This window comes from Pleurodeles waltl, chromosome 4_2 (genome assembly GCF_031143425.1).
Source record: "Pleurodeles waltl isolate 20211129_DDA chromosome 4_2, aPleWal1.hap1.20221129, whole genome shotgun sequence".
Lineage (NCBI taxonomy): Eukaryota > Metazoa > Chordata > Amphibia > Caudata > Salamandridae > Pleurodeles > Pleurodeles waltl.
Window position 1 is genome coordinate 1,035,515,630 of NC_090443.1, and position 576,716 is coordinate 1,036,092,345.

A 576,716-nucleotide genomic window follows, 5' to 3' on the forward strand; every position below is an offset into this window, starting at 1 on the left:
TGCAGCTCTGAAATATGGCCAAACTGGTGGCAAGTGGCATCGTGGCAGCTGCACGCTTGACTTTTCTCAGTTATTTTGCGCCTTGGTTTTTTCCACACGCTTCTTGCGACCCTGTTGACTATTTTGAATGAAACGCTTGATTGTTCGATGATCACGCTTCAGAAGCTTTGCAATTTTAAGAGTGCTGCATCCCTCTGCAAGATATCTCACTATTTTTGACTTTTCTGAGCCTGTCAAGTCCTTCTTTTGACCCATTTTGCCAAAGGAAAGGAAGTTGCCTAATAATTATGCACACCTGATATAGGGTCTTGATGTCATTAGACCACACCCCTTCTCATTATAGAGATGCACATCACCTAATATGCTTAATTGGTAGTAGGCTTTCGAGCCTATACAGCTTGGAGTAAGACAACATGCATAAAGAGGATGATGTGGTCAAAATACTCATTTGCCTAATAATTCTGCACTCCCTGTATACCTATAGGCAGTGTGAGGTTGGCATGGCACCCTGAGGGGAGTGCCATGTCGACTTAGTCATTTTATCCCCACCAGCACACACAAGCTGGCAAGCAGTGTGCATGTGCTGAGTGAGGGGTCTCCAGGGTGGCATAAGACATGCTGCAGCCCTTAGAGACCTTCCCTGGCATCAGGGCCCTTGGTACCAGGGGTACCAGTTACAAGGGACTTACCTGGATGCCAGGGTGTGCCAATTGTGGAAACAAAGGTACAGGTTAGGGAAAGAACACTGGTGCTGGGGCCTGGTTAGCAGGCCTCAGCACACTTTCAAATCATAACTTGGCATCGGCAAAGGCAAAAAGTCAGGGGGTAACCATGCCAAGGAGGCATTTCCTTACACAACCCCCTCCCCCAAACGAAAGAGGATGAGACTAACCTTTCCCAAGAGAGTCTTCATTTTCTAAGTGGAAGAACCTGGAAAGGCCATCTGCATTGGCATGGGCAGTCCCAGGTCTGTGTTCCACTATAAAGTCCATTCCCTGTAGGGAGATGGACCACCTCAACAGTTTTGGATTTTCACCTTTCATTTGCATTAGCTATCTGAGAGGTCTGTGGTCAGTCTGAACTACAAAGTGAGTACCAAAGAGGTATGGTCTCAGCTTTTTCAGGGACCAAACCACAGCAAAGGCCTCCCTCTCAATGCCACTCCAACGCTGCTCCCTGGGGAGTAACCTCCTGCTAATGAAAGCAACAGGCTGGTCAAGGCCATCCTCATTTGTTTGGGACAAAACTGCCCCTATTCCACGTTCAGAGGCATCAGTCTGCACAATGAACTGCTTGGAGTAATCTGGAGCTTTGAGAACTGGTGCTGTGCACATTGCTTGTTTCAGGGTGTCAAAGGCCTGTTGGCATTCTACAGTCCAGTTTACCTTCGTGGGCATTTTCTTGGAGGTAAGTTCTGTGAGGGGTGTCACTATAGATCCATATCCCTTCACAAACCTCCTGTAGTACCCAGTCAAGCCAAGGAATGCCCTGACTTGAGTCTGGGTTTTTTGAGCTGCCCAGTCCAGAATAGTCTGGATCTTAGGCTGGAGTGGCTGAACTTGGCCTCGAGCTACAAGGTGTCCCAAGTAAACCACAGTTCCCTGCCCTATCTGACATTTGGATACCTTGATAGAGAGGCCTGCTGCTTGCAGGGCCTTCAAAACCTTCTTTAGGTGGACCAGGTGATCCTGCCAGCAGGAGCTAAAGACAGCAATATCGTCAAGATAAGCTGCACTAAAGGACTCCAAGCCAGCAAGGACTTGATTCACCAACCTTTGGAAGGTGGCAGGGGCATTCTTTAAACCAAAGGGCATAACAGTGAACTGATAATGCCTATCAGGTGTGGAGAATGCTGTCTTTTCTTTTGCTCCTGGTGCCATTTTGATTTGCCAGTACCCTGCTGTCAAGTCAAAGGTACTTAAGTATCTGGCAGCACCTAGTTTGTCTATCAGTTCTTCTACCCTTGGAATGGGATGGGCATCTGTCTTGGTGACAGAATTAAGTCCTCTGTAGTCCACACGAAACCTCATCTCTCTCTTTTCATCTTTTGTGTGAGGTTTGGGGACTAAGACCACTGGGCTAGCCCAGGGGCTGTCAGAGTGCTCAATGACTCCCAATTCCAGCATCTTGTGGACTTCCACCTTGATGCTTTCCTTAACTTGGTCAGACTGTCTGAAAATATTGTTTTTGATAGGCATGCTGTCTCCTGTGTCCACATCATGGGTACACAGGTGTGTCTGACCAGGGGTTAGGGAAAAGAGCTCAGCAAACTGTTGCAGGACCTTCCTACAGTCAGATTGCTGTTGGCCAGAGAGGGTGTCTGAATAGATCACTCCATCAACTGAGCCATCTTTTGGGTCTGTGGAGAAGAGATCAGGGAGAGGTTCACTCTCAGCTTCCTGGTCCTCATCTGTTACAATCAACAGATTCACATCTGCCCTGTCATGGAAGAGTTTGAGGCGGTTCACGTGGATCACCCTTTTGGGGGTCCTGCTAGTGCCTAAGGCCTACCAGGTAGGTGACCTGACTCTTCCTCTCTAGCACTGGGTAAGGGACACTCCATCTGTCCTGAAGTGCCCTGGGAGCCACAGGCTCCAGAACCCAGACTTTCTGCCCTGGCTGAAACTCAACCATAGCAGCCTTTTGGTCATACCACATCTTCTGGAGTTGTTGGCTGGCCTCAAGGTTTTTACTTGCCTTTTCCATATACTCTGCCACCCTTGAATGTAGGCCTAGTACATAGTCCACTATGTCTTGTTTAGGCTCATGAAGAGGTCTCTCCCAGCCTTCTTTTACAATAGCTAGTGGTCCCCTTACAGGATGGCCAAACAGAAGTTCAAAAGGGGAAAACCCTACTCCCTTCTGAGGCACCTCTGTGTAGGCGAAAAGCAGACATGGCAAGAGGACATCCCATCTCCTTTTGAGTTTTTCAGGGAGCCCCATGATCATGCCTTTCAATGTCTTGTTAAATCTTTCTACAAGACCATTGGTTTGTGGATGGTATGGTGTGGTGAATTTGTAAGTCACCCCACACTCATTCCACATATGCTTCAGGTATGCTGACATGAAGTTGGTACCTCTGTCAGACACCACCTCCTTAGGAAATCCCACTCTGGTAAAAATATCAATGAGTGCTTTGGCTACTTCAGGGGCAGTAGTCGACCTAAGGGGAATTGCTTCAGGGTATCTAGTAGCATGATCCACTACTTCTAGAATGTATTGGTTCCCTGAGGCTGTGGGAGGTTCAAGTGGACCCACTATGTCCACACCCACTCTTTCAAAGGGGACCCCCACCACTGGAAGTGGAATGAGGGGGGCCTTTGGGCGCCCACCTGTCTTACCATTGGCTTGACAGGTGGCACAGGAGACACAAAACTCCTTGACCTTCTGGGACATGTTGGGCCAATAGAAGTGGTTGACTAATCTCTCCCACGTCTTGGTCTGTCCCAAATGCCCAGCAAGAGGAATATCATGAGCTAAGGTCAGAATGAACTCCCTGAACTCCTGAGGCACTACCACTCTCCTAGTGGCACCAGGTTTGGGATCTCTTGCCTCAGTGTAAAGAAGTCCATCTTCCCAATAGACTCTATGTGTTCCTGTTATTTTTCCTTTGGACTCTTCAGCAGCTTGGTGCCTAAGGCCTTCAAGAGAGGGACATGTTTCTTGCCCCTTACACAACTGTTCCCTTGAGGGTCCCCCTGGGCCTAGGACCTCAACCTGATAAGGTTCTAACTCCATGGGCTCAGTTCCCTCAGAGGGCAGAACATCTTCCTGAGAAGAGAGGTTCTCTTTCTCTTGTTGTGTGGAAGCTGGTTCCCCAGTCTTCTTTCCTTTTCTATTGGAGGGTTGGGCCCTTTTTCCAGGCTCCAACACCACTTTTTCACCCTGAGACTTGCACTGTGCCCTTGTCTTGACACACGCCAGTTCAGGGATACCCAGCATGGCTGCATGGGTTTTGAGTTCTACCTCAGCCCATGCTGAGGACTCCAGGTCATTTCCAAGCAAACAGTCTACAGGGATATTTGAGGAGACCACCACCTGTTTCAGGCCATTGACCCCTCCCCACTCTAAAGTTACCATAGCCATGGGATGTACTTTAGTCTGATTGTCATTGTTGGTGACTGGATAAGCTTGTCCAGCCAGGTACTGACCAGGGGAAACCAGTTTCTCTGTCACCATGGTGACACTGGCACCTGTATCCCTCAGGCCTTCCACACTTGTCCCATTAATTAAGAGCTGCTGCCTGTATTTTTGCATATTAGGGGGCCAGGCAGCCAATGTGGCTATATCCACCCCACCCTCAGAGACTAATGTAGCTTCAGTGTGAACCCTGATTTGCTCTGGGCACACTGTTGATCCCACTTGGAGACTGGCCATTCCAGTGTTAGCTGGAGTAGAGTTAGAAGTGGAACCTTTCTTGGGACAGGCCTTGTCTCCAGTTTGGTGTCCTTGCTGATTACAGCTACGACAGCAGGCCTTTTTGGGATCAAAGTTTTTACCCTTGTACCCAAAATTGGATTATGAAAAGGTTCTGGGCCCTCCTTCCTGAGCAGGTTTTTGGGGCCCTATAGAAGACTCTTTACTTTTTCCCTTGGGTGTCTCAACACTCTTCCTCTGGGGAGTCTTTGTGACCCCTTTCTTTTGGTCGACACCTGTGGAAGTCTTGGTCACCCTAGTCTTGACCCAATGGTCCGCCTTCTTTCCCAATTCTTGGGGAGAAATTGGTCCTAGGTCTACCAGATGCTGATGCAGTTTATCATTTGAACAATTACTTAACAGGTGTTCTTTCACAAATAAATTGTACAGCCCATCATAATCATTTACACCACTGCCATGAATCCAACCATCCAGTGTTTTTACTGAGTAGTCTACAAAATCAACCCAGGTCTGGCTCGAGGATTTTTGAGCCCCCCTCAACCTAATCCTGTACTCCTCAGTGGAGAATCCAAAGCCCTCAATCAGGGTAGCCTTCATGAGGTCATAGGATTCTGCATCTTTTCCAGAGAGTGTGAGGATTCTATCCCTACACTTTCCAGTGAACATTTCCCAAAGGAGAGCACCCCAGTGAGATGTGTTTACTTTTCTGGTTGCACAAGCCCTCTCAAAAGCTGTGAACCATTTGGTGATGTCATCACCATCTTCATATTTAGTTACAATCCCTTTAGGGATGTTCAACATGTCAGGAGAATCTCTGACCCTATTTATGTTGCTGCCACCATTGATGGGCCAAAACCCATCTCTTGGCTTTCCCTTTCTATGGCTAGGAGTTGTCTCTCCAAAGCCAATCTTTTGGCCATCCTGGCTAGCAGGAGGTCTTCTTCATTGAGGCTGCCCTCAATGCTTCCAGAGTTGCTGGACTCTCCTGTGAGAGAAGCAGCATCTCTGACTATCACTTGTGGAGACAGGGTTGGAGAAACCCTGCTCTCCCTAACCAGGACTGGAGGTGTGAATTCCTCCACATCACTAGTTTCCCCCTCTGGGAAGGTATCATCAGAGGGGTTGTTTTTAGCAAACTCTGCCAAAAGCTCCTGGAGCTGTACTTTGGTAGGGTTTGAACAAGTTTTAGGGGGTCATTCTGACCCCGGCGGTCTTAGACCGCCGGGGCCAGGGTCGGCGGGAGCACCGCCGACAGGCCGGCGGTGCCCCGCAGGGCATTCTGACCGCGGCGGTAAAGCCGCGGTCAGACCGGCAACACCGCCGCCCTTCTGAATCCTCCAAGGCGGCGCAGCTAGCTGCGCCGCCAAGGGGATTCCGACCCCCCCCACCGCCATCCAGTTCCCGGCGGTCCGCCCGCCGGGAACCGGATGGCGGTAGGGGGGGTCGCGGGGCCCCTGGGGGCCCCTGCAGTGCCCATGCCACTGGCATGGGCACTGCAGGGGCCCCCGTAAGAGGGCCCCTACAAGTATTTCACTGTCTGCTTGGCAGACAGTGAAATACGCGACGGGTGCAACAGCACCCGTCGCACCTTCCCACTCCGCCGGCTCGATTACGAGCCGGCATCCTCGTGGGAAGGGAGTTTTTCCCTGGGCTGGCGGGCGGTCTTTTGGCGACCGCCCGCCAGCCCAGGGAAAAACTTAGAATACCCTCCACGGTCTTTCGACCGCGGAGCGGTATTTCGGAGGGGGAAGTCTGGCGGGCGGCCTCCGCCGCCCGCCAGACTTAGAATGACCCCCTTAATCTTTTTGATTTTGCAGAGGGACCTTAACTCTGACATCCTAATATGCAGGTAAGGGGTGAGGTTGAGTTCCATCACTATCTCTTCTGCATTAGACATTATGGGGGTCATTATAACCCTGGCGGACGGTGTTAAAGCGGCGGTAAGACCGCAAACAGGCCGGCGTAAAAAAATGGGAATTATGACCGTGGCGGAAACCGCCAACAAAGACAGCCACTTTAACACTCCGACCGCCACGGCGGTACAGACAAACAGCGCGGCGGTCACCGCAAACAGACATGCGGAAGACAAAGTACCGCCCACAGTATCAGAACCTACCAATCCGCCACCTTCTCCGGGGCGGATTCACCATGGATAAAAACACGGCGGAAACAGCCATTTCAATGGGAAAACGCTCACCTCTACACACTCCACGAGGAAGGAGGACACCATGGAACCGGAACTCCAAATACTCCCTGCGATAGCCTTCCTGCTCCTGTACGACCATCATCAACGCCGGCGCCGAAGACAACGGTGAGTACTGCACCTACGACATAGGGGAGGGGGGAGGCAAAAGTCAGGGACACACACACGCAACACCCCCACCCCCACCCCGACCCTCACCCACTACAACACACACACCAATGCATATCCAAACATAACAGTAACAACCCCCAAACCCCTCGGAAGAATGCAAAGACAAAAGGAAATGAATTCAACCATTGTAATATATCAAAATACAGTAACCAAATATATACAGATATAATTTCACATTCAACAAAATATACATCACGATTAGTAGTGCAGGTAATGCACCATTCAATGTCCGTGGACCACTGGGGCCAAAATGCATGGGCGAGGCCCACACACGATACCTGAGCAAAACGGAGAGAACACTGCTGGGGCATCAGATAGAAATACAACAGGCACCTCAGGGGGAAGGGAAGGGGGGGCACCTCAGCCGGATGAGTACAGCACGCCAGATCCACGAGGGGGCTCCATGCCCATTGATGTATCTTGGGGACTGCAAAGCCACAGTCTCTCAAGTCTCTACAGTGGGTGGGTTGCCCACTGTTCAATCCTGGGGAGTGCAAAGCCACAGTCTCTCAAGTCTCTACAGTGGGTGGGTTGCCCACTGTTCAATCCTGGGGAGTGCAAAGCCACAGTCTCTCAAGTCTCTACAGTGGGTGGGTTTCCCACTGTTCAATCCTGGGGAGTGGAAAGCCACAGTCTCTCAAGTCTCTACAGTGGGTGGGTTACCCACTGTACCATCCTGGGGAGTGCAAAGGCACAGTCTCTCAAGTCTCTACAGTGGGTGGGTTGCCCACTGTTCAATCCTGGGGAGTGCAAAGCCACAGTCTCTCAAGTCTCTACAGTGGGTGGGTTGCCCACTGTACCATCCTGGGGCGTGCAAAGCCACAGTCTCTCAAGTCGATAACAGTCTCCACTGGTTCTGGAGGGGGACTGGTGCCCAGAGAGCTTCATCCTGTTAAGGACAGATGGAGTGGATGCTGTTCTCCACTGGTTCTGGAGGGGGACTGGTGCCCAGAGTGCATCACTCTCCCCGTGACGGTCCCAGTTCCGTCCCTGCCCCTGCCGCACATGGGCTAGCGGTGCTTGAGTTGGCGGTGCTTGCCCTGTTCAGCGGTGCTTGCCATGGCGGTCTGTGCCCTGTTCAGCAGTGCTTGCCATGGCGGTCTTTGCCCTGTTCAGCAGTGCTTGCTCTGTTCAGCGGTGCTTGCCATGGCGGTCTTTGCCCTGTTCAGCGGTGCTTGCCCTGTTCAGCGGTGCTTGACTTTGCTGTCTATGACCTGTTCAGCGGTGTTTGCCATGGTGGTCCTTCATTGCCCAGCGGGGCTGTGGCTGCCAGGGCCCTCCTGGGCACTGACTCTGGCGGTGGCCTCCTGGCCAGTGACGATGGGGCTGCCCTCCTGGGGACTGACTCTGGCGGTGGCCTCCTGGCCAGTGACGATGGGGTTGCCCTCCTGGGCACTGACTTTGGGGGTGGCCTCCAGGCAAGTGACGATGGGGCTGGCAGTGGCCTCCTAGGCAGCGGGGATGATGGCGGTCTTCTCCGCTGTGCTGCTCTTCCCAGACTTTGGCGATTTCTTCTGCCCCTTCCCCACCTTGGGAGGAGTCACAGCTGAGTGGACACTCCCCCCGGGACCCTTGTGAGCGGCTTTGCCGGCTGGAGTCTTCCCCCTCTCCCGCCGGGCACTGTCCAACTTCTGGTGCTTCACGGGGGGGACTGGCTGTGCTGTGGCTCCGTGTCACACTGGCTTTCCTGGTGCCCGGTGCACTCCACATACCTCTAACAGGCACCACTGGTACCGGCGATATTTTGGCTGAGGTGCTAGTACGGGACCTATGAATTGGAGGGGGGGGTGGTGGGAAAGAGGTCAAGGTTGCTCACGAAAAGTTTCTTACGAACACTGGGACGGGTAGCTGGAGGGGGTCTGGGAGTGGAAGAAGAGGAGGTGGTTGTAGGAGGTGTAACTTTTGTTGATTTGGGTGCAGGTGCATGCGTTGGAGGCTATAGTGAGGTGGATGGCTGTTGGGTGGGTGTGTGCCCGCGTTTGTGTACTTTGGGAGGTGGCGTCACAGACACACTGGGAGAGGACACAGGGGACGTGTAAATGGTAGTGGGGGTGGTGAGTGCAGGTGAGCGGGGTGTGGTAGTGGGTGTGGGACCTAGTGGCTGTAGTGGTAGTGCATGCAGGTGAGAGTGTAGACGACACTGGGAGGGAGGAGGGAGACGACGAGGAGGGGGACACAGTGGAGGCAGTGGATGTTGCTGTGTCTGTATGTGTGTGATGCTTGTGTGAGTGCCTGTGGGATGTGTGGTGCTTATGTTTGCCTGAGCTTCCCTTGTGTGTTGAGGTGTGTGCAGGCTGGTCTGATGGTGTGCTTGGGATAGGATGGGGTACAGGGGATTGGGTCTGGGTGGAGGAATTTGGAGGGGGGAGGCTAGAGACCGGGACAATGGCTGCCATCAGTGCTGAGGTCAGAGATTGCAGGGTTCGATGAAGGGCAGCCTGACCAGAATGAATGCCCTCCAGGAATGCATTTGTTTGTTGCAATTCCCTTTCTACACCCTGGATGGCATTCAAAATGGTAGACTGCCCAACAGTGAGTGACTTGAGGAGGTCAATGGCCTCCTCACTGAGGGCACCAGAGGTGACAGGGGCAGGGGCTGAGGTGCCTGGGGCGAAGGTGATGCCCGCCCTCCTGGGTGAGCGGGCACGGGGCGAAGGCTGAGGGGCTGCTGGGAGGGCGGTGCTGGTAGGGGGGGGGGGGGTGGCGGCTGTACCTGTAGAAGTGGGGGGCACAGATTTTGCCTCCACCACAAGGGAGCTCCCATCAGAGGACGAGTCCGTGTCGCTGGTTGCTGATCCTGTGACCGCCGTGAAGCTCCCCTCGCCCTCTGTCCCACTGGTGTATTCAGTGTCCGTGGTGTGGCCCTCCATGGCCATGTGGGATGCAGCTCCCTCATGCTCCGGTGCCACTGTACCTCTGCCTGATGATGCTGTTGCACACAAGAACAGGGAGAGCACAAAAAGGGGGGGGGGCAGAATAAAGACAGGTTGAGTGCATGGCTTACCGCTACCGTTGGTGGACAATACAGACACAGCAGCCCCCTGCACTACGCCGCGCTGTTGGGCTCTACTGATGCAGCTCCTGAGATATGGCCTACATGGCTATGGTGGACATCAGCACACATAGATGACACAGGGGCATGTATACCTGCACTTGGCACTCTACAGAGGTGGGGGGGAGTGCCACATGGCCTGCATTACGGAGGGGCCTAGCCTACGGAACTCGCCCTGGCCTAGGGAAACCCACAGCCCTCCTCCCCCACCCAGACACCTTCACTGCGCGCAAAGTCCGCTGAATGAGAGTGTACTCACCCCCTTGTGTCTGCTGTGATGCCCTCAAGCGCACATCCAACTCAGGGTATGCCACCGCCAGGATCATGAACATCAGGGGGGTCATGGTGCGACGGGCACCCCTCCCACATTGGGAGGCCATCCCCAGCTGAGCCTCTGCCGTCTTCTTGCTCCAGCGGCGAATGTCCTCCCATCTTTTACGGCAGTGGGTGCTCCGTCTCTGGTGGACCCCCAGGGTCTGGACGTCCTTGGCGATGGCACGCCAAATATCCTTCTTCTGGTGGGCGCTGACCTACATGACATGTACAGGGGAAGAAGAGAAGTCATTACCAACTGCACCGTCAAAGTGAGTGGCCCACATCCCTACCCTTGCCATGTGGCACATGCATTCACAGTCCTTCATGCTCGCAGAACTCTGCCCCCTTCCTTCTTACAACCAGCCCTCTCCACCCAGGCATAGCCCATACAACTTGCTCCCTGTGTACTCACCTGTTGGTCTGGAGGACCGTAGAGTAGCGTGTACTGGGAGAGGACCCCGTCCACGAGCTTCTCCAACTCCTGTGCAGTGAAGGCAGAGGCCCTTTCCCCAGACGCACGAGCCATTGTCTCTTCCAGACCGAGGTCACACCAGCACTTGCAGTGTAAGTCCTCTCCTGTCGAAGATCAGGTATTGAGTGATTCAACAGATAGAAAATGGCGGTCACGTCCGCGGCGGTGTGTATCATCACCGCCGGTGCACTTCGTCATTGGCTCCTGGGACCCATAGGGTCCAATGTTAACCAATGCAGCATTGCGCAGCGGTCTTCGACCGCCTACCGCGACGGTGTACAACCCAGCGCAGTTACCTCACATCCCATTGTCCCAGTTTAGAGGTCAGGCAGCCGCCATTTCAGGGGCCCACATGGCTTCATTTTCAAACTGCGTCACACATACCTAGGCCTGGACTCAACACACATACAGACAACTTTTTGGATTATGTTTCGTGTTCTGTGTAGACTGTGGGTACATACGTCTGAGTTGCTTGACTCTGTGGTCGCTGTTGTCCTTCCTAGGCACCGTCAGCTGGGACATGTGAGGAGATGGCGGAATCCTCCGGTGTACCGACCGCTGGTGGACCTGTTGACAATGGAGGAGCGACATTTAATCTTCACCTACAGGTTTGACCGTGCCACAATCCAGGAACTGTGTAACCAGTTGGAGCCTGACCTGATGTCAGCTATCCGCCATCCCACAGGGATCCCCCCTCAAGTGCAGGTGCTATCAGTGGTCCATTTCCGTGCAAGTGGGTCTTTTCAAACAACAGTGGCCATGGCATCAGGGATGTCCCAGCCTATGTTTTCCAACGTGTTGTCCAGAGTGTTGTCTGCCTGCTGAAACACATGAGGAGCTACATCGTTTTCCGTCAGGTGGAGGATTTGGCTACTGTTAAAGGTGACTTCTATGCGTCCTTGGACATATCCCCAACATCATAGGTGCCATTGATTGGACCCATGTGGCTTTAGTCCCCCCCCCACAGGAGTGAACAGGTGTACAGGAACCGGAAGAGTTATCATTCGATGAATGTACAGATGGTATGTTTGGCAGACCAGTACATCTCCCAGGTAAATGCTATGTTCCCTGGCTCAGTGCATGACGCCTACATCCTGCGGAATAGCAACATCCCTTATGTGATGGGTCAACTCCAGAGGCACCATGTGTGGCTATTAGGGGACTCTGGTTACCCCAACCTGTCATGCCTACTGACCCCAGTGAGGAATACCAGGACCAGGGCAGAGGAACGCTACAACGAGGCCCATGGGCGGACTAGGAGGGTGATCGAACGCACCTTTGGCCTCCTGAAGGCCAGGTTTAGGTGCCTCCATATGACAGGTGGTTCCCTATTCTACTCACCAAGGAAGGTGTGCCAGATCATCATCGCCTGCTGTATGCTTCACAATCAGGCTTTGCGACGCCAGGTGCCTTTTCTGCAGGAGGAAGGAGCTGTGGAGCCTGTGGACAGTGATGAGGAGGAAGCAGAGGAAGAAGACATTGACAACAGGGACTCAGTCATCCAGCAATATTTCCAGTGACACACAGGTGAGAACACATTCTTGCCTACTACAAGTACTTTCACACTTCTACCTCTATCCTGTCTGTCAATTTCAAGCAGTATATGGTAATTGAGTTGTACATTTCCATTACGGTTTCACAGGTGTGGTTACCAACGTGTGTCATCTGCTTACGTTCTTCATGGACTTGTGATGTGTGACATAGGTATGTTGACATTACATTTGAGAACGGATTTTGTCACTGTCATTGCTAATACACATTTTCAAAATCACAGACTGACTCCAGATTGTTTTGTGCTTCAAGGGTGTTTATTGAAGTGCTAAATATTGGAGAGGGGTGGTAAAATGGTGAGGGGTGATGGTGGAGGAATGTCCATGGCAGAGTCCAGTCTATTAGTCTCACAGGTGCACTGTCCATATGGGCATAGGAAGTGGAGCTGGGGCAGTTCCAATATGGACAGGGTTACAAAGTGGGACAGTGGGATGACAATCAGGGTGGTCTCATTTCTTGGCGGGTGTCTTGCCATCGTGCTCTGTCCTGTTCCTGGATCTCAGGGACCGCTTGCGGGGTGGTTCTCCGTCTGCAGGGGGCGGGGTGCTGGTGTGGTGGTCCTGTGGCGGTGCCTCCTGTCCACTAGCGCCGGCAGAGGTGGTGGGCAGTTCATCGTCCATGCTAGTGTCAGGGGCCCCTTGGAGTGCCACAGTGTCCCTCCTGGTGTTCAGTATCTCCTTCAGCACCCCTACGATGGTGCCCAGGGCGGAGCTGATAGTTCTGAGTTCCTCCCTGAACCCCAAATACTGTTCCTGCTGCATGCGCTGGGTCTCCTGAAACTTGGCCAGGACCGTAGCCATCGTCTCCTGGGAGTGGTGGTATGCTCCCATGATGGAGGAGAGGGCCTCGTGGAGAGTGGGTTCCCTTGGCCTGTCCGCCCCCTGTCGCACAGCGGCCTCCGTCCCTTGGACCGTGTGCCCACTACCACTGCCCCCAGGTCCCTGTTGTTGTTGGGGTGGTGGGTTATCCTGAGTTCCCTGTAGTGGTGGACACACAGCTGATTGACGTGTCCTGGGGACGGAGGTATGGGCCCGCTGGGTGGGTGCTGTGCTGGTGTTACCAGAGGATGGAAGGTCTGTGGTGGGCTGTGCCTGTGCGAGGGGAACCGACTGTACCGAGGTCCACGATGGTCCGGGCTGGTCATCTGGATCCAGTTGGCCAGAGCTGCTGTCATCACTGTGGGCCTCTTCTGTGGGTGGGGTAGAGATGTCTGGACCTCCTGTCTGGTGACGTTGGGTAGTGGTCCTGCAGGGGTGTAAAAGCATGATTATTGCATGTGTGTGTATCATGGTGTGCAATGGGTGGGTGAGCATGTACCCCGGTGCTAGCATTCCTGTGTAGGGGCTTGTGTGATGATGGTTGGGGGGTGTTATGGATATGTGCAGTGGGCATGCTTTAGTGAGGGGTGTCCATGCTTTGTTGTGTCGTGCAGGGCTTGGTATTGGGATGGGTGGTTTGTGTTATTAGTACATTAGTGAGGAGTTGGAGTGATAGGGGAGGGGGTGAGGGTGGGGGTCTGTGATAGCATGCAGGTAGGGTGGGGGATATGATAGTTAAGATTTGACTTACCAGAGTCCATTCCTCCACCAACTCCTCCGAGGCCCTCAGGATGCATAATGGTCAAGACCTGCTCCTCCCATGTTGTTAGTTGTGGGGGAGGAGGTTGGGGTCCGCCGCCAGTCCGCTGTACCGCGATGTTGTGTCTTGAGACCACGGAACGCACCTTCCCCCGTAGGTCGTTCCACCTCTTCCTGATGTCCTCCCAATTTCTTGGGTGTTGTCCCACTGCGTTGAACCTGTCCACTATTCTTCGCCATAGCTCCATCTTCCTAGCTATGGAGGTGTGCTGCACCTGTGATCCAAATAGCTGTGGCTCTACCCGGACGATTTCCTCCACCATGACCCTGAGCTCCTCCTCAGAGAACCTGGGGTGTCTTTGCCGTGCCATGGGGTGGTGTAGGTGATGTGTGGGGTGGTGTATGTGGTGATGAGTGTGGTGATGTGTAGTGGTGTGTGGTGTTTTGTGCGTGGATGTTGTGTGGGTGATGGTGTTGTGTGCCTCTGTGTAGTGGGGTTGTCTATGCTGTGCAGTCTCTCTGGCCTTCGTCAAAATTTTTGATCGTAGGGGTTTGTGGGTGATGTGGGTGTGTGTTTTATATAGTGTTGGGTGTGTGGGAGTGGTTTTTTGTATGTGTATCAGGTGTGTGTATTTCGAATTGTCCAATGTGGCGGTGTTTTGGAGATGTGTGTGTATTTTGAGCGCGGCGGTGTGTACCGCCAATGGAATACCGCGGTTGAAAGACCGCGTGTGGATTTGTGGGTCGTGATAGCATGGGTGTGTTTCTGTTGGCGTGACGGTGGAGGATTTGTTTTCGCCAGTTTATCACTGACCTTTGGTGTGGCGGACTTGTGTGGGTGTCTGAATTTCGGCGGATTCCAAGATGTGGGTCATAATAGCTGTGGCGGATATCCGCGGCGGTGTATTGGCGGTCTTCTGCACGGCGGTAAGCGGCTTTCACCACCAATGTTGTAATGACCCCCCATGTTTCTAAAAGTTGGAATACTTTTTAAGAATCTAAAACTATCTCTAGAACTTAATTCAAACTTTTACAAAAACTTTTAAACTCTAAAAGAAATGCTAACAGGGACTAACACAAGGCCCTGGCAGGACTTTTAAAAATTTAGAAAAATAGGTAAAATTTCAAAAATCTGTTTCTAATGACAATTTTTGGAATTTAGTCGTGTGATCAGGTATTGGCTGAGTAGTCCAGCAAATGCAAAGTCTTGTACCCCACCGCTGATCCACCAATGTAGGAAGTTGGCTCTGTATGTACTATTTCAAAGTAAGAAATAGCATGCACAGAGTCCAAGGGTTCCCCTTAGAGGTAAGATAGTGGCAAAAAGAGATAATTCTAATGTCCTATTTTGTGGTAGTGTGGTCGTCAGTAGGCTTATCAGAGGGTAGTGTTAAGCATTTGTTGTACACACACAGGCAATAAATGGGGAACACACACTCAAAGACAATTGGAGGCCAATAGGTTTTTATATAGAAAAATATATTTTCTTAGTTTATTTTAAGAACCACAGGTTCAAGATTTACAAACAATACTTTAAATGAAAGGTATTTCACTTAGGAACTTTGAATTAGCAAAATAGCATATACAGTTTTCACACAAATGGCAATAAGCTATTTTAAAACTGGACACTGCAATTTTCAACAGTTCCTGGGGGAGGTAAGTGTTTGTTAGTTTTGCAGGTAAGTAAACCGCCTACAGGGTTCAAAGTTGGGTCCAAGGTAGCCCATGGTTGGGGGTTCAGGGCAACCCCAAAGTTACCACACCAGCAGCTCAGGGCCGGTCAGGTGCAGAGGTCAAAGTGGTGCCCAAAACGCATAGGCTCCAATGAAGAAGGGGGTGCCCCGGTTCCAGTCTGCCATCAGGTAAGTACCTGCGACTTTGGAGGGCAGACCAGGGGGGTTTTGTAGGGCACCAGGGGGGACACAAGTCAGCACAAAAAGTACACCCTCAGCGGCACAGGGGCGGCCGGGTGCAGAGTGCAAACAGGCGTCGGGTTCGCAATAGGTTTCAATGGGAGACCCAGGGGTCTCTTCAGCGAAGCAGGCAGGCAAGGGGGGGGGTCCTCGGGGTAGCCACCACCTGGGCAAGGGAGAGGGCCACCTGGGGGTCACTTCTGCACTGGAGGTCGGATCCTTCAGGTCCTGGGGGCTGCGTTGCAGTGTCTTTACCAGGCGTCAGGTTCTTGGAAGCAGGCAGTTGTGGTCAGCGGGAGCCTCTAGATTCCCTCTGCAGGCGTCGCTGTGGGGGCTCAGGGGGGTCAACTCTGGCTACTCACGGGCTCGCAGTCGCCGGGGAGTCCTCCCTGTAGTGTTGTTTCTCCGCAGGTCGAGCCGGGGGCGTCGGGTGCAGAGTGGAAAGTCTCACGCTTCCGGCGGGAAATGTGTGTTCTTTCAAAGTTGCTTCTTTGTTGCAAAGATGTTTCTTCTTTGGAGCAGAGCCGCTGTCCTCTGGAGTTCTTGGTCCTTTTAGATGCAGGGTAGTCCTCTGAGGCTTCAGAGATTGCTGGACCCTTTGGAACGTGTCGCTGTAGCAGTTCTCTTGAAGTGGGGAGACAGGCCGGTAGAGCTGGGGCCAAAGCAGTTGGTGTCTCTGTCTTCTCTGCAGGTTTTTCAGCTCAGCAGTCCTTCTTCGTCTTAGGTTGCAGGAATCTAGTTACCTAGGTTCTGGGAGCCCCTAAATACTCGATTTAGGGGTGTGTTTAGGTCTGGGGGGTTAGTAGCCAATGGCTACTAGCCCTGAGGGTGGCTACACCCTCTTTGTGCCTCCTCCCTGAGGGGAGTGGGGCATATCCCTATTCCTATTGGGGGAATCCTCCATCTGCAAGATGGAGGATTTCTAAAAGTCAGAGTCACCTCAGCTCAGGACACCTTAGGGGCTGTCCTGACTGGCCAGTGACTCCTCCTTGTTTTTCTCATTATCTCCTCTGGCCTTGCCGCCAAAAGTGGGGCCGTGGCCGGAGGGGGCGGGCAATTCCACTAGCTGGAGTGCCCTGGGGTGCTGTAACAAAGGGGGTGAGCCTTTGAGGCTCACTGCCATGTGTTACAGTTCCTGCAGGGGGAGGTGAGAAGCACCTCCACCCAGTACAGGCTTTGTTACTAGCCACAGAGTGACAAAGGCACTCTCCCCATGTGGCCAGCAACATGTCTGGTGTGTGGCAGGCTGCTAAAACTAGTCAGCCCACACTGGAAGTCGGGTATGGTTTCAGGGGGCATCTCTAAGATGCCCTTTGGGGTGTATTTTACAATAAAATGTACACTGGCATCAGTGTGCATTTATTGTGCTGAGAAGTTTGATACCAAACTTCCCAGTTTTCAGTGTAGCCATTATGGTGCTGTGGAGTTCGTGTATGACGGACTCCCAGACCATATACTCTTATGGCTACCCTGCACTTACAATGTCTAAGGTTTTGCTTAGACACTGTAGGGGCATAGTGCTCATGCACCTATGCCCTCACCTATGGTATAGTGCACCCTGCCTTAGGGCTGTAAGGCCTGCTAGAGGGGTGACTTATCTATACCTATAGGCAGTGTGAGGTTGGCATGGCACCCTGAGGGGAGTGCCGTGTCGACTTAGTCATTTTATCCCCACCAGCACACACAAGCTGGCAAGCAGTGTGTCTGTGCTGAGTGAGGGGTCTCCAGGGTGGCATAAGACATGCTGCAACATTAGAGACCTTCCCTGGCATCCGGGCCCTTGGTACCAGGGGTACCAGTTACAAGGGACTTACATGGATGCCAGGGTGTGCCAATTGTGGAAACAAAGGTACAGGTTAGGGAAAGAACACTGGTGCTGGGGCCTGGTTAGCAGGCCTCAGCACACTTTCAAATCATAACTTGGCATCAGCAAAGGCAAAAAGTCAGGGGGTAACCATGCCAAGGAGGCATTTCCTTACACCATCTTTCCGGGAATGTCGCTGTTTCGAAGGAGATGTTGATGACCTTCCGTAGTTGGGGGGCGATGGTGGAGTCGGCTTTGTTATATACGTGGTGGGGCGCAGGGGTCTGACGGAGATCCTGAGTGGATGGAGTTCATGATCTTGCGTGTCTCTGTGTCGTTGATGTTGGTCCAGGAGGTCAGGCGGTTTGCACAGGTCGAGCTTTCGGGGTGGGGTCTGGCGTGGTAGTGGCGTTGAAGCTGTCGTGGTTGTCGGTGATCTTCCGGTGGAAAAAGGTGGACAGCGCGTTGCAGAGTTCTTGGGATGGTGGGATGGCGTTGACGTTGGCGCTAGGGTTGGAGAGTTATTTCACGATGCTGAAGAGCTCTTTGCTGTCGTGTGCGTTGTTGTCCAGGCGGTCTTTGAAGTGGGATCGTTTGGCTTGTCTGATGAGTTGGTGATGCCTGCGGGTGTTGACCCTGTCCACGATTCTGCGCCATAGCTCCATCTTCCTAGCTATGGAGGTGTGCTGCACCAGTGATCCGAATAGCTGTGGCTCTACCCGGATGATTTCCTCCACCATGACCCTGAGCTCCTCCTCAGAAAACCTGGTGTGTCTTTGCGGTGCCATGGGGTGGTGTGGGTGATGTGTGAGGTGGTGTGTGTTGTGATGTGTGAGGGGATGTGTTTGTGTGTGTTGTGTGATGTGCGTGGATGTTGTGTGAGTGATGGTGTTGAGTGCCTGTGGATGCTAGTTTGTTGATGGTGGTGTCTCTCTCTGGCGTTCTGTCGCAATTCTGGTAGTAGGGGTTTGTGGGTGATGTGGGTGTGTGTTTTATATTGTATTGGGTGTGTGGGAGTGGTGTGTGTATGTGTATCAGGTGTGTGTATTTGGAATTGTCCAATGTGGTTGTGTTTTGTAAGTGTGTGTGTATTTTGAGCGTGGCGGTGTGTACCGCCAATAGAATACCACGGTTGAAAGACTGCCACGTGGATTCGTGGGTCGTGATAGTGTGGGCGTATTCCTGTTGGCGTGACGGTGGAGGTTTTGTTATCACCAGTTTATCACTGACCTTTGGTGTGGCGGACTTGTGTGGGTGTCTAGATTTTGGCGGATTCCTAACTGTAGGTCGTAATAGCTGTAGCGGTATTCCGCCGCCGCAGCGGTGTGTTGGCGGTCTTCTGCGCGGCAGTAAGCGGGATGTACTGCCAATGTTGTAATGAGGGCCTGAATCTCTTCAGGAAATTCCTTGTGCACCAAAAATCAATGCACAGCCTGCTGGAAATGACGCAGAGCCTGACTTGCGTCCGAGAAATTACCGCACTGCTGAACTGGAATGATGCAGTCTGACTTCCCGAGTGGAAATTCGACGCAGCGCATGCCTTGCAACAGAAAATTTGATGCACAGCCATACCGGATCGACACACAGCGCGACTGGAACGATGCAGCTGATTCCTTGAGTGGAAAATCGACATAGCACCTGCTGTGCGACAGAAAATGTGGCGCATAGCCCTACTGGATTGATGCAACACCTGTGACTTCTTCCAGCGCACCCAGGATTTTCCCACATCGTCCATAAGCGTCAAAAATACCCCCGCATCGCAGTGAGGAACCAAGACTGCGCGCCGAAAAATGACACAAGCCCCTTGCAGCATGGAAAGAAGCGACGCATCGTCTGTGCCGTGTCGGAAAATCCGATGCACACCATATTTTTCCACGCATCTGCTCCTCTGCGGTCTCCATGCATGTTATTTTTGATGCAAACCAGGTACTTTGTGTAATCAAGAGACAACTGTTGTTTTTTAAGATTTAAGACTCTTTAAACTTGCAAAATTGATATTTCAACTTGTGCTTATTGAATCTTTATTGCTTTGACATTATCTTAACCAGATAAATATCATATATTTTTTTCTAAACCTGTGTGGTGCATTTTTGTGGTGTTTTCATGGTGTTACTGTATGATGTATTGCACAAATACTTTACACATTGCTTTCTAAGTTAAGCTTGACTGCTCAGAGCCAAGCTACCAGAGGGTGGGTACAGGATAATTTGGATTGTCTGTGGCTTACCCTGACTAGGATTGTGGTCCCTACTTGGACAAGGGTGTATACTGCTGCTAACTAGAGACCCCATTTCTAACAGGAGGTATATGTTCATTTGAGCAGTGGACATGTGAGTCTGTTAGCTGGATTGAATAGAATAATGGACGGGTAGAGGAGGGAAGAATCCAGAAGTGTTAATTGAGAAATAATAGTGATAAGATGAGGTTTGGGATGAGTAAAGGAGAGATGGAGAAGGGAGGAATCTGTAGAAAGGGATTAGGTAGATCATAGTAGTAAAAAAGGGTTTGGGATGATTCAAAGGAGAGACAACTGAGGGAGAATTTAGTAGGGTTGTTTGGGAGATCATAGCAGTAAACTCAGATTTGGGGTGAGCCAGGAGGAATAGAGGAGGGAAGAGCCTAGGAAGGGCTATTTTTGAAGATCATAGTAACAGAATGGGTTTGGGATGAGCCAGAGAGTGGAAATAGAGGACAGATTGATAGAGGTATACGGTGATGGTCAGACCAAGTAAAGCTTTTGAGTGACTATATTTTGTTTCTCTTGTACAGTAGGAGTAAAGTAATTAATATGTAGATACATGATTGCATACTAAGGGAATATATGTGTAAGGTATATTATGTTTTGAGATTTATAGTTGTATCGTATAAGCACAGCCTTTCAAGAGTTGCAGTATTTGAAGTTAATTTATTTGTGTACTTTTATAACATTATTTTATCTTTCCTCAATATTTCAATAGTGAAATGCTTGTAGATAAATAGGTAAGATAATATTTACTTATTGTGATAGATCAAATTAAAACAGAGACTCATAAGCATCTAATTATACAACCTATATAAAAACTATGCAATGACCTATTAACATGAATAATATACACACACATACATATAAACACAGTTACAATACTATATATATATATATATATATATATATATATATATATATATATATATATATACATACACATACATATTGTCAGAGTCACCAGATCCTCGGGGTCTGTGCACGTTCCCAACACTTCCACCACAAGACAGCTCCAATACTCTGATTAGAATTATCACAGAGTCTAAGAGAGTCCAAGTGGGGAACAGTGGATTAGGAAGGGAACAGCTGGGAAGGAGACCTGTAGGAAGCAAAAGGTTAAAACACACAATATCAAGATTATGGGGGTCATTACAACATTGGCGGTATAAGGCGCTTACCGCCGTGCAGAAGACCGCCAATACACCGCCTCGGCCGCGGTAGACCGCCACAGCTATTATGACACACATCACAGAATCCGCCGAAATTCAGACACACACACAACACCGCCACACCAAGGCCCATATTTATACTTTTTGACGCTAAACTGCGCTAACGCAGTTTAGCGTCAAAACTTTTTGCGCCGTCTAACGCCATTCTGAAGCGCCATGCGGGCGCCGTATTTATGGAATGGCGTTAGCCGGCGCAAGCAGACCGGCGCTGCCTGGTTTGCGTGGAAAAAAACCACGTACACCAGACAGCGCCGGCGTAGGGGGAAAATGGCGTATGGGCGTCTTAAAATGGGGCAAGTCAGGTTACGTCGAAAAAATCGTCGTAACTCGACTTGCGCCATTTTTTTTCGACGCCCATCCCCCATCAACATGACTCCTATCATTGTAAAGATAGGAGTCATGCCCCCTTGCCCAATGGCCATGCCCAGGGGACTTATGTCCCCTGGGCATGGTCATTGGGCATAGTGGCATGTAGGGGGGCACAAATAAGGCCCCCCTATGCCACAAAAAAAAATTGAAAAATAACAAAAATTATACTTACCTGAACTTACCTGTACTTCACTGGGATGGGTCCCTCCATCCTTGGGTGTCCTCCTGGGGTGGGCAGGGGTCGCAGGGGGGGTCCCTGGGGGCAGGGGAGGGCACTGTGGGCTCATTTTGAGCCCACTTGTCCCTTAACGCCATCCCTGACCCAGGCGTTAAAAAGCGGCGCAAATGCGCCGTTTTTGGCCACGCCCACTCCCGGGCGTCATTTTTGCCCGGGAGTATAAATACCACGTAAAGGCCTGGGAGTCATTTTTTTAGACGGGAACGCCTCCCTTGCATCTCATTAACGCAAGGAAGGGGTTCACGCTAAAAAATGACGCTCACTCCGGGCACTTTGGCGCCCGAAGCGTCTGACGCCATAGTATAAATATGGCGTTAGTTGGCGTTAGTTTAGCGTCGAATTTGCGTCGAAAAAAACGACGCAAATTCGGCGCAACCAGAGTATAAATACGGCCCCAAAGGTCAGCGATAAACTGGCGGAAACAAATCCTCCACCTCCACCTCCACGCCAACAGAAACACGCCCACGCTATTACGACCCACGAATCCACGCGGCGGTCTTTCAACCGCGGTATTCCATTGGCGGTACACACCGCGCGCTCAAAATACACACACATATACAAAACACCGCCACATTGGACAATTCAAAATACACACACCTGATACACATACACACACCACTCCCACACACCCAACACAATATAAAATACACACCCACCTCACACACAAACCCCTACAACCAGAAATTCTGAGAGAAGGCCAGAGAGACAGCACAGCTATTGACAACCCCATCACACAGAGGCACACAACACCATCACCCACACAACATCCACGCACAAAACACCACATACCACTACACTCACCACACTCATCAACACATACACCACCCCACACATCACACATAACACCCCATGTCACGCCAAAGACACCCCCGCTTCTCCGAGGAGGAGCTCAGGGTCATGGTGGAGGAAATCGTACGGGTAGAGCCACAGCTATTTGGCTCACAGGTACAGCACACGTCAATAGCCAGGAAGATGGAGCTATGGCGCAGAATAGTGGACAGGGTCAACACCGTGGGACAGCACCCAAGAAATAGGGAGGACATCAGGAAGAGGTGGAACGACCTACGGGGGAAGGTGCGTTCAACGGTCTCCAGGCACAACATCGCGGTGCAGCGGACTGGCGGTGGACCCCCACCTCCTCCCCCACAACTAACAACATGGGAGGAGCAAGTCCTGACCATCTTGCATCCTGAGGGCCTCGGAGGAGTCGGTGGAGGATGGGACACTGGTAAGTCAAATCTTAACTATCACATCCCCGACCCTACCTGCATGCTCTAACACACCCCCACCCTCACACCCTCCCCTATCACCCCAAATCCTCACTAATCTACCCATGACACCAAGCACCCATCCCAACACCAAGCCCTGCATGACACAACTAAGCATGGGCACCCCTCACTAAAGCATGCCCACTGCACATACCCAGAACACCCCCCAACCATCACCACACAAGCCCCAACACAGGAATGCCTGCACTGGGGATCACACACACCCAACCATTGCACACCATTACACACACACATGTAATAATCATGTTCTTATACCCCTGCAGGAACCCGAAGGAACGTCACCACACCAGAGGGTCCAGACAACACCACTCCACCCCCAGAAGAGGCCCACAGTGACGACAGCAGCTCTGCCCCACTGGATCCTGATGACCAGTCCGGACCATCGTGGGCCTCAGGACAGTCGGTTCCCCTTGCCCAGCCACAGCCCAACACCGAGCTGCCACCCTCTGGTAACACCAGCACAGCACCCACCCAGCGGGCCCAAACCTCCCTACCCAGGACAGGTCAATCAGCGGTGTGTCCACCACTACATGGCACCCAGGCTAACCCACCACCCCAACAACAACAGGGACCTGGGGGCAGTGGTAGTGGGCACACGGTCCAGGGGACGGAGGCACAGGAACACCGGGGAACTGGGAGGGCTGCTGTGCGACAGAGGAAGGACAGGCCAAGGGGACCAACTCTCCATGAGGCCCTATCCTCCATCATGGGAGCATACCACCACTCCCAGGAGACGATGGCGACGGTCCTGGACAAGTTGCAGGAGACCCTGCGTCTGCAGGACGAACTGTATTTGGGGTTCAGGGAGGAGCTCAGGACCATCAGCTCCGCCCTGGGCACCATTGTAGGGGTGCTGACGGACATTCAAAAGACCTTGAGGGACACCGTGGCACTCCAAGGGGCCCCTGACACTAGCCAGGACGACGAACTGCCCACCACCTCTGCCGGCGCTAGTGGACAGGACGCCCCGCCACAGGACCACCACACCAGCACCCCATCCCCTGCAGACGGACAACCACCACGCAAGCGGTCCCTGAGATCCAGGAACAGGACAGAGCAAGATGGCAAGACCCCCGCCGGGAAATAAGACCACCCTGATTGACCCCCCACTGTCCCACTTTGTCACCCTGTCCAGATTGGAACTGCTCCAGCTCCACTTCCAATGCCCAGATGGGCAGTGCACCTGTGAGACGAATAGTCTGGACTCTGCCATGGACATTCCTCCACCATCACCCATCCCCATTTTACAACCTTCCTTGATTTTTTTAGCACTTAAATAAACACCCTTGAAAGCCAAAAAAAATCTTGAGTCAGTCTATGATTTGGAACTTTGTATTATCAATTACAGTGTCATAATGGGTTACCCATTGTAAGGCTAACATACCAATGTCACACATCACAAGCCCTTGAAGGATGCAAGCAGTTGACACGTATGTTACCACACTTGTGAAACTGAAATGGAAGGGTACAACTCAATTAACAAATAGTGAGTGAAATGTAGGTACAGGATAGAGGTAGACGTGTGAAAGTTAATGTAATGTTAAACCAGAAAATGATCTCACCTGTGTGTCACTGGAAATATTGCTGTATGACTGACTCCCTGTTGTCGTTTTCTTCATCCTCAGCTTCACCCTCATCACTGTCCACTGGCTCCACAGGCTCCACAGCTGCCACAACACCGTTATCTGGATCATCCTCCTGCAGAAAAGGCACCTGGCGCCGCAATGCCAAATTATGGAGCATGGAGCAGGCGATGATGATGTCGCACACCTTCTTCGGTGAGTAGAATAGGGATCCACCTGTCATATGGAGGCACCTGAACCTGGCCTTAAGAAGGCCGAAGGTGCGTTTGATTACCCTCCTAGTCCGCCCATGGGCATCATTGTACCGTTCCTCTGCCCTGGTCCTGGGATTCCTCACTGGGGTCAATAGCCAGGAAAGGTTGGGGTAACCAGAGTCCCCCAATAGCCATACACGGTGCCTCTGGAGTTGACCCATCATATCAGGGATGCTGCTATTCCGCAGGATGTAGGCGTCATGCACAGAGCCAGGGAACATTGCATCTACCTGCGAGATGTACTGGTCTGCCAAACAGACCATCTGGACATTCATGGAATGATAACTCTTCCGGTTTCTGTACACCTGTTCACTCCTGCGGGGGGACCAGAGCTACATGGGTCCCATCAATGGCACCTATGACGTTGGGGATATGTCCAAGGGCATAGAAGTCACCTTTCACTGTAGGCAAATCCTCCACCTCAGGGAAAATGATGTATCTCCTTACGTGTTTCAGCAGGGCAGACAACACTCTGGACAGCACGTTGGAAAACATAGGCTGGGACATCCCCGATGCCATGGCCACTGTTGTCTGAAATGACCCACTTGCAAGGAAATGGAGCACTGACAGCACCTGCACGTCAGGGGGGATTCCAGTCGGATGGCGTATTGGTGACATCAGGTCTGGCTCAAACTGGGTACATAGTTCCTGGATTGTGGCACGGTCAAACCGGTAGGTGACGATGATATGTCTTTCTTCCATTGTCAACAGGTCCACCAGCGGTCGGTACACCGGAGGATTCCGCCATCTTCTCATATGTCCCAGCTGACGGTGCCTAAGAAGGACAACAGCGATGAACCAGTCACTATTCCTCCAGGTATGTACCCACAGTTACACACAAGACTACACCAGACAAAAAAGCCTTCCTGTATGTGTGTTGAGTATAGGCCTAGCTATGCGTGACGCAGTAGTAAATGAAGCCATGTGGGCCCCTGAAATGGCGGCTGCCTGACCTCTAAACTGGGACAATGGGATTGTGGGGTAACTGAGCTGGCGTTGCACACCGTTGCGGTAGGCGGTCGTAGACCGCGGCGCAATGCTGCATTGGTTAACATTGGACCCTATGGGTCCCAGGAGCCAATGAACATGTGCGCCGGCGGTGATGATGCGCACCGCCGCGGACGTCACCGCCGCGGACATCACCGCCATTTTCTATCTGTTCACTCACTAGATACCTGACCTTCGACAGGAGAGGACCTACACTGCTAGTGCTGCTGTGACCTCGGTCTCGAAGCGACGATGGCTGCTGCGTCTGGGGAAAGGGCCCCTGCCTTCACTGCACAGGAGTTGGAGAAACTTGTGGATGGGGTCCTCCCCCAGTACACGCTACTCTACGGTCCTCCAGGCCAACAGGTTAGTACACAGGGAGCACGCTGTATGGGCTAGGCCTGGGTGGAGAGGGCTGGGTGGAAGAGGGAAGGGGGCAGAGTACATAGAACAGTTATGCATGGGAATGAATGGGCCACATGGCCAGAGTAGGGAGGGGGCCCCTCACATTGACGGTGCAGTTGGTAATGACTGTCCCTCTTTCCTTGTGCATGTCATGTAGGTCAGCGCCCACCAGAAGAGGGACATTTGGTGTGCCATCGCCAAGGAGGTCCGGACCCTGGGGGCCCACCAGAGATGGGGCACCCACTGCCGTAAGAGATGGGAGGACATTCGCCGCTGCAGCAAGAAGACGGCGGAGGCTCAGCTGGGGATGGCCTCCCAACGTGGGAGGGGTGCCCGTCGCACCATGACCCCCCTGATGTTCCGGATCCTGGCGGTGGCCTACCCGGAGTTGAATGGGCGCTTGAGGACATCACAGCAGACACAAGGGGGTGAGTACAACCTCATTCAGTGGACTTTGCGTGCAGTGGAGGGCTCTGGGTGGGGGAGGAGGACTGTGGGTGTCCCTAGGCCAGGGCGAGTTAGGTAGGCAAGGCCCCTCTGTAATGTAGGCCATGTGGCACTCAACCCCACCTTAGCAGAGTGCCAAGTTGAGGTATAGTTGCCCCTGTGGCATCCATGTGCGCAGATTCCCACCATTGCCATGTAGGCCATGTCCCAGAAATTGCATGTGCAGAGGTCAGGAGCACGGCGTAATGCAGGGGGCTGCTGCGTCTGTCTTGTCCGCCAACGGTAGCGGCATGCCATGCACTAAAACTCTCTTTGTTCTGTCTCCCCCCCCTTTTCCTGCTCTCCCTGTCCTTTTGTACATCAGCATCATCAGGCGGAGGTACAGTGGCACCGGAGCACAAGGGAGCTGCATCCCACATGGCCATGGAGGGCCACACCACAGACTCTGAATGCACCAGTGGGACGGAGGGCGAGGGGAGCTTCACGTCGGCCAACGGATCACCAACCAGCGAAACGGACTCGTCCGCCGATGGGAGCTCCCCTGAGGTGGGAGCACCACCTGTGCGCCCCACTTCTACAGGTACAGCCGCCACCCCCCCTACCAGCACCGCCCTCCCAGCAGCCCCTCAGTGTTCGCCCCGTGCCCGCTCACCCAGGAGGGTGGGCATCACCTTCGCCCCAGGCACCTCAGGCCCTGCCCCAGTCACCCCTGCTGCCCTCAGTGAGGAGGCCATTGACCTCCTCAGGTTACTCACTGTTGGGCAGTCTACCATTGTGAATGCCATCCAGGGTGTAGAAAGGGAGTTGCAACACGGTAATGCATTCCTGGAGGGCATTCATTCTGGTCAGGCTGTCCTTCAGCGAACCCTGCAATCTCTGGCCTCAGCACTGATGGCAGCCATTGTCCCTGTGTCTAGCCTCCCCCCTCCAGCTTCCTCCACCCAGACCCAATCTCCTGTACCCCAGCCCATCCCAAGCACACCTACAGACCAGCATGCACACAAGTCAACCCACACAAGTAACTCAAGCAAACATAGGCACCACACACACCACAGGCACTCACGCAAGCCTCACCCACATACAGACACAGCAACATCCACTGTCTCCACTGTGTCCCCCTCCTCCTCTTCTCCCTCCTCCCTCCCAGTCTCGTCTACACACACACCTGCATGCACCACATCTACAGGCACTAGGACTCGCACCAGGACACCCAGCACCACAAGCCGCTCACCTGCACTCACCACCTCCACTGCCATTTACACGTCCCCTGTGTCCTCTCCCAATGTGTCTGTGACGCCCCCTCCCAAAGTACACAAATGCCGGCAATCACTCACCCAACATCCATCCACCTCACGACAGCCTCCAGTACCTGCACCTGCACCCAAAACACCTAAAGTGACACCTCCTACAACCACCTCCTCTTCCTCCACTCCCAGACCCCCTCCAGCTACCCATCCCAGTGTTCGTCAGAAACTGTCCCTCTGTCAAATTGACCTTTTTGCCCCCACCCCCCCTCCAATTCATCAGTCCTGTCGTAGCGCCTCAGCCAAAAAGCCTCCAGTACCAGTGGTGCGTGTTCCAGGTTTTTGGAGTGCACCGGCCACCAGGGCAGGCAGTAGGACCCGGAGCCAAGGCACTGGCAGCCCACCCCCTGTAAAGGCTCTGAAAATGGAGAGTGGACGACGGGACCGTCTTAAGACTCCTGGTGGGACAACAAGTGACATGGGATCGAAGGCGATTGGTGAGTCAGCTGTAACTCCAACAAAGGTGGGGAAGGTCCAGAGGAAGTCTGCCCAGCCTGTTGTGAGTGTCACGGCGGAGAAGTGTGCCATCATATCCGGCGGTCCAGACACAACCGCCAGCTCCGTCGTCACTGGTCCAGAGACCACCCCCAGAGTCACAGCCCAGGAGGGCCCAAGTATCGTCACTGGTCCAGAGACCACTGCCGGAGTCACAGCCCAGGAGGGCACAAGTATCGTCACTGGTCCAGAGACCACCGCCAGAGTCACAGCCCAGGAGGGCCCAAGTATCGTCACTGGTCAGGAGACCACCGCCGGAGTCATTGCCCAGGAGGGCACAAGTATCGTCACTGGTCAGGAGACCACCGCCGGAGTCACAGCCCATGAGGGGCCAGGATGCCACAGCCCCGCTGGGCAATTATGGAACGTCATGCCACACACCAATGCCCAGTATAGAGATCGTCATGCCACACACCAATGTCCGTATCAGAACCGCCATGTCAAAGCACCGCTGAACAGTCCTGAAACGCCATGTCAAAGCACCGCTAAACAGGGCAAAGACCGCCATGTCAAAGCACCGCTGAACAGTCCTGAAACGCCATGTCAAAGCACCGCTGAACAGGGCAAAGACCGCCATGGTAAAGCACCGCTGAACAGTCCTGAAACGCCATGGCAAAGCACCGCTGAACAGGGCAAAGACCGCCATGTCAAAGCAACGCTGAACAGGGCAAAGACCGCCATGGCAAAGCACCGCTGAACAGGGCATGCACCGTGTAGGAATGAATGGACCGCCACATCAGGCATCCTTATCCCATGTGCAGCTGGGACAGTGACAGGACAGGTACTTTCACGTGGAGACTCATCCAGTCTGGGCACCAGTCCCCCTCCACAACCAGTGGAGACCTGCATCTATTTGAGAGACTGTTGCTTTGCACTCCCCAGGATGGCACAGTGGGCAAACCACCCACTGTAGGGCAAACCACCCACTGTAGTGACTTGAGAGACTGTGACTTTTCACTCCCCAGGATGGCACAGTGGGCAAACCACCCACTGTAGAGACTTGAGAGACTGTGGCTTTGCACTCCCCAGGATGGCACAGTGGGAAAACCACCCACTGTAGAGACTTGAGAGACTGTGGCTTTGCACTCCCCAGGATGGCACAGTGGGAAAACCACCCACTGTAGTGACTTGAGAGTCTGTGGCTTTGCACTCCCCAGGATGGCACAGTGGGCAAACCACCCACTGTAGTGACTTGAGAGACTGTGGCTTTGCACTCCCCAGGATGGCACAGTGGGAAAACCACCTACTGTAGTGACTTGAGAGACTGTGGCTTTGCACTCCCCAGGATACATCAATGGGCATGGAGCCCCGTCATGGATCTGGCTTCGCATTCATCTGGCTGAGGTGCCCCCCCTTCCCTTCCCCCTGAGGTGCCTGTAGTGTTTCTATCTGATGCCCCGGCAGTGTTCTCTCCGATTTTGGTCAGGTATCTATTGTGGGCCTCGCCCATGCTTTTTTGGACTGTTGGTGCACGGACATTGTTGTGTACATATCTGCACTACTTCTCGGATTGTATGTGTAAATAAGAGTGATTTTGAGATATGTATATCTGTATATTTTTGTATGACATGTATATTGGCACATTACAATGTTTGCCCGAATTTCGCATTGTCTTTGCATTCTTCCGGGGGGATTGTGGGTTGTTACTGTGATTTTTGTGACTGCATTGGTGTGTATGTTGTGATATGCGAGGGTGGGGGTGGGGGTGTTTGGTGGGTGTCCCCCTAACATTTGCCTCCCCCTCCCCGTGTCATAGGTGCAGTACTCACCGGTATCTTCTGCGCCTACGTAGCTGTTGGTCGTAAAGGAGCAGAAAAACAAGGGCAGGTAGGATTTGTAATTCGGGCTCCATGGAGTCCTCCTTCCTCGTGGGATGTGTTCAGGTGAGCGTTTTCCCATAGCAAAAGCTGTTTCCGCCGTGTTTTTATCCACGGTGCATCCGCCCCGGAAAAGGTGGCGGATTGGCGGGTTGTAATAGTGTGGGCGGTACATTGTCTTCCGCCTGTCTGTTGGCGGTAACCGCCGCGCTGCTTGTCTGTACCGCCCTGGCGGGCGGTGTGTTAAGTGGCTGTCTTTGGCGGTTTCCGCCAGGGTCATGATTCCCTTTTTTTGTCCGCCGGCCTGTTTGCGGTATTACCGCACCTTTATCACCGTCCGCCAGGGTTGTAATGACCCCCTATATCTTATTAATCAGTACTAGATGATAACTCTAAGCATTATCGTTCTAAGAATCATAAACAATCTATGAATGTACTTAAACAACTAGGCTTCAAGATTACTGGATACCTAAAAGGAAATCAAGGAATGGTTAAATGCAATGTTCAGATTCAAAACATTATCTTTGCATGAGGATCAAGGAAAATAAAACATCTGCATAATTTCTAAAACGTCATATCTAGAACTCTAGCATTTTGTTCTTTCAAGTATTGTCAGAAAACATGAATTGTGCGCATTGTATACTTTCACCAAGGTTGTAAATACCATAGGATGATTGTGTACCATGAATAACATAATGTAGACTCGAGAAATAAATCACGCGTCTTGCTGACTAGAAAGCTACCTCATAAATGCCATGAAGAGGGAGCACATTATGAACACTGTGATACTAAAACACAAGCAAAGAATCGTGCTTCTTGCTGATTTGAAGATCACCATGAAAATGCCAGAAAACAGTTAGCGCACCATGAATACCATGAATTACACACAAGGAAAGAATCGCGCTTCTTGACGATTCGAATGCCACCATGAGAATGCCAGAAAATGGTAGCGTACAATGAACAACATGAATTACACACAAGAAATGAATCGCGCTTCTTGCCGATTCGAATGCCACCGTAAAAATGCCAGAAAATGGTAGCGCACAATGAACATTAATTACACACGAGAAATGAATCGCGCTTCTCGCCGATTCGAATGCCACCATGAAAATACCAGGAAATGGTAGCGCACAATAAATATCAAGGGTTAAAGCATGAAGAAAGAATTGCGCATCTTGCCAATTCGAGTGTCACCATATGAATGCCTGGAAATGGTAATGCACAATGAATATCAAGGGTTAAAGCACGAGGAAAAGAATTGTGCGTCTTGCCGATTCAACTGTCACCATATGAATGCCTGGAAATGGTAACGCACAATGAATATCAAGGGTTAAAGCACAAGGAAAAGAATTGCGCATCTTGCCAATTCAACTGTCACCATATGAATGCCTGGAAATGGTAACGCACAATGAATATCAAGAATTAAACGCGAGTAAAGAATCACGCGTCTAGCCGATTCGAATACCTACATGAAAATGCCCAATAAACATCAAGTGAACTTTCACACACACAAGAGTCAAAAGATCATATGATCGTAATTAGGCCCAAGAACTCGAAATCCTTTGAGAAAGGGGTGGGGCCCAGCCCAACCTCCATCTTACCGCCCTGATCAAGAATCACCAAGCAAAGTGAAAGGGCGAGGCCTGGAAGATCCAAGTAGGCCTCCGGAACAGGAGCTCAGGAACTTGCTGCTGCTCTGCACCGGGAGCTCTGAATAGTGAGCACGTGGAGCTGGGCTGGCTCCCTTTTATAGAGTCTTAGCCCAGCCCACCAACCACACCTAGGCATGCTGCAGGGAAGCTTCTAGAAGGCCCTGAAAAGGGTACCACACCCTGACACAGTCTGAATGCCTGCAGCAGTACATTACATGTAAACAGTATTTATGTGCATGCTGAACATAAGTCTTCAGAATGAAACTCTGCAATGCAAAAAGTTAAACAACATTATATCGACACAATGCATAAATTATGTTAGCTTGAAAACATTAGGTTTTTGCATTCTGGTCGCCTGTAGAGCACGCACTGCCCTGATGCTGACAGTACTCCCCTCTCCCAGACGCGCTCTAGTGCCTGGTTTGTCTGGATTGAGACGATGAAACCGTCTCACAAGTACTGGAGCATGGAGATCAGATGCGGAGACCCATGGGTTACTTTCAGGGCCATAACCTTTCCATGAGATTAAGTACCATAGGTTACGCCCTCTCAATTTAGAATCCAATACTTTCTTGACTTCATATTCTACTTCCCCTTGTACTAGAACTGGAGCTGGATGAGGGCGGACCTTTTGGACTGCCTTTTTCAAAAGGGAAGTGTGGAACACTGGATGAATCCGTAATGACGTTGGCAACTGCAGTTTATAGGTCACAGGATTTAAGCCACACTTTGTCACCTGGTTGATACTGCGGTCCCTCACAATGTTTCTTGTCATAATGCTTTTTGTATTTTTGTTTGGCCTTTTCTAAATTTTGTTGAATCATTTTCTGGGTTTGATGCAGATGTTGAATGGTTTCTGACACAGCTGGAGTAAGGGAACTTTCTTGAGGGATAGTGATGGGCAAGGTGTCAGGATGATAACCAAACAAGCCAAAAAAAGGTGTGACACCAGTAGAAGTGTGGAAAAAGTTATTGTTGGCTAGTTCAGCTAACCAGAGCATTGATGTCCAAGAATGAAGCGCTTTTTCAGCGTAAGCACGCAGGTACTACTTCAAAGTCTGATTTAATCTCTCCGTTTGACCATCTGTTTGAGGATGGTGGCTAGTAGATAGTGTAGATGTCACTTGGAGTGTTTTGCACCATGTCTTCCAGAAATTGGAGGAAAATTGCGAGCCTCGATCGGAGAGGATCATTTTTGGCAGTCCATGATAACGAACCACCCTGTTCAATAAAATTGTTGCCAGTTCACTGGAAGAGGGCAATTTCTTACAGGCAATAAAATGTCCATATTTCGTGAGACTATCTACTACCACCACGATTACTGAATGTTGTTGAACCACAGGTAGACCTGTAATAAAGTCTAAAGAAATGTGCTCCCAAGGACAACTTGGAGTTGGGAGTGGGTGCAACAACCCTTTAGGTTTTGAATGACTTGTTTTCGTGCGAGCACAGACTTCACAGTTGTTTACCATCGTTTTTACATCTTTTGTTAAGTTAGGCCACCAAAAATAGCGTTGGATTAATTCAAGAGTTTTAGGAGTACCTGGATGACCTGCCATAGGTATAACATGCAATCAATGAAACACTATCTTGCGAAGTTTGGTGGTGGGCACAAACAAACGAGCATCATGAAAAAGGTAGTCCTTGCTTGATTGACCTTTTGGGATTTGCTTGGGCCCATGTTTGCCATTTCTCCACAGTGAAAGAATTGCGGATGTCTTCAAAGAAATCTTCAGTCTTTATGATACATAGGGCTTTGTCTGAAGCAACGATAGCTCTGGAGGTTTGAACTGTAGGCAACGTGGTGGACTCTTGGCGTGACAAGGCGTCCGCTTTACGATTGTCTTTACCAGGTCGGAAAGTCACCACAAAATCAAATTTGGCAAAAAACAGCATCCAGCGTAATTGCCAAGGAGTCAAAAGTCTGGCAGAACTCATGAACTGAAGATTGCGATGATCAGTGTATACCGTGACTGTGTATTTGGCACCCAACAAATTATGGGGGTCATTCTGACCTCAGCGGTAAAAGGCTCTTACCGCCGGTCAGAAGACCGCCATTCTACCGCCGCGGCCGCGGTAAACCGCCACGGTCATTCTGACCCACAACTGCCAAGCCGCCAAAAACCCGACATCCACGGAAGGCCGCCTCATCAGCGGTCAGCGATAAACTGGAGTTGACCAAACCTCCACCGTCACGCCAACACAAACACGCCCATGCCATTACGACCCACGAATCCACGCAGCGGTCTTACAACCGCGGTATTCCATTGGCGGTACACACCGCCGCGGTCAAAATACACACCTAGCTCCAAAACACAGCCACATTGGACAATTTGAAATACACACACCTGATACACATACAAACACCACTCCCACACATCCAATCAACTATAAAACACACACCCACATCACCCACAAACCCCCACTACTAGAAATTCTGAGAGAAGGCGAGAGAGAGACAGAGAGAGAGCACAGCTATCGAAAACCCCAACACACACAGGAACACAACATCATCACCCACACTACATCCACGCACAAAACACCACACACCACCACACACACACCACACTCATCACCACAAACACCACCCCACACCACCCCATGGCACCCCAAAGACACCCCAGGTTCTCGGACCAAGAACTCAGGGTCATGGTGGAGGAAATAATTAGGGTAGAGCCCCAGCTATTCGGCACACAGGTGCAGCACACCACAATAGCCAGGAAGGCGGAGCTATGGCAAAAGATCGTCGACAGGGTCAACGCTGTGGGACAGCATCCCAGAAACCGGGAAGACATCCGAAAGCGCTGGAACGACCTACGGGGGAAGGTGCGATCGATGGTGTCAAGACACAACATCGCTGTGCAGAAGACTGGCGGCGGACCCCCACCCACTCCCCCCGAATTCACAGCATGGGAGCAAGAGGTCTTGAACATCCTGCATCCTGCGGGCCTCGCTGGAGTAGGCGGAGGAATGGACTCTGGTAAGTCTAATCTCAACTACCTTACCCCCCCAACCACCAGCATGCCAACCCACACCCCCACCCTCACCCCCAACCCCCCAGCACACATCCTCCCTGTCAATGTCTCACCAGCACAACCCACCCAACCCAACACCAATCCCTGAATGCCAACACAAACCATGGACACCCATCACCTAAGCATGACCACTGCACATACCCATCCCCCCCCACAAACCACCCTCACAACTCCTCCCACAAGGGAATGCCAGCACTGGGGGACAAGGGCACCCACAAATCGCACGCCATGGCACGCACAGAAGCAATAACCATACTCTTTTACCCCTGCAGGGCCCGAACGCCAACACACCGGCCAGGAGGGTCCAGATTTGTCCATCCCGCCCCCAGAACAGGCCCCAGTGATGACAGCAGCTCTGTCGACCTAGAACCTGATGACCAGCCCGGACCATCGGGGACCTCTGGACAGTCGGTTCCCCACACACAGACACAGGCCACAGCAGACCCAACCCCCTCTGGGAATACCAGCACAGCTCCCACCCAGCGTGCCCATGCCTCTGTCTCCAGGCCGCCTCAATCAGCGGTGTGTCCGCCACTACAGGGCACCCAGGATGACCCACCACCCCAACAACAACAGGGACCTGGGGGCAGTGGTAGTGGGCACACCGTCCAGGGGACAGAGGCGCGGGGAAACAGGGGAACTGGGAGGGCTGCAGTGCGAGAGGGGGTGGACCGGCCCAGGGAACCCACTCTCCAAGAGGCCCTCACCACCATCATGGGAGCTTACCACCACTCCCAGGAGATGATGGCGACAGTACTGGCCAGGTTCCAGGAGATCCAGGCACAGCAGGAGGAACGGTACATGGGGTTCAGAGATGAACTCAGGAACATAGGCACCGCAATGGGGACCATCGTCCTGGCCCTCAACCAGATAGTCACCACATTGCGGGACCATGTGGCACCCCAAAGGGCCCCTGTCACTAGCCCGGACCACGAACAGCCTACCACCTCTGCCGGCGCTAGTGGACAGGAGGCCCCCACACAACGACAGGCCACCAGAACCCCACCTCCTGCTGAAGATCAACCACCCCGCAAGCGGAACCTGAGATCTCACAAGAAGACAGAGTAGGATGCCAAGACCCCCGCCAGCAAACAATACCCCCTGATGTCATCCCACTGTCCCACATTGTCACCCTGTCCAACCTTGAACTGCCCCTGCTCCATCCTTCCACAGGCATATGGACAATGCACCTGTGCGACTGAGAACTGGACTCTGCCATGGACATTACTCCACCCCCACCCATCACCGTTTTACTATCATGGACCCATATGCAGCACTTAAAATAAATCACCAATTGCACTTCAAAAATCAGGAGTCTGCTTGTATTCTTTACAAATGTATTACACATAACGGTGCAATAATGTTCAGTCACAATGTGATTACAACATACCAATGTCTATAAGCATTAGTCCATGGGCAAACAAAGCAGCAGTCACGCTGTGGGTCATACAGCTCTGAAAAGGGAAGGGAAAGTCAAAAATCAATTAAAAGGAACTGGGGGGAAACACAGAAAGTAGAGATGCAGGAGTGCAGAAGTAAATGTAAAAAGGCGTAGGTGATTCTTACCTCTGTGCTACTGAAAATACTGTTGTATAACTGTGTCCCTGTTGTCCGTGTCGTCCCCGTCGTCTTCCTCCTCTTCACTCTCCACAGGCTCCACAGCTGCTACAACACCACCATCTGGACCATCCTCCTGCAGGAAAGGCACCTGGCGTCGCAATGCAAGATTGTGAAGCATACAGCAGGCCACGATGATATGACACACCTTCTTTGGTGAGTACATTAGGGATCCACCTGTCATATGCAGGCACCTAAACCTGGCCTTCAGGACCCCGAAGGTCCGTTCTATAATCCTCCTAGTTCGCCCATGTGCCTCATTGTAGCGTTCCTCTGCCCTGGTCCGGGGATTCCTCACTGGGGTTAATAGCCAAGGCAGGTTGGGGTAACCAGAGTCACCTATTAGCCACACACGGTGTCTCTGTAGCTGTTCCATCACATAAGGGATGCTGCTATTTCGCATGACATACGCGTCATGCACTGATCCAGGGAACTTGGCATTTACATGGGAGATGTACTGGTCAGCCAAACAGACCACCTGGACATTCATCGAATGGTAACTTTTTCGATTTCTGTACACCTGCTCATCGTCTTTTGGGGGTACTAAAGCCACATGGGTCCCATCAATGGCACCAATGATGTTGGGGATATGTCCAAGGGCATAGAAATCACCCTTCACAGTGGCCAAATCACCCTCCTCAGGGAAAACAATGTATCTCCGCATGTATTTCATCAGGGCAGACAACACTCTGGACAAAACCTTAGAAAACATAGGCTGAGACATCCCTGATGACATGGCCACTGTTGTCTGAAAAGACCCACTTGCCAAAAAATGGAGTACTGACAGAACCTGCACCGGAGGGGGAATCCCTGTGGGTTGGCGGATGGGGGACATCAGGTCAGGCTACAGCTGGGCACACAGTTCATGTATAGTGGCTCGGTCAAGTCGGTATCGAAGTATAATATGTCGTTCTTCCATTGTCGACAGGTCCATCAGCGGTCGGTACACGGGAGGATTCATCCTTCTCCTCGCAAGTACCAGCGGACGGTGCCTAGGAAGGACAACATGGAGCACAGAGTCAAGCAACCCACAGGTACGTTCACCCAGCTTGCACAGTACACGAATCGCTATGCATTGAAAGGCTTGTATGAGTGGCAATGCAAGGCCTAGGCCTGTGTGACGCAGTAGAAATTAAGCCATGTGGGCCCTTGTAATGGCGGCTGCCTGACCTGAGAGGTGTGACAGTGGGATATGAGGTCAACGCGCTGGCGTGGCACACCGTGGCGGTAGGCGGTCGAAGACCGCAGTGCGAAGGCGCATTGGTTAACATTGAACCCTATGGGTCTCAGGAGCCAATGACGATGTGCGCCGGCGGTCGCGGTACGCACTGCGGCGGTACGCACCGCCGCGGGCGTGACCGCCATTTTCTATCTGCTTAATCACTCGAGACCTGATCATCCACAGGAGAGGACCTATACTCCAAGTGCTGCTGTGACCTTGGTCTGGAAGAGACAATGGCTGCTGCGACTGGGGAAAGGGCCCCTGCCTTCACTTCAGAAGAGTTGGAGAAACTTGTGGATGGGGTCCTGCCCCAGTATGCGCTACTCTACGGTCCTCCAGACCAACAGGTAAGTACACTGGGTGCACGTTGAATGGGCTATGCCTGGGTTGTGTATGGTGCATGTAAGATGGTGGGGTGGGGAGCGAATGAGGAGTGCAAGGCACGACAGATGAGAGCATGTGCCACATGGCAGGGTTGGGGAGGGGGGGGCAATCACATCTAACATGCAGAAAATTGAAGAAAGTTCCTTTCCCACCCTGTACATGTCAAATAGGTCAGCGCCCATCAGAAAGTCGACATTTGGCGTGCCATCGCCAAGGAAGTCCGGGCCCTGGAGGTCCACAACAGACGGGGCACCCACTGCTGAAAGAGGTGGGAGGACATCCGCCGCGGGACCAGGAAGCCCGCCGAGTCACTGCTGGGGATGGCCTCCCAACGTAGGAGGGGTGCCAGTCGTACCTTGACCCCCCTGATGTCCCGGATCCTGGCGGTGGCCTACCCCGATTTGGATGGGCGCGTGAGGACATCACAGCAGACACAAGGGGGTGAGTACCAGCACATTCTGCTATTTTTACACGCAGTGGAGGCGTCTGGGTGGTGGAGGAGGTCTGTGGGTGACATTAGGCCAGGGCGCTTTCTGTAGTGTAGTCCCCTCCTTTAGGCATGGCCCTGTGCCCCCGCCCCCCACCTCTGTAGGGTGCCAAGTACAGCAATCGATGGTCCAGCATCACCCATGTGCGCATTTGTTGTCCATTGACCTGTTGGCCTAGTCACAAGTACTGAGTAGTGTACCCCGATTGCGCGGCGTAGTGCATGAGGCTCCTGTGTCTGTCCTCTCCGCCAACGGTGTTGATAATGCATGCACTCAACCTGTTTTTATTTCTCCCCCCACCCTTTTTCTTTATCTTCCTGTGCATGTGTGCATTAGCATCATCAGGCGGAGGAGAATTGGCATCGGAGCACGAGGGAGCTGCAACTCACAAGGCCCCGGTGGGCCATGGTACAGACACCGAGGTCACCAGTGATACGGAGGGCGAGGGGAGCACCACAACGGGGACCCGTGGTGACACCAGCGACACCGACACGTCCTCGGAAGGGAGCTCCCTAGCGGTGGCGGCAACATCCGTGCCCCCCGCCTCAACAGGTACAGCCGCCACCCAGCGCACCAGCTCCGCCCTCCCAGCAGCCCCTCAGCCTTCGCTCCGTGCCCGCTCGCCCAAGAAGGCGGGCATCTCCTTCGCCCCAGGCACCTCAGGCCCTGCCCCTGTTACCCCTGCTGCCCTCAGTGAGGAGGTCATTGACCTCCTACAGACCATCATTGTTGGGCAGTCTACCCTTTTGAATGCCATCCAGGGGGTAGAGAGGGAGGTGCATCGGAGCAATGCATACCTGGAGGGCATTCATTCGGGTCAGGCTGCCCATCAACGATCGTTCAATGCTGTGGCCTCAGCACTGACGGCAGCCATTGTCCCTGTTTCCAGCCTCCCTCTTCTAACTGCCTCCACCCTGTCTCTGTCTCCTGTTCCTCAGCCTATCCCATCCACACCATCAGACCAGCCTGCACACACCTCAACACCCAAGGGCAGCTCATCCAGACATAAGCACCACAGATCACACAAGCATTCACCCAAGCAACACCCAGATGCAGACATGCCAACAGTCACTACCACCTCTGTGTCCCCCTCCTCCTCGTCTCCCTCCTCCCTCCCTGTGACGTCTCCACTCACACCTGCATGCACACCACCATCAGCCAGTACTTCCATCACCAGCACACCCTCCAGTACAGTCCGCACACGTGCAGTCACCACCCCCACTGCCATTTACACGTCCCCTGTGTCCTCTCCCACTGTGTCTGTCACCCCCTCTTCCAAGACACACAAACGCAGGCAGCCACCCACCCAACAGCCAACCACCTCACCACAGCCTACGTCACAAGCACCTGCACCCAAAGACAGCACACCTGACTCTCCTACAACCACATCCTCTTCCTCCACTCCCATACCCACTACACCTACCCTTTACATTGGTCCTAAAAAACTTTACCTCTCCAAACATAACCTCTTTGCCCCACCTGACCCACCCCCTCCATCTGCTAAGAGTCCCAAGAGCACCTCAGCCACCACCAGCCCTGCTTCAAGTGCCACCATTGTGCACGGGTTTTGGAGTCCACCCTTTCCCAGCACTGATACATCGGCCAGCAGCAAGGGGACAGCCAGCCCCCCCCCTGGAAAGAGGACCCGTAAAATCAAGGGCCGCCGCGAGAGGACTGACACGGCTGCCCCCAAGGAGCAAAGTCCTGGGCCGTCACCTGCCACAACATCCAGGGGAGGCAAGGGCCAGAGAGCCTCATCGAAGGAGGGCAAGGGCAGCAGGGCGGAGAAGTCAGCCAGCAGGGGCGCGGACCAGGAGGGCCCCACAAGCCCCATCCCGGGTGTGAGTGAGGACACCCACGGGCCCAGGACTCCGTCACAGAAGGGTCCAGCAACTGCACGGTCGGAGGGCGACTAAGCAGGGAGTCCTGGCCAGGTCTGGCTCCCTTGAATGACTGGACAGGCACCGCTGAAGAGGGCCCGCCGTGCTGAAAGACACCGCTGAAGAGGGCCCCGCCGTGCTGAAAGACACCGCTGAAGAGGGCCCCGCCGTGCTGAAAGACACCGCTGAAGAGGGCCCCGCCGTGCTGAAAGACACCGCTGAAGAGGGCCCCGCCGTGCAGAAAGACACCGCTGAAGAGGGCCCCGCTGTGCTGAAAGACACCGCTGAAGAGGGCCCCGCCGTGCTGAAAGACACCGCTGAAGAGGGCCCCGCCGTGCAGAAAGACACCGCTGAAGAGGGCCCCGCCGTGCAGAAAGATACCGCTGAAGAGGGCCCCGCCATGCTGAAAGACACCGCTGAAGAGGGCCCCGCCGTGCAGAAAGACACCGCTGAAGAGGGCCCCGCCGTGCTGAAAGACACCGCTGAAGAGGGCCCCGCCGTGCAGAAAGGCACCGCTGAAGAGGGCCCCGCCGTCTCAAGCACCGCTCCGCTGGTGCCTTCCTGTCAAGCACCGCTCCGCTGGGCCCCACCTTCTCAAGCACCGCTCCGCTGGGCCCTTCCTGTCAAGCACCGCTCCGCTGGGCCCCGCCTTCTCAAGCACCGCTCCGCTGGGCCCTTCCTGTCAAGCACCGCTCCGCTGGGCCCTTCCTGTCAAGCACCGCTCCGCTGGGCCCTTCCTGTCAAGCACCGCTCCGCTGGGCCCCGCCGTCTCAAGCACCGCTCCGCTGGGGCCTTCCTGTCAAGCACCGTTCCGCTGGGCCCCACCTTCTCAAGCACCGCTCGGCTGGGCCCTTCCTGTCAAGCACCGCTCGGCTGGGCCCTTCCTGTCAAGCACCGCTCGGCTGGGCCCTTCCTGTCAAGCACCGCTCCGCTGGGCCCTTCCTGTCAAGCACTGCTCCGCTGGGCCCCGCCGTCTCAAGCACCGCTCCGCTGGGGCCTTCCTGTTAAGCACCGCTCCGCTGGGCCCCGCCTTCTCAAGCACCGCTCCGCTGGGCCCTTCCTGTCAAGCACCGCTCCGCTGGGCCCCGCCTTCTCAAGCACCGCTCCGCTGGGCCCTTCCTGTCAAGCACCGCTCCGCTGGGCCCTTCCTGTCAAGCACCTCTCCGCTGGGCCCTTCCTGTCAAGCACCGCTCCGCTGGGCCCCGCCTTCTCAAGCACGCTCCGCTGGGGCCTTCCTGTCAAGCACCGCTCCGCTGGGCCCCGCCTTCTCAAGCACCGCTCCGCTGGGCCCTTCCTGTCAAGCACCGCTCCGCTGGGCCCCGCCGTCTCAAGCACCGCTCCGCTGGGCCCTTCTTGTCAAGCACCACTCCGCTGGGCCCGCTGTCTCAAGCACCGCTCCGCTGGGCCCTTCCTGTCAAGCACCGCTGGCCCATTGACAGTGCCGGTTCTGTGTCGAGCTAGTGTTCACGCTGCACTCGGGGCACCCTGCCTCCTCCATTACCTGTGGAGTCTGTAATCCACCTGATGGCCTGTGTCTCTGCACTCCCCAGGATGGCACAGTGGGCATGGTGGACCCTTCGTGGATCTGGTGTCGTGGACTCATGTGGCTGAGGTGCCCCCCCTTCCCTTCCCCCTGAGGTGCCTGTAGTTTTGTCATCTGATGCCCCAGCAGTGTTCTCTCCAACAGACTCAGGTCTCCTGTGTGGCCTTTGCCCATGTGTCGATACACTTTGGCCCATGGACAGTGGAAATGTAAGTGACTGTGCAGGACTTATTGCCTATGTTTATAGATTTCGCAAAATGTTCATTCTTTATTTTTTATATTTCATATTGCTAATTTACCATGACTTCAATGTACCTATTTTATACATAAATTATAAATCTCAGTTTTATTATGTCTTTGCATTTTTCCGGGAGGTTTGGGGGGTGTCACTGTGACTTGTTGCTCTGCATTGGTGTGTAGATAGTTGGGGGGGGTGTGTCGCATATGTGTGTGCCCGTAACCTTTCCTCCTCCCCCCTCCCCTGTGTCGTAGGTGCAGTACTCACCGTTGTCGTCTGCGCCGGCGTTCGTACTCGTGGTAGATGAGCAGGTAGACAATAGCTGGTAGGATGTTTAATTCGGGTTCCATGCTGTCCTCCTTCCTCGTGGAGTGTGTATAGGTGAGTGTTTTCCCGTTCGTAGTCTGTTTCCGCCGTGTTTTTATCGGCGGGGCTCCCGCCCCGGAAAAGGTGGCGGATTGGTGAGTTGTGATAGTGTGGGCGGTACAATGTCTGCCGCCTGCCTGTTGGCGGTGACCGCCGCGCTGTTTGTTTGTGCCGCCGTGGTGGTCGGAGTGTGAAAGCGGCGGCCTGTGTTGGCGGTTCCCGCCAGGGTCAGAATTCCCTTTTTTTGACCGCCAGCCTGTTGGCGGGTTGGCCGCCGCTTTAACACTGACCGCCAGGGTCAGAATGACCCACTATGTCTCCACTCTTTAAAGGTGTCACGAATCGCCAGAAGCTCTTTTTCAGCAATGACATAGTTCTGTTCGGCTTCGTTCAACTTCCGAGACATGTAGGCTACAGGATGAAGTTGAGCAGTGTCTTTGTTTCGTTGTGACAAGACGGCTCCTATTGCCACATCTGAAGCATCTGCTTCCACTATGAAGGGTCGGTCCGCATCAGGATGAGTTAAGACTGGGGCAGTGGAGAAGGCTTCCTTTAAAGTTGAAAAGGCTTGGCCAGCTTCTGGGGACCATACACATTTTTCTTTCTTTCTTAGAAGCTTAGGGGGTTATTACAACTTTGGAGGAGGTGTTAATCCATCACAAAAGTGACGGTAAAGTGACGGATATACCACCAGCCATATTACGAGTTCCATAGGATATAATGGACTCATAATACGGCTGGTGGTATATCCGTCACTTTACCGTCACTTTTGGGACAGATTAACACCTCCTCCAAAGGTGTAATAACCCCCTTAGTGATAGGAGCCACTGTCTGGGAGAAATGATTTATGAATCTCCGATAAAAATTTGCAAACCCCAGGAAACACTGTACATCACGAACATTCTTTGGGGTGGGCCACTCAGATACGGCTTTTACTTTCTTTTCTGCCATCACCATGCCTTGAGGGGTAAGAATTACCCCCAAAGATTCAACTGTGGTGACATGAAACTCACACTTGGTTAGCTTGCAATATAAATGGTGCTTCCGAAAGGCGGCAAGAATTTTCTTGACATGTTGTATATGTTCGTTCTCATTGTCTGAGTAGATCAAAATGTCATCAATGTAGACTATGGCAAATATGTTGAGATACTCTCTAAGAACATCGTTAAAAAAAAATTGAAATGCCGCTGGAGCATTACACAGACCAAAAGGCATGACGGTGTATTCAAAGAGGCCATATCTTGTCTTGAACGCTGTTTTCCATTCATCGCCCTCTCTCATTCTGACCAAATGATAAGCACCTCGAAGATCAAGCTTCGTGTAGATTTTGGCTTTCTCTACTTGTTCCAGCAAGACCGGAATTAGGGACAAAGGATATTTATTATTGATAGTGACTTTGTTCAAACCCCTATAGTCAATACAAGTTCAAAGCTCTCCATTCGCCTTTGGAACAAAAAACAAAGGAGAAGCTGCAGGAGACTTAGAAGGGCGAATTAAACCATTCTCCAAGAATTGATCTAGGTACTTCCGCAAATGTTGATTTTCATGTTCTGACAGAGCGTACACACAACAGTTGGGGAGTATGGCACCTGGAACTAGATCAATTTGACAGTCATAAGATCTATGAGGAGGTAAGTTCTCTGCTTCTTTCTCATCGAACACATCTTTGTAAGATGAATACTGTTTGGGCAATTTTATTTCTTTCTCAGCAGCAGTGGCTATGTAGGAGTTACAAACGTTTGATACTTGAAACTTTTGGAAACATTGTTCTTTACATAGCGCAGATGAGAACACAATCTTTCATTCTGCCCAATTAATCTCTGGATTGTGGTGAGTTAACCATGGTAAGCCAAGGATAATTCCATACTGGGGCGCATGGATCACATCAAGGATGAGTTTTTCTTTATGTCTCTTTCTTTGATTCTTCTCTTCACAAATCACCCACAAAGGAACAGTCTGAAGGCTTACTGGACCTCCAGTCAAGAGTTTTCCATCTACTGCCTGGATGAGCTCTGGGGTCTTTTTTTCAATACAGGGGATCCCCCATGCACGAACGAATTGGGCGTCAACAAAGCTCCTGGTAGCCCCAGAATCGACTAGAGCCTTCTTGAAATGGGTCTTTCTCTTTACCTGAACTTTTATACCCAGTTTAAGATGTCTGGATTATGAAGGGTCCACAGTGACACCCAAGAGCAACCCTTCTCTGCATCTTGGGTGTCTTAGTTTTCCAACTCGACTTGAGCATAGGCTGCAACCTTCTGAACTGGACCTCTTTTGCTCTTTGGTTTGATTGGACATTCTTTGGCAAAATGGCCCTTACGCCCACAATAGAGACAATGTCCATTCTTTCTGCCTAGGTCTTTTTCGTCTTTTTGCGTGTTCCTTTTCGTTCAGTTAAACGATGATCTAGCCTCAAGACAAGGTTTATCAATTCTCGACAGTCTGTAAGCTGCGGGTCTATTTGAGCTAGGATATCTTTTAGCTCCTCTTTGAGACCCTTGTAGAACAAGGCTGCTTGTTTTTCTTCAGTTCAGGAGGTCTTGGCGACCAACCGATTAAAGTTGGCTAAATATGACACTAAGGGCCTCATTCCGACCCTGGCGGTACAAGACCGCCAGGGCCGGGGGCAACGGAAGCACCGCCAACAGGCTGGCGGTGCTTCATTGCCCATTCTGAATGCCGCGGTCAGAAAAGGGAATCCGGCGGTTTCCCGCCGGATTTCCCCTGCTTGGGCAGAACCTCCATGGCGGCGCTGCATGGAGATTCCGACCCCCTTCCCGCCATCTTGTTCCTGGCGGTTTTTACCGCCAGGAACAGGATGGCGGGAACGGGTGTCATGGGGCCCATGGGGGCCCCTGCACTGCCCATGCCACTGGCATGGGCAGTGCAGGGGCCCCCTAACAGGGCCCCAGGGAGATTTTCACTGTCTGCATTGCAGACAGTGAAAATCGCGACGGGTGCAACTGCACCCGTCGCACCCCTGCAACACCGCCGGCTCCATTCGGAGCCGGCCTCTGTGTTGCAGGGCCTTTCCCGCTGGGCCGGCGGGCGCTCCCTTGGCGGGCGCCCGCCGGCCCAGCGGGAAAGTCAGAATGGCCTCCGCGGTCAGAAGCGGCCATTTGGCGGTTCCCGCCAGGCGGGCGGCGTCCACCGCCCGCCAGGGTCAGAATGACCCTCTAAGTCCTGATTCCAGTGCCGCAAGTCTAGTAATTCACGATCTGCCGACAATGTTACAGTTCTACGATCAAAAACTCATTCAAACTCGTGAACAAAATTCCTCCAGTTGTACAACAAGGGACTGTCTTTACTCACAAAAGGAATAGCCCAGGTAGCTGCATCTCCAGTCAGATATGATAACAAGAAAGCTACTTTGGACTGGGCATCAGGAAAAGTCTGTGGTCTGCAGGTAAAGTGTAGTTCCACTTGAACCAGGAAAGATTGTGCTTTCAAGGGGCCGCCGGAGAAACGTTCGGGGGGAGCTAAAGGAATGGCTGAAGGGACATTGAGGGAAATGTTTGTCAGATTACCTCCAGAAGTTTGAGAAGAAGGACCTAGCCAAGACACACCTGTGGGGTGTTGTTCCTTCTTCTCTACCTTATCCTGTAACTGACTCACTCTCTCAGCTAGACTAGATGCCAAATCTTTTGATGATACCACCTCGGCTTGGAGCTGAGTGATAGCCTTGTCTAGCTCGTCCAGTGTGGCCATGCTGAGAACATACACAAACCAGGAGGATAAGAATTTGTGGGCTCACTATTCTGTCAGAGTCACCAGATCCTCGGGGTCTGTGCACGTTCCCTACACTTCCACCACAAGACAGCTCCAATACTCTGATTAGAATTATCACAGAGTCTAAGAGAGTCCAAGTGGGGAAAAGGGGATTAGGAAGGGAACAGCTGGGAAGGAGACCTGTAGGAAGCAAAAGGTTAAAACACACAATATCAAGATTATATTTTATTAATCAGTACTAGATTATAACTCTAAGCATTATCGTTCTAAGAATCATAAACAATCTATGAATGTACTTAAACAACTAGGCTTCAAGATTACTGGATACCTAAGAGGAAATCAAGGAATGGTTAAATGCAATGTTCAGATTCAAAACATTATCTTTGCATGATGATCAAGGAAAATAAAACATCTGCATAATTTCTAAAACGTCATATCTAGAACTCTAGCATTTTGTTCTTTCAAGTATTGTCAGAAAACATGAATTGTGCGCATTGTATACTTTCACCAAGGTTGTAAATACCATAGGATGATTGTGTACCATGAATAACATAATGTAGACTCGAGAAATAAATCACGCGTCTTGCTGACTAGAAAGCTATCTCATAAATGCCATGAAGAGGGAGCACATTATGAACACTGTGATATTAAAACACAAGCAAAGAATTGTGCTTTTTGCCGATTCGAAGATCACCATGAAAATGCCAGAAAACAGTTAGCGCAACATGAATAACATGAATTACACACAAGGAAAGAATCGCGCTTCTTGCCGATTCGAATGCCACCATGAGAATGCCAGAAAATGGTAGCGTACAATGAACAACATGAATTACACACGAGAAAAGAATCGTGCTTCTTGCCGGTTCGAATGCCACCGTAAAAATGCCAGAAAATGGTAGCGCACAATGAACAACAAGAATTACACACGAGAAATGAATCGCACTTCTTGCCGATTCGAATGCCACCATGAAAATGCCAGAAAATGGTAGCGCACAATAAACAACATGAATTACACACGAGAAATGAATCACGCTTCTCGCCGATTCGAATGCCACCATGAAAATGCCAGAAAATGGAAACACAATGAATAACATGAATTACACACGAGAAATGAATCGCGCTTCTCACCAATTCGAATGCCACCATGAAAATGCCAGAAAATGGTAGCGCACAATGAACAATATGAATTACACACGAGAAATGAATCGCGCTTCTCGCCGATTCGAATGCCACCATGAAAATGCCAGGAAATAGTAGCGCACAATGAATATCAAGGGTTAAAGCATGAGGAAAGAATTGCGCATCTTGCCGATTCAAGTGTTACCATATGAATGCCTGGAAATGGTAAAGCACAATGAATATCAAGGGTTAAAGCACGAGGAAAAGAATTGCGCGTCTTGCCTATTCAACTGTCACCATATGAATGCCTGGAAATGGTAACGCACAATGAATATCAAGGGTTAAAGCACGAGGAAAATAATTGAGCATCTTGCCGATTCAACTGTCACCATATGAATGCCTGGAAATGGTAACGCACAATGAATACCATGAATTAAACGCGAGTAAAGAATCGCGCGTCTAGCCGATTCGAATACCAACATGAAAATGCCCAATAAACATCAAGCGAACTTTCACACACACAAGAGTCAAAATATCGTATGATTGTAATTAGGCCCAAGAACTCGAAATCCTTTGAGAACGGGGTCGGGGGCCCAGCCCGACCTCCGTCTTACCGCCCTGATCAAGAATCACCAAGCAAAGTGAAAGGGCGAGGCCTGGAAGATCCAAGTAGGCCTCCGGAACAAGAGCTCAGGAACTTGCTGCTGCCCTGCACCAGGAGCTCTGAATAGTGAGCACGTGGAGCTGGGCTGGCTCCCTCTTAATGAGTCTTAGCCCAGCCCACCAACCACACCTAGGCATGCTGCAGGGAATCTTCTAGAAGGCCCTGGAAAGGGGACCACACCCTGACACAGTCTGAATGCCTGCAGCAGTACATTACATGTAAACAGTATTTATGTGCATGCTGAACATAAGTCTTCAGGATGAAACTCTGCAATGCAAAAAGTTAAACAACATTATATCGACACAATGCATAAATTATGTTAGCTAGAAAACATTAGGTTTTTGCATTCTGGTCGCCCGTAGAGCGTGCACTGCCCTGATGTTGACACATATATACATTTAACTGTAAGTAAAATATACATTTGTTAAACAGGCCTAAAGAGTATGTATATATTTTAAGATAAAATTGTTATTATAAATATTTTTACAAAGAAATACACATGTCTAGATATATATACATATGATCAAATTCTGAATGTGTACATACACAGGGATATGCAGTCCATTGCTGTTTGAGTATGGTGGTTATGTAGGAAAGAGCCACCTCCTGAGTAGTCTTCTGAAGATAAGATAGTTATGCGTGGATCTTATATTTGGGGGTAATGAATTCCATAATTCCAAGGATGTACCACCTATTGTATTTTTCTTGTATGGTGGTGTTCTAAGGCGGCGTGCCAATCTTGAGTGGAGGTTTCTTTGTTGAATGTATTTGGTGATTTTATTCTTGATGAAAAGCGGTCCTGTTCCATGTATTGTTTTGTGGGTGATACAAAGCAGTTTGAAGATAGATCTTCTGGCAGCCTGTAACCAATCTAGGGCCCTCAAGGGAGATGTGGGCTTGTGGCTTTACATGTAGGAGTAGTCTGGCAGGCGAGTTCTGAATGTGTTGTAGTTTTTTCATAGTAGATAGAGATGATCCATGGTAGAGACCATAGGCGTAATCCAGTTTAGATAGGACAAGAGAGATAGTAACCTGCACCTTATGTGGAAATCCGAGGTGGGGGAAAATGCATTGCAGAGTTTTCATGATGATGAAGCTTGTTCATGCTAATTTGTCCACTTGCGCATTCATTATTAACTTGGAATTGATGGTAACTCCAAGGTTTCTAACTTCCTTAGATACTTTAGGAGATGGTCCCACATCATCAGGCTAGGCGCAGAGTGGGTCATAATTTTTCCACATGTGAGTATTTCCATTTTGGAAGCATTCAGTTTGAGATGGCTCCACATCATCCACTGATCAATGACTCTGAGGCAACTGAAGATTTGTGAATTTCCAATGTCTTGGGGCATTCCAGTTTAATGAGTATTTGTGTGTCATCTGCATGGTTGTAGCATGAGAGTTGAAATTAATTGATCATTGCCATTAATGACATCATGTAGGTGTTGAAAAGCATAGGTGAGATGATTGATCCTTGGGGGAGCCCTGCTTTTGTGAAGTAGGGTTTTGATAAGAAAAGGGGAAAATGGATGCTATTTGTTCTGTTTTGAAGGTAGGATGTGATCCAGACAAAAGCAGTCCCCTCTATGCTGGCTTTGTAGAGTCTTTGTATTAGGGTGTCATGGTCAACTGTGTCAAAGGCAGCTGAGAGGTACAAGAGAAGTAGTGCAGCAACTCCATTGCAGTCAACTGTGTTTTAGGATCATTCCAGGTGGTAATGAGGGCTGATTCAGTGCCTCTTCCTTGACCGAATCCAGTTTGGTAGTCTGAAAGTATGGAGTTATCTTCAATTAATTGTGACATCTGGGTGAATGCTGCTCTTTCTATCAGTTTGCCCAGGAAAGGTCAATTTGTAATTGGCCTGTAGTTGCTGGGGTCATGTGTGTCCAGGTTTGTTTTCTTTTATAATGGGCGAATATATGCCTTTTTAAGGTCTCCAGGAAAGATTCCCGTAGTTAAAGAATGATTGATGATTTTTCTTACTGGTATGGCAGCAGAGGTAGATAAAAGAATGTTCTTGAAGATATGTGGTGGACAAGGGTCAGAAGGGCAGGAGGAAGGCCTGCTTGCTTTGACTAAATCCATAAATTTACTTTGTGATATTTGTCTGAAAGAGTACACAGGCCGGGTTGGCTTACTCTTGGAGGGGATTTTAGGAAACGGGTTGGTGCTGGTGGTTTTCCTTTGTTTTAAATAGGAGTCCATTGTATCTGCCTTGGTTGTGTAATGATTTGCCAGTTGTCTGTGAATTCTTGAGTAAAGGGATGAGTTTCTTCCATGTATTTAGGTTTTCAAAATTCTCAGAGAATTTATTTTAATTCTTTATTTGCAGATATAGCATCTTGAATTCTGAGTTATACCTTTTTTAGCTTTTTGATTGATGATTTATATATTTTGTTAAGTTTGTGTAGGTGAAGTTTGTCTTGAATGTTGTTTGTTTGGAGCCAGGTTTGTTGCAGCATTCGGATTTGTTGTTTTATTTTTTTTAGTTCTGTATTTCTCCAAGGTGCTTGTTTTCTTTTGTCCTGTTTTGTTTTTCTGAGTGGTATTAGGATATTGAATACTTCCGGCAGCCACTCAGAAAGTTTTGGAATGGAATTTATTGTGTGTAGATCTGTGTTGGCTGTTAGTTAATTCTCTAAGTATTCAAAATTGAGTTTGTCGATAGGTGGATATATGTAAGGGGGTTTTAGGTGTGTTGATTTTTGTGTTTTATGTTGGAAAGTTACCAAATGGTGGTCTGACTATGTGACTGGTGTGATGCTTTGAATGGTAACTAGTTCTGGGTTTGCAAAAATGACATCTAGGATGTGCCCAGCGATGTGTGTGGGATTGTGTACGATCTGATGTAGGTTCAATGTGACTAGGCCAGTGATGATAGCTTTTAGATGGGCATATTGGCTTTGTCAAACCAAATGTTTAGGTCCCAAAGAATACATATGCTGGGGTATAGTGTTATAAAGTTTGAAACTGTGTCTAGAAATGTGTCTGGGAATGTTGGAATTGTTAGGTGGTGGTCTGTAAAGGAGGAGGAATTTACAGGAGGACACTGGTGTAGGGTGGCATCTGGTGATGAGGGCCTCACAACCTTGTATGGAGATGTTGTCTCTTTTGCTGAAATGCATTGCTTGTTTAAATATAATAGCTAGTCCATCTCCTCTTGTGGCAATACGGTTTTGTGTGATGGTTTGATAGCCTGGAGGAACAGCTTCATGCACCCCTGTGGCCATGTCATCTCAAAACCGTGATTCATTTATGAAGAGTAAGTCAGGTTGTGTGTCAGTGAGTAGGTCATAGATGTGCGGGCTTGTATTTAGAGAGTGATGGAGCATTAATGAGTAGGCAGTAATGCATAGAAGTCTCCCGTCGCTGGTTGATGTATAGTGTGAGCAGATGGACCAAGCAACCTCTCTCCTCAGGAGTATACGAATTACAGAGTGCCATATGGTGAAACATGGCTGTCCTAACAACATATATTTTTGTTATGTTAAAATGTATAATTGGAATTGAGATCATGAAATCTTCTAACAAATATGTACACAGTTTATTGTTGAAATCAATACAGAAAAACATAATGTTCATTTGCAGCAAACTCATGTTAGGCAGTTCACTGGGGACTCATCATCGGGGAGATGATCAATTCAGGATGATCATAGATAGGTGCTGACAATAGTAGGATAGTCATCGGGGATTGATAAGTAAAGAGGTTGATTTGTTTTTGTCTCTGGCTCCTCTGCCCTCTCTCGTCCAGCCCTGCTTCCAAATTCATTCCAGCAGCGTGATTGGTCTGACAGGGCCACATAACCAACACCCACCACCTACATTACATCTCCTCCCAGATCTCCCAGCCCAAGCATCCATTTTAAAGGTGGAAATGTTGAAGATCTTTGTTTATTGTATTACCTGCTTGGGCCAGGTAGGGACACCACCTTTATCAGAAACAAATACTTCCAATATGTTAGGCTATGTCACTATTCTAATGTCAATTGTTCAATTGTGCTCCTTTATATTTGCTTCACTTCCTGCACTATAACTTTTGTTTTGCCCAATAGTTAACTTCCTCAACCCTTGAACTTATTCTTCACACATCTAGCAATCTCAGTGGCCGTCTCGGTGTGCCATATTTAGTACCCCTGCCTCTCACACTACATTATTCTAACCTCTTCGCTCCCTTTCATTGTCTACATTTCTTCCACAGGATTACTCACTGAAACAGCCTCCCCAATTCCATTTCCGGGTAGCACCCACTCCGGTAGTTTGTGCCACTATGCTTCTAGTTGGACCACACAAGCCCAGTACTGTGGTGTCTGGTTTTCCTTTGGATGCACCATCTCCGTCCCTGGGTGGGTTCCATGGACACATTACTGTGGAGCAGTGCTTTAAATGAAAATATAGAAGTGCAGGTACTCACTATTTAGAGTGTCTGTTTCCTCCTGATAAGAGCTGGTATTCTCCCAATCTATTAAATGTATAACAGCAAAGCTGAGAAGTGCAGATACTCTCTCTTTCAAATTAAAGAAGTGCAGGTACTGTGCACCCGGAAGTCCTGCCCATTTAAAGCACTGCTGTGGAGGCTAATCATCTAATGCTGTGCTTAGGGATACCTGAGATAAACAAGGGTTAGGGTGGGTCTTGCTCTTTGGAAGCTGGTGAGCTGGGAAGGGGGGGCAGGGGCAGCACGTGTCGAATGAGTACTCGTAAGTATAGATAATTAGAGGCACTCGGAGGAGTCGCTCTTTGGGGGAAATTATTTGGGTTGATGACAAAGGACCCAAATTATTGGGGGATGATCACTGAAGTTACAGCCGGAGGAGGAACACTAAACTGTGGACTGACTTATCGTGGGGTACCACCACCCTCCTTCCTTCTCACCTTCTATTCCCGACGAGATCCAGCCGCACATACCGGGTTCTAGCTGCACAGCTACAAACTTACCACTTGAAAGTCTGTCTTAAGTGTCAGAAGCCTCAAAGGGCACCGTGCATGGTTTCAAAAGTGGAACACCTAAGAAAAGACCAAATTTAGGTCTCACTGGGGTAAAACAAATGGAGAAGGGCATTTAGCCCTTAAGAAAACGTGCCACAGGTGACTGAAATAAAAAGAGCTGATCCGGTAACCACAAAAAAGGTTGATATAGCATATAGCCTTTAACGGTGCCCAAAGCAAGGCCTTGCGGGCCTAAGAAAAACAGACACTCATCTTAGGTAAATGCCTTATCTGGTTGAGACTATTATATAGCTGGACATTCCCTACCCCTGAATTTTATATATATTACACACACACACAGACTTATTTACATAATATCAGACTTATTTACATAATCTCAATATTTGTCAGAAAATACTTTTGTAGTTTACATAATATCTATTTATACTCAATATTTAATATCACAATATTTTGCTACAGTATTCGTGGATCACAATATATTTGTCATCAATGTAATAGAAGCCCTGGGAACTCGCATCGTATCACAATATGTTTATGGCTTTCTGCACTTCCTCCATACCTGGAAACACTGAGGCTGTGACCCTAGGCACACGCTTTGTTCTGCATATCTGATAACACTTAGGGTATGAGCATTCCTCATGCTTTGTTGTGCTTTCTCTGTACCTGGGTACTCCCAGGGAATGATAATATGTTTAAGCTTGTCTATGCTTCCTCCATACCTGGAAAGGCTCAGGATAAGGCCATCAGCCTCAGGACTTGTTTCTCTTCGGGGGCTGTATTGTTAAGAGCTCTGCTGACTCAGCTGACCGGGCACCTGATTTTTTTGCATCTTAGGTGTCTAAAGTTAATACATATAACTCAAAATTTTTACAAATTAAATCATAAAATGCAGATAGCACAAGTCAGAAACAGTGAGCAGAGCAGGACAGTGATCCAGTGTTCCCATTCCTTGGGGTATTTATGGACATCTGCTCAGCCTGGAGTAACTTTTGCTTCATCTTGGCCAACTCCAGTGAGGCTGCCCCAAAACACAGGCCATCCACTTCCGGCTGGAAACTCTAGTGTACAGGCTCCAAATAGCCAAAGAGAAACCCAGAGCCTTCTAGCATGTAACTCTCAACAAGGAAAGGAAGGGTCTAAATCCTTTAGAGAGAAACATTTTTGCCTCCGGAAACTTTATTCTCGAGGCATGTAACACCTCTTGCCTTATGGCAACAAGATACTCCCACAGTTGGTGAGAAATATCTGCCTTGAAGTGTCTCATCTCTCATAACATTTGAGAGACACTTAGAAGGGTGGCAGAGGCACAGACCATGCATGCAGAACTTCATACCAGTGACACAGAACTTTGATCCATGGGCTCTTTTGTCGTATACTGTACGCCCCCATGTTTGTGGTTTATAAGGTGTTCTGGTGACACGTAAGCCGGGTTGATGATATGCTGCTTGAGGGCCATAGACTGATGAAATAGCTGATAACAGTTCACTGTAGAGGTTCTAGCAGGACAATGGTGTGGCTTCTTCAGGCAGAAAGTTCTGCTTTCAGTGTCAGCAGCTCATTGAACCATGTATGGGAGCTCTTCACAGTATTTTGTTTTTCATTTTCTGAGTTCAGGGGTCTACAGACGTGGTATCTTTGCAACTTGCATGAATTAGAATTGTCACTAGTGTTTACCGGGAGATGAACTGTGTGGGGATTGGTAATTTATTCTCCAGTAGGCTTTTCACCAGCTGCACCTGAATCTGATGCTAATTCAGAAACACAATAGGCCTCCAACCCACTTCTTCATGATAAACCCAGAATAGGACTATGACCAGAGGCCATCAGATCTACAAACCATCTTCAAGGTGATATTCTCACATCTCCATTTAAGAGACAATCTATTGTTGGAACTAAAGAATAAGGTTCTTCATCCTTGGCTACATACATTGTATGTGCATGCCTGAAACTTGGAAGATTATCGAATCAACTATAGTCTTGGGAGCTTTGAAGATTGTGCTGGTGGCAAGACAACCATCCATAAGAGCTGTTCCCTCCAACCAACAGATGGGGAGCATTTACCGAATGGCCCCTGGAAACTCAATGGAACTGCTGGCGGCTGGAATCAAAACCATTTCATGGTTCATTGAAGCCCATTGTGATTTGAACATAGTTACAGTAAAAGGTAATTCGGCGGTGATCTTATCTTGTCTATGTTTTCCTGAGAGGGGTTAACTGTATAATGTACCCACCATGACAAGGTTCACGAAAAAGTTTCAGAATAATTTTTCTCAGACACCTTTTGTGGTTCAGCAGCAGGACTTTAATTAAGTGTTGGTGTTTCTGAGGGGTTTGATGTCTGACCCAATCAATATTTGCTCCATGCAACATCTTTCCTTTAAGACCAGATTCCTCATAGTGATTAAGTTAGGGGCGACAGGTGCAATTTCTTCACCTTATACTTTGATCACATTGTACAGTGCAAAACCAAGTACAACGCTCTCATTCCTCTCTATGGTGGTGAAGGAATTCCACATTCCTCAGAATATCTGCCTTTGGCTTTCTATTCCCTCCCAAACATTCCTATAAGATGGAGGTAAGATTCCAGGAGGGATCTGAGCTTCCACATTGAGAGATATGCACCTTCTATAAACCATGTGTTAGTTGATTTATATTAGGAAAACTGGGATTTCCAGATTTGTAATACATTTTGCAACCTGTTTTGTGTACTTCATCTGGTTTAACCCTATGTGATTTGTTTACCTTTGACAATAAAACTAGGCTCCCTGGCCCTGAAGTATTCCCAGTGTGCACTTCCATGTCTACCTTAGGGCAGAACAATGCTCTAGATTTATGTAAATTGCTTCCAGGCCGACCCCACCAAGGTGCAGTACTCCTTGGCCCATTACATTGCGTGATGAGCTGTTTCATTTCTTGTTTGTTTTTTACTTTGCTAATACATGTGTAGGTGCTATACTTTCCTCAGGCCGCTGTAATAACTCTGCACCATTCTTGATCAGATGAGTCACATATTTAGATTATAGTTTTTGGAAATTATGAACTGGTGCTTATTCTAACATATTTACCATTAGTAAACTACTACCTGACTGTCTTTTTTTTTGCTGGGTGCTGCTAAGATACGAACTGACAAACCTTGTCATCTTGTCAGACTTTTACAGCATGCAACACAGCGTACTGTTGTGTTAGTCATGTAACAGATTATAAAAGATTATCTGACCGCCAGACAGAAAGGTACAGAACTAAAGTAATTTAGGGCATTCTTTACAGTTTGGTAGATGGGATACTCTGTCACAAATGTGTTGGATGTCTGGTCCACTGTACTGCAAGTGCGTTTTAGACTATGGCACTTATAGTACGGCAGAGAGGATATCTGTCACGTCTGAACAGAATTTTTGGTCTGCCAAACTCTAGGAAGGCCCTTAGTCCTTTCTTTGTCCCAGTGGACTGCTCCTGACATGCTTTTCCCTCATGCTTGTCCCTCTGTGAACCCCTTTTGCCCTCTCCTCCATATCCGCGGCCTCACGGCCGACTTTAGCACTGGTGACACCATGTGCAACAGTCTTTTTTGGTGCCCCCGCCCCATGACCACCTCCTCGGATTTCCTCACTATCACCCAGCACATGTGCCCCTCATCTCTGCATAGCCCCCTTTCACACACTGTCATTTGTTTTAAAGCGCTTGTAAAAGCTGGGTTTACAAATCCACTCAGCTATCCACATAAAATATAGCTCGTTTCTTTCAGTGAAGCACTAACACCCATCCTCAGAGCCTCCATCGACTCAGCCAAATTCCTGGACACCTGGAAACATGCCACCATCATGCTTCTTCTCTAGAAACCATCTGCTGACCCAGCCATGATTTCCAACTGCAGACCCATCTCCCTCCTACCATACTCTGCAAAGGTCTTAGAGAAACTAATCACCCAAAGCCTCCTCAACCACCAGCTCCACAATGCCATGCAATCTGGATTCAGTCCCAACCCCAGTACAGAAACAACACTCATTGCTGCCACAGATGACATCTGCATGATCCTTGACAGAGGAGACACAGCAGCCCTCATTCTCCTGGACCTCTCTGCCACATTTGACATGGTCTCACTCCCCATCCTCATTCAGGTTCCTACACAAGATTGGCATCCAAGGACCTGCTCTCTGCTGGATCTGCTCCTTCTTAACAGATAGACCACAAGCAGTTAGCCTGGCACCTTACTCCTTGGAAGCCTACACACTCATCTGTGGAGTGCCCCAAGATTTACCCCCAGCCCCACCTTCTTCAACACACACATGAGCCCTCTGGCCAATGTCATCCGCGCACAAGACATCAACATTCTCTCCTACACAGACAACAAGCAACTCATACTCTCCCTCGCAGACAAGACCCCCAACACAAGAAACACATTCTCCACCTGCATGACCAAAGTCGTGAACTGGATGAAAGAAAACTATCTCAAGCTCATCACTGACAAAACAGAAGTAGTGATCTTCGGCAAAAACATCTCATCGTGGGACTCCAACTGGTGGCTGTCAGAACTCACCCCTGCACCCAGATCCCGTGCCCGGAACCTCGGAATAATCATCAACAGCAAACTGGACATGACTGCACAAGTCAACACTGTCAATGTACCCTGCTTTCACATCCTGAAGATGCTGAGGAAATTATTCAAATGGCTCATAAGCAACACAAGAAAAACTGTAACTCACACCCTAGGGGCAAGCAAGTTGAACTATGGGAACACCCTCTACATCAGGCTCGCCAAGCAACTCACTAGAAGACTACAGACCATCCAGAACCTGGCAGCCAGACTCATCCTAAACCTCCCACACAGAACTCACATTACACCAGACCTCCGGGACCCACACTGGCTCCTAACACACAAACACACTCTATTCAAGCTCCTCACACATACATTCAAGGCACTCCACAACTCAAGCCCCACCTATCTTAAGAGATTCATCTCCTTCCAGCAACCATCCAGACACCTCCACTCTGGAGAACTCGCACTTGCCAACATCCTACGTATACACAGAACCAGTTTAGGAGGATGAGTGTTCTCTTACATCGTTCCTTAAGCCTGGAACAACCACCCCCTCCACATCAGAGCATCCTCCTCTCTTCTTGAACTCCACAAGAAGCGGAAGACCTGACTTTTCACCAGCACACCCCCGCACACCCTAGGTAGGTCTAGGCACACACACCTACTCACTGCCAGGATATCCTCATGGGTGATAGTGCAGTTTACATGTACACATAACATAACAATCTCCTGTTCAATACCAACATACCACAATAATCAGTTCTGCAATCAGTGCATCACAAATATAACATAACCAATGCTGTGTAGAAAGTCCTTGTCTACACCAGATATCTGGGCTGATCTTTCAATGCTTTTACCACAAATCATTTTGTAACTGTTGTGATGGGTGTCAATAATCTCCCAGGACTCCCTACTCCTCATGATCCTCTCAGACCTGAGACTGAACTAAACAGAAACCATGGTATTCAGGATTGCTCCTTATAAATGACATCACAGCAAATTCTACTAGTACTATTGTATCAGTAATCAGTGGTCAAAGTGCATTAAAAAAAGGGTATGGGAACTGTGATCCTAAGTGCAATGGGTGTAAGGACAGTGAGCATGAGGGCGGGGCCAAAGGAATGGGTAAAAAGTAAAAAATATGCAGAAACGAATTTGTTGATCTTTCATGTTCAGCTAACTGCATATACACTAACATACACTTTAAATGGAAATAAATTCAAGTTAAAATAATCAGAAATGCACTATTTTATGTTATGAAACCTCTATTGGTTAATGCGATCACTGTCGATTTCTGTGAGTGTAACTAGAGACCCACAGAATTGAATCCTAGTTGGTACAGCGGGTATGAGTGACTTGTGTATTTTCAGTGCCTCGAGGTTTCAGCCTGTGACAGAAATCAGTGTGAACATGAAAGCCCTTATCTTAAACTTGCAGTACTCACAGTGTAAGATATGCTGCCATAAAATGAGCAAAAAGATGTATACCTTAGTACACACAGACTGTAACTCGTGCAGTCATTGTTTCAGACCTGCCGACTCATACAATGCCACAGTGTGTCACAATATCAGCACCCGGTGAACAGCCAATATCACATGCTGGCAGGGAGGCAAACTGGAACCCCCTGGAGCTTTCCATCTCCTCTTTGGAGGCTGTAAGCAGCTGATGTCCATTACAAGGTGTCAACGCACCACAGAATATCGGCAGTAACCTTTTTGGGGGGTTTGGAGGGATAAAGAGGTTGATTAGGGCAGGGAACAGAAGTGCCTCTCAGAGAATTCTAGGCATCAAACCCAACCCTCTTCAATGCCATGCCCCCTTCTCACACAGTAAATGTAATTTTGGAGTTCTCAGGTCTGTTTTTAAAGGTGTCCAGTTACAGCATATACTCCACAGCTCAGCTGGCAACAATCTTACATTACCTATCAAAAAGTAAAAAAAACTAATAATTCTGTCATCACTAAGCTTCAAGTGACTTCATCAATTAAAGTCAATACCTGCTTTCAAGCAGCCTTTACATTTGCATATTAACCAATTGCACATGTTTATGTTTCTTTCCAGGACCAGGCATCTTGACAGGAAGACTTGTTTTTTGTCTGTCCCTCCCTTGGCTTCACAGCACCGGAGACCTCCTCCTTTCGATTTCAGCTGGTTCATCTCAACTGTGGCGATTAACCGTCCCCAGGCGGTTGTCTTTTTAGAAGACGTAGGGGAACTGATTTTGTTAAATATAAAGAAACATGGGGCATGTTGGGCCTCATATACCTCGCCCACTTCAACCTCTGGTAGGACGACAACTAAGCTTCTGGGACCAGGGATTGGCTCTCGTGCAGTGAGACTGATCACATTTTGACTCATTTCATGTGCACATCCACCTAAAAAAGTGACTCTGCTCAGTGCTTGGTGTGGTGGGCAGCCTTGCATTCATTTCTTGTGTTTTTATTTACCATTTCTTATTTTTTACTTTTAAACTTTTAATTTCTATAACAGATGTTTGTAATAAATAAGAAAGTAAATATTGCAAGCTTGCTAAGAGGCCTATTCACATTGAGAAGCTTAACAACCAAGTAGATGGAACCAGATCCACTCAGCAATCACTCTGTTCTTGGTGTTTACTAGACCTGCAGTACTTCTCTGCACTCCATGAACACTGCATCTTGTATATCTGTACATGTGTCAGGCTGATTTTCTGTTCTAATACAACACATATGACCTTAATGGGACTAGTGTATACAGAACCAAAGCAATCGTCTGCACTCTCTGCAAACCACGGCTGAGTTGATATGTATCAGTATTACTACAAGTGGGGGATTTCTGGTTTGCAATGACACTGTATCCCTTATCTACCACTTCTAGTTTAGTCCTCTGTGATCTGTGTATCTATAATATTGAAACTAGACTCCAGAACCTGTGTAATGCCCAGTGTGCATTGTATCCTCACTTCCAAGTCTGACTTTGGGCAGGACAATGCCTTTGACTTACGTAAATTGCTTCCAGAGGTGACCTCACCAGGGTGGAGAACTCCTCGCCACTTTACATTGTGCAGTGATTTGTTTATTTTTTTGTTGCTTCTTATATGTGAAAATGTGTAGTTGCTAAACTTTCTACAGGCCCTAGTAAGAAATCTAAACCATCCTTTATCAGATAAGTCAGGTCGGACTTAACGTCGAAGATGCCTACCCTCTCATAGAAAAATGTTGGCTGACACCTGCATGTTAAATGACACCTGGGCTCTGTTTTGTCCGCCTAGTTAGGTAGGCAACAATCCCAGTGAAAGAGGAGCTGTCTCCAGAATAGGTTTAGAGTGACCACAGAGGAGTGGTTGCTCATTTCCATGGCCACACATCTAGGGTGGGCACAGGAGCTATGCACGGCAGAAGAAAGGTTCTGCCATCTTGGTTTTAGGTAGAGAGGGGCACTGTGCTATTAACTGCAGTAAGACACACAGGACATGCTGTAAAAGTGGGTAGAGTTACCCCTTTGAATCTTTTCTATATTGATTAAGGATGGGCCAAGAGTCACCCCCACCCAAAGGACTGTGCTAGGCATAAATGTGGCACTCCTGGGCACCCTCTTACGAACAAACACTACTGGACCTGTAAAAGACAGAAGAAGGACTGCACTTGCTGTTGAGTCCCTTGAGATGACCTGAGAGGCTGGTCTTGCTCCCACTTGTGCCCAGGACAAAAAAGTGGATGCCAAATGTCAGTTGGCTGACCTCCTGTTAACCTTTATGAACACAACAAGCTCCTAGAAGCCCTTTTCCTGAAGAACCCAGCTAACCTGTTCCAAATGGTTCTGCTCTGCACCTTGCTAATGGTTTCAGCTGGAGTAAGTCTTGACCCCTTTCTACTGTTCCTGAGGTCCTGGGGACCCTTGGCAGTGTCACAGTGTACTTCCCTTAACATCCTCAAAACTCTGGGGCCTAGAAACATTTTGGCTCCAAAGACCTCCAGAGGACTGGGACAGACCTGTCAAGTCAGTCCAGCCAAGGTGTGCTGGGCAAAGACTCATGTTGCTCCAGTTTGGAGTTTTTCCATAGCAACAAATCTGTTTGAGAATGACATTGTGGAGAGAGTATCTGCCCTTGTGTAGCCCTGTTCAGCTACAGCATGCAGCTTTGCCTGCTAGACGAATCTGAGCTCAGAGAAAGTCAGAAACAAGAAATCTTCACCAGGCAAAGGTGTCCAAAAGCAAAGCGGCCAGGGATAGATCTTCTCTGGATGCAAAGTTTAAATTTCTTCCACTCAGATTTCTGTTCAAAAGTCAATGCGTGGGGCCTCCCCAATGGCTATCTGACCTCATGATTCCCCTAAGCCACAGCCTAGTGAGGATTTCTGACTTCCACGTCAGAGACTGAGGGCCCCATTATGAGTCTGGCAGATGGAAAACTCACTCTGCCAAACTCCTGATAGGTTGGCCACTGCCTAGACAGTGACCTCCCGCAGGAGCTATTATGGGCTTCCTGCTAGGTCGGCAGGCGGAAACCTAAGTTTCCCCCTGCTGGCCTAGTGGGAAACAGGCTACAGCACTGTCTCCGGCTTGTAATTGAGCCAGCAGCAATGTATTTGCCTGCAGGGTGCAGCAGCACCCTCACAATATTCACTGTCTGCAAAGCAGATAATGAACACTGCGAGGGTGCTGACCAGGGTACACTGCCCCCCCGGGGCCTCTTGCACCTGTTCTCAGCCAGCCTTTTCATGGCAGTGCTACCGCCATGAAACCGCTAATCGTAATCCTCAGGGCAGCGCTGTTTGCAGCACTGCTCTGGCAGATTAGGACTGTCATCATCTTCCAGACCGCTGGGATCCTGGTGGAGCTGCTAGTTCCCTGGCGGTCCGACTGCCGGGGTTGTAATGTGGCGGTCTGTAGACCGCCACACTCGTAATAAGGCCCTAAGTCTGAAGATAAAACATCCAGCGGGTTGAACCTGGTATCTGTATCCAACCTGCGCTCCATCATGGTTGGCCCTACATCGAGCCTAGGTACCGATCAAGAGCATCATATCTCCAGTTCCCATTATTGTATTCTTGATATTTTGGTGTCAGTTTGTTCATTAAATTATTATGTTTATAAACTGGAGTGGGCTTTTTATTGTGTAGTGTTTTCTTATTTTATGTACTTTTATTTAATGAGTTTACGAGGTGCTTACAGAAAAGTAAAGCACTGCACAGTTAACATGCGAATATACCAAAATTTCACCGAGTGGTAACTCTAGTTTTCAAATGTACAGGGCTGGCAGAGCCAACAAGAGTCCAAAGTACAGTGATTCACCCCATCCTGTCAATAGGCTCTGTGGTAAAACAAAGTAAATGTATAACTATATCTATAATAAGAGGAGGGGGTCCAGAACAAGGAAGGGGAGAAGGTGTAGTTGGACAGTAGGAAGAAAAGAGAGGGGAGGATGGGAAAGGAAACATAGGGAGACCGTTGTTGGGCGAGGATGGGGCAGGAAAGGCTGTCCGCCACCAGGTGTCTAGAGGCTTATGATCCAGGAAAGTCTATACGTGTAGTCCATCTAGGCCTCAGTGTGGGGTCTCTTATTCCACCATAGGGGTCCCTGAGTGGCCTCATCCTTAGCACTGGAGGCAGACGTCTCCAAGAGAGCCTGAAATGCCAAGTATGGATTTTGGGTTAGGTGTCTTTAAGGAACCGTATTAAGGCTTCCAGACCTTTCTCCAGTTGATCATTCAGCTTGGCAATAATGCGTTCAGAAGATGCCATTTTATACAAGCCCTGAATTCGGGAGTCATAGGATGGACAGATCTTAGTTGCAAAATACAAAACTTTGCCGTGGCCAGTGCCGTGGCTAACCATCTGGATTGTTAGTTGGTGAAATCTGTGAATTGGGCAGAATCATGGAGGAGAATCAGTTGGGCCGTGGTGGGGCCTCTAGAAGGAAACATTTTTGCAATCATCTTGATCACGGAAGCCCAATATCAGGCCAGAGAGGTGCATTCCCACAGCAAGCGGACAATATCTCCTTCCAGGGATCTGCATCGCCAACAGGTCACTGATGGGAGTAATAAGGTACATTGTAGTCAGAGAGAGGTGCCATTGATGAAGTATATTACAGTAAATGAACTTTAGTCTGGCTTCCCTGAGATAACTATCATGTCAAGTTAGTAGATTCACCCAATCCTCCTCTGTATATTGTAGCCCCAACCTGGCGGACCACCAGTTTTTCAGAGTGTAGTATTGGTGGTCCATCACAGTTTGATAGAGACCTGACAATAACTATTTTTACGTACCCTGTTGCTTCAGGTATAACAAGAGAAGGCGCCAGTGTTACTGGGAAGGGGGGGGCAACATTTTTCTGCAGGCAGCGTGGGAGACATTGGCAGTCCCAAAAAGAGTGTTAGAGCAGGTTGTACTGGGCCTGTGCCTCAGAAAAGGATTTGTAAGTCTGATCTATGACTATGTCAGATATAGAACACAAGCCTTTACTGCTTAGAATATTCCAGAAGGGTTATTTGCAATCTATCAGCACTGTGGCGTTGCACCATAATGGTGCCTGGGACTGAAGTGTAGGGTGGACTTTCAGTAGCGTGTGGGCCCTCTTCCATGTATGGATCATGCTAGCCAGAACTGGATGGGAAGAGAGAAGTGTTAAGAATATGCATTTCACTTCAAAGATTCTTCATAAACCTTTATTGGATTTGTAGCATGTTTATCCAAACTCCTCAGGCAGCGAACCAGTTGTAACTCACCACATTCAAATCTCCATCAGAAGCTTGACACTACTTGGAATGCTGTGACCTCAAAGTGAGTGTCACCGCATTCCAGCCAAGTGATCTAGTACAAACCACAACACATCTCCCTTCCTTATAATATCATATCAGAATACAACAGTTAAAACTTAATATTAAATGAAAAAGCTTCTAATGAAACAAATTACATAATGGAAATCATATGTGTACAAAAAGAATATGAAACTTATTATATACATACATATGTATATAATATATTTATGTATAACAGTAGAAGGTTCCTTTCTTTAATACAATTCTTCCATTTTCTGACTTAATAAAGTTTGTAACTTTCTCCATTACGTAGTCCTTGTGCCAAGGAGGTTTACCTCTCTCTTCTTAACAAAAACTCTTGATTATCATTCAAATTCTCCACCCCAGGTCTCTATTTTAGCATATTTTCTGAACTAACCTCATTTAGTTTTGTTAATCTAGATATACTGCAGACATCCCCTGAGTCCTTTTAAGAGAAGGTATCACAAAAGGACCCATGAATTTTGAACGCCCATTTCTTATTATATTAGGTCTTTTCACTAAAACTCTGTCACTGACATGAAATTTTGATTCATGTGCGGAGGAAACAGGCAAACGAGGGAGAAACTGTCGCCAACCTCCTAGATGCATTGGAACCCACGCGACCCATATTAAGCGTCTTCTGAAGTGATATTGTGGACACCAAGGTGAGAGGGGAGCCGTCAAGAGAGAGTGGAATTGCTGTGTATGTTTTTGCTGACCCGAGGTGTGGGCGGAACTTTGGTGCGTTTTGAGATCGGTTGAAGGCAGTGAACCGAGCTGAGGTGTGAGCGGAACCTTGGCTCGTATGCGACTGGTTGAAGGCACTGAGTCGGGAAAGAGGTGTGCTCTTGTTGCTGTCTGCGAACAAAATGATGATGTTGTGAGCATGTGATGTTCCATCCAATGTGATTGACATTGTGAGCATGTGATGTTCTGTCCAGCAAGATTGGATAAAGCTGGGGAATGTGAGTACTGGAGAGCAGGCAGTTTTGATGCAACAACGTTTCTTCTTACATATAAGGGAAAACTTGATTGTAAATGTCTACACCCGTTTTTGATGAATTCTTCTCACGCGGGTCACTCGGCAACATGCGGTGATCCGCACTCCATTAATATTTAATTATTTATTGACACATGGATCATTTGGCAACAAGCAGTGATCCGCACACCTTTGAGATTAATTGGTGATCCACACATTATTAATATTTAATTATTTATTGACAAGCGGTTCACTCGGCAACAAACAGTGATCTGCACACCATTGATATTAATTATTCGTGGCAATAAATGAGGCAGAATTTCATAAAAAAAAAAAAATATACATATATGTTAATTTCTGGTCTTTGTTTCAGTGATCAGCACACTGTAGTCCTTTTGAACAACTGAGAAGTAGGTTGTTAGCCCAAAGTACTGCTATTGATACTAACAATTCAATTATTCAGACGTTATGGCAGGCACTAATATGTCTGTACCTCCTCATTTCCTTTCAGATAAGGGTGATCCTATTTTTCCATGGAAAAGATGGAAGCAGATATTTGAGTCATAATTACTTGCAATTGGGGAGAAATTGTTTTGGCAGTTTGCCAACAATCTGTATTACATAATTTAGGAATAGAAGGGAGAAATGTGTATGAGAGTTTGGATGAAATCATCATTGATCATAGGGACGGTGAACCAGACAATGGTTTTGACACTTAGAATCGCCAGGGCTGCCGCAATGGGCATCCATTTCGGAGTGCCCAGGAAGGTGTGGAGGGCGTACCTCAGGGGCATGAGTTGTGAGGCCAGCCAGTAATCTATAAGGATTGGAAGTCCCATACCACCTATGGCATATGAGACATGCATATTCAGCGCCACCCCAACAGCACAAACCATTCTTCACACATCAACACCTGCTATGACAAAAAAACACATTACCAGATAAGCAGACACAACACCCTGTCCCTAAACTGTGTTCACAGACAAACCTCAGAACCAGGGGAAAGGCTCCTCCTGGCTTCAAAAAGGCCATATAAATGGCAGAAAGTCTGCTAAATGAATGCTAACAACACAAAGGCCCTCATTACAACTCTGGCGGTCCAAGACCGCCAGGGCTGTTGTGACGGAAGCACCGCCAACAGGCTGGCGGTGCTTCCTGGTGTATTACGACTGCTGCGGTTGCACCGCCGGGGCCGGCGGTTTTCTGCCACAATGGCCCCGGCGGTTGTAATCCGCCAGGGCAGCGCTGCTTGCAGCGCTGCCCAGAGGATTACAAGTCCCCCTCCCGCCAGCCTTTTCCTGGTGGTTTGAACCGCCAGGAAAAGGCTGGCGGAAAGGGGAGTCGCGGGCCCCCTGACAAGGCCCTATGGAGCTTTTCACTGTCTGCACAGCAGACAGTGAAAAGCGCGATGGGTGCAACTGCACCCGACGCACAGCCGCAACACCGCCGGCTCCATTTGGAGCCGGCTCCTGTGTTGCGGCCGAGATCCCCGCTGGGCCGGCGGGCGGAAACTCAGTTTCCGCCCGCCGGCCCAGCGGGGATGTCGAAATGGCCACCGCGGGAGTGCGGCTGCATTGGCGGCCACACGGCGGTTACAACTTGGCGGGCGGCAGTAATGAGGGCCAAAGTGTCAAAACCACTACCACTAATGCCTAGTCTAGTTGTGACGTGCACACAGGTAACACCCAGTGGCACAGAGTTTAGGGTTAACATTGCTGGGGTACGGTGGGTGGGGGCTGATTAAGTGCGAGCCTTTGAGGGCTGGAAGACATCTTATGAAAGAACAGCCTCACCTGGCACTGCTGCCCGGGCAGGTCGATGCACTCTCTTGCTGTCCTGGGCACCTGCCAATCAGGAAGCCCTTTTGCAGAATCCATGGATGTGGCATAGAACGCATGGCATCTCGAGCACCTCTCGAAGACTGGCACAGGGTCAGGTAAGGTGGGGGCCTTACAGCTCGAGGCAGGGCCAGTTTTAACATGCATTCATCTTCACAGCTTTTTGTTTGGGATTTACTCCGCAGGAGCACTAGCAGAGGGAGCTGTGTGGGACCTGCACTCCTTTCTTCGTGTTTGATGACACAGTGCCCTTGGGACAGGATGGCAGCGCAGGGCGTGCCAGGGATCAGGTCACACACCCTGGAGCACCAGATGATTACGCGATTGTTGCTGCCCAATTACCAGGCTGCACTTGAGTAGATAGCAGAAGTCTGATTTCCGAGCCCCTGCTGTATGCGTCAGAGTGTGCCCAGGATCACACCGGGCTCTGTGTCACAAGTCAGTCTTGGGCAGTGCTGCAGGTCAGGACTGAGGAGTGTTAGCAAAGCCTGCTGGACTGGTCAGTCACCCTGTCCCGTCCTAAGTCCTAGCAGTAGAAGCGCAGGGGGCGCTGCGGGGGAGGACTGAGGACCGGTTAATGCCCCCCCTGGCTGGCTGCATCAAAGGCTTAAGGGTCGGCCCTCTGCTGCAGGTGTTCACATTTCTCCTTATTAGCAGCTCTCAATATAAACCTGTTGTAAAGGTGTATAGTGTATCTCACCTGCTCTGGGGCAGTGCCTCACTCCCATTTACGACAAACACTGTCCTCTCAAGGGAAAAGTGAAAAAGTGACGAGTGCTATTCATTTTGAATTACTTTTGCCACTGGTAGTTGCTCAGGTCGCAGTCCAGTCCATTGTGTGCTGCCTACTATGCCTGTCCAGACCAGACCTATGCAAATCTGACTTGGTCTTTCCCCTGTAGGAGCAGTCCGGCATGCACTTCTCTAGACACGAACACTATAACCCCAAATGGTTCTCGTGTTTTGGGGACTCAGCGATAGGATGCAGCATGAATCTAATGCAGTAAGCAAAGGACATACGTCAAAGCGCATCCACACTGGCAAACCTCTAATGACCTGTCACTCTGGTAGGAGGGGGTGCGGTATTTCACCCCCCCCAACACAAAAAGCTTCTAAGACTGATCCCATTGTCCTGGGGATTTCAGGCCCCATGATGGACATCAGCTGAGCTAACAACCTATTCTATAAAGATTTCTATAGGAAATCAGCCCTTTCTACGTTGTCACTCCAGACTTTTTTCCTTTTCCTGGACACAAAACTTTGCTGGCTGTAGATCCTGGTGCTGTTTACCCCTGCTAACTAGTGATAATGTGATTCTGCTCCCCTTTTCAACATGGCCAATTTTGTATGCTCCTAGTTGGCATATTTACCTTACCTAAAAGTCCTTAGTATATGGTGCCAAAGTGTACCCAGGGACCTGTAAGTTAAAAGTCGCTGGGACAAAGACTCAGCACCTGGAGCACCTATTGTGACATCCAGTACAGTATCAATGTAAACATGACTGCAAGCCTCCCACCAGTAATCTGGCAGTGCAGTTTAAATTGCAAATTCGACCTGTCATGATAATCCATTTTGTCAGGCCTAAAGAACAAGTTACTTACCTTCGGTAACGCCATATTTGGTAGAGACTCTATGTACCCACACAATCCTTACCTTAGAACAATCCCCAGGTGTCAGAGTGAATCCTGAAGTTTTTGAGCAGGAGCCTTGCACGCCGGTAGGTAGCATTGTTTGGCTTTGCCTCAGTGGCATCCAAGCTGGACGTCAAATGTGCGGTACCCAAATAGATGCTACCCCGGCAAGCTGACAAAAGTTACTTTTGTGACTTTCCACACTAGGAGTGCAAAGCCACAACAAGAACCGACCACTGTTGTGAAAAAACTAAGGCCCTGAGAAAGGTGTCTCTTATACTACAATTGGCTTGAGGAGCGGGGAGGATGGGAGGGTTGGTAAGGAATCTGCAGCTAGGCAGAGTCTCTACCAGATAAAGCATTACCGAAGTAACTTGTTGATCTGATAGATAATTCTAGTCACAGATACCCAAGCAATGCTTCTTCGGAGGTGGATCTACGAAGCCAATTTCAAATCAAAAAGTCCTACAGGACCAAATGGGCGAAGTGCCTGTAACAACAGACCTGATTGTCCAGACAGTAGTGTTTGGTAACCATGTGCAAAGATGCCTACATTGCTGCCTGACAGATATCTAGGTCAGGTAGTCCACTGGCTAACGCAGAGGTTGCAGTCTTAGCTCTGATGGAATGATCATGCAAACCCTCACAGGGTTGCTTCTTGCCCAGTATGTAGCAGATCTTGATGCACAGCACTGCTCATCTTGAGATGGTCTGGTTGTGCACAGCCTTCCATTTCCCTACGTACCCCACAAAGAATTGATTGTCCACTTGGAACTGCTGCATGCAAACAAGGTAGAACGACAACACTCTTTTTGGGTCCAGATGGTGGAGTCTCTCATCCTCTTTGGAGGGATGAGGGGGAGCAAAGAAAGTAGGCAGGATGATGTTCTGGACTACATTGAAGGGAGTCACAACCTTCAGAAGGAAGGAGGCACGTGTCCAGAAGACCAGCTTGTCCGCGTAGAAGATGGTGTAAGGAGGGTGTGCTGCGAGTGCCTGCAATTCACTGACCATCCTAGCTAATGTTGTGGCCACTAGAAAGGCAGTTTTGATGGTTAATAGAGTAAGAGGGCAATTGTGTAGAGGCTGAAAGGGTGCACACATCAAAAAGGTGAGAACAAGATTTGGATCCCACTGGGGCATGATGAATAACCTGGGGTGAAACGAGTTGCAAGCCTTTCAGAAACCTAGCCACAACATTTGACTTACATTAAAAAGGGTGGTCGGGCAACCGCAAAAATGCCAAAATGGCTGGTAGATAATGCTTAACTGCGCCCAGAGCAGAGCCCTACTGAGCCAACGATACAGCAAACAGAAGCACTTTAGAAAGAGGGTTAATGGTGTGGGAATCGCACCATGTCACAAACTTAACTCAATGGCAGATGTATACAGACTTGGTGGAGGGATGCCTGGCTGCCAGAATAACATCACAGACTTTGGGAGGAAGGTTGAATGCTGTCAACTGCCATCACTCAATCTCCATGCATGAAGCTGAAGGGTGCACAGATTTGGGTGCAGAACCCTCTACTGTTGCTAGGACGGAAGATCCTCTTGAAGAGGCAGCCTGATTGTGGGAGCAATGGTAATGCTCAACAGCTCTGTATACCAGACTCACCCTGCTCAATCCGGAGCCATACAAATAAATTGAGCTAGTTATTCCTGATATTCTTGAGAACACTGGACAGGAGTGGCATTGGTGAAAAAGCGTACAGGAGGTTGGAGCTCCGCACAAGAGGAAAAGCATCTCCAAGTGGGAGTCACCTTGGAAACTCCAGCGTGCAAAACTGCTAAATTCTCAGCGGTGGAGAACATATCTAACCAAGCCTCTCCCCAATACTGAAAGAGTTCTTGCAACTCCTCCGGTTGGAGATGCCATTCATGATCCGCTAGGCATCTTCGACTGAGTTTCGACTGAGTTTGTTTGCCCTGGCATTTAGAGAGCACCTAGGTGTTAATCCACCAGGGAAGTACCCTGGCTTGCCAACTATGTCCAGAGACACAGAGGGGGTCATTACAACATTGGCAGTAAAAGCCACTTACCGCCGTGCAGAAGACCGCCAATACATCGCCGCAGCCGCAGAATTCCGCCACAGCTATTATGACCCACATCTCTGAACCCGCCGCAATTCAGACACCCACACAAGTCCGCCACACCAAAGGTCAGTGATAAACTGGCAGAAACAAAACCTCCACCTCCACGCCAACAGAAACACGCCCATGCTATTATGCCCCACGAATCCACGGGGCGGTCTATCAACCGCGGTATTCCATTGGCGGTACACACCGCTGCGCTCAAAATACACACACATCTCCAAAACACCGCCACATTGGACAATTCCAAATACACACACCTGATACACATACAAACACCACTCCCACACACCCCACACTATATAAAATACAAACCCACATCACCCACAAACCCCTACGACTAAAATGTATTCACGAAGGCCAGAGAGACAGCACAGAATAGACAATCCCACCACACAGAGGCACACAACACCATCACCCACACAACATCCACGCACAAAACACCACACACCACTACACATCACCACACACATCAACACTCACACCGCCCCACACATCACACACACCACCCCATGTCACGCCAAAGACACCCCCGCTTTTCCGAGGAGGAGCTGAGGGTCATGGTGGAGGAAATCCTACGGGTAGAGCCACAGCTATATGGATCACAGGTGCAGCACACATCCATAGCAAGGAAGATGGAGCACAGGGGAATTGGGAGGGCTGCTGTGCGACAGGGGGCGGACAGGCCAAGGGAACCCACTCTCCACAAGGCTCTCTCCTCCATCATGGGAGCATACCACCACTCCCAGGAGACGATGGCGACGGTCCTGGTCAAGTTTCAGGAGACCCAGCGCCTGCAGGAGGAACAGTATTTGGGGTTCAGGGAGGAGCTCAGGACCATCAGCTCTGCCTTGGGCACCATCGTAGGGGTGCTGAAGGACATACATCAGACCTTGAGGGACACCGTGGCACTACAAGGGGCCCCTGACACTAGCATGGACGATGAACTGCCCACCACCTCCGCCGGCGCTAGTGGGCAGGACGCCCCGCCACAGGACCACCACACCAGCACCCCACCCCCTGCAGACGGACAACCACCACGCAAGCGGTCCCTGAGATCCAGGAACAGGACAGAGCAAGATGGCAAGACCCCCGCCAGGAAATGAGACCACCCTGATTGTCCTCCCACTGTCCCACTTTGTTACCCTGTCCATACTTAAACTGCCCCAGCTCCACTTCCTTTGCCCATATGGCCAGTGCACCTGTGAGACTAATAGACTGGACTCTGCCATGGACATTCCTCCACCATCACCCATCACCATTTTACAACCCCCCTCCAATTTAGAGCACTTCAATAAACACCCTTAAACCACAAAACAATGCTGAGTCAGTCTATGATTTGGTAAATTGTATTATCAATGACAGTGTCAAAATGCATTTCTAGTTGTAAAGGCAACATACCTATGTCACACATCACAAGTCCTTGAAGGATGCATGCAGATGACACACGTTGGTAAGCACACCCGTGAAACCGTAATGTAAAGGAACAACTCAGTTACCAAATAATCCTATGAAATTACACACAGGATAGAGGAAGACGTGTGATAGTGAATGTAAAGGTAAAAATGAAAATGTTCTCACCTGTGTATCACTGGAAATATTGCTGTATGACTGACTCCCTGTTGTCGTTGTCTTCTTTCTCAGCTTCCTCCTCATCACTGTCCACAGGCTCCACAGGCTCCACAGCTGCCACAACACCGTCATCTGGACCATCTTCCTGCAGAAAAGGCACCTGGGTCGCAAAGCAAGACTGTGAAGCATCGAGCAGGCGATGATGATCTGGCACACCTTCTTCGGTGAGTAGAATAGGGAACCACCTGTCATATGGAGGCACCTGAACCTGGCCTTCAGGAGGCCGAAGGTGCTTTCGATAACCCTCCTAGTCCGCCCATGGGCCTCATTGTAGCGTTCCTCTGCCCTTTTCCTGGGATTCCTCACTGGGGTCAATAGCCAGGACATGTTGGGGTAACCAGAGTCCCCTAATAGCCACACACGGTGCCTCTGGAGTTCAGCCATCATATCAGGGATGCTGCTATTCCGCAGGATGTAGGCGTCATGCACTGAGCCAGGGAACATAGCATTTACCTGGGAGATGTACTGGTCTGCCAAACATACCATCTGTACATTCATGGAATGATAACTCTTCCGGTTCATGTACACCTGTTCACTCCTGTGGGGGGGGACCAGAGCTACATGGGTCCCATCAATAGCACCTATGATGTTGGGGATATGTCCAAGGGCATAGAAGTCACCTTTCACTGTAGCCAAATCTTCCACCTCAGGGAAAATGATGTATCTCCTTACGTGTTTCAGCAGGGCAGACAACACTCTGGACAACGCGTTGGAGAACATAGGCTGGGACATCCTTAATGCCATGGCTACTGTTGTCTGAAAAGAGCCACTTGCAAGGAAATGGAGCACTGACAGCACCTGCACGTAAAGGGGGATTCCAGTGGGATGGCGGATTGGTGAAATCAGGTCTGGATCCAACTGGGTACATAGTTCCTGGATAGTGGCACGGTCAAACCTGTAGGTGACGATTAAATATCGCTCCTCCATTGTCAACAGGTCCACCAGCAGTCGGTACACCGGAGGATTCCGCCATCTTCTCAATTGTCCCAAATGACGCTGCCTAGGAAGGACAACAGCGACCACAGAGTCAACTATTTACCAGGTATGTACCCACAGTTACACAGAACACGAAACCAAACACAAAACCCTTCCTGTATGTGTGTAGGCCTAGCTATGTGTGACGCAGAAGTAAATGAAGCCATGTGGGCCCCTGAAATGGCGGCTGCCTGACCTCTAAACTGGGACAATGGGATTGTGGGGTAACTGCATTGCCGTTGCACACCGTCGCGGTAGGCGGTCGTAGACCGTGGCGCAATGCTGCATTGGTTAACATTGGACCCTATGGGTCCCAGGAGCCAATGAACAAGTGCGCCGCCGGTGATGATACGCACCGCCGCGGACGTCACCGCCGCGGATGTCACCGCCATTTTCTATCTGTTCAATCACTAGATACCTGATCTTTGACAGGAGAGGACCTACACTGCACGTGCTGCTGTGACCTCGGTCTGGAAGCGACGATGGCTGCTGCGTCTGGGGAAAGGGCCCCTGCCTTCACTGCTCAGGAGTTGGAGAAACTAGTAGATGGGGTCCTCCCCAGTACACGCTACTCTACGGTCCTCCAGACCAACAGGTTAGTACACAGGTAGCACGTTGTATGGGCTAGGCCTGGGTGGAGAGGGCTGGTTGTAAGAGGGAAGGGGGCAGAGTTCAGGGAAAATTAATGCATGTGAATGAATGTGCCACATGGCTAGGGTAGGGAGGGGGGACACTCACATCGACGGTGCAGTTGGTAATGACTTCTCTTCTTCCCTTGTGCATGTCATGTAGGTCAGCGCCCACCAGAAGAAGGACATTTGGCGTGCCATCGCCAAGGACGTCCAGACCCTGGGGGTCCACCAGAGACGGGGCACCCACTGCCGGAAAAGATGGGAGGACATTCGCCGCTGGAGTAAGAAGACGGCGGAGGCTCAGCTGGTGATGGCCTCCCAACGTGGGAGGGGTGCCCGTCGCACCATGACCCCCCTGATGTTCCGGATCCTGGCGGTGGCCTACTCTGAGTTGGATGGGCACTTTAGGGCATCACAGCAGACACAAGGGGGTGAGTACACTCTCATTCTGCGGACTTAGCGCGCAGTGGAGGGGTCTGGGTGGGGGAGGAGGCCTGTGGGTGTACCTAGGCCAGGCAGAAATACGTAGGCTAGGCCCCTCCGTAATGCAGGCCATGTGGCACTCTACCCCACCGCAGTAGAGTGCCAAGTACAGGTATACATGCCCCTGTGGCATCCATGTGTGCAGAAGTCCACCATAGCCATGTAGGCCAGATCCCAGAAATTGCATCTGTTGAGGCCAGGAGCACGGCGTAGTGCAGGGGGCTGCTGTGTCTGTATTGTCCGCCAACGGTAGCGGTATGCCATGCACTCAACCTGTCTTTCTTCTGTCTCCCCCCCCCCCCTTTTGTGGTCTCCCTGTTCTTTTGTGCATCAGCATCATCAGGCGGAGGTACAGTGGCACCGGAGCACGAGGGAGCTGCATCCCACATGGCCATGGAGGGCCACACCACGGACTCAGAATGCACCAGTGGGACGGAGAGCGAGGGGAGCTTCACTTCGGCCACCGGATCACCAACCAGCGACACGGACTCATCCGCCGATGGGAGCTCCCTTGTGGTGGCGGCACCATCTGTGCGCCCCACTTCTACAGGTACAGCCGCCACCTCCCCTACCAGCACCGCCCTCCCAGCAGCCCCTTAGCGTTCGCCCCAGGCCCACTCACCCAGGAGGGTGGGCATCACCTTCGCCCCAGGCACCTCAGGCCCTGCCCCAGTCACCTCTGCTGCCCTCAGTGAGGAGGCCATTGACCTCCTCAGGTCCCTGACTGTTGGGCAGTCTACCATTGTGAATGCCATCCAGGGTGTAGAAAGGGAGTTGCAACACGGTAATGCATTCCTGGAGGGCATTCATTCTGGTCAGGCTGTCCTTCAGCGAACCCTGCAATCTCTGGCCTCAGCACTGATGGCAGCCATTGTCCCTGTGTCTAGCCTCCCCTCTCCAACTTCCTCCACCCAGACCCAATCCCCTGTACCCCAGCCCATCCCATGCACACCATCAGACCAGCATGCACACACCTCAGCACACAAAAGTAGCTCAGGCAAACATAGGCACCACACATCCCACAGGCACTCACACAAGCATCACACACATACAGACACAGCAACATCCACTGCCTCCACTGTGTCCCCCTCCTCATCGTCTCCCTCCTCCCTCCCAGTGTCGTCTACACTCTCACCTGCATGCACTACATCTACAGGGACTAGGACTCGCACCAGAACACCCAGCACCACACCCCGCTCACCTGCACTCACCACCCCCACTCCCATTTACACGTCCCCTGTGTCCTCTCCCAGTGTGTCTGTGACGCCCCCTCCAAAAGTACACAAACGTGGGCACCCACACACCCAACATCCATCCACCTCACGACAGCCTCCAGTACCTGCACCTGCACCCAAAACACCTAAAGTGACACCTCCTACAACCACCTCCTCTTCCTCCACTCCCAGACCCCCTCCAGCTACCCATCCCAGTGTTCGTCAGAAACTGTCCCTCTGTAAAGTTGACCTTTTTGCCCCCACCCCCCCTCCACTTCATCAGTCCCATCGTAGCGCCTCAGCCAAAAAGCCTCCTGTACCAGTGGTGCGTGTTCAAGGTGTGTGGAGTGCACCGGCCACCAGGGCAGGCAGTGTGACACGGAGCCAAGGCACTGCCAGTCCACCCCCTGTAAAGGCTCCGAAATTGGAAAGTGGCCAACGGGACCGTGTGAAGACTCCTAGAGGCAAAACAACTCACAGGGGTCCCAGGGGGATAGCAGAGTCAGCTGTGACTCCTCCAAAGGTGGGGAAGGGCCAGAAGAAGTCTGCACAGCCTGGTGTAAGCATCACGGCGGAGAAGGGCGGCATCCTTCCCGGCGGCCGGGATGCCACCGCCACCGCCGGAGTCTTTGCCCAGGAGGGCCCAAGTATCGTCACTGGTCAGGAGACCACCGCCACCACCGGAGTCAGTGCCCAGGAGGGCACAAGTATCGTCACTGGTCAGGAGACCACCACCACCGCCGGAGTCAGTTCCCAGGAGGGCACAAGTATCGTCACTGGTCAGGAGACCACCGCCACCGCCGGAGTCAGTGCCCAGGAGGGCCCAAGTATCGTCACTGGTCAGGAGACCACCGCCAGAGTCAGTGCCCAGGTGGGCCCAAGTATCATCACTGGTCAGGAGACCACCGCCAGAGTCAGTGCCCAGGAGGGCCCAAGTATCGTCACTGGTCAGGAGACCACCGCCACCGCCGGAGTCAGTGCCCAGGAGGGCCCCGGCAGCCACAGCCCCGCTGGGCAATGAGGGACCGTCATGCCACACAGCAATGTCCAGTCCAGAGTACGTCATGCCACACACCAATGCCCAGTCCAGAGACCGCCATGGCAAGCACTGCTGAACAGTCCAGAGACCGCCATGGCAAAGCACCGCTGAACAGTCCAGAGACCGCCATGGCTAAGCACCGCTGAACAGGGCATGCACCGCTGAAGAAGGAAAAGACCCCCACTTCAAGCATCGTTATCCCATGTGCAGCTGGGACAGTGACGGACAGGAACTGTCACGGGGAGACTAATCCAGTCTGGGCACCAGTCCCCCTCCAGAACCAGTGGAGACTATTATCCACTTGAGAGACTGTGGCTTTGCACTCCCCAGGATGGTACAGTGGGCAAACCACCCACTGTAGAGACTTGAGAGACTGTGGCTTTGCACTCCCCAGGATGGTACAGTGGGCAACCCACCCACTGTAGAGACTTGTGAGACTGTGGCTTTGCACTCCCCAGGATACATCAATGGGCATGGAGCCCCGTCGTGGATCTGCCTTTGCACTCATCCGGCTGAGGTGCCCCCCCTTCCCTTCCCCCTGAGGTGCCTGTTGTATTTCTCTCTGATGCCCCGGCAGTGTTCTCTCCGTTTGTGGACAGGTATCTTGTGTGGGCCTCGCCCATGCTTTTTTGGACTAGTGGTGCATGGACATTGATATGTGCATATCTGCACTACTTTTCGTAATGTATATACTTTTGAATGATTTTATCATATTTCTGTATATATTTGAGACAAGTATATTGAAACATTACAATGTCTGAACTGATTTCGTTTTGTGTTTGCATTCTTCCGGGGGGGTTGTGGGTTGTTACTGTGATGTTTGTGAATGCATTGGTGTGTGTGTTGTAGTGGGTGAGGGTGGGGTGGGGGTGTTTCGTGTGTGTCCCCCTGACTTTTGCCTCCCCCCTCCCCTATGTCGTAGGTGCAGTACTCACCGTTGTCTTTGCCGGTGCCGGCGTTGCTCTTCGTAGATGAGTAGGAATACAAGGGCCGATAGGATTTGTAATTCCGGATCCATGGAGTCCTCCTTCCTCGTGGGATGTGTTCAGGTGAGCGTTTTCCCATTGCAGGAACTGTTTCCGCCGTATTTTTATCCACGGTGAATCCGCCCCGGAAAAGGTGGCGGATTGGTGGGTTGTGGGCGGTACATTGTCTTCCGCCTGTCTGTTGGCGGTGACCGCCGCGCTGCTTGTCTGTACCGCCGTGGCGGGCGGGTTGTTAAAGTGGCTGTCTTTATTGGCGGTTTCCACCAGGGTCACGATTCCCTTTTTTGGTCCGCTGGCCAGTTTGCGGTATTACCGCACCTTTAACACCGTCCGCCAGGGTTGTAATGACCCCCAGAGTGTAGGAAGCTGGCTCTGTATGTACTATTTCAAAGTAAGAAATAGCATGCACAGAGTCCAGTGTAATTTTCAACATTTCCTGGGGGAGGTAAGTGTTTGTTGGCGGTCTTACTGCCGATTCTCCGCCTTCCGCCAGGGTCGTAATGACCCCCTATGTTTCTAAAAATGGAATACTTTTTGAGAATCTAAAACTATCTCTAGAACTTAATTCAAACTTTTACAAACTTTTAAACTCTAAAAAGAGCGTCGGGTGCAGAGTCTCACGCTTCCGGCGGGAAACGTGTTGTCTTTAAAAGTTGCTTCTTTGTTGCAAAGATGTTTCTTCTTTGGAGCAGAGCCGCTGTCCTCTGGAGTTCTTGGTCCTTTTAGATGCAGGGTAGTCCTCTGAGGCTTCAGAGGTCGCTGGACCCTGTGGAACGCGTCGCTGTTGCAGTTTTTCTTGAAGTGGGGAGACAGGCCGGTAGGGCTGGGGCCAAAGCAGTTGGTGTCTCCGTCTTCTCTGCAGGGCTTTCAGGTCAGCAGTCCTTCTTCGTCTTCAGGTTGCAGGAATCTATCTTGCTAGGTTCTGGGAGCCCCTAAATACTCATTTTAGGGGTGTGTTTAGGTCTGGGGGGTTAGTAGCCAATGGCTACTAGCCCTGAGGGTTGCTACACCCTCTTTGTGCCTCCTCCCTGAGGGGAGGGGGGCACATCCCTAATCCTATTGGGGGAATCCTCCATCTGCAAGATGGAGGATTTCTAAAAGTCAGAGTCACCTCAGCTCAGGACACCTTAGGGGCTGTCCTGACTGGCCAGTGACTCCTCCTTGTTTTTCTCATTATCTCCTCCGGCCTTGCCGCCAAAAGTGGGGCCGTGGCCGGAGGGGGCGGGCATCTCCACTAGCAGGAGTGCCCTGGGGTGCTGTAACAAAGGGGGTGAGCATTTGAGGCTCACCGCCAGATGTGACAGTTCATGCAGGGAGAGGTGAGTAGCACCTCCACCCAATACAGGCTTTGTTACTAGCCACAGAGTGACAAAGGCACTCTCCCCATGTGGCCAGCAACATGTCTGGTGTGTAGCAGGCTGGTAAAACTAGTCAGTCCACACTGGAAGGCGGGTATGTTTTCAGGGGGCATCTCTAAGATGCCCTCTGGGGTGTATTTCACAATAAAATGTACACTGGCATCAGTGTGCATTTATTGTGCTGAGAAGTTTGATACCAAACTTCCCAGTTTTCAGTGTAGCCATTATGGTGCTGTGGAGTTCGTGTATGACAGACTCCCAGACCATATGCTCTTATGGCTACCCTGCACTTACAATGTCTAAGGTTGTGCTTAGACACTGTAGGGGCATAGTGCTCATACACCTATGCCCTCACCTATGGTATAGTGCACCCTGCCTTAGGGCTGTAAGGCCTGCTAGAGGGGTGACTTACCTATGCCATAGGCAGTGTGAGGTTAGCATGGCACCCTGAGGGGAGTGCCATGTCGACTTAGTCATTTTCTCCCCACCAGAACACACAAGCTGGCAAGCAGTGTGTCTCTGCTGAGTGAGGGGTCCCCAGGGTGGCATAAGACATGGTGCAGCCCTTAGAGACCTTCCCTGGTATCAGGGCCCTTGGTACCAGGGGTACCAGTTACAAGGGACTTACCTGGATGCCAGAGTGTGCCAATTGTGGAAACAAAGGTACAGGTTTAGGGAAAGAACACTGGTGCTGGGGCCTGGTTAGCAGGCCTCAGCACACTTTCAAATCATAACTTGGCATCAGCAAAGGCAAAAAGTCAGGGGGTAACCATGCCAAGGAGGCATTTCCTTACACAACCCCCCCCCCCCCCAAATGAAAGAGGATGAGACTAACCTTTCCCAAGAGAGTCTTCATTTTCAAGTGGAAGAACCTGGAAAGGCCATCTGCATTGGCATGGGCAGTCCCAGGTCTGTGTTTCACTAGAAAGTCCATTCCCTGTAGGGAGATGGACCACCTCAACAGTTTTGGATTTTCACCTTTCATTTGCATTAGCCATCTGAGAGGTCTGTGGTCAGTTTGAACTACAAAGTGAGTACCAAAGAGGTATGGTCTCAGCTTCTTCAGGGACCAAACCACAGCAAAGGCCTCCCTCTCAATGGCACTCCAACGCTGCTCCCTGGGGAGTAACCTCCTGCTAATGAAAGCAACAGGCTGGTCAAGGCCATCATCATTTGTTTGGGACAAAACTGCCCCTATCCCATGTTCAGAGGTATCAGTCTGCACAATGAACTGCTTGGAGTAATCTGGAGCTTTTAGAACTGGTGCTGTGCACATAGCTTGTTTCAGGGTGTCAAAGGCCTGTTGGCATTCTACAGTCCAGTTTACCTTCTTGGGCATTTTCTTGGAGGTAAGTTCTGTGAGGGGGGTCACTATTGATCCATATCCCTTCACAAACCTCCTGTAGTACCCAGTCAAGCCAAGGAATGCCCTGACTTGAGTCTGGGTTTTTGGAGCTGCCCAGTTCAGAATAGTCTGGATCTTGGGCTGGAGTGGCTGAACTTGGCCTCCACCTACAAGGTGTCCCAAGTAAACCACAGTTCCCTGCCCTATCTTACATTTGGATGCCTTGATAGAGAGGCCTGCTGCTTGCAGGGCCTTCAAAACCTTCTTCAGGTGGACCAGGTGATCCTGCCAGCTGGAGCTAAAGACAGCAATATCGTCAAGATAAGCTGCACTAAAGGACTCCAAGCCAGCAAGGATTTGATTCACCAACCTTTGGAAGGTGGCCGGGGCATTCTTTAAACCAAAGGGCATAACAGTAAACTGATAGTGCCCATCAGGTGTGGAGAATGCTGTCTTTTCTTTTGCTCCTGGTGCCATTTTGATTTGCCAGTACCCTGCTGTCAAGTCAAAGGTATTTAAGTATCTGGCAGCACCTACTTTGTCAATCAATTCATCTGCCCTTTGAATGGGATGGGCATCTGTCTTGGTGACAGAATTAAGTCCTCTGTAGTCCACACAAAACCTCATCTCTCTCTTTCAATCTTTGGTGTGAGGTTTGGGGACTAAGACCACTGGTCTAAGCCAGGGGCTATCAGAGTGCTCAATGACTCCCAATTCCAGCATCTTGTGGACTTCCACTTTGATGCTTTCCTTAACTTGGTCAGACTGTCCGAAAATTTTGTTTTTGACAGGCATGCTGTCTCCTGTGTCCACATCATGGGTACACAGGTGTGTCTGACCAGGGGTTAGGGAAAAGAGCTTAGCAAACTGTTGTAAGACCTTCCTACAGTCAGATTGCTGTTGGCCAGAGAGGGTGTCTGAATATATCACTCCATCAACTGAGCCATCTTTAGGGTCTGTGGAGAGGAGATCAGGGAGAGGTTCACTCTCAGATTCCTGGTCCTCATCTGTTACCATCAACAGATTGACATCTGCCCTGTCATGAAAGAGTTTGAGGCGGTTCACATGGATCACCCTTTTGGGGGTCCTGCTAGTGCCTAGGTCTAGCAGGTAGGTGACCTGACTCTTTCTTTCTAGCACTGGGTAAGGGTCACTCCATCTGTCCTTAAGTGCCCTGGGGGCCACAGGCCCCAGAACCCAGACTTTATGCCCTGGCTGAAACTCAACCATAGCAGCCTTTTGGTCACACCACATCTTCTGGAGTTGTTGGCTGGCCTCAAGGTTTTTGCTTGCCTTTTCCATGTACTCTGCCATCCTGGAACGTAGGCCTAGTACATAGTCCACTATGGGCCTCATTACAACCTTGGCAGTAATGACCGTCTACCGCCACGGCGACGGCCGCCAACATACCGCGCAGTGGCTACCATCCGCCAACGTGTCTTATGACCGCAGGCGGTACACCGCCAGAAATCCAGCGGAACACTGCCGACGGTCATGGCAGCTGTAAGGCGGCGCTGCTGACAGCAGCACCGCCACACCAGCAAAACACAGCTGACCGTATCATGAGCAGAGATACGGTCTGGCGGTGGTCTGCTGGCGGACGCTGCTGCTGCCAGCACCGCCGCGGACCCTCTCCAGACGGAGGACCCCCTACAAGCAGGTAATTCAGGTTCTCCGACCGGAGAGGGGGTTTGGGGGTGTTGTGTGTAAGGGGGGAGGGTGTGTATATGTTTTGGGATGCGTGCATGCGGGTGTGAGTCGCGGTGGATGCATGCATGAATGAGTGATTGTGAGTGTTGGGTGTTGTTGATGCATGTGTGTGTAAAGGTATGTTGGTGTGTGTTGTGGCGTGTGGGAATGTATGTGTGCATGCGTGGGTGGTGTTGGGTATGCGTGTGTGTATGGGTGCACGTGTCGGTGTGTATATGTGCGGGGGGCAGGAAAGGGTGGGGGAGGACTCTGGGGAGGGGGCGGGGTGCAGGGGAGACCCCTATCAGTGCCAGGGAACGGATTCCCTGGCACTGGTAGTGCCTACCGTCATTGTTTTCGTGGCGGTACAGAATCCGCGGAAAGCGGTAGACCGGGTCGTAATCCCGAGGGTGGGAATGTGATGGCCGCCAGACTGGAGACTGAAGTCTCCAGCCCAGCGGCCCTTACCACCCTGGCGGTCGGTGTGTTAAAGCGGCGGTTTTGGTTGGCGGTAACTGCCATGCTCCAAATCCCAATTTTTTTACCGCCGGCCTGTTGGCGGTCTTACCGTCGCTTTAACACCGACCGCTAGGGTTGTAATGAGGGCCTATATCTTGTTTAGGCTTATGAAGAGGTCTCTCCCAGCCTTCTTTTACAAGAGCTAGTAGTCCCCTTACAGGATGGGCAAACAGAAGTTCAGAGGGGGAAAACCCTACTCCCTTCTGAGGCACCTCTCTGTAGGCGAAAAGCAGACATAGCAAGAGGACATTCCATCTCTTTTTGAGCTTTTCAGGGAGCCCCATGATCATGCCTTTCAATGTCTTGTTAAACCTTTCTACAAGACCATTGGTTAGTGGATGGTATGGTATGGTGAATTTGTAAGTCACCCCACACTCATTCCACATATGCTTCAGGTATGCTGACATGAAGTTGGTACCCCTGTCAGACACCACCTCCTTAGTAAATCCCACTCTGGTAAAGATACCAATGAGTGCTTTGGCTACTGCAGGGGAGGTAGTGGACCTAAGGGGAATTGCTTCAGGGTATCTAGTAGCATGATCCACTACTACTAGTATGTATTGGTTCCCTGAGGCTGTGGGAGGTTCAAGTGGACCCACTATGTCCACACCCACTCTTTCAAAGGGGACCCCCACCACTGGAAGTGGAATGAGGGGGGCCTTTGGGTGTCCACCTGTCTTACCACTGGCTTGACAGGTGGCACAGGAAACACAAAACTCCTTTACCTTCTGGGACATGTTGGGCCATAGAAATGGTTAACTAACCTTTCCCAAGTCTTGGTTTGTCCCAAATGCCCAGCAAGTGGAATATCATGAGCTAAGTTCAGAATAAACTTCCTAAACTCCTGAGGCACTACCACTCTCCTAGTGGCACCAGGTTTGGGATCTCTTGCCTCAGTGTAGAGAAGTCCATCTTCCCAATAGACTCTATGTGTTCCAGTGATTTTTCCTTTTGTTTCCTCAGCAGCTTGCTGCCTAAGGCCTTCAAGAGAGGGACATGTTTCTTGCCCCTAACACAACTGTTCCCTTGTGGGTCCCCCTGGGCCTAGGAGCTCAACCTGATAAGGTTCTAACTCCATGGGCTCAGTTCCCTCAGAGGGCAGAACTTCTTCTTGGGAAGAGAGGGTCTCTTTCTCTTGTTGTGTTGAAGCTGGTTCCCCAGTCTTCTTTCCTTTTCTCTTGAAGGGTTGGGCCCTTTTTCCAGGCTCCAACACCACTTTTTCACCCTGAGCCTTGCACTGTGCCCTTGTCTTGACACACACCAGTTCAGGGATACCCAGCATGGCTGAATGGGTTTTGAGTTCTACCTCAGCCCATGCTCCAGGTCATTTCCAAGCGAACAGTCTACAGGGATATTTGAGGAGACCACCAACTGTTTCAGGCTCTTGACCCCTCCCCACTCTAAAGTTACCATAGCCATGGGATGTACTTTAGTCTGATTGTCAGCGTTGGTGACTGGATAAGTTTGTCCAGGCAGGTATTGACCAGGGGAAACCAGTTTCTCTCTCACCATGGTGACACTGGCACCTGTATCCCTCAGGCCTTCTACACTTGTCCCATTAATTAAGAGTTGCTGCCTGTATTTTTGCATATTAGGGGGCCAGGCAGCCAGTGTGGCTAAGTCCACCCCACCCTCAGAGACTAATGTAGCTTCAGTGTGAACCCTGATTTGCTCTGGGCACACTGTTGATCCCACCTGGAGACTGGCTATTCCAGTGTTAGCTGGAGTAGAGTTTGACGTGGAACCTTTCTTGGGACAGGCCTTGTCTCCAGTGTGGTGTCCCTGCTGATCACAGCTACGACACCAGGCCTTTTTGGGATCAAAGTTTTAACCTTGTACCCAAAATTGGATTGTGAAGAGGCTTTGGACCCTCCCTCCTGAGCAGGTTTTTGGGGCCCTGTAGAAGACTCTTTACTTTTTCCCTTGGATGTCTCAACACTCTTCCCCTGGGGAGTCTTTGTGACCCCTTTCTTTTGGTCACCCCCTGTGGAAGTCTTGGTCACCCTAGTCTTGACCCAATGGTCTGCCTTCTTTCCCAATTCTTGGGGAGAAATTGGTCCTAGGTCTACCAGATGATGATGCAGTTTATCATTGAAACAATTACTTAACAGGTGTTCTTTCACAAATAAATTGTACAGCCCATCATAATCATTTACACCACTGCCATGAATCCAACCATCTAGTGTTTTAACTGAGTAGTCAACAAAATCAACCAAGGTCTGGCTCGAGGATTTTTGAGCCCCCCTGAACCTAATCCTGTACTCCTCAGTTGAGAATCCAAAGCCCTCAATCAGGGTAGCCTTCATGAGGTCATAGGATTCTGCATCTTTTCCAGAGAGTGTGAGGAGTCTATCCCTACACTTTCCAGTGAACATTTCCCAAAGGAGAGCACCCCAGTGAGATCTGTTTACTTTTCTGGTTGCACAAGCCCTCTCAAAAGCTGTGAACCATTTGGTGATATCATCACCATTTTCATATTTAGTTACAATCCCTTTAGGGATTTTCAACGTCAGGAGAATCTCTGACCCTATTTATGTTGCTGCCACCATTGATGGGACCTAGGCCCATCTCTTGTCTTTTCCTTTCTATGGCAAGGATCTGTCTTTCCAAATCCAATCTTTTGGCCAACCTGGCTAGCAGGAGGTCATCTTCATTGAGGCTGGCCTCAATGCTTGCAGTGCTGTTGGACTCTCCTGTGAGAGAAGCAACATCTCTGACTATCACTTGTTGAGACAGGGTTTGAGGAACCCTGGGCTCCCTATCTAGGATTGGAGGTTGGAAATCCTCCACATCACTAGCTTCCCTCTCTGGGAAGGTATCATCAGAGGGGTTATTTTTAGCAAACTCTGCCAAGAACACCTGGAGCTGTACTTTGGTAGGGTTTGAACCAGTCTTTATCTTTTTCATTTTGCAGAGAGACCTTAACTCTGACATCCTAAGATGCAGGTAAGGGGTGAGGTTGAGTTCCATCACTATCTCTTCTGCTGCAGACATTATGGGGGTCATTACAACCTCGGCGGTCTTTTTACAAGACCGCCGGGGGATCGCCGTGCGGAAGACCGCCAGTAGCGTATTATGACTGTTGGCTGCTCTCTGTCCTTTTTCGGACAGAGAGCCGCCAACAGCCATACTGGCGGGCGGCGGGGAAGTGGAGGTTGCTCCACCTCCACCGCCACGCCAACAGAACACCGCCCACCGAATCACATCCTGTGATTCGCCGTGGCGGTGTTCTGTTGGCGGTGTGGTGTCGGCGGAGCAGCCCCCATGGCTCCCATCCCCTCCCGGAGGATCGACGGAACAGGTAAGTCGATCGTCCGTTAGGGGAGGGGGGTGGGGGGGTGTTGTGTGGGTGCATGGGGGTGTGCGTCTGTGTATGTAGAGGGGGTGTGTGAGTGCGTGTATGCTTGCGGGGTGTTGCGTGTTTTGGGAATGAGTGCGTGTATGTCTGTATGTATGTCTGTATGGATGTGTGCGTGTATGTTTGTATATGGCTGTGCGTGTCTGACTGTGTGTGTGGATGTAGGCATGTATGTCAGTGTGTGTGCGTGTGTGTGTGTGTGTGTGTTCTGTGATGTTGGGGGTCGGGGTGGGGAGGGGGGCCCTTCCACCTTTGGGGGGGTGGGAGGGGTGGTGGGGGGTGTAGGGGAGGGAGTCGGGGTGGGGGTGGGGGTTGGGGGAGACCCCTATCAGTGCCAGGGAAGGAATTCCCTGGCACTGATAGTGCTTACCACCATGGATTTCATGGCGGTTCCAACCGCAGGAAATCCACGGCGGTAAGCCGGGTCAAAATACCGCCGGCGGTATAGTGACGGCCGCCGGGCTGGAGACCCAGGTCTCCAGCCCGGCGGTCGTCTCCGCCATGGCGGGCGGAACGGAGAAGCGGCGGATGACCATGGCGGTAACCGCCATGGTCATAATGCAAAAAAAAAGACCGCCAGCCTGTTGGCGGTCTTACCGCCGCTTATCCGCCTTCCGCCAGGGTCGTAATGACCCCCTATGTTATCTAAAAGTTGGAATACTTTTTAAGAATCTAAAACTATCTCTAGAATTTAATTCAAACTTTTACAAAACTTTTAAACTCTAAAAGAAATGCTAACAGGGACTAACACAAGGCCCTAGCAGGACTTTTAATAATTTAGAAAAATTGCTCAAATTTCAAAAATCAGTTTCTAATGACAGTTTTTGGAATTTAGTCGTGTGATCAGGTATTGGCTGAGTAGTACAGCAAATGCAAAGTCTTGTACCCCACGGCTGATCCACCAATGTAGGAAGTTGGCTCTGTATGTACTATTTCAAAGTAAGAAATAGCATGCACAGAGTCCAAGGGTTCCCCTTAGAGGTAAGATAGTGGCAAAAAGAGATAATTCTAATGCTCTATTTTGTGGTAGTGTGGTCGAGCAGTAGGCTTATCAGAGGGTAGTGTTAAGCATTTGTTGTAGACACACAGGCAATAAATGAGGAACACGCACTCAAAGACAATTCCAGGCCAATAGGTTTTTGTATAGAAAAATATATTTTCTTAGTTTATTTTAAGAACCACAGGTTCAAGATTTACAAGTAATACTTTAAATGAAAGGTATTTCACTTAGGTAACTTAGGAACTTTGAATCAGCAAAATAGCATGTACAGTTTTCACAAAAATGGCAATAAGCTATTTTAAAACTAGGCAGTGCAATTTTCAACAGTTCCTGGGGGAGGTAAGTGTTTGTTAGTTTTGCAGGTAAGCAAACCACCTACAGGGTTCACAGTTGGGTCCAAGGTAGCCCACCGTTGGGGGTTCAGGGCAACCCCAAAGTTACCACACCAGCAGCTCAGGGCCGGTCAGGTGCAGAGGTCAAAGTGGTGCCCAAAACACATAGGCTTCAATGGAGAAGGGGGTGCCCCGGTTCCAGTATGCCAGCAGGTAAGTACCCGCGTCTTCGGAGGGCAGACCAGGGGGGTTTTGTAGGGCACTGGGGGGGACACAAGTTAGCACAAAAAGTACATCCTCAGCGGCACGGGGGCGGCCGGGTGCAGAGTGCAAACAGGCGTCGGGTTTGCAATGGAGTTCAATGGGAGGCCCAGGGGTCTCTTCAGCGAAGCAGGCAGGCAAGGGGTGGGTTCCTCGGGGTAGTCACCACCTGGGCAAGGGAGAGGGCCACCTGGGGGTCGCTTCTGCACTGGAGGTCGGATCCTTCAGGTCCTGGGGGCTGCGGGTGCAGTGTCTTTACCAGGCGTTGGGTTCTTAGAAGCAGGCAGTCGCGGTGTAGTGCCATTTGTTAAATTTTGTTTTGACCAATGACTTTGTGTTTCACCACTGCGCATATTAGTTGCTCAATGTTCACCAGTAGCACATGGTATGTTTTGTTCGTTCACCACTGCGCATATTAGTTGCTCAATGTTCACCAGTAGCACATGGTATGTTTTGTTCAGTTTAGCCGCCTATGGGCTTTGACATTGCATTAGTCATTACATTCTGTATTCTGCCTATTGGCTTTGACATGGCATTAGCCATTACTTTCTGTATTCAGTTGAGCCGCCTATGGGCTTTGACATTGCATTAGCCATTACATTCTGTATTCTGCCTATTGGCTTTGACATGCTGTATCCAGTCTAGCCGCCTATTGGCTTTCATCTCAGTTGCCTATGGGCTTTGACATGATATAAGACATTGCATTTTGTATTCAGCTTAGATGCTTATTGGCTTTGACATGACACTAGACATTGCATTTGATATTTAGGTTAGCTGCCCATTGCCTTTAACGTGGAGTTAGACATTGCAGTTGAGAATCCAAGCTGTATTTTTCCAAGCTGTGTTTTTGCACCAGAGAACCAAGATGTTTTTCTCACAGTAGACTAGACATGATAAGAGAGGGAACATGGGTGTTGTTTTTCTTCGCTTGAGCTTGGGAACAGGAGTAGTCTTGGAGACCTGGCCAGTCTCCAAAAGGCTTGCTCAGTTTCCCAGGTCTGAGAGGAGGGGGCACACCGTTGTAACAAATGTAACAGGCTGCAGAGAGTCAGATTCGAATCTGCCGGACCTCGTGCTGGAGCTTGGCGCCAGCTGCCAGCAATCCCGTGTGGGTAGATGAATCTCTTTCTCGCAGCTGACAGGGGTCATCAGATTGCAGACCTTAGAAAGATGAAGCTGTAAATAGTTTCCCACACGGTGAAGTATTTGTTTTGCTTTGCATTCAATATCTTATAAATATAACCTGCTGTGTATATTGCAAACTGATATATTTTGTTTGATTAACGCGGACTTGAAAGCTACTAATTCGTCATTCATAAATATTGTGGTTGGGGAAGAATTAACAACAATAAAAGTCTTCTTTGACCTCAGAAGTGCATTTCTGTTGTGTTATGTTAGTGCTTAGAAACTAGATAAGAGGAAAGCACTACAATTGGTACCAGGAGTGGGGTCGGTCATTAAGAGGTGATTAAGAGGGTGTTGACGAGTTGGTAGATTTCTAAGTGCACACTTTAAAAGTGTAATTGTTTTTTTGTTGTTTGGAGAATTACAGGAATTGTTTTTTTGTTTGGAGAATCACAGTAGCACGGCAGACCATGTCTGAGAATGCATGTGTTGTTAAACTGCCCGATGGTGCTAAGAAAAACTGTGAATTGTTTTCTGTTTGGGGAATTACAGAAGCACGACAGACCATGTCTGAAAATGCATGTGTAGCTAAAATGCCTAATAGTGTTTTGAGAAATAATTTCTGTTGTACATATGTAGAAAAAGTGTCTTTTGGAAGTAATGATGACAGAAAGGTCTGGATACCTTTATCTGCTTACAGAGAAATGCAGGAGAAATGTAGGAAGTTGGAACATGAAAATAGGAATCTACGTGAGCAAATTAGCCAGGATACAATAATTCAAAATAATTCTGAAAGTTATAAAAATGCTGTTGTAGAAGAATCTTTCTTGTCCCATTCCAGTAATGAGGGGGTTAAGACAGCTCCGAGCTGCACTGAGTTTTCGTGTGAGCCAGGGTTTTTGGCAGACAAAATGCATTCCTTAACTGATAACACGGACAAGAGAGACCAGAATGTGATTTACAAGTTACCGTTGCAGAATGAAGTAAAAAGAAAGGTTTTAAAGGAAGAGACCCCGACTTTCATTAGCTTGTTTGATTTTTGGAAACAGAATAGCCCTCATTTGAGTGAAATCCTAACACTTTTGTATATGGTCACTGTGAAAAATTATATGCAGCTGCACGCTTGTGATTTGGCAAATGAAATAATGCAGACTTTAGGTTTTTGCGCAGTGCAAGAAGGAAATACTTATGTACATTTAAATCAAGAACAAGGGAAGAAAATAGTGCCCCTAGCTAGAATCATACAATGGATCTGGTACTTGCAAGACAGGGCTAGAGTACCACAGGTAAAAGAATTACCGGTGAAATTGTGTGCACCATTTGAATTCGTGTCCACTGAAGATAAAAAAGCATGTTTGTTTTACTAATGATTCATTGACTGAAATGTTGTTTTCTGGCACAGTAGAAGGAACAGAGTTGTATAATGTGTGTCAGATTTTAAAGCAAGAGCTACGTGAGATGTGTCATTTTTATGCTGATTTTTGGTTCATTGCTAATGTTTTAGCACCTAACTGGCTCAATTACCTTGCAGATGTTAATGAGAAAAATTCAGAAAGAGAAGTGTACACCCAGAATTCTGCCTTAGTGGGGATGGCTAAGTGGGTGCCCCAGAAATGTGAACAGCTGAGAGAAAAAGCCACTTACAGGTGGGCAGAGATGAGAGAGATGCACATTCCCCTAGATTTGATCAAAACTGTGCAGCACGCACAAAAGCAATCTGTCATGCAAGCAGTCACAGAGCAGTTGGGGAGAGGAAAGTTACCAGAACAGAAATGGCAAATTGATCATGTTTTAGGGAAAGTGATTGCTGCAGATTACCAAGGAAAAATCGAAATTATGCTGATACCTAGAAAAGAATCTGATTCATTCATACAAATTGGAGACAGAATGGCCCAACTTGACAAAAATGCAGTGAATGGAGGTTTGGTAAAGAATGAGTCTGCCCCAGCCCTTCTGACAGTGCAAGAAAAGGGAAGCTGTGGCGCAGCAGATAAAAACCTCAGTGCTGATGTGTGGGTTGAAGCCCCAAGTGATCCTCCAGAACCTGCAGAAAATATAACAAAGGGCCTCAAAAACGTCCTGCTGATTATAAAACAGGGAAAGAAAGAGGAAGGGTGCAGTTTAAATGAAAAATGTTATTTGCAAGAAAAGTCATACTTGTTTCTTTTGCAGATCCTACCACGTTTCGCCACTGTCCCTGAGTGTGCTGTGTGGTCCCCCTTCCAGTGTGTGCGTGTGGGGTCGGGGAAGGGACCGAATCCCCAACCTGAACCTGGCTGAGTAAAGTGCCAGCACCATGGATCCATTTTGCGCAAACTGCGCCTTCAGTTCAAGTTCAACTTGTTTGATTGCATTCTTCCACTGGAACTAAGCTGTGTTTTTTTTTTTTTCCCTCTCGTATGGAACTCTGACTTTTGCTTATCTTCCAGCAAACCTTTCAGGTGGACCGTGCCCCTTTACATGAGTAGAACTCATGCCACATCAAATTGCTAACACTGTTGAATTAGAGACTCATTCAGAGTATAAAAATTGCCCAGTCTTTTCTATGTAGATGTATCTGATGTGAAAGGTTATGAGATCAATGTGTTAATTCACTTCTATTGCTTTACAGGGATTGCTTTGATCATTCAAATCTGACTTGCTGATAATGTTTTTTTTGTTTGTGCTGATGTTTTTTTGTTTTTGTTTGAAACAAGAGATATGTGAAACAATAATTCATTGGTCAAAGGGCGGAATGTACTGCCATTTGTTAAATTTTGTTTTGACCAATGACTTTGTGTTTCACCACTGCGCATATTAGTTGCTCAATGTTCACCAGTAGCACATGGTATGTTTTGTTCAGTTTAGCCGCCTATGGGCTTTGACATTGCATTAGTCATTACATTCTGTATTCTGCCTATTGGCTTTGACATGGCATTAGCCATTACTTTCTGTATTCAGTTGAGCCGCCTATGGGCTTTGACATTGCATTAGCCATTACATTCTGTATTCTGCCTATTGGCTTTGACATGCTGTATCCAGTCTAGCCGCCTATTGGCTTTGACATTGCATTCCTATTGGCTTTGACATGATGTATTCAATTTAGCTGCCTATTGACTTTGACATGCTATTAGATATTCTGCCTATGGGCTTTGACATGATAATATATATTGCATTTTGTATTCAGCTTAACTGCCTATTGGCTTTGACATGATCAGCTCCGCTGCCTATTGGCTTTGACATGATATTATACATTGCATTTTATATTCAGCTCAGCTGCGGCTGCCTATTGGCTTTGACATGATATTATACATTGCATTTTGTATTCAGCTCAGCTGCCTATGGGCTTTGACATGATATAAGACACTGCATTTTGTATTCAGCTTAGATGCTTATTGGCTTTGACATGACACTAGACATTGCATTTGATATTTAGGTTAGCTGCCCATTGCCTTTAACGTGGAGTTAGACATTGCAGTTGAGAATCCAAGCTGTATTTTTCCAAGCTGTGTTTTTGCACCAGAGAACCAAGATGTTTTTCTCACAGTAGACTAGACATGATAAGAGAGGGTACATGGGTGTTGTTTTTCTTCGCTTGAGCTTGGGAACAGGAGTAGTCTTGGATACCTGGCCAGTCTCCAAAAGGCTTGCTCAGTTTCCCAGGTCTGAGAGGAGGGGGCACACCGTTGTAACAAATGTAACAGGCTGCAGAGAGTCAGATTCGAATCTGCCGGACCTCGTGCTGGAGCTTGGCGCCAGCTGCCAGCAATCCCGTGTGGGTAGATGAATCTCTTTCTCGCGGCTGACAGGGGTCATCAGATTGCAGACCTTAGAAAGATGAAGCTGTAAATAGTTTCCCACACGGTGAAGTATTTGTTTTGCTTTGCATTCAATATCTAATAAATATAACCTGCTGTGTATATTGCAAACTGATATATTTTGTTTGATTAACGCGGACTTGAAAGCTACTAATTCGTCATTCATAAATATTGTGGTTGGGGAAGAATTAACAACAATAAAAGTCTTCTTTGACCTCAGAAGTGCATTTCTGTTGTGTTATGTTAGTGCTTAGAAACTAGATAAGAGGAAAGCACTACACGCGGTCAGGGGGAGCCTCTGGATTCCCTCTGCAGGTGTCGCTGGGGGGGCTCAGGGGGGTCAACTCTGGCTACTCACAGGGTCGCAGTCGCCGGGGAGTCCTCCCTGTAGTGTTGTTTCTCCACAGGTCGAGCCGGGGGCGTCGGGTGCAGAGTGCAAAGTTTCATGCTTCCGGCGGGAAACGTGTTGTCTTTAAAAGTTGCTTCTTTGTTGCAAAGATGTTTCTTCTTTGGAGCAGAGCCGCTGTCCTCGGGAGTTCTTGGTCCTTTTAGATGCAGGGTAGTCCTCTGAGGCTTCAGAGGTCGCTGGACCCTGTGGAACGCGTCTCTATTGCAGTTTTTCTTGAAGTGGGGAGACAGGCCGGTAGGGCTGGGGCCAAAGCAGTTGGTGTCTCTGTCTTCTCTGCAGGGCTTTCAGGTCAGCAGTCCTTCTTCGTCTTCAGGTTGCAGGAATCTATCTTGCTAGGTTCTGGGAGCCCCTAAATACTCAATTTAGGGGTGTGTTTAGGTCTGGGGGTTAGTAGCCAATGGCTACACCCTCTTTGTGCCTCCTCCCTGAGGGGAGGGGGCACATCCCTAAACCTATTGGGGGAATCCTCCATCTGCAAGATGGAGGATTTCTAAAAGTCAGTGTCACCTCAGCTCAGGACACCTTAGGGGCTGTCCTGACTGGCCAGTGACTCCTCCTTGTTTTTCTCATTATCTCCTCCGGCCTTGCCGCCAAAGTGGGGCCGTGGCCGGAGGGGGCGGGCATCTCCACTAGCTGGAGTGCCCTGGGGTGCTGTAACAAAGGGGGTGAGCCTTTGAGGCTCACCGCCAGGTGTTACAGTTCCTGCAGGGGGAGGTGAGAAGCACCTCCACCCAGTACAGGCTTTGTTACTAGCCACAGAGTGACAAAGGCACTCTCCCCATGTGGCCAGCAACATGTCTGGTGTGTGGCAGGCTGGTAAAACTAGTCAGTCCACACTGGAAGTCGGGTATGTTTTCAGGGGGCATCTCTAAGATGCCCTCTGGGGTGTATTTCACAATAAAATGTACACTGGCATCAGTGTGCATTTATTGTGCTGAGAAGTTTGATACCAAACTTCCCAGTTTTCAGTGTAGCCATTATGGTGCTGTGGAGTTCGTGTATGACAGACTCCCAGACCATATACTCTTATGGCTACCCTACACTTACAATGTCTAAGGTTTTGCTTAGACACTGTAGGGGCATAGTGCTCATGCACCTATGCCCTCACCTATGGTATAGTGCACCCTGCCTTAGGGCTGTAAGGCCTGCTAGAGGGGTGACTTACCTATGCCATTGGCAGTGTGAGGTTGGCATGGCACCCTGAGGAGAGTGCCATGTCGACTTAGTCATTTTCTCCCCACCAGCACACACAAGCTGGCAAGCAGTGTGTCTGTGCTGAGTGAGGGGTCCCCAGGGGGGCATAAAACAAGCTGCAGCCCTTAGAGACCTTCCCTGGCATCAGGGCCCTTGGTATCAGGGGTACCAGTTACAAGGGACTTACCTGGATGCCAGGGTGTGCCAATTGTGGAAACAAAGGTACAGGTTTAGAGAAAGAACACTGGTGCTGGGGCCTGGTTAGCAGGCCTCAGCACACTTTCAAATCATAACTTGGCATCAGCAAAGTCAAAAAGTCAGGGGGTAACCATGCCAAGGAGGCATTTCTTTACACAGAGCCTCTTGACAAAGAGGCTGTTTGTTTGTTGCAGTACCATATAGCAGTGGGGTTGTCTGTGAAAACCTGCACCAGCATTTTCTTGATTGAAGGAAGAAAGGCTTTGAATGTCAAGAAAATCGCGCAAAGCTCCAAAAGGTTGATGTGGTGCTCAGACTTCACCTGAGACCAGATTTCTCTGATCTACACATGTCCCAGATGCCTGTCCCGTCCCAGAAGTGACGCATCTGTCACCTTTGTCAGCTCCAGTTGTGGAAGGGAGAGAGGTCTGCCACTGACCAAATCACAGTTTGTTAGTAACTCGACTGCAGATCTTTCACAGTTCCCTCTGAGATCTGGACCAAGTTAGAAAGATTTCCCTGATGCTGCACCCACTGGGACTTCAGGTCCCACTGCAGAACCCGCATATGGGGGCATAAGTTACAAGCAGGATGCAGGAGGTCATGAGGCCCAATAATCTCAGGGTCCTTCTCACTGAAATGCCAGATAGAGGCTGAAACATCGGTATCAAAGCCTGAATATGCTGGACTTGCTGCTTGGGTGAACAGGCCTGAAACTGCACTGTGTTCAGAGGTGGTCCTCTGTCAGCTGGTTGCAAGTGGGTGGCATGGGTGGATTGGTAGTCACAAAGGAAAGGGAGTAGCCCCTTTGGACAATTTGCAAAACCCAACAATCGGATGTTAATGACCACCAGTGATACAAGTAATGGCATATCCTTCCCCCCACTGGATGCCCATGATGATCGGCGGGCCAACTAAAGGAGTTTGGAGGCTGTGGCTGCCGAGGCACGGGTGAGTAGATTGGCCTGAACCCTGGCTACCTGTCCCACGTGGTTTGTGTAACCCACATCCTCGGCCATGAAAAAGCTGGGAAGTGTGTTGCCTGCAGTGGCTGGGAGGATATTATTGTAGTTGGAGGCCCCTTGCATGGCCACAAAAGGGGCCATAGCAAGCCTAAGGACCTGGTTGTGGCTCTGCTGTTGTGGAAGTGCTCCAGCGCTGAGTCCACCTTCTCTCTGAAAAGACAAGCAACATCAAGGGACTTACCTGATGATTTAGAATGCGTCGACGATCACTGGGTGCGGCTCTGCAAATATTCCTGGGACCTTCCGGGTGACATAGATCTTGAGCGTCACAGAGTCGACCTACATCCAGTGGTGAGGAACTTGAGAAATCACTCTCTCAGTGCCTTCGGATGCATGGCATGGTAGTCCTCACAGTTCTTGGAGTGGTGGTCCATCTCCAAGCACCACAAGCACATCAAGTGTCGGTCTGTTGCAGACATCTGCCTGTGACAGGCACCACATGGTTTGAAACCAACTGTTTGCTTAGGGGACATCCTGTCACACTGGCTGATGGTAGCTCTGACTGAATCAATGCCGAAAGAGAAGAACTGACATCAGCCAGGGTGGCACCTCTATAGGTACTGTGCACGTCACTTCTGCCGCGGATGGCGCTGACACGGAGCTCAACGACGCTACCTAGTGGAATGATGGGTGATTGCTCAAACACCTCCGAATCCAGTCTGATGCCTGGGTATTATCCTAAAGTAAGTATTCTGTGGCTAGAAGTCTATATCAGATCCTTCCTTAAAATATGTATAAGTCACCACTAAGTAGGCCTTATTGCCTATAAGGCAACGGGCATGGTATTTAAAAGTAGGACATGTAAAAATGTAATGTTGCATATGTCCTCACAGTAAAAAGGCCCCAAAAACGATTTTCATTGAAGCAAGAGTGGTTGTTCCATACCAAAACATTGGGATGCAATATCAAATACTAATACTGTATCTCCAGAATGGGACTAGCTTGAAGCATATTAAGAAAATAATTATAGAGCTATTAGAATAAACAAATTCAATACAATAGTGAAGTAGGGTTGTTTCTAAATATTAAAGAAATGTAACTTTTAGAAAATTATCTTTTCCCTGCCTGTAGTCCTGGAGGTGAATCTGCATTTTCCTCTCCCACTTCTGTCAGCCAGTCATTAGCATTTGAATAGTGGTGAATTACTGTGAAATGCCTACCAGGATATGTTGACCTGAATACGCAGACATGACCCATCTGAAACTAACAGAATATGCAGGGTGGGGGCTATCGACATTCTTTTTGACATTAAAGTGTCAAGTCCTGCTTGACAGGTCTGTGGAAGGTTTCTCCTATAATACTCAGGGGTGCACTTCAAAGAGGCTTCCCCTTTTGCAGGCAAATGTTAGCTGAGACCTAGGCAGGTCCCTTCATTTGTCTCCCCTGCCAAGCAGGCTCCAGTTACAGTGGACTCTTTTTCACATTACAGTGTAAAAGTCTGGTCGACAGGTCTGCTTGATATACATATAACACTTGGTGAGCACTTCAATGGAAAACAGGATGACAAAACAGTTCTTGTGAAGCCACTGTCTGGTGGCTAAAACCCTACTTTTTGTTCTACCAGACTTTTGTCTCTAGGTTTACTGGTGGTCCTGTGGCTGCTTGAAACTGTATTTTTGTGTTAGATAGCGGAGAAAGCTAGGATTAACATAGTACAACCCCCCCACGCTCACGTCCAGACCCCGGAGCCCACGTTTAGTGTAGCAGAATACCTTTGCCACTTTGAAAATGCCCAAAGCGGTTAGAAATAGCCCAGGGAACAATTCCCCCATTGGTTAGGGCATTCGCAGGGGCCATTCCCACCCACTAACTTGCACCAGGCATAAATGTGACATCTCCAGGCACCCACTTTATCACACTCTTGGATCACTGGTCAGTAACTTTAGTGGTTTACCCTGACAAGGCTTGTGTCAGTTACTTGAAGTTGGTACTTATGGCCCTCAACTACTACTACCATTTTCTTACAGTTTCCAGCTCATCTTCTGTTCCATTGTGTGATATCAGCTCTTCACTAATATTGTGTGGCAAGGGTGAGTTAGAAGGTCTGGCGAATGGATAGAATGCTTGAATTAATTTCAGCCATGTATGATTATCTGGGCCACATTGTAGGCCATCGTTTTTTGCTCACCATGCCACCTCCGACACAAGGCAGCCGAATGTAAACAAGGGTTTATCAGGACAGTACAGTTCGAAGTGCCAGACGAGGTCCCTTGTGAAACAAATACAAGACATTTGATGAAAGGTGTGCATTCATGTGCATTTTAACCTCTCAAAAGCATCTGTCCCCAGTGCCAGCCTGTCTGCCTAAGCAATAGAAAACCCCTCTTCTAGCTGTCATTTGCCCTTCAAAGGCAGCTTCTCCTTTGAAGCTAGCCTTTTGGACTAACCCTTGTGTGGCTTCCTGCAGAAGGGAGGTAACACCTCTCTCCCATGCAGGGCCCTAGTGTGTTCTTTACTTAGAGTTGTAGGCACATCTAATCAGGAGGACAGAAAGCTGTCTGCAAGAAAAGGAAATTAAAAGGTAAGGAATCTACAGCTAGACGTCTTTTTCAGATATTGCTCATTCACCTTCTGAACTCCAACATGATTATTTCTGGGGGTGCTGCAGCACCCCTACTTCCAGCATCTATAAACAGACATGCACCTCTGCCTCTAGTACCCAATTGTACTAATGTCTGGCTCCCTACTGCTGAATTGTGTTGTCATAAGTATACATGCATCATGTGTGCATGACAGAGGCGTGCCTCATGGATTGCGGTCTTGTTGGACTGCGAGGGGTGCCCATAGTGCTGCCCTCATAGTGGAGCACAAGCATGGTGGTGGTAGCATAACGTGTAGTGATCAGTAGAAGTGGACGTGTCCCTTTTAATCTGTGTCACTGGATTGAGGCCTACAGGCTTACTCTCTTTGAAAGTTCTACTGCTGTGTGCTTCAGTCACCCTTGGACTACATCAGATCTGTGTGGAGTGCTGTGCAGTGCAGAAGTGGAGTATCTGTACTGGGTTTATGTGTGCCTTGGAAGGGTACAATACAGGGGATAGTGGGGGTACCGAGCAGTGAGTGCATGGTGAATGAATGTGCTGGATGAACAAGTTACTTACCTTCGGTAACGCCTTTTCTGGTGGATACACTAGCTACCTGTGGATTCCTCACCTAAAGAATTTTCCCCCATGCGCCAGCATCCAACGGAAATTTTTCTTCTAGCTCTGAACATCGACGATGACGTCACAATTGCCCGACTCCCACGCGACGCTGTATGACGTCATCCAGGCAATAAGAGGCCCTCGTCGACGCACAGAGGTCAGTTATCACCATTTTTTACGTGCCTTTGAGGCTAACAGGTGAACATTGACACTACATATTTGACATGAACACAACAATCAAAACTTATATACCATCATTTAATTCAACCAATAAGAACATAACGAGTAGAAATAAACATCCTACTGTATACAGATCTTCAATATGAATAATATCTATACATCTACATATAAATATATATGAAAAACAAAAGAAATGATTGCCACGCACTCCGCTCAGCCACAGAATAAATTTAAGTGGTTTATTCGGTGCAAAAAGAAAAAGAACAACGCGTTTCGACTATGCAGTCTTCTTCTTAGTTCAATAGTCCTTTCTCTAACAGATCTATTTATACTACATATTTCACATACCAATCCAATGCATTCTGGTTATAATAGTTCAATTGTACAATGTAAAATTTTAACCTAATTTATACTAAATTTCATCAATTCAAAAATTTGTTTGCCAGAAAATAATATAAATGATACACAAATTATATCTATTATATATTAAAATAAAAAGCTCATTTTCATAAGTTAGAGAAAGAGCAAAATAAAGTATTATTCTACAATAAACAATAAACAGCCATTACATGATTAAATGAACCTCAAAATTCATTTCCCTAATTAATTTACTTCCAATTCATTGCTCAAATGTGAATCATGTGAAAAAAAGTTAATTTGATTAAAGTGATCATATAATTTAATATTTAATCAAAATTCTGGTAATATTTTCAGTGAAATAGATTCCAATTCATTTTAGATTTATTTTAAATCAGAGATGGACATAAAGCTCCTCGTCATAATTGAGCCCTGACGGGATCTTAGTCCTCATTGAGATAATATACTTAGATTCTAGTTGTCTCAATTTTTTTACTCTATCTCCACCTCTTTCATTTTCAGGAATGTGGTCTATCCCATAATAACGTAACATTCTCCAACTATTTGTTTCATGTTGTTGGAAGTGTTTGGCTATGGCATATGTTTGATCTTTATGTAAGACTGCTCTGACATGCTCTAAAATTCTCTTCTTAAGCATGCAGATTGTACTGCCTACGTATCTCAGGCCACAATGACATTCAATTACATAAACTGTAAATTTTGTGTTACAAGTTATTCAATGTTTAATGTTCATTACCGTATCATCCCACAATTTTACAGTTTTAATTGATTTTCCAATTTTGCAAGCTTTGCAACTATTACATTTAATGAAGCCACATTGTTGTTCAATTAGCCAATTCTGTTGATTTTTTATTGTAAAGTGGCTTCTTACAATGTAATCTTTCAACGATGGAGCTTTTCGATACGTGATCATTGGACCTGATCCTATTATTGGACCAAGATCTAGGTCTTTCCGTATGATATGCCAATGTTTGCATAGAATATTTTTGATAAGGCCACTTTCTTTGGTGTATTCAATTATAATCCTCACATTGTTTTCCTCTATTTTGTCCTGTATAGCCTGAGTTTTCTTGGGCACTAATGTCTCATCTCGAGAGATTGTTTGTATTTTTTCTAAATTTCTTTGTAAAAGTCGAGAATTGTAGCCTCTTTGTTTAAATCTATGTAAAGTTTCTTTATATTTCAACTGTACCTCTTTCTCATTAGAACAATTTCTACGCATTCTGATCAATTCTCCATAGGGAATGCTTTTTAAAAGTGATTTAGGATGAAAACTTTGACCATGTAAAATGCTGTTTGTTGACGTCTTTTTACGAAAGACTGTGGTTTCTAATTTATTGTTTTCTACATAAATATTAATGTCTAGAAAATTAATTGATGACTTACTCATTTCACAAGTAAACTGCAAACCCACATTATTCTGATTCAATTTGTCAAAGTATAGTTGAAAATCATCCTGTGTTCCTTGCCAAATTATAAATAAATCGTCAATGAAGCGTACCCAAAGTGCAATTTTATCCATATATACATCATTATCCTTACTCCAAGCTATTTCCCTTTCCCACCAACCCATTGTTAAGTTGGCATAATTGGGAGAAAGGGAAATGCCCATAGCTGTACCACACATCTGCTGGTAAATCTCATGATTAAAGATGAAAATGTTATTATTGAGGCATAGTTCTATCATTGAAAGCAACATCTTTGAATGTTCAAGTTCCGCAATACTTCGCTGTCTTAGAAAATATTCACATGCTCTTAAACCAATATCATGATTAATAGACGTGTATAAAGATACGTCTATTGTTACTAATAAGTAGTCATCAGACCAATTTAATTCCGATAAGATACGTAATAGATCTCCTGAATCCTTAATGTATGAACTTAAAGTCATTACAATTGGTGCCAAATAAAAATCAACATAATCAGAAATTCTTTCATACAATGATTCACATGCTGAAACTATTGGTCTACCAGGTGGTAATGTTAGTGATTTATGAATTTTAGGTAAAAAGTATATAGTTGGAATGGTTGGATTCTCCTTTTTCAAAAATTTAAACTCATCTGAATTCAAAAGTGATTGTTGATGCCAGTCATTATAATATTAGCATTTTTCGTTAGTGATTTTAAAGCTAATCGTTCACTTGTTGAAAGATTTTCCCGATGACCATGGTGTCTAATATTTTGTAACTTTTCCGGTACTATCACCTGGAAATAAGATCGATATATTTATGGAACTAGTATTGGAAGATTTGGAAAAGTTACAAAATATTAGACACCATGGTCATCGGGAAAATCTTTCAACAAGTGAACGATTAGCTTTAAAATCACTAACGAACAATGCTAATATTATAATGACTGGCATCAACAATCACTTTTGAATTCAGATGAGTTTAAATTTTTGAAAAAGGAGAATCCAACCATTCCAACTATATACTTTTTACCTAAAATTCATAAATCACTAACATTACCACCTGGTAGACCAATAGTTTCAGCATGTGAATCATTGTATGAAAGAATTTCTGATTATGTTGATTTTTATTTGGCACCAATTGTAATGACTTTAAGTTCATACATTAAGGATTCAGGAGATCGATTACGTATCTTATCGGAATTAAATTGGTCTGATGACTACTTATTAGTAACAATAGACGTTGTATCTTTATACACGTCTATTAATCATGATATTGGTTTAAGAGCATGTGAATATTTTCTAAGACAGCGAAGTATTGCGGAACTTGAACATTCAAAGATGTTGCTTTCAATGATAGAACTATGCCTCAATAATAACATTTTAATCTTTAATCATGAGATTTACCAGCAGATGTGTGGTACAGTTATGGGCATTTCCCTTTCTCCCAATTATGCCAACTTAACAATGGGTTGGTGGGAAAGGGAAATAGCTTGGAGTAAGGATAATGATGTATATATGGATAAAATTGCACTTTGGGTACGCTTCATTGACGATTTATTTATAATTTGGCAAGGAACACAGGATGATTTTCAACTATACTTTGACAAATTGAATCAGAATAATGTGGGTTTGCAGTTTACTTGTGAAATGAGTAAGTCATCAATTAATTTTCTAGACATTAATATTTATGTAGAAAACAATAAATTAGAAACCACAGTCTTTCGTAAAAAGACGTCAACAAACAGCATTTTACATGGTCAAAGTTTTCATCCTAAATCACTTTTAAAAAGCATTCCCTATGGAGAATTGATCAGAATGCGTAGAAATTGTTCTAATGAGAAAGAGGTACAGTTGAAATATAAAGAAACTTTACATAGATTTAAACAAAGAGGCTACAATTCTCGACTTTTACAAAGAAATTTAGAAAAAATACAAACAATCTCTCGAGATGAGACATTAGTGCCCAAGAAAACTCAGGCTATACAGGACAAAATAGAGGAAAACAATGTGAGGATGATAATTGAATACACCAAAGAAAGTGGCCTTATCAAAAATATTCTATGCAAACATTGGCATATCATACGGAAAGACCTAGATCTTGGTCCAATAATAGGATCAGGTCCAATGATCACGTATCGAAAAGCTCCATCGTTGAAAGATTACATTGTAAGAAGCCACTTTACAATAAAAAATCAACAGAATTGGCTAATTGAACAACAATGTGGCTTCATTAAATGTAATAGTTGCAAAGCTTGCAAAATTGGAAAATCAATTAAAACTGTAAAATTGTGGGATGATACGGTAATGAACATTAAACATCGAATAACTTGTAACACAAAATTTACAGTTTATGTAACTGAATGTCATTGTGGCCTGAGATACGTAGGCAGTACAATCTGCATGCTTAAGAAGAGAATTTTAGAGCATGTCAGAGCAGTCTTACATAAAGATCAAACATATGCCATAGCCAAACACTTCCAACAACATGAAACAAATAGTTGGAGAATGTTACGTTATTATGGGATAGACCACATTCCTGAAAATGAAAGAGGTGGAGATAGAGTAAAAAAATTGAGACAACTAGAATCTAAGTATATTATCTCAATGAGGACTAAGATCCCGTCAGGGCTCAATTATGACGAGGAGCTTTATGTCCATCTCTGATTTAAAATGAATCTAAAATGAATTGGAATCTATTTCACTGAAAATATTACCAGAATTTTGATTAAATATTAAATTATATGATCACTTTAATCAAATTAACTTTTTTTCACATGATTCACATTTGAGCAATGAATTGGAAGTAAATTAATTAGGGAAATGAATTTTGAGGTTCATTTAATCATGTAATGGCTGTTTATTGTTTATTGTAGAATAATACTTTATTTTGCTCTTTCTCTAACTTATGAAAATGAGCTTTTTATTTTAATATATAATAGATATAATTTGTGTATCATTTATATTATTTTCTGGCGAACAAATTTTTGAATTGATGAAATTTAGTATAAATTAGGTAAAATTTTACATTGTACAATTGAACTATTATAACCAGAATGCATTGGATTGGTATGTGAAATATGTAGTATAAATAGATCTGTTAGAGAAAGGACTATTGAACTAAGAAGAAGACTGCATAGTCGAAACGCGTTGTTCTTTTTCTTTTTGCACCGAATAAACCACTTAAATTTATTCTGTGGCTGAGCGGAGTGCGTGGCAATCATTTCTTTTGTTTTTCATATATTTCGAGAGTTCAGCCAACTCTCCTGCCTTGCACCAGCTGCCAGTGCGCGTCGAAATTCTTGGCTCGCTTTGTTCGGAAATATAAATATATATGTGTATATATATATACACATATATATAGAAACGATTATATACACATATATATAAATCATTGCATCAGTATGTACCTATAAATAACATACAGATGCTCACCCAAGGAAATCTTGGTAAGACCAGCCAGGGAACAGGGAGGCGGTGGGACCGTGAGGAATCCACAGGTAGCTAGTGTATCCACCAGAAAAGGCGTTACCGAAGGTAAGTAACTTGTTCTTTTGATGGATACAACTACCTGTGGATTCCTCATCTAATGAATAGAGTCCCAAAGCAGTACCGCACTCGGTGGTGGGTGCCTGAATGGTTAAACCAAGAAATCCTGCAGCACTGACCGTGCAAAATGGCCATCCCTCCGGACTTCAGAATCCAAACAATAATGTTTAGCAAATGTGTGGAGGGATGCCCAAGTTGCGGCCTTGCAGATGTCAACCACAGGAACACCTCTAGCTAAGGCCGAGGAGGCCGCCTTAGCCCTGGTGGAATGGGCTCTTAACCCCACAGGAGGTTCCTTCTTTGCTACAGAATAACACAACTTGATGCAAACAATGACCCACCTGGAAAGCGTTCTCTTGTAGACAGCTTTGCCTTTCCTATTCCCCACGTAACCGACGAAGAAGCTCAATGCTCTTCTTGGATCTAGTCGGTGTAGCCTCTCTTCCTCCTTTGATGGATGAGGTGGAGGATAGAAGGAGGAAAGTGTGATGGACTGTCCTAAATGAAAGGGTGTAACAACCTTCGGTAAGAAAGCCGCCTTGGTCCTTAACACCACCTTGTCCCTGTAAAAGGAAGTATATGGGGGTTCCACACTAAGAGCCTGGAGCTCACTCACCCTCCTAGCAGATGTAATGGCAACTAGAAAAACAGTTTTTAAAACTAAAAACCTTAAGGGACATGAATGCATCGGTTCAAACGGTGAACCCATCAGAAAAGCCAACACTAAGTTCAAATCCCACTGCGGCATAACTAATGGAGTGGGCGGAAACTTGTTAGTGAGACCCTTAATGAACCTCAAAACTATTGGGGACTTAAACAAGGAGGGTTGGTCTGGAAGGCACAGAAAGGTCGACAGAGCGGACAAATAACCCATAACAGTCGCAACTGCACAACCCCTCTGTGCTAAGGATAACACAAATGACAAAATGTCAGATAAGTGGGCAAGTAAGGGATCAATTTGACTCTCTCCACACCAAGTCACAAATTTAGCCCACCTGCTTGCATAGATAGATTTGGTGGAGCGTCGCCTGGCCGACAATATAACATCCACCACTTCAGGTGGGAGAGATAACGTACTCAGATATCCCTGTTCAATCTCCATGCATGTAGGTGCAGGCTCTGGAGGTGTGGGTGTAGAACCTGGCCCTGCGACTGCGAGAGGAGGTCTGCCCTGTTAAGGAGACGGAGCAGAGGGCACAGAGAGAGTTGAAGAAGGCCTGAATACCACACCATTCTTGGCCAATCCGGAGCTATTAAGATGATTTGGGCCCGGTCTTGGAGAATCTTCCTCAGGACCCGAGGAATTAAGGGTATGGGGGGAAACGTGTTAAGCAACTGACTTTTCCAGGACATCTGAAACGCGTCCCCCAAAGCTCCTTGCACCGGATACTGGAGGCTGCAAAACGACGGGCAGTGCGCGTTCTCCCGAGTGGCAAACAGATCCACCTGAGGAAACCCCCACATCCGAAAGATGCAAAGGACCAGGTCTGGATGAAGACGCCACTTGTGATCGGTCGAGATGTGCCGACTGAGACTGTCCGCACGTACATTGAAAACTCCGGCCAAATGGTTTGCTACCAAGCAAATCCGATGGTCCTGTGCCCAGGATCAGAGTCGCAGAGCTTCTTTGCAGAGAAGATACGACCCCACTCCTCCCTGTTTGTTTATATACCACATCGCAGTAGTGTTGTCCGTCAGGACTTGAACCGACCAACCGTGAAGGGAAGGGAGGAAGGCCTTGAGAGCCAGACGTATCGCCCTGCAATTCCAACAGATTGATTTGAAACCTCTGTTCCACTGGAGACCAATGACCTTTGATCTCCAGGTCCCCCAGATGAGCTCCCCACCCTAGAGTGGAGGCATCCATTATCACTGTGGCCACTGGAGGTGGCAGCAAGAACGGCTTTCCTTGAGAAAGGTTGCCGATCGCAGCCCACCATCGAAGATCCGCTGCAGCGTCTCTGGAGATCCTTATCGATTCCTTGAGACCCCCTTTGTGTTGAAACCACTGCCTGCGGAGGCACCACTGAAGAGCCCTCATGTGCCAGCGTGCATGAGTGACCAACAGAATGCAAGAAGCGAACAGACCGAGCAGACGAAGGACGTTGAGGACTCGAACGACCGCTCCATTCTGGAACATTGGAATCAGCGCCTGAATGTCCTGAATCCGCTGAGGCGGAGGAAAGGCCTGATTCAATGTTGTGTCCAGTACTGCCCCTATGAACAGGAGGCGTTGAGAGGGCTCCAGGTGAGATTAGGGCACGTTCACCAAAATGCCCAGCTCGAACAACAACTGGGTTGTCGACTGCAGTTGACGCCGCAGGAGCTCCGGAGACTTGGCTTTGATTAACCAATCGTCCAGATAAGGGAAAACTGCTATCCCCCTCCTTCTGAGCTCTGCTGCAACCACCGCCATCACCTTCGTGAAGACTTGAGGTGCCGAAGTAAGACCAAACGGAAGGACCTCAAACTGATAGTGTTGCGACCCCATCACAAACCGGAGATACTTTCTGTGCAACTTGAGGATCGGGATATGAAAGTAAGCATCCTGCAAGTCGACAGACACCATCCAATCCCCTTCGTTCAACGCCAAAAGAACCTGTGCTAGGGTCAGCATTTTGAACTTTTCCTGCTTGAGGAACCAATTCAAAATCCTCAGGTCCAGGATTGGCCTAAACCGAACATCCTTTTTGGGGATCAGGAAATATCTTGAATAATATCCCTGACCCCTCTCCTGCTCTGGAACCAACTCTACTGCACCTTTCGACAAAAGGACTAGAACTTCTTGTTGTAATAAAAGAAGATGATCTTCGGAACAGAAGGATGGGCGGGGAGGGATGGGAGGGGGAAACTCCCGAAAGGGAAGAGTAGAACCTTTCCCCACAATATCGGTGACCCAGGAGTCCAATGTTATTGACTCCCACATGTGGAGAAACTGAGACAATCTCCCCCCTACAGGAGATGCATGCAAAGGGAGTGATGGAGGACTAAGGCTGCTTTCCCTGCTGAACCCCTCCGGAGGAAGAGGAAGAGGCAGAGTGCTGCTGGGTGGCCCCTCTGGTACGAACCCTACCCCTTCCCCTATATGATCTATAGGGGTGAGCAGTAGTAGGTTGCTGTCCTGCTGCCTGGAATCTCCCCCGAAAGGAAGAGCCACGCCCAAACCCCCTGAACCTCCTAAATGATCTCAAGGAAGCTTGCAAGCCCAAGGATCTTGCCGTGGCCCTACTCTCTTTGAACCGCTCCAAGGCAGAGTCAGCTCTTGTCCCAAACAGTTTATCCCCATCAAAGGGCAGATCAAGTAGGGTTGACTGCACATTGGGAAAGAATCCTGAAGACCATAGCCAGGCATGCCGTCTTGTTGCTATGGATGTGCCCATAGCTCTGGCCACGGAGTCCGATGTGTCACGCCCAGATTGGATAACCTGGGTCACAGCTGCCTGAGCGTCCACCAAAAGGTTCAGAACCTCCTGAGGAAATCCAGAGTTTGTCTTGGCCTCGTCCATCAGGGCATAGATGTACCTGCCCAAGATACAGGTAGCATTAGTTGACTTAAGGTCCATGCTGCATGAAGAGAACGCCTTTTTCGCAGATTGGTCCATTCTCTTGGATTCCCTGTCCGAAGGAACCCCTGGAAAAGATCCTGGAGCAGTGCGGGTGGAGCATGAGGCCTGTACCACCAAACTCTCTGGAGTCGGATGTCTGGACAAGAAAGCTGGATCTCCAGGAGCCACCCGATACCTCCTTGCAACAGACCTATTTACTGCTGTTGAAGTCACAGGCTTCTTCCACACCTCCATTATCAGATCTATGAGTGCCTCATTAAATGGAAGAAGCGGCTCCGCCACTGCTGAAGAAGGGTGCAACACCTCTGTAAGAATGTTAGTCTTTATATCAGCAGCTGGAAAGGAAGGTCAAGAAAATCCGCTGCCTTCCTCACCACCGAATGGAAAGAAGCAGCCTCTTCGGTGTACTCCCCCGGAGATGCCAAGTCCCACTCCGGTGAAGTGTCCAAACCACTGGCAGTGTCCAAGCCCTGCAGGGCTTCCAGGGGCTCTACAATCTCACCCTCTTCCAAGAGCTGCTTCTCATACTCCTGCTCCTCAAGCAGCCTCAGAGCAAATCTCCTGGAGCGGAGCCTGGCCTTTATCCTTGGCGTCGATAAGGCGTCTGCCGACGCCGAAGACCTCGAACGGCGTCGACCCTCAGATTCATCCAATGCCGGATCCATCTGCGCTGTAGGCTTCTTCAACGTCGATGGAAGTTGTGGCGAACTCATCGGCGCCGGGGCAGCTGATGTCATTGGCGTCACAGGCCTTCTAGGAGACGCCATTGGTACCGGCGCTGAACCAGCACTTCCCGTAGGAAGGAAAGGCATGAAGGGCATCGGCCTGTACGGAGCCGGAACACCCAAGTTATACGCCAAAGGACTTGAAGGACCAGACTGACCACCTCCCGGAGCCATGGTGGCGAAGATGTTAAACATCGCATTAAGAAATGCGTCAGGGTCTGTGCCTAGCGCTGGGAACGCTGGATATCCCTGTGCAGCCGGCACCTGAGGCGACGTCGGTGTTGGTTCGGGCATCTCTGTCTGCGCCGGTGAGACCGCCGGATCCTGATGAGGCTCAACCTCAAAGACAGACAGAGACGTCGGAGAAGTAGGAGTCGTCCAAGGCGGAGGTGTTACAGTTGGACTAACCTCCCATGTCGTTCGGCGTTGAGCTGATGGCGACCTCAAGCGGGATCGGTCCTTACTCGATCGACGTCGTGAATCATGCCGGCGCCGGGAGTCTCGATGACGCCTGTGCGATTTCAAAGACTTAGAAGACGACCCACGATGGTGATGTCTCTCCTTTTTCTTCGATTTAGCCAAGAACAACTTGGCCTCCCGCTTCTTGAGAGCCTTCGGATTCATGCACTGGCATGAACCGCACACTTCGACCTCATGGTCAGAGCTCAGACACCACAAACAATTTTCGTGTGGGTCTGTCACCGGCATTTGGCCGCCACACTCCCTACAAGGTTAAAAACCCGATTTTCGTGGCTGAGACATTGTAACACACGAAGTGAAACAGTAGCTCCCTGGTAGCCTCGAAGAAAAAACTGTTACTCGCAAGCACGGAAATAAGGGAACTGACGTCTGCACGTCGACGAGGGCCTCTTATTGCCTGGATGACGTCATACGGTGTCACGTGGGAGTCGGGCAATTGTGACATCATTGTCGACGTGCAGAGCTAGAAGAAAAATTTCTGTCGGATGCTGGCGCATGGGGGAAACAAAATTTAGGTGAGGAATCCACAGATAGTTGTATCCATCAGAAGTACATGTTCCTGTGATTGGTACAGTACCCTAAGAATGTAGTGCTGTGCAGTGCATGTAGGACGAATGCATGTGGTGAGTGTATGTGTATCTCAGAGTGGTACAATACATGAAGGGTGCAGTGCGAGCATGATAAATGCACGTGCTGGGTTAATGTATGCACGTGTGCTTCTGACCTATACAATACATGAAGAATACAGTGCATGCATATTAAATGTGTAGGCAGGATGTATGTGTGCCTATGAGTGGTACCATACATAAAGGATAGAGTGCTGGGCAGTACGTGCATGTTAAATGCAAGTGCTGTATGTATGTGTGCCTATGAGTAGTACAGTATATGGAGGGTGCAGTATTCTGCAGTTCGGATATGCAGTATACGTGCACTGGGTGTATGTGTGTCAGTGAATACTACAATACATGGAGGGCCCTGGGTTCCATTTTTGGAGACCGAGGCCTGCATTGTGAAACATGGAAAGGAGGTAGAGAGATCCCTCAAGACAGATTTGTGTATTGATGCATTCCTGTAAGTTTAGTGGGACACACTCTGGGGAGAGGACAGCAAGGCTTCCGCTGTACACTTCAAAAGGCGCTCTTTGATTCAGTGAGAGATCACAAGGAAGGTGACTCAGCACACCTCAGGAAGGAGATGAGTCTGATAAGAATATCATAAAGGAGGTCTGGGGCTCTTAGCTAACATTTTAAAGCACATAGCATGTGGCTGACATCCAGGTGTCACTCCCACTGTCTTTGTTGTAAGACTATCAGCTTTGGAGACACTATTGTTGTGACAGACTGCTTTTCAAGAGGAAGAGGGAACAGAGGAGTGGACACTTCAAAAGAAGCAGAACGCCAGCATAAAACTTCAAAACTCACATTTGGTGTCTGGAAACGGCTGCTGCATTGATCAGGTCATTGTCCATGTGCAGGAGCGAGTTGAGGACAGTGGAATAGACTGCTGTTAGAAATGGGGTCTTTGGTTGGCAGTCAGGTTACCCCCTTGATTAAAAAGCAAAAAGAGTCTTAAATCCTTGAGAAAACAGGTAAAACACTGTTAGCGTTGAAAAGTACCTGTGTAGCGTCAAAATAGCACGCACGGGCGAGTGTGCGTCGAAAAAGGTAAGCGGTGCGTTGATTTCTCACCCGCAAGCGAACTCGTGCGTCGTTTCTCCTTCTCCGGTTGGGCCGGCGTGTGTTGTTTTTCCTCCCCGCAGGGGAGCGATGCGTCGATCCGGCCAGCACTCAGGCCCGGGCAGGCGTTGCTTCGTTTTTTTCGCATCCAGCAAGGTTTGCACCGAAAATTCGGCAGCACTGTCTCAGCAAAACCGCGCAATGTGGGTTGCGACGTTAACAGCCTCCGTCAGTGTGAGCGTTGTTCTTCCAGCTCTGTGCGTTGATTTTCAAGCCGCGGTGCCAGTGGAGTGTTGATTTCTGTAGCGAAGCCAGCGGTGCGTCGTTTTCCAGCCATGTCTTGGAAGGTGCGTCGAATTTTTCCCTGCATGGTGGTCTGTGCGTGGATTTTCATTCTTGTTCTGCCAACTTCTCCTTTCAGGGTCCCAGGAACTGGATGGGCACCACTTGGCAGGGCAGGAGTCTCTCTAGAGGCTCCAGGTGCTAGCAGAGAGAAGTCTTTGCTGTCCCTGAGACTTCAAACAACAGGAGGCAATCTCTAAATCAAGCCCTTGGAGATCTTCACAAGAAGGAAGGCAACACAAAGTCCAGTCTTTGTCCTCTAGCACAGGCAGAAGCAGCAACTGCTGTCAGGAGTTAACCGCGGCGCCTGCATTGACGATCGGGATATTGTAGTACTTCTGGACTACATATCCCATGACGCCCATCGCCGGAAGAGGTCGCGTAAAACCACGCACATCCAGGAAGCGTTGTGCGTTATTCGTTTCCCAGATCAAAGTCGGATGGTCAACGAGGGCTCTTGTTGACGGCGTTCCCGAGGGTGGATTCTCGTTCTGCTTCCAGTGGAGTACTTGTTTTTCTCCTGTTTCCCTCAAGTCTTGGATATTCCCGATATCGTCGGGAGTCTCGAGTTCTTCCATTTGGATCTTCGAAACATGAAGGAGAGGTGGTAAGCGGTGAGGCGATCTGGTGCCGGATTCCCTCGCCTTTTTCCCACTATCCTGTTCGACCAGGACACAGTTAGTATCCTAGGCACGGCGTTCCTTTATTTGAACTGTTCGTTACTCATGAACTGTTGTCTTCATAGCCGGAGAACATTTTTATTCTGCTGTGACGCAGTGTTAATGTTTACTTTTGCGGGGATTGAACTGCCGGGACATTTTTGCTTTTCAGTACATGGTGTAGAAAGAATGGGTCATTTCTACCATTTGCGTGACTATGACATGAGGCTCAGTGTTTTAACTGAGTTATAGAAAGGAGCCCGAGTTGGGTTTTACCGTCATTCTTTTTCTTCTCTCTCTTCGTTTTGTTTCCTCACTATTTTATGTCTATCTTGTACAAGAGTGGGTGTTGAACAACCCATAAGAGATTATCGGTGTTCATCGTTGGCCTGTGGCGTCCATCTATGATTCAGATGGAGCATAGACAGGCGTTGGACTAGTCCTGCCCTCAGGAGATATTGGCAGGTACGGTCGTTGGTGCTTTAGCGAGACATTGCGAGAATAGACAGGCTAATGTGATATTAACGCTGTGTATTCTTCTCCTTACAGATATCCCTTCCCTGCTGTTCCTTCTCCTTCCTTCCCTCACCTGATTACTCCAATGCACCGTGGTTTTTATCGGTGACTTGGTGGTGTCAGGAGGTGGACTCCCATTTGCATCGCACCGAGTCTGAGGAGCATCTACAACGTGACAGAATAACGCATCCACGAATAACGCTCCTCCCGCTCAGTGTGATGCAAAGATGGCATCTATGGATGATGTATTACAGGCGTTAGTAGTAGTACAACAAGAGTTGGCTAATTCTAGGGCTGAGGCAGCGGCTTTAAAAGAAAGGGTAGAAAAGCTTACTAGGAATCCCTTCGACGCCTCAGCATCCACACCACAGGTAACCGTGAATGTCTCCCCTCCTATCCCTTTAGCCAGCCCAGAACGGTTTTCGGGGGACCCCAAGAAAATTCAGGCCTTTTTGACTCAGTTGTCTCTACATTTCTCTTGTAAACCCGTGTCTTTTCCCTCTAACCTTTCCAGGGTAGCTTTCGCTATTTCTTATGTCTCTGGAGACGCAGCTAATTGGGCCGTGCCATTAGTCAGGAACTAACCCCTTGTTATCGGATTGGAATGCCTTTCGGACTGCCTTCGAGAGGGTGTTTGATCATAGAACAACCACTTTTAGTGCTGATAGGGAATTACTGGAGCTGAGACAGAGGAGGTCTGATCTGGTCACTTATCTTACGACCTTCAATAGACTGGTGGCGGAATCAGGGTGGCCAGAGGAGAAGAGAATGTCTCTCTATTATCAAGGCTTACGAGACGACATGAAGGATATACTCGCTCAAATAGATCCGCAGCCTTTCACTTGTACAGACCTTGTGAATCTTACCCTGAGACTGAACCACAGATTAGCAGAAAGAGGGGTAGAGCAGGTGATAGGCGACTTGGCATTCCAGAAAGGGAGGTGCGATCTGCTTCTACTCCCAATGAGATAGGTGGGGAGCCTATGGACGTGGGAGCCGTTAGGGCACCCTTGTCGAAGTCTGAGAAGGAGAGTAGGAGGGTACAGGGGTTGTGCATGTATTGCGGCAGGAAGGGTCATTATGTAAGAGAGTGTCCCCTCAAACCTAAAAAGAGATTCTCCTACTCCCCCACTCAAAAGGTGGCGGTTATGTCAGGAAAGACATCTGAGAAAGAGGTTTTGCCCTTTACAGAACCCCAACCGGTGCTACGGTTAACTTCCTTAACCCTTTTTCCACAGGAAGAAAAAGCGTCCCACCTTTTGTCATCAGTAGAGTTGGTGACCAAAGAACGAAAGCATCCCGTATGGGCGATGATAGACTCCGGAGCCACGGGAAATTTCATAGATGCAGGGGTGGTTAGGAGATTGGGACTTCCTAGCATTCAGAGAAAGGACCCCGAAATAGTATTGGCGGTTGATGGTACACCGCTGAAATCTGGGCCCCTCACAGAACATACGGAGGACATTGGTTTGATCTTCAATGGGGTATCTCCGGAACATAAAGAAAGAATCAGGCTGAATATAATAGAGGCTCCTCAGTACGAAATTATTTTGGGAATGCCTTGGTTAAGAAAACACAATCCTTGTATCGATTGGCAAACCAAGACGGTTAGTTTTCAGTCCTCGAAGTGTGAGAATAGCTGCTTCTTGTACGACGATCCCCCCACGTTAGCGTTGGCTCAAGGGTTACAGTTGGCCACAGTGGTGGAGAAAACAGTGATATTGCCCTCCGTTTATGTCGAGTTCAAGGATGTGTTCGACGAGGGTCAGGCTGAGACATTGCCACCCCATCGTATGTATGATTGCAAGATAGATCTGATCCCTGGAGCTCTCCTTCCTTCTTGTAGGGTTTATGCTCTATCAGACCCAGAAACCAAGCATTTGAGAAAATACTTGGATCACTTCCTGGAGATCGGGTTCATTAGACCGTCTTGTTCTCCGGCAGCCTCTCCACTCTTTTTCATAGCTAAAGCTAATAAAGAGTTGAGAACCTGCATCGATTATCGAATGCTGAACAAGAATACGGTGAGGAATAGATACCCTCTTCCTCTCATCCCTGTGTTATTGGACCAGGTGAAAGAGGCGGTAATCTATACAAGGTTGGACCTGAAGGGAGCTTACCATCTGGTCAGAATCCGCGAAGGGGGCGAGTGGAAAACGGCGTTCAAAACCCGTTATGGCCTGTTTGAGTACTTGGTAATGCCGTTCGGGTTGTGTAACGCCCCGGCGGCATTCCAGTATTTTCTGAACGATGTTCTCAAGGAATACATAGACCATTTCGTGATCGTTTACATAGATGACATTCTGGTGTATTCCACATCCCTGGAGCGCCACTTTGACCATGTTTCCTTAGTACTCCAAGCATTGCGACAGCATAGCCTTTTTTGCAAACTGAGCAAATGCGAGTTCCATGTCCGGAAGGTTGAGTTCTTGGGGGTGGATTTAAGCCCCAAGGGGTTTTGCATGTCGACAAGAAAAATACAGGCTGTTCAGGAGTGGCCAGTACCCACTAGTATGAGAGACGTGCAATGCTTCCTTGGGTTTTCTAATTATTACAGAAGATTCATCTCTCATTTTTCCCACATGGTGTCACCTATAACAAGGTTGCTAAGAAAGGGTGTGTCTTTTGTTTGGTCAGAGGAGGCAGAGGAGGCTTTTTGCTTTTTAAAACAGGCCTTCTGCTCCGCACCTATACTTCAACATCCACAGCCAGATGCACCTTTCATCGTTGAGGCAGATGCCTCTGATATAGCGATTGGTGCCATGTTATCACAACGAAACAAAACCACCGGACAGCTTCATCCTGTTGCGTTCTTATCCAGGAAGCTATCTGCTGCGGAACTTAAATATACGGTGGCAGAAAAGGAACTGCTAGCCATCAAAAAGGCATTTCAGGAATGGCGACACTACCTTTGGGGAGCTCAACACCCGGTCACGGTGTATACTGATCATCGCAATCTGCAGTATATGAAGGAGGCAAGACAACTTACCCAGCGGCAAATGAGGTGGATGCTGTTTTTTTCAGAATATGAGTTTGTGGTGACCTTCCGTCCTGGGGTTGACAATCGCAAGGCAGATTCACTGTCCCGACAAGAGGACGTGAGAACCATAGTTTCAAGACCCGAGGAAGCAATCATCAAACCCGAAAGAGTGCTTTGCGCCCTTCATATCTCCCATTTCCTAGAAAAGGTTTCTAAGCATAAGTCTGCTGCTCAGTGGAAGAAATGGGCAGAACTAAGTCAGGACCGTACCCTTAAGCATGGAATACCGTTGCAATGTAATCGTTTGTATTTGCCAACACAAGAACTCCGAGTGCAAGCCTTCAATTGGTGTCATGATGCGGTAACGGCTGGTCATCCTGGTTACACCAAAACTGCGCAAATTGTTCAACGACATTTCAGGTGGGAAGGTTGGGCTAAAGACGTTGCGGCCTGGGTGGCTCGGTGTGAAATATGTGCACGAGCCAAGGGAGAAAACGCGAAGAGCCAGGGCAGACTGATGCCTTTGCCCACTCCGGATAAGCCATGGCAAACCATTAGCGTGGATTTTGTGGTTGGATTACCAATGGACCAGGGGTACAACGCTATCATGGTGGTAATCGACAGTCTTACCAAGATGGGTCATTTTCTCCCTTGTAAAAATCTGCCTACAGCAAGTCAAACCGCCCACCTACTTTTGTCTCAAGTGGTGCGGTTACACGGTCTACCGAGAACCATTATCTCGGACAGAGGCCCCCAGTTTTTCGCTAGGTTTTGGCGCATGTGGTGTAAGGTTCTGCGTATTGAATCCGCCCTGTCCACCAGCTTCCACCCACAAACCGATGGCCAGACGGAGCGCCTTAACCAAACCCTGAAAAAATATCTGAGGTGCTATGCAAAGGACGCTCAAGAATCCTGGGTTTCGTTGCTATGGCTTGCCGAACTATCATACAACAATGCTTGGCATAGCTCGATACGGGAGTCTCCTTTTCGTGCTAACACGGGTTTCCATGCGGAGATGTTGCCCATAACCATACCTAGGGATGTCACGGATCAACCTACGGTTCATGCTGTGATTAAGAATCTCCAATCCGTGCAAAAGAAGATACGACTCAATCTGGAGAAAGCCAAAGAACAGTATAAGAAATGGGGTGATGAACATCAGCGTGAGGGACCGGCATATCAGCCAGGCGATAGAGTGTGGCTTTCCACCAAGTATATACGCTTCAAGATGCGTAGCGTCTTTCATCCTCGTTACATTGGTCCCTATGTGGTGTTACGCAAGATAAACCCTGTGGCTTATCGTCTCAACTTACCTGCTTCCTTACGGATCCATCCGGTGTTTCATTGCAGCCTTTTGAAACCGGCCCTTTCAGCGACCCGGCAGGCGGTGCCTCCGGTGGTCAGAGATGGGCAGCTGGAATACGAGGTGCGCAGAGTGTTGGATTCCAAACGACGGGGGGTAAGCTGTGGTACTTGGTTTCGTGGAAGGGGTACAATGGCGAGGATGATTCATGGGAGCCGGAACGCAATGTCCATGCCCCTAGGGCTGTGCGGCTGTTTCATGCCCGTCATCCCTCTAAGCCTGGTCCGAGGAGGCGCTTTGGAGGTGGGCGTACTGTCAGGAGTTAACCGCGGCGCCTGCATTGACGATCGGGATATTGTAGTACTTCTGGACTACATATCCCATGACGCCTATCGTCGGAAGAGGTCGCGTAAAACCACGCACATCCAGGAAGCGTTGTGCGTTATTCGTTTCCCAGATCAGTCGGATGGTCAACGAGGGCTCTTGTTGCCGGCGTTCCCGAGGGTGGATTCTCGTTCTGCTTCCAGTGGAGTACTTGTTTTTCTCCTGTTTCCCTCAAGTCTTGGATATTCCCGATATCGTCTGGAGTCTCGAGTTCTTCCATTTGGATCTTCGAAACATGAAGGAGAGGTGGTAAGCGGTGAGGCGATCTGGTGCCGGATTCCCTCGCCTTTTTCCCACTATCCTGTTCGACCAGGACACAGTTAGTATCCGAGGCACGGCGTTCCTTTATTTGAACTGTTCGTTACTCATGAACTGTTGTCTTCATAGCCGGAGAACATTTTTATTCTGCTGTGACGCAGTGTTAATGTTTACTTTTGCGGGGATTGAACTGCCGGGACATTTTTGCTTTTCAGTACATGGTGTAGAAAGAATGGGTCATTTCTACCATTTGCGTGACTATGACATGAGGCTCAGTGTTTTAACTGAGTTATAGAAAGGAGCCCGAGTTGGGTTTTACCGTCATTCTTTTTCTTCTCTCTCTTCGTTTTGTTTCCTCACTATTTTATGTCTATCTTGTACAAGAGTGGGTGTTGAACAACCCATAAGAGATTATCGGTGTTCATCGTTGGCCTGTGGCGTCCATCTATGATTCAGATGGAGCATAGACAGGCGTTGGACTAGTCCTGCCCTCAGGAGATATTGGCAGGTACGGTCGTTGGTGCTTTAGCGAGACATTGCGAGAATAGACAGGCTAATGTGATATTAACGCTGTGTATTCTTCTCCTTACAGATATCCCTTCCCTGCTGTTCCTTCCCCTTCCTTCCCTCACCTGATTACTCCAATGCACCGTGGTTTTTATCGGTGACTTGGTGGTGTCAGGAGGTGGACTCCCATTTGCATCGCACCGAGTCTGAGGAGCATCTACAACGTGACAACTGCAGGATAGCTCCACAAAGCACAGTCACAGGCAGGGCAGCTCTTCTTCCTCAGCTCTTCAGCTCTTCTCCAGGCAGAGGTTCCTCTTGGTTTCCAGAAGTGTTCTAAAGTCTGTGGTTTTGGATGCCCTTCTTATGCTCATTTTGCCCTTTGAAGTAGGCCTACTTCAAAGCAAAGTCTCTCGTTTGTGAAATCCTGCCTTGCCCAGGCCAGGCCCCAGACACACACCAGGGGGTTGGATACTGCATTGTGTGAGGGCAGGCACAGCCCTTTCAGGTGTGAGTGACCACTCCACCCCTCCCTCCTAGCACAGATGGCTCATCAGGAAATGCAGAATACACCGCAGCTCCCTTTCTGTCACTGTCTAGTGAGAGGTCCAACCAGCCCAACTGTCAAACTGACCCAGACAGGGAATCCACAAACAGGCAGAGTCACAGAAACGGTTTAAGCAAGAAAATGCTCACTTTCTAAAAGTGGCATTTTCAAACACACAATCTTAAAATCAACTTTACTAAAAGATGTATTTTTAAATTGTGAGCTCAGAGACCCCAAACTCTAGAAGTCCATCCGCTCCCAAAGGGAATCTACACTTTAATCAGATTTAAAGGTAGCCCCCATGTTAACCTATGAGAGGGACAGGCCTTGCAACAGTGAAAAATGAATTTAGCAACATTTCACTGTCAGGACATTTAAAACACATTACTATATGTCCTACCTTAACCATACACTGCACCCTGCCCTTGGGGCTGCACTGTACTAGGGACTTACTAGTGAAACAAATATGCCAATCATGGATAAACCAGGAGGAAACAAAGAGACTTTGGTCGCATCAGGAGTGCAACTGCAAATGAAAGACTCTTCACCTGCTGAGTGCTGCTGCCAGGGTGGTATGCAGCCTACTCACCTGAACTTAGCTGCAGCCACTGTGGGTGTCCGTGGACAGGGTGCACTCAGGACACCAAACCCTTCACACTTGCTGGCATGGTGAGACTGGTTTCGAGACTGTCTGCCCCAGGGGACCTTGCTGCTAAAATTAGCACAATTTCATTTGAACACTACTGACTTTAAGTTAGAGTCATAGTGAACTCTTGAGACTCGTACTTCTAGTGGGGCATACGATGGATGTGGGACATACCTAAGGGTGCTGCAAAGGTTGGTTAGAATACTAAATACCTCACTGGAAGAAGAATGCATGCCAGAGGCCTGGAAACATGCTATGGTGCTCCCGCCCCTGAAAACCCCCAACCTAGACCCTCTATATGGGCTAATTGTAGACCTATTTGCATACTGTCCATCCTTGCGAAGGTTCTGTAAAAAAATTGTAATGGCTCAGCTGACAGCCTTTTTTAGAAAATCATAATAAGGGTCTACATCCATCACAGTCAGGATTTAGGGTAGGACAAAGTACAGAATCCACTCTTTTGGAGGTCACTGAACATCTTAGACAGATCCTTGATGAGGGTGGTACGACAGCACTAATTGTACTAGATTTTAGTGCCGCCTTTGATACAGTGTCCCATTCTATTCCCCGGGAAAGACTTCCAATGATGGGACTGCAAGGTAAGGCACTAGCATGGCTCTCCTCTTTCATGGAGAACCCATCCTTCCAAGTTTTCTCCAGTAGCATAAGATCCAAGTTGCATGCACTGAAACAAGGTGTTTCCCAAGGTTCAGCTTTGAGTCCCCCGCTTTTTAATATATATTCCGCCTGCTGGCAGGGCTAGTGGAGAGTTGTGGCTTGACCCTGTTCTCATATGCAGACGACACACAAAGTATTTTTTCTCTGTCAGCCAGGCAGGGTAACAATGAGCAGAGAACCACCATGAGCATCCTTAATTTAGGTTTGAGTAGGATTTCTGCATGGATGGACCAGAACTCCCTTAAGTTGAATGGAGAGAAGATGGAGGTTAAGGGTTTGGGGAGAAATACCCAGCTTTTGGGGCCCGGAGCACTGGCCTGATGTGTTAGGTCACCTTCCAGACCTTTCTGGGCGAGTGAAGAACCTTGGATTCTGGTTGGATGCTAAGCTCACGATCAGGTAAACAAGGTGGCTTCCACCCTTCTTATTGCCTTGAGATGGGTCCAAAAGATTTCTGGCAAGTTACCATTGTCTGCTTAGAAAACGGAGATACAAGCTCTGATACTATCTAGAGTTAATTATTGAAACATTCTATATTTGAGGGCTGAGAAGGCTGTGATTCGGCGCCTTCAAGGGATACAGAATGTGGCAGCCAGGCTACTTTTTCAGTTACGGAAACATGTTGGTATCTCATCTGTTTTGGGAACTTCACTGGCTGCCCATAGAAAGGAATATAGAGTTTAAAGCTCTGTGTTATATGAACAGGGCTAGATAAGGTTCTGCAACGCTAATTTTATAAGACCTGGTGACTCCGTACCAGCCCACTTGTTTGCTTCGCTCTGCTTCGAAGTCCTTGTGTAAAGTGCCAAGAATCCATCAACCACGGAAGGGGCGGCCGTTCATTTGCCTATCAAGGCCCTAAGCTGTGAAATGATTTGCAGAGACCGTGCGGAATAGTCAGTCTTTGATGGCCGTTTGCAAGGACCTAAAGACCTAGCTTTTCTAAGGGATTTAGTGCAGGGGTCCTTCACTTTATAAGATTCATTGCAGGGAAACCCATTAATGTAGCTGGGCTTTAGAAGCCTCACAATAACAATAATAATATTACCAATAGTGAATAGGGAATAACCACGATCTCACACACAGGAAGAGTGAGCGGGACAGGGAACTGCCAAAGAAACACTAGAGCCCTGACCTCAGGGGAGGACTGTGTAATTGTTTGCAGATGCCGTATTTTCCCTCTGCATGGATAGCTCTAGAAAATGAAATACTTCTCTTTTCTTATAGAAGTGAGTATTTGGCTGGACAATGATTTGTTGCTGCTGCTGCGTGCATTTTGAGTTGTGAGCCTGTGTTCACTATCCTGAATGCGCTCCCACCCCAAAGGAGCTTTGGGCTGCTCGGACCATGCTATCCCAAGTGCAGAAGGGGTACTTGACCCAGTTGGTAAGAGTCTATAGTAGGTTGGGCCCCGGGACATCAAGAGTAAAAGGCCTCAACACCCACGGTTGGGCCCAGCAGCCCCTAGTTGCCCTGTGGCCCTCTGAAACGGGTCCGACATCCAGCATAACAGATAGATCTATGAAAAAAATAAAGTATAATGTAAACGTGGCACGCTGGCACTTCACTTATGCCTTAAAGATTTTACATAAGAAGCATTGCAATAAATTATGAGTCTATCCATACATAGTGGGCAGCAATGTCACTCTTGTATGCAAGGATACATCCTCAGCCTTGGAAGAGAAGTTGAGGGGTAAACAGGCGCCCCTCTGTGGACTTACTACTCGGGGTGGGTGCACCTTTTACTACTGCAGCGTGCGCACCTCTTCTAGGAGTGTTGAGCAGTTAGAGGGGAACCTTGCCTCTGAAAGTCCTAGGTAATTGTGGCTTTTGAGGCGGTGATGCACTTCCAGGACATGTTCTGCTGATGAGCGGATCTTGTTTGCACCAACACTGAAGGGATGTCCTTGCTCTCTGTACCATTTTGGTTGAGTGCATTGGTGGGCTGGTAGAGAGGTAGACAAGGGGAACATTTAGGTTCCCTGGCCTGTGATCTCTATTTGGAAGTTCACTGGTTGATCATTATTCCTTTCTATCTCATTATTGTGATTGTGATGTTGGAGCATGTCTTGCTTGCTGCAGTTCCACCAATATTTATTTTCCTCCTAGCATATTCACTGTCTTTGTGCCATCTTAATGTCATGTTGCTGATACGTCACCCTATATCTGCTGTACCTATATGTTCAGTAAATATAGTCCATCTGGGGGTTTTCAACCCACATCTCTCCAATGTGCCACATGTTGCACAGAGTCCATTCGAAGGTCTATGGAGTTGGAAGGGGTGGTCCAGGAAGGGGGAATAGCTGTGCACTTCTCAGGTAGACTGCAGTCCCACCATTTAAAGTACAATCTTAACTACAACTGGGGAAGTCATATGTGTATCTGCTTTACTCTCTGTGTTTCATTCCAGCATTTGCATATATCATGTTTCCTCCTCCTCCTCATCTCTTATCAGGCAGGGTGTTCCCAGGGGTAAGTCATTCAGCCTCTGTCCAGGGAGTTATTGCAGATGATGTTGTTTCCTCAGCTGCCCCCATGCACCTCCACATGCACTCCCACCTATATGCACACTCTTTGAGGCATCAACGATGAGTTCATTCACTGCTTTGAAGTCACAGGGTCTCAGATCCTCCAACAGTCTACAGAGGGTCTCAGGGGACCAGAGGCAGGTTCATCAGATCATTGGTGGGACCAGCTTCAGGTCACAATAGGAGCTCTACTGATGTTGAGCGCAGAAGCGTCATCCTGCCTCTGTGAGCGCTCACAAAAATAAAATGTACACTAGATGTGATCACAAAGAGAAATGCCCAAAATTACAATTAAATGTGGCTGCACTTATTGTACCTCCACGTGTACCTTTCACTCATACCAACTACTTGAGAGCTCTCTCAGTGCTTTAAAACAAGGGGAGGCAACCTTTATTGGTACATTTAAAAAAGGGTATTTTCCAACAAGTCATGAGATTAAAGTGATCCTGCTTTGGTTCTAATGCTTTCATAAGAGGGAGAAATGACTTGTGTAACATGAATGTCTGAATACCCCAGCAGCCTTATTCACTCCGTTTAACACTTTCAGACAGCAGGTACCAGCCATACATTCATCTGGAGAGGAGATGGTTTGCTGACCGCTCTTGGGCTCACAGTCCAGGGAGCACCACCGGTGGGCAGGTCAGGCCAGGGTAACCCACGTGAAATGCCCTGGTCTGAGTTACTGCTGTGACCCCACGTTTGTTCAACTTGGTGCCTCTGTGAGGATCTACTGCTACTGTAAAACCACTAAAATATGCAACAGCACCAGATTTAGGGGTTCACCACAACATGACGCACACAGTGGAGCAAAGACTGAGGGTAACATGAAATGAGACAAGCGAGGAGGGGAAGGTGACCAAAATCTGTAGAGGTAAGCTAATGGTGATGGGGACGGAGGAGACTTGGCAAAGCGAGAAGGACTGGAACACAAAACAAAGGGAAATGGAAGAAGTTGGGCATGTAGGACAATAGTAGACCCTATGGGGCAGATTTGCTAATATTTCACAGAGTGGAGACCAACGCTCCTGCACTGAGGAACAGAAAGAGATAGTGCAAAGCTGTGTGCGCGATATCTAGCCGAAGTTTTATTCTTCAAGTACAAAATAGTATCCTCAGACTCACTTCTAAACTTTACACACTTTGTATGTGTGCTCTACAGTGTAGCACAAACATAGTCGGAAACGTTTCGAGAAAAAAAAAACTTTTCTCCTACTTCGCACCTGTCTACAGGAGGTGTACTTTTTGGTGCAAAGTGTAGTCTACAAATGTTAGTAGGTAGGCCTTTGTATAAAAAACAAAGAGTTGGCTGCATCAGAATACCCATGTAATACCCACTTGACGCAAAGCAATGCAGAACGCTATTTCTGTTACGTTTAGACAGTTTAACAGTGCAAAGTGAATACTTTACTAGGAGGTTGAGACAGTTTGCTTCACTTTTTGTGACTTTGCACTGGCACAAAGCATTGATATAACTGCTACAATGTTTGAAAGGCCAGAGATATGAAGCTCATGCAAGCCCAAGAGTAGGAGACAGTTTTTACAAAGGAAGACAGACATAAACTGAGGTACAATAAGCAGCAGGTCCAAGTGCTTGGCACATAGAATTCTATGTTGAATAAGCCAGATTTGTGTTGATATGTGGAGCAGATTTCTAGGCTCCCAAACCATTGTGCCACAGTGGATCATTGTGGACAGGGTATGTCTAGATCCTCAAGGTGCTAGGCGAATGACCATCAAGAAAAAAGCAAATACTCGGATGAATGAAAACAATTTTATTTCATGTGCATAGCTGCTTCGGGCATTGATTCCACCAGCTGTTGCGCGACAGGATAGTAAGAAGTAAAAACATTCACAATAGAAAACGTTCCACCACTCGCGGTGCCAGTCGGCAGCATGAAGCAAAACAATAGAAAAACAGGTTTAAAAGCCATGTGCTGAGGAAGAGCATACTGCCCCTTTGGCATATTTGCTCACAGCCCGATGGTTATGAAATGTTACAAAAGGCGGGAAACACTTTCACATCTGATGTTTTTTAGGTGTAGTCAGAGTTCCTCGGTGGGGGTGAAGGTGTGCAGGAGGCACTACTGAGGCTCCAGTTGTGACTCATGAGTCTCAGGGGTTAGAACAATCAAAGGTCAATTGCCTCAGGGTGTATGCCAGCCTAAACCCAATGCTCAAGGTTTTTCTTTCATAGCGCCCAGTACTAGCGCTCCATTTGTTTCTAGGCACAGCTGATGTGGTAACAGAGGCGAAAGGCAGAAGAGACAGTTTAGAAGTGAGGGATTGCGAGATGTTGAATTAGCAGCGGTGTGAAGGTGAGTGATAAGGACACAAGGAACATTCAGGTTGAGAGACACAAGATAGAAGTTAAGAAGTGTTTGATTCCAGGGTTACAGTACAGAAATATACACTGCTAGGAAAGGAACGTGAAATAAGACGTGGGCGAGTTATGAGGCACCTAGTAACTGGATTGGCACATTTAACACGTAGGAAGAGTGGCTGCAGGAGCAAGGAGGGCCAGCAAAGATTGAGAAGCCAACAGGCGGAATATGGAAGGGTCGGAGCCGAAGAAAGCTGGTTTGACTGGGGACACGTCAGTCACTGACTCTGCCTCAGCCCTACTGACCTTTGAAAGGGGGGGTCTCTGATAAACTCTAGATTTGGGCCTTGGCCAGTGCAGCTTTGGATTGCATTCTATAGAGTGGTTTTTGGAGACACCAGAGGCAGTGAGAATCTGCCCCTTCCTGTTTTCAGGCCCGCCCACTGAGTTCTGGGTCTTCCTGCGGGATCAGAGGATGGTGCAGAATCCATTGCGCTTGACACCAATGGCGGCTTTCAGGAGGCGCAGGTTTCGCTCAGTGTACGGTGGGTATCGGATGCTGTTGAGGCCCTCCATACCCAGGCCTCGCAGGAGCACGGCACGATGGTGCGAGAAGGTGTCGAAGGAGAACTTGCCATGCTGCATCCCCATGCCGCTGGTTCCTGGAGCAAAAGAGAAACAAGTATGTGGGAGCAGGCTGGAGTATGCGGCTCGACTGTCTAACCCTTGGGGGAGAAAAAGGCGAAGAGCTCAGGGAGTTGGGGCAGGGCCACTGACGTCAGAGACGTGTGTACCGGACTCTGAGGGGTCAGCTAAGGCTCCCGTCTAAGAGGGCAGCTTTGATGGGCGCCATGTTCCAAGCAGCAAGCATCTTGTACCTAGAAGTGCACTGCCGACCTCGAAGAGGCTGGGCTGATTTCATAAAACAGCCTGACAACATCCACCAATCAAATTTTAAACATCAAAGAAGTGGCCTGCCCTTTGCTCTGCAACCGCTCCCCTCTTCTGCTGAAAGGGGTGCTCGAAGGACGTAATCCTTCAAGATGCCCAGCTACGCCATGTTTTCTTTTACGCCTTTTCTCTTTGCTTTCATTGTGTTGTGAGGTTGTATTAAATGTCTGTGTGAGTGCTGCTGTGCCTGAGCTGGTGATGTTTAATCTGGCTTACTAACAGGAGTCCCTGAGTAGGCCTGGATTCTTGATGTGGCTGCAGCTCTTATTTCTCTGACATTATCATCAACATATTAATCCAGAATGGACTTGATTTTGATGTATGTACAGGAATCCTGCAGTGTCTCTGCCACTCTCCTGCCAGAGATTAGGCGATTCTGCTCACAACACCTCCAGGTTGGAACAGGCTGCTCAGAAGGAGAAGGAAAAAGTTACAGGAGAGTTGTGCGCAGGCGTGCATGCATGCGCGTCAGCACATAGTGCTCTGAAAGCGCTTGCATGCACCATCAGGCTCGAGCAACCACAATTATCCAGCGTACCAATTCCCCCAAAGGGCAGCGAAGGCAGCGTCATCTGCATCATTCCATCGTTGCTCCAGAATACTCCACTGCTTGTCTGCTGCAAGACATCATCCACCACCTGCCACCCAGGTAAGGCAAAAAGGGTTAAATATATCATGTTACAAATAAACATTCACACAGAGGTCATATGGGACACTGAAAAGAAACAGATCGACCCACTGGGATTTCAGCAGACTTTATAAAAGTCTCACATGGCTTCCCCATTTACCTAGGTCTTACGGTTGTATGTTGGTTTAAGAGGATGCATGCATGAATATAGCGTGAAGGAGACAATTATGTGTCCTGAGGGAAGGCTTTAGCTAATTGACCTAATCGCCTGCAACCTCCTCATCATCTTAGGCAGTAAGTGATGTATGAAGCAACAGGTAAACACAGTCTCTTCCACCTGCTTTCACACCGTACACATGCTCTGCAAGATCTTTAGGTGGCTCCCAGTTGACACCAGAAAGTTGGACTACATGGACACTCTCTACATAGCGATCACTGCACGCCTCCGGAAGAGACTACAAACAATGCAAAACTCAGCAGCAAGACTCATTCTTGACCTCCCAGATGGACCCACATCACACTCCACCTTAAGAAGCTACACTGGGTCCCGATCCAGAAGAGATGCCAGTTCAAGATAGTGACCCATGCATACAAAGCCCTGCACAACATAGGACCAACTTACATCCTCAAGTGTATGACCTTCCATCAACCAACCAGACACCTACGATCCACCTCCCTCTTCCTCGCCGATGCCCCCTGGATCTGCCGAGCCAACAGCGGAGGGTGCTCTTTCTCTCATCTTGCGGCCAAAACTTGGAAAAACCTCCCCCTGGACCTCAGGACCACCTCATCGCTCCAGCAAGTGAGAAATAGACTGAAGACCTGGTTTTTCGAATAAACTGATCACAACGCAGCAGCTAGAAACTCCTTGAGATCCTCACGGGTGATTTGCAGCGCTTTACAAATGACTGACTGATTTATTGACCTGTAGCTGAAACAGGCTAACAATTTTCACATTGTCTTTTTAGGAATTTTGGATGATAGGTGGAAACCATTTGACCTAAATGTCATACTTGAAGAGGCATTCTCCGTTAATTAAATATATAACGTATGACCACTAGTTTGTAAAATGAGTAGATCGCCGTTGCTGAAGCATTTTAAAGCACGTACACAGTATTTGTCAGCAGGTTTTATGTGTCGGGATAATGAAGTATGATAGGGAGAGATGCCCTTCTGCTCTTCCGTTTTTTAAATTACCTTTCTGCAGTGGTCCATGTGTACTCCGAAATGTTACAGACCTGTGTGGGAAGTGGTGCAAACTTTCTGGAATGGTTCTGCCATCTACTTCATTTACCAGCTATATGGAGAGTTCATAAGGTTTGGTGTCTCATGCATATATCTAGTCTATACACGAATATGCTAATACAGTGTTTCCCAAACTGTGGGTTAGGACCCACTGGTGCTGACCCAAAGGTGGGTCACGAAAATTCTGGGCTATATGTAAGTAATATTTAAAATGATTAGATCTGTTTGTGCACCGGTGTAAAGGTGCTGAACCAAGCCCCTAAGTCCAGTTTTCAGAACAACCCTTGCAAGTATTCCCAGGTGAGGCTGCAGGTGACCCTTTCCAGTATTTGTCCATGTTGTCTTTTTATTTTGCAAAGCCATTTCAGCAGAGCACAGCCATACTACTTGTGTATGACCTTCAAACATAAATTGAGAAATATGGATGTGGCCTAATGGCGGAGGAGCATGGCTTGAGGAGCCAATATGTCGGATACAAAATAGAGGAGTTCCGCCACACTGCCAACTTATCCTGCTCAAAGAGACCACATCATGAGGCATAGAGCACCATCATCGGCGCAAATGGAACACGGATGAGCTGTGTTATCGGGCGATGACAGCCGGCAAGACCTAAACTGCTGCAGAGTTGGGAATGCAAAATGGCAAGCTGAACCACGGGCCGGCTGGAAGTGCACCTGGTCCCGCCTCGTGCCCGGACTGCTGGGTGAAGCCGGATAGCCATTGTCAGTGGCAGCGAACGGCGAGTGGGGTTCCACTTGCGAGACTGCGGGGGCGCGGCTGACTGGTGGAGGACCGCTGAGATCAGGCCAGCACAGCCTTCATGAAACAGGGTGTCAGTGCCGCTGCGGGGATGCGCGAAGGCTGGGAGCTGGTCACCTGAACATGGGCCCCTGTTGGATGGCATGGCGTGGGGGACTTCCTGGCAAGGATGGCGATGGGGGAGACCAACGCCCCCTGCAGTGACAGGGGGTCGAGCCCTCTTCTCTGCAGGGCAGACCGGATTGAGACCCTCGGCAACGTGGACGCTGCCGCTGGACACGGGCCGTGTGCGGAGGACTGCACGACGCAGCTGCGGCCGCGCCCTGGGAGCCGCGTTGTCATTGTGGGGCGGGCATTTTGTGTACTGGGCCTTTGTGTCCCTACACCCAGCCTGTGTGCCCCAGTTACAGGCCTACCATGATCCGTTGCCCTGCTGGAGGCGCGGCGCGTCAGTGCAGAGGGTGAGCGCAGAGACACAGCGCAGCCCCTGGCAACACTAACACTAGACACAGCACGCTGGGTGGCACTATTTAATAAGCGCTGCGCGTCCTGCGGTGTGCTCTACCTGGCGCCCTCAGTGAAACAGTACGTGACCTGGAAGTGCGGTAAATGTGCTTGTGCGTGGTGGAAATGGGGGAACTGCACTGCAGTGTACAGGGCGAGTGCCGGGGATCGTGCTGCTGGGATTTAGTGCGGACCCCACTGTTTGAAATGGTGCGCTGCTGTGCCCAGCCTGTGATACGCATAAGTGACACTGGTGTGCCCCATTGACTTCCCTACAGGCGGTGGCACCTATGTGGCAAGGAGGCGGGAAAACATCAGTCGTGACAGATCAGCTGCATTCCATACCCTGTCGCATGCTACACGATCTGTCGTACGCCATAGCACATACTTGCTCACAGTGTTGAAGCCTATCCTGCAGATGTAATGCTGTACAGAATTGCCCAGGTGTTGGCTGACAGACTATCGAGTCATTAGTCGCTGCTCCATAACCCTAAGAAACCATAGGACACCGGCCAATAGCTGCCAGCGCACCATGGGGTAACCGACCACCTCCCAATCCCGAGCATTTACGATACAATCAATGACTGCTATAACTAATGTGGCATGCCCCAGTATATTAGAGGACAAAATAGATGCTGTATTGTTGGCAATAGATAACACCGGACCTCAATAGAGTCCAAAATAGACACAGTTACCTCGGACTTAAACCTTTGTCATGCGGATGACAAGAAGCTAGCAGACAGGGTAACGCTAATGGAGCAAGCTATTGCTACATTGCCACCTAGAGTGACCAGCCTGGAATCCTCTCTGCAAGAACTGAAGGGAAGAATGCCCATGCTAGAGCGGTGAGCAGAGGACGCGGAGGGCAAGTCCAGCAGAAATAATGTTCGGCTGGTGGGACTCCCGGAGGGTACTGAGGGACAGGACCCAGTGAAGTATCTTGAGGACTGGTTGCGCGCCATTCTCCGCCCAGGCACGCTCTCCCAATTCTACTCCATTAAACAGGGAAATCAGGTCCCTACCCGGCAGGTGCCAGCCTACGGCCGATGGTGATTCACTTTCTCCACTACCATGACAGAGACATAGGTGGTCATTCTGACCCTGGCGGTCTTTGACCGCCAGGGCGGAGGACCGCGGGAGCACCGCCGACAGGCCGGCGGTGCTCCAATGGGGATTCCGACCGCGGCGGTAAAGCCGCGGTCGGACCGGCACCACTGGCGGGGTCCCGCCAGTGTACCGCCGCCCCATTGAATCCTCCGCGGCGGCGCAGCTTGTTGCACCGCCGCGGGGATTCCGACCCCCCCTACCGCCATCCAGATCCCGGCGGTCGGACCGCCGGGATCCAGATGGCGGTAGGGGGGGGTCGCGGGGCCCCTGGGGGCCCCTGCAGTGCCCATGCCACTGGCATGGGCATTGCAGGGGCCCCCGTAAGAGGGCCCCTACATGTATTTCACTGTCTGCTGCGCAGACAGTGAAATACGCGACGGGTGCAACTGCACCCGTCGCACAGCTTCCACTCCGCCGGCTCGATTCCGAGCCGGCTTCATCGTGGAAGCCTCTTTCCCGCTGGGCTGGCGGGCGGTCTGAAGGCGACCGCCCGCCAGCCCAGCGGGAAAGTCAGAATTACCGCCGCGGTCTTTCGACCGCGGAACGGTAACCTGACGGCGGGACTTTGGCGGGCGGCCTCCGCCGCCCGCCAAGGTCAGAATGAGGGCCATAGTGCTAAAGGATTAGTAGGGGATAACTGAGAAGTGGCCCTGCGCTCTCACCCACAGGAGTCAGTTTATCCCCCTGACTAAATATTCCACTATGCCACAGAATTGTGGGGAGAAAAAACTCAATACTAGAAACATTTACACAAAAACAAAATAAATACACCACAAATATTAAAACATTGAAAAATAATTATTATATTATTCAATTAATGCAAATTCATCATATCAAAAATACAAGACAAATCACTATGTCTATCTTCTATCTGATCATGAGAATTGTTTCCCATATAACATTTTGAGCAGTGAAATGAACCAATAATATTAATTACATGTACATCATAATTGCACCTAGAATGTTCATAGCATGTACATCATATATTGATTATAGTTGCCAAAATGTATCCATCCACAAGATGTAGCTGGAGTTGCCATCCACTGCAGTTGCCAACAAGTGTTTTGCGGAATATCCGCTTCTTCAGGGCAAAATCCATTCAAAACAGACCAACATAACCGTCTTAACTCGTTGAAGATGTCACATATGGCATTGAATATGTACAATTTCTTTGTGATGCAGTATTCGAGTAGATGAACAAGAGTATGGGCCCTTTATAAGTTATCAATTATGTCCAACTGCTAGTGCACTGTCAGCACTAGCAGTTGGACATATGCTACGCGCAGCACCTACATTCACTAAATATTTTCCACATGGCTCACATTAACGTATTGACATGGAATATTCGCAGCATGCACACCCCAGTGCGCAGATACGCTGTATACTCCTATCTGAAATGCAGCAATGCTCATATTGCCCTGTTACAGGAATCCCACCCGACAAGGTCAGAGGCAAGAAGATGGCGGGGCCAGGTATACTCTACAAACTACTCCTCACATGCACGGGGTGTTAATATGGGTCCAGCCCGGGGTCCCATTTGAGCTGGTGGAGCAAGCTGTAGACGCTGATGGCCGGTATGTGTTTCTTATAGGAAGATTAAGTGGTCGCCACATTCTTACTGGTAACATATATGCCCCCAGTGTGGACCAGACTCCCTTTCTACACACACTCAATAGATCATTGGCACTGTGGAGCATATTCCTAGGTTAATTGGAGGGGATTTTAATTGTGTACTAGACACACACCTAGACAGATCTTTTCCGCGTCTGACGCACACTACTGCCACATCGAAAGCTCACTCTTTGGCGACCTGGCTACGCCACTGGCGACTGACAGACATCTGGTGCCACTATAACGTTACCACCAGAGTATACTCATTTTATTCAGCCCCTCAGGATTTGCATGTCAGCCTTAATAGACTACTTCGCATGGCCAGTCTGATCCCAGTAATAGTGCAGACGGACTACTTGGGGCGTACTCATTTCGACCACAACCCCCAGTACCTCCAGCTTGACTGGGGGGTGACTGCCCAACCTCCTGTTCCCACGTGGCGGCTGCAGCCGCGATGCTTGAGGCCTCAGTTTTACAGGATTGACCGAACAACAGATTAATAACTATTTTGAGCTTAACGTAGGTACAGCCTCGTCCTGTTTAGTGGAATGGGATGCATTTAAAGTTGCGTTGCGGGGTCACTGCCTGGGGCTCAGCTGGGGCATGTGCAAACAGCTGGATAAAGAGGTGTCCACTGTGGAGCAGCAGCTATTACACCTTGAATCAGAAATAGCACGGAATCCCAATACTATTTCACAGTTACAGGCCAAGCGTAAAACTCACTCAGAACTTATTGAACGGTTGAGATGCTTAAATTATGCGGCACACTCAGCTAACATACATGCAAAGTCAGATAGAGCGGGTCTCTACTTGTCTGGTTAATACGCCGAAAGAATTCCACAAACCTAATTATGTCCATCCGCGCACAGTTGGGCGATCTGGTATTTGCACAGGATGCAATTCACGAGGCATTCCACACACATTGTGTGTCATCATACAGTTCTATTTTGCCCCCTTCATCAGGTGATATCAACCTGTTTCTTGCTGAGTTGCCTCTACCTCAAATTACAGCCGATCAATGTTCAGAGCTACAGGGCCCTATAACGCTCCCTGAGATACAAGATGCCATCCGCTCACTTGCTAATGGCAAAACACCTGGCCCTGATGGACTACCAGCTCAATTCTATAAGGCATACTCTACTCAACTTGCACCCAAATTGCTCGCTTTATATGAGGAAGCCCTAAACCTAGCACGTTTAACCCCTACGTTTCAGGAGGCCACATTGGTTTCCCTGCTAAAGCCGCATAAAGACCCAAGTAATCTACACTCCTATAGACCGTTAGCGCTCTTATACACAGACTATAAGATATTGGCTAAAGTTGTTGCAATGCGACTGGCCCCCTGGTGCCTGTATTAGTACATGAGGATCAGAATGGATTTGTACCCAGTCGCACAACATCCCTTAACATACGCTGATTTTAACATATATTGCGATATGCCCCCCGTCACTGGCCACAAGCGGGTTGCCTCGTGATAGACCTAGAGAAGGCGTTTGACTCATTGGAATGGGCTTTTCTTTTTAAAGTCCTGCCAAAATATGGTTTCGGCCCTCGTTTTCTCCAGCTAGTGAGGTTATTATACACACTCCCAACCGCCTGGACCAAATTTGGACACCTTATGTCACTGCCGATCCAGATTGGGAGAGGTATGCAACAGGGGTTTCCTTTATCCCCTTTACTCTTCACGCTGGCAATGGAGCCGCTGGCAGTCGCACTCCGGAAGGCAGGTCATGCTTGGGGTATACCTAAGGGGAATGGGGTTCATGCTGTGTCTTTATATGCAGATGACCTTCTGGTGTACATTAGGGACTTAGTGGACTTTCCCAGGAATATAATACCCCTGTTTGATACGCATGTGAAGGTCTCCAGCCTATGAGTCAACTGGGCTAAATCCTGTATTTTCCCGTTGTCACCCGCCATGTCTGATCTAGGCCCCATCTCTGTCACCCCTGGACTGGTGCTGCAGCCGAGTACATTAAGATATCTTGGCATTCAGGTATATTATATGAACTCTGATCTGTTTGATGAGAATCTGGCACGTACAGTGTCGGCTCTGCGCAGCCCGATGGCATTCTGGAAGACGTTGCCACTGACGGTAATGGGCAGGGTGGCCCTTGTTAAAATGATAATCCTGTCCCAGTTGTTATATTACTTTGTGAATTTGATATAGCCCCGCCTCCATGGAGCGGGACGTGCATAACTTCATTTAGAATATCTCCCACTGTAGAGTGGCTCTTTCTAAACTCTATCACCCAATGAACCTGGGAGTGTTGTCACTACCAAACCTGGAGCACTATTATCTGGCTGCGCAGCTGCAATGGGTGGCGCACTGGTTTTCATCCCGACACCTATCAGATACTACCACCGACCTACCGACTCCATTTATTCCACCCTTGTACCAAATCTCCCGCACTGCAGCCTATATTACTGAGCCTAGCGTACCGCTGCTATCGTAGATGCTGTTACCTTACTAGGGACACCATTCCTTATGCACTATCCACTAATAGGAACGCCACATGGCGCATCTATCACATCAACCGCAGAATTGATTTCCTGGCATGAAGTGGGGATACACACCATAGGGGAACTCTACACCGATGGCATGCTCCACACTCACGATACACTGATGGAGACCACTGATCTGCCTCCAGGGGCCTTTCTATTATATAACTCCCTCAAGCACACATTGCAGTGTGCATGGAGGGACCTGACAAGAGAACGCCAAATACATCTCACCTACATCTGTTTGGGGAGGGGAGACACCTGGTGCGCTGGATGGTGGACTATTTACGGCTCCTCACGTCCGGCCCGCTCACAACTCTCCACAGGTGATGAGAGGAGGACAAGGGGGGCCTTGACTGATAACTAATGGGCGACTGTATTGGAATCTCCCATGCATGTCCCACGCAATATGCGATTCCACCTCACACAATATTATGTCACACAGAGGGTCTATTTCACTCCTGAAAAGGTCAACAGATACTTCACTCGTATTGACCCTGCCTGCCCATGTTGTCGAAGGGTGGGAGCGGACCTACTACACATGATGTGGTCATGCCCAACTCTGAATCGCTACTGGACCGCAATTCTAAATCGCTTAGGGCACTGTGTGGGCCAGCCTATACCGCAGACATGGGAAGCATGCATTTTGGGACTGTTCCCTAGGAGTAAAAAACTGAAAGCCACATCCCGTTTTCTGGATCTGGGCTTATTACTGGCTAAACACCTCATAACTCGTAAATGGCGATCCCCTGATCCGCCGGCATGTGAGTTGTGGGTACAGTCTCTAACTGTCTGGGCAAGAGTGGAGGGCACAGCTCTTTGTTGCGAAGATACACTGGGTCTTCGCAAATAGCCACTTGCATTTCAATGGAAGTGTTAGACTTGGCATCCTTGTGTGGTCTCCCCTAACTTTTTGCCTCTGTTTCCCAGGTTGTTGATGTGTGCTGGACTCTGTTGTTTCAGTTTTTGTTACTCAGGGCACTTTACCACTGCTATCAAAGGCTAAAGTGCAAGTGCTCCTATATAAAATGTGTATGTAATTGGCTTTCCATGATTGGTATATTTGATTTACTGGTAAGTCCCTAGTACAGTGCACTAGAGGTGCCGACGGCCTGTAAATCAAATGCTACTAGTGGGCCTGCAGCACTGGTTGTGCCACCCACATTAGTAGCTCTGTAAACATGGCTCAGACCTGCCACTGCAGTGTGTGTGTGCAATTTTAAACTGCCAATTCGACTTGGCAGGTGTACCCACTTACCAGGCCTAAACCTTCCCTTTTTATACATGTAAGGCACCCCTAAGGTAGGCCCTAGGTAGCCCCAGGGGCAGGGTGCAGTGTATGTAAAAGGTGGGACATGTACTTATGTGTTTTACATGTCCTGACAGTGAAATGCTGCCAAATTCGGTTGTGCAATGCTTATCTCTCTCATAGGTTAACCTGAGAGCTGCCTTAAAATATGATTAAAGCATAGATTCCCTTTGGGAGCAGATAGACATGTGGAGTTTGAGGTCTCTGAGCTCACAATTTAAAAAATATCCTTTAGTAAAGTTCGTTTTTAGATTGTGTGTTTGAAAATGCCACTTTTAGAAAGTAGGCATTTGCTTGCTTAAACCATTCTGTGACTCTGGGGGTTATTACGACTTTGGAGGAGGTGTTAATCCGTCCCAAATATGACGGATATACCACCAGCCGTATTACGAGTTCCATAGGATATAATGGACTCGTAATACGGCTGGTGGTATATCCGTCACTTTTGGGACGGATTAACACCTCCTCCAAAGTTGTAATAACCCCCTCTGTGTGTTTTGTGGATTCCCTGTCTGGGTCAGTTTGACAGTTGGGCTGCTTGCACCTCTCCCTAGACAGTGACACAAAGGGGGCTGGGGTGTAGCCCGCATATCCTGATGAGCCATCTGTGCTAGATGGGAGGGGAGAAGTGGGCATTCACACCTAGCTGGGCTGTGCCTGCCCTCACACAATGCAGTATCCAACCTCCTGGTGTGTGGCTGGGGCCTGGCCTGGACAAGAAAGGATCTCACAGACACTTGAGCCTTTACTTTGAAGTAGGCCTACTTCAAAGGCAGAAAGGGGTATACGAAGAGCACCCCAAACCCGAGAACTCAGATTACTTCAAGAATTCAAAAGGAACCTCTGCCTGGAGAAGACCTGAAGAGCTGAGGAGAAGTGCTTCCCTGCCTGTGACTGTGCTTTGTGGAGCTATCCTGCAGTTGCTGCTTCTGCCTGTGCAAGGGGACAGAGACTGGATTTTGTTGCATTCCTGCTTGAGAAGTGACTCCAAGGTCTTGGAGTAGAGCTTGCCTCCTGTTTAGAAGCCTCAGGGAAAGGAAAGGCTTCACCAACCAGACCTCAGTCTACTTGCTGTGGACTCTAGCTTGTCAGAGGGTACCATTCCAGTTCCTGGACCCCTGAAATTGAATTCCTGGAGCAAAAACTGTCTACTGGCGTCAGACGACACCATGTGACTTCGTAAAGGACGTTGCTGCCTGGAACCGGAACGCCGCTTGCCCCGAGGCCATGGATTTCACTGAGTGCACATCCGATGACCCTGTGAGCTGACGGCGCTACCCTGGAACTGCGACACCGCCTGCCCCGAGGCCATGGACCTCGTAGAAGTCCGACGACCCTGTAGGCCTCCCGTCACTACAACCGCCGATCCTGCCCAACTTCGCTGACAACGTCCGTGACGATCTGATGTCATTGCAGCGCCTTCGGCCCTGTGATGTCATTGCGGCCTCGTGAGGTCGCCCCGAAGCATCATAACTCTGCCAGACTTTGCATCTGCTGGAACCGAGGGACCGACTTTGCATCCGACGGCGCCTCACCTCCAGCGCCCTGTAGAGAGGACCCGACGCCACTGGTCGACACCGCAGTCCTTCTGCCCCACGGCACCGTAACCAACGCCACATTGGACCAAGCAAAGCCGCTCTCCTCAACTCCGTGCACCGGCGTGTTTCCTGCTTGTTTTGAAGGTACTGTACCTGGGGGTTGATCGAATCCGTGAACAGCGTTGCATTGTAGGAAACGACTCTGTTACGATGCCGTAGTTTACCAACTTGCACTGTTTTCACCTCAGATTACTGTTTTCTTGCTTATATGTACTAAACTTGTATTTTTAACTGTATATTGGGGATTTTTATCGTATTTGGTCTTGTTTATTTACATAAAATATTTAATATTTTTCTAAACCTGTGTTGTTTCCTTTTGTAGTGGTTCACTGGGTTACTGTGTGCGTCTGTACAAATACTTAACACATTGTCTCTGAGTTAAGCCTACCGGCTCGTACCAAGCTGCCAAGGGGGTAGGTAAGTGGGGGTTAGCTGAGGGTGATTCTCTTTTACCCTGACTAGAGTGAGGGTCCTTGCTTGGATAGGGGGTAACCTGACTGCCAACCAATTACCCCATTTCTAACATGGAGTTAATACTAACAGACCGTTGCACCCCATTAGTAACTACACCACTAAGTCCTTACACCCTGATGCAGGGGGTTGCTGCCTGCGAGACAGTGTTTTCCACATACCGAGCCGCAACTCTGCCTGTATGGGGACACTGGACGGGCAGTGCCCCCGACTGCGTACTAACACACCAGAGATAGACCATGCTGAGCGTGCGTGTTGGTGATGCCTGATGTGCAAATATGGTAACACAATATTTGTCACACTGCATTTATAATATGATGTCATGGATATGCGTTGCCTGCAATCCTTCCCCTCATGTTCAAAGTTGTAAGTTGCAGTAAATTGCACACGTGTGGCTTACACGTGTTCTTGTTATGCTACATGATAACTGTATGTATTGTTACATAAATACAATTAAAAAATAAAATAAAAAAATAGATGTGGCCTAATGGCCAGAGCTGCCGACTTCGGATCTGGAGAACCAAGTTCATGATCAGGCAATGAGGTTTCAAGAAATTGCTGTTATTACATTCCAAAATTGCCTCTGGCTGGTGCCCATTAAATCTAGGTTGGCCGCAAAGGTCTGTGATTGGGTCGTGGTTCTAAAAAGTTTGGGAAGCTCTGTGCTAATGGCACCCAGCAACTTATACTGCTCCATATGCTTTTTTGGGGTTGAATAACCACTTGGGTGTTAATCTCAGAGTGCCTCATTTCAGGATTCTATTTTGTTCCATTTTATTTCAGTAATCTTGATGTTTGGTTCAGGATTGCCAAGGTACATTTCAGAATTACTAATTTTCTAACCATAGGGCAAGACCCCATAAAACCTACATTCTCTTAGCATACCCCTTTTACCCTTAACACTGACATGTACTTTTTAAAAGTTTAATTCTTTTTATCAATCAAAAGATTAAAGTGCAAAAAGAACTAACAAACAGCATTTATACAGAAATATAGGCACACTGGCTGTCACATTTTACAGACCATGGGCCTTATTTAGAGTTAGGCGGACAGGATACTTAGTCAAACCATGAAGAATTTCTGTCCTCTGCTTCATAAGTGTCATACACTATAATGTACTTGTAATACAATAGATGGCATCCACCTTGTTCGTAATGGGGTGCCCCATACCCCTAATACCGAAGAAAGCGCTTTAAATGTTTAAAGTACCAGGAGGGATTGGCCTTTAATTAGAATAAAAAGCAAGGGCATTTCCTATTCTCAACCAGTGTATCTGGTGGACATGACCAAGCCAATAGGTGATGCCAGGCTTACCTGACTACATGGACTACTCTGTGGATGGTCTACTTTTTAGTTAATTTTTATGTGACTTTGCTCTACTTGGAAGTTTGTATAGCACCACACTTCTGGGTAGATGGCCACACTTTATAAATTCCTGAAATAATTCTATGAAAGTTCTGCATGTCTCTGTTTTGAAATATACGGCAAAGGGATGTAGAGATCATACCTGGTCGGCTGAGCAAGCAAAACATAAAGGGGAAGCAAAAGGCTAGGCGAAGATGCTAGGCCCAAGATGAACAGTATTTTATGTGTTCAAGAGCCAGGGTGTCTCCCAACAGATTAGGGGACTAAACATTTTATTTACAATTATGTGGGTATTCCTAGTGGGACTTTGCATACCCCCAGTTTCTACCTGTTCCTTTATTATGGGGTGAAGTCTCAATAAATGCAACAGAGGCCTACAGGGGATTGTCTTTTTTGTTGCTGAACATAATAGGAGATTTTTTAATTGTTCTCATTTGTCCTAAAATTGAGGTTGACAAGACTACTTTGTGCCTGAGTACTTTTAAAGCTCATGAACTATGCAACCACTCTTATGAGCTCTATGGAGGGAGTAACGCATCTGTGATTTTTACACACCTTTGAGGGGTTTCAGCCTTTAACTGACAAAGTCACTTTCACAAGGACACTGTCCTTGAATCATCATCTATCTTTGAGCTTTTACTTGGAATATTTGAAGCTAAAAGGTGTGTGATTCCCATTGAGACTTTGCATTCCCCCTGGTGCCTGTTAAAGGGGTGAAATCCTTTTGATACGGGCTGTAAGGAAATGTAGAGGTGTTCATGAGGAATGAGACTTCTCTACTGAACATGGAGATCCTTTAAGAAAACTTGGTAATTTGGATTGTTTAAATGTTTTTACTTCTTCCGTATATATTCCATGAAGAATTCCCCTGCGAAAAGCGTGGAGACACCTGCACGGTTTTGTCTGTTCAATGGGAGGGTAGGAAGTAAAGGTTTGGTACCCTAAAGAGAAAAACAAAACACTGAAAGGCTACAGGGAAGGCAATCTATAAGAAAACAAAAAAACATTGTGATGCCAATTCACTGTAGCAAGAAAGCCATTGCAAGCATGCTGCATGTCAAGCCACTTTAAAGAATAGTTTACAACTCGCTAAACATTATACTAGGCCGCTGCAAGGATGTACACATACGCTAGACTTCTGTATTCAATAAAGCAGCTCCTTTATTAATATTAAAGTTAGATGAAGTCCTGTCTAGATGCACCCACAGCAGCCAGATAGCTTCCTGCTCAGCCCCCTCCTCCATCTTATCTTCACATTCACAAGTACATAGGATGATGCCCCTAACATTCGACATAGAATTAACATTCTAGGCTGGGCAGGCTGAGAAGGGCATACAAAAAACAGATCCAGACACAGATCCCTCCTTTGTAAGACATGAAGCGAAACATGTCACCCTCCATCACAATTACTACAAACCTGAGACATGTGTCTGATCATTTAGGGGGTGATTCTAACCCTGGCGGTCGGTGATAAAGCGGCGGCCAACCCGCCAACAGGCCGGCGGTCCAAAAAATGGAATTCTGACCCTGGCGGGAACCGCCAACACAGCCCGCCACATTAACACTCCGACCGCCACGGCGGGACCGACAAACAGCGCGGCGGTCACCGCCAACAGCGAGGCGGCAGACAATGTACCGCCCACACTATCATGACCGGCCAATCCGCCACCTTTTCCGGGACGGGAGCACCACCGATAAAAACACGGCGGAAACAGACTACGAACGGGAAAACGCGCACCTCTACGCACTCCACGAGGAAGGAGGACAGCATGGAACCCAAATTAAACATCCTACCTGCTCTCGTCTACCTGCTCATCTACCACGAGTATGAACGCCGGCGCAGACGACAACGGTGAGTACTGCACCTACAACACAGGGGAGGGGGGAGGACGAAAGGTCACGGGCACACACATACGCGATACACCCACCCCCCCAAACCATGTACACACCAATGCAGAGCAACAAGTCACAGTGAAACCACCCAAACCCCCGTAAAGAAAACAAGGACATAATTAAATAGTGACTCGAAATTTATGGGAAATAAAAACCACTGATAAGTCACGGTCAAATAGCAATAACAAATCAAAAATCCAAAATCAATATCCAGTGCATACGAAAAACCGAGGCAATAAGTCCTGCACATCTAACGAGATTCAAAGTATCCGTGGGCCAAAGTGTAGCAACACAAGGGCAAAGCCCACACAGGAGACCTGAGTCCTTTGGAGAGAACACAGCAGGGGCATCTGATGAAAAAACCACAGGCACCTCAGGGGGAAAGGAAGGGGGGGGGGGCACCACAGCCACATGATTCCACGACGCCAGATCCACGAAGGGGCCACCATGCCCACTCGGCCACCCTGGGGAGTGCAAAGCCACAGTCTCTCAAGTCTCTACAGTGGGTGGCTTGGCCACTCGGCCATCCTGGGGAGTGCAAAGCCACAGTCTCTCAAGTCTCTACAGTGGGTGGGTTGCCCACTCGGCCATCCTGGGGAGTGCAAAGCCACAGTCTCTCAAGTCTCTACAGTGGGTGGCTTGGCCACTCGGCCATCCTGGGGAGTGCAAAGCCACAGTCTCTCAAGTCTCTACAGTGGGTGGGTTGCCCACTCGGCCATCCTGGGGAGTGCAAAGCCACAGTCCATCAGGTGGATAACAGTCTCCACCGGTCAAGGAGGAGGCATGGTGGGCACAGTGAACCGTGAACAGTAGCTCGAGACAGATCCAGCACTCTCATTGTGCCAGTGGTGCTTGAGATGGCGGTGCCCAGCGGAGCGGTGCTTGGGATGAAGGGCCCAGCGGAGCGGAGCTTGAGACGGCGGGGCCCAGCGGAGCAGTGCTTGAGATGAAGGGCCCAGCGGAGCGGTGCTTGAGATGGCGGTGCCCAGCGGAGCGGTGCTTGAGATGGCGGTGCCCAGCGGAGCGGTGCTTGAGATGGCGGGGCCCAGCGGAGCGGTGCTTGGGATGAAGGGCCCAGCGGAGCGGTGCTTGAGACGGCGGGGCCCAGCGGAGCGGTGCTGGGGATGAAGGGCCCAGCGGAGCGGAGCTTGAGACGGCGGGGCCCAGCGGAGCGGTGCTTGAGATGAAGGGCTCAGCGGAGCGGTGCTTGAGATGGCGGTGCCCAGCGGAGCGGTGCTTGGGATGAAGGGCCCAGCAGAGCGGTGCTTGAGATGGCGGGGCCCAGCGGAGCGGTGCTTGGGATGAAGGGCCCAGCGGAGCGGTGCTTGAGATGGCGGGCCCAGCGGAGCGGTGCTTGAGACGGCGGGGCCCAGCGGAGCGGTGCTTGAGACGGCGGGGCCCAGCGGAGCGGTGCTTGAGACGGCGGGGCCCAGCGGAGCGGTGCTTGAGATGAAGGGCCCAGCGAAGCGGTGCTTGAGACCGCGGGGCCCAGCGGAGCGGTGCTTGAGATGAAGGGCCCAGCGGAGCGGTGCTTGAGACGGCGGGGCCCAGCGGAGCGGTGCTTGGGATGAAGGGCCCAGCGGAGCGGTGCTTGAGACGGCGGGGCCCAGCGGAGCGGTGCTTGAGATGAAGGGCCCAGCGGAGCGGTGCTTGAGATGGCGGTGCCCAGCGGAGCGGTGCTTGGGATGAAGGGCCCAGCGGAGCGGTGCTTGAGACGGCGGGGCCCTGTTCAGCGGTGCTCTTCTGCACGGCGGGGCCCTCTTCAGCGGTGCTCTTCTGCACGGCGGGGCCCTCTTCAGCGGTGCTCTTCTGCACGGCGGGGCCCTCTTCAGCGGTGCTCTTCTGCACGGCGGGGCCCTGTTCAGCGGTGCTCTTCTGCACGGCGGGGCCCTCTTCAGCGGTGCTCTTCTGCACGGCGGGGCCCTCTTCAGCGGTGCTCTTCTGCACGGCGGGGCCCTCTTCAGCGGTGCTCTTCTGCACGGCGGGGCCCTGTTCAGCGGTGCTCTTCTGCACGGCGGGGCCCTCTTCAGCGGTGCTCTTCTGCACGGCGGGGCCCTCTTCAGCGGTGCTCTTCTGCACGGCAGGGCCCTGTTCAGCGGTGCTCTTCTGCACGCGGGGCCCTCTTCAGCGGTGCTCTTCTGCACGGCGGGGCCCTCTTCAGCGGTGCTCTTCTGCACGGCGGGCCCTGTTCAGCGGTGCTCTTCTGCACGGCGGGGCCCTCTTCAGCGGTTCTCTTCTGCACGGCGGGGCCCTCTTCAGCGGTGCTCTTCTGCACGGCGGGGCCCTCTTCAGCGGTGCTCTTCTGCACGGCGGGGCCCTGTTCAGCGGTGCTCTTCTGCACGGCGGGGCCCTCTTCAGCAGTGCTCCTCGCCACGGCGGGGCCCTGTTCAGCGGTGCTCGTCCAGTAGGTCAAGGGAGCCAGACCTGGCCTGGACTCCCTGCTCAGTCGCCCTCCGACCGTGCTGTTGCTGGACCCTATGGTGACGGAGTCCTGGGCCCTTTGGTGTCCTTCCTAACACCCGGGATGGGGCATGTGGGCCCCTCCAGCTCCGCGCTCCTGCTGGCTGACTTCTCCGCCCTGCTGCCCTTTCGCTCCTTAGATGGGGCTCTCGGGCCCTTGCCTCCCCTAGATGTTGTGGCTGGTGAAGTGGGCGAACTTTGCTCCTTGGGGGCAGCCGTGTCAGTCCGCTCACGGCGGCCCTTTAGCTTCCTGGTCTTCTTGCCTGGTGGGGGGCTGGCTGTCCCCTTGCTGCTGATTGAAGTGTCACTGCTGGCAAAGGGTGGGCTCCAGAACCCATGCACCACAGTGACACTCGAAGCTGGGCTGGTGGTGGCTGAGGTGCTCTTGGGACTCTTTGCAGATGGAGGGGGTGGGTCAGTGGAGGGAAAGAGGTCAAGATTAGCAAGGAAAACTTTCTTAGGACCAAGGTAAAAGGTAGGAGAAGTGGAGATGGAAGTGGAGGAAGAGGATGTGGTTGTAGGAGAGTCAGGTGTGCTGTCTTTGGGTGCAGGTGCATGTGCTGGAGGCTGTCGTGAGGTGGATGGCTGTTGGGTGGGTGTCTGCCTGCGTTTGTGTGTCTTGGAAGAGGGGGTGACAGACACAGTGGGAGAGGACACAGGGGACGTGTAAATGGTAGTGGGGGTGGTGACTGCACGTGTGCGGACTGGACTGGAGGGTGTGCTGGTGATGGAAGCACTGGCTGATGGTGGTGTGCATGCAGGTGTGAGTGTAGACGTCACAGGGAGGGAGGAGGGAGACGAGGAGGAGGGGGACACAGAGGTGGTAGTGACTGTTGGAATGTCTGCATCTGGGTGTTGCTTGCGTGAATGCTTGTGGGTTCTGTGGTGCTTGTGTCTGGATGAGCTGCCCTTGGGTGCTGAGGTGTGTGCAGGCTGGTCTGATGGTGTGGATGGGATAGGCTGAGGAACAGGAGACAGAGACAGGCTGGAGGCAGTCAGAAGAGGGAGGCTGGAGACAGGGACAATGGCTGCCGTCAGTGCTGAGGCCAGAGCATTGAACGATCGTTGATGGGCAGCCTGACCCGAATGAATGCCCTCCAGGTAGGCATTGCTCCGATGCACCTCCCTTTCTACCCCCTGGATGGCATTCAAAAGGGTAGTCTGCCCAACAATGATGGTCCGCAGGAGGTCAATGACCTCCTCACTGAGGGCAGCAGGGGTAACAGGGGCAGGGGCTGAGGTGCCTGGGGCGAAGGAGACGCCCGCCTTCCTGGGCGAGCGGGCACGGAGCGTAGGCTGAGGGGCTGCTGGGAGGGCGGGGCTGGTGCGCTGGGTGGCGGCTGTACCTGTAGAGGTGGGGGGCCCGGATGTTGCCGCCACCGCTAGGAAGCTCCCATCCGAGGACGTGTCGCTGTCGCTGGTGTCACCACCGGTCCCCGTTGTGGTGCTCCCCTCGCCCTCCGGATCACTGGTGCCCTCGGTGTCTGTTCCTGGTCCCACCGGGGCCTTGTGACTTGCAGCTCCCTCGTGCTCCGATGCCAATTCTCCTCCGCCTGATGATGCTAATGCACAGATGCACAAGAAGACGAAGAAGAAGGGTGGGGGGAGAAAAACGAAGACCAGGTTGAGTGCATGCAATGTCAACACCGTTGGCGGAGAGGACAGACATAGGAGCCTCATGCACTAAGCCGCGCATTCGGGGTACACTACTCAGTACTTCTGACTAGGACAACAGGTCTAGAGACGACAAAGGCGCACATGTGTGATGCTGGACCATCGATAGCTGTACTTGTCACCCTACAGAGGTGGGGGCCGGGAGCACAGGGCCTTGCCTAAAGGAGAGGACTACACTACAGAAAGCGCCCTGGCCTAATGTCACCCCCAACCCTCCTCCCCCACCCAGATGCCTCCACTGCGCAGAGAGATAGCAGAATGTGCTGATACTCACCCCCTTGTGTCTGCTGTGATGTCCTCAAGCGCCCATCCAAATCAGGGTAGGCCACCGCCAGGATCCGGGACATCAGGGGGGTCAGGGTACGACTGGCACCCCTCCTAGGTTGGGAAGCCATCCCCAGCAGTGACTCGGCGGTCTTCCTGGTCCCGCGGCGGATGTCCTCCCACCTCTTGCGGCAGTGGGTGCCCCGTCTGACGTGGACCCCCAGGGCCCGGACTTCCTTGGCGATGGCACGCCATATGTCCACTTTCTGATGGGCGCTGACCTATTTGACATGTACAGGGTGGGAAGGAGAAATCATCATATTTCTGCATGTTAGATGCGATTGGCCCCCCTCCCCAACCTTGCCATATGGCACATGCTCTCATCTGTCGTGCGTTGCACTCCTCATTCGCCCCCCACCCCACCAACTTAGTATCCACCCCACTCCACACAGGCATAGCCCATTCAATGTGCACCCAGTGTACTTACCTGTTGGTCTGGAGGACCGTAGAGTAACGCATACTGGGGGAGGACCCCGTCCACGAGCTTCTCCAACTCTTCGGAACTGAAGGCGGGGGGACTTTCCCCAGTCGCAGCAGCCATTGTCACTTCCAGGCCGAGGTCACAGCAGCACTTGCAGTATAGGTCCTCTCCTGTGGAAGATCAGGTTTCGAGTGATTAAGCAGATAGAAAATGGCGGTCACGCCCGCGGCGGTGCGTACCGCGGCGGTGCGTACCGCGACCGCCGGCGCACCTCTTTATTGGCTCCTGAAACCCATAGGCTTCAATGTTAGCCAATGCGGCTTCGTATAGCGGTCTTCGACCGCCTACCGCCACGGTGTGCCACGCCAGCGCATTGACCTCACATCCCATTGTCCCACTTCACAGGTCAGGCAGCCGCCATTTCAAGGGCCCACATGGCATTATTTGTACTGCGTCACACAGGCCTAGGCCTTGCATTGCCACACATACACGCCTTTCAATACATAGATAATCGTGTGCTATGCATGCAGTGGTGAACGTACCTGTGACTTGCTTGACTCTGTGCTCCATGTTGTCCTTCCTAGGCACCGTCCGCTGGGACTTGCGAGGAGAAGGATGAATCCTCGCGTGTACCGACCGCTGGTGGACCTGTCGACAATGGAAGAACGCCACATCATACTACGATACCGACTTGACCGAGCCATTATACATGAACTGTGTGCCCAGCTGGAGCCAGCCCTGATGTCCCCCATCCGCCAACCCACAGGAATTCCCCCTCTAGTGCAGGTTCTGTCAGTCCTCCATTTTCTGGCAAGTGGCTCATTCCAGACAACAGTGGCCATGTCATCTGGAATGTCTCAGCCTATGTTTTCAAAAATCTTGTCTAGAGTGTTGTCTGCCCTGACGAAACACATGCGGCGCTACATTGTATTCCCTGAGGAGGTTGATTTGGCCACTGTGAAGGGTGATTTTTATGCCCTTGGACATATCCCCAACATAATTGGTGCCATTGATGGGACCCATGTGGCTTTAGTACCCCCAAAAGACGATGAGCAGGTGTACAGAAACAGGAAAAGTTACCATTCGATGAACGTTCAGGTGGTCTGTTTGGCTGACCAGTACATCTCCCATGTGAATGCCATGTTCCCTGGGCCAGTGCATGACGCGTATGTGATGCGAAATAGCAGCATCCCTTATGTGATGGAACAGCTACAGAGACAACGTGTGTGGCTAATTGGTGACTCTGGTTACCCCAACCTGCCTTGGCTATTGACCCCAGTGAGGAATCCCCGGACCAGGGCAGAGGAACGGTACAATGAGGCCCATGGGCGAACTAGGAGGATCATTGAAAGAACCTTTGGCCTCCTGAAGGCCAGGTTTAGGTGCCTACATATGACAGGGGGATCCCTGATGTACTCACCAAAGAAGGTGTGCCAGATCATCGTGTCCTGCTGTATGCTTCACAATCTGGCATTGCGACGTCAGGTGCCCTTCCTGCAGGAGGATGGTCCAGATGGTGGGGTTGAAGCAGCTGTGGAGCCTGCGGAGAGTGAAGAGGAGGAAGACGAAGAGGACGACCCAGACAACAGGGACAGAGTTATCCAACAGTATTTTCAGTAGCACACAGGTAGGAATCACCCACGCCATTTAACATTTACTGAATGCCCCCTGCATCTTTACTTTGTGTATTTCCCCCCAGTTCTTTTAAACTGAAGTTTACTTTTCCCTTCCCTTTTCAGTGCTGTATGACCCACTGCGTGACTTCTGCTTGGTTAGCCCATGGACTAATGCTTATTGACATCGGTATGTTGTCCACACATAAATAACAGAACATTATTGATAAGTAATGTGTTATACATTTGTAATTAATACAGGCTGACTCCAGAATGATTTATGTGCAATGAGTGATTTATTTTTAGTGCTATATATTGGTACATGATATTAAAACGGTGATGGGTGAGGGTGGAGTTATGTCCATGGCAGAGTCCAGTTCTCGGTCGCACAGGTGCATTGTTCAGATGGCTGTGGAAGGATGGAGCAGGGGCAGTTCAAGGTTGGACAGGGTGACACTGTGGGACAGTGGAATGACATCCGGGGGGATATTAGGCTGGCGGGGGACTTGGCATCCTGCTCTGTCTTCCTTTGAGATCTCAGGTTCCTCTTGCGGGGTGGTTGTTCTTCAGCAGGAGGTGGGGTTCTGGTGGCCCGTCGTTCTGTGAGGGCCTCCTGACCACTAGCGCCGGCGGAGGTGGTAGGCTGTTCCTGGCTAGTGACAGGGGCCCTTTGCGGTGCCACATGGTCCCGCAATGTGGTTTCTATCCGGTTGAGGGCCTGGACTATGGTCCCCATAGCGGTAGCGATGTCCCGGAGTTCATTGCTGAACCCCATGTACCGTTCCTCCTGCTGTGCCTGGATCTCGGTGAACCTGGCCAGTACCGTCGCCATCGTCTCCTGGGAGTGATGGTATGCTCCCATGATGGTGGTGAGGGCCTCTTGGAGAGTCGGTTCCCTGGCCCTGTCCTCCCCCCCCTGTCGCACAGCAGCCCTCCCAGTTGCCCTGTTTCCCCGGGCCTCTGTCCCCTGGATGGTGTGCCCACTACCACTGCCCCCAGGTCCCTGTTGTTGTTGGGGTGTTGGGTCAGCCTGGGTGCCCTGTAGTAGCGGACACACCGCTGATTGACGCGTCCGCGAGACAGAGGCATGGGCCCGCTGGGTGGGAGCTGTGCTGGTGTTCCCAGAGGGGTTTGGGTCTGCTGTGGCCTGTGTCTGTGTGTGGGGAACCGACTGTCCAGAGGTCCCCGATGGTCCGGGCTGGTCGTCAGGTTCTAGGTCGACAGAGCTGCTGTCCTCGCTGGGGGCCTGTTCTGAGGGTGGGATGGACATCTCTGGACCCTCTGTGGTGGTGTGTTGGCGTTCGGGCCCTGCAGGGGTAAAGGAGTATGGTTATTGTTTCTGTGTGTGCCATGGCTTGCATTTTGAGTGCCCTTGTCCCCCAGTGCTGGCATTCCCTTGTGGGAGGTGTTGTGAGGGTTTGGGGGGGGTGTATGGGTATGTGCAATGGTCATGCTTTGGTGGTGGCTGTCTATGGTTTGTGTTGGCATTCAGGGGTTGGTGTTGTTTAGGGTGGGTTGTGCTGGTGAGACATTGGCAGGGAGGTTATGTGCTGGGGGTGATATTGGGGGTGAGGGAGGGGGGGGGTGGCATGCTGGTGGTTGGGGGGGGTGAAGTAGTTGAGATTCGACTTACCAGAGTCCATTCCTCCGTGTACTCCAGCGAGGCCATCAGGATGCAGGATGTTTACCACCTCTTGCTCCCATGCTGTGAATTGGGGTGGGGTGGGTGGGGGTCCGCCGCCAGTCTTCTGCACAGCGATGTTGTGCCTGGAGATCATCGAGCGCACCTTCCCCCGTAGGTCGTTCCATCGCTTTCTGATATCTTCCCGATTTCTGGGATGCTGTCCCACAGCGTTTACCCTGTCTACGATCCTTTGCCATAGCTCAGCCTTCCTTGCTATGGTGGTGTGCTGCACCTGTGTGCCGAAGAGCTGGGGCTCAACCCTCATGATTTCCTCCACCATGACCCGGAGTTCTTGGTCCGAAAACCTTGGGTGTCCTTGGGGTGCCATGGGGTGGTGTGGATGAGGTGTGGGGTGGTGTTTGTGGTGATGTGCGTGGTGATATGTGGTGATGTGTGCGTAGATGTGGTGTGGGTGATGAAGTTGGGTTCCTGTGTGTGTTGGGGTTTTCTATTGCTGTGCTCGCTATCTCTATCACTCTCGCTCTCGCCTTTGCTCCGATTTCCAACTAGTGGGGGTTTGTGGGTGATGTGGGTGTGTGTTTTATAGTTGATTGGATGTGTGGGAGTGTTGTTTGTATGTGTCTCAGGTGTGCGTATTTCAAAATGTCCAATGTGGCAGTGTTTTGGAGCTGGGTGTGTATTTTGACCGCGGCGGTGTGTACCGCCAATGGAATACCGCAGTTGAAAGACCGCCGCGTGGATTCGTGGGTCTGAATGGCATGGGCGTGTTTGTGTTGGCGTGACGGTGGAGGTTTGGACATCTCCAGTTTTCCGCGGCCCGCTGATGTGGCGGCCTTCCTTGGATGTCGGATTTTTGGTGGTTTCACAGTTGGTGGTCAGAATGACCGTGGCGGTTTACCGCAGCCGCGGCGGTAGAATGGCGGACTTCTGACCGGCGGTAAGGGCCTTTTACCGCCGAGGTCAGAATGACCCCCTTAGGGTTTAATAAGAGTGGTAAACACTCTAGCCAGGACCCAAACAACCTCCCTTAATATTAACACAACACGTGACAGACAGAATTAGCCCCCAACCAATGTAAGATGGAACTTAATGCAGCAGCACTAATCCCTGTTACAGCTTTCTGTGCAACGCATCAGGGCAGTCACCCTGTGCAACAACTTCAACCTACAACGCAGGCCAGACGCCAACACCGTGCCTCTGAAGTCCTGCCACAGTGCACGTCCAGCGTGCCATGTCACCGACGTCTGTGGCACCCAACTCCAACTCCGCTACAGCATCTGTGGCCCCGTGGTGTGATTGCGACACCTCTAAGTCGAACCCTCATGTCTTGACCTGCTGGATTCATCGACCCTGCCTTGTCGTAAGGAACCCATGCCTCACCACCAACGCTGCATCACCTCCTCTGAAACCGTAAGGAACAGACCCCTCCCCTTCCCTGCCTAGCTGTAAGGAACCAACACCTCACCTCCTCGGTGGCAGTAAGGAACTGATGCTGCACCAGCTCCAGCGATGCCTCACTTCCCCGACACCGTGCAACCTCTTTCTTTCCTCATTGTTTTCCAAGGTACTGTAACTGGGGTCTATACAACTCCGTAGCCGGCCCGTGCTCCCTTGCGGGTGGCACCAGACTGTTGGAAGCAACTCCATCAACCTGTTGTGACAGCCCCAGTTACAGCTATTGTTTTCTAAGCCTTATACTACTTTTCATCTTAGAAAATTCTTATCTTTACTTGTTCATGTTGGATTTTTGTCGTTTTGGTCTTGCTTTACTCCGATAAATATTGGCTATTTTTCTAAACTGGTGTGGAATACTTTTGTGGTGTTTTTTACTCTGTTACTGTGTGTGTGTGTGTGTGTGTGTGTGTGTGTACAAAAACTTTACACATTACCTCTGAGATACGGCTAACTGCTTGAGCCGAGCTCCCAAGGGGGGTGAGCAGGAGTTATCTTAGCTGTGTGACTCCCTTACCCTGACTAGAGTGAGAGTCCCTACTTGGACAGGGTGCAAATCACTGCCGACTAGAGACCCCATTCCTAACAATACAGACCTATTGTGGTTTAGATTTTTGGACCGGTAGAGTTTAGTTAGGGACGCTGAGGAGGTGAGCACTTTGAGACTGGTGCGTGACCCTTGTGGCAGCACAGTTGATGGAGGTAGTAAGGCTCCTCCACAATTACAGGATTCACATTGTAGGAAAGTGCCTCTTTTGACATGGTTACCCGTCCCACACACTTTTTGCCTGGTTTCTGGTGTGAGTTTGACTGTTAGTGCACTGGGTCCCTGCTAACCAGGTCCCCAGGGCAACATCTTTTTCCCCCAAACTGCAAAGTCGTGTTGCACAATCGGCACAACCTTTGGATGCCACTGAAAGTCCCTAGTAAATGGTAACCCTGGTACCTAGGGCATGGGGTACTAAAGGAAGGCCCCTGAGGGCTGCAGCACAAATTGTGCCACCCTCAGGGACCCTCTCACTAAGTGCACACAGTGCTGCCTTCGCAGGCTGCACGTCTTGGTGCAGAACTAAACTGAAAACACAACATGGCACACAGCCTGTGTGCCATGTCCCCTAAACACTGCTTGCAATATATGTATGTCACCCCTCTAGCAACCTTACAGCCTAAGGCAGGGTACATTATATTACATGTGAGGGTATATGTGCATGAGCAGAAATGCCTCTGCTATGTCTTTGTCGATTGTCAGATATAGTAAGTTTCCAGAGAAGCCATTTTTAATGCATGTGCTGGACACTGGTCATTACGAGTTCCCCAGCTATATGATGGCTTCTCCAAATCTTGGGATAAAACATCTCAGAATATTAAACCCTCACTGACCCCAGTGATGGATTTATTAAAAACTGCACACAGAGGGCACCTTAGAGGTGCGCCCCTTGAAAACCTACCAACTCCTAGCATGGACACTGACTGCTCAAAACCAGTGCAGCCACCTTAGATAGAGCTCTGGCCCCCTGGGGTGAGAGCCAACGCTCTTGAGAGCTCAGAACAAAGGCCTGCTCTGGGCGGAGGTGTTAACACCTCGTCCAGGCAGGATCGATATTCAAGCTCAGGGAGCTTCAAAGGCCTTGCTGCCTTTGTAATGTGACCCTGTCCTCGTCCAAATGGTAGAGAAGGCCGATCCCCAGTTCCTGACCCCACTTTTAGCGGCAGGACTGGCAGGAAAATTAGGCAGATTAGGAGTGCCTACTTCATGCCAGTCCCACCCCTAAGGTGGACGAGCTGAAGTGGACACTACCTTTCAAATTCCTCCAGCTTGTGTGGAAGGAATTAGGCCAATAGGGTTAGGTCTATGCCCACTTCCCAAAGGAAGTGGTCATAAGAAGGGAATAGTCACCCTAAAGGTGGTCTGCCCGTTGGCTACCACCTGGCACACCCTCTAAAACCCCTAAAATCCGCTAAACCCTACACCTCAGATTCCTGACGACCTAAGAAGAGCCGGACACTACAGCCTCGTCCCAGCAGAGAAGACTGAAGACACCAACTGACTTGGCCCCAGCCCTCCAGGCCTGTCTGCAGCCCTTGACGATTCTGCCCCTAAAGAGTACCTGTCCTGCAGCCCAGTGACCTCCAAAACCTTGGGAGGACTGCCTGCCTTTGAGAAAGATCAAGATCTCCCAAGAACAGTGGACCTGTTCAAAGAAACCAAAGACAAAGAATTCTGCTCTGAAGAATCACATCTGGACCCACTTCTGCACCCGACACCCACTGCCCGAGACCGAGTGACCCACCTATCCTGTGAAGGTTCCCCAGCGATTCTAGGCCTGAGTCCACTGTGGGTTGCCCTCTGCCAGACTCTGCCTCGAAGCCTGCAGTCTCAATCTGAAAACTCCCCCTAACGCAACCACCTGGTAAGCTGTTTTCGTAAGTCAAAGGGCATCCCTGCATCCGGAGCCCTGGTCCTTGGGGAGCTGGACCGACTGTGACCCAGAGTTCCCCAACATCAGAACTTACCTGAGCAGCTGTGGGTTTTCTTCGTTCAGCCTCCTGAGCCTGCAGCCTCTTTCCAAAACCGATCTCCCCCTTTGGTTAACATAGGGAGCCCGACCCTGTGTTGGCACTCTGCACCCGGCCGCCCCGTGCTGCTGAGGGTGTAACTTTGATGCTACCTTGTGACCCCCTTTGTGCTTGCCTTAAACCCAGGAAATCAACCCCAGATACTGCTTTACTCACCTGTGAGCAGCGTATTTTCGTGCACCCCAGTCTCCATTGATTAACATTGGGAACCCGAGCCCAAATCTGACCTCTGCACCCGGCAGCCTCTGTGCTGCTGTGGGTGCACTGTTGGTACTGATTTGAACTTTGCCTGGTGCTGACCTAAAACCTAATTTGTAAGTCAAGTACTTACCTGCAAACCTGCATTCTTGTGTTCCTCCCATAGGTTAACATTGAAGCCTCTGAAAATTTCTCTCTGTAGATTTTTTAAACTGAAAAGTATTTTTTATTTAAAAACTGCTTACTTCATAACGAAGTTCTTTGGTTCAAAGCATTAAAAAAAGCAAATTTTATTTTTCCAATTTGGTCTCAGATTTCTTCTTTGAGTGTGTGTCTCAATTATTGCCACTTTGAGTGCAACAAATGCTTAACACAACTCCTTGATAAGCCTAACTGCTCGCCCACACTACCACAAATAGAGCATTAGACCGATCTATTTCTGCCTCTGCAAATCTTTGGGGATAAACTGGACTCTCTGCCTGATGTACTTCATTTTAGTGCACCATATAGAGAGCCAGCTTCCTACACACATAGAATACAGTTACATAGTCCTAAAACTTTTACAGGTGCTGGCTGAGCACCTGACCCAGAGGAGTGGGGGGTATACGCATAGGTAGCCTATATGGGAAAACATCACATCTATTCAGTTCAGGGTATTTGCCAGGGGGAGGAGAAGGTGTTATGTATTTTCGTGAATTGTTTATTGGCTTTCTTTGAGCAGTAAAATTAATGCGATGACACAGAGGTGACACAGACGTATTTTGAACTGAGGTGCAGAGCTACTGCAACAAAGGGAACTGTGTGGGCAGATGTTCTGGCCCCCCAAGGGGCTGGTAGCAGGTTATCACGCATGTATATGGCAGGAGTAGCCAACATATTCTCCTGGAATATTAGGGGCTTACGTTATTACACAGAGATACGGGATACACACATACCTCATGCGTTACAAGATAGGCATTGCCTTCCTCCAGGAGACCCGCTTTACAGAGGCAAACTAAAGAAGAAGTGGGAGAGAGCAGTTCTACTCTTCCACATACTTCTCCTGCGCATGGCGGGGTGGTGATGTGGATGGTGCCAGGTACTCCTTTACTGTTCCGGATGGCACATGTTGATGTGGAGGGCAGGTATCTCCTAATCCACAGGTCACTAGATGGGCGTGAATGATGTCTGTTGAATGTCTATGCCCACAACCATGATGACAGGCAGTTCTATCTGTCCATGCGCGATGTACTAATGCCTCACCTGGGGAGGCCCTAGATATGGGCTGGGGAATTTATGCAGATACTTCTGAAGCTCTGCCCAAAGGCAGAGATGACAGAAACACTGGTTGAGGTGATGGGACGGGTGGACAAGTGGAAAGTGCCCTTTTCTTAGGGAATCCACGCTTCAAACCACCCATCCACCAAATGTATAGTGGATTGGACAGGATTCTGCTCACAAGTCTGCTGGCTGCAGGGGTGGCTCATCTAGGCTGATCATGATCATGCTCCAGTTTTGCTAGTGTATATCTGGACACAGCATAGCCCCCCTATTCCCATTTGGCGGCCCGACATGAAGAACACTGGGGGATATGGTATTTGGGTTACCGGACATGAATCAGGGTTACCTGAAGGAGAACTGAGGTTCGATTGATTGAGGAGCTACCAAACAATATGCAATGAAAGTGCTACCCCTGTCTGATACAACCTCTTTTGGGAAACCCAACCTGGAAAAGATTCCCAGTAGGGCTTTGGCCACTACAGGAGCTGTAGTGGTCCTAAGAGGTATGGCTTCTGGATACCTGGTTGGATGGTCCACCACCACCATTATGAACCTGTTTCCAGAAGCTGTGGGAGGGAAAAGGGGGGCCAACAATGTCAACCCTTACCCTTTCAAAGGGTACCCAAACACTGGCAGTTAGATTAAGGGGGCCTTTGGGGTGCCACCTGTCTTGTCACTGGCTTGACAAGTGACACAGGAGTGACAAAACCCCTTTGTATCTTCTGACATGTGAGGCCAGTGAAAGTGAAGGACCAGTCTGTCCCATGTTTTATTTTTCCCCAGGTGTCCAGTCATCAGTGGAGGGAGGCATAGGGGATCATTTCTTACCCTTCCTAGCTCTGCTTTTGGGAAGCTCTTGGTCCATATTTTCAGGATCCAAGTTTCCCTGTTCCCTTTGCTTCTTGGCCTGAGCCCTTGTAAAAGCAAAGATATGCCCAGGAGTACCCAGCATGGCTGCATGGGTCTCCAACTCTACTTTAGCCCAAGCTGAAGTCTCCAAGTCATTCCATAGTAGACACTCTACAGGTAGGTCTGTGGGCACTACAACTTTTTTAGTTCCAGTAACTGCCATGGGGTGGCTCACAGTATTGTTGTGGGTGTCAGTCACTTGGTAGTGATGACCAAGTAGGTGTTGCTGAGGGGCCGCCAGTTTTTCAGTCACCATGGTGACACTGGCACCTGTGTCCCTGTAGGCCTCAAACTGAACACCATTTTTTAGGAGTTGTTGCTTTTACTTATCCATATTAAGGGGACAAGCAACAAGAGTGGCAAGGTCAATGCCACCATCAGAGACTGACACATCCTCAGTGGTTTCCCTAACTAAACCAACCCCCACTACATTTCCCAACTACACCCTTGGACTGGATATTTGTAGTATTTGTTTTCCCACCACCACTGCTATTGCAAGGGACACTAGTTGTAGGAGTGGGGGTAGTGGTGGTGGGAGGTTTAGTGCTTTTCTTAGGGCAAGAGCTGTCTCCTGCCCTATGGCCTTTGTCTCTACAAATATAACACCAAGGCTTTTTATTCTGATTGTGATGAGAAGAGGATTTAGACCCACCCTCAGAAGAGTTTTGTGGGCCTGATGAAGACTCTTTACTTTTATCTTTGTCCCCACCTTTGTCATTAGACTTACCACCCTTCTTCTTGTCCTTGTCATCCCCTGTATGAGCTTTTCTGCTCACTCTTGTTCTGACCCATTTGTCTGCCTTCTTTCCCAATTCTTGGGGAAAGGTCCGATCTGAGCCTACAAAGTACTGGTGCAAGAAGTCAGACACACAATTATTAAAAATATGCTCTCTCAGTAACAGATTATACAAGCCCTCATATTTAGACACTTTGCTGCCATGTTACCAGCCTTCCAAACCTTTAACAGAACAGTCCACGAAGTCAACCCAATCCTGTGAGGCCTCTTTTCTGATCTCCCTGAACTTGAGTCTGTATTGTTGAGTGATGAGGCCAAAACCCTCTAGGAGTGCTGTTTTTAGAATATTGTAATTGTGTGCATCTTCTCTGACAGTGAGAAGTATATCCCTCCCCTTGCCAGAGAAGGAAAACCAGAGAATAGCAGCCCACTGGCTTTGAGGGACCCTCTGGACTTTACAGACCCTCTCAAGTGCAGCAAACCACTTATAGATGTCATCCCTTACCTAGTATGAGGGAATAATTTTGTGTACATTTCTGAAATCTATGGAGCTCTCACTGACTCTGTAAACCCTGAAACTGTTGTTGCTGCCACCATGGGGTGCTAACACCAACCCCTGTCTCGCCCTCTCCACGGCCTCCCTCTCTAGGGCTAGCTGTTGCTGCTGCAGCCTCAGCCTGGCCTCCTCCACTCTCAGTTCTCTGAGCTCTCTATCTATAGAGTCATCCCCTGGAGTTGTGCAGTGTGACCCCTCAGACACTGAAGTGACATGAGAGTGGGCAGAAGTGGATCGCTCCCTAGTCTTAGTGACCCTAGCTACTTGTTCTCTGGGTGTAAAAGGAGACCTGCATGTGTGACCTCCCCCCCCCACTACCAGCTACACTAGTTGGTCTGCTAGGGACTACAATATCCTTTGAGGAACCCTCCCCTTGGGCCCAGAATAGTATCCTCTAACTCACTTGGATTAGAGTCTCCTTCTTCCTGGCTACCAGTATATTCTTGGTTATCCTGAAGGAGAAGGTTCAAGAGCAGACACTTGTTAGGGTTCTTTCACATGTCTAGCTTCCTCTCTAAACACAGCCCCTTCAATTATTTGAAGGTCAGGCCCTCATAAGGAGAGTCCACGACCTCAGAGCTAGGTCCAGCTGAAGACATGGTATGTGTTAGGGTGGTGTAGGGTGTACCTAACCTACCTAACCTCTAGTCTCTCAGAAATAGGTTTAGAGCAAGGGCTATGCCTATACCCTAGCTTGCCTAAACTTTAGAGACTAGGGGCCAGATGTAGCAAACACTTTGTGACTCGTAAACGGCGAAAATCGTCGTTTGCGAGTCGCAAATGCGTGTTTGCTATGTAGAAATGCATTTTGCGAGTCGGAACCGACTTGCAAAATGCATTTCCGAGTCGCAAATAGGAAGGGGTGTTCCCTTCCTATTTGCGGGTCGCAGTGGTATGCAATTCCATTTGCGACCGCGTACGCGGTCGCAAATGGAGTCGCAGTTACCATCCACTTGAAGTGGATGGTAACCCACTCGCAAACGGGAAGGGGTCCCCATGGGACCCCTTCCGTTTGTGACTGGACCCAAAATTATTTTTTCAGAGCAGGCAGTGGTCCAAGGGACCACTACCTACCCTGAAAAAATCCGAAACAAAAGGTTTCGTTTTTTTTTTCTAAGTGCAGCTCGTTTTCCTTTAAGGAAAACGGGCTACACTTGGAAAAAAAAAACTGCTTTATTGAAAAGCAGTCACGGACATGGAGGTCTGCTGTTCCCAGCAGGCCTCCATCCCCGTGAGTGCCCTGAGTCGTTATGGGGTCGCAAATTGCGACCCACCTCATTAATATTAATGAGGTGGGTCTTTGCGACCCCATAGCGACTCGCAGAAGGTGTCTGAGACACCTTTCTGCATAGCAAATTGCGACTTGCAATTTGCGAGTCGCATGGACTCGCAAATTGCAAGTCGCAATTTGCTTCTTTCCTACATCTGGCCCTAGATTCCTGCACTAGGTATTACGTAAGTCTCTAGGTAAGGAGTAGTCTTTCCTCTGGAAAGCACCAGGTGACAGAGTGATAAGGCAATTGTAAGTACTTATCCCACCGCAGCCACCAATGTAGGAGGCTGGCCTGGTGTGTGGTGGGTACCTATGGTACATACATCTTATACCAGGTCCAGTTATCCCTTACTGGTGTAGTGTAGTCAGTGTTTAGAAGCCAGGCTCTCTAGAGGTAGCTGTGGATGAGCAGCCAAGGTTTATCTAGGAGACATGCAAAGCTCATGCAATACCACTGTAGTCACACAGTACTCACACAAATGAAAGAAAATACTCAGTTTCACAAAAATAAAGCTACTTTATTTTGGTGACACAAATGCCAAAAATACCATAGAGACTATACTCCCTTAGGAGGTAAGTAATACACAAATTATATACACTAGTATGCAGAAATAGGCATAAAACCAGTTAGAAAACAGTGCAATTAGTGAAAAATGGGCCTAGGGTGAGCACAAACCATTTACTAAGAAAGTGGAATGCGAAAGTCGATCCCCCATCTAGGCAAGTGTAGGGTGTAGCGAGGAGTACTAGAAAAGCCCAAAGGTAAGTACCACACCTCACCCCAGCGACTAGGAAAACAGGAGTAAATCACAGTAAGTTTCCCAGATCACACACAGAAACAAAAAGAAGAATTATGCAAAACCCAGAAGAGACTGCAAGACGCCAACAGTGGATTCCTGGACAAGACAACCTGTGGAAGAAGGGGACCAAGTCCAAGAAGCACAGAAGAGTCCAGGAAGAACAGGAGCCCGTGCTAACCCGGCCGAAGCTGCAAAAGGAGAACCACAGGTGGAGAAGAAATGTCAGTACTGCACCCAAGAAGACAAAGTCGGATTCCTGAGGGTGCAGGTGATGTCCCACGCTTGATGGAGGATTACAGTCGGGTTTGCGTCTCGGAGTCTGCCAATAAGCCTTGGTAAACGCAAAGCTCACCATAAGCGGAAAATGGAGCTGCCGGGGACCAGGAAGGACCAGGTGGACTCTACCCAGGAGGGAGAGTCAGAGGGGGCCCTCAGTGACACAGAGCCCACAGAACACCAGGCAGTGCACACAGGAGTCCTGCAGGATGGGGACAAGAACGTTGCAGAAGAGGCCCATGTAAGCACTACAACAAAGGCTCTCACGGCGCTGGAGAACCACTCAGGAAGCTGTGCATCGCACGAAAAAGTGCTGGGGGCCGAAGCTATAAGATGCATGATAGACTTGGAGGAAGGATGCAAACAAGCCTTGGCAGCTGCAAAAGACACTGTGCACATGGTTACTGTCTTTTATGGGGAGGCAAGGTCTTACCTCCACCAAAGTGGGATAGCTGGAAGAGAGGACAGTCAGCACCACTTCAGCCTACCACCCGTGATGCAGGATCCAGGCAGCTCAGCAGGAGAGGGGATCCATGCAACCAGTCGTCATCGCAGTTGGTGCCTGCGGAAGCAGGGGAGTGACTCCTTCACCCCAAGGGAGATTCCTTCTTCCTTCTGAGGCAGGCTGAAGACAGGCTGTCTTCAGAGGATGCACAACCGGGAAACTGTTGCAGTTGCTGGCAGGAGCCGGAGGTACAATGTTGCAGGAGGCGTCTTGCTTCTTTGTTGCAGCTTGTAGGTTCCTGGAGGGTCCAGATGCAATTTCGTCAGTGAGAAGTCGAAGTGGAGGATGCAAGTATTCCTGCTGGAGTCTTGTAATCTGAATCTGAGGAACCACTCAAAGGAGGGACCCTAAATAGCCCCGAAAGGGGAACTGGTCCCTGCCAACCTGGAATCCAAGATGGCAATACCCAGAGACCCTCTGGAGGTGCTCTGAGCACCACCCCTGGGGTGGGGATGTACAGGGGAGAGGTCACTTCCCTTTCCTTTGTCCAGTTTCATGCCAGAGCAGGGACTGGGGGCCCCTGAACTGGTATAGACTGGTTTGTGGAAGGAGGGCACCAAATGTGCCCTTTAAAGCATTTCCAGTGGCTTGGGGAGGCTACCACTCCCCAGTCTGTAACACCTATTTCCAAAGGGAGAGGGTGTAACACATCCCTCCCAAAGGAAATCCTTTGTTCTGCCTTCCTGGGCTTGAGCTTCTCAAGCAACTGGAGGACAGAAACCTGTCTGTGAAAATGGGAATAACCATGCCAAGAAAGGGTACTTTCCTACAATAAGTAAGTAGTTCTGATCTTACAACTCTCCAGATAGGGTCTTCAAATGCTGAATTTTCAATCATACAAATTGATGATGGAAACACAGGCTGTGTTTCTGGTGTAAACTTGCCAGCTTCTACTCCTTCTCCCTGCACTGATGTTATGTACTATCAACCACCTTTGGAGGCTTCTACCAGTGCTCCTTTCTCTGCTGAGGTTCCTGTTTTTACTCAGACTGCCTCTGGTCATTTTACAGATGTTCATGATTTTTCTTTAAACTCTTTGCATGAGCGGTCTGTGCACTTTTCCGTTGGCTGAAACAAAAATACCTGATTTATCCTTGGACCTACTGTTGGATTTTTCTTTCAGTACTTTTCCTCATGCTTTGGAATGGATTTACTACACACCATTCTTCATCACATAAGGTCTGAAGAGACTTGTCCCTTGTCAACTGTTTTCCCTGTCCATGATGGTATTGTACGGGATAAAGTTCCGTAGGAAAGTAATCTCTTTTTGGCATGGTTACCCCTACTTTTTGTCTGTTGTCAGTATGTTTGACTGTGTGCACTGGGATTCTGCTAACCAGGACCCCAGTGACTGTGCTCTCTTCCTCTAAACTTGGTTGCTTGGACCACAAACAACCCACATTTGGCATACTGGTACCCCCTTATAAGTCCCTAGTATACGGTACCCAGGTACCCAGGGCATTGGGTCACGAGGGGTTCCACATGGGCTGCAGCATGTATTGTGCCACCCAGGGGAGCCCATGTAAAATGCTTCTGCATGCCTGCTATTGCAGCCTGCGTGAAAAGGTGCAAGCACCCTTTCACTTCAGGTCACTGCAACCGGTCACTGTAAGTCACCCCTATGGTAGGCCCTCCAGCCCAGAGGGCAGGGTGCAGGTATCTGTGTGTGAGGGCCCCCCTGCATGAGCAGAGTTGTACCCATGAACTCCAGCTCCATTTTCCTGGACTTTGTGAGTGCCAGGACGTCATTATACGCATGTACTGGACATAGGTCACTACCTGTGTCCAGCTACATAATGAAAACTCCAAACCTGCGCATGTTTTGTATCAAACATGTCTGAATCATACCCCAATACTGTTGTCAGGCTCCTTAGAGGACCCACAGCATTGCTCCTGCCAGCTTTCTGGGGTTTTCCGGGCAGCCCACGCTGCTGCCACCCTCAGACCGGTTTCTGCCCTCCTGCTGCCTGACCAGCTCAAGCCCAGGAAGGCAGAACAAAGGATTTCCTTTGAAGAGGCAGGTAACACCCTCTCCCTTTGGAAATAGGCATTACATGGCTTGGAAGGAGTAGCCTCCCCAAGCCACTGGTATGTTTTGAAAGGCACATTTGGTGTCCTTCTTGCATAAACCAGTCTGCACCGGTTCAGGGATCTCCAGTCCCTATTCTGGCGCGAAACTGGACAATGGAAAGGGGAGTAACAACTCCCCTGTCTATCACCACCCCAGGGGTGGAGCCCAGAGCTCCTCCAGATGGCTACTTGATTCTTCCATCTTGAATTCAAGGTGGGCAGCAGCCTCTGGGAGCATCTGAGTGGCTAGGTCAGGCAGGTGACATTGCAGCCCCCCCCCTGATGGGTGGTCACCTGGCTGGGTGACCAATCCCCTTCCTGGGCTATTTAGGATCTCCCTCTTGGGTACGTCCTCAGATTTGACATGCAAGATTCCAGCAGGACTCCTCTGCAATGTTTACTTCGACTTCTGGCCACTGAAACCACACCTGGACTTCACAGGTATCTACAATCTGCAGCTCCAGAGGCGACTTTGTCCTGCAACATTGTTTCTCCGGCTCCTTCCAGCAACTGGAGCATTTCCCCAGCTGTGCATCCTCTGAGGGCAGCAAGTCTTCGGTCAGCACCAAGAAGAAAGAAGGATATCCCTTAGAGTGAAGGAGTCACTCCCCTGCATCCGCAGGCACCAGCTGCAACTATGACCAATCATGTGGATCCTCTATCCTGCAACTCTGCCTGGATCCTGCAACACAGATGGTGGTCCTGAGTGGTCCCCTTGGTCCCCTCTACTAGCTGTCCGACTTTGGAGGTGCTGAGTCTTTGCCTCTCATTGCAGGACGGGACCCGCGTGCACCACAACTCTTGCAGCTACCAAGGCTTGTTGGCTCTTCTTCTGAGGGATCTTCAGGCTCTGTGTAGCTCCTGCCTCCAGCACTCTTCCCTGCAATGCTTGGTATCCTGCCTGCTGCTCCAGTGACGTGGGATTCCTTTCCAGGTGTGCTGAGTGGGCCTCACTGTGACTCCTGTGCCTGCTGCCTGTGAGTTGCCTGTGGGGGCTACAACCATGCCTTCCTGCTGTACTGACTGTTGAGGGATGCCTGGGACTGCCCTCCTTGAGTTGAGTCCCCTCGGACCTTCCCGGTCTCCTGCAGCTATGCAAATCTTCTGCAACTTTTGCCTTTGCCAAGGCTTGTTGGTGTTTCTTCCAGACCACTGACAGATCTTCTTCTGGCATGGGACATCAACTGCATCACTCCTGAAACTCCTCTTCTGCTCCTGTGCTGCACAGCCGATTCTTGTTCTCCACCGTCGACCTGGTTCTGTATCTCCAGAAGGGTGGGTAGTGGCTCCTGCCCCAAGCGGACACTCGAAATGGAACTGGACCTGGTCCCTTTCATTTGCAGGTCCTCTTATGTCTGGATCCATTTTCTGTTGCTGGCAGTCTTGCTTGACTCTTGCACATTCCTTTCACAAAGTTTCTCTGTGGGTTAGGGAAAAACAGGTACTTACCTCTTCTCTCCTGGTCGCTGGGGGGCACTCTGGTACTTACCCTTTGAGGTTCCTAGTTCCTCCAGCTCCCCTCTACAGATTCCACTTACCTGGGTGGGGGTCCATCATTCGCATTCCATCTTTTTAGTATATGGTTTGGCCTCACTTTATTTTTGAAACACTGTATGGTTCTTTCCTGTGTGTAAGTGCTGTGTGACTATAAGTGGTATTGCATGAGCTTTGCATGTCTCCTAGAGAAGCCTTGGCTGCTCAGCTACAGCTACCACTAGACAGCCTGGCTTCTAGAAACTGACAACACCTCACTAATAGGGGATACCTGGAATAAGGTGATAATGCCCTTGGTACTCACCACACACCAGGCCTGTTTCCTACAATTTCCCTATGACACCTTTGGTCTCACAGAGACATTGCAAACTCCTTGTGTGGTTAAAGCTGATATGGCTGACATTATAATCTGAAGCTCCATTTCAGATGAATGGGATGTTGTGACTGTAACTAATATGCTATCTGAATTAGAATCCTATACAGTCTTTGAAAATTAGGATTTGTATTTGAATTCTGCAAATTATGAGTAAATGTTTTATTACTGTCATTATGCCCATCACATTTTACAGAGAACCAATTCTGCTGTTTTTAATGATATGCAATGGGAACACTGCCTGACCCCTCATGTGGGTAGCCCACACACATATTTGAAAATGTTTCCATGTTTTTCTGGTCATGACCCTACAGACCCTATTTCATATTTTTATAAGCTCACGCCTTCCCCACCATAAAAAAACAAGCACACAAAGTTGATTTAATCTGACTTGCTTATTTCACACCTTTCCCTATGGTTATGGTTATGAGTATTTGAAAGATACTATTGAACTCAAATCCATTTGGTGTAGACACAATTGGCAGGCCCAAGGTACTGATACTTTGTTTGGAACATGTATAATTCCTCACCAGATGACCTTTTTAAACAAAACAGTACAAAAGACTACACCTCTTGGATTTGGCGGTGTCAAACTTTAGAATACACCAAGCATTCCCTATATTGCTTGGTTTTATACCTAGCAACAATTGGTTAATTTCACAGAAGACCGGCTTAATGAAAGATGCTTATGGAACGTACAATTCTTCAATTTTCGGTCAGTTGGATGGTTGTTATGGACAATTGATACCAGTGGCCAGAATGCTTGCTTTTGAACTCTTCTACATAGTTTAAAGAAAACAGCCCAGACCCACAGTATATTCAGTCATTACATTCAGGGGTGTCACTGCGTGCAGGGTGGGTAAACTGTGATAACAATGGTTAGAACACTCAACATTGTAAACAGTTAAGCACATCCCTCCTTTCAGATAACATTGATCTGAAAGATCTTTTATTGGGTCCCAGGTCTCCACGTTCTAAATGTTTTATAAATCCCAATATCAATGAATGCTGGACAATTTCTAATGAAGAAGCAGCCACACTGATAAGGACAATTTGTAAATCACTGCCCCTTCCTCTGTGTCCCAAAAAACACCTGTTTCTCTAAGCCCCATGTTTTTTGTTACTTATCAGCAGCTGCTCTAATACCAGGTCTGAAATACTACCCAAGCTAACTCCCCTTTAAAAAGAAGCCTTATACAATCAAAAGGCCTTTCACAGCAAGCTCAAAATTAGTCCAGCTCTCAAAAAATGAGCAGAAGGGGGAACATGAATATAAAAAAACAATGTATTTTCACGAGTGAAGAAAACATTAAAATACTGTGCATTAAAATATACTAATTATTTTACATACCCTCAAATTGCAACACTAAAGTGCCGTAATCTGAGGCTCCTAAAGCGGGTTTGATTTCTACATTTATTATATCTGGACAACCAAATGCACAGCTCTGGCGGACTGCATCGATGCCAGCTCCAACTCAAGCAAACAAATCTTTGTCATTTTGAAAGATTTCACTCCACCACTGGCCGACTCCAACTCGATCACTCCCTCAAAGGACCTCTGCAACAATCTCTCTCACTCCTTCAACAAACAAATCACTGCCGTTTACAGCAACTTCATCCCACAACTGGACCTGAAAGTCCTTGCCAAATGCATCCTGATCTTATCCAAAGAACCAATGCCAACCACATGGCCTATCATCACCGCAGAAGAAACCGCTGCCTTCATGAAGTCCATCCACTGAGGGGCCCCATTGAACCACTGCCATGCCTACTCCAGAGGACTTCAACCCATCAGCACCATTCTCCTATCCATTCTGAATGCCTCCACCTCTTCACAATCTTCCCCAGATGCTTGGATACATGCCACGGTCCTCCCATTGCTGAGGAAACCCTCTGCGGAACCTTCAACACTCGCCAACTAGACAGCAATCTCCCTGCTACCATTCCTGTGTAAGGACTTAATGAAAATCATCAACAGACACCTCTTAGAATACCTTAATGACCACCAACTCCTCAAAACCACTCAGTCTGGTCTGAGACCCAACCATAGTACAGATACTCCCCTCATCGCTGCCACGGATGACATGCGCATGAATCTGGACACTGGAGGCATGGCGGCCCTCATCCTCCTCAACCTCTCATCAGCATTTGACACAGTCTCCCACCCCATCCTCATTCAGCACCTACACAACATAAGAATCCAAGGATACTCCGTTAGATGGATCTGGCCCTTTCTTGACTGGTAGGACCAAGTAATGTCATCCTGGCACTGTACATAAGGGATGCCCGCAATCTCAGATGCGGAGTTGCACAAGGATCTTCAGTGAGCCCGACCCTCTTCAACGTGTACATGATCCTTCTAGCCAGCATCATCAGCTCTCAGTATATAAACACCCTCTCCCATGCTGATGGCACACAACTCATTCTCTCCCTCACGGACAAGATGCCCAGTACCCAGATCAAGTTCAATGCCTGCATGTGAAATCGCTCACTGGATGAAGAGCAACAGTCTAAAGCAGAACACTATTAAGCCCGGAAATGTGATCTTCAGGATGGGCACATCACCATGGGACTCCACCTGGTAGCCAACAGAGCTGGGGCTGACACCCACCCCCACCACCCACACTGCGAACCTCAGGATCATCATCAACAGCAAACTCGTCATGACTGGCCAATTCAATGTTGTCACAGCCTCATGCTTCCATACCTTGAAGATGCTGGGGAAGATCTTTAAATAGCTCCCAATTAGCACCAAGAAAACTGTTAAGCACGCCCTGGCCAGAAGCAAGCTGGACTATGCTGGTGTCAACAAAAAACCTCACCAAGGTCTGCAGACCATTCAGAACTCTGTCCCCAGAATCACTCTCAACCTCCCACGCTGCACTCACATCACACCACACCACACCTGAAGGAGCTACTCTGGATCCCCATTCACAAACAAGCACAATTCAAACTCCTCACCCGCACTTTCAAAGCACTTCAAAACACTCGCCCAGCATACCTCAGCAATTGCATCTGGATTCACACACCTCAGTCTAGACTCCTACTTGCACAAATCCCACACATATGGGAAACAGATCCAGAGGTCAAGCCTTCTCCTACATGGCTCCTAAAGCATGGAATAACATGTCACGACGCATAAGAGCCTCCTCCTCACTCCTTGAATTCAACAAGAAGCTGAAGACTTGGCTTTTCGAGTAGTCCCAGTAGGCCTTAGGTGTGCCTAAACCCACCCCTGCTCTGTGGCAGGATACCCCCCCGGGTGATAGCACGCTCTACAAAATTGCTGTAAAACCATAAATGTATTTATAATGAATTGATTTTACAGTTTTTTATCTGTTGATGACTTAGCTTAATTCATACATTTACATTTGAACACAATTTTACACATTTATCTATGAACTTACTTTCAAAATATTAGTACAATTGCCTGCACCCGAATAAAAGATGACCACGGCCCTGCCCTTGCCTATAGCTCCTTTTTTATTCATGTCCAGCTAAAGAAAGGCCTCCTTGACACTGTTTGTCCAATCACTGGTCACATATTACATCATCTCTGCTATTTTGCCCTGCAACCAGATAATTAGTGAGCATGGAATATTAATAGAAGAGATTATGTACTATTTGGCTGGCTGCTAGATAATAGCCATAAACATGTTTCCTCCCACAGCTACCACCTCTATGCCGTGGAGGCAAGCACACAGGAGTTGGGGAAGTAAGCAGAAGGAAACGTTACTCAGCTGTAATGCTAGTTCTCTTCCGGGTAAATCCTCATCAAAGTCATAAGCACTGAATAGTTGCACCGACATGTGCAGATGGGTAAGTTACTTACCTGTAAATCTTAGTTCTCTTCCAGGGGATCCTCATCAAAGTCATAAACACTGAATATTCCCATCCACGTAAGGGGACCCCGGAGCATATACAAACACACATGTTTATGTATGAAATACCTATGAAAAATAACATTTTAGTAGATATTTTCAATACAAATATAATATATACATGTGTAAACAGCAATGAAGTCTATGCTGAGAAACAGGCTAAAAATGCTTTATTTTTTGAGTTTTTCTTTTTTTTTTAAACATAAATTAAAACCTTAAATTAAAGTTAAAACTTTCTGTAGTCAAAGTAGAAGGCATAGAAAGTGTAAGCAATCCATTTTAAAAGAGAAAAACTACATTGAAAATAAAGGAGCATTATTAGCCAAGGTTAATACAGCAGGTTAATACAGCAGAACCAAACAATTGGCACCGTGCCTTTAAGACCCTGAGCACCTCCAGTATCCCACCATGCCTCAGGGGTGAGAGTGAGGTGACAGTTGGTTCACAGTTAGGTCAGTAATTTGTTTCGGTGATAATGAGCAATAGACTAGACACATGAGTATTGTTGCACTTCTAAAAATCGTGTCCAGGGAGGAGGGTGGGTTGTTTTTTACTTTGATGAGGATACCCCTGGAAGAGAACTAGGATTTACAGGTAAGTAACTTATCCTTCTCTTCCAGGGGATCCTCATCAATAGTCATCAACACTGAATAGATTAGCAAGCCCATCCCCAACCTCTGCTGACGGAATGATAGAAGTGCAGGAAAAGCCAATATGCTATGCAAATACACTTCTTAGAGAAGCTTGACCCACTTGAGTTTCTGCTTTGGCATCTGATTCTATACAGTAGTGCCTGGTAAAAGTATGTACAGATCTCCATGTGGCAGCTTTGCAAATCTTGGAGATGGGTACATTCTTAAGAAGGGCTGCAGTCGCCACCTTCCCTCTCTTTGAGTGAGCCTTAGGCCTAGCCGATAAGTGTTTGTTAGCCAATTGATAAGTAGTCAAAATACATTAAACTATCCATCTAGAAATAGTTTGTTTTGAAGCAGCTTCCCCGGTTCTCATATGTCCATAGTTAACAAACAGACAATCAGATTGTCTAATTGACCTAGTCTTATCAAGGTAAAATTTGAGCACCCTCTTAAGGTCCAGGGAGTGCAAAGCTTTCTCCGCCAGAGTAACTGGATTAGGGAAAACGTTGGAAGAGATACCGTCTGATTAATGTGGAAGTCCGACACCACCTTAGGCAAGAACGATGGATGTGTTCTCAGAACCACTCTGTTATCATGGAAAACCGTGAAGGGTTCCCTCGAACATAGAGCCTGAATTTCGCTGACCCTTCTAGTTGAAGTAATGGCTACCAGAAAAGCTGTCTTCCACGTAAGGTGTTGCTAAGAAGCTTTGTGGATGGGTTAGAAGGGGAAGCCATGAGTCTAGATAAGACCACCTTCAATTCCCAAGGGGGTGAGTGTTTCCGAATTGGTGGAAAAACATTCTTCAAGCCGTCTAAGAAATCCTTAACTACTAGCATAGCAAAGAAGGATTTCTGAGAGGGCGATTTACGATAAGCTGTAATGGCAAATAAATGTACCTTAATAGAGGAGAACTGCAGTCCTGACCTCGCCAGATGTAACAGGTAAGGCAAGATAACCTTCTCCTGGGCCAAAATACGATTGTGATCATGCTGCCGGCACCACATGTAGAACCTCTTCCACTTGAACGCGTAGGAGCGTCGCGTAGACAGTCTTTTAGACTCCTTTAAAATGTTCATACATTCATGCGAGATCCCTAGACGTCCATATTGCAGGAATTCAGGAGTCATGCTGTCAAGCTCAGCGAGGGAAGGTTGGGATGTAGAATTTTTCCCCCTGGTCTGTAGAGGAGATCCAGTCTGCACGGCAGCCTCCTGTGCGGTTGATCTGACAACTGGAGGAGATCTGTGTACCAGTATTGTCGAGGCCATTGTGGGGCTATGAGTATCATCCTCACTTTGGGTCTGTAAAACCTGTTTATTACAGCCGGTATCAGGGGAATCCGTGGAAAAGCGTAGAGAAATATCCCTCACCATCTATCAACAGGGCATTCCCTTGCATCCCCAGACGGTATAACCTGGTCACGAAGTCTGGGCATTTTTTGTTGACATCGGCTGCAAATAGATCTAATTGAGGCTGACCCCACCGCTGGAAGATGTCTGCTACGACCTCGTCATGAAGAACCAAATCATGGGAGTCTACAAGACTTCGGGTTAGGAAATCTGCTTCTGAGTTTTGCTGTCCCGGGAGGTGGACCGCTGTGAGGGACATTCCCCTCATTATCAGCCAGTGCCAGATGGTTTGAGATTCCTGAGACAGGGAACGAGATCTCCTGCCCCCTTGCTTGTTTAGATAATACATCGAAGTTGTATTGTCCGTCTGGACCAGAAGTGACTTTCCTTTGATCGATAGGGCAAACGATTTGAGAGCAAGGTGAACCGCTCTCATTTCCAGTAGGTTGATGTGGTAACTCTGTTCTTTGCTGGACCATAAGCCGTGAGCTTGGAGGGGGCCCAGATGAGCTCCCCAGCCCTGTGGTGATGCATCCATTACTAGAGTGTCGGAAGGAGTGGACTGGTAAAAAGGAGCCCCTACCAACAGGTGATGTCTGCGCATCCACCATTGTAATGATCTATTCTGTCCTCCCGTTGGGCTGTGTGTTGATTCCACTGATCCTTTTGGAGCCTCTTGAAGAGGCCTCATGTGCAGTCTGGCATTCGGGACAATGAAAATGCAGGAGGCCATGGAGCCCAACAGAGATGCTACCTGACGGACCGTAGGTCTGAGAGTGTGGAGAAGAGTGAGACACTTCTTCGTTCCCCCGAAGGATACACTCTTTCTAGTTTGGTGTCTAGTATTGCCCCCAGATAATGGAGGGTCTGAGTGGGTATGAGAGTGGACTTCTGGAAATTGACCTGCAAACCCAGAGAGCTGAAAGTGTTCAGAACCAGGTTGAGATGGTTTACAGCCTGTTCAGCGGTGGTAGCTTTGAGCAGGCAGTCGTCTAAATATGGATAAATAAAGATTTTCTATCAACTAAAGTGCGGCACTATCGTTGCCACACATTTGAAGAATGTCAGAGGGGCTGATTTTAGGCAAAAGGGCAGCAATTTGAACTGGTAGTGTTGAGATGCGACTACAAACCGAAGAAATTTCCTATGTTTGGGTATGATTGGAATGCGAAAGTACGCAGCCTGTGGATCTATGAAGCATATCCAGTCTCCTCGATGTAGCTGAGGGAAAATCTGATGAAAAGCCAGCATTCTGATTTTTTTTTTTTCGGATGTATTTGTTCAGATGTCTCAGATTCAGAATGGGTCTGAAGGCCCATTCTTGGCCTTTCTTCTTCACCAGAAAATCGCGGGAATACACTCCTTTTCCTCGCTGAGCGAACGGAACCTTTTCTATTGCTCTTTTCTGCAACAGGATGCGGACTTCTTTTCACAGTGTCGAGTAATGAGCAGGCGCTGACCTCGTTGGTGGTAGAGAAGGTGGAGGAGATTTGAACCGAAGAGAGTAACCATTCTCCACAATGTTTAGCACCCATTTGTCTTTTGTAATGGCGTGTCACTCGTGAGCGTAATTGGTAATAATTCCCCCCACTGGAGTGGTGGACAGGGTTAGGGGAAGCGAGTCCTCATTGTTTTCCCGCTGCCTTGTGAGTAGACTCATGTGGTCTACTTGGAGCGCGGTCTCTCGCAGTTATGCGTTGCTGAAAGAAAGGCCTCCCCTGCTTCTGTTGAGGCCTCTGGGACCAGTAAGGGGGTTGAACCCTCTGCTGAAAGGGGCACTTGTCATAAGGCCTGTACCTCCTATATTCTCTTCGCCTATCCAGGCCCACCGCCTTCATAGTATCTACCTCCGATTTCATCCTCGCCATCTCATCGTCAGTGTGAGATCCAAATAATGAGGTTCCATTGAATGGAAGGTTCAAGATTCGGTGCTGTGCCTCCTGCCTCAATCCTGTAAGGCGCAGCCATGAGGATCTCCTTGCACAAATGCCATGTGCATAGCCATGAGCCGCCAAATCCGCGCAGTCTGCAGCAGCACTAATCTCTTGGTTGGAAACCAAACTCCCCTCTTGCAGGATCTCCTGAAAATCTTGCCTATCTTCTCTAGGCAATTTGTCAACAAATCTGTTCAGGGAGTCCCACCTTGGAAACAGATTTATAGGCGATACATGTGATGAAGCTCTAGATGCCCCTGAAGAGTCACTCTGAACCATGACTACTGGGTCTTGGTGGAGAAGTCCAGTCTCAGGAATTGTAGGTGACCTTTGATGGGGGCTGGTATGCAGAGAAACCCTTTGCGAGATAGATGTTACAGGAGAAGGTTGTCTCGACGTCGATCGCTGTTGTGTTGCTGTCAACAGGGATCCATGGGTTTCTGCCGTCGAGCGAGGCCTTCCCGTTTCCTCAGGCCTCAACGTCGACGCCGCATGCTTCGACGATGAGCGGTGATCCGCAGCAGGAATGTGTCTTGACGTTGAATGCCTTGACGTTGAGCGGTGTGCAGATAGAGACGAGTGCCTCGACGTAGTACGATGCAGAGACCTCGACCTAGTTCTTGAGGTCGGCTTCGACGGCGGATGCCCCGACGTCATCAGATGATGTGTAGTCTTTGACGGCGTATGAGTACTGATGTACCTGCTCGACGTCGATCGGTGTGCAACCGTCGATGGAGAACTACCCCGATGAGGAGGTAAAGGCTTTGACATCTTCTTTCGACGTCGCTTGCGTTGCCGTCGACTGCAGTGTGCTCTTTGACATCCGGTGATGCGACGATGGCAGGGATGACGTCGACGGTGAGCAGACAGGAACCTTCCTACCTGCCGACGTCAATCTGGCTCGCTGTTGTGTAGATTCCTTGGAAACTTTCTCCCTTTCATGAAGACCATGTAGCCGAATCCTCTCTCTGTCCTTGAGAGTCCTTTTAGACAGATTCTTGCAATGTCTGCAGGTGTCAGGAGAGTGACTCTGAGGCAAACAGACTATGCACACAGAGTGTGGGTCTGACTGGGCCTTCTTCTTCCCACAAGAGGTATATTTCACAAACAATGAAGGCATTTCTGTGAGAAAAAACTTGTCTCTCAATCAGGAGAAATATAGAATTGTCGAGTAAAACAGAGAAAAACACAGTATAGGTAATTGTTCTGGTCAAATAACCAGAAAAATGAGAGCTCAATGCTCCAGGATCCTCACAGAAGAAGCCGGAAAAAAGAACTGACCTAACTGTGAACCAACTGTCACCTCACTCTTACCCGTGAGGCATGGTGGGATACTGGAGGTGCTCAGGGTCTTAAAGGCACGGTGCCAATTTTTTGGTTCTGCTGTATTAACCTGCATGCAGCGTATTTGCTAATAATGCTCCTTTATTTTCAATGTAGTTTTTCTCTTTTAAAATGGACTGCTTATACTTTATATGCCTTCTACTTTGACTACAGAAAGTTTTAACTTTAATTGAAGGTTTTAATTTATGTTTAAAAAAAAACTCAAAAAAATAAACCATTTTTAGCCTGTTTCTCAACATAGACTGCATAGCTGTTTACACATGTATATATTATATTTGTATTGAAAGTGTCTACTAAAATGTTATTTTTCATAGCTATTTCATACATATAATTGTGTGTTTGTATATGCTCCAAGGTCCCCGCACGTGGGCGGGAATTTTCAGTGTTTATGACTATTGATGAGGATCCCCTGGAAGAGAACCTGGTGCACTTGAAAAATTATACATGCATGTGTAACAAACCGTGTACCACAGTACCTTACATATATGTTTGGGGCCTAAAAAAAAGCTAAAAATGGCCAGATTTCATTGAAGTTTCATTAAAAAAAGAAGCCAATTACTTAGCAATGTGTCACTCTAAAGAATTGACAATAGCATATCTTTCACAAACATTTTTAAAAGGAAAGGGGAATATGAGACATTGTCAGCCAATAGGCTACAGTTTCAATCATAGTAGAGAAAACTGAAGCTGTGCCTTTAAGAGCCTCAGAGCACACCCTGTATCCCACCATGCCTCACAGTTGACAGTTAAATCAGGTAATTTTTATGAAAATTAAGAATCCTGTGTGAAGCAATTGTTGAGAGCTGTATAGCTGCTGCCCAGGGAGTGGCAGGGGAGGAGGGGGAGGGGGTGCGGATATGACTTTGATGAGGATTCCCCTGGAAGAGAACTAGGATTACAGGTGAGTAACTTTTCCTTCTCTTCCAGGGGATCCTCATCAATAGTCATAAGCACTGAATGGAATAGCAAGCCCAACCCACAAATAGGAGGACATGAAATAAAAAAAGCAGCTCCAACAATCACCTGAAAAGATTCTGCAAAGAGACCTACCCTACTTGCGAATAGAGACAGTGGTGTCTAGTAAAAGTCTGAACAGATCTCCAAGAAGCAGCCTTGCATATTTTTTGAATGAGAATTTCTCAGAAGGGCTATGGTATGAGCCTTTCTCAATGTGGAATGTGCTTTAGGTCAACCAGGTAGGGGGTTCTTTGCTATCTGGCATGAAATAATTATGCAGGATACAATCCATCTAGGAATAGATTGTTTAAAAAGAACGTAAGCCTGTTTGTACTGGGGCATAATTTATGAAAAGGAGGTCTAACTGTCTTCTACCTTTGATTTTGTCTAAATTTCAGGCTGGCACTGATTAGTAAAGAATGCAGAGGAAACAGTTTGGTTAATGTGGAAATCCTAAACCACCTTAGGAAGAAAACTGGGGTGCGTTCTCATTACCACTCTGTTACTATGGAATACTGTATATGGTTAAGAAGCGCATAGATCCTGAATCTCACTAACTCTACCTACAGAAGTAATAACAACTTGAAAAGCTGCTTTCCTTGCTTGTAAGATGTTGTGATGAAGCTTTGTAACTAAGTTCAAAGTGAGGTCCTCTTTATTTAGAGAGAACAATGTTAAGCTTCCAAGTAGGAGAAGTGGATTCAACTGGTGGAAATACCGTTTTAATATCTTCTAGAAAATCTTTAATCACATGCATTTTAAAGGAAAAGGTTTGTGATGAAGACTTCCTTTTGGCAGTTATAGCAGCAAGGTGTACTGTAATAGAAGACAATTGTAAACCAGACCTTGCCAGATCAAGAAGATATGGTATCAATACACTTCTTGACAGGAGGACAGATTGTGGTTGCTCTGAATGCATCAAATGCAAAACTTCTTCCCCTTAAAGTGCATATGATTACCTCGTGGACGGTCGTTTAGCGTCTCACAGAATGTTCATGCATTCCTGTGGAAGACCTAAATGGCCATATTGCAGGAATTCAGGAGTTATAATGCTAAATTCAGTGTTGGATGGTTGGTGTGGTGGATCTGGCCCCCAGACTTGTACAGGAGATCCTGTCTGCACAGCAATTTCTTGTGTGATTGTAATAATAGGTGAAGAAGGTCCGTGAAGCACCACTGATCAGGCCATTCTGATGCAATCATTATTATCTTGGATATGGATCTATCAAAAGAGTATTACTCCTCAACCCTGGTTGGTAAATTTTGGAGGCATAATTTTAACATTTTTTTAGCGTTGGCAAATAAGTCTATTTAAGGATATCCCCATTCTTGAAAAAAATGTTCTACAACTTTGTCTATTGTGATTCAATCATGCTTCTCTTGGGAAGTCTGACTGACTGAGTTTGTCCGCTTCTATGTTTTTCACACCTGAGAGATGTAAAGCTATGATTGTCAAGTTCCTTGCAACAAGTCATTTCCATGTGGCTTGTGACTCTAGGGACCAAAGTCTCAAACATGTCCCTCCTTGCTTGTTCAGTTAGCACATTATTGTGGTGTTGTTGTCTGAACAAGCAGAGAAGTAGTTTTGATAGCCGGAAGAAGGGATTTTAGAGCCAGATGAACAGCTCTCAACTCAAGTAGGTTGATGTGGTATATTTTCTCTTTCTGTAAACATATACAGTCCCTTTCATCAGATTCTTCAATTTGGTCCACCATGGAAGTGATTGGATGGCTGGTTGAATCAGAGTCAATTTCTCCTCCCAACTGTTCCAGAACTGGTTCCATTGGTCCTCTAGACATTGCTGCAGAGGCCACATGTGAAGTCTAGCATGAGAAGCTAGAAAAAATGCAAGAGGCCATTGTTCCCACTATGAGTGAAACATGTTGGGCTGTTCAATGATTAGTGTCTAATAGAATGTGACATTTTAGTTGGCTTGATAAGTCTCTTTTCTTTTCGAAGGATACACCTTTTCAGACTGTGCATCTATAATAGCTCCCCGATAATGTACGTTTTGAACTGGGAAAGTAGCAAATTTTCTGAGGCCTCATTTTGTCAGAGTGTTGAGGCATGCTTGAAAGTGATGGAGTGTTTCTTCAGAGGATGTTCTTTTTATTAGCCAGTCATTCAGATTAGGATAGATGAATATTTTTTGTTTCCTCGGATGCGCTGCAATGACAATCATACATTTTGCAAATGTTTGAGCAGGTGATTTTAGTGGGACTTTGTATTGAACATGTCTTGAATGTACTGTGAACCTTTGATGTTTTTTTATCATCAGAATGTGGAAGTAGGCATCTTGAAAATCTATTGCACACATCAAGACTCCTTGATGTAGTTGAGGCTAGATCTGCAAACATTCAGATTTTTTCTTTTCTTACGTATTTTTCAATAACCTGAGGTTGAGAATGGTTCTGAACTCCTCCTTTGTTCCCTCCTTTCGAACCAGAAACTTCCAGTCCTTTTTGATGCAAAGGAACTTCTTCCACAGCAATTTTCTGTAGTAAAATGTTTACCTCTTTTTTTTAATCTTGTTGACACGTTGATGATTTGCTTGGAGGAAGACATGTGGTAGGGGCCTTGAAACAGAGAAACATATCCATTCTAAACAATATTCAAGACCCATCTGTCTGCAGTTATCAGCTGCCACTCTGAAAATGGTGTTACAATACTTCCTCCCTGTAGGAGGCTGGCCTGGTTTGTAGTGGGTACCAAAGGTACTTACACCTTATACCAGGTCCAGTTATCCCTTATTAGTGAAATGTAGTCAGTGTCTAGAAGCCAGGCTGTCTAGGGGTAGCTGTAGCTGAGCAGCCAAGGCTTATCTAGGAGACATGCAAAGCTCATGCAATACCACTGTAGTCACACAGTACTTACACACATGAAAGAAAATACTCTGTAGTACATAAAAAAAGGTACTTTATTTTGGTGACACAAATTCCAAATATACCTTAGAGACTATAATCCCTTAGGAGGTAAGTAATATACACAGTATATTCACTAGAATGCAGCAACAGCTGTTAGAAAACAGTGCAAATAGTGAAAATCACAATAGATAGCAATGGGCCTAGGGGGAACACAAACCATATACTAAAATAGTGGAATGCGAAAGTTGGTTTCCACCTAGGCAAGTGCAGTGTGGCAAATGAGCTAAGCTTATGCTTACCTAGACTGTTTGCACTGTCCTTCATCTTGCGCCAACATCACATTATATCATGTTATGGCTATTGCTGTTGTTCTTGTTCTGAATAAAGAATTGCAAGTCTCACACTAATAAAAAGAGAGTGTTCTCGGAAACTTTCTCATTGTACCTAACCAAGCACATTTTAACTGTCCCAGGCCACTGCTACGCAATGTATCAGTTCAAATGCTCGAATAATCCAAAGTATTACTACCATGACAGAATCTTCGAATATGTTCTGCAGTAAAATGTTTTTTCTTGCTTGTTCCCTGTTGGTGCATTTTCTGAGAACCATGTACCTGTGTAGAATGTATGAAAGTCTTTGTCTGAAGTCCTCTAAAAACATGTAAATTTCTGTATCTCAGAGGCCCTTATTTCCCACCGTGGAAGGCAAATCTATGCCAGATGTCACTTAGAACCATACTGAGTTCTCTGTCCTTGTGATCTGCATGCTTTGCTGCTAAACTTGCTTTTGGCATGTTTGATGTACTTGCCTGTTAAATCTTTATATAAAACACCTAAACTACAACACTTGTCTGTCATTCTTTCAAGAATGTTTCAGCGTTTAGTATTGAGCTTGATCTATTAGAAATTGTGATGGAACAAGACCTCCCCATAAGTTTCCACCTGGTGGACGGCAGACCTAGAACCAACACTCATCCCCACAGACAACGCAAGAAATCTAGGGATAATTCTAGACGACAAGCTCAACATGACGGCTCAAGTCAACAGTGTGTACTTCCTGCTTAGACATTCTACACATGTTGCAAAAGTTCTTCATGGTTGCCTCAAAGCACCAGACAGACCATTATGCATGCACTCAACATCAGCAGGCTGGACTACCACAACATGTTCTATGTCAAAATCTCCAAACAACTTCTACACAGTCTCCAGACTATCCAGAACATTGCTGTAACACTCATACTTAATCTCCCAGGCCACACCTACATCGCTCCTCAGGAACCTTTACTGGCTTCCCATTTAAAAGCGCAGCCAATTCAAACTTCTCGAGCACACATAGAAAGCCCTACACAACACAGGACCAGAATACCTGAACACCACGTACTATCTCACCACCCCATCAGACACCTAAGCTCTGCCTCACTCTCGCTTGTACACATTCCCCACATCGGCAAAAGAAAAACTGGAGGTTGCTCATTCTCCTATATTGCATTCAAGACATGGAACAACCTCTTCCAACACATCAGAGCCTCCTCCCCACTTCTTGAGTTCTGCAAGAAGTTGAAGACCTAGGGGGTCATTCTGACCTCAGCGGTAAAAGGCCCTTACCGCCGGTCAGAAGACCGCCATAACACCGCTGCGGCCGCGGTCAACCGCCACGGTCATTCTGACCCACAACGGCCAAACCTCCAAAATTCCGTCCTCCACTGCAGGCCGCCACATCAGCGGGCAGCGATAAACTGGAGATGACCAAACCTCCACCGTCACGCCAACAGAAATACGCCCATGCCATTACGACCCACGAATCCACACGGCGGTCATTCAAACGCGGTATTCCATTGGCGGTACACACCGCCGCGGTCAGAATACACACACATCACCAAAACACAGCCACATTGGACAATTTGAAATACACACACCTGATACACATACACACACCACTCCCACACAATCAACCAACTATAAAACACACACCCACATCACCCACATCACCCACAAACCCCTGCGACCATAATTACTGAGAGAAGGAGAGAGAGACACAGCAGACAATCCAAAGCAAGACACACTGAGGCACACTACACCATCACACACACCACATAGTAGCACAAAGCACCACTCACCAACATACTTATCATCACATACACCACCCCACACCTCACCCACACCACCCCATGGCACCCCAAAGGCACCCACGCTTTTCGGACCAAGAACTCCGGGTCATGGTGGAGGAAATCCTAAGAGTGGAACCCCAGCTCTTCGGCTCGCAGGTGCAGCACACCAGTATAGCTAGGAAGGCGGAGCTATGGCAGCGGATCGTGGAGAGGGTCAACGCGGTGGGACAGCATCCCAGGAATAGGGAGGACATCCGCAAAAGATGGAACGACCTACGGGGGAAGGTCCGATCAATGGTCTCCAGGCACAACATCGCGGTCCAGAAGACTGGCGGCGGACCCCCACCCACCCCTCCTGAATTCACATCGTGGGAGCAAGACGTCTTGAACATCCTGCATCCTCAGGGCCTCGCAGGAGTAACCGGAGGAATGGACTCTGGTAAGTCCAATCTCAACTACTATATCCCCCCCACCCCACCAGCATGCCAACCACACCCCCACCCTCACCCCCAACCCCCCAGCACACATCCTCCCTGACAATGTCTCACCAGCACAACCCACCCATCCCAACACCAACTCCTGCATGCCAACACAAATCAAGGGCACCCATCACCTAAGCATGACCACTGCACTAACCCCCCCATCCCCCCTAACTACCCTCACAACACCTCCCTCAAGGGAATGCCTGCACTGGGGGACAAGGGCACCCATAACACGCACGCTATTGCACACACAGAAACAATAACCAAACTCTCTTACCCCATGCAGGACCCGAACGACAACACACCAGCCAGGAGGGTCCAGAAGTGTCCATCCCACCACCGGAACAGGCCCACACTGAGGATAGCAGCTCTGTCGACAGTGAACCTGATGACCAGCCCGGACCATCGGGGACCTCTGGGCAGTCGGTTCCCCTCAGGCAGCCACAGGCCACACCAGACCCGACCCCCTCTGCCAACACCAGCACAGCTCCCACCCAGCGGGCCCATGCCTCTGTCTCTAGGACAGCTCAATCAGCGGTGTGTCCGCCACTACAGGGCACCCAGGCTAACCCAACACCCCAACAACAACAGGGACCTGGGGGCAGTGGTAGCGGGCACACCGGCCAGGGGACAGAGGCCGGGGGAAACCGGGCAGCTCGGAGGGCTGCTGTGCGACAGGGGGGGGAGGAGAGGCCCAGGGAACCCACTCTCCAAGAGGCCCTCACCACCATCATGGGGGCATACCACCACTCCCAAGAAACGATGGCGACGGTACTGGCCAGGTTCACTGAGATCCAGGCACAGCAGGAAGAACGCTACATGGGGTTCAGGGAGGAGCTGAGAATCATCGGGACCGCAATGGGGACCATCGTCCTGGCCCTCCACAGGATAGAGGACGCGTTGCGGGACCATGGTGCACCACACAGGGCCCCTGTCACTAGGCCGGACCAGGAACAGCCTACCACCTCCGCCGGCGCTAGTGGACAGGAGGTCCCAACACCTCGACAGCCCCCCAGAACCCCACCTCCTGCTGAAGAACAACCACCCCGTAAGAGGAGCCTGAGACCAAAAAAAAAGACAGAGTAGGATGTCAAGACCCCCGCCAGCAGGACATACCCCCTCAAGTCTTCCCACTGTCCCACATTGCCACCCTGTCCAACCATGAACTGCCTATGCTCCATCCTTCCACAGGCAAAAGAACAATGCACCTGTGAGACTGAGAACTGGACTCTGCCATGGATATTCCTCCACCCCCACCCATCACCCTTAGAATCACATGTACCGATATCTAGCACTGTAAATAAATCACATTTTGCACACAAATCTGTTTTGAGTCATTCTGTATTATTAACAAATGTATTACATATTACTGTTCAATTTCTGTTCTGTCAATTAGTCATGACAACATACCAATGTCAATACGCTGTATTTCATGGGCGAACCAAGCAGAAGTCAGGAACTGAGTCAGACAGCACTGAGAAGGGAAGGGAAAGGCAAAAATTAATGAAAAACATCTGTGGGGAACTACAGAAAGTACAGATGCAGGAGGCTAGAAGCAATTGTGAAATGGCGTGGGTGAATCTTACCTGGGTGTTACTGGAAATACTGTTGTATCACTCTGTCCCTATTGTCTGTGTCGTCCTCAGAGTCTTCCTCCTCTTCACTCTCCACAGGCTCCACGGCTTCTACAACACCACCATCTGGACCATCCTCCTGCAGGAAAGGCACCTGGCGTCGCAAAGCCAGGTTGTGGAGCATACAGCACGCCACGATGATATGGCACACCTTCTTTGGTGAGTACATTAGGGATCCACCTGTCATATGCAGGCACCTAAACCTGGCCTTCAGGAGCCCAAAGGTTCGCTCAATCACCCTCCTAGTACGCCCATGGGCCTCATTGTACCGTTCCTCTGCCCTTGTCCGGGGATTCCTCACTGGGGTCAGTAGCCACGGAAGGTTGGGGTAACCAGAGTCACCTATTAGCCACACACGTTGTCTCTGTAGCTGTTCCATCACATAGGGAATGCTGCTATTTCGCATAACATACGCGTCATGCACTGACCCTGGGAACTTGGCATTTACATGGGAGATGTACTGGTCAGCCAAACAGACCACCTGGATATTCATTGAATGGTAATTCTTCCTGTTCCTGTACACCTGTTCATCGTCATTTGGGGGGACTAAAGCCACATGGGTCCCATCAATTGCACCAATGATGTTGGGGATGTGTCCAAGGGCATAGAAATCAGCTTTCACTGTAGGCAAATCACCCTCCTCTGGGAAAATGATGTAGCTCCGCATGAGTTTCATCAGGGCAGACAACACTCTGGATAAGATCTTGGAAAACATAGGCTGAGACATCCCAGATGACATGGCCACTGTTGTCTGGAATGAGCCAGTTGCAAAGAAATGGAGGACTGACAGAACCTGCACCAGAGGGGGTTGGCGGATGGGGGACATCAGGGCTGGCTCCAGCTGGGCACACAGTTCATGGATGGAGGCACGGTCAAGTCGGTATCGTAGTATTATATGGCGTTCTTCCATTGTCGACAGGTCCACCAGCGGCCGGTACACGCGAGGATTCCTCCTTCTCATCGCTAGTCCCAGCGGACGGTGCCTAGGAAGGAGAATATGGAGTACAGAGTCAATCCACTCACAGGTACGTACAACACAGCTTGCACAGTACAGGTAAATTTATGGTTTGATATGTTTGTATGTGTGCCATTGCAAGGCCTAGGCCTGTGTGACGCATTAGAAATTAAGCCATGTGGGCCCTTGAAATGGCCGATGCCTGACCTGTGAAGTGGGACAATGGGATGTGAGGTCACTGCGCTGGCGGGGCACACCGTGGCGGTAGGCGGTCGAAGACCGCTGTGCGAAGACGCATTGGTTAACATTGAAGCCTATGGGTTTCAGGAGCCAATGACGATGTGCGCCGGCGGTCCCGGGACGCACCGCCGCGGTACGCACCGCCGCGGGTGTGACCGCCATTTTCTATCAGCTCAATCATTCGAGACCTGATCATCCACAGGAGAGGACCTATACTGCAAGTGCTGCTGTGAACTCGGTCTGGAAGTGACAATGGCTGCTGCTACTGGTGAAAGGGCCCCCGCCTTCAATTCAGAAGAGTTGGAGAAGCTCGTGGACGGGGTCCTCCCCCAGTATGCGCAACTCTACGGTCCTCCAGACCAACAGGTGAGTACACTCAGTGCACATTGAATGGGTTATGCCTGTGTGGAGGGGGGGGGATGTAAGTTGGTGGGGTGTGGAGGGAATGGGGAGTGCAACGCACGACAGATGAGAGAATGGGAACCATGACAAGGTTGGGGAGGGGGGGGCATGTACTCCAAACATGCAGATATGTGACGGTTTCTCTTTCCCACCCTGTACATGTCAAACAGGTGAGCGCCCACCAGAAAATCGATATTTGGCGTGCCATCGCCGAGGAAGTCCGGAACTTGGGGGTCCACAACAGACAGGGCACCCACTGCCGCAAGAGGTGGGAGGACATCCGCCGCGGAACGAGGAAGACCGCAGAAACACTGCTGGGGATGGCCTCCCGACCTAGGAGGGGTGCCAGTCGCACCATGACCCCCCTGATGTCCCGGATCCTGGCGGTGGCCTACCCTAATTTGGATGGGCGCTTGAGGACAGCACAGCAGACACAAGGGGGTGAGTATCCGCACATTCTCCTATCTGTATGCGCATTGGAGGCGTCTGGGTGGGGGAGGAGGGCTGTGGGTGACATTAGGCCCGGGCGCTCTCTGTAGTGTAGTCCGCTCCCTTAGGCATGGCCCTGTGCCCCCGCCCCCCACCTCTGTAGGGTGCCAAGTGCAGCTACCCATGCTCCCGCATCACCCATGTGCGCGTGTGTTGTCCCTAGACCTGTTTGCCTAGTCAGAAGTACTGAGTAGTGTACCCCAAGTTCGGGACTTAGTGCACGAGGCACCTGTGTCTGTCCTCTCCGCAAAGGGTATTGCTAAGGCATGCACTCAACTTTGTTTAATTTCTCCCCCCACCCTAAATCTTTGTCTTCTTGTGTTTTAGCATCATCAGGCGGAGGAGATTTGGCGTCGGAGCAGGAGGGAGCTGCAGGTCACCAGGCCCCGGTGGGCACTGACACAGACACCGAGGGCACCAGTGATCAGGAGGGCGAGGGGAGCACCACAACGGGGGTGCCCGTTCTGTGCCATCTGTGCCCCCCGCAACAACAGGTACAGCCGCCACCCAGCGCACCAGCACCGCCCTCCCAGCAGCCCCTCAGTCTTCGCTCCGTGGCCGCTCGGCCAGGAAGGCGCGCGTCTCCTTCGCCCCAGGCACCTCAGCCCCTGCCTCTGTTACCCCTGCTGCCCTCAGTGCGGAGCTCATTGACCTGGTGAGGACGCTCATTGTTGGGCAGACTACCCTTCTGAATGCCATCCAGGGGGTGGAAAGGGAGGTGCATCGGAGCAATGCCTACCTGGAGGGCATTCATTCGGGTCAGGCTGCCCATCAACGAGCGTTCACTGCTCTGGCCTCAGCACTGACGGCAGCCATTGTCCCTGTCTCCAGTCTCCCTCTTCTATCTGCCTCCACCCTTTCTCTGTCTCCTGTACCTCAACCTATCCCATCCGCACCATCAGACCAGCCTGCACACACCTCAACACCCAAGGCCAGCTCATCCAAACATAAGCACCACAGAAAACACAAGCATTCACCCAAGCAACACACAGATGCAGACATATCAACAGTCACTACCACCTCTGTGTCCCCGTCCTCCTCGTCTCCCTCCTCCCTCCCTGTGACGTCTACACTCACACCTGCATGCACCCCAACATCAGCCAGTTCTTCCACCACCAGCAAACCCTCCACTACAGTCCGCACACCTGCAGTCACCACCCCCACTGGCATTTACACGTCCCCTGTGTCCTCTCCCACTGTGTCTGTCACCCCCTCTTCCAAGACACATAAACGCAGGCAGACACCCAAACAACAGCCAACCACCTCACCACAGCCTACGTCCCAGTCACCTGCACCCAAGGACAGCACACCTGGCTCTCATACAACCACATCCTCTTCCTCCACTTCTCTCACCACTACTCCTACCCCTTACCTTGGTCCCAAGAAAAATTACCTCTCCACTTTTGACCTCTTTCCCTCCCCCGACCCACCCCCTCCAACTGGGAAAAGTCCCAAGGGCACCTCAGCCACCACCAGCCCAACTACTACAGTGCAAGTGGTGCATGGCATGTGGAGTCCACCCTTTGGCGGCAGTAACACTTCGGTGAGCAGCAAGGGGACAGCCAGCCCCCCCCCAGGCAAGAGGACCCGGAAATTGAAGGGCCGCCGTGAGCGGACAGAGACGGCTGCCCCCAAGGAGGTGACTCCGGCCACTTCACCGGCCACAGCAGCCAGGGGAGGCAAGGGCCCGAAAGCCCCATCTAAGGAGCGGAAGGACAGCAGGGCGGAGAGGACAACCACCAGGAGCGCGGAGCAGGAGGGCCCCACAAGCCCCATCCCGGCTGCAAGGGACGACACCAAAGGGCCCAGGACTCACTCCCCGAAGGGGCCTGACACAGCACGGTCGGAGGGCGACTGAGCAGGGTGTCCAGGCCAGGTATGACTCCCTTGACATACTGCAAGAGCACCGCTGAACAGGGCCCCGCCGTGAAGACAGGTACCGCTGAACAGGGCCCCGCCGTGAAGACAGGTACCGCTGAACAGGGCCCCGCCGTGCTGAAGAGCACCGCTGAAGAGGGCCCCGCCGTGCAGAAGAGCACCGTTGAAGAGGGCCCCGCCGTGCAGAAGAGCACCGCTGAAGAGGGCCCCGCCGTGCAGAAGAGCACCGCTGAAGAGGGCCCCGCCGTGCAGAAGAGCACCGCTGAACAGGGCCCCGCCGTGAAGACAGGTACCGCTGAACAGGGCCCCGCCGTGCAGAAGAGCACCGCTGAAGAGGGCCCCGCCGTGAAGACAGGTACCGCTGAACAGGGCCCCGCCGTGAAGACAGGTACCGCTGAACAGGGCCCCGCCGTGCAGAAGAGCACCGCTGAAGAGGGCCCCGCCGTGCAGAAGAGCACCGCTGAAGAGGGCCCCGCCGTGAAGACAGGTACCGCTGAAGAGGGCCCCGCCGTGCAGAAGAGCACCGCTGAAGAGGGCCCGCCGTGAAGACAGGTACCGCTGAAGAGGGCCCCGCCGTGCAGAAGAGCACCGCTGAACAGGGCCCCGCCGTGCAGAAGAGCACCGCTGAAGAGGACCCCGCCGTGCAGAAGAGCACCGCTGAAGAGGGCCCCGCCATGCAGAAGAGCACCGCTGAAGAGGGCCCCGCCGTGAAGACAGGTACCGCTGAAGAGGGCCCCGCCGTGCAGAAGAGCACCGCTGAAGAGGGCCCCGCCGTGAAGACAGGTACCGCTGAACAGGGCCCCGCCGTCTCAAGCACCGCTCCGCTGGGCCCTTCCTGTCAAGCACCGCTCCGCTGGGCCCCGCCGTCTCAAGCACCGCTCCGCTGGGCCCTTCCTGTCAAGCACCGCTCCGCTGGGCCCCGCCGTCTCAAGCACTGCTCCGCTGGGCCCTTCCTGTCAAGCACCGCTCCGCTGGGCCCCGCCGTCTCAAACACCGCTCCGCTGGGCCCTTCCTGTCAAGCACCGCTCCTCTGGGCCCCGCCGTCTCAAGCACCGCTCCGCTGGGCCCTTCCTGGCAAGCACCGCTCCGCTGGGCCCCGCCGTCTCAAGCACCGCTCCGCTGGGCCCTTCCTGTCAAGCACCGCTCCGCTGGGCCCCGCCGTCTCAAGCACCGCTCCGCTGGGCCCTTCCTGTCAAGCACCGCTCCGCTGGGCCCCGCCGTCTCAAGCACCGCTCCGCTGGGCCCTTCCTGTCAAGCACCGCTCCGCTGGGCCCCGCCGTCTCAAGCACCGCTCCGCTGGGCCCTTCCTGTCAAGCACCGCTCCGCTGGGTCCCGCCGTCTCAGGCACTGTTTATGGTTCACTGTGCCCACCATGCCTCCTCCTTGACCAGTGGACTCTGTAATCCACCTGAGAGACTGTGGCTTTGCACTCCCCAGGATGGTACAGTGGGCAACCCACCCACTGTAGAGACATTGAGAGACTGTGGCTTTGCACTCCCCAGGATGGTCCAGTGGGCAACCCACCCACTGCAGAGACTTGAGAGACTGTGGCTTTGCACTCCCCAGGATGGTATAGTGGGCAACCCACCCACTGTAGAGACTTGAGAGACTGTGGCTTTGCACTCCCCAGGATGGTCCAGTGGGCAACCCACCCACTGCAGAGACTTGAGAGACTGTGGCTTTGCACTCCCCAGGATGGTACAGTGGGCAACCCACCCACTGCAGAGACTTGAGAGACTGTGGCTTTGCACTCCCCAGGATGGTACAGTGGGCATGGTGGCTCCTCGTGGATCTGGCGTCGTGGACTCATGTGGCTGTGGTGGGCCCCCCTTCCCTTCCCCCTGAGGTGCCTGTAGTTTTGACATCGGATGCCCCTGCAGTGTTCTCTCCAAAGGACTCAGGTCTCGTGTGTGGGCTTTGCCCTTGTTTCGCAGAACCTTGGCCCACGTACATGTTAGATTCGTAGGATGTGCAGGACTTGTTACTTCAGTGATACACTGATGTGTATATCTTTTTGGTTTTTGTAAATATTTTTCACGGTTGCTCAATTATTTCCAGGTGCTTTTTTTGTAAATGAAAATTTATTCCAAATTTGGTTGTGTCATTGTATTTTTAAAGGGTCTTTGTGTGGTGTCACTGTGACTTCCTGCTCTGCATTGGTGTGTACATATTGGGGGGGTGGGGGGGTCGCATATGTGTATGCCCGTAACCTTTCTTCCTCCCCCCTCCCGTGTGTCGTAGGTGCAGTACTCACCGTTGACGTCTGCGCCGGAGTTCGTACTCGTGGTAGATGAGCAGGTAGACGAGAGCAGGTATGATGTTCAATTCGGGTTCCATGCTGTCCGGATTCCGCGTGGAGTGTCTCGAGGTGAGCGTTTTCCATTGGAAATGTCTGTTTCCGCCGTGTTTTTATCGGCGGTGCTCCCGCCCCGGAAAAGGTGGCGGATTGGTGGGTCGTGATAGGGTGGGCGGTACATTGTCTGCCGCCTGGCTGTTGGCGGTGACCGCTGCGCTGTTTGTTTGTTCCGCCGTGGCGGTCGGAGTGTTAATGCGGCGGCCTGTGTTGGCGGTTCCCGCCAGGGTCAGAATTGCATTTTTTTGACCGCCGGCCTGTTGGCGGGTTGGCCGCCGCTTTATCACCGACCGCCAGGGTCAGAATGACCCCCCTAGTTATTTGCAGGAGCACTTTGGGGACTACACAATTACAGGGCCTAGATACTGTCTTGGGAGATTAGTGTGCTATACACATCAGTATAACACAACATAAAATAACTTAACAAATGGTTACTGCTTGCCTTTGAAAGTTGGTAACCAAAAAGAGGAAGTCACAATGGATTTGTGTACTACTAGGCAAGTCACCATGGGTGAGAGGGTTTTATTGGACCCTTTAAGTTTTTACAATGTATGCATTGTAATTTACAATGGGAGTTGTGAATTATAAAGCACTGGTGAGTACTTGCGTTGCAAATAGGTACTTTGCATTCACAAAATCTTTATGAAAGCAAAATACCTCCTTTGATTCCCTCTGCAATTGGATTAGGCACCTCACCTCAAGCCTAGAAAGCAGCAGAAAACACACATCACTACAGTTTGCACTGGTGAGTAACAAAGCAGCAAAAGAGTAAGGGAGTACAAAATAAGCATAAATCACCAAGCCATGAAAAAACAATAACACATTGAAAGGTATGTCATAACAAAGAGGTGCAGGAAGGGATGATTTTTGTGGTATTCCTAATGTATGATACATTTACTGTGCTCCAGTAGCCTATGCATGGCAGCTCATGTTTTCCTCTATATTAAACACTCTCTGCATGTTAGCAGATGTTTCATGTGCAATATACCTTGCTGTCAGGCGAGAAGACAAATGTTGCCAGTGGTCTCTCGTGCTGGTTGATGAAGGCGATGGCCTCATCTGGGCCCTCAATGGTCAGGAACGGCAGGATGGGGCCAAAGATCTCCTCCTGCATCACTGGATCGGTCTCCTTTACATCCACCAGTATGGTAGGGGCTGAACAAGGAAGGAAGGAAGAAATACATACCTGGTTAGGATGGAGGAAGAAAGACATGGGGTCTATAGAATGTAACATTATTACAACTGCTAGACTCTTCAATGGTGGGTAGTAGGGGGCTGAGGATATACAAAATCTCATTGCAGTCTCTCCTAACTTTCCTCCCTACATCAAAGAAAAAATATTTATGGATATGCTGCTCCACTGTCTGACTGCAGGATTGCTGGGTTGCAGGTGAACTGTTGTCTATACCTGAGTACAGATTCAACCAAGCGAACAATGGGGCTCACGCCACAAGTCCCTTCTGCGTGTAAGAATTGTGATCCAGCCTGTCCCTGTCACTCAGGTCTCCAAGTCAGACCTCTCTTTGACAGGATCCTTGACATGAAAGTCCAGCGATCATTTTCAGCCAAGGCTTGGTTTCAATTCATCATCATAGAGTACTCAGAGGATTCAACTGTTTATATGAGCTTGTGACCTGGGTTCATTACTACACACTCTCATATCAACAGATTTTGACTACAAATAAACCACATAGGAAGAGACTGTCCAAATCTGTGGCATAGATGTTTCTACAGAAAACACAGGTTACTTATTTCCCCAAAGAGTTTTTAATTCATGTGCAATGTATGATAATGTTCAAATATAAACAGACTTTTTAATGTTTGGAAATTTCCTGCAGATTCTTTTTTATGTCTCCCTAAATTCCCACAATAAAAGCAATACACAGCAAAGAAGTCCTTTATTAAAACTATGTTAAATAACATTGTGATCATAAATGATAGGAAACAAATCCAAATCAAAAATAAATATTAGTGATCAGTAAGATGCAAGAAGCGCTCGGTTCTCAAGCAATAGTAATACAAGTGTATAAATGACATAGGGGGTCATTCTGACCCCTGCCGGCGGCGGATGCCGCCAGCCTGGCGGGAACCACCAGAAGACCGTACCGCGGTCAAAAGACCGCAGCGGTCATTCTGAGTTTCCCGCTGGGCCGGCGGGCGACCGCCAGAAGGCCGCCCGCCCGCCCAGTGGGAAACCCCCTTCCACGAGGATGCCGGCTCCGAATGGAGCCGGCGGAGTGGAAAGGGTGCGACGGGTGCAGTTGCACCCGTCGCAATTTTCAGTGTCTGCTATGCAGACACTGAAAATCTTTGTGGGGCCCTGTTAGGGGGCCCCTGCAGTGCCCATGCCATTGGCATGGGCTCTGCAGGGGCCCCCAGGGGCCCCACGACACCCGTTCCCGCCAGCAAGGTTCTGGCGGTCAAAACCGCCAGAACCAGGATGGCGGGAAGGGGGTCGGAATCCCCATGGCGGCGCTGCCTGCAGCGCCGCCATGGAGGATTCCTCAGGCCAGGGGAAAACCGGCGGGAAACCGCTGGTTTCCCTTTTCTGACCGCGGCTTTACAGCCGCGGTCAGAATTGGCCTGGATGCACCGCCAGCCTGTTGGCGGTGCATCCGCAGTCCCCGGCCCTGGCGGTCTATGACCGCCAGGGTCGGAATGCCCCCCATAATCTTCTGTATCACCCAGCGTATTCACAATTAACAGAGTTTAAGTGGGTCCTTACTGATTGTCAGCGTCATTTTCATCCCGTACTAATGTAAAATCATCTTCAGGACTTTAGTAGGTATTGGCCCAAGACACTGAGTAGTGACATGGGGCCATATGTACGAACACTTTTTCCCATAGACACAGAATGGGTAAAAACCTTTGCTACATCTGGCCCATGGTAAGATACAATTGAGTGCAGTTGCATTAAATAATTCACCAGTCAGGGGATTGAGATTGGACCACCAAGTACGTGATTGGCAGCAGAGGAAACAAATTCTTAGGCCGCATGCCCACGCTTTCCATCAAAAAAACGAAAACAAGCATTTGCAATGCAATAGGTCTTGCACTTGCGAGGGATAGAGCTATTGGCATTGTAAATGACAATTGCCCTCATTATGACCCTGGCAGTGAGTGATAAAGTTTTATGACCATGGCGGTGAGAACTCCCATAGACAGCCAATGTACCACACCAACCGCTAGGGCGGAAACACCACTCACCATGGCGGTAGCCGGCAACAGCCAGGGGGAAGACAAAGTACTGACTGCCACATTATGACACAGCACACCGCCACCTTTTCCGGGGTCGTACCAACGCCATCAAAAGCCTGGCGGAAACACATCACAGAAGAGAAAGGACTTACCATCGGAGACACAGGGAAGAACAATGCCATCTTGGAACCCGAACTGCAAGTCTTCCCGATGATCTTCTATGTTATGCTCCACCTGGAACGCCAACAGCTACGAAGACGACGACGCAGAGTACAGCCGCCTAGCACACAAGGGAGGGAGGGAAACGAGAGTGACACACACATGCACAACACACACCATTCAGATATACACACCATAAACACAACCAGCTGCACACGAACAACTATTTGTCCCCGATACACAGCAGAATAATGCAAGGACTGGCCGAAAGTGATTGTAATCAAATCAACATCTAAAAAACGTAATCAATTTGTCAATGAAACAGATTTGTACACATGTACACAAAGGGACACTGCCCAGTCCAATGTTCAAAGGGCCCACATGGCCACAGGGCACAGTCTAAGGCCCAACTCGAATCCTGACTTCATCCGGATAGTACTCTGCAGGGGCATCAGTTTGCAAATGGGTAGGCACCTCATGGGGAGGGAGGGAGGGAGGAGGGCTCTTCAGCCGGATGCGGGAACAAGCCCACTGGTTCTGGAGGGGGCTCCATGCACATTGCTCTGTCCTGGGGAGTGCAAGGCCACAGTCTCTCAGGTGGGTGACTTGCCCACTGGTTCTGGATCGGGCTCCATGCCCATTGCTCTGTCCTGGGGAGTGCAAGGCCATAGTCTCTCAGGTGGGTGTCTTACCCACTGGTTCTGGATAGCGGTCAATGCCCATTGGTCTGTCCTGGGGAGTGCAAGGCCACAGTCTCTCAGGTGGGTGACTTCCCCACTGGTTCTGGAGGGGGCCCCTTGTACAGCAGCCCATGGAGGGTGGCCTACATAGCGTCCGCTGGCGGTGACGGCTGCAGTGTGTTGGGGAGCCTCTGCAGTTGTTGATGGTTGCACTTCATCAACTGGCGGTGTGGGCCCCATGACAGCTGGTGGTGGTGGAGGTGTCACACTGACAGCCTCCGCTGGAGTAGAGGGCTTCGTCTCCTCCATTACATGGGTGGATGGCTCCTTCCCCTACTTGCCTGGAGGTGCAGGCTCCTTCCCCTTCTTAGATGGAGGTGCAGGCTTCTTCCCCTTCTTCGATGGAGGTGTGGTATCCTTACCACAACGAGTAGGTGGTGCCACCACTGTCCCCATGGACTGTTTGGCTGAGGTGCTGGGCTGGGTCTTTGGTACCCTGCTCATACAGGCAAGTCAGGAGGGGGAGGGAAGAGGTCAAGTTGGGCAAGGAAAAGCTTTTTAGAGATGGTGGAGCGGGAGGAGAGAGGAGTTATGGGAGTGGAGGTAGAGAGAGTGGTTGTAGGAGGTGTATGTCTGTTGGATTTGGGTGCAGGTGCATGGGCTGTATGCTGTTGTGAGGTGGATGGCTGTTGGGTGTGTGAGTGCTTGCGTTTGTGTCCTTTGGGGGTAGACAGACAGGGTAGGGAAGGACAGGGAGGACGCGTGCATGGCTGTTGTGGAGGTGTCTGCTAGTGAGGTGTGTGTGCTTCTTGGTGTGGTGATGCTGTTGGTGGATGTTGATGTAGTGCATTCAGGTGAGAGTGTAGATGTGACTGGGAGGGAGGTGGAGGAAGAGGAGGAGGAGGGGGAGATGGTGGAGGCAGTGGATGTTGTCGTGTCTGCACCTGTATGGTGTTTGCGTGAGTGCTTGTGTGATGAAGTGTGGTGCTTGTGTTTGCCAGTGCCACTCTTGTGTGTTGCCTTGTGTGCATGCTCGTCTATATGTGTGCCTGGGATGGGTTGGGGTTGAAGAGAATGGGACTGGGAAGGGTAGTTGGAGGGGGGACAGTAAAAACAGGGACAATGGCTGCCATCAGAGAGGAGGCCAGAGCCTGAATCGATCTGTTGGGCTGCCAATCCACTGTGAATGCCCTCCAGGAATGCATCTGGGAGGCCAGCCCCTGGATGGCATTCACAATGGTTGACTGGCCTACAGAGATGGATCTCAGGAGGTCAATAGCCTTCTCTCTCAGGGCAGCAGGGCTGACTGGGGCAGGGCCTGAGATGCCTGGGGCGAAGGAGATGCCCACCCTCCTGGGTAAACGGGCACAGGCAACTCGCTGAGGGGCTGTTAGGATGGTGGTGCTGGTACGGCGGGTGGCGGCTGTACCTGCAGCTGAGGTGGTCACAGAGGTGTCCGCCACCACCAGGGAGCTCCTATTGGAGGAGGTATCTGAGTCTGTATTGTCCCCTCCAGTCTCCGTCGTGGTGCTCCCCTCGCCCTCCGTCCCACTGGTTCCCTCGGCATCGGTAGACTCTGCCTCCTGGGTCCTGTGGGATGCAGCTCCCTCTGTCACCGGTGCCCCTGCTCCTCCGCTAGATGATGCTAATGCACACAAGGACAGGATGACAAAACAAGAAAGACAGAGAGATAAAGGATACACTGAGTCAATGACTGCACCAACACCACTATTGGCATACACATTACCGTCACAAAAAGGGAACAGTCTTAAGCACTATGCATTGAACTGCCAGTCATATGGCTAGTTACTAAGGCAAGATGAGGGCCACACACCGCCAACTGCAGCACTCCTGTTACCCACGATGCCCTGCCTGAAATGGACTGCTAACAAGCAGTGGCGACCGGCAGCTTTAGGAGGGAGGAGGGTGGGTGGGACACACACACTCATTCTTTCACACACACACACGCACCCACTCACGCACATCCATTAACAACACTCATAACACTCAAACATGCACATGTGCACCAAACATTCAATTTAAAACATAACACACATACACACACACACACTAACCTTCAGCCTCCAGGTCCCAGGAGGGTTGGGACTGCTGCCTTCCCTCATTTCTGACCTTAGGTCAGCCAATGAGGGAAGGCAGCAGTCCCAGCCTCGTCACAGAGTGGGATGGGGTCAGTGAGACTGCTGACCCCACGCCACTCTGTGACGAAGTGTCACTGATTGACAATCGCCCTGGGCACTTCAGGGCTTAAACTGAAGCGCCCAGGGAGAGTGTCAATTGGTGACACTTTCCTCGTCACCCAGGCAAGGGCCTTGAGGCACCTTTGCTGAGCCGAGGAGGTCACGCCCATAGGAGCTGTGACTTCCTCAGCCCAGCAAAGTTCAGCTCAGGCAGCCAGGAGTGTGTGCAAATGTCTGCTCCTGGCTGCCTGAGCTGAACATGGAGAGTGTCTGTTAGGCTGACCTTTGTTCAGCCTGACAGAGACTCTTCATGAGGGGCAAAAGGTGGGCAGGGCGTGGCCCCTCTGCCCTAAAGGACGGGCCGCTACTGCTAACAAGATAGTTTACCTGTATTTGCCATACACCCATTACCCTTGAGATGACCCACGCTGCAATGTCTGGCCTGGCCTTAGGGGCACCCAGTAACACACATCCACCACCCACATACCACCCGACCAGCCAAAATATGTAATGATACGCACTGTACTCACCCCCTTGTGGCTGCTGTGATTCCCTCAAGTGCCCATCCAGCTCAGGGTAGGCCACAGCCAGTATGCGGGCCATCAGGGGGGTCAGGGTCTGACGGGCACCCCTTCCTCATTAGGAGGCCATCCCCAGCTTGGCCTCCGCGGTCTTCCGTGCCCAGCGTCTCAGGTCCTCCCACCGTTTCCGCCAGTGAGTGCTCTGCCTGCCAAGACCCCTAGGGTCATCACGTCTTTAGCGATGGCACGCCACATTCCCTTCTTTTGATGGGCACTGACCTGCAGAGGCGATACAGATGGGAGGACACCATTAAACAAACAGTCCAGCCTGTCACACAAATGGCCCACCATACCCGTTTCCAACACCATTGGCACACACATAGTCCAGCGCACACCATGTACACTGCCACAGGACATTCCCCCCATCCCCCTTACACGATGCTTGCACACACATCTCCATGCATCCTTCCCACATGCATCATGCCCAAAGTGGACTCACCTGTTGGTCTGGAGGCTCATACAGCTGTCTGTACTAGGGTAGGACCCCATCCACCAGTCGCTCCAACTCCTCCAAAGTGAAGGCTGGGGCCCTTTCCCTGGTCACACTGGCCATGGTAGGTTCCAGGCACAGGTCACAGCAGCAAACGCAGTGTGGGTGTTCTCCTGTTGAAGGTCAGGAAACAAGTGAGGAATCAGATAGAAAATGGTGGTCACGTCTGCGGCGGTGTACACCGTCACCGCAGGCATAGATCCCCATTGGCCACTGTACTCTATAGAGCCCCATATTATCCAATGAGGAATTGCACAGCGGTCAGGGCCGCCTTCCGCCACGACACCCACCGTTGGCGGAATTACCTCACTTCCACCTGTCCCTACATACAGGACAGGCGGTTACCATTTCAAGGGGGGGGGGAGCAGTCATGTCGACAATTACTGCGTCACAGGTTAGATTGGCACATACTTTGCCATTAACACTGTCCCAATACATAAGTGCACCAAGTGGACTGCAGTTGTGGTTTTGGTGTTTCAATTGTGACAGCCTACTCACTCTTGTGTCCCTTAGATACCTACCGCTGCTGATGAATAGGAGGTGGAGACATACCCCCGTGTACAGAACCCTGGTGGACTTAGCTACACTGGAGGACATGCACATTATCCTCACCTACAGACTGGACAGGGCCACAATCACAGAGCTGTGTGTCCAATTGGAGCCTGACCTGATCTCATCTATCCTTTATCCAACTGGGATCCCCCCTATTGTGCAAGTGCTATCAGTGCTCCATTTCCTGGCAACAGGTTCTTTCCAAGTGACAGTGGGCTTGGCAGCAGGAAAGTCACAGCCAATGTTCTCAATCGTGCTGGCAAGAGTGTTGTCTGCCCTGGTAAAACACAAGTGCAGATACATTGCTTTCCCCCAGGTAGAAGATTTGGCCACTGTGAAGGCCGGATTCTACGCTATGGAACATTTCCCCATTATTATTGGGGTGATTGACGGGACACATATAGCGTTTGTCCCCCCCGCAGAATGAACAGGTGTTAAGGATCATAAGAGTTTCCACTCACTGAATGTGCAGATGGTGTGCCTGGTGGACCAGTACATCTCCCACGTCAACGCTAAGTATCCTGGATCTGTGCATGATGCCTTTTTTCTGAGGAATAGCAGCATCCCCAATGTTATGGCCCAACTACAGAGGCAGCACAGGGTATGGCTGATAGATGAGCCTTGGTCCCCATCCACTGTATGTTAGAGTATGCCTCTGGTGTTAACCCCATAGGATTGTGTGTGGCTAAATGTTGTACCTCAATACTTGCAGGTGACTCTGGCTACTCAAACCTATTGTGGCTGCTAATCCCTGTGAGGAATGTCAGAACAGGCGCAGAGGAACGTTATATTGAGGCACCTGGGCGAACCAGACGGACTTTGGGCTCCTGAACGCCAGGTTCTGGTGCCTCCATCTGACAGGTGGATCCCTGTGCTACTCACCCGGGAAGGTCTGCCAGATAGCAGTGGCATGCTGCATGTTGCACAACCTTGCCCTCGGACGCCATGTACCCATTCTGCAGAAGGAGGAGACAGGAGATGCCCCTGAGGCAGCAGTAGACCCTGGTGACAGTGAGGATAAAGAGGCTGAGGATGAGGACAACAGAACATCAGTTATCCGTCAGTAATCCAACGACACACAGGTGAGACAGTGCAACTGACCATTCCTATGACTACTGGTGTATTCTGTGTGGCTGTAGCATGATGGCATTAACTTCCTTTTACCTCTACTTACTGTCACCTATGGTTTGTCATTTTACAAATGTTGGTGATATAACAACTGTGTACTGATGTGCTGACTACAGCCAGCTACAGGTCATTATCTCTATGCTCTTACAGTGTACAGTTCATTTCCAATGGATGTGACTGTTTCAATAAATACACATTTTCAACACATACAATACTAGTACTCGAGTTGTGTTCAAGGGTGTTTATTGTAGAGCTAAGAAATAGAGGGTAAAGTGCAATGGAATGGGGTGATGATGGAGGAAACTCCAGGGTATTGTTCCAGTCTGTTGGTAGCACAGGTGCAGTGTCCATGGGGCCATTGGAAGGGAAGCAACAGCAGTTCAAAGTGGACAAGGTGACTGAGTGGGACACAAGGGGGACAATCAGGAGAGACTCATTTCCTGGCAGGAGTCTTTGCAAGTGTCTCTGGCTTTGTAGTGAATCCTGGTTTGTTTTAACGGGATAACAGGAGTTAGCTTAGCCATAGGCTTGTAAACTCGTGCCCCCGTCACCCAGTGACTTTTAACCTACTTAGCTTGCTCTGTCTTAGTCCATTTAATTATTTATTTCCTTTAAAATGGCAGCCTTGTTTATAGTTAGGCCACTTGTTGTGGGTTCTATTATCAGTGTCACTGCGCCAAGGCGTCAAGATCAAGCACGAAAGACAAACATACAGTAGGCATTCACACTTAGGGATTTTCCCTCTCTATACTTTCGAGGGATTGTTGATATTAATTGCCGTCCCAAGCATGCCTGTTATCTATTGTTATGAATAACACTTATGTCAGGGGACCTTGTAGATCTGTATAAATACAACACACTTTTAGACAGATAATCAGAGGGATTCCGACTAGAGGGCATCGCCACCATCGCTGATACCGATGCCGCAGTCATCTCGACACTGACCCAGTCTTCGTGTCCCTGCGGAGTCTGAGATAGAGACCTCATTCCAAGGTAACGAGGGTTGGGGGCTCCTCTCATGGACACGGCTTTGGCAGATTAGGTTTAACGAACCCAGCTCTCCTTTTTTAGGTAGGAGGTTAGACCTACTCTCCTTAGGGTGTTAGGGCTTATTCCATTTTTTACCTATACATATATTTCTTTCATATATTGCATAATGGTGGGGGTCTTTATAACAATGACTCTCCTCTTCACAATACTGTTGCTTGGTATATTCATTATCCTAATCATTGCAGTTCATGCAACTTATCACAAATTGCAGTTATGTTAAATAAAAACTATTATAACTTCACTGCATCTGTGTTATTGCCTTTGTTTGTATGAGACATAATAATCTGTGAAAAAAGGGTAATTTCCGTTTAACCACGACAACCCTGAGAGATCTTATTCTGAGTCCATGCGTAAGCGACTGCTACAAATCACCTTTTTACTATTGTGTTTCTGGTGAAGTACTGCTAGTAAGCCGGTAAGGTTTGGACAACAGTTACAACTAGTTGTAGGAAGAAACTTAGTCACCTACAAACGAAAGTACTGTCATCCTGAGACCAGCAGTATTGCTCAGCGCAAGAGTCCAAACTACGACAGCTTCTGTCTGGGTCGCAGGGATCATTTGTGGGGTGGTTCACCTTCTGCAGGGGTAGGGGTGCTGGTGGCCTGTGGGTCCTGTGGCGGGGCCTCCTGCCCACTAGCTGTAGCAGAAGTTGAGGGCTGGGCAATGGATTGGCTAGTGGTAGTGTTGTAATTTAGCAGTGATTAGATTAATCATTAGCAGAAGACATCTTGTATTTAGTAACTATTGTGAACATTTTGCGGAATCCATTTTGTATTCATGGCTGCCATTTTCTCTGCTACATGCTGCCATGTGCTCACCATGTGCTCTGTCCTACCTTTCTGTTAACTGCTCTTGAAATCCGCCTAGTGACAAGTTATATTTAGCATCTCTTACTTTCGCACATGCTCAGTAAGTTCTGCAGCTGTTAGTCCTTGGAAACTGTTAGCTCCTCCTACCTGTCGACTGTGCATTTTCCACATGACCTTACATGTATACAAGTCTTGTTTCCATAATTGTACCATCTCCTTTTAGCCCCTGTGTGGGTATAAAAGGACCATGCTCTCTCAGTTCAGTGTGCTACTTCAGACATTACCCAAGGGTGCTGTCTGAACTGTAGTACCACCTCATGAGGTTAATAAACTTTTGTCTTTTATTCCAGTTTCTGTGCCAACTTCTTCCTACATGGTCTGAGGACTTTGTGCAGAGAAAGGTGAACCCCTTGCACTAGTAGGCCTTTCTGAGGCTTACTTCAACAAATTGGCGCCCGAACAGGGACTCATCGGCGACTCGGATGCCCAACGGATTGGTCGCGACGAAGGATTGGGATCTCGCTGCGGACGATCAATGCCTGAGGAGACCCGAGTCTTGGCAACCACAGCGTTTTTCCCTTCCTTCTGACTTGACCATCCAGGTGGCGGCGGTCCTTGACTGAGATCCTTTTTGTTCATTCGTCATGCAGTGACCATTTGGTCGATTTTAGAACTTGGCAGTTGGAACCTGGACACCCTGTGATTGGTAAGAGCCGTTTTACGGCACTTGCTGTGGGTTTTGATGCCTGTGTTTGGTAATGTAGTTTAGCACTACTTACTGTGGCTCTCGTGATTTGGGTGACTAGTCAATTTGTATTCTTTGGATTTGATATATAAATTGCAATTTACATAGGCAGGTAATGAGGAGAATTTTCTCCAATTTAATTTTGATTTGAATGGCACCTTAAGTGCTACTTTGATTATAATATTGCATATTCTGCACTATTTTTGGCATGCCTGTTTTTAGCGCACTTCGTAGGATGTGTTGCTTTTGTAATGGTACCAATTTGAGACTGGAAGAATCGCAACCGGCACCCCCAGAGGGGACGCCAAATAGAGATATGTATGTTAAACATGGTCTTTCTTCTATAATGTACAGCACATTATGGAATAAATACACCTGCGCGGATCCTGAGTTACGTTGGCCTATGCATGGGTCATTTGATTTGCAAAAGATTGAGTATGTGGAACAATGTATGTGTAAGCGGAAGTCTAGGCAAGATATGTTTGACTGTGTACGAATGTGGGAGAAGGAAGCGCGTGGACGAGTGAAGCGTGAGCAAGCCTTGCTTGAGAAAGAGCAGCGGAAAAATGTATATGTGAAAGCATTGGAAATGAGAAAGAAAGAAATAAATGACTTAAAGGAGCTAGAAGAGAAAGAACGTAAGCTACAGGTAACTGGCCAATACACTGTTAGGCAACCTCTCTCTCCTATCCTTAATAAACCACATGATGATTTATTGTTACTAGATCGCCCTCCACCTCCGTATGTCGTCCCTTCTACCCCTCATGAGTTACCTAAAGTCTCTAGTTCGGAGCAACAGAAGATGCGGGACAGTCGCTCTATGCTGCCTGCTGACCGTGCGTCTGAGCTTAGATCTATTGCTCGTAAAACAATTCGTAGCGTTGTTTCTGCTTCTGAACTTTTAGACAACATGAAAGGGTGGACGGAAAAGGAGCAGCTATATTTTACTGAGGCTTTTGGCTCAGAAGTTATTGAACTATATCGGAAATATTCTGATGAGTTAGAGCCCGATGATGTAGCAGCTGATCATAAGCAAATGCGTGATGGTCTTTTTGTTTTCTCCCAGGTGGCTGATGCAATCAGGCTTTTAATGAAATTACGTATTGTGGCAGTCCGTTTGCAAGAAGAGAAAAGGGCTGCGGACGCAGTTGCACGAGCATCTCAGACCGAAGGGGCGCAAGCTTCCATCTTTGAAACAGATAAGATTATGATAGTTCACGCAAAACCAATGCGGGAGGCCGCGCCTTTGTATGTTCCTCCTAAAGGATTGGGTACAAGTGATGATAAAACTTCTGTTGATAGTAAGGGTTATTTTATTTATAATTGGGTGTATACTCCTTGGAGTAGGGCAGATGTAATGGCACTTAAAACAGCATTACCTGACCCGCGGAAAAATCCAGCCGCCTTTTATGAGGAAGTTGAGGGAGCAATTAGTCCTTGTACTATGACTTTGGACACCTTGATTCTTTTGTTTTACCTGAAGGTGTGGCTCTCATACAATATGTTGATGATATTTTGTTGGCAGCTGATACCCCGGAGCAATGTGAAAAGTGCACTTTGTCCTTACTTTCTTTTCTTGCTTCACACCATCATGAAGTGTCACAAAAGAAATTGCAATATTGTAGACCAAAGGTAACCTATTTAGGTCACCTTTTGTCTAAGGAGGGCCGTGCACTTACACAGTAGGGACCCGCTGGTGTGCTGTTTCCTCCATCATGATGTTGGCCATGTCTGCCAGCGCCCCTGCTATGGAGATCAGGGTGGTGCTAATGGCCTGCAAGTCCTCCCTGATCCCCGGATACTGTCCCTCCTGTAGCCACCTGTTCTCCTGCACATTGTCTAGGATCAGGCCCATCATGACCTGGGAATGTTGGTAGGCTCCCAGGATCTCGGAGAGTGCCTCCTGGAGAGTCTCTTCCCTTGTCCTGTCCTCCCCCTGGCGCACAGCAGTCCTCCCAGTGTCCCTGGTAGCCTGTGCCTCTGTCCCCTGAACGGTGTGCCCACTGCCACTGACCCCAGGTCCCTGATTGTCTTGTGGACAAGGTGTGGCCTGGGGTCCCTGTACAGATGGGCACACTGCTGATTGATGTGTCCTGTGGACAGAGGTCTGGGTACGCTGGGTGGGTGCTGTGGTGTTGGATACTGAAGGGGGAGGCTCTGTGGTGGTCTGTGAGTGGGCTTGCGTGACCGGCTGCCCCGGGGTCCCTGAAGGGCCAGGTATATCATTCAGATCCTGAAGTCGAGAGTTACTGTCATCACTGGGGCATCTTCTGTTGGGGGACTGGATAGTCGTGGCACCTCCTCTCCACTGACATTGGCTGGGGATGTAAGTCATGTATTATGCTTCATGTGTATGACAAATTGTACATCCCTGGGTTCCCCTTATCGTTGGTATTGCCCTGCCACCTTTGATTGTGTATGGTGATGTATTGTGCGATTGTTAGTTTCCCTATGCTGTGCATGCTTTGGTGATGGGTGTCCATGCAGGGCTGGGAAGGCTGCCATGCATTGGTATGACATGCAGGGCTTGACATTGCTGCTAATCATATGTGTAGGTGCAGTATGTAGGATGTAGTGGAGTGATGGGAGTGAGGGTGAGGGGATGCGATGGCATGGCATGCAGGTATGGGGGAGATAAGTGGTAAATGTTGACTTACCAATGTCCAGTCCTCCGGCTACTTCAGTGAGTCCCTCAGGATAAAGTAATGCCAAGACTTGCTCCTCCCATGCTGTGAGCTGTGGTGGAGGAGGTGGGGGTTCACTGCCAGTCCTCTGTATGGCGAGCTGGTGTCTTGCTGCTATGGAAAGTACCTCCCCCCGTAGGTCGTTACACCTCTTCCTGATGTCATCCCTTGTTCTTGGATGCTATCCCACGACGTTCACCCTGTCCACAATTCTCCTCCAAAGCTCCATCTTCCTTGCAATGGATATCTGCTGTACCTGTTCTCCAAACAGTTGTAGCTCTACCCTGACAATTTCTTTCACCATGACCCTTAACTCCTCATCAGTAAAACGGGGGAGCCTTTGTGGGGACAGGGGTGTTGTGTGGTGTGTGTTGGTGAGAGTGTGTTGAGTAAAGTGGTGTGGTGTGTGATGTAGGGTGCGTGACGGATGTATGGGTGTATGTGGTGTGTGTGTCTAATTGTCGCAGTGGTCTTGGTGTCAGTCTGGTGGCAAGAATTTGTATTCGTAAAGGGTTGTAGGTAATGTGGGTGTGTGTTTTATAGTGCTGTGGGTGTGGTGTGTGTATGAGTGTCAGGTGTGTGTTTTTAGTATTGGCCAATGTGGTGTTGTTTTGTATGTGGGTGTCCATTCTGAGCGCGGTGGTATGTACCACAAATGGTTTACCGCCATTGAATGTCCGCTGTGGTGATTCGTGGGTCATAATGTGGTGGCCGTTGTTCTGTTGGCGTAACGGTATGGGTGTTGGTACAGACAGTTTACCACTGACCTTTGGCTGGTGGATTTGTGTATGTGGCTGTATTCTGTTGGATTGGTGTGTGTGTGTGTCATAATGTGGCGAACGGATATTCGATTTGCCACCGCGGCGGTATGTTGGCAGCCGTCAGTGTGGCAGTAAGCAGCATTTACCGCCAATGTCATAATGAGGGCCAGTGTCTTTTACCTACATGTTTTGGTTTGGAGTGTAGTGGATGTATGTGGTGTGGATTGGAATTATGTGTCATGGTGAATAGATAGGGGTGAGACCTGCACAGAATAGATAGAAAGGAACATAGAGAGGGATGGGTAATTTGTTTAGGTGAAAAACAACTCTTGCAAAATAGGTAAAATGCATAATCAGGATTAATGGCATTAAGCTTGCATAAAGAAAATCCTGGTTTTAGAACAGAGTCATGGAGCAGTTGCCACTGAATGGCTTCTATATTTCCAGAATTTTGTTGTAAGAGGTGCTCTCTCTTTGAGACTTATACCTATTTTTGTGCCAAGGGTTAAACTTTTCACCACCTTCAATGACAGCAGACCAGTTTAATGGTGTGCATGTTGCAAACATCTGGAACACAGCCACAGTTTAGCTGTTGTACAGTGCACAACGCCAGCTACATTTCGGATTGCTTTGAGGAATATTCAACATCGATGCCCTTTTACTAACTGGCTTATTTTCCTTACTAGGTGTCCTCAAAAATGAGGTAGGGGCTTCAGCACCAATAAATAGTCCAATTGAGGGCAGGTGAATGTATAAGGAGCCAGGCTGCTAACAATGAAGACACAAGTCCTCCACATTAGTGTAAACCTTCCCAAAACCTCCAGCAGAAAACGGTGCATCAAACCTGCTTAGGTGCATGAGAAGAGGGTAGTACGAGCGCCATTATCATTCAGTCTTTGGCCTCTGCTTTGGCCCAATAATATAGGTGCCACGGCATGCCAAAGAAATGTGAAGAGATTTGTCCAATGAGCTGTATTCATGACAAGAGACACTAAAGAAATCAGAAGATCACAATAAATTGTGATCAAGTCAAACTTGGATCAAACACTTATCTGGAGGAGACCTGCACCCTGAACACTTCCCAATCTGGATTCCGCAGCAACCACAGTACTGAAACCGCCCTCATCGCTGCCACCGATGACATCAGAACCATACTGGACAACGGCGAAACCTCGGCCCTCATCCTCCTGGACCTCTCGTCGCGTTCGACACCGTCTGCCATCACACCCTATGCTTACGCCTCAGCAATGCAGGAATCCGCAACAGAGCCCTGGACTGGGTTACCTCCTATCTTACCGGGAGCACCTAGACAGTCCGTCTCCCCCCATTCCGCTCGGAGGCCACCAAAATCATCTGCGGTGTACCCCAGGGTTCGTCCCTCAGCACGACCCTCTTCAACGTCTACATGGCCCTGCTCGCTAACATCGCCCGATCCCACAACCTCAACATCATCTCATATGCCGACGACATCCAGCTGACCCTCTCCTTCACCAAGGACTCCGCCAAGACCTACCTCCACGAAGTAAAGAAGGCCATCGCCTAATGGATGAAGAGCAGCTGCCTCAAACTCAATTCCGACAAGACAGAAGTCCTCATCTTCGGCTCCACTCCCTCCGCATGGGATGACTCCTGGTGGCCTGCCACTCTTGGAGCTGCTCCAACTCCCACCGACTATGCACGAACCTTGGATTCATCTTGGACTCCTCATTATCCATGACCCAGAAAGTCAAGGCCATCTCCTCCTCCCTCTGCATGCTCCGAAAGATCTACAAATGGATACTCACCGAAACCAGAAGAACAGTCACCCAAGCCCTCGTAAGCAGCAAACTGGACTACAGCAATGCCCTCTACGCAGGAACCACAGTCAAACTCCAGAAGAGGCTGCAACGCATTTAGAACGCCTTCGTACGCCTCATCCTGGACATCACCCGCCACTTCCACATCACATACCACCTGAGAAACCTGCACTGGCTCCCAGTCAACAAGAGAATTACCTTCAAACTCCTCACCCACGCTCACAAAACACTGCACAACACTGGACCAGAATACCTCAACAGATGGCTCTCCTTCTACACCCGACCCGGCATCTCCGCTCCGCCGACCTCGCCCTTGCAACCACCCCACACGTCCACAGAACTACAACCGGCAGTAGGTCATTCTCGCACCTCGCTGCCAAAACGTGGAACACTCTTCCCACCCACCTGCGCCAGACCAAAGACCACCTTACCTTCAGGAAACTTCTCAAGACCTGGTTGTTCAAGCAGTAGCAGGCCCTGTCCTCTCCTCCCCCCCTCCTCAGCAACTTGAGACCCTTACGGGTGAGTAGTGCGCTTTACAAATTCCTAATTGATTGATTGATTGATTATCTGAAAGTCACAAACTGTTTGAAATGTTTAACCCCTTATATCAGAGTTCACAACAAGAATCTTTCTTTTCGAAGACTGGCCATTTACACAGCTCGGATTCAGACTCCCAGTGCCCCGCCAACAGATAAATGTGGAAGGCAGTGGGGGGGGGGGGGAGGGCAAAGATAGAGAAGAACACACATCTCGATCCAGTTCAACCTAAGGAAAACATATCTGCCTTTCGAAGCTCACAAACTGCTTGGATTAAAGGGGGCCGAGCACAGAAAAAACAAATACTAGTTCTCAGGGTTGGGGCGTTCACATCTCACCCACAGGACCCTCAGCTGCATTGGTGAAAGAATGGCAAGCAAGCTGCACCATCCACCTCCTCGAACCCTGGGACCCTAAATCAAGTGTACTTGAACCCTTCAAACCCAAGTTCACAGCATCCCCTAGTCAGCAGGGCCGCAGGCAGAGTGCAGCCAGTGCAGAGGCTCTCCTCTCGTGATCATGCATTGAACAGCATGAGCAGAGTGTGCTGCAGAGAAAGCATACGAGCACTCCTCATGACTATGATTTCGATCCTCTGTGACCCACAAACCGCGACAGAGGCATGGACACAGAGAAGCCCGACTGCAGATACTGCACACATGCACTCTGCACACCATTGTGGTTTTAATGCACCACTCTAGCAGAGATGTAGCTCCCTCTCCGCCCCCTCCTATCAACGTCCCCATCTGTATCCTCAACCCTACCCCAGAATACCGCCCCAGCAGTGACCAGCAAGAGTGGCTACCTTGCAGACGGCATGAGAGGTCCCTTAACCCCCCGCCCAGTCTGTTCCCCTGCTGCCGACCGTGCAGCAGGTCCCTCGCCACCAGGCTGCTCCTCCTCTATGTCTTGTTCTCCTGGTCTCTGTCCAGGCTGAGGAGAGCATCACTCACAGCTAAGGCGAGCAGCGACATAGTCCTCCTCTTAGCCCTGTAGGAGAGAAGGGGAAGAGGGGTGATGGGGACTGTAGCTTTTAGGTCAAGCATAGCAGCATGCAAGCGCTACTTTTCTGCAAGTTGGTATGCAGCTGTGCTTTTAATAACACCCACATCACGCCAATCACTACCACTCGTTTGTGGACTTGCCATTCAAAAATCATTTGTTATCATTGTTAAATGGCTTGCGTTTGTCCCTCCTTGGGGAGGTTTTGTTACCGCCTTGGCCATCACCCCTGTTACATGGCTAATTGCACTTTTGCCTATAAGTTTGACTGCAAGCGAGTTTCTTTTTCCTTTTGTGTGTCTCTTCACGCTGATGCTGATGGTGGCTGTGGCGCTGTGAATCGGCTCGCTTATGTGAAACTGTTTTACTTTTAATTTTCAATTTATGTGGCAAGAAAAGTCCGGTTAGGAATTTACAATGCTAATAGCTCTAACTAGAATAAATGCAAAACCCATTGCAGTGCAAATGCTTATTTTTTTTTTAATTATTTTTTTTTACAGACGCCATACCACGTGCAGTTACTGGAGACGTGACCCGGAACTCCCCCAGCGGTGACGTAAAATGTTGCCAGAGGGAACCGAAACTAGACACAGAAGAAGTACGAGGAGTCATGCCTTCCTCTGTTATTTAGCATCAATGGACCATAAAATAAAACAAGTAAAGTGGCGGAAGGGGTGATGGACAGGACGGGAGCAGAAGGCACAAGGGGGATTGGGAGGGGCATGCAGCGACATATAAGGAGGTTGGAAGAAGGAATGCTATTTCAAAATGCAAGCAGCCTCAGGAATGTAAGCTGAAAACAGGCAAACAGTAAAACAAGTACGAAAACGGGAAAAAAATAGTCCCCCAAAGAACAGATAATGAACCAAAGCGTAATCATACATAACTTGGTCCCTGGTCCCCAAGAGAAAAAGGAGGGACCAAGAAGCAGGACTGACCACTAGCAATCAAGGAATTTTGAAGGACACTAAAACAAACAAATTAAATGGCTTGAAGCCCAGAACAGAAGTATACTAAAGTATACAGGAGGTCGCACGTTTAAGGTCAACCTAATCAGAGTGCCGGCTGTAGCAAAAACGTGCAGTAACAAGCAGTGTACAGCCACCACTTGCTGCCTGTCCCATTGAAGTACTGAAACTTGAGGGGGTCCCCCTGCAAAGTACATGGGAGTGAAGGACACCTCCCTGGCCCTCCACTTCCCATTTTGTTAAGGAAGGCCCCTGGAGCTCAGCACCCCCCCCCAATGCTCCACAGGGGATGGGAGGTTTATGTTACTCCACTGGCCCTTCCTTGTTTCACACAAAGACCATGGTTTCTACATTCTGGACCAAAAGACGTTCCTGTAACAAATGCGGGTGGTGCCACTTTGTGCTATTTCTTCTCAGACTTTTATGATGTTTCAGGATTGTGGGTCAATTATGACAAATCTATCCCTGACATGCCCTGCCACAGCGTACAATCCTATTAAGGGACCGAACCCTTATGTGAGCGCCAGACATCTTTTAATACTTAGGTATTAACATGTACAACAAATAAACTGACCTACTCGAGGGCAGCTTAGGCAAAACTATCAGAGAACTGTGATCGCAAGTCGCTTTTTGGAAAGCTTTACACCTGGCTGCCCAGTGACGAATTGCTATAGCCAAAATGATTATCTTGCCCCCTCCTTTTATATAATTTCGTAAATCTGTTTCATCCATACCCCTATTGTATTTTCGACAGCTTGATTCCCTCTTTGTGGAATTGATATGGGCAAATAGTACGCCTAGAAGAAGCCTGACTTAGGGCCCAATTTATATCTGGGCAGCATGTACACTCCGTCCCAACAGCAATGGAGTATACATATCGCTAAGATAGTGGTCCACCCATCAAATTAAAAAGCATGTGGATCTTAGGTTTAATCATAGCAGAGTACTACTCTGTCTCTGCCATGATTAAACCCCCCTGATGGTACTGCAGAGTAAGGGGTACCAAAGGCAGACACCTAATTCTGCCCATATATTTTACATGGGTGGAATTAGAGGTCAGTTTTCACTGGCCATCACCACCAGGAAAACCTTGGTGAAAACTGCAAAATGGTCCCATTGCTATGCGAGAGGACTCTCATGGTGAGAGGAGCATTTCTGCTTCAGGATCTTCTTTTTGAAAAAAAAAAAAAAACTTTTTTGAGCGGGCCTCCATCATGTTTACGGAGACCTGCACCAAATTGTAAAGGCATTGAGAGGAACCACTCTGATGGTGGTTCATGCCAATGCTTTAGAAATTACCACCAGCTTTGCGGGCTTTTTGAAATTTGGGGGGGTGGAGAAGTCTCAGTCTGGCAGACATCAAGCCCTCTGTCATGCCAACAGAGATTACTTCATCTGCCAAAATATAAATTGGGCCCTCAATTGCAATTGCAAAGGGTGGAATTGCTGCCCCAAACTGGATATTACTTTGCAGCACACTGCCAATAGCCGGCTTACTCGCTGGTGTGACTCCATTTAGGGGGGATAGGCCTTGAAGCACCTCGACTCCGGGAGGATAAGCGATACAAAATCTTGCCCCGAGTACCAAACCAAAGAAGGACCTCCAGCTTCTGGTCCGCACAGCAGTGGTACCTCTATGACATTGTATCCGGCATACACGTCATACTCACCTGTCATACCATTACAAGGAGAGGAACACATGGACCTTGTGAGCTTCTACTATGGGTGAAACTGATATCCGCACAGTAGGAGACTCATGCGAACAGGGCACCCCTTTAGACTTCCCAACTTTAGTCGCCACCCGTTGCTTGCAGAACGGACAATTTTTCTCTTACGAAAGAATGATACATGCCCTTAACATATCGTTAGGCATGTCATCATACAAACGCTGTATACTACAGGCCACAGGCAATGGCTGATTACATGGTTTTATAAAGCAATACTTGAGCACTCCCGGGAGGTCCCTTCTTCCACTTAGAAAACAAATGGAGACATGCTCCAGAAAGTATCCCCTAATGCATTATTCAAATTTATTCCATTTAACATTCAGCATATAAACTACTTCACCCCCAACAAACACTGTCAGCTTTTTGCCAACACTACATCTAACTGTCCCAAATGCCACCATGTGCCGGCCAACTTTTGGCATATGCTCTAGAACTGCACATATCAGCCCTTCCAAGAAACAGCGCAGACAGTCCTTTTCACAGTAACAGTTAAACCGAAATTCGAACACATGGAGAGGCGCACGCTGGAGTGCACCAAGATGGCTACCCTCTGCACAAGGTATCTTCTGTTGTTTCTCGGAGGTGATAAGGCCTCTTTTTGGTGGTAGATGGACTGTGGCAGTCGCAGAGCGGTTGAAGAGTGGCTGGGGACGTTTTCAGACCTCTAAATGGTCTTTTTTCACATACCAGTGTGGGACACCGCTCCTCACAATGAGCTGCCACAGTCACCCTTTTCATATCTTCTCTCCTCGGGGCTCCTCATAAGAGAGGTTCTCTAGGGCAGTGGTTCCCAACCTGAGGCCTGCAGATTCCGGGGAGCCCGCAAAGCCTCCTCAGGGGGTCCGCCACTGCTTAGGATATTAAATAATATTAACAGATTAATAAAGTGCATATAAATAAAGTGGCTAACTATAAAATTTAACATTTTAAAATGTACTGTAAATGCCAAGGAATTTGGAATTGGAGGCGAAAAATGAAATTAGTGTCCTCCGATTGATTAATGAGAGCAGTGCAGGTGCATCAAACAAAATCTAGTATGGACGATTTGTGGCTTCAATTGAATTTAGAAAAGTTCCAACCTTCCTATTAAAATATATATTTTTTTACTTATATTTGTTTGCAAGTTAAATATTGAGTTATCATTTGTGCATGTGTTTGATGAATGCTTGCGTCTGTATTTTCTGTGTATTGTTTTGTGTTTCAAAGCATCGACAATGTTTAGGTCTCCGGTTCCCAGTAATGACTCAGTGGGGGTTCCCCTGATTCTAATAACGATTCGGTTGGGCCCCCCGGTTCCAGTAATGATAATGTGGGGGTCCACAGAAGTCAAAAGGTTGGGAATCGCTGATCTAGGGGATACTAACATTGATTTGAAAGTGATTGCCTGTTATACTCCAACAAAATTTCTTTAACACAATATGCCATGAGTAATACATGAATTTTATTTATATAAATATATATATTTATAATTTATATACATTTTTTTACATAAATGGAACACCTTAATTCTATTACGCTGCCAATATGAAAATGAGGAGGCTGTCGAGGTCCAGATAAAATTATTGACTTTATGGGTTGGAAGTGGCAGAGGATCATCAAAATACATCTAACCACCCATAGAGCACTTGAGCTAAGGTACCTACTGTGAATGCTCCCTACTGGTAACAAATTACTTTACAGAACGGCTGTGAAAGTACTTCTTACTAAGTAATTTTTCTTTGTTGGGGATTTTTAATCCATCACAACAAGCTATTTTTCCTGTTTTGAACTCTCATTATATGGACATGGATCCTCAGCAGACATCAACATCGAAGCATTTTGCACCTCCTACGCTACACCTTGGAATGAACCAACTGGTAATTACAACAAGAGGGAGCTAAAAGACCCAGCATCTTGAGCTAAATCCACTCTGCCTCTTACTCTGCAGGATGTGATGGACAAAATTTAAAATTTGACACCTTTTGTTTTTGAACCAAATGCCCACTTTAGAGACCTCAGGAGTAATGGTCCATCTTGGTAGCTAGGGTTTCGTACATTTAACAACGCCCGAGGTGTGATGCTCGAATGGACTTGATGTCGAAGAGTATTTCAACTTGAGAAACATACCATAGACCTGACAAATCACAGATGTAACAATCTTAGAATTTGTAGCATTCCTGAAGGATCAGAGGGTTCCAACACAATTGCCTTCCTCCAGCTTAATGTTCCTAAAACTGCTAGGCTACAGAATGGCACCACTTTCAACAAACAGAGAGCACACTGGGTTGGTTCCCTTTCTCACTCCAAAGTCGTCTTCTTTTCCCAGGAGGGCGGATCCCTGGAAGGTCTCTTACTTATTTTTATTGCTCTTTCTTATGGGCCAGGTCTTCGGGCTTGTTGCTGTTTCTGCTGTAACCAACAATGGGAGTCTGTGACTCTCTCGCCCGTTTTCCTTTCTTGAGTTCTCCCCCTCCTTTTCACCCTTCACTGTTTTTTTGCCATCTGTCTTTTCTTCTTCCGGTTTTCTTTTTATTTTTCTTTCATATCCTATTTCTGTGGATTTGATATGTTTCTTTATGTTCACTTCATAGATGACGTTTACTTCAATCCCGGAAAAGTATATTTGATCCCGCCTAACTGTACATCATGAATGCTAAGGTCCTTCGCAATCCCTTCAAAAAGCAAAATGTCCTGACATACTTATCTAGGCTACAACATGATTGCTCTACTCCTGCAAGAAACTCATCTTTAAGAAAAAGATATGAATTCCTTAAAGAAAATTGGATAGAACATGTTTTCTGCTGCCCTGCCACTAATCACAAAAATGGTGTCATAATTTTAATTCAGAAATCATTAGTATTTAAGATTGATACTGAAGTCAGGGATGAGGAGGTAGATGGATTCTCCTCACTCTAAAAATGTATAATGTATCCCTTTCTGTATGTTATGTACATGGTCCTATTGGTGTTGATTTTGAATTCTGGGACGAGTTTACGAACATGTGCACAAGATAATCTTATTGTAGGATAATATTGTAATCAGCTAATCAACCCTTTCATAGATTGATGCTCTCATTTAAAGCATGTACCCAACAAAATATAAAAATCCTTTAAAAAAGCAATTAATTCTTATGGTTTAGTTGATTCATGGAGGTCTCTCCATTCTGACAGACTGGAATTGACTTTATATTCTCCGGTGCATCATTCCAATTCCAGAATAGACTACATTTTCATGACCCATCAAATGTTGCCAACTTATTAGAAGCTGATATTTGCTCCGATCTCTGGCCATACCCCGGTCACTGTAGACATAGAACTATCACCACATCATGCATGTACCAACAGATCAAGATTTAATAATTCTTTATTACAAGATGATATATTTGTTGGCTTATTTGAACAATGCTCTACTGAATTCTTTGATTAGAATTTAACCTCTGATGTACAAATCAATTCTGCATGGGATGCTTATAAGGCCTTGGCTGGGGGCTTTATTATTATGTAGCTTCTAAGAATCAACTCACACTAAAAAGTTTTATATACTGCTGAAACACATTAAAGATTTAGAGCATGCATGTTTCACCTCCAATTACACAGATACAATGGCCTGTTTAACTATAGCAAAGCTTCAGTTTATTAAAAACTATATTGAAAACACAAGTGACAATCTTTAAAAAAAATATCAAATATTAGTGGGAATGTAATAACACTGGCAAACTCTTAGCTAACTATTTAAAAGTTAAAAAATAAAAATACAAAATCAATGCCAATAAAGATAAACATGTAACCATCACCATACTGACTCTGAGATTTAAAAATGTTTCCTTGATTTATACACTAGTCTATATAGCTTGGAGCTTTCCATGCAGAAGAAGGACAGGACATCACCATCCCAGAGCTCACAGATGTTCTATCTAAATTACCCAAAGTTAAGGTCCCTGGCCCAGATGGATTCTCTGTAAAATTCTGCTCTACATTTCCAGAGGCTATACCTTGTTTGATTCCTAAAAAGTAAAAAAGGCAAAGATTCAACTTAAAATGGGAGCTTTAGGTCCATCAAACTAATTAACTCTAACTGTAAGAGCTTCACAAAACTTTTGCCCCTGCATATCAACCTCATTGTACCCGACCTTATCGGCATGGAACAATCCGATTTTGTTAAAGGTTGTAACATTACTAACAATTCTAGAAACTTCTTGAATATTATTCAGTTGGCCTCCAAATGTTCCTCTCCAGCTGCTGCCATTATCCTAGTCACAGAGAAAGCATTTGACCGTGTTAATTGGAATTTTATGTTCAGGGCGATGAGATGGCATGGATTTGGGGATGAAATTTTAAGATATATTGGTGTGCTATGTTCCCCACAATCTACTTCCATCTATGTTAATGGTCAACAGTCTCCTTACTTTCAATTACATAGAGGTACCTGCTAAGGATGCCCCCCCTTATTAATCATCTTGTCTTTGGGACCGTTTTAGAACAATTACAATGCTCAAGTAAATACCTAGGTTTCAAGCATAATAATACTGAAGGAACAGTTTCCTACCTGTAACTCCAGTTCTCTCGTAGGGGAGTCTCCATTGAAGTCATAAGCACTGAATAGCCCCACCCATGTGTGGGGACCCCGAAGCATTTCTGCACAATATATCTTCTTTAGTGTAATTTTTGCCCTTTTTCAAGAAGGCCTGCAGAGTCACTTAAGAGAGAAAAATATTATGCAGTCTATAGTATTCTGGGTCGTGAATGATGGGCGAAAGGCCTTGAGCACTGCACAGAGCTCGAGGAGATTGAAGTGATAGGGCATCGCTCTCTGAGACCATGTGCCCTGAATCTGGAGGTGGCCATTATGGGCTCCCCATCCCAGTAGTGATGCATCTGTCACTATGGTTTGAAAAGGGACCTGTTGGTGGAATAGCATCCCTTGCAAGACACCACTTCAGGGACTGTTTTACATGAAGGGATAGCTTGATCTTGTCCTCCCAGTAGCCTGTTAGTTGGTCCCACTGGCCCTCGAGACATTCTTGCAGAGGCTGTATGTGGATCATGCATTTGGAGTGAGAAAAATCCAGAAGGCCAACGAACTGAGAAAGGAGGACATTGCCCTCACTGTTGGACAAGATATCTTCATAAGAGAGAAACACTTCTGAAGGACCCATATGCGTCTCTCCTCCGGAGGACACACCTTTGCCTGCAAGGTGTCGATGGAGGCTCACAAGTAATGTAAAGTCTGAGCCAGAGTGGGTGTGAACTTGTTGTGGTTTACATGAAACCCCAATCGGTGAAGGAGGTCGCAGGTCCAGTTGTAATGACGTTGGGCTTCTTGGGAAGTTGACGCCTTTACGAGCCAATCGTCTAATTATGGGTAGACTAAGATTAGTTGCTTCCTGAGATGAGCCGCCACAACTGCCATGCACTTTGACAATGTTCTGGGTGCTGACTTTAGGCCAAATGAAAGCACTGTGTACTAGTAAAGGCCCTGTCTCACAACGAACATCAAGAACCTTTGATAGTTTCTGGTGATTGGAATATGAAAGTATGCATCTTGAAGGTTGATGGAGCAAAGCCAATCTCCCTGGTGTAATTGGGGATAGACTGGATGTAATGCCAGCATCCAGAACTTTTCTCGTTGAATCCACTTCTTGGTTACTTTGAGATCGAGTATGGGTCTGCCTCACTAGGAAGTACCTGGATTAAATGCCTATCCACCGTTGTTTACGAGGAATGGCTTCCACCACCTTCTTTTGTAATAGGATGTTGACTTCCAAGCATAGCAATGGAAGATGGAAATTAGATGGTTTCAGAAGTATGGAGGGTAGTGGGCTGGTAAACCTGAAGAATACCCATTTTTCACAATATTCAAAACCCAGGGGTCTTGCGTGATGTTTTGCCACTCTGTCAGATAATGAGAAATACTTCCCCCTACCAGAGTGGGTAACGGAAAAGGGGGAAGAAAGGACTCAGGGCTTGGATAATGTTGCCTGTTTACCCCCTTGGGCAGGCGGTTGGGTAGAGCGTCCTCTTGTCTGCTTACGTGGTTGTTGGTATGATATTTGGTGTTGTTGTTGAGATCAACCTGAGTACCATTGAGGGACTTGAACCCTCTGAGTGTATATGTGGCATTCCTATGGACAGAAAGATTTTCTCCGCTCTTTTGGTCTCTCTAGATTGACCGCTTTAAGGATTTTCATCTCAGTTTTCATTCATGCCTTCTCATCATCAGTGTGACTTCCAAAGAGAGAGGAACCTGAAAATGGTAGATTCTGGATTTGTTGCTTAGACTCCGGTTTGAGTGATGTTAAACAGAGCCATGCATGCCTTCTTAAGGCCTCTCCATGACAGCATTTACATGTGGCTAGAAGTGAAGAATCCGCTGCTGCACTTATGGCCTGATTGGAGACTACTGCACCCTTGTTAACTATCTCCATGAAATCTTCTTTTTTGTCCCTGGGAAGATGTTCAGTGAAATGCTGGATGGAGTTCCAGAGGGCTCTGTCATTTCTCCCTAGCAGAGCTGTAGCACTGGCTGACCTTCATGGATGTTGTGGCAGTGTTGCAGACTTTGCGGCCTGCCAACTCCAGCTTCTTGCTCTCCTTATCAGGAGGAACAGATGAAGATGGAGAAGTAGAGTGGTGCATTTTAGCTGCTAAGAGTACCAGAGTCTGGAGGAGGATCGGTGCAGAGGTATAGAGGATCTTGATCCATAGGCCGGTATTTCTTTTGAAGCCATGACAGAGTAGCCTTAACCGATGCCGGTGTCTAAAACAGCTCCATGGTTGGTTCTAGGAAGCCAGGGACTAGTGGCAGAAGTACTGTCCGTTGGTGTAATGTCTTAAATATTACAGATGAGGAGGGTGTTGGTACCGACAAATTAATATTAAGGTTTGCCGCCCCTAGCACCAGAACTTCTTGGAAGGTTGTAATGTCGTCTACTGAGGAGATACGAAGCGGTGGTGAGTTAGATAATGTTGGAGAATATCCTCTTTTGAGGTGAAGGAAGTATCTCTAGATCTAAGATGAGATCTTGTGTAAGACCTAGACTGGGATCTGGAGCGGCAAGACCTATGACGCCGGTGATAATGGTGAGAAGATGTAGATGGGAGTCTGGCACTATGATGGCATCGTGATGGCGAGAGTGGGGGTGTGTTCAGGAGCGCAACCTAGTTCTTGGAATTGGAGTCTCTGTGGGTGGCATTGGTGCTGTTGAAAGGAGTGCCTGCGGTGGAGGTTCTGGTGGAGGATTTGATGTCAGCTGTGGTGGTGCAGGAGGTAATGTCAGTGGCTGTGGCGGTGACAGAGCTGGTGGAGGCAGAAGAGGAGGCGTAGGAGGCGGAGAAGGCGATGAAGGTGGCACTACAATGAGAGAAGGTGAATACATTCTCGAATATTGAGAATCTGGAGATTAATAGATTTTTTTCTTCTTCTTCCTTGTCTCCTGGTGTCTCCCCGACAGTCAAAAACTCCTTGGCATCGGCATTCTACTATGATGCCTCAACATTGATCTGCTCCTTGACCTTGACCTCCGCTGACACCTCTACGTTAATGCACTCCTTCCTGATGATGAGACACTCCTCGACCACAGCCTGCATGTCAATGGTGTATGGGTCTTCGACATCGACTGATGTTGACTCGGCGTCGACCAACGTTGCTTTCTCAACATCGATCCTGCTCCTGATGGCGACCAGATAGAAGCTGTACTTGCCTCGATGTTGACCCTCTCGATGTCGACCGGACGGATGTCATTTTTGCACAGAAAACCTCTTTTTGGACCTCTCACATCTGTCAGAGGCTGATGGAAAAGCCCTGGTGGAAGACTGACTGTCCCCTTGCTCTGAGGTCCCACATCCAGCCTGCTCTTGCTGCCGCATTTCTACTCAGTCCCATGGAGGCGAATCTTCTCTCTTTCATGTAAGGTGCGTCCTGAAAAATTCCTGCAGGGATGACATGAGTCAGAAACATGAGATGTTGGAAGGCAGACTTCATGAGGGTCTGTTTTGGCCTTCTTTCTCCCACAGGTTGGGCACAGGTCAAATAAAAAAGGCATTTTATTTGACAAAATACTTCACTTTTCTGTCAGGAAAAAAACTGAAAAAGGCAGGAAGAGATGAAAACCATTCTACTGGAAACTTTTAATGAGAAAAAAACTTTAAAAGCATCTCAGGTCCTCCCACCAATTGCAACAGTTTGTGCTCCGCCTGCCGTAGACCCCCAAGGTCCTCACCTCCTTGGCGATGGCACGCCATATACCCTTCTTTTGATGAGCGCTGACCTGGAGAGGCAATACAGACAGGAGAACACCATTAGCCAAACAGTCCAGCCTGTAGCACGTATGACCCACCATACCCGTTTCCATCACAATTGGCACACACATAGCCCAGCACTCAACGTGTACCCAGCCAAAAGGACATTCTTCCCCCTTACACGATGCCTTCACACACACCTCCATACATTCATGCCACATGCATCGTGCCCACAGTGTACTCACCTGTTGGTCTGGAGGCCCATGCAGCAGTCCGTACTGGGGTAGGACCCCATCCACTAGTTGCTCCAATTCCTCTGAAGTGAAGGCTGGGGCCTTTTCCCCGGTCACACGGGCCATGGTAGGTTCAAGACACAGGTCACAACAGCACATGCAGTGTAGGTTCCTTCCTGTGGAAGTTCAGGAAACGAGTGAGGAATCAGATAGAAAATGGCGGTCACGTCCGTGGCTGTGCATACCGTCACCGCCAGCGTAGATCACCATTGGCCACTGTACCCCATAGGGCCCAATATTAACCAATGAGGAATTGCACAGCGGTTCCCGACTGCCTCCCACCACGGCACACAACATCAGCGGCATTACCTCACTTCCACCTGTCCCTCCACACAGGACAGGTGGATGCCATTTTGGGGGAGAGGGGGGGCCCGGCCTATCGAATAATGCTGCGTCACAGGATAAATAGTCACATACTTGACAATTCACACTGTCCCATAACATGTTTACAGATTGCAGACTACTGTTGTGGCTCCATTGTTCAGTTTGTGACAGCCTCCTCATTCTTTTGTCCCTTAGATTCCTACTGCTGCGGATGAATAGGAAACGGAGACATACCCCAGTGTACAGACCCCTGGTGGACTTGGATACACTGGAGGACAGGCACATAATACTCACCTATAGACGGTACAGGGCCACAATCACAGAGCTGTGTGCCCAATTGGAGCCTGACTTGATATCTGCTATCCGTCATCCCACTGGGATCCCCCCTCTTATGCAAGTGCTATCAGTATTTCATTTCCTGGCAACTGGTTCTTTCCAAGTGACAGTGGGCTTGGCAGCAGGAATGTCACAGCCAATGTTCTCAATAGTGCTGACAAGAGTGTTGTCTGCCCTGATAAAACACATGTGCAGCTACATTGCATTCCCCCAGGTTGATGATTTGGCCACTGTGAAGGCCGAATTTTATGCAATTGGACATATCCCCAATATAATTGGGGCGACTGAGGGAAAACATACAGGTGTTCAAGAATCGTAAGAGTTTCCACTCTATGAATGTGCAGATGGTATGCTTGGCGGACCAGTATATCTCCCACGTCAATGCTAAGTATCCTGGGTCGGTGCATGATGCCTTTGTCCTAAGGAATAGCAGCATCCCAAATGTGATGGCCCAACTATAGAGGCACAGGATGTGGCTAATTGGTGAGCCCTGTATACCCAGTATACGTTGGTGTATGGCTATGGTGTTGGCCATATGGATAGTGTGTGGCTAAATGTTGTCCGTCAATATTTGCAGGTGACTCTGGTTACCCAAACCTATCATGGCTGCTGACCCCTGTGAGGAATGCCAGGACAAGGGCTGAAGAACGTTATAATGAGGCACATGGGTGAACCAGAAGGATAATTGAAAGGACTTTTGGCTTCCGGTGCCTCCATCTAACAGGTGGATCCCTGTGCTACTCACCCAAGAGGGTCTGCCAGATAGTGGTGGCATGCTGTATGTTGCACAACCTGGCCCTCAGACGCCATGTCGCTTTTCTGCAGGAGGAGGAGACTGGAGATGCCCCTGTGGCAGCAGTGGTCCCTGTGGACAGTGAGGATGAGGAGGCAGAGGATGAGAATGTGGACAACAGAACATCTGTAATCCGTCAGTACTTCCAATGAGACACAGGTGAGACAGTGCAAATTAACATTTCAATGACTTTGGTTGTATTCTGTGTGGCATTGGCATGCTGCTATTTCCCACTTCTATGCCCACTTACTGTTCCCTCTGGCTATTCATTTTGCAGATGTTGGTGATCTGACAAATACTCCTGGTGTGATCACAACAGCCAGCTACAGGTCATTTATTCTATGCTCATTCTATGTACAGTTCATTTGCAATGGTAGTACCTGTTTCAATAAATACATATTTGAAATACATGACATACTCAAAATCGATTTTTATCAAAGGATGTTTATTATAGTGCTAATATATAGAGGGGAAAGTGCAATGGGATGGGGTGATGATGGAGGAAAGTCCAGGGTATTGTTCAAGTCTGTTTGTAGCACAGGTGCATTGTCCATGGGGACAGAGGAAGAGCAATGGCAGTTCAAAGTGGACCGGGTGACTGGGTGGGAGACAAGGGGGACAATCAGGAGAGTCTCATTTCCTGGCGGGGGCTTGGCAAGTGTCTCTGGCTTCTGTCTGGATCACAGGGAACGTTTGCGGGGTGGTTCACTCTCTACAGGGGGAGGGGTGCTGGTGGCCTGTGAGTCCTGTGGCGGGACCTCCTGGCCACTAGCGGCAGTGGAAGTGGAAGGCTGTTCAGATGACTGGCTAGTGGCAGGGGCCCGCGGTGTGACACTTCCTCCCTCCTAATGTTGGCCATGTCTGCCAGCACCCCTGCTATGGAGATCAGGGTGTTGTTGATGGCCTGCAAGTCTGCCCTGATCCCCTGGTACTGTCCCTCCTGCAGCCGCCTGTTCTCCTGCACGTTGTCTAGGATCTGGCCCATCGTGTCCTGGGAATGTTGATAGGGTCCCAGGATCTCGGAGAGTGCCTCCTGGAGAGTCGGTTCCCTGGTCCTGTCCTCCCCCTGTCCCTTATAGCCTGTGCCTCTGTCCCCTGAACGGTGTTCCCACTGACCCCAGGTCCCTGATTGTCTTGTGTGCAAGGTGTGGCCTGGGGTTCCTGTACAGGTGGGCACACTGCTGATTGACTTGTCCTGGGGAGAGAGGTTTGGGGACAATGGGTGGATGCAGTGATGCTGGTTCCTGATGGGGGAGGCTCTGTGGTGATCTGTGACTGGGCTTGGGTAACCGGCTGTCCAGTAGTCACTGATGGGCCAGGTAGATTGTCCAGATCCTGAAGACCAGAGTTACGGTCATCACTGTGGGCCTCTTCAGTTGGGGGAATGGATAGTGCTGGCACCTCCTCTCCGGTGGTATTGGCTGGGGTACCTGTGGGATGTAAATTATGTGTTATGGTTAATGTGTATGAAATATTGTACATCCCTGGCTTCCCCTCTATGGTTGGTGTTGCCCTGCCAGGTTTTACTTGTGTATGTTGGTGTATGGTGGGATTGTTAGTTCTCTATGCTGTGCATGCTTTAGTGATGAGTGTCCATGCAGGGCTGTGAGGGGTGTCCAAGCATTCGTACAGCATGCAGGGCTTGGCATTGGGATTGAAGAGATGTGATGGTGGAGTGTGTGGGATGTAGTGGAGGGTGAGGGCATGTGATGGCATGCAGGTAGGGGGGGATAACAATAGAGAGTTGACTTACCAGAGTCCAGTCCTCCTCCGACTCCGGCCAGGCCCTCAGGATGCAGTATTGCCAAGACTTACTCCTCCCATGCTGTGAGCTGTGGGGGAGGAGGTGTGGGTCCACCGCCACTCCTCTAGATAGCGAGCTGGTGTCTTGCTGCTATGGAACTTACTTTCCCCCGTAGGTCGTTCCACCTCTCTGATGTCGTCCCTTGTTCTGGGATGGTGTCCCACGGCGTTGACCCTGTCCACGATTCTCCACCATAGCTCCATCTTCCTGGCTATTGGTATCTGCTGCACCTGTGCTCCAAATAGCTGTGGCTCTACCCTGACAATATCCTCCAACCCTTACCCTTAACCCCTCATCAGTGAAATGGGGGTGCCTTTGTGGTGCCATGGGTGTTATGTGATGTCTGTTGGTGAGGGTGTGTTGGGTAATGTGTTTGGGTGTGTGAAGTGGGGTGTGTGATGGATGTATGGGTGTATGTGGTGTGTGTATGTAGTTGTGTCAGTGGTCTTGGTGGCAGTCTCGTGCCAATGATTTGTATTCGTAAGGGGTTGTGGGTAATGTGGGTGTGTGTTTTATAGTGGTGTGGGTGTGTGGCTGTGGTGTGTGTATGGGTGTCAGGTGCGTGTTGTTTGAATTGTCCAATGTGGTGTTGTTTTGTCTGTGGGTGTCCATCGTGAGCGCACGGTATGTACCGCCAATGGTTTACTGCCGTTGACTGTCCGCCGTGGAGAATCGTGGGTCATAATGTGGTGGGCATTTTTCTGTTGGCATAACGGTGTGGGTTTTGATACCGCCACTTTATCACTGACCTGTGGTCTGGCGGATTTGTGTCTGTGGCTGGATTCTGTCAGATTGGTGTGTGTGTGTCATAACATGGTGAACGGATATCCGCCGCCGCGGTGGTAAGTTGGCGGCCGTCAGAGTGGCGGTAAGCAGGGTTTACCGCCAGGGTCATAATGAGGGCCAAAGTGTTACAAATACAAAGTTTTACCATTTTATTGTTGATAACAGTTCTATTTGTTACACTTATCATTATCACTTTAAGGTTACAATTGTACTTTAAGAGTTAATGTTCATATATTTGTTTGTGCATTTCTCACCAACTTGTATTGTGGTTTTCCTTGTATTATTTCTTTTTGTAATAAAGCATTTTCAAACTAAAAAACAAAAACTCAGAACAGATGGAGGTCTGCCTCTTAGGTATTTACCCTACATCCAAGAAATTTAAAGTTATAACTAAATTTACTGACTCCGCCCTTATATTAATGAAAAGAGCCATCACCATGAGATGGAAATCTCAAATGCACCTCACAATCGTCACATTGAAACAGAAGGTTGAATACTGGGTGGAGGCCGAGGGACACGCCCTTAGATGTAAAGAGAAAAGGGGATTGAGATACAGCCTGATAACAGAGAGGTGGGATGAACTTCTCCATTGATTTAAAGAGCATGGGATTGATGACAAGCATCTACCTTGATTTAACCACCCATCCTTCCGGGGCACCACCGAAAAGGAGACAACTATAGCGCTCTCCCCTTTCTAGCTGCAAAAACAAATCCAGCTAAGCTTTGGTTCTCTCAGACCCCTCATACCCAGCCTAGTTCAGGCGTCTCTGTCCCCCAAAGATGATTGGGAGACATTGTGGAGATCCCACAGCCCGCATAGCTAAATTTTTTCATTATTTTGTAATTTTTTTCCTTTTTTTAGTATGCAAGTGTATACCCCCGCTCACCTGAGATATTGCTCACCACAGTATACAAACCTAGGACACTCCTGGGAGGCAGAGAGTGGAATAGGAGGGCTATATATGCCTTGTTACATTTCTGGAAGCAATTACTAGCTTTTTACCAGTAAAAGCTTTGTCAGTATAGTCGCAATGCTTAATTTTTCCTCTCATCGGGAAAATATATAGGACACACCGAACCCAGCTGATCACTTCTACTTTTGAAAAGCTTAACTATGACAGGTATTTTGTCATCAATAACATTTTTTGCATACTTGAAACTAATACAGGGAGTGCAGAATTATTAGGCAAATGAGTATTTTGACCACATCATCCTCTTTATGCATGTTGTCTTACTCCAAGCTGTATAGGCTTGAAAGCCTACTACCAATTAAGCATATTAGGTGATGTGCATCTCTGTAATGAGAAGGGGTGTGGTCTAATGACATCAACACACTATATCAGGTGTGCATAATTATTAGGCAACTTCCTTTCCTTTGGCAAAATGGGTCAAAAGAAGGACTTGACAGGCTCAGAAAAGTCAAAAATAGTGAGATATCCTGCAGAGGGATGCAGCACTCTTAAAATTGCAAAGCTTCTGAAGCGTGATCATCGAACAATCAAGCGTTTCATTCAAAATAGTCAACAGAGTCGCAAGAAGCGTGTGGAAAAACCAAGGCGCAAAATAACTGCCCATGAACTGAGAAAAGTCAAGCGTGCAGCTGCCACGATGCCACTTGCCACCAGTTTGGCCATATTTCAGAGCTGCAACATCACTGGAGTGCCCAAAAGCACAAGGTGTGCAATACTCAGAGACATGGCCAAGGTAAGAAAGGCTGAAAGACGACCACCACTGAACAAGACACACAAGCTGAAACGTCAAGACTGGGCCAAGAAATATCTCAAGACTGATTTTTCTAAGGTTTTATGGACTGATGAAATGAGAGGGAGTCTTGATGGGCCAGATGGATGGGCCCGTGGCTGGATTGGTAAAGGACAGAGAGCTCCAGTCCGACTCAGACGCCAGCAAGGTGGAGGTGGAGTACTGGTTTGGGCTGGTATCATCAAAGATGAGCTTGTGGGGCCTTTTCGGGTTGAGGATGGAGTCAAGCTCAACTCCCAGTTCTACTGCCAGTTCCTGGAAGACACCTTCTTCAAGCAGTGGTACAGGAAGAAGTCTGCATCCTTCAAGAAAAACATGATTTTCATGCAGGACAATGCTCCATCACACGCGTCCAAGTACTCCACAGCGTGGCTGGCAAGAAAGGGTATAAAGGAAGGAAATCTAATGACATGGCCTCCTTGTTCACCTGATCTGAACCCCATTGAGAACCTGTGGTCCATCATCAAATGTGAGATTTACAAGGAGGGAAAACAGTACACCTCTCTGAACAGTGTCTGGGAGGCTGTGGTTGCTGCTGCACGCAATGTTGATGGTGAACACATCAAAACACTGACAGAATCCATGGATGGCAGGCTTTTGAGTGTCCTTGCAAAGAAAGGTGGCTATATTGGTCACTGATTTGTTTTTGTTTTGTTTTTGAATGTCAGAAATGTATATTTGTGAATGTTGAGATGTTATATTGGTTTCACTGGTAATGAAAAATAATTGAAATGGGTATATATTTTTTTTTGTTAAGTTGCCTAATAATTATGCACAGTGATAGTCACCTGCACACACAGATATCCCCCTAACATAGCTAAAACTAAAAACAAACTAAAAACTACTTCCAAAAATATTCAGTTTTAATATTAATGAGTTTTTTGGGTTCATTGAGAACATGGTTGTTGTTCAATAATAAAATTAATCCTCAAAAATACAACTTGCCTAATAATTCTGCACTCCCTGTAAAGCATATTTTAAAACAATTAAAAAAACAAATGGCTTTGGCACCCTCACTTTCTGCTTTGCCGTATTAGCATTATAGCCTCTGTCTAGATGTAACTCTGTTAGATGATATTAGTAACTTTAACTAGAGTTCCAGATTCTGATATGGGGATTAGGGTTGGGTTTAGCCCAAGAGATATGGCATTTTGCACTGGGAGAGCAAAGGCCTGCTTTGAGTTGATGTGACACCTTTTTCCTGTGCTGCTATCAAGCTCAGAATTGATTATGAGGAACCCAGTGTTAAAGTGAGTCAGTTTTCATTAAGATCTAATCCTCTAGGTCTATATTATAAATTCATAGTATCTTATTGCATGGAAGCCACTTGGCCCAAGAAGTCACCCAGTGGGTCCTGTCCTAAGTGCAGTGCTGAGTGCAGTGACCACGTTTACGCTGATAGGTCTACAAACATGGAGAGAGCATGAGGAGTGATGATCATTTTTTATCCCTCCACACAAATTAAAATGTGCACAAGGGAAATGCTTTGAAGTGATATGTTGTTCTTGGTGAACTCAGCTGCCCTATGTTTTAAGGTTCTCTCGCTGTTCCTGCCCGAGATTCAGAAGGTCTATTCATTTCATAAATCTGTCATTGTTTTATGTGTTACAGGATTTATACTGTCATAATCCGATGCCAGTACGTCAGAAGGATACTAATTATTATTCATTTAGAGGACGGTGTTTGGTGTTGTTGCATGTTAGTCTGTCTTATGATTGGCTGAGCCTATGTAACATTTCTGCTCACCTGATGCTAACAGTGTGATTTTTATTGTGTATTTTCCTATAAAAGAGGGCTCACTTTAAAGGAGAGTCAGACTTGCTTTGCAATGATGTAATTTGCCAGAGAGGTTTTGTCTCATTCTTGAATTTGGCTGTGAAAGGCCTAAAGCCTACTCATGCTACATCAATGCTATATGTCGTTAGTAAAATCTGACTACATTTTTACCTTCCATGATTATTTAATTGTTTAACAGTACATGATTTCAAATGCACTGCTGACTCAAAAAGGCTTATTCTTTGAATATGCTATTTGATTACTTGACAGTTATGATGTGTTAGTGGTACATTACCTCATCATTGGCCAGATGGATCAAAATCACATTTTGCATTCCCTAAATAGTAAATTTTAAGAAATCGCTATTTAGGGAATGCAAAATGCTACGTAACAAAATAGCGTTTCCATTTGTTCCGATGGGCCTGAAGGCCCATAGGTGTCAATGGTTTTGCATTTCCTAATTTGCAATTTGCTGTTAGGAAATTAGAAAATGTGAAATCAAGGGTGCTGAGGGCCTGAGGACCCCTTTGAGGCACCCCCAAAAAACACTGTGCACATGTAAAGCGTGCTACATGGCATTTTAAATGCATTTGTAAAATTGGACATAGTTACCATCAGATTGGAGTTGATGGTAATTGCATTTCCTAAATGCTCAGTTTGTATTTAAGAAATGCTTGTTACATGTCGTTAGGGAATCGCAAATAGGAATTCCCTATTTGCAATTTTCTTTTTGGAGTTGCAATTTTAGGGAATCGCAAAAAATGGTGATTCCCTAAAATGGGGCTGCTATGCATGTCATACATTGTGAAAGGATATTTAGCAAACAGTGAAATTTACCAATTTACACTGTATGTGAATGCAATTCTTTTGATACATCTGGCCCCAACTCTTGAGGATAACACTTGCCCCTTATCCTGCGTAAATGGTTTATCTGTTATTTTATCATATTATCAAAGATAGCATTGTCAGTTTTGGTGGACAATGCGGGCAACACAAAGAAAATAGAGTAGAGAAAGATGGAGAGAAAATTAACAGAGGTGAGGATTTTCCTGGGAATGGTTGGCTACTGTTTCAGTGGATTCCAATCATTTTTTTTGATTGCCAAATCTTTACTGAGGCTTACTCACAGTGATGGGAGTCATCTGGTGCCTGGGACAAAGAATGCATGAGTGCCTCCTGGATGTCACAGACAAATTGTAGTGCACCCACACTAGCGATGCCAAATTATGACAAAGATTTTTACTTGTTCTCTCATGAGAAAGACGGTTGTACATTATCAGGGCTTACACAGAAAGAAGGTGAAATAAAAATGTCTGTGGCCCATGTCTCTGCCACATTAGATCCAGTAGCCACAGCACTTCCAAGTTGTCTGAAATTGGTAGCAGAGGTTTGTCTTGCAGTTCAGCAAAGCGAAGGGATTGTGATCGGTAATACACTTATTGCAAGTAGGTCCTGATCCGATGGTCCGATTATTCAACAAGTATTGGTGTAAAAGCCAACACTGTGTTACTTGACTGGCAGTGTTGTGTTACCTGTAAACAGGTAATTTGCAGGAAGGAAACACTGGTGATGGTAAGTAACATAAGAAAGTCAAAGGGACCATTCACCCGGTTACAGGTATCCTTTGTTGAAATGCTGCTTTATTACAATCTAAGGTGATTGTATTCTTATCCTCTAGGCGGGTTGAGGCCTACTGAACAAAGTGATGCAACAGTATGACAGTGGCCAAACTATTATTGAAGGACTTGGCCCTTAGATTCAGCATGTCAACTGCTTTAAAATCAGATAAAGGTAATTATTTTAGGAGTGAAATAGGTGAAGTAAGCTACAGTACGCAGCCTTGCAGATTGAGCAGAAGTTCCATTGCAGTTAAAGAACAGAAGAATCAGGAGCAGTGGATCAAATCAAGGGCACAGAGAAATAAAATCTGACTAAAGTATGTCCCGCAACATCAGTGAATTGGCCAGAAACATCCCCCATTGTTATTATAAGCCTCAGAAACACTCCAAATATGAAGGCAGGGCTGTCTTCTTACAAAGGGGGTCATTCTGACCCCGGCGGTCTCAGACCGCCGGGGCCAGGGTCGGCGGGAGCACCGCCGACAGACCGGCGGTGCCCCGCAGGGCATTCTGACCGCGGCGGTTCGGCCGCGGTCAGACTAGGAAAACCGGCGGTCTCCCGCCGGTTTTCCACTGCCCTACAGAATCCTCCGCTCCGCCGCCATGGGGATTCTGACACCCCCTACCGCCATCCTGATCCTGGCGGGTCTCCCGCCAGGAACAGGATGGCGGTAGGGGGTGCCGCGGGGCCCCTGGGGGCCCCTGCAGTGCCCATGCCAATGGCATGGGCACTGCAGGGGCCCCCGTAAGAGGGCCCCACTATGTATTTCAGTGTCTGCTATGCACACTGAAATACGCGACGGGTGCCACTGCACCCGTCGCACATACCCACTCCGCCGGCTCCATTCGGAGCCGGCTTCCTCGTGGGGAGGGGTTTCACGCTGGGCTGGCGGGCGGCCTTCTGGCGGTCGCCCGCCAGCCCAGCGGGAAAGCCTGAATGGCCTCCGCGGTCTTTTGACCGCGGAGCGGCCATATGGCGGTTCCCGCGAGGCGGGCGGCGGTCAGAATGAGGCCCAAAGTCTTGATGGGAAGAACAATGAGAATCCCCTATATCCCATCAGCAAGAACTGTGTCAGGGATGACACTGCTCCAACAGCCCGACTGAAGTGGTACGCACAGTTTCTCAACAGGTGAATTTGGCAACTTTACCATCCAAGGAAGAAATGTATCATGCTCTCCAGTCTGTCGGCTGGGAGTTGGTGAAGAAACATGTTCACAAATGTTTTCTCGAGCCAAGGTGAAAAGGTCGACAATAGGTGATCCTTGTGATGAACACTGATATGAAATGTGAAGGTTTGCCACAATGAATCCACACATCTCACATGAAGACAGTGAAGACTGCAAATGAAGACGTGGCATCCAGGTGAAGATAATAAGGCTTTCTTGAACTCTAATTATTGGACTAAGGCGTTTGAATTTTTTTAAATCACTACAGCTTGATTTTGATTTCTGTAAAGCAAAGATTAGTATTTAAATTTGTATTTTCCTTTTAGAACTTTTATAAAAGGAGCAGGGCAATTAGCAAGCAAAGGTGCTGCTCAATTTTACAAATAATATTTGTAATAATAATAGTATTTATTTTAGTTGGCTTGCTGATAATGTCACTGGTTGGGGATGACTCGCTGCCTAAAAATAAAAGTGTTGAATTAACCAACACATATAATAGTGTAGTAGACAAAAATAGCACATAAGGATACTTTTTAAGATAATTGTAAAGAGAATATACCATAATTTGATGTTAGAGTATGCAACTTTCTTTGACCTATTCATTATCATGTATTGGTTTTTGCGATCAAAACTTTTTAACACCTTATCTCATTCATTTCAACATTTCCTTGGGAGAACTTCCTACAACCAAAGACCTGGAAGGAACAATTTATTTCCTGTAACTCCAGTTCTGGTAGGGGATCTATGAGAAGTCATAACCCTAGAGTGGTCCAGCCCATGAGCGGGGACCCTGGAGCACTTTTTCTAAATATATCTTCTTAAGTGGAGATTTTCGCCTTCCTTCAGGAAGGCCTTTAAAGACACTTAAGAAAGAGACAAATAATGCAGCCTATGTACATAGGCTACCTAGCTAAAGTCTTGAATCTCCATCACAAACTCTTTTTTATGATAGAGATGAAGGCAAGTAGGACAGAGTAGCCTCATAGGCTCCCATTATATGACTAAATAGAGGCTGTGCCTTTAAGAACACACTATCCCATCATGCACAGCTGGTGGTAGTTGCTTCAGTTCTTTTTTCTGGCTCCTGCTGACAGGACCCTGGAACACTGAGCTCAGCCAATTTTAGTTTATTTTCTCAAGAAAAATCACCTCTGAATTTTACTGACACCCTATTCACTCGACATCTTTGGTCTCTCCCCACCTTTTTCTGTCAGTTTCTGAAAGGAATTTGTGTTTTTAGCTTCAAAAACGCCATCTCTTTTTGATAAGTGCCCAGACTGTGGGAGGAAAAAGACCAAGACAGATCCTCACAGAGTATATATTGTCTGTCTTCCAGATACACATTTTCCTGACACTTGCCATATTTGCAAGAACTTTTCAAGATGCACTCTTCGCAAAAGAGAGAAGAATCACCTTCAAGGTGCAGAGGAGCGGGAAAGCAGAAGGCGCAATCTGCAGGTGGGACCTCAGAGTGAGGAGAGGGTCAGTCCTGTACCAGGGCTCTGTCATCTGCCTCTGGAGGACGTTCCAGACAGAAAACGGCTGAAAAAAGGCATCAGTCCCGGTCAACGTTGAGAACGTTGACGTCAAGAAGAGGCAAAACGCCGACCTGTTCGCCATCTACCCATGGGTCGACGTTGAGGAAGCACTGCAGATCGATGTCAAAACAACAGGGACAAACAGTGACAACACCATCATCATGCAGACCTAGATCAACGTTGAGGAACCCACTGACAACGAGTCCACCTCGTTCAGTGCTTATGACTATACATGGTAATCCCACATGAGAGAACCTGCTTTTAATCATTTGAGATTTATAATGCAACCTAATTTAAAATTTGTGATGACTAATAATAAGCTTGTGTGTAAAGGGAATGAAGTACAGTGTGAATTTATTAGGCAATATAATGATAGAAAAGTGGGAATAGAAGCAATAGCGAGGAAGCAAGAGTGAGTAATTTGAAGCAAGCAGAAGAAGAGAAATTCAGGTATTGAAAGTGCATCCTAGGCTGAGAATGGAGCAAAAAAAAAGGAGTACTGTGGCCGGTATGTGAGCAATGTCAACATGATGAGGTAATAGAACTGGTTGGAAAAAGCGAATGTAATTAGAGTTATCTAGTTGATACATTTTTGATGGAAGAGAACCAATATTTAGAGGAGTTTATTATGTCTTTGGTAGAATCGCCTAATTTAACATCGTACGTAATTGGGTGGGAAGCTGATATCTTACATTAGTCTTTTCCCGTGTGCATCATGTGAATGAACTGAGTGATGGGGATGACACTGGTCTTAGAAAAACCAAAACTGGTTCTGGACACACTGCCTATTGGTGTGGCATTGAATAATGAGAAAAAGCTGTCTACTTTTGTAGATAGACTCTCTACTAACACTGCTACAGAATTAACTCACATTGATGAAGAATTACTGGCTACATGTTCTATGTTGATGCAAAAGCGCCTTGTATTAAATATCTTTGCAAAAGAGGGCAGAGTCTGTTGTATGTTGAAGATTTAGCTGTGCTGTACTAACATTCCAGACAACAGTAGCTTACTCACATATTAGTTATATCACTACCATTTTACGTGAGGCAAAGGGCCTTAAAGGGCATTGGATATAGGAGTTTGCTGGGACATGGTTAAGTCAGACTGGAAAGGGCTCTGCAAAGGTTGCCGGATGGTTTGATCATATAGGTTGAAGTGTTTTCCAGAAAATAGTAACTCCACTAATTATTATTTGTATATGTCGTATCATCCTTATTCTTTTGCTTAAAATTCTCAAAGCAATTTTTTGCAAAGATCTTACTTAAGAAAGTGAAAAGAAGGTGCCAGCAATGCCTGAGGATGAGAAAGAGACAATATCGAGCTGGAGAACCTTAAAATGTGAGCCTATGATGATAACAAAAGTTTGGAAGACTCGAGGCGCAAGAGACTGAAAACAATGGAAACTCTGGAATTAGCTGTGTAGATAAAATACTGTATGATGTGATGATTTCATCATCACATTATGGATTTCTGGGAGATATTTTCTAAATAATAAATATTTGCTTATGATTCTGCACATTTTATAAATAAGTTTTCTTACCTTATCCACACTAGGCCTGAACTAGGCCTTGACTCCATCTTGAATTTTACATGTGACTCTGGCCCTAATTATGTCATCGGCGGTACTTACCGCCTACGGCCGCGGTGATAGCCACCAACATACCACCACCACAGTTACCATCCGTCTGCCATATTATGAGCACCTCCTGACTTCCGCCACAATAAGGGTGAAAATCCGGCAGTGCTCATGGTGGTGGACTACACCAGTTGAACGCCGCCAGCTGTAGTATGTCCAGTAATACGGCCTGGTGGTGTTCTCCTGGCGGGGCGCTGCTGGCGGTAGCAGTGCCCCGTCCCATTCCCTGCCGGAAGACCTCCTCGACCAAGGTAAGTTGGGCTTCCGACAGGGGAGGGGATGTTGTGTGTGTGTGTTTGAGTGTGTGAGTGCATGTGTGAATGCGTCTGTGTGTTTTGTGTTGTTTGCACTGGTGTATGTGTGTGAGTGAATGCGTGTAAGAATGGTGAAGTGAGTGCATGTCTGCATGTCAGTGTGATTGTGTGTTAGAATGTGTGTGAGTATGTCTGGAAGTATGCATGAATGAATGTGTGTATGTCTAACTGAATGGGTGTATGACTGGTGCATGTGGGTGTCTGTGTGCATGTATGCAGGGAGGGGGTGTGTGATGTGAGGGGTGCTGTGACTGTAGTGGCGGTGGGGAGGTGATGTGTGCATGTGTGGCTGTGGGGTGTGTGGTATGTGCGTGTATGGGGGGTGAGTGAGTGGATCGGAGGGGGTGGGAGGCGAGTCTGGATGGTGGGGGGGATCAGGTGAGTGTTGGGGAATGGGGGAGCCACCTACCAGTGACAGAGAAGGAATTCCACGAAACCCATGGTGGTAGGCCGGATCACAATGCCATGGGCGGTACCATGTCGGCCACCGGGCTGGAGATAGATATCTCCGGCCCGGTGGCTCCTACCGCCATGGTGGTATGAGTGGAGAAGTGGCGGGTTGGCTGCAGCCAACCCGCCAATCTCATAATGTACCCTGAGAAGGTACTCGCGCTTTGCATCGCGTTATGCGCCTCTATACTGTGATATTATTTTAAAAGCTACCTTTATAACTATTTGTGTTCTTTTTTAGTTGTTTATTGCCCTGATTTTATAGGACTTATTGTAACCCCCTTACCTGCACTCTAATCGGTTCTCCCACCGCTGTTTGGCGGGTCCGGTCTCTGGGGTATTGATTTTGGGTGCCATCTTGGAGTGGTGGTGACTTTGGGCGCCATCTTGGAGTGGTGGTCACTTTGGGCGCCATCTTGGAGTGGTGATCACTCTGGGTGGGGTTGCTGACGAGCGGTCTAGCGCTCCGGCTGAGTGGAGGGACGCCTATTTAAGGCGACCTGCCCTGGGGGCTGCCCTGAGAAGGTACTCGCGCTTTGCATCGCGTTATGCGCCTCTATACTGCGATATTATTTTAAAAGCTACCTTTATAACTATTTGTGTTCTTTTTTAGTTGTTCATTGCCCTGATTTTATAGGAGTTATTGTAACCCCCTTACCTGCACTCTAATCGGTTCTCCCACCGCTGTTTGGCGGGTCCGGTCTCTGGGGTATTGATTTTGGGCGCCATCTTGGAGTGGTGGTCACTTTGGGCGCCATCTTGGAGTGGTGGTCACTTTGGGCGCCATCTTGGAGTGGTGATCACTCTGGGTGGGGTTGCTGACGAGCGGTCTAGCGCTCCGGCTGAGTGGAGGGACGCCTATTTAAAGCTCCCCCCAACGCGCAGCGGATACGCGCAGCGGGCATGCCTTCGCTGTGCCAGAGTCGTGCCAGAGTCGTGCCAGAGTCGTGCCCGTCTGCGCCCGTCCGCGCTAAGGAAGCGCGGCTCGTGGCAGAACTCTGGACCTGGTAATCATGACTGTTCGTTTGAGAACCTATAGTAGGTCCGATTTACTGGCCCTTCGGGGTCAATGTACACGTTGCGAGTGTTCGCCTGTAGGCCCGTTGTGTGGCCCATATCACTGTAGGTGCGGTGTATGGTCATTGGAACCCCCCTCCCTTATACGCTCCTTAGGGCCTGCTGTAAAGAGGATAGGACAACGGGACTTGAGTATCTGGAGCTTAAACGTCAGATCTGTGGTAAAGCACTATCAGGAGATTTACGACCTTCTTGCTGATGGTTCGCCGGATGTGCTTTTTCTGACGGAAACGTGGCTCCAGGACTCTGACTCCTCGATAACTAACTTAGCTTTTCCCCCAGAATATGCTATTTTTAATTTAAATCGTACGACTAGAGGTGGAGGTATTGCGATGGTCACCAAACGGTGTTATCCCTGTCAGTGGAAAGCCGCTGAACTTTTGGGGTGTGAGGGTGCCCTATTTAAAATAGCGTTTAGTCATCAGTTTACCTTCTCTGGGTTATTAATTTACCGGCCTCCGGGCTGTGATTCTGTTTTTAGGGCTACTCTTCCTGAGTATATTAGCATAGAGGCACTAGGATGCGCAAATTTTAATGTTGTGGGAGATCTTAATCTCCATTTGGACTGTCCTTCCTTACCTACTATTAGGAGCTTTTTGGCGGATCTTGAGGCTTTACAGCTCTCGCAGATGATTACCTTCCCCACACATAAAGGTGGTCATATTCTTGACCCGTTCTTCACAAATTTAGAAGGTCTCAGAGTTCTTGGTTCCTCTCAGTTGGTCTGGACAGACCACATGCTGGTGAAAATGGCATGCTCTCTGTCTGACTCTCCTTTTGTATCTCAGGATAGATTTGTTCTTAAACGACACTGGAACAAATTAAGTCTGGAGGATTTTTATCATCAGCTCGAGAAGGCTCCTTTAGGTCCGCTCACTGAGGTCGATTGTGGATACGACTCCTTCTGTGAGTGGATTTCTGGTGCCCTCGATTCTCTGATTCCTATGTGTTGGTCTAAGTGTCACCGGAAGGAGCCGAGCCCTTGGTATGACACTTCCTTGGCATCTCTTAAGAGGGTCTGTAGACAGGCCGAAAGATTATGGAGGAAGTCATATGACTCTGATCTGAAAATATGTTATCTTGCTAAAATCAAGATTTATCACAGGGCAGTGTGTCAAACTCGTGCCTCCTTTTATGCTCAACAGTTTCAGAATTCTACCAATCCATCGAAACTTATTTTTAAAGTATTAAAGGACCTGATGGCGAAGAGAGTAATTGCAGGGGAAATATGCTCGGATTCACATTGTGAGGGTTTGGCCTCTTTCTTTCATGAAAAAGTGCAAGCCATCTATCGCACTTTCCCAACGGGTTCCCTGATGCTAGAGCAGGTTGGTCGCACCTTAGGTGAGGGGGAATGTCTTTCCATCTTACCCCCCTTATCTCTGGAGATGTTTGACTATCTCAGCGCCAAAATTAAGTCTGGCTCTCCGGCTGACCTGTTGAAACCCGCCCAACTTAAGACTCTGGCACCGGTTTGCCGCTCCCCGGTACTGTCCTTGATCAACCTGTCTCTTTCTTCTGGAGTGGTTCCCGTTAGATGGAAGCAGGCAGTAGTTACGCCAATTCTGAAGAAGGCGACCCTTGACCCCCTTAAACCTGAAAGCTACCGCCCTATCTCCCTTCTTCCTTGGGCCACGAAAATAGCAGAGGCCCATGTGAATGCCACTCTTACAGACCACCTTGGTAGGTTTAACATTCTTGATCCTACCCAGAACGGGTTCCGCGCGGGTCATAGTACGGAGACGGCCCTCCTCTCGATGGTCGAGCATCTGCGCTCCGTGATGGATTCCGGTCGGACGGCGGCACTGTTGTTATTAGATCTTAGTGCCGCCTTCGACACGGTCTCGCACGGAATTCTGATTCGGCGTCTTGAGGAGGTGGGCGTTTCTGGCTCCGCCTTGCACTGGTTTCGTTCCTTCCTTATGGATAGGTCATTCCAGGTGGCGATCCCGCCCGGTAAGTCGTCACTCTACCCGTTAGACCAGGGAGTCCCACAGGGGTCTTCACTGAGTCCCACCCTTTTCAATCTGTATGTGAGACCGTTGGCTGCGGTCGTCAAGCGGTGGGGCCTAACCATGGTATCCTACGCAGATGATACGCAGCTGGCGGTCACACTGAGTGGGGACTCAGACCTGGAGGCTCCCAGGTTTTGTGATGGTCTGCGGGAAGTGGCTAACTGGATGAAATCCAACTGTCTCCAGTTAAACACCAAAAAGACGGAGATTATGGTGGTTGGTAAACAGGTGGTTTTGTGGGATGATAAATGGTGGCCTTCAGAGTTGGGTGTGACTCCCCTCCCAGCGGCAGAGATAAAAAACTTGGGGGTATGGTTTGATTCTTCTCTGAGTTTCATCTGTCATACCAAGAAGGTGGCGGCTTCTTGCTATGGCATCATCAGAGGACTTCGACCTATCCTCAAATTCTTTGATGCACCTACAAGACAGCTGGTGGTTCAAGCATCAGTGCTGTCTAGGTTGGACTATGCCAACTCCCTACTGGCGGGGATAAACCAGTCAGAATTTCGGCGGCTCCAGCGGGTTCAAAACGCTGCGGCCCGACTGGTGACTGGTCTCCCCAGGCGATGTTCGGTGTCCAATACTCTGCGCTCTCTCCACTGGCTCCCTGTGCAGCAGAGGATTAGATTTAAGGTTCTCTGTTTTGCATTTAAAATCTTAAATGGTACTTCCCCGCAAATCATGGAGAAATTGCTGATTCCTTATGTTCCCTCTCGCACTCTTAGATCGTTAGGCCAGAACTTAGCAGTGGTTCCGCGCTTTAAGCTGAGCAGAATTGGGGGCCGCTCTTTTCGAGTCCTGGCAGCGAGTTGGTGGAATTCTCTTCCTCCACAAATCCGGGCCATTGATGAGCTCCTTCAGTTTAGGCGGGCTATTAAGACCTTTTTATTTGTCTAAGCTTATCTGTTGTGTTTTGTCTTCTTTTGCCCGCTTTTAGTGCTGTGTTGTGTTTACCTTCTCAAAGCGCCGGGACGCCCCTTTGCTGGGGCAGCTGTGCGCGGTACAAATAAAAATAACATAACATAACATAACATAACATAATGTGGCGGTATACACCGCCAGCCTGTTGGCGGTGATACCGCCACATTAACCCTTGCAGTCAAAAGACCGCCAGGGTTAAAATGAGGGCCTGTGTGTTTTCATTTTTTTCTTTCCACATGTATCAAAATGTGCACAAGTGAAAAGCTTTTTAGTGCTATTTTGTTGTTGTCCTCTCAAATGTTACTGTTTAATCTTCTTCAGTTCTTCCTGCCTAAGACTCATATGTCGGTAAGACTCATATGTCGGTCATTGTTTTGTGTGAATTGAGATCTGTATTGCCACACACAATTACATTAGGTCAGAAGGGAACTTATTTTTATTTATTTAGGGGATAATGTTTAGTATTGTTGCATTTTACTCTGAATTATAATTGGTTGCGCCTATGTAATATTTTGTTCACCTTATGTTGACGGCAAGATTTCTACAGAGTATTTTCCTATAAAAGAGGGCTCACCTTGGAGGAGAGTCAGATTTGCTTTATTATTCTGTGATTTGCCTTGCCGGTCTGTGAGAGTTTTTCTTTCCTTCTTGAATTTTGCTGTGTAAGGCCTTGAGCCTACTCATGCTGCATTAATGCTACATGCATGAATATTACTGACCGACTAACCATATTTTTGCCTTCTGTAATGATGCATTGTTTAATAAACCTACATCATTTCAAATTTGCTGCTGACTCAGGATGGCTTATGCTTTGAATATGCTATTTGAGTTATTGATTGATACAATCTGTTAGGGGTACATCACCTCAAGTGCTCTTCGGGGCAACACTGCTCCAATCCTGCCTAGGCGCTTTATCTATCATCTTAATATATTATTAAAAATAGCTTCATCAATAGGTACACTCTTCAAAGCCCTTTGCAATTTGGCGATTTTATTTAATGATTAGTAAAGGACATAGGTTGCAATCAGAACCGAAAATATGTAATTTTGTGAATGTGAATGCAGGAATGGATGTCTGCTGCCAATTGCAGGTCTCCATTCCTGCATTCTCAGCCTTTTCAGTGGGGCTGCAAACAGACTCCTACCTCATTGATAATAGTGGGGCAAGATTCTGCGAAACCTAGCAAATAATTATCTTTGCACTGTGATGGATTAGTACATGATTCATGGATTACTAACAGAATATCGAAAACAAAAATATTGTGTGGACAGAAGATCTTAAAAAACTTTCAGGGCCAAAATATCAACACGGTAGGGGCAAATAGATAGGTATAGATTTACTATTCTTAACTCCATATCTACATATCTTAAAAATATACATATATATAGTCAAGGTACCTATATGTGGTGTTATATGTAGTAAAAATTTGCTTAGGTATAGAAACTTACTTTCACAATATTTGTGTCCTCGTTATTCCGGATACAATATTTTGTCCCACAATATTTTTGTTTCTGATATTCCGCCTATATACCTGATACATGGGGCCTTAGGTTAGACATAGACCTTCATCTTGGTTAAGGGCAGATGAGGAGTGGGATGGTTTGCTTGATCAGCTCATGGATAGAGCATCTTCTAGGTAATGGGTCTGGTGGGCAGTGATAGGACCTGTTCCTTTAACTCAGTAATGGAAGAACTGTTTTTTGTGCTCAAGACCCTTATGGACAGTAAGTAGAATTGCACCTTCAACTCACAAATGGAGCCCTTTCCCTACCGAAGCCTAAAGGGTTCTGCGTCACCTTAACCCCAGCAATAAAATGTATTATTTAGGGTCCAGATGGTCATCGAGTAAAGCTGCTCTTTTAAGTCAGTATTAAGGCTACAGCCTCAGATGTTTGAACATTATTGAGTGGGAGCCACATCACACTCTGTGCTCCAGTAGAGTTCTTTGCTTAGGAGTATATGTATCATCTATGCAGATGGTATTGAACAGTGTCTGATAATGGATGGACAAAGGAGCTGGTACTTACTCAGCTTACACCATAACTATAAGAATATGACTCCATAATGCAGAAATGCACAGAAATGCTACTTTTAGATCTGTGGTAACAACAAACAAGAAAGATGCTGGAGGTTTCAAAAGGTCTCAAAGCTCATTCTGGCGAAAACAGATCAATAAACAAAGACATTTAACAGCTTCTAACGAAGAGTGAATAATAATTCAAAACCACGCACCAATGTATCTCTCTTTCTCATCATAATCTCCACCGATGGCTACAGTGCCAGATCCCAGCAATGCCTTTAACCTCTGGAAGTGTCGGTCGTTGATAATACGTGCGAAGTCGGGGGACTGCTTCGGGTCCTTTCCATAAAACTCCTCCAGAGTCTCCTTCATGGCCAGCACCAGCTGCTCCTCCATCTCCTTTGTGCACAGCACATAGTCTGGAGACACACAAGTCTGACCAGCATTGAAAAAGTGGGACCAGAGGACTCTTTTGGCTGTGGTCACGGGGTCGCATGCATTATCAATGAAGCAGGGGTTCTTCCCACCCAGTTCCAGTGTGATGGGTGTCATATGCTTCGCTGCAGCTGCCATTATGATTTTCCCAACATTGGGGCTCCCTGAAGTGAGGAAAAAAGAGTTAATCCTTCAGAGGCAATGCTGTGTGCAGACTACTACAATATTTAATGTAGAACAGAGATGTCATTTCAGACTTGTCATAAGTTAAGCGGGCTGGGAGTGATGGTTGTGATGGTGCATGGGATGTTGTTTCACACTTGTAAGGTCTCAGGTGCTGTACATGTTTGGCAGTAGGTATATCAAGACGCAGTGGGCATTTTCACTGCCATTTAGTTTCACTTCCATTTTACAATCCAGCATTTAATGTGTGAATGTGTTTATTAGCAGAGGTGTCCTTAACAACATGTTATTGGCCTACATTTCTTTTTACTGCCATGGCATGCATATGTGGCACTGAAAATAAATGTGGCCCAGTCCCACATGTTAGTCAGAGCATCTGTACTAATAAACACCTACTTGTAACTACAGTGCAAGGTCACCACCACAGTGGAGTGAATCTGAAATCACTGTTAACTGACTCACTGATTGCAGGTTAGAATGACGTTACACAGTGAAAAATCTCACTTAATGGGCACCTGACCTTTTCATTCTGATTTTATCTCTTCCACATATTTATCACCTTCCATCCTGGTTTTGGCTAAATGCATTTAAAAAAAACGAAATACACGTGACAAAAATGCCATGGTATAAATCACATATGGAGATGTGCATTACCATTGTTATTATTAGGCCAGAGTTTACATAGATAGAGTGTCTTTTTTTTACTAATAACTTTGACGCCATTTGCTGAATGCTTCCAAAAACGTTCATCCACTTCAGCTACCTCCTGGAACGTTTTGCACTGATCTGTCAAGCAGGGGACTAGAAAAAAGGTAAAAAGGTGGTCTTGAAAATTTTTATTTCCATATTAACTCACATAGGAAATTTTAAGTAGGGATACAGAAAGCTGAATGGAATTATTCAAAATTTGGCAAAAAGTTACAACTTTACTAAGAAAGCGTGCTTTTTGTTATTTGGTGTAAATCCGTTCAGCCGTTTTTAAGGATTTCTCATTTAAAGAGGTACTCTGGGTGGTCTGGGCGATTGATCCTGGGGGTCTCCCATGGAACCGTCTTTTTAAAAACTGGGGCCTTCTGTTTGGCCCTTGGAGTATTTACTTTTTGGGCCATTTAGGTTCTGTGGTGCCTAGGTTGGTACTGTGGTACCAAAAGATTTGAGTGGTTGGCCCCATCTGAAACAAAATGCTGCAGCTGCCATCACAGGACTCGATCCACAAGTCCTGAAGGACAACTTACTTACCTTTGGTAACGCCTTATCTGGTAGAGACAATATTTAGTTGCAGATTCTTTACCTTAGAATTTCCCCAAGCATCAGTCTGGATGCAGAGATTTTTCTCCAGCAGTACCCCTGCGTACTGTTAGGTGGCGTCGATTGGGTCCACTTCAGTTGGTGTCATCTGCGCAGGAAATGACATTGCAGGTTCTATATAGGTGCAACCTTGGTGCTCTTTTCTTGACTTTCCACGCCAGAAGCACAGAACTATGAAGAACACTGACCATTGGTGTGTCAAAACTAAGGCCCTGAAAGGGGGGAGTCCCTGTCCCTATAAATCAGTTCACAGAGCGGGGAGGATGGGTGGGTCAATAAAGAATCTGCAACTATGTATTGTATCAGTAAAGAATCTGCAACTATGTATTGTCTCTACCAGATAAGGCATTACCGAAAGTAAGTAACTTGTTCATCTTATAGTGACTGCCCACATTGCCGCCTGACAGATGTCAAGGACTGGAACTCCACATGCTAAGCAGTGGTTGCACGCAAACCTGCAGGGAGTTGCTTCTTAAGTCAGTGCGTAGCACATTTTAATGGAGAGTACAACCCATCTGGAAATGCTTCTCTTATGCACTGCCTGACATTTCTATGCACCCACATAACCAACAAAGAGTTGATCATCTGGAACTTTTTGGTACGATCAAGATAGAACACCTTTTTGGGTTCAGGCGGTGGAGTCTCTCCTGTTCCTTAGAAGGATGTGGGGTTGCATAAAAAGTAGGCAAGATGATGGATTGGCCTACATGTAGGGGCCTAACCACTTTTGCCAGAAAAGAGGCCTGCAGCTCACTCACCCTGCACTCAGATGTAATTGCCACAAGAAAGGCTGTTTTCAAAGTGAGAAGCCTGAGAGGACAATTGTGCAGAGGCTTAAAAGGAGCACACATAAGGAATGTCAAAACTGGAACTCAAATCCCCATGGGGCATAATGAATGGAGATGGAGGTACCATATGATTAAGGTCTTTAGGGAACCCATTTAGAAAAGGAGACTTAAACAAGGGAGGTTGATCAGGCAACCGCAAAAAAACTGAAATGGCAGACAGATAACCATTGAGAGTGCCCATAGCAGAGCCCTGCTGGGCCAGAGGAGGGATAAACAAAAGGAACTCAGAAAGAAGGGCAGAAGGTCTGCCAAGATTAAGTTAGACTTCAGGCGGAAGGTCAAAAGCTGTAAACTGCTACCACTCAATCTCCACACAAGAAGATGGAGACTGGACAGGTTCGGGTTGAAAACCCTTCCCTGCTGCTCTGACAGAAGATCCTCCTAAAGGGGCAGTCTGATCAGAGGATCGATGTTCATACTCAGTAGCTCGACTCTTTGTACCCAGTCCAGAGCCACAAGGATTACTTGGGCCTGGTCGTTCTTGAACTTCTTAAGAACTCTGAGTAAAAGTGGTATGGGCAGAAAGGCGTACAGGAGGCCTAAGTTCCACTCGAGATGAAAAGCATTGCAGAGCGAGTGCCACCTTGGAAACTCCAGCGTGCGATACTGCTGACATTACACATTCTCTGTGGAGGCAAACAGATCTAACCAAGGCTCTCCTCACTGCTAAAAGAGACCTTGCACCATCTCTGGATGGAGAAGCAATTCGTGATCGACTAAGCATTGTCTGCTGAGTTCGTCCACTGTGGCTTTCAGAGAACACACCAGATGTTGAACTACCAAGAAAATGCCCTCAAAGTCCAGCCATGTCCAGAGTCGCAGAGTCTCCTGACAAAGGGTGCACAACCCCACCCCACTCTGCTTGTTGCAGTACCAAATGGCGGGGTGTTGTCCATGAACACCTGCACTACCTTTCCCTTGAGAGACCAAAGAAATGCTTTTAATGCTAGTCTGATCGCAAAACGCTCCAACAGGTTGATATGGGGTCTGGACTCCACCAGAGCCGAGATGCCTCTGATCTCTGCCTCTCCCAGATGGCCGCCCCAGCCCAGGAGTGTTGCATCTGTCACTACTGTCAGATCTGGTTAGGGAAGGAAGAGAGTTCTGGCACTGACCCAATCGTATATCATTAACCACCACTGCAAAGCTTGCGCAGTTCCCTCCAGAATCTGGACCATGTAGGAGAGATTCCCATGATGCTGTGCCCACTGGAACTTCAGGTCCCACTGCAGAGCACGTATATGCCATCTGGCATGTGTCACTAGAAGGATGCAGGAGGCCATGAGGTCCAGCAGCCTCTGAGCCATTCTCACAAAATCTAGGATAGAGGCTGAAACATCAGTATCATAGCCTTAATATCCTGGACTCACTGCTCTGGCGGATAAGCTTGAAATTGCACTGTGACCAGAACAGCTCAGATGAAAGCGAGCATCTGAGAGGGAGTCAGGTGTGACTTTGGCACATTTATAGTGTACCCAAGTGAATGCAGGCGATCTGCCATAGTCTGGAGGTGGGAGATGACAGCCTGGGGTGAGCCAGCCTTAGAAAGCCAGGAGTTGAGGTAGGGGAAGTTTGAGATAGGGGAAGACTGAAACCCCTGACCTACGCAGATGAGCTGCGACCAACACCATCACCTGGTGAACACCCGAGGGGTGCTGGGAAGACCAAATGGGAGCACGGTGAACTGAAAGTGCTCGTGGCCTACCGTGAACTTTAAGTAACATCTGTGGGTAGGCAGGACGGGAATATGGAAATAAGTGTCCTGCAAGTCCAATACTACCATCCAGTCTCCTAGGTCCCGGGCTAAAAGAACATGCGCCAGAGTGAGCATTTTGAACTTCTCGGTACTGAGGAGGGGATTGAGGGACCAAAGAGCTAGGATAGGGTGGAGGCCCTTGTCCTTTTTGGGAACCAAAGAGTAGCAGGAATAGCAACCACGACCTCTATGGCTCCATTGACCAAAAGAGCTGTAACTTCCTCTAGGAGAAGTGTCAAGTGATCCTCAGCAATCCGATCATAGATTGGTGGCATGGATGGAGGGGTAATCTCGAAGGGGTGGGAGACGCCCCTTCGGACTATCTACAAAACCCTCCTGTCTGATATAATGAATTGCCAGAGGAGCAGATGATAACAGATCCTACCTCTGACATTTCCCTGGTCAGACTAGGAAGCACTGGAGGCAGCTGCGGTGGAGGGTAGGAAACTGGGTTTTTGTTGCAGTACCCCCCACACACTTTTTGCCTGGTTTTTGGATGCAACTTTGACTGGAATGCACTGGGTTCCTGCTAACCAGATACGCAGTGCCAGTGTTCTTTCCCGTGAAACTGAACAGTTGTTTTTACAGTTGGCAGAACCTTTAGCTACCACTATAAGTCCCTAGTAAATGGTACCCCTGGTACCTAGGGCATGGGGTACTAAAAGAAGGCCCTTGAGAACTGCAGCACAGATTGTGCCACCCTCAAGGATCCTGTCACCAAGTGCACACCTCACTTCCATTGCAGAACTAAAATGAAAGCACAACACGACACACATGTCCCCTAACACTGAATGTAATATATGTAAGTCACCCCGCTGGCAGGCCTTATAGCCCGAAGGCAGGGGTGCATTATATTATACGCGTGGTCACAGCTGCATGAGTAGCTATGCCCCTGTTATGTCTTTGCCAATTCTCAGACATAGCAAGTGCTCAGGGAAGTCATTTTAAGTACATCTGCTGGATACTGGTCCTTACGGGTTCCCCAGCTACATGACAGCTTCTCTGAACCCTATGTTATTTGGTATCAACCAACTCAGGATAATATATCCTCACTGGTGCCAGTGTTGGATTTATTAGAAAACATACCCAGAGGGCACCTTAGAGGTGCCCCCTGCAAGTACTGATCTGCTGACTGATCTTAGCCAGCCTGGTGCCACCAGACACGATTCTGGACACCTGGGGTGAGAGTCCACGCTCTCTAGGGCCACAAGACAAAGTTTTTCCAGGGTGGAGGTGTCACACCTCCTACCCCCAGGCAGGTACACTGCTCAAGAGGGAAGCTTCAAAAGCCAAGCAACGTTTGAAATGCTGATACTGGCAGAAGGCAACCCCTGGTCCAGACCCCACTTTGGCAGGAGGACTGGCGGGAAAACTAGAAAGAATAGTCAGAGTGGCTACCCTCAGCCAGCACCACCCCTCAGGTGTTGGAGGTGAGGTGACCACCCCCCCATTTCATTTTCCTCCATCTTGGGTGGAAGGAAAAACAGCCAATTAGGCTCAGGGTTGTGTCCCCTTCCCAAAGGAAATGGTCCCATAGTGGGTGTAGCCACCCTAAGGTAGGAAGCTCATTGGCTACTGCCAGGTACTCCCCCTAAAACCCCCTATATACAGTATTTAGGTGGCTACACCTGACCAGAACAGCAGATTCCTGACAACCTAAGAAGAGCCAGACACTAAAGTGTCATACCAGCAGGGAAGACTGCAGACACCAACTGACTTGGCCCCAGCCCTACAGGCCTGTCTGCATCACTCAAAGAACCTGCAGCAAAAGACGACCTGTCCTGAAGCTCAGTGACCTGCAACACCTTGGAAGACCTGCCTGCCTTCGATAAAGATCAAGATCTCCTGAGAACTGCAGACCTATTCAAGAAGAAAACATCTTCAAAAGAAGAGCTCTGCCCTGAGGAACCAGGAAACTGCAGCCGTATCCATCTCTTCACACGATGCCCATGGCCCAAGCCCAAGTGGCCCACTAGTCTTGTGAAGGTTCCTCAGCACTTTTGAGCCCGACTCCACCATGGGCTGACTCCTGCTGGACTCTGTCTCAAGGCCTGCAGCCTTAATCCGAAGACTCCCCCGACCGTTACCACCAGGTAAGCTGTTTTCAGACGTCAAAGGACACCCCTGCATCAGTAGCCCCTGAACCTTGGGGAGCTGAACCGACAGTGTCCCCGAGTCCCCCAACATCAGAGCTTACCTGGGCAGCTGTGGGTTTTCTTCGTTCAGCCTCCTGACTCGAGCCTGCAGCCTCTTATCAAAACAAATTTACCCCATTGGTTAACACTGGGAGCCTGACCCTGTGTTGGCACTCTGCACCCAGCCGCCCCAGTGCCGCTGAGGGTGTAAGCTTGGTTCTACCTTGTGGCTCCCTCTGTGCTTGTCTTAACCCCAGAACATCGGCCCCTGGCACCGCTTTACTCACATGGTAAGCAGCGCATCTTCAGTCACTCCCAGTCTCCACTGGTTAACATTGGGAGCCCGACTCTGAATCTGACTTTTGCACCCGGCCGCCCATTTGCTGCTGTGGGTGCCCTCTTGGTACTAATTTGAACCTTGCCTAGTGTTGACCTGAACCCCAAAAACTGGATTTGTAAGTCGAATACTTACCTGCCAAAACTGCATTCTTGTTTTCCTCCCATGGGTTCACATCGCTGAACTGAAAAATTGCACTGTCAATTTCTGAAACTGAAAAGTATTTTTATTTAAAAACGTACTTAACTTGTAACAAAGTTCTTCGTCTTAAAAATTATATATAAATCAGTGTTATTTTTGTAAAATTGGACTTGAGGTATTCTTTCAGTGTGTGTCCCATTGATTGAGACTGTGAGTACAACAAATGCTTAGCACGACTCCTGGATAAGCCTAACTGCTCGCCCACACTACCACAAACGCAGAGCACTGGGTTATCTATTTTTACCTCAGGATACCAAGGTGGGGTTGCCTGGACTCTCAACACAGTGCTCAATGTTTTCATTCTAAATATAGAGAGCCAGCCTCTTACAGGGGGGCGGTGAACTGGCCAGATTGGTCTCTCCCTGACCCACGAGGGCGGTGGATCCCACATAGACAAAAAGGGCGAAAAACAGACTGAGGGGCTGAGGGGTTGCTGCAAGGCCCAAGGACCTGGCCGTAGCATTAGAATCCCTGAAGCGATTGAGTGCCGAGTTTGCTTTTTCTCTGAAAAGACAGTTGAAGTAGGAAGCTGGACTGAAGTGTGGTGGACACCTACGGTGTTATCACCTTATACCAGGTCCAGGTATCCCCTATTAGCGAAGTGTAGGTAGTATCTAGGAAGCCAGGACTCTCTAGAGGTAGCTGTGGATGAGTTGCCAAGACTTATCTAGGAGGCATGCAAAGCTTATGCAATACCACTACAGTCACACAGCAACTTATCACACATGAAAGAACCACACAGTATTACAAAAATAAAGGTTCCTTATCATAGTAACACAACACTAGAATACTTATGGGCAGTTCCCCCCAAATGGAGGTAAGTGCACACTAATTATTTAAACAATAGCAATCAGAAATTAGCATAGAAGCACAAGCATTGGCAATAGGCAGTGAAAATATTAAGGGCCCTAGGGGTGGGCCAAACCAAATACTAAGAAAGTGGACTGCGAAATACAGTCCCCCAACCAAGAATGTGGAGTTGTTAGAGGGGAGCTGGAAGAACTAGGGGCCCCAAGAGGTGAGTGCCTGAGTGACCCCCAGCGACCAGGAGAGCCGGAGTAAAGTACCTGGTTTCCCCAAGGACTAACAGGAGAACTTAGAAAAGGAATTGTGCAAGACACAGACCAGACTGGAAGAAGCCAAAAGTGGATTCTGGCAGAAGAGGACTTGCAAGGTAAAGGGACAGAGTCTAGTTCATGATGGAGTGTCCGGTCGTGACAGGAGCCACTACCCACCCTTCCGTGGATTCAGAACCAGGTTGAGGGGGGAAGAAGAAGACCAGCTGTGCAGCGCAGGAGCTGAAGAGAAGTCCTTGGAGTGGTGCAGATGATGTTTAATGTCGGTTGTCAGGTCGCAGATGGTCAGTGGTGCAGGAAAACCACCAATAAGCCTTGGCAAATGCAAGAAGAAGCAAAAGAAGAGTTGAAAGTCTGAAGAGGACCAGCAATGCCCAGGGGACTCGACCCTTGAGGGGGAGTGACCCTCAGCAGTCGGGAGAGCCAACAGAAGCAGTCACAGCCCCCATAGGCAACCCACTGGCAGCAGACACAGTAAGTCGCAGAGTGGCCCAGCCAGCACATCTAAAGAGGAGTCCACCTCGCTAGAGCATCAGAGAGGAGACTATGCTTGGCAGGAAGAAGTGCTGGGCGCCAGGGCTACTCGGAGCCTGAAGATCCCTTGGAGAGGAACAAACAAGCCGTGGTAGCTGCAGGAGTCGTGGTGCACAGGGTTACTGCAAGGAGAGGTAAGGGCATACCGACTCCACAGTTGGACAGTGGGCAGAAAGGACCAAGAGGACCACTCCAGATCACCACCTGTGATGCAGGATCCCTCAGTTCCAGAGCAGAGCAGATCCACACAGCCGAACGCACTGTAGTTGGTGCCTGCAGATGCAGGGGAGTGACTTCTTCACTCCAAGAGAGATTCCTTCTTGCTTTTTGGTGCAGGATTAAGTCTCACCAACCTCAGAGGATGCACAGCTAGGGAAATGTTGCAGTTTCTGAAAGGAGCCGGAGAAACAATGTGGCAAAGCGAAGTCTTTGCCGGAGTTGCTGCTTTGTCGATTCCCAAGGAGTGCAGTTGCAATTCAAGTGACCAGAAGAGGAAGTAAACGATGCAGAGGAGTCCTGGTGGACTTTTGCACATCAAAAATGGGGACCCACCCTCAAGGGTGTCCCTAAAAGGGGGTTTGGTCACCTAGTAAGGTGACCACCTATCAGGAGGGGTCTGTGAAGTCACCTGCCTGACCTGCCCACTCAGATGCTCCCATGGGCCTCTGCACATCTTGGTTTCAAGATGGCAGAATCAAGTGGCCACCTGGTGGAGCTCTGGGCATCATCCTGGGGTGGTGATGGACAGGGGAGTGGTCACTCCCCTTTCCTTTATCCAGTTTTGCACCAGAGCAGGGATGGGGGGTTCCTGGACTGGTGCAAACCGGTTCATGAAAGAAGGGCACCAATTGTGCCCTTCAAAGCAAACTGGTGGCTTGGGGAGGCTACCCTTTCCAAGCCTTGTAACACCTATTTCCAAGGGAAAGGGTGTTGCCTCCCTCTCCCACAGAAAAATCCTTTGTTCTGCCTTCCCCTGTCTGAGCTGGTCAAGCAGCAGGTGGGAGAAGCCTGTATGAGGGGTGCCTGGAAAACCCCAGAAGGCTGGAAGAAGCAATACTTGGGGTCCTCTAAGGAGCTTCCAGAGTGCATGGAATCATACAACCAACACTGGCAACAGTATTGGGGTATGATTCTGACATGTTTGATGCCAAACATGCCCAGGTTCGGAGTTACTATTGTGTAGCTGGACACAGGTGACCTATGTTCTGTACATGGGTAAAATGGCTTCCCTGCACTTGTGAAGTCCATGGATTGGCGTTTGTAGAGGCACCTCTGCTCATGCAGGGGTGTCCTCACACACAGGGACCTGCACCCCGCCGTCTGGGCTAGGACGGCCTACCATAGGGGTGACTTGCAGTGACCCAGTGCAGTGACATGTGGTGAAAGGGTGCATGCACCTTTTCACACAGGCTGCAATGGCAGGCCGGCAGACACATTTTGCATGGGCTCCCATTGGTGGCACAACGGAAGCTGCAGCCCATGGGGAACACCTGGTGCCTCAATGCCATGGGTACCGAAGTACCATATATAAGGGACTTATAAGGGGGCACCAGTATGCCAATTGTGGGGTGTGCAAAGTCCTAGGCAACCAAATTTACAGGGAGAGATCACAATTACTGGGGTCCTGGTTAGCAGGATCTTAGTGAAAACAGTCTAAGCATACTGATAGCAGGCAAAAAGTGGGGGTAACCATGCCAAAAAGAGGGTACTTTTCTACACTTGCCCTCAAAAGGCATATCAATAAGGTTGGCTTGGACATACCCTGAGAAGCTAGATGTCGTCAACCAGGCGTGGCACCTCAGGGCCACTGTTGATACGACCACTCTACCCAGTCAGTCGGTCATGTCCAGTCCACATAGGATCTTGAACTTTGCTGCGTCTCTCCCATCAGCAACTGCTTGGGAAAGTACAGCTCAGGCCTACTCTGGGACCTGTGGCACCACTTTCGCAACCATATCCCACAGCTTATAGGACTAATGACCCAAAAGGCATGCCATGTTCATAGACTGCAATGCCAGGCCAGTGGAAGAAAACATCTTCCCAAGAGTGTCCAGCCTCTTGTATTTCGTATCTGGGAGGGCAGAAGGGAACGCACCATAGCAGGTAGAGGCTTGGACGGCCAAACTCTCAAGGGTATGGGGTTGCGTAAGGAAACTTGGGTCACCCGGAACAGGGCAATGGGGGCGGGCAATTGTCCTGTTCACAGGTGCCCCTGTGCTGGGTTTGGACCAGGTACCCAGTAGGACATCCGTAAGGGCTTCATTGGAGGAGAGCAGGGGTTTTGAGGATGAAGCTCCATGTTGAAGCACCTCGGTCAGGAGGTTAGTCCTGACTGCCACTGATGACGACTCATAGTCCAGGACTTTGGCCACTCTTCTCACCACCATAGAGTATGACGCTCCCTCCTCTGTAGCCACGGTAGGGGGAGAAAGCATGCCAGTATTAGGGGAGGTATCCAGACCACTGGCTTCACCCAAGTCCATAAGCCAGTCCATAGACTCTTGGAGCTGGTATTCCAAAGGGTCCAGTGATCCCTCCCATTCTTTGACATAACCTAGCCCCTAGGAATAAGGGCCAGGATTCGACATGGGGGCAAGGCCCCTGTCAGAGTCGGTGTTGCAGAACGCCCATCCGGCTCCATGTCGGTGTCGGCAATGAGGATGGGGACCACGATGCCCGGGAGCACGGGCGACGCCAGGAGTGTTTGCGTCAGAACCAGCATTGGTCGAGGTTGAAGGTCAAGGTGATACGACCAACAACACTCTGGATTCAAGCATGGATCCCTTGGTTCCCCCTTAGAGCTGAGGTTAAAGCCACCGGCCCAGAACCCGAAGGGGCCTCGTTCAACTCTGCAGGGCCCGAAGGTGCGCCAGCGGTGTCAGACTTGTCCAAAATATGGCACATGGCCTCATGGATCTCTAAGTTAGGCAGGGGGTCACTCCAGCTCCCAGAAACTCATTGAGGCGCAGAGTCAGTCCAGATGCAGCCTCAGCAGATGGAGGCCTAGAGAGATGACGGTCCCGCTCCCTTGTCTCATCGGCTGACGGATGAGGTGAAGTCATAGAATGTTTCCCCTTCTTTGACTTCTTTTTATGCCTCAACTTACCCGATCGTCCCGAGGACTTGGAGTGGGACAACGACCAGGGGGTACTCCACGAATGATTCGAGATCTTCTTCTCGACAGAGACTGTGACTTGCACGGAGTCGAGCATCGTGTCACCATCAGCTTCAGGGATCGCTCCTTCAAAGCCTTAGGATGCACGGCCCGAGTCTCAGAGCACGACTGTGGGTCATGGTCACGTTCCAGGCACCAAAGGCACATGAGGTGTGGATCCGTCACAGTCATCGCCCGATGACAGGAACCGCAGGGCTTGATACTGGTCTTCCTCAAAGACATCCTGGATGCACTAGAAGATAAACAACTCAAAAAAAGTCGAAAAAGACCAGTCAAAAAATTACTGTGGGGTAGCTTTTTCTTCGGATCAGCGCTGGCTGGCACGGAAAGAAAAGAACTGATGTCAGCGCAACAGGAGGTGCCTATATAGGGCCCACAACATCATATCCAGTGCGGACAACGCTGACGATGGATGCAGAGATGATCAACGCCACCTAACGGCATGCAGGGGTATTGCTTGAGAAAACTGTCCAGATCCAGACTGACGCCCGGGGAAATTTTAAGGTAAGGAATCTGCAACTAGATGTCTCTATCAGATTATTATTTTGAAAACACTTAGAAGAAGGCAGTGTGGGCACAGCCTTTGACAAGGGGACCACTTAATATGCTAAAAAAAAGAAGAAAAAAAAATTGTGACAGTGGTTATTGCAGTACCCAGTGCGGAACTGTGTGTGACACCACAGTACCAGAACTGGTACCGCAGAACAGTAAATCATTTGAAAAATATGTATATCCAGCCCCATAGAAGAGGCAACAGAGGGCAGGCAGGAGGATCAGTGACAGCATAGGGGCAGTGGCAGCACAACACACCAGGAAGGGAGGGGGCAGGGGCATGCATAGGGAGAAAAGGGGGGGCAAGGGTAGGGGGCAGGGACTTCAATAAAGGGCAGTGACAGCACAGAGGCAATGCAGTACAACATACTGGGCGGGTGGGGGCAAGAGCACACACACAGAGAATGGATGAAAGGTGGGTGGATGCAGCAAAAAAAGGGCAGTGGAACTACAGGGATGGTGGCAGCACAACAGCACATGGAGGGAAGGGCAAAGAAATGCACATAAGCAACAAGAACCTAAACAGATTAAAATGTCACATGTGGGAATGAGGCAGGTTGACTAAACAGCCTACAAAATAGATAAACTAGCCCTGAGAGGAGGTGACCAAAAAGAAAATAACCAGTGAGTAAAACATAAAAAGGTTTTTGGATGGAGGACCTGAAATACCCTGCATCTTCTTGTCTCTGTAACCCATAGACATCCAGGATGGAATTGAAATTTTAAACTGATTGCAGGCTTTTGAGCTATCCTGAAAAAATGCATCCAGTCACTGGGAAGGCATGTGCTGTCCTAATGGGTAGACTACCTCCTGATGTAGTTTTAGCTTTCGAAATATTCCTACCGAATTTGTGTATGAAAGAGGGAGCAATGCAAGACTTCCAAGACGCCTGAGCAATACTTGAACGTGTTTCAGTGACACTAGTGAACTTTAGGGTGCCTGAGAGATTTAAGTTGTAGTCTTCTGAAGAATGGAACTGGCGGAACAAAAGGTGCACTGGTGTAAGAGAGATGAGCCTTGATGTGAAGGCCAGTAATACTGTAATGGGGTGATAAAATGTTAGTTCACACTGCTAATTTAATTGACCTGTAATTAATGTCTTATTATGTAAAAGGTCATCTTACATAGGTTATACTCTGCAGATGCTGTGATTGATGAAATTAATTTTATTAGGTCTACAGTATGCATCCTAACAAAGAATGTAATGAAAAAATTGTTTATGACAAATGTATCCTGGCAGAAAAATTGTATGGTAAGTTTAACATGTAGTCAATTTCTTTCCTTGAATTTTAGGTCTAGCTTGACAGTGCATCTCTCTGTAAGACGTTCTGTTACTGATGCTTTAGGATATTCATAAGCAGAGGTGGGTAGGACTCTGTGCACTTTACCACAGCTAAGTAGTGCTAAAGTGGATGTCCTCACTCCCCTCAAGCATGGTTGAATTGGTTTATACCCAATTTGCATAATTATTTTACTTATATGTCCATGGTAGAGTGAATGATATACCATATACAGAGAGCCTGTAACTTAAATGCTACCGGTGGACCTACAGCACTCATTGTGCCACCCACCTAAGTAGCACTTTAAAACATGTCCTAGGCCTTCCACTGCAACCTGAAGGAAGTTTTAAACTGCCAAGTCAACTTGGCAATAAACCCCCCTTGCCAAGCCTTGTACTCCTCTTTTGTTACATATATACATCACCTCTAAGGTAGGCCCTAGGTAGCTCAAACAGCAAGATGCATTGTAATCAAAAGGTTAGACATGTACTTTTAAGTTTTACATGTCCTGCTAGCGATAAACTCCTACATTCATTTTCACTACTGCAAGGCCTAATCCTCCCATAGATTAACACTACACTATTTAATGGTAAAGCCTGTTTTTTCATTACAATTTTGAACATGCAACTTTTATATTGTTGGCATTCTTCTGCCTTTAGCCCTTTCGTGCCTGCAGCCTGTCTTGGTTCACATGACGGGGTGCAATTGACAGAGTTGTGAATTCCCAGACAGTCACACAATAGAGAGATTTGATGTGCCTGGGTGGACCGTCTGCTGGCAGGACTGTGTGGGAGGGGTGGAGCTGAACACAGTCCCTTGGGGAGTGTTCTCCCTTTGTACAAGGACCTACCATCTCCACATTGTCACTGCAGCCAGCTTAAAGCCATGGCATGGGAGTAAGGAAATTCCATGCACTTCAAAGCCACTGTCTGAAGCGCTGTTTGTAACTAAAAACATTTTAAAAGTCATAACTCCGGTGCTACTGATTGACACCAAAATAAAAAAATCCAAATAGTTTATTAAAATATACTCTATTGTTCTAAACTGGTGTGAGGTTTTTCTTACGCTGTGTTTTCACTTTATTACAGATTGTTTGCTGCATAAATAATTTACGCATTGCCCCTAAGTCTGAGTGATTTTGTGTGCCAAGCTAGCAAGGGCTAAGCACAGGTTAATTTAGTGACTTTTTGTGTTTCACCCTGTAAGGGATTGTGGTTGTTGCTTGACTGGGGATTACAGCCCAGTCAACCAACAACCCAGTTTCTCACAGCTGTTTGGTGTATCAATCCACCTGCTATGGAGTGCTTGCATTGCAGTGCATGAGGGACTATTTTACTTCTCAAGGGTGCACTGAATTATCACACATTAAATTATTTTTCTCAGTGATGCTCTGTACACAGAAAGCAATTGTTTTTTGTTGTGTTAGTGCAGGAGGCAGTTATGACCAGGCCTCAAAATGTAAGCCAGATGTATTGGTTTGCCAGTGCTTCCTTTAAAAAGGAGGAAGGGTGGCTGAGCCCTTGCACCTTCCCATTCTACCTGCACCAGAACCTTACGAGTGTGCATTTTTAATTTGTTTATTGCCCCAGCAATGGATTTGTTGCCATATGTTTGCTCTAACATGTGTGAGTGCTTGTCTCATGTGACACCCACACTAGGAAGTGTCTCAAAAGTCCCTTTTTGTTTTAAATTTTCAAAATGCAGATGGACATATGGGACAAAACCCAGCATCAAAGCAAGACTTGACAGCACTTGCCATGCTGGGTGAAATCATGCTAAAGCTATGTCTGTTGCAAACACTCACCTTCAACTTTTCAGCAGACAAGGCTAAATTATGTAATTGCTTTGTGTAATTGTTTTGGGTTGTTTGTCAATGCGGTTTTTGACATAATTTCCTGATTTAAATTACACAACAACAACAATGATACCCTTCTCTAGATAGAAGTTCAATGATTAAATAAATAATGTGTTGTATAGTAACAGCATACCACGTTGGCCAATAATGAGGAACCATCTGGACACAACATACATTCCAGGGAAGCAGGTGATGCTAAAAGAGATCTGAACTCACCTGTGAAGAAAATGTAATCAAACTTGTTCTCCAACAACTGAGTGGTTTCCTGGGGACCTCCACACACCACCGCAAAACATTCCTATGGAGAAGTCATAGGAGGGTAGTATGAGTACTCACTGCTCTATGCACTGACATCAAACCTGTCAAAGGACCTGGGTCCTATCTGAAAGATGGTCTTCAGCTAAGCTGTAATAAAGATCTTTACACAGTCTCTCACCCACCCACCCAGCAAAAGTAGAGACCATGTCATATGTTCCACAAGCATTCCCACAACCAACTTTTTGCCAGACCCTCCAGTTCCACATGCAGTCAACAAGCAAAATGCCATCAACCATTTATTAACTGAGAAGGTAGAATTGGGGCTAGCATAAACATGAGCGCTCAGATATACACTCTGCATCCTACCCTCCTCAAAGTACCTGCAAGTGGGCAGCCTTCAACCTTCTCTTGCATGACATCATCAAGATTGCCACTTCCAAAGACTAAATTTAACCCTCAGCTATCATGAAATCCTCCACCGAGATGCCCTCACACATCATCTCAACATCATTAATGACTTCCTCAGTCACAGAATTTAATCGCCCCTGCTGAAAAAGCACACATGGTGCCTAGAAGGCCTGATCAACTACCACCCTATAGCCCACCAGATAAATGCAATTTGGCTTCATGTCTCACTGCAGTACAGAGGCTGCTTGTCTTTAAGTAGTCAACAACTCCCTCCTAATCACTACCAAGAATGACTCCTACCTCTTCATCCTACTTAACATCTTTGCAGTCTTCGATACATTTAACCTCAAAGCCCTAATCCACAAGCTGCAAACATACACAGGCATCTCTGACATTGTCAGGTAATGGTGCACCTCTGACATTTGCTACCATCACAAATTCATCCATGTGTCAAGTTCAATATCCCAGTCGTTTCTGGGGCTGTACCCCAGGAGAGCATACTTTCCTCTCTACTTGAAACCAGTTGGCACGCCAGTCACAGACAGCGGCATCAAAATCCATCAATTCACTTGTACGAACGTTCCCTCTTTTTGGCATGGTTACCCACACTTTTTGCCTGCTGTCAGTGTGTTTTGACTGTGTTCACTGGGATCCTGCTAACCAGGACCCAAGTGACTGTGCTCGCTCCCCCTAAATTTGGTTGTTCCTGACTAGTACACCCCACAATTGGCATACTGGTGCCCCCATATAAGTCCCTAGTATATGGTACCTAGGTACCAAGGGCATTGGGGCACCACAGGTTCCCCATGGGCAGCAGCATGTATTGTGCCACCCATGGGAGCCCATGCAAAATATGTCAGCAGGTCTGCCATTGCAGCCTGCGTGAAAAGGTGCCAGCACCCTTTCATTACAGGTCACTGTTAGTCACCCCTATGGCAGACCTTCCTAGCCCAGAGGAAGGGTGCAAGTAGCTGTGTGTGAGGGTACCCCTGCATGAGAAGAGTCAAGAACTTCAGCTCCATTTGTCTGGACTTCGTGAGTGCAGGGAAGCCATTTTACCCGTGTACTGGACACATATAGGTAACTCCGAACCTGAGCATGTTTGGTATCAAACATGTCAGAATCATTCCCCAATACTGTTGCCAGTATTGGATGTATGATTCCCTGCACTCTGGGGGCTCCTTAGAGGCACCCTAGCTTTGCTCCTACAAGTTTGCAGGGTTTTCCCGGGCAGCCAGCACTGCTGCCATCCTACAGACAAGTTTCTGCCCTCCTGCTGCTGCTTGACCAGCTCAAGCCCAGGAAGTCAGAACAAAGGATTTCCTTTGGGAGTGGGAGGCAACACCCTCTCCCTTTGGAAATAGGTGTTAAATGGCTTGGGAGGGGTAGCCTCCCCAAGCCACTGGTATGGTTTGAAGGGCACATTTGGTGCCCTCCTTGCATAAACCGGTTTGCACCAGTCCAGGTACCCCCGGTCCCTGCTCTGGCACAAAACTGGACAATGGAAAGGGGAGTAACCACTTCCCTGTCCATTACCACCCCAGAGGTGGTGCCCAGAGATCCTCCAGGTGGCCATTTGTTTCTGCCATTTTGAATCTAAGGTGGGCAGGGGCCTCTGGGAGCTTCTGAGTGGCCAGGAAAGGCAGGTGACATCACAGCGCCCCCCTGATAGGTGGTCACCCTGTTAGGTGACCAATCCCCCTTTCTGGGCTATTTAGGGTCTCCCTCTTGGGTGGGTCAGATTTGATGTGCAAGAATCCAGCAGGATTCCTTTGCAATGTTTACTTCACCTTCTGGCCACTGGAACTGCAACTGGACCCTCCAGGAACCGACAATCTGCAGCCACAATGACAACTCTGCTTGCAACATTGTTTCCATGGCTCCTTCCAGCTTCTGCAACATTTCCCTGACTGTGCATCCTTTGAGGGTGACAAGTCTTCAGTCTGCATGAGAAGCAAGAAGGAATCTCCCTTGGAGTGAAGGAGTCACTCCCTTGCATGCACAGGCACCAACTGCAATGCCGACCGGGTGCATGGATCTCCTTTCCTCCACAGCTGCTTGGATCCTGCATCACAGGTGGTGGTCTCAAGTGGTACCCACGGTCCCCTCTGCCAGCTGTCTAACTTTGGACACGTTAAGTCCTTGCCTGTCCACATAGGACAGTACCCATGTGCACCATGCCTCTTGCAGCTACCAAGGCTTGTTGGCATCTACTACAAGGAATCTTCAAGCTTCATGTGGCCCCAGCCTCAGCACTCTTCCCTGTGACGCACAGCCCTCTGTGTGCTTCTCCAGTGATGTGGGACTCCTTTCTAGGTGTGCTGTGTGGGCCTCACCACGACTCCTTTGCTTTCTGCCTGTGGGTCGCCTGTGGGGGCTGCCTCCTCTTCCTGTGACTCTCTTCAGTGCAGAGGGTCCCCAGGACTCCGCTCTGTGGGTTGAGTCCCCCTGGAACTTTCTGGTCCCCTGGAGTTCCGCCTTTTTTCTTCCATGACATTTTACTTTGCCAAGGCTTGTTGATGGTTTTTCCACACAACTGACCAACTGCAATCCTTGTTCCTGCGGGGGACATCGACTGCATCACTTCAGGAACTCTTCAGCTGCTCCAGTGCTGCACTGCTGACTGTCTTTGTTCACAGTCAACCTGGTCCTGCATCCACTGATGGGTGGGTAGTGGCTCCTGCCACCACCGGACACTCCAACATGAACTGGACTTGGTCCCCTTCCTTTACAAGTCTTCCTCTACCAGGAGCTGTCTTCTTCCCTAGCAAGGGAGCAACACTAGGATGCTGACCCCTCTGTGTCACCCTGCATGCGACGTGGCCAGCTGCATTTATAGCCAGAAAAGGTCCTTCTGCCCCTAAAATTCCCAAGATGCAGGAGCTTGAAGGTCCTGTGGAGGATATGGAGAAAGCAAACAAAAACGGATGTTTTGTTCAGGGAACTCAATTTTCTGAGGTCCCACAACACTTGCGCACCATTTTGAACTTCTGATTTTGTAGGTGGCAAAGCGGACCTTTTGGCACAATATTTAAAGCCAGAGTGTTAGACCTGGCATCCTTGGCGTGGTCTCCCCTGTCTTTTTTTGCCTTTGCTTCCCATGCTTTGCTACTAGTGGGCGTGCAGCACTGGTTGAGCCACCTATGTGAGTAGCCCTGTAAACATGGCTCAGACCTGCCACTGCAGTGTCTGTGTTTGCAGTTTTAAGCTGCCAATTCGACCTGGCAAGTGCACTCACTTGCCAGGCCCAAACCTTCCCTTTTTATACATGTAAGGCACCCCTAAGGTAGGCCCTAGATAGCCCCCTGGGCAGGGTGAGGTGTATGTTAAAGGTGGGACAGGTACTGATCTGTTTTACATGTCCTTACAGTGAAATACTGCCAAATTCGTTTTTCACTGTTGCAAGGCCTATCTCTCCCATAGGTTATCATGGGGGATGCAGATTCCGTTTGGGAGCAGATGGAAATATGGAGTTTGGTGTCTCTGAACTCACAATTTAAAAATACATATTTTGGTAAAGTTGGTTTTCAAATTCTCAGTTTGAAAATGCCACTTTTTGAAAGTAGGCATTTTCTTGCTTAAAACATTCTGTAACTTTGCCTGCTTGATTATTCCCTGTCTGGGTCAGACTGACAGTTGGGCTGTTTGTGAATCCCCTCTAGACAGTGACAGAGTCTGGAGCCAGGCCTGGGCAAGGCAGGATCTTGTGAACAACAGAGACTTTCCTTTGAAGTTTGCCAACTTCAAAGGCAGAAAGGGGTATAAGTAGTGGACCCAAAACCCCAGATTTTTAGATTACTTCTGGATTCAAGAGGGACCTCTGTCAAGGAGAAAAACTGAAGAGCTGGAGGAGGAGTACTGCCCCTTTGCCTGTGACTGTGCTTTGCTGGCTTGGCCTGCAGTTGCTGCTTCTGCTTGAAAGAGGACAAAGACTGGATTTTGTGGTATACTCCTGCTTGGGAAGAATCTCCAAAGGCTTGGATTGAGCTTGCCTCCTGTTTTGAAGTCTCAGGGCCATCAAAGACTTTCTCTGCCAGCACCTGGACTCTCTGCTGAGACTCCTGCCCAGCCAAGTGGTGCTCCATCCAGTCCCTGGGCCATTGAGAGGTGAAGTTGGCAGAATAAGGACTTAAATTCAAGCACAGAACACCTTGTGGGGAACATTTCGATGCACCACCTGCAGCGCGGCTGAAAAACAGTGCGCCACCCACTTTGTGGCTAAAACCAACGCTCCGCTCAGGTGCATCGCGGCTGGAAGATCGACATATTGTGGCTAGAGAAACGATGCAATACCCGCTTGCGACTGATGAAAACGATGCAAACCCCACGCAGCGTGGTTTTCAAACACTGTGCTGGCGGATTTCTCATGCATCATCGCTGGGCGTCAAAAATCAAGTCAAGCCTGCGCGGATCCGAGGTGCCAGTACGGAAATCAACGCATCACTCTCTTGAGAGAGAGAAAAATGACGCATCGCCTGTCGCGTGGTCTCTCATTATTCTAATGAGACTACTGGATTTTGAGCGGCAGAATTGCCTGCGGTGTGAGAGACTGAGTCTGACCCAGTTCAGGTGATACCTGTCGCCCCAATCAGGGTTTTGCTCCGGCTAACTAGCAGTGCCTCATGACATAATTGATTTCTCAGGGAAACCATGGTCACTCAGGTCTCATCCTTTTCTCTCGATTACATTGGTCTCATATACACAATGTCAAACAGAGGCAGTCTATGTTTCAATAAGATTTTAATGAAGCGTCTGTATCTTAGATAGCAAAGCATGTGCTGCAATAATCAGGACGATTCGACATGACAGGATTAAAATTGTGACAAGGAGAGTAAAGCATAGAAATAATGGTACCATATTGTCACTAGAGTCAACAGACTAATTCCTACCTAGGCTATAATAGAGCACACCGTGTTAAGCTCTAATTCTGCCCTTCAGGTTCCTCTGGGAAGACATCATCCCCCATACCTGAGTAAAGGCCTGAAGTCTGCATAAGCAGCTGTAGCAAAGCACTTGGCATTCAGCATACAGTTGTGGTTTTCTGGCTGGAATCTCCCTCTAACGTGTAAGGGACAGGGAAGTGTTTTTATAATAAAACAACTGATGTTCTGAGAAAATGTCCCTAAGTAGGGATGTGTGTTTTTCTACGAATGTCAGAGACAAAACTTGTACCACGTTCATTGGCAACCTATCTTACTACAGCTTGAAAGAAGCACAGAGTGAGCAAGAATGTCTTGTTTGAGAACGCAGTGCTGACCTAGGCAAAAACAGCTAAATAAAACAAGACCGCAAAAGTGGCTATTGTAAGAATAATAAAATGAAGCTGAATAAAATATATCTAGGTTAAAGTGCACCGCGGCAGGCCTAGAATGCTAAAATAACGTGCATGGAGCTATTACTAAAATGGCTACACAACACGCCTACCCTACCAAAGAAGAAACAATGCACGGCCTCACTTGCGAGTAAGGAATCAATGCATCGCTGACTTTTTCGATGCACGCTCGCCCCTGCAGCTTATTTTTGACTCAAATCAGGTACTTTGTCTAACAACAACATTTACATTGTTTTCTATGGAGTAAGACTCTTATTCTTTTGAAAATTCATATCTTAACTTGTGTATGCTGGATTTTTGTTGTTTTGGTCTTGTTTGATTTAGATAAATATTGCCTATTTTTTCTAAACTGGTGTCCGTTTTGTAGTGTTTTCACTGTATTACTGTGGGTGTTAGTACAAATACTTTACACATTGTCTGAGATAAGCATGACTGTTTGTGCCAAGCTACCAAGGGGGTGAGCAGGCGTTATCTTAAGAGTGTATCTCCATTGCCCTGTCTAGAGTGAGGGTCCCTGCTCGGACAGAGTGCAAACTGACTGCCAACCAGAGACCCCATTTACATGCAGCAATTAAGAGAGTGTTACACATGAGCGGAGAGAGTCTTGTTTTCCCCGATTCCCTGCCAAAAGGTATTGTACTGAGAAATTTTCAGAGGAATTTGTTGCTTCTGTCACGGTGGATAACCTTATGGCAGGTTTACCCAGGGTAACGTAATTTCGGAAGATGCCTCGCCACAAGATTCAGTGGATAAAAACGTGGATGTGGCAATCAAAAGGTCATAAGCAGCATCCAATTTTGAGGTGAGGGCCAACGCATATTAATTTCACACAGTACAGTCATTACTCAAGGATTTTCAGTTTCTGGCAGATCACACGGCAGAGGGTTCAGCCTCTTGGCCCTTCTGGCTTTGATGAAGCAGAAGGTTTGTTTCTTATCGGATGTGTCTATTGACAACTTATGTTTTTCTATGGCATTGTCGCCAGGAGCAGCAGTCCCAGTCTGTTGTCATCTGTGGATGCGGATATGGAGGGTGGATGCGTCTCAAAACGCAGTGTTAATGAAACTTGTTTGGGAAGCAATTGGAGGACATGTTAAAAAAACCACAGAAAATACAAAGTTGATTGCTCCAGTTAAGAAATTTGCCTGGGGTAGAGGTGTTGATGTTAAAAGGGCATTCCCTTTCTCTTCAGCAAGGAGAACTTCCCAGCCCTTTTGTGGTAGGGGTCGTGGCCGTGGGGCCCCTAACTCTGACAAGTCCCGGTTACAGCTCCCAGTACTTCAGGTTCAAAGCCACCAAAGGCATGACCATGGTCCAGATATTCCAGTAGGGGGATGTTTGAAGTACTTCAAACTGACTTGGGCTTCCATCATCTCAGAGGCATGGGCATTGTAAATAGTATACGAAGGTTACTTCACGGAGATTCCTTTGGATTTTTTCAAGGTGAACTTGTGTAATGCTATCTATATTTAACCACTGATTCCATCTTGACCACTGACTCCATTTTGTGCTTAGCTTAGCTTCAAATGCAGTCACATCGCAGAGAACATATTATGGAGGATGCAACATTGATAAGAGTGTACCAAGATTAGAATATTTATAGCAGAGAAGGGTACAGCTCTGTCTTGGAAATGCACATTTGGATCTGGCCAATTCTTTTCTGTGTTTTCAACACAGACCAAGTACAGCCAGCGCTTGAATTTCACAACTTACTCAAAGGGAGGTGGAAGATTACCAGAACCTTCCTCTTGGGTTTGTTTAAGGTATATAGGGTGGGGAAACTCGGCACTGAGGTAGAATAAACTCACTTTTAAGGATGGATGCACTGCTAAAAAAATCAGAATCCAACTAGGGAATATTCCTCCTGTCTCAGCTGTCCAGGGTTCCACAGCTTGATGTTGGCAAGGACAAGAATGATGTTGGATTCGATTCCCATGGTGATGCATTTTTAATTCTTAATTATATAGCTTTGATTTTTGCATGCATAAATATATGTATTCACTACATACATATTCATTGTTGATATATTGCTCTTTTTCTGCTTATTATTTGACTGCTGTGATTATTTTAGTATTTGCACGTGTTTTGCTGCATTCAAGTTAAATGCTCACATTAATATTTTTGTATGCCCCGCTTTGAGACTTCGGAAGTGCCTTCATACATGTATTACTCAGACTAAGAGTGCTGCATTCTTTGCATTCATTAACCTCGTTCTGTCTTAGTTTGAAGCTATGCAGAACACCTTGCTACCCAGGTTCCACTTAAGGAGGCAAGCTCTACAGAGCCGAGTCTAGAATCTGGTTCCCAAAAGTACAGTTGTCCTGCTTCCTCCACAAGAGCAGAGTCAGGGTTCTTCTAATTTTTATTCCTGGTACAGAAGCCCTCAGGAGAGTTTTGCCCAGTTTTGGACTTTGTTAAACCTTCAAAATGACAACATTACCAAGCATGTTCCTCTTTGCTGAGACTGGGAGTTTCTGTCTTCTCTGGTTATGATGGATGTCTACCTGCATGTGCCAATCTTCTACAAACACCAGAGGTTTCTACACTTTTCAATTAGGGACCAGTATTATCAGTTTCAAGTCCTTCCCTTCGAGTTGACTTCGGTGCCAAGAGTTTTTACAAAGCTTTTGGCTCCTTTGGTGGGTATTCTGCATACTTGAGGTATTTGTTTGTACCCTTATCTGGGTGATTGGCTAATTAGTTCTTCTTTCTTTTCTTAGGCAAAAGAAAATATCACAGAAGTGTGTCACGTTCTGAGGATCCATGGCTTCCTGTTAAATCCCACCAAGTCCAATCTTCAACCTGTACAGAGTCTTCAGTTCATCAGACTTTGTTTTGTATGGAATTGGGGTTTGTGTTTCTTTCCCCAGACAGGGCCACCGGGCTGGTGTGACATCTTTCAGATCTTCTGAAAAGGACTCAGGCATCAGCCCACCTGTGGTTATGGAGCAGGGAGAAATGGCATTAGCCCTAGCTCCCATACCTTGGAGCCGTTTACATCTGTATCCCTTAGTTCACCATCTTTTGAGCCATTGGAATCCTCTCGCTCACGATTTCGAGACCTTGATTCCAATCTCTACTCAGATCACAGAAGAGCTGCAATGGTGGTTGGTTCCAGGGAATGTACAGAAGGGGTTCCAATTGAGACAACCCATCACTCTAGTTGTGACAATAGATGCCAGCAAGAAGGGTTATGGTGCAGTTTATGGAGAAGCCAAAGCTCAGGGACAGTGGTCTCGGCCAGAGGCACTGAACTCATCCACATGGAGGGGATTAGCTGCAGTAAAAACCGCCCTTCTCTGGTTCTTTCCTTTGATAAAGGGTCTGGCAGTTTGTGTTCAGACAGACAATCAAATTGTGAAAGCATATATCAACAAGAGGCGGGTCGTTGTCTCTTTATCTTCTTGCCAAGGAGATATGCTCTTGGGTAGAACTCAATCTTCTTTCTGTCCAGGCAGTTTATCTTCCGGGAATGAGCCTGCCGATCAGTTGAGCAGGCCTTTCCTATCATAGATCTTACTGTGTATTTCTCTCCTGGTCTTTCAAGAATTAGACCAGAGATTCAGCCATTCTTGGTTGGATCTTTTTGCCCTTAAAGGCGAATTTGCTTCTGCCACAATTTTGCTATCTAATTCCAACCAACGGAGCATGGGAAATAGATGCCTTATCAGTGAGGTGGCCTTGAGGCCTTCTGTATTGCTTCCCACTTTTTCCAATAATACCCAGGTACTACAGAAATTTTGGGAGGATCATGCCTGGGTCATTCTGATAGTCCAGGGATGGTGCACGAGAAGGCCGTTTCCCATTTTTCAGGAAAAGGCATTCACTCCTCCATGAACCTTGCCCCTTAATTCATCCCCATTTAGCCAGCTGAGTCTGTCACAGGAATCTCTCAGTCATTTGAGTCTGGTGGTTTGGCTGCTGAAAGACTGAGGTTATTGGTCCAATGTTGTTCCTGTCCCATTGTCGTTCCATTAGAAGGTCATACAATAGACACTAGGGGAACTTTCAAAAGTGGTGCCTTTCTAAGCAGTTACGTCTTCTAAGCACTGTGACCCGATCAAGGTATTGCATCTTTTAACGGATGGATTTGTACAGGGACTGGCAGTCTCCACCATTAAGGCTCAGTGGGCGGCAATCCAGGATTTCAGGGGTGAAGAGATGTGGCATTAGCTCCTTTAATTTCCTGGCTGTTAAGGAGTTTGTTCTTCAACGACCGATTGTCCCGGTCTCCGGTTCCTCCTCAGGACTTGCCATTGGTCCTTCAACTGTTGTCAGAGGCTCATTTTGAACCTCTTAAGTGTTTGGTACAGAAGGTAGTCTTTTTGATGGCAATTTGTTCAGGGCAGAGACTTGGTGAAGTTGGTGCTTTGCTATTTGTCTCCCCTTTCATTCGTTTTTATTCCAGACAAAGTGGTGTTGCCCCCAAGTTCTGCTTTTTTGCCCAAGGTTTCTTCATCCCTTTACTGTTCTCAAGATATTGCCCTTTCACCTTTCTACCTAGATCCATTCTCAGTTGAGGAGGGTCATTTACTAGATGTACACAGGGCGTTGTCAATCTGTTTGCAGAGGACATTATCTTTTTGTAAATCAGGTTCCCTGTTAATACTTTTGGGATTGTAAATAGAAGGTTACGTTCTTCTACGTCTACTCCTTCCCGCAGGATCAAAACTACTAGTTTGTTGCCATATGATCTATCTAAAAGACCTGTTCCTTCCCAGGTAATGGGTAGGTCTACTGGGGGAATGACGACCTCTTGGGCATCATTTAAAGGAGCATCATTGAAAGACATTTGCTGTGCAGCCACGTGGTCCTCCCTTCATAATTTTCTTTCACAATACCGTGTTCCGTTAGGGGAGGCTTTTTCTACTTCATTTGGGGACCATGTGTTATCTGCAGTATCTTGATGATTCTATTTATTGATTATTGAAATTATCAGACTGTCTATCTTATTAAATCTATCTGCGTTGTTATGATGGAGTAGTGGTGGTGTAATGGCACATATAATCAATCTGTGTTGCTTGGGTATTTCTTACAGGTAAGGACTGGATTAGGCAAGATGGACGAGGAGGTAATACACCGGTTATTTACCAGTAATCTTTATTACTCTGAGCCCAATTCTCCCCTGATACAGTACTAGGGTTCCCAACCTCCTGACCCTAAGGGGATTGATTATAAGGCTTTTATATTTATGCTTTATGCATGGTAATGACAGGATTTATGGAGTGACTACTCCCCCTTTGCAGTGGCACCTAGGTAATGGCAACCATATTGGGGGAGTATTTTAAAGCTGGCTAGGGAACAATGTCTGTGAGGAGGAGATGTGATCTCACAGGTAAGGACTGGATCAGGGAAGATAACCGAGGAGGTAATGACTAAAATTCTGTTTCAGTCTAATTCAGTGCAGACCAAAAACTCTATCCAAATGAAACTTAATTCCTACTGTTTGCTAACATAAACAACTAACACAAACTGAAGCCAGCCTTCCATAATAAACAGGAGAATTTCAAACCCAGCTGACGCCCCAAGCTAAATCAGATTGTTTCAAGCTTTACATCAACCTCTCTATCAAAGAACACATAAAAAAAACAAGACAGCATGATACCAGCTCTCCTGTCTGAAGAATTTGAAAATCCCTACACTGCAAAACCAACCTTTTAACAACCTAAGCCCTCTTGTCTTGTACTTGGAGGATGCAACACACTGTTCAGCACTGGACTCCACAAAAATGTTGGTTTCACTCTGCTTCACTCACATACCACATCTTAAGCCCACCATCCCTCAAAGCGTACCTCATGAAGATGCATAAATCTCAAGTCCTGGACCTACCCGGTGTAGGTGCTGGGCCATTGGGTTTCCCTTACTGCTGCAGTCATATAGGGGGAAAACACACCTGGGCACCTGGGGTTCTTGTGTTCCTGTTCAAAGAGCCCATGGCCAAAAAGTATTATCCAAATTGTCAATTTTGGAACAGAACCAAGGCTCATTTACATACAGTGGGTCCCCTTCTATAACAGAGGAGACCAGATACACAAATGGAAAGCACTCTGAGATAACGTCTAGCTGTTCAAACTGATTCAAGCCTTTCCCTCCATATTTTCTTACGGTCTACCCACCAGGAGCACATTTTTAACACATTAGATGAAAAGGTACTCCTTTGCCACAGCATAGGTAATGTTCTCCTCTTTTCTTAATCTGTTTCACTTCGGACTATAACCCATTAACGAGGAAAACTTCCCACCTGAAATTTGCCATGCGATATGCAGAGTCCTTCAAGGAGAGACATGCCACCCTTACCCTCTGAATCCTATCGCCACCCCTACTCAAAAGTGAGATAATCAGAGATTTTTCTACACATGACCCATTTTGATATCCACATTTGTTTCTCACACTCAGGGGGTCATTCCGACCCTGGCGGCCGGCGGTATGTTGGCGGTAACACCGCCAACAGGCTGGCGGTGTTCCGCCAGCAATTCTGACCGTGGCAGAAAAGCCACGGTCAGACCGCCGGCCCCTCCACTTTCCCACCAGGCTTCCGCCTGGCGGGCATAATCCCCAGGGCAGCGGTGCAAGCACCGCTGCCCTGGGGATTATGAGTCCCCGACCGCCAGCCTGTCCGTGGTGTTAAACAGCGCCATTGAATGGCTGGCGGTAAGGGTACTGGGGGTGCCACTGGGGGCCCCTGCACTGCCCATGCACTTGGCATGGGCAGTGCAGGGGCCCCCAGGCATAGCCCCATCGTGCATATCACTGCCCGAATTTCGGGCAGTGAAATGAGCGACGGGTGCTACAGCACCCGCTGCACATCAACATTGCCGCCGGCTCCATTACGAGCCGGCGGCAATGTTGATGTGCCATTTCCGCTGGCCCAGCGGAAATGTCGGAATAGGGAGGCATGAATACCGCCGGCAATGGCGGTATTCTGTCTCCCCCGGCCTCGGCGGTCTGAAGAAAAGACCGCCGAGGTCAGAATGACCACCTCAGTGTTTAAATATTTATGAAGGAGGGGAGGATGAAAACAGGGGTCACATCCAAAGAGCAATGGGACTGACACTAAGAAGCAATAAAACTGAGTAAGTAAAGGGGCTATTGTGGACCATGCCACTTCTATGTCAAGGGAAGACAGCAAAGAGGCCACCACAATAACTTTTTCAGAAACAGATAACAGAAGTTGGAGTCTGCAAATATCTTGCCACCACCGCAATACTTCATGCATGAAAAGCAGAAGAACCATACATCTACTAGCACCAGTCGGATCACATCGCTCAAAGGACTTAGTGATATCTACATCAAACACTGCTGAGGTCTTCACATCTGTCTGCATGACATCTGACTGATTCTGGTCTTCCAATGAAGACACCTATAGCAAGTCTTTCTCCAAAAGCAGGATCAAAGAGACATCCAGATGGAGATGCAGTGGTTTACAGTATTCTACTCATTGTTTTATTTATTTTCTAGTTAATAGCAAGACAGAAATTCAAAAAAGATATAACTAGATAAGGTCCATATTAGCCACCCGGATTTACTTGGCTATGAACTCTTTTAGATAGGTTTTTAAAGAGGTCTAATGGCCATCTGCCAGGCACATCGGCTAAACCACCCTCTGAACTCCTAAGCAAATCTCTCCCTGACTTCTATGCACACAATAGAGAGGACCCAAGGTACTCTCTGGCTTCCCCTTTCTGCTTACACCTATTATGTTCTATTTATGAGTTCACTGCCCTCTCATTAGAGAACCATAAAACAGCCCCAATATCCATTACATCTGGGTCTTTTGCTCCTTGCCCCATTCTGTTCTCCCTCTGGCAACTGATTTTGTTGTGACCATCTACTGCCCATCAAATTTGAGGGGCAACCAAAGCATACAAGCAGACCAATACATGCCCTCTGAGGTCAAGGTCTTTCACTGCCTACCGCATGGACAGGCACCCCTCCAACCAATGTGTTGCCTGAGCAGCCATCCCACCAAAGCTAATCTGCACCCTTATACATCACATACATGCGTTATCCATTTGAGCACAGTGGCCAACACAAAGATTCATGTTAACCACAAAGTTATTCAGGTGCAGTTTTGACACTCATAACACAGTATGGTTTGAGAGCACGAGGAGAGGATGCCCCTCCATTGCAATGAGGCGATTTTTGTTTGATACTAATCTTGCACACAATCAGCCAGTAGTATGGCATCTCAATGTTCCCTCACTTGTGTGTCTCATCAAGAGAAGGAGAGCACACTGCCAAGGAGTGCTACAAAACACCAGAGAGCAACCAGAATTAATCGGCAACCAAGTACCACAGAGTACACCAAATGGAAACCTCCACCAAGCTAGACTTAATAGTACTTGGCAGATGTTACCACAGTTGAGGGTGAGCATCATACAGCAGTTATCACCATAAGATCTCTGGACCATGGCATCAACCCAAGGCCCTAGCCACTACGGTGCAGCCACAAAGTGTACCAGAGGGTCGGGCTCAAGCAGGGCCACCAAGGTCAGGATGGTTTCTCCTTGGACCATGCTGGTGATCACTACGGTATGATCCTCACCCTCAACTGTGGTGTGGTGCAGCTCCACAGACATCCCAGACCTACAGGTAATGGACAGGGTATTGTTTGAAAACAGGGTTATCATTTTTAGTAAAACAAACTACAGAATGCAAGGAGTTGCAGCAGATCCCTGCAAGACATATCTGGTGTATGGGATCTATCTAGGTTCTGCGGCTAGCTTTATGGCAAATGGTACCACATTAAAAAAATAACAAGAAAGCTTTTTGCTACGGATAGACCCAAAAACAAACCCTGAATGTGGAAAGGTATCCTACCGGGTCGAGGTAGCGAGGCAGCAGATCGGAGACCAACTTCTCTGTGTTCTTGCTGATCTCTGATGGCTTCACGATGCTGCAGTTTCCTACAAGGCAAAAAATAAACACACAAGTCAGACAAACCCTGAAGGTCATTGGGTTCTTTTGGGTGGATGAAAGTCAATGGTCTCTAAGTCTGCAGAAGACACGGATTGTGGTATGTGATATGCTGTGTTATGTTGCAGATACTCATGTAGTACATTCTTGTCAAAGGTGTGGCCCCTAGCCAATTCTGGAGTGTTCAGAGAAGCCTTGACGCTCTATTCTGGACTGTTCATGTGTTTTAGTGTGTGTGTGTGTGTGTTTGTATTTGTATTTGCGAAAGGGTGAGAGTGATTGTGTGTGTGTGTAAGTGTGTGAGCCCAACACAACATGTTGTCAGCAGTCAGCTGGTGTCAGTGTAGTGAGGGAATAGATAAAAGGAAGGTATGGGAAGGTGAGTGTCTCCAACTTAGTCCACTAGACTATACAGTGTAGATAAGACAAGGCTAGCGGCACTGGGAAGGAAGGCAGAGGGTGTGGCATGGTGATGAGGGCAATGTATTGCCACTTACTTTCTCGATGAAAACCTCTTGCCCACGTTATCCAAACATCTGCCCTCCTTGTCTTGTGGGGCTGAAATGGGAGTAGATGGGTTCTTAGAACATCTTTGGGCATTCTGAAATATGACAGAATCTGGTTTTGGGTGCCGAGTTAAATAGGCTGGAGAGTCGTCCGTAGCCTTATATTTTTTGTTCAGTTTAGGTGGCTCTGGCGGGACTGTGGCTGGATTTTTCATAATCTTTAAGCCTTCACTCCAGATGAAATCTATGATGGGGATTTCCCTCACCGATTTTCTTGCCTGCTCCTTAAAATCATGGAGGAAACATTCTGAATTCAAGACAGATGTGGGTACGTGGAAATGTGTAGCAGCTCTATCCATTAGATTATGAAAACCTCCTATATCCACTGAAGGAGAATCTGATGGGTGAGGAGGTGGCGGTGATGGTGTGGGGGCTAAATAATAATCCCATTCCTTGCTAGGATGTTGAGGAGTAAGAACCTCTCCTTCCCTTTCATCTTCTGAGGAGATGTCCTCTCGGGGTGGAGCAGCTATTGCAGATGCAGGTGTGAACCTGGGTGTTGCCGGAGGTGGAGGCATGTTCCTCGGTGTAGCCGGGGAGGAAGGTTGTTGCGGCTGCTACTCATTTGCAACTGGAAACCTCCTTTTATAGTATTGGAGCACGGACTGTAAGTCCTGAGTTAAAGAAGCAGGCATTTGTACTGTCTCTCAGCTGATGTTGCAATGACTCATAGTAATGCCTTTGATGCAGATAACAGGGTTGATATTGTTGGTGTTCGTACTCATAGTCATCATCCTGGAATTTTACGTGCAACTATGATGGGCTCTCTGCATCCCCAAAAGGCCCTTCGTCCTCAGACTCTTCCCAGTCTGGCAAGTGGCTAGGTAATAATGTTATTACCTTACTAGTGGATGTATCTGCCGGATGTAAGGTAGACCTGGAAAGTGTTGTGATCCTGACTGTAGCTTAAAGGTCAGGAAAACGACCAGAGATGGGGACAACATTGCCTTTAGTGGTAGATGTTAGTGCCATCGTTGATGATGGTATTGTCGATGATGGTTTTGTTGTTGATGGCGTCGACGATGGTCTCGTCGGTGGGGCTTTTGTCTATAGTCTCATCAATGGTGTTGTCAACGGTTCCGTCTATGGTGTTGTCGTCAACGGTATCCATGTTGATTGAATTGCTTCCGTCGACGATGTCCTCGTCAACAAAGCCTTCGCGATGAAGGCTTTTCTGATATTGTCTTCATCGACAATTGGGTCATCAACAGTGCAGGAGATCTTGCCAACGGCTCTCTCGATGAATGTTTTTTCTCACTCACCCGTGTTGATGAGATTGGAGCTTTCAGAGCCGACTTTGACGTTGTCATAGTAGACGAAGATCTCGTCGACGAGACAGTGGCGACGGTAAATGTGGTAGTCGTCGTCATTATGATCATCTACAGTAGCGTTGTTGTTGACTTACATTTAAGTGGTACCTTTTTAGATGTTGATGGCTCTAAGGAAGGAGAACGGTAACGGGGCTCCTTCTTGCGACGTGGAGATGATGGCTGGGAGGAGGCTGACCCTGATAAGGTTTTGGAAGGGTCTTTACGGTGTGCCTTGTGGTTTTTCCTGTCTTCCTTAGCCTGCCCGGGGTCAGAAGATCTAGACCTTTTTTGAGCCTTAGGATCTAAATTACTCTCGTCACCTGAAGTACAGGATTTTGCCTGTAACCATATTAGAAGTCTTCCTTCTCTGTCTCTCAGAAGTTTAGCAGAGAAGGTGCGGCATATTTTGCAGTCTTTTACCTTATGTTTGGGATACAGGTAGTACAGACAATGTTTATGTGGATCACCCACATGGATCCTTTTCTTGCCACTGATTTTACAAGGGCGAAAACGGCCTTTCTTGGAATTATCAGACATCTTCTGAGACAGAAAGTTGTTCTGACAGGAAAAAACTGAGCAGAGCTCAGGGTGACTCCCTTCACACGACGTGCAGTAGAAAATCTGAGGGAAGGAGCCTCTCGTGGAAATATTCTAGAGAGTGCTGGTCATAGGTCAAGTTTGGTTCTTTTTTCAAAAGAACAGGGATAGGCTATATGTTTAATTTGCTAGCATTATAGCCTATGAATATTCTTACTTACTGCTTTTCTAAGGTACCGTGGGACTCCCACTTCGACGACGGGGATGATTCAAGCATGTGAATTCATGAAAGATCCAATACTGGATAACACATATTGGCAGTGGGGTTCAGCATTCCTTCTCTGATGGGTGTAGTAAAAAAAAAAAAAGCAATCTATGAAAGAAGATGGGTTGATGTAAATTAGGGCAGCTTTGGGATGGTGTTAGAGTGCTGGCTATAAAGTGGTGGAGGTGCTTTGGGTTTGGGAAGGTGTAGGAGTTACGCCTGTGGGATTTTGTAGGATCACTGGTGCAGAGAAGATCTAGGAATGCTGACTGTGGGAAGGTGAAAGAATGGCGGCTGCAAAGATGTTGTCGGAGCACTGGCAGGAGGATAGTGAAGAAGGGTTGACTGTGGAACTGTGTAGGAGCAATGGCATTCGGATGATTAGTGTAGGAAAATGGGTTGTTGGATGAAGTGAGTGTGAGCCCTTTTAGCACTTGTCAGGGTGAAACACAGAACTTGTTGCTGCAGTGCGAAGAGCAAGCCGGGTGTCTCAGACAGTCGTTTCTGGAGCGTCGCAAAGGTTGTCAGTGCTGTAGCACGAAGTGCAGATCTCATATTGCCTGTAATGGCTGGCAACTGCTGTAGTGCAATGTGTCAGATTCACCGGAGCTTTGCATTGGCAATCACAACAGGTGGCAAGATCCTGGTGCTCAACTATGTCAACCAAGGGTCTAGGACCTGGGCGGCACCTCTCCGGGACCTGGAATTCCAGCAGAGGCCAGTGGACTCAGGCAGGTCCAGCTGCAGGTGCAATGCAGCACGTGAGATGGGACTTTGCAGGTAGGCCCCTGGAGCTTGTTATGTTCCTGTAGCTATGAACAGGAGGTCAGTCAGCTGACCACTGGAGTCACATCAGGTAGCCTGGGATGAAAGGAGGAGATCCAGTCTTCCTTCTCAGGCAGCAGGTGAGGCCTCAAGCAGCTGGGTAGTCCTCTAGCTGCAGGGAAGTTCTTCCTCTTTAGTATCCACAGGCCCAGTAGTGTACTGAAGAATTGGTGTGATGGGTCCAATATTTATACCCGGTACCAGCTTTGAAGTAGGAGAAACTTCTAGATTTCTCCCCACATCAGGTACAGGAATTTCCTTCCTTCCCTGGTCCCAGGATTTCTGTAGTCACAAATGGCTAGTGTGAACTTCTTTGTGTGTGTGCTGAGGCAGCTGATTTGAAGTGCAAGTGTGGTAGGTGAAAGCTCCACTTCTCCCATCACATCAGGATGGCCCATCCTGCCAAAATTAAGTCCCACTATTGTGTGGCTGTCTGGAAGGAAGGCAAAAAAGGCCAACTACACCTAGTTATGTGACCCAAGATATGGGTTGCCAGTACCGAATGGTTCGGACAGGAAAATGCCAACTTTCCAAAATTGGCATTTTCAGCATTGTGACTTACAATTTGACTTTACCATTAAAGATGGTTTTAAATTACAATCTATTTGAGTGTAAACATGACATTTCTACCCATTCCCAATCAAAAGTTATCACTTATTAAATGCAATAAAGTAACCCATTGTTACCTTATGGCAGAGTTGTCCCTTGCAGTAGGGAAAAACTAATTTGAGAATTTGCTTTTTACTACCAGGACATGTAAAACTTAAAAGTACATGTCCTACTTTTAAATACATTTCACCCTACCATATGGGCTGTTTAGGGCCTACCCTGGTGTGACATATGCAGTGGCGTAACAAAACTGTAGCGGGGGGCCTGCAAGAAACATGTAGGTGGCCTTCTCCAGGCTCACTCGGGCCAGGTGCTGTGGAAGCCTTTGTTACGCCACTTCTTATATGTATTAAAAAAGAAGGTTTATGCATAGGTTTATTTTATGAGATTGAAATGGCAGTTTGAACTGCGAACAGACTCTGCAATAGCAGGCCTGAGACATACTTAAAGGGCTACTTAAGAGGGTGGCTCAATAAGTGCTGCAGGCCCACGAGTAGCATTGAATTCACAGGGCCTGGGTACATGTAGTACCACTTTACTAGGGACTTATAGATAAATCTAATGTACCAATGGATTTAATCCAATTTTACTATGCCTAAAGAAGAGAGCACAAGGACTTTCGCAATGGTTGGCAGTGGTAAAGTGCACAGAGTCCTAAAGCCAACAAAAACTAATCCAGCAAAACAGGAGGGGTGAAGGCAAAATGTTTGAGAGTGACGCTGCAGAGAGGTCCAGGTCAAACAATTTTGAAATGCTGGCAATGGCATGAATTTAGGAGTGCTGGCTTTGGGTTAATGTAGTAGGTCTGGCTTTGGGAAGGTGTATGAGAGTTGGCTGCACTGACTGTGAAGAATCACTGGCTGTATATTAATGTATGGGTACGAACTTTGGAGATTAAGTAGAAGTGTTGTTGTGGGATGCTGTTTGAGTGCTGAGTGACATGGTGTAGGAGTGCTGGCTGTAGGAATAGTCTGCTTGCTGTGGGATGGTGTAGAAATGCTTGCTGTGGGGTTCGTACAGGAGCACTGGCTGCGGAATGGTGACAGAGGAGCCCTAGCTGTGAGATGGCGAAGGAGCCATAGCTGTCTGTTAGTGAGGGATTACTGGCTGGGGGTTAGTGTAGAAGCTCTAGCTTTGGGAAAATGGAGGAGTGTTTGGCTTTGGGGATGGTGAAGAGGTACTGCTAGGGGGGTTGACTGTTGGGTGAGAGTGAGAGTGCTTGCAGTACGAGAGGATGCAGTACTTCAGCAGTGGGTGGGGCTGGAGCATGGTCAGCAGGTGTGTCGTTTGACTCCGCACATCACAGATTCACTCACCTGCAGCAATGGCCCCGACAAGTGGAATCAGTAGAAGACTTAGGGGGTAGTTCCAGGGACCAATGATAAGCACCACCCCAAATGGATCCTTCCGGATATATGCAGTGTAAAGCATTGTCGCCTGGAAGGAAAAGGGCACAGTTCACACCTAGGGTGGCCAACTTTACATGATTACTTCCCATCACTCTTTGCATGTTCAGAGATACCAGAGGACATTATCTTTGGAAGCGTAGGTACTATGATTTGCAGATCTCAATTTGGGAGGTTTCATTCTAGTTGCCCGTCCTCTAAATCAGCCCATCTTAAAAGCAGGGCCAGCAGGGAATCAAAGGTAGCGCTGCCATTTTTTTCATACTGGCCCCCATTGTATGTGGAGCAAGTGGATGTGAACCTGAACTCTGTAGGAAGGGTTGCGTTCATGATCAATTTTTGAAAACAAATTACTAGGAATTTCAGCAGTTGTGGCACTCCATACAGCATCATAGGAGCAGTCACTGCTTTTGGCCCCACTGATATTTAGGGCCTGATGTACCAAGCATTTTTGGTTACAAATGACCCAATTCACAGAATCGTACTGTGATGGGAAAAATGCCTTTTGTTATGTACAAATTACCAATTGCATTTTGGTAACAATTTTCCGAATCACAATCTGAATTTACGACTCAATACTGATTCTGTATTTGGAAAGGGCGTATTTAGGGTGTCCCTTCTTCCGAATCTCAGGATATGTATTAATGTTGTACGAGTGAATTCCGATTGCAAAACATTAATATTTTACCATCTCCTGATGCAAGGGTTTGTTACATAAACATAGGCAAAAACCTTATCAAAGCCCTGTTAGTCTGGATAGAGTCTGAAACACAACAAAGAGCACAGAAGCACAGCGCTGTTGTCATAAACCTGAATGCAAAGAGGTAAAACACCCCTTCCCCAACATCTGCCAGCATCTCTGCACTCTGCATCTGCTATGGGAGGTAAGAGAAATATCAAGAAGAATTCTCAAAATGACGGATAATAGATACCAATGCCAGCACGTCCTTTGCCCCAGATTATGGGCTCTGATGATCCAGTCAGCACAAAAACGAAATGTATACCAGACCCAACAACAAGATATAATGCCCTTTACCCTGGTAATTACACAGTGAGGGTCTCCACTCTGTGGATATAGTTAGGTCATTAGGTCACAGTTTCCATATGGAGAGTATTTTTTGTTTTGCTAAACACTTTGGCTCCGTTTGACGAATTTGATAAAATGTTTTCAAAAAGTTCATCCACTTCAGCTATGCCCTAAAAGGTTCTGTGATGATCTCTTGATTTGAGGGAGGAGGCAAGAAAAAGGGGGGTCCCAAAATATAAATTTCCTATATTAATTCCCATAGGAAATGTTGGAAAGGGATAAAAAAAACAAGCATTGGCATAGCCAACAGGTCTCGCCTTTGGGACCTTATAAGTGTTTAGCCATGCAGCACATTCTCCTAATATCAAAGTTTGTGGTAAATCATCTATGATATACTGGCCCTATTACCACCATGCGTTAAAATCCTTCGACAGTGTTGGCATGTGTAGTCTATGGCACTGGTGCCCTGCCATTATCAAGTCATTAAAGACCCCAAACTGACTATCATACACAGTATAAGGTAAAATGTACTTTGTCTATCAGTAAGTAATGCCCTTTTACAATTTTGGCATTGGCAATGAATGGCATGGGTGACCTTCCATATGGCCATGCCCTTTACAATGCCAGCCACACAGCGGCAGATTTATGAAAAGTGGCGCTGCAACTAGTGTAGCACCACTTTTCTTGTGCTCCCTTTGCGCCCCCCTAACGCCACCATGGTAGCGCTGTATTTAAAATATGGCACACCATGGAGGTAGTTAGGGTGGCTAGCATCATAATTTTTTACGCTAGTCTGCTGCTTTGCAAGATTTGTGTAAATAATTTGGATGTTAATCCTACAAAGCACCCAAAGGCCGATTGTAATCAGTGGGAGCCTCTTTATTTTTTTAACGCCTGCACTAAGCAGGCATTAAAAAATACCGATACAAATGGTGCAAAGGAATCTCATAGATTCCTTTGCACCTTTTTTACGCCTTCCCAGCGCCTGAATACCCCCGTGCACGCATTGTGCCTGGCGCAGGCATAATGTGGCGCAACGGCTTACAAAGTGGTGCAATGAATTGCACCACTTCGTAAATATGGTGCAATGTTTTTCCCCTTCCAACACCACATTAGGGCACAAAAAAAATGACGCTAATGTGGCACTGGAACGGCGCACGGCCAGCATAAATCTGGCCCATAGTCTCTATTGCACAGATATTCTAATACTGCCAGTCATTTAATGCCCTCACACTGCCCAGCACCTGGCAACTAAACTGCAGGGTGCCCATTAGTTATGACAGTGATGCCATTATAACTCCTGGAGAAGCAGTTTATGCCTCCCAGGCCTGTACCTGGCACAGAACTCCAGTTGCTACTCCCAGCTCTTCTTCCGCTGACCTCTCACATGTGCTGATGTGCAACTCCTGGTCATGGGTCGTAATCAAAGTGCACATGCCCATGGCTTCCTGGTAGCAGCACAGCATGTCGGGAACTGTAGTCTGTTTACGCAAAAATCCTGAACACTATTACCTCAGCAAGAGAGAACCAACAATGAGTAGAGTCCCAGAAGAACCTGGGAGAGCAGTCATCTTGGACCGGTACGACCCACGTCCGCGACGGAAGGTGAAACACAGACATGCAAAGAAGGACATAAAATAGGTTTGAGCTAAAAAAATACTAATAAATCAATCATCTTTCTATCTACAGTTCTTCTGGGTGGTCATCCATTTTATGCAACCCCCTGCAGAGTGTCTTTATTCTCCATGTCACAACTACAACAGAACTATTACATGTGTGATTGTGAAAATGAAATTCCAATAATGCTGCCTTATTATACTAAGAGCTGCTCCCAAGTGGTTCACTTCCTCAGACATTAATTCTGGTTGGCTGGAGTATTGCACATACATATGCCATGGCAGGGAGGGTGCCCATCTGCTCTACGGCAGCACCCTTAGAGGCAAGGGCATTTGCAGTCTGAGTGCCCCCACTTCTCTGTACTACTCTGCTATCTTAGGAATGCAGGCATGCCCCTTTATGCCAGTGATTTCTTGTTGAATGTACCTTTTCTCACTCCTGCTCACTTCTAAAATACCGGAGACATGAAGAGATGGATTATTGCAGATGTTGGTACCTACTAGGTTTGCTCTTTAGAATCTTGTGTGTGGCTGTCGGGCAGGCCCAGATTGTCTCAGTGGGCTGAGCTATTTCCCATCAGAAGCCCCCAGCATGACCTTGCCTTTGTTGTGCTTAACAAGGACGCTGCAGAATAGGGAGCCAGGGGCTCAATAGAAGGCACGGTTCAGGAGGAGTTGACGAAGGAGGGGGGGCTGGAAATGCTGTAACCTTCACTTGCTGCCTCAGCCAAGCACAGACCAGTTTTCAAACACAGCTGCCCATTGCCCGGAGCATCGTCTCGTCTGCTGCTCCTGGACAGCACTCACTGTTTTTTTTTCTAAATAAAGACATAAATGCAATGCTGCCTGCCTTGGAGTGTGATGAACTGAAATGTTGAGACGTGTGGGATATAAGATACACTTGGTGAGGAGTGGCACACAACTGTGCCCTCAAATCCAACAAGGGTTGATAATCCTATGCCGGCGATATGCCCTCAAACCAGATGCCACTTACTTTTGCTTTCTCTCGCTATTATGAACTTGAGATGGTGTCGAAGTGCATTAAAACAAGAAGCAACGGAGCGATTTGAGACGGGCAGGCTGCAACCTGGGAGGGGTAGTGGGGCGGGCAAGCAATGTTGTGGGAGGGGGTGGGAAGACTTGTGAAGGTGCTGTGCTGGGGCAGACACACATACCCCAAGTGACAGAGCTCGAAGCAGAGAGACTGAAAGAAAACATTTGCTCACGTACAACAAACATGAGCAGGAAAGAAAAACAAATAGTTCCAGAGAACAAACACTTAAACACACCGGTGGAACAATACCAGCAGTTAGTCCCTGCTCCCTGGGCATTAACAAGCGACATAAGGAGAGACATGGATAAAAGATTACCCACTAGAAATAAACCCTTTTGGAAGGGCAATCCAAGTTACCACTAAAAAGCCAATATAAGTGAAAAGAGTGATTACCACATGTTTCAAAGAGACAGCGCATGTGCGCTGCCTAGGCTTGACCTAAAAATGGCTGAATGGAATTGCACCCATTTGGCAGAAAGTTAGAATTTTATTCAGAAAGCAGCATGCTTTTTGTTATCTGGTACACCATTCAGCCATTTTTGAGAAATTTGCATTTAAAGAGGTGTTCAAAATGATCATGAATATGTTAAAAAATAGGTATAGCTGTCTGGACTGTTGATGTCCAGATATGTACTGATTGGCCATTGTAAAGGGTAGTAGTAAATCCTGATTGGCTGCCCACAACCTGATCAATATGTTGTGGCAGGCATTACAAGACTCGGGTACAAGGTTATAAAAATATATAGGGGGTAGCCTGAACACACCCCAACCTCAAGGAATATGGGGTCCCAAAAGGACCTCCCCTTAATTGGCTGGTCACAACATAGAAAACTTGTTGTGGCAGCCATTACAGGTCTTGGGTCATGGTCCACACTGAAATGCATTGTAGTGAATGGCAGTTTTTGAGGGTCACATTCAAAAGCACATACACAGGCTAACAGATTTTAGTCACACAAAAAAAATCATTTGTTGGTGATATTGTACTGATTTTAGGAACTGTGAAGTATTCAAAGGTGATTTTACGCAGTACAAAATGCTGATCCTCTGCTGGAATCTTGATGGAAACAAAGCTGTAACACCTAAAGCATTTCCTTTAGGTGTCCACAAAATGAGGATTTTTTTTTTTACATGGAAATTATGCTCAGTTCTCTAGTAAGCAAACATAAAGACAGGCAGGTGGAAGGGCAGTGGAACACACCAGACTGTGGAGGAAAGGAGGGAGGATGCAGGGACACTCACATGGACAGGAAAGGGCAGGGGGCAGAGGTAACACACAGACCATGCTGGGTAGGCCGGTGTGGGCAGTTGCAGCACAATGCACAACGAAGCTGAGGGAGAGGGCTGGACCATGCACATGAAGGAAGGGTCTGATCACAAAGGACATGCCAGCATGGGCAGAGGTAGCAAGGTGACCATGCAGGGCAGGTTGGAGGGTGTAGACTTGCAGATGGTGAACAGAGGGAAGGTGTGAGGTGTGTAGGGGCAGCATGCTGACCAAGGAGGGCAGACTGACACGAGAAGGGGTAGCACAATGGGCCACCGAGGACAAGAGGGATGGGGTGGGGCACGCAAATTGAGAACAGAGGGCACCGGGGAGGGGGCAACAAGCTGACATTAGAGGGCAAGCCTGGCAGGGGCAGTACAGTGGACCATGGAGGACAGGGTGAGAGGGCAAGGGCGTGCAGATGGATAAAAGAGGGTCTGGGGAAAGGGGCAGGGGCTGGTGGAGCAAGCTGGCTACGGAGGTCAGGCTAGCAGGGGCAGTAAGCTGAGCACAGAGGGCTGGAAGCAGAGGCCAGGTGCAGAGACAGATAATGGATGGAAAGGGTGAGGTCAGGGTGCCGTGGGACTCTCGTTGTAGGAACGAGACTTCTGCATTTTGGGCAGCAGCACCACCAGGCATAGGGAAATGAGTCTCAAACCACACCGTGTGACAGCTGTCGGCCTAACCCTTTTGGCTAGCTAGCAGCACCTCACTAGAACCTAGGAGTAAAGGGGATTTGTGGGAGCCTGTCGCATGACACTCTAAGACTCCTCAGGGAACTCATAGGGAAAGGGAGCTACCCCTTTCTCTCGGTTATACATGCCTCATACATGCAAAGACAAACAGAAGCAGGATTTGGTTCAATGCATTGTCTTGAAGCAACTGCATTCTATGTAAAAAGACATGAATTGTGATTATCAGGATAATTAAATAAAACACTATTAGCGCAGTGACTAGAAAAGTGAAACAGAGGAAAAGTCCTATCATACTGTCAAAATAGTGATTTTAAAATCCCTACCTGCACTACTAAGATTCTACATGAAAGCAATAGCAGTGTTAGCCCCAATCTGCCAGTCTAGTCCCTGGAAAGAAACCCAATTCCCATACCTATGCGATAGGTAGAGAAGAGGTCTGTTGGTCTGCTTGGTGTCCTCCCACATGGAGGGAGAGAAGATGCAGAGTTTCAGCAGAAACTGAAACGACAATGTGCAGCATGAGATGGCTAGCTGACTGGAATGTCCCCTCTAAGGTGGTGGGGGCATTGTGGTGTTTTATAATGAAACATCTGATATTCTAAGAACTGCCCAGATGTGACAACACATATGTTTCTGTGCAGGGTAGACACTGTACTCTTTGTACTGTCAATACACGGTAAACTATTGTGAGCAGCCTTGGGTTAAGCACAGGATGAAAATGCATGTGAAGGAATGAATAACAAATTCTGCAATGAAGGGCAACTAATAAACATAATAAAACATCTCCACTATAATGAAGCTTTGTTAAAATAATAGGAGGACTAAAAATGACTTGTAACTAGGCTAGTGGGCACTGACCTCAGGTCCAAACTAAAACAATGTGCCATTGTAAATGCTAAAATAACATCACAACAAGGGGCAGAACTTTGCTGGTGCCAGGGGCAGGAGCAGCAAGTTGAACATTTGAGAATCATGGAGAGAGGGTGGTAGGGGTATACACACAGAGAACGGAAGCCAGAGGTAGCAGCTAGGGGCAGCGAGATGATCACAGAGAGAAGGCAGGAAGGGGCAGGGGCAGCAGCTGGAAAACACATGGCCCGGGGAGGGTGAGAAAGACAGGAGCAGCAAGTTGACTATGGAGGGTGAGCCAGCAGAGGCAGTGCAACGGACCACGGAGGACAGAAAGGAAGGAGCAAGGGCACACACGCCCAGACTGTAGGGATGATGGGAGGGGGCTGGGGCAGCAAGCTGACCGCTGAGAGTTAGTCAGCATGGGCAGGAGCAGCAAGCTGACCATGAAGGGCAGGTGGGAGAGGTTAGCTGCTCGCAGATGGAGAGTGGAGCACAGATGGGAGGGGTGCAGGTGCAGCAAGCTGTACACGGAGGGCAGGAGGGAGGCAGCAAGGGCAGGCAGGAGGGCGGCGGGGGTAGCAAGCTGAATAAGGAGGGCAGGCTTGTGGATTGGCAACCCGCTAGGTGTGAGCCTGAGTCAACCCACCAGCAGCACGTAGTCAAAAGCAATGCACAGTTGGGGTGTTGTGTTAATAGTTTAAGACAAAAACAAAAATCAACTGAAAAAAGGTTAAAGTGATGTTATAATTAGGTTTTGAAATGTATTCAAAACTAACATTTATAACCAAAAAACACAATGAAACTTGCCAGTTATAGTTTGCTGAAGTAGCTAAAATGTGTGCCCCTGCCATGCACACCTTTTGCATCACTCATGACATTGTGACAGTTTGTTATACACTTTTCATACTGGAAGGTATTTAACGAGGTACATCTAGACCCAATTTACTATAACTTCTGTAGTGCGAAAGGGTGTAATCTTTTGCAACATGCACACCCACCATGAAGTATATCTATGAAATCACCCACATTTAGTAGATATACTGTTTTTTTTACCGTTATTCAGGTAAGTAATATAGGGGGTTATTATAACTTTGGAGGAGGTGTTAATCCGTCCCAAAAGTGACAGATATACCACCAGCCGTATTACGAGTTCCATAGGATATAATGGACTCGTAATACGGCTGGTGGTATATCCCTAACTTTACCGTCACTTTTGGGACGGATTAACACCTCCTCCAAAGTTGTAATAACCCCCATAATGTCTCTGTAGACATTAATGCGAGTAGTTAGTTAAAAGTAAACTTATACGTGGAAATCGCTTAGAAGTGAAAGCTACATTTATGAATTGCGTCAGTAATGTTTCTGTAGACATTAATGGGATCAGCAATTTATTAAACCTTGACTACAATTTGACAGTGTGTTTGGTGATTATTTACCTTAACAAGAAGTACCTGTTAAGCGCCTCATCAGACATAGAATTTAATGTCAACAGCTTCACATCTATGCAGTAGCCACTGGTAAGGCATGCACAACACCCAGATCCTATGCACAATCTTTAGCAGTTTGTATAAATACCTTATGCATATTCATGAAACGATTAGAACAGCACACAACATTAGTGCAACGCTTACAGTCTTACTCCTCCTTAAACCATTCTTAAGTAAGTCACCTATACATTATACATTCTTAAACAATGTAGAATGTTTCCGAGTTATCATTGAAGTTCTGGAAATAAATATCTGCACCTTACAAAATCTCCAGTTTATGTAAAAATTGTCACTAGCATTACATGGCAACTCTTTAACGTCAGCACGTGCACAGAAATGTGCACAGAAATCAGTAGGTGAATAATGTATTTCCACTATCCATCTGTACAGGAAGTGACATCATAGGATTTCCAATTAGCCATCCACAAAGGAAATGACATCACTGATTTCCTGCCAAAACTGTCTTTAGCAGAAGAAGCCAAGCAGAAGGACTCATACCTACACATTAAGTGGCATCACTGGATTTCCCGTCATTCACTGCACAGGAAGTAACATCACTGGATTTCATATCATCTATTTGCACAGCTATCATCTATTTGTCTACTTCCTCCGTCTGGTACCCAGCTAAAACCCTCTGTGCCCTCAAACCTGCCTACTGCTCCTCAGGCTGCTGCCTCATCACACCACACAACACCAAGGGATTGTTCTCCTGTAAGTTTTCATGCTCTTACCCTCACCCGCACCGACAGCACTCAAAACCACACTCTTTTGCACTCACACAGTCCTGCAACCACCAACACAGCACTTTTCACGTGCATGCGTGCTACTCAACACCTGCTCTCTCTAACTAAACATGCCACAGAGATCTGAGATCTGCTGCACAATAACACCCGGACCTACTTTTCCCCACTGAATCCTGTGTGTACCCTGCATCACCACAGCCATCCTCCCCAGGTATAAGGTGCCAGGCACAACAAACTTCACAAGTCAGGAGGTCAAAAATGCCATCCTTCACAACAACCCCATCAGCTGCACAACCTCCAACATGGAACACCTGTTATTCAAGCTCCAAGTAAAAGCTGCACTCTCATTTCTCATCTACAGACTACCGAAACCGTGCACCAACTTCACCAACACCATCACAGACTATGTTGCACCTCTCATCCCTGGCAATTACATCCTGCTCAGAGACTTGAACTTCCATCTGGAAGATTACGCCGACCCCAACACAAAAGCACTCATTGAAGATTTTGGAAGCCTGGCCCTAACCCAATGAGTAAAGGGACCTACCCACATCGTTGGACATCTCCTGGACCCAATTTTCACCACCTTTGACAACATGAGGGTAGATGAACCAACATCAGTCTCCAGGACAGACCACATCATCATCCACTTCTAGACCTCCATCCTGGTCCAACGCACATGCATTACACTCAGACCAGCCCATCAAAACAGGAACAGAATCACTGGCAAGGGCTGGAACACTGCTGACCCACCGTCCCGAACACACCAATGGCCTCTTGCTCTGACTCCCTGGTCGCCCTAAAAAAACAGCAATACAACAAGGTCTATACCCCAGGACAGTTGGTACATGGAGGAATGCAGACTTATTAAATGCCACTGTGAAGAACTGAAGCACAAATGGAGAATGAGCCAGGACAATACACACAGGAGCATGCTCAAATCCACCCTGAGATGCTACCACGGAATGATCAAGACCATCCAACACTCTGCTCTCATGGACCATATCAATGCCAGCAACAACACAAACAAAGAACTATTCCCCATTGAGAAGGATATGAACTCACCAGCGGCTGTCTCCAACTTAATCACCCCTCGCAGGGCCTCTGCAACAAGCTCTCCCAATTCTTCAGCAAAAAAGTTGCTGCTATTTAGAGAAACTTCAGCAAGCAAACGGACCAGACAAATCTCTGCAAACACCTCTGTATCTTATGCAAAGAACCACAAGCTAACCACAAGGCCCATCATCACCCCTGAAGAAACTGTCTCCACAAAAGACCAATCTCCCTTCTACCAATCCTGCAAAGGTGATAGAGAAAATCATCAACAGATGTCACTTCAAATCCCCCAACACCCACCAACTCCTCTGCACCACTCAGTCTGGTTTCAGACCCAACCACAGTACAGAAACTGCCCTAACCGCCAACATGGATGACATCCACATGATTCTGTACAGAGGAGACACAGCCGTCCTCATCCTCCTGGACCTTTCTGCAGATTTAACATAGTCCCATCCTATCCTAATCCAACACCTACATGACAGTAGAATCCAAGGACACTCACTACGATGGATCTGCCCCTAACTGACTAGAAGGACAGTCTGGCATCATACACCTTGGATGCCCGTGACCTCATCTGCAAATTCCTACAAGGATCCTCCGTGAGTCTGACATACATGTTCTCTCAAGCCAGTATCATCCACTCTCACAACATCAACATCTTCTCCTACGTTGATGACACACAACACATTCTCTCCCTCACAGAGAAGACACCCAGTACCCGGATCAAGTTCAGTGCCTGCATGACTCAATCGACCACTGGATGAAGATCAACTATCTTATGCTAAACACAGGTAAGACCAAAATTGTGTTCTTCAGGAAGATCACTTCACTGTGGAACTCTGCCTGATGGCCATCATAGCTAGGACCAATACGCACTCCAACCACCACATCAAAAACCTCAAGATAATCGCTGACCCCAAATTTGACATGATCGCTGAAGTCAACGCCGTCATTGCTCATGCTTCCATACCCTGAAGAAGCTGAGGAAGGTTTTCAAATGTTTCCCAATCAGCACCCCATAAACCATCACATACTCCCTGGTCCCAAGCAAGTTGAACTATAGCACCCTCTATGAAGGATCAACATAAAAAATCACCAGAAGGCTACAGACCATTCAGATTTTGGCAGCCAGAAACACTTTCAACCTCCCACACTGCACTCACATCACACCACACCTGAAGGAGCTCCACTGGCTCCCCAAACACAAAAGAGAACAATCCAAACTCATCACCCACATTTTCAAGACACTACATAACACTGGCCAAGCACAGCTCAACAACTGCATCCGCTTTCACAAACGTTCCAGACACCTGCTCTAGTCTAGACTTCTACTTGCACACATCCCAGGCATATGGAAAACCAAAGTTGGAGACCGATACTTCTCCTACATCACTCTGAAGGGTAAAAAGGCCTGCCACTACACATAAAAGCCTCCGTATCAATTCTTGAATTTCACAAAAAGCTGAAGACCTGGCTTTTCAAGTTACGCCACAAAGCCCTTGGTTTGGCTCACACCTGCTCAGTGCCAGGATACCCTCACTGGGTGACAGTATGCTTTCCAAATCTGCATTACATATTGTAAGGATAAGCTTTAGTTGTTCTTACATATTTTGGCAACAGGATTTGGACTTAAGCCACAACCTATTTGTAACGTACATCTGCAGCTTATACTAGCTGCACTAAGTCTCTAGCTTGTTTAAATTAAGTACTGTTTGCTCTTAAAAGTTTACTGGTAGTTAAACTGTGCACCATATAACATTTACTATACTGAATCCAACTTGACTTCAGCAATATACTAGTTCAATTTTGGATATGTACACATACATGCTGTCATCTATGCTGTATATCTTTGTGGGTCATTTAATGGCCACCTTCTTTGTTTTCTAAAATGATCTAGACGTTTATAGAGTAACTTGAGGAGCAGGGATATCATCAGTGAAGTCACCAATGATTTCATTTGAGATGTCATCAGTGACGTAATCAATGATGTCATTTAACATGTAATAAGTGTTGTAATACATAAGCAGTGAAGCATGTTATAGTTAGGTCACTGAACTATAACTGACAAATCTAATATCTAACTTTAACCACACTTTAACCTTTGGGGTTTTTCAGTTAATATATAAATATATAAATAGACACATATAGGTATTTGTCACGTTTCGATCAGCTTGAAGTAATACATATTTCTGTTTAATTCGTACAATCCCCTAAACGTTATCCTAAGTTTCACAGTGCAACAGTAGTACTCATGTTTGCCAATGCTTGACAATGATACAATAAAACAAAAGTTTGCAAAAGGATGCGGAAATGCTCACGAGTCTCACCATCAACAAATCCTGAGAAAGACAGATTGTTCATACGCAGTCACTCACATAGGCTAAAACACAGACCGATTTATAAGTACAAACACATACCAGCACAGAGGAAAGTATGCAGACAGGTACACTCGCATTTGGGCCAATGGCGTGGACACACACACAGAACAAAAACATGATACATAATAAACATTCAAGCACTCATACTCAGGGACACGTATAGTGCTCATTCACTCATACAAGACTTAGGCCGAAGTGTAGCTCTGCCATCTTTCCCATGGCCTCAAAGCATTATTAACTGCGAAGCAATAACACATAAGAATTTAATAACTGAATTATTCATTATAAATATATACTAAGAGCACACGCCCATGGGTTGAGAATATTTTGTGATTTTTGCTTGAATTAATTTTTATCCCTAGCCATTAATAGCTCTGTGAGTGATGCACAGTAGTTTGAAAGATGATCTTCTTTCTTTTGGGATTCAGTGTCGAACCTTCAGGATTTGAGAGCCATATGTTGTTATATTACATTTAGAAGTAGTCTTGTTGTTGGATTTTGGATTCTATGTAGCTTTCTGATAGTTGAAAGTTGATTGCTGTGGTATAGTTCGTTAGCATAGCTTTGAGAAGTTGAGTGATGTTGTTGCTTTTACTTTTTCAAGAAATCCAAGACGTGGAATTATACCTCTAAATGTTTTCTTTGTGTGGAAGGTAGACTTGCACAGCAGCCTGTCCATTTGAGTATTTATGGAACGTTGGAATCAGAGAAAATTGGGGGATTTTTCACACTTGTGGCTATTTTTTGGTAGGGGTCCCATTCCATCTGGCCAGAAAGATAATGGGTTATAGTTTTTCCTATCACTGCAGGTTTTTCAGTTTTTGAAACATTCAGCTTGAGGTGATTACACTTCATCCATTGTTCAACGACTGTGAGTCAGGAGTGAAGTTTTGGTGTTCCTAGACCCTTAAGGTTTTCAGAGCTGAGATTTATCTGTGTGTCATCTGCACAATTGTAGCAGACGAGTTGGAAACTGTTGATAAGATTTAGTAATAGGTTTTGAGAAAATTTTGTAATGGTTTCATGTATATGTGAAAGAGTAGAGGTGAGATGATAGATACTTGTGGACCTCTAGTTTACACAATAAGGATATGAAGAGAAAGATGGAGCGTGAATCTGGTATGATCTGTTGTTTACGTAGAAGAAAATACACTTAAGCGTGATACCTTTTATACTAGTTTCTTTTAGTCTAAGAAGTAATGTGTCCTGGTGTACTGTGTCAAAAGCTACTGAAAGGTCCAATAGTAATGTAGCAACACCATTTTTGTTGACTGTGTTTTTGAGGTCATCCCAAATTGTGATTAGGGCAGATTTCATCTCCTCTCTCTGGGCAGAATTCTGTTTGCCAGTCTGATAGGAGTTTGTTTTCTTCAGTGAAATAGTTTGGATGAATGGCTTGTCTTTCCATGTTTCCTAAGGAAAGGTACTTTGTAGACTGGTCTGTAGTTGTTGGGTTCTTGAGGGTTCAAGTTGTTGTTCACTGGTAGTGAGTGTATGCCTTCTTAGAGATCTCTGAGAAAGTTTTTAAAGAGTTATTAGGTTTCTGACTACAATAGATGTCAATTTGATTGAAAGATCTTGAAAATGTGTGAAGTGTATGGATCCAAAGGGCAGCTGCTAGAAGCAATCCTTAATGAATGTCCATTCAAATATATGAAATGAGTTTTTATTGGTGGAGCCAAGTAACCTGTTCCACCTTCCGAGCACACAGTGTAATTTTAGGATAAAGCACTTTGGGCTAAATGTAGGAACCCAAAAAATAGCGAGTCGGAAATAGCGACTCCATGCAACTCGCTACTTCCGACTCGCAAAACGATATGCCAGGAAAAATCACTATACCAAATAGTGATTCGGTGTGGCGGCACACCACAATTTGCGACCTTGCATTTAGCGAGGTCGCAAATTGCACAAGGGTGTGGTCCGGTGTCGCAATTTGCGACTGACTTGCAAATTGCACGCAGGTGCAAATTAAACTGTTGAAAAACCCACTTCCTGGTTCTAAGTGATGACATCTGAACCAGAAGGTAACCCCATGGAACAGGGAGCAGCCCACCAAGCCCAAACTGCAGAGTCACACCCAGGTGAGAGGACCTGCAGCAACAATGGCTACACAGGAGAAGGAGACACCCAGTGCTGGCAGAAAAAGAAAACTAAAGTTTTCAGAGAAGGAGTTGGAGGTGCTCACAGAGGAGTGCTGCCTGCACCACAATGAGTTATTTGGAAAGGCAGCAATGAGTGTCCCTGACAGCCACAAGAAAAAAATCTGGCAGGACATCCTCAACAAAATCAATGCCATCGGAGTCAGCCACCTCACACTGGATGAGGTCCGCAAAAGGTGGTATGACCTTCGCTCCAGGACCAAGGAAAGGGTGGCAAAGCGCATGAGGGAGATGCATGGCACTGGAGGAGGGCCATCTACTGTACCACCCCCTACAGCCATCGAAACCATGGTGGAGACCACTCTGGAGCCGGAGGCAGTACTTGGCATCGGAGACCTAGACAGTTCAGCACCAGGAACATCCAAAAGCAAGTACCGAAGTTAACGTATTTACACCAGCCTATGCATCATGCACACAATCACAGTACACATAAGCATGCACCTCCAGATTAGCTCCATTTCCAGTTTTGCAACCTATAGAACAGTGCATTATGGGCAATGTAGTACAGTAGTCCAAATATAGAGAAATGTTTATTCTGAGGCATCAAACATATGTGAGGCACTGACAGTGTTTCCCCTGTGTCCCACAGGTCTCCCACAACGACCCACCAACAGCGCCACTGTGCAGGTAGAGGAACAAGGCACTGACACACAAGAGGAGGCTGCCACAGACACCGCAGGGGAGTGCAGGACAACACCACCTGTCCAATCAGCACCAGAGGACATGGACGATCCTGATCTGGGTTTAGAGGCAGCCAATGTGACACCAGGGCCAATGCCTAGGGAGAGTCGACCACAGAGATCAGCAGGCTCGGTTTGTAGACGACAGAGCCCAATGCAGTCAGCACGTAGGGAGGATGTCACCGATGAGCAATTGTTGGGACTGGAGGCATCCTTACTGCAGAGTCACCGGCTGCAAAATAGACATATGGGCTTAATGAACATAACCTTACCAGACTGCAGAACACACTCACGCAGAGGTTTGCAAATGTGGACAACCAGTTCACTTCAATGAACGCTCACATGGCTAACCTGACCTCTTCCATAGACAACTTGGTCAGGGAAATGGTGGCCGATAGGGCACAAGCACGGCGCTGGGAGCGCAACACTGCTGCCCGTTTAGACAGACTAAGGGGGTCATTCTGACCTCGGCGGTAAAAGGCGCTTACTGCCGGTCAGAAGACCGCCATAACACTGCAGCGGCCGCGGGAAACCGCCACGGTCATTCTGACCCGCAACAGGCAAACCGCCAAAAACCCGACATCCACAAAAGTCCGCCACACCAACGGCCAGTGAAAAACTGGCAATGACCAAACCTCCACCGTCACGCCAACAGAAATACGCCCATTCCATTCCGACCCACCAATCCACGCGGCGGTCTTTCAACCGCGGTATTCCATTGGCAGTACACACCGCCGCGGTCAAAATACACACACAGCTCCAAAACACTGCCACATTGGACATTTTGAAATACACACACCTGATACACATACAAACGCCACTCCCACACACCCAACACAATATAAAACACACATCACCGACAAATCCCTACGACCACCATTTATTGACTAAGGCCAGGGAGAGACACCACCAGCTAGTACAGAGCATTCACAGGCACATTACACCATCACTCACACAACATCCACGCACAAAACACCACACACCACCACACTCACAACACTCATCACCACAAACACCACCCCACACCTCATCCACACCACCCCATGGCACCCCAAAGACACCCCAGGTTTTCAGACGCTGAACTCAGGGTCATGGTGGAGGAAATAGTTCGGGTAGAGCCCCAGCTCTTCGGGACACAGGTGCAGCACACCACCATTGCCAGGAAGATGGAGCTATGGCAAAGAATAGTGGACAGGGTCAACGCTGTAGGTCAGCATCCACGAAATGGGGACGACATCAGGAAGCGGTGGAACGACCTACGGGGGAAGGTGCGTTCCATGGTATCAAGACACAACATCGCGGTGCAGAAGACTGGCGGCGGACCCCCACCTCAACCCCCAGAATTTACAACATGGGAGGAACAGGTCTTGGCGATCCTGCATCCTGAGGGCCTCGCAGGAGTAGGCGGAGGAATGGACTCTGGTAAATCTAATCTCAACTACTTCATCCCCCCCACCCACCGGCATGCCAAATCATACCCCCACCCTCCCCCTCCACCCCCATCACACATCCTCCTTGCTAATGTCTCACCATCACAACCCACCCATCCCAACACCAAGCCCTGCATGCGACCACAAACCATGGACCCCCATCACCTAAGCATGCCCACTGCACATACCCATCCCCCTCCAAACCACTGTCACAACAGCCCCCACAAGGGAATGCCAGCACTGGGGTACACGGGCAGCCACCCATTGCACGCTATGGCACACACAGAAGCAATAACCATACTCTTATACCCCTGCAGGACCCGAACGCCACGACACCGCCCAGGAGGGTCCAGAAATGTCCATTCCACCCCCAGAAGAGGCCCACAGTGATGACAGCAGCTCTGTCTCCCTGGACCCAGATGACCAGCCCGGCCCATCGGGGACCTTGGGACAGTCGGTTCCCCTCAGACAGCCACAGCAGACTTACCCCCCTCTGGGAACACCAGCACAGCACCCACCCAGCGGGCCCATGCCTCTGTCTCCAGGACACGTCAATCAGCGGTGTGTCCACCACTACAGGGCACCCAGGTTAACCCACCACCCCAACAACAACAGGGACCTGGGGGCAGTGGTAGTGGGCACACGGTCCAGGGGACAGAGGCCCAGGGAAACAGGGGAACTGGGAGGGCTACTGTGCGACAGGGGGGGGACAGGCCCAGGGAACCCACTCTCCACGAGGCCCTATCCTCCATCATGGGAGCATACCACCACTCCCAGGAGACGATGGCGACGGTCCTGGCCAGGTTCCAGGAGATCCAGGTACTGCAGGAGGAACAGTTTATGGGGTTCAGGGAAGAACTCAGAAACATCAGTTCCGCAATGGGCACCATCGTTGTGGCTCTCAATCAGATTGTCAGCACATTGCGGGACCATGTGGCACCACAAAGGGCCCTTGTCACTAGCATGGACCAAGAACAGGCTACCACCTCCGCCGGCGCTAGTGGACAGGAGGCCCCGACACAAGAACAACAGGCCACCAGAACCCCACCCCCTGCAGAAGGAGTACCACCCCGCAAGCGGGCCTGAGATCTAGGAAGAAGATAGAGTAGGATGCCAAGACCCCCACCAAGAAAGGATACCCCCTGATTGTCATCCCACTGTCCCACATTGTCACCCTGTCCAACCTTAAACTGCCCCTGCTCCACCTTCCACAGGCATATGGACAATGCACCTGTGAGACTGAAAATCTGGACTCTGCCATGGACATTCCTCCACCATCACCCATCACCGAATTGCAACCATTACCCAAAATTTAGCACTTTAATGAACACACTTATTGCACAAAAATAATCTGGAGTCTGCCTGTATTTTTGAACAAATGTATTACACAGAACCGTGCCAAAATGTCCAGTTACATTGTGATGACAACATACCACTGTCACACAGCTGTAGTCCATGGGGAAACAAAGCAGAGGTCACGGAGTGGGGCCCACATCTCTGAAATTGGAAGGGAAAGTCACAACTCAGTTAACATACACTGGGGGGAAACTCAGACAGTAGAGAGGCAGGAGACTTTAAGAAAATGTAAAATGCCGGTGTGGATTCTTACCTGTATGTCATTGAAAATACTGCTGTGTTACTGTGTCCCTGTTGTCTGTGTCGTCCTCTTCGTCTTCCTCCTCTTCACTCTCCGCAGGCTCCACAGCTGCCACAACACCACCATCTGGACCATCCTCCTGCAGGAAAGGCACCTGGCGTCGCAAAGCCAGGTTGTGAAGCATACAGTGGGCCACAATGATATGGCACACCTTCTTTGGTGAGTACATTAGGGATCCACCTGTCATATGGAGGCACCTAAGCCTGGCCTTCAGGAGGCCGAAGGTCCGCTCGATCACCCTCCTAGTACGCCCATGGGCCTCATTGTACCGTTCCTCTGCCCTTGTCCTGGGATTCCTCACTGGGGTCAGTAGCCATGACAGGTTGGGGTAACCAGAGTCACCAATTAGCCACACACGGTGTCTCTGAAGTAGTTCCATCACGTAAGGGATGCTGCTATTTCGCATGATGTACGCGTCATGCACTGACCCAGGGAACTTGGCATTTACATGGGAGATGTACTGGTCAGCCAAACAGACCACCTGGACATTCATGGAATGATAACTTCTTCTGTTCCTGTACACCTGTTCACTCGGGCTGGGGGGGACCAAAGCAACATGTGTCCCATCAATTGCACCAATGATGTTGGGAATATGTCCAAGCGCATAGAAATCACCCTTCACTGTAGCCAAATCGCCCACCTCAGGGAAAACAATGTAGCTCTGCATGTATTTCAGCAGGGCAGACAACACCTTGGAAAACATAGGCTGAGACATCCCTGATGAAATGGCCACTGTTGTTTGAAATGACCCACTTGCCAAAAAATGGAGTACTGACAGAACCTGCACTAGAGGGGGGATCCCTGTGGGTTGGCGGATGGGTGACATCAGGTCTGGCTCCAGCTGGGCACACAGTTCCTGTATAGTGGCTCTGTCAAGCCTGTATGTCAGTATGACATGTCTTTCTTCCATTGTCGACAGGTCCACCAGCGGTCTGTACACGGGAAGATTCCTCCATCTCCTCGCAAGTCCCAGCGGACGGTGCCTAGGAAGGACAACATGGAGCACAGAGTCAATCAACCCACAGGTACGTTCCCACAGCTTGCACAGTACACGATTCTCAATGCATTGAATGCCTTGTATGAGTGTTGATGCAAGGCCTAGGCATGTGTGACGCAGTAGAAATAAAGATATGGGGGCCCTTGAAATGGCGGCTGCCTGACCTGTGAAGTGCGACAGTAGGATGTGAGGTCAATGCGCTGGCGTGGCACACCGTGGCGGTAGGCGGTCGAAGACCGCGGCGCATAGCAGCATTGGTTAACATTGAACCCTATGGGTTTCAGAAGCCAATGACGATGTGCGCCGGCGGTCGCAGTACGCCCCGCCACGGTACGCACTGCCGCGGGCGTGACCGCCATTTTCTATCTGCTTAATCACTCGATACCTGATCATCCACAGGAGAGGACCTATACTGCAAGTGCTGCTGTGACCTCGGTCTGGAAGAGACAATGGCTGCTGCGACTGGGGAAAGGGCCCCTGCCTTCACTTCTGAAGAATTGGAGAAACTCGTGGATGGGGTCCTCCCCCAGTATGCGCTACTCTACGGTCCTCCAGACCAACAGGTAAGTACACTGGGACCATGCTTTGTGGCCAATGCCTGGGTTGAGTGGGGTGAATGAAAGATGGTGGGGAGGGGAGCGAATGAGTCATGCATCAAACGACAGATGAGAGCATGTGCCACATGGCAAGGGTGGGGATGGGGGGGCCACTCACATCGAGCATGCAGAAGGTGATGATTTTTTATTTTCTCCCCCTGTACATGTCACATAGGTCAGCGCCCATCAGAAAATCGACATTTGGCGTGCCATCGCCAAGGACGTCCGGACCCTGGGGGTCCACAACAGACGGGGCACCCACTGCCGGAAGAGGTGGGAGGACATTCGCCGCGGGAGCAGGAAGACCGCGGAGGCTCTGGTGGGGATGGCCTCCCAACGTAGGAGGGGTGCCAGTCGTACCATGACCCCCCTGATGTCCCGGATCCTGGCGGTGGCCTACCCCGATTTGGATGGGCGCGTGAGGACATCACAGCAGACACAAGGGGGTGAGTACAAGCACATTCTGCTGATTTTGCACACATTGGAGGTGTCTGGGTGGGGGAGGAGGGCTGTGGGTATCCCTAGGCCAGGGCGATTTCTGTAGGCTAGGCCCCTCCGGTAGGCATGGCCCTGTGCCCCCGCCCCCCACCACAGTAGGTTGCCTAGTACAGCTAGTGTCACCTATGTGTGGAGTTGTCGTCCATAGGCTTGTAGGCCATGTCCCACGGATTGAGTAGTGTACCCCAAGTGCGCGGCGTAGTGCAGGGGGCTTCTGTGTCTGTCCTCTCCGCCAACGGTGTCGCCAATGCATGCACTCAACATGTCTTTGTTTCTCCACCCCCCCCTTTTTTGGTGGTCTTCCTGTTCATGTGTGCATTAGCATCATCAGACGGAGGAGAAGTGGCATCGGAGCACGAGGGAGCTGCATCTCACATGGCCATGGAGGGCCATGCAACTGACTCGGATTTCACCAGTGAGATGGAGGGCGAGGGGAGCTCCACAGCGGGGACACGTGGTGACACCAGCGACACAGACACGTCCTCGGAAGGGAGCTCCCTTGTGCTGGCGGCAACATCCGTGCCCACCGCAACAACAGGTACAGCCGCCACCCAGCGCACCAGCTCCGCCCTCCCAGCAGCCCCTCAGCCTTCGCCCCGTGCCCGCTCACCCAGGAAGGTGGGCATCTCCTTCGCCCCAGGCACCTCAGGCCCTGCCCCAGTTACCCCTGCTGCCCTCAGTGAGGAGGTCATTGACCTCCTGAGGACGCTCATTGTTGGGCAGTCTACCCTTTTGAATGCCATCCAGGGTTTAGAAAGGGAGGTGCACCGGAGTAATGCATACCTGGAGGGCATTCATTCGGGTCAGGCTGCCCATCAGCGATCGTTCAACGCTCTGGCCTCAGCACTGACGGCAGCCATTGTCCCTGTCTCCTGCCTCCCTCCTCCAACTTCCTCAACCCAGTCCCACTCCCCTGTACCTCTGCCTATCCCAGACACACCTACAGACCAGCCTGCACACACCTCAACACCCAAGGGAAGCTCATCCAGACATAAGCACCACACATCACACAAGCATTCACCCAAGCAACATCCACATGCAGACATGCCAACAGCCACTGCCTCCTCTGTGTCCCCCTCCTCCTCGTCTCCCTCCTCCCTCCCTGTGACGTCTCCACTCACACTTGCATGCACTACATCTTCAGCCACTACGTCCATCACCAGCACACCCACCAGAACACTCCGCACACGTGCAGTCACCACCCCCACTACCATTTACACGTCCCCTGTGTCCTCTCCCAGTGTGTCTGTCACCCCCTCTTCCAAACCACACAAACGCAGGCAGCCATCCACCTCACGACAGCCTCCAGCAGAAGCACCTGCACCCAAAGACACCAGACTTCACTCTCCTACAACCACATCCTCTTCCTCCACTCCCATACCCACTACAACTACCCGTCCCTGTCTTTCTAAACTGATTTTCCTTTCCAACCTTGACCTCTTTCCAACAACTGACCCACCCCCTCCATCTCATACGACTCCAATCAGCACCTCAGCCACCACAAAACCTGGACCTACAAAGACAATAGTCCAAGGATTTTGGAGTCCACCACCTTCAAGGCCAGCTACTTTGGCTAGGAGTAAAGAGACGGCCAGCCCACCCCCTGAAAAAAAGCCAAGAAAGCCAGTGCCCGGCGCGACAGGCCAAAGACAGCAGGCTCCAAAAGCACTACCCTGGCACCGTCAGGGAGTGGGGTGCCACCTGGCACACCGCCAAAGGGAGGAAAGGGCCACAGACGAGCAGGGAAGGGTGGCAAGGGCAGCACGCCCGACAAGTCCGACAGCAGGCGAGCTGCCCAGGAGGGCCCCACCAGCCCCATTCCAGGTGTGCAGGAGGACACCCACGGGCCCGGGACGGCAGCACAGGAGGGCCCCGCAAGCGAGAAGACAGAGGTGCACGAAGGGCCCGGCAGCCACATGTCAGGTGGCAAGTGAAATCCATGTAATGGCCGGATCTGGTGACCTGGACACACGTCAAGCACCGCTGAACAGGGCCCTTCAAGTCAAGCACCGCTGAACAGCACCCTTCAAGTCAAGAACCGCTGAACAGGGCCCTTCAAGTCAAGAACGTCTGAACTGGGCACCGCCGTCTCAAGAACCGCTGAACAGGGCCCTTCAAGTCAAGCACCGCTGAACAGGGCCCTTCAAGTCAAGAACCGCTGAACAGGGCACCGCCGTCTCAAGCACCGCTGAACAGGGCCCTTCAAGTCAAGAACCGCTGAACAGGGCACCGCCGTCTCAAGAACCGCTGAACAGGGCCCTTCAAGTCAAGCACCGCTGAACAGGGCCCTTCAAGTCAAGCACCGCTGAACAGGGCCCTTCAAGTCAAGCACCACTGAACAGGGCCCTTCAAGTCAAGCACCACTGAACAGGGCCCTTCAAGTCAAGAACCGCTGAACAGGGCCCTTCAAGTCAAGAACCGCTGAACAGGGCCCTTCAAGTCAAGAACCGCTGAACAGGGCACTTCAAGTCAAGCACCGCTGAACAGGGCCCTTCAAGTCAAGAACCGCTGAACAGGGCACCGCCGTCTCAAGCACCGCTGAACAGGGCCCTTCAAGTCAAGAACCGCTGAACAGGGCACCGCTGTCTCAAGAACCGCTGAACAGGGTCCTTCAAGTCAAGAACCGCTGAACAGGGTACCGCCGTCTCAAGAACCGCTGAACAGGGCCCTTCAAGTCAAGCACCACTGAACAGGGCCCTTCAAGTCAAGCACCGCTGAACAGGGCCCTTCAAGTCAAGCACCGCTGAACAGGGCACCGCCGTCTCAAGAACCGCTGAACAGGGCCCTTCAAGTCAAGCACCTCTGAACAGGGCCCTTCAAGTCAAGAACCGCTGAACAGGGCACCGCCGTCTCAAGAACCGCTGAACAGGGCCCTTCAAGTCAAGCACCGCTGAACAGGGCCCTTCAAGTCAAGCACCGCTGAACAGGGCCCTTCAAGTCAAGAACCGCTGAACAGGGCACCACCGTCTCAAGAACCGCTGAACAGAGCCCTTCAAGTCAAGCACCGCTGAACAGGGCCCTTCAAGTCAAGCACCGCTGAACAGGGCCCTTCAAGTCAAGAACCGCTGAACAGGGCACTGCCGTCTCAATCACCGCTGAACAGGGCCCTTCAAGTCAAGAACCGCTGAACAGGGCACCGCCGTCTCAAGAACCGCTGAACAGGGCCCTTCAAGTCAAGCACCGCTGAACAGGGCCCTTCAAGTCAAGCACCGCTGAACAGGGCCCTTCAAGTCAAGCACCGCTGAACAGGGCCCTTCAAGTCAAGAACCGCTGAACAGGGCCCTTCAAGTCAAGAACCGCTGAACAGGGCCCTTCAAGTCAAGCACCACTGAACAGGGCCCTTCAAGTCAAGAACCGCTGAACAGGGCACCGCCGTCTCAAGCACTGCTGAACAGGGCCCTTCAAGTCAAGAACCGCTGAACAGGGCACCGCCGTCTCAAGAACCGCTGAACAGGGCCCTTCAAGTCAAGAACCGCTGAACAGGGCACCGCCGTCTCAAGAACCGCTGAACAGGGCCCTTCAAGTCAAGCACCTCTGAACAGGGCCCTTCAAGTCAAGAACCGCTGAACAGGGCACCGCCGTCTCAAGAACCGCTGAACAGGGCCCTTCAAGTCAAGAACCGCTGAACAGGGCCCTTCAAGTCAAGCACCGCTGAACAGGGCCCTTCAAGTCAAGAACCGCTGAACAGGGCACCGCCGTCTCAGGCACCGCTGAACAGGGCCCTTCAAGTCAAGAACCGCTGAACAGGGCACCGCCGTCTCAAGAACCGCTGAACAGGGCCCTTCAAGTCAAGCACCGCTGAACAGGGCCCTTCAAGTCAAGCACCGCTGAACAGGGCCCTTCAAGTCAAGCACCGCTGAACAGGGCCCTTCAAGTCAAGCACCGCTGAACAGGGCCCTTCAAGTCAAGAACCGCTGAACAGGGCCCTTCAAGTCAAGAACTGCTGAACAGGGCCCTTCAAGTCAAGCACCACTGAACAGGGCCCTTCAAGTCAAGAACCGCTGAACAGGGCACCGCCGTCTCAAGCACCGCTGAACAGGGCCCTTCAAGTCAAGAACCGCTGAACAGGGCACCGCCGTCTCAAGAACCACTGAACAGGGCCCTTCAAGTCAAGAACCGCTGAACAGGGCACCGCCGTCTCTGCACCGCTCCGCTGGGCCCTTCATCTCAAGCACCGCTCCGCTGGGCCCTTCAACTCAAGCACCGCTCCGCTGGGCACCGCCGTCTCTGCACCGCCGTCTCTGCACCGCTCCGCTGGGCCCTTCATCTCAAGCACCGCTCCGCTGGGCCCTTCAATTCAAGCACGCTCCGCTGGGCACCGCCGTCTCTGCACCGCTCCGCTGGGCCCTTCATCTCAAGCACCGCTCCGCTGGGCCCTTCAACTCAAGCACCGCTCCGCTGGGAACTGCCGTCTCTGCACCGCTCCGCTGGGCCCTTCATCTCAAGCACCGCTCCACTGGGCACTGCCATCTCTGCACCGCTCCACTGGGCCCTTCATCTCAAGCACCGCTCCGCTGGGCCCTTCATCTCAAGCACCGCTCCGCTGGGCCCTTCAACTCAAGCACCGCTCCGCTGGGCACCGCCGTCTCTGCACCGCTCCGCTGGGCCCTTCATCTCAAGCACCGCTCCGCTGGGCCCTTCATCTCAAGCACCGCTCCGCTGGGCCCTTCAACTCAAGCACCGCTCCGCTGGGCACCGCCGTCTCTGCACCGCTCCGCTGGACACCGCCGTCTCAAGCACCGGTGGCCCATTGGCAGAAGGGGCAGGCCCGCATCTGTGTCGGGCAGGGCTGCACGAAGCACTCTGGGCACCATGCCTCCTCCAGAACCAGTGGAGTCTGTAATCCACTTGTGAGACTGTGGCTTTGCACTCCCCAGGATGGCACAGTGGCCAATCCACTCACTGTAGAGACTCGTGAGACTGTGGCTTTGCACTCCCCAGGATGGCACAGTGGGCAATCCACCCACTGTAGAGACTCGTGAGACTGTGGCTTTGCACTCCCCAGGATGGCACAGTGGGCAATCCACCCACTGTAGAGACTCGTGAGACTGTGGCTTTGCACTCCCCAGGATGGCACAGTGGGCAATCCACCCACTGTAGAGACTCGTGAGACTGTGGCTTTGCACTCCCCAGGATGGCACAGTGGGCAATCCACCCACTGTAGAGACTTGTGAGACTGTGGCTTTGCACTCCCCAGGATGGCACAGTGGCCATGGAGGCCCCTCGTGGATCTGGCGTCGTGGACTCATCTGGCTGAGGTGCCCCCCCTTTCCTTTCCCCTGAGGTGCCTGTAGTTTTGCTATCTGATGCCCCTGCAGTGTTCTCTCCATTGGAGTCGGGTATCCTGTGTGGGCTTTGCCCATGTGTTTAGGCCCATTGGCCCACGAACAATGGCTGATACCCAATTTGGACAGGACAATTTACATATGTATATATAGTTATAGATGTTTGATATATTTTTTTACTTAGCCGTACAATATACTTCAAATTTCATGATCATTTTATTTTGTCTTTGCATTCTTCCGGGGGTTTTGGGGGTGTCACTCTGAGTTGTTGCTCTGCATTGATGTGTATGTAGTTGTGGGTGAGGGTGGGTGTGTCGCGTATGTGTGTCCCCGTAATTGTTTGCCTCCCCCCTCCCCTGTGTCGTAGGTGCAGTACTCACCGTTGTCTTCTGTGCCGGCGTTCGTGCTCCTGGTAGAGGAGCAGGAAGACAATAGCTGGTAGGATGTGTAGTTCGGTTTCCATGCTGTCCAGATTCCTCGTGGAGTGTGTAGAGGTGAGCGTTTTCCGTTCGTAATGTCTGTTTCCGCCGTGTTTTTATCGGCGGGGCTACCGCCCCGAAAAAGGTGGCGGATTGGTGGGTTGTGATAGGGTGGGCGGTACATTGTCTCCCGCCTGTCTGTTGGCGGTGACCGCCGCGCTGTATGTTTGTCCCGCCGTGGCGGTCAGAGTGTTAAAGTGGCAGTCTCTGTTGGCGGTTTCCGCCAGGGTCAGAATTCCATTTTTTTTACCGCCTGCCTGTTGGCGGGTTGGCCGCCACTTTAACACCGACCGCCAGGGTTGGAATGACCCCCTAAGTGTGTCAATAGATAGCAGACAACAGGAGGGGAAGTCCCTATTACCCCACTGGATCAGGGACAAAAGACCATACAACAAGCAAAATATCCAGAAGGAAAAGATATGTACCCAACTCTCTAAGTGAAAAACTCAATTGTTCACTGAAAAATAATTTCTTTTATTTTCAATTAAACCAATTTAATCATAGTGCCTACAGATTACCTGTGCACCCAACAAGAATGTAATAACCCACACTAATAAAAACAATTCTAATTATATACACATATTATACATAGAAAAATCAACCAACAGTTCCATTATAGCACTGTAATACATCAAATCTGATCTGCTTAGCCATCCAATGGCCAGCAGTCACAGAAGAAGGAGGTGACAATTGTCCAAAGAACGTATCTCGCCTCAGCGAGAGGTTACAGTCACTGGAAAAGAGTCCGATACAGTCCGCAAATTCTTAAATCCCACAGTTCAAAAATTCAGAGAGTCACTCCTTAAAAGATACAGTCGACGCGTTTCGGCCTTAACAAATCCGGCCTCCTTAGGACAATGGAAACAGTGCCTGTATGTACAACATAGAAAAATTAACTAAGCCACTATGGCTCATAACGACTATGTACACTACCAGGTGAGGAAAAACCCCTCCTGTTCACCATAAAAACACCCCTAGGTGCACACCAAAAAATATAAAGTGAAAAATAACCATTATAAGTCAATAAATAAATTAGATTAGGATGCTGACTAGAACGAGACAATTAAATTGTGGAGAAGTGGAGGGACCCAAAATCAAGACCCCGAGATGTGTCAAACACATACATTTAAAAATAAAAATAAATATAAATAGCACAAAAACCTATAGCGAATATGGAAAACTACATATAGACAAAACCTATAAAAACAAAAATATAAAAAGAGTGTGTGAAAAGCGTAGCCAGAGAGACTGACCTGCATGGCAATAGGGAAATGATGCATAAATGATTATAGCAGAAGGGCTAATGCTCTAGAAGGAAGCAGAAAGAGACAAAAATCTATATACACAACCATATAGCAGGGCTACAGCAGGCAAACTAAAACTGCTGCAAAAAAACGAGTCCAAAGGAGCCTTGCATACCTCTTACATCATCGTGGAGGTAATTTCCAGAACTTGGAGCTCTAAAGGAAAACGTGCTCGTGAGAGTGGCGTTTATGTAATTTCCAAAACTTGGAGCTCTACAGAAAAACGCGCTCGTGAGAGACCCGTTTAAATCAATAAACAGAGCCCCGGCAGGCTCTCTAGCTACGCGTGTGGGGAAAGACTAAACATCGAGGAGGTGACTTCAAAAATGCCACCCTACCGCATTGAAATATGGGCGCCATTTTGAAGCCTACAAATACATTACAAAAACAAATAAAGACACATCTAACCGACCTTACATAAGCCCAATACTTTAACAACGGAAACGTATTAACATATTTAGAACAACATAGAAAATTGAAATAATAAAAATAATAATCACAAAACCACACGAAGTGCATTATACAACATTATATGCATAAAACAACCAGTTAACGCAAAATACAGCAAAATTATAACCTAAATGAGAAGATGAGAAGAAATATATATACACATATATACATATATACAGACCTATACATATATTAATACCAATATATAGCCCCATAATATCTACACAACTATAATACGAATATGTACACTGCTAGCAAAACTTGTATTAAACAAAAAATGACGGCAAACATCTTCTGCTATTATTGACAATGTCTATACATAATATATATACCTTATGACCTCCTGCTGCTATTATTGGCAGTACCTATACAGAATATGACAAATATACCTTTTAAACTCATAATTGCCACATATAAAGTATAAAATATCCAGACAAAAACACTAAACAGTCATAACCCCACATCATAGTGAAAAAAAACATCTCAGGGACTGGAAGCTTCCACCTCTCCTACTAAACAGTACTTGACCGAACACACTGGTACTAGACCAGTCACAATTAGATTAGGGCCCACATTTCAGACAGATCATTTAGACCCCTCCTAGCCGTTCCAAATCTTTCAATCAAGCGAGCTTCCATTCTGTCCAGAACGGAAGCACTCAAACTACCTGTTTTTGTTTTATCGACTACATAGAGGATCGACCATCTGATATCTTCTGGACGATGATCCTGTTCAATGTAGTGATCAACCATTGGGGCACCACGAACAGCACATCTGATCCTAGACATGTGTTGAAGAATGCGTGTTTTCGCGGGTTGTGTCGTGTGTCCAATATAGGTCAGTAAACAAGGGCAAGAGATACAATAAATAACATACCGAGTATTGCAATTAGAAAAACAACGTTGGTGATGTATTTTGCCATTCACCTCCACCTGACTGCTCTTTTCTGTGTACTGACACGCAAGGCAATTCATACATTGAAAATGTCCGATGATTGGGGGAAGGGCTAGCATACTTCTCAAGTCAGCCTTTTTTGTATTAGAACTAAATGGAGCATGCACCAGAGAGTCATAGATATTCCGACCTCTCTTAAAGGCAAACAAGGGTTTATCTAGTCCTATAGGAAGAAGTAACTTCAATTTTTTTTCAATAATAGCACGAATGCGGTTTGCTTTGGGATTGAATGTAAGTACAAACGTAAGAGGACATGTTGTCTTTTTTAACTTGGGGACTACCAAGTGTTCACGTGGAGTGTACCATGCACGTTTAGAGGCCCACAGTCAGTCTGCAAGTCGAACTAGGCCATTTTGCAGGTGATGTGGCTAGAGGACTTGGCCGCATCAGCCATGCTGTGGACCTGCTGGAGACCAGACAGGCAGTAAGGGGCATTGGGGATACCCCGCAGGACAGTGAGGAGATCTCCAGTGTAAGTAGTGTGTCTGCCACTGATGCACGTGTGTTGTGGAGTAGCAGTGACCGCCAGGGATCAGGGGACCAACCTGGAGTGAGTCATGGTGGCCGCAGTCGCAGGAGGCTGTGAGCTACTAATATGTGGTGTGACAGCGGCACATGCACTTAATGTGTCAGACTACACTTTTGGTTTTCATTATACAGTTTAGTTGACTATTGTTTCCCCATTATAGTCCTGAAATAAAAGGGTTAATTTGTTGAACTACACAACTGGGCAATGTGTGTCTTACATTAGTGAGTGTTGTCACGGTTGCCACGTACCTGCCAAAGTAGTGGGTTGCAATGTGGTTCCGTCTCTGTCTGCCCTCCATTGCGATGCTTCCATCCCCAGGATGTTGATGTGGTAGCTCTTGCTCCTCATCCTCCGAATCTGTGTCGTCAGGGGTGAGATATAGCCCACGTCTGGTGGCAATGTTGCGTAGGATGGCACAAGTGGCAACTATCTTGCATGCTGTTTCTGGGGCATACTGAAGTGCTCCTCCACTTTTGTGCAGGCATCTGAATCGTGACTTCAACAAGCCGAACGTCCTCTCAATTGCAGCTCTGGTCCGCCGATGTCCAATGTTGTATCACCTCTCATTCTGATTGATCCATGGTCTCAGGGCATATGCACTGTCACCTGTTTGACAAAAGAGGCAAACTTAGCAGGGCATCACAGGGTTACGCAGTAACATGTATTTAAGGTATCAGAGTGTACTCACCAGTACCTAATAAATATCCTTCTCCAAACTCCCCACGTTCTAGGCGTTGGTGTATCCCACTGTGCCTGAATATGTAGGCATCATGTGTACTCCATGGATATTTGGCCAAAATGTCAGTAATGACATTATGGGGGTCACATACCACCTGGATGTTTAGTGAGTGGGTACATTTCCTATTGCGGAACACATATTCCAGATTTGCTGGTGGGCAAATTGGTATATGTGTCCCGTCCACACACCCTATTACATGGGGGAAGTTGGCAATTCTGTAGAAGTCCAACTTGGTGCTGTTAATTTCTGCTTCATTCCTGGTAAGATATATATATCTGAACATGTGTGCGAGTATGGCATCTAGGAAACGTCTGAAGAATCTTGAGAGGGCACTTTGGGATACCCCACCTGCCACTGCAATCACCCCCTGATAGCTACCCGAGGCCAAGAGGTGCAGTGAGCATAGCACTTGCAGATGTGTGGGGATGGCGCAGCCGCGCATTGTCTGGCGTTCTAGCTGAGGTTTCAGCAGTTCAATGATCTCTAGGATTACAGCGCTGCTCAGTCTGTATTTATCATATATCTCGTCCTCAGTTTGTTGGAATAGTGTCTGCCTGGTTCGGTATATCCTCTCCTGTCTCTGCCTCCTCCTCCTCTGCTGGGCAGCCTGGACTCTCCTCCTCCATGCAATCACATATAGTGCAGCCATTTTGAGTTACCCAGATGCCTCCTTTTATACTTTGGTTCTGGTTACCACCTGTTCGAAATCAGTAGTAATATGGGTGTGCAAAACAGGCTTTTTGCGACTGGTCGCAATTTGAGACTGGCTATTGCATACGGTTTGCGACTCGCAATTTGCGACTTCATAATTGTGAGTCACAAAATCAGGTCGCAATTTTTGCAACTCGGTAATGGGTTGCATCGCTATTTGGTACTCCGAAATGGGATTTGTACATATATATATATAGCGCTGCGACCCATTTGCGACTCGCAAACGTTTGCTACATCTGGCCCTATGTGTCTTATTTCTCTGCACTACAATTGTCTGCATTTAGAAACAGAATAGCCACTCAGTCTTAAGAGACATACATAAGGAAAGGAAAAGGCACATGGAAGAAATCCAGTATTTATGATGAGTATTACGAGGGTATAGCAAAGAATTTCTTGTCTCTTGTTATTTTTACTGCAATATTTTGTTATTAGGGGCTTCAAATTTATTACTTTTAAATCATGCCAACTACAACATGTTCATGAGGCATAGAAAGGGCAAAATACATCTATGATTGTCAAGATTTATGAGACGTGTGCTCTTAGTAGATATTTATAATGACTCTACCTTTCAGTTCAGTTCCGGCTCGGCTGTGCGTTGATCCAGTGAGCCATGCGTCGAATTTCCGGTCGCTACACTGGCACTGTGTCGATCTTCTCATTGCGAAGTCGGGCTGTGTCGTTCCGGCTTGGCGTGCGGTGAATGTTTTTACTGCAGTGCAGGCTGTGCATCATTTCTGACAGGCTGTGCGTCGATTTTCGCCGCACAAGGAGTCCTTCTTGTAGAGGTGAAGTCTTTTTGGTCCTGAGACTTCAGGGAACAGGAGGCAAGCTCTATCCAAGCCTTTGGAGAGCACTTCTCAGCACAGCCAGAGAGCAGCAAGGCAGCATGGCAGCAGCAGTTCTTCACAGAAAGCAGACAGGTGAGTCCTTTGGGCAGCCAGGCAGTTCTTCTTGGCAGGATGCAAGTTCTGGTTCAGGTTCTCTTCTCTGAAACTGCACACACAGGCCTTGCAATGGCAGGACTGAGACATGGTTAAGGGGCTGCTTATGTGGGTGGCACAATCAGTGCTGCAGGCCCACTAGTAGCATTTAATCTACAGGCTCTGGGGACATATAGTGCACTTTACTAGGGACTTATAAGTAAATTAAAAGATCCAATTGGGTATGATCCAATGTTACCATTTTTAAAGGGAGAGAGCATATGCACTTTAGCACTGGTTAGCAGTGGTAAAGTGCGCAGAGTCTTAAAAACAGTATCTAAAAAAATGGAGGGAGGCAGACAAAAGTTAGGGGTGACCACCATAAGGCTGTCAGGTCTGACAATGAATAAATAATCCACACATTTGTACTATTGCCCACAAACAGGTACCCTCCTCCAGGACCCTCTAAGATCATGGAAGTGCTAAATCAACAGGAACCCTTTATAAGCAAACCCTAATACCAGGGATAATCACATAGCCCTAGAAAATCAACATCCATGCATCTTCCTTAAACAAACACATCACAACATGATCAATACAAACCCCACTGAATGTCCACTCCTTAAAATCTCAACACACATAACTATGATGTTAAGTTACGCTTATAAGTATGTTGCCCCTTTAATCCCATATGGTATCAAGGCACCTAAGTACGTGGGTGCCGGTCTGTCTGGGGCCTATTGGAAGAGCCAGGTTTTCTGTTCCTTACAGAACTCTAGGATGGAGCTGATGACTCTTATGTGGAGGGAGACATCTTTCTAGGCTTTGAGAGTAGGTAGGAAAAGGCACAACCCCTGGTTCTGGCTCAGTGGATTCGGGGGCAATGAGGAGGTTGGCCGAGAGGTGGTGTCTGGCCGGTGTGTGAAACTGGATGCGACTGCTGAGGTGAACTGGGCCTTGATTAAGTAGTGCTTCACAGGTGTGTCAGGAGTATGAAGAGGTTTGGATTGGGAGCCAGTGGAGGTCCTTGAGGGTTTGAATGTGTGTGCGGTGTAGTTGTTTGAAAACTGAGTCTTGCAGTTGCATCTTGGAGCCTCTTGGTGAGACGGAAGGTGATGCCAAAGTAGATGGTGTGTCAGTAGTCCAGTCTTCTGGTTATGAGAACTTGCATGACGGACCCTTGGGTGTTCAGGGGAAGCCATTTGAAGACTTTCTTTAGCCGCTTTAGGCTGTATAAACAGGTGGATGGGGCCATGTTAAACTTGATTGATCATCAAGAGATTTCTGGCCAAGTTGGATGGGTGTGAATATAGTTCTTGCTCTGTGGGTCATCAGCCAGAATACCAGAGGAAGGTGTATTCCAAAGAAGATCACTTTTATTCCAGTTGAATTCCAGACAGTTAATTCTCATCCAGTCTGTGATCTTGGACATGGAGTGATTAAGTTTGCTTGGGTGTTAAAGGTGTCCTCAGACAGGAAGAGAATGAGCCAGGTGTTGCTGGCGTATGAGATGATGCTGTCTCTGTAGGCACTCATGATGTTGGCAAAAGGTGTCATGTAGATATTGAGGATTGTGGAGCTCAACGAGGAGCCTTGAGGGACATTGCAGAACAAATTGGAGGCGGCAGACAAAAATGGGGCTAGGCTGTTTGGGTGCGTCCTGGAAAGAATGATCTGATTCAAAAAGGTGCCGGGATGCAGATCATTGTCTTGTGGAGGCGCTGGATGAGGATCGGTTGGGAGATGTGTCAAATGGTAATTAGAGGTGCAATAGAATGAGTGCCGCTGTGTCCCACTATCCATGATGAGGCAGATGTTGTCGGCAGCCACAATGAGGGCTGTCTCTCTGCTGTGGTTAGGCCTGAATCCAGATTGGGAAGGGTTCAGGAGGTGGTTGGTGTTCAGGTGGGTGACTAGTTGGGTGTTGATGAGCTTTTCTATGACTGGCTGAGTAGGGAAGGAGAAAGATGGGTTGTAGTGTCATGGGGTCAATTGCTGGTTTCTTCAGTAGGGGTAGGATAGTGGCATGTTTCCAAGAATCCTAGTAGGTGGCAGTGGAAAAGGAATGGGCATGAAGGCTGTGCACATGGGCTAAAGTCCATTGGCATAGATTAAGCGTGGACAAGAATTCAAAAGGGCTTCTGAGCGGAGACAGTGCATGGTGTTGGCGGCTTCAGTAGGGGTGATGGCTAGCCAACAGATCAGGGCAAATTGTGGGGTATTCTTGTCCTCAGGTTCGGGGATTCTGAGGATGGAAAGGCCCTTTTGGGAGGGGGTGCAAAGTTGTAGATGGTGTTGATTTTGTTGCAGACGTAATGGGAGAGCTAGACGCAAAGTAGCTGTGATAGGGTGATGGGAGTAAAGCTGGCAGAAGGGGATAAGACATATTTCACTTTGGTGAAAATTTCTTTCAATGTACTGCAGCTCTTTTGAATCCGATCAGTGAGGGCTAGGCACTTGGTTGTTCTGATTTGTTGGTGGTAAATTCGAAGGACTGATTTGTAGGTGCCTCTGTGTTGTCATGTGTGTGGTTCCATGTTGTGCCATCTGCTTCCAGTGACGCTTGGTGAGTCTGAGGTCTTTTGTGTACCAGCTTGCTTGTGGCTTGTCCTGGGATGCTGAGGTGGTTTTAAGGGTAGCCATACTGTCTTCTCTGGTGGTGATCCATGAGTTGAGGTTTCGTGATGGAACAGGTGAGGTAATTGTAGTGAACGGGGCATCATAAGTGAAGCTTAGTGATCCAGATGCCTATATGGATTTTGTTCCAGTTGCACCAGGAGGTCTGAGTGTGAGTGGTTCTAGGCCGGTTGGTTAGCTGCACTTGCAAGAGAGTGATCGGTCCGGATGAGCACGGTGGGTTTGTTCACCATGATGTTGGGAAAGCTGGTGAAGATGGGGTCGAGATGTCCTGCTGCATGGGTGGGGTTGTTTAATCGTGGGGTGAGTGCTGGGATACTCAGGTCCCATAGGAGATATGTGGTATAGGTGTCAGTCTGGCCCTCGAGGTTAAAGATTAGGTCGTCTGATGGAATAAAGAACCGTATGTGAGTGCTAGATTGGCGATGAGGTCCACAAGTGTGGTGCAATAGTTGGATCTTTGTCCAGGGAGCAGGTGGTGCAGGCTGGTGGGGAAAGTAGTGCTGATTGTGAAGGTCATGTGTTCTAGAATCTCCCTGGTTTTTGCTGAAGTAATGGAGCAGTTAACTTTCTCTCTAATGTTGGTTGCTTCTTCTCTTGTGAACTTGTAGCTCTGGAGATGGCCTCTCAAATGTCTGGCACTTATGCTGTGTTAAGTCTGGTGTCTGTGAGAAGGGAAACAGCCTTTACAACCATGCCTTTACCACACATCACTTACCATGCATTGCCTTTACAAGGCAATGCTTTTATCACACATACCTTTACCGAGCATATGCCTTTACCACACATGCCTTTACAATAAAATGGTAAGTATATATCAGGTAAGAGTATAAGTGTGACGCCGCGCTTAACTGCGGCGTCTCTTTTTTCACCTGCAGTCGGACCGCGACTCCGATTAACAGAGCACCGTCCTCCGCGTTTCTGCATACCATTTTCGGCACGTCTCAGGAAGCACATTTCGTGCTCCCGGTCGTTTCGTTCTTACCTGTCTTTTTAACATTTTCTTGCTGGTTGGTAGTGGGCTCCTCTTCTTTTCTGTTTTCTTGTTTTCTCTGGGTTTCTGGGCACTTTGCCTTTTTCTTTTTTCTGGTATCCATACTGTCTTCTTGCTGGTTCCCATATTGTGTTCTTTCTGTTCCTTTTTCCCAGCATGTATTTTTATTTTATACTACTACTCTTTTCCCATTCTTTTCTATGGGCCTTTCCCAATCCAAGATGGCGTTGTTTCTCTTCCAGTGCTGTCACTTCCTGTCTTCCAGTATATAAGTCACTCAGTCCTGATTTGCTTTGCGTTGCAAACACTTCCTCTTGGTGGGGATCTTTGCTCCTGTTCATCGTATTTTTCTCCAGTTCCTGTCGCTCTGATTGAGATTTTTCATTTTTTCCCTTTTTTTCACTCTTAGTTTTTCCTCTTTTTCAGGAGTTCCTGAGGTTTTTTCCCATATTTTGTTTTTTTTTCCTCTGGGACTCCTTCTGGAGGGTACGGTCTGCTAGGGCGTTTTTTTCTGTCAAGCAGCACCGTGGCTACTAGAAAGGGTCGCCCTTATCTTGGTCTATCTAGAACCAGCAGAAGACATGGCGCTCTTTCAAATCCATCAGTCAAAGGTGAGGTGCATCGTGCAGATTGTGACAGATTTCAACGCCAAAAGAATCCACGTTGCGAGACAACCATGGAAGGACCACAGGGAGACGTAATAGAGAATGCACAAGCCATGCGGCAGACAGACCAACAACAAGCTCAAGAATTACAGCAATTGCGGGCTGAAAATACTGCATTAAGACAAGTCCTGTCCTCCCGGTCAAGGAACGTACCACCCGTATCTGCTGCTACCCCTCGATATTCGGGGGATCCTCAGAAGATAAAGGAGTTTCTGGATGCCCTAATGGTCTTCTTTGCTTTACGTCCGCTACAATTTTCTTCCAATAAGGCTAAGGTGGGTTATCTGATTAGTACCCTGTTGGCCCTGCATTAGTTTGGGCAACTCCCTTGGTCTCCGCTGAAGATCCAGTCCTGAATAATTATCCTGCCTTTTTGAAAATTTTCAAACAGATGTTTGAAAGGCCTGGGTTGGAAGCAGCGGCAGAGGAGGCCTTATGTGATAAACAGCAGGGCAATCAGGACGTTCTGCAGTATGTAACCAGTTTCAAACAGTTGGCAGCTGAAACCTCTGGGGTGGAACGCACCTTTGTAACCTTGTTCCTCTGACGACTGCGTGAAGAAATCAAGGATGAGTTAGTACATTCTACTACTGCCCATTCCTTAAAGAAATTAATGGACCAAGCAATGAATGTTGAATATAGACTACGAGAGCGCAAGATGGAAAGAACTCGAGTACCGTATCAGCCTGGTGTTAATCGTACCATCAGTCGGCGAACTGACGACGTCTATTCTGAAGCTTCTCCACAAAGAACCCAATCAGAATGATCTCCTCTGTGGTCGATTATCTGAGTCTGTAAAGGAGGATAGAAGGCATAAAGGGTCTTTGCCTTTATTGTGGTAAGGCTGGTCATCTGATTCGTAGATGCCCTGTCCATCCTTCCAGACCTTCGGGAAGCGCCAACTCCCGTCCCCTGTATGAGGGAGGAGATGGAAGGAGCAGAGGTACCGTCAAAATGGAAAATATGTCCACCTTGTTTATTCTTTCGGTCGCATTACAATATTCACAAGGTCAGGAATAACAACTCTTTGCCCTTGTAGACTGTGGAGCCAGTGGAATCTATTTAGACAAGACCTGGGCTAAGAATAAGGGTATTCCACGTATTCCTAAGGAAACCCCTGAGCAAGTACACACTGTTGATGGCTCCCCATTAACCTCAGGGTCTGTGGTTGCTTTTACTCCTACACTCTGTTTGAATTTTGGAAGGTACCAAGAACATGTTGCTTTTGATCTTATATCCTCACCTACCCACACAATGATTTTAGGAATACCTTGGTTAACCCGGCACAATCCCTATATCAATTGGAAAACAAGAACAATATCCTTAACATCTCAGTTTTGCCAACAAAATTGCTATTCCACCAACTCATATTGGTCTCCCGAAGGATTTTATCAATCTTCTAAAAATACCGACAACACTATAAATACGATTCAAGGGGTACCGGATTGTTACCAGGAATACTTTGACATCTTTCAGAAACCTAGTAATCCCATCTTACCTCCTCATCGTATCTATGACTGTGCTAGTCTTTTGGTTCCGAACGAAGTAGTTCCATTTGGTCGAATGTATTCTTTGACAGATTTAGAAAAGAAGGTACTCAAAGAATACTTAGACAACAACTTAAAGAATGGGTTAATTGCTCCATCTTTATCTCCTGCTGGGGCCCCTCTTCTTCGTTCCCAAGAAGACGAAAGATCTGCGTCCATGTGTCGACTTTCGCGGACTCAATAATATAACAATCAAAGATCCTTATCCTTTACCTTTAAGTAGGGATATACTGGACGCCGTCCAAGGAGCCAAGATGTTCACAAAATTAGATCTAAGAGGTGCCTTTCATCTGTTGCGCATCAAGGAAGGAGATGAATGGAAAACAGATTTCTGTACTCCATTCGGACTCTATGAATATCGTGTCATGCCATTTGGATTAACTAATGCACTTTCTGTTTTCCAACGATTCATGGATTCTGTGTTTTCTGACCTGTTAAATCACACTGTAGCAATCTATCTGGATGATATCTTGATATATTCACGTAACCCTGAACAACATACTGAACATGTACTACAGGTTCTGGAAAGACTCAAAAGGAACCAATTATCTTGCAAACCAGAGAAATGTGAATTTCACAAGACCGAAGTGATGTATTTGGGGTTCAGTATCAATCAAACAGGAATATCCATGGACCCAGACAAAGTAAGAGTCATCCTTGACTGGCCTTCTCCATCTTCTGTAAAGGAAACTCAATGTTTTCTTGGGCTTTCAAACTTCTATCGACAATTCATTCAGGATTTTGCCCACCAACAAAGTTTCACCACCCAGACTATTAAAAAAGAAAGTTTGAAGAACGGATTTGTCTGGACCGAAAATGCTGAACGGGCTTTTCAGGAGCTAAAGAAGTCCTTCACTCAAGCACCCATTTTGCGACATCCTGCTACTACAAAGAAATTTATAGTAGTGACTGATGCATCTGAGAGAGCCATAGGAGCGGTTCTACTTCAAGAACAAGATGATGTTGGATTGGAACACCCTATCTTCTCACATTCTGACTGAAGAAGAACGCAATTACTCAGTAATAGAATGGGAATTGCTTGCTCTCAAAGTAGCATGTAAAGAATGGAGACATTTCTTGATGGGCACTAGAGAGCCCTTTAAAGCCAGAACTGACCACCGCAATTTACAATGTCTTCGAAGCTTCTAGTGCTGTAATAGTCGTCAAGCAAGATGTGCCTTCTTGTTTAGCCAGTATGATTTTGTGATAACTTAAATACCTGGGTCCCAGAATCTTGTGGCAGATGCATTATCCCGTCGATATCCTGACATCGCCAATACTTCATCTCCCATCATTGAGTCCAGTAGAATCATAGGGGTTACTCAATCTTTTCTGGATCGAGTTAAATCTGAGTACCAGTTCCTTTCACTTGAAGAGTGGAATAAAGTGATACCTCGCTTACGAAAAGATCAAGACAACTACTATCATCAAAACACCCATTTCTTACCTACTAAAAAGGTACAGACCAAGGCATTACAAAGGAGTCATGATTCTCTGGTAGCTGGACATTGAGGAATCAAGAAAACCCAGGAACTGCTTCAACTATCTTTTTGGTGGCCTTCCCTTAAGAAAGATGCGGAAAGCTATGTCTCAGCATGTCCTGTATGCGCCCAGACCAAGATACCCAGAACTAAACAAGCAGGGTTATTGATGCCTTTATCTGTTCCTTCAGCTCCTTCGTGTACCCTTTCTACAGATTTAATTTGCTCCCTACCATCTTCGTCTGGTAACCATGTCATCATGGTAACTGTGGATTCCTTCACCAAGATGGTGCATTTCACAGCCCTAAAGAAATTACCTACAGCCCCTGAAATGAGTTGCATATTCATGCGAGACATTTTTCGCCCCCATGGTCTACAGCATGAGGTCATTTCTGATAGAGGGCCACAATATATGTCACGAGTTTGGAGAGCTTTTTGTGCCTTATTAAACATTGATATGTCCTTGTCTTCCGGGTTTCATCCACAAACCAATGGTCAGACTCAACTTGTGAATCAGGAACTTCAACAATACCTGAGATGTTACTGTAATGCCACTCAAAGTAATTGGTCGGATTTTCTTGCCCTTGCTGAATTCTCCTATAAAAATACAGTACAAAGTGCAACCGGAGCAACACCTTTTTATTGCACCTATGGTTACCATCATAGGGCCATGTCTACTATTCCTTGTCTACTCACTTGTTCCTGCAGTCACTTCTTTTGCACGACGAACTCACCAAATCCAAACCCTAATCCATATCACTCTTTTAGCTTCTAAACAAGCAATGAAACGGAAGGCGGATCGTCAGCGTCAGAAGGCACCCTCGTATCAAGCCGGACACAAGGTGTGGCTTTCCTCCAGATTTCTGCCCTCACGGTTTTCTCTAAACAAACTCAAACCTCATTTTTATGGACCCTTTCAGATCCTGCAAGTATTGAATCCTGTTTCTGTTCGACTCAGGTTGCCTCATACCTGGAGAGTTCATCCTGTTTTTCATGTGTCCCAGTTAAAACCTTTCATTCCTGATCCATACAACCGTCATTTTCAATGACCTCCTACTCTTTCTGTGGATGGCCATCCTGAATATGAGGTGCAGGAAATCTGTGACTCTCGAGTCTCTCGTAACAAACTGCAGTTTTTGAATCACTGGAAGGGTTACCCCCTCAGTGACTGCTCTTGGGAGGGTGCCTCCTCCGTCCATGCCCCCCGATTGGTTCGCCTTTTTTATTCCTGTTACCCAGACAAGCCTGGGGCCTCGGGGAGGGGACCTACTGTGATGCCGCGCTTAAATGCGGCATCTCTTTTTTCACCGATTATAGGAGCGCGGTCCTCCGTGTTTCCGCATACCATTTTCGTGACGGTGGAACCAGTTTTAATTTCTTTCAGTCTATACCATGACCTTAACTCTCTCATCCCAAGATGGAGGTAAGGGGTGAGGTTGAGTTCCACAGCCATGTCCTCTGAGCTGCTCATTTTGTTTCTAAAGCTGGGGATTACTTTTAGGGGAAAAAAACTACTTTTAGATACGTACCCCTAACTTATAGTAACTGCGAAATCTAAAAAAAAAGAAATGCTAAAGGGACTTCACCAAGGCCCTAGAAGGACTTTAAAAAATTTAGAAAAAAATTGTCAATTCAAAAATCTATTCAATCTAAAGGCAATTTTCGAACTTAGTTGTGTGATCAGATATTGGCTGAGTAGTCAGCAAATGCAAAATCGTAGCCCCACAGCTGATCCACTAATGTAGGAAGCTGGCTCTGTATATACTATGCCAAAGTGAGGTATAGTGTGCACAGAGTCCAGGGGTTCCCCAAGAGGCTTAACCGAGGCTAAAGTAGATAATACTAATGCTCTCTTTTGTGGTAGTGCGGTCGAGCAGTAGGCTTATCAGAGGGTAGTGCAAAGCATTTGTTGTACACACACAGTGAAGAAATGAGGCACGCACTCAATGACTAACTCCAGGCCAATGTATTTATATAGGAAAAATATATATTTGTTACTTTATTTCTAGAACCAAACGATTCTTGTTGTAGGTAAGTACAGTTGTAAGTATGTATCAACCATATGTATCAAATGCACTTTATTTAGGCTTGGCAAATAAAACAGTTTACAGGCAAGTAACACTTTCCACTTCCAAAAGTTAACACACTGCAATTTTCATATGAACCAATACAGTCCTGGGGGGAAAAAGTGTTAGTGCAGTTTTGAGGGAAGTACTCGACTTAAAATTCCACTCTCCACTTTGCAGTCAGAGAAAGAAAAGTAAACACCAATCCACATGTTGAAGAATAAAGCAGCCTGACATTTTACCTTTGTCTCATTGACAAGTGTGGCAAGTTAAACAATGAATTTAAAAGCATCATTATTTATAGCCTTGACTTTCTCTTTCTCGACCGGCCAAAAATCAGCTCGCAACCCACGAGTGGGCCATGACACACAGTTGGAGAAACATTGGTCTACACTGGACTCTTCACTGGTCTTTATAATAAACCTATTGCAATGGTTCCACAGACCTAAGGTCAGGACCAGTTAGCCACAATATGCCTTTATTGCCATATGTGGAACGACATCAGCCCCATTTGCAAAGCCCGCCTCTTGATCCAATTAGATACTCAAATTCAATTCAAGGTTGTGTGCACCAGTCACAAAGCATATTGGGGAAGGTCCTGCATACCTGTAGAACTGACACCTCACTAGATGTCCACAAAGGACCAGCCCTTTGCATCAACCAATGTTCCTTCAAGAGGATGAAACATGATGACCAATTCCTAGGAATTCACAGGTCGAGACTCTAAAATATGCTTAATGTAGCCTAAGAGATTAATCAAGCCCCTTGAAACTCTGGACTCTCCTAAAACCTGTTCAGACTTGTCTTGATTTAAGATTAACGTCAAACATGAGTTGTGTTGCAAAATATCACACATGGTTAGTCCTCTGACTAGATGCTAACTTCCCACTTCAACAGCAAAATTGGAACTCCTTACCTGTCTATGTTTGGTTACGTTACCTAAGGTAATCCAAAACATATATAAAACCCCACATACATAGATGGAGAACTAAGCTTCTGCATTGTGAAACCTACAATACCCATATTAATAAAATTAGAACTGTAAATTCATCCTCAACCCGGGGGTGGCAAAGAAACCAGGAGAACATAAAACTTAACAAAACGCTAACCAAAGGGTCCTGACCTTTTGCAGAAGTTCTGGAGTCAAAATCCAGACAATATAAAGAAAGTATGCACTGTTCTCAGCATGAGTGTTCTGCAAATTTAATTAATTCAAATACTACTTATGAGAACATTAGTAACTTCCTTAGCTCTTTTAAAATTGGATCTAGTTTTACCCAGAAGTGGTCTTTCGCTCTTCTGATAACACATGGTAATATAATACACTATTTATCTGGCAATTGACTGTTTAGAAGCACCTAACAGTGCATGGAGAGCTCCATATAACAAGCTACTTGTTTTGTAATCTCTTTCCTTTCACCAATGTAACACATAATATCTGGAGGGTAAAATGAGGTTTGTACAGTTGTACATATGCAATAGGCTTAGAATGATGAGTGCTCATGGAAACAAGGTTTTGTCTTTTTTGCAAGTTCACAGCTGCTGTTCAAGCAAATAATGTCTCTCTTGATTGCAAATTTACAGGTGCTACTTAAAAAAAAGAGGAAGTCATTGCTTTGTCATCCCTGCACATTTACAGCTCCTGCTGAAGGAACGAGAAAAGTAACCGCTTTATCTTTACTGCAGGTTTACAGCTGCTGCTGAAGGAAAGACAAGTCCTTGCTTTGTCTTTACTGCAGGTTTACAGCTGCTGCTCAAGTGAAGAGGAATCATTGCTTTGTCCTTACTGCAAGTTTACAGCTCCAGCAGAAGGAAAAAGAAGAACTCATAGTGTTATCTTTATTGCAAGTTTACAGCTGATCGTCAAGTGAAGAGGAATCATTGCTTTGTCCTTATTGTAGGTTTGGAGCTGCTGCAGAAGGAAAGAGAAGTCATTGCTTTGCCTTCACTGCAAGTTTACAGCTGCTGCTCTATAAAAAGAGGAATCATTGATTTGTCCTTACTGCAAGTTTACAGTTCCTGCAGAAGGAAAGAGAAGAAATCATTGCTTTATCTTTACTGCAAGTTTACATCTTCTGCTCAAGTAAAGAGGAATCATTGCTTTGTCCTTACTGCAGGTTTACAGCTGCTGCTGAAAGAAAGACAAGTCCTTGCTTTACCTTTACTGAAAGTTTACAGCTGCTACTCAAATGAAGAGGAATCACTGCTTTGTCATTTCTGCAAGTTTACAGATGCTGCAGAGGGAAAAAGGAGAAATAATTGCTTTATCTTTACTGCAAGTTAACAGCTGCTGCTCAAGGAAAGAGGAATCATTGCTCTGCCTTACTGCAAGTTTAGAGCTGCTGAAGAAGGAAAGAGGAGAAGTCATTGCTTTACCTTTACTCCAGGGTTAGAGCTGCTGGTCAAGTAAAGAGGAATCATTGCTTTGTCTTTACTGCAAGTTTACAGCTGCTGCTCAAGTAAAGAGGACTCAATGCTCTATATTTACTGCAGGTTTACAGCTGCTGCAGAAAGAAAGATGCAAAGTAATTGCTCTATATTTATTGCAAGTTTACAGCTGCTGTTCAAATAAAGAAGAGTCATTGCTTTGTCCTTACTGCACGTCTACAACTGCTGAAGAAGTAAAGAGTAGAAGTCATTGTACAGTGGTACATATGCAATAGGCTTAGAATGATGAGTGCTCATGGACACATTGTTTTGTCTTTATTGCAAGTTCACAGCTGCAGTTCATGCAAATAATTTCTCTCTTGATTGCAAATTTACAGGTGCTGCTTAAGAAAAAAAAGGAAGTCATTGCTTTGTCATCCCTACACATTTACAGCTCCTGCTGAAGGAACGAGAAAATTAATTGCTTTATCTTTACTGCAAGTTTACAGCTGCTGCTGAAGGAAAGACAAGTCCTTGCTTTGTCTTTACTGCAGGTTTACAGCTGCTGCTCAAGTGAAGAGGAATCATTGCTTTGTTGTTACTGCAAGTTTACAGCTCCAGCAGAAGGAAAAGGGAGAACTCATTGTTTTATCTTTACTGCAAGTTTACAGCTGATGCTCAAGTAAAGAGGAATCATTGCTTTGTCCTTAGTGTAGGTTTACAGCTGCTGCAGAAGGAAAGAGAAGTCATTGCTTTGCCTTCACTGCAAGTTTACAGCTGCTTCTCTAAAAAAAAGAGGAATCATTGATTTGTCCTTACTGCAAGTTTACAGCTCCTGCAGAAGGAAAGAGAAGAAATCATTGATTTATCTTACTGCAAGTTTACAGCTTCTGCTAAAGTAAAGAGGAATCATTGCTTTGTCCTTACTGCAGGTTTACAGCTGCTGCTGAAAGAAAGACAAGTCCTTGCTTTGCCTTTACTGCAAGTTTACACTGCTACTCAAATGAAGAGGAATCACTGCTTAGTCCTTACTGCAAGTTTAGAGCTGCTGAAGAAAGAAAGAGGAGAAGTCATTGCTTTATCTTTACTCCAGGGTTACAGCTGCTGGTGAAGTAAAGAAAAATCATTGCTTTGTCTTTACTGCAAGTTTACAGCTGCAGCTCAAGTAAAGAGGAATCAATGCTCTATATTTACTGCAAGTTTACAGCTGCTGCGGAAAGAAAGATGCAAAGTCATTGCTCTATATTTACTGCAAGTTTACAGCTGCTGTTCAAGTAAAGAAGAATCATTGCTTTGTCCTTACTGCACGTCTACAACTGCTGCAGAAGTAAAGAGTAGAAGTCATTGCTCTATATTTACTGCAGGTTTACAGCTGCTGTTCAAGTAAAGAGGAATCATTGCTTTGTCTTTACTGCACGTTTACAGGCGCTATGAAGGAAAGAGAAGTCACTGCTTTGTCTTTACTTCAAGCTTACAGCTGTTGCTCAAGCAAAGAGGAATCATTGCTTTGTCCTTATTGCAAGTTTACAGCTGCTGCAGAAGGAAAGAGGAGAAGTAATTGTTTTATCTTTACTCCAGGTTTACAATTGCTGCTCAAGTAAAGACGATTCATTGCTTTGTCTTTACTGCGAGTTTGCAGACACTCTGAAGGAAAGAGAAGTCACTGCTTTGTCTTTACTGCACGCTTGCTGCTGCTGCTAGTGGAAAGAGAAGAAGTCATTTTGCTTTAGCTTAGAGCCACTACTCAAGAGAATAAGCAGAGGATTTGGCGTTCCAGCCAGAGCTGCGGATTTTGGAACTAGCGAATGAGTTTTAAATATCGGCATCAGCTAAACATCCTGTGATTCTGGGCAAACCCCTTAATCTCATGGTGCCTAAATAAATGATGAATGTGGTTTTGTATAATGTGGCTGGTGCTCATGTAAAGTTCTCCAGTACCTTGTGGTCAAGTTTGCACCATATAAAATTGCAAAATAAAAAAGCTAATGCTTTGCGTGTTTTCTGAGTTTTTAGCAACTGCTCAAAGAAAGAGGCAAACTCATTGCTTTATCTGTACTGCAAGTGTACAGCTGCTGATCAAGTAAAGAGGAATCCTTGATTTGTCTTTGCTGCAAGTTTACAGTCACTGCTGAAGGAAAGAGGAGAAGTCATTGCTTTATCTTTACTGCAAGTTTACAGCTGGTTCTCAAGTAGAGTGTAATCATTGCTTTGTCTTCACTGCAGAATTACAGTCGCGATGAAGGAAAGAGAAGTCACTGCTTTGTCCTTACTGCAAGTTTGCAGCCGCTGCTAAAGGAAAGAGGAGAAGTCATTTTGCTTAAGTTTCGAGCCATTACTCAAGAAAAGATAATAAGTAGAGGAATTGGAGTTACGGCCAGAGCTGTTGACTTTGGAACTGAGAAATGAGGTTCACATCTCGGCGCCAGGTAAACATCCTGTGATTCTGGGCAAACCCCTTAAATCCCATGGTGCCTAAAAACAAATGATGAATGTGACCTTGTGTAACGTAGCTGGTGCTCATGTAAAGCTTGCCAATACCTTGTGGTCGAGTTTGTGCTATATAAAACTGTAAAAAACAACAAAAGGCACTGCTTTGCATGTTTTCTGTGTTTATAGCTACTGCTCAAAGAAAGAGTAGGAGTCATGGCTTGTGTTTTCTAAGAGCTGACCATATACTGCTTAAGTCTGATTTTTCTCTCTATTACTAAGTCAATTCCTCTGCCTCTGAATGGCACTAAGACAAGCACACAAGGAGTAAGATCGCCTCTCCTTGACACTGTCCCAACTTAGAAAGCCCAATTTGTCAAAAAGAGCTGAAAGAATATCAGCTATGCGAAAAGAGCAGAAACATGAACCCCCCAACACTTTTTAAAAGGCAGTGAATGCCTAATAGTGTTGAGTAAAGCAAAATACTACTTCAAAAAATGTTTCTGTAATGCACGAGGATGAAAGCAAAAAGCTCTACTATTCAGGGATTCTTGTTCCACTAAACAAAAAAGTGACCTGAGAGATAATTGAGAATGAGTTTCATTTTGGGACTCAACAGCAGACTGTTGTCTTAAAGTTACTGTACCAAATGCCTTTTTTAGTTCAGCTTCACACCAATCTAGCTCTATGCACTCTGTCTTTTGCTTATGAAAAACAGTGTTTAATTCTACTGGAGTTGATAAAGAAGTCCTTTGAGCATGTTGTTTACAATTACTTTGAAAATAGATACCTTTCTTTAAAAACAACTGTACCGGGGCCTTGCGCCTAGGTAGAAATATTCCATTATAATTACTGATATTCATCAATATCCCATGATGGAGAAAGGATATAGCTAGGGGGGATTTTATGTTTCAAGCTCACATTTTTGTGCGCAATTTCTGTACTGTCAGTAATGCCAGAGTTAAAGCACTCCCGGCTGTCACATTGTGGCTTAGAGTTAAAGACACCTTTCTGTTTCAATATCACATGTGCATCAAAGACATACCCAGTTCTTCGTCACATATTCATCTGTCATCCAGGTGTTCAGGTTGTTGAGGGCCACAATGATTTCATTGTTTATTAAACAGGTCTCAGACACTTCTGCCTCGAATGCAGGCTAAGACGGCACAGCCCATGAACAAAGGGGAAAGAATAAGACAAAATTAGTGGGTGTTGGGTCAATGGATGGGACAAAAAAGACAAAGGGAAGAAACTGGATGAGGTGAGGGTTGTAAAGGCTAATAGTAATGACAATAGGGAGAGTGGGAACTGAATGGGAAGAAACAGCAAAAGAAGTAAAGTGAAAGCGAAATGCTTTGTCGGTGAAGAGTAAATAAGGAAAAAACAGATAAAGGCGAGCATGTTGAAAAAAAAGACAGAAAGCATATATGGGGAGAAGAGGACAATGACATTAGTTCTGAGGCTATGATGTCAACTCTTCAGGAAACTATACCTGCCTTGAGTGAGACTGTAATTTAAGCGGAAAAGGAATTCTCTCAGTGTTAAGGAAAGCAAGTGACTTACATGCTGCTTTGGTAAAGCAGCAAGTAACTAACCATGCCAAGCCAGTCCACTGGTTCTTGCAGGAGGCCAAACCTGACTTGCACCAGTTGGAATGATATTGGCACAAAAACTATGAAGCGAGTGAAATTAAATTTAAAGATGGCTTGAAAGAATATGAATCCAAGTTAACTCTTTCTAAATCTGCCTACTATTATAATAAAATCATAGAGGCTAATAACAAACAGTTATAACACCTACATATGTACTTTACATTAGCTCTAAAGTTAGCATGAGGCCAATCCGTATGGCACTGTCCCCATAGTAAATTGTTAGAAACGCTATATCATAAACAAGAAAGAGGATTCTGAGAAATTCCTTAAACAAGAATTGTGTTTCGGAACATCACCATTCCATGACAATGTATTTACACGCCTCAATCCAGTATGACATACTAGAGATATCATACTGGTTTGAGCCACATTACTGACCATTCATGGATTTGTGTTACATTACAGACCTAACACTGGTTTGTTGTTCACTAGTAACATCACTATGGTGCAATGGATATAACACACTGCCTGTTTCATTATAGATGGTACCATGCGTCACAAGCTCTCAAACTGCTACCCTGAGTTCAGTTGAGCTTAGACTTTGTGATGGCGCATTCATTACAACAAAGTTCATATATCGTTATATTGCTGGATTGCTCTGCAGCCATGGAATAGGGAGTCAATTAACCCTACCCAACACCCTCTCCTCAAGAATGGGCTTCTTTGGGACCAAGCTTCACTGGTTTCCATTTTGTTAGAGCAATAGATTCCAGTTTGTCCAAATGAGAAACTTCACATTCAATTCAATCACTCTGTTCTGTGGTGCCCGCCATGGACCCAACGTATCTCCAATTATCTTTAATGGAAACCCTGGGAGTCATTGGGGAGGGGGTAACTGGCGGGGTCGCACCTTATCAGATGATAATCAGTTCACTTCAAGTCAGGAACTTAAGATCACATCCAAAGCTGGAAGGAGACTACTCCCCAAACAGATTCAGCTTGCAAGAAGGATTACATCCAGACTGCAGATGAGACAGTTCTTGGTGAGCAGCTGAGAAGGAGGGGTGGTCCTAAACACTACTGATGAAGCCTGACTCTAGGAGCCTGGGTGTGCGGGTAACTTATTGGCAGAAGCCCTGTAAAATAATGGAAAAACCTGGTGCAGCTATCTCCAGACCCTACAGCCTTGAAGAAATGAACAATCCCAGTGGTGCTCGAAGCATTGAATATTCTGGATACCAGTTCTCCAAAGTACTTGGGGATTTGGTATTTAATAGGGATTGTATCTTGGCTGCTGATCTCCCAATCTGGAGAGCATACGTCTCTTTTGCAGATGTTAAGGCGACCTGTTTTTGAAACAATAGCGCCTTTAGCCTGCTCAGCTTGTCATAGTTCACATTAATAGTATCTATGTGAGGCCACATGTCAGATACTTTTATCTCTCGTGTGGGGGGAAACAAAACATGTCCACAACACGTAACGACCTTTGAGACCGAGATTGAGTAGGCAATTCCTGGTCGCATGCCGCAACAGCTTTGATCGTTCAGTACCAAATAACTTCCATTGGAAAGTACATGAAATACCGGGTAAATCAAAGGGACGGGAATACCCTTCAACAAACAGGCCAAATTTGCGACCCCCGCATTGCAAAGACCGTGAAGAGACACTTGCTTACATATCATAGAATGACGAACAGCAGTCTCACATTCGCTTCCGCTAAGAAAGACCTCTGTTTCGCCGTTCAGACATTTGTAGTCAAAGGGCAACTCCCACTCTTCCTTAATATAGCTATCTCCTAGTTGCTCGTACCTTCCCACTGCAAGATGTTTCAGGCAGCTCGAAAAACAAAAGGTCGAAATCGGTAAATTAATTATGCCATGTAAGAGCCAGATAGTTGAAGGACTCTCTGCTACCGTGAAGGGCAACTTATCTAACTTTTCTACGCGAAGCATGGTGAAACTAGCCTCCCTCTTAGCCATTGTCTGTTGTTCCTTTGAAAAATTAAAAGCAGTGAAGAATTCACTCCCATTAATATACTTCCATGGAATGCGCCCATTTTTCAGTGTCTGTAAAGTCCAACCCAGCTGTATGATGGAACGCAGCTGTGTTTGCCCATGATATAACCGGGACAAGTCTGTCTGAGTGATATCAATAGCAGACAACACTATATTTGATAGTGAATAAATCCTGTTGGACAGTGTATTCATGCTGTTGTCGACAACAGCTAATGCCTTTTCTAAATTTTCTTTGTCCAATTGCCTTAAACGCGCAGTAGCCTCAATCTGTGAAAGTTTCCAAATTTCATTGTACATAGCATATATAAACCTTTTCGAACGCTATTTCCTAGGACCCAGCAAAAAATCCTGTAAGTCTATATCTTCAGAAAGAGTATTCAGGTGTTTCTTAACTGCGGCTAACGTGTTAGTCTGTACCCATTGCTGGCACAGCTTACCCACACTGTATGTTGTAACTATACCCGTATGTTGACCCAATACAAAGCGAGGGTCTGGCCTGTTAATTGAGAAACCCCCTGAAGAGTTAAAAAAACACGTCTGGCACTCATTAGTGTCAGTGGGCCATATTAACCACCCGCCGGGACTGGAAAGTGAAGAATTATAGGTACCAGCCTTTACCATGGCATCTAGCCTGTCCTCTGTGATATTAAGGAAGTATTGCCAATCTTTAAACCTTGCCGGAGTGGGGATACTGGGCGTGTTCAAGTCTTTAATTTTTGCTAACCCCAGACAGGATGTCTGTTGAATAGTGTCATTTAAGAAAATCATTTGCACAGGAATCAGGCATGCTCGAAATAAAGCCTCCCTACCCTGTATCTGCCAATCTTGCGTTCCCCATACACTTTTCAAATCAATAGTGCTCTTCCAGTATTCGTAACCTTCAATTGCGAGCCGGGAAACAATAATAATCAGTTTTGTATCAGTTAGCAAAATTTTCCTAATTTGTGCCGGAGGTATTTTAAAATAATACGACTCTGCTTGTCTTGTGTCATGCCCAGAAAAGTATGTAGATTTATCACTATAGTACCTTGGGCTCCCCACCGTTGGTGTAGAACAGTGTTCCCACACTGTGTAGTTTAATACTGGCCTGTATCTAGTGGCACGGTGTAGGGAGTAATGTCCCCAATTGTTATAGCAGAACATTTCCCCATAATTCATTGTATGCTCATATACATCATCACTTTCAAAAGCGGAATAGTCCTTCATTTCAGTTAGCATGGAATCAACTGTTTGGACATCCCAATCATCAGAGACAACATCGGGTGTAATTACATCAGTCATTGAAATTTTGAACACGTATGGTATTTGAATAATTTCAGTAGGCCCGTATATATCGAATGGAACTTTGTCCCACACAATCCCATCAGAAATCGGTATTGCTGTAATATTCACAGGGGACAAATCTCTTCGGACCTTATGTGAAGAATGGTGTGGTGTTAAAACCTCGTCAACAAGCTCCACTGAGGAGCGATCAGGAATATAGTGACCATTTATAAGCAAAAAGAAAACAGTCACAAAACCAATCCATAAAAATAATGCAAAAAATGTCAGACAGAACCATAAGTAGTCCCATGGGTATTTCAAATAGTTCTTTTTAAGCCATTGATACAGCTTACTACTTTTTGAAACATTGTCAATCACAGTAGTGGATGAATCTGGAGAAAAATCATCAATGTCAATGAAATAGCCAGAGGCAGCCTCTGCAAACACGGGAGCCGGTGCACCATCCGTACTTTGGTCCACTTCACGTGGGGGCTCTTGGTAGACAGTGTCATTAGTCTGTGATGTGTTTGTGTAAAAAACAGCTAGATCCTGAACCGAGGTGGTCACTGAAGAAGTGACTGGAACCAGCAAGAGTTCATTTTCCGCCCTCCCCATGGTCAAGGAGGTGTCTGGAACAGCAGTTGACATTGTTGCATAGTCTGTAGTAGTGATGTTCATCCTACTATTTAGATGTATGTCCTGTTGGGTAGTGAGAGGGGATCGGGAACCACCCAAGGGACCTCTTGGTCTACTGTGAAGGATTGGCCACATGGTGTAGTTTGATGTCATCAATGGAGATGAATCTGTTCGTTTTAGAACCAGACAGTGGTCGTAAGATGACAGTCCTGGTGCCTTTTATTCCCAAGACCGGTACAGGTGCTCTGTATGATGGACCAAATTCCTTCTTCACTGCGATCTTCTCACAAACCAGATCCCCAACTTTAGGAATACAGCCAGGCGAAGTTCTAGCTAAATCCCTTATTCCTAAGGTGGCAGCACTTGCAGATGATTTATCATCACGAAATTGCTGAAGCTCCTGTAAAACAGTGAGACGTTCATTTATGTCAAATGGTGTTTCTGCTGCCACCATACCAGGGGCATCAAGATCTGGGACATACATAGGTATCCCAAAGAGAACCTCATATGGAGTGCGTCCCCCCAAGGACCATCTTGGCAGATTATTCAGTGCTCTCTGGACCCCATGTAGGTGATGTAACCAACTGCGGCCTGAACCTAATACTCGAGCTGTTAAGGACTGCTTTAGATCACGATTCCGCCTCTCCACGACCGAATTTCCCTCGGGATGGTATGGTGAGGAGTAATGTAGTTCAACACCCATTGTCACCATGGTGTCCCTGAATGCCTTAGAGGCAAATGCAGGGCCCTGGTCCGAATGGAATGCCACAACTGCATATGTACTGATAAAGATCAGGAAAGTCTTTTATAACAGTCCGGGCGTCAGCCGACCGCTGTGGCCATACCCATAGGAATCTAGAACAAGAATCTACAGCGACTAAAATGTATTTGTGTGCACCATAAGGCTGTAAGGGACCACAATGGTCCAGGTACACACACTGTAGTGGCCTGTTGGACACTAAGAGGGATGTCTGCGGTGGGCGTTTGATATTAGAGCCCTTGATCTGCTGCCAAATGTCACAGCAAAGGACATACTGCTTCGTTCATCTGCATAGACCAGGCCAGCAGAAGCATTTCTGTAGAAGTGTTATCGTGGCCTGTATACCAGCATGCACAGAAGCGACACCCTCATGCGCTGCTTTAATGAAGTCTAATCTCTGATCATCATTGGGGATCACTCGATCACCAACCCCAGGAATTGTTGTGTAAGCAACATTCTGTGCACTGATATAGTAAGTATAGTTTGTAGGGTATCCTTTCGGAAGGGGCTTGCCTGCAGCCGAAGCTTTAACGGCAGTCAATATTTCATTATCCAATCTTGTCTGTGAACGAGTCACTGCAGCCACAGAAGCCGTAGCTACTGCTGCTTTGGCCGCTTCATCAGCCAACGTATTGCCAGTAACGTGTACTCCTACACGTTGGTGTCCTAATGTATGGACTACATGGACACACGGCAGCTTATCCTTAAGATCAGCCACCCTCCCCCACAATATCTTGTGTTTAATGGTGTTCCCTTTAGAATCTCTAAACCCGTTCAGTTTCCAATGATTGAGATAGTCATTGTATGACTGGACGCAGTAACAAGAGTCACTGACTATTAAAGTCTGGCACCCTGGCTCAATATGTTTGAGCGCTAGAATAAGAGCTTTAAGCTCAGCCAACTGGGCTGTGCAGTCCCCTAAGGTCTGCGTGTAGGTATTGTGAGGGTGGAAAACTCCATCATCCATCACTCCGCTCACGGCTGCGCAAGCTGCTGAATATTGATGTTTAGTACCTACAGCCGGTTGTGCTGAGCCATCAGTGTATATGACAGTATGGTCGTTGTCTAATGGCAAGATATTTAGAGGAGCGGGGTACTCTTGTTCGTACTGGAGAAACTCTTGTGTCTGAAGTTTTGGATAAAAAATATAATCGACATCAGTGGCGGTCAGAGACGTTGCCCATTGAATCCAACATGGATGTAATGCTTTAGCGTTAGGAACGCTTGCTTTGGTGACAGCCTCTAAGGCCGGAACCGGGGAGACAACAATAATATGTTTCCCCTGGGCAAGTGGTCTCTCTTTTATGATGGCCATCTGAACTGCCGTCAGAATTTTTTCTGTAGGTGCAAAACGCTGTTCAGCATTGGAGTATAAATGTGATTTATATGCTATGGGTACCGTGTCATCCTCATTAAAGGTGACATAAGTAAATCCAATGGCACCAGCAATTATTCTGATGACCAAGTTTGTTTTATTGTCATGTGTGTGCAAGTGTTTAGCTTCTAGCATGTCCTGTTGCATGTCCCTGAAAATGCGTGAGTGTTCAATTGTCCAGTGTCTGCTAGAAAAATTGGGCTGAACCAAGTCATAAAGGTGCTTGATCCGTTGTGCATAATCTGGAATGTATGTCCTGCCAAAATTAAAGAAACCTAGTAATGACTGTAGTTTCTTAAGTGTGTTAGGAGGGTGCAGTTGAGCATTTTTCTAGAAAGTGCGGGCCAGGCTCTTCCCCTCGTTTGATAGCTCATATCCCAGGAATAATACACTGAGAAAGGCGATCTTGCTTTTCTTGAAATTGAATTTGTAACCGAGGTCTGCAAATCCCAAAATGATCCGATCGACCCTCGCAAGATGAATGTCAAGGACGTCGTCTGTGAGATATATGTCATCCACATAGGATAACGCCTCTGAATCAATATCGTGTAATATTGATGTTACACAGGCTGAAAATAGCCCTGGGCTATTTTTATAGCTTTGAGGTAAACGACAAATGCGTTTCTGAGAGCACTCAGGTCCCGACTTTCATGTGCTAAATTCTGGCAGAAGAATCCATTAGAAATGTCTAATGTTGTTCTATATTTTTTATGCACTATGTTGTTTATTAGTGCTGTGCTGTGTGAATTTTGTATAGCATATGTACGTGTAGGACTATTTAAATGTCTATAATCAACGACTATTCTATATGAATGGTCTGGGTTTGCAACAGGGAATAGCGGATTATTCATTGCAGATGTACAGGGCTCAATCACTCCCTGGTACTCAAGCTGGGTGAGGATCTCCCTCACTGGAGGTTTTGCTTCATGTTTAACAGGATATTGTGGCTGCGGTTGGGGTGTAGGGAGTAACATGACAAGGAGACTACTTGTCCCAACCTACATGATTGCGATATAACGCAGGTGCCTGCACTATAGCCCATTCAGAAGCATATGCTTCTTTGTCTGCTTCCGGAACAAGATCGGAGAAGGAAGGCAAAATGACATCTTCCCCATGCGGGAGCTTGCGGATGTGTTCAGGTGGCCAATCTCTTTCGGCCAATAGGATATCACTAGTAAGTTCATCCCAAAACATCACACTTATAGTGCGCTCCACGTCTCCCTCTATCTGAATTTTTAAATCATATACCCTATCAGGACTGAGAACGCGGCCGTCCGCTGTTTCAACTGCGATGAAATTGCTAGTTGCTGTCGCATCAAGATGATCTTTCAGACTCTGGCAACATATCGTGACCTCTGCCGCTCTGTCTAACAGAGTCACTACCCACGTCTTGTTCCTCAACAGTGTTCTCAAGTATACTGGCATTCTTAGCTGTCAGTGCTGCCCCCTTCTTCTTTTTAAACTGTGGCTTTTGCTGAGGAATCTTTTCTTCCTTTTTAATGGTAGACTACGGCGAGTATTTCTTTTCTTTCACGTATTCAGGACGTCGATCTTGACGGCCCCCTCTCTAGCTACATCTATCCGGTGCGTCCTGAAAGGAACGAGAGGGACGTGAATCAGTATATCTGTCTGGAGTTTTAATGTTCTCCCTATTTCTGAGATTATATCTCCTTTCGGAGTTCTCCGGGTGTGGAGAATCAGCTCTCTTATATCTTCTTTCTTTGAAATCTTTTTGTTTGTCCCAGCGCTTCTTAGAGCACTCTTGTGCCTGCTTTGTAGCCTCCTTATGGGCGGGACTTTGTAACTCCAATTTCTTTGGTTTGGCTCCCAAACTATCCCGCCCTATACTAGTATAGGTATCGGAAATTATTTTCGGTAGTTGTCTCTCTTGTTCCTGGTGTGGAGTTTCCCAGAGACGCTGGCGTATTGCCAGTGCTACCGCTTCCCCTTTAATGTTACTGAATATTATTGAAGATACCGTGCCAAAGTTACGCATTAATTTCGTTCCCAAATCCAGGGCTTGTGCAACCCCATGCTCATTTTGTATTTGTTTTAACACTTCCGGTAAATTGGCAAGTGTCGGGGTACCATGTGTGGTAGTGTATATAGCAAGGTTCAGGGGTGCCCTTAAATACTAGATTTAGGGTAGTGACAGAGGTCGAGAAGGGCAGAAGCCAATGGCTTCTGATCCTGAGGGAGGCTACACTTTTCCTGTGCCTGCTCCCTTTGAGGAGGGGGGCACATTCCTAACCCTATTGGCTATTATCCTCCAAAGCAAGAGGAAGGATTCTGAGAGGGGTTCACCTCAGCACAGGGAACCCTAGGGGTGGTCCCAGCTGGGGTGGACACTCCTTCTCTTGTTTACTAATTTTCCCACTGGACTGGCCGCCAAAAAAGTGGGGCTTGGTCTGGGAGGTGGGCTTCTCCACTGGCTGGAGTGCCCTGGATCAGCAGAAGCCTTTGAGCTCACTGCCAAGTGTTGCTGTTCCTGTGAGAGGGAGGTGTGAAGCACTTCCACCCAGAGCAGGCTTTGTCTCTGACTCCAGAGAGCACAAAGGCTCTCACCTCATGGGGTCAGAAACTTGTCTGATGGTGGCAGACTGGCAGTGACCGGTCAGCCACACACTAGAAAGTTGGTCAAATTTCAAGGGGCTTAAGATCCCCTCTGTGTGCATTTTTCAATAAATCCAACACTGGCATCAGTGTGGGTTTATTGAGCTGAGAAGTTTGATACCAAAGTTCTTAGCATTCAGTAAAACCATCATGGAGCTGTGGATTTTGTTGTGACAAACTCCGGGCCCATGTTCTCAATATGGCTTCATTGCACTCACAAAGTCTGAGCATTGACTTAGCCACTGTAGGGGCACATTGCTCATAGAGCTATGCCCTCACCTGAGGTGTAGTGCTCCCTGCCTTAGGCCTGCTAGAGGGGTGGCTTACCTATGCCACAGACAGTGTTTTGTAGGTATGGCACCCGTGCAGGGTTGCCAAGTCGACTTTACCTTTTTCTCTACACCAACACACACAATCTGCAATGGCAGTGTGCATGTGTTTGGTGAGGGGTCCGTTAGGGTGGCATAATACATGCAGAAGCCCTTAGAGACCGTCTCTGGCCACACGGCTCTTGATACCATTGGTACCTTATACAAGGGAATTAGCTGTGTGCCAGATGTGTGCCAATTGTGGAGGAAATTGTACCGTTTAGGGAAACATCACAGATGGTGGGGCCTGGTTAGCAGGATCCCAGCACACACTCGCTCAAGTCAACATCAGATAACAGGCAAAATGTGTGTGGGGGGTGACAATGCCAAAAGGTGCACTTTCCTACACTGTTGGCTACAGGTGTGATGGTAAGAAGGGACCTGCAACGGAGAATAACAGGGAGGTGGTGTACCTACTCCTGAAATTAATAATACATCTGGAAAAGTAAAAACAACCGTCATCTAAACCCAAACTGATCATGACTCCTGAAATGCCTTCAGTGCCTTGCCCTGGCACCTGCAGGTTATCTGTCTCTCTATGACTGGGCATTCTGCCGTTCTCCCCCTCAGGCTTTCTAACTAGGGTGCAGCAAGTCACTTGCTCCACTAACTGTGATCTCTGCCAACATGTAATTTCTTAGAGGGTAGCCCTCACGGCACTTACCTTAATATACACATATACAGATCTCATGACAGTGCTGGGCCCTAAGCCTTAGTATTCATACACTGTTGCCGGGTGAACCATAATCCACCAGCCCTGACAATGTCCTTCATGCCTCCTAAGAAGGAAACACAAAAACGTATGTCTCAGCAACACAACTCCTCACAAGTAGGTTTGGGCTAAATTTTTGTTATGCCGGGGTAATTGAAGTTATTTCAGTAATTACGCATTATTCTTGAGATGCCAAATTACTAAATTTAACCAGTTACTCCAGCTTGAGTAATTAAGAGCAGTTTGGGGCAAAAAACCTGCAACAAACTAAGAGAGAGCAATTGCCTACCGGCTACCTCTGTTAATGTCCTGTAGCATTTAGTGCATTTTTTTAACCCAAAAAGCATCCCCTGGCCCATTTTGGAGGTGATGGTGCACTTTGCCCTAAGGAAAGAGTGCTAAATGCTGGACTACGCTTCTCCCACAATTATACATACAATTACGACTAATTTTGAGGTAAATGCGAGTAATTATGCCAAAGAGAATTATGCCAAGGAGCTGGACAGCTGCTTCCCCATCTGTGGTGAAAACACAACTCCAATGGTGCTATCTAAAGAAGAACTTGTGGTATCCATACACACACTCAAAACTGAAATGACAGATGAAATAAAATTAGATTTTGCCTCCAAACACAAGCCTCTACATTGAGGCTGAAGGATATCAAGGGGGCAACAACCACATCAGAAGCCTGGAGGAGGATGCACAGGGAACAGACCGTAAGGCCTTTACTGTGGGCCCTTTCTCCTCACTACCGGGTAACAACCACCCAACGGGCAGGCTAAATAGAGCCCTCTGGGTTATCCAGGTGGGAGGCAGCACTCTCTGAAGCCCAAGAGATGTTGTGGTCAAATTGCCCTCCCTGTTTTAAAGTGAATGGGGAAGTCCTCTGCAAGAAACTGGGTTGCTGGTTTACTGGGGTGTGAGCCCTGGTCAAGCAGCAACCACAATCCTTGTCAGGATAAAACACAAGAAAACCCCACATTAACCTGTGCTCAACCCACTTGTAGCTTGGCACAAAGCAGTCAGGCTTAACTTGGAGGCAATGTTTAAAGTATTGTGCAACTTTTCAAATAACAGTGAAGACACACCACAAAAGGAGCCCACAAGTTAGAAAAATAGAGCAGTTTCTAATAAATAAAACCAGTCCACAACAAAAATCCAATCAGGGGAACTGGAGATATTTAATTTAAAGTTTTAAGTAAAAATAGCGCCAAAAAGCACAAAGAGCTGGATCCGCGTTGAAGATGTGTTCTGCAGAAAGGCGATGTGTTGGTTCCGAGATGTGGTGAGGCTGCGTTGGGGGTTCCTGTTGCGTCAACATCAAGGATCCTATCAACGGGGCTTGCGATGTGAAGGCCAGTATCTGGGATGCATCGATTCAGAAGAGCAGTGAAGCTGTGATGCGAAGGTTCGGCATCATCGTTGCAGCAGCCATCAACAAGAGATGTGAGGATCTGCTCCAGGGAAGTGTTGTGCTGATTATGAAGGGGCTGCATCAGACCTAAGATGTGGGATAGGGCAGTGATGCAAGTCTTTTGTGACGGGTCTAATCCATGCCACAGCAGCGATGCATCGGTCCTGCTTGGGGATTCACCACTCAGCCGTGAAGATGCATTGGTTCTGCTCTGGGATGCGTTGGTTCCACTGGCAAGCACCTTAGGCCCACTTCCAAAGTTCCAGGACTGGTTTGGCACCACTTGGCGGGGTGGACTCCTAGACTGCAGAATCTAGGTACAGAAGTAGGGTTGTTGGAAGTCTGTTATGTCCCTCAGACTTCAGATCAGGAGGACAGGCAACTAGCCTTTGGAGTCCCTCTGGATTCAAGAGATGGAGTTCCAGTCCTTCTCACCCAGGCAAGAGGGCGGCAGGGTGCAGGTCAGCACAGCAAAGCAAGAGTCCAGCAGAGTTTAATCTAGTGAGTGGCAGTCCAGCAGCACAGCATCCCTTGTTCCATGCAGAGTATCCACAGGTCCAGAAGTATGCTGAAGTTGTGGTGTCTGATGTCCAGTACTTATACCTTGATGCCCCGGTTTTTAAAGGTGGGAGAATTTTGTAGACAATGGCTTTGAAGTGCAAGGAATTCCGTGCCTCCCTGCCCTGGCCACAAGCTGGCTGTAATGACAAAACAGGGCCATTAGGCCCTTTATGTGTGGACAGGACACAGCCTATTGAGGTGTAAGAGAGGTTGTGTCCACCTCCTCCATCCCGTCCTGCCCTGGATAGCCCATCAAGTCACGCCTAAGCTCCCATTGTGTGTGGCTGTCTAGGAGGAATACACAAAGCCCAACTGCACCAAGTCATATGACCAGAGACTGTATGCAGGCACCAATTGGCTTAGGCAAGTAAAGGCCATCTTTCTAAAAGTAAAAAGGAGATGATGGACAGAATGCAAACATTCATCCCCAGTCACAAAGATCTGGGTTTAATCCATTGTTATTTTGCTCACCGCGCTACCCCAGTTTGGACCCAGCCATATGCAAATAAGTCTTGTTCATATGTTCTTTTTGCTTAGGTTTTTTTTAAGCTTGCAGGAGGGCTGGTGGTGGGTATGGTTCCTGTTCCAAGCATTTACATTTATCAAACTTTATGGTGCCCTGAGTCCTATGGCGTTCGGTGTTGGTGCCGCCAGTGGCCCACCCTGGTGGAACTGTCCTCTTCTAAGTTACCTCGGACCCTGAACCATTATCTGGGAGTTGTAACGGGCCTTTATGGGGTCTTCATCAGAATCCTTCATTCTCTCTCAAGCCTTACTGCCCCTAGATTGCATTGGCAACAGCTCCAAGGAAAAGCTTATGAGCCGGACACATGTGCATCTGTGCTCTTGGATCACAACAGAAAATTTCTGAAACTCCTGATTTTCAAAATTCTGAATTATTGGTACTTGTCCCCCTGGAAACTCAAATGGGCTAAGCTCCTGCCCCATGACCTTTGCTGGAGAAACAATGTGGATCTCTCCGACCAGTTCCACATCCTGTGGTCTAGTTTTAAGTATCCCTACACTCTCATACCTTTTGTAGGAAAGTGGATTATTAGATGGTGTGGTTGTGAGACCTCACTAGTAATAATAACATAATCTTTATCAGGTCTAGTTAGGTTTCTTTAAAAAAGAAAAAAACTTAGCTCAGTCCTGGGTAGCTGTGGCACAGTGAAGGAACAAGTTTAAAGCATTTAGAAGTATTACAACTGTTTATAAATAAGAAACATTGAAATAAAAATTGGACCCCAATTTATAGAAACAGAGGATATTTTCATCTTTAAGTGGACACTGAAACAACACAAATCTACTGAGGATAACTCAGGATAACCATTTTCAAAGGGAAGTAAATTCTTTTAAGTACACCGAATTGTTGTTATTGACTTAGCGGGTTCTGAGCCAACATGACGAAACGACTAACAATATTCTCTGCAACAAGCCACAGATTGTTTGAAGCCAATAACAGGGACCACTTAAGTCAAGAGAGACAGTTACCTGTCGGTTTCAGAAGTCCCAGGGTCTTTAATGCACCATTCTCATTAGAAGTGGTCCAGCAAAGAAGTCATCCTGATGCTGGAGTTACAGGATGCTGAGGATGATAAATATGCTGCGGAAGCTGAAAAGACGGGTTCATATTCTTGTGGTTAACCTGGTATAAGCAAGCATCAGGGATCGGCTCCTGCCTCAAGACTTGGTCTGCCACAATGCTGCAGTGGAGTCCAGTACAGGTCCAGTTACCACTGGTCAACTAGTCTCCTGGATACAGCAGTCTTAGTGATTTCTTGAGGGTAAGCAACTCTTTTGCTACCAGGTCCACTTCAGCTTTGACTATGAGTCCCACAGACTTGGGGACACCTCAGGAAGGTCAGGACACAGGCTCCCAGCAGACACTTCAGCATCCAGTGTGTCAGTCAGGTGTTCCTGGGCGGCTGGGCTCTAGAAGAGTGCAGGTTTCCTTAGCTTTTGGTGGTCCTGAAGCTTAAAAGGAGGGTAGCCAAGTTGCCCTTCGAGTCACTTCTTCGGTCCTGGCAAAAGTTGAGCTATTTGTCAAAACTGTACAGAAGGCACAGTCATCTTCGTGGATCCTTCAGGTGCAGCAGGTGCAGTCCAGTCTTTCATGCAATGTAACAAGCAAGACTGTCCTGTCTTCTCTCCAGTCCAGCATTGCTCTGTGGACCGTGTATGAAGTGCCACTTTTATGCCATCTTTGTGTTTGTGGGAGGAGAGGGCTCACTAGGCAACGGGGCAGTAGTTCCAATGAGGCAAGCCGTCCCAATTTACATCACTTTCTTGGGGTTTAGAAAGAAAACAATCCCAGGATACCCTGTTCTACCAAATCCAAGATAGCACAAGCTTTCTTTCCTGTGAGGAGCTGGTGGGCACACCCCTGGGGTGTACATAGCATAATGAGCCACTCCTCCAGGAAAACTGGCTTTGCAATGTGTTTTCCTCCTCTGGAGGAGATGCCAGCCTGTCTGCCTGCACAAAGGAGGGGGCCTGCCGAGGTGTGACTAACATTCGTTTCACTGCAACAATAGCCTTTTTGAAGCTGGCCATCTGTGGTAACTGACCAGGAGCCATTCTGCTGGAGGACATCAAACTTGTACCCATATATGTTTTGTCTTTGTTCTATGTTCCTGGGAGCACTTCACACTTTCTAGAAGGGAGGCAGCCTGTTGTCGCATGTGATAACTGCTGTTGACTGTCAGGACGGGCTCCCAGAGGTCTAGGCAACAAAGTGGTGACTTTCTAAATTCACCTTTGCTTTAAAAGTTACTTTATATCTGACTTCAGCAATAAGTCAGATTTAATGCAACAAAATGGAAGCTAGCACTTAGCACAATGGTTGATGCCAATCTGTGTTAGCCATTGGGGACACCAGCCTTGCTACGATGAAGACATCAATTTCAAGTTTTCACTGCCGGGGCATGTCAAAAAGACAAGCAATCTCCCATTCTTTTTAATATTTAGCATCCTGCCTTACAGGTCAACAAGTCCTTCAGTAGGGGAGACTGATTAATATTAAACGGGGAGTCTCATACAGCGCCACCTTGGGGACCACACCTTTGGTGCTTAGACACCTCCTCATGCTGTGTAAGCTAGAGCCTCATTAATGACGCCTATTGTACCCCTCCCTTGTACCCAGACCCATCCTCACCTTGTAAGTACTGTGCCTGACCCTAATTAATGGTGGCCTTGTGGACATCCCTCCTCCATCTTGTACCTAAGCCATCCTCTTTGTGTAGTTCCAGTACCGCCACCTCATTATTGCCCACTCGGTGCACCTACCCCCCATGCTCAGATCCCTCCGCATATTGTGTGATTCTGTACAGAGCCTCATTAACAACCAACTTGTGCACCTCCCCCTCTTGTGACTTCTCCTCACCATGTGTAAGTCCTGGGCCAGCCCCTCATTAAAGGCTGTGCTGTGCACCTCCCCCCTTTGTGCACAGACCAATCCTCACCTTGTGTAAATCCTGGACCAGAGCCTCATTAATGGCTGCATTGTTCTCTTCAAGGAGTTTCAAGAGGGCTTGGAGCTGGGACATCCGGTACTCCATGGGTCGAGTCTTGCCCGAGTTGAAGCTGCTCCGGAGATGGCCCACAATGTCTTGGAAGCTTGACATCCTGGGGAGAGAAGAAGAGCTTAGGCTCAAACACCCACTTGTAAGACCACCACTGTCTGCTGCCTGTAGGAGTGCTGCTAGGGACAATTGAGGGCCACTGGAAAAACTATGCGAATCTCATTAGTGGAGTAATTAAGGGTGCTGTAGATCAGACTTCAGTCAGAGTTCTGAAACCGTGATGACTCTGTGGGCCACAAATGTGTTGAACTGTTAGAGTTGTTTGTGGATCACTGCTAGAATACCAGGCATTCTGCATGTGGAGCATGAGGTGCTTCACTAGAGCTTTTTGTGGGGGGAGTGCAGGAATACTGGTCATAGTGGAGGTGAGAACTGAGGTGCATTTGGAGGTGTGACAAGAGGCAGGGAACTTTAACCCACTCTCATCTCATACGATTTAGAGGGGGTTGTAAAGACATGAATAAAGCCACAGGAGAAGGCTTGTATGTTTAGCCCTGAGTGAGCCGGCCAGAAAGTAGCTGTAAACTCCACTTGATTATAACCCCCAAAGTATGCAATTAAGGACAACAGATGTTCTATCTTTGACCTGAGACTGGTTGGGTGGATCACAGAAAGAAAGGTTTGCAAACATAAAATCCACACTCTTCTACATCGTTCTGTTTCACACTCAATCTATATGTTCCAGTTGATCATGCCTTCTATAAGATCGGAGAGTATAGGGTGATTATACCTACACAGTACATTCTTTTGGACAATGCACACAGCCTATTGATGTCACCTGAAGATGGGGCCCATATGGTCTTGAAAGTTAATGAGGAAATCCATACTTGCAAGCTTTGTAGCTCCACTACCATATAGCTTTACTTGCAACAAGGGTGTCCATCTTACACATAGGAGGGTCTGCTCTACTCCTGACATTAAGAATGCTCATAAAGATAAAATGTATCAACTTCTAAAATCTAAATCTAAAATATTGAATCTAAAAACAATGAATTTACACAGCCAGAGGCTATCCAGATAAAATGGCTTGAGCATGAATTTCGTGGACCATTCAAGGATCCTCTTGAGCAAAAACAAGCAGATTCTATGTCAGGACAGTTCGCCAGGGCTTGTGTGACCCCGGCGGTTTAGACAATCCTTTGAACAGTTACTGCCCCATGTTTGCAAGCAGGAACCAGAGATTTGTGCAAGTTCACTACATTGCCAAGTAACTCCTCTTTAGGTTCTGACTTTCAGGAGGTCAAAGCCAATCTTGGAAGTGATGTAAGGCAAAGATCTAGCTATGGCAGCAGATGTTTCACAAATAATAACTATAATGTTTAAACAATGCTGTACGTTTATACAAAAAAGATACAATTTGTGAGCCTTGGTACCTGTGGTCCCATGGCAACCAAAATGCATTGTGCTCTAATGGTTACATTTCCATTCATTTACGACTGTTTTCAGGGACACACAGTACTAATGCTCCCCAAGCTGGATTACTAAGTATTCCCCTTTATTGCTTGACTCTCTCAGGGTGGTGAAGCACTCCAAGACTTACTTGAGGAGGTAAAGAGAGTTAGACGCTTCGGAAAACAGCAAAAAACAATACCATTTAATAAAAGAATGTCCAGTCACTTTCTTACTTTGTGAAAATAAAAGCACTTTAATTCATACACAACTAAATACTATATGTAAGATGAAGAAGAACAGAGGTCTGATCCCAAACACTATTATGGCACTAATGCTGTAGTTCCCCTTAATTTTGATGTGATGTCATCAATGATGTAATTTAGTATGTCATAACTGATTTGAGAGGTCATAATCAGTGCATGGCAGTGTGCAAGTTATAGTTAGATCATTGAACTATAACTGGCAAATTTCAGTGTTTTTTCTGTTTTTAACGTTACTTTGTGTGTGACTTTGTCATCCAACTATAGCATCACTTTCACTTTACTTTTTTTCTTTCAATTTCAGTAAGTAATGGGTTTTTCAATACCTAAACACAAGGCCACATTAACTTTTATTTTTGAGTGAAATTCTGAGATTTTGCTTAACATAAGTTAAAGTGATTTCTGCATGCATGCCTAACTATAATGGCAGATTAGCATTTGTTTTATTTTCAGTTCATTTCCTTGGTTTTATGATCATATTCAGGCAACTCCCCACTGTGCTCAGCTTTTGTCGTTTGTCGTGCAGGGCAGAAGGGTTGCCTGCAGGGGTTGGTGCCTAGTTAGGCCTTCGCCCAACCACTCCACAGTGCCCAACCAGGCATTCTAATACAGCTAGTCCTCCTCGATTACTCTGTAGTTCTTTGTAGAAGAGAGTGGATGCATATTTTTATTTCCTTTTTTAAACGTTTTAACTGGTGTTATGGGTCAGACGGTCAGGAGCTGTTCAATGCTACAGTGCTCATGTGCATCAGATGGCTCCCGGATTCCCCATCTCTTGAATTCTTTTGTTTCAGTAAAATGACAAGCATTTCACTGAAACCAAAAGTGAAAAGAGGAAATCGTCTCATTTCACTTTCACTCCCTTGGTGCTCAGGGGTTTATCTCAGCCCCTCAGGCTCCGAGACAGACAGGAGAGGTATCATTTGAACGTGGAGATCTCCCCTTTCCAATGGTATCCCTCCCTAGTGGATCCCTGCTTGAGGATCACTGCAGGAGGGCAATCCCAAAGCAGGGATCCACGCACTAGACACCAGGTAGGGGAGAGTGGCCACTTGGGCAAGGGCTTTTGCTCTCTCTTAATAATTTGGGCATATTCAGTCTTTCTGACACCTGGGGAGCATATGAGGGCAGTAGCCCCTAATAACCTCCCCCCCCCAGGGGGCAAAAAGCCCACTAGGAGCCAGGGATTTATTTCTTAAATACATCTAGGGGTGGGGGCTGACCTAAATGGGCAATGTAATGCTCCCACCCCCCTCCTAAAGAGTGGCAAGTCTTTCTGACCCCCTGGAAGGCATATAGGGGCAACAGTCTGTAGTAGGTTGGCCTGGTTTGTAGTGGGTATCTAAGGTACTTACACCTTATACCAGGTCCAGTTATCCCTTATTAGTGAAATGTAGTCAGTGTCTAGAAGCCAGGCTCTCTAGAGGTAATGTGGATGAGCAGCCACGGCCTAGCTATGAGACATGCAAAGCTCATGCAATATCACTTTAGTCACACAGTACTCACACACATGAAAGAAAATACTCAGTGTTACAAAAATAAAGGTACTTTATTTTTAGTGACACAAATGCCAAAAATACCATAGAGACTATACACCCTTAGGAGGTAAGTAATATACACAGACTATACACTAGAATGCAGTAATAGCTGTAAAAACAGTTAGAAAACAGTGCAAATAGTGAAAATCACAATAGGTTGCAATGGGCCTAGGGGGAACACAAACCATATATTAAAATAGTGGAATAGTCGTTATCCCACCTAGGCAAGTGTGGTGTGTAGAGGGGTGCTGGGGGTGTAAGAAAACATCAAAGGTAAGTACTAGAAACCACCCCAGAGCCCAGGAAAACAGGAGTAAATCACAGTACATTTCCTAGAACACACAACAAGTCGTGATACAAGATAATCCAAGAACCAGAAGAGACTGCAAGACACCAACAATGGATTCCTGGACCTGAAGACCTGTGGAAGAAGGGGACAAAGTAGAGTCCAGGGAGAACAGGAGCCCCTGCTAACCCAGATGAAGGTGCAAAAGAAGAACCATTGGTGAATAAGAACAGTCAGTACTGCGCCCAAGAAGACGAATGCAGTTCCTGGTTGGTGCAGATGATGTCCCACACCAGTCTGGTTTGCGTCGCTTGATTCTGTCAACAAGCCTTGGCACACGCAAATCTTGCGGTTAGAGGACAATGGTGCTGCCCGGGACCAGGGGGGACCTGGTGGCCTCCACCCAGGACGGGGAGATAGAGGGGTCTCTCAGCAACTCAGAGCTGTCAGAAGACCAGGCAGCGCACGCAGGAGCCCCACAGCACGGGAACAAAGAAGGAGCAGATGGAGGCCCACACAGCATGACACAAAAGGATCCCACGCCGCTGGACAAACACCCGGGAAGCTGTGCATTGCAGGAAGGAGTGCTGGGGGCCGGCGCTGTGCTGTGTATGAAGAACTTCATGGAAGGTCGCACACAAGCCTTGGCAACTGCAAATCATGCGGTGTACGGGGGTACTGTCTTGCGTGGGGAGGCAAGCTCTTACCTCTACCAAGGTTGGACAGCAGGACCTTAGGACCATTGGGACAACTTCAGTCCACCCCCTGTTTTGCTGGATCCATGCACTTCGTCAGGAGAGGGGACCCACACCACTGGTCGTCGCTGTAAAGGGGTGCCTGCTGAAGCAGGAAAGTGACTCCTTCACTTCAAGGAAGATTCCTTCGTTCTTCTGGTGCAGGCTGAAGACAGGCAGTCCTCAGAAGATGCACAACCTGGAAACAGTTGCAGTAGCTGGCAGGAGCTGAAGATACAATGTTGCAGAAGTCACCTTTGCTTCTTTGTTCAGGTTGGAGAGGTCCTGGAGGGTCCAGATGCAGTTTTGTTGGTAGAAGGTAAAGTAAAGGATGCAGAGGATTCCTGCTGGAGTCTTGCAATCCGAATCTGAGGAAACACCCAGAGGAGAGACCCTAAATAGCCCTGAAAGGGGGATTGGTCAGCTACACAGGTAAGCACCTATCAGGGGAGGGCTCTGATGTCACCTGCTGCCACTGGCCACTCAGATGCTCCTAGAGTGCCCCACCACCTTGGAAATCAAGAGGCATAACCCAGGGACACTCTGGAGGAGCTCTGGGCACCACCCCCCCTGGAGTGGTCACTCCCATTTCCTTTGTCCAGTTTCGCACTAGAGCAGGGACCTAGGGGTCCCTGAACCGGTGTAGATTGGATTATGCAAGGAGGGCACCATCTACTAAAATAGTGGAAATCAAAAGAAGCACTGAAAGAGTCCAGGGAGAACAGGAGCCCCTGCTTACCCGAATGAAGGTGCAAAAGAAGAACCACCGGTAAAGAAGAACAGTCAGTACTGCACCCAAGAAGATGGATGCGGGTTCCTGGTTGGAGTGGATGATGTCCCGCGCCGGACGGATGATTGCAGTCTGGTATGTGTCACTTGATTCCGCCAACAAGCCTTGGCACACGCAAAGCTTGCAGTTAGCGGAAAATGGCACTGCCCAGGACCAGAAGAGCCCAGAGGGGACCACCTAGTGGCCTCTACCCTGGAGGAGGCGACAAAGGGGGCTCTCAGCAACTCATAGAGCCCTCAGAAGACCAGGCAGCATGCACAGTAGTCCCACAGCATGCAAAGAAGGTGCAAATGGAGGCCCACGCAGCACAACACAAAAGGATCCCACGCCACTGGAGACCCACTCAGGAAGCTGTGCATTGCAGGAAGGAGTGCTGGAGGCCAGCGCAGTGCTGTGCATGAAGAACTTCGTGGAAGGTTGCACACATGCCTTGGCAACTGTAAATCACACGGGTGCTGGGGGTACTGCTTTTCGTGGTGAGGGAAGCTCTTACCTCCACCAAAGTTGGACAGCTGGACCTTAGGACCGTCAGACAACTTCAGTCCACCACCCGTGTTGCTGGATCCACGCACTTCATCAGGAGAAAGCCCACTAGCTACAAGGGAACCATTTTTTTAAGTCAACGAAGGGGTGGGGAGGAGGCCACCACCATGGGCATGGTTATTCCCCCCACACCAACTGAAGGGGGCAACAGTGGACTAAAGCATCTCATCTCAATGGCAAGCAAGAGGACATTTGACTCTTTTGGGTTTTAAATTTACATATGGGCCAAGAGAGCTTAGCTAGCTCCCAATATCGTCCCACGAACGGCTGAACTTTCTGTACTAGGGCACCCTTCCACCTGGAAAAACCTACAAGATCCAGACACTTCTGAAAACTAAACATCTGGGGGAGCCTGGGGTGGTGTGCTTCACTTGCACCCCACACAATTTTCTTACACACAACTTTGCCTGAAAGAATGCATTTTCCTTACATTTCTGTGATGGAAACATCCGGAATCCGCATGAATCCACAAAATTCCTAACACCCAGCATTGCCCCATCTGTACTGATAAAAACTCTGCCCTGCTTGTGTGGGTGCTCAAAGCAGACTAAGCCTAAAAACATATGAAAAAACAATACCTTTTTGGACCTGCTTTGGTTCCCCCTCAATTTCGACATGTTTTTGACCCTTCCTTGTCACAGGCACTTGGCCCACCCACACAAGTGAGGTATAATTTTTATCGGGAGACCAACGGGAATGCTGGGTGGCAGGTACTTTGTCCCTGCACATTGATCCCACACAGAAATGTGAGGAAATTTTATTTTTAGCTAAATTTGAGGTGCAGGGGATTCTGGGTAAGAAAAATATGGGGAATCCATGCTAGTCACACCTCTATGGGGTATTTTTCTACACAATTCCCCCCGCTCCCCCAAGACGAGGGAGAATAAGGCATATCTTGCCCAGATGTGTCTTCATTGTCTAAGTGGAAATATCTGGAGAGTGCATCTGCATTGGATTGGTTACTCCCAGGTGTATGTTCCACTGTAAAGTCCATCCCCTGTAGGGAAATGGACCACCTCAACAATTTAAGGTTTTCTCCTTTTTATTTATTTTAACCATAAGAGAGGTATGTGGTCTGTCTGAACTATAAAGTTAGTCCCAAATAAGTATTGTCTCAGCTACGTCAGGGCCCAGAACCCAGCAAAGGCCTCCGTCTCCATAGCAGACCAACACTTTTCTCTAGGGGTCAACCTTCTACTAATGAAAGCAACAGGTTGATCCTGGTCCTCTGAATTGAGTTGTGATAGCACTGCCCCAACCCCTACCTCTGAAGCATCTGTCTGGACAATAAACGTCTTTGAATAGTTTGGGCTTTTTATGACAGGTGCAGTACACATAGCCTGCTTAAGCTCCTCAAAAGCTTTCTGACAGCTGGCTGTCCATATTAACTTCTTAGGCATTTTCTTGGAAGTGAGGTCATTATGAGGGTCAACAATGGAGCCATAGTTCTTAATGAACCTCCTGTAATACCCAGTGAGAACAAGAAAGTAGGTGGAGGCCAGCCTACAATAGTTTGGATCTTCCCCTCCAGTGGTTCAATCTGTTCCCCACCAACAAAGTGTCCCAGATAAACCACCTTCCCCTGCCCTATCTGGCATTTTGAAGCCTTGATAACGAGGCCTGCCTTTTGCAGGGCCTCCAAAATGTTCCATAGGTGGACTAGGTGGTCATCCCAAGTGGAGCTGAATACAGCAATGTCATCTAGATATGCTGCACTGAAAGCCTCTGGAAAGTGGCAGGTGCATTCTTCAAACCAAAGGGCATAACTGCGAATTGGTAATGCCTCTCCAATGGTAGAGAATGCAGTTTGTGGTTTTGCATCTTCTGATAGCTTGATCTGCCAATACCCTGCAGTCAAGTCAAAAGTGCTTAGATACTTGGCATATGTCAGTGGATGTATCAGCTCATCTGCCCTGGGTATAGGGTGAGCATCAGTCTTTGTGACTGTATTGAGCCTTCTATAATCTACACAAACCCTCATCTCCTTTTTCCCATTCTGAGAATGAGGCTTGGGTACTAGCACCACTAGGCTGGCTCAGAGGCTATCTGAGTGCTCAATTACTCCTAAGTCCAACATTTTCTCCCTGACATGGTCAGGCTGTCTATAAATCTTACTCTTGACAGGTAAACTATCTCCAGTCTATATGGTGTGTTCACACCAAGTGGTATGATCAGGTATCAGAGAGAACAGCTTAGAAAATTGACCTAGGAGGTTCCTACAGCCCTCCTTTTGCTCTTCTGAAAGGCAGTCTGCATGAACTACTCCTTCCAAAGAGGCATCAGCGGCAGTGTTGGAGAAGAGATCAGGGAGAGAGGGCAGTCGTTTCTTCCTGTCCCTCATCAGTGGGCATGAGTAGGGTTAAGTCTGCCCTATCATAGTAGGGTTTCAGGCAGGTCACATGAAGTACTCTTAGAGGACTTCTGGGAGTGCCTAGGTCCACTAAATAAGTGACCTCACCTTTTTCCTTCACTATCAGATGTGGCCCACTCCATTTGTCCTGGAGTGCTCTTGGTTCCACAAGCTCCAGAACCCACACCTTCTGTCCTGGGTGGTACTCAGTCAGGACAGCCTTCTGGTAATTCCATTGTTTTTGCGACTCTTGACTTGCCTGAAGGTTTTTGGTGGCCTTTTTCATATATTCAGCCATTCTAGATCTTAGGCCAAGTACATAGTCCACTGTATCTTGTTTGGGGGGCCTCAAGGGTTGCTCCCACCCCTCCTTCACAAGTGCAAGTGGACCCCCCAACAGGGTGACCAAAAAGGGGTTCAAATGGGCTGTAGCCCACTCCCTTCTGGGGTACCTCCCTGTAGGCAAAAAGGAGGAATGGCAATAGGACATCCCATCTCCTTCGGAGCTTTTCAGAAAGTCCCATGCTCATACCTTTGAGAGTTTTATAAAACCTCTCAACCAAAGAGTGTTAAGGCGTAATGAATTTATAAGTTATACCACACTCTTTCCACATTGCCTTCAAGACTGCAGACATAAAGTTACTACCCCTGTCTGATACCACCTCTTTTGGGAAGCCCACCCTGGAAAAGATTCCCAGGAGGGCCTTTGCCACTGCAGGAGCTGTAGTGGTCCTTAGAGGAATTGCTTATTGATATCTAGTGGCATGGTCCACTACCACCAAGAACCTATTGCCAGAAGCAGTAGGAGGGTCAAGGGGACAAACTATGTCAACCCCTACCCTTTCAAAGGGCACCCCAACCACAGGCAGTGGGATCAAGGGGGCCTTTGGGGTGCCACCAGTCTTACCATTGGCTTGGCAAGTGACACAAGAGCGACAGAACTCTTTTGTGTCCTCCGACATATGAGGTCATTGAAAGTGGGGGACTAGTCTGTCCCAGGGCTTGCTTTTCCCCAAATGGTCAGCAAGGGGAATGTCATGTGCAAGTGTTAGAAGAAATTCCCTGAACTGCACGGGAATGACCAGTCTCCTGGTAGCACCAGGTTTTAGGTCCCTTGCCTCTGTATAAAGGAGGCTGTTTTTCCAATACACTTTGTGAGAGTAACTGATATCCCCTGCTTCTTGTTTGACAGCTTGCTGTCTCAAACCCTCTAGTGAAGGACAGGTCTGCTGTGCCACACTCGACTCCTCCCTGGCAGGCCTCCCTGCACCTAAAAGCTCAGCTGTGCCAGCTTGGAGCTCCTCTGGTGTAGGCTCTGCACAGGGAGTAGATTCCTCCACATCGAAAGGGGAATCTTCAGTGGAGGGAGGGATAGTGGATAAGGGTCTCTCCTTTCTACCCCTAGTTTGTGGGAGCACTTGGTCCATTGTTCCAGGATCCATGTTTCCCTATCCTCTTTGTTTCTTGACCTGAGCCCTTGTGAGAGCAAAGCTGTGCCCAGGAATGCCTAGCATTGCTGCATGAGCCTCCAATTCCACTTCAGCTCAAGCTGTGAAGTCTCAAAATCATTGCCCAGTAGACATTCTACAGGTAGGTCAGTGGATACCACAACATTCTTTGGACCAGTAACCCCCCCAGTTGAGATTCACAACAGCCTTGGGGTGGCTAACAGTGTTATTATGGACGTCAGTCACTTGGTACTGATGACCAAGTAGGTGTTGCTCAGGGGCTACCAGTTTTTCCATCACCATAGTGACATTGGCACCTGTGTCTCTGTAGGCCTCAACCAGAACACAATTTATTAGGGGTTATTGGTTGTACTTATCCATGTTAAGGGGACAAGAAACAAGGGTGGCAAGGTCAATGCCACCATCTGAGACTAAAACAGCCTCAGTGGTTTCCCTAACTAAACCAACCCCCACTACATTACCCAGTGAGCCCTGGTACACCCTTGGACTGGTTATTTGTAGTGTTTGTCCCACCAGCACTGCTATGACTAGGGGCACTAGTGGAAGCAGTGGGGGTTGTGGGGGTGGGAGCTTTGATGTTTTTCTTGGGACAAGTGGGAAGTACTGTGTAATTACGCCATGTCCTGTTTATCTCTTCTGGAAGGGACTTTTTTTGGCATTTGCCTGTTTCACCTCAACAGTTTGGGTGCTTGTTCAGTAACTCCTCCCCACAAGCTCCCTCTGTAAACATAAACCAATAGCAGAGGGGGGCTCTTCCAGGGCCAGCTCACATTCGCTCTCTTCCTCTTGTTATTTTCAGTCTGTCTGGCAATAAAAGTCCAGTCAGTAATTCACAACGCTAAGATCTCGACCTCAACCAAACACGACACCATTGCATTCCAAATACTTGTTTAGATTGACGGGGGATTTTAAGCTCTTTCGTGTTTTACTTGCCCTCTTCGTACACGCTGCGTGCTAAGATCGCTTCATCTTGTTCTGCGCCAGAAGTCGGAATCACGTTGAACTTTCACTTTTATGGCATCGCCAGTTTTGTCCTTGTAGGATGCCACGAGGTCACCCAGTCAGTCATTAGCAAACTTTACTTCTAGTACCTCTGGAGGCATGTAGTCTGCTGGGATTCGAAGGTTTCCACACAGTACAAATGTTTTAGTTTTCCTGAAGTTGTGGTACTTAGGAAGAATCTCATCTCCAGCGATTGTATTTTCCAGACCTGTGTTCCTGTACCCTATGTCCGCAACCCAGCATGTGAAGTTAGGCATTTGCAGCAGCTGTAATATGTGAAATTGGTGTGGTGCTCAGCTATGTAGAGTTGAACATTCAAACTTACACCATTCTTTAAAAACTTAGTGTAATGCATTTTTATTTTGTTACATTCGCACCCATATTTACACTGTACGTGCGATTGCATGTCTTTCTTTACCAGGTGCACATATTTTTGTAGCCTAAACATTTCTTTCTAAAATGTCAATTTTTTCTTTCCGTCCTCAGTTTTTTACCCCCCGTCTCCTAAGTCCTCCCTTTCTTTTCCATCCACTATCGGTCTTTTGATCTATGTGGTTCTCTTCCCCCGCTTTATGCATTTCCAGTGCTGGTTTAGTTCCGTTTTTTTGGCGCACTAGCATGCATGCAGGAACATTTTGTTAAAAATCAGCTGTTTTGCCACCATTGATTAAGATGCCTTGGGAAGCGTATGGCCTATGCCAAAATCAGAGGATAAAGAGTGCATGCCACGCCAAATGGTTATATGTGAAAAGTGTGCTGTCGCCAAACGTGGAGTGGCAGCTATTTTCCACAAGGTGGCAGGGCGGAGCTGCAATAGCTATTCTGGATCTGGTCTATGCTCCGGGACGCTGAGTCGACAACTGCCTAATTTTATCATAAATCCAAACAGCTTATGGTCTACAATGCTATTTCTTATTTCACCAAACAGCGCACCTCTGCGTCCATGGCATTGGAGATGTAATGTATCATGAAGCCAGACAGTGCAGGCAGTAATATTTTCTTAAAGCGTCCCATCATCTCATCAGGGTTAGTAAGCGCAATATAAATGTAGTGACATTAACATAGAATTTCATTACTCGTTGTCATCAAGCATGCAATACTTCAGTTTTCGACTTTCATTTAGGCACCTCATGAATTCTGGTTGTTGCAGTTTACATTTAAATCGGCTGGATTAAATTGTTGTACAGTAAGGCAATGGAAAACACTCCCCTCTACTCGCCCCAGCTTGTCAAAAGCACAGTGTGAAACCTCCTGCTCACACTCTGATCTTTCAGTTTTCCTACTTCCATGTGTGGGAAGCTATCCTGTACGAGCATTTTCCTTGGCTGTTTAGCCCAAATCCAGGGCAATAGGTGTTACAGTAAAGGAAATACCTGGATTTAAGGGCCTCCTCACCCCACGTTATCACAGACACAGTTGCCAGTCCTGGACTTTAAGCCTACCTGTCACATAAACTGGCATTTTTTTGTCTGACTTCAGACTAGTCCATTGAGTGTTGGGACTGGCCGGTCCAGGACCCCCTTTTTTAGAGGTCCCTGGCGGGTCACACGGTCCACAGCCAACTGTCCTCTTGGAAGAGCTTTATTCAACACTGGCTCCCGGCTATCCGTAATTAGAACATTGGAAGTTGGCAGCTCCATTGAAAACAATGGAGTGCTGCGGGCTTTTACTGGCCGGTAAAAGCCCGCGGCGCCAACATTCCAATGGGCTTTGTTCACAGCAGCAGCTGTGAACAAAGCCTCACGGAGCCCGAGGGGATTCTAATCCCCTCGGGCTCCGTGAGCAATTTGTTTTTTTTAAGAGAACATTCTGCCCTGAGTGGCAGAATGTTCTAATAGCCTTAGAACCCGCCGTAGCGGGCTCTACCGGCTATTAAAGGCCCTTTCCCTTGTTAAATGCCCTCGCCTTCGGCTCGGGCATTTAACTCGGGAGCGGGCCTTTAATAGCCGGTAGAGCCCGCTACGGCGGGTTCTAAGGCTATATTAGGTGTGCGCACAAATCCACAAAAGTTTCTCTCAAACTTTGAGTACTCATCACAAAACCAATAAAATATTAGCGATGGTCTCAAAGTTCTATAGGAACTGAGCTTTCACTCGGCTACACATTGCTGGCAAATAACCGGCGCAATACACTTCTACAGAACTCACATGAAAAAGCTGAGTAAGGTATGTACTCGAGTACAAAATACAAATACCCCCTTGACCCATGTGAGGACCAAAATTCAGGATCACTGTAAATAAAACCTTTGCAGAAATGTTGCCACAAACTAAAGCAAAGTGCGACTGCAGGGAGATGTATGTGGGGAATAATGGATACTCCATTTAATGTCTTGCCACAGACCATCATCTATGTTTTGGTAGAACTGAGTACATTAGTCTTTTTTAGGGTGGAGCGCATAAGCGCTTTGGCCTGTTGTAATCTCTCTGTGGGCTTTTAACCATTCCCACTCTTGATATCCATTCTTTATTGTGCTGGTCCTAAATACTTAATTTTATAGGTGCATTTTGTGAAATGCCCCTCTTTTGTGTGCTGAGTTCCCTCCCAGGCAATTTCACTAAGTGAACATTTTTGTTGGAGATCACACTACGTCAAGCTTCCTCCTCCGGTTTCGGGTTGCCTTTCATCACAGCCGCAATCCTTTCTAGACATTCACCCAGGGAGCCAATAAATCTCACGCTCATGCTCATGGCGGCCATGGTGCTTTGAATTAACTTGCCTCTGTCAACTGTTTTACTTTTAATTTTCAATGTATGTGGCAAGAAAAGTCCAGTTAGGAATTTACAACGCTAATAGCTCTAACTCGAGCAATCGCAAGACCCATTGCATTGCAAATGCTTGTTTGCCTTCTTTCCCAATTCTTGGGGAGAGATCAGATCTGAATCTACCAAGTCCTGGTGCAACGAGTCAGACACACAATTGTTAAGAATATGCTCTCTCAAAATCAGATTATAAAGACCCTCATAGTCAGACACTTTGCTGCCATGTAACCAACCTTCCAAAGCCTTCACAGAACAGTCCACAACGTCTATCCAATCTTGTGAAGACTCTTTTCTGGTCTCTCTGAACTTAATTCTATACTGTTCAGTGGTTAGGCCAAACCCATCCAAGAGTGCTGTCTTCAACACTTTGTAATTATCTGAATCTTCCTCCCTGACAGTGAGAAGTCTACCTCTCCCCTTGCCAGAAAAGGACAACCACAGAATAGCAGCCCACTGCATCTGAGGGACCCTCTGTACTTTACAGGCCCTCTCAAGTGCAACACCCCACTTGTAGATGTCATCCCCTCCTTTTAAGGGGGAACAATTTTGTGCAAGTTCCTGGAATCAAAGGTATTCTCCCTAACACCATAATTCCTGAAACTGCTGCTGCTGCCACCATGGGGATCTAACCCCAAACCCTGCCTTTCTCTCTCCACAGCTAAGGCCTTCCTATCTAGGACTAGCTGTTGCTGCTGCAGCCTCGGCTTGGCCTCCTCCAGTCTCAGCTTTCTGAGCTCACTCTCTATGGAGCCATCACCTGGAGTGGAAGTGTGGGACCCCTCAGAAACTGAGTTGACATGAGAATTGGCAGAAGCATATCTTTCCCTAGTTTTGCTAACTCTAGTAACCTGACCTCTAGGTGTGAAGGGAGCCCTACTTGTGTGTGAACCCCTCCCACTGCCAGCTACACTAGTAGGTCTGCTAGGTGGAAGATCTTGGGAAGAGCCCTGAATCTACAGGATGATTCCCTGACACTAAGGGGTTAGAAGCTCTCTCTTCTTCCTGGTTACCAGACTGCTCCTGGTGATCCTGGAGAAGGAGACTCAAAAGGAAATTCTTGTTTGGATTCTTCCCTACCTCTAAGCTTCTCTCTGAGCAAAGCCCTCTTAGTACATTGAAAGTCATATTCTCCTAGGGATTAGCCTCAGAGGAAGACATGGGGGGTCATTACAACCCTGACGGTCGGCGGAGAAGCGGCGGTCTTACCGCCAACAGGCCGGCGGTATCCTGACCCAGCTGACCGCCATGGATTTCATGGGGTTTGGAACCGCCATGAAATCCATGGCAGTGAGCACTATCAGTGCCAGGAAATTACTTCCCTGGCACTGATAGGGGTCTCCCCCTCCCCCATCCAGAGTCCTTCCCCTACACCCCTTACCACCCCTGCCACCCCCAAAGGTGGCAGGACTCCCCTCCCAACCCCTACCCCCATTACATTACACATTCACACCCGACACGCACACAGGCCCCACCAACACACATAACCGCACACACACCAACATACATGCCAACTGCCACACACACAGTCATACGCACACACCCACATTCAGACATACACACACACATCCATACAGACATACATACAGACAGACACGCACTCATTTCCAAACACACAACACCCCTGCATGCATACACGCACTCACACACCCCCTCTACATACACACATGCACACCCCCATGCACTCACACAACACACAACAACCCCCCTCCCCTAACGGACAATCAACTTACCTGGTCCGTTGATCCTCCGGGAGGGGATGGGATCCATGGGGACTACTCCGCCGCCACCACACCGTCAACAGAACACCGCCACGCCGAATCACAGAACGTGATTCAGTGGGCGGTGTTCTGTTGACGTGGCGGTGGAGGTGGAGCAACCTCCACTTCCCCGCCGCCCACCAGTATGGCTGCTGGCAGCTCTCCGTCCGAAAAAGGACAGAGGGCTGTCAGCAGTCATAAAAACGCCGAGCGGAAAACCGCCACCACTGGTGGTCTTCAGCACGGCGGTCCCTCGGCGGTCTTGTCAAAAGACCGCCGAGGTCGAAATTACCCCCATAGTGTAGTGTGTTAGAGTAAAGTGAAAGGAAAGAAAAATACCCAATCTACCTAGCCCCTAGTCTTTTAGAAATAAAGTAGAAAACTACATCCTGTACTAGGTATAGATTTGTATAGCTCTAGGTAGAGAGTACACTTTCCTGTGGAAAGCACAGGTGACAGAGTGAAAAGGCAATTGCAAGTACTTATCCCACCGCTGCACCACCAATGTAGGAGGCTGGCCTGGTTTGTACTGGGTACCAAAGGTACTTACACCTTATACCAAGTCCAGTTATCCCTTATTAGTGAAATGTAGTCAGTGTCTAGAAGCCAGGTTATCTAGGGGTAGCTGTGGCTGAGAAGCCATGGCTTATCTTGGAGACATGCAAAGCTCATGCAATACCACTGTAGTCACACTGTACTCACACATATGACAGAAAATACTCTGTGTTACAAAAATAAAGGTACTTTATTTTTAGTGACACAATGCCAAAAATACCTTAGAGACTATACACCCTTAGGAGGTAAGTAATATACACAGACTATACAATAGAATGCAGTAATAGCTGTAAAAACAGTTAGAAAACAGTGCAAATAGTGAAAATCACAATAGGTTGCAATGGGCCTAGGGGGAACACAAACCATATATTAAAATAGTGGAATAGTCGTTCTCCCACCTAGGCAAGTGTGGTGTGTAGAGGGGTGCTGGGGGTGTAAGAAAACATCAAAGGTAAGTACTAGAAACCACCCCAGAGCCCAGGAAAACAGGAGTAAATCACAGTACGTTTCCTAGAACACACAACAAGTCATGATACAAGATAATGCAAGAACCAGAAGAGACTGCAAGACACCAACAATGGATTCCTGGACCTGAAGACCTGTGGAAGAAGGGGACAAAGTAGAGTCCAGGGAGAACAGGAGCCCCTGCTAACCCGGATGAAGGTGCAAAAGAAGAACCATTGGTGAATAAGAACAGTCAGTACTGCGCCCAAGAAGACGAATGCAGTTCCTGGTTGGTGCAGATGATGTCCCACACCAGTCTGGTTTGCGTCGCTTGATTCTGCCAACAAGCCTTGGCACACGCAAATCTTGCGGTTAGAGGACAATGGTGCTGCCCGGGACCAGGGGGGACCTGGTGGCCTCCACCCAGGACGGGGAGTTAGAGGGGTCTCTAATCAACTCAGAGCTGTCAGAAGACCAGGCAGCGCACGCAGGAGCCCCACAGCACGGGAACAAAGAAGGGGCAAATGGAGGCCCACACAGCACGACACAAAAGGATCCCACGCCGCCGGAGAAACACCCGGGAAGATGTGCATTGCAGGAAGGAGTGCTGGGGGCCGGCGCTGTGTTGTGTATGAAGAACTTCATGGAAGGTCGCACACAAGCCTTGGCAACTGCAAATCATGCGGTGTACGGGGGTACTGTCTTGCGTGGGGAGGCAATCTCTTACCTCTACCAAGGTTGGACAGCAGGACCTTAGGACCATCGGGACAACTTCAGTCCACCCCCTGTTTTGCTGGATCCATGCACTTCGTCAGGAGAGGGGACACACACCACTGGTCATCGCTGTAAAGGGGTGCCTGCTGAAGCAGGAAAGTGACTCCTTCACTTCAAGGAAGATTCCTTCGTTCTTCTGGTGCAGGCTGAAGACAGGCAGTCCTCAGAAGATGCACAACCTGGAAACAGTTGCAGTAGCTGGCAGGAGCTGAAGATACAATGTTGCAGAAGTCACCTTTGCTTCTTTGTTCAGGTTGGAGAGGTCCTGGAGGGTCCAGATACAGTTTTGTTGGTAGAAGGTAAAGTAAAGGATGCAGAGGATTCCTGCTGGAGTCTTGCAATCCGAATCTGAGGAAACACCCAGAGGAGAGACCCTAAATAGCCCTGAAAGGGGGATTGGTCAGCTACACAGGTAAGCACCTATCAGGGGAGGGCTCTGATGTCACCTGCTGCCACTGGCCACTCAGATGCTCCTAGAGTGCCCCACCACCTTGGAAATCAAGAGGCATAACCCAGGGACACTCTGGAGGAGCTCTGGGCACCACCCCCCCTGGAGTGGTCACTCCCATTTCCTTTGTCCAGTTTCGCACTAGAGCAGGGACCTAGGGGTCCCTGAACCGGTGTAGATTGGATTATGCAAGGAGGGCACCATCTGTGCCCTTCAAATCAGTTCCGGAGGTTCTGGGAGGCTACCCCTCTCATACCTCTAACACCTATTTCCAAATGGAGACGTGTAACACCCCTCTCCCAAAATAAATGCTTTGTTCTACCTTCCTGGGCGTGAGCTGCTCAAGCAACAGGGGACAGAAACTTGTCTTGAGGTGGCAGCAGCTGGGGCTGCCTGGAAAACCTCAGAAGGCTGGTATGGCAGTACTGGGGGTCCACTGTGGAGCCCCAAGAGTGCATGTAATTGCAAAAAAGACCTGGTGCGGTGTAAATGGCTGTGAAATGGTGCATGCACCATTTCATGCAGGCTGCAAAGTCAGTCCTGCAGAAGCCTTTGCATGGGCTCCCTATGGGTGGCAGAAGTAATGCTGCAGCCCATAGGGATCCCCTGGAACCCCAATGCCCTGGGTACCTAGGTACTGTAAACTAGGGACTTATAAGGCGTGACCAGTATGCCAATTTGAGATTAAATATTGAGTTAACAGTATGTAGTTACAAATTTGAGGGGAGAAAGAGCATCATCCCTGGGGTCCTGGTTAGCAGGACTTAAGTGACACAGTCAAACACACTGACATCAGGTAGAAATTAGGGGTAACATGGCAAAAAGAGGGTACTTTCCTTCAATTATTACCTCTGATCTTCCCTCCAGGGTGGGCAGAAATCCAACTAAATACCAGGGAAGCATTTTTTTTTTTTTTATGACGGGGTAGTGGCTGGTCACCACCATGGGCAAGATTGTTTCTCCCACACCAACTGAAGGGGCCAACATTCTTTCTCCCCCCTCCTGTGGACTAAAGCATTTCATCTCAATGGCAAGCAAGAGGACATTTGACTCTTTTGGGTTTTGACTTTACATATGGACCAAGACAGCTTAGCTAGCTCCCAATATCGTCCCACGAGCGGCTGCACTTTTTGGACTAGGGTACCCTGCCACCTGGAAAAACCTACAAGACCCGGACACTTCTGAAAACTAAACATCTGGGGGAGCCTGGGGTGATGTGCTTCACTTGCACCCCACACAATGTTCTTACCCACAATGCACTGCAAACCTCCAACTTTGCCTGAAATAATGCATTTTCTTTACATTTCTGTGCTGGAAACGTCCGGAATCTGCATGAATCCACAAAATTCCTAACACCCAGCATTGTCCCCTCTGTACTGATAAAAACTCTGCCCCACTTGTGTGGGTGCCCAAAGTAGAGTAAGCCTAAAAACATATGAAAAAATACCCTTTTGGACCTGCTTTGGTTCCCCCTCAATTTCTACATGTTTTTGGCCCTTCCTTGTTTCAGGCACTTGGCCCACCTACACAAGTGAGGTTTCATTTTTATCAGGAGACCAACGGGAATGCTGGGTGGTAGGTAATTTGTCCCAGTGCAGTGATCCCACGCAGAAATGTGAGGAAATGCGATTTTTAAGCTACATTTGAGGTTTGCAGGGGATTCTGGGTAAGAAAATTTTGGGAAATTCATGCAAGTCACACCTCTCTGGACTCCCCTATGGTGTCTAGATTTCAGAAATGTCTGGGCTTGGTAAGTTTCCCTAGATGGCCACTGAGCCCAGGACCAAATTTTGTGATAGGTAATTTTGATGTGTCCACAATATTTTTTGGGTCCTTCCATGATGCGGGCACTTCCCACCCACACATGTGAGGTAGCATTTTTATCGGGAGACCTGGGGGAATACTGGGTTTAGGAATTTCTAGCTCCCCTCAGATTTCGGAACTTTCCATCACAGAAATGTGAGGTAAATGTGCATTTTTTGAACAAATTGTGAGGTTTGCACTAGGCAACAGAACCTGGTAAGAGCCACACAAGTCACCCCATCCTGGATTCACCTGGGCATCTAGTTTTAAAAAATGTACAGGTTTGCTAGGTTTTCCTAGGCGTCGGCTGAAGAATGGTCCAACAACCACAACCACCCACTTTGCAAAAAACATGTCACTTTGGCGTGGAAAAGTGATGTATCCATTTTGGGTTTTGGGCTGTTTCCTGTTGCGGGCACTAACCTACCCACACAAGTAAGGTACCATTTTCATCAGAAGACTTAGGAGAATGCTGAGGTGAAGGAAGGGTTTGGCTCTGTGTAGATTCCAGAAGTTTCCATCACAGAAATGTGTGGCGAATGTGTTTATGTAATGGAAGTTTGAGGTTTGCAAGGTATTCTGGGTAAAACAACCTGGTGAGAGCCAAACAATTCACCCCCATGCTGGAATTCCCTAGGTGTCTAGTTTTCAAAGATGTACAAGTTTGCTAGGTTTGCCTAGGTGCCAGCCGAGGTAGGGCCCAAAAACCACAGCTACCCACTTTGCAAAAAACGGGTCAGTTTTGCGTGGAAAAATGTTATGTATCCATGTTGCATTTTGGGCCGTTTCCTGTCACAAACACTTTGCCTAGCCACACTAGTGAGGTACCATTTTAATTGGAAGATGTAGGGGAACCCAGAATAGTTGAATAAGTATTATTACCAATTGTCTTTTCTGCATTTGGCCTTCCAAATGTGAGGCAGAGTGTAAACAAGAAGTTATTTTCAGAAATGCCCTCTAAATCATATGCTAGTATGGGTAATCTCAAATTCAGAGATGTGCAAATAACCACTGTGTCTAAACTCCATACAGTATAGTGTGCCAAAATTGAAGTAAACGTTGTTCCTTGTGTACACAATTCAAAAGTGTTTCAAATACTCCTCGCAGAATGAGATGCATTATTATTAGCTTGCACTGTCCTCGGTAAAGTTGACAGTGCTCTGCTGAGTGGCTTATCTGTGTTCTCCTCAGTTTTATAAGTTGAATAAACTGAAAATAACATCTACTATTATGTTACGGTAGCAGTTTACTCCAGATAAATTAGAAAGTTTAGATATTACCATATTCTTTATTTTATCTGCTTTCAGCTTTATATTAATGCAGCTCTTCCTTTCTGACTTTTGTGCCTTTCTTTTCAGCTGTGCTTTTCTCAAATGATGTTAGATAGAGAATGCACAATTCTGAGAAATTGAGTACAGCCCCACATGTGGTGCACACAGAATTCTCAAACAATTGTTCTCTCTGATACTTGAGATGTCCAGAAAATGACACAAATTGTTGCAGTGCAACATACGATATTCCTTCTTTAAAAACATTTTAGCCTAGATTTATCAATGCTGCATCCAGACCTAATCCTTGTGATTTACATATAGACGTAGCAGAACCTTAACACTTAAAAAATTGCTCTTGGTGTAGATACAGTTCTTTCACTAACAGGTAATGGGCACTGCACCTACTTATTTGTTTTGGTTCCTCTATATAGTGAAACTTCACCAAAACCGACTCAAAGTCAGTTGTGTTTGGATATGTGATGTAGTCCATAACATTTCCCATTGCTTTGTTTATTAGGCCCTACTTGTAGGAAAGTACCATCTTGCCTGGCATGTTACCCCCATATTTCACCGTATGTATGTTGTTTTAGTCTTTGTGTCACTGGGACCCTGCCATGCAGGGCCCCAGTGCTCATAGTAGGTGCCCTGTATGTGTTCCCTGTGTGGTGCCTAACTGTATCACTGAGGCTCTGCTAACCAGAACCTCAGTGTTTATGCTCTCTCTGCTTTCTAAATTTGTCACTGCAGGCTAGTGACAAAATTTACCAATTCTCATTGGCACACTGGTACACCCATATAATTCCCTTGTATATGGTACTGAGGTACCCAGGATATTGGGGTTCCAGGAGATCCCTATGGGCTGCAGCATTTCTTTTGCCACCCATAGGGAGCTCAGACAATTCTTACACAGGCCTGCCACTGCAGCCTGTGTGAAATAACGTCCACGTTATTTCACAGCCATTTTCCACTGCACATAAATAACTTATAAGTCACCTATATGTCTAACCTTCACCTGGTGAAGGTTGGGTGCAAAGTTACTTAGTGTGGGGGCACCGTGGCACTAGCCAAGGTGCCCCCACACCATTCAGGGCAAATTCCCCGGACTTTGTGAGTGCGGGGACACCATTACACACGTGCACTATACATAGGTCACTACCTATGTATAGCGTCACCATGGTAACTCCAAACATGGCCATGTAACATGTCTAAGATCATGGAATTGTCACCCCAATACCATTCTGGTATTGGGTGGACAATTCCATGATCCCCCAGGTCTCTAGCACAGAACCCGGGTACTGCCAAACTGCCTTTCCAGGGTTTCCACTGCAGCTGCTGCTGTTGCCAACCCCTCAGACAGGTTTCTGCCCTCCTGGGGTCCAGGCAGCCCTGGCCCAGGAAGGCAGAAGAAAGGATTTCCTCTGAGAGAGGGTGTTACACCCTCTCCCTTTGGAAATAGGTGTGAAGGGCTGGGGAGGAGTAGCCTCCCCCAGCCTCTGGAAATGCTTTGATGGGCACAGATGGTGCCCATCTCTGCATAAGCCAGTCTACACCGGTTCATGGATCCCCCAGCCCTGCTCTGGCGCAAAACTGGACAAAGGAAAGGGGAGTGACCACTCCCCTGACCAGTACCTCCCAGGGGAGGTGCCCAGAGCTCCTCCAGTGTGTCCCAGACCTCTGCCATCTTGGAAATAGAGGTGCTGGGGGCAAACTGGACTGCTCTGAGTGGCCAGTGCCAGCAGGTGACGTCAGAGACCCCCTCAGATAGGCTCTTACCTTTCTTGGTAGCCAATCCTCCTTTCTTGGTAGCCAAACCTCCCTTTCTGGCTATTTAGGGTCTCTGCTTTGGGGAATTCTTAAGATAACGAATGCAAGAGCTCACCAGAGTTCCTCTGCATCTCCCTCTTCGACTTCTACCAAGGATCGACCGCTGACTGCTCCAGGACGCCTGCAAAAACCGCAACAAAGTAGCAAGACGACTACCAGCAACATTGTAGCGCCTCATCCTGCCGACTTTCTCGACTGTTTCCAGGTGGTGCATGCTCTGGGGGTAGCCTGCCTTCACCCTGCACCAGAGGCACAGAAGAAATCTCCAGTGGGTCAATGGAATCTTCCCCCTGCTAACGCAGGCACCAAAAGACTGCATCACTGGTCCTCTGGGTCCCCTCTCATCCTGACGAGCGTGGTCCCATGAATACAGGAACTCTACCCAAGTGACTCCCACAGTCCAGTGGCCCTTCAGTCCAAGTTTGGTGGAGATAAGTCCTTGCCTCCCCACGCTAGACTACAACCTGTGTTCTGCGTGATTTGCAGCTGCTCCGGCTTCTGTGCACTCTTCCAGGATTTCCTTTGTGCACAGCCTAGCCTGGGTCCCCAGCACTCCATCCTGCAGTGCTAAACCCACTGAGTTTGCCTCTGACGTCGTGGGACCCTCTTTTGTAACTCTGCGTGGACTCCGGTTCACAAATCTTCCAAGTGCCTGTTCAGGTACTTCTGCGGGTGCTGCCTGCTTCTGTGAGGGCTCTCTGAGTTGCTGAGCGCCCCCTCTGTGTCCTCCTCCAAGGGGCGTAATCCTGGTCCTCAGCAGCACCCAAAAACCTCTACCATGACCCTTGCAGCTAGCAAGGCTTGTTTTTGCGGTATTTCTGCGTAGGAACACTTCTGCAACCTTCATCGCGATGTGGGACATCTTCCTTCCAAAATAGAAGTCCCTAGTCCTCCTCATTCTTGCAGAATTCCAAGCTTCTTCCATCCGGAGGCAGCTTCCTTGCACCTTCATCTGGGGTTTCCTGGGCTCCTGCCCCCCCCAGACACTGTTGCAACTATTAGAATTGGTCGCCTTGCTTTGCAGGTCCTTAGGTCCAGGAATCCGTTATCAGTGCACTGCTGGTGTTTGTTGTTCTTGCAGAATCCCCCTATCCCGACTATTGTGCTCTCTAGGGGTAGTAGGTGTACTTTGCTCCTACTTTTCAGGGTCTTGGGGTGGGGTATCTTGGACACCCTGACTGTTTTCTTACAGTCCCAGCGACCCTCTACAAGCTCCCATAGGTCTGGGGTCCATTCGTGATTCGCATTCCACTTTTGGAGTATATGGTTTGTGTTGCCCCTAGACCTATGCTTGCCTATTGCAACCTATTGTAATTCTACACTGTTTGTGCTACTTTTCTGACTCCTACTTACCTGTTTGTGTACATATAACTTGTGTATATTACTTACCTTCTTACTGAGGGTACTCACTGAGATACTTGTGGCATATTGTCATAAAAATAAAGTACCTTTATTTTTGGTAACTCTGAGTATTGTGTTTTCTTATGATATTGAGCATATGACACCAGTGGTATAGTAGGAGCTTTCCATGCCTCCTAGTTCAGCCGAAGCTGCTTTGCCATAACTACCTTCTATCAGCCTAAGCTGCTGGAAACACCTCTATTCTACTAATAAGGGATAACTGGACCTGGCACAAGGTGTAAGTACGTTTGGTACCCACTACAAGCCAGGCCATCCTCCTACACTACTCTACGCTCATATAACGGCACAAAATAATCCTTGGATTTTCACACCGCCTTTGAACATTTTTCAAAACCAGCTGTATGCAAAACTGACTCTTCTAAGTCAACAAGTTTCTTCATCACTTTTTGACATAGTTGGAAGTTTAATCCTTGATGCTCCATCTTGTCTACTGAGGCAATCCAAATAGTTTCCTGCTTTTCTAACAGTAACATTTCTATATTAAACTATACCCACTCATCCAACGCTGGAATGAGGGACACAGATTGTAACTTTTCTCCTCAATTACACTTCGAGATGATTTGATACCAGTTAAGAGAACAGCTAATGTATGACTTTGGTTAGTGCGTTTACCTTCTTGACTTAGTACACCTATTCTAATATCTCTCAGCATGCTGCATACTTCACATCTGCAGTCTGTCTCTTGTTCTTAGTTAATTTAGCATAGTGAAAATTTTGCAAAATATTTCCATTTCTACTACCTAAACAGTTCCTTGTTTGCTCATGGAGAAGCTTGTTAAAAACTGGCTAGCTGATGTTTTACAGGAGTCAGTTGAAAAGTGTCACCAAAGATTATGACATGCTTTCCTCCAAATAGTATGTCATACTTTGTTCTGAGATCTTACAGTTCCAGGTGAATGAAGGCTAGCATCAGATTTAAAACCATGATAACCTCATCAAAAATGAGACCTTCAATTTAGCTGACGGTGAAGGGTTAGAACAAGAGAGTAGGATTTTAATGCCTGCAATAGCCTGCTACAGCAGGCTATAAAGCTCTAAGAACATTCTGCCCCATGAGGACAGCTTGCTGTACCAGGCTTTTCAGGCCATTAAAGGCCAACACAATGTTATAAACCCCTGCCAAAAGTGAAGGTCTATAGCAAGTGAATGGTTCTAATACCTGTCTACAGTGGGATAGAAAGCTATTAAAACGAACATTCTTCTCCATGAGGCCAGAACATCCTAATACACCTTTATTACCAAGTGAAGCAATTATAGTAGCCAATAGAGAACCTTCACAGCTTTATATGTTTTCATGTTTATTATGTCCTTGGGAAATGTAGGTTTGCACAGACTCAAAAGGGCATCCCAACCCTAGAACTATTGCTTACTTCTACCTCCAGCTCCAGTACGTAGATCTGCAGAAAGGTGGCAAAATAAAAGAATTGTTGGTATTCAAACCCAACTATAGTGTGAGCCCTGGGATCATCAGAGAAGCAATTATCAGAGCTTTTTTCGCTATAATTTGTCTCACGTGGCACCAAAGGACATGTGTTTTTTTCACAAGACAAATAGATTTATGAAGCAACCTGTCCTTGTCCCATGGACAAGTAGATATTTTATTAACTTCCACACCCCTGTTAACACTATGCTCGTCTGCTCTGTTTAATAATAACATTCCCAATGGATGTTGCAGGAAGGAGGGGTGAGGTAATTCTGTTTCACTGTGCATTTTCCTTTGTTGCCTACTCCAGTCACTTTGCAGACCACAAGAACATAAGCATCTAGAACCATTTACACATTACTATTTTTAGTAGATTTCTTGTCAACTTTAAAGCGTCCTTTTGCTTGTTTTCACAAATCATTAATGCACTATTCCACATCATTTTCTTGGGACTAAAGTGTTGTTTCTTTTGGTTCAGAAATAGTTTTCCCTCTACTTTCTAAAACCAAATCTCACCAATTCTGTAAGCCGAGAAGCAGCCCACTTTTCTAATCCTTTCAGAAGTGTATTTTCAAGGGGTTCCACAAGAGTTCAGCTGCTATTTCTTTCTCAGGCTATAAGAGACCAAAGTAAACATGCCTGGAGATCAAGTATTTTGCAGCTGCCTGGGATCCAAATCCAAAGCATACTCACTTTGTAAAACGTGCACTTACCACCTTAACCCTGTTCTGAACAGCTCTATTTGATTATGAGGTTTCAGACAACCATGTTTGCAAGCAGGGGCGACCAACTTCATTTTTATTCTACATTCTCTTCGTATGCAGTGCAGTAATTACAAAACCACAAGAACTGAAAGCTCTAGAGCTGCCTGCATATTCAAATATTTTCTGTTGTTTTCAGGGCTAATTCCAGACTTCACTTCGCATGTTTTCACAAATTAGTAACAAACTATTTCACATACCTTTCTTGAACTTTAACTATTGTTTCTACTTTCTGAGATGTAGTAGCTGTTTACCATATGCATGCTGAGTGGATGAGTAAGCTGCAAAGCAACTATTTAGTCTGCGGCAAATCTCACCCCTCTGGTAAGCCTAACAGCAGTCAACATTTCACACTAATGTATCCACTCAGGTTCAGCTCCAATTTCTTTCTCAGGATGTTAGAAAGGTAAGATGTCTCTAGTTGCAATGTTTTGCAGCTGTCTGACACACAACTCCAACCCATGTTAACTATGTTCTATGTGTTACATTATGAGCTTCCGGAGACCTATGTACAAAAGCAGCGGCAAGCAAATTCATTTTTAGTATGGATTTTTTCAGACTTCAGTATCCAGCCCGGCAGCCGTCACTAGGCTGCCCAGGGCATTTTGAGCCCGCCCACTGCCATGGTTTCCGTGGTTTCTGTACCGCCACGGAAACCATGGCAGTAGGCACTATCAGTGTCAGGAAATTCATTCCCTGACAATGATAGGGGTCTCCCCTGCCCTCCTCCCCCTCCCCAAAGTCCTCCCCCACCCTCCACCTCCGACCGCCCCCCATATACACACATACACACACATACATACACACCCATACGCACACGCATACACACATTCACGCATGCATGCATACATTCATACACACTCACAACAACACTCACGAACATACATCCAGGCACACATGCACTCACACGACACAACATGCACGTACACACACAAACACACTCATGCATTCACACACAGTCACACACCCCGCACACAACACCCCCAAACCCCCTCTCCTGTCGGAGGACCCAACTTACCTGCTTGCAGGGGGTCCTACGGCAGGAGACGGGACGTGGCGATGCTGCCAGCAGCAGCGTCCACCAGCAAAACACCGCCAGGCTGTATCATGGAACTTGGGGCCAGATGTAGGAAGCATTTAGCATGGTGCAAACTGTGAAAATCGCAGTTTGCGCCATGCAAAATGCCGATTGCGATGCTCATTCACAATTTGCGAGTCGGTACAGACTCGCAAATTGTGAATGCAACTCGCAAATAGGAAGGGGTGTCCCCTTCCTATCTGCGACTCGCATCGCTATGCTAAATTGCTTTGCGACCCGCGCAATTCGCAGTTACCACCAGTGTCACACTGGTGGTAACCCATTCGCAAAAGGGAAGGGGTCCCCAGGGGACCCCTTCCCCTTTGTGAATGTTGCCAAAAACGGTTTTTCAGAGCAGGCAGTTGTCCAATGGACCACTGCCTACTCTGAAAAACCGAAACCAAATGGTTTCGTTATTTTTTTTATTTTGCAACTGGTTTTCCTTTCAGGAAAACGGGCTGCAAAATAAATTTTAAAAACTGCTTTATATAAAAAGCAGTCGCAGACATGGAGGTCTGCTGTCTTCAGCAGGCCACCATCCCTGTGAGGGCAGGGACTCGCTATGGGGTCGCAAAATGCGACCCACCTCATTAAGGTGGGTCTTTGCGACCCCATAGCGACTAGCAGACGGTGTCTGAGACACCGTTCTGCATCAGATTTTGCGAATCGGAAATTGCGAGTCGCACCTACTCGCAATTTCCGATTCGCAAAATCGGAACTACCTACATCTGGCCCATGATACGGTAGGCGGTGTTTTGCTGGCGTGGCGCTGCTGCTGGCAGCAGCGCCACCTTACTGCCGTCCGCCGCCGTGACCGTTGCTGGAATTCTGCCAGCCTTCTGGCGGAATTCCGGCTACGGTCATAATGCCATGGACGGTCGGTAGCCACGGTGACGGTATGTTGGCGGTTGTCGCCATGGCGGTAGGCGGCATTTGCCGCCAATCTTGTAATGAGGGCCTAAGGGCCTGATTTAGAGTCTGGAGGACATTTTACTCCGTCAGGAATGTGATCGAAAGGTGCTCAAATTACACTATACGACTTGCGTCCCATAAATCTTCTAGTGTGGACAGGCCAATATCGTCCCAATTTTTTAACCCTATAGCAGTCTCACAGGGCCAAGTCTTGTGCCCAGCCAGAAGGGGGTCTTTGGTGTTAGTCTGTTCTCCCATGCCGTTTATCTATTTAGCTTATGCCTTCAGATATGACTATTGCAGTTGCCAGTGGGATGTCAGCCTCCACACTCCATATAGTGCATGAATGTTTGCTTTCTTTTCAAGTCTGGCCTAATCAATCTGAAATGCTGGGTCATCTAGTCGTGCGTATTCCCATTCATTTACGATTTGAAAATGGGCAGCTTTGTAGCATTTATGAATGACCAGAGTAGGAATCTTAATATCATCTATTTGTTGTAAAGAAGAAAACATCAAAGAGGGAGTAGAGGCTGTTATGGAGTATATAATACAATAATGTGTGATTATTTTAAATATCACCACCTGGCCTAGAATAGAGAGTGATAGTGCCCCCCAATATTTTATATCATTCTCCAGCCTATCAATGAAAGGGGCTAAATTGTCTTCATAGTGAGTTCTTTTGTGTTTAGATATCACATATCAGGGTTGCAACCCTTGATGGTAAAGGCAGGTCTACGTCTGTTGCCCAGCTTCCCATTGGGAATATCAGGGATTTCTCTGAGTTTATCCCTAGCCCTGAGGTCTTCCTATATACCACAAAGAGCTCCCTAAGCCTTACCAGGAACACCTCCAGTTCCTCCAAATAGAACAGGATATCATCTTCATATATAGATATTCGCTCCTATTGCAAGCCCCATAGGTGGGCATCAACCTGTATCCATTCAGCCTGGGACTCTTTCACCAGAGCGAATAGCATACAGCGGACATCTTTGTCTTGTGCCCCTCTTTATGATGGAGTTGCTGAAGATGACCTCATTCACTTTGAGTTCTGCCCTGGGGTCCGTTCAAAAGCAGTTTAGTTCATTTAAAAAATGTAGGTCCGATCCTGATTTTTCATGATCAAAAATGGCCATTCTACTGAGTTAAATGCCTTATTTGCATCCAGCGATACCAAGGCTAATAGTGCCTTTATCTCCTCCGCAGCTATGATGATATTTTAAAGGTGGCAAAAGTTTACTTTGGTAGATCTTTGAGGCATGAATGTAAGGATTGTGCACTGCAAAGGAAATGAGTTGGGTACAATCACAGTGGTAGTTCCCTCAACTCAAATGAGGGAAATCTTGGAAGAGTTGATTAATCTCTTTCTCCGCGCTGCCTTTGTCTGTTCAAACATATGCCAAAGGCAAAAGTGGAAGTGGTTCAACCAATTTTGTACAAAGGTGGAAAAATCTCAGAAACATTTCAATAAAGTAATTTCCGCATTCCTCTGTGACTACAGTATGGGATGGGATGGCTGTTTCAGAAGGGAAATACTGTATTACACAGCAGAGGAACAGGATCTTCTTAAACTCCATAAAAGTATGTATTCAGCTTTGCCTGTAAATGTGCACAGCCCGCTATTTTCCCAATAGCTCGGGTCAGAGCCACCCATTCTCACTATTATACATGCTATTTTCATTCAAATCTTTTTTATAAAAACTTTTGAGTACTGTGGGGTTCTTTTGGTATCGAGTAAATACCTCACTCATTTTTCTGGGGTAGCTTCCTCTCTGGTTCCGTAGGAGTACTGCGGTACCAATTTTACACAAAAAAACAATTACTACCTCCAGAGTGAAGGGGATGATGGGGAGCAGACACAGGGGCAGCAGCTGACCAAGGAGGGTCGGCACAGTGGCAGCACACAGGGGGAGGGGAGCACAGAGACAGAAGGGAAAGGGGGTGCTGGCTAGGGAAGGAGCAGCAAGCTAACCAGGGAGTGCAGGCAGCAGGTGCAGTGGCAGCACAAGAGACCACACAGGACAAAATGGAGGGGACAAGGACAATAACACAGAGAACAGAGGGCAGGGTTTAGGGGCAGAGACAGGAGTAGAAAGCTGAGCAGGCAGGGCTGGCGACAGAGGCACTAGCACTACAACAGACCCCAGAGAACACAAGAAATAGGGCAGGCACAGACTCCAAAAACAGAGAGCAGGGGATGGCAGCCATAAGCAGACGATGAAGAGGGGGGGTCAGTTTCAGCACAATAGGGGATAGGGTAGGGGAGGTGGAGCACCATCAGCAAGCTTATCACAGGGGGAAAGCAGACGTGGGAGCCACAGCACAAAAGACCATGCGGTGCATGAGGGATCGGGCAGAAGAACAAATTACTTACCTTCGGTAACGACTTTTCTGGTGGATACATTAGCTACCTGTGGATTCCTCACCTAATGAATACTCCCATGGTGCCAGCATTCAACGGAAATCTTCTTCCTAGCTTCTGCACGTCGACGAGGACATCACATTAGCCCACGCGATGCCGTCAGACGTCATACAGGCAATAAGAGGTCCTCGCCGACATCAGTACCAACATTTTTTTACGTGCATGAGAACAATAACCTTATGCAATGAAAGATCAAGGCAACATCTCATAACATTGCAAAGTACACAACATTTCAATAAAATGGCTATAGGTTTAATATAACTTTTGTTTCTTTTTTTTTTTTTTTTTTTAAACAAAACATTTATATATATACCAAATATGTATATACACAAAGAAATATATACATATACAAGTATCCATATATACAAAATCTATTGCAGTCCTAAAGACCAAGAGGAGCACACCCAAGGATTACTTGGTGAGACCAAAAAGGCAACGGGAGGCGGGTGGGACCGTGAGGAATCCACAGGTAGCTAATGTATCCACCAGAAAAGTTGTTACCGAAGGTAAGTAACTCGTTCTTCTGATGGATACAACTACCTGTGGATTCCTCACCTAATGAATAGAGTCCCAAAGCAGTACCGCACTCGGTGGTGGGTGCCTGTATGGTCAAACCAAGAAATCCTGCAGCACTGACCGCGCAAAATGGCCGTCCCTTCTGACCTCAGAGTCCAAGCAGTAGTGCTTCACAAAAGTGTGAAGCGATGACCAAGTTGCGGCCTTACAGATGTCGACCACAGGAACACCCCTAGCCAAAGCGGAAGTGGCCGACTTAGCCCTGGTGGAATGAGCTCTAATATCATCAGGAGGATCCTTCTTTGCTAAAGAGTAACAGATTTTAATGCAAAGAACAACCCACCTGGAGAGTGTTCTCTTGTGGACTGCCTTTCCTCTCCTCTTGCCCACGTATCCGATAAACAGCTGATCCTCCAGCCTGAAATTCTTCATTCTGTCAATGTAGAAGCTTAACGCCCTCTTTGGGTCCAAGTGATGTAGTCTCTCTTCTTCCTTTGAAGGATGAGGCGGAGGATAGAACGTGGACAAAGTGATTGTCTGAGCCAAATGGAAGGGTGAAACAACCTTCGGAAGGAAAGCAGCCTTGGTCCTCAACACCACCTTATCCGCATAAAAAGTTGTATAAGGGGGTTTTACAGATAAAGCCTGCAACTCACTCACTCTCCTTGCAGATGTTATGGCCACCAGGAAAACTGTTTTAATAACTAAGTACCTTAAGGGGCAAGAATGCATAGGTTCAAAAGGGGACCCCATAAGGAAAGTCAGGACCAAGGACAAATCCCATTGAGGCATAACGAATGGTTTTGGAGGATATTTATTTAGAAGACCCTTCAAGAATTTAAGAACAATAGGGGATTTAAACAGCGATGGTTGGTCTGGCAGACAAATGAAGGCTGACAAGGCAGACAAGTAACCTTTAATAGTAGCCAATGCACAACCTTTCTGCGCTAGAGACAAAGCAAAAGATAAAACATCTGACAAATGAGCACGTAAGGGATCAATCTGTCTCTCTCCACACCATACCACAAATTTAGACCACCTATTAGCGTAAATAGTTTTAGTGGAGTGTCGCCTGGCCGCTAAGATAACATCCACTACATCAGGTGGGAGAGAGAAGGAACTCAGGTTGCCTCGTTCAATCTCCAGGCATGAAGGTGCAGGCTCTGGAGGTTGGGGTGTAAAACCTACCCTTGTGACTGCGAGAGGAGGTCTGCCCTGAGAGGGAGACGGAGCAGAGGGCACATTGAGAGTTGGAGAAGATCGGAATACCACACCCTCCTAGGCCAATCCGGAGCTATTAAAATTACTAGGGCCCGGTCTTGGCGAATCTTCCACAATACTCGAGGAATCAAGGGTATGGGGGAAAACGCGTAAAGCAACTGGTCGCACCAGCTTCTCTGAAACGCATCCCCCAAAGCCCCCTGCACCGGATACTGGAGACTGCAGTATAACGGACAATGCGCGTTCTCCCGAGTGGCAAACAGATCTATTCGAGGAAACCCCCACATCTGGAAGATCAACCGAACTTGATCTGGATGGAGACGCCACTCGTGGTCGGCCGAGAAATGGCGACTGAGACTGTCCGCACGTACATTCAAGACTCTGGCCAGATGATTCGCTATCAAGCAAATCTGATGGTCCTTTGCCCAGGACCATAGTCGAAGAGCTTCTCTACAGAGAAGGTACGACCCTACTCCACCCTGTTCGTTTATATACCACATCGCGGTAGTATTGTCCGTTAGGACCTGAACAGACTGACCGCGAAGGGATGGGAGGAAGGCCTTGAGAGCCAGACGTACAGCCCGCAACCAACAGATTGATATGAAAAATCTGTTCCTCTGGAGACCAAAGCCCTTTGATCTCCAGATCCCCCAGATGAGCTCCCCACCCTAGAGTGGAAGCATCCGTTATTACCGTGGTCACTGGTGGTGACTGCGCGAACGGCTTCCCTTGTGAAAGATTGTTGCCCGCAATCCACCACTTCAAGTCCGTAGCAGTATCTCTGGAGATTTTGACAGAACCTTCGAGATCTCCTTTGTGTTGAGACCACTGCCTTCGGAGGCGCCACTGAAGAGCCCTCATGTGCCAGCGAGCATGCGTGACCAACAGTATGCAGGAGGCAAACAGACCGAGCAGACGAAGGACCTTGAGGACTGGAATGACCGATCCATTTCGAAACATTGGAACCAACTCCCGAATATCTTGAATCCGCTGAGGCGGAGGAAAGGCTCGATCCAATGTTGTATCCAGTACTGCCCCTATGAACAGGAGACGTTGAGAGGGCTCTAGGTGAGATTTGGGCACGTTCACCGAAAAGCCCAGGTCGAACAACAACTGGGTTGTTGACTGCAGATGATGCGACACAAGCTCCGGGGACTTGGCTTTGATCAACCAGTCGTCCAAGTAAGGGAATACTGCTATCTCCTTCCTTCTGAGCTCTGCCGCAACCACCGACATCACCTTTGTGAAGACTCGGGGTGCTGAAGTAAGACCGAACGGAAGGACCGCAAACTGATAGTGTCGCGACCCCACCACAAACCGGAGATACCTCCTGTGCGACTTGAGTATCGGGATATGAAAATAAGCATCCTGCAAGTCGACAGACACCATCCAATCTCCATTGTTCAACGCCAAAAGCACCTGAGCTAGGGTCAGCATCTTGAACTTTTCCTGCTTGAGGAACCAATTCAAGATCCTCAGGTGCAGGATTGGTCTCAACCGACCATCCTTCTTGGGAATCAGGAAGTATCTCGAGTAACAACCTCGACCCCTTTCCTGCTCTGGGACCAACTCCACAGCGCCCTTTAATAGGAGGACTTGAACTTCCTGTTCTAGCAACAGGAGATGTTCTTTTGAACAATACGATGGGCGGGGCAGGATGGGGGCGGAAACTCCCGAAAGGGAAGGGTGTAGCCTTTCCCCACAACGCTGATAACCCAAGTGTCCGATGTAATAGTCTGCCACTTGTGAAGAAAGTGTCGTAACCTTCCCCCTACAGGAGAGGAGTGAGTGGGGATTGGTGGAAGCCTAAGGCTGCTTCCCCTGCTGCACCCCTCCAGAGGACGAGGAAGAGGCAGAGTGCTGCTGAGAGGCTCCCCTGGTGCGGACCCTGCCCCTCCCTCTAATTGATCTAAAGGTGAGAGAAGAGGCAGGTTGCTGGAATCTCCCCCGAAAGGAAGAGGAGGAAGAGCCACGTCCAAATCCACGAAACCTCCTAAAAAATCTGGAGGAGGCAGAAGAAGGGGCTTGCAGTCCTAGTGACCTGGCTGTGGCCCTGCTTTCTTTAAACCTTTCCAAGGCCGAATCCGCTTTGGCTCCAAACAGTTTGTCCCCATCAAACGGGAGGTCCAACAGGGTCGACTGCACGTCCGCAGAGAACCCTGAGTTGCGGAGCCAAGCCTGCCTCCTCACCACCACAGCCGTGCCCATCGCCCTAGCCACCGAGTCAGTCGTATCCAACCCAGTTTGGATGATCTGGGTTGCGGCAGACTGGGCATCCGAAACAATGTTCAAAAGTCCTTGGGGAAGCTCCTTATATAATGATGTTATGTCGTCCATAAGAGCATAGATGTACCTCCCCAAGATACAAGTCGCGTTGGAGGACCTCAACGCCATACTACAGGACGAGAATATCTTCTTGGACTGTGAATCCAACTTCTTGGAGTCTCTGTCCCCCGGCACCGTCGGAAAGGATCCAGGCGCAGATCTAGAAGAACAGGAGGCCTGGACCACCAAGCTCTCCGGCGTAGGGTGTCTGGACAGAAAGCCAGGGTCAGATGGCGCAGCCCGATACCTCCTGGCCACAGCCCTATGAACAGCCGAGGAAGATACTGGCTTCTTCCACACCTCCAACACCGGATCAAGCAAAGCCTCATTGAATGGTAAAAGAGGCTCCGCTGCAGTAGAGGCCGGATGTAGAACTTCAGTCAACAAATTCTGTTTTGCCTCCACCACCGGCAAAGGCAGTTCCAGAAAGTTAGCTGCCTTCCTTACCACAGCGTGAAAGGTAGCTGCTTCCTCCGTATACTCCCCTGGAGATGACAGGTCCCACTCAGGGGAAGTATCCAGCCCACTGGCTGTATCCAGACTATGAAGACCCTCACCAGAGTCCTCAATCTCTCCTTCCTCCAAGACTCGTTGGTATTCTTGCTCCTCCAAAAGACGGAGAGCACGTCTTCTAGAATGCAGCCTTTCTTCGATACGTGGCGTCGACATGGCATCCGCCGAAGTCGAGGCTGCGTCACTTCAATCACTGACGAAGTCTGTCCAGGCGAAGTCGGCGAAGCCGGAGAAGGCAACGGCGTCGACGGATGTGGCGTGGCCGTGGGACTGACCTCCCAAGTCTTTCGACGCCGAGCCGAAGGCAACCTCGAACGAGACACCTTGCTGGAATGACGCCGTGAATCCCTACGGCGCCGGGAGTCTCGATGACGCCGATGAGACCTCGGCGAGGAGGACTTCCTATGATGCCTTTTCTCCTTCCTTTTTGACTTCGCCATGAAGAGTTTAGCCTCTCGTTCTTTTAGGGCTTTCGGATTCATGTGTTGACATGAATCACATGTTGCGACGTCGTGATCGGAGTTTAAGCACCATAAACAGTCGGAGTGAGGGTCAGTAACGGACATCTTGCCCCCACACTCCCGACAGGGCTTGAAACCCGACTTCCTCTGAGACATAATAACCGCAGAGAAAATTCACACAGCAGAAAATATATACTGTAACCACGAAAGTAACAGTAGCTCCCTCGAAGATAACCGTTTCGAATGCACGGAAAAAAGGGAACTGACGTCGGCACGTCGGCGAGGACCTCTTATTGCCTGTATGACGTCTGACGGCGTCGCGTGGGCTAATGTGACGTCCTCGTCGACGTGCAGAAGCTAGGAAGAAGATTTCCGTCGAATGCTGGTGCCATGGGAGTATTCATTAGGTGAGGAATCCACAGGTAGTTGTATCCATCAGAAGCGTGGACTTGAACAACAGAGCGCTTGACACAGTGCTTAATTTGTGCTTGTTGTTTTCGGTGCTGACCACCGGCACTTATTTGTGAGGGCCGTGGCTAATTCTTATGCCTTAAGCATTTGCTGCAAGCAAAAGACACGTATGGGAAAGACGGCGAAGGGAAAAACGAAAAAGCATCATAAAGTGAGAAAGCAGAAAGTTGCAGGATGAGCTGAAGGGGCAGGGGTGGCCGTAAATGTATTGAAAAGGCCCGAGATGGCTTCAGGATTACGCTGCCTCAGTATTCAGTGCTGGCAGATTTAATTACAGCAGCCTCGTGTTTAAGAGAAGGGCTTTGAGCACCGGCACCTCTTAATTTACAAATTAAGCACTGGCTTGACATCTAAGGGCAAGGGCAGGAGAAGCAAACTGACCTCTAAGGGCAAGTGGGAGAGGCAGCACAACAGACCACGCAGAGCAGAAGGGAGAGCAGAGGCACAGACATAGACAGCAGAGCATAGGGTGAAAGGGATCAGGGGCATCTAGTTGTTGAGGTAGACTGTATCCCCACCCCCTTCTTCCCCTTATACCTTTTGCCATCATCATTATTCAACATGACCAAGAAGTGCAATTTGCTCCCACAAAACAAAATCTACTACCCTTCTTAATTGTAAGAGGATTTAATGTGATATGATCACATTAGGCACTAAGCCCATCCTCTGGTGATGTCTTACATCAAACATCAGACCGAAACAGTGAGTGCAATTATGGTACTTTGCAACCCCTACACATTGTAAAATGAGATTCCTTGCAAATCGTTTAATGATGTGGAGCACTCTAGAGTCTGCAGGGACCGTGTTTGTGCTACAGGAAAAACATAATGGACAAAATATAGAGGCAAATTAGAGTGCGGAGATTTCCCTGCAGTGATACTGTTTCACCAAATGTAGGTCCCTACTCGCATTACATATGCAGGACAGGTGGCTTTTACAGCGACAGAGACCCTCTCACAGGGTACGTCAATATATTGTGCAGCTCCCAACACTGCGGGCAGTGGTACAGCTATCAATAGTGTAAGAAATTGAACCATTAGCTTAGGGGATTGAGAACCCACCTCAATAATAACCACAATCCTTGTCACGGTGAACCACAAACGTCCCTATAGAAACCTGTGCTTACCCCTCTTATAGTTTGGCAAAAAGCAATCAGACTTAATTTAAAGGCACAAAACACAAAACAAGAAAAAATCTAAAATAATTTAGAAAAATGGAGAGTATTCTAAATACATAAATGCCACTACAAAGACAAAAATTCAATAGGTATAACTGAAGATATGAAATTTGAGTGGGAAAAAAGTGCCAAAAAAGTGCCAAAAAGCACAAAGTATCAACCGCAGTTATCTGGTTGTACTAGACCGGTTTAAAATTAAAGGTTAAGGTTGACCACGATGGAGCGAGGGTCGGGTACAGGGACCAGGTTCGTCTCAGTGGAAAGTTTACCTTTGGACTTACAAACTTTTATAGAAAAAAGTGTTTGTCAACTAGTCATCGGCGGGGCAAGCTGCAAGTTAGATCCTAAGAGGGGCTTGATTACGGAAGGTTCCTGAAAAGCATGGTCCCAGTGTGTTACTGGACATAGACTATACAGTCCAAAGTCTGTGCCCATGAAGGCCTCATTGTTGACAGGTTACTGCTAGACATTGGTCACAATAAAAGCCAGCTGTGGTTCAACTTTGAAATTTTTCTAGAAGTAATTTCTCCTTCAGCGAGGCAAACCAGGAAGCTGAGGCTGATCTGCAATTTGATGTTGACAGCTTTGGCTTTGACAACAATCCCAGCCTCCATCCATTCTCCAGACTTAAAGTTGGCAACAAAAAAAACACTACTTGTAGTTTGGGGACAGGAGGAGTACACTACAACATCAGCCAAGGGTTCATAACCTGGGGAGTACCACATTAGAACTCACTCCAACAGAGGCCAGCAGAAGGGTCCAGTGCAGGTCTAGTTAGTAGTGATTAGCTGGGTTGCAGGGAAAGGGCCTCTGGAAATTTGTTCTGTCCCTGTGCCAGCCTGTAGGTAGGGTACAAGCCTTTATCTACCCTCCAAACCTGTTCTGGTCAGTTCTCCTGCCCCCTCTGGGTTTGTGCCAGACTGATTAGAGGGACAAAAGAGGCAGGCCTGGGTGTGAGCATTCTCTGCTAGTGACAAGGTAGGAATCCTCTGTATCCAAGGAATGGGCTGGGTACAGTCCCAAAGCCTTCCTTTCAAGGAAGGAGCCTCCCACCCCCACACCCAGAGCCCTTTATCCCTTCTTTGGGTGCAACCACATCTCACCACAGGGGAGTAATCAGAGGCCAGGTGTCACCTGAACACCGGTAGGAAAGCTTTTTAGTTTTAGTCAGGAAAATTACAAATTTCTAAAAGAGTATTTTCCTAAACATACAATACAAAATCTGACTTGACCATAAAGTTGGATTTTAAACGTCTAGTAAAATGACTCCTTGAACCATGTGCTAGCTTCTCACAAAGTGAATTAAGCACTTATCATAGGTAATAGTGTAAACTAGTGTTAACCTATAGGGGAGCCAGCCTTGCCACTGCGAAAAACGATGTTGAGGGTTTTTCACTGTCAGGACATGTAAAACATGAAATATGCATGCCTTACAGCCAGATGCCATGCACCTTGCCCTCTGAGCACTTAGGGCCTGGTTTAGGGGTGACCGATACCTTATAAATATTAAAAAAGAAGGTTTGGTCTACCAAAAGATTTAGAACTGCATACCCACTCTATAGGGGCAGCCCTGGAAACAAGTTTTACAGGACTACTGTAGTGGGGGACACAATAAGTGTTGTAGTCCACTATTAGCATTTATTGTGCAGGCCCGGGTACAGGTGGTACTACATATTAGAAATGTACAAGCAAATTAAATGTGGCAATCATTTTAACAGGGAGAGCAGAACCACTTTACCTGCTAATTACCAGGGGCACAGTTCTACAGTCAACACAAATAGCGTTCAACAAAGAGGCAAACAATATTCTGGTTGACTCTGCAGGAAGGGTAAATTTCCAACAAACAGTGCACAAGATGAAGTGGCACTGGGGCCCAGAGGTCTTAGAGGACAGTTTGACCTGGGTATAATTCGAATGTGGGGTGATTTACCATGGGTAGTGTAAAATGTGCCATGTTAAAGTCACTGTTGATGTTTTGTAATTAAAAAAAAGAAACAAATCATGTAATTTTCTTCACATGACTCAGTGTTTGGAATTCTGGGCTGCTCTGGAATTACCGATGAGGACTCATTTGAAGCTTCAAACCCAGTCAGGGCTCCAGAAGGCCACATACCTTCTCTCGAATGTCTCCCTCTGTCACTCGGCAGGCATGGATTACAAGAAGAGGGAGTGCTCTGCCGGGCAGAAAGGGAAGACCTTGGGAACTTGATTTCCATGTGCCATGTTGCAAAGAGCCAAGGATTGGGACCCGCTGGCCCATGGGGAGCTCCCCTGATTGCCCTGTGAAGGAGCTGTAACCAAGCCCCGGCTCAGAGTCCCTGCAGGGCTTGGGTTGTATGCCTGCATCCTGGACTCCGTTTTCAGGGCCCATCAGGTCTCAAAGTACTTGGGCTGGCGACCTGCAGAGCCGGGAAGTCCTACCCTGCTTGCCTGGGATAAAAAGCTCTGCCTGGTTCTACAGATCAGACCCCGGTGGGCCACGGTCTGGAAAGCCCCAGCTCTGGGCTCCATTCTCCAGTCTGGTGTATCTCAAAGTATCCGGGACGGGAAACCGCAGGCCCAGGAAGGCTTCCAATGCTTGACCAGGATAAGAAGCTCTGACCGGGTCAGTGCTCCAGCGGCCCTGAAAGCTCCTCGGCTCAAACCTACAAAGAACTTAAGAGACTTGTCTCCAATGAACATAAAGGATTCTATCTAAAAACATATTGCTCTAAATGTGATAAGTGCCACTATACAAAATGCAATGGTAGAATAAAGAAAGGAGAGCTACAATGCTTTTGTTGCTTCTGTGATCTCAGATTCGGAACAACAATTGGAATGTTGCAACATGCAAGAAATGCACAGCCTAAAGCACAAAATGAGGCTAGACTTGCAGCTCTAGCAAGCAGCAAACCATCAAAACTATGATAAAAAGAAGAAATATTGCTGCTGGCTGAATTGGAAAAAGATTACAAAACAAATGAAACATCAATGCACTCATGGTTCTGCATTTTGAACAAAAAACAGAAAACAAATTGAAGAGAAAAGACGGGATAGAAGAACAAAAAGCAAAAAATTTGCAAAAGTTGTGCAGCAAGCACCCACCAATACTGAAAGTGACTACAATGATGACCCTAAGGTAACAGAGGGATCAATAAAATAAAGGGGCAAAGATTTATTAACAGAAAAAAAGCACCAGAAATCACTAACTTTCATGATCTAAATGATAGAATATCAGAAGTGCAAAAATATTCCAAAAACCAGCAGATTTACAAAGCTGGTATGGACTTAATGAAAGAGATTGTAATCTATATCTCAGGAAAATACCAGTGATCTACATCCAAAACAAGCTAATCGCAATGAACCATCAATTTAAAATGAAAACAAAACTATGAACATTATTCAAGATGAGAATCAAAATGTCTCAGCCCAAAGTAACATACCCAAGAAAAAAGCAAAACGAAAGGCTCAATAACACACAAGAAAAGATATTCAAAAGCAAAGAGCAGCTAGAAAGAATATCAACAAAGTTCAAGAAACACAAAAATAAAATTGCCAGAGTAATCACTGATGGCGCAGAAGATGTCACTTACCAAATCAGTGCCAATGGAATTTTCCAATTATACACAGACATTATTGATCAAGAAAAGAAGAAAGACCCCAAATTCCGCCCAATTGACAGAATGCCAGAAAATTGGAAGTACAGCCAACTGTGTAAAGAAATTACACTTCTCAACATTACAGAGGCATTTGATGACTATAACTTAAACAAAGCTGTGGGCCCTGACAGTATTGGCTTGAATAGTCTATACATTGTTCACAAAAAAGAACCAAGGATGCTACCAAAAATATCATCAATTTGGTTAATGATGAGAAGAGTTCTAGAGAGTATGACAAAGAACGGATTGATTCTAGTCCCAAAGAATGAACAAAGTAATGAACTAAACTACATAAACAACTGGAGATCGACTACAATTGATACAGAATCCATGAAGCTATTTACAAAAATCGTGACCGCAAGACTTACCTCTTTTGTCAATTTGAATAGAAGGCAAAAGGGCTTCACAAAAGTAAAAGGATGTTTTAAAAACCTTACACTGATACAGAACATCACGAAAAGGGGAACAAAAAATAGACACTCTTTTGCAGTGGTGTTCATTGACGTTTCAAAAGCTTTTGACTCTGTCAGCCATGAACACATTAAAAAAGTCTTAAAAGACCAAGATTTCTGCCATATATTCGAGATCTAATTAAAGACATACAGAGACTCGTATACATATTTTAAGGGTAAAAACAATCAATCTGCACCAGAAATGACAATGAAATCTGGGGGAAATCAAGGTGACTCGTTATCCCCACTGCTGATTGATATTGCTATATGCCCTATAATATGTGATCTTCAGAACAACAGCACGGATTTTACAGTTAGCGCAGATGGACTTATAGATCAAATCACCAGTCTAGCCTTTTCCTACAACTATATCAGGACTTAGCAACAGATGGGAAGGAAAAAATACTAACTTCAAGATCATTGAAAAGAATCAGCAAACCAGCAGGACTAAGGACCTAATTACGAGTTTGGCGGTCCAAGGACCGCCAGACTCACAATGAGGGTTGGACTGCCGCACACCAGGCGGTCCGACCACCATATTATAAAGGGGACCACCGTCACTGCCAGGAACAAGGTTCCCGACGCGCTGACGGTGGTCAGACTCGTGGTCAGTCACGGCAGCGCTGAACTCAGCAACGCTGTGCTGATCATGACTCCTGTTTCCGCCAGCTTTTCCAACATGGAAAGGTTGGCAGAAACAGTGCTGGGGGCCCCCTGAACTGCCCATGCCCATGGCGTGGGCAGTGCAGGGGCCCCCCTGCCCGCACCCTCAGGCTGTGCACTGTCTGCTTTTCCGACGCATTTCGAGGATGCTGCAGTGCTACAGTATTGGCCTCAGCTCCCTTAAGGGAGCCAAGACTAATATCGTAGCACTGCTCCCACCGGTCAGACTGGCAGGAACGTTGTTATATGATGTTTCAGCTGTTCAGCCTGGTGGGAACATCGTAATACGACTGGGAAGAGGCAGCCGGTATGACGGCTGTCTCCTCCACGTGAGTTTGGCGGTAGGAACTCATAATGAGGGCCTAAAACTGAATGTCAAAAAGACACACAGTTTCATCATAAGTTATCATAAAGACAATATTCTTGTTAATAATTGCAAACCACGCAAAACATTCACAACATACATCCAGGTGACAGTGAAAAGTACCTTGGATCGAACTTTGATCCTCACACAGGCCATACAAAAAGAGCAAAATAAATGATGTACTGACAGGGTGGGCTAATGGGCTAAAAGCAGTCTACTAATCAAACTCACACAAAAGGTTGATATTTTATGTTAATACCTAGTTTCTAAGATGTCATTTAAACTGGAAATGGCAGACACAGAAGCAAAGATTCTCACTAAGTTAGATCACACAGTAAAGAAATATGTCAAACACTACCTTCACCTTCCTGCCTACACATATGATGATCTCTCTATTCAAAACGATCAAATGGTGGACTAAGTATACACAGCTGTGTACAACTATTGGAAACAACACAATTAACAATTGATTATATCTGAGAAAAACCCCAGATGTGCACATTGCTCACTCATATGTACACACATGAGATATAATAAATGATAAAATTGACAACATCATCAAAACTCTTAAAGTTAAAATATCTGACAATAGATTCCTAAACTATGATTTGAAATTGTTAGCATCCTATGACTGGAGAAAAGAAGAATCTGAGAAGTGGAAGAGGGCCATCATGATGGTTGGGTAGTTCAGAGCCCACATCAGGGACCAGAGGTTGGCCAAGCAGACAATGGCCTTCATACTGGTTGGTTGCTTGGTTGAGAGCCCAGAGGTTGACTCAGCAGACAATGGTATCACATTAATTGGATGTTCAGAGCTCATGTTAGGCACCAGAGGTTGACCCAGTGGATGAAAGCCTTCATGTTGGTTGGGTGTTTTGAGACCCATATAGGGGACCATAGGTTGACTAGCGGATGGGGAATGCTGGTTGGTTGTGTGGTTCAGGGCTCACATCAGAGAGCAGAGGCTCACCTGGCAGATACAGCGTTCATACTGGATGAGTGGTTCATAGCCTGCAGCAGGGACTAAAGGGTGGCTGGCTGAGCAGATGTAAGTCTTCACAGTGGTTTGTTGTGTAGTAATACCCATGTCAGGCACCAGTGGAAACAAGCATTTACGCTGGTTGTTTGTTTATGGTCCATATCAGGAACCAGAGGGTAATTCAAATGACGAGGGCCTTCATGCTGGTTAGGTGGTTCAGGGCCAACATCATGGTCCTCAGGCTGACTCAGATAAGAACCTTCATGCTGGTTAGGTGGTTCAAGGTAACATGTCCAGGACCAGAGGGTGACTCACCGAACAAGGCCTTTAAACTGGCTGGTGGGTGGTTCAAGGCACATGTCAGGGGCCAGAGGTTGACTCAGCAGGCAAGGACTTTCATACACATTGGGTGGTTCATGGCTGTAAGAAACTGCATTATTGGTTGGGTGGGGGGTGCTAGCCCTACTCAACCACAAACCAAAATCCTTGTCTGGGTGAACCAACAAAAGTCACTAACTTAACCTGTGCTTAACCCTGTAGTAGGTTTGCACAAAAGCAGTCAGGCTTAACTTGCAATAGGCAATGTGTAACGTTCATGTATATGGTCCAAGGCACACCATGTAAGTTTGATTCGTCTTGCTGTGTCAGTAAGGATTCCACTTCAAAATAGATGTATAGTAGCGTTTTTATTAATCCAATTGTTCCATATGGTGATATCCATCATACATCCAGAGAAACAACAGCCAACACGTGTTTCGTCAACATGACTTCCTCAAGGCAAAAGGAAAGTAAATTTTCAAGTCGCCAAATGTTTCGCTGATGCAATTTATAAGCACCAAAACACCCTAGAGGTGCATTTCTCAAGACCATGTATGTTGAAGCCGGTAAATTAGGCAACCAACACTTGGTGTGTGAAAAACTACTTATGCTCTGACAGGCTTATCACGGTCGTGTCTGTTGCCTAACTTACCGTAGAAAATCACTCTACAGGGACAAAGCTTCAGGCTGTAGCTGACGAGGGCTCCACGAAGTCTAATACCTACACAGAGAGGCCCCACTGAACAGGATTCACTGCTGCAAGGAAGAACATAGCGGGATCTACCATCGAGTCAGGCTGACCAGTGATGCATCTTGGGCGGATGGGCGAGCAGGGAGATCCCGGCCTTCTGTCAGTTCTCTGGCCACTTTTTGGTGAATATTTTTTTCAAGACCCAACTTTTAGGGTTAGGCAGGAGCAGCACCTTTAACACCACAACCAAGGAACCAAGACTAAGGGGACACCACCAGGGTGATTATGATTCCCTCCAGCAGAGGCTAGGTGCAAAGGTCAAGATCTCTGGAGCTTGTAATGTCCCTGTAGCTCACACAGGAGGTTAGCAAACTAACTAACTTGGAGTCACTCTGGTAATCCTAAGTTCAAGCAGCAAGGCAGGTCTCAAGTAACAGGGTAATTCTTAGACTGAGGAAGGCAAGGCAAGCATCAAGCAACAGGGCAGTCACCTGTGGTACAAGGCAGGCTTCAAGCAGCAAGGCAGTCCTCGGATGGTCAAGGAAGTCCTTCTGAAGTCTTCCACAGGTCAGATGTTCTTTTGAGGGTCCAGTATTTATACCTGGTGCCAGTCTTTGAAGTGGGGGAATCTTCTAGGCTACTCCCACATCTGGTCCTGGAAAGTTCATTCCTTTCCCTGCCAAGGCGCCAAGAAGTCTGGGGTGCCAAAAGGCTAGTGTCACGATACTTTGGCCCTCATTATGACATTGGCAGTAAATCCCACTTACCGCCACGCTGACTGCCGCCAACATACCGCCTCCGCGGCGGATATCCGTTCACCATATTATGACACACATACACCAATCCGTCAGTATTCAGCCACATACACAATTCCGCAAGCCCAAAGGTCAGTGATAAACTGGCGGCATCAAAACCCACACCGTTACGCCAACAGAACTACGCCCATCACATTATGGCTCAAAATACACACACACAAAAAAAACAACTCCACATTGGACAATACAAACAACACACACCAGACACCACTATAAAACACCCACCCCCACACCACTATAAAACTGCCACCCACATTACCCACAAACCTTTACGACTACAAAGCATTGGCAGGAGACAGACACCACGACCACAGACAAAACCAGAGCCACACACTACCTACACCTATACACCACCCACATCACACACCCCAACACATCACCCTACACACCCTCACTTAAACAACTCACACAACACCCATGGCACCACAAAGACGGTACATTCCATTGCAGCAGAATACCAACTCGTTGTACAGAGGACTGGCCGTGGTCCCCAACTTCCACCCCCACAACTAACAACATGGGAGGAGCAAGTCTTGGCAATCATGGATCCTGAGGGCCTGGCCGGAGTAGGAGGAGGACTGGTCTCTGGTAAGTCAACTCTACTACCCCCCTACCTGCATGCCATCACATACCCCTACCCTCACCCTCACTCCCATCCCACCACCACTTCTCACACACCCCACCATCACATCTCACTCATCCCAATGCCAAGCCCCTGCATGCTCTACCAATGCATGGACACCACTCACAGCCCTGCATGGACACCTATCACTAAAGCATGCACAATAGAGGGAATCAGCTATCCCACCACATACCAACGTACACAAGTGAAAACTGCCAGGGCAAATACAACCAAAAAGGGCAAGCCACGGATGCACAATATGTCAGACACAGAAACAATAACACAGAATTTACATCCCCACAGGTACCCCAGCCAATGTCAGCAGAGAGGAGGTGCCAGCAATATCCAGTCCCCAAAGAGAAGAAACCCACTGTGCTGACAGCAACTCTGGTCTTCAGGATCTGGATGACCTACCTGGCCCATCAGGGACCTCTGGACAGCCGGTTACCCAGGCCCAGTCAGACACCACCACAGGAGAGCCTCCCCCATCAGGAAACACTACTACAGCACCCACCCAGCGCACCCATGCCTCTATCCCCAGGACACGTCAATCAGCAGTGTGTCCACCTGTACAGGGACCCCAGGCCACACCTCATACTCGAGACAAACAGGGACCCTGGGTCAGTGGCAGTGGGCACATTGTTCAGGGGACAGAGGCACAGGCCAACAGGGACACTGAGAGGACTGCTGTGTGCCAGGGGGAGGACATGCCCAGGGAACTGACTCTCCAGGAGGCACTCTCGGAGACCCTGGGAACATATCAACATTCCCAGGACACGATAGGCCAGATCCTGGACAATGTGCAGGAGAATAGGCGGCTGCAGGAGGGACAGTACCAGGGGATCAGGGAGGACTTACAGGCCATCAACAACACCCTGGTCTCCATTGCAGGGGAGCTGGCAGACATGGCCAATATTATGAGGGAGGCAGTCACACAACAGCGGGCCCCTGCCACTAGCCAGACATCTGAACTGCCTTCCACCTCCGCTGCCGCTAGTGGACAGGAGGCCCCACCACAGGACCAACAGGCCACCAGCACCCCTCCCCCTGCAGAAGGAGAACCACCCCACAAACGTTCTCTGCGATCCAGACTGAAGCCAGTGACTATTGCCAAGACCCCGCCAGGAAATGAGACTCTCCTGATTGTCACCCTTGTGTCCCACTCTGTCACCCTGTCCACCTTGAACTGCCATTGCTCCCCTTCCTATGTCCCCTTGGACAATGCATCTGTGCTACAAATAGACTGTAACAATACCCTGGACTTTCCTCCACTATCACCCCAGCCCATTGCCCTTGCCCCTCTTTTACTTAGCACTTCAATAAACACCCTTGGAAAAAATAGACATATGGAGCATGTCAAATTTTTCAAATATCTATTCATTTAACCAGGTTCGAACAATGCAATTCAACTGTACAGTAAATCAGCATATGTTAATGACCAGTAGCTGGCTGCAGTGTTCAGACCAGGAACTATTTTGAGGCACCAACATCTGTAAAATGATTGCACATTTGGAATCGTGCTATTCCTCAGGACAAAGGCATCATGCACTGAACCAGGATACTTAGCCTTAACGTGGGAGATGTACTGGTCCGCCAAGCACATCATCTGTACATTCATAGAGTGGAAACTCTTACGATTTCTGTACACCTGTTCATTTCGACGAGGGGGGACACACAAATGCAATATGTGTACCATCAATCACACCTTTTATGTTGGGGATATGTCCCATTGCATAGAACTCGGCCTTCACAGTGGCCAAATCTTCCACCTGGGGAAATACAATGTAGCTGCACATGTGTTTGATCAGGGTAGCCAACACTCTTGTCAGCACAATTGAGAACACTGGCTGTGACGTTCCAGCTGCCAAGCCCACTGTCACTTGGAAAGAACCAGTTGCCAGGAAATGGAGCACTGATAGCACTTGCACAAGAGGGGGGATCCAGTGGGGTGACGGATAGCAGATATCAGGTCAGGCTCCAATTGGGCACACAGCTCTGTGATTGTTGCCCTGTCCAGTCTATAGGTGAGGATAATGTGCCTGTCCTCTATTGTTGCCAAGTCCACCAGGGGGTGTGTCTTCATCTCCTATTCATCCGCATCGGTAGCAATCTATGGGGCAAATGAGTGAGGAGCCGGTCACAAACTGAACAATCGGGCTACAACAGACATTGCATGCTGTTAATTTGTAATGGGTCAGTGTGAATTGTCCAGTATGTCCAAATTTAGAGAGTGACGCAGCAATTATCCAGGGCTTGCCCCCCCATCCCTGAAATGGCGTCCGCCTGTCCTGTGTGGAGGGACAGGTGGAAGTGAGGTAAGTCCGCTGACATTGGGCACCGTTGCAGGAAGCAGTCAGGAATCGCCGTGCAACTCGTCATTGGGTAACATTAGGCCCTATGGGTTACAGTGGCCAATGGTGATCTACGCCGGCGGTGACGGTATGCACCGCTGCGGAGGTGACCACCATTTTCTATCTGATTCCTCACTTGCTACCTGACCTTCAACAGGAGAGGACCTACTCTGCATGTGCTGCTGTGACATGTGTCTGGAACCTACCATGGCCCGTGTGACAGGGCTAAGGGCCCCTGCCTTCACTTCGGCGGAGTTGGAGAGACTGGTGGATGGGGTCCTACCTCAGTATAGACTGCTGTATGGGCCTCCAGACCAACAGGTGAGTACACTGTGGGCACAATGCATGTGGCATGAATGCATGGGGTGGTGTGTCTGAAGGCCTCGTGTAAGGTGGGTGGGTGGATGTCCTCTGGGCAGCATATTGGTTGTGTGCTGGGCCATGTGTGTGCAAATGGTGATGTGAAGGGGTAATGTGGGCCACAAGTGTAACAGGCAGGACTGTCTGACTAATACTATTTTCCTGTGTCTATTGCCTCTGCAGGTCAGCGCTCATCAAAAGAAGGGTATAATGGCGTGCCATCGCCAAGGAGGTGCGGACCCTCGGGGTCTACGGTAGACAGAGCACCCACTGTTGGATGGGCGCTTGAGGGCATCACAGCAGCCACATGGGGGTGAGTACAGTGCCCATCATTACTAAAAACGCCTGGTGGGGAGGTATCCGGGTGGTGGATGTGTGTCAGTGGGTGCCCCTAGGCCAGGCCTGACATTGCAGTGTAGGTCCCCTGGTGGCTATGGTGCAGAAGGGCAAATTTAGCTACCTAGTTCGTAGGTATACAGTACTGGTCAGGGCTGTGTGGGTCCCATGTGTGCTGCATTTGGCAGTGTGTGCCCTTCCCCATGCCTTGGTGGCTAGCAATATCACTGGTAGTGCAATGCATAGTGTGTAGAACTGTTTCCTGTGTGGGAGGGTGCTGTGTACGCCAATGGTGGTGTTGGTGAAGCCACTGACCAAGTGTATCCTTTGTCTCTTCCCCCCCTTCTTGTTTTGTCACCCTGTCCTTATGTGCCTTAGCATCATCTGGCGGAGGAGTAGACACACCAGCGACAGAGGGAGCTGCATCCCACAGGACCCGGGAGGCAGAGTTCACCAACGATGAGGGCACCAGTGGGACGGAGGGCAAGGGGAGCACCAAGGCGGAGACAGTTCTAACACAGATACCTCCTCTGATGGAAGTTCCCTGGTGGTGGAGGATACCTCTGTGACCACCCCAGGTACAGGTACAGCCGCCACTCCCTGTACCAGCACCGCACTCCCAGCAGCCCCTCTTCGAGTTACCCGTGCCAGCTCACCCAGGAGGGTGGGCATCTCCTTCACCCCAGGCACCTCAGGCCCTGCCCCAGTGAGCCCTGCTGCCCTGAGTGAGGGGGCTATTGACCTCCTGAGATCCATCTCTGTAGGGCCGTTAACCATTGTGAATGCCAACCCGGGGCTGGCAGCCTAGATGCAACAGGCTAATGCATTTCTGGAGGGCATTCACACTGGATTGGCTGCCCAACAGAGATCGATCCAGGCTCTGGCCTCCTCTCTGATGGCAGCCATTGTCCCTGTTTCCACCCTTCCCAATCCCATACTCCTCAACCCCAACCTATCCCAAGCACACAGGCAGACGAGCATGCACACAAGACAACACACAAGAGTGGTTCAGGCAAACACAAGCACCACACTTCATCCCACAGGCACTCATACAAACACCATCCAGATGCAGACACACCAACAACCACAATTTCCACTGTCTCCCCCTCCTCCTCCTCCTCCTCCTCTCTCCCAGTTCCATCTACACTCATACCTGCATGCACTACACCATCATCCACTACCAGCATCACCACCACACCTAGCAGAACACACACTTCACTGGCAGACACCTCCACAACAGCCATGCACATGTCCCCTGTGTCCTCTTCCACTGCATCTGTCCCCCCCTCCAAAGGTACACAAACCCAAGCACTCAGGCACCCAACAGCCATCCACTTCACAACAGCATACAGGCCATGCACCTGCACCCAAAAGCAGCAGACCTGACACCTCCAACAACCACTCCCTCTTCCTCCACTCCCATTACGTCTCCCTCTTCCCGCCCCAATGTCCCTAAAAAGCTTTTCCTTGCCCAAATTGACCTCTTCCCTCCCCCCTGTACTGCAAGTCTGGCCAGGGTGGCAAAAACCCAGCCACACACCTCAGCCACCCAGTCCACGGGCCCAGTCATCACCATACCCACTCGTGGTGGGAAAGGATCCAGGGCACATGTACTGAGGGTTAAGGAGCCTGCACCAGGAAGCCTCAAAGAAAAGGAGCCTGCCCCAGCTGCTGCCAGGAAGACTAAGGAGCCTGTCCCAACTGCTGCCAGGAAGACTAAGGAGCCTGCCCCAGCTGCCAGGAAGAGCAAGGAGCCAGCACCATCAGGCAGAAAGGGCAAGGGGCCTGGGGCAGGAATTGTGACGGGGCCCCCACCAACCATGGTTGTGCAGCCATCTGAGGCTGCAGGGGATGGGCAGGAGCCTCCCCCCACCAGCAGCACCAGCACCGCCACCTCCAGTGGTCAGCCGTCCGAAGCTGCAGGGGATGGGCAGCAGCCTCCCGTCACCGGCAGCACCGCCACCTCCAGTGAGCAGCCGTCTGAGGCTGCAGGGGATGGGCAGGAGCCTCCCCCACCGGCAGCACCAGCACTGCAACCTCCAGTGAGCAGCCGTCCGAGGCTGCAGGAGATGGGCAGGAGCCTCACCCCACCAGCACTGCCACCTCCAGTGAGCAGCAGTCACCGCCGGCGGACAGTATGTCATCTTGCCTCCATGGGCTGCTGTGCATGCTGCCCCCCTGCAAAGCCAGTGGGTATGACACCCACCTGAGAGACTGGGACCTTGCACTCCCCAGGATCAAGAGCACAGGGCACGATGCTCCCTCCAGAACCAGTGGGTAAGCACCCACCTAACACGGCCTCCCCAGGATCAAGAGCACAGGGCACTAAGCCCCCTCCAGAACAAGTGGGTAAGACACCCACCTACCCCAGCCTCCCCAGGATCAAGAGCACAGGGCACGATGCCCCCTCCAGAGCATGTGGGCAAATCACCTACTTGAGAGACTGTGGCCTTGCACTCCCCAGGACCAAGCACAGGGCATGTTGCCCCCTCCAGAGCATGTGGGCAAATCACCCACTCAACAGACTGTGGCCTTGCACTCCCCAGGATCAAGCACAGCGCACATTGCCCCCTCCAGAGCATGTAGTCTTGTTTTATCTCCCGGCTGAGATGCCCCCCATGAGGTGCCTGCCTATTTACCAACTGATGCCCCTGCAGTGTTCTCTCCGTGTTGATGCAGGTGACAAGTGGGGCCTTGGACTTTGGCCTGTGGCCATGTGGCCCACTCAAACTGAGGACTGGGTAGTGTCCCTTGAATTGTACATTTGTAAATATCTGTTACATTGGCTAAATTATTATTTATAGTGTGTTGATCTTATTACACTCGCTTTAGTAAATTCGTTTTGTCCTTGCATTATTCAGCCGATTTAGGGGGAGTAACTTGTTTTCTTGTGCATCTGGTTGTGTGTATGGGGTGTGTATGTCGTGTGTGTGTGGTACGTGTGTGTCACTGTTGTTTTCCTCCCTCCCTCCCTTGTGTGCTAGGCGGCTGGACTCACCGTCATCGTCTTCGCTGTCGTTGATGTTCGTGGTGGAGCAGCACATAGAAGACCATGGGGAAGACGTGCAGCTCGGGGTCTATGGCGGCGTGGTTGTTCCCTGTGTCTCCAATGGTGAGTCCTTTCACTTCTGTGCAGTGTTTCCACCAGGCTTTTGATGTCGTTGGTACCGCCCCAGAAAAGGTGGCGGATTGGCATGTCATAATATGGTGGGCGGAACATTGACTTCCATCTGGGTGTAGGCGGCTACCGCCGTGGTGCCTATTGTTTCCGCCCTGGCGGTCGGTGTGGTAAAGTGGCTGTCTATCGGAGATCTATCCGCCATGGTCATAAATTGGCGGTAATTACCGCCAGCCTGTTGGTGGTATTACCGCCACTTTTACACCAACCGCCAGGGTTGTAATGAGGGCCTTTGTGTGCTTGAGGCAGCCCTTTGAAGTGTAAATGGGGCAGGGAACAGCTCAGCCCCAGCCATCCTGCAAACATGACATTTCTACATGATCCCAAATGTTAACGCTTATTAAATATGATAAGATGGTAACTGTTATCCTATAGGAGAGGTAGGACTTACAGTAGTGAAAAACAAATTTAGGAGTTTTTCACTACCAGGACATATAAAACCTAACAACACCTCCTACTTTTTAAAATACAATGTACCCTGTCCTATTGGCTGTTTAGGGCCTACCTTAGGGTTGTAGAATATGTATTAAAAAGGAGGGTTTAGGCCTGAAAAAAAGTGTATTTTGACAGGTAGAATTGGCAGTTAAAAACTGCACTGCTGAGACATGTTTTAAAGGATTACTGTAGTGAGTGGCACAAAGAGTGCTGCAGGCCCACTAGGTGCATTTAATTTGTAGGCCATGCATACAAGAAGAACCATCTACTAAGGACTTATAAGTAAATGTGCCAATTAGGTGTAAGCCAATGGTACAATCTTCTAGGGAGACAGCACAAGCATTTTAGCACTGGTTAGCAGTGGTATAGTGCAGAGGTCTAAGAACAAAAAGAACGAATTTCAGAAAACAGTAAGGGTGAAGGCAACAAAGTTTGAGAGAAGCACACACTAAGGAACTCAGGTCTAACAATGGCCCATGTCTGGAATCAGAAACTGGCTTAGCGGACGAGGGTCTTCAGGCTGGTTTGATGGTTCAGGGCCAATGTCAGGGTCAGAAGGCAGAGACGGTGAGAAGAACACTTATTAAGCTCTCTTTAATCCAGACCTCTCTAGACACAGGTGCAGCACTACATATCATTATAGAATTATATGAATATGTTGCTTTTAGAAAGGATATCAACATTGAGGTGCAAAGGTTTCAGTCACAATTCAATGGATACTGCATGTCCACCTACTTGGGCTCTACCCCCTAGAGCCCATCACTCAACGTACGATAAGCAGGGGATTAGGAGATATATGTGGTAAGATTCAGGGAGCGGAGGATGCCACAGTGGTTGGCTCTGGATGGGATGGCCAGCAGAGTAAAGAGATATTACAATGATTGACTCAGCAGCTAAGGAAGAAATTTGAGGACCAGATCGGAGCATAGATGATAGGCTGGTGAATGCTAAGGCAGTGACATCTGGGTGGTGTCATGTTGTTGACTCTATGGCTAAGCCAGAACTAAAGGTATTGTGCACTGAATACTTATCATAATCATGCAGAGGTGTGGCCAGTGCCAATAGGAATACTGGTGAATGGGCCTGGTAAATAGGCACCATCTGGACAAGGGATCAGATGCTGTTGGAAGCCTATCCCAACATGGCCATTCCATAGGGTTAGAGATGCTTTTAATTGTAGATCTCTTGTGGCTATCATACATGGTGGACTAGTGTGATGGGCATCCAGTGGTCACAGTGTATGTATGTATATGTAATTTCTATAAAGAGAACCTGGGCAAAAGGCAACGGGGTGCTGTACGTGGTCTAGCAGTGCTCCAGGTTTTGCCCATTATCTTCTCTTAGTTCTGAGGCGATGCCTGCGCTAAAAACAGTAGTAGTAATTCTTCAACTGATTTAATCCCCACAACCCTCACAGCAAACAAATAGTGGGAATGATAGTGGGCAGGGCATGTTGGTGTCACCACCACCACCTCCCTTTTCAGCACCACTCCTTTCCTAAACGACTATGGTGGGTGATATCCACATCTCCAAAGATCCCTACATCTCTGTTGAAAAAGCATGAGATTAGTCCCAGCTACTATGTCACCTTCTTCGCAGTCCTACCCCCATCAATGTAAGATCACTCCCAAGGCTGCTTTGTTACCTCTCCAAGATGGCGGCAGATTCCCAAGGCTCCTCCCGACCACACCATAAAATCACTACAGGTGCAAGTGTACAACTGCACCGCCCTAGCCTTACACACCCTTGTATCCCACAGGTGTTGTGAAATGAGTTCTGGTGCAAACCCACAAGCATTCCATCTACCCCACTTTCCCTCCACCATAAAACCAAATGGGAGGGAATCCCACTGCTGCCCTAGTACAATAACTTGCTGCTGAAAAATAGATAAAAAAGGAGGACCTGATATGCAAACCTGAAGGCATTTCCAATTGCTTTATTCACATTAACTATTCACCACAATGCTACAATAAATAACAGAGCAATGAACTGCCTTTACTAACACATCAGGAAACAAATATCAATCTCATGGGAAGAAACCTACACCACACAATCTTCATACTCTGCACACAAAAACACTTTAGAGCAAACACATAGCCAGACCTGCTGATGCTTTCATTGTTTGTTGTAGCTTATTCTACTGTTTGTCTGCACATCTTTAGTTTGTTGAAAATAGCAGTGCACATAAGGATAGTCATTTCTATGCGAGGTAAAGTCTGTCTCGTACCGGAGTATTCCTGTATATGAAGGTGACATATTTCTGTTTTTCAAACCTCAGGGTTTGAACAGTTTTATCTTGTGGACGTTATTAAATGCTAACACTAAATCTATTACAAAAATTACACAATTAGTAGAGTGCCAACCGGCCATCCTATTTGGGACACCGCCTGGGAGAGGCAAAATGCTGATGACAACCTGCTAGGTGTCAAAATCAGGACTGCAAATATACTTGTGGAAAAATGCAAGTTATAAACCAAGAGCGCAAGAGACTTGGGCTATGATGTAGCCTAATGCCACCCCTGCAGGTATCTGTGTTTAACTCATAAGGTCCCACATTAAATATGACTGAGCTGAGTAACCATGAACATCAACTATATAACGCTAGGAGACTCCATGGGTGAATGTGGTCTTAACTCGTATTAAGTTATGTCAAATGGAAAAATAGGTCCTTCCTGAAAGGCTGACACCTGTGAAAGTTAAGTTGTACCAGCTGAATCTGACAAGCGGTTGACTCCATCACAGCCCTACCACCATTTTTACAGAGGTGCAACCCAATACAGGACTCTCAAATTCTTGTTCCTTATAGCTTTCCTAAAACTCTAGTTCTTTGCATTATTGGTCTAAGTCCTGCAAGATGGGTGGCTCCGGTAGACTTCAATGTATATAATGGACACAATAACTGGAATGTTGAGAGTAAATCCAATGTTCAGCCATGATGCAACTACCTTATGGCCAACGCATTGGGCTTGGTTTGCCAGCGTTGACTACTCTTTATCCACAGTAAAGCACTTCAAAGCAGTATTACACCTTCTCTTGTTGGCCATCTTTGCTGGTTTCTGGCATGACCATACGTTTGGTTGACCCTATGTTAGAAGCCTGGCGGCTGATCCCTCAATTACGCCACCACCTTCACCTCCCCCTCCACACTATGAAAACAAGGGGCTATTGAAGAAGGGATCAGATGAACAAGATCAACCTGGTAGCTCTCTGCCCACCTCTTGCATGAAGAACTTTCTGCAGAGACTAACCCGAGGGATGAACAATCCATGCATCCCTACACAAGGGAAGATTTCACAACTGTAGGCGTAATTATTTCTTTAATTACCATGCATAGTTAATTAGAACTATTACATGAAATAATTTAGCTTTAAATTGAAATTCTGTCAGCTAAACCACAAAATACATAAATTCAGCATTGTGTTGTATACACAAGATTGAATACAACTTATCCTCCACACTCTTCATAAAAAACAAGTAGCAGTAGTTCAGACGCTGCTCTCAGCCGCTGGGCTCTTAGGCTGCAAGTGCATGAGGTGCGTAAAGCACAGTATAAGGATGGCAGCATGTTGAGACTGTAAGGCCCTAGATGACTTGCAACAGGACCTTATTTGCTCACCAGTAGTTGTTCAACCTTATCATGAGGAAGCATATTGGAATTGTAATATATGCTACCTTGAGCGACATGTTGGTAGGTTTCAAACACTCAATGACTGCATGCCTTCAAGTGCGGACCCCCAAACTAATTTGTGTTTTTTTCAGTTGCCATCTTCTTTAAGGCAAGTCTTTAGGACAAATACAAATACGGTTTCCTTGGCCTTACTGCACAGCCTGCATACACTGGGGTCTAGTGCTCGTAACTAGGGTGGTGGGCGGTCCAGAGTCGGCAGGGCATGGAGATGATGCCAAAGAAACTTAGGACTACATGTACAAATGCCCTGTTTTGCGACTCGCAAATTCCGAGTCATAAGTGACTCACAATTTGCGAGTCACAAAACCTGATGTACTACAGTGTCTTAGACACTGTTAGCGATTCCCAAATGGGTCGCAAGGGACCTGCCTCATCAATATTCATGAGATAGGTTTGCGACCCGTTTGGGAACAGCCTTAAAGGAAAATGGGATGCATTTCAAAAATAAAAATGACATGTTTCAAATTTCATTTTTTCAGAGCAGGCAGTGGTCCCTGGGAAAATGTCTGCGCCCCTATTCACAAAAGGGGAGGGCGTCCCTTGAGGACACCTTTCCATTTGCGAATGGGTTAACACCAATTTGAAAGTGGTGTTAACTGCAATTGTTTTGACCGCATTCATGGTCACAAAAGAATCCTACATGCCACTGCGACTCACAATTATGAAGCGACGCCCTTGCCAAGCCCGTTCCTAATTGCGATTCACAAACCTATTTTGTAATTCGTTATATAAATTTCCATATCACAAATTCGCATTCCAAAATGCTTTTCTGTGTGCAAACAGCCCGATTCTGTAAATAGGATCGTTTGCAAACGGAAAAAAGCTTTGTACATCTGGCCCTTACTTTTTTTATAAATTTAGAGTAGCAAGCTAACAGGTAAGGCTGAGGGTCCGAAGTAAGGTAATTGTTTATGACTTTCCAAGCCTCAGGATGCGTAGCCAAGTCTATTTTGTCTTACGGCAAGGAAATTGAACACGTTTGTTTATATAATGCTGTTTTTAATTCGTTCCCTGAGCCTGCCACTTCCCTGTCTAAAGGCAGAAATTGAGATAAGGCCTAAAAGGGGAAACTCCTCTGGTGGCAATCAACTCCTGTCCTCTTCTGCGGCTGTAACAAGACAACACACTTTTAGGAACGCACCTTGTCTCAAGATCTGTTGTGGGAGGCCAATTTCTAATTGCACCTGCACTCTGGAGGCAAACTTTGGACGATCAAAAGTCAGCCAATATGTTTTACAATCTAGCAGTTCCAAGTCCCTTCTTCACATGGCTACTTAGCTTCCGTAGGACAGACACCATGGGAGCCGGTTTGGTGCTTAGAATTTTTAGCAATGGACCAAACGTCGAGCCTTTCAGAGACTATTGAAGAAACAAAAATGCATAACTGAAGGACCCAGCTTTTGGCCTTGATATGGGCCATGTGCTCAATAAACAACCAATCAAGATATCTGTAATCGTTCTTCATTGTTACTGGTTTCCCGCTTATGCTAAAAGCCCCAGGCTTTTTTTTTTCTCCAATTTATAAGAATTTTCTTTTTTTTCAAGTTTGCTTGCAGTTACATCTGAATACAGGATAGTAGAGACCAGTTTACCCCCATCTTGGGCGGGTACACATCCATCATATCAGAATTCCATGAGAGGTCGGAGATAGATTAAAAAGGAGAGGTGCTCTCACACCACGTACCAACACGGACAAATTGAGAATTTCCCTGGACAGCCTGCTGCCATCGCTGATCTTAACCTATAACTAGGTACCCATGTAAAGACATTTCATGGATTCTAATTAACCTGGGGGAATACAACATTTTGTCAATTTATGCCAAAAACTATCTCTTGGGATGGTGTAAAATGCTGCTTTGAAATCTACAAAGCTGGTGTACAGAACCGTTTACGTGGTGAAGGTGTTCTCCTTACACAAAGAGAATTGCATGAGATTTGACAGTGTCCCTGAGCCTGGATGGAAGTCTGTTTGATTCCAATGGACCACTGCAAGGTCGGAGGACTTCAGTGTACAAAATACTTGGCCTTGTTGTTTAAGAGGGTTATTCCATGATTACTGCCAGGTTGGACAATGTCACCTCCCTTGTGGATGGGGTAGATTATTGATCACTTCCATGTGTCAGGAACGTCCCCATTACTCAAAACCGTCTTGTAAAGCAGACATAGCTTGTCTGCTCAGAAGTATGTGTGGGCTTTGAAGGCCTGAGGAGGGCCATTTGGACCTGCAGCCCCACTGGTTTTACCTTTCTTAATCACCTTCACAAGTTGTTCTTCGTGGTAGGTCAGTGGGACAGCCAACTCCACGTGGCCGCAGCAGGGGTTTTTCATTGCCACAGCTTCCAAGTGTGAGAGAGACATTTTTGGTAGGCTTCCAGCAGAAACCAACAGTTTGTCAGTTTGTCAGAGCCAGGGGATAAATAGTGGGATTGGAGGTAGGATTTCGAAGCTGATTCAGTGTTGTTGGCATAGCAAGCTTGCACACTGCAAATGTATTATTTCAAAAATTGGTGTGAATTATTTTTAATGGCACACAACAATTTGGCTCAGAAGACATCCTGGTGTGTTTTCCTGGCTAGCCAGGCCATTTAGCACTCTCATCTCTTCGGTCAGAAGTGCAGAAACCCAATTTATCTCTGCGTCTGAATGAAGAAAAATTCCTGGTGGGAAATATAGCAAATTGTGTCCTGGACACAGGAATAACCATTGTTTAAATACTTTTCAATATTTACGTTAAAATCCCCAGTGATTAGCATGTGTGCATTCTGATGGCTAGTTCTTAGATTGTGATGCTTTGCGGCATTTTTTCTAATAGTCCCTTCTTTTCTTTATGGCTTGGATTCATATAACCTCTTAAAATAATTAGGGGCGATTTTTGACCGGAACACTAGCCAGTTACTATCAGTGCCTTAGCCCAGTTTCTTGCGTCACCAAACTCTTAAGGTCAAAGGGTATGTAAGTGCTGAAATACGTTGCTAGTTCTCCTTAGAATGCCCTTTTCAGGGGAATTTTCTCTCGCACATGAAAATTTCAAACCAAGAAGGATTGAGAGGTCTGACTGGCTTTCCTGGAAAATGATGATATGCTGTCTATCAGATATGTGTAGCTGTCTAGGGGAGGGAGGGGTGCTAGAGAGCCCACCGCAAGGTGGCTGCACTTTAGTGCAGCTCCGCCAGCCAGGCATGGATATCCGCTTATAATCCTGCCATCCATCACTTAATGTGGCTGTAGCTGACCTCCTGACAGCTAGCGCGGACGGTGCAGCGTGCAGGCCGACTTTCGCAGCTCCAGGATCCTGGCCGGGGAACAGCAGAGGAGGGCAAAGAGACAAGGGCTGAGGCCTGTGGTGCCGCTGTGGGCGCACACACGTAAAGGAGAGGCGCAAGGGCTGTGCAGCCGGAGTGTGCTGCTGGCCGTGATCCAGTGCTGGCTGCAGGGCGTAGATTCCGGAGACGGCAGAAGGCTGCTGAGAACGCAGCAGTGGGGGCAGCATGGCAGAACTCTGGTCCTCAGGGGCCTGAGTGGGTGAGGCTGGACCGAGCGAGGTAGGCCGCACCCGCCAGGCGCAGATGTGGAGGCCTGGGCGTGTTGCCCCACAACATCCAGCACAAGGGCGAGGCACAACATTTTTAGGGTCGAGCCTGCATCACATGCGCTTGCGTTTCGCTTACGAGAAAAGGGCTCGGAGCCCCGTCCATGTCACATCAGTGTCTTTCTTTGGTTCGTGGGCTTGCCTGTTAAAATCCGCTTGCTTTCATTAGAGGAACGCATGCATACATCATGCCTTTTCCATGGTTAGTCCTCCTTGAGTGCAGCGACCAAGTACTGAAAACATGCGAGGCTCGCTGTTTTCCGTCCGGTTTGTGGACTACTTTTTATCTTTGTTCGCAGCGCGATCTCGCTTGGCAGAAGTTGAGTGCTTTCCATGACATCGACCCTGTTACATAGTTAATTATACTTTTGCCGGTTACGTAGATAATTGCACTTTTGCCGATAGGTTTCACTACGAGTAAACTGTAGCAGCGCGATCGCGCTCTTTTTTTTCCATTTAATGTGGCAAAAAAGTCCGGTTGGGCGTTTATAACTGCTAATAGCTCTAACTCAGAGAAATGCGAGACCAGTTGCATTGCAAATGCTTGTTCAGATGCTGCGGGAGCCTGAAAATACAAGCAGAGAGGATTCTGTGACGCGCGCTGACAGTTAGAAGCTCTGGTGGTGGTGTGTGAAAGACCAGCCTCGGGGGGCCTTGGTGGGGATACAGCGGTGACACCCGGGGCTCTTAGGGCGCAAGCCGGTCAGAGTCGCAGAGGGGCTTGATAGGAGTGCCTCAAGCCACAGTGGGAGGAACAAAGTGAAGCAAGCTGGGGGCGAGGTGCTGGGGCCCCTGCACAGGTGAGACACTCATTGATACTTGCTGCCTATAGGGGACCGCTATATACCATAATACCGTGAGAGGCCCTGGGATACAAGTAAGGAGTGCAATAAATAATTTGGAGTTGAACGGAGAGCAAATTGGGCCACCAAGTGCACAGGGGGGCATGGAGTGTGGATGACTGCATCGGAGCTCCGACTCAGGACATTGGCAGTGGGTCCCGAGTGGAGAGGGGACTGGCACCAGCTTCTGTCGGTGGAAGGGGATTGCAGAGCAAAATGGGGAAGGTGGACAAACACCAACTGCGCCTTAGCTTTGAGACCCGGAGGTCTGCGTGCCCCCTGCCAGCTGCCTCACCAGACGTGAGCAGGCACAGGGTCCCAGAAGGAGAGCACACTAATGACCACACTATTAGCCATGCAAAGCAGCCTCCAATCAATTGATGGAAAGAAAGACACACTAAATGCCCGCATGGTTAAAATGGCAGCAAAACTGGAGAAACAATCGTCCAGGATCACTGAGGCGGAACACAGGATCTCCACAACAGAGGACGAGGTAAAGACTGTTAGCGCAAAATGCCTCAACATGGATAAAGTTTTGGCAGTAACCCAGGCCAAACATGAAGATCTGGAGGCAAGATTGCACCGCAACAACTTGCTCATCACTGGTACCCCTGATTCCACCACCACTGGGAAGATGGAGACATATGTGGAGGGGCTGCTGACATCTGTGTTCGCAGCGGGCAACTTCTCACAACTCCTGGTGGAAAGAGCACATCAATCCCTTATGGTGCGACCACCACTAGGGGTGCCTTCACACCCGATCATAGCAAAATTGCTTAACTACTGTGACAGAGATGCTCTCCTCATAAAAAACGAGAGCTTGAATACCTGGGTAACTGAATCGCCTTCTAGCCAGACTTTTCTATGATGGTCCTGGCAGCAAGGAAGGAGTTCCTGCAGGTAAAGCGAGACATTCAGAAATCGTAGATCCTATATGCCATGCTATATCTAGCGCGTCTACGCATGGAACATAATGGCAAGAGGACCATTTTCGCAATGCTGAAAGCAGAAAGGATATCTTAAATCCATTGGATCATGGAAACAAGGCCTACACACAACAAAGCGCAAGGGCGAGGAATTTGAATCTTAACCAGCCACTGACTATACTGGGGGCCTAATGGAGGCCTGAAACCTAGAAAAGATATGGAGCTTTGTGATGGGAACTATTCAATCTCCGGACCACCTCCATAGCAGATAGCAAAGACCCTACCTACTCTGCCCAGCCACCTCCAGCCCTGGAGGCTATCGGGCCCCTGATGACCCCCCACGGAAGGGAACACCCCGAATGGTTCCGATAAGTATAATGGACCTAGTAGTATTAGCTTGGACAGTATGTATGTTATTTGTTGACTGTTCAGGGCTGGTGTAGGAAAATGGCTCCCTGTTGCAGTTACCCCCCACTTTTTGCCTGATATTGATGCTGACTTGACTGAGAAGTGTGCTGGGACCCTGCTAACCAGGCCCCAGCACCAGTGTTCTTTCACTAAAAATTTGCCATTGTTTCCACAATTGGCACGCCCCTGGCACACAGATAAGTCCCTTGTAAAAGGTACCAGTGGTACCAAGGTCCCTGTGACCAGGGAAGGTCCCTAAGGGCTGCAGCATGTGTAATGCCACCCTAAGGGACCCCTCACCTAAACAGGCACACTGCCACTGCAGATTGTGTGTGTTGGTGGGGAGAAAAAGGCAAAGTTGACATGGCATTCCCCTAAGGATGCTATGCCCACAAAATACTGCCTGTGGCATAGGTAAGTCACCCCTCTAGCAGGCCTTACAGCCCTAAGGCAGGGTGCACTATACCACAGGTGAGGGCATAGCTGCATGAGCAATATGCCCCTGCAGTGTCTAAGTCCATTCTTAGACATTGTAAGTACAGTGTGGCCATAGTAAGTATATGGTCTGGGAGTTTGTCAAAAACGAACTCCACAGCTCCATAATGGCTACACTGAATACTGGGAAGTTTGGTATTAAACTTCTCAGAATAAGAAACCCACACTGATGCTAGTGTTGGCTTTATTACAAAATGCACAAAAGAGGCATCTAAAAAGATGCCCTTTGTATTTTACCCAATCCATCAGTGCAGGACTGACTGGTCTGTGCCAGCCTGCCACTGAGACGAGTTTCTGCCCCCCTGGGGTGAGAGCCTTTGTGCTCTCTGAGGACAGAAACAAAGCCTATACTGGGTGGAGGTGCTTCTCATTTCCCCCTGCAGGAACTGTAACACCTGGCGGTGAGCCTCAAAGGCTCATGCCTTTTGTTACAGCACCCCTGGGCATCCCAGCGAGCGGAGATGCCCGCCCCTCTGGATACAGCCCCCACCTTTGGTGGCAAATCCAGAGGAGATAATGAGAAAAGCAAGGAGGAGTCACCCACCAGTCAGGACAGCCCCTAAGGTGCCCTGAGCTGAGGTGACCCTTGCCTTTAGAAATCCTCCATCTTGGTTTTGGAGGATTCCCCCAATAGCATTAGGGATGTGCCCCCCTCCACCCAGGGAGGCGGCACAAAGAGGGTGTAGCCACCCTCCAGGACAGTAGCCATTGGCTACTGCCCTCCTGACCTAAACACACCCCTAAATTCAGTATTTAGGGGCGACCCAGAACCCAGGAAATCAGATTCCTGCAACCTGAAAAAAGAAGGACTGCTGACCTGAAAGCCCTGCAGAGACGACGGAGACAACAACTGCTTTGGCCCCAGCCCTACAGGCCTGTCTCCAGACTCGAAGAAAACTGCACAGCGACGCATCCAACAGGGACCAGCGACCTCTGAAGCCTCAGAGGACTGCCCTGAAACCCGAAGGACCAAGAAACCCCAGAGAACAGCGGCACTGTTCATCCACAGCAACATCCTTGCAACAAAGAAGCAACTTTTAAAGAACTCACTCTTCCTGCCGGAAGCGTGAGACTTCACCCTCTGCACCCGCAGCCCCCAGGACCAGAAGGAACCGAACTTCAGTGCAGGAGTCACCATCAGGCGACCCTCTGCCTAACCCAGTCGGTGGCTGGCCCGAGAAGCCCCCCGTGCCCTGCCTGCACCGCCAGAGTGACCCCCGGGTGCCCCCCTTGATTTCTATACAAAACCAGACGCCTGCTTTGCACACTGCACCCGGCCGCCCCTGTGCCGCTGAGGGTGTGCCTACCTGTGTCCCTCCCGTGCTCTACAAAACCCCCCTGGTCTGCCCTCCGAAGACGCAGGTGCTTACCTGTAGGCAGACTGGAACCGGAGCACCCCTGTTATTCATAGGCGCCTATGTGGTTTGGGCCCTCCTTTGACCTCTGCACCTGACCGTCCCTGTGTTGCTGGTGCGGTAACTTTGGGGTTGCCTTGGACCCCCCAACGGTGGGCTGCCTATGCCCAGGAACTTGAACTTGTAAGTGCCTTACTTACCTGAAAAACTAACCATTACTTACCTCCCCCAGGAACTCTTGATTTTTGCACAGTGTCCACTTTTAAAATAGCTTATTGCCATTTTAACTAAAACTGTATATGTTACTGCTCTAATCCAAAGTTCCTTACTTACCTATGTGGAGTACCTTGCATTTTATGTATTTACTTCAAATCTTGAAACTTGTGGTTCTAAAATAAATTAAGAAAATATATTTTTCTATATAAAAACTATTGGCCTGGAGTTAAGTCTTTGAGTGTGTGTTCCTCGTTTATTGCCTGTGTGTGTACAACAAATGCTTAACACTACCGTCTGATAAGCCTACTGCTCGACCACACTACCACAAAATAGAGCATTAAAGTTACCTAATTTTGCCACTATCTTACCTCTAAGGAGAACACTTGGACTCTGTGCACATTATCTCTGTGGTCATCCTGATTAAACGGGGGTCCCCATTACACTCCCTCGTTGATGATCAGGGCAGGCTGGCAATCACCCAGGGCATGCCTATGGCAGTTCCATCACCCTGATTAATACAAATGCACATAATGTAGAGGACCCAGGCTTCTTCCAGAACACCTGGCAACACACTCCCTAGCGGCCCAAAATGTCCTCTGGGAAGGAGATCTTAATATATATTTAGACCCCATGGCAGACAGGTCGGCCTCAGCGGATTGGCTGGTCAGGCAGGTGGCAAGGTTGATCCGGGAGGGATTACAAGACTATGGGATGGTGGATATCTGGCAGCACAGATACCCAGCAGCGAGAGCAGGCACCTTCATACTGACCGTACATGGTCCAGATTGGACTACTGGCTTATCTCACAGGAAATGTGTCCATGGGTAGAGGAGGTCAAGCACGTACCTAAAACCTTGTCTGGCCATGTGCCAGTGCTACTGTGACGCTATACCCGCCCCATTCATGTGGTGCTTTCGCGCAACGGAGTTGCTGGACACGGTGTTCAGGGAGGTGGTTCATAAGGCGATAGTAGAGTTCTTTGAACACAATTTGGGATCAGTAGAAGGGAAGGGCACACTATGTGAGGCCTTCAAGGTCACAATCAGGGGAATCTGTATAGGCACTCAGGCAGGGATCTTAAAATCGATCAGCACACAATTACAAAAAAAGGAAGACACATTACACTCCTTGGAGTGCCACTATGAACGGCAGCAGGACATGGACACTATTGCATCCATATGGCAACACTTGTCAGAATTTAATAACCTGGCACTACAAGAATCACACCATTTATCCAAGCGCCACATCGCTCAAATATATAGGGAGGGTGGTAGACCGGGCTGCAGCCTTACTAACAAACTCAGGCCACAAAAGCGTGCAAAACCTATCTTCAAAATAGAGTATGCAGAGGCACGAATGCACTACGCTACACCTGCTATTCTCTCGGCCTTCATGGGTTTCTATGCTAAATTATATCAGACAAGTAGCACCACTACGAGGGTTGAGATTGATGAGCATTTACAGGAGGTGGCACTGGCGCAGCTTTCTCAAGGCCAACGAGAATACTTACTACAACCTATAACAATAAATTATATCAAAGATGCAATACTCCCTCTCCTGAATGGCAAGGCTCCCGGGATTGATGGTCTGACGGGAGAATTCAACAAAGAATTTGCAAACCTCCTAGCCCCGCATTTGCATGCGGTGTACGAGGAAGCACAACAGACACAAATGCTACCTCCCACGTTGCGGGAAGCTGTAATAGTTCCCTCCTCAAGCCAGACAAGGCCCCCGAGCAGTGTGAGTCCTATAGGCTACTTTCACTCATTTATATTGACACGAAAACCTTGGCCAAAGTCCTGGCAATCCGCCTGCAACCCCTGTTGCCCAGGGTTCATTCCCTCTAGATCGACTGTGCACAGCCTTGCACGATCTTTGCCTTGCTGCATCAGATAGACCCATCACTTCAGGCGGCTGCAGTGCTTCTGGATGTGGCAAAGGCGTTTAATTCTACTGCCTGGGAATATATGTTTACAGTACTGGCATAAATGGGTTCCCGGAACCATTCACCTGCTGGATCAAGCTTCTCTACACAGCCCCTGTGGCTCAGATAAGAGTAAATAGTCACACATCGGACTTGTTTCCCATCAGTAGGGGGACACGGCAGGGATGCCCTCTTTTGCCCTTATTGTTCGCCCTGACGTTGGAGCTGCTGGCATGCATCATTCGGACTCGGCTCTGATGTTTTGGCTACGACCACTAAGTATCTCACTCTATGCAGTGGTCCTGTATGTTAGGGCCCCCGCACAACATCTGGCCCCTGTGGTCAGAGAATACATTAAATTTGAGTATTTATCTGGACTGTGTATACATTTGAGAAAGTCTGTAATCATTCCCCTTACACCTGCCACACAACAATGTGCCCTGGAGTTCCCATTAAAGTGGAACACAGAACCAGTAAAATACCTTGCTGTCTCGATAAATAGGGCCAGAGTTGGTGACTCGAGTGAATTATTGTAGGGCTATCTCCAAACTGGAGGAACAGGTAGATAGATGGGCAGCGATCCCATTGTCACTGGCAGACAGAGTGGCAGTCATCAAGATGGTTATCCTACCCAAATTCTTGTATCTATTTGTAAACATACTGATTGATCTGCCTGCATGTTTTTTCAAGACGCTCCAAAGTTTTCTGATTAGACTCACATGGCTGGGAAACGTCCAAGGATTAGTTGGATCACTCACTCTGTTGTATGCTAACGGGAGATTCAGTGGGCCGGATTTTTACTTATACTATCTTTGCACACAGGCACACTTTGCCCAGTACTGGTACGCAGTGCACAATACATCCCACACTTAGCTATTGATGATGAGGACGCACACCCCCTCCCACTCTCAGCAGTGCTGCCTCACACACAAGAGAGTGTTACACGCATGGAGATAAATACACTGCATTCTCCTATAGTAGCCTGGCACAAATTGGCGAAGTGGGCTGGGAAACTTCCATGATATGCCCCTGCACGCCAATACAACACCACCCTGATAAATCAGTGTCCCAGGAGGATACAGGGTATCGGATACTCATCACGGCGGGCTTAAAAACTATGGATCTATACCCCAATGGTAAATTCAGACACCTGGCGGACATCGGGGACTCACAGCAGAGCACCCGTTGGTGCCCTTCCTCAATCACCGATTACGGGCGGCTCTGCGCGCCTTACACCTAACATTCTCAGATGAACCTCCCACACTCACTGCGTTACAGGTTCTACTTACTACTACAACTAGACAGCATCTCATGACAAAACCTTATAACGCAGAACACATAGATAGGGCAAGATGACTAGAGCAGCAATGGAGGCCTAGAACGATGTGTTCCCACAGCCCTTGGTGGAGGAGTGGATTTTTTGCTGCCAACATCTACACAACCTCACTTCTAATTGTAATTAACGTATTATCCACTTCAAGTTCCTCCATTAAATGTATTACACTCCAATGAAACTGTATAAGTACAAATTGAGGGATGATGCAAATTGTGTGTGATCTGGAGCAGAGGAGGTGTGTTTCTTCCATTTGGCTTGGACTTGCCCTGCTATCCTAAAGTATTGGCAGCAGGTAATGGAGGCCCTGTCTCACATGATGATGGACAATATCCATTGTGACCCAGCTGTATGTCTCTTGGGGGTGCTTAGAGAATTTCGGACTGTAAACCGCCAATTTGTCTCTATGGGGCTGCTATTAGCAAAGAGGTGGAGAGGCACTACACAGGAGCAGTAGGATCAGGCCCACAAAGGCAACCTGGCTGTCAGATATGACTTATTACCATTCTCAGGTAGAACTATGCAGCAGAAGACCTGCTGAAAGCCTCCCAGTCTAGAGACATGTTGGGGCCTCTGACTTCATACTTACTGGCGCACACTGGAGATGCTAATGAGCCGGAATGCAATAGGCACCTCAAAAAGGGGCGAGACACATCAGTATACAATTGATTGTGCATATGCTGTCTGGCCCGGGGCAGGGCTGCAAGTGCAAATAGTAAGCAATTGTTTATGCTATCATATGTCTGTGAGTTATTTTAATATGAAAAGCACCAATAAAAATATAAATAACAAAAATGTGTGTGCAGAATTCTGTATCATCAAACTTCTGACGGAAGCCAGCCATGTACCAGCAGCAGATGTTAAAGGCGGGTGTTTGGAACTTTTTTTTAAAAAAGATACAGTAATATAACAATATTGTGTCAAGAATATCAAAACATGGGGACGCGGCAGACACTCACAACCTTCTAGTTTTGCTGGGAGACGGACTTCAGAACACCCCTCTCTGACTCCTCTTGGAGGAAGATACTGGACACTAGTTTTAGGGTGTCCAGAAATGGCCGTTTCTCACTTATGCAATTCTTCTATTTACACTGGGAATATTGGACCCAAACATATCCATGCCATGTGCCCTACCGCAATCTTTGTGTGTCCCCGCTGCACTGGTGAGGATGCAGATTTTTTTCACATGATCTGGTCTTGCCTGCTTTTAATACCATATTGAACAACAGTCCTCTAGGTGGTGCAGGGAGCCACAGGTACACAGGTAGAGACTTTTCTCTTGGTCCATCACCGTGCTTGCTGGGCCTCCATGAACATTCGGCAGGCAAGAGGTTACTGATAGGTTTTTAGATCTGGGCTTGATCCTGGCCCATAGGTAGTTGACCATGAGTTAGAAGTCCGGCCAGGGTTCCAATGCATACCATTGGTGTCTGGAGTTAACAAAGTGGGTGGGCTGTGAGAGGGAGGTGATCCACCGTGAGGAGATTAGGGGGTTTAAAAGAGTACCAATACTACCTGCATGGCATGCCACTGTGTTAGCCTGCCCACACATTAAACGTGGTGGCCGGGTACTTAGGAAAGCTGTCACCTCTGGAGGCTCAGTGTCAGGCTGAGAACAGCCCCCATTAGCTCTCAGTAGTAGCACTTGTCCTTTCCTTTTTCCCCCTGCTCTGTTTATCCGTCCATGCCGTGAGTGGGAACAACTGAGAAGTGTGTATGGTGTCTACAACAAAGGAGTGTTCGGCCCGTCTCCTTTTTTGTTTATATGTCCCATTCTTGCAGGCTCTTCTGCTCTACATGCTCAGGGACAGCTACCTCTTACTAGGTCTGTCGATGTTCCTAGCGTTGCTCACTGTACCAGGTTCCTACTACTATAACATGTAACCTGATTATCGCATACTTGCCTCAGCACTCAGCATGCCGGCAGCTATGTTACTTCTTATACACTTTGGTTTGTTAGAAAGGTTTGTAATATTTAATAAACATATTTACAAAAAAAAGAATATCGGACATCAAAGATACTGTGAACAGGAATATGAAAGGTAAAAATGAATAAGTTGCTTACCTTCGGTAACGCTTTTTCTGGTGGATACAGTAACTACCTGTGGATTCCTCACCAAAAGAATTCTCCCCTCGCGCCAGCCTCGACGGAAATTTCTTCTAGCTCTGCACGTCGACGATGATGTCACAATCGCCCGACTCCACACGACGCCGTATGACATCATCCAGGCAATAAGAAGCCCTCGTCGACGTGCAGACGTCAGTTATCACCATTTTTTACATGCCAAAGAGGCGAACAGGTTAAACCTAAAGAGCATATATTCATCCAAAATGAATGAAAATAGAACATTTATTATAAAACACATTCTTAATAACAGTAATGGATGCTCAATACCAGAGAGAAATAAATATGTACATATATAAACCAAGATCAAAAGGTCTTCTTGGAACTATCTTAATTCGCAAAGGAATTGTATATAGAGTTATCATAACTATATACATGAATCAGTTATATACATATTTACAAGATCAAGGATGCGCACCCAAGGACTTCTCGGTTTGACCAGTCAGGCAACGGGGAGGCGGGTGGGACCTTGAGGAATCCACAGGTAGTTACTGTATCCACCAGAAAAAGCGTTACCGAAGGTAAGTAACTTATTCTTCTGATGGATACACCTACCTGTGGATTCCTCACCAAAAGAATAGAGTCCCAAAGCAGTACTACCTCCGGAGGTGGGTGTCCGAATGGTCAAACCAAGAAATCCTGCAGCACCGAGCGAGCAAAATGGCCATCCCCCCTAATCTCAGTGTGGCGGGGTCTTTTTCCCGAGTCGAGGGGATATTGGAAGAAGGTGACAGACGCGGCACTTAAGGGTGTAGTATGTTTATTTTCTTGCTCGTTTGGGATTATAGCACTAACTTTTCCGCCAAACTGTTATATTCCAAGTCCAAAACTAATATATAAAATCCCTTTTCTTTTCAGGGTTCCTTGGTGTCCCCGGGACGGCCTGGTCCGGTTCGGAGGGAGAGGTCTTGTTCACCCGGTTCTCATGGCCCAGGATTTCCCAAAAACAAAGAAGGAGAAAGGAACAGGTAAGTGGGGAAAATTATTTATACACGGTTAATTGGGGTTAGTAAGGAGTGGGAGGAGGGGGGGGGGGTTCTGTGGAGGTGGAGGAATGTGGGGTTTACTTTTCTCTTGTGACTTCCTTTCGTTGTGCCCTTTCTGTGACCCCCTTACACTTTTGTTCACTGGTCTGGGTACGGAGGGTGTGGTTATTCTTTATTTAACGGTGTTCCTGTTCAAATGGGCTCCCCTTCTTTACACGACCTCAGCCCTCCCTTCTTAGCCCCCTTAAACCCAGCCAACCACCCAGAACCCCAGCCCCAGCCCTGGTACGCTCGTACCTGACTTGGCCACGCCCCTCCAGGGACGTGGCCGGCTTGTAGGGGATCTCCCAACTTCGCCTCGGCAGGGGCGGGAGGCGCCCAAGGGTTTTCGCTCTTCGTCCGTTGTTCCTCGTCTACGGCGGGGTTTCCCTTCTCTCTGGGTGGTCCGTGGCGTTCGTCTCTCCGGCTCTCCTTGACGTCGGCGTCTCTCTCTGGGTCGTGCGGCGCTTTTCTTTTGTCGGCTGTTCTTGTCTGACGGATGACGTTGGACGTCATCACGTCAGGAATCCCTCGGGTGCCCCCGGGGTATCCGCCGGCGGTCGTTCGCTCCGACGGGGAACCGGCGTCCGGAGGCGCCCGGTTACACATCCCCTCACATGAATGGGGCTGATCGAGCCCCACCAGATCCGGAAACCGGGACAAATAGTCAGCCAGACCCATAAGGTCACCAGGGAGGTGGCAAACCTGGAAGGAGAAAGGTTGGAGTTCTATGAACCATCTCAATATACGATTGCTGGTATTCTTGTATCTTGAGAGCCACGTAAGGGGTGCATGGTCCGTATACAGTAGGAAAGGTCTGCCCAAAAGATAGTATTGGAGACTTTCGATAGCCCACTTAATGGCAAGACATTCCCGCTCTATAATGGGGTATCTCTGCTCCCTGGGAAATAGCTTATGGCTAATAAAGACGACGGGATGGTTCACTCCGTCTTCATCCTTTTGAAAAAGAACGGCCCCTACCCCCACATCGGAGGCATCCGTTTGGAGATGAAAGGGTTTGACAAACTCAGGACATTTCAATATCGGTTGAGTGGTGAGACACCTTTGCAAGGTATGATAACTATGAAGTTGAGTCGGGTCTAGTTGTGGGATGTTGTTGGGCTGTCCTTTTCTTAAAAGATTGGTTAGGGGGGCAGCCAAACTGGAATAGTGGGGAATGAACCTTCGATAGTACCCCACTAGACCTAAAAAGGAACGAATTCCCTTCTTCGTGGTGGGAGCATTGGTGTGTAGGATGGCTTCGATTTTATTCTTTTGGGGTCGAAGTATACCGTTGCTAATGTGATAACCCAGGTAGGAGATCTCACTAAAAGCCAGTCGGCTCTTGGCGGGGTTGGCTGTCAGTCCAGCCTTCCCTAAAGCCGAGAAGATGTGGTCTATGTGGGCCACATGGTCTTCCCAGGTCTCACTGAAAATAACGATGTCATCCAGATAGGCCGCCGAGTTTCTGGTATGAGGTCATAATATGGTGTCCATGAGACGTTGGAAGGTGGCGGGGGCGCCATGTAACCCGAAAGGGAGAACCTTAAAGTGATACAATCCGGAGGGAGTAGCGAAAGCCGTCTTTTCCTTGTCTTCGGGACCCAACGGGATCTGCCAATACCCCTTGGTCAAGTCAAGGGTAGACATGTATTTCGCTTTCCCCAATCTTTCTAAGAGCTCATCTATCCTTGGAAGGGGATAGGTGTCAAATTGTGATATGGAATTGACCTGTCTAAAGTCAATACAGAAACGTATAGACCCATCAGGTTTGGGCACCAATACCACGGGCGAACACCAGGGGCTGTGGGAAGGTTCTATGATGTCTAGATCTAACATCTTCTCGATTTCGTTTTCTACGAGGGTTTTCCTAGCTTCAGGGATACGATAAGGTTTTAGTCGCACGGTCTTCCCAGGTGGTGTGAGGATTTGATGATGTACCAATCGTGTCCTACCGGGGATCGAGGAGAACACCGAACGTGTTTATCGAAGAGATTCTTCAACTGTCTATTTTGTTGAATCGAGATCTCTGTATTAATGAGAGGAACCTCCCTCTCGCCAGGGGGATCAGTGGGGCACCACCCTATCTCTAGTTCCTTGACGGTATTAATTAGGCAGCCGTGCCTTGGGTCGTTCAGAGGTTCTTCCCATCTTTTTAATAAGTTAACATGGAAGATCTGTGACCTGGGGGGGGTATCGTTAAGCTGAATTTTATAAGTTACGGGAGTTACTAGTCCTGTTACGGTGTAGGGTCCCTGCCACTTGGCCAACAATTTGTTATCTGAACTGGGAATAAGAACTAGCACTTTATCTCCTAGGGAAAAGGACCTCAATTGGGTATTCCGATCATAATTCCTTTTCTGCTTGTCTTGGGCCCTCTCCATGTGTTCCCTTACGCTTTCCCATACTGTATGCAGGTGGGTTTTTAACTCACGTGCGTATTTTAGAATGTTTTTTTCCCCGTCTTCTTCTTCCCACATCTCAGCGGCCATATCTAGTAGGGTCCGTGGTTGTCGCCCAAACAACAGCTCAAACGGACTATGGCCCGTAGAGGCTTGTTCGTGTGTCCTGATTGCGTATAATACTAAGGGGAGTTTCCTATCCCAGTCCTTACCTGTCTCCGAGATAGCTTTCTTTAGTAGTGTTTTGAGGGTACGGTTGTATCTCTCCACCAAACCATCGGTTTGTGAATGATAGACCGACGTCCGTAACTGTTTAATCCCCAATAACTGACATATTTGTGTAATCAGGTTGGACATAAATTGGGTCCCTTGGTCCGTTAGCATTTCTCGAGGAAACCCAATTCGGGAAAAGAACCCTATCATGGCGTGTGCAACACTCTTGGTGTTAATACTAGAGAGGGGAATAGCCTCAGGGTATCTTGTGGCGTAATCCACTAAAACCAATATATAACGATATCCTCTCGACGAGGGCAGAAGAGGGCCAACGAGGTCCATCCCTATTCTGGAGAAGGGGACATCAATGATGGGGAGGGGTTGTAAAGGGGCTTTTCTCCGTGAGCCTGGGTCAATCAATTGGCATTTTGGACATTGTTGACAGAACTTCCTAATCTGGGAAAATACCCCTGGCCAGTAAAATTTCCTCAACAAATACTCCTCGGTTTTCTCCCTCCCATAGTGTCCACCCCCTGGCTGGCTGTGTGCTAAGTGTAGAACTTGTTGTCTATAAGGTTCTGGAACTATCAACTGTTTCTTTTCGTCTTGGTCTTTGTATGTGACTCAGTATAATAGGTCCTTAACTACGGTGAACGAGGGACCCTTATCCTGGGGGTTCCGTGGCCGTGCACTTTTCCATGCATGAATTAAACTGGGGTCTTCTCTTTGAGAAGTCCGGAAACTGGGAAGAGCAGTGAGGGCGAGGACCTTTGTAATTACCCGGGGCGTGCTGGAGAGGTCTTGGGTATAGGCTTTCTTAATTATTCTTTTCTCCTTCCGGGAGAGTTTAGGTCGTACCCTCGGAGGTGATAGAGGCATATTGGAGAAAGGAGCGTCTTTCCACCAGTTGTTAGTTTCTTCGAGCTGTCTGAGGCTGTCTAGGAGTTGTGGGAATTCCGAAAAGTCAGTTCCTATAATAGCTTCTTCAACCAGTTGCTCTACTAAACCCACTCTTATGGGTATTTCTTTTCCTCCCCAAGTGAGGGTTGTCCAGATTAGGGGATATTCTCTGGTTTCTCCATGGATACAACAGATTGATACCGTGAGTCCCGAAGTGTAGTAATGGGCGTCGAACAACCTGGCCCTGACCACAGATTGGCTACATCCTGAATCGATGAGGGCCACTGTGTTTTTCCCATTGATAATTAGTCTCTTTTTATAAGGGGTGTCTCTTCTCCCTGTATAAAAGACTCTTCCCCTAGTGACCCCTATTTCCATGGGTTCCGGTTTTTCTGTTTTCAGGGGGCAACCTCGAGCTATGTGACCCCATTCCCGCAACTGAAACACTGAGGTTGTTGTATATAGGGCCTATCCAGTCCCCGGGTTTTCCCTATATCCTCATTGATTCTTCGTCCCCCTGTCGAGGATGTTCCCGAACCCAGACGCAGGGGACTAGGTGTTGACCGAGGGGGGGTTACTTTGAACTCAAGGGAGCGATGAAAGGCGCAGGCCAACTCGATGGTAGCATTGGTATCTGGGTTTGGATGTTGTTTGATCCAGTTGCGTGTAGACGGAGGCAGCGCGTCCAGGTATTGCTCTAAGAGCACGATCTCAATAATGTCTTCCCGATTTGTCCCTATGGGACCCAACCATTTGAGACCCAGATCTTTGATCCTAAAATATAGGGCCCGGGGATTTTCGTTGGGCCCCCACTTAGCTTTTCTAAACCGGACGCGATAATGTTCAGAATCAAAACCCACCCGTTCTAAGATGCTCTTTTTAATATTCTTATAGGGGGTTATTCCACCGGGGTTTACCGCTTGATAGGCGGCTTGGAGAGTCCCCGTCAATAAGGGGGCGATATATTGGCCCCATCGCTCCTGAGGCCAAGTAGCGGAAGTAGCAACTCGTTCAAAATTGGTGAAAAAGGCATCGGGGTCTTCACCTTCTTGATATCGTTGTAAGACCGAACTGGGCACATTCGGGTGTACGCGGGTAGCAGCGATGGTATCTGTGAGACTCTTAATGGCGGTTTCGTGAACCAACTGGTTGTTGGCCATTATGGTGGCCTGACTCTTAAGGGCATTTTGTAGTGCCTCTCTTTCCAATTTGGCCTCTTTTTGTTGCTCTTCCCACACTAATTGCAGGTGTCTTTGTCCGGAGGCCAACTGTTGCATCATATCGGATATGGTACACTTCTCCTCCATGGTTGGGAAGTCTCTGTCGCCTATTCCAAAATCCCACTTCTGACACCACTGTGGCGGGGTCTTTTTCCCGAGTCGAGGGGATATTGGAAGAAGGTGACAGACGCGGTACTTAAGGGTGTAGTATGTTTATTTTCTTGCTCGTTTGGGATTATAGCACTAACTTTTCCGCCAAACTGTTATATTCCAAGTCCAAAACTAATACATAAAATCCCTTTTCTTTTCAGGGTTCCTTGGTGTCCCCGGGACGGCCTGGTCCGGTTCGGAGGGAGAGGTCTTGTTCACCCGGTTCTCATGGCCCAGGATTTCCCAAAAACAAAGAAGGAGAAAGGAACAGGTAAGTGGGGAAAATTATTTATACACGGTTAATTGGGGTTAGTAAGGAGTGGGAGGAGGGGGGGGGTTCTGTGGAGGTGGAGGAATGTGGGGTTTACTTTTCTCTTGTGACTTCCTTTCGTTGTGCCCTTTCTGTGACCCCCTTACACTTTTGTTCACTGGTCTGGGTACGGAGGGTGTGGTTATTCTTTATTTAACGGTGTTCCTGTTCAAATGGGCTCCCCTTCTTTACACGACCTCAGCCCTCCCTTCTTAGCCCCCTTAAACCCAGCCAACCACCCAGAACCCCAGCCCCAGCCCCGGTACGCTCGTACCTGACTTGGCCACGCCCCTCCAGGGACGTGGCCGGCTTGTAGGGGATCTCCCGACTTCGCCTCGGCAGGGGCGGGAGGCGCCCAAGGGTTTTCGCTCTTCGTCCGTTGTTCCTCGTCTACGGCGGGGTTTCCCTTCTCTCTGGGTGGTCCGTGGCGTTCGTCTCTCCGGCTCTCCTTGACGTCGGCGTCTCTCTCTGGGTCACGCGGCGCTTTTCTTTTGTCGGCTGTTCTTGTCTGACGGATGACGTTGGACGTCATCACGTCAGGGATCCCTCGGGTGCCCCCGGGGTATCCGCCGGCGGTCGTTTGCTCCGACGGGGAACCGGCGTCCGGAGGCGCCCGGTTACACTCAGAATCCAAACAGTAATGCTTGGCAAAAGTATGGAGGGACGCCCAGGCCGCTGCCCTGCAGATGTCAGCCACAGGAACACCTCTAGCCAAAGCCGATGAAGCTGCTTTGGCCCTGGTGGAATGGGCACGAAGCCCCACAGGTGGATCTTTCTTCGCCAAAGAATAGCAAATCTTAATACATAGAATGACCCACCTGGATAGCGTTCTCTTGTGGACCGATCTATCTTTCCTCTTCCCCACGTATCCAATGAAGAGCTGATCATCCTGTCTGAACTCTTTTGTCCTGGCGACGTAGAAGCTCAGCGCTCTTCATGGATCCAGCCGGTGGAGCCTCTCTTCCTCCTTGGATGGGTGAGGTGGAGGGTAAAAGGAAGAGAGAGTAATCGACTGCCCCAGGTGAAAGGGTGAAACAACCTTCGGTAGGAAAGCCGCCTTGGTCCTTAACACCACTTTGTCCTTAAAGAAAGAAAGGTATGGGGGTTCTACAGTGAGAGCCTGAAGCTCGCTAACCCTTCTGGCAGATGTTATGGCCACCAGGAAAACAGTTTTGAATACTAACAACCGTAAAGAGCATGAGTGCATCGGTTCAAACGGGGACCCCATTAGAAACGTTAAGACTAAGTTAAGGTCCCACTGAGGCATAACAAATGGCATTGGTGTAAACTTGTTAGTGAGCCCCTTTAGGAACTTTAAAACAATAGGAGATTTAAAGAAGGATGGCTGATCAGGAAGGCACAGAAAAGCAGATAGAGCAGACAAATAACCTTTGACTGTGGCAATCGCACAACCATTTGCCAGATAGAGTGCAAATGACAAAATGTCAGATAAACTAGCTTTTAAGGGATCTAAACTGTTCTCTCCACACCAGCATGCAAATTTAGCCCAACGATTAGCATAGGTTGACTTGGTGGAGTGTCGCCTGGCCGATAAAATAACATCCACCACATCTGGTGGGAGAGAAAAGGAACTCAGATTGCCCCGTTCAATCTCCAGGCATGAAGATGCAGGCTCTGGAGGTGGGGGTGTAGAATCTGCCCCTGCGACTGCGAGAGGAGGTCCACCCAGCAAGGGAGACGGAGCGGCGGGCACTGAGAGAGCTGGAGAATGTCCGAATACCACACCCTTCTTGCCAATCCGGAGCTATTAGGATGACTTGAGCTCAGTCTTGGCGGATCTTCCTCAAAACTCGAGGAATCAAGGGTATGGGGGGAAACACGTAAAGCAACTGACCCTTCTAGGACATCTGAAACGCGTCCCCCAAAGCTCCTTGCACCGGATACTGGAGGCTGCAAAATAGCAGGCACTGCGCATTCTCTTGAGTTGCAAACAGATCTATTTGTGGATATCCCCACATCCAGAAGATATATAGAACCAGATCTGGATGAAGACGCCACTCGTGGTCGACCGAGCTGCGTCGACTGAGAATGTCCGCACGCACGTTCAGGACTCCGGCCAAATGATGTGCAACCAAGCAGATCTTGTGCTCCTGAAGCCAGGACCAGAGACGAAGAGCTTCTCTGCAGAGAAGATACGACCCCACTCCTCCCTGTTTGTTTATATACCACATTGCGGTAGTGTTGTCCGTTAGAACTTGGATTGACTGACCGCAAATGGAAGGGAGGAGGGCCTTGAGAGCCAGACGTACTGCCCGCAATTCTAACAGATTGATGTGTAATCTCTGTTCTACTGGAGACCAAAGGCCTTTGATCTCCAGGTCCCCCGGATGAGCTCCCCACCCTAGAGTGGAAGCATCCGTTACCACTGAGGCCACTGGTGGGGGTAGGGAGAACGGCCTTCCTTGTGACAGGTTGTCGACCGCCGCCTACCATTGAAGAACCACTGCAGTGTCTCTGGAGATCTTTATCGACTCCGAGATCCCCTTTGTGCTGAAACCACTGCCTGCGGACGCACCACCCTCATGTGCCAGCGTGCGTGAGTGACCAACAGTATGCAAGAAGCGAACAGACCGAGCAGACGAAGGACATTGAGGACTGGAACTACCGCTCCATTTTGAAACATTGGAATCAACGCCTGAATGTCCTGGACCCTCTGGGGTGGAGGAAAGGCCCGATTCAATGTTGTGTCCAATACTGCCCCTATGAACAGGAGGCGTTGAGAGGGCTCCAAGTGAGATTTGGGTACATTGACTGAAAAACCCAGGTCGTACAACAATTGAGTTGTCGACTGGAGATGGCGCTGCACGAGCTCCGGAGTCTTGGCTTTGATCAACCAATCGTCCAGATAGGGAAATACCGCTATCCCCCTTCTTCTGAGCTCTGCCACTACCACCGCCATCACCTTTGTGAAGACTCGAGGCGCTGAAATAAGACCAAACTGGAGGACCGCAAACTGATAATGTTGTGATCCCACCACAAAACGGAGATACTTCCTGTGCGATTTGAGGATCTGAATATGAAAATACGCGTCCTGCAAATCGACCAACACCATCCAGTCTCCTTCGTTCAACGCCAAAAGAACCTGTGAAAGGGTCAGCATTTTGAATTTTTCCTGCTTGAGGAACCAATTCAAAACCCTCAAGTCCAAAATCGGTCTCAGCCGACCATCCTTTTTGGGAATCAGGAAGTATCTTGAATAACAGCCCTGACCCCTCTCCTGCTCGGGAACCAACTCTATCGCATCTTTTGCCAATAGGGACAATACTTCCTGCTGTAATAGGAGAAGATGGTCTTCCGAACAGAAGGATGGGAGGGAGGGAAGGGAGGAGGGAATTCCCGAAAGGGAAGAGCGTACCCCTTCTTCACAATATCGATGACCCAGGAGTCCGATGTTATAACCTCCCACATCGGAAGAACATGGGCAAGTCTCCCCCCTACCGGAGACAAGTGGACAGGGAGTGGAGGAGGACTATGGCTGCTTTCCTTGCTGCACCCCTCCCGAGGAAGAGGAAGAGGCAGTGTGCTGCAAGGTGGCTCCTCCCGTACGGACTCTGCCCCTCCCCTGAAAGATCTGTATGGCAGGGTAGAAACAGATTGTTGTGGTCCTTGCGATCTTCCACAAAAGGAAGAACCATGTCCAAATCCTTTAAACCTCCGAAAACCTCTAAAGGAGGATGAGGCAGAAGACTGGAGTGCCAAAGATCTTGCAGTAGCTCTGCTCTCCTTAAAACGTTCCAGGGCAGAGCCCGCCTTTGTGCCGAAGAGCCTCTTGCCATCAAAGGGAAGATCAAGGAGAGTTGCCTGCACGTCAGACGAGAAGCCAGATGACCGTAGCCAAGACTGTCGCCTAGAAACTATGGTCGTGCCCATAGCTCTAGCCACCGAGTCTGAAGTGTCCAATCCCAAATGGATCACCTGAGTCGCTGCCGCTTGAGCATCCGCCAGCAACTGCAACATCTCCTGGGACAAATTAGGGTGGCCCTTCGCTTCCTCCATAAGGGAATGGATGTAACGCCCCAGTATGCAGGTCGCATTGGATGACTTTAAGGCCATACTGCAAGATGAAAAGGTCTTTTTTGCAGTATGGTCCATCTTCTTTGATTCCCTGTCCGCAGGTGTCCCGGGAAACGAGCCAGGAGAGGATCTGGATGAACATGAGGCTTGCACCACTAGACTCTCTGGTGTTGGTTGTCTGAAGAGAAACACCAGATCACAAGGTGCCGCCCGATAGCGACGAGCCACCGCCCTGTTGACAGCAGCGGTGGACACAGGTTTCATCCAGATGTCCTTAATGGGGTCCAGCAGCGCCTCATTAAAGGGCAAAAGAGGCTCAGCAGAAGCAGAAGCCGGGTGCAAAACCTTGTTAACAAATTTCTTTTGACTTTCGCAGTAGGGAGGGGAAGGTCTAAAAAGTCTGCAGCCTTCCGAATAACAGCGTGGAATGAAGCTGCTTCCTTAGTGATCTCTCCAGGGGAAGATAGATCCCACTCCGGGGAAGTGTCCAAGCCACTGGCTGTATCCAGACCCTGGAAGTCACCAGAGGGCTCCAAAACTTCACCTTCCTCCAGGTGTGTCTTGCGTACTCTTCCTCCTCCAATTGTCGCAGAGCCAGACGTCTTGATCTAAGACTTGACTCCAGACCCGGCGTCGATAAGGTGTCGGCCAACACCGAAGATCTCCGTCGGCGCCGAACCTCGGATCCGTCTGAAGCCGGACCCTCTGGCTCCACAGGATTCTTAACTGTCGATCGGATCCGAGGCGTATCCAATGGCGCCGTAGCAGGTGTAGTCGGTCTGGGTGACGTCAAGGGCATCGGCGCCGCTTCAGGTGCAGCAGATAAAAATCGGGTGAAGGGCGTCGATTTATAAGACGCCGGAACGCCCAAATTAAAGGCCAAAGGGCCAGACGGACCTGCTTGACTTCCACCCGGCGCCATGGAAGTAAAAATGTTAAACATGACGTTTAAGAACGCTGCAGGGTCCGTTCCCGGAGTCGGGAAAGCCGGGTATTGCTGCTGCACCGGCGCTGGCATAGATGCCGAGGAAGGTACAGGTAACTTCTGGCCAGGAGAACCTTCTGGCCTCTGGGGAGGCTCGACCTCAAAGACCGACCCGGGTGACGTCGGGGTCGTAGGAGTCGGAGGGGTGACGGTCGGGCTAATCTCCCACGTCGGACGGCGCCCAGCTGACGGAGAAGCCTATCTTGATCTAGACCGTCCCTTGATCGATCGGCGCCGAGATCCGTGATGGCACTGAGAGTCACTATGATGGTGATGAGATCTCGAGGATCTCGACGAAGACTCCCTCCGATGATGTCTCTCCTTCTTTTTCTTGGATCGAGCCAAGAACAATTTCGCCTCCCTCTCTTTAAGTGCCTTAGGGTTCATGCGCTGACAAGAGCCGCATGATTCGACCTCATGGTCGGAGCTAAGGCACCAGAGGCAATTCTCATGGGGGTCGGTAACTGACATCCGACCCCCGCACTGGTTACATGGTTTAAAGCCGGCTTTCCTTGGCTGCGACATTGTAACCGTCGTTCGGAACAGTAGCTCCCTGTGAGCCTCGAAGAATTAACCGTTACTCGGGCATGGAAAAAAGGGAACTGACGTCTGCACGACGACGAGGGCTTCTTATTGCCTGGATGACGTCATACGGCGTCACGTGGAGTTGGGCGATTGTGACGTCATCGTCGACGTGCAGAGCTAGAAGAAATTTCCGTCGAGGCTGGCGCGAGGGGAGAATTCTTTTGATGAGGAATCCACAGGTAGGTGTATCCATCAGAAATGTTTTTTAGTGCTGTTTTTAATATATTTGTAACAAATATTGATGTAGAAAATGTTGTTTCATGTAATATCCGTAAGTGTTAATTAGTAAGTAATTTCCTGTAGTTTGTTTGATTGTATATGTAATGTTTTTATTTGTGTTTTTAGTAAGATAATTTTTAAAATTATTAATTTGTTGACAATTTTACTTTTAGCTGTGTTAATGTATATAACTAATTGTTATACTTTTTTCTAGTAGTGGGTTATTGGTTGTTTAGGGGATAAGGGTATATAGATTTAAAAAAAATCTTTATGGTTTAAATTTGAAAGTAATAATGTTAAAGATAGGCAAATCAATAATTTCGAATTTTTACATTTATTTTGTTACATTCATTTGCTGTTAATTAGGATATTTATTAATGGCGCTAAATATTTCTTAATAATAAAAAAAATAACATTTGACAACATAAAAAATAGTTTATTAAAGTTGAATTTTTTTAAATGTTTGTTAGATTTTAAAATGTTACATTATTTAAAAAAATAAAAAAGTATATATTAATTTTCAAATTTTAAGTTGATTTGTTAAAAAAATGTAAAATATGAAATGTATTTACATTTTTTTAAATGTATGATTGTTAATTTTGTATAATATTCTTATTCACATTTTGTTTACATTTTATGAATGGTGGTAAATATTTTCAACAATATCTTAATTTTTGATAGTAATTAAAATATTTTTATATTTTTAAATATGTACATAAAAGTTTGTAGTTTAGATTAGTGTTTTTAGATAACATCTTAATTAGTTTTATATAAAAAAAATGTGTGAATATGGAGCATTGATGGTGTATGTACATTTTGAATATGTTGTGTAAGATGATTTATTTTGAAATGGGTATTGTAAATTTTCCTTTTCTAGCGTCCAACAACTTCTTCAAGTAGCCTTAGATTGGAGTAGGAATAGTAAATGTCACCCCTTTAGTGACCAACATCCTCTTTCAATATAATTAGATTGGAGTGGGAATAGTAAATGTCATCCATTAAGGGCCTGATTACGCACTTGGCGGATGGGATACTTCATCACAAACATGACGGATATCCCGACCGCCATTTTACAAGTTCCATAGAATATAATGGAACTTGTAATACGGCGGGTGGAATATCCCCCACGTTTGTGACAGAGTATCCCAACCGCCAAGGTCGTAATCAATCACTTAGGTGCTCATTGCGACTTTGGCGGTATTTTCCGAAGACCGACATCTAAGCGGGTGCCGATAGACCGCCAGTGATGGCGATCTGAAGACCGCCGTATTACGAGTCACCAACAAAAAAACACCCAAAAACAGGCCAAAATTTGACATTGTCGCCCTGACCGACAGCAGGAGAGAGGCGGTTCCACCACCAGCATCGCCACGCCGACAACATCCAGACATCCATATTACGACTCACAAATCAGCACCGTGCTCTTTGCACGTCTGTAATCCATTGGCGGTCCGAACCGCAGCGGTCAAAAACGCACCTCCACCAGAACACAACACCACATTGGACAATATGAATATCCCACTCCTAATACACATACACACACCTGATCACAACACTATATAACACACCCCTACACACCTTCACAATCCTTTGCATCCAGAAATTTTGACAGAGAGACAGATATCAAAGTGAAGTACTTGCTCTGGCTTCCTTCCACATGGTGATGCAATATCTATGTGCTACGGTGTGTGTTGTTTGTGTATGGGTTGTGTCTGTGTTGTTGCATACGCTGGGTAGATGACTTGTGCCATGTGTATGTTGTAATGTGTTTGTAAGCTGGCTTGTGGCATTGTATGGTAGTGGTGTGTGAGTCCCTCAGTATGGTGCTGCATCTGTGAATTCTTTTGTATGTTGGTTGTACATGGGATCTCACCTGTGTCATTGTTTAGATGTCTGTTCAGTGATACTGATTGCGTGTTCTTGCTACGAAAAGCTTTTTGTTTGTGTGGTTGTGTGGTGTTTCCCGACGTGCCTGTCAATGACTGCGTTTGTGTGTTTGTGATGTTGTTGTCATTGTGTGATTGTAGGGTGTTGTGTATGGATGCGTACAACTGTGTTCGTGGTGTGCGTTGTGCTGCGTGTATGGTATGTGTCTGTTTGGCATGGTGTGTGTATTTGGTGTTTGGGTTTGTGTATTTTGTGTGTGCTTGTGTGTGTCGATGTGTGTGCTGGTACAGTACGTTTGTTTGCATTTGTGTGTGGCCTTCACTGTTCATGCCAGGTGAGTGAGTTGTATGCGTGGTGGTGTAAAGCTGCCTTTCCCTTCAGTGTGTGCTAGGCGGGGGTAGTTACGGTTGTCGTCTTCGTCACTGGTCCTGAAGGTGTATGGCGAGATACAAAGCTGGGAAGACTTGCAGTTCGTTTGCATTGGCGACCGCGGATGTGTTTGTGTACCTGGAGGTGAGTGTCTCGTTTTATACATTTAGTTTCCGACAGGCTTTTTGTGTCAGTTGGACCGCACCAGAAATCCTGGCGGTCTGCTGACTCGTAATATGGTGGGCGGTGAATAGGTTCCCGCTGGCCTGGAGATGGCTACCGCCGGCCCGACAGCACTGGCGGAAAGTTGGCTGTGTTGCGTTGGGTTCCCACCGTAGTCGTAATATGGTGTTCTGCACCACCAGCCTGGTGGCAGTCTCACCACCACCGCGGCATGGCGGTCCCGTTTCCACCAAACTTGTAATGAGGGCCTTAGTGTCCAAAGCCTTCCCCAAATTGGTTTAGATTGGAGTGGTAATAGTAAATGTCACCCCTATAGTGTCCAACACCTTCCCCCAATATGGTTAGATTAGAGCGGGATTAGTAAATGTCAGTCATTCCTTTCTTGTACACCACCTTCCCCAAATTGGTTTAAATTGGAGTGGGAATAGTAAATGTCACTCCTTTAATATCCAACACCTTCCCCTAATATGGTTAGATTGGAGTGGGATTAGCAAATGTCAGTCATTCTTTTAGTGTTTAACACCTTTCCCCAATATGGTTTACATTGGAGTGGGAATAGTAAATGTCACTCCTTTAGTGTCCAATATCTTCCCCCAATATGGTTAAATTGGAATGAGAATAGTAAATGTCACCCCTTCAGTATTATCCAACACTTTTCCCAAATTGGTTTAGACTGGAGTAGGAATAGTAAATGTCACCCCATTAATGTCCAATATCTTCTCCCAATATGGCTAGATCGGAGTGGGAATAATAAATGTTGCCCCTTAGTGTCCAACATCTTCCCACAATATGATTAGATTGGAGTGGGAATAGTAAATGTCACACCTTCAGTGCCCAACGCTTTCCCCAGATTGGTTTGGATTCGAGTAGGAATAGTAAATGTCAACACTTTAGTGTCTAACAATTTTTTTAATGATTCATGTTGGAGTGTGATCATTTAATTTTATAATTTTATTTAAAATATGTATTTTACTTTTATTTGTCTTTAGTAGAAATGCTTAGGGACCGATTACGAGTCTGGCAGTCACAAGTCTGCCAGACTCGTGGTAGCGGTCGGACCACCAATTGTCAGACCTTTGTTTCCGCCGGTCAGCCCAGTGGGAAAGTTCGAATAGGGCAGGTGGGGAGACTGCCAGGTCCATTGCGGTCTCCTCACCACTGGTCTGGCGGTCAGGTTTTCCAACCGCCAAACCCGTTATCAGGCCCTAGGCCTTCATTTTGGTTTGGCAGATGGGAAAGCCTGTCCACCAAACTCCTGACAGGGTGGCCGCCGCCTTCATGGCGACCACCCAGCCTGACCTATTAGGAGTTTTCCGCTAGGCCGGCGAAGGGAAACCTCGGTTTCCTCCAACCGGCATAGAGGGAACCCGGCTACAGCACTGTCTGCGGCTCGTAAACGAGCTGGCGGCAATGCTGTAGCCCGCAGGGTGCACCAGCACCCACACAATGTTCACTGTCTTCAAGGGAGACAGCAAACATTGTGATGGTGCTAGGCAGGGGGACCCGCATGCAGTGCTGTCCTGGCGGATTCCGATCACCGCCACCGTCCCGGCAGAGACGGCGGAACCATGTGGGGGTTGGCCCACCACAGCAGCGGCGGGCCTCAAAGCCACCACAGGGCTGGCAGTATAAAGATCGCCAGCCTCGTAATGAGGCACTTAGTATTTTTTGTTATTATTGTTGGTGATATAAAAAAATAGTTGTATGTTTGTAACCAATAATATTATGAATATATTTTTTGTATAATAAAAACCTGTCACACATTTTTTTATTGCTATGCTTTCAATGTTTATTTATTGTATACGTTTACATTTTAAATCATATATATGTCAAGATAAAAAATTATATGAAGTTAAGTAAAAAAATATTTTTCATTGATAATAAAATGTGAACTATTTTTATATATATTTGGGTGTTTTTCAATTTAGATTTTTCCTTATTTAACATGTTTTTCTAACATTTCTTAACATTTTTTATATACATATTTTCAAGCTTATTTTATGAGTATACATTATATAATTGTATATATTTTATAATGTGTTTTAAGTTATACTTTACATTTTTTCATATTTTTTATAACATTGTTATAATAATGTTTTCAATTCTTGTAAACATTTATTCAACATTTTTACAATATTTCCCATACATTTCTTTGGGGAGGGGAGATAAACCTTTTTCTAGGTTCATTAAGTAGCCATGTTTTTTTACTGCTACCTCCTATTTTGTAATATTTGTGTGTTATATTTAGTCTGTTTTCCCAGAACCATGTTGCATTAAGGTGTTGCTGTTCATCAGAGTAGGTAAGTCCTTTTTTGAGGATTTCTTAAGGGTTTTGAGTGGGCAGGGGATTTAGAAGAGAGGTCAGGAAGTGCGTTATAGTGTTGTTTGTATATTTAGATGTATTACTAGTGTTTTTCCCTAGTTTGTAACTTTACATTTTTGCACACCATTTTAGTAATGTATCACTATGCTAGGTTACATTGTGTGATGTTAGTTATAGTTTGACGATTAGCTGTTATGTATATGTATTTTTGGGAATGTAATGAGCTTTGCAGATAGGCATTTGGAGTTTAAATTTTTAAAAGGAAACCAGGTTTGGTTCAAAGTAAACAAATGTCTTTTGCTTTGATTTCCTTTTTTCAAGTTTCTGGACCATTTCTGATTTTTAAAACTCTTTTTGGGGCTTTTTATGGAACATAGATACTTTGGATTGCTTCCAGAGATTTCTAATGCATTCATTAAATTTCGCATTTTGGTTGGGGGTTGGATATTATTTACCACATTTTTGGTGGATTACATTTTTTATTATGTAAAGAAGAGAAAGATCTGCAGCTACAGAACAGTAAGTTTTATTTTTTTCATTTATTTTGGATGGGAAATGTGATTTTATACTGTTTATGTCAAGAATATTTGATTGTTATGTTATTGTTATGTAGAATTGTTTGGTTTATTTGTTGCATTTAATGTATGTGATGGATTGAGTTTGAGTTTGCTTTTAACTGTCTTGGTTGGTGATGGTTATTTTTTTTTAAAATAATGTATATATATAGATTTTTATTTTATCTAATAAAATTATATATTTATTTTTTGTTTTTTTAAATAAAAGGGTGGGTAGGTTGGTTTAGGGTTTGTCATAGTTTTTGAGGGCTTTGGTAGGTTAAAATTCAATTATAAGCTTTTGGCACTGATTTTTAAGTAATCTACTCCTTTGTTTTTTATGAAAAGTCTGACTTGAAATAGTACTATGTTGGACATTTTTTGGGCTTCTTACCTAAGTTTAGGGGCAATTTAAATAACCGTTTGCTACTCTAGTAATTGTTAGTAGGTTTGCTTTTTTTGTATTGCTTCGATACATTTGTATAGTGTAGGTTGAGTTCTGCCTAATGTGGACTGGAACATGTTGTTCCATCCTTCCACTGGGTTGTTTGTTTTGGCTTCATGTGCCAAGGTGCTGTCATAGACATTCCACCATACTATTTGGTCTCTGGGTTGAAGTCTGTGTCTGGAGCAGTGCAGTCTGCCAACCCAAGTGCCTTCAAAATAGTCCATTAGGTGACTTAAAGCCTGATTAGGAGTTGGGGGGGGTCAACTGCCACAACTCCAATATAGCAGTGGTGAGGCAGCCATCAAGTTGGCAGCCCCACCACTGCCGTATTATGAAGTTTCCACCGGACTGACAGGCAGAAACCTTCATATTACGATGCTTCCGCCGGTCAGCTCGATGGAAACAGTGCGGCGGGCAGAATTGGCTTCGGCTCCCTAAGGGAGCAGAGGCCAATGCTGTTGCACACAACACCCTCAGAAAGCGAACTGTCTGCATAGCATAGTGCTGAACTTGGCACCGCAGTGGCTGACCACAACTTTGACCACCGCCAATCCATCGGGATCCGTAAGCCCAGAGGTGGCAGCGGTCTCCTGGCAGTCTGACCACCAGGATCATAATCTGGCAGTCGGACTGCCAGGAGCGCGGTGGTCCAATGGCCACCAAGAGTTTGGCTGTCTCAAGACCACCAAACTCATAATTAGGTCCTACGTTTGTCTTCACTTTGTTGGTAGAAAGGGCTTTCTATTAGTAAATTGTAGTGGTTGGCTACCTCTGCGACAGGGACATAGGCTAGTGCTATCCATTTTCTTTTTATTTCCACAGCAAATTGGCCTTTTGTAGAATGTTCTACACTTAGTGCAGAGTTTTGGAGGTGTTTACCTATACTTTGATTGAAATGATAGTAACATCCTTGTATGGCTGTGTAGGGGTAAACTTTTTAGTATGGTTTGAATCATGGCTTGCTTGAAGTCTATGATTATTTTTTTGGGGTATTTGTTTTATGTTTTACATGGTTTTTGACGTAGTAGTGAATGCTGCTTTATTTGTTTATTTATATATTTATCATGTATGGTGTGTAGGTGAGTTAATGTTGTGGGACCCATTTTGAAGGTTTAATCCATTTTCCAGGAATGACACTGGCTAAGTTTTATCAAGTTTGTCTTATTATATGGTTCCTTTAAATTAAGTAGTGTTAGAACTGGCATCCTTGGCATGGTCTCTCCTAACTTTTTGCCTCTGCTTCCCAGGTTGTTGACTGTGTGCTAGACTCTGTGTTTGCTGGTTTTGTTACTCTGGGTACTTTACCACTGCTGACCAGTGCTAAAGTGCAAGTGCTCCCTATGTGAAATTATGTGTGTGATTGACGTTTCCTTGATTGACATATTTGTTTAACTAGCAAGTCCCTAGTAAAGTGCACCAGAGGTGCCTAGGGCCTGTAAATCAAATGCTACTAGTGGGCCTGCAGCACTGATTTGTGCTACCCACATGAGTAGCCCTGTAAACATGTCTCAGACCTGCCACTGCAGTGTCTGTGTGTGAAGTTGTGCACTGCCAATTCGACCTGGCAAGTGTACCCACTTGCCAGACCCAAACCTTCCCTTTTTATACATGTAAGGCACCCCTAAGGTAGGCCCTAGGTAGCCCCATGGGCAAGGTGCAGTGTATGTTAAAGGTGGTACATGCACTCGTGTGGTTTTACATGTCCTAACAGTGAAATACTGCGAAATTCAGTTTTCAATGTTGCAAGGCCTATCTCTCTCATAGGTTAACATGGGGGCTGCCTTTAAATATCCTTAAAGTGCAGTTACCCCTTGAGAGCAGAAGGAAATATGGAGTTTGGGGTCTCTGAACTCAAAATTTAAAAATACATCTGTTAGTGAAGTTGGTGTTTAGATTGTTAGTTTGAAAATGCCACTTTTAGAAAGTAGGCATTTCCTTGCATTAACCATTCTGTGACTCTGCCTGTTCATGGATTTCCTGTCTGGGACAGATTGCCAGTTGTGCTGTTTGTGAAACTCCTCTAGAAGGTGACACAAAGGGAGACGGGGTGTAGCCTGCATATCCTGATGAGCCATCTGAGCTAGAGCAGAGAGAGGAGTGGTCACTTACACCTGAATGGGCTATACCTGTCCTCACACAAAAGCATTCTCCAACCCCCTGGTGTGTTTCTGGGGCCTGGCACAGCAAGGCAGGATCTTGTGAACAACAGAGACTTTCCTTTGAAGTCTGCCTACTTCAAAGGCAGAAAGGGGTATAAGTAGTGGACCAAACCCCAGACTTTAGATCACTACTGGAACCAAGAGGAACCTCTGCCAAGGAGAAGAGTAGAAGAGCTGAGGAGAAGTGCTGCCCCTGCCTATGACTGTGCTTTGATGGGCTATCCTGTAGATGCTGCTTCTGTCCGTGGAAGGGGACACATATTGGACTTTGTTGTGCATTCCTGCTTGAGAAGAATCTCCAAGGGCTTCAACTGAGCTTGCCTCCTGTTTTGACGTCTCAGGGCCATCAAAGACTTCCCCTGCCAACCCCTGGACTCTCTGCTGAGACTCCTGCCCTGCCAAGTGGTGCTCTATCCAGTCCCTGGGCCCTTGAAAGGTGAAGTTGGCAGGAGAAGGACGGAAATCCACGCATAGAATGCCGTGTGGGGATGTGGGGAAATTTTCGATGCACCATCTGCAACACAGCTGATAAACAACGCGCCACTCGCTTTGTGGCTGAAGAACAAGTTACTTACCTTCGGTAACGCCTTTTCTGGTGGATACACTAGCTACCTGTGGATTCCTCACCTAATGAATTCTCCCAATGCGCCAGCATTCAACAGAAATTTTCTTCCCAGCTCTGTACGTCGACGAGGACGTCACAATTGCCCAACTCCCATGCAACGCCGTCTGACGTCATTGAGGCAATAAGAGGTCCTCGCCGTCGTGCTGACGTCAGTTTTCACCATTTTTTACGTGCCTTTGAGGCGAACATGTGTCAACCGACAACATATATTTGACATGAATACATCAACCAAATATTTAAGAGCATCATTTAATCAAAAACAACCGCAAAATATCAATTAAAAATAACCATACACAAATAGACATATATATATATATATATATATATATATACATATATATATATATATGCACATATACCCATATAAATATAGAATTGTATCGATATCGATATATACATATCTACAATATACAGATGCACACCCAAGGAAATCTTGGTATGACTATACAGGCAACGGGGAGGGGGTGGGACCGTGAGGAATCCACAGGTAGCTAGTGTATCCACCAGAAAAGGCGTTACCGAAGGTAAGTAACTTGTTCTTCTGATGGATACAACTACCTGTGGATTCCTCACCTAATGAATAGAGTCCCAAAGCAGTACCGCACTTGGTGGTGGATGCCTGAATGGTCCAACCAAGAAATCCTGCAGCACGGACCGTGCAAAATGGCAATCCCTCCTGACTTCCGAATCCAAGTAATAATGCTTCGCAAAAGTGTGGAGGGATGCCCAAGTTGCGGCCTTACAGATGTCAACCACAGGAACACCTCTAGCCAAGGCCGAAGAGGCCAACTTAGCCCTGGTGGAATGGGCTCTAATTCCAACAGGAGGAACCTTCTTTTCCAAAGAATAACAGATTTTAATGCAAAGAATGACCCACCTGGATAGTGTTCTCTTGTGGACAGCCTTGCCTTTCCTCTTCCCCACATAACAGACGAAGAGCTGATCCTCCAGTCGAAACTCTTTCGTCCTGTCAGTGTAAAAGCTCAACGCTATTTTAGGATCCAGTCGGTGCAGCCTCTCTTCCTCCTTTGATGGATGAGGAGGAGGATAGAAGGACGAGAGTGTAATAGACTGCCCTACATGAAAGGGTGAACAACCTTAGGCAAGAAAGCCGCCTTGGTCCTCAACACCACCTTGTCCACATAAAAGTAAGTGAACGGGGGCTTAACACTAAGCGCCTGAAGCTCACTCACCCGGCTAGCAGATGTAATGGCAAACAGAAAAACAGTTTTCAATACTAACAACCTTAAGGGGCATGAATGCATCGGTTCAAACAGTGAACCCATCAGAAATGTTAGCACTAAATTTAAATCCCACTGAGGCATAATAAAGGGAGTGGGAGGAAACCTATTAGTTAGGCCCTTTAAGAACTTGAAAACTATAGGGGACTTAAACAAAGAGGATTGGTTAGGAAGACACAGAAAGGCTGACAGTGCCGACAGATAGCCTTTAACAGTCGCAACTGCACAACCCCCCTGCGCCAAGGATAACGCAAATAATAAAATGTCAGACAAGTGGGCACGTAAGGGATCAATTTGCTTCTCTCCACACCAAGTCACAAATTTAGCCCACCTGCAAGCATAGATACATTTGGTGGAGTGTCGCCTGGCCGATAAAATAACGTCCACCACTTCTGGTGGGAGAGAAAAGGAACTCAGATTGCCCTGTTTAATCTCCAGGGATTAAGGTGCAGGCTCTGGAGGTGGGGGTGTAGAGCCTGCTCCTGCGAATGCGAGAGGAGGTCTGCCCTGTGAGGGAGACGGAGCGGAGGGCACAGTGAGAGTTGAAGAAGATCTGTATACCACACCCTTCTTGGCCAATCCGGAGCTATCAAGATAACTTGGGCCCGGTCTCAGCGAATCTTGCTCAGAACTCGAGGGCCGAACCAGGACATCTGAAACGCGTCCCCCAACACTCCTTGCACCGAATACGGGAGGCTCCAGAACGACGGGCACTGCGCATTCTCCCGAGTGGCAAACAGGTCCACCTGAGGAAACCCCCACATCCAGAAGATGTGAAGAATCAGGTCTGGATGGAGACGCCACTCGTGATCGTCCGAGAAGGGCCTACTGAGACTGTCCGCATGTATGTTCAGAACTCCGGCCAGATGGTTTGCTACCAAACAAATCCGATGGTCCTGAGCCCAGGACCAGAGCCGCAGAGCCTCTCTGCAGAGAAGGTACGACCCTACTCCTCCCTGCTTGTTTATATACCACATCGCGGTAGTGTTGTCCATCAGGACCTGGATCGACTGACCGCGAAGGGAGGGGAGGAAGGCCTTGAGAGCCAGATGTATCACCCGCAATTCCAACAGATTGATGTGAAACATCTGTTCCACTGGAGACCAATGACCTTTGATCTCCAGGTCGCCCAGATGAGCTCCCCACCCTAGAGTGGAAGCATCCGTTATCACCGTGGCCACTGGAGGAGGCAGCGAAAACGGCAGTCCTTGAGAAAGGTTGCCGCCCGCAGCCCACCATCGTAGATCCGCTGCAGTGTCTCTGGAGATCTTTATCGACTCCTCGAGATCCCCTTTGTGTTGAAACCACTGCTTGCGGAGGCACCACTGAAGATCCCTCATGTGACAGCGTGCATAAGTGACCAACAGAATGCATGAAGTGAACCGACCGAGCAGACGAAGGACCTTGAGGACCGGAACTACCGCTCCACTTTGAAACATTGGAATCAATGCCTAAATGTCCTGAATCCGCTGAGGCGGAGGAATGGCCAGATTCAATGTCGTGTCCAGTACTGCCCCTATGAACAGGAGGCGTTGAGAGGGCTCCAGGTGAAATTTGGGCACGTTGACCGAAAACCCCAGATCGAACAACAACTGGGTTGTAATCCGCAGATGATGCAGCACGAGCTCCGGAGAATTGGCTTTGATCAACCAATCATCCAGGTAAGGGAACACCGCTATTCCCTTCCTCCTGAGACTTGTTGCAACCACCGCCATCACCTTCGTGAAGACTCGAGTTGCGGAAGTAAGACCAAAAGGAAGGACCGCAAACTGGTAGTGCTGTGACCCCACCACAAACCGGAGATACTTCCTGTGAGACTTGAGAATGGGGATATGAAAGTAAGCATCCTGCAAGTCGACAGACACCATCCAATCTCCTTCGTTCAACGCCAAAAGCACCTGCGCTAGGGTCAGCATCTTGAATTTCTCCTGTTTGAGGAACCAATTCAAAACCCTCAGGTCCAGGATAGGTCTCAACCGACCATCCTTCTTGGGGATCAGGAAATATCTTGAATAACAACCCTGACCCCTCTCCTGCTCTGGAACCAACTCCACTGCACCTTTTGATAAAAGAACTAGAACCTCTGCTGCAACAACAGGAGATGGTCTTCCGCACAGAAGGATGGACAGGGAGGGATGGAAGGGGGAAACTACCGAAAGGGAAGGGCATACCCTTTCCCCACAACATTGATGACCCAGGAGTCCGATGTGACTGACTCCCACATACAGAGAAAACAAATTAGCCTTCCCCCTACAGGAGAAGAATGGGATGGAATGGATAGAGGACTAAGGCTGCTTCCCCTGTTGCACCCCTCCGGAGGAAGAGGAAGAGGCAGGGTGCTGCTGGGTGGTCCCTCTCGTCCTAATCTACCCCGCCCTCTGTAGGTCCTATAGGGGAGAGTAGTAGGTTGCTGGCCTGCTGGCTGGAGTCTAACCTGAAAGGAAGAACCACGCCCAAACCCCCTGAACCTCCTAAAGGATCTAAACGGGGTGGTGAATGAAGCCTGCAAGCCCAGCGACTTAGCAGTAGCCCTGCTTTCTTTAAATCGTTCCAAGGCAGAATCAGCCTTCGTGCCAAACAACTTGTCCCCATCATAGGGCAAGTCTAACAGGGTTGATTGTACATCAGGTGAAAACCCAGACGACCTCAACCAGGCATGCCTCCTGGTCGCTATTGATGTACCCATCGCCCGGGCAACCAAGTCGGAAGTATCCAGTCCTGTCTGGATGATCTGAGTCGCCGCTGCCTGCGCATCCGCCAGAAGACCCATCACGCCCTGAGGCAAATCAGACTGCGCAGCCTTGGCCGCGTCCATCAAGGCATACATGTACCTGCCCAAGACACAGGTTGCGTTGGCCGACTTCAAGGCCATACTGCGAGACGAAAAGGTTTTCTTCGCCGACTGTTCCATCTTTTTGGACTCTATGTCCAATGGGGCCCCAGGGAAGGAACCAGGCGCTGTACGAGAAGAGCATGAGGCCTGCACCACCAGACTCTCCGGAGTCGAATGCTTGGATAGGAAACCTGGATCCCCAGGAGCCACCCTGTATCTCCTGGCCACAGCTCGATTCACCGCAGGTCAAGACACCGGCTTCTTCCAAACTTTCATGATGGGATCTGAAAGGGCCTCATTAAAGGGGAGGAGCGGCTCCGCCGCAACTGCTTCAGGATGCAAAACCTCTGTGAGGATATTAGTCTTTACCTCTGCAGCAGGCAGCGGGAGATCTAAAAAGTCTGCCGCCTTCCTAACCACTGAGGGAAATGAAGCAGCCTCCTCAGTGTACTCCCCAGGAGATGCCAAATCCCACTCTGGAGAAGTGTCCAGTCCAAGCCCTGGAAATCTCCCAGGGGCTCCTCGATCTCTCCTTCCAGGAGTTGCCTTCTGTATTCCTGTTCCTCCAACAGTCTCAGGGCCTTTCTCCTGGAACGCAACTTGGCCTCTATTCTCTGCATCGACAAGGAATTAGCTGACGTCGACGACCTCGGTTGATGCTGATCCTCAGATTCGCCCGACACCGGATCCGTCGGCGCTGTACACAGGCGGGCCCTCTTTACCGGCATTGACTGAAGCCGCGGGGAAGCAGACGGCGCCACCGGCGTCGCAGGTCTTCTCGGCAATGACATTGGCGCCGGACCTGCACCTCCAATCGGACAAAAATGCATGAAAGGCATCGGTCTGCACAGAGCCGGAACGCCCAAATCATATGCCAAGGGGCCTGAGGGACCAGCCGGTGCACTGCCAGGAACCATGGAGGCGAAGATATTAAACATTGCGTTAAAAAATGCTGCCGGATCTGCCCCTGGAGCCGGGAACTCAGGATACTGCGGCGTCGGCGCTGGATACCCTTGCGGCGCCGGCACTGGCTCCGTATACTCCTGCGGCGCCGGAGAGGGGTCTGCCTCTGAAAAAGCCAGCGAGATGTAAGGGCTCTGGCGAGGCTCAACTTCATAAACCGACAGCGCCAGTGAATCCGCTGGGCTCTGTGGCTGAGGCGTTGCTGTCGGGCTGACCTCCCAGGACTTTCGACGCTGAGCTGAAGGAGACTTGGATCGAGACCGGCCCTGCTCCACTGACGTCGTGACTTGTGTCGGCGCCAGGAGTCATGACGGCGTCGCTTCCTATGGCTCCTCGAAGATTTCGACGACGATCTCCGATGCGTTTCTTTTCCTTGGACTTCGCCAAGAACAGCTTTGCTTCACGCTCTTTCAGCGCCTTAGGGTTCATCCGCTGACATGAACCGCACTCCTCCACATCATGCTCGGAACTGAGACACCACAAGCAATCATTGTGCGGATCCATAACAGACATACGGCCCCCGCATTCCCTACACGGTTTAAAACCGGATTTCCTCGGAGGAGACATGCTTTAACAAAGTAACAATCAAAGCAACAGTTGCTCCCTAGAGCTCTGAAGAAAAACCGTTACTCGAAGGCACGGAAAAAAGGGAACTGACGTCAGCACGACGGCAAGGACCTCTTATTGCCTCAATGACGTCAGACGGCGTCGCGTGGGAGTCGGGCAATTGTGACGTCCTCATCGACGTGCAGAGCTGGGAAGAAAATGTCCGTCGAGTGATGGCACATTGGGAGAACTCATTAGGTGAGGAATCCACAGGTAGTTGTATCCATCAGAAATCGACACTACACCTGCATCGCGGCTGGGAGATCGACACATCACGGCTGGAGAAACAATGTAACACCCGCTTGCGGCTGCTGATAACAACGCAAACCCCACACAGTGTGGTTTTCTAACACAGTGCAAATGGATTTCTCACACATCATTGTTGGGCGTCAAAGTCATCATAAACCTGCGAGGATCCAAAGTGCCCCGTCCAGAAATCGACCCATCGCTCTCTTGTGAGGAAGAAAACGACACATTGCCAACCCGACCACAGAAGAAAACGTAGCACAGCCTCACTTGCGAGTAAGGAATTGACACATCGCTGACTTTTCCACACACGCTCGCCTCTGCGGCTTTATTCTTGATGTTAACCAGGTACTTTGTGTAAAATCAATGTTTCCATTGTTTTCTATGGAGTAAGACTCTTATTCTTTTGAAAATTCATATCTTGACTTTTGTATGTTGGATTTTTGTTGTTTTGGTCTTGTTTGATTTAGATAAATATTACCTATTTTTCTAAACTGGTGTGGTGTCCATTTTGTAGTGTGTTCACTGTATTACTGTGTGTGTTGGTACAAATACTTTACACATTGCTTCTGGGATAAGCCTTCATGCTCGTGCCAAACTACCAAGGGAGCGAGTGGGGGTTAACCCTGACTAGAGTGAGAGTCCTTCGTTAACCTGACTGCCAACCAAAGACCCCATTTCTAACACTGGTGATCAGCGGTGAGGATTAGACTTGTATTTGTACTTGACATACAGTGACTAAGTGTATACTACTATTTTCAGTGCAGGCCATTATGTGACCACATACTACTTGTGTTTGCTTTTTCTCTTTTTGGACTTGTTTTCCCTGCTTCCATATTTATGGTGATCTTTTTGTTGATTTTTGAACTCATTGGGAACCTTTTTTCTGCCTTGGAACTTTGCACTTTTGACTTGCCATCATGTCTCAATCTGGAGATGCACCAGCTGGAGCTGTTTTTGAGTTAGGGAAACTGGAAAGTTACACAGTTGCTCAACTGAAGCAGCTCTATAAGGATCTTGCCTGTCCCATTAGGAGTTCCACCAGGAAGGAGGAGCTGCAAAAGGCACTGAGGGCCTGGGTGACAGCCAAGGAGGCTGGGGGGCACACAGAGGTGCAGGAGGATGAGGATGAGGAGGTGCAGAGTGTTCACAATGGTGTAGGGATGGACTTGTTATGCCTGGGGGAGGGTTTCCAGGGCAGGTAGCAGTGTGACATCCAAGGGTCTGACTCCTGAAGAGTTGCAGGACAGACAGGCAAAGAGGGCTCACCAGTTGGAGTTAGAGAAGTTTAGGATGCAAAGGGAGATGGAAGAGAGGAGACTGGCCATTGAGGAGAAGATACTGCTGGCTCATGAGCTTAGTTTAAGGGAATTAGATTAGAGGAGCCAGTCTAGTAGAGATGGCAACAGCAGAACCTCAGTGCAGCCTGAGAGGGACACCTTCCAAAAGACTTAGTAAAAGATTACAAGAGGGAGGATGACAAATATCTGTGGTTCAAGGGGTATAAGTTTGCTCTCCACATGAACCTGGTCCCTGAAGCACACTGGGGGGTGGGTCTGTGCAAGCACATTGAGGTAGAGGGGAGGGACACTCTGACATCCTTGGGGGATCCTCAGGAACTCACCCACTCTATTATGAAGGACGCCCTACTCACAAGGTATGGTCTCACCCCTGAGCAGTATGAGGACAAATTTAGGTCCTACAAAAAGAAGGAATCCCAAAAATGGCTGGAATGTAGTGACTCTTTTTGCAGGTCACTGGATGGTTGGGTGAAGGGCAGTAAGGTAACACATTTTGAGAGGCTGTACAATTTGATTGCTTGGGAGCATTTTTATAATCTTTGTTTTTCAGAGCTGCACCAGCACCTGATTGACAGCAAGCTGACTGACCCCAGGAAGCTTGCACAGGAAGCAGACCGTTGGGAGAGCACCAGGGTGCAGAGGAGGTATGGGGGAGACCACGCCAAGGGTGGGCAGGGCCCCTATCAGAAGAATAAGGGGGTATTGGTAAATCGGGGGAGTTCTCTAAAGGGCCCCAACCTAGTTCCCAGGGTAAGGATTCCCATCCCCCAGTGGAAAAGAAGCCTTGGTTTTCTAAAGGGAATCCTGAAGAGGGGGGGTTCCCGCAAATGTTATGCATGTGACTAGGTGGGTCATGTGAGGGGGGACCCCAAATGTCCCAAGTGGACATCGGCACCCACTGGTGCTCAGTCACAGGGTAGGGTTTGGCCAGTGTAGTGCTTGGAGAGGAGTTGGTTCTAGGTGGGGGGGAGCCAGCTGAGATGACCCTTGTTTCACTAGGGGACAGTGAGATGGTCCACAGAACCCTTGTGCCTGAAAACACTAACAAGTACAGGCAGTGGGTGACCATCAGTTGACAGAGGGTGGAGGCTCTGAGAGACAGGAGCCAGTGTGACTACTGTGAGAAGTCACCTGGTGTCTGAAGAGCAGATAGACCCCATGTACTCCACAGAGTAGTTGCGGTAGACAACATAGCGCGCCTGTGCAGAGTGGCGCAGGTTCCCTTTGAATGGGGGGGGGGGGCGGTCTCAGGTGCCTTAAGAGTAGCTGTGAGTACAACCATGCCTGCAGATTGTCTGCTTGGCAATGACCTGGAGGATTTCCCTTGGAAGGAGATAGAACACAGGTCTCACTTGGAGATGTTGGGGCTGCCTGGGTGGGTGCGTGTGTCCACCCGGTCAATGGCAGCCCGTCAGGGTGATCAGGAGACCCTGGAGCCTGAAAGAGTGACCCAGGTGTCTGCCATAAGGAGGAAGGGTAAGGGGTGCGGGAAACCTGCTCCAGAAGTTCCCACTGTCCAGGAGGAGGCTGAACCTGATGGGGATGCCCTGGAGCCTGCAGGGGAGCAAGTGACTGAATTGGGAGAGGTCCCTGAGTTGACTCAGTGGCAGCAGGAAGGGGGATGCACTAGGGAGGCATTCTGTGAGGCACAGAAAACATGCCCTACCCTGGAGAGTTTGCAGCAGCAGGCTGCAGACCAGGCGTCTGGCAAGGAGTCTGGATCACACTTGATCTACTGGGAGGACGGCCTCCTATATAGTGAGCCCAAGGTTGCTGAGTCTGGGTCAGCCCATGTGCTGGTGGTACCCCAGTGCTTCAGAGCCTTCCTACTGGGTCTGACTCATGATGTGCATTTAGCTGGACATTTGCGGCAGGACAAGACCTTTGAACAGCTTGTCACCCCCTTTTACTGGCCTCAAATGCGCAGGCACTCGGAAGCACAATGTAGGTCTTGCCAAACTTGCCAGGCAAGTGGCAAGAGTGGGGGGGAAATGTAAGGCTCCCCTCCAACCTTTTCCTGTGGTCAGCATCCCCTTTGAAAGGGATGGTATTGCCATTGTGGGGCTTCTGGATCCCAAGACAGCCATGAGCAACAGGTTCATCCTGTTCTTGGTGGACCATCCCACTAGGTACCCAAAAGCCATACATTTTAGGTCAATCACCTCCCCTGTGGTGGGAAGTGCTTTGATGGGGGGTTTTACCCGCATGGGGTCCCCCAAGGAGGTGGTATCTGATAGGGGTACCAACTTCATATCAACCTGTATGAAGTCTCTGTGGAAGGAGTGTGGGGTGACATAAGTTCACCAATCCTTACCACCACAAGTACGGTCTGGTTGAGAGATTCAACTCCACTTGAAAGGAATGATCATGTGCCTGTCAGAGCCCTTTAGGCGTAAGTGGGACGTCCTCTTGCTATGCCTTCTGTTCGCTTACAGGGAGGTGCCTCTAAAGGGTCTTGGATTTAGCCCTTTTCAGTTACTGTATGGCCACCCTGTCAGGGGACCTTTGAGTCCGGTTAGGGAAGGCTTGGAGAAGGCCTCCATTAAGCTCTCCAGGAGGTATTCAGTTACATGCTGGCGTTTAGAAACCAGATAGCTCACTTCAGGAAACTCGCCCAAGAGAACCTAGAAGCAAGCTAGGAAGATATGAAGCGTTGGTACGACCAGAATGCCACTCTGGATGAGTTCCAGCCTGGCCAAAAAGTTTGGGTGATGGCTCCAGTGGAGCCTGGGGCTCTCCAAGATAAGTGGACAGGGCCACCTGAGGTGGTGGAGTGCAATAGTGATGTCACCTATCTGGTGAACTAGCGGACTCCAAGGAACCCTTTGAAGGTCCTGCATGTCAATCGCCTCAAGCCTCATTTTGAGAGGACAGAGGTGACAGTGCTCCTCGCACAAGATGATGGGGTGGAGGAAGACAGTGAGTCTCTTTCTGACCTCCTGTCTACTAAGGAGAAGGATGGGTCTGTGGAGGGTGTGAACCTCTCCCCCTCACTGACCCCAGGGCAACAGAGGTACTGTCGCCAAGTGCTGGGACAGTTTGCCTCCCTATTTTCCATGATCCTAGGGGTCACTCATCTGTGTACACATGATGTGGACACCAGAAACTGTCCTCCTGTTAAACATAAGGTTTACAGAGTGACTGACAAGGTTAGGGCCAACATAAAGGATGGGATATTGTAGGAAAGTAGCCTCTTTCTAGCTTGGTTACCCCCACATTTGGCCTGTTTGTCACTGCATTTGACTGTGTTCACTGAGATCCTGCTAACCAGGACCCCAGTGATTATGCCCTCTCCTTTACATTTGTCTGCTGGAACCATATTTCATCCCACAATTGGCACACTGGTGCCCCACTGTAAGTCCCTAGTATATGATACCTAGGTACCCAGGGCATTGGGGTTCCAGGGGATCCCTATGGGCTGCAGCATATATTTTGCCACCCATAGGGAGCACCAGAAAAGGATTCTGTAGGACTGCGATTGCAGCCTGCATGAAAAGGTGCAAGCACCCTTTCACTGACACTTTTTACCACTGGTAATGCTTTGAAGGGTATATTTGGTGCCCTCCTTGCATAAACCAGTATACACTAGTTCAGGGACCCCCAGTCCCTGCTCTGGCACGAAACTGGACAAAGGAAATGGGAGTGACCACTCCCCTGTCCTTCACCAACCCAGGGGTGGTGCTCAGAGCTCCTCCTGAGAGTCCCTTGGTTTTGCCATCTTGGATTCAAGGTTGGCAGGGAACTCTGGGAGCATCTGAGTGGCCAGTGCCAGCAGCTGATGTCAGAACCCCCTCCTGATAGGTGGTCACCCAGTTAGGTGACAAATCCTCCTTTCAGGGCTATTTAGGGTCTCTCTCTTGGGTGGTTCCTCAGATTAAGATTGCAAGACTCCAGCAGGATTCCTCTGCAACCTCTGCTTTGACTTCTGACCAAATAAACTGCATCTGGATGCTCCAGGACCTGACAAGCTGCAATAAAGAAGCAAGACGCCTCCTGCAACATTGTATCCATAGCTCCTTCCTGCAACTGCAACATTTCCCCAGTCATGCATCCTAGGAGGACAGCCCATCTTCAGCCTGCATCAGAAGGAAGAAGGAATCTCCCTTGGAGAGAAGGAGTCACTCCCCTGCTTCTGCAGGCACCAACTGCAACGACGACTAGCTGTGTCGATTCCCTCTCCTGCTGAGCTGCGTGGATCCTGCATCATGGGTGGTGAACTGAAATGGGCCGATGGTCCTCTCCTCTAGCTTTCCAACTTAGGTGGAGGTAAGCACTTGCCTGCCCATGCAGGACAGTACCCCGTGCACCACGTCCTTTGCAGCTGCCAAGGCATGTTGGTATCTTTTTTTAAGAGATCTTCAGCCATCTTGAAGCTCCAGCCCCAAGCACTCTATCCTGCGATACACAGCTCCCGGAGTGGTTCTCCGGCAGCATGGGAGCCTTTTTTTCGTAGTGCTGCGTGTGCCTCTTCTGCAACTTTCGTGTACCCCTCTTGTGCGACTCCTGTGAGTGCTGCCTGGTCTTCTGTGGGCTCAATGTGTTGATGAGGGCCCCCTCTGTCTTCCCCTCCTGGGTAGAGTCCACCTGGTTCTTCCTGATCCCAGGCAGGTCCACTTTCCGCTAACCGCAAGTTTTGGTGTGCCAAGGCGTGTTGGGGAAACCCGAAGAAGCAAACCTGACTGCAATCATCCTTCTGGCGTGGAATTTCATCTGCATCCTCCAGGAACACAACTCCGTCTCCTTGGGTGCAGTGCTGACTCTCCTTCTTCACTGTTGACTCACCTCTTGCACCTTCAGTCTAGTGGGTAGGGGCTTCTGCCCTGTTTGGACTCTGCTGTACTTCTTGGACTTGGTCCCCTTCTTCCACAGGTCCTCTTGTCCAGGAATCCACTGTTGGTGTCTTGCAGTCTCTTCTGAGCTTTGCATTCTTCTTCTTCTCCTCTCTGTGTGTGTTCTGGAGAATTTACGGTGATTTACTCCTGCTTTCCTGGTCGCTGGGGTGGGTTGTGGAACTTACCTATGGGCTTTCCTAGTACTCCCAACTCCCCTCTAAACACTACATTTACCTAGGTGGGAGACCGACTCTTGCAGTCCACTTTTTAGTATATGGTTTGTGCTCCCCCTAGGGCTATTTCTATCCATTGTGATTTTCATTAATTGCACTGTTTTCTAACTGTTTTTATGCCTATTTCTGCATACTAGTGTATACAATTTGTGTATTACTTACATCCTAAGGGAGTATAGTCTAGTTGGTATTTGTGTCACCAAAGTACCTCTATTTTTGAAACACTGAGGCACGCATTTTAACCCTAGCGGTCTTTTGACCACCAGGCTTAGTGTGGCGGTATCACCGCCAACAGGCTGGCGGTGTATACCGACTCATTATGAGTGTGGTGGGTTGGCCGCAGCGAACTATGAACCGCCAGGCTGGAGATGTGCATCTCCGACCTGGCGGTCCACACATGGCCGCCTGCAGCATAATGAGCCAGCCTACCACCATGGTTTTCGCGGTGGAACCACCGCCACGAAAACCATGGCAGTAGGGCTTCTGGTGACAGGGAATTCCTTGCCTGTCACCGGTAGAAGGCCCCCCCACCTCCCCCCTAGCAATCACCTAGCCAACCCTACCCCGACCCCCTAGAATCACAGCGCCACTCCAACCCTCAACCCCCCACCACCCCTAAAATCACAGCACCCCCAACTGCCAACCCGCCTCATTCCCCGCAAACATGCACACACACACCCACATGCCTGACACATTCCATATACGTATTCGCTCACCCATACACGCATTCACTCACACATGCTCACACGCATACACACTGACATGCAGACACACACTTACTGTAACATTCATACATGCATTCACATGCATACAACCACACATACACCACAACACTCACAGACACACACACACATTCATACCACACGCAGACACCACACAAAACACTCCCCACCCTGACGGACAGACGACTTACCTTCTTTGAGAAGTTCGTCCAGTAGGGAATGGAAAGGGGCACTGGTACCGCCAGCAGCGCCCCGCCAGCAGGACTCCGCCAGGCTATATGAATGACCATAATACAGCTGGTGGCGTCCTTCTGGCGGGGCGGTGCAGGTGATTGCACCAACCAGGCGCCTCGCCCGCCAGCATGGCTACTGCCGGATTTCCGCCCTAATTGTGATGGAAATCCGTCTGTGTCCATATTATGGTGGGCGGAAGACCACCAGCACTGGCGGTCTTCTGGCGCCCATGGCATCGGCGGTCTTGGGAAAAGACCACTAATGTCATAATGAGGGCCTGAGTATTTTCTTTCATGTGTGTAAGTACTGTGTGACCACAGTGGTTTTGCATGAGCTTTGCATGTCTCTGAGATAAGCCTTGGCTGCTCATCCACAGCTACCTCTAGAGAGCCTGGCTTCTAGACACTGACTACACTACACTAATAAGGGATATCTGGACCTGATATATGGTGTAAGTACCATAGGTACCCACCACACACCAGGCCAGCCTCCTACATGTATCCAAAATGTTAGTCCTTAGGGTAATTGAGTTCTCCAGTAGTCCTTGGGCCAGTCCTGTGGTCTTGGTCCCAAAGGCTGCTGCTCCAGGTGCCACTCCAGAACTCAAGTTCTGTGTGGCTTACTGGGGACTCAATGCAGTCACTAAGATTGATGCGCACCCCATCCCCGGAGCTGATGAGCTCATTGATCGGTTAGGGGCTGCCAAATATCTAAGTACTTTTAACTTGCCCTCTGGATATTGGCAGATTGCTCTGACTGAAGGGAGATAAGGAGAGGTCTGCATTCTCCACCCCAGATGGGCAGGTGGGGAGTGGCCAGGTGGCACCCCCCTCAGCTACAGATCGACACCATTCTGGCTTGGGAGCCTCCCAAGACCCAGGCCAAGGTGAGAGCCTTTTTAGGTCTCACCGGATACTATAGGAGGTTTGTCAGGGGGTATGGCACTATTGTTGCTGCCTTGACTGAGTTAGCCTCCAAAAGGCAGCCCAGAAAGGTGATCTGGAACGAGTCTTGCCAGACAGCTTTTGATGCCCTGAAGTCAGCCATGTGCACAGCACCCGACTTCTCCAAAGAATGTGTTGTGCAGACTGATGCTTCAGAGCATGGTGTAGGGGCAGTGTTATCACAGCTAAATGAAGAGGCCCTAGACCACCCTGTAGCCGTCATCAGCAGGAGGGTACATCTCTTCTAGACAGTGACACAAAGGAAGCTGGGACATAGCCTGCGTATCTGATGAGCCATCTGAACTAGAGTGGAGGAAGGAGTGGTAATTTACACCTGAATGAACACAATATTCTTAGTTTGCATCTGGTTCCAACTCTATTTTTCACACTGTAAGTGCATTGTGACCTTCCTTTCATCGACTGGGACCGATGATCATAGCTGACTATGACCGCATTATGGGTCTTTTTACTCACTGGCACAACTTTCTCATCCTCCCCATCACTTATGTACTACTTACTTCTATTTCATTACTCCAAGATGGCCGCCGTTTCGTTTAACTAGTTTGTGTTCTTTTTACAGACGTTTCCTATTAGCGATTAATCTTTTTTAAATTTTCACCATCACCAATACAAACACTTGTTCATGCACCGGCCAGAAGACCTTTCTGGCTCCACATTGTGACACGGTAAGACTTTGTGTCTGTGTCGTCTCTTTTTTACCCAAAGTTCACCGCTCGGTTAGAGCTTGGGTATTTTCAACTATTAACAATTTTACAGACTGGCGTCTGCATCGCTAAGTAGGCATACTCACCGATGCCGTGTGACCGATGTATACGAGTCTTAATTCATTCTTAATGCTACAGGCTGTATACAAATCTCAATTAATTCTAATGTTACAGGCATGGGACTTAGGTCACACTTTTTCCAAAGTTTGTCAGTTTGGATTAATCCTTACGTTTTAAGACTTGGGATTCTTCCCAATTGGAACTACTCTTACAACACTGTTTAGTGTATACGCATTCTGTGTGTAACTTGTGTGCCTCTAGCACTAGGTGGCACTAATGGGCCGTTTCTGGATTAGTCCGTGAATTCATTACCTTACATTTGTTTTGTCAATGAATTGCTACCATTAGAGAAACATTTTGTTTCTGGTCGCTTACACAATGCTGCACAAACTTTTTTCGTGTCTACTTCTTTTTCACCTCCATGCAGACATTGTTGCTTGAGGCTTATCAGGGCCGTTTTCAGTCTCCACAGTCACTACTGGGACTCCATGCACCATAAGATCAGGAGACACTACCATTAACAGATTTTTCAAGGTATTGTAGTACCAAGGATTACATTACTTTTCCATTCTTGCCTTTCCTTAGTCTCTACGGTAGCCAATTACTGCCATTTCTCAATTATTACCTATCTTTCCAGAGCTACACTACTTGCCTAACCGCAGGCTCTCCAACTTTTCCTAGCTGGCCGGATGGTCTAGGTACAATTATATATGTTTTTTAACCCTTTCAACTGTCAAACTGGTTTTAGCCCCTATACGGGCTCATATTGCTAACTTGGAACACGTTCCTCACTTGCCAGGCACTTGGACCACGGAAACTCTGTATATGCTCTCAGGATTTTTCACTTGGGGTGTCCCTTTAATTGCACAACAACTAGGTTTCTCTCTAATTGTTTATCGTAAGACTCTTATTCTTTTGAAAATTCATATCTTGACTTGTGTATGTTGGATTTTTGTTGTTTTGGTCTTGTTTGATTTAGATAAATATTACCTATTTTTCTAAACTGAGGTAGTGTCTATTTTGTAGTGTTTCCACTGTATTACTGTGTGTGTTGGTACAAATACTTTACACATTGCTTCTGGGATAAGCCTTCCTGCTCATGTCAAGCTACCCAGAGGGTGGGTGGGGGTTAACCAGGTGTGTTTCTCCTTTGCCCTGACTAGGGTGAGGGTCCTTGTTTCGACAGGGGTAACCTGACTGCCAACCAAAGACCCCGTTTCTAACAGACTGTGTATCAGTTCAACATAAACTTCAGAATATAGAGACTTGGCCTATCTATGCCATCAGGAACTGGTGACACGATTCCTAGCTAGCTCACAGTGCCCCATCTGAGCCCCTAAATGTATCAGAGTACCAGATGGTATTGGCACCCTCAGGCAATGACAGCTCTGATTTCCAAGGAAATTGTGGAAACATATCTACCTTTTTGTTTTTACTTTGCATGCCCAAGGTAAGACACAAGAAAGATAAGAAATGGCTTTTCAAACATTTATTGAAACAATCGTATTCTTGCACATAGAGAATGAGCTGCAATTATTAGCCAGATGAAACAAAGCATGGTAACCAGCATTATAATAATGGTAAAAAGATAAACAATTCAAACATGATAATGTTATTACGTTGTTACACTTCTGTCTGATCCTACCTACACTATCAAGAGCATAGTGGGAGTATCCTCTCTGCCAGATCTAGTGGGATAGCCTACCCCTCCATATCTGGGTAAGAAGCGCCAGGAAGGAGGTCTGATGTAGTATAGGCAATTATCCTTTGCAGGATGGAGGTTAGAGTTAGCAGGGCTGCATCTTGGTCACAGTACACCAGGATAAACCCAGCAGAAGTGTTCCTCTGCTGAATGTGGCTTAAGGGCAGTTTATAAAATGAAAGCACTGTCCATATCACACCATGTCAGAGATGCACAACTGATGCAATAATGTGTCTTGAGATTCAGAATTGTCCCCAACAGATAACAGAATAGAAGGGATTTCTGTTCCATGTGCCTAGCCTTGGAGAAACTGTACAGATTCCATAATGGCAACGCTTACTAGAAATAAGCTGCACATACACTAGCTTCTCTGTACATTATCGTATTAGTGTAAAAACATGGAAAAAAAGTCACCAGCAGAAAATAATGCCAAGAATGTGCAAACTAAAATGGAGACATTACAGGCCCTAATGTGCTTTACTGCCCTCTCCCCTTGGCCCAGGACTCAAAACTCATAGAAAAGCATAAAAGCTGGCCTAAAAATGTCAACGTTAAATGAATATCAAATGTAATTTAATAGAAGCAGATGAAATCCATTTAAAAAATGGCAAATAAAAGTACATAACTAGCAAAGTCTAAGAAAAAATAATTTGCTGAAAGACAAAGGGATGGATCAAAGGTCTAAGAGGGTCCCAAAATGATACCCATATTCAGAGAGTCAGTGGAATCCAGGAAGGAACCCGTATCTGCAAACAACAAATCCACAGTGGCCTGAGAGGTAAGTTCCAAGGAACAAACATGGTCATAACCAGCCCAAATAGGAAGGTACTGAAGGTGTGATAGCCGGTAGTGCACCCGCAACATTAGAGCCAGATCCTAAGAATATAGGAGCCGAGGCATCCATATCGACTGGTAACAATGGCTTATAGTACATATCTCGCAGCAATGGCAGCCTCATAAGACAGCACTGAAGGTGAGCCCTCAAAGGACACACATCCAGATCCAGATCCATAGATTGATCCAATTGCATAGCAAGACATAATTTCAGTGTACACTCGAAAGGGCACAATAGACAGCAGAATACGGGCTGTACACATTATAAACCCACACTATAAAGGACAAAGACCAGTTCAGGTTCAATTCCTGAAGCAATGATACTCCAAATGACTGTATCATGCATTTACAACACAGCAGCACGTAGGGTAAATCCGCCATGATTTGGTCTGAAGGTGGAACATCCATTGTGGAGCAACAAAAATAGCAATAACTAGGAATGACACAACCGGTCTGCTTTCAAATACACTTGAAGTGGAAGAGTGCAAAAAGAATAGTATCATCCTGCATACAGTCTGGAACGCGCTCACAAAGCCAGACCCAATCACTTTAAAAAAGTGTACCACTCCCACCATATACAAAGCATTGAATATCTGGTGAACAAGTTCACCAAAATGCTGCAGCAAGTTTGTGCACAATAGCAACTGGACTTCAGAAGAAGACTTTGCAACTCGAAGATCAAACGTTTCTCGAGCAGATGTTAAGGCAGTGTCCTTTTGGAACAATATGGTTTTCAATGGCCTCAGCTTATCAAAGTTAATGTTAAAAATAGGCATAGAAGGCCACACTGTAATTTCCCCAACCGTGTGTGTGGATGGAAATAACACATTATTACAGAAAGTCAGAACCCTAAAAACTGTCACCACATATGGGAGGCCCAGTTTCATCCCACAACTTTGATTGTTCAGGATCAAATATCTTCCACTGGAAATTAATCGGACAACTGGCTGAATCAAGGAGACTGGGACGCCCTTCAGATAACACGCCAAATTATCCATGGGTGCATTACACGCAATATGTAGGGTCACCTCTTTACACATGAAGGAATGGCCGAATTAAGTTTTATATTTGTTTCCACTACGGAAAACTTCAGTTTCCCAACTCACCCATTTGTATTCGAAAGGTAAAGAAATTGACTTGTGAAAAAAACTCTCCCCCATAGTGTCATAGCTGCCTACTTGGAAATGTTTCAAACAAGATGTACAATGAAATGTGGAGATTGGTAATGAGATAAATCTGTGGCTCAACCACACAGCAGATGGTGTTTCAGGTACTAAAAAGAAATTTTTTCCTAAAAGCTCACTATTCAACATTGTGTAATTTGCATCTTTTTCTGACATCATTTTTTGTGTGCGTGTTCAATGGTATGGCAAAACAACTCTGTTCTATTCAGATATATCCTTGGCACATGGTTTGACTTTAAAATCTGCAACATCCAACTCAGTTGCATAATTGATCTTAACTGTCTTTGCCCACGCTGGAGAAGAGACATGTCATTTTGTATATCGTCAAATGCAGATGGTACAATATTATTCACAGAATAAATGTGAGTCGACAACAAAGTCATGCCATTATTCACAAAAGCCAATGTTTTTTCCAAATTTTCCCTGTCAATTTGTTTTAAACATTCAGCAGCTTCTTGATGGTACATTTTCCTGATCTAATTGTAAATTGCATATAAGAAACGTTTAGAAAATGGTGACCTAAGAACCCAACAAGAAATCTTGTAAGTCCATTTCATCAGAGAGCAGACCAAAACGTCCCTTAACTGCAGATAAGGTGGGATACCGTAACCATTGCTGACATTACTTCCCTACGTTATAGGCGGTAACTACGTCAGAATGTTGTGTCAGTAAATACAGGGGTCTGGTCTGCTTGCTTTACAAAACCATGCAAGAATTTTAAAAAATGTACGTGACAAACATTAGTGTTGACTGGCCACACTAACCACCTGTCTGGACCTGAAACTGAAGAGTTATATGTACCATTCTGTATCATGCTATTGGGCTGCTCTTCTATAAAATTGCAAAATGTTGCTAGGTTTCAAAATATGCAATGGAGGGAGTACTGAGTGTGCTCATTAATTTTAGCCAGGGTCATGCAAGGTGTTTGCTTTGCTGTTTTTATTTGGCAAAGATTATGGGGGTCATTACAACATTGCCGGTAAAAGGCACTTACCGCCGTGCAGAAGACCGCCAACAACCCGCTGCGGCGGCGGGAGCCCGCCACAGTTATTATGACACACATCACGGAATCCGCTGAAATTCAGACAACCACACAACACCGCCACACCAAAGGTCAGCGATAAACATGCAGAAACAAATCCTCCACCTCCACGCCAACAGAAACATGCCCATGCCATTACGACCCACGAATCCACGCGGCGGTCTTTCAACCGCGGTATTCAATTGGCGGTACAAACCGCTGCGCTAAAAATACACACACATCTCCAAAACACCGCCACATTGGACAATTCAAAATCCACACACCTGATACACATACAAACAACACTCCCACACATCCAACACAATATAAAACACACATCCACATCACCCACAAACCCCTACGACCCAAAATTAGAGAGAACGCCATAGAGAGACAGCACAGAATAGAGAACCCCATCACACAGAGGCACACTACACCATCACCCACACAACATCCACGCACAAAACACCACATACCACTACACTCACCACACTCATCAACACATACACCACCTCACACCTCACCCACACCACCCCATGTCACGCCAAAGACACCCCCGCTTCTCTGAGGAGGAGCTCAGGGTCATGGTGGAGGAAATCCTCCGGGTAGAGCCACAGCTATTTGGCTCACAGGTACAGCACACATCCATAGCCAGGAAGATGGAGCTATGGCAAAGAATAGTGGACAGGGTCAACGCTGTGGGACTGCACCCAAGAAATAAGGAGGACATCAGGAAGAGGTGGAACGACCTACCGGGGAAGGTGCGTTCCACGGTATCCAGGCACCACATCGCAGTACAGCGGACTGGCGGCAGACCCCCACCTCCTCCCCCACAACTAACAACATGGGAGGAGCAAGTCTTGACCATCTTGCATCCTGAGGGCCTCGCAGGAGTCGTTGGAGGAACGGACACTGGTAAGTCAAATCTTAACTATCATATCCCCCACCTTACCTGCATGCAATCACACACCCCCACCCTCACACCCTCCCCTATCACCCTAACTCCTCACTAATGTACCCATAACACTAACCACCCATCCCAACCCCAAGACCTGCATGACACAACTAAGCATGGATACCCATCACTAAAGCATGCCCACTGCACATACCCAGAACACCCCCCAACCATTAGCACACAAGCCCCCACACAGGAATGCCTGCACTGGGGTACACAAACACCCAACCATTGCACACCATGAAACACACACACATGCAATAATCATGTACTTATACCCCCGCAGGAACCCGAAGGAACGTCACCACACCAGAGGGTCCAGACAAACCCACTTCACCCCCAGAAGAGGCCCACAGTGACGACAGCAGCTCTGCCCCACTGGATCTTGATGACCAGCCCGGACCATCGTGGGCCTCAGGACAGTCGGTTCCCCTTGCCCAGTCACAGCCCAACACCGAACTTCCACCCTCTGGTAACACCAGCACAGCACCCACCCAGCAGGGCCATACCGCCCTACCCAGGACAGGTCAATCAGCGGTGTGTCCACCACTACAGGGCACCCAGGCTAACCCACCACCCCAACAACAACAGGGACCTGGGGGCAGTGGTAGTGGGCACACGGTCCAGGGGACGGAGGTACTGGAACACAGGCGAACTGGGAGGGCTGCTGTGCGACAGAGGGAGGACAGGCCAAGGGAACCTACTCTCAACGAGGCCCTCTCCTCCATCATGGGAGCATACCACCACTCCCAGGAGACGATGGCAACGGTCCTGGACAAGTTGCAGGAGACCCTGCGTCTGCAGGATGAGCAGTATTTGGGGTTCAGGGAGGAGCTCAGGACCATCGCCTCCGCCCTGGGCACCATTGTAGTGGTGCTGACGGACATTCAAAAGACTTTGAGGGACAGCGTGGCACTCCAAGGGGCCCCTGACACTAGCCACGATGATGAAATGCCCACCACCTCCGCCGGCGCTAGTGGACAGGACGCCCAGCCACAGGACCACCACACCAGCACCCCACCCCCTGCAGACGGACAACCACCACGAAAGCGGTCCCTGAGATCCAGGAACAGGACAGAGCAAGATGGCAAGACCCCCGCCAGGAAATACAACTACCCTGATTGTCCCCCCACTGTCCCACTTTGTTACCCTGTCCAGATTGGAATTGCCCCAGCTCCACTTCCAATGGCCAGATGTGCAATGTACCTGTGAGACTAATAGACTGGACTCTGCCATGGACATTCTTCCACAATAACCCATCCCCATTTCACAACCCCCCTTCATTTTTCTGCACTTAAATAAACACCCTTGAAACACTAATAAAACTGGAGTCAGTCTATGATGTTGAACTTTGTATTGTCAATTACACTGTCAAAAAGGGTTACCCATTGGAAGGCCAACATACCAATGTCACACATCACAAGCCTTTCAAGGGTGCAAGCTGTTGACACGTAGGTTACCACATTTGTGAAACTGAAATGGAAGGGGACAACTCAATTAACAAATAGTGAGTGAAATGTAGGTACAGGATAGAGGTAGACGTGTGAAAGTTAATGTAATGTTAAACCTGAAAATGTACTCACCTGTGTCTCACTGGAAATATTGCTGTATGACTGACTCCCTGTTGTCGTTTTCGTCTTCCTCAGCCTCATCCTCATCACTGTCCACAGGCTTCACAGGCTCCACAGCTGCTACAACACCGTCATCTGGATCATCCTCCTGCAGAAAAGGCACCTGGCGTCGCAATGCCAAATTATGGAGCATGGAGCAGGCGATGATGATGGCACACACCTTCTTCGATGAGTAGAATAGGGAACCACCTGTCATATGGAGGCACCTGAACCTGGCCTTCAGGAAGCCGAAGGTGCGTTCGATCACCCTCCTAGTCCGCCCATGGGCCTCATTGTACCGTTCCTCTGCCCTGGTCCTGGGATTCCTCACTGGGGTCAATAGCCACGAAAGGTTGGGGTAACCAGAGTCCCCCAATAGCCATACACGGTGCCTCTGGAGTTGACCCATCATATCAGGGATGGTGCTATTCCGCAGGATGTAGGCGTCATGCATTTACCTGCGAGATGTACTGGCCTGCCAAACAGACCATCTGGACATTCATCGAATGATAACTCTTCCTGTTCCTGTACACCTGTTCACTCCTCTGGGGGGGGGGACCAGAGCTACATGGGTCCCATCAATAGCACCTATGACTTTGGGGATATGTCCAAGGGCATAGAAGTCACCTTTAACTGTAGGCAAATCCTCCACCTCAGGGAAAATGATGTATCTCCTTACGTGTTTCAGCACGGCAGACAACACTTTGGACAAAACGTTCGAAAACATAGGCTGGGACATCCCTGATGCCATGGCCACAGTAGTCTGAAATGACCCACTTGCAAGGAAATGGAGCACTGACAGCACCTGCACTTCAGGGGGGATTCCAGTCGGATGACGGATTGGTGACATCAGGTCTGGCTCCAACTGGGTACATAGTTCCTGGATTGTGGCACGGTCAAACCGGTAGATCACAATCAAATATCTTTCTTCCATTGTCAACAGGTCCACCAGCGGTCGGTACACTGGAGGATTCCGCCATCTTCTCATATGTCCCAGCTGATGGTGCCTAAGAAGGACAACAGCGAAGAACCAGTCACTATTCCTCCAGGTATGTACCCACAGTTACACACAAGACTACACCACTCACAAAACCCCTTCCTGTATGTGTGTTGATTATAGGCCTAGCTATGTGTGACGCAGTAGTAAATGAAGCCATGTGGGCTGCCTGACCTCTAAAATGGGACAATGGAATTGTGGGGTAACTGCGCTGGCGTTGGACACCGTCGCGGTAGGTGGTTGTAGAGCGCGGCGCAATGCTGCATTGGTTAACATTGGACCCTATGGGTCCCAGGAGCCAATGAACAGGTGCGCCGGCGGGGATGATGCGCCCCGCCGTGGACGTCACCGCCATTTTCTATCTCTTCAATCATTAGATACCTGACCTTCGACAGGAGAGGACCTACACTGCTAGTGCTGCTGTGACCTCGGTCTGGAAGCGACGATGGCTGCTGCGTCTGGGGAAAGGGCCCCTACCTTCACTGCACAGGAGTTGGAGAAACTTGTGGATGGGGTCCTCACCCAGTACATGCTACTCTACGATCCTCCAGACCAACAGGTCAGTACACAGGGAGCACGTTGGATGGGCTATGCCTGGGTGGAGAGGGCTGGTTGGAAGAGAGAAGGGTGCAGAGTTCATAGAACAGAAATGCATGGGAATGAATGGGCCACATGGCCAGAGTAGGGAGGGGGCCACTCACATTGATGGTGCAGTAGGTAATGACTGTCCCTCTTTCCTTGTGCATGTCATGTAGGTCAGCGCGCACCAGAAGAGGGACATTTGGCGTGCCATCGCCAAGGAAGTCCGGACCCTGGGGGCCCACCAGAGACGGGGCACCCACTGCCGGAAGAGATGGGAGGACATTTGCCGCTGCAGCAAGAAGACGGCGGAGGCTCAGCTGGGGATGGCCTCCCAACGTGGGAGGGGTGCCCGTCGCACCATGACCCCCCCTGATGTTCCGGATCCTGGCGGTGGCCTACCCGGAGTTGGATGGGCGCTTAAGGACATCACAGCAGACACAAGGGGGTGAGTACAACCTCATTCTGTGGACTTTGCGTGCAGTGGAGGTGTCTGGGTGGGGGAGGTGGGCTGTGGGTGTCCCTAGGCCAGGGCGAGTTAGGTAGGCAAGGCCCCTCCGTAATGTAGGCCATGTGGCACTCTACCCCAGCTCAGAACAGTGGCAAGTTGATGTATAGTTGCCCCTTTGCCATCCATGTGCGCAGATTTCTACCATTGCCATGTAGGCCATATCCCAGAAATTGCATGTGCAGAGGGCAGGAGCACGGCGTAATGCATGGGGCTGCTGCGTCTGTCTTGTCCGCCAACGGTAGCGGTATGCAATGCACTAAAACTCTCTTCCTTCTGTCTCCCCCCCTTTTCCTGCTCTCCCTGTCCTTTTGTACATCAGCATCATCAGGCGGAGGTACAGTGGCACCGGAGCACGAGGGAGCTGCATCCCACATGGCCATGGAGGGCCACACCACAGACTCTGAATGCACCAGTGGGACGGAGGGTGAGGGGAGCTTCACGTCGGCCACAGGATCACCAACCAGCGACACTGACTCGTTCGCCGATGTGAGCTCCCCTGTGGTGGCGGCACCATATGTGCGCCCCACTTCTAAAGGTACAGCCGCCACCTCCCCTACCAGCACCGCCCTCCCAGCAGCCCCTCAGCGTTTGCCCCGTTCCCGCTCACCCAGGAGGGTGGGCATCACCTTCGCCCCAGGCACCTCAGGCCCTGCCCCTATCACCCCTGCTGCCCTCAGTGAGGAGGCCATTGACCTCCTCAGGTCACTCACTGTTGGGCAGTCTACCATTGTGTATGCCATCCAGGGTGTAGAACAAGAGTTGCAACACGGTAATGCATTCCTGGAGGGCATTCATACTGGTCAGGCTGTCCTTCAGCGAACCCCGCAATCTCTGGCCTCAGCACTGATGGCAGCCATTGTCCCTGTGTCCAGCCTACCCCCTCCAACTTCCTCCACCCAGACCCAATCCCCTGTACCCCAGTCCATCCCAAGCACACCTACAGACCAGCATGCACACAAGTCAACACCCAAAAGTAGCTCAAGCAAACATAGGCACCACACACACACCACAGGAACTCACACAAGCATCACACCCATACAGACACAGCAACATCCACTGTCTCCACTGTGTCCCCCTCCTCCTCTTTTCCCTCCTCCCTCCCAGTCTCGTCTACACACACACCTGCATGCACCACATCTACAGGCACTAGGACTCGCACCAGGACACCCAGCACCACAAGCCGCTCACCTGCACTCACCACCCCCACTGCCATTTACACGTCCCCTGTGTCCTCTCCCAGTGTGTCTGTGACGCCCCCTCCCAAAGTACACAAATGCCTGCAATCACTCACCCAACATCCATCCACCTCACGACAGCCTCCAGTACCTGCACCTGCACCCAAAACACCTAAAGTGACACCTCCTACAACCACCTCCTCTTCCTCCACTCCCAGACCCCCTCCAACTACCCATCCCAGTGTCCGTCAGAAACTGTCCCTATGTCAAATTGACCTTTTTGCCCCCACCCCCCCCCCCCCTTCTAATTCATCAGTCCCGTCGTAGCGCCTCAGCCAAAAAGCCTCCAGTACCAGTGGTGTGTGTTCCAGGTTTTTGGAGTGCACCGTCCACCAGGGCAGGCAGTAGGACCCGGAGCCAAGGCACTGTCAGCCCACCCCCTGTAAAGGCTCTGAAATTGGAGAGTGGACGACGGGACTGTGTCAAGACTCCTGGTGGGACTACAACTGAAATGGGATCGAAGGCGATTGGTGAGTCATCTGTAGCTCAAAAGAAGGTGGGGAAGGTCCCGAGGAAGTCTCCCCAGCCTGTTGTGAGTGTCACGGCGGAGAAGTGCGCCATCATTTCCGGCGGTCCAGACACAACCGCCAGCACCGTCGTTACTGGTCAGGAGACCACCGCCAGAGTCACAGCCCAGGAGGGCCCAAGTATCGTTACTGGTCAGGAGACCACCGCCAGAGTCACAGCCCAGGAGGGCCCAAGTATCGTTACTGGTCAGGAGACCACCGCCAGAGTCACAGCCCAGGAGGGCCCAAGTATTGTTACTGGTCAGGAGACTACCGCCGGAGTCACAGTCCAGTAGGGGCCAGGATGCCACAGCCCTGCTGGGCAATGATGGAACGTCATGCCACACACCAATGTCCAGTGTGGAGATCGTCATGCCACACACCAATGTCCAGTGTGGAGATCGTCATGCCACACACCAATGTCAGTATCAGAACCGCCATGTCAAAGCACCGCTGAACAGTCCTGAACCGCCATGGCAAAGCCCAGCTGAACAGTCCTGAACCGCCATGGCAAAGCACCGCTGAACAGGGCAAAGACCGCCATGGCAAAGCACCGCTGAACAGGGCAAAGACCGCCATGGCAAAGCACCGCTGAACAGGGCAAAGACCGCCATGGCAAAGCACTGCTGAACATGGCAAAGACCGCCATGGCAAAGCACCGCTGAACAGTCCTGAACCACCATGGCAAAGCACCGCTGAACAGTCCTGAACCGCCATGGCAAAGCACCGCTGAACAGGGCAAAGACCGCCATGGCAAAGCACCACTGAACAGGGCAAAGACCGCCATGGCAAAGCACCGCTGAACAGGGCAAAGACCGCCATGGCAAAGCACCGCTGAACAGGGCAAAGATCGCCATGGCAAAACACCGCTGAACATAGCAAAGACCGCCATGGCAAAGCACCGCTGAACAGGGCAAAGACCGCCATGGCAAAGCACCGCTGAACAGTCCTGAACCGCCATGGCAAAGCACCGCTGAACAGTCCTGAACCGCCATGGCAAGGCACCGCTGAACAGGGCAAAGACCGCCATGTCAAAGCACCACTGAACATAGCAAAGACCGTGTAGGTATGAATAGGCCGCCACATCAGGCATCCTTATCCCATGTGCAGCTGGGACAGTGACAGGACAGGAACTTTCACGGGGAGACTCATCCAGTCTGGGCACCAGTCCCACCCAGTACCAGTAGAGAACTGCATCTACTTGAGAGACTGTGGCTTTGCACTCCCCAGGATGGCACAGTGGGCAACCCACCCACTGTAGAGACTTGAGAGACTGTGGCTTTGCACTCCCCAGGATGGCACAGTGGGCAACCCACCCACTGTAGAGACTTGAGAGACTGTGGCTTTGCACTCCCAGGATACATCAATGGGCATGGAGCCCCGTCGTGGATCTGGCTTTGCATTCATGTGACTGAGGTGCCCCCCCTTCCCTTCCCCCTGAGGTGCCTGTAGTGTTTCTATCTGATGCCCCGGCAGTGTTCTCTCGGATTTTGGTCAGGTATCTATTGTGGGCCTCGCCCATGCATTTTTGGACTGTTGGTGCACGGAGATTGTTGTGTACATATCTGCACTACTTCTTGTATTGTATATATAATTATGACAGATTTCGAGATATATATCAGTATATTTTTGTATGACATGTATATTGGCACATTACAATGTTTGACCGCAATTCGCTTTGTCTTTGCATTCTTCCAGGGGGATTGTGGGTTGTTCATGTGATATTTTTGACTGCATTGGTATGTATGTTGTGATATGCGAGGGTGGGGGTGTTTGGTGGGTGTCCCCCTAACTTTTGCCTTCCCCCTCCCCGTGTCGTAGGTGCAGTACTCACCGGTATCTTCGGCGCCTACGTCGCTGTTGGTCGTAGAGGAGCAGAAAGACAAGGGCAGGTAGTATTTGGAGTTTCGGCTCCATAGAGTCGTCGTTCCTCGTGGGATGTGTAGAAGGTGAGCGTTTTCCCATAGCAAAAGCTGTTTCCGCTGTGTTTTTATCCGCGGTGAATCCGCCCCGGAAAAGGTGGCGGATTGGTGTGTTCTGATACTATGGGCGGTACATTGTCTCCCGCCTGTCTGTTGGCGGTGACCGCCGTGCTGCTTGTCTGTACCGCTGTGGCGGGCGGTGTGTTAAAGTGGCTGTCTTTGTTGGCGGTTTCCGCCAGGGTCATAATTCCCTTTTTTTGTCCGCCGGCCTGTTTGCGGTCTTACCGCCGCTTTAACACCGTCCGCCAGGGTTGTAATGACCCCCTATATGTCTAGGTATTAGACATGCTCTAAGTAAAGCATCAATGCCCTGGACTTGCCAATGGCACGTTCCCCAAATTGATTTCAAATCAATATTTTATTTCCAAACCTCATAGCCCTGTAGGGTCAACTGAAAGAGAAATGAGTCAGAATAAATCAATTTAGTTTGGTTCAGCATGTTTTTCTTCCCAATGGGATTATAACAATAAGAACCTAGTTTTAAAGGTCTGTGAGACGAAAAATATGCAACCTTTCTCAAATATGTTTTTGAACTACCCACTGGTGGTGTTGGGCAATGTTTCCATTATGTATAGTTGAACACTGTGGGCCTCATTATGAGTGTGACGGTCTATAGACTGCCACACTCATTATGAGTGTAACAGCCTATAGACCGCCACACTTGCAGTGAAGGTCTGGACCGCTGCCCATGCGGTGGTCTGACCGCCACATTAGAACTCTGGTGATCGGACCACCAGCTCCACCAGGCTAGTGGATCCCAGCGGTCTGTCGGTGGCAGAGGTCATAATCTGCCAGGGCAGCGCTGCCCTTGGGATTACGACCTTGTTCTCCACCAGGGTATCATGGCAGTAGCACTGCCATGAAAAGGCTGGCAGAGAACAGGTGCCGGGAGGAACGGGGGGCCTTGCACTGCCCATGCACTTGGCATAGGCAGTGCACGGACCCCCTGGCCAGCACCTTCACAATGTTAGGCCTGGCATAGTGGTTATTTGGACATGACAATCTGAGTGGCAGGAAACCATATTAAGCCTTGTCAACTTCGGTTCTAAGCTGGCGAGATGAAGCTAGTTTACCTCATGAAAGCAGATGCTGAGAATGATGCCAATAGCCATACTGGCTATGGCTTAGCATTTGTACTGCTTTCTTTTTGCATTTGTTTTTACAGTTTCCTGACCTATTGATATTTATCAATAAGGTGGTCCTGAAGAATGCCATAAATCTCATAATAGGGTAATTGTAAGTGGCAGAAACATGTTGACCTTTTTGATCACACTTGGGGTAGAATTATATTCCCCTTGGTTTTGTTTTTAGTATGGCTCTTGGGGGACATGTGTTAAAATTTAGTTTTTGGTCTACTAAGATCCATTTTTAAATCACTTTATTCACGATTCTCTTACTTTTGCAGTACCAACTCCAACCAGTTCACATTGGTGTAACCTCTGCAATAGCAGGCTAAGTGGCTCCTCTCCTGTTTTAATTAAGAGAGTTGCAGCCCACTTCACCAACACATTTGTCAGTGGTGACAGAAGGAACCCGATGATGAAGCATGCCATCTAATGGTGGGTGAGACCTCTAGTTACTTTTACTACTGGAGTTGTTTTGAGATAGACGCTCCCCGTCCATTTGTGTCTTCTGTGCTTTTTGGAGGTTACAGTTGGGTCTTTAAATACCCCTTGTTTGGTCCTTTGTGTGTTTTATAGTGGTTGTGTTGCCAGATTGAATTTGCAGTTTTCAAACTGCCAAACTAGGCTACAGTGCCTGCCCTAGAATCATCTTTTCACTTTGTCACTGCAGTGCTGCTGTTCACTAGTAACATTTAACTTACAGGCCCTGAGTACACAGAGTACCATATACTTTGAACGTATAGCTAAGCTAAATATGCCAATCAGGTATTATCCAATTGCAAATATACTTTAGGGGTCAGAGCACACAGAGTGGGTGCCGGATGCCAGCGTCTCAGTGTTCAGAGCCAGTACACCAGCACTAAATCGAGCAAAAAGTAGGGGTGATCCAGAACAAAGGTCATATTGGATATATAAATAAATGCTTTGTTTTATTGTCAATTCTGTATGAACTAAGACCATCCAACTCACATGGCATTGTCTGTCACATGCTTTAGGCTGTCTACACACGGTCACTTGGTGAGAAACAGGTATGATCATAATTAGCTGGAAACCCCAGCAGAAAGCAGGCTCGCAGGTAATTGTTTGGAGGTTCTGTACAGCTGATGTTCCATACAGGGTGTAACACTCGCCCAGGACATCGGCGGCAGCCTCCGAAGCTTTGTTTTTGTTTTTTTGTTGTTGGAGGAAGAAGACTGTGAATTTAAAGTGGCTCAGGCTGTGCTCTGCACTAAGATGCCACCCCTGTCCTCATATACTGAAAATATTTTACAAGCTGTCAGGTCTGCGAATACATTTATCATGACACAGGTGCCCAATATTTTACCTCAAGCAGGAACCAGCCATATCCAAATCAGTAACTGTACTGCTTCAAGAGGAACAGTTCAGCCTGGGTTGCCAGACTAGGTGCCCTCTGATCTGAACCCCAAGGGACCCCAGAATATTTTTGTGCCTGTTTGGGCCTCTTCTGTAGGGTGTAACTTAAATCGTGTGCAACAGGGAGAAAGGAACAAGCAGGGAAGAAAGCAAGGAGCACGGTGTGCTGAGTCATAAAGGCAAAAAATAAGTGTAGCCTTAAGGCAGAAAGGGAAAAGATACAATTCATCATTCAATCAGAACACTGTGAGACAGAAATGAACAAGCAGGAAAAAAAGCATGGCGTGAGGGATGATAAATTTAAGAGTCCCTTCAAAGCGGTGGTTGAAAGAGCCAACTCAGCCAGTCACAACACGGCTACACCGAAATTCTCCTGGGCACAACTAACACAAGAATAGGGAGGAAAGCCATCTGATCAAGTGCAGACTGCTCAAATAGACAACAAACATATCCCATTATAAGCAAGGGATTACTCTAATCCCACTCTAAAGAATATGTTTTGGAAAAAGTATGTTTCCTGGGTGTCATTAGGGCCGCTTGGAGCTGGAAGGTTTTCAAGGTATATCACGGGGCAATGCACACATTTGCAGGGATGGTCTGTAAATCAGATTGAGGAGGACGAGCGGTGTGCGGTACAGAAAATATGTCAAGGACATAAGAAGACCTGCCCATCTGCCCTTAACAGAGATGTTTGGATTTTGAGGAAACTGCAGACATTGGAGCAGGACTAGATGACAAAGATCAGGAGTGTGAACAGAGCCACCTTTTGGTATGGACAAGCTGGACCCACATCCCAAGGTATACAACCTCCAGAAAGGTGCACAAACCTGTGAACATTAAGGTCAAGCAAACAGCAGCATTCCTCTCACTTAGCTCTAGTGTTCATATTTGACATGTGTACTGCTTTTAAACATTTTTATGCTGCAGATGTCATTTTGAACACCCCATCAACTCCTTTCCATCTCCCTTTCATCCCTTCCTGCTGCCAAGCACCAACAACCCCCAGCATCTAACAAGGTCTAATCAAACTGTGGATGGTTCAGATGAGTCAGGGAAGAGTGGAGATGTTTGTGTTCAGAGACCAGGCCCTCACTCAAGGCTCTGACGTAATCAGCGAAGGACTGACCGGTGACCACAAAAGGGTCGCCCTGCTGCCTCATTTTATTCTCCATCATGAGCTAGGGTGGCACCATTCCTTTTGTCTGGGGTACCATCAGTGCAAAGGCCGGCTCTGCATGCATGAGTGGTAATAAGAGTGAGTATGTGCACAACAGTAAGTATGAGGGTGAATGTGGTGCATCTAGAAACGAAAACACAAGCAGAGCCTTGACTGGACACTGTGATAACTCTGCAGTGTGCAATGATCGTGTGCAAACTTAGATTGCTGTTTCTAATCTCAGTGAAGATAGCTGGGTGGTTTGTGCCCCAAAAGAGGAGACCTGGGTGTAACTTGCTGGTGACATGCTCAAATCCAGGCTTGCTTATCTTTCATTATTCCCATGGTGAGAAAAAGAGTACCTATTAAACTAGGTGATAATTACACATATTTTTATGCATCAAGAGACACAAGTGTGTGGTGAGTGCTACATGCATCTTTATTACCAATACCAGGCATTAAGGAGGTTGAGTGGACGGCTGCAATGACAGGAGATCTCAATTTGTTGGAAGTCAGGAACCATGTCTGTAAGGAGTGGCCCAAAGGCAAATCTTTTGTGCATCCTGATGCTTATAGGCATGTTTTTTTTCGGAATTGAATGTGGTGGATGGGTACTCCTGAGAGGTGATGTTTTGGTTGTACCTGATGGTGTACGTGGAAAAATTCTTGAACTTGCACATGAAGGACATATAGGAATGAGAGCCATGAAAAAAAAAGGATCAGGGACTGATATTGGTTGCCTGGATTGGACAGGGCAGTGGAGCATTTTGTGAGAGGATGTGTGGCATATGCCATTAGTGACACCTCCCAAATCACTGTACCTAGTCCTGTGGAGGCAGTTCCTATTCCGGACAGGACATGGAGCAAATTGTGTATTGATATAATTGGACCACTCAATTTGGTGAAGGAGAGATGCAAGTATGGAATAGTACTAATAAACTACTTTTCACAATGGCCCAAGCTTGAATTTTTGTGGTCAGCAGAGACTTCTGAAGTTATTGGGTTTCTGCAGACTGTGTTCATGAGAGAAGGTACACCTGAGGAAGTAGTAATGGACATTGGTGTTCAGTTTACATATTCTGAATTTGGGGTATTTCTGTCTCAATGGGGTGTAAGACATACCCAAAACATCTTTAGATCACCCTTGCAGTAATGGTTTGGTTGAGAGGTGTAATAAAGCTATTAAAGAAAATATTTAACTGTCAATTGCCAATGGTTTGGATTGGGAAAAGAAAATAAAGAAGTTGTTATGGGCCATTTGCACCACTCCCAATGCCACTACAGGAGTGTCTCCCTTCACGCTCCTCAACGGCAGTTAGCTCATGGACGGAAGGTACCATGAAGAAAAGGAATCTGGAGACTGTAATAGTGAAACATAAGACACCCTAAAGGAAGTATACTGACATTACAAAACCAGAAAGGGTTCATGCTTCATCCATCAAACCAGGTGATTGGGTCAGGTGTCAACTCCCTGGTTTTAGAGTGAAAGGTCAATCCAGATTTTCACAACCTAAGAAAGTTGTGAAAGTTAAGGATCAAGTTGTTATGTTGGGGGATAATAAGTGGTGGAACAAAGAGAGACTATCACCACAGCAAGATGGCAGCAATGTATGTAAGATGGAGGATAGTGTTGGTGTTGCAGTCCATGGTGATTGTATGGTTAGGTCATTATGTATAAGGAGGCCCCCCCCCCACAAAGTTTCAGGATTATGTAGTATGCAACTAAGAGCAAAATTAAAAAACATTCAAAATGTTGTTCTATTTATGATGTGTCATAACTTTGTTGTGTTAAAATTATATGGGAGAAAGATGTGTTGAGTTTTAAATTGTTCTAAGAACCGCATATTGTTCTCAGAATATAGGTAACAACGATCTGAAAACAGAGGGCAAGGAGAAACGTTACTCTGGCAGGTATTGCTTTTCCCTGTGTCTGGTCGGTCGTTATTATGCGCTGATTTTAAATAAACATAAGTAACCTACCTGTGTCTGCATATTCCCATCCTTTCACATCTGTTACAGTGCTATGAAACAGCAGTGAGTTAATGGAGTTTCATGCCCTATGTTACTGACTCTAGAAGCTATAAAAGGTTTTACTTAAAGTAACACTCTCCCAAAATTAGCCACCTGATACTATCAGTGCAATGCTTCAAACGTGGGCCTCTGTTTTTTTTTTTTTGGTGTCCAGGCCTATTTTCGGTCCCAATCCGACTGTCTATTGGCATGTAGGAGTCTATGCTCTGGTGCACAGGTAAGAATAAAACCCCTCCCAGGTAGGGGTTTAATCTTTCAACTAATGTATAATTAAATACTATTTACCGGTTTTAAAGTGTGAACAATACTTTGGCTCCTGCACTGCTCTGCCCAACCCCTCCATCTTTCCGACCCCCACCAGCTTTTTGACCCAGTGCAAAATTCACTGCGCACCCCCTGCAGCGCATCTGGCTCACTCTAAACTGGGAAATATATAAAGTCTGGATTTCACACCACTTCATCTTACAATAAACAGTCAGCAATGAATAACAAGCATATTGACAATATTCGTTTTTAATGGTCAAAGGTTCTGACACCAATGGAGGATAAGACTGCACGCCAATATTAACTTCTGAAACGGAGTGTGAAGATGTGCAGCATCATCATCAACAGCAAACCCATCTTCAAATAGCAGATAAATGCAGTGGCCTCCTCCAGCTCCATAACCTTTGCATGTTACCGGAGATTTTCAAATGGATTCAAATCGAAACCAGAAAGAAGGGTATCTAAGCCATCATCACCAGCAGACTAGAGTATGGAAACGCCCTCTACATTGGTCTCCCAGCACAGCTCCTCCTCCCCCTCCAGACAATTTAGAACACAGCAGCGAGACTCGTCCTATACCTCCCCAAAAAGACCTACACCACCCCCCACCTCAGAGGTCTACACTGGCTGCCGATGCACAAGTGGGGCAAAGTCAAGGCTCTCACCATGGCATACAAAGCCCTCCACAACATCGGACCCAGGCAAATCAACCGCAGACTCTCCTTCCACCAGCCAACCAAGGAGTTTTGTTCAACAACTCTCACCCTAGCGCATGTCCCGAGAGACTGATGCAGCTGCAGCGGAGGACGCTCCTTCTCCTACCTCTCTGCCAAGACCTGGAACAACCGCCCCCTCGCCCCCCCCTTTGCACCTCACACACCTTCCTTGACTTCAGGAAAAAGCTCAAGGCATGGCTGTTTGAGGAGTAGCCACTGATGCACAGCAACATTCCAGAGCGCATGGGTAACTCCTGGGTGGCATGCCGTGCTTTACAAAATCTATGATTGACTGAATACGCATTTGCAGTTTGGAAATGCAGTAGGGACAACTGAGCTTTTCATCTTTGGCGTGTCCATAAAATACATTTCATTGCTTTTGGTAACCACAGCACTCATCTTTTAAACACCATGGCGGCATCAGATTAACAGGATGCGGGTTGAGGCATTAGGGCAGTGGTGCGACAAGGGTGCTGTAATTGCAGTGACATGCTGCTCACACTGCTGGAATTGGGAAACAATTACTCTAGGAACCCAGACATTGGAGTTCAAGATGTGGCAGAGGAAATGGGGTGGTCATGTGTGGCAGAGCTTGAAAAGCAGAGCCTAACAGTCAACATATACATTTATTTTGAGGAAAACAAATCTGCTGCAAAGAACTTAAATTGGCAGCAAGGACATATTTGACAGTAAATCTGTTCTAGTGTACCACAAAAAAGCTACATTTTTAAAAATATCTTACAGGGTTAAGACACCTGCTGCACAGATCTTTCTGTTCCCAACAGTACTGAGATATTTATAATAGCAGTAACATAACTCTAGTGATTGACACGAGTCTGGCAGAGTTCTGTGTTGTGTCCAGTCACGGTTTTGACTCATAAATTAGCAGATAAGGTTAATGTGCATGCTGCAAAGAGCGTTGTGCGACATGCATAAACTAGCAGATAAGGTTAATGTGCCTGCTGCAAAGAGCGTTGTGCGACATGCAGATCACAGATTTGTATTTTATGAAGATAGGTAAGTGGGCTACTGCTTTTGAGACTAGATCATTATATTACTTCCAGTTCATAGGTTGCATTCCTAATATAGCAGAGTGATCTGTTAATGGGCATCAAGGATCTGCATGCAAATTGTAAGTCATGGGTTTAGATCCTTACTTTTTCTCAATCTGTCATAACCCTAAAATTTGAAAGAAGGGTTGCTTTGTAAGGAATAAAGGGGGTAATTACAAAACTGGCGGTCTTTGATTACCAGTCCCCCTCCCGCCAGCCTTTTCATGGCGGTTTGAACCGGGAGTCGCGGGGCCCCCTGCCACCGCCCCATGCAGCTTTTCACTGTCTGTATAGCAGACAGTGAAAAGCACGACTGGTGCAACTGCACCCGTCGCACAGCCGCAACACCGCTGGCTCCATTTGGAGCTGGCTCCTGTGTTGTCGCCCAGCGAGGATCTCATAATAGACCCTGCATTGGCGACCGCCGGCGGTTCAACCTTAGCGGGCGGCAAGGTTGTAATGAGGGCTAAATTCTGTTAGTATAGATCACCATGTCACTGTGATCTGTTTCATATCCTACCTTTGTGTTTTTCCAACCTTTTACTCTCAACATCTAGGGCCTAATTCACAAAGGTAAACTTAGGGGGTGATTCTGACTATGGCGGACGGCGGAGGCCGTCCGCCATAGTACCGCCGCCAAATGACCGCACCGCGGTCAAAAGACCGCGGCGGCCATTCAGACATTTCCTCTGGGCCGGCCCAGAGGAAATGCCCCTGCAACGAGGACGCCGGCTCAGAATTGAGCCGGCGTAGTTGCAGGGGTGCGACGGGTGCAGTTGCACCCGTCGCGTATTTCAGTGTCTGCAAGGCAGACACTGAAATACTTTGCGGGGCCCTCTTACGGGGGCCCCGCGGCACCCCCTACCGCCATCCTGTTCATGGCGGGTTTCCCGCCATGAACAGGATGGCGGTAGGGGCTGTCAGAATCCTCATGGCGGCGGAGCGCGCTCCGCCGCCATGAAGGATTCCCCCGAGCAGCGGTAAGTCAGCGGGAGCCCGCCGACTTGCCGCTTCTGACCGCAGCTGAACCGCTGCGGTCAGAATGCTCGTGGGAGCACCGCCAGCCTGTTGGCGGTGCTCCCGTGGTCGGTGGCCCTGGCGGCCACCGGCCGCCAGGGTCAGAATGACCCCCTTAGTCTTTTGTGTAAGTTTTCAATGTGTCTGCTATTCACAAACTCTAGGTAAACAGTACGTTTATGACTGCGGATACTCCGCAGTCGAGGCGAATAATTTAGCACATTAAAAGATAGGCTTACCCTATCTTTTTATGTGCAGGGTTTTCTGCCCCAAATGTGGGGTCTCCACAGTCGTAAACTTACTATTAACTAAGAGTTTGTGGATAGCAAAAATAGCTGCCAGAACCAGGATCTTGTGGGACACCCCTACGTTTAAGCAATGTCTCAAGGCACATGCTTCTGTGCAAACATTTACATGCATTGGCTCATGCATTACTTGTGTAATATGCGTCATTTTGTTGCTTTTTCCTTCGTCAGGTGTTTGCACATGCTTTCATTTGGAGTTCAGATACCACGCAATGCAAAGTTTTGCTCCCATGGGGAGCTATAGCTCTTCTGGCCATTCTCAGAATTCTAGCGGTGTCTGATATTTCCTTCCAGTTACACCCAGTTTGCATAAATTACTGGACATTTGACGCTATGTGCCAAGTGAATGTTGATCACCAATGCAGTTTGTGTCACTTTGTGTCCCCATGAGCTTTTGGGCCTTAGTGTCTAACGAGCACCCTCACTAAAACATAGTACATTTGGGCGATAAGTCTGGTGTCTTCCAGCAAACACAGCTCCTGGAATCCTGCAGCTCATTTCTAGCAAAGAAAGTCCCTGTGGTCGATTTTGGTAACACCCTTACTAGGGGATTTCTACCAGATCCATTCTGGCAGGCCAGTAGACCGCGAGTGGCAAAAAAGGAATGAATCCCTGTACAAACAAAAAAAGAACTGAAGCCCATAGCACCCTACCCTGGGCACCAGATTTTGCATGTATGAAGTTAATGATGGCCTAGTTCTTCACGCAGGGTGTACTAAGTCCAGCATGCGTTCATTAACTCATTTATTCACTCATATTCAATCAAGGACACTTGTTCACTCATTCACTCGTAGCCACTCAAGCACATTCGTTCACTCATACTCTTTCATGTACCCGTTTTTTCACTCACTCATTTACTCATGCTGTGAAGCACATGCTTGTAACTCACTCATATATTCGCTCAAGCTCATGTTTTTTCACTCAGTCTGTCCCTCACGTTCAAGCAAGCACTCCCTCACACTCATACTCATAAGCACATGCTTGTTCACTCACTTGTTCACTCATGCACTTGGTCAAGCATCTGTTTCTTTACTCACCCATTCACTGCTATTGGACTAAGCATATGCTCGTTCAGTCACTCTCACTCGTGCTTGTGGCAGCATGTCTTTTGCTCATTCATTCAGTCGCCACCATCCTTCACACACTAACTCAGTGAGACTAAACTGGAGGATGAGGCTGTCGGACTATTCGCTCACTCTCTTCTTTGGTACTCCCTGGGCCGACAACAGGATTGAGCTATTGAAGGTGGGTGCTCTGCTAGGTGAGACTATTCCTTCAGTTTTTAGAGGTCCTGTGCACTTGCCTTTATTCTCCTGGATGTATCCTGAATTTCCTCCATCTCTCAGTGTAGGATGCTCCTTAGAGTTGAGTATCACCCAGCAGTCACTCATGCAGTTTCTTGGGCTGGTCAATGTGTACGTTGGAGGTAGTGGGAGTCTGCAAGCGAGCTTCCTGAACTCAGCTGGAGCAAACAGCTGTCTGCATCCTCACTTATGTCTCCCTCTTCTCAGGTAACCCTTCTTTACCCATTCTTGGGGGCCAATGAGAGCACACCCGCAGGCACAAATATCTAAGGAGGTCACTCCTTTTCACATGATCTCAGGCTGTTCCCTACTTTGTGGTGAATAGGAAAGTAAATAATACCAAAGGGACAAACAGCTGCTGAATGGACAACACCGGCATTACTCCATAATGTGCACTCATATCAGATTTCAAGCCATAGCCTCAGTATCCCCAGAACTTAGGGCCTGATTTAGAATTTGTCAGATGGTTTATTAGTCACAAACGTGTTGGATATTCCATCCCCTGTATTACAAGTGCATTATATACAAAGACACCTGTATTACGGAGGACACGATACCCGTCATATTTATGATGGAGTAACCCATCCACTGAACTCTAAGTCACCCCTAAGTTCTTGTTTGCTTTATATCCTCTGCCTCACGAACCCGAGGACATCCTTTGTTCAGGACCTCTCTTGAGGCTTTCAAGAATCCACAAATACCTCCCTCCTGATGGTCCTCGCTTTGCCAATCGCACATGGTCAGCATCATTTAGTGGCCTCTACACACCCACTAGATTATTTGAATGTTTCCAGCCCTTACACAGATCCCGGGAAGAGAGCAGGAATCACCTACGATCCCAAAGGTGATTCAAGTTCTTCAGTGGTTTCCTACTGCCTGGGGTACGAGGTACTATAGTGCGGAAGTAATCTGTGCTAGCAGTGTGAAGCAATCCAGCCTTGTGCGTGTAGGAGGCTGTTAGCATGTGATGGCATTGTGTCAGGAAGCACTTACATTGTTGTCTGGATCCAACTGGATCCTAAACATCCACACTTCTCCACATCCACAGCCAAGCATACACAATAGCAATTTGATGATTAGCAGAAGACCAAAGGAAAGGGGAATAGTGTTAGAGAGAAAACCGAGGCACTCACTATCGCCACTGACTCTTTACTTAGCTGGGCACTAATGTCTACTGGTCGCAATTGTTGCAAAATGAAACGATTCAATATTGTGTACATCTCATTCCTATAACTAACCATCTATCACTTCCCACAGACATGTTATACATTCAGACTTCCTCTATGCCTCATACGCTCTGTGTTTTAGTGGAATCCTCACATTTCTAGAATTGGACCATAAACAAGACTTAATCAATGTTATTTCACCCTTTTTACCCTTTGACATAACCTTACTCTCTTTCTTGACAAGAAAACTACGTTTTGTTTTTGTGAACACATGCTCACTGGTTCTGATGTAGTTTTAAGATCTCTTTTTTCCTTATATCTGTTATATACAATTATCGACATTGTATAGTTCTCACTGATACTAATTATTCAGTTCCTTTAATATCACCACTATGTTAAACAAACTATATAAATGGTGAATATTGCAAAGTCTTTCCAGGTAATGCAGATACTTTTATTGTTTTCTTGTAAATATAGGACCCGAAAATGTGCAACAAAATATAGAGCCAGATTTATAAGGCCCTAGCACCACCAAAGCATCACATTTATGACACTCCGGTGGCGCTGTGTGGTGTGCCATTTCTAGAAGGCGGCGCTAAGCCACTTTCTGTGGCGCCACACCTCCTTGTAATTATGGGCCCCACCGATGCAGTTTTCTGCGGCAGAGGGGCATGCAATGGGTGTTAGTGTGGGTGTCCCACCGCAAAACCCATTGCTTTTGACGCCGCCCCAGAATTCCAAGAAAGTGTAAATCTCTTGACAGCGCCAAAAACTAACACAACGCCAGGGGTATCGTTAGCATGGCACTACGAGAAGGAATACTTCTTCTCCTCCTTGTTTTTGCTTTTTCCATGTGTGCTGCATTCTGCAACACACATTGAAAGAGCAAAAAGCCATGAATGAATGTTTATGTGCAGGAATATGTCCCTTCCCGCACATAAACATTCACTGAAAAATGATGATTTGCTACTTCTATGTGAGATGCATTCTGCAGCACATGTAGGAGTGCCAAATCGCTATTGTAGATTGTGTATGTGCAGGAAGGATCACCTTCCTGCACATAAACAATCAATCCCCTCAACGCAAACACCCTTGCACTACAGGTTTACCACCAGCGCTAGGGGAAACACAGGGGTGTGCCACATTTTAGTAAATGCGGCACATCCCTGCATTTCTAAAGTGATGCAGTGCAGCACTGTTTTCAGCGTTTTGCTGGCTATTACTGGACGATAGTCAAACGCGTGATTATGGTAAGAGGTTCTTGACTTGATTTGGGACTCATCTTGCCAGTCTGCTCATTGTTTGGAATAACGTAGGCTTTTTAAACTTTTATTTTTAGGCTTATCAAGGCCTCGCCACATTTTACAATCCTGCACCACGACCATAAATTGTAACAATAGATGCCTTAAGCTGACATGTTTCTTTCGTCTAGGGCACCTCCCATGTAGGCACTTGTGTCTTTGTTACACAATTTATTTCGATATACAAGCAGAGCTCTCCTAACATGACCACCTTTCACTATAAGGTAAGAGCCGTTTTGTAACTATTGTCGTGTAGCAGCTGTTCCTCGTAGTCCTATTAAAGTTCTTTTCTTACTCGTTTTACTTTCCATAGGCTTTCTTTACCCCATTACATAGCCTACGGGCACCACTGGGGAAAGACTTCTGTTTTTTAATACAGCTTCTACACGATTAGTATTTACCTGCTCATTATGATACACACCTTTGATATTTTCAGTTACATTGTCTAATGTCTTAACCAGTGGCAGCTGGTAAATTTAGGGGGGAGGGGGAGGGACACACATACACACTCACATACTCATTCATTCATTCACACACACATCCATTCACAACCCTCATTATCAAAAACTGCAAACATACACGCACACACCAAACATTCATTTTAAAAAACACACACACTTACCTTCAGCTCTGCCTCTGAGGTCCCAGGAGGGTTGGGACTGGGTGGGATACGTTCAGTGAGACTGCTGACCCCACCCCACTTTCTGATGAGGTGTCACTGATTGACACTCGCCCTGGACGCTTCAGGGCTTAAACCTGAAGCACCCAGGTTGGAGGGCCTGGAGGCACCTTTGCTGAGCTATGGAGGTCACGCCCATAGGAGCTGTGACCTCTTCAGCCCAGGCAGTTCCACTCAGGCAGCCAGAAGTCTGCGCAAATCGCGCATGTTCTGCTCCTGGCTGTCTGATCTGAAAATGGAGAGTGTCTGTCAGGCTGCCATTTGCTCAGCCTGACAGACACTCTTGTTGAGGGACAAAGGGTAGGGGCGGCGTGGCCCCTCGGCCCCAATGGACGGGCAGCAGTATGTCTTAACCATTGTGACGGGCACATTATATGTCATCACGCTGTGCCCTGTGACCTCTGCCTTATTCTCCTCTGATCCACATTGATCTTCTTTGTATTTCGCTCAGTGTGTTGGTGCACGGGCATGCGCACATACTTCGGTGCTCTCTCCTTTGGTTTGTTTTTTCTTTTATCCGTGGGCTCTCGGAGATCTAGCACTCTTGAAATGCACAGAAAGGTTGGTTTTAGAAGTTGCCCACCTAGTGTTGTCTGGACAGGGGTTGGAACGTGACTTACATGGTTTACTCAGTTGGGACTAGGGTATTTTGCCAGGATTATCTGGGTGTTATTTGTACTCAGCGATGACAAGTATGACATGGCTATTTTGTCTGTACGCTGTTTGCAGCCTTAAAAACGTCCAGGAGATGAAACACATGTTGTCTGCTGCGTTGTAAGAATGTTGTCATACTCGCCCATACTCATCGGAAGAATAAAACTCAACATATTGATGAAGCATACTTATGTGGCTATTGGACTAACTTTGTCAGTGAGCATTGGTACCTCAGGAAACATTGTTCTTCTGATCAGGCTCCCTAGATCGGATATTGTCTTCACGCACGGTGACAGGCTGATTCTGTACCAGGACTGCACCTGCACCATTTGATTCAGGGACATACTGGTCCTTCTGTATGTATACCTAACTCTGTTACTATCAGTTAATTAAGTGTGTGCAGGGGTAGGAGCATTGTCACCACTTTTTTGCTCTTTTTTGATGCTCTTTCCTAATGCATTGGACTGAAACTGACTGAGATTGCAGCTTCTATTTGGTGGATGGCAGCGGGTACATGATGAGACCTGCAGTATCTGTTGATTGGGAAAGGAGTCATTTGAAGGGGACTTCTTAGCAATAAGACATTTCCATCACTGCCTGTTGTTGTGATCTCTTCTAGCAAGGAGGGGGTATGCTGCAGAGTAGACGGGGACTAAAAAGCAGCTGAGGGTTGCCATCACACTAACAGTCGTCACTAACATCGCCTGGAGTCCGATCTAAAGAAGGAGTTACTGACTCTCTTGGGTGCTGAGACATCCTGCCTGTGGGTGAGGGAAGCACTAACACCCAGGAGGAGCAGATCGTGGAAGAGACTGCTGTAATTGAGCCTGCGTTGTGTGGTCTGTCCGAAAGAAACCTGTGAAGCAACGCAACGAGGGATCGCAGTACTGCCAGGTCATGCAGTGCTTTCATTGTGGAATATTTCAGGCCCCTGGGTTTGGGTGCCCTTGTGGTGGGTTCAGGTGAAGCTTTAGTAGACTCCTGCTGGTGGCCTGTGTGCCCCGTAAGTGTCCTGTGTGACTGCAACACTACCCAGTGTGTTATTGCGTAGGGCCAGTCCTGAAATAAGTGGACTGTGTGATTGCGACACTGCCAATACAGAAGATGGAAGAGAATAAGAAAAACATACCATAAGTTGCTCACTTACAAAATAAAATTATCATGCTCAGTCGCAAAATCTGCACCTGGTCACACTCTGCTTTATCCGCAATAGCATGTCAGATCGCACATTAATATCTAACAAAACTGAGAAGGTGTCAAACAACATTCCCCTTACAGATGGTAAAGGCTTGGTAGTCTAAATAAATGGGTTCAAAGCAATCAATGACAGCACAACAGCACTAGCAATATCTCCTCTAACGATCATTGGAAGGGGGCGCCGACAAGGCCAATTGGTGTGGCTTTAATCTGTTAATGCATTCAAAAACAGCAAGCACGCACAAATGCACACTTGTGCATGCCTCTTTTGGCACATTATTGCTACAACTATTGGCTTTGCCAGTGTTTGTTTACAGTTCATCCACGCTAAAGAACACTGTACATTATGGGCACGTCCTCAGGACGTAGACAGGCTCCTGGATGTGAGGCAGTGTGTATCGAAACAGCCATGCCTGTGAGGGTAGTGAGTGTGGGAGAGAGATCAGTGTAAACAGAACCAAAGCACAAGATACCCACAATGCTGTGAGTAAAGGCTGCTGATCCATGGTCTTTTGCATAAACCTGTCCTTTCTTATTTGTATTAACACATTTATTAAAAGTTTAAAAACAAGATGTTTTTCCCTTAAAGTTGCTGTAAGATGGTGATACAGAACGTCCTGTTGTGAACCACGTGTTTTACTTTGAGTGTTGTTCTTTTAGATTTATTAACATTTCATGTGACTGGATAAAAAAAGACGGCGTTTACCCCTGTTTGAAATATCTCATTATTTTCAAAGAGACTTGTTATACATATGTGATAAAAACTGCATTTATCGTTTAGGATTTCTTAAGTTTATGGTACTCATTTTGTATTAGTCTAAAGGTGGTTTTAAGACGATTGAGGCTGCACCTGTACAACTTTGCTTTATACATCTTGGTGAGAAAAGTCAGCCGTGACTAAGATACTCAAAAACACAGAGATACATGTGGTCAGACACTACACAATAAGCGCTGGCGCAGTTCATTTTTGGAAGCGTCATTATATCTCATGAGAATATTACAGGAACACTGTGTGCCACTGTTACGTGCAACAAATAGTTTTTCCATCTATTGAAATGTGTAGTACTGGAAAGACGTCTCACACAATACTCTGTATTTTGGGCTTTATTCAGTGTTGTGTGCAGATGAAGATCCGGCTCGAGTGTAAGCTTGAATGATAACCTCTACGGATCATGGGCATTTTTACGTTTCCCGTTTCACAATGCGGTACATAGTGCGGTACATAGTGCTTTACAAGCCCTCATTTGGTCGTTATTGCTCCAAAGCTGCATGGCCGGGTATAGCGTTGGTGGTGCCTGGACGGCAATCTGCCTTGGCTCTCTTCCCCTGTGACCTCCTTATTCACAGACACCCTCCAATGGTGGCCCTAATCTCTCCTTAGCCCCTAACGTTTATTTACTTTATAGTGCTACTCATCCTAATGTAGACTGTCAGAGCGCTTTACATTACAAACATTACCCAGAGACAATGCATAGGAAATGCTACTTGACACAATGAGGACTATAAGGTGTAGAAGTCACGTCAATCATACTGGTAGGCATTATTGGCTTGTGGGTGGCAGTCGGACTGCCGCCAATGTGACGGTCCGACCGCCACATTACAACCCTGGCGGTCAGGCCGCCAGGGAACCTCAAGCTCCGGCAGGATCCCAGAGGTCTGGAGGTGGCAGCAGTCCTTATCCGCAAGCGGTTTCATGGCGATACCACCGCCATGAAAATGTTGGCAGAGCATGGGTGCAGGGGGCTCAGGAGGGGGGCCCCATGGCCATCACCATCGCAATCTTCACCGCCATGCACCCACTTTTGCACCACAGTTCAAGGTGTTTCCATGAAGGGAAGCACAAAATTCTATTTGACAAAGGTTAGCACTTCACCACATTGTATGGGTACACAGTGGTGAACAGACATGCAAAGCTTGAATGGTTTGGATAAAATAAGTCTATTCTCCATCTTTACGCCTGCCTCGAGGAGGCATCATTTTTTAATGACAATAACTAAGGGGTAGGACATGGCTGAGGATGCGTATTGCGCCCTCAGGAGAAGAACCAGGTCAGGGCTTCGGGTCTTACCACTATAGAAAAGAAAATATAGTTATGTGTCATTATTCACATTAAAAACTATTGTTTTATATAGAAATTGTGTTAAGATGTTGAGTAAAATATATAAATACATTTGACAAGACATGCAGTCATCCCGGGATTGCTACCACTGAAAGCAAATAGAGTTGCTGAAGTGCAAAATATAAATGTTTCAACAGGTACTAACTAGGACGTGTTACTCTCCTTGGCACTTAAATGTATCTTATTGAAAACAAGTGTTCCTAAATCTTTACTTGTTTACTGTCATTTTCTGCATAGAGTTTCTAGTTCTTCACTTCGAGAAAATAAATCATAAGTGTCTTTCACGATGATACATCAACAGAAACGTGATACATTAGTAACGTCTCCTCGTTTTGCAGAATTCACCAAACATTGCTTTTCCCACACCCGTTGCTTTTTTCTGCAGTACGCTGAAAGTGTTTCCTGAGTTTGTCTTCACTTTCACAGCTTCCTAACAGGACAATAAAGGTGACTATTTTACTCCGTCACCGCATCTTACCTTCAGGCTTGATCTTGCTCTTAAATGTTGTTTGCTTTTAATATTCTTCTTTTCCAGGCCAGTGACGTCGGCTGTTCGCTGCTGGGCGCTGCGCACACGCCACAGGTGCTCCGGAAGATCAGATGCGGGCACCAGCACCAGAGGCTCCAGTCTCCGGAGACTGGATTACAAGAGAGAGGTGGTCTGGCCGTGGCTTAAATACCTGAGCCACGCCCAAGATGGGAGAGCCTGGGCGTGGCTTAGATACTTTAGCCATGCCCAAGATGGCGGGTGAGCGTGGGCGTGGCTTAAATACCTAAGCTATGCCCAAGATGGGGGTGAGGCCGGGCGTGGCTTAAATACCTGAGCCATGTTCAAATTCGAGGAATTCCCTATTACCCCCCAGCTCCCCAAAAAATAAATGGTCTCACAAGTGCTGTAGATGCAAAATACATACAACCATATGTGAAAGCACTTTTTTATTTCATCAACATTTCAGGGTCAAAAGTTCCAATCCTGTTCACACAAGCTTCCTCTAGTCAGAGATGCAGGCAGGCACCAGGTATATAATTAGGATTTAAATGGTTTTATATTTTATTTTGCTGAGACTTTTAATGCATATTTTTGTTTTTTAATAAGGACAATAATTTTGATTTGAATTTCTCGAATTATGTTGTCCTGTAATTTGTAATTGTTGTTCGGGCATCTGTCGGTTCTCAATACAACTCTCAAGCTGCTGACCAGCCATCAGAAAGAAATTTGCTGCTACAAATTTGTTTTTTTTTAGATGTGTGGCAGCTGACAGAACCCATCTCAGAAATGTGGCTTTTAACATTAAAGACAACACCAATAAAGAAACAACTTAGGTTTGAAAGAAAAAAAACAGTATGTACACACTTTACAACAGTTGTCAGGTATAATTTTTTAATAAAATCCTTTATTTCGTATAATTGATTAAGCATTCTTCTACACAAAAATATTTTCTTGAAGTATAACACCTGACAGTTATTATAGTGCGATCCATAGGCATAATAAGTGTTTGATTATGAATTAGAATGTGTTGCTTTTAATGTGAGAAGATGGATTTTCAAGATCACGTCGGCGCCCACAAACAGCTAGATGCTGTCTTATGTATTTCAAGGGATGCACGTCAGCAGTGTCTGTGTACTGTTTCATAACATATGATCTTCATTATGCCAGACATACGATGGCAAGTAACCTAGCCTCGGATGCAGATATTCCTTAGTCACAGTAGGGCATCTGAACTACTCAGATGATAACAAGCACTTGCAATGCAATGGGTCTCACATTTGCTCGAATTAGAGCTATTAGCATTGTAAATTCCTAACTGGACTTTTCTTGCCACTTAAATTGAAAATGAAAAGTAAAACAGTTGACATAAGCGAGCCGATTCAAAGCTCAATGGCTGCCATGAGCGCGAAGGAGAGACACAAAGAGAAAAAGAAGTTCTTTCACAGTCAAACATATCGGCAATCATGCAATTATCCATGCAACAGGGCAGTCTGCAAGGCAGTAACAAAACCGCCCCAAGGAGCGACAAACGTAAAGCATTTGCCAATGATAATAAAGGATTTTTGAAAGGCAAGCCGACGAACGAGTGAAAGTGATGGGAGTTCGGTGGGCGTGGTTAAAAGCCCACATACTTACAATAGGTCAAAGCGATTGCGCGCCCGACCCAAAAAAGGGATAATCACTATAATATGAACAGTAAATGTACATCATATTTTTCTGTGTATCCAAGTTGAAGGCAAGGTCCTCCACCTGTGAGTTTTTATGTGCTGTATTCACTGATTTCAATCTAATTCTCAAAAGAGTAAAACAGTTATCACAGTATCGCAGACCTGACCCATGGCCTGTTGCTGGTAGATAACTGTCAGCCCGACCCAAATCATGACATTAGACACGGGGTAGAAACCCTGCTTAGTTTTAAAAATCAACACATAGCAAAAATCAGTGCAACAACATAACCAGACCAGATTCCAAGTTCCAGCTCCGTCAGACTGTAATAGTAAGCACATGACACAAGATAAAAATATTGCGTTGTGTAGAGCCTGTTTATGTGGATAGATATGCTAAGCATGGATATTCCACTTTGTATTCAGTCTGTGTACGTACCTACAACAAATATACAATAAAATAGTGCATTGTGTTGAACCTACTTATGTTTCTGGCTGTAATAAGCATATGATATACCGCCACTGTGCATAGTGTCTTTTCTATAACGACCAACAACAAACAAATGATACATACAGTGATTACAGACTAGCCATATGTCTGGATATACCAAAAATAGAATATTTCACCTATGTTATTCATCTGTCTGTGTGCTTACCTACAATAAACATATGATAAAAATAGTGCAATGTTTGCGTCGTATTCCTAGCTTGCTATACTACACGTTACACAGCACAGTGTATACCGTCTGTTTGTGTACCTGCCTACAACAAATACATCCAAATTGTGCAGCCATTTTTTTGTTGTTGAGTATTCTAAGCATTTAATATAATACACCGTATACCATCTGTCTAGGTGCCTGCCTACTACAATCATATTATACAACTTGCGTGGCGTGTGCAGTCTGGCTACGTGTCTACCTAAACATGTTATATAGTATAATGTATACTCTCTGAGAGGCTACATACAAATAGTACAGTGCATACGCCTGTTTCGATCACTTACTCAATATCGTGGTTAACAATGTAGTTGACAAAAATATTGTGTCAAAAATATCTTTACCACAACATAGTGATCCTATACCTATAATGGTAAGTACAAAAATATCAGGATAAAAAAATATTGTTGACACTAATATCGTCCAAAAATAGACAAAAATATGGATTTTCAAATATATAGTTTAAAGTAGTGAATGTTAAATCTTTCAATATATACATTTAATGTAATGTTAATTAAATATATTCCACTAATCTTTCATAGTATATAAATCTACACTTATGTAAACAAACGCATATATATGTGTGTTTTGGTGTGTGTGGATATATATATATATATATATATAATAAAATAATTAATAAAGATATTTATCTTGCATTACATTAATTTTTAATATTTTAAATGTATTCACATGGCAATATATGTGTATATGTATTCACAGTAATACATTTAAATATTATTAACATTAATATAGTTTAATAAATATTTTTATTATGTTACTGTAGGAAAATGACTCCCTGTTGCCATGAGAAATGTGCTGGGACCCCGCTAACCAGGCCCCAGCACCAGTGTTCTTTCACTAAAAATGTACCATTGTTTCCACAATTGGCACACCCCTGGCACACAGGTAAGTCACTTGTAAGGGCCCTGTGACCAGGGAAGGTCCCTAAGGGCTCCAGCATGTGTTGTGCCACCCTAAGGGACCCCTCACCTAACACATGCCCACTGCCATTGCAGATTGTGTGTGTTGGTGAGGAGAAAAAGGCAAAGTCGACATGGCATCCCTCTCAGGGTGCCATCCCTACAAAATACTACCTGTGGCACAGGTAAGTCACCCCTCTAGCAAGCCTTACAGCCCTAAGACAGGGTGCACTATACCACAGGTGAGGGCATAGCTGCATGAGCAATATGACCCTACAGTGTCTAAGTCCATTCTTAGACATTGTAAGTACAGTGTGGCCATATTCAGTGTATGGTCTGGGAGTTTGTCAAAACGAACTCCACAGCTCCATAATGGCTACACTGAATACTGGGAAGTTTGGTATTAAACTTCTCAGAATACTAAACCCACACTGATGCCAGTGTTTGATTTATTACAAAATGCATACAGAGGGCATGAGATGCCCCCTGTAATTTACCCAATCCTTCAGTGCAGGACTGACTGGTCAGTGCCAGCCTGCCACTGAGATGAGTTTCTGCCCCCTGGTGTGAGAGCCTTTGTGCTCTCAGAGGCAAAGCCTGCACTGGGTGGAGGTGCTTCTCACTTCCCCCAACAGGAACTGTAACACCTGGCAGTGAGCCTCAAAGGCTCACCCCTTTTGTTACAGCACCCCAGGGAATCCCAGCTAGTGGAGATGCCCGGCCATCCGGCCACTGCCCCCACGTTTGGCGGCAAGGCTGGATGAGATCATGAGAAAAACAAGGAGGAGTCACCCACCAGTCAGGACAGCCCCTAAGGTGTCCTGTGCTGAGGTGACCCCTGCCTTTAGAAATCCTCCATCTTTAGATTGGAGGACTCCACCAATAGGATTAGGGATGTGCCCCCCTCCGAGAGGAGGCACAAAGAGGGTGTAGCCACCCTCCAGGACAGTAGCCATTGGCCACTGCCCTCCTGACCTAAACACACCCCTAAATCTAGTATTTAGGGGTGACCCAGAAACCAGGAAATCAGATTCCTGCAACTTACACAAAAAAGAAGGACTGCTGACCTGAAAGCCCTGCAGAGACGATGGAGATGACAACTGCTTTGGCCCCAGCCCTACCGGCCTGTCTCCAGACACAAAGACCCTGCACAGCGAAGCATCCGACAGGGACCAGCGACCTCTGAAGCCTCAGAGGACTGCCCTGAACCCGAAGGACCAAGAAACTCTTGTGAGCAGCGGCACTGTTCAAAACCAGCAACAACTTTGCAACTTTCTTGCAACCTTTAAAGAACTCACTCTTTCCGCCGGAAGCGTGAGACTTCACACTCTGCACCCGACGCCCCCGGCTCGAGCTCCAGAGAACCAGCACTACATGGAGGACTCCCAGGAGACTGCGACCTTGTGAGTAACCCGAGACGACCCCCCTGGACCCCCACAGCGATGCATGCAGAGAGAATCCAGAGGCTCCCCCTGACCGCGACTGCCTGTAACAAGGAACCCGACGCCTGGACCAAGCACTGCACCCGCAGCCCCCAGGACTAGAAGGAACCGAACTCCAGTGCAGGAGTGACCATCAGGCGACCCTCTGCCTAGCCCAGTCGGTGGCTGGCCTGAGAAGCCCCCCTGTGCCCTGCCTGCACCGCTAGAGTGACCCCCGGGTCCCTCCATTGATTCCTATTCAAAACCCGAAGCCTGCTTTGCACACTGCACCCAGGCGCCCCTGTGCCACTGAGGGTGTGTTTTGTGTGCCTACTTGTGACCTCCCCAGTGCTCTACAAAACCCCCCTGGTCTGCCCTCCGAAGACGCAGGTACTTACCTGTTGGCAGACTGGAACCGGAGCACCCCTGGTCTCCATAGGCACCCATGTGTTTTGGGCCCTCCTTAGACCTCTGCACCTGTCCGGCTCTGTGTTGCTGTGCAGTGACTTTGGGGTTGCCTTGAACCCCCAACGGTGGGCTGCCTATGCCCAGGAACTTGAACTTGTAAGTGTCTTACTTACCTGAAAAACTAACCAATACTTACCTCCCTCAGGAACTGTTGATTTCTGCACTGTGTCCTCTTTTAAAATAGCTTATTGCCATTTTAACTACAACTGTGTATGTTACTGCTCTAATTCAAAGTTCCTAACTTACCTATGTGAAGTACCTTCAATTTTAAGTATTTACTTCAAATCTTGAACTTGTGGATCTAAAAATAAATTAAGAAAATATATTTTTCTATCTAAAAACTATTGGCCTGGAGTTAAGTCTTTGAGTGTGTGTTCCTCATTTATTGTCTGTGTGTGTACAACAAATGCTCAACACTACCCTCTGATAAGCCTACTGCTCGACCACACTACCACAAAATAGAGCATTAGAATGATCTAATTTTGCCACTATCTTACCTCTAAGGGGAACCCTTGGACTCTGTGCACACTATCTCTTACTTTGAGATAGTATATACAGAGCCAACTTCCTACAGTTACACTATAAAACCATGAAAACCATGGTGGTAGGCAGGCTCATAATGCCGCCGCCGATACTGTGCCGGCCGCCGGGCTGGAGATTGACATCTCCGGCGGCTGATATCGTCACGGCAGTATGAGTGGAGAAGTGGTGGGTTGGCTGCCACATTAACACTCACCGTCGGGTTCATAATGACCCCCTATGTAGTCTTCAGTTTTGGTCTGAAGGCGTCCTTTAACCATGTAACACTTGTGCTCTGTCCCAGCCTGAAAATAGACCTTACACCTAGGGCATTTCATGCCTTTACAATTATGCTCATAGAGGACGTAATGCCCGCAAGCCCTACAGTCTATTGTAGGTAAGCAACACGCAAGTCTGGTGTGTATGCTCAAGCAGTTTTGCGAGTGACAAAACAGATTACACGTGCAGCACTGGACCTTCTGCTCAGCGACCTCAATACAACCATCCCTCTGACACATTTTACAGTGCATTTCACACTGATGAGTTGTCTGTGTGTTGTAGATATGGTTGCAGTGGCTCCTAGAGAACCCTTCAGGTTCAAAATACAATAAAAGTGGTTTTCATGATAGAGAACATTAATAGTCTTGTTTTTCTCACGCTCACCTGTTGTGAAGTACTTCCAGGAACCGTTGTGATAAAGAACTTTCACCGTATCAGCAAAATAGTTCTCAAAAGCCGTAGGTTCCCGAAACTGACCATTCTGCTGTGTGGTATTTCAAGAGCATTGTAGGCTTCAACAGCTCTTGACATAATATGAGCATCGGGCGTAGTGCAGTCCAACAGTAACCCCACTATGCTGCCTGCCAGACAGGTGTTGGTTGCTCCTGTGTTAAAATTGAGCAACCATTGTTGTTTCTTACCAATGATCTGACTATACAAAATACTCTTTAAAGGTCTGGAAACACCACCTTTGCGGCCCCAGACAATGAGGGCTATAACTCTAAAGGTACTTTATGCTACTATTTCTGCCTTACTCTGCAACAGGTTACAGAGATTCTCTAGACATTCCACAGCGTCAAACACATCCCTGGGGGTTCTATGTGTAAACAAAGGACTGTCAATACCCTGCCCCTGGAAACACAGTTGGAAGTAATCATTAGGACTCACATTGTGTAACAACCTTTCTATTATTGTTTGTACAGCTTGGTGGATGGCTAAAACACCATGATAAGAGGAATTTATATGGTCTAGGTTAACAAACCAGAATACCTCGTAGTGTTCTGTATCGCTAAACTGTTCTGTAGTACGACTGTACCTTCTAACACTTTCTTAAAACACAGGTTCACGACTGGCAGGTGTGGTATCTTCAGTGTCATTCTGGGGTAACGGACTATGGATCTGTGTTGGTGTGTTTTTAAGCCTCCTTGTAACACATAGTTTGGCTTTCTTTAATTTCCTTACTAGACACCTACGCTGTCTAGTGCTACTAGCCCCCTTCTGCTTATTACAAGACCACTTGTTTGTAGGTAAGCGCCCATAGCCTATTTGAACTGCAGGTGTTGTATTTACGGACTGTGTGCCAGCAACTTTACCTAAGGCAACCACTGCTAAGGACCCATCAGGGTGCTGGGGTACTACAGGGCTCTGAACATTGGCTCTTGAGGTCCTAAAACAACCTATGTTTGTGCTGTTCCCTACGGACTTTATTTCTTAAGACCTAGCAGGGATCATTTTATATATCAAGGTATTGGATTTTGAGGCCTTTAAGGATTTGTTGGAGGGTTCCACCGACCTTTTGCTTTTGAGTGCGCATAAGAGCCGTATGGCCTTAGTGAGTATGTCTAGGGTTTTGTTTTTATATTTAGACCTATGGACACCGTTATTACAAAAAGCGGATCCTACACTCCTTAGGGGGACATGGTTGCCTAGTCAAGCCAATATATTGTCTGTCTGCCATGGCTGAGTTCCAAGCTATGACTGTCGTGCCGCTGCGCGCAGCACAAGCCGAACATTCGGCTCGGGCCGCAGCCCGTGTTTCCCAGACGCAACGCGCCCCCAGGTGATTGTGGGGGTTGTGGGGCCCCCAGTTCATGTGTGGCCCCGGGGACCCCGTGTGGTTCTGCCAAAACTGATGTTTAAAAAAGAAACGGACGGGGATCCGGGCCGCACGCGGCTCAGATCCCCGACCGCCACTGTATACATTGCTGTTAGGACCGCCTGATCCTAACAGTAATGTATATAATGGTGGTCAGGGATCCTGGCCGCGTGCGGCCCGGCTCCCTGGCCGCTATTACAGACATGGTTGTTAGGACCACCCCGTTCCTAACAACAATATGTGTAATGGAGAGCGGAGACCCCAGCTATGCGCGGCCAGGGTCCCCGCCCTACATTACAGATAACGTTGTTAAGACTGTGTGGTCCTAACAACAATATGCGTAATGGAGGGCAGGGGACCTGGGCCGCACTCGTCCCGTGGCCTCCGACCTCCATTACAGATAACGCTGTTAGGACCGCATGGTACTAACACCTATATCTGTAATTGCGGTCGGGGACCCGTACCCCGCGCAGCCTGGGCCTTCTGGCTGGCTTTACAAACATAGATGTCCTAACACTGATATGGGTAATGCCTGCCAGGGACCTAGACCACTTGCGGCACGGGTCCCTGGCCGGCTTTACAGACCTCGATGTTAGGGGCCCCTGATCACCACTCCAGCCCCAACCATTAACACCACAGCAACATTGGGGGGCTGGGGTGGAGACTCCAGAGACCCCTAAGAACACGCATGTAATGGTGGCTGGGGGCCCAGGGTGTGAGCGCGGTCCCTGGGACCCCTGACCACCATTACCACTGTACTGTTAGGGGAATTATGGGGCCACTGCCCCATTACAGAGGGACTGTTAGGAGTTCTGCCAGGCTCACACACTACGGACTTTACTAATCCGCACAAATGTCCCCATAAAAAATATAGTTCTGCTATTTGCACCATCCATATTATACCATCTGCACTACTTTATGGGGAGCCAAAGCAACCTCTAGACATAACTCTTGCATGAACATTAATTACATGAGATAGCATGACATTATAAATGCACCCTAAAGACTATTTTCAGTATGTGTTTTTAAATTGATAGTTTCATGAGTTATTGCAAAATATAGCATCCCCATGAGGCATACGTCACCCCGGTCCACATCAACACCAACCCAAAAACAGACACTGCTAATAACCCTTTAAAACATACCATATTTGATAAGCCTTTTTTTTAAAACAGCATAGTAGTAAAATTGTATGGGCCTAACTACATATCTAGTGCTTTCAATATTAAAAACAACTAATTATCATGTATATTGTACTATAAATTTAGACCCTTCTTTTTTTAGCATAACCCCTGTTTTTTTGCCTTTAAAAATACTGTACACCTCTACAAATTAAACAACTGTTTCAGCACCTTATAAACTTATATCTCTGATAACTATGAGTAAAAACATAGGTGTTACGCTCTCATGGGGCATAGTTGGAAAGGCGGTGGGGGTAACGTCTAGGTTAAACTACAATAGAACATATACATGCAACACATAGTTACAGATCTTAAGTAGAAGAGGGTTAGCATCACCAGTCTGTGCTCTGCCCTTCATGTTTTCAGCCTTGAGGTCCTGATGGTACCTGCTCTCCGCAAACTTAAAATTTGTAGTTCAGAAAAAAGAGGTCTGTGAATATGGGGGCTTTTATACCAGCCTCATTGTGCTAATTATGCCTTGGCTTTGTTGTGGGTGGGGCTTAGAAATAGACATCTGTTTTAGGGGGGCATTGCCCATCCATTATTTGTTTCAAACTTTTAATTACATGGTCAGTGTAAGGAAATGCCTCCTCGGTATGGTTACCCCCTGACTTTTGGCCTTTTGCTGATGCCAGTTATGATTGAAAGTGTGCTGGGACCCTGCTAACCAGGCCCCAACACCAGTGTTCTTTCACTAAACTGTACCTTTGCTTCCACAATTGGCACAGCCCTGGCACTCAGGTAAGTCTCTTGTAAATGGTACCCCTTGTACCAAGGGCCCTGATGGCAGGGAAGGTCTCTAAGGGCTGCAGCATATCTTATGCCACCCTGGGGACCCCTCACACAGCACATGCACACTGCCTCACAGCTTGTGTGTGCTAGTGGGGAGAAAATGACTAGGTCGACATGGCACTCCCCTCAGAGTGCCATGCAAACCTCACACTGCCAGTGGCATAGGTAAATCACCCCTCTAGCAGGCCTTACAGCCCTAAGGCAGGGTGCACTATACCACAGGTGAGGGCATATGTGCATGAGCACTATGCCCCTACAGTGTCTAAGCAAAACCTTAGACATTGTAAGTGGAGGGTAGCCATAAAGAGTATATGGTCTGGGAGTTTGTCAAACACGAACTCCACAGTTCCATAATGGCTACACTGAAACCTGGGAAGTTTGGTATCAAACTTCCCAGCACAAGCCTCTCCCTGTGGATCTTCCATGGCGTTCTTGCAACACGGAATCCTTTGGCGTTGCAATCTGTTACATACTGCGCTGGACTTCTCACCTCTGAATACCGGGTTGGCGAATACACCAAGGCCCTCATTACAACATTGGCGGTATAAGGCGCTTACCGCCGTGCAGAAGACCGCCAATACACCATCGCGGCCGCGGTAGACCGCCACAGCTATTATGACAACCATCACGGAATCCGCCGAAATTCAGACACCCACACAATACCGCCACACCAAAGGTCAGCGATAAACTGGCGGAAACACATCCTCCACCTCCACGCCAACAGAAAACCGCCCATGCTATTACGATACACACACATCTACAAAACACCGCCACATTGGACTATTCAAAATAGACACACCTGATACACATACAAACACCACTCCCACACACCCAACACAATATAAAACACACACCCACAAACCCCTACAACCAGAATTTCTGAAAGAAGGCCAGAGAGACAGCACAGCTATTGACAACCCCATCACACAGAGGCACACAACACCATCACCCACACTACATCCACGCACTAAACATCACATACCACTACACTCACCACACTCATCACCACATACACCACCCCACACATCACACACACCACCCCATGTCACGCCAAAGACACCCCCGCTTCTCCGAGGAGGAGCTCAGGGTCATGGTGGAGGAAATCGTACGGGTAGAGCCACAGCTATTTGGCTCACAGGTACAGCACACATCAATAGCCAGAAAGATGGAGCTATGGCGAAGAATAGTGGACAGGGTCAACACAGTGGGACAGCACCCAAGAAATAGGGAGGACATCAGGAAGAGGTGGAACGACCTACGGGGGAAGGTGCGTTCCACGGTCTCCAGGCACAACATCGCAGTGCAGCGGACTGGCGGCGGGCCCCCACCTCCTCCCCCACAACTAACAACATGGGAGGAACAAGTCCTGACCATCTTGCATCCTGAGGGCCTCGGAGGAGTCGGTGGAGGATGGGACACTGGTAAGTCAAATCTTAACTATCACATCCCCCACCCTACCTGCATGCTATCACACACCCCCACCCTCACACCCTCCCCTATCACCCCAAATCCTCACTAATCTACCCATGACACCAACCACCCATCCCAACACCAAGCCCTGCATGACACAACTAAGCATGGGCACCCCTCACTAAAGCATGCCCACTGCACATACCCAGAACACCCCCCCAACCATCACCACACAAGCCCCCACACAGGAATGCTAGCACTGGGGTACACAAACACCCACCCATTGCACACCATGACACACACACACATGCAATAATCATGTTCTTATACCCCTGCAGGAACCCGAAGGAACGTCACCACACCAGAGGGTCCAGACAACACCACTCCACCCCCAGAAGAGGCCCACAGTGACAACAGTAGCTCTGCCCTACTGGATCCTGATGACCAGCCCGGACCATCGTGGGCCTCAGGACAGTCGGTTCCCCTTGCCCAGCCACAGCCCAACACCGAGCTGCCACCCTCTGGTAACACCAGCACATCACCCACCCAGTGGGCCCAAACCTCCCTACCCAGGACAGGTCAATCAGCGGTGTGTCCACCACTACAGGGCACCCAGGGTAACCCACCACCCCAACAACAACAGGGACCTGGGGGCAGTGGTAGTGGGCACACGGTCCAGGGGACGGAGGCACAGGAACATAGGGGAACTGGGAGGGCTGCTGTGCGACAGAGGGAGGACAGGCCAAGGGAACCAACTCTCCTCAAGACCCTCTCCTCCATCATGGGGGCATACCACCACTCCCAGGAGACGATGGCGACGGTCCTGGACAAGTTGCAGGAGACCCTGCGCCTGTAGGACGAACTGTATTTGGGGTTCAGGGAGGAGCTCAGGACCATCACCTCCACCCTGGGCACCATCGTAGGGGTGCTGACGGACATTCAAAAGACCTTGAGGGACACCGTGGCACTCCAAGGAGCCTCTGACACTAGCCAGGAGGACGAACTGCCCACCACCTCCGCCGGCGCTAGTGGACAGGACGCCCCGCCACAGGACCAACACACCATCACCCCATCCCCTGCAGACGGACAACCACCACGCTGGCGGGCCCTGAGATCCAGGAACAGGACAGAGCAAGATGGCAAGACCACTGCCAGGAAATAAGACCACCCTGATTGTCCCCCCACTGTCCCACTTTGTCACCCTGTCCAGATTGGAACTGCCCCAGCTCCACTTCCAATGCCCAGATGGGCAGTGCACCTGTGAGACTAATAGACTGGACTCTGCCATGGACATTCCTCCACCATCACTCATCCCCATTTTACAACCTTCCTTGATTTTTTTATCACTTAAATAAACACCCTTGAAAGCCAAAGAAATCTGGAGTCAGTCTATGATTTGGAACTTTGTATTATCAATTACAGTGTCATAATGAGTTACCCATTGTAAGGCTAACATACCAATGTCACACATCGGCAGCCCTTCAAGGATGCAAGCAGTTGACACGTAGGTAACCACACCTGTGAAACTAAAATGGAAGGGTACAACTCAATTAACAAATAGTGAGTGAAATGTAGGCACAGGATAGAGGTAGACGTGTGAAAGTTAATGTAATGTTAAACCAGAAAATGTTCTCACCTGTGTGTCACTGGAAATATTGCTGTATGACTGACTCCCTGTTGTCGTTTTCTTCATCCTCAGCTTCATCCTCATCACTGTCCACTCGCTCCACAGCTGCCACAACACCGTCATCTGGATCATCCTCCTGCAGAAAAGGCACCTGGTGTCGCAATGCTAAATTATGGAGCATGGAGCAGGCGATGATGATGTCGCACACCTTCTTCGGTGAGTAGAATAGGGATCCACCTGTCATATGGAGGCACCTGAACCTGGCCTTAAGAAGGCCAAAGGTGCGTTCGATAACCCTCCTAGTCCGCCTATGGGCATCATTGTACCGTTCCTCTGCCCTGGTCCTGGGATTCCTCACTGGGGTCAATAGCCAGGAAAGGTTGGGGTAACCAGAGTCCCCCAATAGCCATACACGGTGCCTCTGGAGTTGACCCATCATATCAGGGATGCTGCTATTCCGCAGGATGTAGGCGTCATGCACTGAGCCAGGGAACATTGCATTTACCTGCGAGAAAACTGGTCTGCCAAACAGACCATCTGGACATTCATCGAATGATAATTCATCCTGTTCCTGTACACCTGTTCATTCCTGTGGGGGGGACCAGAGCTACATGGGTCCCATCAATAGCACCTATGACGTTCGGGATATGTCCAAGGGGATAGAAGTCACCTTTCACTGTAGGCAATTCCTCCACCTCAGGGAAAATGATGTATCTCCTTACGTGTTTCAGCAGGGCAGACAACACTCTGGACAACACGTTGGAAAACATAGGCTGGGACATCCCTGATGCCATGGCCACAGTTGGCTGAAAAGACCCACTTGCAAGGAAATGGAGAACTGACAGCACCTGCACGTCAGGGGGGATTCCAGTCGGATGGCGGATCGGTGACATCAGGTCTGGCTCCAACTGGGTACATAGTTCCTGGATTGTGGCACGGTCAAACCTGTAGGTGACGATGATATGTCTTTCTTCCATTGTCAACAGGTCCACCAGCGGTCGGTACACCGGAGGATTCCGCCATCTTCTCATATGTCCCAGCTGACGGTGCCTAAGAAGGACAACAGCGGAGAACCAGTCACTATTCCTCCAGGTATGTACCCACAGTTACACACAAGACTACACCAGACAAAACCCCTTCCTGTATGTGTGTTGAGTATAGGCCTAGCTATGTGTGACGCAGTAGTAAATGAAGCCATGTGGGCCCCTGAAATGGCGGCTGCCTGACCTCTAAACTGGGACAATGGGATTGTGGGGTAACTGCGCTGGCGTTGCACACCGTCGCGGTAGGCGGTCGTAGACCGCGGCGCAATGATGCATTGGTTAACATTTGACCCTATGGGTCCCAGGAGCCAATGAACAGGTGCGCTGGCGGTGATGATGCGCACCGCCGCGGACGTCACCGCCATTTTCTATCTCTTCAATCACTAGATACCTGACCTTCGACAGGAGAGGACCTACACTGCTAGTGCTGCTGTGACCTCGGTCTGGAAGCGACGATGGCTGCTGTGTCTGGGGAAAGGGCCCCTGCCTTCACTGCACAAGAGTTGGAGAAACTTGTGGATGGGGTCCTCCCCCAGTACACGCTACTCTACGGTCCTCCAGACCAACAGGTTAGTACACAGGGAGCACGTTGTATGGGCTAGGCCTGGGTGGAGAGGGCTGGGTGGAAGAGGGAAGGGGGCAGAGTTCATAGAACATTAATGCATGGGAATGAATAGGCCAGAGTAGGGAGGGGGCCACTCACATTGACGGTGCAGTTGGTAATGACTGTTCTTCTTGCCTTGTGCATGTCATGTAGGTCAGCGCCCACCAGAAGAGGGACATTTGGCGTGCCATCGCCAAGGAAGTCCGGACCCTGGGGGCCCACCAGAGACGGGGCAGCCACTGCCGTAAGAGATGGGAGGACATTTGCCGCTGCAGCAAGAAGACGGCGGAGGCTCAGCTGGGGATGGCGTCCCAATGTGGGAGGGGTGCCTGTCGCACCATGACCCCCCTGATGTTCCGGATCCTGGCGGTGGCCTACCCGGAGTTGGATGGGCGCTTGAGGACATCACAGCAGACACAAGGGGGTGAGTACAACCTCATTCTGCGGACTTTGCGCGCATTAGAGGGGTCTGGGTGGGGGAGGAGGCCTGTGGGTGTACCTAGGCCAGGGCGAGTTAGGTAGGCAAGGCCCCTCCATAATGTAGGCCATGTGGCACTCAACCCCACCTCAGCAGAGTGACAAGTTGAGGTATATTTGCCCCTGTGGCATCCATGTGCACAGATTTCCACCATTGCCATGTAGGCCATGTCCCAGAAATTGCATGTGCAGAGGTCAGGAGCAAGGCGTAATGCAGGGGGCTGCTGCGTCTGTCTTGTCCGCCAACGGTAGCGGAATGCCATGCACTAAAACTCTCTTTCTTCTGTCTCCCCCCCTTTTCCTGCTCTCCCTGTCCTTTTGTACATCAGCATCATCAGGCGGAGGTACAGTGGCACCGGAGCATGAGGGAGCTGCATCCCACATGGCCATGGAGGGCCACACCACAGACTCTGAATGCACCAGTGGGACGGAGGGCGAGGGGAGCACGTCGGCCACCGGATCACCAAACAGCGACACGGACTCGTCCGCCGATGGGAGCTCCCCTGTGGTTGCGGCACCACCTGTGCGCCCCACTTCTACAGGTACAGCCACCACCCCCCTACCAGCACTGCCCTCCCAGCAGCCCCTCAGCGTTCGCCCCGTGCCCGCTCACCCAGGAGGGTGGGCATCACCTTCGCCCCAGGCACCTCAGGCCCTGCCCCAGTCACCCCTGCTGCCCCCAGTGAGGAGGCCATTGACCTCCTCAGGTCACTCACTGTTGGGCAGTCTACCATTGTGAATGCCATCCAGGGTGTAGAAAGGGAGTTGCAACACAGTAATGCATTCCTGGAGGGCATTCATTCTGGTCAGGCTGTCCTTCAGCGAACCCTGCAATCTCTGGCCTCAGCACTGATGGCAGCCATTGTCCCTGTGTCTAGCCTCCCCCCTCCAACTTCCTCCACCCAGACCCAATCTCCTGTACCCCAGCCCATCCCAAGCACACCTACAGACCAGCATTCACACAAGTCAACAAGTCAACACACACAAGTAGCTCAGGCAAACATAGGCACCACACACACCACAGGCACTCACGCAAGCCTCACCCACATAGAGACACAGCAACATCCACTGCCTCCACTGTGTCCCCCTCCTCCTCTTCTCCCTCCTCCCTCCCAGTGTCGTCTACACACAAACCTGCATGCATCACATCTACAGGCACTAGGACTCGCACCAGGACACCCAGCACCACAAGCCGCTCACCTGCACTCACCACCTCCACTGCCATTTACACGTCCCCTGTGTCCTCTCCCAGTGTGTCTGTGACGCCCCCTCCCAAAGTACACAAACGCTGGCAATCACTCACCCAACATCCATCCACCTCACAACAGCCTCCAGTACCTGCACCTGCACCCAAAACAGCTAAAGTGACACCTCCTCTTCCTCCACTCCCAGACCCCCTCCAGCTACCCATCCCAGTGTTCGTCAGAAACTGTCCCTCTGTCAAATGGACCTTTTTGCCCCCACTCCAATTCATCAGTCCCGTCGTAGCGCCTCAGCCAAAAAGCCTCCAGTACCAGTGGTGCGTGTTCCAGGTTTTTGGAGTGCACCGTCCACCAGGGCAGGCAGTAGGACCCGGAGCCAAGGCACTGGCAGCCCACACCCTGTAAAGGCTCTTAAAATGGAGAGTGGACGACAGGACCGTTTTAAGACCCCTGGTGGGACAACAAGTGACATGGGATCGAAGGGGATTGGTGAGTCATCTGTAACTCCAACAAAGGTGAGGAAGGTCCAGAGGAAGTCTGCCCAGCCTGTTGTGAGTGTCACGGCGGAGAAGTGCGCCATCATGTCCGGCGGTCCAGACACAACCGCCAGCACCGTTGTCACTGGTCCAGAAACCACCGCCGGAGTCACAGCCCAGGAGGGCACAAGTATCGTCACTGGTCCAGAAACCACCGCCGGAGTCACAGCCCAGGAGGGCACAAGTATCGTCACTGGTCAGGAGACCACCGCCGGAGTCACAGCCCAGGAGGGCACAAGTATCGTCACTGGTACAGAAACCACCGCCAGAGTCACAGCCCAGGAGGGCCTACGTATCGTCACTGGTCCAGAAACCACCGCCGGAGTCACAGCCCAGGAGGGCACAAGTATCGTCACTGGTCAGGAGACCACCGCCGGAGTCACAGCCCAGGAGGGCACAAGTATCGTCACTGGTCCAGAAACCACCGCCGGAGTCACAGCCCAGGAGGGCACAAGTATCGTCACTGGTCAGGAGACCACCGCCAGAGTCACAGCCCAGGAGGGCCCACGTATCGTCACTGGTCCAGAAACCACCGCCGGAGTCACAGCCCAGGAGGGCACAAGTATCGTCACTGGTCAGGAGACCACCGCCGGAGTCACAGCCCAGGAGGGCATAAGTATTGTCACTGGTCCAGAGACCACCGCCGGAGTCACAGCCCAGGAGGGCACAAGTATCGTCACTGGTCCAGAAATCACCGCCGGAGTCACAGCCCAGGAGGGCACAAGTATCGTCACTGGTCAGGAGACCACCGTCGGAGTCACAGCCCAGGAGGGCACAAGTATCGTCACTGGTCCAGAGACCACCGCCGGAGTCACAGCCCAGGAGGGCACAAGTATCGTCACTGGTCCAGAAACCACCGCCGGAGTCACAGACCAGGAGGGGCCAGGATGCCACAGCCCCGCTGGGCAATGATGGAACGTCATGCCACACACCAATGCCCAGTGTAGAGATCGTCATGCCACCCACCAATGTCCAGTGTGGAGATCGTCATGCCACACACCAATGTCCAGTGTGGAGATCGTCATGCCATCCACCAATGCCCAGTGTAGAGATCGTCATGCCACACACCAATGTCCAGTGTGGAGATCGTCATGCCACACACCAATGTCCGTATCAGAACCGCCATGGCACAGCACCGCTAAACAGTCCCGAACCGCCATGTCAAAGCACCGCTGAACTGTCCAGAACCGCCATGTCAAAGCTCCGCTGAACAGGGCAAAGACCGCCATGTCAAAGCACCGCTGAACAGGGCAAAGACCGCCATGGCAAAGCACCGCTGAACAGGGCAAAGACCGCCATGGCAAAGCACAGCTGAACAGTCCTGAACCGCCATGTCAAAGCACTGCTGAACAGGGCAAAGACCGCCATGGCAAAGCACCGCTGAACAGTCCTGAACCGCCATGTCAAAGCACCGCTGAACAGGGCAAAGACCACCATGGCAAAGCACCGCTGAACAGGGCAAAGACCGCCATGGCAAAGCACCGCTGAACAGTCCTGAACCGGCATGTCAAAGCACTGCTGAACAGGGCAAAGACCGCCATGGCAAAGCACCGCTGAACAGGGCAAAGACCGCCATGGCAAAGCACCGCTGAACAGGGCAAAGACCGCCATGGCAAAGCACCGCTGAACAGTCCTGAACCGCCATGTCAAAGCACCGCTGAACAGGGCAAAGACCGCCATGGCAAAGCACTGCTGAACAGGGCAAAGACCGCCATGGCAAAGCACCGCTGAACAGGGCAAAGACCGCCATGGCAAAGCACCCTGAACAGTCCTGAACCGCCATGTCAAAGCACCGCTGAACAGGGCAAAGACCGCCATGGCAAAGCACCGCTGAACTGGGCAAAGACCGCCATGGCAAAGCACCCTGAACAGTCCTGAACCGCCATGTCAAAGCACCGCTGAACAGGGCAAAGACCGCCATGGCAAAGCACCGCTGAACAGGGCATGCACTGTGTAGGAATGAATGGACCCCCACATCAGGCATCCTTATCCCATGTGCAGCTGGGACAGTGACAGGACAGGTACTTTCATGTGGAGACTCATCCAGTCTGGGCACCAGTCCCCCTCCACAACCAGTGGAGATCTGCATTGAGAGACTGTGGCTTTGCACTCCCCCGGATTGAACAGTGGGCAAGCCACCCACTGTAGAGACTTGAGAGACTGTGGCTTTGCACTCCCCAGGATGGTACAGTGGGCAAGCCACCCACTGTAGAGACTTGAGAGACTGTGGCTTTGCACTTCCCAGGATGGTACAGTGGGCAAGCCACCCACTGTAGAGACTTGTGAGACTGTGGCTTTGCACTCCCCAGGATACATCAATGTGCATGGAGCCCCGTCGTGGATCTGGCTTCGCATTCATCTGGCTGAGGTGCCCCCCCTTCTCTTCCCCCTGAGGTGCCTGTTTTATTTCCATCTGATGCCCTGGCAGAGTTCTCTCCGATTTTGGTCAGGTATCTATTGTGGGCCTCGCCCATGCATTTTTGGACTGTTGGTGCACGGACATTGTTGTGTACATATCTGCACTACTTCTCGGATTGTATGTGTAAATAAGAGTGATTTTGAGATATATATATCTGTATATTTTTTTATGACATGTATATTGGCACATTACAATGTTTGCCCGAATTTGGCTTTGTGTTTTCATTCTTCCGGGGGGATTGTGGGTTGTTACTGTTATTTTTGTGACTGCATTGGTGTGTATGTTGTATAATGCGAGGGTGAGGTTGTTTGGTGGGTGTCCCCCTAACTTTTGCCTCTCCCCTCCCTCGTGTCGTAGGTGCAGTACTCACCGGTATCTTCTGCGCCTACGTAGCTGTTGGTCGTAAAGGAGCAGAAAAACAAGCGCAGGGAGTATTTGGAGTTCGGGCTCCATGGTGTCCTCGTTCCTCGTGGGATGTGTTCAGGTGAGCGTTTTCCCATTGCAAAAGCTGTTTCCGCCGTGTTTTTATCCGCGGTGCATCCGCCCCGGAAAAGGTGGCGGATTGGCGGGATGTAATAGTGTGGGCGGCACATTGTCTCCCGCCTGTCTGTTGGCGGTAACTGCTGCGCTGCTTGTCTGTACCGCCGTGGCGGGCGGTGTGTTAAAGTGGCTGTCTTTGTTGGCGGTTTCCGCCAGGGTCATGATTCCCTTTTTTTGTCCGCCGGCCTGTTTGCGGTATTACCGCACCTTTAACACCGTCCGCCAGGGTTGTAATGACCCCCAAAGTCTTCTACAGGTCCTGGATACTCCCAGATAAGGGCGACCACTTCTAGTAGCCATGGTGCAGGAGGCTGGCCTGGTTTGTAGTGGTACCAAGGGGTACTTATACTCTGCACCAGGTCCAGTTATCCCTTATTAGTGTAGAAGAGGTGTCTAGCAGCTTAGGCTGATAGGAAAGTGTAGCTTAGCAGAGCAGCTTAGGCTGAACTAGGAGACGTGTAAAGCTCCCACTATACCACTGGTGTCATATGCACAATATAATAAGAAAACACAATACACAGATATACTAAAAATAAAGGTACTTTATTTTTATGACAATATGCCAAAAGTATCTCAGTGAGTACCCTCAGTATGAGGATAGCAAATATACACAAGATATATGTACACAAGACCAAAATTATGCAGTAATAGCAATAGAAAGCAATGCAAGCAATGTACAGTCACACTAGATTGCAATGAGAGCAAATAGGTATAGGGGCAACACAAACCGTATACTCTAGAAGTGGAATGCGAACCACGAATGGACCCCAAACCTATGTGAGCTTGTAGAGGGTCGCTGGGACTGTAAGCAAACAGTGAGGGTTAGAAAAATAGCCCACCCCAAGACCCTGAAAAGTAGGTGTAAAGTACACCTAAGTTCCCCAAAGAGCACAGAAGTCGTGATAGGGGAATTCTGCAAGGAAGACCAACACCAGCAATGCAACAACAATGGATTTCCGGATGAGAGTACCTGTGGAACAAGGGGTCCAAGTCCAAGAGTCGCGACAAAGTCGAGATTGGGCAGAGGCCCAGGAAATGCCAGCTGAGGGTGCAAGAAGCTGCCACCAGATGGTAGAAGCTGCGGATTCTGCAAGAACGAAGAGGACTAGGAACTTCCCCTTTGGAGGATGGATGTCCCACGTCGTGAAGAAGCTTGCAGAGGTGTTCCCACGCAGAAAGACCGCAAACAAGCCTTGCTAGCTGCAAGGGTTGCGGTTACGGTTTTTGGATGCTGCTGTGATCCAGGAGGGACCAGGATGTCGCCAATTGCGTGAGGAGACAGAGGGGGCGCCCAGCAAGACAAGGAGTCCTCTCAGAAGCAAGCAGCACCCGCAGAAGTGCCAGAACAGGCTCTACAAAGAAGAGTGAACCGGGGCTCACCCGAAGTCACAAAAGAAGATCCCACGACGCCGGAGGACAACTCAGGAGGTTGTGCACTGCAGGTTAGAGTGTCAGGGACCCAGGCTTGGCTGTGCACAAAGGAAATCCTGGAAGAGTGCACAGTAGCCGGAGCAGCTGCAAATCATGCGGTACCCAGCAATGCAGTCTAGCGTGGGGAGGCAAGGACTTACCTCCACCAAACTTGGACTGAAGAGTCACTGGACTGTGGGAGTCACTTGGACAGAGTTGCTGAGTTCCAGGGACCACGCTCGTCGTGCTGAGAGGGGACCCAGAGGACCGGTGATGCAGTCTTTTGTTGCCTGTGGTTGCAGGGGGAAGATTCCTTCGACCCACAGAGATTTCTTCGGAGATTCTAGTGCAGAGAGGACGCAGACTACCCCCACAGCATGCACCACCAGGAAAACAGTTGAGAAGGCGGCCGGATCAGCGATACAAGGTTGCAGTAGTCGTCTTTTCTACTTTGTTGCGGTTTTGAAGGCGTCCAGAGCAGTCAGCGGTCGATTCCTTGGCAGAAGGTGAAGAGAGAGATGCAGAGGAACTCTGATGAGCTCTTGCATTCGTTATCTAAAGAATTCCCCAAAGCAGAGACCCTAAATAACCAGAAAAGGAGGTTTGGCTACCTAGGAAGGAGGATAGGCTAGCAACACAGGTAAGAGCCTATCAGAAGGAGTCTGACGTCACCTGCTGGCACTGGCCACTCATAGCAGTCCAGTGTGCCAGCAGCACCTCTGTTTCCAAGATGGCAGAGGTCTGGAGCACACTGGAGGAGCTCTGGGCACCTCCTACACACTGTGCCACTTGACAGGCTACGCCAAAGCAGACCGTACCCTCCAGAAGGAGTCCCGGAGGGAAAAAATCCCAACACTGGGGAAAAAAACTCAGGAAATCCTGAAGAAAAACAAGAAAAAACAGGACTAAACAACAGGAAACAAAAATAGGCAAAAATCTCCCAAGGCAAAAACCAGGAACAAAGAACAGGCAAAAATCTCCCAAGGCAAAAAGCAGGAACAAAGAACAGGAGCGAACAGCACATCCAGAAGGAAGACTGACTCACTTATATACTGAGAAAAGGGAAGCAACATCACAGGAAAAGGAAAGAACACCATCTTGAATTGGGAAGAGCCAATAGACAAGTATAGGAAAAAGAAAGTAGTATAAAAGAAAAACAGAGCATGCTGGGACAAAAACACGAAGAAGACAAGATGGACACAACATGGACAGAGACAGGTAAAAAGACCAGACAAACCCATCAACAACAAAAAGAAGAATAAAGGGCTACAGGTAAGTGTAGCGCGACCGGGAGCAAAATATATGCTTCCCAGAATGTGTAGTCAAAAAACACGGGGAACGGCGCTCCGAGTATCGGTAGCGCGTTCCATCTGCGAGGACAGAAAGAGACGCTGCGTCTGAGCGCGGCGTTACAGTAGGTCCCCTCCCTGAGGCACCAGGTTTGTCAGGATGACTCTCAAAAAACAGGCGGACCAAACGGGGAGCATGGACGGAGGAAGCATCCTCCCAAGAACAGTCACTGAGAGGGTATCCTTTCCAATGGACCAAAAACTGTTGTTTGTGTCGAAAAATTCTGGAGTCACAGATTTCTTGGACTTCATACTCAGGCTGTCCGTTAATAGAAAGAGGAGGTGGACGCTGGAACTGGCGATGGTATGGATCAGGAACAAAGAGTTTTAACTGGGACACATGGAAAACAGGATGAACCCTCCAGGTATGAGGTAAGCGGAGACGCACAACTACAGGATTCAGAACTTGCGAAATCCGAAAAGGTCCATAAAAACATGGCTTGAACTTATTGGTGGAAAACCGGGAAGGTAGGAATCTGGAAGAAAGCCACACCTTGTGGTCCACTTGATACAAAGGTGCAGCTTGTCGATAACGATCCGCCTTTCGTTTCATTGCTTGTTTCGAAGCTAGGAGAGTTGTGTGAAGTAGGCCTTGGATTAAACGGATCTGTCGTGAAAAAGAAGTGACAGCAGGCACAGAAGAGGATGTTCGGGAAACAGTAGTGAAAGTCCTTGGATGAAATCCATAGGTACAATAAAAGGGTGTGTTCTTGGTCGCACTATGTATTGTGTTGTTATAGGAGAACTCGGCAAGAGCAAGATACTCCGACCAATTGCTTTGTGTGGCATTGCAGTAACATCTCAGATACTGCTGAAGTTCTTGATTCACTCTTTCAGTTTGCCCATTAGTTTGTGGATGGAAATCAGAGGATAAAGAAATCTCAATGTTAAATAAGGCACAAAGGCCCTCCAGAAACGTGATACATATTGAGGTCCTCTGTCTGAAATGACCTCTTTTGGAAGACCATGGAGGCGAAAAATATCCCACAGAAAAATGCGAATCATTTCTGGGGCTGTCGGTAGTTTCTTCAAGGCTGAGAAATGGACCATCTTGGTGAATGAATCTACGGTCACCATGATTACTTGGTTACCAGAGGAGGTAGGTAGAGAGCAAATGAAATCCGTGGATAGAGTACACCAAGGAGCGGAAGGAACCGGTAAAGGTTTTAATAAACCTGCCACCTTAGTTCGGGGTGTCGTTGTCTGAGCACAGACTGGGCATGCTGACACATAGGTTTCAGTGTCTGTCTTAAGCGAAGGCCACCAAAAAGATCGCTGAAGCAGCTCCTGGGTCTTACTGATACCTCGATGACCGGCTATAGGAGAATCATGGCACATTTGTAGAGCTTCTGTCTGCACTTTCTTGGTAGGTAGAAAAAGAGCATGTTGATGATAAAAGTAGTTGTCCTTCTTCTGCAAAAAAGGAGTCACTCTATCCCATTCTGAAGCAGACAGAAACTGGTACTCGGATTGAACGCGTTCTTGAAAAGACTGAGTAGCTCCGATGATTCTGCTAGACTCAATAAGAGGTGGAGAGGAGTTCTGGGCTATGTCAGGATATCTGCGGGATAAGGCATCTGCCACTGAATTCTGGGAACCAGGTATGTACGTGATCACGAAATCGTACTGGCTAAAGAAGAAAGCCCATCGAGCCTGACGACTATTGCGACACTGAAAACTCCGAAGACATTGGAGATTACGATGATCAGTCCTGGCTTCAAAAGGCTCTCTGGAACCCATCAAGAAATGCCTCCATTCTTTACAAGCTACTTTCAGCGTGAGTAGTTCTCGTTCCAGTACAGAATAATTGCGTTCGGCCTCTGATAGGATATGAGACAGATAAACGATAGGATGTTCCAGTCCATCGTTGTCTTGTTTTTGTAGCAGAACTGCCCCAATAGCTCTGTCTGAGGCATCAGTCACAACGATAAATTTCTTGGTATTGTCAGGATGACGCAACACAGGTGCTTGGGTAAAGGCTGTCTTCAATTCTTGAAATGCGCATTCAGCATTCTTGGTCCAAACGAAACCCTTCTTCAGGTTCTCTTTCTTAATTGTTTGTGTTATGAAACTTTTTAGGTGGGCAAAGTTCTGAATAAACTGATGATAAAAGTTTGATAAACCAAGGAAACATTGCGTTTCCTTAATAGACGTTGGAGAAGGCCAATCTAATATGGCACTGACCTTGTCAGGATCCATGCATATTCTGTTTTGATTAATACAGAACCCCAAATACTTTACTTCAGATTTATGGAACTCACACTTCTCAGGTTTACAAAACAATTGTTTTTTCTTGAGTCTTTCCAGGACTTGCAGGACATGATTTATATGTTGCTCAGGATCACAGGAATATATCAAGATATCATCCAAATAAATGACTACATATTGGTTGAGTACATCAGAGAACAGCGAATCCATAAATCGTTGAAAAACAGAAGGGGCATTGGTCAGTCCAAAAGGCATAACGCGGTACTCATAGTGCCCAAAAGGGGTACGGAAAGCTGTCTTCCATTCATCTCCTTCTTTGATCCCAAGGAGATGATAGGCACCCCGTAAGTCTAATTTGGTAAATATCTTGGCTCCTTGAATGGCATCCAATATATCTCTGATTAAAGGCAGTGGATATCGATCCTTAATCGTTATTCTGTTGAGTTCACGAAAGTCAACACAAGGACGCAGATCCTTGGTCTTCTTTGGGACGAAGAAAAGAGGAGCCCCAGCCGGGGAAGTGGAAGGAGCAATCAAACCGTTGTGCAAGTTATCGTCTAAATATTCCTTTAGCACCTTCTTTTCTTGGTCTGTCAGAGAATACATTCGACCAAAGGGGACGACTTCATCAGGAATGAAAGGAATAGCACTGTCATAACTGCGATGAGGCGGCAAAATAGGATTACTAGGTTTTTGAAAAATCCTAATATATTCCTGATAACAATCTGGAACTCCCTGGATCATATTGATAGAGTTAGTGTTATCCTTAGTTGACTGACAGGACCTTTTGGGAGTCCAATAAGAAGTAGTGGAATAACAATTCTGTTGCCAAAATGAAAACGTTAGGGATATAGTTCTTGTTTCCCAATTGATATAGGGGTTGTGTCGGGCTAACCAGGGTATTCCCAAAATCATGATGTGATTTGGTGAGGCTATGAGATTAAAGGCAACATGTTCTTGATGCCCCCAAATGTCAAACAAAGAGTAGGAGTTGAGGCCACCACAGGTCCTGAGGTTAACGGAGAGCCATCCACCGTGTGAGCCTGCTCAGGGGTCTCTTTAAGAATGCGGGGAATTCCTTTACTCGTAGCACAGGTCTTATCCAGATAGAGTCCACTGGCTCCGCAATCAAGGAGAGCCAGAAGGTGTTCTTCTTGATCTTGTGAACTTTGTAACTTGACCGAGAGGATAAACAGGGTGGACATGCTTTCTTTGGAGGAACATTTTGATGGTACATCAGCTCCTCCCATCTCCTTCCTCCTTACAGGGGACAGGAGCTGGTGTTTCCCGCAGGTCTTGAGGGACGTACCGGACAACTACGGATCAGGTGGCCAGCCTTACCACAGTACAGACAAAGTCCCTTTCGTCGTCGTTCCTCCCTTTCTGACTCCGTCAATGGACCACGAACCAGATCTATCTGCATGGGTTCTTCAGGGGGAGGTGGAGGGGCTTCGGTTCGCTGACTGCTAGCACGAAAGGTACCAGACTGGTATGGAGCTCGCTTTCTACGTCTCTCCATCTTGCGCTCTCGAAGTCTATATTCGATATTCATAGATTGATCCATTAATTCCTTCAAAGAACAAGCTGGAGAAGAATGTACAAGCTCATCTTTAATTTCTTCATGCAGGCCTCAGCGGAAAAGGGTTATGAAGGTGCGTTCCACCCAGGAGGTTTCAGCTGCCAGCTGATTGAAGCGGGTTATATACTGCAGAACATCCTGATTACCCTGCTGAATATCACATAAGGCTTCTTCAGCTGCTCCTTCTACCCCAGGTCTCTCAAACATTTGTTTGAAAAGAGTCAGGAAAGCAGAATAGTTAGCCAGGACTGGGTCTTCTGCAGAAACCAGAGGAGTCGCCCAAGCAAGCGCCGGACCAGACAAGGCGCTGATCAGATAGCCCACCTTAGCTTTATCCGAAGAAAACTGGATTGGATGAAAGGCAAAGAAAACCGTCAGGGCTTCCAAAAATTCCTTCATCTTTAGAGGATCTCCAGAATATCGAGGAGTAGTGGCAGATACGGGTGGTATGTCCATTGATCGGGAAGACAAGACCTGTCGTAGCGCAGTGTTCTCTGCCCATAACTGTTGTAACTCTTGGGCTTGCTGTTGGACAGTATGCAACATGGCTTGAGCATTTTCTGACGCCTCTCCCTGTGGATCTTCCATGGCGATCTCGCAACGCGGAATCCTTTGGCGTTGCAATCTGCTACGTACTGCGCTGGACTTCTCACCTCTGGATACCGGGTAGGCGAATACACCAAGGGGGTCATTCTGACCCCGGCGGCCAGGGTCGGCGGGAGCACCGCCGACAGACCGGCGGTGCCCCGCAGGGCATTCTGACCGCGGCGGTTCGGGCGCGGTCAGACAAGGAAAACCGGCGGACTCCCGCCGGTTTTCCGCTGCCCTTGGAATCCCCCATGGCGGCGCAGCTTGCTGCGCCGCCATGGGGGATTCTGACACCCCCTACCGCCATCCTGTTCCTGGCGGTTCGCCCGCCAGGAACAGGATGGCGGTAGGGGGTGCTGCGGGGCCCCTGGGGGCCCCTGCAGTGCCCATGCCAATGGCATGGGCACTGCAGGGGCCCCCGTAAGAGGGCCCCACTGTGTATTTCAGTGTCTGCAATGCAGACACTGAAATACGCGACGGGTGCAAACTGCACCCGTCGCACCCCTGCAACTACGCCGGCTCAATTCTGAGCCGGCGTCCTCGTTGCAGGGGCATTTCCTCTGGGCCGGCGGGCGCTCTTTTGTAGAGCGCCCGCCGGCCCAGAGGAAATGTCTGAATGGCCGCCGCGGTCTTTTGACCGCGGTGCGGTCATTTGGCGGCTCCCTCCAGGCGGGCGGCTCCCGCCGCCCGCCGGGCTCAGAATGAGCCCCCAAGTCTTCTACAGGTCCTGGATACTCCCAGATAAGGGCGACCTCTTCTAGTAGCCATGGTGCCGCTTGACAGGCTACGCCAAAGCAGACCGTACCCTCCAGAAGGAGTCCCAGAGGGAAAAAAAAACAACACTGGGGAAAAAACCTCAAACAGGAACTCCTGAAGAAAAACAAGAAAAAACATCACTAAACAACAGGAAACAAAAATAGGCAAAAAGCTCCCAAGGCAAAAAGCAGGAACAAAGAACAGGCAAAAATCTCCCAAGGCAAAAAGCAGGAACAAAGAACAGGAGCGAACAGCACATCCAGAAGGAAGTGTTTGCAACGCAAGGTGGAACAAGACTGACTGACTTATATACTGAGAAAAGGGAAGGGACATCACAGGAAAAGGAAAGAACACCATCTTGAATTGGGAAGGAACCATAGACCACTATAGGAAAAAGAAAGCAGTATAAAAGAAAAACAGAGCATGCTGGGACAAAAACATGAAGACAAGATGGACACAACATGGACAGAGACAGGTAAAAAGACCAGACAAACCCACCAACAACAAAAAGAAGAAAAAAGGGCTACAGGTAAGTGTAGCGCGACCAGGAGCGAAATATATGCTTCCCAGAATGTGTAGTCAAAAAACGCGGGGAACAGCGCTCCGAGTATCGGTAGCGCGTTCCATCTGCGAGGACAGAAAGAAACGCTGCATCTGAGCGCGGCGTTACACATATCCCAAACCCACACAACACATCCTCCACACACAATAGCACCTCTACACCCCATGTCATAGCCATTAGCCCCTCACCACGCAGCACCTACACGCAATCTCTTAACATTTGTCTTGTATCCCGCCACCATGTCACCACAAAAACACCCCGTTCCACAGATGATATGTTAAGAACTCACCCACAGTTTATATCATGGGAGGAGAAGGTCTTGGACATCCTGCATCCTGAGGGACTGACAGGAATACCTGGGGAGGCGGGTAAGTACATACACACACAATGTCACTTAAGTATATTTGCATGCATGCTCACTGATCACAGTTTGCCAACTTCACTGTCACACCACTTACCACCCCTGTGTACAACTGTCCAAAGACCCCTGATTGTCATCTCATATGTGGAGAGAACTCACCTGGGGGCACAGTATCTGGGTGTGGTGTAAATATTGCAAGGACTGATAGCACTACAACTCCCAGCAGGCACTGTTACACCATAACCAAAATCACAGCTGTGTACCAATTTGTAATAGCCATGCTCAGAAACTTAACAATGGAGAATACTCAAATGAATGGTTCATATCAGTATACACTGTGGGTATAGGACAGTCATTGACAACAATTCAGTGGCAAGCTGTCTATACAAAACCACTTACACACTGCGACAATTGTGTCCTCTGCTACTCTGTCCCTCCTACCTCCCATCAGCCATAGCACAGTACTCACCTGGGGGGCTGATAATTGTACAGTCTGTGGGCATAGGACACCTAATAACAGGAATGCAAAGGACAGCTGCCACTGGGATACTACTTAGACCCTGCTACTACTGTGTCCGCTGATACTCTGGCCCTTCTAACTCTCATCACCCTATACTCACCTTGGGTAATCTCTTTTTTATGCAGTGTGTTGAACTTGGTGTAACCTGTCTCATATAGCCAGGAAGAATGGTCAATCCAAATCTGATGTCCACATCAGTGTCCACATGACAATGTACAGCTGTATGTTAACTTAAACATGTTGTTTATCTAACTGGGAAATAGCATGAAACTGATGATGCTTCACTGCTCCCAAGATATGGGTCTATGAACAGACATACAAGTGCCAAGACATCCAGACATCCCGTAGCAAGGTGACCTGAAATAAAACGCTCAGAAAACCCAAAGTTCCGCACCGTGATATTGAAAGTTGAGGTCCTTGTCACATAAGGGCATCAAGCAAGGCCAACCTGTAAGGGGCCCAAAGCATAACTAACTGTTAGGAACTGAAAGCAGGTCACAATACAACCAGTACCAGTCTGTTTCACATCTTCAACAAGTCTACCGGCCACTGGGATTATTCAAACCACTCCTGAGACTTCCACTTCCCACCGGATGAAGACCTCAGTCAGCACACCATTCCTGGCTGTGTGGATGTTGAGGACGAATCTGGCACATCTGGGGAACCTGGTCAGATGGCAACTCTCAGCCTCCCCACCCTGTCCTCATTGACTCCTCCCAGCCCTGTTGCATCGACATCACAGGCAACCAGGCGCCCCCAAACCTGTGTCCTGAGGACAGTTACCACCATCTTGTGCCCCCCCAATCCAGGTACCGGAGTCACAACTCAAAATCCCTGACAATGATGGACCTGGCACTAGCAGCAGTGGCCAAACCGTGCCATGGGTACAGGCATGTGGGGGTGGAGGCGTGGGAGGGATGGTGTGGGTCAGTGCCATGAGGTTGCTACGGACAGTCCTGTCCAGGACACAATCTCCCAAGTCTTGGGAGCTTACCAAAAATCCCAAGGCGTGATGGGCCAGGTACTTTCCATGCTGGGTATGATCAAACAGATGCAGAAGGACAACCACCAGGAGGTCATGCAACCGTGGTCGGCCCTCAATGGCCTAACAGGGGTGCTGAGAGACATGAACAACACCCTGATCAGGGATAGACAACAACACCATACCACTTCCATTGACCAAGTTACACCAGCCCCTACTACCTCTGTAATAACCAGTGGAAGGAAGGACCTGCCAGGGGAAATACCTGCCTCAGACACCCCTCCCTCTGTAGCTGGAGAACACCCTGCAAGGCTGGGCATCCAGCAAGACATCCAGGAGGTGCAGATGCCAAGACACCAACCACTGCCAGGAAGTAACCTCTGACTGATGGAAACCCTTTGTCTGTCACAGATGCATCCTGTTGACTCTTCCCAAACCACTTTCCATTTTTCAACATAGTGGGACACTGGACTTAAAACTACCAATGTTGTGGCTGCTACTCTGATGATCACATCCACCATGACTGATCCCTTCACAGACTGATTTCTGTTTTTTTCCAAACACAATCAGGCCAATACCCTGCGCAAGAGAAAGTATATAGTACTGAAATGCAATCTATGTATTGTGAGCATTTATCACCAATATGAGTGGATGTTTGTGAAATGTGTTACATGCTTCTGATTTAAACACTAGAAGGTGATGTCAGGAGGGACATGTCACAGGTAATGCCATGCTCAGGATCCCTAACAACACGAATACCCAAGTCGAAGGTTTCCTAAAACCATTTTTATTACACTGTGTCATAGTCACGTCTGTCCAAAAAATATATACTTTTGCTCAGGTACCATCCCACTGGTCACTAAAGTCATGGGCATGTTAGGCTGTGTCCAACTGAATAGGCCAACAGAATGGTTGAAATGTTCATCAGCTTCACCATTATCACATACTTACAACATGCCTAGCAAAACTACATACCCCATTATACAGACAGAGAACACTACTGCAGTCTCTAGTCAGAGGTCGTTCTACTTACAATGGCCAGACATCTGTAGGCATGTGACACACCTATGTCAGTGTTGTGCCACAGGCACTGTGGCCTGCAATGAAGGAGCACAATGACAACTATATACCAGTGACACAGGATAATTGTCAACACAATGTGAAGGTAGAAGGAATGGTTACACTGGATTACACGTGACAGGGCCACAAAATCACAAAAAGGACACTATTGTACCCACGTACCATGGTAAACAAGTCCATTGTGTAGCACAGGTCTCTGCAGACAAAGAATACTAACACACATGACATATGGGACTCACCAACTGCCAGGCCATCTCTGGGTACAGTCATCTCATCAGCTGGGGAATAGCACTGTTCAGCATGATGAAGGCATCATGGACTGACGGGGGTACCGGCACATACTTGGGAGATGTAGAGGTCCACCAAACAGACCACCTGGACATTAACAGAATGGAGGTTTTTCATGTTTCGATAGACCTGTTCACTGCTTTGTGGAGGCTACAAGGGTACCATTTATGGATCCCTGTACACGTGAGATTTGTGCCTAACCACAGAACACTGTGTTAACATGGTCAAAATCCTCACGTTTAGGAAAACTGATGTAGCTTTCCAGGTGTTTTAACAATGCAGATAGAACATCCTTCAAGGCAAGACTGAACATAGGCTGGGACATCCCAGCAGTTAGTGCAATTGTAATTTGGAAAGAGCCTGTAGCCTGGAAATGCAGCACAGACATGATTTGCACAATGGGTCGTATGCTATTTGGATGACTGATGGCATGCTTTAGATCTGGCTCCAACTGACGACAGAGATCCTTGATTGTCTGCCTATCCAGAAGATGCATTTGTATCACATGACGATTCTCCATCATCTGCAAATCTGCAAGTGGATGGTACACAGGAGGTTGCCTGACTTTTCTTATTCCAGGAAAACTATGTCAGAGGAAATAAGAAGGCATTTCCATCAATGATTGTGTCATTTGAACGTGAAAATACATGTCACATAAAAACATTGACATGCCAATCGAAACAGTGAAAACATGTCACACATAACATACCAATGAAGTCAGTGGGACCTTACTGACATTTCTTCACATTGTCCAAAATAAATAGATATATCCCTGACATCATACCACAGTGACAGTATGTGAAACGTACATCAGACATTGGCTGTGGTCAATTGCCCAAAACATGTTTACCCATGGCCAAGAGAGTTGTGACAGTACCCCCCTCAATTTCTTTGAGAAGAGCATGCCAACATAACATGACCCATCTAACGGAAAAAGGCATATTTATAGTCAAGGCCAACACAAATGTGTAGGATGTAGTACTGATTTAAACATTGTGACGCATCAAAATTTACATTTTCCAACCATATAAAGCCATTTAAATGGCGACTCCCTCACCTACTCCACTGAACAATGGGACACAACCCCGTCCGATGGCGGAAGTCATCCTGGCAGTAGGCGGCTGCTACCGTGGCGTACAAACCCATTCGATAACATTGCTGCCTATGGCAGTTCTGGGCTAATGGGAGTGTCGGCCGGAGGTGATGGTCGTGTACATGGTGGATGTGACCCCCATCTCCTGCTGAATCTCTCACTGACTCCTGACACTGCTGCAAGCAAGATCTCCACAACCTGAAATGCTGTGTACTGCCTGTGGGAGCAATCATGCCATGTCCTACAGGTGAAAGGGCCCCTGCCTTCTCACCAGAAGAGCCTGAGAAGCTTGTGGAGGAGGTCCTTACCCTGTATGGTCTGCTCTATGGTGCACCAGAGGAGCAGATAAGAGCACCATGCGCAGATCTGTTTTAGTTGCTCACCTTGAACATTAGTTAGTCGTTCCCCACTGTATAGGTAAAAAGTGAGATTGTGTCATTTAATCTCTGTAGGTGCTATCAGTGTTCATACATGGTATAGTTACTGTGCATGTAACAACATGTGGTGAAAGGTTTTGAGTCCAGAGACAACATGTAAAGTGTTTAATGAGTGATTATTGACCAACCATGGAAACAATACACATGTGTAGCTAAGGTGTGTGATGAGCACCCTTATAGTGAGTGTGTGCAGTGATTCCCCTCTAGCCAATGACTACTATGTGCCACAGGTGGGCATGATTTTCAGGACAGGTTCTCATTGACTTGTTGCCATTAGTTGAATATTAAACTGGCTGTTCTTGTTCGGGACTTGTGAACATGATTTTCTTTCTTGTCTTCTGTATCCCTGCAAGCCAATGCCCATCAGAAGAAGGGGATTTAATGTGCCATCACCAGGAAGGTGCAGACTCTGGGGGTCCACATCTGGCGGATCGCCCACTGTCAGAAGAGGTGGGAGGACCTGAGATGCTAGGCCTGGAAGATCGCAGAGGCCCAGCTGGGGCAGACCTCCCAACGAGGACGGGATGCCCATCAGACCATGACCACCTCTAATGGTCTGCATATTAGCGGTGGCCTACCCTGAGTTGGATGGGCATTTGAAGGCAGCACAGCAGCCACAAGGGGTAAGTGCAGTCATAACTCATGTTTGACCACTTACCAGGTGAATGAGTGAGGGACTGTATGCTACATGTGAGCATGTGGGTAGTGTCATGTGTCACAGTTGTTCTGTGCCCACATTGGTGTACTTCGGTCATGTACTGCCAACATCCTTCCATTTGGGCTCTGGGCCTGGTACATACCATGAATTCCCCTCAGTCCTATACTAGGCTAACATTTGAAATTGTATTTTCTTAGTATGATCAGCTATAACTCCCCAGGTGGGTGTAACCTCACACAAACAGGTAGCAGTTGGAAGGTGGGTAGGTTCTAGCACACAGTCCACTATTATGTATCATATGATATGTCTCTGTGAGTGTTTGATGCAGAAATGGGCACAGCATCTCGATAGAATGTTACTCACTGATGCGTCACAGTTTTATGTGATGCATTTGTGTCAATCATACATGTTACATGATTTGCAGAGATGAACTCTTGTCAACTGTTTGAAAGGTTATTTCCCTTGGCCAGTGAGTTATGTGCATAGCCATGTGTAATGTTACACCACAAATGCCCAAATACAAATTGAATGCCTGCGTGTTTGAGCTACTTTTCCACTGTGACACAGTATTGTGTATGAGATGTAAGCATGTGACAGCCTTAATGTTGTTGCATGAGAATTCTGACAATGGTGTCCTTCTGACACAGTTAGTAGGAATGGTACAAAGGCAATGGACGTTCAATAATAGCAATGGACCAGACAGTCATGTGTCAACATCATGTGCATACTGCCTTAAATGATCACACCTCAGTGACTGCATTTTGTAATATGTCCCTGCTATAGCTATGAATGATCTAACGCATTGGGCCAGGCTTTCTGGCCATGTTATGTTTGAAGTTTGACATAGTTGGGGCTGTGGTGCTGGTTCTAATGCACCTGTGTATAGTTTGTGATGTGTCCACTGAGTGTGACTTCCCATCATGGATTGTGTTCCAACCATGTTCATCTTACTGATATAGCGAGTCTGGGTTAACCCCACTGAAGGATGCCATTCTTACCATGTCTGTTTTGTGTGTCCTGATGTTGTTTTTCATTCTGCTGACAATAGGTGTATTCCATGTAGTGATAGCAAGCTCTGTTTCCCTCCTCCTGCACAATGTTGTTGACAATGTGATGCATAGACCAAGGGTACCTTTCTCTTATTGCATTAGGCAGGTGTTACATGTTGATATGTCATTTGATGGTATGTGTCCATCGTGATTTGGATTGTCCAATGTCACTTGATGTAGGTATGGCTTGCTTATACCAGGGTTGCCTGTCTTTACTTGGGAATCTATGTAATGGTTTGATAAATGATTTCAGGGCAAGGTCTTAGTGAGGAAGGCATTGGGTCTGTGTCAATCTTTAGCTACTTAGGCAACTGGAATACATTGCATGTCTACTGCTTCTTTTTTATTGCAGCATATGACACCCATTATTGGTAGATAGATTACCTAGGTATGGCTTAGAGTGGTTGTCCCAGGTAATCTGTGCTAATGTGATTTTCAAATAAGTAGCTCTGATGGTGTGTTTCCTTAATGAATGTGATACACATGCGTTGTTTATTGTTGTTACATGATGTTGCCATTTTTCGGGCACTTCCTACAGGGGCCAGTTGTTCTTAGGATATGTTTTGTACATCTGCATAATGATGGAAGTGTTCTTATGTGTATGTCCTGACCCTACTTCACTATCTGTATTCAGCATCAGCACTGGCAGGCAAAGGAGATAGGGCACAGTTGGCCGTGCCCGCTCACCCAAGAGGGTGGGCGTCTCCATTGCCCCAGGCACTTCTGCCCCAGCCCGTTAGCCCTGCTGTCCTCAGTGAGGAGGCTATTGACCTCGATCTCCATGGGTCAGTCCATCACGAATGCCATCCAGAGATGGGCAAGCCAGATCCACCAGAGCAATATGTTCCTAGAGGGTATTCACTGTACAATGACTGGCCTACTGAGATCTTTTTAGGCTCTGGCCTCCACACTAATGCCAGCCTGTCACCCCTTGTCTCCCATCCTTCCTCCACCTTCCTCTTCCCAGTCCAAATCCCCCCTTCCCCGACCCAGACAAAGCACACAGAAAGATTTGCAATCATCCACCTTAACAGACAAGGGAAGCGCACACAAACACAAGCACCACAAGACACATCACAGGCATGCACACAAACAACATCCGCCTGCAGATACATCAAAAGTCACAACCTGCCCTGACACACCCTGCACCCCAGCATCACCAGGCACACCTACAGACACCACACCAACATTCACTGATCCAGCCACCACACCCATCCTACCCGCTGACACCACTGCAGCAGTCCCTAAGACATCTATCTCAGTCACCACACCCGCAGACACCACAACCAGACCCTCCTACATGCAGCACCACCCCAACAGACAGCTACCCACCCACCATGGCATCCCGCAGCACCTCCAACCCCCCTTAGCCCAAGACACATAAACACCCTCACTGATCCACCCAACAGACACCCACCACACACAAACCCACCCCCATACACACGCACCCAAGACATCAACACCTACACGTCATACAATCACTCCCAAACCCCCTTGTGATGACTGTTGTTGTGTCTTAGAAAGTACTCCTATGTAATCTTGAACCTTCACCTACTCCACCCCGTGACACCCCCAAAAGATCACTCACCATCCCAAAGGCCATCCCTTCCACCTCTAAGGTCTCCTGTACCCATCTGACAGCACCCATACCCCTCCCCCCACCAAGAAGAAGTGCATCCCTCCCAAGAAGGTTCCCCCCTCCCAAACCTAAACCCACTTATCCCAAGCCCAAGCACAAAACCCTTCCCCTACCACCCCTGAAAGTCCCCTAAGGTGCTTGGCTTCCCCCTTGATGTCCCTAACTGTGGAGGTTACATGACAGCCAGGAGTCAAGTTGGGGCACCTTTTTGTGCCTTTGGTGCTTATGACACTATTGTGGACTGGCCAATTGCCATGGACTATGACATGTGTCATATCTATGAGAAAGCCAACCAGTTCTTGATTTTTTGGTTACATATTTGTCGTGCATTTGATTCTCTAGGTGTATATTGTTCCTGGCTGAGATGGATTGAGTGTAAGTATTTTTGTGGGTGTGTTGCTTGTAGTTCCATGTGTGGTGGTTTGATGTATGTGGGTTTGTGTGCAGTGCTGTGATCCCCAAAGGAAAGGTGCGTGGTGTGTTAGGTTAGTATGTGTATCATCAATGTTATTGTCATGGTATTGTGTTGTGTTTGTAGTAGATGTATTTTATGTAGTTATGTGCAATGTGGTCATGTATGGTGCATGCCCTGTACCCTGATGTGGCTATTGTATACATGTGGTGTGTGTTGTGGAGTTTTGACAGTGCAGACATGGAGTATGTTGAGTTGTGCTTTTTTGCTTTGCCTTTGTGTGCATGTGACTGTTTAGGTGTGTGTCCCTCAGTGCTGTCTGGTGTTTTGTATGGTGTCTGGAGTTCTCTATGCTTTGTATACTTCCCCTTCACCCATATGTATGCCCGTAAAGTACCTTTGTTATTGGTAATGCTTGTCTCTGATTTGTGAATGTGGCCAGTTCGTGTGGATATGTTAGTTTGGGCCTTGTTGTAAATGGCATGTGTCCCATTAAGGGATACTTCCATGTGTGGTCTTGCAGCTGTCATCGCTGCAGTACCAGTCTTGTTGTGGCGTGTCACTTTGTGTGTATGGTATTTTTGTGTGTATTGTGCATAGCCTAGTTGATCCTATGTGCTGTGTGTGTGTGTGTGTGTGTGATGTGTATTGACTGCTGTGTGGTTTCATGGAAGTATTTTGTGTCATTGATGGCACATGGTTGCATATGTGTGTTGTATGTGTGTCCAGTCCATGGTCAGTGTTGTGCGTGATGTGTGAATTGTATTTGTATGTGTGCAGTAGTTGTGTTGTTGTTGTGAGTTTGTATGTTGTGTGGTTTTGTGCGACCCTGGGCCTGTGTTGTTTTGCTGTGCTTATATGTGTGGAATGGACGTGTAACATGTGTCTCTGTGTGAGGGCTGACGTGTGTGTGTTGTTGGTGTGTGGGTTTCCTTGATACTGTATGTTAGTGTGTGTCAATGTGCTGTGACATGTATGATCAGCACCTCATACCCCCCTCCCTATGTTATGGTTTGTTACGTTACAATTTTTAACATTTTACAGTAGACACTGGTGAGTGTTTGTTTACTTTGTTGTCATCCTAGTGGATTCCTTTCTCTTTCTGGAAGCAGCGGGATGACGTCTAGGTGTGCATCCATAGCGGCTCGGGATGTGGATGGCTTCCTGGAGCTGAATGTCTCACTTTGTACTGTTCGCTTCCGCCTCCTGATACGTGGTGGTTGGACCATGGTTGTCACATTGGCGGTGTGCTAACTTGTAATTGGTCCGGCGGGAACATGGTCTCCTGGCGGTCTGGTCTGGCTGACGGTGCCAGCAGACCGATGGGGGTGTTCTGGGTGCACAACTGCCAAACTCATATTATGGCGGTCCGCTCCACCAGCTTGTTTGTGGTCGGACCGCCGCCGCCAACATGGCAGTCATGGGATTGCCAAATTCGTATTGAGCCACTTTGTCATTTAATGTAAAAAACAGAGTTCCCCGGGTATTTACATAAGTCACCCCTATAGCCCGCATATCTAATCCTAAGGCAGGGTGCAACAGATCCCATGAGCAGAACAGTTTAAAATGTTCTGGTAATAAAATGTGTAACTGTAAATTTTAGGGGGCGTGGCCAAGATGGTGGCGTGAGCAGACACGTTTGTCTGAGCTCTGCCGCCTGGGTCCCAGTAAAGGCTTTGCGGCCCCGTTTTTTGCAGCCCCAGGCCCTCCGGGCAAGTTGAGGGGGATCGAGAGACGGCGGACGCCTCGAGAGAGAGCCGGGTTGCCCTCCGGGGAGAGCTACGGCGGTGTTGGGCCTTGCGGCCTGGGCAGTGCTGGTGATCGGCGGCCGCGGCACGTGGCGGATGAGCCGCGTGGGGCGGCTGGGTGCGCGGCGGTCAGCCGACACCCTCATGCAATGCGGAGGCTGCCTGGGCTCACGTCGGAGCAGCGGAGGTCCATGAACCTCGCAGCGGAGGTCCCCGACGCAGGGCGGGGGTGCAGCAGGTCTCTGTGGCCCACGGTGCCCATTTCTTTGCGGGCCCGGTGTGGGCTGGAGGTCCCGGACGCAACTTGGCACAGCACTGCATATTAGCACCCCTTCTCCGGGTTGGTGGAGCGTGGACAGGCGCTAGAGGGTTGGGCCGCCCATCGGCAGTGTGGTCAGCCCGCGGTGGCCCAGCCAGAGGTCAGTGGGAGCTTGGGGCCTGCAATGGACCTAGGAGCTTTGGGCTGCGGTAGATGCAGGAACTAATGACCAGAACCTGAAGGACATAAAGTACAGGAGCTGGCAACCCGACCCGAGGTGGGCAGTACGAAGAGGTTCTGGACGTGAGGGACACGGGCCCCAGAGAGGCACTTGGGGCTATGACGTCCTTCAAGCCCAAACGAGATCAGTCGGTGAGAGAAATGTTGACCAGATCCCACCCGGTACAAGGCAAACCGGCTGAGGGCTCGGCAGTGGGGCGGTCCCCTGAGGTAGGTGGGGAGCTGGAGGAGGACGGGGAGGCCCCGGTCACAAAGGGTTTTCTTACCTCACTGTTTGATTCGCGGCAGAGTGACTTGCAGGAACTTCGTAGAGACATTTTCCAAGAGGTGAAAGAGCTACGAGTGGAGGTCACGTCTCTGGGCGAGCGGGTGGCCCAGGATGAGGATGGCGTGATCTCTTGTGGCAAGGATTTAGCGAGCATGCAACAAGAGGTCATATGCCTGCGTGACCAGCAGGAATTCCTCCAGTCTCCGGTTGAAGACTTGTAAAATAGGTCATGACGGCATAACATTCGCATTAGGGGTGCGCCACTCGGAGCAGAGAAGGAGGACATTAGTGAATTTGTGGTGGCACTGTTTGACTCTGTGCTTGGCCTGGAGGGTGCTCAGGAGATTACACTAAATAGGGTCCATCTTACGGGCCGCAACGGCGGACCTGGGGAGCGCCCACCTGATATCCTGGCATGTGTTCATGACTATGGGCTTTATGAAAGCATCTTGCAGAGGGCCCGTAATCTCACACAGATTCAGTTTCGAGGGCACACGCTCAAATTATTTCAAGATCTCTCGCTGCGGACCCTGCAGAGGCGACGCAAATTTAGGCCCATCACGGAGCATCTGCGGGCGCACTCGGTGTCTTATTCTTGGGGCCACCCATTCCGCCTCATTCTTCGTTGGGAAGAACAGCTCCGCCAAGTGTGGTCAGTGCCGGAAGCGAGAAAGATCCTTCGTTTGGAGGGAGACACTCAGGAAGATGGCACATCTATGACTATGGCTGATGGGGCTCGACGACGATGGCGGCGTAAGGAGAGAAAGAGGAAACAGCAGCAACCTACAACATCGGAACAGGCTCTAGCAGGATACCGGCAAAGAGGGGGGGAGTCCCGGAGGTGAGGAGCGACATTTGGACGGGGGAAGCACAGTTTTTCTGTTATTAATTTTTTACATGTTCTGTTTGATTAGGTATGAAGCTCTGAGGTCATTAGATAATTGTCTTTCCCTACCTTGTTCTTCTAAGTGTCTGGAAGTGGACGAAAAGGGAGATTTCTCTTGGCAATAAGATAGTAATCATGTGCATGCTTCTTGGATAGCAGATTGAAACGCTGTAACTAGGTGGTAGACTTGCTGGTGACTCAAACAATGTTGTTCATACTTTTGTATGTTAAAACCAATAAAAAGATTTGATCCATAACTGTAAATTTTAATGTGGGTGCCCAATTGGTGAGTACAGAGTTACAAGCTGACCCCCTCAGCTGTACTAACTTTCGAACGGTGAGACCAAAGTGGTCATCCAAGGTATCAAACAACCTGTTAGATTTAGCCCAATTCTCAAGTCAAAATTAATTAATCAAGTTGCAGTGTGCAGCTTTAGCAAAGTTGACACTCTGTTGCATTTAGTTCTCTTTGCCCATACTGTCTGCAAATGAGGACCTGTTGCAGAGACAGATTTATGCTCTCCTGGGCAGAGATGCTAATAACTCCCAGGAAAGGGTACAAAAGGGACCTGCTATGGAAGAGGTGTCATCCCCCTCCTACAGGAAGCCAAATGGGTGTTGGACCAAAAGACGATCTTCAAAGGTGAAGCTGCATTTGAAGTGCAAGTGAGTAACACTGGGGAGAGGGGCTGCTCCATTATTCAGGTAGACAGGCTGGTACTAGGACAGGAGAGAGGAAACCAGTTGCCAAACTGGTCTTCTAGGGGCATGAAGCCCCCTTGGTAGCCACACGTAGCAGGAAGTGGTCATCAGGTGGGACGGAACCTGGTAGCCTATAGGCCACCAACTGCATCCTGCCCTGAGGGCATTTCCTGAGCACATATAAGGCACCCCTGGCACCTCAAACTCAGATCTTGACTGGACTGGAAGAAGGACAGAGGAAGAACTGCCCTGCTGCACCATCTAATTGTCAAAGGGAGGCTGCACTATTGTGGACTACACCTGATGGCAAGCAAAGGAGAGGGTCTGTGTCTGCCATGTCCTGCTCAAGGAGAAGTCATCTCCTGAGCCCAGCCAAAGCCAATGGACACCAAGGGCCAGCTGACTGGCCGTCTGTTAGCAGCACAGGAACACAACAGCTAAAGAAGCCTGCTGGGGCAAGTTTGTAGTCCAAATTCTTCAACCTGCCTCCAACTGCTGCTGTGCAGCACGAGCAAACAGGACCAGATGCACAAAGCTGCACCCGAGGTTGCTGAGCCTGGGAGTGTCATCGGAGTGCAGCTGGAACCTCCAGAGAATGAGCTATTGACCCAGAAAGGATTGGCTTGTGACTGTGAAACTGGGTGACCAGTAGTCCTGTGTTGGACTTCTGCACCATGAAGACTTTGAGGAATGTCAGCTCTATAACCAGGATTACCTCACCCCCTTCGAGGACCAAGGAGTAGTCCCAGCTAGACCCCTGTCACCCGCATCGTATCCCCAGCATCCTCTGAGCATCTTTAGCATCCTTCATCCCTTTTATCAGGACCACTTCCAGAAGAAATCACTGCAAAGGATAAAACTGCCTGGAACTGACTGAAGACTACTTCACAGACTGTTTCTGATGACCTGTCTGGTCCCCCTGAATAGCTCCCTACTTGAGTTGGTCATCTAAAGTGAGTCCAAGGGACCACATTACAATTACCTTGAACTTTTAGTGAAAAAGATTTGAAGGGTCAAATTCATTGAATTTGCCAATGCCTGTTTGTGGTTGATTGAAATGCTTTGACTTATTGTACTCTGTAAATTCTATATCTACAGAACCCTCCAGTGGATCTTTTTTATTGCGGTGTCTAAAAATACATAGTAATGCAGTCCATTTTTTAAAATTGGTGTTGGATTTATTTGGTGTCTTGTCAATTTCTTCTTTAATTGTTTGGTGCTGTTTAATGCTTTTCACTTGTTTCTTTTTGTAAGCTTTGCTGCACAGAGCCATAGCTACATATGGTTGAGATGAAGGTTTGACACATGAAACCTAAGGGTCCTAAAGGGGTTGGTCACACAACCACAGCATATAATACACCCCATTTCCTCAAAGTTCTTATTCATGTTTCCTTTTGTTTAAAAAGTATGTGTTTAACAGTAGGTTTTCCACAAAAATATTGCTTCAAAAATATTTATTGACACAAACATCATGTCAAAAATAAAGTAATGTAAAAAATATTGTACGGCAAACTATTGAAGGTGAGGTCTTTTACATAGTTATGCATATAGTGGTACATAATATCACTCTTGATGTTTTTTTTTTATTATTATTTTTTGTCATTAAACTTGTTAATATTTTAATGGTAAGTGTGATCAATAAATGTTTGGTATTGTTTTTTGGTAATTTTTGGTAATATATTGTTAAGCTTTTTATTGTATTTCATTTTTTAACAGGAATAGAGTGGGAAGTTTGTTAAATATTTTATTAATTAATTATAGATTTTTATAGATGCTAATTTGATAATTATGTGAATTCCTTTATTAATTAATTAATACATACTTTTAAAAATATTGTAATTAATTATAGTAATTGTTAATTTGTTAACAATAACTGATTAAATGAAACCCCTTCAAAGTCCAACACTTTCCCTACTGTAACTCTGATTGTAGTTGGAATATTATATCTACCCCTCCAAAGTCTTACAGAATCCCTACTGTTGCTTAAATTAGAGTGTGAATAGTAAACGTAACCCCTCTGAAGGCCAACACTTCACCTAATGGGTGTGAATTGTGAACTGCACCCCCAAGTCCAATTTGTTTATCTGATTTTTAAATTGTTTTAAAATATATTTTTTTATTTAATTATAAAAGGCAGTTTAATGGAAATAGTTTTTATTAATGTAGTATTTAATCTTTAATTTTGTTGTTGTATATGGTTTTAAAACAATATCTAACATCTAGTGTTTGTAGTTATAAGTATTAGTATTGTTCTAATCATATCATGTTTACACACTTTTTAACACTATGTTTATTATTGTTTTGCAATTATTTTTAAAGTATATATTTTCATTTTATATTTGAAAGTTATACATTTTGTTTATAGATTTTTATATTATTAGTATGTTTTAAAATGTAATCTTGGGCTTGAATCCTAAATTTTGTGAAAGTTTATGATTGTTGTTCTTCACAAAGTTATTTTGAGAGTTTTATATTTATGCGTGAGGGTCTCTGCACATTGGACAGATAGTTAGGTCATTGTTTCGGTCTGTTGTACGACAAACGGGTGGCAGCTTTTTTTTTATCTTCCAACACATCTTTCCCAATGAAACCAGAGTTGGATCAGAATTAAAAATGTATTTCTTACCATCCTTGCTCTTTAATTTTTCTTTCTATTTACTTTCTTTCTGCAAAGTTTTACCAATGTTTTCTACTATTCCTTTAAAACTCTGTCTGTCAAGGCACCACATTTAGGGCCCCATTATGAGTTTGGAAGTCTGACGGTAAGACTGTTCTAGTGGCGGCGGGCAAAAGACCCCTTGTTGGCGGTCATTCGACTGTCGTATTAAGAGTTACACAGCTCAGTCCGCCAAACAACAGCTAAGTTCCCGAAACCGCCAATACACTGGATGAAAAAAGGCAGTTCGACCACCAGCACCACCAGCCCACCAAAAAACCTCCGATCAAATTACGATCCACAAATCACAAGAGCGGTTCTTCCATGGTGGAAAAACATTGGCGGTGCAAAGGGCGGTGGTCTGAAGTCACATCAGCCAGAGCACAACACCACATTGGATAGTTTGAATATCCACACCTGACACACATCCAAACACATGACACACCTACACACTGCACTATAAAACACACCCCTACACAACCCACAATCCTTTGCAACCAGAACGCCACTCACAGCCAGAGACTAGAAAAGATCAAAAGAACTAGCAAAACAAACAATAGGCACCCCTACACATTTCACACAGCACTTATTCCACCCTTGCACAACTTACACAACACACAATTTTGTATCCCACACAATACACAACAACCATCACCCACTCACATCACAGCACCCACACCTCATCACTAAAAAATTTCCAACACATTTTTGCTACCTCATTGTCTCTTCCACCACTAAAATGTCCCCACAAAAGCATCCATGTTTCACTGATGATGAGTTGAGGGTCATGGTGGACGAACTTTTCAGAGTAGAGTCAAATCTTTCTGGAGCACAGATCAAGCAAACATCAATAGCCAGGAAAATGGAGCTGTGGCAAAGGATAGTTGACAGGAGGAATTCTGTAGGCAGTTACCCATTGTTAGAAATGGGGTCTCCGGTTGCCTAGGGTATGCACCTAAGCCAGACAGAACCCACCCACTCTAGTCAGGGCAAGGGAGTTACACATCCAAGATAACCCCTGCTCACCCTCTTGGTAGCTTGGCACGAGCAGTCAGGCCTAACCCAGAGGCAATGTGTAAAGCGTTTGTACAACACACATGTGGTAGGCTACTGACGGTACAGAGGACTCGGAGTCGGAGATAAGGTAAGTGATTTTTATTTATATAAGTAGATGGTGTAGTTCCAGTGGGGAAAAGGGGGGGGAGATTGTTGTGGCCGTAGGTCTGATAGGCTCTTCTTTGTCCGCTATTAACCGTCTCTGCTTCTCTCTTCCTTTTAGGTTTGGGTGGACGTCAGCTTATCTTGTCTCCCGTGGATACCGGAAAAAGAACATATGGTAGGACAATGGTAAGTCGGTGGTGGGGTGTTTGGGGTTCTTTTACTATTGGCATGCAAGGAAAAGGGTACTCTGGGTTGGAGGGAGAAGGGTAGAAGGGAAGTGTCCAGTCGTGAGGGTGTGGGTCACACTTGCTGTTGGTAGGCTCTATTACTCTCTTTCTCTGAGCCCTGACCAATAGTGCTTTCAAGTGCTAACCCGGTGCCCTTTTCTCCCTGTCCCAACCCCAACCCTCCCCTCGTGTGCCCGGTTCCCTTTCCTTGCTCCCTTTTAGTTATGCTAGGAGTTCGGTGTCCTAAAGAGGACCGTACCTTGCTGAGCCACGACCCTCCAGGGTCACGGCTGGACTTGCAGGCCTTTGTCTCTGGGTTCCTTGGGGAATCCCCGTTGCGGTTCTCGGTTGCCTCTTCCTGATGGTATTGCTCGTTTTCGCCACCCGGCGTTTCTTTTCGGTGTAGTCGCTCCTGCTCGGCGTTCGGCGTCCTGTTTTCGTTCGTCTTCCTCTCTGTCTCGCGCAACTCCTCCTCCTCCCCCCCCTCTCGGGAGTCCGTCCTCTCTTTTCTGTCAAAAACCCGGAAATCCGGGTTTGGCGCATCTGTTAGCATTCCCATGTCGTCATGGGAACGCAGGCGTGTTTCTAGAGAGGTGTGTGACTGGCGCCAGCTCCGGGAGCTACTAGACGCGCTCAAGGAGACCCGTCTACACTCTCCATCCCATGATCGGGACTGGTAGAGGACCGAAGAGGCTGGAAATCGGGACAGATAATCAGCGGGCCCCTTCTGTGAACCCGGGATGTGGCAGACCTGAAAGGTAAAAGGTTGGAGCTCAAGAAACCAGCGGAGGACCCTAGAATTAGAGTCTTTATGAGAGGCGAGCCAAGTGAGAGGGGCATGGTCGGTGTAAAGAACGAAAGGCCTGCCCAAGAGGTAATATTGCAAGTTCTCCAGAGACCACTTAATGGCGAGGCACTCCTTTTCAATAGCGGGGTAATGACACTCCCTAGGAAGTAGTTTCCTACTGATGAAGACAACAGGATGATCATGACCCTCCCTATCAGGTTGTGTGAGGACCGCACCCAAACCGACATTAGAGGCATCGGTATATAAATGGAAAGGAACGGAAAAATCCGGACACCTAAGGACTGGTTCGGTTGTAAGGGAACGTTTTAAGTGTTCAAAACTGGCAAGCTGAGAGTCGGATAACGGGGCTAAAGTAGAGGGGTGCTGTTTTTTTAGGAGGTCGGTGAGAGGGGCAGCAATCGTGGAGTACTGGGGTATAAACCTGCGGTAATACCCCACTAAGCCCAAAAAGGATCGTAGGTCTTTCTTGGTCTTTGGCATTGGTACTTGTGATATGGCCTCAATTTTAGTTTTCTGGGGTTTTAGAGTCCCGTTACCTATTAGATAATTGAGATATGATATTTGTGTGTTACCTAGGGTGCACTTTTTCGGATTAGCCGTGAGCCCTGCTTCAGTCAAGGCATTGAATACTTCATCGAGATGGTGTAGATGATCAGACCAAGTGTCACTATAAATTACAATGTCATCAAGGTAAGCTGCTGCAAAGTCATGGAACGGTTTCAATAGATGGTCCATTAACCAATAGAAGGTCGCTGGGGCCCCATGGAGACCAAAGGGCAGTACAGTAAAGTGATATAGGCCTGATTGGGTCGCAAAAGCTGTTTTCTCTTTGTCTTCTGGTGCGAGGGGAATTTGCCAGTACCCCTTTGTGAGGTCAAGGGTGGACAGATGTTTAGCTCTTCCTAACTTCTCTAATACATCATCTACACGGGGAATCGGATAGGTGTCAAAGAGTGATATGTCATTTAATCGGCCGAAGTCGATGCAAAATCGGACAGATCCATCGGGTTTTGGGACGAGGACCACTGGGGAGCACCATGGGCTCACCGAGGATTCGATTACCTTTAGAGTCAGCATTTTTTTTATTTCATCTTCTATAATGTGTTTCTGGGCTTCTGGAATGCGATAAGGACAGAGACGAATAGTCTGACCTTCTGGGGTTTTGATTTTATGGTGGATTAATGTGGTTCTACCTGGTGTCTCCGAAAAGAAAGGTGAGTGGTTTTGTAAGAGGGTGGATAGTTGTGATTTTTCACTGTCGCTAAGAGATTCATTTATGCCTGGAGTTACTCCCAATTCTTTGCTCATAGTGGGACAGAGCTCTAACCCTAGAGGCGTGGATGGTGTGATAAGGATTCCGTTAGAAGAGGTGCTAATGTTATCTTCTGGGTGTTCCCATTTCTTTAGTAGATTGACATGGTATATTTGAGTTTTTCTTGGGTGTGGATTTAATTCAATGAGATAGGTGACAGGGGAAACTGCTTTTATCACTTTATAGGGTCCCTGCCATTTGGCTAACAATTTATTTTCAGAAGTGGGTCGCATTATGAGTACTTGGTCATTAGGGTGGAAAGATCTTAATTTAGTCCCTTGATCGTAATAAGTTTTTTGATTTGTCTGTGCTTTCTCCAGATGTATTCGAACATCTTCCCATATGGTCTGCAACTGCGATTTCAGTTTATGGACATACTCCAGTAGGTGTTTCCCTTCACCCACTTCCTCTTCCCATGTTTCTGCGGCCATATCAAGGAGACTACGCGGTTGTCTCCCAAATACTAATTCAAAAGGACTGTGTCCTGTGGAGGATTGTTCATGAGTGCGGATGGCATAAAGGACCAGAGGTAGTTTCTGGTCCCAGTCTTTTCCGGAATCATCTACTATTTTCCGCAATAGGGTTTTTATGTTACGGTTATAGCGTTCCACTAAACCGTCCGTTTGGGGGTGATATACCGAAGTTTTTATTTGTGTGATCCCTAATAGTTTACAAATCTGCTTCATAAGGCCGGACATAAAAGGAGTGCCTTGATCGGTGAGGATCTCTTGGGGAAAACCTGTTCTAGAAAAGAAAGTTATCATGGCCTGAGCTACCGTTTTCGTAGTCATGCTAGATAAAGGAACAGCTTCTGGATACCTCATAGCGTAATCTACGAGTACCAGAATATAAGTGTGACCTCGGGATGAGGGTAGGAGGGGACCGACCAGATCCATACCTACACGGCTAAATGGAATATCTATACTGGGTAGGGGTTGCAACGGAGCTTTCCTAGGGGTTCCTGGTTCCGTTAATTGACATCTAGGACATTGTAAACAGTATCGTCTGAGGTAGGCATAGACCCCTGGCCAATAGAACCTCCGTAATAGATACTCTTCCGTCTTTTCCCGACCGTAATGGCCACCCCCTGGCTGGTTATGGGCTAAGAACAGGACCTGATTTCGATATGATTCCGGTACCACCAATTGCTTTTTCTCTCCAATTGTGGATTTGGTGACTCGATACAGGAGATTGTTCTGTATTAAGAAATAGGGACCCACCTCGTTTGTGGACTCCGTCTTGGCTACTTTCCAGGCGTGGCTGAGTGTAGGGTCCTGTCGTTGACTATCCCGAAAGGAGATAGTTGAGTCACCGGTTCCGGCTACCAGTTTGCTAGGGTCTGGTTCAGCCTTCGACTCCTGATATTTTAATTTTTCTTGTCTTTTCTCCCTTCTTGTTAGTTTTATGCGAACGGGAGGGCTCTCAATATACTGGTGGAAAAAGGTGCTTCCGTCCACCAGTCCGGGGATTGTTGGTGTACTCTGGTTTTGTCTAATATATCAGAGAACCGGATATAGTCCGTCCCGATGATGCAGTCTTCTATCAGTCTGTCCATAATCCCTACCGGGAGGAAATCGTGATGCTCGTCCCATTCTATCCTAACCAACCCTAGTGGATACTGTGCCTTGTCCTCATGTATTCAACAAATAGTGACCCATTGGTTTGGTGTTTGATCACTTGGTTTCACTAAGTCTTTCCGTATCACTGACTGGCTACAGCCCGAGTCCACTAAGGCTTCGGTGGGATGTCCGTTTATTTTTAGAACCTGTCTGAACTTATAATTTCCCCCACCTGTACATAATACTCTGCGCCGGGTAACCCCGATTTCCATAGGTTCAACCCCGTCAATTTTTCTGGGACATGTTCTCGCAATGTGACCCCACTCCCCACAGCTAAAACACTAGGGTTGTTGCATAGGACTACCCTCCCAATGTTTGTGTGTCCCTGCTTCTTCCAGGGAATGTTGGGCGTATATTTAAGTGGGGCTATAGGTGGTCTCACAGTGGATCTAGGGTTTATCGGTTTAATATCCGCAGATCGGTGATAGGCACAAGCCAAGTCTATGGCCAGTTCTGTGTCGACCTTGGGATGTTGTTTTATCCAATTCCGGGTGCTGTTCGGGAGAGAGTCTAAGTACTGTTCCAGGATAATCGTTTTAATTATGTCTTCTCTGCTTGTTCTCAGAGGTCCCAACCACTTTAATCCCAAGTCTTTTACCCTGAAGTAAAAGGTATGGGGATCTTCACTCTGTCCCCATTTCACCTTTGTAAACTTCATTCGGTAGTATTCTGCGTCGTGACCGACCCTTTCTGGGATGATACTTTTGATATCCTTATAAGGTGTGGTGCCTCCTGGATTAGCGGCCTGGTAGGCGGTCTGTAGGATTCCCGTTAGGAGAGGCGCAATATACTGTCCCTACCGTTCTTCAGGCCACTGTGCTGACGAGGCTACCCGCTCGAAGTTTGTAAAGAAGGAGTCGGGATCTTCTCCTTCCTGAAATTTTTGTAAAACCGAGCTCGGGACATTAGGATGTACCTTGCTGGCTGCTATGGTGTCAGTTAGTTTTTGCAGCGCAGTCTCATGTACCAGCTGGTTGTTAACCATGATTGTGGCTTGGCTTTTTAAGGCCGTTTGGAGGGCTTCTCTGTCTTCTTTTGCCTCTCGTTGATGTGCCTCCCAGACTAGTTGAAGGTGACGTTGGCCCTCCGCCAGCTGTTTAATCATGTCTTCTAGCATAGGTTTCTCCCCCATTTTGATTACCTCTCAGTAGCCTCGCAGGTCTTAAATCCCACTTCTGACACCACTGTGGTAGGCTACTGACGGTACAGAGGACTCGGAGTCGGAGATAAGGTAAGTGATTTTTATTTATATAAGTAGATGGTGTAGTTCCAGTGGGGAAAAGGGGGGGGGGGAGATTGTTGTGGCCGTAGGTCTGATAGGCTCTTCTTTGTCCGCTATTAACCGTCTCTGCTTCTCTCTTCCTTTTAGGTTTGGGTGGACTTTAGCTCATCTTGTCTCCCGTGGATACCGGAAAAAGAACATATGGTAGGACAAAGGTAAGTCGGTGGTGGGGTGTTTGGGGTTCTTTTACTATTGGCATGCAAGGAAAAGGGTACTCTAGGTTGGAGGGAGAAGGGTAGAAGGGAAGTGTCCAGTCGTGAGGGTGTGGGTCACACGTGCTGTTGGTAGGCTCTGTTACTCTCTTTCTCTGAGCCCTGACCAATATTACTTTCAAGTGCTAACCCGGTGCCCTTTTCCCCCTGTCCCAACCCCAACCCTCCCCTCGTGTGCCCGGTTCCCTTTCCTTGCTCCCTTTTAGTTATGCTAGGAGTTCGGTGTCCTAAAAAGGACCGTACCTTGCTGAGCCACGACCCTCCAGGGTCGTGGCTGGACTCACAGGCCTTTGTCTCTGGGTTCCTCGGGGAATCCCCGTTGCGGTTCTCGGTTGCCTCTTCCTGATGGTACTGCTCGTTTTCGGCGTCCGGCATTTCTTTTCGGTGTAGTCGCTCCTGCTCGGCGTTCGGCGTCCTGTTTTCGTTCGTCTTCCTCTCTGTCTCGCGAAACTCCTCCTCCTCCCCCCCCCCTCGGGAGTCCGTCCTCTCTTTTCTGTCAAAAACCCGGAAATCCAGGTTTGGCGCGTCTGTTAGCGTTCCCATGTCGTCATGGGAACGCGGGCGTGTTTCTAAAGAGGTGTGTGACTGGCGCCAGCTCTGGGAGCTAGTAGACGCAGTCGAGGAGACCCGTCTACAACACACAACACACCTGACGCAATAATTACACCACAAAGGAACACAACACCAACTTATATAAAAATAAACTGTATTGCACAAAACATAATTAGACCAAACATAACATGTCAGTAGTACCCTACTACCCAAGCAGTTGTCAGAACATTACATGGGTTACTAGTACTCTGCAGAAATAAGCAGTAGTTATAATAGAACACATAGGTACTTAGTATTCTGCAACATAAGCAGTAGTCAGGAATCACATTACTAAAGAAATACACTTGTCATAAAAATAATAGAAATGCCCAACCAGGAACATTAGTAAGCATATGGCAAGTCATAAAAACATATCAGCATGCCATCAAGAAAGCATAATAGCCTAAACGCATGGGATATCGTAAGCATGCCGCTAAGCATGCATGTAGCAGCAACATCAACAACCACAGGGCAAATCCTACACAGAACAGGTATCACCTTAGGTGCTCAGATCTCTGACCCATGCAATCTATATGTAGGGCCTTGAGCGACTGTGCTTGTTATACCTCGGGAGATGACATCTCCCACACTCGGTTTTCCTTGAGAGCTTCTGCGCTCCGATCCAAAAGAGGTAGGGGGCACAGACCGGCGAGTCACCGGACGGAGCCTCCGTTGAGGCCTCCGTCCTTCCCGCAGTATAGTGGCCCCACGAGTAAAGGTCCCCACGGACCCCCAAAATGTACCTGGCGTGTGAGGGAGAGAACAGAGGGGCCCACACCCAGACAGGGAGGCATTCTCACCCCTGGCACAGGGGCAGCCTCTCCAATGGGGCCACAACTCCACAGAGCCCACGTGTTCTGTAGCTATCTTCCCGCGCTCCTGCCTGGCCACGCTACCTGGATTGCTGGCAGGGCGTAGAATCAGCAGACGGCTTCCCGAAGGAGGGGCAGCTTGATCCCCTATGTTGGAGATGCGCTTCTCCAAGAGCGTGTCAGGCCTTCAGCCGCTCTGCCGATCAGCAGGCAGCTTTTCCTTTCTTCCCCAGCGGCGGCAGTGATTCTGGCCTGGAAGCAGTTGCTGATGGCACCCCAAGGGGCACCACATGCAGAGCTCCTTGCCCAGGGGGTACTTTGCTGAGTGCAATCACTCAAGTCTCCGTATCCTGAGGCCCTTGGGCGCAGCAGTGATTACTACCTCGGGGGAGGGGCTGGGATGCTCCAAAACATGCTTGGGGCACGAGATTGGGCAACAAGCAAAGCGCTGCTCCAGGCGCTAGGTTCAGGAAGAATAAAGCGCTACCCAAGGTGTTAGACAATAAAAAATGAAGCGCTCCTGCACTTCTCCAGTGCAGGATAACCGAGATGCAGGGGAACAGGGGGCCACAGCACCCCACCCCTGGAGACAACAAACGGAGGTACAGACGGCATGGCCGAGCAACAGGCCATCACAAGGGAGATGCAGTCAGTGGCAAGTCCTCCTAATGACCCAGCAGGTAACAGGTCAGCACAACAGCAGCAGTCCAAGGCGGTTCCTGGTTAGTCCTTCCAGCAGCGTTCTGTGTCCAGTTCCAAGTATGTTTCTTGTCTAAGTTGTGGGGAAAAATCCCCTGTACTTAAACTCAGTTTTGCAAAACATTTCCAATGAGGAGGAGAGAGGTTTCCCCTCTCTCCTCCAGTACAGGCGCCAATCATCAGTTTCAAGTAAACTACCCTTTTGTTTGAGGCCAGGGCACAGCCTTTACAAATGCATGTGTGCCCCGCCTCCCCCTTCTCTCAGCCCAGGAATAACATTCAAAATGCAGGTGCACCTCCGTGACACCTCCACCATTCCTGTGTACAGGCTGTCTGAAAAGTATGCACAAAGCCCAACTGTCACTCTGCCCAGACGTGAATTGGTGTCAAAACACCGGTCATAAGCACAGAGAAATGCTCACTTTCTAGAAGTGGCATTCCTGTAATAGTAATGAAAAATCCACCTACACCAGTAAGCAGCATTTCTCACTACCATTACAATCATACCAAACATGCCTACGCTACCCCTCATAGATCAGACAATACCCCCTAGACATAAGGCAGGGCATTTCCAATGCAATGCTACATGCTTTCTACATACATAGCACCCTGCCAATAGGGCTAGCTAGGGCCTACCTTAGGGGTGACTTACATGTAGTAAAAGGGGAGCTCTGGGCCTGGCAAGTAGATTTAGATGCCAGGTCCCTGTGGCAGCAAACTTTGCACGCAGGTCCTGCGCTAGCAGGCCTGAAACAGGTTGGAAAGCAACTTCAGTGGGTGGCGTAAGCAGCACTGCAGGCCCAATAGTAGCATTCAATTTACCGGCCCTGGATATAGGGATACCACTGTACAAGGTAACTTAAATGTGCCAATCGGGTATGAGCCAATCATACCAAGTTTACCAGGGAGAGCACATGCACCATAGCACTAATTAGCAGTGATGAAGTGCCCAGAGTCATAAAGTCAGCCAAAAAGGGTCAGAACAATTAGGAGGAGAACGCAAAAAGTTTGGGGAATGATCCAGTAGAAAGGGCCAGGTCCAACACCCATGCACAAGGGAGGACCACAGGAAGAAGTGGAACAACCTGAGGGGAAGGTACATTCCATGGCCACCAGGTACTAGCTGGTGGTCTGCAAGACTGGCAGTGGACCCCTACGTCCTCCCCCTTCTTTCATATCATGGGAGGAGAAGGTCTTGGACATCCTTCATCCTGAGGGCCTGACAGGAATAGCTTGGGGAGTGGAATCTGGTAAGTCGCTACACTATTCATGTCACCAAAAAGTTTTGTCTTGCATGCTCACTGATCACCTTTCCCCGCCTCAATGACCAAACCACCCACCACCCCTGTGTTCAAATGTCTAAATATCCCTCTCTGGCATGTCACACGTCGAGTAAAATCACCTGGGGCCACAGTGCTTGTCTATGGCATGTGAAGTACAGGGACTGACAGCACTACAACTCCCAGCAGGCACTGTTCCACCTGCAAGAAAACCAGAACAGTGTACTACATTTTAAAATGTTTTGCATGCGAAACCAACAATCAATGTTACCCCTACTGAATGCACCACTGTCTTACAGTCCATGGCAATGACAGCAATTCTATGGCCCACTGCCAGTACTATTACAAGCAATCCACAACTACAGCTGTGTCCCCTACCAAACTGGCCTTTGTGAAAACTTTCCTAACAATGTCATATTCTCACCTGGGGGGTAAAACTCTATGGGAAACTAGATGTTCTTGCAGTACATCCATACAGAGACCCAGGTCAAATGGTAACTCTCATACTGTGTGTCAGCTCTGTCACCATTGTGCATTGTCCAGCTGTCAGTTGAATCTATAATGCCATACATCTTACTAGGAGATAAATGTACATTATCATGTCTTTACTCAGACAAGATAGGAGGGTATAAGCAGCCATCTAACCACCAACATACTCCAAGTACTTGGAACATGGTGTATGCAATTGCAAATCTCTGGGTCCCACATTGCTCTAAACCAGATTTGGAATCAGCTGCCATTGTCATATCAGGGGATCATGTAAAGGCAGTGTGTGCATGTCCTATAGCATGTCTAGTTGTCAAAGTTAAACATAACTTGTTACATCACTTACAGTAACTTTGTGTACTACTTCTCCTACAGGTAACCTTGCCATTCTTAATATAGAGAGGACACCAGAGACTTACACTACACCTCTGGATGAAAGCCTCAGTGAGGAAAACACTCCTGGATGGTTGGACACTGAGGACGAAGCTGTTCCATCAGGCACACCTGGTCAGTCAACAACTGTGAGCCTCACCCTGCCTATATTGACTCCTCCCAGCCCTGTTGCATCCACATCACAGATAAACATTTGCCCCCAAACCTGTGTCCCAAGGATAGTGTCTTCTATCATGTGCCCCCCCAGTGCAGGTACCTGAGTCACCCCTGACAACGATGTCCTGCCACCGGTGGGAGTGGGCACACTGTGCCAGGGGCACAGGTACATGGGGGTAAGGTGCGTGGGAGGGATGGTGTGGCCCAGAGGATGGGGGCTCCAAGGGACATAACTGACCAGGACACTATCTCCCAAGTCTTAGGAGCCTACCAACATTCCCAAGGCATGATGTGCCAGGTACTGACCATGATGGGGACGATCCGACAGCTGCAGAGGGACAACCACCAGGAAGCCATGCAGCAGTGGCAGGCCCAAAAATGCCATCCTGACTTCCATTGCTGGGGTGCTGAGGGGCATGAATACCACACTGAGTAGGTTTTGTGCCCAACATCAGCCCTCTCCCACTAGCAATGAAACATCAGGTCCTTCTACATCTGTGGCTGCTAGTAAGATGGAGGCCCTGCCAGGGGAAAGGAATACTTCAGACACCCCACCCTCTGTAGCAGAAGAACCCCCGTAAATGTAGTCATCCACCCAGACATCCAGAAGGAGCTGATTGCCAAGATCAAACCCACTGCCAGGAAGGGAAGCTCTACTGATTGGTGCCCTTTGTGTGTCACAGATACACCCTGTTGACTGTTCTGAAACCTATCTTCATTTTCCTATGGTACAAGGACACTAGACTTGTCTTTCCAAATGGCATAGCAGCTACCCTGATTAATTCATCCACCATGACTGAACCATTCTCTGTTTTGTGTTATTTTGGTTTCTTATCACTCATTTTCCTGTGCACTCCCCAATAAATACCACTTAACCACAGATCATGTGTTAGTGTGATATATCAATCATATACAACTGTCATGTATGAAAGGCTTGTATCAAAATGCACCTCTCTAATGTGAAACATCTGTCATGGTCATTACACATGTACTGTATAACCAAGATACATATTACATTGACAATGTATTATACACATGACACAAGTCACTTGCATTGTACATTCCCACATCTTTATTTGGAGAATGTCAATTACCACATAGTGAAGTACTGCTGCTAACTTCCGTGTTGCAGCATAGGTGTCAAACACTATCAGCCCACAGACTTCCGAAGTTAGGGGCATGTCAGTCTTTCAGTATCCCAGGAGGCAAACAGATTGTTTCAATGTATCATCAGCTAAAGCCTTATCACATACCCATACCACAGTTCCCAAATGACCATACCCCATGAAACAGACAGGGGTCAGTACTCACTTTTATAAGATCACATACCTTGATTCAGTTGAAGTACTGATTGATGAGATCAGTCTTGATGTCTCCAGCTTCATCCTCATCATGCTCATCCTCACTTGGCAAATCTGCATTCCCACCCAAAGAATCTGCTGGCTCCCCTCATCTGGTATGAATGGTATCTGGCATCTCAGGGCGAGGTTGTGGAGCATGCAGCATGGAACAACAATTTTACAAACCTTGTTGTGTGAGTAGACAAGGGCTCCTCCAGACCTATTAATGCTGCAAAATCTTGCCTTCAGGAGCCCAAAAGCCCACTCCATGACACGCCTTGTCCTTCCGTGGGCCTCACTGAAGCAGACTTCACCTGGTGTGGTTGGGTACTTCACTGGTGTCGACAACCAAGGATGGTTTGGGTAGCAAGAGTCCCCTGTAAGGTAGGGTTACAATAATTCATACATTAATCATGGATATACACATACATGGTAGCAGATAAAAGGTACAGACACATATTGCATATATGACTTACCAACCAGCCAGGCCCGCTCTGTGTATAGTTGTGTCATTAGCAGTGGGATATTGCTGTTCCGAATGACAAAGGAATCATGGACTGATCCAGGATACTTAGCACAAACTTGTGAAATGTAGAGGTCAGCCGAACAGACCACGTGGACGTTGATGGAGTGGAGATTTTTCCTGTTCCTATATACCTGTTCATGGGCACTTGGGAGAACCAAGGCAACATGGGTGCCATCTATGGCTCCAGTCACATGTGGAATGTGTCCCAAAGCATAAAAAGCAGCCTTTACATCAACCAAATCCTCACGTTGGGGAAATCTGATGTAGCTGTCCAGGGGTTTCAACAATGCAGAGAATACAGCCTTCAAAACCAGACTGAACATGGTCTGAGACATCCCTGCAGTTAGGGCCACTGTATTTTGAAAGGACCAAGTGGCCAGGAAGTGTAGCACTGACATGACGTGGACAATGGGAGGTATGTAATTGGGATTACTAATGGCAGGCATCAGCTCTGGCTCCAACTGATGACTAAGATCCATGATTGTCTGCCGAATTCAGGCAGTATATTTGGATGATATGTTGCTCCTCCATTGTGTGCAGGTCTGCGCTAGTGGACGGTACACTGGAGGTTGTCTTGCTCTTCTCATGCCAGGGTAACTATGTGGGACAAAACCAGAAAGTATGTGTATGGCTCAATCTATACATCATAAGTAAGATTACACCAATGTCACTGATAAAGCTACGTTATGTCACAAGAAACAGTGAAAAAGTTGTACTCAGCACATATCTAGGCAACATTTGCCTAAATACTGTAATCATATACCCTTACCCCTAGCATGTTCTTCGAATGGAGAAACATGTCACTGACTGTAAAAGTGACATCAACTTACTTAACATGTGTGACATAGTTGGAATACCTATACTATTTTTAGATCATCATTACTCTGCTGACAGTACTGTTTTGTGTACATAACTCAGGATAGTTTGTTTTTCAACTCGTATACATATTACAAGCACATTGCTACATGTTTGCATTAAGCCGGCAGTTAACACATCATCACAAATATGAATCTTAGTCCATGATGCAACTTTCATAACCTCAACGAACAGGTTACTTACCTTCGGTAATGCTTTTTCTTGTGGATACAGTAGCTACCTGTGGATTCCTCACCTTATGAATTCTCCCAATGCAGCAGCATTCGCCGTAAATTTTTTCCTAGCTCTTCGCGTCAACGAGGAGATCACAATTACACGGCTCCGCACTCGACTCTGTCTGACGTCATCGGAGCCATAAGAAGTCCTCGCTGGCGTGCTGACGTCAGTTTCACCATTTTTTTTTTTTACCGTGCCTTTGAGGCGAATGGGTGAATACCGACATCACAAACACAACCAGTGCCAACTCAGTAAACATATATATATATATATATATATATATATATATATATATATATATATCTATATACATATATACTAAAATAACTCTTTATAACAAAATAAATATATAGAAAAAACAATTCTAAATATACAATACACAAACTATCAATAACATTAACAGCACTCTTGGTATGACCAGACAGGCCACGGGGAGGTTGGTGGGACTGTGAGGAATCCACAGGTAGCTACTGTATGGATACAACTACCTGTGGAATCCTCACCTTTTGAATAGAATCCCAAAGCAGTCCCGCACTCGGAGGTGGGTACCTGACTGGTCAAACCAAGAAGTCCTGCAAAACAGAACGGGCAAAATTGCCCTCCCTCCTAACTTCCGAGTCTAAGCAATAATGCTTTGCGAAAGTGTGGAGGGAAGCCCAAGTTGCTGCCTCTCAAACATCAACAACTGGCACACCTCTAGCTAAAGCTGAGGTGGCAGACTTAGCCCTGGTGGAATGGGCCCTAATGCCCTCAGGAGAAGCCTTCTTTGCTAGTGAATAACACATCTTTATGCAAAGAATGACCCACCTTGAAAGAGTCCTCTTGTGGACAGCTTTGCCCTTCATTTTGCCCACATATCCAATGAAGAGCTGATCATCAATTCTGAAGTCTCTAGTCCTTTCTATTTAGAAGCTCAGGGCCCCTCTCAGATCCCAACGATGCAGCCTTTCCTCCTCCTTTGGTGGATGGGGAGGAGGGAAAAAGGATGGGAGAGTTATAGATTGTCCCAGATACAAGGGAGTGACTATCTTAGGAAGGAAAGCTGCCCTGGTTCTCAGCAACACCTTGTCAGCAGGAAAGGTAGTAAAAGGTGGTTTCACACTAAGAGCCTGAAGCTCAAACACACACATCTAGCCGACGTGATGGCTGTTAGAAAAACTGCCTTAAAAACTAAAAGCCTCAACAGGCAAGTATGCATAGGCTCAAACTGTGAACCCATCGTAAAAGTCAAAACTGAATTCAAATCCCACTGAGGCATTACAAACGGAGTGGGAGGAAACTTGTAAGTTACCCCTTTAAGGAACCTAAGAACTATAGGGGACTTAAATAAGGAAGGATGATCAGGAAAGGCAAATAAAAACCAACAGCGCTGATAAACAGCCTTTCACTGTCACAACTGCGCGACCCTTCTGTGCCAAGTAAAGTGCAAACTGCAAAATATCAGATAAATGGGCCTTTAAGGGATCAATGTGTCGCTCTCCTTACCAAGTAACATATTTCACCCATCTACTGGCATAGACAGTCTTGGTGGAGTGTCGCCTCGCTGATAAGATAACATCAACCACTTCTGGAGGGAGAGAAAAATAACTCAACTTTGCCCCGTTCAATCTCCAGGCATGTAGGTGCAGGCTCTGGAGGTGGGAATGTAGAACCTGCCCCTGCGACTGTGAGAGGTGGTCTACCCTGTGAGGGAAATGGAGCAGAGAGCACAGTGAGAGTTGAAGGAGGTCTGTCTACCACACCCTTCTTGGCCAATCCAGGGCTATTAATATGACTTGGGCCCGATCTTGGTGAATCTTCCTCAGAACTCAAGGAATCAAGGGTATGGGAGGAAACGCGTAAAGCAGTTGGTCACACCAGGACAGCTGAAACACATCCCTCAGCGCCCCCTGCACCGGATACTAGAGACTGCAGAACAACGGGCAGTGTGCGTTCTTGTGAGTGGCAAACAAGTCTGTCTGAAGAGTTCTCCACATCTGGAAGACGGGAAGAACCACGTCCGGATGGAGAAGGCACTTGTGATCAGTCAAGAATTGCTGACTGAGACTGTCCGCACGCACGTTGAGAAATCCCACTAGATCGTTTGCTACTATGCAAATCTGATGGTCCTGCGCCCAGGACCAGAGCCGCAGAGCCTCTTTGCAGAGAAGGTACGACTCTACTCCTCCCTGCTTGTTGATGTTCCACACCGCCGTAGTGTTGTCTGTCAAGACTTGTACTGACTGACCGCGAATGGACAGGAGGAACACCTTGAGAGCCAGATGTATCACCCACAGTTCGAACAGATTGATTTGAAACATCTGTTCTACTGGAGACCAAAGGCCTTTTATCTGCAGGTCCCCCAGATGAGCTCCCCACCCTAGAGTGGAAGCATCCATTATGACTGTGGTCACCAGAGGTGGAAGACAAAACGGCCTTCCTTGAGAGAGTTTGCCGTCCACAATCGCAGTTCCACAGCAGCGTTTCTGGAGATCGTTATCGACTCTTCAAGATGCCCTTTGTGTTGAAACCACTGTTTGAGGAGGCACCACTGGAGAGCTCTCATGTGCCAACCTGCGTGAGTGACCAACAGAATGCAGGAAGCGAACAGACTGAGCGGACATAAGACCTTGATGACTGGAACAGCTGCTCCCTTTTAAAACATTGGAATCATCGCCTGAATGTCCTGAATCCTCTGTGGAGGAGGGTAGGCACGATTCAATCCATGTCCAGTACTGTCCCTATGAGCAGGAGGCGCTCGTAGGGCTCCAGGTGCGACTTGGGCACGTTTACGGTAAAGCTCGGGGTTGAACAACAACTGGGTTGTCACCTGCAGATGGTGCAGCACGAGCTCTGGGGACCTGACATTGATCAGCCAATCGTCCAGGTAAGGGAATACATATATTCCCTTCCTTCTGAGGTCCGCTACAACCAATGACACCACCTTCGTGAAGACTCGAGGTACGGAAGAAAGACCAAAAGGAAGGACGGCAAACTGGTAGTGTTGCGACCCTACCACGAACCAGAGATACTTCTTGTGTGACTTCAGAATAGGGATATGAAAATAAGCATCCTGTAAGTCGATAGACACCATCAAGTCTTCCTTGTTTATCGCAAGAAGCACCTGTGCTAGGGTCAGCATTTTGAACTTTTCCTGCTTGAGGAACCAATTCAAAATCCTCAGATCCAGGATAGGCCTCAAATGACCATCCTTCTTGGGAATCAGCAAATACCTTGAATAACATCCCTGACCCTTTTCCTGCTCTGGAACCAACTCCACTGCACCTGTTAACAAAAGGGCAGGCACCTCCTGCTGAAACAACAGGAGATGCTCTTCTGTGTAAAATGAATGACGGGGACGGAAGGGGGAGGAAACTCCCGAAAAAGAAGGCTATAACCTTTTCCCACTATGCTCAGCACCCAAGAATCTGATGTAATTAACTCCCACTCGTGGAGAAAATGTAACAGCCTTTCCCCTTACGGGTAGAACATGCTGGTGAATGGAATGAGAACTAGGGCTGCTTCCCTGGTTGGATTCCTCCAGAGGATGAGGATGAGGTGGAAGGCTGCTGTGCGGCTCCTCGGATTCTAACTCTCCCATGGCCCCTATAGGACCTGTAGAGGAGGTTGGCAGGCTGCTGGACATGGGACTGTTGCCTCCCACAAAAAGACGATCCACGGCCAAACCCTCTGAATCTTCGGAAAGATCTGAAGGGCGCAGAAGAAGAAGCCTGAAGGCCTAAAGATTTTGCAGTGGCCATGCTATCCTTGAATCTTTCCCGGGCTGAGTCCACCTTTGCCCCAAACAGTCTTGCACCATCCAATGGGGGGTCCATCAACGTAGGCTGAACATCAGAGGAAAAACCAGAACCTCTGAGCCAAGCGTGCCTCCTAGTCGCAACAGAAGTCCCCATGGCTCTAGAAACTGAGCCTGCAGTGGCCAAACCTGACTGATTGACCTGCTTTGCTGCCGCTTGACTGTCCTGCAACAGTTCACTAAAATGTCCCTGAACATTCTGCGGCAATTTTTAAACAACTTCCTTAGCTGTATCCATTAAAGTATAGATATATCTCCCCAGTGCACATGTAGCATTGAGAGGCCATGCTTCCTGAGGAGAAGCACTTCTTAGCAAACTGCTCCATACGCTTCAACTCCCTATCAGATGGTCTTGTAAGGAACGATCCCGGAGCCGACATTGCAGAACAAAATGCTTGCATCACCAAGGTCTCTGGTGTTGGGTGCTGGGACAGAAACTGCAAATCACCTGGAGGAACCTTGTACATTCTGGCTACAGTCTTAGAAACCACAGGTGTCATAACAGGTTGTCTCCACATCCCTAATATGGGCTCTGACAGGGCGTTATTGAAAGGGAGGAGGGGCTCAGAAGAGGAAGTCGATGGATGCCAAACCTCTGTCAAAATATTGGTCTTTAACTCTGATGCAGGAAGTAGCAAGTCCAAAACTTCTGCTGCCTTCCTTATAACCCCATGGTATGTAGTTGCTTCTGCCGTGAGTTCACCTCCAGGGGATAAAAACTCCTACTCAGGGGACGCATCTAACCCACTAGCAGAGTCTAAGCACTGGAAATCACCAGAAGGCCACAGGATTTCTCCTTCCTCCAACTGCTGCTGTTCTTGATACCTCCAAAACTCTCAAGGCCTCCTTCTCAACCTCAGCCTGGACTCCAAAAGCTGCGTCGATAGAGAGTTAACCGACGTCGAAGACGCAGGCTTCAAAGGAGAAGGTAACACTGGCAGAGAAGGTGAGGGACGCAAATCCACACTCCGCCCTGATCGGGATCCATCTGGCGCTGGTATCGACTCCATCTGCACCGCTGGTGCTGTCATCCGGGGTAGAGGTGGAGACATCATCAGCGTCAAGCCAGCATCCTCGCAAGGAGCCGCTGGTAAAAATGTCATAAATGGGGCCTGCTTTTACGGCACCGGCAACCCCAGCGTGAAAGCCAACGGACCGGTGGGACCAGCAGGCGCACCAGAGGGGACCATAGCCCAATTAAAAAAGCTAAACATAGCATTGAGGAATAAAGACGGATCCGCTCCCGGAGCCGGGAAGGAAGGATACTCTTATTCCATTTGCGGTGGCTGAGCTGAATCAGTCGCTCGAACTCCAAACTCCTGACCATGAGAGGATGCAGGAGAAAACTGAGCCGTTGGGCTTGCTGGGGACTCTGAGATATCGATTAAAGTCGGCGCCGGAGATGCCTCCGGAGATGCCTCCGGAGAATGAGACTAAGGAGACACAGTGGGGCTGACCTTCCACTTTGTGCGGCGCCGTCTCGGAGGAGACTGAGACCGATTTAGAGATGAATGGCGCCGTGACTCATGCCGTCGACGTTGCTTCTTATGTGACCTTGAAGACCTGTGAGACAAAGTGTGCCATGTATTCGACCTTCGGTGACCTCTTTTCTCCTTCTTAGCTTTTCCCAGGACAAGCTTAGCCTCTCTTACCTTCAGAGCTTTTGGGTTCATACGCTGGCAGGATGCACAACCTGCCACGTCGTGATCAGAGCTCAGACATCAGGGGCAGTTCTCAAGCGGATCCATCACTGACATGTGGCCTCTGCACTTGCTGCAAGGTTTAAAACTGGATTTCTTAGGTGGAGACATAGTAGCGCTACAAAACAATTCCCTCAATACAGTTGAGAAACTATGGAGTGGTAGAAAAACCATTAGCATTGAAGGCGCAGAAAAAAGGGAACTGACGTCAGCACACCGGCGAGGACTTCTTATGGCTCCGATGACATCAGATGGAGTTGCGTGCAAAGCCGTGCAATTGTGACGTCCTGGTTGACGTGGAGAGCTAGGAAACAAATTTCCATTGAATGCTGGCGCGTTGGGAGAATTCATAAGGTGAGGAATCCACAGGTAGTTGTATCCATCAGAAGTACATATATGAGCCTCAAAGTGGCAGCTGCCTGACCTACTGTACTGGACATCAGGAAGTGACCTAACTCCGCCGGACGATGTTATCATGGCGGTAGCTATAATTGCTTCAAGGGGGGGTGTTTGGTTAAGGAAGAAGTGGCGCTCAAAGTACCGAGGTGTATCTAAGATTTCCACATTGATTCTAAACGGTGCACTCTAAGGGGATTACACCCTCCAACCCCCAACTGATTGGCGCGCCAATCTAGTGAACAAAATACAATTAAGAGGCACTCGTTACTACTATACACTTGCGAAAAATATCAAAATGTTAGTTAAAACCATTAGAAAATCACTCCAAACCGCCATCTCATGCTTCTTGTCTCATTTGACTCTTGACACCGCTGCCAGCAAGACCTCCACGACCTGAGCTACTGCGTACTGCCTCTGGAGCAATTAAGCACGTCCTACAGGTGATAGGGCCCCTACATTCTCGGCTGATGAGCTGGAGAAGCTTGTGGAAGAGGTCCTACCCTTGTATGAACAGCTGTATGATGCACCAGAGGAGCAGGTAGGTGCACTGCAATACCAATGTATGAAATCTTGAGTGTATGATGATGTTGAGGAAATGTGGGGGAATGAAGGATTGAGATGAAATGTGTGGGTAGATGGGCATATATACATGTGCATATATGGTTTTGATCCCTGATACATAGTAGGGAGTGTGTGATGTATGTACCCTGACCCACAGAAAAACTGTATAACATTTTAAATGAGGGTGGTGTTTGAAATAGTTGTATACTTATACCACTTTTAAAGACGTGTGTGTGGTTTGGTCATATGTTTCTAGCCAAAACCTGGTACTGTATGTGCATGTTGTATGCCTACTCTGGTTCACACATGGCCTGTCTGCAGATGGTCATTCCACAAAGAAGGGAATGTTGGAGGAAGTGTATGTATGGCTACTTGCAAAAACATTTGTTTCACCCTTGTTTTGGGATGGTGTATGTGGACATGACTTTCTCCTCTTGTCTGTGTCATCCATACAGGTCAATGCCCATCAGAAAAAGAGGATCTGCGTGCCCTTGCCAAGAAAGAGTGGACTCTTGGGGTTCACAGCCGGCGGAGCACCCACAGTAGGAAGCGGTGGGAGGACCTGAGACGCTGGGCCTGGAAGACCACAGAGGCCTAGCTGGGGATGTTCTCACAAGGAGGAAGGGGTGCCCGTTGGCCTTGACCCCCCTAATGGCCCACATATTGGTGGTGGCCTACCCTGAGTTGGATGGGTGTTTGAGGTCAGCACAGCAGCCACAAGGGGGTAGGTACTGACTAAAAACATTTTCATCCTTATGCCAAGTCAATGTATGAAATGATAGGATCTAAGTTGTGACAATGTGGTAAGTGCAAAGGATCAAAGATCTCCAAGGAACACATAGATGCAAAGCCCTCAACATTGGTACACAGGTGTGCACATACTATTGTGTATAGGGACATATTACTCTCTTATGCCATCCCTTCAGTACAAACGCATATGATGATGCACATGTGACTGTGTCATATGTGTACCACTATACTGCTATATATACACTCTGCTGGTTGTTACTTGCCACCTTCAGATCGATACTCCCAATATCATGATGGTAAGTTGTTCAGCTTTTTGTCTCTGTTCATTCCAATGCCCCTTGATTCATGTCTATGTGCCACATAGAGTCTGACAAGTTTTAGTCATACCTACTTTTCAAGAGGTTTCTGATGAGTGAAAACGTCCTGTGAGGCTTTGAAGTCCATCTGACATTTCACATGCCATACTTGCTAAAGGTACTCAGAGTTATTAGGACGTGAACCCATTTGCTGAGTGAGGGCTGTACATTGGCCCCTGTAATGTCTCATCTGAGTGGACATCCTACATGTTGGAAACCATGGACGTATTGCTAACTACTATTGCAACACACACATTGTTACCAGAGCTCTGAATGTTAGTACCATGTACATGTAATTTGGATGGGAATTGGCTACACAGCTATTTCCTTATTCATTGTGTTGTGTGCATGCTAAATAGGCCAAGACATCTTATGAACAGTTACACTATTCACTGTTGTTTTGCCAACATTATGTGTACATTTTAAGGTTCTGTCAGCAAAAAACATTACATTGTATCATAGACATACTTTATTTTGCTATATTGGATATGTTTTGATTTTCTGTTTGCACTACATTGTAGTGGAGATGTTGTAGTTCACATTCACATGTGGGTGGAATGGTATGTGTAGTCAGTCATTTGGCTAGCCTCAAGGTGTATGGTTTTATTTCATTTAGAAATTCCGATACTGATATAAGACTGCTCATGTCTGAAGTGAGGATAGTGATGTTGCCACTCAAACATTGGGCTATTATTGTTACAACGCATCATGATACATTGAACTGTATGTGGCCTTCAAGCACATGACTGGTGTCCATTATATTTAAGGAGAAGATATGCTACCTGTGGTTGTCTGTATGTAAATGCCATGGGCTAATTAGGCCCCTATGAATGTGCAAGACTTTATTTACAGATAAAGAATGACTAAGATGAGTAGGTCAACAAAGTATGTATCATCCTTTTCTACATCACTAATGGTACATGTGTTGGTGATGTGTATAGACTATATCATACTCCAAATTAGGAAAAGCCAAATATAGTGGTTGCTTGTTTGCAAATTTCAATAGTGAAGGTTGTGGACCCTGTGACATGAAATGGTTTAGCTTGTATGCAACATGTTGTCTTGCGTTAAGCATATGATAAGGTTCCTTTCGTGGTACATGACATCAGCTAATATTGTAGGTATGTGTGGATTTTGTATATGTGATATGTGGAAATGAATGTTACCACTATTTCCCATTGCTTAGTTGTTGGTTGGCTATGTTGCTTTGGATAGGGACTCAGAATCATGTTACTAAGTCAGTTTGCTATTGGAATGGTTAGTGTGATAGCCCTACTGTTATGATGGTATAGTAGGTGTGCGATAGGTGGCTTAGCTGGTGTGTGACATTGCTGTAATGTCGGGGTGAAGATAGTATATTGTTGTGACATGATGTTGGCACTAACCTGGTTCTACCTGGGGGTGTAGTACAACTGGATGTAATGTAAATGATGTGTACAGCGTGATGTGAGTGTATGAAAAGAATGTGATAACCCTACCTCTCTTCCTGTTTTCCAGCATCAGCATCGGCAGGCGAAGGAAACGGGACACAGCTGAGTGGGGAAGCTGCTGGCCACAGGACCTCAAGTCATGATACAACCGACACAGAGAGACCCAGTGACCCGGAGGGCAACGGGGAGTACCACGGAGGAGAAAGGATCAACCTCATCATGTTTGGAATCCTCCTTTGGCGGACACTCCCTGGCAGTGGCGGACCCATCTGGGACGACCCAGCACCATCTCTGTCCACCACTCCTCTTTCTACCACCACCTTCCCTGTAGCTCCCCATCCAGTTGGCCGTGCCTGCTCACCGAAGAGTGTGGGCATCTCCTTTGCTGCAGGCACCTCTGCCTCAGCCCCTGTTAGCCCTGCTGCCCTCAGTGAGGAGGCTATTGACCTCCTGAGCTCCACCTATGTGGGTCAGTCGCCCATCGTGAATGCCATCCAGGGACTGGAAACTCAAATCCAACAGAGTAATGCGTTCCTGGGGGGCATGCACGGTGCACTGGCTGGCCTACAGAGATCCTTTAAGGCTCTAGCCTCCACACTGATGGCAGCCAGTAACCTTTTGTCTACCGTCCCCCCTCCACCTTCCTCTTCCCACTCCCAAATCCCTCTTCCCAGACCCAGCCAAAGCACACATGCAGAGAGGCATGCATCCACCTCAACATCCAAGGGCAGCTCAGACAAACATAAGCACCACAGGACACACCACCGGCATACACACAAGCAACATTCAGATGCACACACAGCAACAGTCACAACCTGCTTTGACAATCCCACCACCCCCAGCTTCACAGACAGCACACCAGACACACCTGCAGACACCTCACCAACATTCACAGTTCCAGCCACTACACCAATCCTACCCACAGACACCACCACAGCAGACCCTCAGACATCCACCTCAGTCACCATACCTGCAGACACCACAACCACTGACACTCCTACATGCAGCACATCCACCATATCTGCAGTCACCACCCCATCAGACAGCCACGCACGCACCACGGCATCTCCCAGCACCTCTATGCCCCCTCAGCCCAAAACTCATAAACGCCCTCACTCACCCATGCCACAAACACCCACCACCCACAAGCATACCTCCCATAAACATGCACCCAAGACATCCACACCAACACCTTAGACACCCACTCCCTCCTCCCAACACACCCAAACACTTTTGCTATGACTGTCCCTGTGTGCCTGAAAAAGGTTTCCTTTATGAGTTTGCACTTTTCCCTACTTCTCTTCCCCAGTGAATCCCCTAAAAGTGCTGTTAACCTCTCCAAGTCCAGCCCTTCCACCTCCAAGGCCTCTCCTACCCCCTTGAAAGTACCCATGTCCCTCCTCCCGCCAAGAAGTCTACCCCTCCCATGAAGACTCACCCCCCCCCCAAGCCTAAACCTAAACCCTCCCCTCCCAAGCCAAATCCCAAAGCTCCCCCAAGCCTAAGCCCAAACCCCGCCACCACGCCCCCAGTTAATCCCTGAGATGCCTGCCTGTCCCCTTGATGCCGCTACCTGTGGAGGTCACATGGCAGTCAGGAGTCAAGTTCAGGGCACCAATATGTGCCTTTGGTGCACATTATTGTGCCTATGGACTGGCCCATGGCCTTTGTCTTTCTTCACATTTATGGTAAAAATATATATTCAAACCAACCAGTTGTTGGATCTCTGGTTACATCTTTGTCCTGCATTTCTTTTACTAGGTTAGAGTTGTTCCTGGCTGACATTGGTTGTATGTCTGTATTTGTGTGTGTGTGGTGCTTGTGCTTCCTTTATTGTATGGCCAGTATGTGTGGGTGTGTGCAGTGCTTTTGTCCCACGGGGATAGGGTGTGTATTGTGTGACGGGCATGTGTATGTAGCACACATGTTGTTGTCATGGTATTGTGTGGTGTTTGTGCTGACACATGTTTGTTGCTGTGTTGTGTGGCTTTGTGTGCTTTGTGTGAGTGTGTGTATTTTGTGCATGTGATGATAGGTACGATATGCTGTCTGTGTCTATTGGTAAGTTGTCTTAATCGTGTGTGTTCGTTCCGTGTTGGTTGTAGGTTGTGTTGTATGTGTGATGCGTCCCTGGGTAGTGTCTATTGTGAATGCTTGCCAATGTGTTGATGATGGTGTGGTTGTGTGGTGTGCTGTGTTGTGGTGTTGTGTGTTATCGTGTGAGACGAACGAGTTACTTACCTTCGGTAACGACTTTTCTGGTGGATACATTAGCTACCTGTGGATTCCTCACCTAACGAATACTCCCATGGTGCCAGCATTCGACGGAAATCTTCTTCCTAGCTTCTGCACGTCGACGAGGACGTCACTCTAGCCCACGCGACGCCGTCTGACGTCATACAGGCAATAAGAGTTCCTCGCCGACGTGCCGACGTCAGTACCAACATTTTTTACGTGCATGAGAATAATAACCCAATGCAATGAAAGAGCAAGGCAACATCCCATAACATTGTAAATCACACAACATTGCAATAAAATGGCTGTAGATTTAATGTAACTCTTTTTTTTTTTTTTTTTTTTTTTAAATCAAACAAACAAATATATGCAAATCATGTATATACACAAAGATATATATATATATATATATATATATATATATATATATATATATATATATATATATATATATATATGTATATATATATATATATATATATATATACAAGTATCCATATATACAAAATCTATTGCAACCTTGAAGACCAAGAGGAGCGCACTCAAGGATTACTTGGTAAGACCAGAAAGGCAACGGGGAGGCGGGTGGGACCGTGAGGAATCCACAGGTAGCTAATGTATCCACCAGAAAAGTCATTACCGAAGGTAAGTAACTCGTTCTTCTGATGGATACAACTACCTGTGGATTCCTCATCTAATGAATAGAGTCCCAAAGCAGTACCACGCCCGGTGGTGGGTGCCGAAATGGTCAAACCAAGAAATCCTGCAGCACTGACCGTGCAAAATGGCCGTCCCTTCTGACCTCAGAGTCCAAACAGTAATGTTTCGCAAAAGTGTGAAGGGACGACAAAGTTGCGGCCTTGCAGATGTCGACCACAGGAACACCCCTGGCCAAGGCCGAAGTGGCCGACTTAGCTCTGGTGGAATGAGCTCTAATGTCATCAGGAGGATCCTTCTTTGCCAAAGAGTAACAGATTTTAATGCAAAGAACAACCCACCTGGAGAGTGTTCTCTTGTGGACTGCCTTTCCTCTCCTCTTGCCCACGTATCCGATGAACAGCTGATCCTCCAGCCTGAAATCCTTCATTCTATCAATGAAGAAGCTTAACGCCCTCTTTGGGTCCAAGCGATGTAGTCTCTCTTCCTCCTTAGAAGGATGAGGCGGAGGATAGAACGTGGACAAAGTAATTGTCTGGGCCAAATGGAAAGGTGAAACAACCTTCGGGAGGAAAGCAGCCTTGGTCCTCAACAGCACCTTATCCCCATAAAAAGTTGTATAAGGGGGTTTTACCGATAAGGCTTGCAACTCACTCACTCTCCTTGCAGATGTAATAGCCACCAGGAAGACTGTTTTAATAACTAAATACCTTAAGGGGCAAGAATGCATAGGCTCAAAAGGGGACCCCATAAGGAAAGTGAGGACCAAGGACAAATCCCATTGAGGCATAATGAATGGTTTTGGAGGATATTGATTTAGAAGACCTTTCAAGAATCTGAGAACAACAGGGGATTTAAATAACGATGGTTGGTCTGGAAGACAAATGAAGGCTGACAAAGCCGACAAATAACCCTTAATGGTAGCCACTGCACAACCTTTCTGCGCTAGAGACAGAGCAAAAGACAAAACGTCCGACAGATGAGCATGTAGGGGATCAATCTGTCTCTCTCCACACCACATAACAAATTTAGACCACCTATTAGCGTAGATAGATTTAGTGGAGTGTCGCCTGCCCGCTAATATAACATCCACTACATCAGGCGGGAGAGAGAAGGAACTCAGGTTGCCCCGTTCAATCTCCAGGCATGTAGGTGTAGACTCTGGAGGTTGGGGTGTAAAACCTGCCCCTGCGACTGCGAGAGGAGGTCTGCCCTGAGAGGGAGACAGAGCGGAGGGCACAGCGAGAGTTGGAGAAGGTCGGAGTACCACACCCTCCTTGGCCAATCCGGAGCTATTAAGATGACTTGGGCCCGGTCTTGGCGAATCTTCCTCAACACTCGAGGAATAAAGGGTATGGGGGGAAACGCGTAAAGTAACTGGTCGCACCAGGTTATCAGAAACGCGTCCCCCAATGCACCCTGCACCGGATACTGGAGGCTGCAGAATAACGGACAATGCGCGTTCTCCAGAGTGGCAAACAGATCTATCCAAGGAAACCCCCACATCTGGAAGATTAAACGGACTTGATCTGGATGGAGACGCCACTCGTGGTCGGCCGAGAATTGGTGACTGAGACTGTCCGCACGTACATTCAAGACCCCGGCCAGATGATTTGCTACCAAGCAAATCTGATGGTCCTTTGCCCAGGACCATAGTCGAAGAGCTTCTCTGCAGAGAAGGTACGACCATACTCCTCCCTGTTTGTTTATGTACCACATCGTGGTAGTATTGTCCGTCAGGACCTGTACCGACTGACCACGAAGGGAAGGGAGGAAGGCCTTGAGAGCCAGACGCACAGCCCGTAACTCTAACAGATTGATATTAAACATCTGTTCCTCTGGAGACCAAAGTCCTTTGATCTCCAGATCCCCCAGATGAGCTCCCCACCCTAGAGTGGAAGCATCCGTTATGACCATGGCCACTGGTGGCGACTGCGCGAACGGCTTTCCTTGTGAAAGATTGTTGCTCGCAATCCACCACTTCAAGTCCACAGCAGCATCTCTGGAGATCTTGACCGCACCTTCTAGATCTCCTTTGTGTTGAGACCACTGCCTTCGGAGTCACGACTGAAGAGCCCTCATGTGCCAGCGAGCATGCGTGACCAACAGTATGCAGGAGGCAAACAGACCGAGCAGACGAAGGACCTTGAGGACTGGAACTACCGCTCCATTTCGAAACATTGGAACCGATTCCTGAATATCTTGAATCCGCTGAGGCGGAGGAAAGGCTCGATTCAATGTTGTATCCAGTACTGCCCCTATGAACAGGAGGCGCTGAGAGGGCTCCAGGTGAGATTTGGGCACGTTCACCGAAAAGCCCAGGTCGAACAACAACTGGGTTGTTGACTGCAGATGATGCGACACAAGCTCCGGAGACTTGGCTTTGATCAACCAGTCGTCCAAGTAAGGGAATACTGCTATCCCCTTCCTTCTGAGCTCTGCCGCAACCACCGACATCACCTTCGTGAAAACTCGAGGTGCTGAAGTAAGACCAAACGGGAGGACCGCAAACTGATAGTGCTGCAACCCTACCACAAACCGGAGATACTTCCTGTGCGACTTGAGTATCAGGATATGAAAATAAGCGTCCTGCAAGTCGACAGACACCATCCAATCTTCTTTGTTCAACGCCAAAAGCACCTATGCTAGGGTCAGTATCTTGAACTTTTCCTGTTTGAGGAACCAATTCAAGATCCTCAGATCCAGAATCGGTCTCAACCGACCATCCTTCTTGGGAATCAGGAAGTACCTTGAGCAACAACCTCGACCCCTTTCCTGCTCTGGGACCAACTCCACCGCGCCCTTTGAAAGGAGGACTTGAACCTACTGTTCTAGCAACAGGAGGTGTTCTTCTGAACAATAAGATGGGCGGGGCGGGATGGGGGGGCAGAAACTCCCGAAAGGGAAGGGTGTAGCCTTTTCCCACAATACTGATAACCCAAGTGTCCGTTGTAATAGTCTCCCACTTGTGGAGAAAATGCTGTAACCTTCCCCCTACAGGAGAGGAGTGAGTGGGAAATGGTGGAAGCCTAAGGCTGCTTTCCCTGCTGCACCCCTCCAGAGGACGAGGAAGAGGCAGAGTGCTGTTGAGAGGCTCCTCTGGTGCGGGCCCTACCTCTCCCTCTAAATGATCTATAGGGGTGGGAAGAGGCGGGTTGCTGGAATCTCCCCCGAAAGGAAGAGGAGGAAGAGCCACGCCCAAATCCACAAAACCTCCTGAAAAACCTGGAAGAGGCAGAGGAAGAAGGAGCTTGCAGCCCTAACGATTTGGCTGTGGCCCTGCTCTCTTTAAATCGCTCCAAGGCCGAATGTGCCTTGGCTCCAAACAGTTGGTCCCCATCAAACGGGAGGTCCAATAGGGTCGACTGCACATCCGCAGAAAACCCTGAATTACGGAGCCAGGCCTGTCTCCTTGCCACCACAGCCATGCCCATCGCCCTAGCCACCGAGTCGGTCGTGTCCAGCCCAGACTGGATAATCTGGGTTGCGGCAGCCTGGGCGTCCGAGACAACATCCAAGAGTCCCTGGGGAAACTCCGTAAATGAAGATGAAATATCGTCCATAAGAGCATGGATGTATCTCCCCAGAATGCAAGTTGCGTTGGTGGCCTTCAACGCCAAACTGCAAGATGAAAATATTTTCCTGGATTGTGCATCCAGCTTTTTGGAGTCCCTGTCTCCAGGTACCGCCGGGAAAGATCCAGGCGCTGACTTCGATGAACAGGAGGCTTGCACCACCAACCTCTCCGGCGTAGGGTGTCTAGAAAGAAAGCCAGGGTCAGATGGTGCAGCTCGATATCTCCTGGCCACAGCCCTATGAACCACCGAGGAAGATACTGGCTTCTTCCACACCTCTAACACCGGATCAAGCAAAGCCTCATTAAACGGCAAGAGAGGCTCTGCTGCAGCAGAGGCCGGATGCAGTACCTCCGTCAATAAATTCTGCTTCGCCTCTGCCACCGGCAAAGGCAGGTCCAGAAAGTTAGCTGCCTTCCTTACCACAGCGTGAAAGGTAGCAGCCTCCTCCGTATACTCCCCTGGAGATGAAAGGTCCCACTCAGGGGAAGTATCCAGCCCACTGGCCGTATCCAGACCATGCAGTCCATCACCAGAGTCCTCAACCTCTCCTTCCTCCAGGACTCGTTGGTACTCCTGCTCTTCCAAAAGACGGAGAGCACGCCTCCTCGAATGTAGCCTCTGCTCGATACGCGGAGTCAACATGGCCTCCGCCGAAGTCGAAGATCGGCGCCGATCTCCAGAAGTATCCGACGCCGCATCCGGCGCCATAGGCAGCTTCGGCGCCGTTGAAGGAGCAGGACAAAGAGATCTTGGAGCCGATGGACCCACCGGAGTCACAGGACGAAATCCTGACGTCGACGGGATGGAAACCTCCGGGGCCAATCCCTCTGAAGCCACTGGAGCGGCCACAAAGCCTGTCCTGGGTGGAGGTGCTTCATACCTCCCCCTTACTGGAATTGTAGCACCTGGTGGTGAGCCTCAAAGGCTCAAGACACGGATTACAGTGCCCCAGGGCACTCCAGATAAAGCCCCACTTTTGACAGCAAGTCCGGCAGGAAAATTAGGGAAAACAGGGAGAAGTGACCACCCCAGCCAGGACCACCCCTATGGTGTCCAGAGCTGAGGTGACCCCTTCCTTGCAGAATTCTCCATCTTGGTTTGGAGGACAGGGACCAATAGAATTAGGTTTGTGCCCCCCTCCCCAGTGTGCACAGGGAGGGTGTAGCCACCCTCAGGGACAGTAGCCATTGGCTTCTGCCCTCTGACCCCGAAAACGCCCCTAAAGAACAAGTTACTTACCTTCGGTAACGACTTTTCTAGTGGATACATTAGCTACCTGTGGATTCCTCACCTAATGAATACTCCCATGGCGCCAGCATTCGACGGAAATCTTCTTCCTAGTCTCTGCACGTCGACGAGGACGTCACTCCAGCCCACGCGACGCCGTCTGACGTCATACAGGCAATAAGAGGTCCTCGACGACGTGCCGACGTCAGTACCAACATTTTTTACGTGCATGAGAACAACAACCCAATGCAAAGAAAGAGTAAGGTAACATCCCATAACATTGTAAAACACACAACATTGCAATGAATAGCTGTAAATTTAATATAACTCTTACTTTTTTTTTTTTTTTTTTTTTTTTAAACCAACAATATATGCAAATCATGTATATACACAAAGATATATACATATATATATATATATATATATATATATATATATATATACAGATAAATATACACAAATATCCATATATACAACATCTATTGCAACCTTGAAGACCAAGAGGAGCGCACTCAAGGATTACTTGGTAAGACCAGAAAGGCAACGGGGAGGCGGGTGGGACCGTGAGGAATCCACAGGTAGCTAATGTATCCACCAGAAAAGTCGTTACCGAAGGTAAGTAACTCGTTCTTCTGATGGATACAACTACCTGTGGATTCCTCACCTAATGAATAGAGTCCCAAAGCAGTACCGCACTCGGTGGCGGGTGCCTGAATGGTCAAACCAAGAAATCCTGCAGCACTGACCGTGCAAAATGACCGTCCCTTCTAACCTCAGAATCCAAACAGTAATGTTTCGCAAAAGTGTGAAGGGACGACCAAGTTGCGGCCTTGCAGATGTCGACCACAGGAACACCTCTGGCCAAGGCCGAAGTGGCCGACTTAGCCCTGGTGGAATGAGCCCTAATGCCCTGAGGAGGATCCTTCTTTGCCAAAGAGTAACAGATTTTAATGCAAAGAACAACCCACCTGGATAGTGTTCTCTTGTGGACTGCCTTTCCTCTCCTCTTGCCCACGTATCCAATGAACAGCTGATCCTCCAGCCTGAAATCCTTTGTTCTATCAATAAAGAAGCTTAACGCCCTCTTTGGGTCCAGCCGGTGCAGTCTTTCTTCCTCTTTGGAAGGATGAGGCGGAGGATAGAACGTGGCCAAAGTAATTGTCTGAGCCAAATGGAAAGGTGAAACAACCTTCGGGAGGAAAGCAGCCTTGGTCCTCAATACCACCTTATCCCCATAAAAAGTTGTATAAGGGGGCTTCACCGATACGGCCTGCAACTCACTCACTCTCCTTGCAGATGTTATAGCTACCAGGAAGACTGTTTTTATAACCAAATACCTTAAGGGGCAAGAATGCATAGGTTCAAAAGGGGACCCCATAAGGAAAGTCAGGACCAGAGACAAATCCCATTGCGGCATAACAAATGGTTTTGGAGGATATTTATTTCGAAGACCTTTCAAGAATCTGATAACAATAGGGGATTTAAATAACGATGGTTGGTCAGGAAGACATATGAAGGCTGACAAGGCCGATAAATAACCCTTAATGGTAGCCACTGCACAGCCTTTCTGCGCTAGATACAGAGCAAAAGACAAAACATCCGATAGATGAGCTTGTAAGGGATTAATCTGCCTCTCTCCACACCACACCACAAATTTAGACCACCTATTAGCGTAAATAGATTTAGTGGAGTGTCGCCTGGCCACTAATATAACATCCACTACATCAGGCGGGAGAGAGAAGGAACTCAGGTTGCCCCGTTCAATCTCCAGGCATGTAGGTGCAGACTCTGGAGGTTGGGGTGTAAAACCTGCCCCTGCGACTGCGAGAGGAGGTCTGCCCTGATAGGGAGACGGAGCGGAGGGCACATTGAGAGTTGGAGAAGGTCGGAGTACCACACCCTCCTTGGCCAATCCGGAGCTATTAAGATTACAAGAGCCCGGTCTTGGCGAATCTTCCTCAATACTCGAGGAATCAAGGGTATGGGAGGGAACGCGTAAAGCAACTGGCTGCACCAGGTTATTTGAAACGCGTCCCCCAACGCTCCCTGCATCGGATACTGGAGGCTGCAGAATAATGGACAATGCGCGTTCTCCAGAGTGGCAAACAGATCTACCCGAGGAAACCCCCACCTTTGGCAGATTAAACGGACTTGATCTGGATGGAGACGCCACTCGTGGTCTGCCGAGAATTGGCGACTGAGACTGTCCGCACGTACATTCAAGACCCCGGCCAGATGATTTGCTACCAAGCAAATCTGTAGGTCCTTTGCCCAGGACCATAGTCGAAGAGCTTCTTTGCAGAGAAGGTACGACCCTACTCCTCCCTGTTTGTTTATGTACCACATCGTGGTAGTATTGTCCGTTAGGACTTGTACCGACTGACCACGAAGGGAAGGGAGGAAGGCTTTGAGAGCCAGACGTACAGCCCGTAACTCTAACAGATTGATATGAAACATCTGTTCCTCTGGAGACCAAAGGCCTTTGATCTCCAGATCCCCCAGATGAGCTCCCCACCCTAGAGTGGAAGCATCCGTTATGACCGTGGCCACTGGTGGCGACTGTTCGAACGGCTTTCCTTGTGAAAGATTGTTGCTCGCAATCCACCACTTCAAATCCACCGCAGCATCTCTGGAGATCTTGACAACACCTTCTAGATCCCCTTTGTGCTGAGACCACTGCCTTCGGAGGCACCACTGAAGAGCCCTCATGTGCCAGCGAGCATGCGTGACCAACAGAATGCAGGAGGCAAACAGACCGAGCAGACGAAGGACCTTGAGGACTGGAACTACCGCTCCATTTCAAAATATTGGAACCAATTCCTGAATATCTTGAATCTGCTGAGGCGGAGGAAAGGCTAGACCCAATGTTGTATCCAGTACTGCCCCTATGAACAGGAGGCGCTGAGAGGGCTCCAGGTGAGATTTTGGCTCGTTCACCAAAAAACCCAGGTCGAACAACAACTGAGTCGTTGACTGCAGATGATGCGACACAAGCTCCGGAGACTTGGCTTTGATCAACCAGTCGTCCAAGTAAGGGAATACTGCTATCCCCTTCCTTCTGAGCTCTGCCGCAACCACCGACATCACCTTCGTGAAGACTCGAGGTGCTGAAGTAAGACCAAACGGAAGGACCGCAAACTGATAGTGCTGCGATCCCACCACAAACTGGAGATACTTCCTGTGTGACTTGAGTATCGGGATATGAAAGTAAGCATCCTGCAAGTCGACAGACACCATCCAATCTTCCTTGTTCAACGCCAAAAGCACCTGAGCTAGGGTCAGCATCTTGAACTTTTCCTGTTTGAGGAACCAATTCAAGATCCTCAGGTCCAGGATTGGTCTCAACCGACCATCCTTATTGGGAATCAGGAAATACCTTGAGTAACAACCTCGAACCCTTTCCTGCTCTGGGACCAACTCTACTGCGCCCTTTGAAAGGAGGACTTGTACCTCCTGTTCTAGCAACAGGAGGTGTTCTTCTGAACAATAAGATGGGCGGGGCGGGATGAGGGGCGGGAACTCCCGAAAGGGAAGGGTGTAGCCTTTTCCCACAATACTGAGAACCCAAGTGTCCGTTGTAATAGTCTTCCACTTGCGGAGAAAATGCTGCAATCTTCCCCCTACAGGAGAGGAGTGAGTGGGAAATGGTGGAAGCCTAAGGCTGCTTTCCCTGCTGCACCCCTCCAGAGGACGAGGAAGAGGCAGAGTGCTGCTGAGAGGCTCCTCTGGTGCGGGCCCTACCTCTCCCTCTAAAAGATCTAAAGGGATGGGAAGAGGCAGGTTGCTGGAATCTCCCCCGAAAGGAAGAGGAGGAAGAGCCACGCCCAAATCCACGAAACCTCCTGAAAAACCTGGAAGAGGCAGAGGAAGAAGGAGCTTGGAGTCCTAATGATTTGGCTGTGGCCCTGCTCTCCTTAAAACGTTCCAAGGCCGAATCTGCCTTGGCCCCAAACAGCTTGTCCCCATCAAAAGGGAGATCCAAAAGGGTTGACTGCACATCCGCAGAAAACCCCGAATTACGGAGCCAGGCCTGTCTCCTTGCCACCACAGTCGTGCCCATTGCTCTGGCCACCGAGTCGGTCGTGTCCAGCCCAGACTGAATAATCTGGGTCGCGGCAGCCTGGGCATCTGAAACAACATCCAAAAGACCCTGGGGAAGCTCTGTAAATGATGAGGAAATGTCATCCATAAGAGCATGAATATATCTCCCCAGGATACAAGTTGCATTGGTGGCCTTCAACGCCAGACTGCAGGATGAAAAAAAATTCTTGGACTGCGCATCCAGTTTCTTCGAGTCCCTGTCCCCAGGCACCGTCGGGAAAGAACCAGGCGCTGATTTGGATGAACAGGAGGCCTGCACCACCAAGCTCTCCGGTGTAGGGTGCCTAGAAAGAAAGCCAGGGTCAGTTGGTGCAGCTCGATACCTTCTGGCTACGGCTCTATGAACCGCTGGGGAAGATACTGGTCTCTTCCACACCTCTAGCACCGGATCCAGCAAAGCATCATTAAACGGCAAGAGAGGCTCTGCCGCAGCTGAGGCCGGATGTAGCACCTCTGTCAGAAGGTTCTGTTTTGTCTCTGCCACCGGCAAAGGCAGGTCCAGAAAACTAGCTGCCTTCCGTACCACTGCGTGAAAGGAAGCAGCCTCCTCCGTGTATTCCCCTGGAGACGAAAGATCCCACTCAGGGGAAGTGTCCAGCCCACTGGCTGTATCTAGACCATGCAGTCCATCACCCGAGTCCTCTAGTTCTCCTTCTTCCAGGACTCGTTGGTACTCCTGCTCCTCTAATAAACGGAGAGCACGTCTCCTCGAATGAAGCCTCTGCTCGATACGCGGAGTCGACAATGCCTCCGCCGAAGTCGAAGATCGGCGCCGATCTTCAGAAGCCACCGACGCCGCGTCCGGCGCCACAGGTAACTTCGGCGCCGATGAAAGAGCACTCGGAGCAGATGGACCCACCGGAGTCACAGGACGAAATCCCGACGTCGACGGGATGGAAATCTCCGGGGCCAATCCCTCTGAAGCCACCGGAGCGGCCACCGGCGCCGACACCAGTGCCGAGCCCACGTTCCCAAAAGGGAGAAAGGGCATAAAGGGTGCCGGCCGTAGAGGCGCAGGATTACCCAATGAAAAAGCCAAAGGGCCAGCCGGAGCACCCCCTGGAGCCATCTGTTGGAAGATGGTATACATCGCATTTAGGAATGCGGTACTATCGGCTCCAGGGGTGGGAAAAGCCGGATACTGGGGTGCCTGTATCGAAGGCGACCCCAACGCCGGCCTCGACGTCTGCGACGCCGGAGACAACACCAGAGGCTGCACCACTTCAATCACCGACGCCTGTCCAGGTGAAGTCGGTGACGCCGGAGAGGGCAACGGCGTCGATGGATGCAGCGTTACCGTGGGACTGACCTCCCAAGTCCTCCGGCGCCGATCCGAAGACCTGGAACGAGTCTCCTTGCTTGAATGGCGCCGTGATTCTCTACGGCGCCGGGAGTCTCGATGACGCCGATGCCTTGGCGAAGAAGACTTCTTATGATGTTTTTCTTTCTTCGACTTCGCCATAAACAACTTCGCCTCACGTTCCTTGAGGGCCTTTGGATTCATGTGCTGGCATGAATCGCAAGTCGAGACGTCGTGGTCGGAGCTCAAACACCAAAGGCAGTCGGAGTGAGGATCCGTAACTGACATCTTGCCCCCACACTCACGACAAGGCTTAAAACCCGACTTTCTCTGCGACATTATTACTGCAGCGAAGGACTACGCAGCAAAAATACACTGTAACCACGAAAGTAACAGTTGCTCCCTCGAAGATAACCATTTCGAATGCACGGAAAAAAGGGAACTGACGTCGGCACGTCGTCGAGGACCTCTTATTGCCTGTATGACGTCAGACGGCGTCGCGAGGGCTGGAGTGACGTCCTCGTCGACGTGCAGAGACTAGGAAGAAGATTTCCGTCGAATGCTGGCGCCATGGGAGTATTCATTAGGTGAGGAATCCACAGGTAGTTGTATCCATCAGAATCTAGGATTTAACGGCCTCCCTGAACCCAAGTCGTCAGATTCCTGGTGACCTGACAAGAAAAAGAGGGACTGCTTAGCTGAAACCCCCAGCAGAGAGAAGGAAGACGACAACTGATTTGGCCCAAGCCCTACCGGCCTGTGTCCTGCTTCAAATAACCTGCAAAGGAACAGTGATACATATAGCTGGACTAGCAACCTCTGCCAAGCTCCAGAGGACTGCCCTGCACCCGAAAGGACCAAGAACTCCCATGGACAGCGGCCCTGTCCAAGAAGAAACCAATGACCAAGGACCCTACCTCACTCCGAATGCGTGAGTCCTAATCACTCTGCACCTGACGCCCACGGCCTGTGTCCAGGTGGCCCAACCGGCTAGAGAGGCTCCCCGGGCGATTCCAAGCAAGTGCCCACCCTGGGTTGACCTCTCCACCCCTCCCCGATGACGCCTATAGAGGGAATCCCGAGGACCCCCTGACCGCGAAAGATCCGGATGAAGATATCCAATGCCAAAGGACCCACTGCACCCGCAGTCCCCAGGCCTTGGAGAAACCGACACCCAGTACAGCTACGTTCAGCAGGCGGCCCTCCTCCCTGTCCAGCTAGTGGTGTGACCGAGACGACCCACTAGACCTCGTCTGCAGCCTCTGAGTGACCCCTGGGGGCCCCCTTAGAGAATCATTGGAGACCCAACATCATGTGTGCACCCTGCACCCGGCCACCCTACTGCCGCTGAGGGTATATGTTTGGTGCCTACTTGTGGCTACTCCAGTGCTCCTCTAAACCCCCAAGGTCTGCCCTCTGAAGTCACAGGTACGTACCTGCCCGCAGATCTGAAACTGAGTGCCCCCAGTCTCCATAGGAGCCAATGTTAATTTTGCCTACACTTTGACCTCTGCACCCGGTCGACCCCGTGTTGCTGGTGGTGGGTGTTTGGGGTTAACTTTAACCACAACTTCGTAGCCCCCAGGGACTGGAACTGTAAGTGCTGTACCTACCTGTAAAACGATCTAACTTTTCTTCCCCCCAGGAACTGTTTGTGAAAATTGCAGTGTCCATTTTTAAAACAGATTATTACCAATATTTCAAGAACTGTATAACTTATTGATTTCAAAAAAAGTACTGTTGATACATGTATGAAATGTGAATCTATTAAAGTACTTACCTGCAACTTGAATCTTGTTGTTCTAAAAATAAACTAAGAAAATATATTTTTTCTATATAAAAACCATTGGTCTGGAGTTAAGTCATTGAGTGCTTCTTCTATTGTGTGCGTGTCTACAACAAATACTTTGCACTACCCTCTGATAAGCCCAACTGCTCAACCACACTACCACAAAAGAGACTATTAGTATTATTTACTTTAGCCGCTGTTAAGCCTATGGGGAGCACCTGGACTCTGTGCACACAGTATCTCATTTTGATACAGTATATACAGAGCCAGCTTCCTACATTGTGTACTTACGGTTGCTGTTGTCGTCGGCGGGGAAGATTCTGAAGCCTGTTGGCAAACAGGAGCAACAGCATGACGTCTAGTTGTGGTTCCATGGCGGCTCCAGACGTTTATGACTTCTTTAAGGTGAGTGTCTCCTTTTATATAGTTCATTTCCGCCAGGCTTTCAATGGTGATGTGACTGCAGTGGAAATCTTGGCAGTGTGCAGCCTCGTAATATGTCTGGCGGAAACACGGTCTCTGCCGGCCTACAGGTGCCTTCAGTCGTCCATGGCAGTCCGACCGCAGTGGCGGTGCTGGCGGTGCCTTGGTTGTATTCCGTAGGGAAGACCGCTGAAGTCATTATTTGGTGTTCTTCTCCGCCAGCCTGTTGATGGTATGACCGCCAACACGGCGGTCCTGGGACCGCCCAAGACGTAATGAGACCCTTAGTTCTCCACCCTAGATGTTACTACCTTATGAGCTGCTGTGTGATTGGCAGGATTTGTGGGCACAGCTGATAACCTAGTGGTGTTTGTTATTCACTGTGAGTATTATCTTTAAGTTACCTTCTATAATGTCAAGATAGATACCAGCTCTACAGATCCTACATTTGCACAGTGTTGTACATGTGCATATCTTGGAGGCAGTATTTAAAAAACAATTGAAGTTGACAAATTATTTAGCTTCATTCTTACTGTGTCTAACCTCACATACCCTTTACTATTACTATTACTGTTGCTATCTCTATGTCTTGCATACCATGGATATTAGTTACTCTAAAGGTTGAATTCCTTCTTGAGAGTCTGTTCTTTCTGAGATTAGACTGTCTTAGCTACCTCGTGCAGAGCTTCTCCATTGGATCCCCTTTTTCCTTTGACTCCCCAATTACCTGGTACGGCTTTAAATTGGTGACATATTTCATTTGGATAATTAAGCATGCTTATATAAATAAATTTTTTAGAAAAAAAAATATAGTTACCGACTACTGTGAGAAGGATAATATCCTGACTATGCCTGAATGTTTAACAACTGTAGTCACTGAAATGAAACATACTGGTTGTACAGCATTTTGGACTACATTTCCCAGACAACTTAGCATCTCACTGACCCATCATGCCACGCACCTTTATTTTTAGCAGCCCCAGACAGACGGCACTTATTTCCCTCGCACTTAGGAGACACTAATATGCTGTGGCCAGGTCCACAATGGGTTAGGAGACTTATGTCCTGTAGTCATTGTTGAATTAACTGAGGGCATGACTATGACTTTGGAGGTCAGAATGATCTGACCGCCAAAGTTGCGAGGAGGAGGCTGCCGTCATACCAACTGCCTCCCCCCCAGTCATAATACAATGTTTCCACCAGGCTAACCAGCGGAAACATCGCAGTACAACTTTTCCTTCGATCAGCCCGGTGGAACCAGTGCCAAGGCACTGGCCTCGGCTCCCTTAAGGGAGCTGAGGCAAATGCCATGTCTCAACAGCAACCTTGGAATGCGCACAGTGTGCATACTGAGATTGCTGGCAGGGTGGCCCCTGCACTGCCCATGCCATGCCCCCAGCACTGGCTGGCGGAAAGAGGACTTGTGATCAGCATGGCGGCACTGAACTCAGCGCAGCCGTGGTTGACCACGACTCTGAACGCCACCACCCTGTCTGGATCCATGATCCTGGCGGTGCCCGCGGTCTCCTGGCTGCCAGGGTCATAATATGGTGGTCGGACCACCAGGAGTGGGCGAGTCCGACTGCCATCCGCGGGTTCGGTGGTCCGACCGCCATCTGTGGATTCGGCGATCCTTCGGCCACCGTAATCGTCCTGAATAAGGCGCGTATAACATGCCACATTATTACATTTGACAACATCGCATACAATATGTAAGCAGTTCAGAAAGTTTCAAGGATGTGGTTGTTGAGACACAGTAGGTTTGGCCTTTGTAAACATTACAGTTTTGAGTTTGTGCTACTAGACTGCAGCAAGAGAGAGACAAGAGAGTTGAAAAGATGGCATGAGATTCTCGAGATGATCATTGGTTAACTCACACAAGGATTTATATTTGGGATTTTTTGTACATTATCAGGACTGAGCCTTGCACACTCCAACATCGAGGAAGAAGTGAAAATATGCAAATCCACTGATTCGACAAGCACCGCACTTGCAGTGCTTTGCACGTGTGTTCTCACTTCCTCACTGTGCACATTTTCAGAATCATGTCCATGAAAACATTGTGTTTTGTCTGATGTTGTGAGTCTGTTATTTTTCATTGCAGGCCTGCAGTTCAAATCACTGAAGCAGGTGCCTGACATCTTATCACTTCACAGAGGCTGGTAGTGTTTGATTTCTATATCCATTTGACATAGCAGAGGGCGACTTGAGTCCTGACAAATGCCACTGACGCCTTCTTTGATTATCGACACGAGCAGAACCCTGCCAACCTCTTCCGGTGGGTAGAACTATCCACCACTCAGTTTGTTCTGCTGCTATGTTGTGCCAGGTTCTGACTATCAAAAACGAGAACACTGCCTCGAGGGGTTCCAATGAATTTGTAGTTCTACTGGACTTTTTTCAGTCCATTATTCCCCTTTGCAACCCCTCAGACCCACACAGACCATACAAGTAGCATAGTTTAGTATCTGGGTACATCCCCCCTCAGCTCCCGGTGTACTGACGGGCAGTAGGTTACATGTACTTCGTAGGAGAGATGTCAGGAGGGGCCCGATGATGGAGCATGCCATCCCTTGGGTGGGTGAAGGCTACCGCCCTTAAACAAGGACATTTTCAATTTATGATTCACCTTATTGGTGTGATCTCTCCCTTTTGTTTTGGCAGCCAGTTATTTCTCTGAAACTTTACAGAATCCTTGTACCTGCCTAGAATGTGGTGTTTCCAGCCTGTGCATTTGGCTGCCACACTAAGCTTGTGACACTCACAAAGAGCTGACGTGTGTGACTCGCTTTCGACAAACATCTCAAGGGTGCATCAGAACATTTTCCAGCCTCTGAAGAGTACATACCCCACGTGGACGCACCCAGGGACCAGAACGACAATATTTGCCTTGTATGCCGCCCAATGACGCGGGGTTGCTGCCTTGAAGGACTGCAGTGCATGGCTCTACGCAAACATCCCATGGGTACACCATGACCACCTGGTTTCTGGAGATTACACAAGCTTGTGCGTGTGCAAATATAATGATCATGACTACGTCTGCTTTATGAAGCGCCTTACACTGCCTTTTCGAGGCGCTTTAACCAAGTTACGTAGTTTAAGGAAAATGAGGAGGTGTGATTGAGGTTGCACAGCTGTGACAAGGTGCAGCACATTCTGTGCTGGCGCCACCCTTCTCCTCCACCCATATCTTCTCCCTCCTCCACCCCTTGATTCCCTGGGGCTACTCCGCCTCCCCTTCCCCAGAGCCTTCATGAGAGAAGCCTCATGTGGAGAGTGCGGAGGCAGAGAGCGCTCCGGTGCAAGCCGCTGAAGCTGTCCGGGGTACCCTCCACCCCATGCATCCATGTCCCCCTGAAGCACGGCCCAGGATCACGCGCAGGGTCACGCCCTGTGAGGGAACGCCCAGACGCATGCAGGGCCCGATCTCATGTTGGCGATCACATGGTGATAACTACAGGAGGGAGGCGCGGTACCCGCTGTACAGCATCCATTTTAGGACATCCTTATTCCTCAGTCCTCATCCCTACTTCTCATCCCTGCTTCTCATCCATCATCCCTACTTCTCATCCATCATCCCTACTTCTCATCCATCATATATTATCCCTACTTCTCATCCATCATCCCTGCTTCTCTTCCATCATCCCTACTTCTCATCCCTGCGTCTCATCCCTGCTTCTTATCCATCTTCCCTACTTCTCATCCATCATCCCTGCTTCTCTTCCATCATCCCTATTTCTCATCCATCATCCCTGCTTCTCTTCCATCATCCCTATTTCTCTTCCATCATCCCTACTTCTCATCCATCATCCCTACTTCTCATCCATCATATATAATCCCTACTTCTCATCCATCATCCCTACTTCTCATCCATCATCCCTACTTCTCATCCATCACCCCTACTTCTCATCCATCATCCATGCTTCTCTTCCATCATCCCTACTTCTCATCCATCATCCCTGCTTCTCATCCATCATCCATACTCCTCATCCCTCATCCCTGCTTCTCATCCATCATACATCATCCCTACTTCTCACTTCTCATCCATCATCCCTACTTCTCATCCATTATCCATCATCCCTACTTCTCATCCATCATCCCTGCTTCTCACCCATCATCCATCATCCCTACTTCTCATCCATCATCCCTGCTTCTCTTCCATCACTCCTACTCCTCATCCCTGCTTCTCATCCCTACTTCTCTTCCATCATCCCTACTTCTCATCCCTCATCCCTGCTTCTCATCCCTACTTCTCATCCATCATTCCTACTTCTCATGCCTCAGCCATCATCCCTACTCCTCATCCATCATCCCTACTCCTCATTCCTCATCCCTCAGTCATACCAACACATTTTCAGTTTTGTGAAACACACCTTCACACTGATTGGTTGCGAACAGCCAATCAGAGTTATGAGAGAGAGCTGCATTCTATTTCAATGAAAAACAGCCTCCTCATTGCACATGGTGGGTGAAGAGGGAGGAGAGGAAATGTAACTGTGTGTTTGTTTCCAGTGAATTCAAGGCTGCACAATATTTCATTTTATTTAACTCAGTGTTTTTCTGTTTGCACAGGCCTCTGCAGAAAGCTCTGCTGGTTTGGGAAATACAAGGAGTGCACAGCCTGGGCCATAAATCAGCTCTTGGAGAAAGGGTTATACAGGTCATCTACAGTTCAACCGAAAACCTTTCTGGTTTCAGTTTCATATGTAGAAACAAAATGTTTAAAATCAACTCTGGTGACAGTGCAATCATATTCATCCAAACCTTTTCTGGTTTCATTTTTATTTGTAAAAAATAAAATGTTTAAATCTGAGCCTGCTTTTTATTTGTAACAAATAACATGTTTACATCTGAGGCTGCTTTTCTCTCTGAGAGCTGTTTTTTTTTCTTTTCTGAAACCAGAAAGATTTTCTATGAACTGTATAACCCTTTCTCCAAGAGCTGATTTATGGCCCTAGCTGTGGGCTCCTTGTGTTTCCCAAACCAGCAGAGCTGTAAGAATGCAGCTCTCTCTCATAACTCTGATTGGCTGTTCCTAACCAATCAGTTTGAAGGTGTGTTTCACAAAACTGAAAATGTGTTGGTATGACTGAGGGATGAGGAATGAGGAGTAGGGATGATGGATGAGGAGTAGGGATGATGGCTGAGGCATGAGAAGTAGGGATGATGGATGAGAAGCAGGGATGAGGGATGAGAAGTAGGGATGAGAAGCAGGGATGAGGAGTAGGGATGAGGAGTAGGGATGATGGAAGAGAAGCAGAGATGATGGATGAGAAGTAGGGATGATGGATGAGAAGTAGGGATGATGTATGATGGATGAGAAGTAGGGATGATGGATGAGAAGTGAGAAGTGAGAAGTAGGGATGATGTATGATGGATGAAAAGCAGGGATGAGGAGTAGGGATGATGGATGAGAAGTAGGGATGATGGATGAGAAGTAGGGGTGATGGATGAGAAGTAGGGATGATGTATGATGGATGAGAAGTAGGGATGATGGATGAGAAGTAGGGATGATATATGATGGATGAGAATTAGGGATGATGGATGAGAAGTAGGGATGATGTATGATGGATGAAAAGCAGAGATGAGGAGTAGGGATGATGGATGAGAAGTAGGGATAATGGATGAGAAGTAGGGGTGATGGATGAGAAGTAGGGATGATGTATGATGGATGAGAAGTAGGGATGATGGATGAGAAGTAGGGATGATATATGATGGATGAGAATTAGGGATGATGGATGAGAAGTAGGGAGATAGGGATGATGGAAGAGAGATAGGGATGATGGAAGAGAAGCAGGGATGATGGATGAGAAGTAGGGATGATGGATAAGAAGCAGGGATGAGACACAGGGATGAGAAGTAGGGATGATGGAAGAGAAGTAGGGATGATGGATGAGGAGTAGGGATAATATATGATGGATGAGAAGTAGGGATGATGGATGAGAAGTAGGGATGATGGAAGAGAAGTAGGGATGATGGATGAGAAGTAGGGATGATGGATGAGAAGCAGGGATGAGAAGTAGGGATGAGGAGTGAGGAATGAGGATGTCCTAAAATGGATGCTGTACCGCTGCCACAAGGTGGCTCCTAGGCCGTCAATTCTCCCAAATGCCAAGGGTAGCGGAAGTGACATCACAAGCCCTTTGACCTCCACTTTCACTCACACGCACATACTTACAAATTCACACTTACACACACACTCTAACATAAATACCCTTACCTACAAACACACATATTTAAAAGCATTTTTTACTTACCTCCGCTGCCATAGAACCTGCCAGCTATTTGTCCATTTTTATTACACTAATATGAATAATATATTATTATTCGCTATTAGTGTAACAAAAAAATGACAGAAAACAGAGAGTGGAGCCCTGACTGACGTCCATAAGGACGAGCTGCTACTGTGTTCCTGACACTGAATGTGTCACCTCTGGGGCCAGGGGTCAAGCCAGCTGCACCGCTGGCGACCCCTACAGGGCATCCATGAGTGCCTCCTCTCATCCTCCTGAGGAGACCACATGCTGCCACTGGATCCTGGCACCTCACCCTGCACAGTAACACAGGTGACCTCCAACCCTGCTCTTCGCGCTGTCAAGACTTCCAGCAATGGCCAAAAGGCCCCAGCTTGCCAGCAATCTGACTGCAATTACCTCCCACAATGAATGCAAGAACATGTGCCAGCCGTTCCCAATCAACAAGGTCCACCCCTCCCTATGCAGCAGTGCCTACAGCGCAACGACTCAAGCCACCTCACGCCCCTGGAGGTGCATCCAATCCTCTACCACCCTTCAGCGAGCTCAGTGACCCGGGGACTGCGCCCCTCCATAGCACCTGTGGGTCTCCTGCCTGGAAAGTTATTTCAAGGTCACTCAAGAGACAGATGGGGAAATGAAATGCTCTTTGCTAATATAGTATGCAGGAGAGGATTGTGGGAAGCTGACTCTGTATATACTATACCAAACAGTCGAAGCGCTCTTCGCTCATAAGGTGTGGGGCGAGTGCGACACGTGAAGGGGGGAGGAGGTAAAATGTAATTTAATTTTTTTTTTAAAACTTACCTCCTCCGTTGCCGCCGAGCCATTCCTCTTTCTCTCGTCATCGCTCCAGGCTGCAAGCACAGCCTCCCAGCCTGCCCTGTGGCCAATCCTGACGCTGCTCAGAGCAGCATTAGGATTGGCTGGGAGCGCCCAGCCAGGGCGCTCCCAGGCAGACTGGGAGTCTGTGCAGGCTCTCTCCAGCCCAGCAACTGTGTTGCTGGGCTAGAGAGAGCCCTGTGCGCATGTGTGTTTGGCGGGCCCAAGACGGCCGGCCAAACATACATGCTCACTGAGGGGAGTGCACAGTGCACTCCCCTCACTGCTCGTCACTGCTGCTGGCAGGGAGAGGTGACACTCCTCCTCCCTAACGGAGGAGCTGCTGCGGATACCAATATGAGGTATGGTGTGCACAAAGTCCAGGGATTTCCCAGAGGCTAAAGTAGATAATACTAATGCTCTATTTTGTGCTAGTGTGATTGAGCAGTTAGGTTTATCAGAGGGTAGTGTAAAGCATTTGTTGTAGACATACAGACAAGAAATGAGGCACACACTCAATGACTAACTATAGGCCAACTGTGTTTACATAGCAAAAATATATTTTGTTACTTTATTACTGGAACCACAAGGCCTTTGTTGCAGGTAAGTACAGTTGTCACTTTGTTTAGGATTTGCAGATAAAGCTGTTTACAAGTAAGTAACACTTTTCAATTTTAAAAGTTGACAGTGCAGTTTTTCATAGAAACCAATGCAGTCCTAACGGAGGAAAAGTGTTAGCACAGTTAACAGGTAAGTGCTCGACTTACAATCCCAGTCTTCAGGGGTTAGGATGTCCACAGGTCAAAGTTCAAGTTGACCTCAAAAGTGCACCACTAGCAACATGGGGCGGCTGGTTGCAAAGGTCTAGGTTGGAGTTGGGTTTTCAATGGACTCCTATGCGGACTGGGGGTGCTTGGTCGAAAACAGATTGCAGGTAAGTACCTGTGGTTTCAGGACACAGGCCTGGGGGATTTAGGTCAGCACCGGGGAGGGCCACAGGTCAACACTAAACACACACCCTCAGCGGCACAGAGGCGAACGGGTGCAGGGTGCAAACATTAGCAGGTGCCCAAAGCTTTTCAATGGTGGAACCCCCAGGGTCACAAAGATGCTGCAGGCTTGGTCCACTGTGTCGGTTCCGGAAAACCAAAGGCTGGACAAGTAGTAGAGGTGCCCGCTGGACTTTGCTGGACCATCGGTTGGATTTCCCAAGGCCATGGAACTATGGATGCATGGCTACCTTTGGACATCGGGAATCATCGTTGGATCCGGTTGTGTTCAGGGGGGTCCTCTGGATTCAGGTTGCAGGCATCGTTGTGTTGGCCAGAAGGGGTCAACCCCGGGTGGACTTGAGTTCGGAATCACCTGTGGATGTTCTCTGGACTGGTGGGCCATCTGGACTCAGGCAGTGGGCGTCAGGTGCAGAGTGGGCAGGGCTCGCGGATCCAGGGTGGTTCTGGAGTCCTTTTGGAAGGTTTCTTCTGGACAGGGCCGGATCCAGGGCGGTTCTGGAGTCCTTTTGGAAGGTTTCTTCTGGACAGGGCCGCTGTTCAGTTCTTGGTCCTTGGCTCGGCAGGCAGTCCTTTGGGGGTTTGTAGAGATCGCTAGTCCTGCAGAATGTGTCACCTTTTTGTAGCAGGAGTCTTGAAGCTGCAGACAGGCCGGTAGGGCTGGGACCAAGCCAGTTGTCATCTGTAGTCTTCACTGCTGGGGTTGGCTCTGCAGTCCTTCTTTCTTCTTTCTTGAGGTTGCCAGGAAACTGGTGAGCATGGTTCAGGGGTACCCCTAAATACTAGATTTAGGGGTTTTACAGGGGTCAGAGGGCAGTAGCCAATCGCTACTGTCCCGAAGGGCAGCTACACCCTTCCTGTGCCCACTTCCTTTGAGGAGGAGAGCACATTCATATCCCCATTGGTCCTTCTCCTCCGAAACAAGATGGAGGATTCTGCAAGGAGGAGGTCACTTCAGTTCTGGACACCTTAGGGGTGGTGCTAGCTGCAGTGGTCACTTCTCCTCGTTTTACCTAAATCTCCCACAGGACCTGTTGCCAAAAGTGGGGCTTGGTCTGCGGGGCAGGCATCTTCTTTGGCTAGAGTGTGCTGGGACACTGTAACAGGAGGCCTGAGCCTTTGACACTCACCGCCAAGTGTTGCAGTTCCTGCAGGGGGAAGGTGTGAAGCACCTCCACCCAGAGCAAGCGTTGTCCCTGACCCCAGAGAGCACAAAGGCTGTCACCCCATAGGGTCAGAAACATGCCTGTTAGTGGCAGGCAGGCACAGACTGGTCAGCCTTGCACTAAAGGGTTGGGTAAAATACAAGGGGCATCTCTAAGATGCCCTCTTTGTGCATTTTTACAATAAATCCAACACTGACATCAGTGTGGGTTTATTGCGCTGAGAAGTTTGATACCATACTTTCAGTCTTCAGTGAAGCCATCATGGAGCTGTGGAGTTTGTAATGACAAACTCTCAGCCCATGTACTTAATATGGCAACACTACACTTACAATGTCTAAGGGACCTAGACACTGTATGGACATATTGTTCCATGCAGCTATGCCCTCACCTGTGGTATAGTGCACCCTGCCTTAGGGCTGTAAGTCCTTCTAGAGGGGTGACTTACCTATGCCCCAGGCAGTGGTTTGTGGGCATGGCATTCTGTGAGGGATACCATGGCGAGTTTACCTTTTTCTCCCCACCAACACACACAATCTGGAATGCAGTGTCTATGTGTTTGGTGATGGGTACCTTAGGGTGGCACAATACATGCTGCAGCCCTTAGGGACCCTCTCTGGCCACAGGGCCCTTGGTACCACTGCTACCTTTTACAAGAGACTTAGCAGTGTGCCAGGGTGTGCCAACTGTGGAAACAATGGTACAGTTTAGGGAAGGAACACTGGTGCTGGGGCCTGGTTAGCAGGATCCCAGCACACTCTCTGTCAAGTCAGAATAAATATCAGGCAAAATGTGTGGGGGGGGGGTAACCATACTAAAATGGTCACTTTCCTACAAGGACATCTTCAAGCTCATCTGCAATCTTCCTTGGACTCTAGCTGATGATGATTACGACAATGCCATCACTGCCCTCAATGCATATTTTGACCACCAGACTGTAGGAAGCTAGCTCTCCACATGGTGCACTAAAAATAGGCACACCGTGCAGTCCAGTGGATCTCCTATTGGTTGACACAGGCAAAAGTAGATAACACTAACACTCTCTTTTGTATTAGTGTGTGCAAGCAGTTAGGCTTATCAGAGAGTAGTGCATGCATTTGTTGTACTCACAGAGGCAATAAATGAGACAAACACTCAAAGAATAAATCTGAGACCAATTTAGAAAAATAACACTTCTAATTTATATATATTTTAAAACCAATAACTTTTCAAAGGAGTAAGTACTGATTTCATGGTTGAAAGTTACATGTAAGTAAAACGTTCAAACCTGTGTGCCTTTACGCACAATACAATCCTATAAAGAGAAAAGTCAATAATGCATAAAGGTAAGTACAGTCATTTTTGGGGGTTCACCTTCTGGGTTTAGAGATGTAGGGGCCCAAAGTACAACCAGCAGTTCATCGGGAGCTCCCCCAATTCCATTGGGAGCAGGGTGCTGGTGTGGTTGTAGCTTGGCCGCACTACAAAGAAGGGGGGCAACTAAAAACAGCTTGTACAGTCAGTCAACACACTTGTAGTCTGGTAGGTTTTCAGGGAGCATCTCTAAGCTGCCCTCTGAGTGCATGCATTCATAAATCTATCACTGTATTCAGTGAGGGTTTACTAATAAAAGATGTTTGATACCAAACATCCCTAGATTCAGAGAAGCCATCATGTAGCTGGGGAACTCGTAATGACCAGTGTCCAGCTGTAGGAAAGTGCCCTCTTTCTTGGCATGGTCACCTCCATTTTGTGCCTGGTGTCAGTGTGCTTGACTGTGTTCACTGGGATCCTACTAACCAGGACCCCAGTGAATATGCTCTCTCTCCCAAAACTCTGTATTTCACCCACAAGTGGCATACTGGTGCCCCCTTATAAGTCCCTAGTGAATGGTACCTAGGTGCCCAAGGCACTGGGGTTCCAGGGGATCCCTTTGGGCTGCAGCATATATTTTGCCATCCATAGGGTCCCATGCAAAGGCTTCTGCAGGAATACCATTGCAGCCTGCGTGAAAAGGTGCACACACCCTTTCACTGCCATATACACTGCACCAGGTCATTTATTAGTCACCCCTATAGCAGGCCCTCCAGCCCGGAGGGCAGGGTGCAAAGTACCTGTGTGTGAGGGCAACCTTGCACTAGCAGAGGTGCCCCCAAGACCTCCAGGACCATTTTCCCAGACTTCGTGAGTGCAGGGACGCCATTTTACGCGTGTACTGGACATAGGTTACTACCTATGTCAAGCTACATAATGGTAACTCCGAGATAGGCATGTTTGGTATCAAACATGTTGGAATCATACCCCAAGGCTTTTGCAAGCATTGGTTGTATGATTCCATGCACACTGGGGGCACCTTAGAGGACTCCTAGTATTGCCATCTCAGCCTTCTGAGGTTTTCCAGGCAGCCCCAGCTGCTGCCACCTCACAGACAGGTTTTTGCCCTCCTGTTGCTTGAAAAGCTCGAGCCCAGGAAGGCAGAACAAAGGATTTCCTTTGGGAGAGGGGTGTTACACCCTCTCCCTTTCTAAATAGGTGTTACAGGCTTTGGAGGGGTAGCCTCCCCAAGCTCCCCAAGCTACTGGAAATGTTTTGAAGGGCGTATTTGGTGCCCCTCTTGCATAAACTAGTCTACACCAGTTCAGGGACCCCCCAGTTCCTGCTCTGGCGCGAAACTGGATAAAGGAAAGGGGAGTGACCACTCCCCTGTCCATCACCACCCCAGGGGTGGTGCTCAGAGCTGCTCCAGCGGGTCCCTGGGTTTTGCCAACTTGGATTCAAGGCTGTCAGGTAACTCTGGGAGCATCTGAGTGGCCAGTGCCAGCAGGTGACGTCAGAGCCCTCCCTTGATAGGTGCTTACCTGGTTAGGTGACCAATCCTCCTTTCAGAGCTATTTAGGGTCTCTTCTTTGGGTGGGTCCTCAGATTCGGATTGCAAGACTCCAGCAGGAATCCTCTGCATCCTCCACTTCGACTTCTCACTGAAGAAACTGCACCTGGACACTCCAGGAACTCTACAAGCTGCAACAAAGAAGCAACACGCCTTTTGCAACATTGAATCTCCAGCTCCTGCCAGCAACTGCAACTGTTTCCTGGTCGTGCATCCTCTGAAGACAGTCCTTCTTCAGCCTGCATCAGAAGAGCAAAGGACTCTGTCTTGGGGTGAAGGAGTCACTCCCCTACTTCTGCAGGCACCAATTGCAATGACGACCAGCCTGCGTGGATCCCCTCTCCTGCTGGGCCGCGTGGATCCTGCATCACGGGTGGTGGACTGAAGTAGTCCCGACAGTCCTCTCTTCCAACTGTCCAACTTTGGTGGAGGTAAGAGCTTGCCTCCCCACATAAGACAGTACCCCCATGCACAACATGTTTTGCAGCTGCCAGGGCTTGTTGGCATCCTTCCTCCAAGTCTTTCATGCATCTTGTAGCTCCGGCCCCCAGCACTCTATCCTGTGAGGCACAGCTTCCTGAGTGGTTTTCCAAAGGCGTGGGAGCCTTTGTCGTAGTGCTGTGTGGGCCTCTTCTGCAACTTTCTTGTCCCAGTGCTGTGGAACTCCTGTGTGCGCTGCCTGGTCTTCTGCGGGCTCTCTGAGTTGCTGAGGGCCCCCTCTGGCTCCCCCTCCTGGGTAGAGTCCACCTGGTCCTTCCCGGTCGTGGGCAGCACCATTTCCCGCTAACCGCGAACTTTGTGTGGCCAGGGCTTGTTGGCGCACTCTGACGACACAAACCACACTGCAATCCTCCATCCGGGGTGGGATATCACTGGCAGCCTCCAGGAATCAGACTTCGTCTTCTTGGGTGCAGTGCTGACTTTTCTTCTTCACTGGTGGTTCTCCTTTTGCACCTTCATCCGGGTTAGCGGGGGCTTCCTGGACTCTTCTGTGCTTCTTACACTTGGTCCCCTTCTTCCACAGGTCTTCTTGTCCAGGAATCCACTGTTGGTGTCTTGCAGTCTCTTCTGGGTTTTGCATATTTCGTCTCCTCATTTTTGTGTGTGTTCTGGGAAAGTTACTGTGATTTGCTCCTGCTTTCCTGGTCACTGGGGTGGGTTCTGGTACTTACCTTTGGGGTTTTCTAGTACTTCCAGCTCCCCTCTACACACTACACTTGCCTAGGTGGGAGCCCGACTTTCGCATTACACTTTCTTAGTATATGGGTTCCCCCTGGGTCCATTTCTAACTATTCTGATTTTCACTAATTGCACTGTTTTCTAACTGTTTTTATGCCTATTTCGGCATACTGGTGTATATAATTTGTGTATTACTTATCTCCTAACGGAGTGTAGTCCCTGTGGTATTTTTGGCATTTATGTCACCAAAATAAAGTACCTTTATGTTTGTAACACTGAGTATTTTCTTTCATCTGTGTTAGTACTGTGTGACTACAGTGGTATTACATGAGCTTTGCATGTCTCCTAGATAAGCCTTGGCTGCTTATCCACAGCTTCCTCTAGAGAGCCTGTCTTCTAGACACTGCCTACACTTCACTAATAAGAGATAACTGGACCTGGTATAAGGTGTACACACCATGATAGCCTCCTACACCAGCACATGCACTCAAAATGGCTTCCCTTTTCACTTACTATGTTTAAGATATGACAAAGATATAATAGGGGACTATCTCCTCATGCAGATATGTCTTCATATATGATATAATGCACCCTGCCTCAGGGCTGCAGGTCTTCTGTATGGGTGACTTACAAATATCACACGCAGTGGTAGGGACCTGGCACACGGGGTATGTGACAGGTCTTGTTTTCAATTTTGACTGCACCAAGACATGCAGCCTGCGATTGGCAGCACTGTGTGGGTTTGGTGGAAGGTCTTTGAGGGACACACACTTTGTGCTGCAGCGCTTAAAAACTTTCTTTGGTATCCCAAGTCCTAGGTATCCGGGGTACCATTTACTAGGGACTTACAGTGGGTGCTAAAGGTGGTGCCAATTGAGAGAAACAACTGTTCCATTTTAGGGAAAGAGATCTGACACTGGGGACCTGGTCAGCAGGAACCCTACTGCATGTTCAGTTGAAATCACATTAGATATCTGACAAAAAATGGAGGCTAATCATGCCAAAAAGGGTGCTTTCCAACATGACCCCCCTCCACAAAACGAAAGAGGATGAAACTAACCTTTCCCAAGAGAGCCTTCATCTTCTAAGTGGAAGAACCTGGAAAAGCCGCCTGCATTGGCACGGTCAGTCGCAGGTCTATGTTCCACTGTGAAGTCCATTCCCTCTAGGGAGATGGATTGCCTCAATAGTTTGGGATTTTCACTTTTCATCTGCATGAGCCATCTGAGAGGCCTGTGGTTAGTTTGAACAAGGAAGTGAGAGCCAAAGACGGATGGCCTCAACTTCTTCAGGGACCAAACTACAGAAAAGGCTTCCCTCTCAATGGCACTCCAACTCTGCTCTTTGGGGAGTAACCTCCTGCTAATGAAAGCAACTGGTTGGTCATGGCTATCATCATTAATTTGGGATAGGAACACTCCTATCCCATGTTCAGAGGCATCTGTATGCACAATGAACTGCTTTGAGTAATCTGGAGCTTTCAGAATGGGTACCGAGCACATTGTCAAAGGCCTTTTGACAGCTCACTGTCCAGTTCACTTTCTCAGGCATCTTTTTGGAGGTGAGTTCTGTGAGGGGGGCCACAATAGTGCCGTAGCCCTTCACAAACCTCCTGTAGTAGGGGGCGGAGCTTGTGGCGACTGAAAATGGCTGCGTAGGCTGAGAGGTCCATCAGCCAAATAAATATTCAACATAATCCTGGCACTGCAAACATGCATGCAAGACCGCCGGGACATTAGCGAGAACCCCTGACATGACCGCTACTGGATAATGCCTCAGAAATTGTAGTGATACTGCAGTGGCAGCTTTGGGGGCTGAGGGGCGACCTATGGCAGCAGAGGAAGTAATGGGCGGGCCCTGCCGGGTAACTTTGGACCCGTGGAAGAGGCTGGAGGTGCATCGTATGAGCTTGAGGGCCCCCTAAGAGATGCTGGCACTCAGGCGCGAAAACAAGAAGTGACGTGGCGACGGCTTGGGCTGAGGAACGGTCTACAGGAGTGGTGAGCATTATTAGGGCCGCGGTAAGGGCCATGCCCCGAGGAGTTGACCCAAGCCAGAGAAGAAGCAAGCGATGAGTCGTGTGTGTTGATGGCCCATGGAAGAAAAAGACCCCCGGATAGAAAGCAGGGTGAGGACTGCCTGACATACCTAGGTGTCCGCGTGCATAGAGGTTCGTGGGCGGAGGAGGTGTGCAGCCTCGTCGAGGCGGAGGTCCACGCGGGGCAGTGAGAGGCCTCATTGATACAAATTAGCTGCTGAGACGATGCAGCAATGCATGGCCAAGAAATTAATTGGCGGGGAGCGAATCTGAGCAAAATGACAGTTGCCTCTGGGGATGACAGGAACTGAGGTGCGCATAGGCCCCTGACACTGCAGCAGGAGTGCCCTGGCACGCCAAAAAAAGGGCAGGAAGCGTGCGGTTGATTGGTTGGACAGCTGTTCAGATTGACAGAGAGCGCGACCTGGGACGCCAACCGGCACACGAGACAGATCATTGCGCGGTGGGCGCGGCTGCAGGGAACTAGGGGTGTCCCTTGATCAGCGAGGTTCGGACTGTGACCCATTTGCATGGGATTTCTGCGGGACCCCCTTGGCGGCCAACAGTAAGAGTGGTGCCCTGAACCTTGACTTGTTGGATTAAGCTGGGCGAATACAGAGAGGAGGCTGAGAGGCTAAGAGCGAGCTGGTCTGGACCGAGAAGAGGCCTAACTTGGGGGCCTGGCACTGTGAGAAATAGAACTGTGACAATATGGGGAAAATGAAAAAAATGCAGTCAAAACTACAATTCGACCAGAGGAAGGCCCCCAGGGCCATAGAAGGGGGGTTGTCGGTGCCGGACCCCACGCAAGATGAGGGGGATGTGGGGATAGAGGCAGAAACAGACATAAAACAGATATTGTTGACCATGCAGCAAAGTTTGACAAAAATCGATGGGAAAATCAACGCTTTAAACTTTTCGCATGGACCGCATGACCGAACAAAATGAGAAGCATGCAGATTGGATCAAGTAGAGCGGCGAACATCAGAGGTGGAAGACAAGCAGACCATGATGGCCTCCGTGCAAGCGAAAATGGACAAACTTCTGCAAGGAGGCCTGGTCAAAGCGCAATCATGTAAGAATCGTGGGAGATGCGGATTCAACCAACATAGACAATATGGAGTGCTATGTGGAAGGTACTCACCGCACGTTAGGGCCGCGCTTTGTCCTGGGGGCCCCCCGCGCCCAATCGTGGCGAGGCTCCTGAACTATTGGGATACAGACGCAGCTCTGGGGCAGGCACGTGAAATGGGCACCCTGCGCTAAGAAGGTGCAGTGATAGCACTCCATCTGGATTTCACGCAACAAGTGCAGGAGGCGCTATGACTATTCCAACAGGGGAAGCGAAAATTGCGGGGGCTACAGATGGACTACATTATGCTTTAGATCACCCGGCTTACTGTGATCCTGGATGGGAAAGCGCACTTCTTCAACGACCAAAGAAACTCCATTTCATAGCCTGCCAGGAGGTGGGCACAGCTCAGAAGAAATCACCAAGAACTGATCACCAGGACCCGGACGCAGAAATGGACGATGTGAAGTGAGGCAGCGGGAGAGGGGGGTTAGGTATGGAGACGGTGCCCCCCCTTTCTGCGCTGCTTGCAAGTGCAGAAGTCTGAGGTGGGGCAGAGGGCTCACGGATGGCACACTGGCACGTGCATAGAGGTTGGGCCATTTTCTGGAGGTAAACAGTATAAAGAAGGTTAGGGGAAAAAACTGGGGTACCATGCAAGGATTGGATCTGAGGACAGCGAAACAAAGACCATGGGGGTTTACGATTGCACTGCATGGATATGCGGCAAGACAGCCATTACGCTTGTTTCTATTTGAAAATATCGAACCATTTTTGCCGACGCATAGGCTTCAATATATTGCATAGCTTTTGATCTCTAGATGCATACTATGGTGAAATTTACTTTTGTGGCTGACAATCCACGCGTGAGGAGGTGAAAAGTCCTGGCAACGTCTGTCCCCCTGTGTGCACCACTTAGAGGGCGTGTTTACTGTTTTTTGCGAAGGGATAAGGAATTGCGCCAGTTGGGGAGCAGCGTGACGTAGGTGGAGTGAGGGAAGCAGTCTAAATGGGGTATTCATAGTTCAATGGCAGATACCTATGTTTGCACTGTGGACTTGGATGGAACTAATATCACAAGCCCAGGGTTACCACGAGACACAAACTGACTGACGGGGCATATTCATTCTGTACATCCCACTGTCCCTAGTGCACTCCGGCTTCTTACATGGAATGTGCGCAGTCTCAATGATAATAGGAACCTGCGAAAGGTGGTTGCTTACTTGCACAGATATAAAGTGGATGTAGCTATCCTACAAGAGACGCATTTGCTTCCGAGGAGTGGGGTTCTCACACAGCGCAGGATGTAAGGACGGGGTGGGGTTTACTTCACAGCCAGGGGAGTCCTGGTCTGGTCTAGGATTGGGTCGGGGGCACGGCTACACTGGCTATATGGCGATTCACGAGGCAGATTTGTTAGAACCAAATGTACAATAGAAGGCTTAGAGATACTTTTAGTGTGTGTCTATGGACCAAATTATGAGGACCCAAATTTTTATCAAACACTTGCCTCCAAATTGCTGCAATGGGTTGACTTGCCGCAGGTATGGGGCGGAGACCTTAATTGTATACTTAATCCAGACCTGGATAAATCTAGGGGTACCCCAAGGAAACCTTCAGCATCGGCCCACGCTATACACAATTATGCATCTGTAAGAGGTTCCTGGATGTATGGCAGCTTCAATGCCCGGTGGCTTCTGGGTATACGCACTATTTATCAGCTTATGATATATATACGCAGATAGATTATTGGTTGCTCTCGTGCTCTTTGGCCCCTCAAATTCACAGTTGCGAAGTATCGCTGCGCACGTACCCAGACCATTCCCCAATAATTATGGAGTTGCATCTACATTTAAAGCCCACAACTGCATTTTCCTGGCGCTTCCCACCAAATTCACTCCTAGATGCTGTGTTTAGAGAGGAACTGGGGAAAGATATAGTGGAGCTTTTAAGTTGAAAATTTGCCACTGTCTGGGAGGCCTCCAAAGTGTATGTCACAGGAGTCACAAAAGCAAAAAACACTGGGGTACTCAAGGCTTCGAGGTCGGCTTCAACGTCTAGAAAGGGAGACAGCAGACCTGGAACAGCAGCTTGAGTCTGGGGGTGGGGGGCTAGGATCATTATGAGCAAGATCAATGAAAAGATCGGGGAGTTCCAGGAAGTGACCCAAAGCAAGGTGACACATCTCGGGGAAAATGCAGTTGCGTGGATGTATGGTGAGGGCGAGCGCCTGGGGGGGTACGCTGACAACACTCATGCCTCCTAAACGAGAGTATAATATAATACTGAAGATTCAGGATAAAGGCGGGCTGGTTCTGAGGGAACCCGGCAGGTGGCAGAGGGCTTTTGTAGATATGACAAGATTTGAACAGTTCACATCTGGAATACCAAGAGGAGGCGGTGATGGATTACTTGACCCATATAACTATGAAGTGGCTTACGACAGAACAGAGGGAGAGATTAATGGCCCTCTTACAGCCGGGGGAAATTAGAGCAGCACCAAAAGATATGCCAACTGGTAAAGCGGCAGGTACTGATGGTCACACGGTAGCTTTTTATAATGCCCACCAAGATACACTCATACCACATCTGGTTACTCTCTTTGAAGGAATGACAGCAGATGGCTGCATGCGTCCACTATGTGGGAGGCACTACCGATAGTGCTATCGAAGCCAGGTAAATCACCAGAGCAATGCTCCTCCTATAGGCCCCTGTCACTTATGAACATTGACACAAAAATTATGCAAAAATTCTGGCCAACCAACTATGGCCTTTATTGCCGGTGTTGGTGGGCGTGCAGCAGGTTTTGTGCCTGGGCGTAACTTGACGTATATCCTCCATACACTGTTTAGGGCCATGCAACAGCTAGATCAAGAAACGAAAGCGGTGGCAGATTTTCGTGATGCAGGCAAAGCCCTTGATTCAGTTGAATGGGGATTTAAGCAGGCTGTCTTGCGTCGTATAGGAGTAGGGGATATATTTATTCAACTGATCAGGGTATTATATACGCGACCTGAGGTACGTATCAGAGTCAATGGAATAATAAGCAAACCTATCAAAATAGAGAGAGTGACTAGACAAGGGTGTCCGCTGTCCCCTTTATTGTATGCTTTAGTTGCCGAGCCATTGGCATGCACAATTAGAGAATATCATTCCAACAAGGGGGCTGCGATTCCCACATTACAACCTCATAATATCAGCATACGCTGACAACACCTTATTTATTTTATGTTAGGGATCCTGATTCGCAATTTGATGCCAGTGCTGAGGGAAGGGGTGTTGCTTGGGGCCATGCAGGCCTCCGGATGATTTGGGTGTGAGAAACTGACTCCTTGTTGCAGTACCCCCCCCACTTTTTGCCCGGTTTTTGAATGCAACTTGGACTGGAGTGCACTGGGATCCTGCTAACCAGGTTCCCAGAGCCAGTGTTCTTTCCCTAAAGCATTGTAAAAGTGATTGGATACACCTTTAGCTACCACTATAAATCCCTAGTAAAAGGTACTTAGGTACCCAGGGCATGGGGTACTATGGGTAAGCCCCTGAGGGCAGCAGCACTGATTGTGTCACCCTCAGGAGCCATGCAACCAGATGCACCCAGCACTGCCATAGCAGGCTGAGTGTCCTGGTGCAAACCTAAAATACAAACTCGACATGGCACACTGTGCCCTGTCCACCCTACACATGTTATGGGTAAGTCACCCCTCTAGCAGGCCTTCCAGCCCTAAGGCAGGGTGTATCATACTATATGTGAGGGCATAATTGTATGAGCAATATGCCCCCACTGTGTCCTTGCCAAACCTGGGACATACTGAGTAAATAGAGCAGCCATTTTAATGTATGTGCTGGACACTGGTCATCACGAGTTTCCCAGCTACATAATGGCTACTCTGAACCCTGGGTTGTTAGGTATCAAACAACTCTGAATGATAAATCCAAACTGGTACCAGTACTGGATTTATTATAAAATGTACCCAGGGGTCACCTTGGAGGTGGCCCCTGCAAAATCCAATTATCCTGGCATGGTTGCTGACTGGTTCCAGCAAGCCTGCCACATCCAGACAGCCAATACACAAACCCTGGGGGAGAGCCCTGTCTCTCTGGTTTGTGAAACAATGCCCTTCCTGGGCCAAGGAGGTAACACCCCCTCCCTCAGGAATGTGCACTGCCCTGGCAGTGAGCTTCAAAGGGCTACCATTCTTGAAACTCGACCCCAGGCCTGCTGCTAGCAGCAGATGGCCTCCCCCTTTGCAAACCCCCACTTCTGGAGGGAGCAAAGGATGGAAACCACACAAAGGATAGGAGGAGTGGCCTCACTGAGCATGCACAAGCCCTAGGGGCTTACAGGTGAAGTGGACCTTCATTTAGTTTTCAGCCATATTGGATGGCAGGAAAATAACCAATTAGGTTTAGGGAAGTGACCCTTCCCACAGGAAGTGGTCACTGTAGTGGGTGTAGCCACCCAAGGGGAAGTGGCCCATTGGACACTACCATGTTCCCCCTAAAACGCCCACTAAATTCAGTATTTAGTGGGCTCCCCTAGACCAATAAAATAGGTTTGAAAAGGATTTGAAAAGACAAAGAAGACCAGCACCAAAGAAGATCCAAAGCAAGAGAACTGTGGACCTGCTGCACACGAAAAGGCGTCAAACCCTGCCTGCTGCACCTATGACTTGAAAATCACTGCTGCAGAGGAGCTGGACACTGGACCGACCCCAAGAAACCCAGGGGACCTCCAGGCTTCAAGAATCATCCCAAATCTCCCTTCTGAGTGGAGGCACCACTCAAAAACCAAGCAAGAACCAACAAGCTGGTGAAGGTCACTTCACCAAATGGCTGATATCTCCGCAACCGGAAGTCGTAGCCAGACCCAAAGATACACTGACGACCGCCCAGAGTGTGTCAAGTTTGGCGGCACTGCGCCCTCTAGTGGTCGAGTTACGCCAATACCCTGGAAACTGGTCAGCTGACGTCAGACAACCAGAAAACCAGCTCCCCCAGAGCTGAAAAAGGATCAGGAGGAAGCCCCAGTTGAGGGACTTCTGGAAAACCGTGGACCTCTGACTAGAGTGCCCCCACTGTCCTGTAAGCAGCCCTCAAAGAGACTCACCTCCAGCTCCAAAGGACTCTGTTGCGTACAGCTCCTGGATCTCCAACTCGCCCTGCACCTGGCCACCCTGGGCCTTGCATCGCAGGATCTGCTGTGTGCCCTGGGTCCCCAACCCCTTGCAACCTCAACAGCCCAAGGGGAATCCAAGACATCATATTTAAATCTGCAAACCAGCTGCTTTTCCAAGTAGCCCCTCCAGGTGGCCTGTGCCAAGAACCTGTCCAACGCTGCTCCCGCCGGAACAGGGAGCCGCCCAAGACTCTCCACTGATTGCTGCGACCACACTGCAAGGGAAGAGACTGGTAACTCAAGTGTGTACATTTTACTGCATTTTTAAAGGTGACTGTGCATTGATTTCAATGGTGCGTAATTACGTACGCACGTACGTTCTTAGTTAAGAACCTGTCCAACGCTGCTCCCGCCGGAACAGGGAGCCGCCCAAGACTCTCCACTGATTGCTGCGACCACACTGCAAGGGAAGAGACTGGTAACTCAAGTGTGTACATTTTACTGCATTTTTAAAGGTGACTGTGCATTGATTTCAATGGTGCGTAATTACGCACAGAAAGACTGACTTTGCCAAAACTTTGAAAAGCTGTAACTTGAAAAGTACTTAACGTACTCTAAAGATCCTGGTCTTAAAATGTATATAAAAGTCTGAAGTATTTTTAGAAAATCTGGTCTCGAGCTATTCATTGAATGTGTGTGGTGCATGATTTGATTTGTGAGTACAGCACATGCTTAGCACATCTCCTGGATTAGCCTAACTGCTCGACCAGCTACCTTAAAAATTGGAGCATTAGGTGGTCTCATTTTTACCTCTGGAAACCAATGCGTGGTTACCCGGACTCTCTGCATAGTGTACTCAATTGTGTGCACTACATAGAGGGACAGCCTCCAACATTGGGACAAACCGTTGGCGTTCCCGCTCACATCAGTCACAACACCAGTACCTATTGACTACCCACTGAGGTGAATCGAGGATTCAGTGCGATATCTAGGGATCCGCATACATACGGACCCGACAATACTCCTTCAGGAAAATTATGGCAGGGCGGTACAGCGTCTGGCAGACACAGTGGAGCACTGGATTCGATTACCCCTCTCGCTCGCTGGACGAGTGGCACTAATGAAGATGGTAGTCTTGCCATGCTTCCTGTTCCTTTTTTAAAATATCCAGGTGATGCTCAAAGGTGCGGAGTTTGCTAGGCTGAGAGCGCCGATGATACATTTAGCATGGGTAGGCAAACGTCCTAGAGTGGGATGGAAGATTTTAATCCTTCCTTATGATATGGGAGGCCTTAACGCCACTGATTTGGCGGCAAACTTCTGGGCTGAGCAGGCACAATATGCTCACTACTGGATGCATGGTGCGCATGACTTGCCACATGTGCAAATAAAACGAGGAGCTGCAGCTCCCTGCACATTGCAGAGATTTCTGTTAGGTCCTCCAACCAGATGCTACGGGGTATTAGATTCACTAAATGTTAAGCTCTATACATGGTACAAGATACTAGATAGACAAGCTGGATCACTTTTGTACACATCCCAAATACTTTTGAAATGGTGTAAATGTTTCCTGATCTCACAGGAACGGGGAGTACTGAAGGCGCTCACTGATCTGGGTATCATTACAATGGGAGATCTATTCAAGGAAGGGAAGTTTTCAGATTCAGAGGAAATACAGACAGGCACGATCTGGATCACCCCACTCATGATATTCTACTATTATCGGGTACGACACACATTGCGAGAATTGTTGGGTGAAGAAATACTTGAGCCCCGACTGTACCGGCTCTGACCTTGCTTATCTAAATGTCTACATTACAACATTTTATATCCAGATTGTACTCATATATTCAGGAAACACGTACACCAAATGTGGTGAGGGCCTGCCTTGCATGGCAGGGTTACCTGGGGACACCTATAGATGATAAACAGTGGGCGTACTGCTGTTCAGTGAGAAAAACTATATCCTTGAACAGTAGGTATGGATAAGTTACTTACCTGTAAATCCTAGTTCTCTTCCAGGGGTATCCTCATCAAAGTCATAAACATTGAATATTCCCGCCCTTGTGCGGGGACCCCGGAGCATATATCAAATATACACATATCATACATGTGTAATAAATAATCATGCAGGCTATCATGTTAAAAACAGGCTAAAAATGCTTTATTTCTATGAAGTTTTTTTTTATTTTTTTATATTAAATACTACAATAGAGCATAAATATGTACCCAAGCTCCTAAAACTAGGCTTAGTGAAGTGAGCAGTAGCAAACTCTAGAGAAAAAATAGAAAAAACTGCATTGAAAAACACTGAAGCATTCTTAGCCAATAGGCTGCATACAGGTTAACACAGGAGAACCATAAAAACTTTGGCACCGTGCCTTTAAGACCCTGAGCACCTCCAGTATCCCACCATGCCTCAGGGGTGAAGGAAAGGTGACAGTTGGTTCACAGTTAGGTCAGTTCTTTTTACGGTGACAATTTGTATAACTGATTTAAAACACAGTCTGTCCTGCACTTCTAGGAGACGTGCGTCCGGGGAGGAGGGTGGGTTGTTTATGACTTTGATGAGGATACCCCTGGAAGAGAACTAGGATTTACAGGTAAGTAACTTATCCTTCTCTTCCAGGGGATCCTCATCAATAGTCATAAACATTGAATAGATTAGCAAGCCCATCCCTAAACCCAGCGGACTGTCCGATAGAAGTGCAGGAATAGATATGTCTTACGCAAATAGATTTCTTAGAGAGGCCTGCCCCACTTGGGCATCCGCTCTTGCATCTGAGTCTAAACAATAATGTCTTGTAAACGTATGGACAGACTTCCATGTAGCAGCCTTACAAATCTCAGATATCGGAACATTGTTAAGGAGAGCAGCAGTAGCCGCTTTACCCCTTGTGGAATGCGCTCTAGGCCGCGCTAGCAATTGTCTATTAGCTAGCTGGTAAGTATTAACAATGCAAGAAACTATCCATCTTGATATTGTTTGCTTAGAAGCTGCCTCTCCTGTCCTTAAATGACCATAGTTTACAAACAAGCGGTTAGAGTGTCTAATCGATTTTGTCTTGTCCAGATAAAATTTCAGCACTCTTTTCAAGTCTAATGAGTGCAATGCTTTCTCTGCCGGAGTCTCCGGATTGGGAAAGAACGTCGGTAAAGTTATGGTCTGATTAATATGGAATTCTGACACCACCTTCGGAAGGAAAGATGGGTGAGTTCGTAGAACCACTCTATTGTCATGAA

General features: G+C 48.0%; 1 protein-coding gene and 1 long non-coding RNA gene across 2 annotated transcripts; one reads left to right on the forward strand and one right to left on the reverse strand.

The window, feature by feature from the left end:
- Positions 1 to 123,596: 123,596 nt before the first annotated feature.
- LOC138293661 (aldehyde dehydrogenase family 3 member B1-like) lies at positions 123,597 to 470,430 on the reverse strand. Its single transcript, XM_069232958.1, has 10 exons — positions 470,280 to 470,430; positions 334,774 to 334,936; positions 319,046 to 319,156; positions 272,164 to 272,284; positions 266,640 to 266,725; positions 252,038 to 252,119; positions 236,358 to 236,744; positions 187,215 to 187,381; positions 125,649 to 125,748; positions 123,597 to 124,821 (listed from the first exon to the last, which is right to left on the reverse strand). Exons 2-10 carry the CDS (start codon positions 334,933 to 334,935, stop codon positions 124,628 to 124,630), a joined length of 1,410 nt encoding a protein of 469 aa, XP_069089059.1. The 5' UTR covers position 334,936; positions 470,280 to 470,430; the 3' UTR covers positions 123,597 to 124,627.
- Positions 404,375 to 409,885, forward strand: LOC138294256 (uncharacterized). Its single transcript, XR_011203303.1, has 3 exons — positions 404,375 to 404,448; positions 404,553 to 404,662; positions 409,766 to 409,885. It is a non-coding gene; the product is annotated as an uncharacterized lncRNA (long non-coding RNA).
- Positions 470,431 to 576,716: the final 106,286 nt, after the last annotated feature.

Bases quoted from the DNA above. Each gene is read 5' to 3' on its own strand.
- LOC138293661 (XM_069232958.1), bottom strand. From the start codon at position 334,935: ATGTCAAGCTTCCAAGACATTGTGGGCCATCTCCGGAGCAGCTTCAAC. The intron at 319,157-334,773 runs GTGAGGATTGGT...GTGCCGTCTTAG, and splicing joins TGGTCCAGGATTTACACAAG to CCTGCATTCGAGGCAGAAGT. The intron at 252,120-266,639 runs GTAGGATACCTT...ACTTCTCCATAG, and splicing joins TGCCTCGCTACCTCGACCCG to GAATGTTTTGCGGTGGTGTG.